At 39.1% G+C, this 576,716-nt stretch overlaps 3 protein-coding genes across 6 annotated transcripts; 2 read left to right on the top strand and 1 right to left on the bottom strand.

Moving 5' to 3' along the window:
• Positions 1–185,069: 185,069 nt before the first annotated feature.
• On the top strand, positions 185,070–472,765 carry KCND2 (potassium voltage-gated channel subfamily D member 2; the record flags this gene model as incomplete). Its single annotated transcript, XM_082498238.1, has 6 exons — positions 185,070–186,184; positions 455,243–455,405; positions 464,952–465,050; positions 466,631–466,720; positions 470,750–470,997; positions 472,588–472,765. The coding sequence occupies 6 exons, from the start codon at positions 185,070–185,072 to the stop codon at positions 472,763–472,765; spliced, it is 1,893 nt and encodes a 630-aa protein (XP_082354364.1).
• A 6,051-nt stretch (positions 472,766–478,816) lies between these two features.
• Positions 478,817–525,378, bottom strand: TSPAN12 (tetraspanin 12). Its single transcript, XM_082486106.1, has 8 exons — positions 525,268–525,378; positions 524,677–524,813; positions 510,571–510,653; positions 509,786–509,921; positions 494,475–494,549; positions 489,757–489,864; positions 486,744–486,887; positions 478,817–480,344 (listed from the first exon to the last, which is right to left on the bottom strand). The coding sequence occupies exons 2-8, from the start codon at positions 524,740–524,742 to the stop codon at positions 480,039–480,041; spliced, it is 918 nt and encodes a 305-aa protein (XP_082342232.1). The 5' UTR covers positions 524,743–524,813; positions 525,268–525,378; the 3' UTR covers positions 478,817–480,038.
• Positions 525,379–551,586: 26,208 nt separating this feature from the next.
• On the top strand, positions 551,587–567,616 carry ING3 (inhibitor of growth family member 3). Of its 4 annotated transcripts, none has more exons than XM_082498113.1 (12): positions 551,587–551,824; positions 552,009–552,080; positions 556,359–556,459; positions 557,851–557,916; positions 559,119–559,215; positions 561,349–561,420; positions 561,716–561,835; positions 563,110–563,168; positions 563,540–563,730; positions 564,889–565,081; positions 566,020–566,058; positions 566,721–567,616. In XM_082498113.1, exons 1-12 carry the CDS (start codon positions 551,797–551,799, stop codon positions 566,835–566,837), a joined length of 1,155 nt encoding a protein of 384 aa, XP_082354239.1. In that variant the 5' UTR covers positions 551,587–551,796; the 3' UTR covers positions 566,838–567,616. The 4 variants fall into 4 exon arrangements, with proteins under 4 accessions (XP_082354239.1, XP_082354238.1, XP_082354241.1 ...); XM_082498112.1 differs by having other exon boundaries at positions 563,011–563,168; XM_082498115.1 differs by having other exon boundaries at positions 551,756–551,824; positions 552,009–552,073; positions 563,011–563,168.
• The last annotated feature ends 9,100 nt before the right edge of the window (positions 567,617–576,716 follow it).

Raw genomic sequence — 576,716 nt, 5'->3', positions numbered from 1 at the left:
TAAGGAATGATCTAAGTAGTGGAGTACAAGTTATTGCAATTGTTGTTCTTATCTGTTGTAAGGAAGGGGGTGGGTTATTAAGAATAATGTAAGTGCTACAGTCTTACAGTTAGTTATCATAGTTACAACCCAAATTAGATTTGTGGCAGAACTAAGTAAATGTAAAGGTTTTTTTAATTATAAACTTTCTTCACCATCTATTTTTTGCAGTATGATTGTACAGACAAGGTGAAGATTTTGGCAATATTAGCCATTGTCCTAGAGTAACTTAGGCAGTTCACAAACTTTGGTATATTATAGCAGATGCAGGAAGGACTGTTGTATTTCTGTTTTGCCATTTAGTTACACATAACTTTCTCATACTTGCATTTTCAAGGACATTCTTGAGGTCTGACCTATGTTTAGAAATATATTTTTATACCAAAAAGTAGATTTCAGTGAAGATAAAGAAACATAAGGGGGAGGAGGGGGACACAAACCAAACCAATAACAACAAAAAAAAACCCCAAAATCTGAAAGGTATAGTATTCATATTATTAAAAATGAGGAAGATTTTTTTCCCTTTTTCGTAGAGTTGTCAGTAAAGAATGAAATTCATCACTGAAGTGGCCCTTGTTGACAAAGGTTTTCCAATTGTTCTTAGCAAAAGCAAACAACAAGCTGTACCTTGGAGGTCCATATAATAAAAATACAAGCAGTTGGCAATATTTGCCAGGAGACTGGAAAATCTGAAGAGATCTCCCCATGCAATTCATGTCTATTTGGGTCCTTGTCAACCTGACAAATCCAAATGAAGCAGGGCAGATATTAAAGTTTTTCATCATCCTATACACTCCTTTGTAACACACAAGCTGTGAGACTCTACAACCAACTTAAAACCCAAAGTTTTATGCTCTCCTCTTGCTTTGGGTACCCTGTTAATGGATGCTATGGAAGTGAAACGTAGGTACAGACCATTAAGGATAATATTCAACTCAAAAGAAAATGTTTACATTTATGCTACAAACATAACCTAATCTTCCATCACAAGCCATAAAGATCAAGTTAATACCAATAGTGGAGCCAAGAAGGTGATTCAGAACCAAAAGTCGTTATCCATGGCATGATTCAGTTTGTTAAGCACATGTATCTATTGACATTTGACATACTTTGAAACATCTTCCCTTGTCTCAAGCTTTTGATGTGGGAAAGTAATATTCCACCGGTCAGGGGTTGCATCTTCTAGTCCTGTGGGGATGTCTTAGGTATCCTAAGGCTTCTCCAATGACACCAGATTCCCATTTAAGTACCTAAATCCTCCCTCCATTGGCTAAAATAGAAAAGCTAGCTAGTTAACATATGCTTACAGACACTCAAATATAATTTTTAAAATCTTGATTACTTAATCTCGTGTCCTAGAGGCCCCAGACAGGAAGCAACTCCAAAACCTTTTTATTAGGCAGGCAGAAGAGTCAGCCTCACTACCTGGCAGAATTATAGAGCTAATCCTCACGGAAGCTATTTCTAGGCACATAAAGGGGAAAAAAAAAGGTGACTAGGTATAGCCAGCATCAATTTCTCGAGGGCAAATTGTGTTTTTCTTGCACTGGCTCTGTGGCTGAAGGCAGTTCAGTGGACTGCATTTACCTTGATTATATCAAGGTTTCCATTTGGTCTTCCACAGAGTCTTGGTAGCCAAATTGAAGAGATAAGGATTAGATGAGCTAACTACAAGCTGGGTGAAAAACAATGTCTGGACAGTCGGACTCAAAAAGTAGTAGTCTATGAGTCACAGTGTACCTAGTGATGAATTATAAGTTGTGTTCCTCAGGAATTGACAAAGGGGCTGATAATGTTTAGCAACTTTGAAAGTGACCTCAATGAGAATTCACTCTTATCAGGTTCCTAGATGACTCAAAATTGGGTGTCATTGTTGATGTGCTGGAGAGCTGGGCCGTTCTTTTTGAGGAACCTCAACAAGCTGAAAAAATGGACTGTTAAGAATCTCATAAAGTCCAATAAACACAATCGCAAAGCCTTGAACTTGGAATGCGACAAGTCCATCATCAGTCCAGGCTGGGGACAGACTGCCTGTGTAGCATATCTTTAGGAAAGGACCTGGGATGCTACAGGACAGCAAGATGCCTTTCCAGCAATGAAGACTAAATGTCTCATGGGCTGTAACAGTAAGAATGTAGTTAGCAGACTGAGGCAAGTGGTTGTTCTTCCCCATTCAGTGACTGTGTATTCAGTGTGAGCATCTGGAGTACTGTGTCTGGTTTTGGAACCCTGGTAAAACACCAACATTAACAGAGTCCAGTGGAGGGTCACTAAGACGGTTAGAAAGGCTGAAGAAGCATTTTTTGCTTAGTATGGAGAAAACAAGGGTAAGTAAGGAGGAACCTAATTTCAGTCCTTCATTATTTAGAAGGGAGTTACAGAGAAGATAGGACCACGTTTCTCTCTTGGGTGTGTACAGTGAAAGATCAAGTCAGCAGGAAGAAAAATTCTCATTGGATATATTATTCACTGTGACAAGGGTCAAGCACTGGGAGAGGCCGCGGAATCTTCCTCTTTGGTGATTTCCAAAATTCAGCTGGTCAAAAACATGGGCTGTCCTGCTTTGAGCAGGAGGTTGATAGACCCGAGTCATTTGCCCTCCTGCAGTTTTCCCCTTACGGTAAGAATGAAAATAACTGACCAACCTGTTCACCAAAAACATTTTACGCTATTCTTCTCCCTCTCCCTTCTGATACATTTTTACTTATTTCAAAGCTGAATCTCTTCTGTAAACCTGCTATGCAATGATGAGGTAGTCTCATGCATTCACAAATCCTAATTAGGCAGCAAATACCAATTTTCAGTATGCCCTCCACAAGTCCGAATGCAGCCCCTGACTTACAGAATTGCCACTGAAGAGCAAGGAGGAAACATGAAGAGAATCTTTAATCAAAAAAATAACCTACTCACAAACAAAAAGTGTAAATTGATTTCCGAACCTCCTCAAAACATTTCACTGCAGAAAAGAAAGAGAATGATGTTTTAATATTTTTTTCAAGCTTCTAAAAAATGTCAGACAACAGATTTATTTTCTTCATGTCCTTTTCATTTTATTTTCTTCCTTTTTGGAGCAGAGACGTTCAATTTACAGAAGAGTGAAAGCAAATGAATAGTGAGACTTATCTGTAATACCACCAAGCTAACACTGTAACATGCTTTTGAGGGTTTTCAAGACAACTATTTCACCTTGTTTGATTGTATTATGACATTAGTATTCAGCCCACATTGGAAGACAGCAGAAAAGGCCATGTTACAGTTTCCATTGTGCTTGTTTGTGAATTGAAGCGTAAGCTGACATCCTGTAGTAGAATCAAGGAATGCAAGCAGCACAGTTCATAAACCTGCTTTTCTCAAGTTTCACCATGTTAGAATATAAATGCTTGAGGCATATTTTACTCAGTAGGACATTCTACTCTAGTTTTGCCTTCAAGAAAAGGACAACTTACCTAATTTTATTTGCTATTTTAAATATTACATTAATATTGGAGTCGTGATTTTACAGCCATAGCACTGAATGAAGAAGAGCATAAACAGATGCACGCAGAATGTTAGAAACAACATACCTCAGACAGTCACAGTTGAAATAAGAGAATAAGCAAGTCCAGGATAGCCATTGAATATGATTGTACTCTTCACCCTGGATGTAAGAGGTGGAAGTTCAAATACTGCTTCTTTAAGACTTAGGTCAGGGATTTGAACTTTAATGTTCCTGGATAATTGTCCCAATCACCTGATCACTTTTGAACGCTTTTTCATTTTCCTTCCCATTTAGATATTTTCCACCAGACAAAAGTGGAAGACTGATTTTATCAGTTCTAAAGTTTAATGATGGAGCTTCTGTCCCTGAACATAAGGCCTTTATTTGGTGCTAGTGAACAGTTTTTGTCTCCTGAAGGTTGTAGTTGAAATATAATTCAGACATCTCCATCAATCCATCTCTTCTATTTGTCAATATCTCACATTGAAGTCAAAATTAGTATTTACTTTGATAACAATTTCCCTAATTTCTGATCTCAGCACAAGGCACTGACTACAAGTTAATTACCTCAACAGCATCATGATGTTAACATAGCACAACTTCCTCCCCCTGTGTGCCAAGGCAAAGGACAGAGGTTAGCAAGCAATATGGCATTACAGTACAATGTCTTCAAGCTCTTCAGATCTTGAAGCTCCAAGTTCTTCAGAAACACTCTGGCCTTTGGGTCCCAATGTTCACCTTCACTGACCTGAGATCAGTGCAGGGGATACAGTATGAGTCTGCTTGAAGCTTACAAGTGATTCGGCTGCTGTTCCCATGCTGAAGCAGTGCCCTATGCCTGGCAGCAGGGCTGTGCTGGAAAGCAGGCTGTTGGGCAGTCTAAGCCTGGTGCAATGGCACTTACTGAGAACAATCTGGCTAGTTTTCAAAGCTCACTCATACACCCAACTAAACTTTGTTGGCCACTTGGAAATGGAGGGGGTCCCTGTCATCTCCTATTTGCGACCTGCCTCCTGAACACCGCCTCCCCTATGAATAGCTTATAAAGTCTTCAGTATACACATTTTGTCTAATGGAAGATATGAATCTGTGATCCATAGTGTCAGGAAGTTCACTACTGTAGTAAACTATTAAAACACTTCTGAGGAACACTTTACCTTGGCTGGTGATCTATACTTTGCTCTTTGTAATTCCACTATGGCCTTGGCATTTAAATTAACCTTAAAAATGTAAACTACATTCTTTCTGATTCAGAATATTTTAGTGTTATATACACTAGAACAGAAAAAAGTGTCTGTGACTTATGGGTGAAAGAGTAAGTATGTCTGATGATTCAGGAAAAACAGAAAAATATGCCTTTTGAGTCTTAATTAGCTCACAGACAAAAAATAAACCCCAAACTGATGAGAGCTTCAGTGGTCATTGTCACAGATACAGATGTTCTGAGTATCTGAAGTGATTCATGACTAAGCCTGTCTTCTTTTTAATACCTTTTCGGTCTTTTTTTAAATTTTGAAGATGAAAAGTATATTAAGTAACACCACATGTCTTAGACTACTACTAGGGAAATATTTGCTTTTCAGTACTCACTGGCTTGAAATAGAGAATTTCTGAAGTTCTGCTTTACAGTCTGTGTATGTAGAAAAGGTATTATTATCAGTCTGGAATGTAGGCAAATGCTGATGAGCTATTGATAGAACAATCTTGCTGCTCTACCAAGACAGTCTAGTATTTTTTTTCTGATATAATCAAAATTGTTTACTTTAGATAGTCCTTTAGAACAATGTTTTTACGGACAGCAACAATAGGGTTTAAGGCATCATGTAGCTAGTTTGCTTGGTAGTCACAGTGTGTTTTATCCTGGTGATGAGTTTTTGCATACTGTGCCTTATAATGGCATGTTACATAAATAAATTTTCAAATTCTAATTTCTTTGTTGGGATTTCTGCCTGGATAATTTTCCATAATAGTTCCACAGAGATCTATGCAATTTTTCTAGCTTCTATATTGAAATATCATGTATGTTAGGGGTAAACGGGGAACATAGTGATCTTCAGTTAATGAATGAACTTACGCACTTAACTTCCTCTTTGTTATCTGTACCCTGAATAATCCCCAACTCATCAGTCTCCCACCCTTATGGACATTTGACTTTCCACCAATAAAATGTCCTCCTTGCTTGCTTTTATGCTCTTCTGCGTCTATTTTACAACCAGAGTCCTGAAGGCACCAAAGCATTTAAATAACTCGGGTCTTTCCAGATTTCCACATTTGACAGTCCCTTCACCTATTCTTTCTAAGAATATCTGTCATCCAAACCCTCTCCAGTTATTCAAGTAGCCCACTGGTTCCTGCATTCCTTTGAAGTTGTGAGACACTTGTCTTCACGTCTATCCTAGACTCACCTTCGCATCTGTCTGGCCTCTATCTAATTTAAAGCAGAGCTTTGAAATACAGGTTTTTATAATAAGAGTGCCCTAAACATTGCTGCATAAGTTTCTGAAGCAGTTTGCTCTCAGTGTTTGCAGTTGATGTTACTCTGTTTTCCATAACTTAAATACTCACTAGGGAATGCAAATACTGCAATTCAGTAGTGGTTATGCATTCGCGTGAAATAATTAAATTAAAGTCCATGGTCCGAATCAATATTTAAATTATTTTACATGGTGCACCAGGTTCAGCACAAGAAAATGAGAAATGCTGCAGTTTTGTCAGAGGCTGGAGGGCTACTGGAGTCTGCTTCCTGCTCAGTCAGTAAAAGAAAGATTTGTGTAAGGGTGAACCATATTTCAGGCACTCCCAGACGCCTTTGGTATCAGGGATGCTGGAAAACTACCGCTTCTTCCTTTCTATTTGCTGGGAGTGCAGTCACTGAGCTTTAGCATACAGTTCACATTTGCGAAGTTGAGTGGAGACGAGCATGTCTCTCCAGCCTGATCTGGGTCTGATAGTTCGGTTCTCCCGTCTCCTAAGAATTTCCTACTTGTTGTGCTAAATGCCTCCAAATATAATTGGAAGCATGTACTATTACAAAAAAAACTTTTTACAAAAAGAAATGTCAGCACAATATCAGTTGGAATACAGACCTTTAAGTAAACAACTGCTTGAAAAAAAAATAAAAAATAGTAATAATATATTAGGATTCAAAGTACTCAGCTTTCAAGGAGTTTCTTGTAAGAAACCACATTTATTCTGTTACTGAAGCAATTGACGTTGAAGTCAGGTGTATGACTGCTCTTCTCTTTTACAAATCATACAGTAGCAATAGTGAACAGTGAAATTTTTAAACATCTGCATTACTAAAACTGAACCAGCCAAATCACAGACCAAAAAGTCACCTGAGGAAAAGGGGCAATGACACTCAGACGTGTGATCTAGGATCACTGCAGCGTGTCTACGGCTTATCTGCAGTCATTTTACACAAGCTGACAGGTAGTTTACTAAGTGGTACAGCAAAGCTAGAACTTGAGAAAGGAGGAGTTTTTTTTCTGATAATAAAACCTTCGCAAGCTGCCAAGCAAAAGTATAACTCACTTTCCACCAAGATGTTGCATATGTGATACAAGAAAAAGAGAGACTTGCATACAGTTTTTGCAAAAAGGAAAATATTTGTGCTCTTCCCCTTTTAATGTCTACAGATGTGCTACTTTAAGGACTGGACTGGCCGCAGGCTTAAACTGTACTAATGCAGCAAAGAGTGAGCGCTACCACTATGAAAGAGATAAATATATACATAAAGAACGAAAATTTAGGAAAGCCTAATTGATACTCTATCATGTCTCAACACTTTTTGTATTATGAGAGTACAAATGAAGGTAAAATAATGAATGTCTTCTGAAATGTTCCAAGTCAATCCAATGTTTCTCACTTTGGCATGGTTTAATTGCAAGCAATGTTATTTGGGGATGTTCTGCTGTACATAGTATTTTACTATGTCTAGAATGACTAGCAATGACTAGGATCCCACTGGCTCGCAGAGACATGATATGGAAGGGTTGCTGAATAAGGAAGTGTCTGGTCACCTCATCTATACAGGCAGTAGACACCTGAGCCCTGACCACCTACCTCTCCATTTTGGATCACATTCTGGTTCTAATTCAGAACAAACCAAAAGGTTTTGTGAGGACAGCCAGGCCTACTCAAGCCCCAAAGGGGACTGGATAACACCCAATGCTATATCCCTGCTGGCAGCACAGATGAAACCAGCTTGAGCCACATGATTTTGGGCACCTGACTAGCATTACAGCTGTAGCCAGTAAGAACAATTAAACCAAATTTACTTTTAAGACTGGTCTATAAAAAGATGAATGAAACAGTTATAACATGAAGAAAGCAAGCAAACACCTGGGTATTGTTTAAGATTACCTCATAAATAAACCAAGATATTAGTCTACACTATGTTGTGCATTCAGTAGAAAAAAAAATATAGTATTAATTCTTGTGGAAAGCACAGTTTGGAAACTAGAAGTTGAATATTTAATTGTTAGTGGATTTGAGCTTAATAAAATTGCTAGAAATTTTATTTCCATCACATCCACATTTTTAAAACATTGTCTATAATGTTGCCCTATATTTTCAGCCAAATTCTTCAGTCTTTCTTTTGTCAGGCAAAATTCCTGCTGAAGTCTTGAAGAAATTAAAAGGTAAAATCTAACAGCATAAGCCGTTGTTGAAAAAGAGTTCTGGGATTCATTCATGGTTATCTTGTATTGATTTTCCACCCATTTTAAAAGATAGAGGAAGAAAAATTACGTTAATAGTTGCTTATTCCTGTTTTTCAATTACTCTTTCCTTGGTGTCATGGGTTAACCTCAGCTGGCGGCTAAGCCCCGACCAACTTACTCTCGTCCCCTCAGTTGAATGGTGGAGAGAATTTGGAGCACAAAAAGAAAACTCATGAGTCAAGATAAAGACAGCTGCGGGGGTAGGGGGGACGGGATGACAGGGACACAGAGAAAAAAACCCAAGTGATGCAAAAGCAATCAATCACAACCAGCAGACCAATGGCCATCCAGTCTCCAAGCAATGGCTCTCTTTTGAAAAAAAAAAAAATCCCCAGTTTTATTTCTGAGCATGACATTATATGGCATGGAATATTTCTTTGGTCAGTTTTGGTCAGCTGTCCCAGCTGTGCTTACTCCCAACCTCTTACCCACTCCCAGACTGCTCGCTGGGAGGCAGAGTAAGAAGCAGAAAGCCTGGACACTGTGCAAATACTGTTCAGCAATAGCTAAAACAATGCTGTGTTACCAACCATGTTTTGGTCACCAGTCTTAACAGCACCATATGGACTGAGGTGAAGAAAACTAACTCCATCCCAGCCAAACCCAGTACATTTGGTGTTCATATCTTTCAGTTTGCTGTTTTTTTTCCCTTTGTTTTCCCCCCGTCTTAGTTATTGTCCTAGCAACCTAAATATATGGTGTAGTGCTGCAGCATTCTATAGCCATGACTAATTTAGAGCTAGAACTTTTCATCTTTTCACATAATCTGTTCCTCACATCTCTGTATTCATTTTTCTATATTGATTTTATTTATGATAAATTTCAATGTAAAACTTCAGACACCATCAAAATTTCTGTAGACTGCTTAAATTGATGTGGGTCAAACAAGTGAATAGGTAGATAAGACAGACTGAACACACATTCAGAAGGATCGATAAGCTTCCCCTGCCTAGAGAAATTACAGTCTTACAAAAAGGAACCTATTGCTCAGAACTATAATATAATTATTTTGGCAAAAAATTTCTTAGAACTCAGATACTTGATTCCTCTTGTCAGCTATACTTACCTTCTGGAAACAAAAACCCTTAAAAGTTTGTAGAGGAAATTGCTTTTCTTCTTTGCCTTTTGTCTGCCTAACTACTGAAACTAAAAGTGACATAACTGACATCATGTAACAAACCATTTTCTGAGCAGGCGGCTTGAAAATTGTACTAACACTATTCTTATTAGCACCGAATGTAATACTTTCAGTAAATTTACTGTTAATATTTGCACTGTAATTTTCAAAATATTCCTTTCTTTTCCCCCACAAAATAACTGTTCAACTTCAAGAACATCACATCCCTGTTAGAGAAATCATACATAAATATATGCCACTGCCTTTTTTCTAAGCAGGGGCTAAAGTATAGCATAATTGTTTAAATGGTTCCTGACAATCATATACTTTCTGAGCAAGAACTGAAACGTAGGTAATATTTTTAGACAATCGGCAGCTCTACAGCTATTACTTTCTCTCACTGTAACGCAATAGGTAATTAATGTTCAATGTTTTGAAATGGTATTATTACCTTAATATTAGAATTGAAATGTCTCACTAAACATACTCTTTATTCTCGTGGATACTGCAGCTGGGAATTCCTTTTCTATTGCTTACGGCGAGCTACAGTTCCACAGCTTTGTGTATGAAGCAAACCACACAATCCATGCATAACTCCACTAATAATCTGAGAACTCCACAAAGATACAGGATTCTTGCTTAAGAAATGAAATTGCAAAGTCAGAATGACAGTTCTTGCTTGGTCATGTTCCATTTAGAGTCTTGTCTGAGATCACCATCTTTAAATTAATATTTTTCATTTTGGGCTAAGGGAAAACAATAGATATCATTATAGTAAAAGGCAAAAGAATGTTTAAAATTATTAATTTTCCTATTAAAGATTTCCTCTTAGATAACAGGCTAGAGGTAATTATTCCTTCCTTTCTGTAAGTTTTGGGGGTTTTGTTTTAAATTCCTATTATTTCATTTAAATTTCCCTTTTCCTGAGAACAGCTGCCTATTGAATTCAGAACTTCAGCTATTGTTCCATTCTTCAAAAAAAAAGCTTTGTGATTCAGCAGTATTATCTAACCATAGGCTTATTACTCAATTATCTCTGTTATTAACTTGCGGAACAGAAGTTTTTTAATTACTTGCAATATTTTTTTAAAAATGTTGGGGTGACTTTAGAGAAAAGTACGGGACAAATGTACAGGACAAATTTTACGTTCTTTATAATTCAGTAAAAATGCCTTTTATCTTAAAAAAAAATGGACCTAAAATTAATTGAGCCCTTTAATGTTACAAAGTGCCCTCCGTAGGTCAATGGAAATTTTAGCAGTGACGCAATTGGTCAGTTGACATAGAATAGCTGACCTTTAGGGCCAAATCTTCCAATTTGCAGCCAACACCCATGTCCCTGTAAAGCCTGACTGACTTCATCAATTGTTTATAATTTTTACTTTTATTAGACATTAAGTAAGCTCTGCTTCTGCCTGCAAAATTTCAAGGATATTTATGAGGTGTGTTCTCTGTAGAGAATGCCAGCAGCATCCAAGCACAGTTCCTAAAGGTGTTGAAGGTTTTAAAGGCTGACGGACTCACATCAGACTGCAGATATCAAATGCAAGATCATGAGACCTTTATAAAACAAGTATGGTTTTGATTAATAAAATAAATCAAACTAAGTGCTGTTTTATGACCTTTAACCACCAGTCAGGGAAAGCTAATGCTGTTGGCTGACAACAAGCCAATCCTTCCTGTAATGGCAGCTATTAAATCCATGAGAAATCAAGTCATTACCCAATTCATACCAATTAATCAGATACCTTGGCTAAGCAGAACTAATATCCTAGTTTGTTACTGGCACAGTATAACTTAATAGCTGTACTAAGGGTCAGTTTAGTAGTAAAACTAAGGTTTTACACCCAAATTTATTTGCTTTTTGTTATTTGTGTTGTGACCTGTTTTTTTATTAAAAACTACTTTCCTGTCCTGGTTTTGTGATATCCATGATAGTTTGCAAAAAAAACCGAGCAAATACAGTGTAGTCTTTTAGAGCATCTGACATTAGTGAAAGATAATGTCATGAATGGAATATTATACAACAAATGCTCTGGAAATAAAACATCATCTGAGAAGGAAACGTCTAATAGATAAATTGTTTCAGAATGTATTTATTAGTCATATCAAGGCAAATATGTAGATTATAATGAAGCATTTCTGAAGGAAGGAGGAGTATTTTGGTGAGGAGAAAATGAAGAAACAACCAGCCAGCAAACCAAATTATTATATCCCATCTTAGGAAAATTAACTTGACCTTGCCAAAGATATTCCATTTAAGTAGCTTGTTTAAATATATTGTGACATTCACTATAAGGTATTCTTATAAGGAAAGTTAGTGAAAGTCTTACTAGACCTTAGTCAAATTTGCGTTGAACAATATTAAATTAGTTTAACATGTTTACAAGATTATATAGCTAATGTAACAAAATATCCATCAGCCTTTAGATATGCAAATATCCATTTGATTTCTCCCACCTTCTGATGGGTTAGTAGCATCCACTGGCTACCTCACATAAGTTATAACATTTTGCCAACAACTAGACTATATATAATGATTTCCGTTAAAGACAATTTTGTCAAGCTTCCATCCTGACATAAGTTATGGAAGGAACAGCCCAACGACCAGGTCTCTGGGGCTATGTCAGCTAGTCCAAAGGGCTGCCATAGGTTTATATTTTTGGGGGTTTTATATTACTGTCCAGTTTTGTCAGACTGCAACATTGAGTGTAACAAAGGGGACAGCAGCTGTTAGTGGTAGGAGGCAGGTGACTCCCTGATGAATACCTGAAGATCCGAGAACTGACTGAGGATGGTAAAGGCAAAAATCTTTAATGCACAGATGAGCAGGAGGAGGATAGTGTGGGTATGTGCAAGATTATCTTCCTCATGTGGAAACCACACAGAATCAATCTCCGACACTACCAAAGGACTGAGTACACATTGTACTGCTTTTGTGAGTGACCACACTAGGGGCATATTTTGTAGGGGACTTTCCTGCTTCTTTACCATAGCATGGACGCTTTCCTTGTAAACCTTATAGATAACATCATAAATAGCACAGTGTATCTCTCCAATCTAACTAATCTCGGCAGAACATCATAACTGAGATAAACTTCTTTGCAGACCAAAATAGTATATTCTTTGCATATTTGATGTATTTGAACTATTACACAGTGACAGAAGAAAGGCAGGACAAAAATCACATAAAGGAGTTGAAGACTAACCATCTAAATCAGGCAAAGATTAAAATCTCAGGAGTTCTCTTAACATTTAAGACAATCAAAATGGGATCCAACGGGAACAGAAAGTAGATTTCAGTATGAAGGGCACTGGTGGAAATCAGTGTCATGGAGAATGTGCTGTTTAAGATCTTTTCTTGCTTTAATGGTGCATCTAATTACACATGAAATTTTCTTCCTGTGAGGGTCAATTGTGAAACTCTGCTGTTTCAATAGGGGCAGGACCAACCTCAAAACACAGTATGATTCAGCTAAAACTTAAAGTTCCTGATTAAGCCCCAAGAAACTCTTGCAAATCATTTATTGGTGTGTGAGTGTATGCAGATGTTTTCTAACAATATTAGCTCTAAGGCACTTGTAAGCATAGAACCATTGATTCATATAATCATATAATAGGTCAGGCTGGAAGGCACTTTTAAAGATCACCTAGTTCCAAATCTCCTGACATGAGCAGGGACATCTTTCACTAGACTGGGTGATGGGTCAGCCACAACTTCTTTGGGCAACCTGTTCCAGCGCCTCACCACCTTCATTGTAAAGAATTTCTTCCTTACGTCCAATTTAAATCGACCCTCTTTCAGTTTAAAACCATCCCCCCCTTGTCCTGTCACTGCAGGCCTTGGTAAGAAATCTTTCTCCGTCTTTCTTATAAGCCCCCTTTATACATTGAAAGGCCACAATAAGTTCTAGACAGACCCTTTTCTTCACTAGGCTGAACAACCTCAACTCTCTCAATCTTTCTTCAGAGGAGAGGTGTTCCAGACCTCTGATCATTTTTGTGGCCCTCCTCTGGACCCACTCTAACACGTCCATGTCTTATACTGGGAACCCCGGAGCTGGGTGCAGTACTCCAGGTAGGGTCTCAGGAGAGCAAGTAGTGGGGGACAATCACCTTCCTTGACATGCTGGCCACATTTCAAGTGCCTTTTGCTGTCTTGCATCTAATTTTTCATCTACCAATACACCCAAGTCATTCTCCCCAGGGCTGCTCTCAATCAATTCATCCTCCAGCCTGTACTGATACTGGTGATTGCCCTGACCCAGTTGCAGGACCCTGCACTTGGCCTTGTGGAACTTCATGAGGTTCACATTGGTCCACTTCTCAAGCCTGTCAAGGTCCCTCTGGATGGCATCCCTTCCCTCCAGCAAATCAACTGTACCACTCAGCGTGGAGCAAACTTACTGAGGGTGCACTCAATCCCACTGTCTGTCTCATTAATAAAGATACTGAACAGCACCAGTCCCGATTTACAGGCATCAAATGCAGTGCTCCAATCATGTGGTTCATCCAACCAAGTTTCAGTGACAGTGTTCAGATCATAGCTTTCCAGCTGCTGAGTGGCTTCCAGCTCCTTTTTGTTACCCATGCTGTGTGCATTGGTATAGAGGAGCAGTTAACTGGACTGTTGACTGTCTCACCTTTTTGGTGGAACCTTTTTGGAGGGCTGGGGGACATTCCTCACTACTGTGGTAGGTTCGCTTATCCACTCTGTTGATTGTGAGTACAAAAGTGTCATGACTTTAGACCCCAGACCCTAAGTTCATTAGTTTAAAGCGCAGTTCACTAAGTCAGCCAATCTTGTGACCCAATCCTCCTCGATCAAAGGAGTCTTCCTTTCTCCAGGTTCTGTCTCATACTTCCAGGGTCTGAGATTCATGAGGGGTGGTCTTAGCATTAAAGACTGAAGAGAAGAAGGCATTCAGTAACTCTGTCTTCTCTGCATGATGTCACCAGGGTACCTACCTCATTCAGCAGTGGGCCCACATCCTCCCTAGTCTTCCTTTTACTACTGTTGTATTTGAAGAAGCCCTTCTTGTTGTCCTTGACATCCCTCACCAGGTTTAATTATAAGTGGGCCTTAGCCTTCCTCATTGCATCCCTCCACACTCTGGCAATGTTCTTATACTCCTCCCAAGTGGCCAGTCCTTTTTTCCACGTTCTGTAAACTTCCTGCTTCCATCTGAGTTTTTCCAGAAGCTCCATACTCATCCATGCAGCTCTCCTGCCTCCTTTGCCTGATTTCTTGCTCCTAGGGATGCACCAATCTTGAGCTTGGACAAAGCAGTGCTTGAATAACAACCAGCTCTCTTGCCACCGCCCTTCCTTCTAGAGCCTCTGCCCGTGGGATTCCCTGACTGTATATCAGGCCAGCAGATGGGTGACTTGGTGCCTCTCAGCAGAGAGTCAGTCACCCGTCACCAGCACTCTCTGCTTCCTTTTGCATCTTTCAGTGTGTGCAACTGGTGTGGTCTTCTCCAGCCTCTGCCTGAGAGACTCCAGCAGAGCACACCTTGCAAAGATGGAGCTTGCACTCTCCTCCTCCCAGGAACATTGAGTAGTTTGCAGTCCTCCATCTGGGCAGCAGCTTACCTGAAAGAAAGCTTTGTCTGGGTGGCCACCTCCACTTGTCCCAGGCTAGCCTGGCTAAGTAGATGGTTCCCAGCTGCTACAGAACACATCCCTCGCTTGGTCTCTACCACCACACTTCGGAAGATCTCAAAGCATTGCCTAATAAGCCATTCTAATTCCCTGGAGCCTTCAAGCTGCAGGGTAGGTTTGCACAGGCAACAGCTATCTGGGGTGACTGTCAGGGCTGCAGCATAGGCCTGAGGCCGAGCAGAGTAGGCAGCAGCCTGACAACTGGCAGAGTGCATTGCCCTTCTTGCACAAACTGCCAGGCAAACTGCTGTACCGCTTCTCTCAGGCAGCTCTCCCAGTTTGCACAACCTGTTTGTGGTGCTCCTGGTCCCCAGGGGCCACTTATATGCAACTTCCCATGGTTTGAACTGGCCGCGGGGACAGCCAGCCTCTGGAGACCTCACAAGCCTCGCACTCTTCTCAGCATGTGGCAACAACTGCTGCTGCTGCTCCTGCTTGCATGAAACCAAAGCATAAACCAAGAGATATTGTAGAGCTGGAAGTATTTGATTTAAACTGTTTTTGCAAGAGTTACTTATGGGAAATAACAGCAACAAAATTAAATTAAATTATACCGGTTATTCTTAGCAATGGCAAGGCACACGAGAAGTGTCTCAAAGTGCAAAATTAATGTAACGTAAACATGTGATTAGGTTCCTTTAAAACTAAGATAAACAACTACTAAAACAAATAGTATTAATACTTGTAAACAACTCAGAAATCCCATAGGATAAAAGCAACTCTACAAATGTAAATTGTTATGCTTATCACAATTCTGGCTAACACAAATACTGCGCAGAATGCTGCTACTAAGGCACTTTTAATATAACTATAATGCCTTTTTTAAAAAAATAAATTATCATACACACTTAGTCAATGTGGATTTTGGACAAAACAACTATTGGCTGTATCCTAGAAGAGTATTTTAGAATACACGATAAGTCTTCCAATATATGATCCATTATACAAGTCTTGCAGTTAATCATAGGCACTTTCTACGGCTGCAACAGGAGAACAGCCCCACAGCTACTGTTCTGCCACATAATGGAGAAGGCATACTCAGTGCCAGCCAGGGGTACTGAAGTGAGGGAGATATGCATTTAAGCTTTCTTGAACAACTATCTTCTATTTTCAATCTAGAAAAACTGTTCCTCAATCAGTCATTAATTTCTAGACAATCTTTCTCAAATAGCAGCTTTTTAAAAAGATGCCTATGGTTCTGCTTTAGCCATATGTACACCTGCATAAAGGCTTAACTCAGCCCAATCTTGTAGTCTTACTTCAGTTGACTTTAAAATGCACTTAAAGTGGAATCACACATGCTTTACTGGCTTGACAAGTACAGATGCACTGATACATACACAAAGTTTATCTTGGTCTCAGTTACCATTGTCTAAACCCAACATTTCACATCATACCATATGTGCTCAAAGCACACTTCGGCTAGAAAGAGTCAGACCACACTGACTATATTATAGCTTGTTTCTAAACCTCTGTATTTAATAAGGTTAAATATTTTGCAAGTGAAATTGCATAAGAAATCTAAGCTTCAGTGCAAAACAGAAACAACAAAAACTCCCAGCATCTACAGCTGAGTTATAAGCCCATGGAAATATGGAGTTACAATAGAAATGGCGACGCAGTCTTAACCATAGCTATGTGAACACAGCAAACTGTAATTGCTCCCATTATTAAAGACCTGAATTGGCTGCATGTTTCACAGAATTTATTCTGCAATCTGGTTGTAATTTGTTTCTTAACTACTGTTTCAAAATGTTCCTGATTACAGAAAAAGATTCTCTGTGGTTTTTTTTTTCTGCATCTATCACTCACGTTTCCTATGGTTCAGCTTGATCTGTTGTCAGTGCTTGAAATTATTTCATTGTTAATATCACAGATTGTCACAGCTTCTCTTTGAGAACACGATAGTATAATTGCACTAATAAATTTCTCTTCTACCATACCTGAGCTTCAGGTTCCTTGGTCACTTCTAGCTTTGATACATTTCATGTCCACCTTTTATCACCTACTAAAAGATGCAAGAGATTGTATGCAAATTCTTTCCTTCCCAGCACCCGCTGCTTACAACATGAGCAGCTGAGTAGAGGAAAAGTAACCATTCTGAAATCACAACTTCTGCATATATGCAAGTGCTTAGAGAGATGAGGAGAAGGGACAGAAATGGACAGAACTGAGTATGAACACCAGCACAGGTTCTGTGATACTCTTTTGAGCAACCTTACTGAGACAAGTATAAGGCAAGCACAGATCGTTTCTCCCCTCTTTCTGCAGCAAAGGGAAAATAGATTTTGGGTCCAAGAATTATAATGTGCTTCTTGCTCTCCACCTCAGGAAATACAGCTATGCACAGCCAAGGTTTCTGGCAGAGTCAGAATTAGCTCCTTAATGTGTGGAAACACCAGTTCCTTTGGTTTGTGAAATATCTGAGATGACACATCTAGGATGACCTTTTTCTCACATCAGTGAACACTCACTTAAGAGTGTCCTACAAGTGCCCACAAAGATGATGCTGAGCTATCCAGTTTGTTGAAGCAATAATGTCTGTATTTTACTTTGGTACAAACTAGAAATGATGTGTTCTTATTCTAAAGTATTACTGTTAAATCATTCTTGGGAGCATTTTAGTTGTAGAATACTTTCAGCTCATTTCTTATCTTACAGTCATATTTTATCACTAGACATAGCTCCGAGCATCTTATTGAAGAATATTTTCCTTTCCTGTTTGTGACGGAGAGTTGATCCCACTCCCATTACACTTAATGGGCATCTGTCATATTTAATTAGAGTAGATTCAAATCTGTAAACAGCAGTCCTGGTCACTGCTGTCCAGCACTACATTGTATGCAAGCAAATAATTTTCATTTAGATGAGTAACTAATATGTAACACCATTGCAAACCTTTACACGTAATACGAAAAAATAGTGTAACAAGTTTTGAAATGATGTAATATCATGTGTGAAGTAAACTGAGGCATGATAATTTACATCAGCTAAGAACACGACCCACATTGTTCTTCAGTAACTCTGTGCACTGAGGAATTATTCACATATTTATCACAAAATACCAGAAACATCATCTGACAGTTCGGGTCACCTCCCCTAAACATCTTTCCCAGCAAGCATCCTTGTGCTTCTTTTGTGCTGTCAGAGCTAAGTATGTACCCACCTGGCTGTTTTATCAATGGGTAAACTCCACCCAAGATAACAGACTTGCACAAATGATGAAGTGATTCTCAAATAAAGAATTTCCAGTGTAAGGGCCGTCTCCATTAGAAATCTCACCTGTGTAAATAGCAGAATAGCCTAAGCGAAGCTGCTTTTCTTTGTCACCTTTTGTAAAGCCCCTGCAAATCACCCAGGCTTAATAACAACACCAGCTTTAACTCAGATTACTGATGTGACTTGGCAGTATACCAACTGCTACTATAGCACAGAGTTTAGAGAATCATAGAGCAAGCTTAAACCCGATTGCAAAATACCAAAGTGCCACATCTTGGAAACGCAACTCAAGAACATGAAATTGCTTGGAAGATCTAGAAATATTGGTGAAACTCTTTATATGACATGATTAGTATCACAGAAATTCTGGGGAACATATTTTTAGTTTGGAGTGTTGATACTCCAGGAAAGACAGGTGAGGAAAGAAACACTGTGTATATTCACCACGTTTATGACTAGAATTTGTTAAGAATTGACAGGCTAATATTCTTTGCCCTGGTAAAAGAAAAAATAAGAAGAATGGCATAATGGCAGAAATCTATACAGACCTTTGTGGAAGAGTTCAATGAAGCTTTTCTTAGCCTATTCAAAGATTAGAACGTGGTGGCAGCAGAGAATTTTAACCAAATATTTGCTGGAGAAATAATATGACAGGGTATAGACTGACAATTGTGCTCATGAAAAGTGCTGAGAACAAACTATTTAGGAAGTTAGAAGGGGACTAGCTAATTTAGATTTACTTCCGCCTAAAAGGGAGAGTTTTTTGAGATGCCAAAGTTGCGTTGTAGTATGGGGTGAAAGTAATCACAAAATTATGAAGTTAACTATCCTAAGGGAAACACATGTGGTGGAAGAACTGAAAATAATATACTTTAAGAAGTCAAGCTATGATAGGGAATTCAGGAAACTCATATGATAGGTTATTTGGGAAGATAATCTGAGAGATAAAAGAATGAAGCAAAAGTGGCAGTTACTGAAAGAAACCATATTAATGCACAATAGCAAACTAGCTAATGCAAAAAAGAAGATGGAAAGCGTGATTAGAAACCATTTTAACTGTGTCAGTGTATCCTCAGTGACTTGAAGAGCAAAAAGAAATCATATAAAAGGGTCCTATGGATGTAAGTCATTTTTGACTTACTCCTAATTGAGTAAGATTAGAAAGGAAGAGCTCATACTTGTAAGGACAAATCCATAAATGCAACGGAGCACGTGAGTTTCAATTAGCAAGAGAAATAAAAGAAAAAAAGGTCAGGTCCTAAAACTGCATAAAAGGAAAGCTAAAAGAAATACAGGTCCAAGACTAATTGGAAAAGAAGAGCAAATAATAGTTGAAACTTTTAGTTCTTTCTTTTTTGAAGTCTAAATTGCAACTCTATGGCAAAAGTTATGTTTAACAAGAAGATCATGAAGCAGGTCTGATTCTGGAAAGAACAAGGCAAATAATACTCAGGTATTATTATTATTTAAGTTACAAGTACGTATTTATGGCACTGTGGGAAGAATTTGAAACATTAATGGTACTTATAGAAAATGTGATGAGTAGCAAAAACCTTAGAGGACTGGAAATGGAAAAAAAACCTCATAAACTTATCTTCAAAAGTGAAAAAAAAAATAGGGACAAAAGAGCTGTAAACTAGTCAGATTTTGTCCCAGAAAAGTTCTGTAGTATGTCATTAACTAGTTTCAGATCAGTAATAAATGGTTAAGAGAAACATTTTAATATTAAAGACCTGGCTTAAATTATGAAAAAGAAAGTGCATTTAAACTAAACCGAAGAAGTCTGTATGTGTGAAAGGCTAAGATGTGGACACAATGTTCCCTACCGTTGACCATAATGGGGCAGTGGACCGAAGCAGACAACTGGATGCCGAGCGCTCTGTGACAGAAGCTTTCTCTCAAGCCTCCGCAACGGGCAATACAATTATTCAGGTCTGCTTAGCACTGGTGATACTTGGTTGTGGTACCACAGTCAATTTTAGGTACCACACTTAAGAAAGAAAAAAGAGTCTACAAGAGGCTAACAGATATGGCAACCATGTTAGAGAGTGCATGAAGTGAAAAATAATCAAATTTTCTTTGCTGGCTGCAGGAAGTAGAAAGACATAGTCTTCTAACTATAAAGGATTGCTATGAAGAAGTAATGAAGAGAGTAGGAAAGGACAAGTAAAAATCAGTCCAACTTGTAAAAAAAAAAAAGATAGATAAGATATTCATTTTCTTTTTAATGTTATGAGGCAGTGGACCAGACTTCTGCAGGATGTTATAAAACTTCCACAGGGGTTTTCAAGCCCAGATTAGAAAAGCATTTGTTAGGATGGCTTCAATGTTAGATGATGACCCAGGTGACTTTTCAAGGTCCCTTCTAATCTTAGAGTTATATGGTTTTGCTTCCCTTTCATTTTGTGTTAGCATGAGTGGAGTACATTTTGTATCAGAATACAATAGACAGCATCAGGTGGTTTTATGTAATATATTTTATGCCACTGCTAACATTTCATTAGTGGCTGTTTACTGCAGAGATACAACATTTAAAAAACAGTCTTCAGAACAGAAAAGTGGAGAGTCTCTTCATTAAATAATAATTATAGAATTATACAGAAATAATTGTACCCAGATTTTAAAAAAGCATTTCACCTATACCCTTTCTAAACATCAGCCATTTGTTGCTACATTTACTGTTTAATTTGCAGTGCAATCAGATTCAGAAATGTTCTACATGGTAATTGTCTCAGCCCGATGATAAAGACAGCATATTTTTGTACTGCATACTAAATTATACTTGCAAAAAGTTCTTTTGTTCTTTTGAGTTAACTATTTTAGGGGTTGTGTTGTGAGAAATTCGAATACATGATTATAGAAGGCAGCTGAGTGATTATCACTGGGGCCTGAATGAAGACTGTGCAAAGACTTTTAAAATTCTGAACTACTGCAACGCAGCCATGTGACATATGTTCTTTAGTAGCTACAGATCAACATCTTCCTAGTGCTAAGCCAAACATAAAAATCAAATGCCAGCATATTTCTGTCTTTAAACAAGTGATTTTAAAGCCCTTGTAAGCCTAGGCTCAGATCCATGACACAGACCAATTATATTTCTTATATCAGAGGATTATCTTCCCAATTAAAAGGAAAATAAAAAGGTCAGGTTATTTTTAGAAATCTGCTTAATTGATTAAAATGCTGTCTGGCTGCTACAGTCTTACTCAGCTCCCTCCAGTAAAGCTATCAACCTTTGATCACAACTCTTTTCTTTGAAGAGTTAATATACAACTACTTTTACAATGTTATTCTCTGTAACTGATTTCATGTGCTGACACTTGTTGGCCGCATCTTCATCTTGAGATAACACCAAATGTGTTTAAAAGTCAGCTGAACAATTGACTTTCACGATACTAGTGGAAAAAGTAGCATTTCTTAATTCTTGTTAGCATAATGAACTGTAAAAAAATATAACTCTTCATAAATGTAGCCTGAAGACAAATGGTAGGATGACATCACTCCGATCTTCAAAAAAGGGAAGAAGGAGGACCCAGGGAATGACAGACCGGTTAGTCTCACCTCCGTCCCTGGGAAGGTAATGGAGCGACTCATTCTGGATGTCATCTCCAAACACGTTGAGGAACAGGAAGTTATTGGAAGTGGTCAACACAGATTTACCAAGGGTAAATCATGCTTGACCAATCTGATAACTTTCTATGATGTTGTAACTGGTTGGCTGGATGAGGGGAGAGTTGTAGATGTCATCTACCTTGACTTCAGCAAGGCTTTTGACACTGTCTCCCATGACATCCTCATTAGGAAGCTGAGGAAGTATGGGCTAGATGAGGTGACAGTGAGGTGGATTGAGAGTTGGCTGCGGGACAGAACTCAGAGGGTTGTGATCAGCGGCACAGAGTCTAGTTGGAGGCCTGTAACCAGTGGTGTCCCCCAGGGGTCAATACTTGGTCCAATTTTGTTCAATATATTCATTAATGAGCTGGATGAGGGGACAGAGTGTATCCTCAGCAAGTTTGCCGATGATACCAAACTGGGAGGGGTGGCTGACACCCCAGAGGGCCATGCTGCCATCAAGCGTGACCTGGACAGGCTGGAGAGCTGGGCAGAGAAGAACCTAATGAGGTTCAACAAAAGCAAGTGCAAGGTCCCGCACCTGGGGAGGAAGAATGCTAGGCACCAGTATAGCTTAGGGGCGGACCTGCTGGGAAGTAGCTTGGAGGAGAAGGATCTGGGGGTTGTGGTAGACAGTAGATTATCCATGAGTCAGCAATGTGCCCTTGTTGCCAAAAAGGCCAATGGAATCCTGGGCTGCATAGGGAAGAGTGTGGCCAGTAGGTTGAAGGAGGTCATTCTCCCCCTCTACTCTGCACTGGTGAGGCCACAACTGGAATACTGTGTCCAGTTTTGGGCTCCCCAGTTCAAGAGGGACAGGGAACTGCTGGAGCAAGTCCAGCGAAGGGCAACTAAGAAGATTAAGGGATTGGAGCATCTCCCTTATGAGGAAAGGCTGAGAGAGCTGGGACTCTTTAGCCTGGAGAAGAGAAGGCTGAGGGGAGACCTTATTATGGCGTACAAGTATCTAAAGGGTGGGTTGAAGGAGGATGGAGCCAGGCTCTTTTCAGTGGTTCCCAGTGACAGGATGAGGGGCAATGGGCACAAGTTGGAACATGGCAAGATCCGTTCAAATACACGGAAACACTTCTTTACGGTGAGGGTGACAGAGCAGTGGCACAGGCTGCCCAGGGAGGTTGTGGAGTCCCCTTCCCTGGAGATTTTCAAGACCCGCCTGGATGCAGTCCTGAGTAATGTGCTCTGGGCAATCCTGCTTTAGCAGGGGAGTTGGACTAGATGATCTCTAGAGGTCCCTTCCAACTCTGAAAACTCTGTGATTCCATGATTCCGTGATTCTGTGATTCCCATTCAGAGAAAAAAATCTGGGTATCTAGGTATCTACATCGTTAACAGGAGTCTAAGTGCTCATTATAGTAAATAGAAAATTGAGGTGAAGAAAGTGGTGCAATCGCCTAAGCATAGGTATCAGTACTGTTTCATATGCCATAAAGTGCTCCTGGCCTCCAGCTTCCAGTGTCAGTATGGGGTGGCCACAGGACCTGCGTCATAAGTCTCACTTTGTAGGTGCCTTAGATGTGCCAGGGCATGTGAATATTATTTAATATTTTTACATTAGCATAGTTATATTAATACTTCTTAAAGCTACATTTGCACCTGATAAATAAAACATTTACCCATACACATGCTTTCCTTACCCTTTAATAAGATTTGATTCACCTACAAATTTCTTTTTCTTATCTTTCTAACTGTTCAGAGAACTTGTGTGTTTTGGAGTTTTAAAAAGGAATGTATATGTTAAATATTGGTTATGTGAAGTCAATTAGTTGGCTTTGCATAGCCATGCTGAGCAGAGAACTGAAGACATGCTATTTGACTTCATGTACAAAAAAAAGAGTTTGGAAACTCTTTTCTGTTTTCAAGTGTCATAATTACTTGTGGTTGGTTTTTTTTTTTTTTTAAAGGAATTATAAATACTTATCTTTGAATGAATAAATGTTAGCCTTTTAATGAGAAGCTCTTGCTAATATTGCTGTTATATTTTGGCTATGTTTTAAAATTACATTTTAAATAATTTACCTAAAAAAACCCCGTACCCCAAAAAGTCGTCAAAAATTCTATGTGGTATTTTTAAAGTTCCTATAAAAACATTAAAGTAAATTGATCAGGTTTACTGAAAGTTCCATACCTGATTTATTTACAAGTCTTGCAACTCAGAGGGGGAGTATTGCTAGAGTATGCTTTACAGTACTCTTTAAGAACCATATAAATTTGATTGAGTTAAAAGAAAAAATAAAAATAAAATAGGTATGTTTGTTTACCCAGCAAAAGAAACGTGTGTGGACTTAGCAGGAAGGGGGAACTGGATAGCTTATGACCTCAAGTAAGAACATAATTTTATTGAAAGATAAACTACATCAGTTACGTTCTGTAGGCAGTATATGCTTTAAGGATTAATCATTTAAATATAAGACTTGATACAGAGGAAAAACAAATTTTCCCATTCCTCCTGAAAGCTCCAACTTTATGAACATTGTTTGAAAGACCTTGCTTAAATCCATTGTGAGTAATCTGAATGTGATCCTCTATTCCTTTCTGCATTTGAGTTCTACTTGAAAAAAAACTGTGCTACTGGTTTATTTAGTGATATGATTATGAACACAAGCAAGTGGCAGGACAAGGGTAGTGACTCATGACGTGATCTGTCATTGTTAGTTATTTGACTGACACTAATGAAGAGACTAAGGTCCCCCAGTATACCCAAGTTTGAGTACACTGTACCAAGTATCTAAGCATCAAAACAACTTCTCTGGTTTTAGACCTCTTCTTTTACCGTAAAATTTGTCAGTTCTTCTGCTTTGTAGATTGTGCTTATATCTTAGGAGGGTGACTATCCCCTTTTTTTTCCCATGTGAAGAACAGGCAGTATATGCAATACTAAATAAAAATAAACATTATATGTATAAAAATTACAAGAAGCTGAGGGGTTCCAGCTTATTTGGCATAATACTAATTTCAAAGAGATGGCTGACATCATATTTGCAGCTTGGATCAAAGGTGCTGGCAGCTCTTTCTTGCAAAGGGAGCTGTGGATATGGTGCGTTAGAGAGGTGGTGGATCCTGCCGTACCTACATGCAAGATTCTCCGCCTACACCACGTGTGGCTGCAAACCTCAAAACCCTGTCCTCGAGCTCCTCTTCAGTAATCATGTGCTGGAAATCAATTACTTGCATATTTATGTTGGCTGATGGAGAATTTTCCATTGCTTCAATGCATATGAATGAGGATGATAATCAATAGCAGTGCTTCATAATTTGTGGTGGAATTTTGTGAGGAAAAACAATGTTAATCATCCAAATCTATATAGGTTTGCTGAAAAAATAATATTTACATTTCTATGCATCTGTATACCTCAGTATCTCAAGAGATGGTGAATATAAACATGAAAAAAATTTGAAATAATGTATTTTGTATTAGAATTTAGAATTACTTCAAATACCTCCTTTTCTTTTTCCTCCAAAATCTTCCATCAGTTTCCCGATTTCAATTTCTATGCAATATATTTCAAAATTTTAAATATTTTTAAGATTTGGTTAGTAAAATAGTAAATTTTTCTAATTGCAAAACTCTATTGGATCAGCTTGAGTTAATTTGCTTTCAGAAGAAAAAGAAAAAAAGTGCCACTATTCCATTGCATGAAATTGTCATGGCTAGGGATGCCCAAAGCAGTCCCGAGCACGAAACAATTTCTCCCCCTTCAGGCCCACGTGCACAACTGAGCCATTCACTTCTCCCTCCTCCTTCCATCAACTTGCTTTCCTTGAAAGCATACACAAAGGCCTAAGATGGAGATTATTCTGAAGCTTCCCAAATGTTGTTTTCTTTTAAGTTACTGTAGTAAACAATTTTTTGCCGTTTGGATTTAATGGGAATTTCAATTCTATGTAAACCTGAGAGATAGGTAGATGCATTTAATTTTAAGGGCAGAAACCAGAAGTCTGAAATCTAATTGTTCATGTTGTGTAAGGTTCCCGAGAAGTAAGTGAACATGAAATTTTGACATATATTGCACGAGTAGGGTTCACAGACTTTCTGGAATTCACAGACTTTCTAGCAAATCAATGTACACGTTTGCTTGCATCATCTGAAATTAAAAAAAACTTACTTTTGAAACATTAATCTGTCACAATCAAGGCAGACTAAATCACATATCTTGATTGCTGTACTTAATACTTCTTTCCATTTGCTCCAGTTTATCTTTGCGTATCCTGTTCTGTGTGATTAAATACTCTTGATCACTCATGAGCTCATGCTGAGCTGTATCATCTCACACAAAGCATCACAGGGTAAAGCTATTCAGGATCAACACTCACAGAGAAAGCATTTGCCCCAAATTTGTCTTTTTCCATTATATCTGGACATGTGGAGGCAACATATTTTCAAATCAAGATATAAAAAGATTTTTTTTTCAACTATCACTAGCAATTTATAGAAACAAGCACAATGCTCGTTCTGAAAATATTTCAGTGCAATGCTTTTGTCAAAGGTCAGGAAGAGAGGTTTAGCCTTCTTTTGTAGCTGAAAAGTTATATTCTTATAATTCTTCTTACTTGCCTTAACGTAATTCTTTCTCAGTGAGAAAGAAGGTCAAGAAGCAGTAAGTTCACAGGAGAAGCCAGAGAATTTTGTGAAAAATATACTTTGAAGGGGATCTTGGTTTATTCTTGTAGCAAAACCCAAAGCTCCTCTTTATTTTCTGTGTGTGTTTGTTGTGGGTGGGTTTGTTGTTTGTCTGTTTGTTCTTTTTTAATACAAGCAACTGTCTTTGAATGTCTATTGTTTATGCATTTAATGTCATGCAAGCATTAACAGAAGTGTTGCGTGAAATAGAAATGGACCGAGACCTGAAGTTTAGGGCAGCTTCTGTCCGCTAAGCCTGGTCACCCATGGTTGGCAACAGGGCTTTTGCATTTCTGCTAGACAGCAGGACAGCTTTCTCAAGAGGGGTGGAAAAGGTCAGCACTCTGTCTCTGGAAGAGGCTTCTCCACCACTGGAGATGTCACCTCAGATGTGACAATCCTGGCTTCACAGGGAGGTGAAGAAACCTCTACCACCTTGGATGTCAACTGCCAAATTCACAGGTGGGCTATGAAGAGCTGCTTTTAGTCTCTCTTCCTGTGGTCTTGAATGAGTCTGGATTTGTCACTGTGCTTAGGAGTACACTGCCTTGGGGGGCAATTTGGGTAGAAAAGGTCCTGGATTCTCGATTGCCCCAGGGGACAAATGGATCGCTTTTGCCATATGTTCAGCACCTCACACTATTGGACTGGGGATATTGCTGCCCTTTTGGGTTTAGGTACTGTTGCAGAATAAGTTGTGTAGATCACGCTTTGTGATATATGTTTTGATACTCCTAAGGCTCATTTTTGATACTGTTAAAGCTCAGGGTTTGGGTTGTCTAGACAATAACTTTAATGGTGCTGTGCCTTCAATTCCTAACAGTAAAGTAGGGGTAGATATAATACTTTGCTACCTTATGTATTTAGACCGTAAACTCCTTATGAGAGGGACTTTCTCATACTCCCAATTTGTACACTGACATTGACATTCTACAAGTGATCCCAAAAAAGATCAATAAACATTGTCTGGTTTTGGTACCTTATTGGTTTCATCTGGTTCCCATGCTACAATTGAATTTATGGTGACTGCTGCTACAATTTCTTTTTCCAACAAATCAGTTGCTGTTCAAATGTTTATGACAGTTTGTACAACATGATGTTCCCAGGAGTCATGACTGTTTTCCCAATTTTCTGGAAAGAGTGAGTTTTTCTTAAATGATTACATTTAATTGACTTCATTAAATTAAGAAGTTTCTCCTGGGCAACTGCTGTTCTACATACGATGAAAGCAAAACTTCGAGCTAAACTTAGTAAGAGTAGCACCAATTCATTTGACTATTCCACAACTGGTTTTACTAGAGCAGAAAAGAATATCCTTGCATATTTGTTTCCATTTTGGGATCCAAAGTGCTAAACTATGATAGTCAATATTTCCTCCATGAATCATCTTTCTTTATCACAGATCTTTTTATAGCTTGCCTGTCTTAGACACCGTTGTAATAGTAATTTTTAATAATTTCATTTTCTAACACCACCTGCCTAAAATGAGACACCTGCTCTCCATATCTATTTTCATTCCTCTTCATTAGGTTTTTCCCTGTATCTATTTCCTATCGTGTGACAAAAAACCTCATTTTCTATGTCAAGATTTTTCAAAGTTTTTAAATAAAACTCAAATATTACGTTGTAATAATTTTTCTAGTAGATATACATTTTTACTTACAGAAAGTAATGTCTCTGAAACCTCCTTCATTTTTGCTTTAAAAGTGGCACATTCTTTTTATTTTTTGTAAATAGTGCAAATATTATATTGAAAACTATTTTTCATATTTTTTTCTCTGATCCAAAATCTATTTTTAATATATTTATAAACTTCCCCCTTTTCTCAGACTTATAGTTTCTCTTTCACTAATTTAGGATTAAAATCTTCATTTTCATTCACTGGTGAATAATGAGCAGGGAAACGGATGTTTTGTTTTTAAGATGAAACCCTATTACTTTATTGTGAGTGAACCTTGCAGTGGAGTGATAACATTAACAGGCTTTTTTGGTTTTCTTTGCATTGATTTGATTTTCATCCAGACACATTTCGTCATTGTTATACCTGAAAAAGTGACTTTTCAGTGGCCACCCAATGTTCCTCACTATTGTTCGGTGTCAATAAATACATGGTTACAGATCAGAATACTGGTAATTTGATCAAATATTAGAAATATCAGTACAATGTAATTTAGACTTAGGCTTCTGAAGCAACCTATAAAACTTTCTATACATCTAAGGCAGAGGTACGAATTTAAACTTTAGTTAATACTTGTACTGTTCTCTATTTAAATTTAGAAAATTTGTTTTTCAAACCTTTGAAAAATATTTTTATGTCAAACTTAGGAGTCAAATATCTGCATTCCCAGCCATTTAAATTGAAACCCTACGATCCGCCCTTTCAAATTTGGTTTTTGTTTGTTTCACTTTAAAAAAAAAATGCAGATGCGATGAAAATATATGTGCCATTTTCTTTGGATAAAACTGAACAAAAAAACACTGGTGCAAAGGCACAGATATGTTTAAACTGTAAACTACTGTCACTGGTGTTGACTTGAGGGGTTATAATAATAAATTCAGACTACACTACAGTGCAAGCCTGCACGGATTTTTGCAGAATGTTAAATGGAGATTGATTGAAACCAAGGAATTTGCACATTTATTAAAACCATTACAGGTTTCAGAGCATTTCAAACATGGGCTAGGCTAGGATCTTATCAGTGAGAATATACAGTTCTAGCTTTTGCATTCCCATTGCATTTGAATGAAGTATACAGAAATGTAATAGCCCACGATGTGAAATAGAAACTGATAAACAGTTTGCAGATGCCTTTTCTGACTTAAGTCTCATGGATCCCATAATATATGCAACAGACTGAAAACAACCTGTATTTCTGCAGAAGAATTAACTAGCTATATTCCAAGAATGCGTCTCTCTGAATCTCATCCAACTCCCAATCAGCTGATCTTTTAGACACAATTTAGATATTTAGTTTATATAATCTAGGAGTTGAACCAAAAATCATGGTTTGGGTTTATTTTTCTTCAGTCTCCTATTGGAAGAAATATCTTTCCAGCTTAGTCAAACTGCATTCTCCTGATAAGGGGGAATATGAATGACATGCAATATTATGTCTCAGTGGAATCTTATATGAACAGAGGAAACAATATATTTTGTTGAGATATTAACAAAAAGATCAAAATTAAATCTATGAAAATTCTTATGTGTAAAACCTATCAGCAACATTATACGTGGAACCTTGTATATAAGGATACTCAGGCGTCCTATAGACCCATATCAAGCCTCTAACCTGAGTTTCTGAAAGTGCATAGTTCGTTAAACCAAACAAAAAAACCCTCAATGATCTTCAAGGTCCCTTCCAACCTAAACCATTCTATGATTCCATGATTCTATGAAAGACCCCAGGGAGGCAAATATTTATACCTGTCTATATGGATTTATCCATGCATGTGTATGCATGTTAATATATAGATAGCTAGATATATAAAAGGCTCATTTGTGATTAAAAAGCTCCATTTTCGGCTGTCCTGGTCTCCTAGGTACTCTGTAGCATGATAAGGATATATGTCATTAAAGAAAAAAAAATAGATAAAGGAATGATTAAATAAAAAGACTGACAAAAAGGAAGTTCTTTTCGAGTCAAAGAAGGGAATAATGTGCATGCAACTGGGGTAGAAAAATAACAAAATGGTAGCCGAAAGATGGATATTTACAGATAAGTGGACACTGCTATAAAAGGAATATTCTATACATTATAAGCATATTATAATCAAAGTAATGCTATCTGTGTGCTAAAATACATTTGGTTAAATAGCAATATATTTTTCTTAGTAAGATCAACAGTTTAAACACTGATATAAGCTGCCAAACACAAAAATATTTTACATATCTACACTAAAAAGGTTGTTTTTAACAGCACCTTTTTGGCTAAAAAGAAACACCCTTTATGTTCTGAACTCATCAGGAGAGAAAAATGCCATGAAAATCCAAAAATAGCACAGTCTAAATACTGACATTTTCTTATCCAGTTGTAGTTTCCAAACTGGTGAACATAAAAAGAAAGAAGCAAAGAATAAAACCCAACAAAGTTATCATAAATATGAAAAGTAATTTGGTGGTAAAGATGAAGCTTTAAAAATCCCATAATGAAAACTATTAGTAACATAGATATTGATATTGAAATGAATGTGATTCTTCCTTCACAGTCCTATGGCTTGCAACTGATGACTCATTCTCACATTATAATTTTTAATTGCCAAGTCCCACCTCTGAGTGTCCTGAAGTTTTTTCTGTCTCAGCCACTGTGATTTGTGATTACTCTGACTTCTGTGACTTCCTCAGCATTTCTGTTGCATGTACCAAAAAGAGAGTTCAGAATGCAGCACTACATGTACATGGATATCGTTAAGATACTTCCGTCTCTGTCTCTCCCACTGTCTTGACCCACTCCATATCTTCAGGTTTATGTCTCTGTATACTCTTATTAATCTCACCCTTTTCTGTAATTGACTGGTCTCTTCTTCTTGTTGATTTAGTAGTCACTCAATTCCCAGCTGAAGAAGGAAGAAAATAAACACTGAATTCTTACAAATGCTGTGCTGTCCATCTCAAGTGGTCTACCACAGGCTTTCACCTCATCACATTCCCCTCAACTTTTAAAACATGACTCCTCTTCTCTGCTTTATATCTCTTATCTAACCAGTAAAATAAATGCTGCTGCTGACTGGAACCAAAAAAGCTTTTCTTCTCTCTGTGCTCTATATGTGCCCATTTGTTGTGTCACTCTTTATTTTAACCCTGTGCATCATAGAAGAATGGTGAACATGAAAATGCCATCATTCAGCTAAACAATTACACATCTAACATGTAGGCTATCACCTCTGCTTCTGTACATTAGCTCCTACAATGAAAGATGAGGTGATCCATGGCAAGGTCATGTCCTCTGCAAAGTCTGCAGGTCTCAGTACTGCACAGCTCTGCCAAAGCCCACCAGTATCATCCTGAGAATTATGACTGTGTAATTGCTAAGCCAGGCAGCGATGCCAATAGTCAAACTGTTCTGTCTCAGCATGTTTAAAACCTGCGTACTGGTTAAAGAGTGCACTGCCCTACCATTTCTTCTTTGTTGTATCAGATGGACAGACAAAAAAAAAAAAACAACCAAAAAACAAACACTGATTAATCCTTACTCTAACGCTTGAAATGCTTAATGTAAAAGACTATAATATTGGGAAGAAAAAAAAAAAAAAGGAAAAAAGAAAAGCCTTTAAACATCTAAATAAAAGCTCCAAAGATTCATTACAATTAAATTGACAAACCAAAAATTACCCTAGTTTATGCAACGGTCAGATGATTCCTTGCTTACCTCCAGTAGACTGAAGGGATTGTCACTTATACTTTCATTGACCTGTTTTTTTAAATTTATGTAACTGAAAAATTTTCCTCATTTATGAAGTTAGTAGAAATGTAAAAATATGACTGTTAGGTTACCAATGTTCATCAACAATGAATCCCCAAGAGAGAAAAACAACCAATATATCCTAGTTTTGCTGATCCAGAGACTATATTTGTGATTAAAAAGAAGATGCACAGTGTTTAGTAGTAAATAATGAGGACAACACAGTAGTAATTGCACTGCATCATGGTTGCTTCTTTGTACAAGATATGATTGTTTTTAATATTAGGTCAGGATACTTTTCTTTTTGACAATACTCGGACATTATTAGTATTCACCTTTGCTTTATTGTACTGTGTTTTTAGAAGGCTGGGTTTTCTAAGGATACACTTTTTATTCTTTTCATTTTAACACAGAAAACTGGCAAGCTAACTCCTCTTAGTGGGGATGAATGTCAGTAACATTGTTACTAGGCTTTTTGGTAATAATACAGAACTTAAAAGTTTGCATCCTTACGGTGCTTGACACAGTCTTTACTCAGGCAAACTCTTTTTATGTCAGAGATTTGCCTGAGGATACTTGAGTAAGAACTTCCGAACACAGGGAACTGTATGCAGTTATGGATTCCAACAGTTTAAGATTTAATGTAAATTAATAGAATTGTTTTCATTGCCTTCAACAGGATTTTGGGCAGACCTGTATGGCTACGTATTTGCATAGCCTTGGTATCCATTTGGATAACCACATCATTGCCATTTTCCCACACTGCTGAGAAACATCAGGTTTAATAACTGCACAAACTGAAGGACAGCTAGAGTGCTTTACTGAACTTGTCCACCACGTGATTTAATTTACAGCACACCTTCTTCATTCACGGTGGCGGGATGCATGAATTTAAATGCATTATACCACAGAGCCTTTTACTTCCTTGTGCTCATGCAGTTCATGAATAGTCCACAAGTAAGCCAAGCCTCAGTGAAATTAAGAAGAAAAAAAATAAATAAATAAATCATGTAGCTCATCTCTGCTAATTCCAGATTGTTTCTCAAAGTATATTTACAACCAGAATTTCCAGTATATTTTTCAAAGTTCTACCTCACAGTCTTTTCACTTCTTTTGGAAACATGCTTTTGCTCTCCTGACTGAAAAGTATGCATGTAGTATGATCTTTTATATAATTGTTAATGAATTAGTATTTATCTGATTTTTTTTTCCCACAGCTTTCTGAAAGTGAGACAAAATCCGACCTCAAGCCCTGCCAGTGCAAATTACTTACTTGGTTCCAAGTCTTTTTCCTCCCCAGTTCTATAAAACTATCATAACTAAAGAAATTATAAATGAGAAGGAAACCAATTCATGTTAAAATTTAGAAATAAATGATAGAAATATTGAAGTGGAGATGAATGGGAAAATTAAGCTAGTTTACGCCATGATCAGACAATTCCTTGCTTATCTCCACAATTAAGCTTGTTAACTCGTTTTGGACCAGAATATATTTTTTTTCTCCGAGTACACTGCCTGAACAGTTGCTTTGTTTTCTTTTTCATTCCCCCAGCTCACGGAGCAGAGGTCATCTTTTAACATCAAGTGCATGCTTCCAGTGGGACCAATTTCTAGAAACTGAAGGGCTTGGGTGCTGATGGGGTGCTCGCTCTTTTTCTTCATTGCCAAGTGGCTAATAGCAACTTTCTGCTCTGAGTCAGACAGTTAAACTTTTGCTAACTCTACAGCTGATTCCACACTTACCTGCTGTCAGAGAAATTAAGTTCTCTGGAGGAAGGGAGAATAGATCCTGTGCTCTTTTTTTTTATTATGATGATTGTTATGTAGGTGTTTAGAAGCAGTAATAGCAGTTTGCTGCTGTTGAAAAATTCTTTGGAGCCAAGAGAAAAAAAAGATAATGTTTGCTATAGATGCACAGCAAAGCAAAATTAAAGATCAAATACACTGCCTGAGAGCCAGGCTTTCTTTTCCATGGTTTGAGAGGTTTTCTATTTCTTAAATTTCCCCTGTTAGTCACAAACACTTAAGCTGACACTTTGGGCCCAATTTATTCCTGTGGATGTCACATGAGAAATATTAGTGCTTGGAGGAAGAACTTGGTTTCGCTGGAGTTGCTTCATAGCCTTGCAGTCACCACAAAAATATGTGCACACTTAAAAGTATTACTTTAGAAAACCTTGTCCTGTTCTTCGAAACAATTATGAATGCTTTCTTCCCACATTTTTCTCAAAGAGCACCTAGACTTGCAGTATGCTGCAACACCTTAGTACAAAATGATAGCTGCGCACTTAGCTATGTTTTAAACCTTGAGGGATTTCTCCTTCTACGCTCTTAGATTATTCTTATTTGGACTGCTAGATTTCAGTAACATACATGAATGAATTTGCCATTAAATATTTCTTGAGAATATAGCAAAAGTGGAGCTAGAAAAATAACGTTGCTTGAAAAGGAAGGCTAAAAATGAAGTCCTGGGACAGAACGATATCCTGGGCAGTGCATTCAGATTTCTCTTCCATTTTTCTCCCCTTCTCAGCATCACTTCTGGCCTTTTATTTTTGCTGAAGGATGTGACATATTACAAGAGCCCATAATTTCAGATTTAACAAGAACTCAAATACTCTTCCTGCTTCCACGACAGCGTAGGCTAGCAGGATCCTGGGCTGCACTAGGTGGAAGGAGGGGATCTTTCCCCTTTGCTCAGCACGGACCCAAGGGCAGGGAGCCACGGCAGCCTCCTCTCTGCTGGGCTGCCAGATCTGGCCCGATTCCCCTGACACTTTTCAGATGCTCTTTCATGACCGGTTTCTTGGGGTTTGCTGCACTAATCTTTATTTTGGTCAGTACTTAGACCACACATTCAGCCTGAGAGTGTTTAATGTTATTGGTGACAAAGTGAACTCTGATTAAGAGATCATTTCTGGCAGGAATGAAAACACATTCTGAAACAGGTGTTCCTACCCTCATCCTCCAGTGCTTCCTCTCAGTTTCATATCTCATTCACATACTTGCCAGAAATCTGTACGTAATAAAGGTTCAAAAGGCTATGTTATAATTCCTGCTGGAAATCACAGCATCTCCAATATTTAATTATTCTGAATTGAAATTATGCAGAAGGTTTGTCCCTTTTTCACTAACTTTTTGGAATGCTTTACACCATAAATAAAAATTCAATTTCCCCTTTCTTCTTACTCTCAGTAGGATTAAATAATGCTATAACAGATAAATCAGATTCTAACTTTTCAAGCTTATTTCTTTGCTTTAGATTTATGTATAATTTCCAAAATACATTATATTTGAACTCAAGCCTCTCTGCCCCTTTGCCATGATTGTTTTGTCCTTCCACACTGCCTCCACCTCACTAACAGTGAGGCAAAAAAATATTTCACTTATAGATTTGTCACCACTGCTTTGTCCTGAGTTCTTCATAGGAGCTTAAAATATCGTCTCTTTTCTTAATAGGAAAAGTCAGACTTCTGCTCAATTAGATTTGTTTAATTTTGCACGTTGAGGGGTAAAGATCAAGTCAGTAGCAGTGGGGAGAAAAATAATGAGAAGCAGCATTCAAAAACTGAGAAAAGAAAGGGGAAGTTCTGAAGACAGCGAGACAGGGGAAAGACGTCCATGTCTTCAACAGAGGCAAGATGTCACCCCAGGTTACTGTGCAGAAAATAACCAAATGGTTTCCTCTGCCTTTCTTCTCTATGACTTTCTATCAGGTCATCCTCAAATAGATTCACTCCTCTATTTTTAGTTCATTCATTATTCCTCTTCATCTCCCTCTGTGGTGAGGGAGAGGGACAGGTCTGGTGTCAGTGGAAGCAATTTGAAATGAATAGATGTGCTAACTGACCTCTTCACGGCCACATCACAGGAAAACATTTAGTGCTACTATTTATGGTCTACACAGAGGATTCAAGCTCTTAAATGACTTTAAGACAAAACTATCATTTGGAGGTTACTACTACAGCTTGTCCTACAGAATTTCTCTCTAGGCTAGAAAATTATTTGCTTGTTACCAAAAAGTTATTTTGGTTTTCAATAATTGCCAGTCATAAATGATAGTAAGATTCGCAAGTATAATTAACAATAGGTAAATATTTAGTGCAAGGTATTGTCTCAAAAATTACTATTCCATTTATGCAAAGGTATACATCATACAATGGGACAAGGCTCTCTCCAGGTTTGTTTCTCTCATTTGATAGCATAGGAACCACCACTACTATTTCAGGTTAAACATTCATACGGTCAAATTAAGGTGAGAGGAGTCTTACTCGCTCTAACAAACAGCACAATCAAGGTAACGTGCAGTGTAAAAGAAAGCTTGCAAGAAGTGTCATGGATACCTAATTTCTTAAGTTTTCCTGCTCCATGACAGTGTGCTCAGTGTCATCAAGAAGCCAACAGGATCACTGGGGAAAGTACCTTGCTCTTTCCCCCATGTGCCCCCCTCACACACGAAACAAAAGATAGAATCATAGATTCATAGAATCCTTTAGGTTGGAAAAGACCTTTAAGATAATTGAGTCCAACTATAAACCTAACACTGCCATGTCCACCAATAAACCATGTCCCTACGTGCCACACTGATGTTGGAACAGAAGGCAAATGGACAACTAAACAGAAAACAATGAGACTTTTTGGTTTTTAAACTGATCACTGGTGAACACGTGATGTGAGCAGCCATAAAGGTGGCCTGGTTAGAAAAAGAAAATTACTCAGCAGAAGAAAATGTCTGCTGAAAAATACTAACAGAGAAATTGCCTGCCAGCACGGCAGCTGTGAACCAGGGAACTAGGCCTTCGAACCAGAAACATCCTTGAAAAGTGCAGCTGGCCTCTTCCAAGTACAGCTGGGGTACCTAGAAACCGGACACATCCTGAAATACCATTGATAAGCTCAAAACCAAGAAACAGTAATGGCAACTTATTGTCTGAAAAAGTGGGAACAGACCGAGAAAATAAAATTAGTCTGAAAGAACCAAAAAAATTGTCATCTATTGGCTGTTACAGGTGAAAAATCAAATTTTACAGCATCTATTAGCTGCTCGAAGCTGTGATGTCCTACACTCTCCTGTCTCTGATATAAAAAGGATCTAAATTTTTTCCAAAATGGAGCCTCTCTGAGAATTTACCATGTTGCATATACTTTTCCTTTCCTATATAGGCTGAACCCTCTGCACAAATCACGGAATCACAGAATCACAGAATCATAGAATAGTTTGGGTTGGAAGGAACCTTTAAAGGTTATCTAGTCCAACTCCCCTGCAATGAGCAGGGACATCAACTAAATCTGGTTGCTCAGAGGCCCGTCCAACCTCACCTTGAATGTTTCCAGGGATGGGGCATCTACCACCTCTCTGGGCAACCTGTGCCAGTGTTTCAGCACCCTCATTGTAAAGATACCTTTCTTATATGTAGTCTAAATCTTCGATCTTTTAGTTTAAAACTGTTACTCCTTTTCCTATCACAACAGGCCTTGCTAAAATGTTTGTCCTCATCTTTCCTGTAGGCCCCCTTTAAGTACTGAAAGGCTGCCATAAGGTCTTCCCAGACACTTCTCCTTTCCAGGCTGAACAACGCCAACTCTCTCAGCCTGTCTTCATAGGAGAGGTGCTCCAGCCCTTTGGTCATATTCATGGCCTTCTTCTGGACCCACTCTAAAAGATCCATGTCCTTCTCATGCTGAGGACTCCAAAGTTGGATGCAGTACACCAGGTTCAATCTCACGAGAGTGGAGTAGAGGGGCAGAATCCCCTCCCTCGACCTGATGGCCACGCTTCTTTTGATGCAGCCCAGGATACAATTGGATTTCTGGGCTGCAAATACAGTGTCGGCTCACGTTGAGCTTTTCATCCACCAGCACCCCCAAGTCCTTCTCCTCAGGGCTACTCTCCATACCTTCATCGCCCTCTTGTGTTGACACTGGGGTTTGCCCTGACTCAGGTGTAATACCCTGTACTTGGCTTTGTTGAACCTCATGAGGTTCACACAAGCCCACTTCTTGAGCTTGTCCACATCCTTCTGGATGGCATCCCATCCCTCAGGCATGCCAACCACATCAGTCAGCTTAGTGTTGTTGGCAAACTTGCTAAGGGTGCACCCGATCCAACTGTCTATCTCTTTTGATGAAGATATGGAACAGTTCTTGTTCCAATACAGACCCCTGGGGGACACCACTTGTCACTGATCTCCATCTGCGCATTGAGCCAATGACCACTACCCTCTGGATGTGACCACCCAACCAATTTCTCAGCCACTGAACAGTCCACCCATCAAATCCATACCTCTCTAATTTAGAGAGAAGGATGTTGTGAGGGACAGTGTGAAAGGCCTTAATAGAAGTCCAGATAGACAACATGCCCAGCTTTTCCCTTGTCCACTGAAGTAGTCACTCCATCATAGAAGGCCACGCGGTTGGTCAGGCAGGACTTGCCCTTGGTTAAGCCATGCTGGCTGTCTCGAATCACCTCCCTGTTCTCCGTGTGCCTTAGCTTAGCTTCAAGGAGGATCTGTTCCATCACAACAATGCAGACAGAGCTACCATGGAAACATGCAGCCATCCAGGTCTCAGGCTGCAGGGAGTGCCACAACCTTACGCTGCTAATGGATGGTGGTAGGGAAGACAGCTGTGTGAATTGTGACCAGGTGGACAATCTGCTCAGCCTGGTGGCAGAGGTAAGAGAGGAAGTAGAAAGGCTAGGGAGCATCAGAGAGTGCGAGAAAGAAATAGACTGGTGGAATCATGCTCTGGCCTCCCTGAGAGAGAAACAGGGACAGTCATGAGAAAAAAAACAAGATCAAAGGGATCCTGTATCCTCTCCCAGACAGGCTGAAGGCAGTGTAATAGCTTATTACAAATAATATGTATCTATTGATATAGAATAAACCAGCTATAATATATTAGCCATAAGAGATTGTATATATTCACTTTATTAATCATAGATATACCTGCTAGTAATGACTGTGGTAGTTTACTTGCTGATGGAGATTTTTGTGGTATTTGTGGCATTCTGTAGTACAATAAAGAAATTTAGAAGACAAAGCCTCCATATTCTTGTGTATTACTGAATCTCATGAACCCACAGTCACGATCTCTACACACCCTCAGGCCAGGTAACCTTTTAGGTCATGACAACATGTCACTTTGTTAGTAACATTAGAAAGCCAAAGTTAAAATGATGACATTTGAAGTGAAGCTGGCAGAGTTGAGTTTATAACCGCTTAAGAATCATATGAACTAGGTATATGGCTATATAAAAGGTTTGAAGAGCTAGATACAAAGAGAAATATGGAGAAGACAGGATTTCTACTAACAAAGATACAATGCTTGTATTCTAAATTAAAAATATGTAAAGTTTTTCACAACAGAAACATTTGTTAGATAGAAAGTTCTCAGCAGAGCAGAGAACTACCACCTACAATTCCAGTTACCACTTAGTTCAAGCCTCTAGTAAGTCCCCTTTTCTCTAAGAAACAGAGTAAAAGAGCTGGATAGGATGTTCACAAATCTGTAGAAGACCCAATAATCTATGATGAATAATATGAACATGCAAAGTCATAATTCTGCACCTTAAGAAAGAACATGAGAATAAGAACCATGGAGGTTCCAGACATAAGAGACTATGACAGAAAAACGCTAGTGAAAAAAACCAGTACAATTAGCTGTCCCTGTTTTCTGGGCCCTGATGTCTCTGTGTAAGTGAAGTGCACATCTGCAGCAAAGATTGATGTTCACAAATATGAATAAATGACGTCATGCTACTCTTCCACCTTATTAGATTCTAACAGCTGGTGACCATATTCTACAGTTGTTGAAATTATTTCATCTTCCACAAGGGAAGATTTGTCATTTTTGCTGGGAAGATCTGTCAGCTAACAACTACTATAGTATAAACTGTCCAAGTCCCAAGACAGCAAAGAATTGTAATAGTTATACTTACTACTGTCTTTTACCAATATTTTAAGGAAACACACAGATAATGAAAAGCCATTCCGAAGTAACTGAATGGGGCCTTTTGTTGGATTTTTAAAAATTATTTATTTCCTGGGCTGAATAAATATTGTATAAAACATTGGTTAGATTTTCTTGGGGAGAGAAAGTATAGAAATTTATCATTAAGTGGTTTCACTTTAAAAAGAAACAGTATGGAGCCAGGGATGGGAAGAAATGGAGAGAAGGATCTATAGAAGGCCATATTCCGTGAGGTAACTGCAACTGGAATTCAGTCCATTTTTTTAAACCACATAGATGCAAAGTAGTTCCTGAATACCAAAGCTTAGAAGACCTTTCTTTGTGCAAGGATTCAGAATTTTGTACTGTCTAATCAGGCTAAAACTGGAATTTTTCAAATATTATTTTTGCACAAATAAACTTCAGTTTCTACAACAGTATCTTTCCAGAGGCCTCCTTCTATACAGGAGACAGCTCCTCTACTGGGTTATGTCAGTGTGCAATCTAACTCCCCAAGAAAAAAGTTATGCAGTCACATTTGCTAATCGCAGCTCTCTAATTTAATCTTTTCAATAATCCTGTCCTGTGATGCAATTTCTCTCTCTTTTCTTGTAAAAAAAAAAAAAAACACCAACAACAAAAAGGAGGGAACTGTTGTCCCAATCATGTAAAATGGAACTGTATCACGTAACAGTGAAGAGGGACCATATCCCGCTGTGCTTTAAATGTTACACAAATTTTGCATAAGCGTAGTTTGGAGACCTACCTGCTGAGTTAATATAAACAAAAAAAAGCATATAGTGCAGAACTCCAGAACTCCTAAAGAGAAAACGACAAGAACAGATTATAGAGAATAAAACTAAAAAAGAACAACAGGATGCAAAAGTAGTTATTTGAAAAAGACTCTCGAACAATGTCATAAAATAAGGTAATTAACTGAATATGTTGATTTCATTAATCCATATTAGGATCAGTCCAAGTCCCACTCCCTGATTTTTTGATACAAATAAGAAATGTATGGAAGATGTAAGTCAGCTGTCATGTTGAATTTGGTACATTTTTTGTTCTTAAATCTGAATATTGCGAGGCAAAGAATTGAGATTATATAACTATCACACATAGAACAAAATGTTCAAACCTTGTTCGGTTTTATGGCCCTATCCTGGATTTGAATCAAGGTTGCCAATTTTCTTTTCACATTTACAGAATTGCTGATACCTGTTCCTGTCTTTCCACCACCCAAGGAAGACTCTATTTGATAAATGGAGTAAAAACCACTTTGCCTTTCAAGTGGCCATGAGCATTTACAAAGTATGTTTAAGCAATATTCTACACGACCATTTTTCTTTGATTGATAATTATTTTTCCTCTCTTTTGCCATTTTTTTTTTTTGTGGTTTTTTATTAAACTGTTTTCTTATATTTCTTTTGCATGACATTAAAAAATGCAACCTCAGAGAATGATGTTATCACACAGTGAGATAAACAGAATTTCTTTTGAAGCTCCTAAAATATCCAAGGTATTCTTCAACTTACTTCATGATAGTTAGAAAGTTCAAAGAAACAGAAAGATCAGTGAGGGAATTGACAATTCCTAAAGAAATGTGTTTATAGAACAAGATTCTGATTCTTAAATTAATGCAGGAAGAGTGAGTGGTGTTTCTTTTGCTCCATGGAGATAATTTTCCTATCATTTACTCTGAGCTACTGTTTTCACTCCACACTGTTACCATTTTTCAAAATTAGCCTTCCTGGCACGTTCAGGGGTGGCACTGATCTATGTAAGGAACACAAAGCTGAATTCCTGAATCCTTCTTTTTTAGCAAGACTCTTAAGGCAGACTTTTTGTTTAAATATAAACCAGAATTTACAGCTGTGGGGCTCAATTCTGCAACCCTTATTCACAGAAAAAAAGTGACAGCTGGAATGCAAACCTTCCATGAGAAGGAGCTGTTGCAAGGATTCATATCTTCTAATTTTAGCCTTTTTTTTTTTTTTTTTTTAAACAAAAAAGCATCTATTATAAGCTGGTTGCCAAGGCTGCCTTATAAAACCAGCGGAAAAGGAGAGGATTTGTCAAAAGTTCACTTTTGGCTTTTTAATCCCTCTGAAGACAATGGAAAGACAGAGGCTCCTCCAGAGTTTAACTTGGATGCTCTGGATCATTTTCTAGAGGAGTCTCTAGCTCTTCATTGAGTATTGTGAGATCTGCTGGTTATTAGTGTCATTACAGAATATCCCCCGGGGCACACCTATAGATCACACTGTCATTCCTCTTACCTTAGTGCTCTGTTTTAAGACAGAATTAATTATCTGCTGGGGTGCCTCTCTCTCTTCTGTGAGCATAGAATGATCTGAGGGCAGCTACCTTAGGCTAGACCCCTGTCTTTTAGGTGAACTAAACTTGGAAATATCAGTCTCACTCTACACTCATAAAATATAAATGTGCTAAAGAGAATCTGAACTGGAACTGCATTTAAGTTCATAATTTAATTTCACTAGCGGATCTAATTTGTGATTTTAAATCAGAAGAAAAGATCTCTGTATTAACTCTTCAGTTCACTGCAATATACTTCATACTTCAGAAGAATTTTTGCAATCATTATCTTAATCATTATCTTAGCTTTCTCTCCAAAAATTGTCAAGCCACAGGGTAAAAAAGAACTATGAAAGTTGTTTATTAATACTAAACATCTGAAACTATATTTAAATAGCATTTTTTGAAGGACATAAGAAAAAAGAACACAGCAGTAAAACATGCTCATTCTACTGTAACAAGATTGGAGTAGTTGAGTATGTGGAATACACACTGCTGTATAGTTCCATAGCTCCCTGATCTTTGTTTTCTTATAAGTGAAGCTCCAAACAAATTGAATTCAAAAGGCAACATCTTAGCCAGTTTTAATGCAGGATATACAGGTTATGCTATATAAAGGAGTTGAAGTTGCAGAAATTACAAAAAGTATGCCTTTCATGTACATTTAAAGACAATTTTAATCTTAGTTATTTTTAAAGGACAATATATAAAGTTCAGAAGTCTAATTCAGAGCTTTTAGGTGTGTAAAATTGCATAATTGCCTGCTTTAATTGCAGAAAGCAAGTTATTAGAACAACTGGCGCAAGTACTGGTTACAAGTGAGGCCTCAATTTACTTTCTTTATATATTCATCCATATCATTAATTTATTTCTTATTGAGCTAATGGAACCCTAAGGGTGGTACCCTAAAACCAATGTAAATGCGATTAATTTTATCTTTAGTACCTCCTGGTTCATTAAATAGCTTATTTGTTAAGACTATTACATATTTTATGCCATTTTGATCACTTGCCTTTGCAGATTCCTGTTAAGTCCAAATACACATGAGCTGCCATTGAATGCTCTGCCTTAACATGGACTTGAAGAGGAAATTGCGACAGTTAAGTTGTTTAATTCATGCTCACCATCCTTTGTTGTTTTTTTTTTTGTTTTTACATTTTGCATATATTTGTTTACCTTGCATTTAAAATAAAAGTGATAAATATTCCTATTGGTACTAAAATGCAAAAGTATGTCAGAATGAAAATAAATACACAGTTAAAAAGAAAATGTGTACACGTTACACATTTAAAAAGAAAAACCAGAGAATGACAAACACAGGACTTGCATCTATCAAGAAGGAAAGCATTATGCAACAGAAGAGTCTATCAAGTGGTCCTTTTGTGACAAAAGTTACTTAGGGCATAAAATTATGAATAGTTTAGATCAGATTTGATTAGATGACAGCAAATGTAATAATTACTTTGATTCTTCTACCAACGTCTGCTGCTATAGTGGGGCATATACTAGATTTTAAGGGGTTTTAATCTTATTTAGTTTCCATACAAACTTACTTAAATCCTAAATTATTGTCATTATGATGAGAAAAGGCAGTGATTTCTTAACATACTGATGACTCTTTAGAACCTCTCATTTAGTGCGTTTATCCGTTGTCCTTCACCAACACCGAAAGTGTTTCACAATTCAGTGAAATTAAAAATATTGCAAAATAAAAATTTTTTCCTATTGGATATAAAAATTACAATATTTATTTTTCCCAGCATGCCAGATAAATTGCCAATTATTGTGAGCAATAATAAATTGTCTTTTATATTTAGTTATTTAGTTATTATTGTCTAGTTGGAGGTCATTAACGAGTGGTGTCTCCTCAGGGGTCAGTACTGGGTCCAGTCCTGTTCAATATATTCATCAATGACCTGGATGAAAGGATAGAGTGTGCCATCAGCAAGTTTGCTGATGACATGAAACTGGGAGAAGTGGCTGACATGCCAGAAGGCTGTGCCGCCTTACAAGCATGACCTGGACAGGCTGGAGAGTTGGGCAGAGAGAAACCTTATGAAATTCAACAAGGGCAAGTGTAGGGTACTGCATCTGGGGAGGAATAACCCCATGCAGCAGTACAGGTTGGGGGCTGACCTCCTGGAGAGCAGCTCTGTGGAAAGGGACCTGGGAGTCCTGGTAGACAACAGGATGACCGTGAGCTGGCAATGTGCACTGGTGGACAAGAAGGCGAATGGCATCCTGGGGTGCATCAAGAAGAGTGTGGCCAGCAAGTCAAGGGAGGTCATCCTCTGTCAGAGTGGGATTGTGTCCCGGAGTAACGACATAGCCTCAATGTGAGTGTGGTCGTTCTCGTTTATTAGGTGTTTTAGCAGAGTATATATAAGCTTGCTAGTAGCAGAGTATATAAAGGCTTACAAAAATAGCACACATAAACAACATGGTGAGTATATATATGTTTACAGAAATAGCACACATAAACAACATGGCGATTGGTTTAGGCCTCTTGCTTACACATAACACCCCCCAACATGATCAGCGATGTGCTATGCCCATGGACATAGCACATGCTGATTGTTTTTCCTTCTGCAGTTTCACTCCCAGACCAAGTTTGTTCCCACGTTGTTCAGAACAGACTTCAAGGACAGCACGCGTAGGCCTCTCCGCCTGGCTAAAATCCTGGGTTGCTCATAGGAATCAGATCATGACCTCTTTCCCTCAGGAATTCCTCCACAATACTCCCCCTCTGCTCTGCCCTGGTGAGGCCACATCTGGAGTACTGTGTCCAGTTCTGGGCTCCCCAGTTCAAGAAAGACAAGGATCTGCTGGAGAGGGTCCAGCAAAGGGCTACAAAAATGATTAGGGGACTGGAGCATCTCTCTTAGGAGGAAAGGCTGATGGACTTGGGTCATTTTAGTCTAGAGAAAAGAATATTGAGAGGGGATCTTATTAATGCTTACAAATACTTAAAGGGAGGGTGCCAGGTAGATGAGAACAGTCTTTTTTCAGTGGTGCCCAGCGATAGGACAAAAGGTAATGGGCACAAACTTGAACATAGGAAGTTTCATCTTAACATGAGGAGGAACTTCTTTACTTTGAGGGTGGCAGATCACTGGAACAGGCTGCCCAGAGAGGTTGTGGAGTCTCCCACTCTGGAGACATTCAAAACCCGGCTGGACGCTGTCCTGTGCAACTTGCTGTAGGTGACTCTGCTCTCTGGTAGGGGAGTTGGACTAGATGATATCCAGAGGTCCCTTCCAACCCTGACCATTCTGTGATTCTGTGATTTATGGCAATGCAATAAATCTGCACCATCTGAGTGTTGAGTACAATGTCTACTGTGTTAGTGCTTTCCTCTTACTGTTCCCAAAGAACTGCTCACCACTTCAGTGAGTAGCTGATGTTGCACTAAGGTGAGTTCATGGCAAAATTCTTGTCCTGGTTTGAGGTAAAACAGAACCCATTTTCTGTTTTAACATTTTAATTCACAGCTAACCTTATTCTAACTAGCTGAACTCTCTGAAATTAACAGCATATTGTGCAGAAGCTCTTGACTCTCAGGGTGATAAGACCTGATTAGTTCTAATTTATGCCAAGGAATGGTATGCGGAGAGGCTCCTGCTTATACTTATTGCTATAACAGCCAAGGCCAGATAACTTTGTTATTTGCCTCGTTTGAGGGTCGGAAGCTGAAAAGCACAGAGGGATCCCACCTGTGGGGAGGAGCGGACAGGACAGGTGACCCAAAACTGACCAACAGGGTATTCCATCCCATCTGCCTCATGCTCAGTATAAAAGCTGAGGGATCAAAGGGTCAGCCTTCTTTCTTCAATGGCCGACATCTGAGGAGGCCTCTGTCTGTTTGTCTGCCTTTGATCCCAATCCACGCATTCCTGAATCCAGCTCCCGTCTGTCGCTGACTCCAGTCTGGGACTTTCCTTGTGCCTATTGGTGATGCAATTGTCATCCTGGGAGTTCGATACTGGTTTTATATATATAGTATATATTTCATTGTTTTCTTTTTTTATTATTATTTTGTTAATTTATTAATATTTTCATTAAAGTAGTTTAGCTTTTTTCTAAACTCGTAAGTCTCTTTCTCTCTGTCCCTCCTCTCCTAGATCAGGGACAGGTAGGGGAGAACGTTTGTCATTCGTTTTCATTGGTCAGTCTGGCACAACCCACACCAATTCATTATGTATCAATGCAAAATTAATTCATATTTGACATTTGTTACAGCTCCTGACAATAATTCAGTTAAAGTCTGCTAGAAGGGTGAAGTTATGTGGTCATGACCATTGCAGTATTGTGAGCAAAGGTTAGTTGAGACACCTTGTCTTAAATTTTACCGTTGTTAGAATTTTGAATTATACAACTCCAACAGCAGGAAACTAGAAAAAGAAAACCAAAAAAAGGAAAACCAAAAAGACTATTTTCCCTACGTCTGATAACTCATTCAGCGTACAAAGCTTGCAGTTCTTTCAAAGCAACAACTTTTTTTGTTCAATAGTACACTTCTAAAGTGACTCTCCTGATTATGCCCTCTTACCACACTTGGCTGGTGGAGTCATCTCTGAGCATGTGAACTGAGATGAGGAGGTGTATCCCAGGAAGGTTACAAATGCAATTTCAGATCAGCACGGGATGTGTTGTACATACTCAGGCCTTAGATGTGAAAAAATAATTAGAAATGTTACTCACTAGTAATGTTCAGCTATTGAAACATTTGACCAGATATTATTTAATGCAATGACACCCACATGTTTACACACGGGGAACCACAGATATCACAGGGACAAGGCACAAAGGTGTTTAGTGAGATAAAGACATTACAGGAAACATCCTTCTTTTTTGTTCTGCTCTCCTATTCCCACAAATCTCAATTCAAGGAAAACTCTTCGTGCAGAATTTTTTGGTAAATTCTGGTGGTAAGATAGATCACGATTTCCTGTATCATCAAGAGATGATGGGAATGGAATGATATTCCTGGGCAGTTATGTCAATCCCACTCTAACTATTTTTATTCCATCTAACAAGAGTAGAAAACAAACGTATTGTCTTTCCAAATGAAAAAAAAAAAAAAAGGATTAATTGTTTTAACCTACTCTTCGTTTAAGAGTATGGATTGCCATAAAAGTATGTTGTATAGATTGTCTTTTATGGCCTCTTAAATAAGAGACAATACCTTTCAAATGGTGGGATTTTGTAGTCAATCTTGCTTCATGAGATAAAAAGGAGAAAAAAGTAGTTAAGGATTTTTTCTCTATAAAGAAGAAGATTAAAGGACTACTCAGATAAAATCTTCCCTCATTTTCTATGTCTTTGCTTCTTTTTTTCCAGAAGAAAAAAAAAAAAGATCATCTTATCTTGACTTTAAATGTAGAACAATCCTTTAAATCCTCATTATTCTTAAGATTACAGAGATTACAAGTCCATACAGTATTCCCTGAAAACAGATGCAGAGAAATGACAAGAAAGTATCTAAATAAGGGGCCAAGAATCCTTTCTTTCAAATACTGAAAGAAAAAAGGGAAAAGACACATAGCATTAACTGTCTTTCTGCCATTCTGTCCTCAAAGCACTATGCAAAAGATGAACATGAATCAGAAAGAATGGCCTAAAAGGACTTTAAGTAGGCTTCTTAATACAAAATATGCTAATCTGTAGATGACAGATTTAGCTGCACTTTCAAAGGTGCCCTGTATTGAAAAGATATAAACCAAAGAGCAGATGGAAGTTAAAATCCTGCTTAGAGAAATGGATGTGCAAGCTCTGCATTCCAAACACTCACTTGCTCTAAAATTCTGGCTTTTCCCGTTTTCCTTATTGCAATTTATGGTCATTGAAGGTCAGATTCTGCTTTCGTTTCATGTAGACTAGATCTTGGCAATTCACCTACTACAGAGCAACACAGCACTATTGTTATAGAGGATAATTTGTTTCTTTTTCTAAGTTATTTCCAAATTTTGCTTTGAAAAGTGATTTAACAAGGGATTCTAGCAAGATTTTCATTTGTCCAAAATGCTGCAACATTTATTGAGGTAGTTTGCATCGGTGTTGCACAAAACAGAGTGTACAGAACATGTCATAGCACTCAGGTGAGTTGAGTTCTTGTTCTTTTACACTCAGACTACATTTAGAAGAAAATAAATTGAAAACAGTGAAGAAATGATTGTGTATTTTAGAAGTAACGTGTGTACTTTCTAAAATAGCCATCAGAAATGCCAGGCCATCCTGCTAAAAATCTGGAAAATCTTCTCTCTTTCCAAGGAAATTAACTGAAATGGTGCCAAAATTCAGGGAACGAGTGGGGTTTTAAAATATAAAATTCACTGACTTACAAAGAAGTACAAAAAAGCAATACTATTTATTATAGTTCTCAAACAGCAAGTTGTTCTTGGCCTTTCTTTTTATGTTCTTTCTTTTTATGTTCTTGTTCCCAATCAGCTGAAAGTTAGAGCCCCACAATGCAAAGCAATATTTTGAGGTAGACCTAGTAGTGGAGTCTTGATGTCTGATTTATTAAGAAAAATAAGTACATTGGGTTGCTCTGCCTATGTGTCTCTCCATGCAATTTAACTGGGCAATTTCTAAACAACTCAAGAGGTAGAAATCTTAGAGACACAAAATTCTGATATGTTTTGTGAAAATTTGGAGGCACGTAGCCGATGGAGACCAAAATAAGGAAAAGCAGGTATGAATTTTTGCCCACTGAATAATACCAAGAAGAAAATCAACACACATATACCTATGAAGTACCTATAATACATCCTGACATAGGAACATTAAAATCAAAAGACAAAGTTAACCCAGTATTGCAGAAAGGGACTTATTAAGCAGACCTAAACACAGCCTGTAGGAAACCAGTTGTTGCTCATTCTGCAGCTCATGGGACTACCTTGGCTTTAAATAATTTTTCACCTTGAAATTATAAAGAAAGGTCATACTTCTTCCTCTAGATTGACTAGTTCTTTTTCTGAAGAGACTTTAGTTTTTATGATTGTGTATGTTACTATTCATGGCTCCTTTATAAGTTTACAAAATCACAATAACACTTAAAATTATTTATTTAAGATTTTAGAAATGCCATGTATATGATGGGTGAAGTATGAAGTCAGTTTGTATTACCCTCTGTTAAACAAAGTGACAGAGGTATCAGAAACCTTAAAGTTTTCTTTTCCTCTGTGGTTTACCTTTTAGCTTTCTTAGAAACAATCGATATCTCTGTTTTTCTGATTAAGAAGTGTATAGGAAAATTGTTATGTTACAATTTAAAACTTATATTGTAATAAATTTTCTATTTAGATTGCACATGACTGGTTCTAATATATGCACATATTTCTATATTTCATTTTGTTTGGTGGGTGTTTTTTGTGTATAAAATGTTTTCATATGGGTATAGAATGGTTTCCACTTACACTATTTGGTTGTTATTTTTCTCTGGGGTTGGAAGAGATTATTAGCAAAGAGCTAATAACAGAACTTATTATTACCTTTGAAATGGCAGCCCCTCACCTCAATGACTAAAGCTAAAAGCTAAAGACAGAGTTGTCTGAGAGAAGCTTATAAGAAAGCAATAGAACACCTGCTGAAGGATTTGAACTCTTTCAAGTCTTTCAAAATAATTAGTTGACTGAGGAATCCAAAACTTTACAGAAGGAAAGCCTTCACACTGACACTTATGAAAAGAGAGCAGGAGGAGGAGGAAGGGCTCTGCATAGGCCCTAAGATCTTGAAAGGACTGAATAAAACTTAAAGAAAGGACTGAATAAAACTTAAAGAAATGTAGATGTTTTGGGATGGTTGGGTTTTGAGTAGAAGCTTTTATTGCTTTTCCAAAAAGTTATGTATTTCCTGGGCTTATCTGTGAGTTACCTGTTTTTTTTTAGAAATCCTTTGACTACTATGTTTTTATCTTGATTTCATTGTTGTCTTGTCCCTGAAAGTATTTAAAATAAAAAACCTTCAGAATCACCATTTTGGTAGAGCTCTGGAAGCAGGAAAGAACTACTTCCCACTTTGTGGGAGAGCTGGCATGAGAGGAGATGGGGTCAGGATGTAGATGGCTAATGTACAGAGTCCCATCCTTTTGGGAAGGGGTGTTTGGCAGTGGCTCTGCAGCCCAGGATGGTGTCTATGTGCCTACAGATGCCCAGCCCTAACCAAAGTAAAACCACGTGGGATTCTGTAATTGAATTTGTGCAGGCCAACTTGATGAGTTGTGTATTGAGATAGCTTATTTAGTATTATAATAGTAAAAAAAAATGTGGTAAATATATACTATCAATTTTCTTATAGGGGGTTTCAAAAATTTTTAGTTTATGTTTTGCACAAGTAATATCATTTGAATAAAATACCTCTGGCTTTACTAACTATCTGAATATACTGTAAGTATCGGTTCCTTCCTACTCCTTCAAGCAACATCAGACCTCGATTTAGTGTTACAGCTTTATGCAGAAATTAATTCCAGTTCATGCTGTTTTTTCTTGCAATGACAGAGCCACTGTATGTGTGGATTCCTTAGCAATGATCTGAACAATTAAGTCCTTATTTCTTTTTTAGATGCATCATAACTACACGCTCTGCTGGAAGGGGCTAAAGTGTTTCGGTGGTTTGGTTTGTGTTTTTTTTTTTTTTTTACTTTTATTTAATTATCTTTAATAGAAATTAAAGTTTGATTTGGTTTTAGGGGAATATCCAGAACACATTCCTCTTGGACACATGTCAAAAATACTTATGGAAGCAACATGCAGAAAGGCAGTGAGCAACAGATCTTAAATGATGAGCATTACCAAAATAACACAAATTCCATGTACAGATGACTACCTCTAGTTTAACAGAATAACAGACACTCATTAAAATATATTTTTGTCTCTTTCCTTCCCAGAAGTGAGCAAAAAGCCACTACAAAGTGCCAAATTCACAGCAGTAGAATTGCTTCTGTCTGCCTAGTAGAAAAAGCATAACAACCATGAAGAATTTCTTTAAATTTTTATTACCTTTGTCAGGCTTGGTTTTTTCCTCTGCTCTGTGAAAATTTGCTCTTTGTCCACCGAAAGTAATGATATAATTTTCATCTACTCCAAAGACGTTTAGTTCAACTCTCAAACACAGGAGCTAACTGCATGCTAATTACCACTTTAGTAACATGTATATGTGCTAAAGTATATGTTTGTCAAAATAAAAAGAAGTATGAGAACTAGAAACTGCATTGTTTAGGACTATTGGTTAAAGCAAGTCCTATTCTTGGATCTTCCACTTACTGTTAGTATTTCTAAGTATTTTTTTAATAGTGACTCTACTAAGTAGGAAGTATAATCCATTATAAAATAACTTGGGTCTTGCAATAGTGGGTAGAAGAATGACTAAGTATATTGACATTGAGGATGAAAAGTTTGGGTAAGGGCACCTCTAGCATAGCTGTGAATAGGAAAAGTTTCTAGGATGACAAGTATCTTATTCTTTCCATTTCTCAGGGAAGGAGTTGAACTATTTTAGATGTAGGAGTGACTCCCTGGAGAGCTATATACTAGCTAAGGGTAATTGGGAGGGAGGTAAGGAAGAAGAGAAAGGAGTTCACATTTTTTCCTGGTAAAAAAAAATCAAACACACCCTTCAGTAATTTCAGAAAGCAAATGGAAAGAGTAATATTTTTGGTAATTTTTAATAGTATTAATATATATATTTTAATTAAATAAAAATTTTAAAATCTAACACAACTAATTCCAGGTAACTCAGATGCAAACACTGTGCCAGGCTCCACACATGCTTTACAAACAGCCATTTCTCCTTTTATATTAAATCCTCACGTGGATGGTTCTGTTATACATTTCTTATGTCTCATCACATAAACTTTTATAATTCATATTTCCAAGGGAACAGAATTAAGGTTGCATGAACAACTTGTATTTTAGTTTTGCCTAATCTGAGCTTGTTTTATTAGGAAAAATTAATGTACTTTTAATAGAAGGTGTGGGGGATATTTCTTACTACGTGTAATCTTTAATCTTCTATAATTCTCCTCCCTTTTCCTTTACTCTTACAGAAGAGCAATTTGGCCTAAAGCTTGTCTGGCATGATAAAAATTGGATGGGTAGTCTGCAAGATGGGTAGGAAATTGGCTAGAATGTCACACTCAGAGGGTGGTGATCAATGGTTTTCACTCAAGCTGGCAGCCTGTCGCAAGTGTAGTCCCCCGTGGATCGATATGCTGCTCAGCATCTTCACAAATGACCTGGACTATGGGATTGAAAGCACTCTCACCAAGTTTACTGATAACACGTAACTGGGTGGTGAGGTGAACACATCAGAAGGGAGAGACATCTTACAGATAGACCTGGACAGGTTGGAAGAGTGGGCTAGCAAGAGCAGTATGAAGTTTAACCAAAACAAGTGCAAAATCCTGTAGCTGGGACAGAATAACCAAGGTACAGACTAGGATCTATGTGGCTGGAAAGCAACTTTGCTGAAAGGGACCTGATGGGACAACAAGCTAAACACGAGTCAGCAGTGCACCACATTCACAGGGCATTATTAGCAGAGATAGACATGTAGTCGTTCCACTACACTCAGCGCTTGTCAGGTCATACCTGAAGTACTGTGTCCAAGTCTGGTCCCAACAATGCACACAGACTGTAGAGGGTCCAAAGGAGGATCACAAAGATAATCAAAGGGCTGGAGAACCTGCTAGACCCCACAGAATTTCTTTCTGTATTGTTTGTCATTTTCATTCTTGGTTTAAAGAGCCTTATATCATCCATTTTCATATTTTACTTGGGATCATGTCAGAATCATATTTCTCTTAGTCCTTCACAGGAGTGAAGGTACTCCAGCAGGCTTAAAATCATAGAATCATAGAATGGTTTGGGCTGGAAAAGACCTGTGAAGATCATCTAGTCCAAACCCCTGCCATGGGCATGGACATTGTTCACTAGACTAGGTTTCTCAAAGCCCCATACAACCTGACTTTGAACACTTCCAAGGATGGGGCACACACTACTTCTCTGGGGAACCTGTTCCAGTGTCTCACCACTCTCATCGTAAAAAAATTTCTTCCTTAAATTCAATCTCAAACTACCCTGTCTCAGTTTAAAACCACTGCCCCTTGTCCTGTCACTACAGGCCCTGGTTAAAAATCTTTCTCCATCTTACTCCTCCTAAGCCACCTTTATATACTGAAAGGCTGCAATAAGGTTTCTCATTCCCCAGGCTGAACAATGCCAACTCTCTCAGCCTTTCTTCATAGGAGAGATGTTCCAGCCCTATGACCATTTTTGTGGCCCTTCTCTGGACCCACTCAAACAGGTCTATGTCTTTCTTATACTGGGGACCCCAGAGCTGGATGCAGACTCCAGGTGAGGTCTTATAAAGTAGAGGTTTCTCAGTCACCTCTGTAAAACTGTTGATTGCAAGACACCAGAATTGTCAAACAAGAGAATAAACAAAACCAGTTTGAAAGATGCTGAAGAGAGTCACCAAACAAAAAGAGTTTATTTTAGTTCTAAATATGGAATGTATATCTTTACTGTAGAGGAAAATCTACATTACTGTTGGCACTACTTTTGTTTGTGTTGGTCTTAAGCACAAGAAGACAATATAATTGTTTAAGGCCCAGACTTCAGGGAGTCCTTAGGTACTAAATCACTTATATTTTCCTTTCAAGTTGGTTGCAGTAACTGAATACCAGCTGCTCAGCATTGGTCACCCATATGTAACTATGCACATGGACACCTACATGAGGAGAACCAATACACTGAATTTCATAGAATCATAGAATATCTCAAGTTGGAAGAGACCCATAAGGATCATCAAATCCAACTCCCAGGACTCCAGGAATTTAATTCCTGAGAGAAGCAATAAGTCACTGTGGGGGTCTCAAAAACCCTGTCCCATGATTGAGCTTGTTCTTTGAGTTGAAGGTCTGTGATAGAGGACGGATGGAAAGACAAAAAAAGGTGTAGGGAGCGCCGGACTGTGGAAGTAGAAGACTGGGCATGAAAGCATGGCTGGAGCTTGATGATTGTAAGAACTGTATTAGGATGATATGAACACCAGGCAATATTGAGCTGAGGTCCTGCTTTGAGGAAACAGAGATAGAGGAGAAGGAGGAGAGAGACGGATGTAGGACACAGAGGAAGTTGGAAGCATGATGGAGGCAGAAGGTCAACTTTCAAGGGTAGCATCCTACAAAGTACGAGGCCATGCCTGATGCACAGATAGATAGATCTACAGACAAAGATATGTCTGTCCAGGTTTTGATCAACAGTTCAAGAACGTGGAGAAACTGGAGGTGTTACAGAAGTGGTGGAACCAAACTTTTCTTGTTAGTACCAGATGATGTAACTGGAGAAATGGCTAAAACACAAAGTTGGGAGGTTCAGACTGCACATACAGGGAAAAAAATGAGTGGAAGAGTAATGGAAACTGAATAAGTCACCTAAAAAGGCTGGGTAATCTCCATTTACAGTGGCTTTCAAAAACCTACAAGTCAAAAAGCCATAGCCAACCTAATTTAATGTGATGATAGATTTTCTTCAACAGGTAGATTGAACTAGAAAACAAACATCATTCTAACTAACATTTCATTGATGTCTATGTCAGTGTATATTTTCCCATGAAATTAGTTTGTATCACCTATACCTGATTTTTGTATGAATTTCACACTGCAAGAATAAAGTAGGGAATCAGTTATAGTGGGAAAAAGAGGAAAAATGTTAATGCAAAAAAGTTAGCATGACCCTGCAGTCTTAAACCAATAGCCATTACAAGCAAATGCAGTCTCTATGAGATTCAGTGGAAGTTACACTACAATAAAACTATATTTACTACTCATAGAGCACAAAATTTAGGTGAATTACACTTGCTTAGCAAGCCCAGTAACAGTCATATTGGTGTAAGATAAGTTATTTCACTAGAATACATATATTAACTCCATTATTTAAGCTACTGCCGAACTTGGTCTTGCATACAGCATCTATCTTTTCTTCTTCAACACAGCTTCCAAAGAAATCGTCTTTCAGATGTGATTAAAGTCAATATTAAGTTAGGTGAAAGCTTCATAGAACCGTAAATATATGTACAACAAACCTAGTAAATTACTGTATCCCTTCACAGCTCTAAATTCCATCATTGCCAAAGACATTTATTGGCCTTTATTTCATTGAGCCTCTAGTGAGCTGTTTTGAGAAAGCTGTTGAAAATTTACATACTGAAATACTCAAAAGGACTGTAGAATGTCTGAGGAACTTGCATTTACCTTGGACTCTTTTAAATGAGATATACAATAGCCATTGAAATCACAACAACTTATAGTCTGTTATGACATTTGTGGTGATATCAATACTCTAAGAATCAGTGAAGTAAGCCAAGGTGCCTCTTTGAGCAAAAGTATAGGTTTAAATGTAAACGTGAAACATTTTGGTAGGACACCAAAGGCAAAAAAGCTATTTATACTGAGGCTGAAAAATGGGAAATGTGTATCTTAAAGATTCTGAAAACAATAAATATGACATTTTCTTTATTGAGTTTTCTTAAAGGATAAGCCTAAGCCTTTGGGCCATATTTTCTGTTACAGTATGGTACTTTAACATAAATTGACAGGTCCATTGTGTTTGGGCAGACTGGGGAGATTTGGTTTTGAATGTAGATGACACATGGGCTTTCAAACCTGTCCAGTCCCAAAAGATGAATATGCAAACTATTTTTGCACAGTGTCATGTTTCCCTCTACAACACCTCCCCTCTGCTTTTTGATGCTAAAGGTCAGTCACTGCACAGAATATAATCTTCAGTGCTCTGATGGGGACAGCTGGAACTGGAGGTGGTGGAATGGGGTTCCTCCACGGCCACAAAGGCAGGCAAATTCTCCAGTCTAAAACTTTCACCTCCCACCTTATGTAAAACAACTTACTTGCAGCTATTGACCACATAGTCTTCTTGTTCAGGTGTATAACTTGGTGAACCAGTGTGGTGGGTTAGCCTGGGCTAGCAGACAAACTCCCACCTAGCCGCTTGCTCACACCGTATAGGGAAAATAGGAAGAACAGGAATGAGAAAGCTCGTAGGTCACAATAAAGACAAGGAAACTGCTTACCAATTACTGATGTGGGCAAAACAGATTTGACTTGAATTAACTTAATTTATCCTCAGTTAAAGTAAATAGTTAGTGATTGAAGCAGTGGGAAATAAAAAGACAAACATTGAAATAAACCCTTTCCTTCCCCCATTCCCAGTCTTAACTTCATTTCTTCACTCCAGACTCCCTGTTCGTCACCGCAGATTACACTCAGTCCCTTCGGCAAGCAAAAAACTGAGGAAGGGCATCATAGGGTCAGTACTTAGCAGATTCTCTCTGCTATTCCCTTCTTCTCACACCTTTCCTCTACTCCAGCATGAGTTCTTCCATGGGCTGCAGTGCTTCAGGAAAACCTTCTGTAGTGCAGGTCCTCCGTGGATGGCAGGGACTATCTGCTCTGCCATGGAGTGACTCCTCCTTCCCCTCCTCTGACTTTGGTGTTTCTTCTGTTGCTTTGCACGACCTTTGTTCCCTCCTCTTCTCTCTGTCTGGTGTTTTACCCTTTCTCAAATACATTTTTCCAGAGGCCACCATCATGGCCGAGGGGCTCAGCTGTGCCCTGGGGTGGGTGGATTGGATCCGGCTGGAACCGACTGTGTTGGGCATGGGGCAGCCCTGTCCTCTCCTCACAGTGGCCACCCTGCAGCCCCCGCTGCTGCCACCTGAGCAGCGGCACCCAGCACAAGCAGGTACACAACCTTCTCATGAAGGTGCACCAAACCTTGTCCAGAAATTCTGGAAGACTAAAAAGTCTTAACGAATAATGAATTATCTGCTTGATTCCTTTAAATACATATGAATAAGATTTACTGTATTTTACTTACAGATAAAATAGACTATATCTGTATTGCCACGAACAACAAAACATGACTTTATTATGGCTGTGTGTAGCAATCCTTGACATACCCATTGAAACTAGACAATAGAAAGGTGATGTTCACTAAGAAAATTCTTTCTCAATATGTAAGGAAAACACTCAAACACTCACAGTGTTTTTGCAAAAATACCTATTCAGCTTTGTATAAAATCAGACTTGTAACGGAGTTAACAAAATATTTTCTTTCAGAGAGGGGAGATGAACAAAATGCAGAAGATGGATATCAGCTAATACCTCTGGCTTAAATGCAATACTGAGTAATGGCTTGAAAAATGAAGCAATTAAGATTTGTTTATGAAAACTAAGCTGTAATACAATGGGATCACGAACTGCTTGGATGAGCCAAAAAAGTAAATTAGGTACATGTATACACTATATAAGAAAAATATTAGATTTTTGAACCAAGGAAGGATAATTACGTAGGAAATTATCCTGAAAAATCAGAATATGCTAATAGTGTTAAGTGATAAAAGTAACATGGAAAATAACTTAAATCTGCATAAATTATGAAGAATTAATAAATAACTTTTCAGGCTAAGCATAGGTTTGGTGTTTTCAGCCACTGAGGAAAATAAGAATATGTCAAATACTTGATAGTGAAATTTCTTACTGGAATATTTAGTTTTCAGTCACATTTTCCCTAAAAAAAGTTTCTCAGTTTCTGAAGGAATTCAAAGAATAGAGTCCCAGAATTTTAATGGTTAAGCATTTTATGGAATATGGAAAATCTATAATCAGGTTCCAGCACCACCTCATCCGTAATTGGATCTGGACCTGTGACATCCCTCATAAAGTCTTATCGCCAGACTATTGATAACACTGCAAAGATGGCTGAGTCTTCTTTGAAAACACATTCTGATGTAACATAGTAACTTTTTAATCTCAAGGGACCTAAAATTACTATTTAATAACAATATAGAGATAATAAACAGAGATAAATAGGGACCTTGCCAACAATGTACTCTTCAGTTGGTGAGTCTACATTACTGACTGATTAGAAATCTAGTGAGGACGACTGGGGACTGATTTGGCACAATCTGTTATGGTTTTAGAATCATTCATCCACGCAACATATTTACTAGCAATGACAATTACACATGAACTGTCACTTAACTGTCGGAGGGCCTTGGATCCACTTGGCACCCAACTGAGAGATCTTCTTTCTGATTTCACCAAGAGGAAAACCACTTGGAGCACATCATTGGTGCCATTGACTTAGTGTTGCAACACTCCAATATAGACATAAGAAAGCCATGCAGCTTAAAAGAATGCCTCCGGCATCCTAAATCACTAGACAGATGCACCTAAATCCATCACTAAAAAGAGACAAAAAATTTTTGCCCCTTTCAGTTCTTGGTGGAATGAATTAATGAGTTCAGGGTGTGGCAAAGAAGCTCACAGAAGCTGCAATTCTCAGAAGGCAGACTTTAAAATTTGGATGGGAACATACTTTGTTTAAAAATGCCCTTTTAGAAAAAAAAAAAAAAAGAAGAAAAAATCCTTTTAGCTATCCTTGGTTTTCTCCTTTTTCCTGTTTTGTCCCACATTTCCGATCTTTTTATCCTTTTGCTCTGCTTTTCTTTTTTTGCTCTTAAATTATTTTCTTCCAGTCAGTCATTTGTTCCTGAAAGTATTTGTGCTGTTTCTTATTTCATGGGCACTTGATGCCCACAACAGGCTCATTCACTGCTGCAGAAGATGATATTAAGGAATGTGAAAAACAAAAAACAGTGTGTGATGCCCACTCTAGGATTAAAAAAAATAAAAAAAAAAGGAAAAAAAAAGAAACTATTTGCAGAAAGAAGAAAGGAAATAATTTAAAACCTGCCACTGATTTATAATCAGGAAAATAAGGCCTTTGTCCTTCAGTGAAACAGAGGTAGCCAGAGCGCTAGAGCTGGTGTTACCCTTGCAGCATTACTGAGCGAACCTTTGGATTTTATTCCCTCAGTCAACCTATTTTGGATATTTGTACAATCCAAATTATTGTAACACAAGGGCTTTCAGTAATTCCTGTGGTTGGTTGTCCTCACAGTCAGCCTGTTCTGAGTAGCCCAACTTCTATACAGATGCCATACATCCATAAAAAAATCAGTAGGGAACCATGATAATTCTCCTTAGAAAATGCATTTGATAAGCTGATGTGAAAAGTTACTTAAGAGCATTTTTATAGGTAGGAATTGGCCCACCAAAAATCTTTCATAAAAGAAGGTCTTGTTTAAATAGGCCCTTGTTAACATTTTATTTCTCAGGGGTAATTTGAAGTGAGCCAAGACCAGTATTTCGAGCCTGCCTCAATGTTTATGTTAGCAAAGAATCTAGAAATCCTTGAAGACCATACCTTTCTGAATCTGCCAAAAGCCCTTACCAATAGTTTGCAGAAGGAGACATGAAACGTGGGATGGTTTTAAGGACTTCCCTCCAGGGAAGTTCTCCATTCTTCCAGACTGTTGAGACATCATCAGCCTTTGTTCAAGCAGCTCTGTGAAGGTGTCAGAGTGTGCCAAACACCAATTTCATTTGAATAATACACTGTAATAATACGCTATTCCTTGAGCTCTTGTTACAGTGCTGATTTTCTCAGGCTTCCAAATTGTTTGTGACATCCTTGAGACCTGAGTTTGCTTAGACGATTCCATGCAGTCTCTGCTCTTCTCATATAATCTATTGTGATCATAGCATGTATAAATTAAAACAGTGTTATGAACAATCAAAGTGACCTGCAATACTTCAGTTGCAGTGTGATATATCATTAAGAATTTTCTTTCATCTACTGGGGAAAAAAAAATCAATCAAACGATACATATTGGTTCAACAGCAATATATTTCAAAATAGTGGAAGCAGACTAGCAGATTGTCTGACTTTTACTTGAATTCTATTTAATCTGTGCAACATAGAAGAAAATGCATGGAAAACTTAGCAAAATCTAATTTTTCATTAGCACAATTCAAAGGAAAAAAAAGCTATTGGTTTTCTCATTCAATAAAAAATCACTACAAGTCAAACTGACTTACACAGCTGAAAAACAAACTAAATGAAGGAATGTTTCTCCCTCCTTGCATTACAAAGGCACAGACGGTCTTTAAGACAGGCTTGAAAGAAACAGATGATACGTTTTTGTTGTGTGCCAAGTAATATTTAGTTCCAAAAATTACTAGTCTAGAAAAATAAGGAACAAAATAAATTTTAACAACTCTCTGTTAATGCAAATCCAGGGCTGAGGTACCATTATTTTAGCTACATTAAGTTCTTTTCTTTGCCTTAGGGGACACCATGGTTAGACAAGCAACGTAACCACAATTAACTGACTTATTAAAAAGAAAAACAAATTAAACAAACAAGCCATAAACAACATTATTTCATTACAATGTTTTCCTTACGTCTTTTTTTTTTCCCCCCCATTTAGGTTTTAAGAGGAATTTCAGCTTTGAGAACTGTTAGAGGAAACTATATCATGTTGGATCCAACAGCCTGAGAGGCCAGGCTGCGTCCACTCTGTGTCCCCACGTCCAAACAGCATTGAGGCTGAAGATGTGTTCCCAGCTGGTGCACGCACACAGAACACCTATATATACCATATATATATACATACACACACACACGTATATACATATGTACATATACACAGTCAGCCACAGGTCAAACAGATACGCAGAAAACCCACACAAACACAGAGAGCACCAACATCCTCATCCTGCTTCCCTCTCTAGCTCGATGGGATAGAAGTCCAGTGGTGAGAAGTATATATATGCGTGTGTGTGTATATATATATACGTACAACGTAGGTCTCTCCAGCAGCTGCATTTACTCAATCTGCCTAGTAGCTGCCCCTGGATCCCGGTATCTCCAGTTCCTGGCACCTGGACATATGGGCCTGTGAAGGAGCTGCCCCACTCCATTTGCTGGTACAGATGGTAACACAAACACAGCAAGACTAAATGAATTTATCAGCACAACAGCAACCTTACATCAAGACTGCTGAGCTTTGTTGATTGCAGGCAACCTTAAACAGTTTATATTAGGAGAAGCTAAGTGAAAGGTAAATTATTTTCACTAAAGGTTACACACCATATGATAAGTCAGTTTATCGTCCTGAGAAGGAAAATTCAAAGTCCAGTCCTGTCCTATGGCTATGATAAAAGGATCAAACATGATTTCTCCTTTGCAATACCATGAGCAAAGAAATGAATTTAAAACTGAGCTGGAGATAGTATGAATTGCAAGTGCAAGGTCCTGCATCTGGGGAGGAAGAATGCTAGGCACCAGTACAGGTTAGGGGCGGACCTGCTGGGAAGTAGCTCAGAGGAGAAGGATCTGGGGGTTGTGGTAGACAGTAAATTATCCATGGCCCAGCAACGTGCCCTTGTTGCCAAAAAGGCCAATGGAATCCTGGGCTGCATAGGGAAGAGTGTGGCCAGTAGGTCGAAGGAGGTCATTCTCCCCCTCTACTCTGCACTGGTGAGGCCACAACTGGAATACTGTGTCCAGTTTTGGGCTCCCCAGTTCAAGAGGGACAGGGAACTGCTGGACCGAGTCCAGAGAAGGGCAGCTAAGATGATTAAGGGATTGGAGCATCTCCCTTATGAGGAAAGGCTGAGAGAGCTGGGACTCTTTAGCCTGGAGAAGAGAAGGCTGAGGGGAGACCTTATTATGGCGTACAAGTATCTAAAGGGTGGGTTGAAGGAGGATGGAGCCAGGCTCTTTTCAATGGTTCCCAGTGACAGGACGAGGGGTAATGGGCACAAGTTGGAACACAGAAGTTCCGTTCAAATACACGGAAAAACTTCTTTACGGTGAGGGTGACAGAGCACTGGCAGAGGCTGCCCAGGGAGGTTGTGGAGTCCCCTTCTCTGGAGATTTTCAAGACGCGCCTGGATGCAGTCCCGAGTAATGTGCTCTGGGCAATCCTGCTTTGGCAGGGGAGAGTTGGACTAGATGATCTTTAGAGGTCCCTTCCAACTCTGATAATTCTGTGATTCTGTGATTCTGTGAATTGGGTTGATAAACAAGTAGTTTGAATTCTTTCAAAATAGTGAATCATGGATCCTAATTCCTACCTAATCTCATTTGTGGATTTTATCCAGTGACTTGTTAACATAAAATATAAGAATCCTAAGGCTGGGAGTTGAAAGGTGGATTTTAGCTGCTCTAAAAGTCTTCATTATATATAGCTGTTAGTTCTCTGAGTAAAATATCTCTATTCACTTTTCCAAAGTGTTTTGAGACATGAGTCCACAGAGACATTTCAGAAAGCTCTTGATCCTGCTATCTGTATTTCTAAATTTTCATCTGCACTGTACTCTAGCAGTCTATTTTCTAGTGATTACAGCAGTTGTTGACCGGCTTGGCATGTGTCATACTACCCAAAGCCTAACCAGTCACCTCTCACTTCTGTGAAGCAAGACGTAAGTCTCCACAACCGTATGACTGTGTCAGATTTCCTATCCATTTCTCATGACTTCTTCTCAGGAATTTGTGATTAAAAATCTATAACATGCACCTTTGCCTCCTGTTTCTTATTTTGAACAAAAGAATATTTTTTATATCGCACTTCCTGAAGTAATGCTTAAATTTTGTGTCTTTGAGTAATAGTGTTTAAGTTTGTTAATCTTTCCCTGACACTGTTAACATTTTCATTTATAGCTAGCATTTTTCGGAGATGCACCGATGGCATCATGTATACATAAATGCTGGCACCCCTTTCAAAACAATGTTCTGCTGCAAACTCTGGATAGTAATTTTGAGGAAAATAATAAACATTTTGCCATACTCCTCTAATTTCTGTAATGTCTGTCCTTTAATAAATCTTTTGATTTCTTTTAAACTTCTCTCCCCCCCCCCACCTACTGTTATCAGGGAGTTAGTTTTGCATGAGATTCTAAATGTACCTTTTCTGGACGCTAGTTTATTTCCTTAGTGGCAGTAAAGATGAAATGGAACAGTATTTAATGACTTTGCTGTTTTCAACAGTAACTTGAGAGGCCAAAATGTGGTGCCTACATGTTAAAAGCAACAAAAAAGAAGTATCTGGGTATTTATAAGCCCATAGCTGAACTTCAATTCCTAGAAAAAGTACTGGCATAAATTGTCAGTTTGGTAAACCCCTACAAGAGGACAAGTTGATGAGTAAGAGTACATGGATCTGCCAAAGTCAGGTAGTGTCAGACCAGTCTCACTTGCTTTTATAGCAGAGCAACAGGCATTGTGAAGAGAGGAAGAACAGTGTGTGTTAAATATCTTGGTGTCAGTAAGGCTTTTGGCATTGTTTCAAATGACATTTCATAAACAAACACGTTTTTAGCGTGGTCTAGTTTTCAGAAAGAATGGATGCAAAGCTGGTAGGAAAGCTACAATCAGAGAGTGATTATGAATGAGAATCGCAGGTTTCCACAGCGATCCGGTTTGATGCTCTACTTTTCAGTAATATTTCTCAATATCTAAGTTTCAAATAACAAGAAATTAAGAAGAGTGTCAGGCATGTTGCAGAACACTAATAAGGTAGCAAGAGTGCTAGAGAATAGGTTGGAATCCAAAATGTTTTTTGAAAAGTGGAGATATGGTCTAAAAAATACTGGAGGCTGTTCAAATAAGGACAAGCACAAGATCATTTACAATTAATGAAGAACAAATCTGGGTATGCTGGTAGATCAGAATGTGAAAAAGAATATGACAAAAGACATCACAGACTGCATCCACGAAAGGCATTTTCAGAAGAGACGAGTGAAAAAATATGTTTATGTAAAAAGCATTGGTGATGTATACGGTACCGGCCACCCATGTTTGCAAAAGATTTATTCATATTGAAGTAGATTCGACACAATAATGCTTCTAGGAAGCTGTGGGGAACAGGATGCCTATTTTGAATAAGAAAAATGGGTTTCCTTCTTTTTCCTGCAAAACAAAGGGTAAGAGAAGATATAACTGAGGAGATAAATCTCTTTCCCACAACCTACATAACATACATAAACTTCAGGGGGAAAAAAACTGCCCTATTTAAGGTAAAGGATGATGTTGACACAAGAACATGGTGCATATAAACTGCCCATAAATTAATTAGGTTTTAAATTATAACTCTTCTGACCATCAGAGAAGTGACATTCAGGGCAGACAAGGGGGGAAATTCAAACCTAATAAGCTGATTAAGCTCTATCTTGAAGATAGTTAAAGGAATCATGATGAAGCGGTTGCCTGCTATAGCAGCTGGGGCTGGTCTTCATGCTTCAGGAGAGCCCTTCCAGTTCCAAATTCTTCATTCTAAATCTAAATTTAAAGTAAGTATATACAGGGGCTGATATACTTCCTTTAGCAATATGTACCTATATGCCCTCAGTAGAAAAAATCAGTATCTGGGAGTGCCGTCCGGGTTCAGGCCTCTGACGTGGCATAGACTGCAGGGGACAACATTCCCCACCTGCAGGTGACACCATCCCTCAGCACCTCGCCATCCCTTCAGCATCCTTGAGCGGCAGCTCCGGGCCCCTATCCACCCCCTCCCATGCCAATCCCCACATTAATTGCCTTGCGTTAGTTTGCACATCCTGATAGCAGCACCCCTGATGGCTCGTGCTCCCTGGGCATGAGGCAAACAGGAAGCCAGACACGAATCTGCCTGGCCTACCTGTGAGATTTCCTGCTCAGCAGGCAACTTCTCACATTATGTTGTGGTTCCCGGTTACAACTGACTGGGTCCACCTCCCGCTCCTTCCTCCCGTGCTGTGCGCCAAACGTGCCTGCGTGCGCCTTCCTAGGATTAAATTACACACTGCTGAGATGTGTGCGGCTGCAGTTAGATTGCTTTTGGTGAGCAGGATAGACAGATTAAAGGTAAGGAAGTGTGGGGAGTGACATAGGAAGCTGCTCATTGATAATGTGATCTGATCTTCTCAGTTAACATCTCTGCTGCGGAATTAGCTGAACGTTTGAGAGGGTTGGAACGAGTGCTGCCCTTGCAATTAAAGAAGAGGTCCTTCAGCTGTTCCTTCAGCTCAGAAATTGACACTCAATTTTTTGCTGCTTTTTTTTTAATTTTGAGGAGAGACTTGTGTAATGAATTTTTTTTATATATAATTTCAGAGTCTCAAGAGGCATTAGAAAGTTTTGGGAGAGGTGACACTTCTCTTTGGAAGTTAGAGAAGACCTTTCTGGACATTAATGAAGAATTATTTTCTCAATAACCATTTTTACTAAATATGGAATTTTAAATTGCTATAGTAATGAAAATATTAAATCTTGCTATACTATTATACAAAACTTCTTACTAGACGCATAACTTGCTAATGTAGAACCCAAAAATATATTCTTAAGAATGTAAGAAGCAAAGAAAATGCAAACACATTGGACATAAGCAAAACATTTTCAATCTACTCATGTTATCTTTAAAAACAAAGACATTGAAATAAGAAATTGTTTTCAGTAAAATATTCCTGAAATCTTTTGCAGGAATTTAAATTAAGGTAATGCAAAGTGGAAGACTCTATTTATTGCTTCTGGGACTCCACTTAGGAATTATTCATTCTTCCATTCTACGCTTCAAGTTGCAACTGCAGATTTATCACTGTTCCATGCAAAGTTACTCCCAGTGATGTATAAAGTATGTATACACACACAGACACACACAAATACATATTTAAAACCATGAGATAACTGGAAATTATAAAGAAACATTGAACAAAACTGTTGTTCTGGACCTGTATTTCTGAGGTTCTATAACTAGGAATTATTTTTCTTGACATTGAGACTCTCCAATATTGACAGAAAATGGAAGCCTCCAGGAATGTCTGCAATTAGATTGACATTTTATGTAGTTAAATAAGGAATTAAAATAAACATTAGAACTGCCATAATCGTTAAGAAGTATACATGTATATGTGCATGGAGAGTGAGGGAAGTATCTCTTAAAACTATCAGTAAATACAAACCAAATGTTGCAATATGCAACACTGTAAAACATCAGATGACTAAATAATTTGATTTTCCATGTTTAAATTTACCTTCTACAGATATATTGAACAATGCCAACACATTTGAGGATTGGTCAGTCACTGGAACAAGCTCCCCAGGGAAGCGATCACGGCACCAAACCTGTCAGAATTCAGGGAGCATCTGGACAACGCTCTTAATCCTATGGTTTAGCTTTAGGTGGTCCTGCGAAGAGAAAGGAGTTGGGCTCGATGATCCTTATGCGTCCCTTCCAAATTGAGACACTCTATGATTCAGTAATGAATTCTCAGGTTTTCCAGAGAAGGGATAGAAAAGATTTTTTAATCCTTGCTGTACACAAGTTGATCAAATTTGCCAATCTATTCTTCAGTGCTGATAAAAGCAAGCAAAAGAAAATATCTCATATAGCTTGGAACGTCTGAGAACACTGGTAGTATTCATACAGCATAAACGCAGTATGAACAATACCAGCTTTCTTGTTAAAAACGCAGATAACTAAAGCTCCTCTTATTAACTTTCCCTCTTAAATTAGTATACACTTTCTGTCAATTAATTAATAGAAAACATTTGGGAAGTGATTCTTTTCTCAGATATGCTGGTATAAATCAAGAATTATTCTATTATACACAGCTTGTAAAACAAGCACGAGAGGAGATTAAAGCCCAAAATAGCGTAACAGGACAGGGTGTGAATGTGAGAGACTGCACATTTTGAACAGGTGGTAGATTTTCAAAGACAGATGTTTTCCAACAAAATGCAGTCTGAAAAATTATTTGATTCTCAAAAGGTTTATGCTTTTTCCTGGCTGGAATCCACTCCTATTGAAGCCAATGATAAATTTCCCATTCACTTAACAGTGCATTAAGAGTTTTTGCAAATCCCACTCGGAATACACTGTCCTAAGATGTTACTGTGAGGAGCTGCCTAATCTGGTGGCCCGAAAGAGGGGACCTGTTACAGCTCCATGCTCCCAGGTCCAGCTTCCCGATAGGCACCCACGCACACAGGACACACACACACATTTACACCGCTGGCCACACAAATTAACACAGACAGAAAACACAGCACTCATGCAAACACACACAGCACAAATGAACCCATCCTATTCTCCTTTCTGGCTAATCAGGATGAAAACACGTTAGTGAAAAATGTACATGTACAACTTGCATCCCTGCAGCAGCTGGGCTCAGGCACTCAGGCTGCCCAGTAGCTGCCCTGGATCCCTGCCTTCCCAGCTGCTGGCATCTGGACATAGCATCCTCCGAAGCCACAGCCCCGCTCCAGTTGCTGGTACGCTAGCCTGCACGCACACACGTGCGCACACATTCCCACACTGACAAGTCCCGCTCCGATTTCGGGCTCAGGGGAGGTTTGTAATGATCTCAAGAGTGAGACTGAGATGCAAACGAGGTCAAATGCTGCCACTCAGGTCATTTTTATTGAATAGGTACAGATGAATGGAGCGATAGGAAAGGCAGGAAATATAAGAAGGAAACTAAGCAAGCATTCAGAAAGATAAGCAAAGGATAGTCACCACCATGGATCCAGTGACGTCTCATTGGTCCCCAGTCTTCAGTTCTTCAGTGGTGGGTTCACACCTCAGCTTGTTTCCATGATCTTTTTATACAACAAAAAAAAAAAGACCTTTTTGGGCTGCCAGCCCAGCCCAGACAAGGGTAGGTTTTGGTGGTGCCTGATAATGGTCTTCTGCTGTTGTTTTAGGCAGTGCCTGATTTGAAGAAGAATGGTCTGCTGCTACCGATTGCACCTTGCCAGATACGCTCCAGCAAGCTTTGAGGCAAATATTTGAGTTCCAGTCTCTCACACACACACACTATAGATCCCTCCCAGGACCATCCTTGCATGCTCTGCTTATTCAGTATCTCGCCCTGGACTCCCTGGTCCTCCAGCTGCCTCACGCCCAGACACATGCAACACATGCTCTACTAGCTGTTTCAGACCTATGAACCCTCCTGTAGCCCACCCCAGACCCCATGCTCTCTTCAGTATCTCGCATGGACCCTCTGGTCCCTCAGGTAGCCAACTCTCAGACCCCCTGGTCTCTCCAGGATCCAGACCAGACTTACGGCCGCTCCAATACCCAGCTGCTAAGCCTCTTTTCTTACTCGCTGGCTAGTCCAGCTTGACGCACACCAGTGATTACTCACTGACATACACACCTACACACAAGGCACACATTCTGTGGTCTCTCCAGTTGCTGCCACCACAGACACGCAGATCCCTGACACCCCTCGTCCCACTCCAGCTGCTGCACTCAAATGCCCCGACACACACGTGCACACAGGACAGAGATCATAGAATCATAGAATGGTTAGAGTTAGAAGGGACCTTAAAGATCATCTAGTTCCAAACCCCCTGCCATGGGCAGGGACACCTTCCACTAGACCAGGTTACTGCAAGCCCCATCCAGCCTGTCCTCAGATCATCTTCGTGGCCTCCTCTGGACCCACTCCAACAGGTCCCGCATCCAGGATAATAGTTAGAAATGGAGTGTAATGAGAAGATGGGACAGACTGCAGTGATCATCTCTAGGGAATGGCCAGACAACCATGCTGACTGCACACATGACTGATCCTTTTAATCCCCTTTTTCTTTTGTTTTGCCTTGCATGGTCCTCGCCATCCCTCTTTGATCCCTCCCTTTCCTCACCTTTCATCCTTCCCCTGAACATCCCACAATAAATCTTGCCTTGTCAGGTTCTTCCTGACATCCTATAACGACTCCCACGTCCCCAAAGGCCATAATCACATCCCATTGGTTGACTGAGGGACCAGGTTGGTGGGTGCCATCCTGGGGCCACAGGCTGAGACTCTCTTGGGGTTGCATGGGAAGGCTCCTGTTGCTCTGAGGAGGTTGTTGGGGCTCCCCTAACTGTCATTGTTTCCCTGGGCTCCTTCATGTTCATGGAGATGAGCCTTTAATCACATAAACTAACCCTTACATGCCTACCTCTAATCTCTGATAGATACCTTTCAGTTTTCAACACAAAGAACTACTTAAAGGATTCCCCAATGACAAATATTTCTCTTTAGAAAATCAAATTTTGAAAGAAATTGAAAGTTAAGGAAGATAGTACTATAAGGGACAAAAATGGATGAGAGAGATATATTGAAAAATGGTATTATATCAGAAGCTACAAGCAAAATTCATGTCAGTAACAGAAAATAAGAGGCACGCAGAGTGTACCAAAATGTAGTATTCCTAAATAAGCAGGTAAAAGATATTTAAGGTAGTGAATCTGTGTGAATAATGCAAACATATCTGGAGGAAAGAAGACAAGGGAGACTATAACAACAAGCAGAGAGGATGGAGAAAAAAAATTGTGGAAGGAAAGTGAGGGAAAAGGTCAAAAATCAGCACACTTCGAAGATATTTCAAATAAAGCCATTAAAGATGAACAATAAAAAAATACACAAGGCAAGTTAAAATTGTTACAATGATGTATTCACATTGTACTAGAATCTGACAAGGAAAAGAAAAAGAACTTTGATGCAGAATGTACTAAAACAGGTATATAGACAAATATATATACATCAAAGCTCACTGTTTGTTTATGTTAAGGTACAACAGGATAACAAAAATAATGATAATACTGCAGAGAGGAAGGATTACTAGAACCAAACTAACAATTATTGAGTAGTTACCATAAGTGAGATTTCTTCCTGAGTAGGTATGGTAACACAGAAATAAATAATCAGACGTAAAGTCCTGTGTGGAAGATTCACTGGTCTGGTGCCTGTAAGGAGTAGATATATGATACTGAGTATGAGCAAACTTAATCTGAAGGACACTGAAGTCTTCAATAGCTGCCATCCGCCAGTCTTGAAGCCTTCATTGTGGATGGGTGGGGCTTTATCAATGCAGAAGAGAGTTAAATCCCTTCTCTCACAGTCTCTGTCCTAAAAGATTGGTGTCACTGAGCACGAGTGTCACCCAAGGCAGTGCGGTGTGGCGTGAGCTACCTGCTATGCTGAGCCTGGGCTGTAGCAGACCAGGGACCAAGATACCTTGTCCAAGAGATAGGGAGGCAGCAACGGGATTCACAAGGCTGCTGGCAACTTGTGGCAGGCAGTTAGATGCCCGCCTGTGACCTGTTAGCTGAACCAAACCAAACCTCCTATAAATCCCGCTGTAAAAATAAACTGTTTCAGAAATTAAGCCTACAGTTTAGAAAGATGCTGCAATTGTGTGGGCTTCCTGGTGCTTGTCTTTTTCTCTTTCTTTGTACAATGCACACTTTTCTTTCCAAGTTTTGTGTACATCACTAGATGCGTACATTCAAGGCTAAGATTAGTTTTCCTGCAGCTGACAATGAGCTGCTAGTATAGTCGGTAACAGGGACGCTTACTTCAACAGATAAAGTTGCAGGAGTGGGTATGATAGATGAGAAGCTTTAGAAACCAGCCCAGGATAGTTCCATTACTTTCACTATGAAAGCAGCCTAGTAAAAAGCTACAAAACAAATTGCCATGAAGAAAAATACTGAGCAGAAAATGAAGGGGAAAAGGGAAAATAACCAGCTTACAGGATAAAATTCATCTAAAGCTCTTCCACAGCACTTTATGAATTATTTACACAGTGATGAGTGTTCTTTGGACTATAGCAGGAATATTTGCAACTATAACGAGGAGGAGATATTTTGTAGACTATAGAAAGACAGTAAGCCTCACAGAATGTTGTTGGTATAGGACAGGTAGGACCTGGCTGCTTAACTTCAGCTGCATTGAAGGCCAACACAGGAAATAACATGGAAGGGATTGCCTGTTTTTTTAGAAAGGTGAGTTGCTCTAGTCAGCTATTCTATCACGACACACAACCAATATCTTCACAACATGGACACATCTTATGTCTGATAATGTAATAATTCAACCATTTTCCGTGGCAGGTCTAAAATCCCAGCTTTCTTCCCTTACCTATCTCTGAACAGTAAAACTGTTCCTCAATAATGAAGGAAAGAAAATTGACTTTTGAACAAAAGGAAAATGCAATCAAATGTGCAAAACTGCTTAAAATCAATAGAATACGGCACATGGACATTTCACATGTGAAAATGGAATAGAAACAATGAACTGACTTGCACTTAATGCAGTAGAGACTGATGAAGAAAACTGACCTAGAAACATCTTTAAATAAATCATAGAGATGTAAGGGAGTTTCTAGTGCTGAGTATGCTCACTTAAATAAATTTAAAAAGCAAATTTAAAACTAAATTAATTAAAATTACAGTAGTATTAGTTCTGAAATGGCCACACTAGAAAAACCTTGAAACATTTCTGCCACTGGCAGCAGCACTCTAGTTCAAACTCCACTGACATTCTTTTTATTAGTATTCTTTTGGATTATGTTAGTATTTCCGCAGCTTCAGACTTCATGAGACTGAAATTTAGGCTGTCAGTTGAGGATATTTAAATAGCTCTATTTAGCTATTTGTCACTTTGATTTAGTAATTGGCAAAACATTAAATTTTTGAGATTTCAAGCACTTTTATGGCATCTTAATTTTGAAAAGTAAAATTTAGTAGACAGACTCTAAAGCTTCAGTTGCTTTACTTAATTGTATTACTTTTCTAAATTGTGCAGCTGTACAAGAAGCTTTCAAAAAAGTTCTCGAACATGCAGTTGAAACTGCTTAGCATAACATTTGTCTATTGTATCTTTGGAACATCATTACTGTGCTTAAACACAGAATATGTATTTTCATAACTCCTGAGAGGGTTTTTTGCCATGTGCCAGTGATGGTTACATCACTGGAACATTTTTGTAGGTTCCTGTGAGGTAAATGGTGGAGCTGTTATTACAACTCTGCCCGTATTAACTTGGTGCACAGTAGCAACGCTGTTGCAGTATTCTGTGCAGTGACCTGATTATTCCAGCATTGGCACAATAATGAAGGTAAATTGTAGGGGGAAGCAATAATTTATATTAGGTTTTTTTAAGTGCACAAGAGACATTACCAGCTTTAGACATGGTGGGAACACAGAAAAGTACTTTTTTGCCATCCTGCCGACTTGATCCAAGAGCAAACACAAAGTAGTTCAAGTGCTTTCCATGATATATTCATTTCTGTTTTGAGCAGCTTTGCACAACTCTGTGCTGAGGGTTACATTTGAGAGGCTTTTATGAACAACACATGGAATTGGTTGTTTTGTTGTGCAGCTTCTTATATGACACAGGGTTGATTTTTATTTAAGAGTTTACAACTGATTTCGTGGAGTTTGCCTTCTAAAGAATGCAGACTTCTGTCAGATCCCATCATTCTGAGGCCATCCTGAATATTGCTTAGCAATAAATTAAAATAAGGGGGAAATAAACGAGAAGCTTAAGGCCTCATCAGAGTTGAAACACTTTTAAACAAAGGGGTTACGTGAAGAAGTTTTAAACAGTTCGCTTTCTTCTCCGCAAGTGAAAGTAACCAACACAAGGGTTAATAATCAGAAGTTATCTTGATGTCTGAAAATAACTGGTTCTGAAGTACGTGATCTAAGATGCATGTATATTCACAGGAGTAGAACCCAGGACACCTTCCTTAGTATCCTAATCTCAGGGCTATGCAGCATATCTTTCTTGCTTGATGCCTTATTCTTCAGTGTGCCGGCACGCTGGGATGCCCTTCTACGGCACCAGCTCTCCCTGTGCAGCGCGTCCTCTTTGCTGCAGAGTGACACAGATTCAGCAGGAGTGTTGAAAGAGTAGCAAATGAGATAGAAGTTTGAATACCTAAAAAGCAGATAAGCTACGGGACCTGTGTCTCAGTAATAATGCAAAATCTGAGATTGCATTTTCCTCACATTAGGATCTCTTCCATTTTTCACAGTTTCGCAAACTTAGGAGGATTTATGGACACTGGACCTCAAGAGGATAAAGACACCCAAGACCTTTTCAGATAACCCCCCATTCTAAGCATTTCCTCAGGGTAATCTCTAGGCAGTTCCTCACCAGAAAGCTGATGCCCTGAGGCCAGAGACATCCAACTCTGCATAAGCACTAGAGATAGGAAAGTTTTGTACTTAACTTACTCAGTATTTCATTCTGGAGGCCTGCCTCAGAAGCCCTTTGGCCATGATACACAAGTATTTAGGAAACTATATATACAACTAGATCCTCTTGAAAGGATTAGGAGTTAAGCTTAGCGATGTTTATGGATCTTAAAACTTGTACCATGAAGCCTCCTGTACATTAATAGATATGAACCTTGGCACTCCCAAGACTTCTCATTCTTACTTACAAAGCACCTTGTAATGTTGGTGATACTTCATTCTCTCAATTCCATCTCACCTTTTGGTCCTGCACAAAAGTTTATCCATGGCTGCCGCTTCTTGTCTCCCTTCACATCTAACCTTACCTTGAACTTTTTTATGCCACTCTTTATTGCCAGCAAGACATTTGTAATAAACCAAGCCCATAGCTTAATGCAACATATTCTTAAAAATATTTCAGGTACAGGGACTACACACTATTTTGTTATTATTATAGGAAACTACTGTCTGTGAATATGATCAGCTACTAAATCTAACAGGAAGCATAGAGATGTATTACAGGCTTTATTTTCCTCACTGAAATTTTGAAAATGTCTGCTGAACTACCAGTTTAAGGATTAATTCAAAGTAGCAATTAAGGATTTTGAAACATGCAGAGACGTTTATTTCTTTATTTTAGTTATGGCCACTGTTATGACAAAGAAAGAAATGCAAAAAATCAGATAATCTGAAACCTCTTCTTCCTGTATTTCTAGAGAGCTATGGAAGCACAAGTCCAAAACCACAAAAGGAGTGATAATATAATTTGGAAGAATCCTCAGGTTTGGAAAAATATCCCCAAATGTTTTGCGTGCCCAGTGACCTATTGTGAAAATTGTCAATGACATTGATGAAAAAAGTTTTATCTACAAGTAATGCACCAGCAGTTTTGAGAGGCCCTGAATATAAAAGTTCCATTTTAAGAGTAGATATCAAACATGCAAAGTTCAATATACGTTTGAGCATCCTCCATCAATCCTGGCAATTACCTTCCTCTAACGTTACGAGATTTGAATAGTGCTGGTACCGCTGCAAAATCGTATCAGCTCTTATTTCACTATCAGGACTGTAATTTTCCGCCACTATGCACTGGTTCAATTAGATCCCCACTACATATAATGACAGCCTCTATACAACTGAGAGGCATCAGGGAAACTAAGTGTAGGGACCATATCCTTTGATGGTTGCATCGCAATTTACTGATTGTTGAGCAGGGCTTGGTTTAGCACTTAGCATTTGGAATTAGATTTAGCTAGTGAGAGAGTATTATGCTTGGTGAAATCTGAATGAAGAAGCAATCAGCCATATTTTAAAATAGAAAGTCACAAAGTTAAGTTTTGCAGTGAAAAAAATCCTGCAGGCACTTTCATGTTGCTATCAAACCAAAATGAAGCAAACTCCACCGTGTTGCAGCCACACTTTTGAGCCAGACATTGTTTACGTCTTTCCATGTTGAGGAAAAGACTTTTAAGCCTTTTTGGTGCCATAAATGAGAGAACTGTGAATTATGAATGAAAAGCAGCAACATATGATGCCTGTGGTCCCCTGTATCTCTCTTGAGCCCTGAATTGGACACTGGACAAGAAAATTCTGCAGGCGTTAGTCCATGAACCATTGAAATGCTGCTGATTTCAATGGCTCATGGACTAAGGCATCTTGCTATGGAGTTACTTTAACATGGCTCTGAAGCACGTCACTGAAACAATACAGGTCAGCTCCTTTGTAAATAGATACTTCATGTTAGATTCTTAATAAATGCAACAAGTCCCCTGCAGTTTGAAATTTTTATGGATTCGCTGTTTTTGTTATCTCATATCCTTCCTACTCCTTCTCCTCTCTCTTACTTATTTCATCTTGTTCTGTTCTCTCCCCTTATGACTCTCAAATCTGAGGGTGTTAGTAATCAGTTACTGAGTAGGCATTTAGCTTCACATCTCATTTTAAGACTGTTAGAAGGGCTTTTATGTAATTGTGATAGACATGCTTTACCACAAAAGATATTTATTTCATATGTATATATATATAAAATAAATTTATTTATATTACAGTAATGTATTGGGCATAAATGGCAAAGTGTTGGCAGTGGGGGGGCTGCAGGGGTGGCCTCTGTGAGAAGAAGCCAGAGGTTGTTCCATGCCAGACGCAGCTGGTTCCAGACGGTTTCAATGGAAACACCACAAGACACAGCTGAGCCAACCTGCCAAGCTGGTGGCACCTCTATGAAAACATATTTAGGAAAGGAGAGAAAACACCAAGAAAAAGGAACAATGCAGTCAGAACAGTGAGAGGTGCTCCTCAGTGGAACTGGTAATGCCCCAAGAGGGACCATGGCCCAAGGATAAGCCCCAAAACAACTACAGCTTCTGGAGGTCCCATGCCAGCACAGAGGAAACAAGAAGGAAGGAGCAGCGGAAGAACAGGATGAGAAATGATGAGCAACAGAAAGAAATCATCATGCTCTGACCTAAACTCTTGCGCCACCTTTCACCTCAACGAAGGGACTCAGTGTAGCCTAAAGTGATAACAGTGGGAATGAAGACTAGGAAGGGGGAAGGAGAGGTGTCCGAGTGAAGCTTAGCCTGGGAAAGGGGGAGAAAACATGTTTTCCTTAAGTGTTTAAATGTTTGTCTTCTTTGTTTCCATTACCTGAATCAGTGACCAAATGTTTATATTAATTGGCGGTAAATTAAGTCAAATTACCCAAGCTGAATCTGTTTTGCCCATGACAGTAATGTGTGGATGATTTTGTTGTCTTCGTCTTGACGCATGAGCTTCCTTGCTCCTGTTCTTCTTACTTTTTCCCCATCATGCAGGGTAGTTGGATGGGAGCGAATGAGCGGCTCTGTGGGTTCTTGGCTGCCAGCCAGCGGCAACCCACCAAGTAAATCATGCATTTATGAACACTTATATGCTTTCTTCTCTTAAGTCATTGTCTGGTTTTATTGTGTTCATTATATTTATAAGAGTCAGTTTTAAGTACCCTCATCCTTTAAAAAAATCCATATCTACTATATAAAAGAGTTTAAAAACAAGTCTATTAAAAATGCTTATGCTTTACTCAACCTCATTTTTTCTTCACACCTAACTTATGAGTACAATTTTGAACTGTTTAAGCTTTTTATTTAGCTCTACCACTGTCATTGAGCAAGTAAATTCCACCCCACAAAAAGAGAAAGAAAAGAAAAAGAAATTGGGGAATTAAAGTTATTTGAGTTCTTTTAAGTTAAAATTTTAAAGGAAGTAAAAGCAGAAACCTTCAAGATTTCGGTTTTGAGCAGGTTCACAGAAATTGTCCAGCTGCCTACCAAATAAAGGCACCATCATAATGTAGGACTAGTGGGATGATTATGGCTGGAAAAGTATGGGGTTGATGAATACATGTTTCACTGAAGATTTGTTTGGGAAAGGCTCGGATCCAAAGAATAGGTTCAAGTTGTTCTTGTCTATTTTTCTGTCCAATTATAAATGCCTTGCTATAGTAGTAATGAAAAGCATATTTTTAAATGGGGGTGGGGAAATTGCAATGTAAAACGTAACCTATGACTTCTGGTCATTTTCAGTACCTATCTTTTAAACCTAAGTATGTTTCTTACTGAACTAAATCAAGAATGTTCATATAATTTAAAATAGCAAGTGAATGCTATGGTATTCTGGAGGTGTTTCTGTCTTTTTCTCTTTTTGCAATGTCAATCATTCTGCTCTTGATATCATATATATATAACAATCTGAGTCAGAGAGATTCAATTTATAGAGAAGGAGTTACTCTCCCAGTGTTACTCTTTTCTTTCAGTCAGACTCTCTGTCCTTCTCTGTTCCTGTGAAGTTCAATCTTTATTAGAAAACTGGGGGAATGAAAAAGGCCAAATGTCCTGTAAAAATGTATTTATGCAGATGAAAGAACATCAGACTAATATTTCTGAACTTAAACCCTGGCAGCTTGGTGCTTAATGAGACAACTATGCTCAAAGATTTTCTCTCACTTGCCATTCAGGCTTTGAAGAAAGTTTTCTGGGTTAGATCCAAAAAAAGGACCTGAAGTGGGGCTTGGTGAGATTTAACAATGTGGTCTAAAGCAGCAACTGAAAAGCCCCTGCTTGGCTGATGTATAACCTCCTCTGGTTTGTATGTTTTCTCAGGGGTCCATCTGGCCACAGAAGCAAAGGACTCCTTCTAGAAGGGAGTCAGAACCCTTAGGGATAATTTTCTACCCTGAATTATCTCTGAAGGAAATTCTCTTTCTATTGACCGTGCCAGAAGCCTACACAGGTCAGGTCCAGCAAATTGAGGTTAACTTTTGTGTCTAGAAGACGTGGTTTTGTGTGTGCCCTGAACTCTTTACATCACCGCAGTTCACCTTTAGTTCAAACATAAATTTGCTCTATCCATCACAATAGCTGAAATCACAGAATCATAGAATCATTTAGGTTGGAAGGCACCTCTTGAGATCGCCTAGTCCAATCCCCTGCTCAAGAGGGATCATCTGGAGCAGGTTGACTGGTACCATGTTCAGTCAAGTTTTGAATATCTCCATGAATGGAGAGTCCACAACCTCCAATGTATACAGTGTCCAAGCACTCCCTAACCTTGTCCTTTTCCACTGAAGGTAAGGCTTTCTTGCTCCAGACTTCCCCTCTGATCTCAGGTGCCTTTGATTCCTGAATGCATGTCTTACCGGTAAAGACTGAGGCAAAAAAGGCATTGAGTACCTCCAGCATTTTCCACGTCATTTGTCACCAAATCCTCTGCCCCATTCAGCAGGTGGGCCGTGTTTTCCCTCGTCTTCCTTTTGCTGTTTATGTATTTGTAGAATCTTTTCTTGTTGGGTTTCTCATCCCTTGCCAGATTCAACTCCAAGTCATCCTTGGCTTTCCTAACCCTGTCCCTGTAAGATTGGACAGCAACTATATGTTCTTTCTGGGTCACCTGCCCCTGTGTCTACCTCCGACATGCTTCCTTTCTCATGTCTAAGTCCGGTTAAGAGGTCCTTACTCATCCATGCAGCTCACATGCTGCCTTTGCTTGATATCCTGCTTGTCAGTATTACTTTTTCTTGAGCTTGGAGGAAGTGATCCTTGAATGTCAACCAGCTCTCCCGCACTCCTCTTCTGTCCCACACTATATCCCATGGCATTCTGCCAAGCAGGTCCCGGAGGAGGCCAAAGTCTGCTCTCCTGAAAGCCAGGACTGCAGTCCTGCTTTTTGTCCTACTCCCTCCTTTTAGGACCTTGAACGTCATTGCTGCAACCAAGGCTGTCTCTGACTTTCCTATTTCACCCAGTTCTCCCTTGTTTGTAAGTATCATGTTCAGAGGAGATCCTTTCCTTGTCGGTTCCTCAATCACATGTGCCAGGAATAAGAACAGGCTAATGTACACTAAACAGCTCAGCCTGTTTGTTGCTGTTCTCTTCTTTTCTAGCAAGAAATGACACCCATCTGTTAACAGAATAACCTCATACTCTGAGCACCTGGATTCAATTTTCTTTTTAATCTGAGGGTTTTCAAAGAACTCATCCAATCTAACCAGTTACATACCTAACTGCTAGACTCCTTTTTAAAAAGATGATATCATCATGATGTAATTTCTTTCTCTCTCTTTTCAAAGAGCAAACTTTATTCCAGTCTTTGAAAGGATAGCTGGAAGATGTTACCCCACAGAAAGGAGTAGTCTCAGGAGAGGACCAGTCAAAGAACATTTATAAATTCACACTCTAATTTATACCCATTTATGACTTTAATTAGGCTATGAAATTGCCTACTGAAACTCTTTCTTCCTCTCTATCAAATCTGGAGCTAATACCAGTCTTAAACAGTCAGTCAATAAATTAAATGTAATCAACTACCACTATCATGGAAAGTAAAGCTAAGATAAAAGTTGTTAAAAAATAATATTGAAGTTACAAAAATAAGATCCACAGGATTTTTTTTTTCTTGAAAAGAATGAGCCAAACAAGCTTCGGCAGCTTTGGAAAGAGAGGAATGGTTGTCATTTATCTATATCTGAACCAGTCACCTGACATGCTTAACAGACAACAGAGAGATATAGAAATATTTAAGGCGTGATTCATCTGACCTAATTTGAGAATCTGCATTGAGAGGTGATGAGATACATTCTAGAAATGCTTGGCTATAAAGGGAATATACACTGCTGGCTCAGGCACAGACATACGTGTTGCAGATGCCTGCATCAGATCAGGTGAATCCCATGCTGGATGTATGAATGAGGTACTTTCAGCAAGACAAGCAACTCTTAAAATAACTAAAGAATGTAACCTACATCCTTGCGCTGTTATGATCTAATGAAGGTTGGTAAGCTTTGATGATACTCAGAGCTTCTACTGTGTAATGGTCGAATAAACAGCTAAAGGAAATATAATAATAGGAGTTATGATAAAAGATATTGCTTAGATCTCCATGGAAGATGGAGATAAACAATGGCACCTGTTTTCACAAAGTATTCTATCTGTCTGTGCAGGAAGGACAGAAGTAGTACAAAACCCACTCAAATTACGTGGTGAATTTGGTTTCCTGGAAGAGTCTAAATAAGATGAAGTGTAAAATGACCACTTTTGAGCAGCCATAATAGTTAAACAAATGTGATGAATACAGCACTCTGTCACCTCCTTTAATAATTGCAGAAAAAATCCAGGAGCCTGTAAAATAATTTCATTAATCTGAGAATTGCTCCTGCCAGCCAATTCCATACCAAACACATACTCTGTGGGAATTTGCAAACTGTGTAAAGGGGAGAGAAGAAATGAAGAAATTACTCTGTTATATTAAGATTACTGAACTCAAAATTGCCTTAATTTCAGTTAATTTCTTTTCTATTTTTTTTCCTTTTTCAGGCATTTTAATATCCAAGCATGTCATTATTTAAGTATTTGTTATACTTCCCTGTCATCCCCACAGCACTTGACTGTCTGTAAACCTGCATGACTTCATAGACAAGGCAGCTTTGTGATGTCAGCAAGAGCGCGCTCCAGATTTTCACTGTTTATAACATTTTTCCAAGCTTGCCTAGAAGAGATAGTAATGGTGTGAAAAGACCTGCATTCCAATAAAATATTGTATTCCAATTAAAGGGCTTTTTTTGGTGTTGGTTGGGTTTTGGTGGGGTTTCCTTATGAGTAACAGTCAATGTCATTTCCGGTGACATATAACTTACTGTTACAGGGGAACCTAATCTGGAACACTGAGTACCACAAATGGAGTGTAAGAAATATTTATAGTGACCACTGAGTGCTTGGAAAGTAATCTCAAATGACAGTACAGAATCACTACTGCTACAAACTATAGCAAGCCATAGCAAATCTTCAGTTAAATAATCAATCTCTTCCTTATTGTGCTATCTGCACTTCTGTTACTAAGCCATATTTTACAGACACATAGAGAAAGAGTCTAAAATCACAGCTGGCATAATGCCACCAAGCTGGTTGATTTGCAGGAAGAATAACATTTTTGGGGGGTTTTGTCAACAAGATCATGTTGAAAACGGGTACTGGAGACAAAAGCAAGAAATGGTTTTCAGCGTCTGAGTTTTAAATGAAACATCATAGCTTCTTTCCATTGCATGGTTATTCCAAACATTTATTTTTTTTTTACTCTTTCTTTTTAACAGCATACCAAGCTGTTGACTTATAACCTTAACAAATGAATCATCAACAGTACACAAATACATGAAAAAAAGAAAGTCTGTACCTTCAGCCATATAACCACTTAGAGAATCGTTGCAATTTTTAGACTAGTATTACTTACTGCTTAAGTACAATGCTATTTATGTTTTTTATTCTTTTTATGCTTATAGCTAATTAAAGTTGTTATTCATGCTGTCTGATAGTTTTCTAAATTACAGATGCAATGATAGCAGATCAAACGTTCAGAGTACATTGAGACTTGGACTTAGAACATAATCATCAGTCTGTTTCATACTAAAATTTAAATTTAATTTAAATATTTGGCGCAATATTTCTAAAGAAGACTACCAAATTTTCTGTGAGAGCTGGCGGTTTGGGTTTTTTTGCAGTATTAATATTTACTAAATTATGCAGCTGCCTAAACTTCTTTTAAGGAAGGTTCCATTAATAGAGTTCTAACATTACTCGCTCATTTCTTAATATTTCACCAGCTAAGTACCGTAGCTCCACAGGCACATATTCTACAGGTATGATGTATATATCAAAAATTGTCTTGGGCACAGATGGAGTTAAATAAGTGTGTGCATAGTGAAGGGCCTGTTGTAGCAGGACTGAGTGGAAGTGGAATGGCTTGTTAATGTCCTTTATTTATACTGGGCCTGGCTGGAAGGATTCCTGGGGCAGCTTCTCTGCCTTACACCCACACCTTGTGGACTGTGAGGTACTTTCCTCTGTGACGTACATACGGAGGACTTCATTTACTGGACTGGGGAAATAAAATACCTGCTTTGGGAAAATGTCTGGTTGCCTGTTGTCTCAGCATTACTGTTTCCCATCTAAGATTTTGTGAGCGCTCCTCATTCACAAGCAAGAAAGGTTTTTGCTTTTTTCTTGCTCCACCTCCCTGCCCATCTAGACCTCGTTTCTTTCCCCCACCAGAGCATTCATCCTTTCTTCTCCTGTCACCCCACTGAAGACAGCAGAAGACACACGTTTTAGACTATACCTTGTATATTTAAATACATCTTTCACATATACATGACTTTTAATCATAATGGTATATGTGTGCTATTAAACATATCTATACATACACAAGAAGATCCACACACATACTGACAAGATGATTTTATAGTTTGCTCATTTATAATCAGTTGAATGTGAAAAACTGGTGCTCTGGTGTTTGGGGTTTTTTTAAATCTCTTTTTGATTGCTGCTGTCCGATAAAGTCTATAATGGTATGTGAATACTCCTTTAAAAAAAAAAAAAAAAAGGAAGCTATATTTGTGAGTAAAAAGTAATAAATTCTGTCATAAAATATCTGTGTAAAGGAGAAAGATAGGATCTTTCTTGCAAGAGACTGGTAAATGTGAGCACAATATTCTAGACCTTGAGCTATCCTATTTTCAGTAACTGTTTGCAAACACCTACAGTGAGACAACACATCCCTTAAAGAAACAACAAAGTTCATCATCAGCTTTTAGCTAAGGAATAAAAGGTCCCATGGGCTGCTCTGCAGTCTCCTGGTCCTTTCATGTAAATGCGAAGTCCCACTGTAATTATGGCTAGCAATTTAACTGCCAAACCACTCTCATGTTTTGTTAATTTTTACTACATTGTAAGCAGTCTAACAAACAGATTGCTTCTTCATAAATATTAAAAATAAACTGAAGTAATTTCATTTATCAACTCTTGATCCCAAAAGTCTAATCATAACTGTTTGTTATGTTTCTTTTCCCGAGATTGCCTGCAATACAAGTATTAATTTATCAAGGGTTCATCTCAACTGAAAAAGAAAGAAGGGGAAAAAAAAGCCTTTTTGCAGAAAAAAACTGCGGGACAATAGATAGAACAAGTACACTTTCTTTTGTGATTCAAAGAATGAACATTCATTGCAGGCAATATTTTGGTTCAAAATAACATTCAAATCAGAGATGAAAAAATAGATTTATTCAATATTTAGACTATGTCAAAGTTGAAAATAATAAATCAAAAGTGCTAAGTGTACCAACAAAATGCATAAAAGACAAGTTCTGCAAATATGCAAATCAGAGATTTGCATTATAATAAATGTTGCAAAGCAGAAGAAAAACTTGTACCACAGAATTAACCACTTCATTATAAGATGCTGTCAGTGCACCCATCAGTAAAGGAATTAGAAAGAGCTGTGAAAAGGAATTTCTGATTTCTAGATAGAGGCGAGCGGTTGGGTTATCAGCTGCCAGGTATCAAAACACAGGCCCACCCACCTATTGAAGGAATGAATAGTTCTCGCTATATGGCATGACTGGAGAAAGGCTTCATCAGTGGCTCTGTAAGAGCTCGGGCAACAAGAATAGGTGTACAGCTATGTATTCACAGATCTAATGTTTACCAGGGAGAGAAGTTTTGTCTAGATGCTCTCTGCAGTCAACAAAAAAGGGTGGACTCCATCAGGAGAAAATTCAGGGCAAGTGTCTAGCACAACTGCTATGAGTCAGTCATCTGGCAAAATTAATCTTTTTGCCATTTTCTGCAGATGGAGACTAGGGAAAGCTGGTGAAGGAGGATATATATTTTATATTTACTTACTCGCAGTTTGCTGTCTATCATGTTCTTTCAGAAAGATTGTGGGCAGCTGAAGAGAAGGATAGTTTTATCCTGCCTTACGCATAATGGGTTAATCATACCCTTTTTGGGAGGGACTGAATTTGCTTGGCTGTGAGGGTATCAGGTAGGGAGAAGGGATGTGGCTTACAGACTGCTCTCAATAGGAAGGGAAGGGAAGATCATTTCTCAAGGGAAGAAATGATCTAGTGATCTGAGAGGACTGAATAGAGTTTGACTGACTCAGGAAGATACTGAAAGCTACCAATGAGAAAGTCAGGCTGGATGAAAACTCCTGACTGCAGCTGTAGCAAGCAGAAGACAGACTTTCCCAGGAGGTATGAGTTTTCTTATTGAGCTTGATTACATTGTTCTTTGATCACAACTTCAGAGACTGCTGCAGTGGTCTCCTGCATTATGGAGCAGGTCTAACAGTTCTTCCTTAAAGTCCTGCCCAGCTTGAGACCTTGTTCCCTGAGCACCTCATTTCTTCACTGGAACCTGAAGTTATGAAGCACCAAGTCATGACCTTGACATTTTGTAAATTTTAGCTTATTCTCACACAAATGGTGTTCCTGCATGGATATTCATTGTATATGGCTCTATATAGTTTCAAACTTGGCTAACTTTATCCTAATGTACAAGTATTTGTGTTTTGAGTCATGTCTTGTGTCCTCGAGGAAACAGCAAAACGTGAAATCCCAATATGCATACAAGTTTAACATCTTTTTTTCAAGTCACTCACATAAAATGCAATGCTGTTTCTTTAAACTTGCATTCTGATCCCCAAACTACAATTCTCAGTCAGCCTTTTAGTCTTTAAGCACCAAGGGGAAGAAAGTCATACAATCATTGAAAATCTACTGACTAAACTAAATAGCACGTCCTGATATATTTAGTGAATACAGTGGGCATATAGTAACTATTCTTGCCTTCTACATCCTTACAAGCAAATAAGAGTTCTGAATGCTCAGGCTTATATTAAATTATAATGTTCTTTGCACATACTGTGATCCCAGAACTGTTCTTATTAAACTAAATGAATATTATATTATCCTTCAAATATTTTTAAAAGGATATAATATTTATGATAACATGTGCCAAAAAAAAAAAAAACAAAAAACAAAAAAAAACCCAAACCAAAAAAAAAAACAAAACAAAGGAAGATTCCAATAAATAAATAAATACTATATATGCAGGTTTTTTTGGACTTTATAGTGCATTCTTTCTTTTCTGATACCATAAGGCCTAAATTTGGAAAGGTGAGAAATATAGTAAATAAGATTTTAAATTCGTACATAATCACAGATGCCTGCTAAATCTGACACAGCTTGTGTCCCTAGAATTAACTCTTATCAATTTATGGCACATACTGTTGATGGGGACCAATGCAAGTACAGGAAGATGATGGTAGTTTAATGTCTCAGAAAGTTCTCAGTTAAAAGTTTTTTATTATGTTCAAGGTTTTTTTCTAGAATACTAAAGACATGAGACAAATGTATGCTCTGCATAGCCCACACCATTTACATACCAAGAGATGGAGGAATGTAAAATCTGAGATTAAGGCAGTCTGTTTACAGAAGGGAATTGATTGTCTTACATGACAAGTTTGTAAACAGAATCTGTAGGAGAAATTATAAAATAGTATAAAACTCCAGCTACTCAGTAGAGAGCCAAATAGTCTTATACATGTATTTGAGAGAGGAAACATTGTTGCACAGATGAAGAGTGTTTACTTTTAACTAGTGAAAAAAAAGTAAGTTGAATCTTGATTTGCTGTATTTTGTTTGGTTTTGATTTTTTCTTTCTCCTTTAGAGTAACAGAGCAAGGAATAAGAGCATGTATTTTCATTTCCTTCTCCTGCAACCATTTTCCTTTTTTTTTTTTTTTTTTCTTCTTTCAGGACCTTCCTACAAAAACTGTGCATGAAAAAATGTCAAGTTATGAAATTTGAAATGCACTTCACAATGAGTGTTTTGCCAGTTTGATGTTAAAGCTTATATTTTTGTGTGAAAACTTATCCTGTCCTACAGATTGTTATGGATAAATGTAAGCAAAAGTGTTTTGGAACTTCCTACAATGCTCCAAAAATGAGTTTAAAATGTAGGTTTGAATATAAATCCAAATAATTGGAGGCCCTTGCCTAAATTCTTTATATTCACCCACGTCTTAGAGCAACCGTGCCACCTGAACCAGCATCACAATATCTTCTCTCACAAATCATTGGCAAATGGAGTTCCAGTTAGGACTGTGGTGGTGGAAAAACTTGAACAGCATATCTCTGTACCTTGGCTCCTATCCATAACCTTTGTTACTTTGTTCATACATAAGGTCTTGCATGCAAACGTCACAACATAATTTTGAACCTTAAAAATGGCCTTGAATCTTCATGAAATTTCAAGTGGTCAACTGGTCTTTCACTGGAAAGTTGAACAAGAAAGGCTGTGCTCTTAGAGGCGGAGTTACACTGCCGTGAACCAGAGCTAGGCAACCACGTGTAGTGTGGAACAACTTTTCAGGAAAGTTGCCTTTCCTATGATTTTATCCTTTTGTCTTCTCATGTACATATAAATATTTCATCAAGGATCTGCCCCTCTTTTCCTGCTTCTCAAGTATTTAAACCTTACTCCCAACTCTACAGTTCCAAATGAGAAAGCACTCAGTCCCCTGACACTGTCCCCCTTTTTAGCACTTTCTTCTTCTTTCACTTCGTTACTTCGGCAGCTCAGAGACTTTTGATTGACTGGCTGTATGCTAGAGGCAACGATAGAACTTTCACAACTAAAGCACTGTGTTTTTTTCTCATCCAAGTTTTCAAAAAAAAGAAGAAAAGAAAGCTTTTTGATTGCTAAAAGAGTCAGGAATTTTCAACCTAAAAAATGTTTCCCAAACTGGAAATATCTTGTTCGTGTTTTCGTTTAAATTGTGTTAAAAACATTCCTGAATTTAAAAATGCCCTCATTTTTTTGGACAGAAATACGAGGAAATTTTAACAGAGACTTCCTTAGACAGGTAGAGATGAATTATGTGGACCTAACTTCACTCATCTGATTTTGCGCATTTATTTGGGAGCCTGTTCACTTTAGGCTCCCTCTATCATTAGTGCAAAAAGACATTAATTTTCAAAAAATGAGTCAGCTTGTGTAAAATATGAATCATTCTGTCACGATGTCTTAAGGCTCCATAAGAGAAGCTTTCGGTAACTAGGCTTCTAATTTAATTGTCTCTGTTAAGTAACTATGAGAAGGTGGGATGAACTCAGGTCATTGGCTTTAGAACTTTAGCAAAAAGGAGGGAAGACAACATCCCACTCTCTGCATATCTTGGCCTTGAGATTGAAAGTTTTCATTAAACATTCAAAACATCAAAACATACATATATGCATTTTTATAGACCAATATACATATGTTTATTTTTATAGCCTTAAGCGAAATGGTCCAAAATACTGTGACCATTGTACTGCTGCCACATCCTGTAACAGCAGCAACAAGCAAGATAATCACAAAACATTTACAGTGCAGAAAAATGTATGGAAATAGTGTGGACAAACATGGATGATACAGTGCTGATTGAAAACCTAGGCGTACAGGGGTCCTGCCCGACAAGTCAAATTGCCTGCTTTTGTGGAAAAAAAAAACTGCTTAGTAACAAGAGCCACACTTAAAAGTTCTTTTAATAAATCGTTGGTCAATATAATGGAACTTACAGTTTCAGGCAAGAGTGGCAATATCCTGAGTCACTGGGGACTGAACTAAATAGAACAAAAACAACCAGCTAGCCCGGGAGTGCTGTATATAATCATGTCTCAGCCAAGTTCTCCTGAGGAATTCAGCTTGTCTCAGAGAGCAACTTCTCTGCTGAGCTGCTGCTTCACATCCTTCAGAGAATGTGGAATTCTTCTGGCTACTGATGCAACTAATTACGAGTATAATTAAAAAGAGAAATCTCAATCTCCCAGACATTTGCTTCAAGATACCAGCTCCTTGCAACAACCTTCATCATACTTTCACTAGGTATTGTATTTCACTCTTTCAAGGCATTGGATTTATTCCACTGCATCTGACTAAAACTGAAAAGGGTAAAATCATTGAATTCTTCTCACCAGTGATGGCTTTTAGCACAAAAATAAATGAAGCTGAGTGGAGGTATAGCATCATATTTTAAATGAATGGTAGCGTGCAAGTCCCTGAAATTTTCCTCCATCATACAAACACAGGAAAAATATCTTTGAATAATTAATGACTTGTTAATGATTTCTCAAGCTCACGTTCCCTACATAAAAGAGACAGCTAATATAATTGTATGAATGGTCATCCTAGAAATTGTGCATAGCTTACAGAATTTGCTTTCTTATAGCTGCAATTGGAAGTTTTCTGTGAAGACAGCTGTAATATGTGTTGAAATTTTGATTCAGTATTATAAGAAAAATATTCTTACTCCAATGCAGACTGCTACAAATTATTAAGAAATCAAAGACAATGTTAATTTTTTTTTCATGTCTTAGGTATGGAAGCAAGCTTGAACTGGATGGTTGTTTAGAGCATTTACATCCCTTCCAATAATACTCAGGTTTTTGTCTACGGTCCTTAATGCTTAATTGCTATTTTTTATCTCATTACTAATGTTCAGAAAAGTCCTGAGAAGAAACTAAAATTGAAACACCCATAAGCATATAATGCACAAAATGATATGACACAACCTTTTCTCTGAATTCTGGCACTGGAAGGGTAAACAGATATTCATTTATTCTCTGCATGGGTCTCACACTTACTGAGTATTAGACTTCAGAGAATCTACTATAGAAGAAATAAAACCAAAAGAAGGGAAAAGCCCCCCCCACTGTAAGAGAAGATCAGGTTTGTGACCACCTGAGGAACCTGAACATACAGAAGTCTATGGGACCTGATGAGGTACATCCCAGAGTCCTAAAGGAATTGGCTGATATAGTTGCCAAGCCACTCTCCATGAGATTTGAAAAGTCATGGCAGTCAGGTGAAGTCCCCGGTGACTGGAAAAAGGGAAACATTGCACCCGTTTTTAAAAAGGGCAGAAAGGAGGACCCTGGGAACTACCAACCTGTCAGTCTCACCTCTGTGCCTGGGAATACCTTGGAAAAGATCCTCCTAGAAGCTATGCTAAGACACATGGAGGACAGGGAGGTGATTCGAGACAGCCAGCGTGGCTTCACCAATGGCAAGTCCTGCCTGACCAACCTCATGGCCTTCTATGATGGAGTGACTACTTCAGTGGACAAGGGAAGAGCTAGGGATATTGTCTAACTGGATTTCTGTAAGGCCTTTCACACAGTCCCTCACAACATCCTTCTCTCTACATTGGATAGGTATGGATTTGATAGGTGGACTGTTCAGTGGCTGAGGAATCGGTTGGGTGATCACATCCAGGGGGTAGTAATCAATGGCTCATTGTGCAGATGGAGATCAGATAAGTGGTATCCCTCAGGGATCCGTGGGACCAGTACTGTTCAATATCTTAATCAATTACATAGATAGTGGGATCAAGTGCACCCTCAAAAAGTTTGCAGATGACACCAAGCTGAGTGATGCAGTTGACACACCTGAGGGATGGGATGCCACCCAGAGCGACCTGGACAGGCTTGAGAAGTAGGTCTGTGTGAACCTCATGAGGTTCAACAAGGCCACATGCAGGGTCCTGCACCTAGGTACGGGCAACCCCCGGTGTCAATACAAGGTGGGTGACGAAGGGATTGAGAGAAGCCCTGCCAAGAAGGACTTGGGGGTACTGGTGGATGAAAAGCTGGACATGAGCTGGCAATGTGTGTTTGCAGTCCAGAAAGCCAACCATATCCTGGGCTGCATCAAAAGAAGCATGGCCAGCAGGTCAAGGGAGGTTATTCTGCCCTTCTACTCCACTTTGGTGAGACCCCACCTGGAGTACTGCATCCAACTCTGCGGCCTTCAGCACAGGAAAGACTTGGATCTTTTGGAGAGGATCCAGAGGAGGGCCACAAGAATATTCAGGGTGATCGAGCCCCTCTCCTATGAGGACAGGCTGAGAAAGTTGGGGTTGCTCAGCCTGGAGAAAAGAAGGCTCCTGGGAGACCTTATAGCAATCTTTTAGTACTTAAAGGGGGCCTACAGGAAAGATGGGGACAAACTTTTTAGCAGGGCCTGTTGGGATAGGAAAGTAAGTAATCACTTCAAACTAAAAGAGGGAAGATTTAGACTAGATAGAAGCAAGACATTTTTTACAATGAGGGTGGGCTGGAACAGGTTGCCTGGAGAGGTGGTAGATGGCTCATCCCTGGAAATATTCAAGGTCATGTTGGACAGGCCTCTGAGCACCCTGATCTACTTGAAGATGTCCCTGCTCATTGCAGGGAACATTGTACTAGATGACCTTTAAAGGTCCCTTCCAACCCAAACTGTTTTATGATTCTATGAAAAACTAAGGTATCAGTAAACCTTTGATTGTTGCTTTATCTCAGTGTCTGTTAAGTCATAGGTTTATTATCAGGGAGTCTTTTTGTTCTTGAGGCTCATATATAGTTCTAAAGAGCAGACTTTTCCCCTTAAGTTGTATCCAGTGTAAATAATTTTCTATTTCCCGGAGGAAAACAACCTCAAGAAAACTTTTTTACCATTATTCATTTTCTTAACCTGTATAGCTATAAATTTGTCATTCAAGCTACGTAAACTGCGTGCTGTGCTCTCTGTCTTTACTCAGGACATTTTTCAGGAACAAAGTTGCTACATTTTAAGAAAGTACACTTAGTCAAATTCTGGTTTTCTGTTTCTGTGGTTTTGGAGACAAACTCATTTTTTGTAGTAAAGAAGCTACATTTTTCTGCTCCCTCAACCACCCTGTTGATATAAGTATTCAAATAAGTGCAAGAGGATTTGTGATTAGATAACTGGTACTATCATACTCAGAGCAGCTTGTTACAGCACTAGAAGAAAACCAATGAATCTATTGCTTTGTACACACTGTAGAAATAGGCTTCTAGTGTTTGAGGAAGTGGGAAAATAAAATCCCAAAGAAACACTGACTTTTTCTAGAGAGTATATAGGCAAGGATAGTGTTTGGATTATGTTTCAAGAGTCAATACCTTACAATTTTCAGAATTTCCTACAGCTTCAGGGTCATGTTAGATCTATCATTGCTTGTGGACTCACCAATACAAATCTTGAAACATCTCACAGAATCACAGAATCACAGAATCATCAGAGTTGGAAGGGACCTCTAGAGATCATACAGTCCAACTCCCCTGCCAAAGCAGGATTGCCCAGAGCACATTACTCAGGACTGCATCCAGGCGGGTCTTGAAAATCTCCAGGGAAGGGGACTCCACAACCTCCCTGGGCAGCCTGTTCCAGTGCTCTGTCACCCTCACCGTAAAGAACTGTTTCCGTGTATTTGAACGGAACTTCCTGTGTTCCAACTTGTGCCCATTGCCCCTCGTCCTGTCACTTGGAACCATTGAAAAGAGCCTGGCTCCATCCTCCTTCAACCCACCCTTTAGATACTTGTACGCCATAATAAGGTCTCCCCTCAGCCTTCTCTTCTCCAGGCTAAAGAGTCCCAGCTCTCTCAGCCTTTCCTCATAAGGGAGATGCTCCAATCCCTTAATCATCTTAGTTGCTCTTCGCTGGACTCGGTCCAGCAGTTCCCTGTCCCTCTTGAACTGGGGAGCCCAAAACTGGACACAGTATTCCAGTTGTGGCCTCACCAGTGCAGAGTAGAGGGGGAGAATGACCTCCCTCGACCTACTGGCCACACTCTTCCCTATGCAGCCCAGGATTCCATTGGCCTTTTTGCCAACAAGGGCACATTGCTGGGCCATGGATAATTTACTGTCTACCACAACCCCCAGATCCTTCTCCTCCAAGCTACTTCCCAGCAGGTCAGCCCCTAACCTGTACTGGTGCCTAGCATTCTTCCTCCCCAGGTGCAGGACCTTGCACTTGGTTTTGTTGAACCTCATTAGGTTCTTCTCTGCCCAGCTCACCAGTCTGTCCAGGTCACGCTGGATGGCAGCACGGCCCTCTGGGGTGTCAGCCACCCCACCCAGTTTGGTATCATCAGCAAACTTGCTGAGGATACACTCTATCACCTCATCCAGGTCATTAATGAATATATTAAACAAAATTGGACCGAGTATTGACCCCTGGGGGACACCACTGGTTACAGGCCTCCAACTAGACTCTGTGCCGCTGATCACAACCCTCTGAGTTCTGTCCCGCAGCCAACTCTCAATCCACCTCACTGTCACCTCATCTAGCCCATACTTCCTCAGCTTCCTAATGAGGATGTCATGGGAGACAGTGTCAAAAGCCTTGCTAAAGTCAAGGTAGATGACATCCATGACTTTCCCCTCATCCAGCCAACCAGTTATAACATCATAGAAAGCTATCAGATTGGTCAAGCATGATTTACCCTTGGTAAATCCATGTTGACCACTTCCAATAACTTCCTGTTCCTCGACGTGTTTGGAGATGACATCCAGAATGAGTCTCTCCAATACCTTCCCAGGGACAGAGGTTAGACTAACCGGTCTGTAGTTCCCTGGGTCCTCCTTCTTGCCTTTTTTGAAGACTGGAGTGATGTCGGCCTTCCTCCAGTCCTCAGGCACCTCTCCTGTTCTCCATGACCGTTCAAAGACGATGGAGAGTGGTCTAGCAATAACATCCGCCAGCTCTCTCAGCACTCGCGGATGCATGCCATCAGGGCCCATGGACTTGTGAATGTCCAGCTTGGCCAAGTGGTCTCTGACACGTTCCTCCTCAACTGAGGGAAAATCTTCCACTCTCCAGACCTTCCCCTTTGCCTTCAGAGTGTGGGATTCATGAGGGACAGCTTTAGCAGTGAAGACCGAAGAAAAGAAGGCATTCAGTAACTCTGCCTTCTCTGCGTCCTCCACCACTAGGGCACCTGTCTCATTCACCAGTGGGCCTACATTTTCCCTAGTCTTCCTTTTTCTATTGATATATTCAAAGAACCTTTTCTTATTGTCTTTAACTGCAGTGGCCAAGCTGAGTTCTGACTGAGCTTTTGCCCTTCTCATTTTCCCCCTACATAGCTTTGTTATATCTTGATAGTCCTCGTAAGTTGCCAGCCCCCTTTTCCAGAGAATGTAAACTTTCCTTTTTTTTCTGAGGTCCAGCCAAAGTTCTCTATTTAGCCAGGCTGGTCGTCTTCCCCGTCTACTCGTTTTTCGAGACAAGGGGATGGCCTTCTCCTGCGCTTTTAAGAGCACCTGCTTGAAGTATGCCCAGCCTTCCTGGGCACCTTTGCTCTTCAAAACTGCCTCCCAAGGGACACTCTCGACCATGCTCCTAAACAGGCTAAAGTCTGCCCTTCGGAAATCCAAGGTGGCAGTTCTGCTGGCTCCCCGCCTTACGTGATCAAGAATTGAAAATTCTATCATTTCGTGATCACTCTGCCCAAGGCGACCTCCAACCTTTACATCCCCCACAAGACCTTCTCTGTTAACAAACAGTAGGTCCAGTAGTGCACTTCCCCTAGTTGGTTCCTTCACCAGCTGTGTTAGGAAGTTGTCTTCCACACACTCCAGGAACCTCCATGACTGTTCCCTCTCTGCTGCATTGTATTTCCAGCAGACGTCTGGGAAGTTGAAGTCCCCCACAAGAACAAGGGCAGATGATCGTGAGACCTCTGCCAGCTGCTTATAGAATACTTCATCGGCTTCTACATCCTGATTAGGAGGTCTATAACAAACTCCCATCACGATGTCTGCCTTATTGGCCTTCCCCTTAATTCTTATCCATACACACTCAGTGTTGTCATCCACACTGTTAAGTTCCAGACATTCAAAACTGCCCCTAACATAGAGGGTCACCCCACCACCTCTCCTTCCTCGCCTATCCTTTTTGAAGAGTTGGTAGCCATCAATTACAGCACTCCACTTGTGTGTGTCCTCCCACCACGTTTCTGTGATGGCAACTATATCATAGTTTCCTTGCTGTACAATGGCCTCTATCTATTTTCATTGTATGCCAGGCATATAAATTATACAAAGTCAATATTATAGTATCTAAGATTTTAACTGACGTCATATACAATTGAAAAATTAAGCTAATCCTCTTTAATGATGACTTAACTACCATCACCTTATGTTTTAAACTGATTTCTGGATTACATTTGCATTAGAACTACCTTAGAATACAACCACAGGTTTCTTTTAATGCAGAATAAAGCTGATAATCTTTTGAAAGATGTAGGCTGCTTTGAGCACACATATCCAGATCTGTACTCACTTTAGGCGTTCATACTGTAGTCACAGAACTGGATGGGCAAATAAGAACAGTTACTTATGCTCCAAAATTTGAATGACTGGAGTAATCATTGACATTTGAGTAATTTCTGCAAATTGTCAGAGTTCAGGTACCCAGGGTATTTCCATGCCAGCTTCCTCTGCAATCTGCAAGAGCTCAGAATATAACATCAGGACCATTTATTTTGTGTTGATTATGAATATCTGTTTGTGCCTGCTACTTGATTTAATCACTACCCTGAATCACATGATTGCCTTCAGAAAGATGTCACGGAAATGAGTCAATTAATATAAATGACCATGGACTTTGTAGGTGTTCTAGAATATTAAATGAGCAAGCTGGTATAAAATACCAACTGGCAGCTTTCTTAAAGCTTCTCTAAGGCTATTTTGAACTCTCCTTGGTGTTTATTTTTCTAGTTGATAGATTATGTCCTTGCCCATTGCAATGAGTAATGGTGGATACGGGGATAATTGCCTGGCAATTTGTCAACAGTATAACACATTTTGGGGGTCTCTTGCTTTCAAAATCCTCTCATCTCGTTTGAACAGGAAAATAAGCAAATTCTAGGGTAAAATTTTTGAGACAATCTAGCTCTCTTTATTTGGCTGATTTTCAACATCTTAAACTCCATCAGTCTGACACAAGTGAAAATGCCGTCACTTTTACTCTGTTTAGGGCCTGTGAAATGTGTGTGGTTTTGTCCTACTTTGCATAAAAGCTGTGTTTTAGGGATTTGTTTGTTCAATCTCTGTGTAAGACAGGAAAAGGAGGGTCTATCAGCTCTTTATGAAACTCTAATTCTGTATCAGTATACACATCAAAATTAATAGCTATATAGAAACTATTCTATATTCTCAGAGTCAGTCAAAATATCACTTTGGCTTTATAACACAAAAAAGACTGGGTCAGTCTGGCTGCTGGCAGGCCTCTCCTACCATTGTACCAGCAGATGGTGAGCCTGGCTCTGTGTCATTAGGGAGCTTCTCTGTGTTCTCTAAAAAATACAGATTTATGTGGGATAGTGGAAAATAAATGGGCTTTCGTTAGCAAGGCTCTGGAAGAACAATCTGCTCAAAACTCAGCTCAGTGTATAGTAATCAAGAAGCAATATATTCCACTCCTTTTCTGTCTCTCTCCTGTAGTTAGCAGGCTCTGCTCTTTGCAACAAATTAAAGACCTATGCCATCACAGGATTTTAATCTGTGCTCTCTCTCTCTTGGATTTTGGCACTTCAAGCCGATCAGATTTCACCAGAGAAAGTGACCTGCCTTGTTATAGTTAATAGACTCGTGGAAGGTGGGCTCCTCGGCCACACAGTAACACAGTTATAAGAGGTGGTAATTCATACATCAAAACAGAGATTGGGTGCATTTAAGTATCAGTTCCATCTTTTACTCAGGTTTGTTTTGAGTCAGGGGAAGATATTTACAGTATTTATGAAGCATATTTTAAACAAGATAGTTGGGTCAGTCAACTTTCTGGATTGTCAGCATTTCTTAAGGTAAAAAAATCTAAAAGCAACCAAACTAACCTGAAAATTCATTGCAAATCTCTGAAATTCATTTCCTATATCCTGAGGAGAATTTTACTCAGTTTATTTGAAATTAAATTGTAAAGATTAATCCTTTTTCAGCTTGTAAAGTTCTATATGTAGGATTATTCCACTACAATGTCAAGCTTTTCTGTAAGCGGATCATTTTTTATTTGCACAACAAAGATCATATTACATATTTTGCAGATTATGATTTTTTACCCCAGAAAAAGAATTAATATCCAAAGTGGTTTTATGTACTGAAAAGAATGCTAACTGTCACTACTCACTATTCATATTATTTCTGTGTGCTTCAGAACATTTCTACTTATCAAAGTATTATACTATTAAACAACTGTGGTAAAGTGTGGGAAAAGAAAGTTTCATTTAATGTGGAAAGCTGGTTCTTAGCTGTGTTCAAACAACCATCACAAAACAGTTTGCTTTAATACTGAGGTTCACATAAAGTCACCTCTCTTTTTTCTTTTTTTTCTCTCACATGATTTATTCTTCCTTATAAAAGGCAGAAGACCATGGACAGAAACTAATATTCCATTCTGCACTGCTTTCAGAGCTATCATCCTGAATACAGCCTATCTCTGAAGCAAGCATGAATATCTAGGAAATAAAACCTTGTAAAGGGCTAATATTCAAACAAATGATCCATGAAATAATTCTTCCAGCAAACAACAAAAACTCTAAACTTAAGACAAATAGGATTCTCTAGTCTCTCATTCTTCCTGTTAGTCTAGAAATCTGGTATTTTCACTGAAATCTTGCAGTAAACTCAGATTGTCTCTCAGCTAGATACATACGACAGAGGGGTTTATGTCTAGCCTATAAAAAAATGATTTTTGATCAATAGATTTGTCAATGACTACTAATATTATTGTTATTATAGTTCCTGATTCTGTTCTTTAATGCCAATAGTTTCCAGCTTTCAAAAATTGCTTGAGCTATCCACTGAAGTTACTATCTGCATTATTTCCTCAAATATGCAGTTCTGCCCTACAGAAACTGGTCATCATACTCTTTGAAACACTGATATGAAAGTCACAGACCACCACCATGAGATGTATATCCATAGTCTCTCCAGGGCAAAGCAAGGTAGCCAGAAGGTAAAATACTTACCGGAATCTACCATTTTCAGTAGAGCTGAATCCAAGCAGCCCAAAGGACATGGAAGAGCAAATGATCGCAAATGTATAGAAAAAAAAAGCAAAAGGGAAGGTAAGACATGTCCTAAGAAAAAGATAGGTTATGAATTTAGTAGGATTTCCAAAATTTGAGCAGCTGGGTGGCAAATATGACATGATAAGGGGATATTTATAAGGAGACAGATGAAGATAGGAGAAATGAAGCACTTTGGGAGAGAATTTCTCAAGGGAAACAGGAAATCAGTAGAACTGCTTGTGAAATAACACATTCATGAGCATGAAAAAAAAGAGCAGATTTAGATTCTCTATGACATTCACAAAAGTGACATTTATCAAAAGTATAAATGGGCTTTCACTGCAGTGTTTTTTCAACAGGTTCTGAGTATGCCACTGCTCTGGGTTGTCTGAAAAACTCTCCACATTTTTGTACAATTTTATACACTTTCTTACAACTTACTACAGGGTTTATGTTTATATTTGATCATTCTGTTTACATAGCTGTATACTATCTTAACTCTCCTGAATTAAGTGGATTTATTTTTATTTTTATTCTAATGTCATTGAGGAAACAACTATGAGCAGTGTTTATATCTAATGTTTTGTCAGTAGTGTACTCAGTCAACTTTAATATCAGCCCTCTTTTTAACAATTAGATTTGGGGGCTAGTATGTGGGAATTTTAATGAACTGCTGGAAGCAATTTTGGAATTAGGAGTTTACTAATGACAGTTGCACAGTAAAAGGAAAACATAAATCACAATAGATTCCCATGGTGTACACATGCTAGTAAAAGTATCATAAGCACTCCTAAAAAGAACAACTGTATATAAATATGAGCAAAATGAAAGGAAATGATGAATGATACGCAATAAATGCTTAAGAGTAAAATTTCCAGGCTGTGAACAAGAAGAAAGACCAAAGCCATTGCTATTAAAATAAATATATAAATAAATACAATCACATCAAAATATCACCCATGCTGTTGTGAAATTTTATCTCTGAGGCACATCAATAATTAGAATACAACTAATATTTATTGCCATCATAAACTTCAGAAATAGTAGAAAATGTGTTAGAATACATGTTTTATAATGTACATTTATTATGTTTCATAAACCTTGAATATTTTTTCTTTAAATTCTGATTTTGGCTTGCCATTTTAACACCTTTATACTTTGAATTTTATAGTTGTTTTGCAGTTACTTACCTCTCATTTTTCTTTTGAGCACATATTCATCAGCGGTTACACAGTAAGTATTTAACAGGCAAAGAACAGGAGTGTATGAATTTCCAGACCAAGACTTTCTATTCAAGTAACACCTGTTTTTGTGTTATACTTCTTGTCTTCTAAGTTTTCACCAGGTTTGGAAATGGATTTACCAATATGATTTGCTTGTCAAATTAAAAACCCCTTGGAAGATCTCCTACATTTTCAGTAAAATGGAGATTTCCAGCTCTGTTTGTCTGGTCCAGGGAGACTGGCAGCACTTTGGCAGCTTTTGGCTCCAGAGTTCTCAGTGTTTTGACGCTCTCTTGCCAGCCCCGCATGTCTCTGACTCACAGCCTGAACTGATTCCTCCCTGCCCAGGTCCAGTGCCCTAATCAACAGACATCGGTTGTGTTTCCAGGAGTTTCAGCCGTGTCTGGACCCTTCCGTGCCGATACCACATAATGCTGAGATCCCCACTGAGCTGGCTACAGAGCCAGACACAGAAGTGTTTGCGTTAACAGCGCAGGCAGTTCTGCTTTAAGATAGCCCCGACGTTTTCCAGAGAGAGGTGGACCGCCCGCAGGGTACTGCGGTGTGCCAAATCGCCACGCAGGTGGGTGTGCATCCTACCCCACTGAAGAGCGTAGGTGTGCAATACGCCGCCAATCTCGCTTTATGGGCACTTGAAAGTGCAGAAATTCACTTGTGAGAGTGACATCACTTTGCCAAATGCACAAACCTAATTACAGTATAGTTACCGAGCCAATGCTGGGCTGGAGAACGCTCTCCGAGTCTCTGGTTGAAATTCGGCGAATGCACTGAAAGACGCTGGGTAGGGTTTTGGAAAGGGTTTTGGTTTTCTTTTTCTGAAACAATTTATTTATCGCTGGGGTGATGCTAAGTTACATTGCCAAAGCAGAACTTCATAGGTGGTGGTACAGCCGGTTAATGCAACCAAAAATCCCATGGCTTTAACCCTCCAAGGGCTCTTCTTTCTGATTCTGTTACCTGACTGGGACCTTCAGATGCAGAGTTAGTATCTAGGCCAAGGTTTTCAATACCAGGGTGAGGACCTGCCAAGAAAAGAAGCTGCGTATGAAATTCTGGCTTAACTATTTCCCCCCCCCCCCCCCCTCAGTATGTATATTTTGTGAAGCAAATTCTACTAATCTGTTGATGATAACAGATGTGGGGGGAAAAATGTGGTCCGCTTAGATGACTATGGGTGATGGTGATACATTATTAATAACTTTTCTATTTTTTCAGACATTGTTTAACTAAGACACATAGACTAATGAAATCACAGCTAGTGTGGAAGACTAACATTGGTAGAACACTAAATATTGTGAAATGTACGGTCTAATATAAAGATGTGTTTATGGTTATTGCACGTAATTTACCCGTAATGCAGCTCACATGTTAGTTTGGAACCAACTATTCTCTCTTACTGTGGGGCTGAATGCTATGAGGATTACCCTGCCTTGTACTACTGCAAATCATCATTTCATATGAAATATTAAATCTGCTATTTTTGTTGAGGTAAGTTTGCCAAGTGTCTGTTATAGATAGTAACAGTTGTACTTTTAACTTGAGCCAATATCTCAGAAAGTTTAAAATATCTAAATTGGGAGTCTATCCAATTATAGACCTTTCCTATAAACCAGGAGACAATGCCAGGCTGATATTCATAGATATATGATCATTTCCCTCTGGAAATTCTGAGTCAGATACCAGGGTAGTGTTGATTTAAGCAGAACTACAATGATATATGCCAGCTGCTGATCAGTGCCAGTAACTTTAAATAGTATTCTGTGTCCTCTAGAACTTGTTGTTCAAGATTTTCTTACAGGTTAGTGCATAACCAGTACAGCTTTTTAAGCACAAAGTGAGGTAATGCTGACAGTCAATGATTAGGGAAAGTGAAATGAAAATGATTAAGGTGCTTTTCTTTCACTTTCGGAGCTTTCTTTCCCCTCAAAACAGTCTGGAGTATAGTCATTTTCACCTGTGCCATTTTTGTATGTACTGGACAGCTATCATTGCAACAATCTGTTCATTCCCTTTGAACTTTTTTTTTTTTAACCTTATTTTGGTCATTCAGTTCTGACATTATTCCACACAATGCTGTTAAACAGTCCCTAAATTGTTCACTGGATTCAAGTTGCTCTTTGGCCCGTCCACATATTACGATAGGTTCTAATGACTGTCCTTATGTGTTGCTACGCTGCTTTGTTATTTCATTCGGGAGCTATTTAGTCCTTTTTGAATATATAAATCAAAAATTATTGGCAAACAAAACACATTAGAATTAGTTCATCATTAAGAAAGCAACTGAAATAGAAAATCTGCACTGTGATTAAGCATTTTCAGTAGAGGAGAGTTTGACCTGATAAGAGTTAAGGTGGTATCTACATTACAAGTAAGTGATGTAGTGTTTCTGACCAAAAATTTCTGGGCAAAATTCTCACAAATTACTGTAATAGGACTGATTGTCATGGGTAAATAAAATTGTGCCTCTGATCTACTACCTCATCTTGCTGAGCATTCCCTAGCGTTGCTTCCCATTGCTTTATAATGTCACTAACACGGTATGCTCCAGCTCCTGAATCATACTCAAACTTCGTGGCCGTTTGGCTCAGTCGCAAGGGGATACTTATACATACTGTCTGCGCTCCCTAGATATTTGATTTAGCTTATTTTTCTGTGCCAAGATGTTCTGTTTTCCTACCCTGCCCTTTACATGTCTGGTTTTGGTTATAATGCAGGGACTGTTTGCCAGCAACGCCTTCCATTTTGTTATGTTTAACTTCACCTGCTTTTTTGGCCCTGTTTTCTTTCTTGTATCTTTCCAGCTTGCCTTTGTTCTTTACCAAATATGCCAGCACATTAAAAGGTTGCTGTATTTACCAGGTTTCACTGGGGATTCAAACATTTCTTACGGTGAAGTATTCTGTTATTGCTGTATCAAGCAATTTAGATGAGCATGATAAATGACAGCAGGTTGGCTTTATTAAGGTTAATGACTTGATGATTTACAAGTGAAGATATATTAGAGTCAAAATTATTGCATTAATTGTTCCATTAGACAATGTGAACTTTGAATATACTGTTTTGGAATGCCCTGGAGACGTGTCATTACTGTTATATTAATCGTGACATGGCATCTATTTCAGACGTGCTAACAATTTAGAAAAAAATAAGTAGTGCTGCTTATAGCTGCCCAATAACTTAAAGGTTACTGTCTCCTGTCAGCCATTAATGGCCAATGACAAACTGGGAATTAAAGGGTTGTTAAGCATTGGAACAGGCTGCCCGGGGAAGCAATGGATTTGCCATCCCTGGAGGTCTTTTAAAGACGGGTAGAAGTGGTGCTTGGGGACATGGTTTAGTGGTGGTTTTGGCAGTGTTAGGTTGATGGTTGGACTTGATGATCTTAAAGGTCCCTTCCAACCTAGAAAATTCTAGGATTCTACGATTCTACCTCAGATAGAAAACAGAGCAGGCCAACAGCAACTTAGACTCTCAGACCCCTGTGGCCTGAAGCAGTGTTAAAGGCTGGGGTGACTGGGGTCTGGAGACAGTTACTGTACCTGTAAGATACAGTAACACTAGTGATGGACTGCTGTCATTTTGTCCCCCTCTTCATATCAGTCCGGTCAGAACTGCTCCACACAGAAGTCTCCGCTGTGATCTGTTGGGTTACAACCGGATAAAAGAAGAATCAACAAAGCGATGGGAGGATCATCTGCGTTTTATGGGATCAGAAATGTTTTTGAAGCAGAACAGATTCCCAAGTGGTACAGTTAATTAAAGGAAAGCCTTACTTCTGGAATTAATTCTGAGTATGAGCACTAGGAAGCTCTTTCTGGTAAAAAGAACATCCTTTTTAACCTTTGTTGATGGCACCTTAGAATGTAGCAATCACATATCAATAATTACAAAGGGATGATAATATTAAGTTATTATTTTACTTACTCAAGTATCATGTTTTGTTTGCCATTATTGTTTTTTTGATAAAAAAATAGTACAGTGAAGACAGCTGATGAATGCTCTCATCTGAATTTTTGATTCACCAGGGATATATCAAACTGCTGTGTTGCAATGTTGATTTCAGAAGGAAGTTTTTCACAGTAATATTTTGAGTTTCAAGGGAAAAGATCAGTATGATTCAGAGGAGATTTGAAATGGTAAATGATCCCTGAATATTCCCGTACTCAGAAATCCAGCAGTTATTCTTTTTTCATTAACAAATGTAAATTTGCCCAACCCAGCCTCGGTAGCTCTACACAGACCTATCTTCATAGAATTCAGTAAAGCTACACCTTTTTCCATTCTGATTAAGTTGATGAAATCTTCCGCTATTTTATCTTCCTTTCCTTTTTGTACGTGGCTATAGAATGACAAACTCTGCTGACTGTTTTCGGGACAGTTTGGTATAAGATTACTTGTCACGAGTAGACTAAAGCAAGTAATAGCAAGCAAATTACTCTACTTGATTAATAAACCATTTACTTTACTAAGCGATGAGTGACAACAGGATTTCAGGGGGATGTAAGACACAGGGTTCAGCTAGACAGCAAGCATAATATCCTTTAGCAGCAATCCTAACTGTAGTTCTTTTTTCCTTTCTTTCCCTTTTCCTTTCCCTTTCCTGAAGAACTGCTGCTCCTCTGTTCCCTCTGTCTTTCTGCTTTCTTCTCTGTATTTTGGGTGATTTGGAAAGAATAGCAATAAGCCAAGCTGGAATCTGTTGCTACCGCTACTGATAGGAAGAAAGGACCCGATAATTAGATTCTGCTTAGTAGCAGTACATGGGCAAGGCTTTCACATTGTGGGAGTGGCAACTAACAAAGATCCCTGTGGAAAACATGACCTTAAATTGTTTACCTGGACCTTGTGGTGGGGAAGGAGTGCCGGGGGAAGGGACCAGAGATTGGGAAGCAGGGCTAAGCTTGGTTCTTCCAAGGATATGTTGCAAAATCCATAAAATGCAGTGTGGGGTTTTGTATTTTCCATTCAGATTAAAGAATGATTTGTACTGGAATTTTCATAGATTCAGGAAATAGTATTGTCCTTGTTGGATAAGCTTGGTCTGTCTGTGGTTTCTGTAATCTGTTACTGTTTGGACATTAGTCATGGGTGTGACACTGCATGATGAAGGAGGTATCGCTCTTTGAAGTTCCTTGCATGAACTTGGACTTGCATGTAAACTATCCCCACACCTGAGCATCACCTTGTCCACTAGGTGAGGGCTGGAGTGTGAATCTGAGCCATAAATACCATAACTGCACAGAGAATATTTCAGGCGAACACTTGACTGCTAATACACATTTACCATTAATTAATGTGCTACTTGTGACTTCTTAATGCTTCTTGAAAGAATCAGAGTTTTCTAACAGGATAGCAGCTTCTTAGTTGCTCAGCTAAGTTCTTAATGACAAATTTATGGAGTAATGACATTCAATTGTAATGACTTTAGATTGTTTATGGCTCTTATGAACTGAAAATTGGTTATTCTACTTTATATTGAAGACTTTTAAAATTTCCTTGCTGAGAAGTAAGGACTCATGCAATGGATTCAGTCACTGGTTTTACTATATAATTTCCTTCTTATTTTAGGATGTAAGTTCAAGGAGAGTATACCAAGAAAAAAGACTGAATATTCAGGTTCAATGCATTTAAGATGTAAGCAATGGAATCATAGGATTCAATGCATTGAAATATCCAGATATTCTCTATTTTATTGCAACGGCCAATTCAAAATCAAATCCTGTTGCTGTTTATTATTAGGCATGAAATCTGAGGTTAATAACTATCTGACACAACAGGTCAAACAATGTCTCTTCTTTACGATATATATTATTTGGATTTCAATATCAGAAATTGAAAATCTGGTGAAAAATTACTAGGACAGATTCCATCCTGACAGGAACATATGGTAATTTTACATTAACTACTATCTTTTGTAAATGTGACAGCAGAAGCATATGTGGAAATGTTTGCATGTGGAGGGGAGCAAAATGTGTTTTGCTGAAAATAAGACTTCAGCAATTGTCACAGTGTATCTGATGCTTAACAGTGTTGATGTGCAAACGACTTGCTGAAAATTGCAGATTGAACACAAGTCTTTTAATACTCCGAGAAGAAAGACAAAAGAGATGCAAAGCAAACATCTGGGTTTTGTTTTACTACGATAACACCTAGCTCTGTCTGCAGTACCCAACTCCAGTATTACTGCAGACTGGCAATCTGAAAATTAGTAACACGTGCAAACTCTTGCCGTTTCCCCCCTATTCATTGATTTTAACACAATAGGTACGTCATTGTCTCATATTTAACGCCTGCTGAGGAAAATGCTGTTTGAAAATAAGGTGCGAAATTCCTGCATAGAAAGGGCTGTTTTATAATGTTTTTATAAGCAGATAATGCAGATGATGATGCTTAACTAATAAAAATGGACTGCTTCTTTGTATTTTCCGTGAGGCATCATAAGCTTTATACATCTGTTCATGAGGAAAATATTCTTCAGAACAAGGAGGCAGATTGCTAAACTAAGGGATGATAATAGTTGCATGCAACAGATAGGATACCTGTCAGAGAATAAAAAGAAGAGAAAAAAGATGTTAAAATATTAAGCATTCTTGCAATGCAGTAAAAAGAATAGTGACAAAAGCGAGTGTATCTCTAAATACATATGGTAGAGGATGGGAAAAGGCTGAAAATTACAGAAGGTTAAATTGGAGAAAACGTCCAGATAGGGGGAGAAAAGTGTTCTCCCTTCTGTTCTTGGGATGTCTTGTTCTTTCTGTTGGTTTTCATCACTCACTGAAGAGTCAGTTGCAAAAGGCTGAAGAACTTGGTTGCATTTTTCACATTCAGCCAAATACTAAAATACTTGTCAAAACTTCAAACTTTCCTGCTCTGACTTTGTAAAACTGGTATAAAAATGACAGAAGTATCTTCTTTTAGCAAAGTTTCCAGTATTTAGACAGTCAAATTAGTCCAAAAATATTACACTTTCAGCATTTTGTTAACTGTTTCACCATTTATTGATCCAAACAGAAAATAATATTTCAGGTTAAAACCTAAGTTATTTTAACTTTTTGAAACTACACAGAAGTTTCACTGAGATTCATTCAGAAAATTTTATTTTATGCAACTCCACTTGTAAATATCCTTTGGAGATAATCATTTGATGCCACAGTAGGACAACTCTGAAATTATCTCTTGCTGCTGAGTGCTGATATGGCAACACTAGTTCCATGTGCCTGCAATGTTAGGTTAATGGTTGGACCCGATGCTCTTAAAGGTCCCTTCCAACCTAGACAATTCTATGAAAATCCTGGATAAAACCAGGGCAAAAATAGTTTGTATCCTCTTTTGCCACTCATTTCCATATAATTCTATCCCAGTTTTCTCTCAGTCTAGCATTTTTACATGTATTGTACCTGAGAAGACCTCAGACCTTTTAAACACTTTAAACCGCTAAGATTTAAAGACTGCGTAGCAATAGATGAGTCTCTTTAGTCTTTTTCTGGTTTGTACTGGTAAGCCACTCTTCTTGGTGCAAATCACAGAGGCAACTCTGCAGAAGTGGTGGTGTCTGGCAACATCAGTGTTCTGGTTCACCCCTGTTTCTGTTCTAAAAAGTTATTTGAATTTTGCGGAACCAGAAGAGGAATCTGTTGTAGTAATGAACTAGCAAACGCATGTTCAAATGCAAATTTCCAAGTTTTCTTATCACAACATGTAAGTATATAATCAAGTTGGAATTGGTGTCTTCAGTTACCAATTAGTTTTTTTCTGTTAGAAATGGAAAGGCATACCTGGGTCAAAGCGCAGACCCCAGATTCCATTTGTGGTTTTGAATCTGAGTGCTTGTTTATGGCACAGTTTTTCAATTAGCTCGAGGACCTGCGTGGGTGCATGAAAGAAGCAAGGCTGGCTGTGAACAATACGTAGGTTTAAACGTCAGAAGATGCGACTGCTACATATAAAAGGAGGTCATAGAAGAAGCAGGCTGCCTTAACAGAGCAGAGACAAGGAAGACAGGCTTAGTAGGGTTGTGTCTTACAAGACTGAAACACATCTGCAAATGCACCACTTGTGACTACTCCTCTCCTCATCTAAAATAGGTTGCTGCCTTTCATTTCTGTCAAAATGTCATCCATGGCAGGGGTAGAGCATGAGCATCTGATACCTTACTTATGCTATTACATAAAAGAGCAGTGCACATTAGAAGAAGCTCTAAAGAACTATAGTGCACTCTTAGACTGAGTAACGTTAATGGCATTGTCTTTAATGGTGTAAAGTTTCCACCAATAAGAGTTTATGAAGAGACTAATATCCTTATATGTACTTTGATCATTTGGTGGGGGTGTGGGGAGGGTGGAAGCAGAGAACAACAGAACTGTGTTCTGCAAGTGCTATACTGAAACCTTTTCCATAATGTTATAATGACCAGTAAATATTTAACAGAACAATTCCACGGATTTAGTGACATGCCCAATCACCTCCTGTATTTCTTGTTCATTTTGAAATGCTGAAAATATCTCTGTCATTTTTTTGGGCTGGCAGCTTTAATCAAAATAGCTCAAAAATTCTGGAGAACAGCCCATCCCTGTTACCTGTTTGTTGATTCCAACCATATTCTGGTGGTAAATTTAGGCATCGCAAATAACACTCAAATGAGAGACAGAATCAGCAGCTTGTCATTTCCAGTAGAATCTTTCTTTTTTCTTCTCAAAAGATATGTTCAACTTCTTTGTGATTTTTATGTTCAGTTATGAAACTGAGGCTGCTTGTCTCCTATGCCTTCACTTTATATCAATAAGAGCTTTAATAGTGTTGGGATTCAATTTGAAAGAGAAATGCTTTTGCAGTGCACCTCGATGAAGGAGAGAAATAAGGTATTTTAGCTCATCTATTGTTTTCATGAGCATTTAGGAAGGTAATAAATGAAAATTGGGCAGAATTTTTTAGTTGTATAGGGTATTTAGATTTCAGATGTCATGTACTTTTGACATTATGAGTGGGGTAATGGATTACAGTAGTTTAATTTGAATTCTGTGATTAGCATGCTTAACTTTAAAAAGGGCTACCAAGTCGAGATGGATGCTCCTGTAACCTGTAAATAACAGTAAATAAATCCTTCTGTTCATGATGTCAGCTTTATATCAACCTGCTCATACGTTATGGTAAAAATATACTCACGAACATTGTCTGAGTTGTTGATATTTACAGCCTAGCTGGTAGAAAGCATATGTGAAGAGAAACAGGATACAGAGCAGAATTATGAATAATACACTAAAAAGCCTTACAGGTAGGCATCCTAATGTCAAAAGTTGGAACCTGTTTTCTTATCACTCAGGATTACTTCTACGTTCTTACTTGTGAAGTTGAATTGACTAAATTCAACTAAATTTGACTATTGAAGACGAATGAGCATGAATACATAAAGACTCATTGGTGATTGTCTGATGACAGCATTGTCAATAAATAAGAAAGTTGTGTGCTTTAAGTTGTGTGCTTATTATTGGTCATATAATCCTGTGAAAGCAGAAACATTTCAGGAACAAAGCATTATATCCTTAAAGTGAATTTAAAACTGTAGTGTTGTCACTGTGTTTTCAAAAGTGCTGAGAGCTGTGGACTTTGACTGGACTAAGCCTCGATGTGCAAAGGAATTTGTAATATTGAAACCTGCTTGAGTTGTGACTTAAGTTCCCTTGCACAAGGCACAGCAAGAGAAATGCATCCATGATGGCAATTCAGTGAGATATTGTCAAAAAGGACAAGGAATCTTATAAACTCATAAGGAGGAGATGTCAAGGAGAAACATTACAATTCATACCCCCTTTCAAAATTTATTAACTATGTTGATCCTTCCAAGAGGGTATGTGCAGAAATTGCATGTTGAATCTAATCCATTTTGTAAAAATAAATACTTTTTGGTTTTGAAGCAGAGACAAATTAAACTCCAGATATCCATATAAATGTCCTACCCATTAGAATCTGGAAGCACTGTCTTCCTAATAAAAATATAATTTCTGCACATTAAAGCCTTTTCAACAGTGAAAATGCAAAGACTCTCACACCAGAGCAACCAGAGTCATTGTGGTGAGAAACTATGTGCCATTATTTGACACTATCCCACACAATATCATGGTCTCTAAATTGAAGAGACAGGGATTTGACAAATGGACCACTCAGTGGATAAAGAACTGGCTGGAAAGTCGCATTCAAAGAGTTGTGGTCAACAGCTTGATGTCCAAGTGGGGAGCAGTGATGAGTGGCATTCCGCAGGGGTCAGTACTGGGACCTGTACTGTTCAACATCTTTGTCAGCGACATGGACAATGGGGACGAGTACACCCTCAGCAAGTTTGCCAATGATACCAAGCTGTTTTGCAAGGTAGACACGCTGGAGGGGAAGGATGCCATCCAGAGGAACCTGGACAGGCTGCAGAGGTGGGCCCAAGCCAACCTCATGCAGTTCAACAAGGCCAAGTGCAGGGTCGGGCAATCCCAAGCACAAATACAGGCTCGGCGGGGAATGCTGGAGAGCAGCCCTGAGGCGAAGGACCTGGGGGTGCTGACTGACGAGAAGTTCAACATGAGCCAGCAGTGTGCGATCGCAGCCCAGAAGGCCAACCATATCCTGGGCTGCATCAGAAGAAGTGTGACCAGCAGGTCAAAGGAAGTGATTCTGCCCCTCTACTCCACTCTGGTGAGACCCCACCTGGAGTACAGCACCCAGCTCTGCAGTCCCCAACATAAGAAGGACATGGACCTGCTGGAGCGTGTCCAGAGGAGAGCCATTAGGGTGATCCGAGGGCTGGAGCAGCTCTCCTATGAGAAGGGGCTGAAAGAGTTGGAGCTGTTCAGCCTGGAGAAGAGAAGGCTCCAGGGACATCTTATTGCGGCCTTCCAGTACCTAAAGGGGGACTACAGGAGAGTATGGGAAGGACTTTTTACTAGGGCACGTAGTGATAAGACGAGGGGGAATGGCTTTAAACTGGAAGAGGACAGGTTTAGATTAAAGATTAGGAAGAATTTTTTCACTTTGAGGGTGGTGAGGCACTGGAACAGGTTGCCCAGAGAGGTTGTTGAGGCCCCATCCCTGGAGTGTTCAAGGCCCGGCTGGATGTGGCCTTGGGCAACCTGGTCTAGCAGGAGGTGTCCCTGTCTATGGCAGGGGGGTTGGAACTCGATGATCTTCAAGGTCCTTTCTAACCTAAACCATTCTATGATTCTATGATTATCTGGGTTACCTGCATGTTGCAGTGACTGTCAAATATCAAATAATGTAGAAATTTGAACTGGAGTCTTCCACGGGCTGGGATAATAAATTAACCATTGACTGATGAGGACACACATATAAGTTTAAAAGTTTTGTTCTTTATAGCCTTTTATGCAGGTTGAGACTTTTTGAGCATGTCCCTAAAGCAATATAATCCAAGGAATACCTACCCACAAAATTCTCTAACACCTAAATGGCATTACTGTTTTCCAACAAAATCTCTTTCACATGTCCATGGAAGCTTTTGGATGTTTTAGGGCATAGGAACTTTTCACATTCAGCATCAAAACAATTCTTTAAATAACACAGGTACCTGAAGAGAATATTTGTAGACACCTCGTAATTATATGTTTCTCCAGAATTCCCTCAGTTTCACAAAAGAGAACTAGTTATATCCTGTTGATAAAAGATCGTGTTAACTTTTTGGTTAATGTTATATTTACAAGCTTGTCTAAGCACAATGAGAACCATTAAGAGAACCACAAAACCAAGGTGAGATGGCCTTTGACCTGAAGACTTCTCAGTTGTGTCCCAGTTTCACAACAGGATATGGGCATGCACTATTCTCATAATCTTTCTTTCTGTGCTTCCTGCTGCCATTTCTTCTTTTCTATGCAGAGGAAACCCAGGCACGCAGGTCCAGAACAAGTGGCAATATGGCTCAATAGCCTTCTTGGTACAGACATTAGCAGCCCAGGTGACCTACAGGTTAGATACACCTTGAAACGCATAGAGTCTTGAAAAAAGCAGCTCTACTTTTGTTAATGCAGTCTGATTTATCCTGTAAGAAGCAGTTCTGTAAGCACTTAGTACTGACATAAAGCTTTCTCTGGAACCCAGCCCCACTTGACCTCAATAAGCCTGTGGAAAGCAGTTTCTTCAATATATGCTCGTAGGTTAGCACCAGAAATTCATTTCTGTAATAAATATCTTAAACGATAAATATTTCCCAGTCTGACTTCCTGCAGAAGATTTCCTTAAGAAATGACTACAGAATTGGGTATATTCTCTGCACTTGTGAGTACTGACTCCCATTTTAATATGTATACAAATCACAGTCTCTGCTCAGTGTGGTAAAACGTTCTTCATTCTCTTCAGTCACACTTGCTTCTCTAAAGAAATTTTATAAATCTTTGCTATTTCAGTCACATTCCCATAGCTTGTTCAAAATTCAACGGCATGCATGCCATAGTAGACAACATATTGTGTGAAAGTTGTCTACAATACAGTCTGTTCCTTTTAAAGTGTCTGCCATAATTTTTCATTATGGATGCTGTCAAAACTAAGTTAGACAATATACTGTTTGATAAAACATCTTATTTCAAAATATACCAAGAATATGCAGTTAAAGCCAATGGAAATAGGTCTTGAGGAAGTAACATTTCCTCCTCGTGATAAGAAGGAGTCAATGTTTTGATATATTTTTGGCAATGAATTCTAAAATCTAGACCATGAGTGCTAAAGAGCTTGTCAGTTTGGGAGCTAATCCATATGCCAAGGAAGCATTAAACAAATATGTAGCTACTTACTTCAGGGAATGACCAGATATGAATAAAACTTTCACAAGGAAATCAAGCCCAACTACTGGTAAGTGTAAGGTGAAATTTTTAATCACTTTTGACAAGGTGGAAAAGCAGACAGGGTCATAGTGTAACTGCAGTATAATATGCATGATTAACTTACTGTGGACCAGTTCCCTGGCAGCAGCGTTTTACACAGGCTGTGTTGTAGAAATAAATCATCGTTGAGAGAAAACATGTAACTCAAAGTGCAAAGGCATGCAGAAATAATAAAAAAAAAAGTTTGGAGAAAATGAACAAGCAATGATTTCATCTTCTAATCACAGACCTTGGCAGGGGCTCTACAACACAGTTTTATGTTTCCACTTAAAGCCATAGGTCTGTCTTCTCTACTGGAAAATAGGTAGAAGAGCTCAACTATCTTCAAATATACTGTTTAACAACAAAATTTTTCTCCTCTGCATGGATGAGGTATTTATTTATACCTTTAATAGAATGCTAGGTACAGCTCTCCTTCTTAAGTTCTTAGATCTGACTGAATTTTTCACTTCTACCAGTGGATGGTACAGTCTTTTAGCATATCTGAAGCTCAAATGATCAAAGAAGGGAAAAAAGCCAGCTCCTCCTGCAGTTGCTTTCAGTTTTCTCATGCATAGTTAAATCAGTGTGTTGAGAAGTAATATTCTACAGGGATGGATGCAGGATTAGCCCCTGCGGTCTCACCAGAGTTTAATGGGTGGTCTGATGCTAACAGCATCAGTTTCTGCCATCTGTTTGTAAGGGGACCACTGGCTGTTCAGTGAGCCCCTTTGTTAGTCATGACTAAAACTGAATTGTGTGAATACCCCCACCTAGCAAAAACCATCAGTGCAGTAAATAATTAAGGATAGGAAAAAAGCAAAAATTAGACCAATAAAATTATTTAAATACTTAGAGGATTAGTTCAATTTCCTCAGCTCTTTTGATTTAAAGAGCTACATGCCAAGCACTGTAGCAGAGAAACTGTATTTACTCACTAAAAATAAATTGTCCAATAAATGTAGACATGTTTGTATAAAACCAGTCCTGGTTTCACAAATATGTTGTTCTATTTCATAAGTAGTCTAAGCAACATCTGTGCAGTTTGAAGAAGTATATTACCAATTATGGTCTGTTTTCAACCAATGGTCTTGCACATGCCTTTTCTGTCTAATTTCTAATATATATATTGTTGTATTATTCCTGATGCCCAATAAAATGAGGGAAAATTATAATACCAGATGATATGAAAAAAACAGTGATAACACTAAGAAAAGTACATATTTATGCTTGTATAAGAGTATACTTACTTCTATAAAAAGCTATTCAGAAAAAAATGTATACAAGTGAAAACGCAGTTGTTTAAATATTTATTTTAAAATCATAATATGGTTGAAGAAAATTTTTCTTTTCAATTCAAATAAATATTTGTACTTACTATGTTGCAATATTTGCCCAGATATAATTTTGTAGAAATGCATTTCAGGAGAGTTCTGCAGGACTTTAAATACAGACAGGAAGCAAAGATAAGGATTAAAGCTAATCAAAAGCTAAGCATAACAAAAACCAGGGATATTTAGACATATTGTTAACTATCTAACTGTTTAAACATGAATTCCCTGAAGAACAGTCAGTGTTAAAGACATCCCTGAGAAAAGCGTCTACAGGAAGGAAAGGCTTTTTACTCTAAAAGTGTTTATTCGGATGTTCTAATTAGCCATTTAAGCATACTTTAGTTTGAAAGCAGCTACAAATTATATTGTTATCAATAAGAACATGCCTTTTCAACAATGACCTTCATTGCTTCCATTTTTTTCTTTTCTAATTAGAGTCTGGGGAAGCATCTATTCCAGACTAGTTTCCACATCAGTACTGAAGCAAAGTTAAATTGTTTTTACCTCTCTTTACAAGAGCTGAACAAGCTCTAGGCTGCTGTCTTGCTCCCCCCTCCTGCTTATATTTATGTCATACTTAATTCCAGCTTATCTGGTTTTCCAGCAATTAGGAATTATATTAGGAAAGTTTGCACAGAAAACTGTGAGTTAGAAGCTGAGTAGAAAAATATGGTCACCTATTGTTTATGATGGGCAAAGCTCTCACTGCACTGAGCTTAGAAGAGGGTTTGATGGTGATCTTATGTCTGAAATGTATCTGGGCTCAAACTGGCCAGCGTTTACTCTACAAGTATCTATGCCCATGCAAATGTATCTGAGTGCACTGAGTACAGAGATGAAATGCAAAAAGGAAAAACTGCTCATAGGAATGAAGATGTAGAGGACTGTGCCCTTCAACTGCACAATTGTGCTTTGGAAAGAGAGGTCATTCATCGAGGGTTAGAACGAGAGCTTACTCAATGATTCTGTTGCATAAAGGATCTGTGCTGCCGCAAATCTGACCAGAAATAATTCCTTAGTTTGCAGTGTGATGTAGTTCGGAGATGTATCAGGCTTATGTGGCAAGGTTTTGGCAGTGGGGGGTCTCGGGAGGGGCTCTGTAAGAAGACACTAGGAGCAGCACCTGTGTCAGAGCCAGTCCCAGTTGGCTCCAAAATAGACCCACTGATGGCCAAAGCTGAGCCTGTCAGCAATGCTGGTGGCACCTTGTGGAAAATGTATTTGAGAAAGGATAAAAAATGCTGCACAGCAGCTGTGAGAGAGAGGAATGAGGAAAATGTGAGAGAAGCAGCCTTGTGGACCCCAAAGACAGTGAAGGAGGGGAGGAGATGTTCCAGGCACCGGACCAGAGATTCCCCTGCAGCCTGTGGACAGACCATGGTTGTCCCCCTGCAGCCCATGGACAACCCTACGCAGGAGCAAGTGGATACGCCCTAAAGGAAGCTGCAGCTTATGGAGAGCAGGCTCCTGGGAAGGGCTGTGGTCCATGGAAAAGAGCCCACACTGAGCAGGTTTTCTGGGAGGAACTGTGGTCCATGGACCCATGTTGGAGCAGGCTGTTCCTGAAGGATTGTACCCTATGGGAAGGACCCATGCTGGAGCAGTTAATGAAGGACTGTATCCCATGGGAGGGACCCCACGTTGGAGAAGGAGAAGAGTGTGAAGAGGAGCAAGCAGCAAAGATAAAGCATTGTGAACTGACGACAGCCCCCATTCCACACCTCCCTGGTCTGCCATTAGAGTGGGGAAGAGGTAGAAGAGTAGGGAACAAAGGAGTGAAGTTGAGCATGGGAAGAAAGAGTGGAGGCGGGGGGAAAGCATATTTTTTTTTTTAATTAGGAACCAACTAAATTAATCTTCTGCAAGTCGAGTCTGTTCTGCCTGTGATGGTGACTGGTGAGCAATCTCCCTGTCCTTGTCTCAACCCACAAGCTTTTCCATCTAATTTTCTCTCCCTGTCCTGCTGAGGGGGGGGAGAGAGAGAGCACCTTGGTGAACACCTGGCATCCAGCCAGGGTCAACCCACCACAGAAGTTTGTAATTTTGTCACATTAGATGAGTCCCTTCTCCCTCTTCCCACTTCTGCTGCATTATCTGGCATATGATGGGGGTGGGTCGTATTGATTCCCCTAATGTGCTAATCCAGTCTCTGTCAGTGTTCTTTGAAGCTGATGTCTCCTTCTTGCTATGATCCTAAGCCACAGATGCCCCATGCTTCAACATCGGGAAGGCATTGACATAAACTGTTCCAAAATTGCAAGCTTATTTCTCATCAGTGAGCACGAATCTTTTTTTTTTTTTTTTAGATCGAGTTCCATGTTTAATATTTACACCCAGCTTATGCTGATTTATCTGCAAATATTCACCCAAGACTTTGCACATTCATTTTCAGAGAGGTATCAGTGAATTGCTTATGCAGATATTCCACATCTAGAGTTGCAGATTTTGCAGCTACTAGAGTTCACATTTTAAAATGTGGCCCTATTAGTGCAAATTATACAGTGTTAGCATCTGCTGAAATTTCAAGGCAAAATGATATGTGTAATAGCTAAGATTCTAGAAAATGACACAAGCTATGATGGCATTTATAGCATATGAGAAAGTAATGTTGATAACATAAAAGTTAACAAAGGGTTTCAAGAAAGATCCTGATACATCTTGTAAGTGCGTATGATGGCAAACTGGAATTTGCATGTAAAGGGCAAAAAATATAAAATGATAGATTCCAGTGGTATCAAGTGCACCTAATATAGGACCTGGCAGAAGTTGTAGTAGCGTCTGTAAATTTGAACATCAGTGGTGAAAAAGCAGACTAGACTACATACACTGAAGGCCCTGCAAATAGTATCTTTTATCTTTTCACACAGTATTTGGCATATGAATGGTTTCAAGAGAAGAGAGGTTCTGATTGTTTAGTTATAAAACTTTGCATAATAATTCAAAATGTACACAGAGTACCTAAAGCACAGGGTAGAAGCCTGCAAAGGCAAAAAAAAAGTGCAATGAAAGGTAATGTGATCACACTGATGAAGAAAAAGGAACTGCAGATGGTAACATCATGAACTTTTACCACAAGCACACTGTCAGGGAGCAGTTTATGGAAACTATTACTATCTACTCTTACACTGTCTCACTGTACTACTAGGTGTACTGGTTTTGGCTGGGATAGAGTTAATTTTCTTCATGGTAGCTTGTATGAAGCTGTGTTTTGGATTTGTGACCAAAGCCGGTGTTGATAAAACGCTGATGTTTTAGCTATTGTTGAACAGTGCTTACACATCATCAAGGCCTTATTTTCTGCTTCTCACACCACCCTGCCAGTGAGTAGGCTGGGGGTGCAAGAATTTGGGGAGGGATCACAGCTGGGACATTTTACAAGGGCATGTAGCGATAGGATGAGGAGGAATGGCTTTAAACTGGAAGAGGGTAGATTTAGATGAGATATTAGGAAGAAATTTTTCACTGTGAGAGTGGTGAGGCACTGGCACAGGTTGCCCAGAGAAGTTGTGGATGCCCCATCCCTGGATGTGTTCAAGGCCAGGCTGGATGGGGCTTTGAGCAACCGCTTCTAGTGGAAGGTGTCCCTGCCCAAGGCAGGGGAGTAGGAACAAGATGATCTTCAAGGACCCTTCCAACCTAAACCATTCTATGAATCGAGAGATCCTGCTTAAAACCTTCTGATTTCAAGATGGTGACTTTACTACATTTGGTCATTTTTATGGTCTTAGGAGAGCAGTCCTCAAGTGTGTGTTGTTGAATGTGAGTACATTTGCAGAGCTATTGGTAATCTGAACATTTTCCAGAAATGGCCTGCTTATGGCCAAAGTTGTTGCCTCTGAAGTGATTACATTTATAAATCCAACCCATCCAACAGTCAGACATAGGTACGTGAGTTTGTCAAAGACAGATTACTAACAACAATTAGAAATAGTCATTTGGATACTAGGGGCTGCAGTAAGCGTGATGAACTGAATGTGGCTGTGTGTTTATTAAAAATGTTCATGATCATGTGAAATGTACCTTTTGGGACATTTGTTAACATCTTTTATTGTGAGTAGTCAAATAGGTTCTTGCTTCTTTTTCGTGAGAAGATGTACTAAATCGTGTACTAAATCAGTATAAGACATGGACCTGTTGGAGCAGGTCCAGAGGAGGGCCACAAAAAATGATCAAAAGGCTGGAGCACCTCTCCTATGAAGAAAGCTTGAGGCGGCTGTGGTTGTGGAGCCTAGAGAAGAGAAGGATCGCAGTAGACCTTATTGCAGCCTTTAAATATATAAAGGGGGAAAGAAGAAAGACGGAGAGAGTCTTTTTACCAGGGCCTGTAGTGATATGACGAGGGGAAACATTTTTGGTTATTGCTTGATTCAGAATGCACATCATAAAGGTAAATTTTTTGGCACCGGGACTAGGGCTCAACATCCTAAACAAACCTAATACTCACAACTTAATAGAATCTAGTCTGTGGATCATGGTGCGAAACCAATCTCTATAGGCAACTCTTTACTAAACGTAATGGGTATATTGTTTCTTATCTAGAAAACTAGGAATCATGCTAATTCTTCAACAGTAATTAAATAAGTAGTCAATTAGCACTACATTTAAGATTGCTTTAACCACAAATGTTTGTGAAAAAAAGTATAAAGATTATTGCTATGACATACAGATGAAATGCACATTATTTGTTCATAACACTGGATAAGTTACAGTTGATGAGAAAGATTTTACTTATGACAATTATATATTTTATAGCGCTAGACATAAACATAGCTAACAGTAGTAGCTACGGATTTCAACATAAACTTGTAATAGAGAATAGAAAAATATGCATTTTTATTTTTACACCATTTTTCCCAAATATTTGAGAACCACTTTGTATCTTCCAAAGTTTAGTTTCGTAAGTACCTTAACGACTGCTAGTAGTATTATTTGCTGGACTGTTTCTTTCCATTTGATGCATCAGTTTGTTTATAACACTGTGATTATGACTTGAGCATTTACCTACAAAAGATGTCAATTTGCATTTTGAGAATACACAGCTGATGCTTATTTGAAGTAAGATCACCTTAAGAAAAGTTCCATAATTTCAGCATTACAGAAATATGATTAATTTACCTTCTTTCCTATCAGCAAGAAGTTTAAGAATGAATATTTGCTGTGGCATTTTCTGTACAGACATAAATCTTTCTGTCAGAAAGATTGACTAACCTAGTATCTTGAGTGCAATTTGGGCTGAAAGGACAATGCACCAAGGACAAATTTCTTAACATAAACAAATAATCAAACAAAAACCTCTGAAACAATATTTTATTTTCCAAAAAAGTAAAGCAAATACTTCAACTATGGAATAAATGCTTCAGAGCTATGTAAACTTTCTTGAAAATTGTTGCTGATTTGAAATTTGTCTTTTATTTATTTTTGGATAGAAATAACATACAATAGTTTTTGACGTTTCCAAAATGACGTATACTGATTAGCCTGAATTCTGGTCCTTTTGACAGTGTACTGTCTTCATACTGTATGTGTCACAAGGCAAAACAATCAGTTAGCCATGTTCCCAAATCTTAGTTTTGTCAGTTCTTCTGAAGAGCACAATGTCAGCAGTAGATCAACCAAGCATTGTTTTCTTTTACTCCCCCCTCCCCCCAGGAGGTGAAGAGTATTTGTGAATTACTTAATGTGGGGATTCCAGTTCCTGTACAGCTTTGTAAAGTTCCTTTATTTCCGTTTCATGGGTGACGCTTTGCATCCCTGCCACTCATGCCGTATATTGAAAAATTAATCCTATGTTTTTTCTTTGTAGAACCGCAACGTTAAAAAAAATGACATTTTACTCCCGCTGCTGTTCAACAACAGTGGTTCCAAACTCCGGCCCAAGAATAATAGTTGCTTGTATCGGCTTACAGCCTGTAATGTCTCACTGCCCATTAGGAAGAGTATTTCACAAATATACAGACATACAAAGGTCTTTGAGTTCCTGCAAACAACATATGCTTTATAGCTCAGCTGAAATGTTAATAGTGGGAAAACATATAAGCGTCTTGACCATTATTCTGTTCTCTAGATCTCACTATAGTTTTAAATTTCTAGTACCGATTTCAATACCCTAGAAAGTAATGTGCATCAAATATTCAAAAGCTGCTTCCACTGTGCATCGACACAAGTTCTTTTTTTATTTGCCGTCCTCATTAATGATCCATAGGGGAGGGGAAAAGGATCATAAATGAACAAATAATAGCTCTACTAATAAGGGCTAATAAGGGCTCTACTGTGGGAAAAACTGTCAGGGACAGGCTTTTAGATAACCTGTGAGTCCAATAGTCGTGTTAATGGCTTGACACCCACGTAACAAGGAAGCTATTGACAACACTTACTAGATATTAGTGGCAGTCAATGGGATTTAACCTTATTTTCCTAGGTGGTTAAGTTCTGTTCTTATTCTGTTTTACCCAGGCTTTATAACACTCATCAGAACAATTGAACACCCTCCAGTAGGATTGCAACATGACTAAGAAATCATCTGAAATTTATCTTCTTGGGTTGTTTTTTTTTCTCTTTCCGGGTGGAGAAATGGTGCACTTGCACTGGATTTCCAGTAAAAGGAAAAAAAAAAAAAAAAAGAAAAACAAAGAAATAAAAATATCCAATGCAAAAAAACCCACCCCCCAAAAAAACCTTTATAGAAAGGTGTCTTCTGTTTGGAGAAGGTGAATTTTGTCAAGGACTTTTGTCTTTGTTGCAGTTCATTCTATGGTCTCAAATGGTCCTCAAGAACTTTCATTCAGACTTTAGTTTTCTTGCATATGGTTTATTTTTATAATTGGAGAAATTCTGTCAAGAAGAGACCTTTAAATGGTCTCATCCATGTGTTCATTGAACACCTTGCAGATTTTGAATCTGGTTCTATTTCCCGTAGTATGACAACATAAAGGAATGCAGATCCTATTGATGAGTTCATGATATCCAGGAATACTGCACAACCAAGAAGTTCTGCTGATGCTCTATGAGAGCATCTATTAACATGGCAAAATTCTAGCACGTTTAGAAAAAGTACAACTGTGTTAACATCATCTTCAGGCCAGCTACTTTACCTGCTGATAGCAGTACTTTGACAAAAAGTCCTGGAAGAATGCTATCTCCAAATGGATACATAGTTCAGGTATCTAACAAGGTGTATTAAGACTAAATACATCAGGGTCTAATGTAGGTATATCCCTCAGAATTGAGGAAGTTCTGACCATTTGGAATCTGTGCGCTGACCTACATGCTGAACTAAAGCCTCAGCCTCAAATAGCCTCAAATTCTTTGACATGCTTTCCAGTGCTCACAAATTTCTTGTCTTGTTCAGATTTAATCAAGAATTTAATGGGGGGGGGGGGGGGGGGGGGGGGGGAGTTATATGAAGATTTCATCCAATCATTGGTCTCTTGTGGTTTTAATGATGTGATGATACGTGATGAGGTACAAGAGGTACACGACCTGGTGAGCTCTACTGCTTAAAGGTGACCAGCATCTTGGCTATAAACCACTGTCAATACAGTAAACATATAATAAGCAAACCTCTGAAAATCACACAAGTTATTAAATGAATGCAATTTAAAAATGAAAAGTCAAGATATAAAAATAAGGATCCTAAAAAATTGCCCACTTTATTCAATACTTAAGTTAAAACGGGGAAAAAATGTAAACACATTATTTAATTAGGTTTAAAGACCTTTTATTTCACATAACTTTTCCTTGCTTTCTAAGCAGCCTGGCAAAATGAGAAATTAATCTGTATGATTGTAACATTTTTACTACATAATACGTATAGAAATTCATAAGCTGGTGTGGAGAAAGAGACCTGATTGATGTCTACAGTTAACCATTTATTTTCCAGGTGAGATTATAGGAATACAAATGTACATTCCTTTCTTCTTTGTATGTTTATCTTCTTAGCCTCTTATATGTTTATCTCACAAGCCACTATTCATAAAACAAATATCTAAACTGTGGGAAAAATATCCTTCATTAAATATCCTGACAACCAATAATCCCCTTACACAGTTTCAATACTTAGTTAAAGGAAATCACTTTAGTTTTCTCACTTTAAGAAACTATTTTGCTGGATTAGCATTGGAATAGCGTATTACTTACACAAAATGGAGTCAAGATACATCAGCCTAAATGCGTGTATGTGTTCATACGTGTATACCAATGATAAGGCAAATGACAAGGTGCTTTTTATGTCTTTCATGTATGCAACAATTTTGCTCCTTTTACATGAGCAAAGTTGTTAAATCAAATTAAAGAAGTCAAAGAGTTTTCGAGTCCAAAGCCTCCCTATTCATCAATAAGTAAATAATAATTTAAATAATAATAATAATAATTCTCTGTCAAATTTTCTAATCTCGCCAAGATGCAAATCTTAAAAACAAATTTTAGAAATCACATCTAAGAAGATAAACAGACAATAATTTCAGGATCCTTTCTGCAGCCTTTTTAAAATAGAAACAGTCTCACCAAAACAGGCACAACACATCAACACCATCTTCTTAAACCTTCTAATTATTTTCAATTATTCTCAGTTATTCACTATTTTAAGAGAAAGGGGCAGAATGTTGAAAAAATAACAGTTTATGCTCTTTAAAAAAATAATAAGATATTACAGATATTAAAGATACAGAACTTAGTGTGGCCATAATTTACCACTGAAAATATGCTAATAAGGTTTTTAGGCATCTTCAGTTCTCACACTGATTTCATGTAGATAATTTAGAATGATAGGAAGAAAATAGATCTCTGCTGACACAGAATCCACATATGAAAGATTAAGTGGCAGAGATACGCTTCCTGTAAAGCATACTTCGGTGCCTTCCTTCTTAAAGGACATGAACAATTTTAATACATCTTTCTCAGCTCTAACCTGGTATTTCAGACAATACAGTATCTCCATGGATCACTTCTGGAAATGGGACTAAGGCACTTCTGAGGGTGCTATTCTGAGCCTATTAAGGTCAACTTTTGTCTTAAGGTGAGAATATCACCTTCGGGATTCCTGAGGAAAAGGATGGGTTTCTGAACTCTCCCCATAGATGTTGGAGCTGGATGCAGACATCCCTGTGCCAAAAAGAGACTAAAACTCCTTATATTCATGCACAGCTTAGACCTGTGTGCCTTCCACATGAGACACAATTATTTCTGGCGGTTGCAAGACTTTATGTTTCATGGGCTGAAATTTAAAGCAACAAAAAAGAAAGCAGGAATGGCATTCAATATGTAGAGAAGAGAGTATTACACAATTTATTGAAGGTGATGGCAAGAAACCATACATTGACCTTGGTAAAAGTTTTAACAGATATTTAGGATTCATCTGATTGTCTATACTATGTTTCTATTTTAAACAGTTGTCAAAAATACATTTTACGATTTGATCTTTGTGTAAGATACTTACACTGTTGTCATTAGAGCTGCATAAGGAGCAGATTATAAATGTGAAAATTGCCAGAGCAAGGCAAGAACAGGACTGCAACCAAGGCAAAACTTTTTTTGAGAGCAGCAAACAAGAAGGGAAATAGCACAATTTGGCCAAGACAGAAATCTTACCAGAAATGTTTGGGTCTTATTTCCATTGCTAAGAAGAACACAAAGTCAAAGCTGCCTCTGAATGCCCACCTAGAGAAGGGGAGCAAACCACTCCACAGCTGTACAGATTCTCTATTGCGTAGTACCCGGTGAAGTGGAGCAATAAAGTCACACAGCTTTAATTGTCCCTGCATAGATTCTGATGCACAAGAAAAGATAGCTTATTTTCTTCACCATATCTTTAATCTTTGTATAATACCTGAAATCTTTTTTGCCATTTGCCAGAGTGGCACTTTATTGTTAATTTTGTTTTCTGAGGAGTGCAGCAGTGGGTCATCATTTGAAAATAGTAGACACTTCAAATTTAAAAAAAAAATAACATTTGTCTTTTGAGGCCTCAAACAAATATCATATTCTTACAACATGAGAGAGATGAAAAAGGAATACTCTTACCATGGTTATTGCCTGAGCTTCTGTTTATAAACACCCACTGTTCTCATGAAATTGTTGTCATTGAACTTTATGCAGAAAGACAAAGATATCTGTGAAATAAGCCTCCAGCTGGAGAGCTGAAGGATAGGACACAGTTACAGTAAGGAAAAATTATTATAGGTAGAGCTTGTGACATTGAGTGCCTTTCACTAAGATTGCTCAACACTTTCCATTATAAGGCTCTGCTTTTGGTTATTTACAAGGTTACTGAACTTAAATTGTTTGAGTTGAGATTTTTTCATGCTAGGTAGCTGCCTCAGGCTGAATTTCATTTATTTATTTTTCTTTAGCATGTAAAAATGTCTGTAAGAAATACATACCATGAGAGCAGGGACTGGGAATGTGGAAGTGGGGAGCGGTCATTTTTTGTTCTCATAAGAACTTTCCAAATTTTGGCACCAATTACATGGTAATTTCCTAGTAGATGTTTTATAGTGGTTTATTAACTGTTAAAACTGTTAGAAATTTCACACGCTCTGAGATTTTCCTTTCACCCCATCTCAGTACCTTGTATTGACCATCTTACTGTTTCTCTTCTGCTTTCAGTAACTCTGCTTAGTTACAGATACCAAAGAATAATCTATCATCTGGGTGATTATAATAGCCAAATATAAATGCAACAAGAACTAAACCAGATAATAGGGAAAGAATTATTTTGAAAGAAGAGCCTGGAGGAAAAAAGACAAGGGTAGAGGTGATGGAAGCTGTCCGAAGACAGATACTGAAGGGAACTGCAATCCCAGTAAGGAAGATGGAGAGAAGACAGGAAAATGGTAAGAGATGAGGAGGATCCCAAGAATCACACAGAAGGGATTAATCTTGGTAAGTCATGTTTTGAAGACCTTTTCCACACTTGCTGTTGTTCTCTGAACTCAAATTGGTCCAATCTTTCTTGAAGTACTGTGCCCATGGTGATCCAGATAAGGGCTTACTGATTTTTATATATTTTAGAGGTCATGTTTTCATTTATATGTCTCTGTATGATATTACTCATAAGGACATGACATTAGTACCACATGTGCAGTTACAGCTTGGGTCTTTTTCTTAGCCAGCTGTCCCTCATCCTTTCTGTTTGCAAATGAAGACCTTTGCCTTTGAACTTTTCCACTTTGACAGGGAAAAATTGACACTTTCTATCTAAAGGTAGTCTTTCTGGCCTGTTTCACTCCAACCTTTAACAGTTTCTTCTAGAAAATGCTTGCTTTGGTTGTTTACTAGAATATCACTGAAGACTGTCAAAAGCCTACAGTTTGTCATCTATATAAGTCTGTTAGCCTGGAATAGAAAGAAGCAATTAGACTAGTCTGACATTATTTGTTCTTGGCAAATCTGTATTGAAGATATATATATATATATATATCGCTTATCTTCCAGATGGTTTTCTAGTCTGCTTCCTCCCTTTCCTGGTGTATGACAACCTATTCCCAATTCCAGTTACTTCATCAGCTCGAACAAGGAAGGTCCATGTATAGGACCAAAAGATTCCGAGTATGTTGATGACTATAAGATGACATTTATTGGAAAATCTACTTTTACACGTTGCTTTTGAAAATCTGGACAAATCCTTCAAAACACACAGAGAAGATTTTAAACAAAACAAAACAAGCACTCACAAGGTAAGAAATGACAAAAGTGAGATTCTTTGTCTTATCCTAATCTTCCTGTTCAAGCATAATTATACAGACTTTAATATGGTGGTAAAATTATACTTTATGAGAATTCTTATCACTCATTCAATATTCCAGGAATACCTACTCTTTACCCACTCAGGGTTATGGAGTACGAAAGTATAAGTTAGTTCTTATACCCTGAGCCATTTTTTGACTTTTAATGAAAGTCTGCTAGATGTAGATGCTCTTAGGACATGCTGCTGAGACCACCTTCAGTGGACCAGTTTGATGATACCAAGAAGGTGAAGGTATAAGAAACTTACAGCCCTGTTTGAAGTTCCAGTTGAGAATGTGGATTTTTATACAGCCCCCTTCTGCAAACAGTCTTTACTTTTTGTTATATGTTTCTTATCTGTACGATGTGTAGCACATTATAGCTCTGGTTTCCGGCAGCAGGTACATGCATGAACTACAATAATTAAATCTATCATTATCATAATCAAACAAGAAATTTACAGTAGAGCTCGAAAAGCATGTTGACCAAATTCATTTTTGCCTTGTTTTATTAAAAAAAAAAAAAGCTGTGCAATGATCGAATTGATCTACTTGCTGTATTAACACAGCCACATGACCATCTGTGATCTGATGCAATACAAAGGTGTGATCTGTCTCCCTGTCAGCAGATGTACCTTACTGAAAAAACATTATTCATTTTTACAAATATTCTACTAATGGCGGTAATATTCATAAACACTGAGTAACCAGCATTAGCCCAAATTTAAATAATTATTACTTTTACAGAGATCATTTTTGTCAAGTAACTGCACATCAGCTGAAAATTACTTTTTATCTATGTTGATGTTACTTTTTTATTAAAAGCTCATACATTAATAAAGTAAGCAATAGAGACAATGATCTGGTAGAAAGAGGAAATGTGGACATGCTAACAGTACTTCTTTATGTTAAGAGCAATGACTGAGGTGAAAAAAAATCACAACCAGCCCAGTCTGTCATTTGCAATAATTGCATGGCAGGTGTAAACATGCCAGACTAAGTATTAGGTAATAAATGTGTGGTCCCCTTTCTATGAGTGATCAATAGGCTCTCCTGAATCTTTATTGGCACAGCGCCCTCAGATAGCACTGGAATCACGTTCAACTAAAAACCGAAAATAGCATTCAAATCACTTACAAAATTTCCTTTTAAAAATGTACTTATTGCTTTAAAAAGAGCAATGGAAGGATTTCTGTAAGTCACAACTAATTTCTAGGCAATCAGAGGTTAAGGACCCAGAATTGTGCCCTCATTAATATTTCGTGCTGAATTATTTTATAGATGTAAATTCAACACTTTAATTACTCACATTGCTCCACACCCTCCCCAGCGTACCACCTATATTCAAATTCCCAATGAGTTCTGTTCCCTCAGCTTCTCTTGTTATCTTCAAATATCTACTGAATTCCCCTGACTGCCCATTCTCAGAGGTTGTTAACTTCTCATGTCCACATCTTTTAGCTATTCCTGAACTGCTTTTTTCAGTTTTTCTGACATCTTTTGGCTCCTGGTGTCACATCTCAGTGTCAGCTCTCCGGATTTCACTCACTTTCATCAGTCAAGCTTTTAAACAGTCTCTGCCTTCAGCTGCAGTCCTATCATGTTCCTGCCTTATTGTAAATGCCATTGTTAGGTCCATACCTGTTTCCCTTCACTCCTTCAGTACCCAGGCGTCCAGACAGCAGCGATTAAATAATACGCCCTACTTTCAAAGGCTTTATAGAACCTATAGCTGCCAGAAACACATCTGCATGACTGCAAATGTACCCATGGAACTAGATTCTGTCCTGTAAAAAGCACAGGTAAATGTGATCTGGCAGGTACAGTGTCTCTGAAGCCCTATTTTCTCTCTGTTCCACCCTTGCTCCATAGCAGCAACTATTATGGGAGCTATAGCTGCTTGTGAGTGCTAAGTCTGTTGGGTATGAGAAAATGTGACACCGCTTGGAAGACTGATGGGCCAATAATGTTAATGTTGACATGCACTGCAAAAGGCTCCCAAGTGAATCTGCTTTCCAGTTGTTATTTAGCACTACCTGTGTTAGCGCAAATGCTCGTGCTTGTCCAACTCGCCTCAATGTTCAAGCCAAGAACAGAAATTAAGCCAATGCTCTGCACATTCCTTGTTTCTCTCTGCTCCCACACCCCAACTCCTGGTCACTTATGAAGTGGAATATTTTTGGGAACCACAACAGTAATTAGTTTCTCCAAGTCAGCCACCCAACTGGAAAATAATCATTGTAAACAATCCACCTGGATACTGTAAAGCACTTTTAAAATTTATTTTCATTAAGTTATTATCAAGTTAGAAAAGCAGGAAAATTGGGAGTCTAATGAAAGACAAGCATGAAATTCAACTTTTCTTTTTCATAAACTTGTATTTAGAGCAACTGCTTTTTGCTGTGTATCTCTGAATTATGTCATAATTGGGAGATAATTTGGCGCAGTTTAACACCAGTTAGTTACCACTTTTTCTTCTAAGATTGCTTGTATTTTGGAGAAAATAGTAAACACATTTTTTTCAAATGCCATGGAAAGCCTCTGTTCTTTACCGTCCTAGCCAATGAAGGTAACCCAATGAAACAAGGAAATACACAGAGCTGACAGCAAGCATTTTTCCAACTACAACTAAGCAGTAAACAAAAGGACCTACTGGGAAAACAAACAAACAAAAAAAAAAACCCAGAAACACACCTTCTGGTATCACCATAGTCTCTAACTGTTTTGGCATTGGCTCAATCCAATTGCTTTTCTTGGAGCCTTCAAGGGAATTGGTAAATATTTAATCCATAGCACCTCACTCAAAAAAAACCCTGTCATCAGAGAATAAGGATTATTTACAAAATAAGAAGGGAAATAAGAAGTATTTTATCCCATAGATACATCCTGGAATAGTGCCCAAAACCAGAACAAAATTCTATAATACTTCAAGAAATTTCATCTTTCCAAATACACAACCCAAGTACCATAAAGTAGTACTATTTTGTTAAACAGGTTTTTCAGCATTTCTTTTGACCAGAGCACAATGAATACCTTCAACACCTCATGCACTGCTAGCTTTTGGTACTTCTAACTTCTGCCTCTTCAGTCTCAACAATTATATACTTTATATTTTCATTCCCTTGAAAACTAAATTAGAAGAGTTAGCTGGTGATGTACAACGAAATCTTGGAATCTCACTCCTGAAAGAATGTCACTGTGCAATTTCAGGGCATCATAACCATGCAAGAGATGTCAATAGCCAGAAGCAACCAGCAAATGCCGTTATATGTCAGAACTTCCTTATACCGTCTTTTGCCAGACTTACAAAATTTGATCAGTTTGTGCATTCAGACGGTTTACATGGAAAAACACTTCTACATACTATAAAATGCCACTTCCCCCCACGCCCCTGGCACTGTGCACCACTAGTTCAATGTCCTGAAGCTTTTGCATTTTGATGGCCTTCACATTTCACTAAACATGCTGTTTCCCATTCACTGTCATCTCAAAAATTGGCCATGGTGTCATCTGAACACCAGTAAAAATGATGCATATGCTTAAGGATTTTAGTTTCACTTCTCTGGTGAGAAAATCCAGAAAAGTTTCTGCTTGCTACTCCAGCAGATCAGTAAACTCCTGTGACTTTAAATGCCACTGACAGAATTCGAGAGCTTGAGCCATTATGACACGCTTATTGTCAAATGTGCCCATAGCAACACTCATCAGCATCATCTGTTTCAACTCAACTCTGACTTCCTCAATTGACACAGAATAGTCAATACGCCAGTCACAACTGTTCCAATTTTAGTATGAGTCGAAGAATGGTAACGTTCGTCTATAGCCTGTGCCAACTTGTGATGCACTTCATCAACTTGAAATGTCAGGAATAAAGAATACAGTGGGAGCTCTGTGTACTCTCTTCGACTGCTAAACTAGTTTGATGTCTGTTACTTGTTTCTTTTTTCCTTATACTTTTTTAAGACAGTTAACTGAAGACAGGAGAGGTTAGGCAAGAGGTTAGCAAAAGAAAAGCTAGCGCTTTGTGCTATTGTATGTTTTGATGTTTATATGTTACACTTTGAGTGTCTATGTCTGTATTTTGTCTGCAGACAGTGGAAAATATGAAATACTGCTAACAGAATATATCTGTGGCTGATATAAACCATCCCACATTAGACCAAAATTATGTGCATCAGCATTGCCACTGTTTTTGGCATCCAAGCATGTTTTTCTTATTAAATTTTTTTCAAATGCTTCAGCACTTGAGGCCAAGAAACTTTAGTCTTCCCAGACCTGAATGTCTTGGAATGAGGATAGGCTCCTCCATCTTTATGTGTTACAAAAACCAGGAAAGAAGAGACACTTGTTAACGTTCTTCCAAATAATAGTTGTGTTATCTGCTCTTTTTCAGTCGTTTTTGGTTGTCATTGTCTGCGTGTGATGCATATTAAAAAAGGAATTATATTTGTCTTGCACAACAGTTACTTTTCTGTCCCGTTAATAATGTGTAAGCATACTTTTGGTATGGAGAATAACTTCGCAGTGGCAGACGTTGCTTGGCACTTGAGGTTGGGATATCATGTGACACACAAAACATAAATTTATCCTCCTCTGAATATAGGAAAGCACTTAAAAAATGTCCTTTTTTAATAGAGACTGGAGGCTGACTCTCACTTAGGAATCAGTACGATTAAAGCAATGTCTAATTTCCAAAGCAGTATACTGACCTGAAGCTCATATAAACTATAGCGCTTTTAAATCTATATACATCTATGTTTATCTAAATATTTAGCTAGCATGATATGTCACTTATGGGTCCAAGCCTGTATTACAAGAAAAAGACTCTTCTCATTCTTTCCAAACTCCTTCTTCCTTTTTACTTACAGTCATCAAAGGAAGGCTATGGGAAACTGCAACCGTGCATTTTACTCAGAGTAGGTTTCAGGCCCCTAATGGACAAGTTGTTACTTTTGATTCTAGTTAATCACGCTGAAAAGCAAATCTCTGTCTCTCATAACAGCCTTCACCTAAGAATTAAACTTTGGTCTTGAAGATTTTCTGCAGAGCACATCTGTCACTCAATATTCTGGACGTGTACCACAAGCTGGACTTAAAATGCACATCAAGCATGCATCAATAAACCTTAAGTTTCCCAGAGGTGTATTTAATAGTCATTCTGTGACTGCTGAGTGAGAAAGTAAGGGAATTCTTGTGATGATTTAGATGGTCAGTCTGCTTTTTCATAAGTCAGGGAGGCAAAGGTTTGCTGAGTAGTGGGGAATTCTGCAAGTTTTAGTGTCTGTCCTTTTCCCTTAACTGTTCATCACCTCTTAAGGCAGAGGTCAGGAGCACTCTCTTAATGTGCATTCTGGTACAGTAAATGGTATTGATGCAATCCCTTCAAGTGCCATGGAAAAAAATTTCTCAGTGAATTGTGGTTTCTGAGAAGTGAAGAAGGAATGAGTGCACTCCCTAATGCACTTTTGGGATTCATTGTAGACACAGGCAGTCAGAGAACCTCAGGGAATTTTTAGGATTTGCAACACATAAGCAAGTGCTTTCCATAGCACAGTATATGCAGTAAGTCCCGGCTTTTAGCTTGCTGTTGCACTATCCCTCAAAACCCCTGAGGAATCAGGTATCCTTTTCCATCCCTCACTTCTCAACTTAGCGCTTAGTTGCAGTGGGAAAAAAAAATAAAATAAAATTATAAAGCCACATATTGCATTAGGGAGTGATGAGTGAAGATCCTTTTCAGGACTACCTAAACAAGCTTCCATGTTTCCTTCATCTGAATTAGTTTGGAATAATTTATTTCGAGTTTAAGAAGAAGCCACTCTTCTTCTCTGGATAATGTGGCCACTCTTTTTTTCTTTTCCTCTCCAGGTAAACAGGAAGAGCCCAAAGCAAAATCTTTAGCCCATCTTTTATCCCATTCTAAAGTATAAAGCTTTTCCCATTTGGCTTTTACACGATATTGTTGCTATTTCTCCTGTGCTTTGGCACTGTGACACCCAAGGTTGAAATGCTCTCATTTCTCTTTTGATATCTCCAATGTCTATGCATATATATCTGAGATGCTCATTCTAACTTCCCCTTGTGGTCAACGGAGAAAAGGGGACACTTCTAGGGCACTGTTTATCTGCTCTATTTTAGACGTGTGTATCTGGATGAGTTGAATTTGTACAAGAAGAACCTGTTTGTCTGCATAAACTATGGAGTCTAAACAACAAGCTGAAATGTAGATGTTTGCACCGTAAACACCTGTAATTAGCCAGATAAATCTGACCCCAAATTTCTCTCCCTCCTCTTCTTTGGATTAAACTGTTTAATTTAATTAGTAATTTCCTGCCTTGAAGCTGTTATGCTACCAGAAGAAACATTGTTAACATGTACGTATTATGATATGGAACAATCAAGCAGTGCTTTTACATGAATCATCACTATTTTCTTTGCATGAAAGAAGTCCAAATATTAAATATGACAACATTTATAGCACTTAAGTAACTACTTTTTCACCCTTCGTGCTTTGTTTTATGCAGACTGCTTCTGGGCACTCTCACACTCATCTGTTTCTAACAATGGAATATAGACTGGAAGACGCTGAGTAGAGCAGAAGGATTATATATATACAACTTTATATAATTTCCTGGCTGTACTCTTGTTTTGCCATCCAGTGTAGAGTAGAAGGACATTGCTGATTGTGTAGCGTGTGACCCTCTGTAATTCCATATCCTTCTTAGCAGAACTGGCTAAGTTGTTTCCTCTATTAAATGTAAGTACCAGGTTGCGTTTCTCCAGTTGTCTGGAGACTTCTTCTTGTCTAGGGACTGCCAGTAGTTCTGAAAGTACGTTATGCCTCTAAAGAAGATCCATATCACTACAAATGTATCATCCTTTCTGAGACCTTTTAAATGTTTATTTTCATTATTTAAGGTTGCATTTTTACCCCTTGGTCGCCAATATGTGACTAATATGAAAAATATTGTTGATATATGATGGCAGTAAGCCTTTTTAGTGAGGACTTATACAAAGAGACCATTTAAAACTATCATTGGTTAGTAGTTTGGTATTAGACCAAGCCTTTCCTTGGTCCTTTGCTTGCACCTGACTACTATGATCCTTGTAGGATGACTGAATGATGCTTTTTTTGCGCCTTAATAGTTGCCTCTTATTCTTGTTACAACTTATTTTTCTGTATAATTTTGTCCCTACACATCTGTGCCACACTTTTTAATTCTTCCTTAATAAACTAACCTTAGTCCGAGGTTCTATAATCTTCATTCTCATGTCTGACTTCTATGGAGGGTGCATGATTTAATCAAATTGATCTCTCAGTAGTTTCCCTATTTTTCCTCTGCAGTGAGATAATTTATAATTTTGCCCTTACTTTTATTTCTTTAATGGTACTAGCTCTCTTTATTTCTTTTGGGTTTGGTTACTGTCCCCAAAAATATACCTTTCTACTTCTCTGAGTTGATTGAACTTTTTACTCCTTTTTACACTTTTTCCTGCCCTAGAAGTTGTGAAGACTGCTATTTCAACCTCAGTCTTAATGAAGTTACCCTCCACAATGACAGTCTTAAACAGTTCCTCCTTATAAGTTATAATCATATCTAGAAAGTCCTTCTTCTCATTTAACCTTTTCCTATAAGAAAAAAGTATTGCTGAAGCAAGAGTAGCAGAGTACTGTACTGTGAGCATGAGGTTCTGCCTTTTCTAGAAGATTATGTAGACTTATCTTAAACAGTACGAAAGCAGAAGTTAAGCACTTGTCTTGAAATTTAATGGGAGGATTTTATCTTTGACAATGTACAAACAAATATAGAAACTCAATGGATTCCCAAGAACCAGTACATCAACAAGGCATGTACCTGTCAAATATTTCTGAAAATGCAATGAAGCAAACTGTGAAACTGTAATGTTTTTATTGCTAATAAAATCTACCTAAGAGAACTCATTAAAAGATCTGTTGTTCATCATGTGAATGTCTCTGACAACCTCCTGCACCTGAGCAGAGTGAGTGGAAACTCATTTCCTCTTGCTGGAGCAAGGACACTTCTCACCGAGCTCAGTCACCTCCACGCACCATCATTCCTCTCCTCTTCACTCTCTGTGACCCATGCCATCCTCTCCAGTCTGTGGACTTGTAAAAACCTGCAGATACTCTTGGTTTGGTCAATTGTCTCCCTCCTTTTCTTCTCATACCTCCTAAGAGCATTACCAAAAGTACATTAGATTTGACAGTTTTATTACCTTACTGACATACCTTTCTATGCACAGAAATCTGAAAGAAGAAGTCTGGGTAGGAACAGTTCCATAGAAATATGGAGTCAGAAAAACAACAGAGGTTGTGGGAGACTAAAATTGAGGCAAAGAAAATTGAGGCAGCATACGTGTCCTAGACAGATGGCTCTGACTTTCTCACAACAACCTTCCACTGTTTCTTGAGTAAGAGAGAACAGCTTTTTCCAAGTGGAAGGATATAAAGCAGCTCTTTGGCAGAAATATCAAAATATTTTCCTTTCTTTTTCCTGTACAAGCTGCTTTTTATTTCAGATTTTCAAAGCGCTGGAGAAAGTTATTCAAGTAATGTTATCTGCCATTTGAAGATAAGAAACTAAGATTGAGAGTTCTGAAGTAGTTTGTCATTACTAAAAAGTTAGGAAACAAACAAGGAACGAAAGTTTGTTTAAAACATTATCTCTGTTCCTCCCTCCCTCTCTTCATCTCTGCTTCTATTCCTCCTGCTTTTCTTTCCTCTATTCCTTCCTCTCGTCCTCTCTCTTTTGCCTGTGCTTGCTTTATGTTTAAGTCTGTATCCTCCTGTCAGCACGAATCTACCATAATTTAAAAGTGATAACAGTAATGCAAGTGAACAAATACTCAACCATCTCATATGGCATAAATGTCAGAAGGGAAACGCTCAGAAAATTGCATGCAACATATAAAATGCAAATGTAATATATAATGTCCCGTGTGGAAAATGAAAATGCTGAGCTCAATTCTTGCCCTTTACTTGCCTTTTGCTTTGACTACTACTGCTGAAAAACTAAGTCGTAAACTTGCCTGAATCTCATCTCACCTTCACTACACAGATAATGGTGAAGTACTGAGGTAGCTGGTTTCTCTAAGAACCAAGGGAAAATGAAGCTTCGTAATAACTTGTTTTACCAGGCCCACCTATTCTGCCAATGCTTTAGCTTGGATTGACTGGAAAATGAATATACTTCTTTCCGTTTCCTCCTGTCATTAATCTCTCTTGACCCTATCAACAGTTTCTCCTGCAACTAACCATTAACAATGTGAACTTGCAATACGAATTAGAAGTCTTTTACTTTTTGTGTGAAAGAAAATTGTTTTTCCTCCACTCCCTGCTATTAGCTGGTATTTCTCCCCACCTTCCCATTTGCTTTTATAACGTCCCAACGTTCTTAGCAGACTGTTGGGGCTTTTCCGTCTGTTTGTTCATTTTCTGAGTAAAAGAGGGAGCTGATTGTGCAATATACTTTTATAACTTCTGGAGAATTCCCACTGGACTGCCACATTTTCAGTTACATTATAACTTCATAAAACTTGTATGTTTTAGACTGATTTCTTTTTAGTCCAGGCGCCTACCTCAGATCAAACTTATTATTTTGTTTTATTTTTTTAGCTTAGCCAGAGCAGTTCAGTCATTTCAAAAAGTAATACATGTTAAAAAATTCTTAGTCCTTAACAGCTTTAATACTCTGTGGTTTGGCAGAAGGCTTGGAATTGGTGGAGGGGCCGTCGTATATCAGAAGAGTGCTTTTTATACTCATCATGAAAATCTGCTTTGCTGTGTATTCTGAAAAATTGCCGGTGCAGGAATCATTGGCAGTAATTAGAAGCAACCTTTAAGGATTTTTTCCTTCTGGACAGAGCCTGACCCAACCATAAACCAACATCTCCAATGGCGTGTTCTTTCCATCACAGAGTTACAGCAGAAAGAGAAAGACTTTGGCCAACACCAGCCTCAGCCAGTGAGTGGGAAGTAAGCAAGGCACATTTGTGACCCCCCTTCACGATCAGTGTAAAGGAACATCATGCAGGACGGAGCTGTCAAAATGGGATGTGAAAAGGACAAAAGCCAGCAAATAGGGAAAGAAAGAAATGGATTTAGCAAGCCCGTGAAGACTGTAGCTCCAGAAAATGAGATGAACTATGGGCAACAGTTCTGAGCCTGGCAGCAAACCACGGGGCAGATAAACAGAGAGGTAAGGGGGCAGTTCAATGGACAAGAACAAGAAAGAGGGAAGACAGTCTGTTAAAGCACACAGGGTAACGCCAGGAAGCTGGAACTTTTTGAACAAAGCAGTTAGTTTATAAACTTCTGCGAGGAAGAGGGAAGAAAAGAGAAAAAGGCCATAAGAGAAAAACATTAATGAGCAAAGATTAATTAATGAGATTAGCTGATGCACCTCTAGGGAAATGGTATGGTTAAAGCTATGGAAAGATGATCCTGAAGGATGACGTGTAAATACATATCTGGGCAAAAGAAACGGGACTCAACCAGGGCACTACAAACACCCAGGCGGCTTGTGTGGCTGCCTGCATACCGGAGCAGCTGGCACAGACTCCTTTTCTCAGGAATCTCATCATCCTCATATATTGTACAGAGACTCCAGAGACTTACCTCAGAGCTGTGGATCACATTTGGCCTTAAGATGTTCAAACATTAGTCTTTGCAATGGTCTTTCTCCAGCCTTCCCACCAGAGCAACTGTCTATTTTCCTTTTTCCCGTATTCACATCCCCCACATCAGTGTAACCATCTGGCAAGTTGGATCATCAGTGTATTGTAATGGACAAATCTGGATTTATCACAAATTCAGAACAGAGTGCTTGTTCTGGGGATAATAGGTTTAACTTCACCCTGTTTAGTATGGCAGAAAGGAAAGGCAGAGATAGTCTAAACAATCTATAGATTGTTAGTCGAGAAAATCTATACATAGCCTTTATACAAACTCTTTGCAAATGTTTTTGTGCTTTTTTTTAAAAAAAAAAAAAGAAAGTCTTCTTCTTTGCTCAGAATTCATCATCTGAGTGAAAATAATTACAGCATGATAAATCATAAAGCTTCATTGGTCTTCAAGCCCAGAAAATATTGGCCAAATTTAAACAGAAGCTCGTAATTAAATGTCCTTTTCTGAAGATGTGGCCTTCAGTGACTTAGCACTTATGAGCAGGGTTTGCAGTACACATTAGATTGAAGAGAAATATGCTTATGCTGATTAGCTGGAACTGAAAAAAAAAATGTTAATTTGCCTAAGAATCAGGTTTTCTTCTTGATATAGTCCAGCTACAACCCTGAAATATGCAGCTTTCTAAAAGGCACACCTCTATCTCCCAGCTGCCTGCAGCAACTGGCTGTCTCTGTGACTGCTTTTAATCTCCTTAAGAAAGGCAGTAGCCTTTATGAAAATGTCCTACTGGATGGAGCAAGTCCCAAGGCTGTCAGTTGACCTGCCTAATTATGTTGCCAGGATAAGTCCAACTCCCTCCTGGACTTAGCCTTAAATTCCTTATTTCATAGTTCAGTTGTTTCTAGGGAGGCCTTTTAAAACAAACACAGTTAATACTTTGAAATAACAAACATTTTTCCTTGACTCGAAGATAGCTGGCTGGAGTATCATTAAACCTAAAAAAAACCTCACAAACAAGAAAACACTAATTTGGACACAGAACAATATGGTAAGTTTCCCCTGAAAGGGACAATTTAAAATATTATGCAGGTGTGAAAATTAGAGGTTATATCTGAAACCATTTTGCATCCTTAAATATTGTGTTTGTTACCATGGAACTAATGTGTTAAGTTAATGCATTCTAATTCGGTACATTTTATTGAACTATTAGGTAGTTCAACTAATCCCTGCAGTTTTAATATGAAGAATTTCCACATAAGAAAGCAGAAAAACATCCTTACATTTTCATATTCTTTTCATTTTTAGGTTTATCTTTTTTTTTTTTTCCTCACACAACACTTTTCCTGTTCACTTCTAATACAATATAGTGGAAACATTTGATAAGACAATAATAAACTGCTTATTTTTGAGGAGAGAATTTCAATATTAAATAGAACCTCAGTTCACATAATGAATCTAACAGGGGAAAGTGGTTATTCTCTTATCTTGTACATTACGAAAACCTGAACTTTTTAAAAGCAAATCACCAATAAACATTCAGCTACATACTGACAAGTAGTTCTAGCAATGCCACAAACGATAACGCTGTTTTAACAAAACCAAATTGTGGTCTTTAATTTTCTACCATTTCTGATTTATTACAACATTCCAGGTAAAGTATGGTGATGACAATTCAACAGTATTTTCAAACCTCTACTGTGTAAAAATAATTTTGTTTTTCTTTAAAGTGATGTCACCAGAAAAACGAAATTATTTCTACAAATAGAACTGTGTATATCTCATCTGCAGTTCTTCCTTCTTTGGCACCATAAGACTCTTATTAAGTAACAGCATTGTTTAGTAGCACAGTTTTAAACAATGTCTTTTGAAACCTAGAAAGTTATAGTTATTACCCTGTCCAGGAGAGCTTCCCCATACCAATGTGACACAGACTGTAGCCTGAACAACTTGTTTCTGCAGTGTTGTTGTTGCTATGGGAACAGATGTGAAATGCTTACTGCTGTACCATAACACAATTAAACATATTATGTCCTCTTTAATTGCATTCCTTAGGAGTCACCGCAAACTAAGAGAGAGTATCAGTCTGAATGGACCCTCACTTATGTTCAGATTATAATTTTGGATTAATATTGCAGGCTATTCTTTCACCTGTTTTAACTGCTTCTTTCTCCTATAGTTCTCATGTCAAAAGAAAAAAAAAAGCATTTTAAAGACTGAAAGAGAAAAAAATTGAGTTTAGGGCCTTTCTGAGCCAGCAGATCATATTCAGTAGATCTTGACAATTCCAAGCTAGTAACAGTGGAAAATTCTTGAATGAGAACATGCCAGTTTCTCCTACATCATTTAATTACATATTTCTTTCTCTCTTTTTAAATAGCTGGAGTATACTGACAATAAGTCTAGATGTAAATATTTCTTATAATGGTGATTCTATCTCCTTAATTTGTAGTTTGTACTATAAAACAACTGCTTTCCTTTCTTTCCTTTTTTTTTTCCTCTGCTAATATTGACTCTCCTTTGTAGTTTATATACTACCTAACGAGTTACTGAGCTGTTGTCTTCAAAAAAAAAGCTCCATTGTTTCAGGAAAGAAAAAGAAAACCCAAATAAAACAAAACACGAAAAAAGACCCAAAACAACAAAAAAAAAGCCAACACAATGTTTATATAGAGACACATAGTGTGTGAAGAGACAGAAGAATGAGAAGAATTTCCAAGGCTCCACTAAGTCTAAATTCATGTGCTATGCTTTAAGTACTGTCAATCTCTCACTGTCTCTGACATAATTCTGTCCCTAATCTGTTACATCCCACAGTCCACTAATGAAACCCTAGCCACAGAGAAAAAATTGCTCTGGAATTGTTGGACGGAAGGAAGGAAGGAAGGAAGGAAGGAAGGAAGGAAGGAAGGAAGGAAGGAAGGAAGGAAAGGAAGCAAGCAAGCAAGCAAGCAAGAAAGGAAGCAAAGCAAAGCAAAGCAAAACAGTGCAGCAGGTGAAAAGAAGAATATCAGATTTGGAGTCCTTGCTGCCTGCCAGCTAAGGAAAACCACTGGAATAGTGAATCCTGCTGAATGGAGACAGCAAAATAAAATACATTAATTCTGTCTGCTGTGGAAAGTTTTCAGCTTTGAAACCCTGTATTGAACCATGACATTCATTCATCAGGAATACTAAAAGGTGGAGACAACAAGAGGGCCTTTTGGGAGCAGAAAAGCAAGGAATAGCAAGAAGAAACACTTTGAACTGATCATAAAGAAATAGCAGAACTGCCAAGCAGATTGGCCTATGATTCATGTCGGAGACAAGTCAGGGACAGCAGGTTTACAGAGCTGCCAAAAGATGGAAATACTTGAGAAGCAAAGACAGCTGTGGTATGGTCCAAGCACCATGATTTTTTTTATGTTCAAATAATGATCACTCTTCTTCAAAATATTATTACTAGTGCCTTTATTACCATCACCTCTGTTATCGATCATGATCATTATCAAATGCCTGTGTGCTTCTGTGTCCCTGCAACCTGGCTGAGGTTTGGGCTGTTCCCAGCAGGAGCAGTCAGCTGGGCTGACCTCTCACAATCACAGCCAACAAAAGCCAGGTAGAAGCTATGGCCACGGAGACTGCCTACCCATGGGCAAGGAGGCATCAGGTATTGTTCCAGGGCACTGGGACAAAAGGTGTGCTGGGATTTGCCAGCGTTACTCCAGTCTCACAGTAACCATTCAGCACATTTTTGGTTGTCTGATAACCTCAGCGTCAACACAAAACCTGTGATAGAGTCTCCTCAAAGGCTCACAACAGGTCGGGTGCTGCTGTCATATCAGTCACCTGCACAGTTAGTTCTCTGTTCATGATTCTTTTTGGGGAAAGCATTGGCTACATCCATTGGTCAGAAGATCAGTTCAAAACTCTGATCCAAGCATTTGGGGGAGAGAGTACATAAACACAACAGACTATAGAGGGGACAGTAAAAGATTTCAGCATCATATTATCAATGAATGCTTAATGCAAGTCACAGCAACGTTTTTTCAGCAGTGATTCATGTGTGTTTCAACAGAATAACTTCAAATTGGTAGGCCATCTGTTAGGAGGAGAGAAATCAAATGGAATTGGGAAAGATAACGAAGGAATAGCAATAAATTATTTCCATGTATTTGTTATTTCTGAATTGCTGTGTGACTCATTTACATTTATTAACTTTATTTCTTGCCTTTGGGAACAATGCAATAATCCTCTTATAGGAGGACAGTTATTTCAACTGGTATGTGACATATGTTTAAAAGATGAATAGGGTGGGACTGACTCGCAAAAGGACATAAGCTCCTAAATCTATCTGGAAAACTCCTTTAGGTGCCTGAATCTGCTCTAGGTGACTAGAGCAACCTGCTAGGCAACTGGCTCTAGGTGGCCCTGCTTGAACAGGGCAGTTGGACCAGACAACCTCCAGAGGTCCATTCCAACCTCAACCATTCTGTGATTCTATCATTCTAAAAACCCACATTCAACAGCCATAATTGTAGAATGCCTTAGCTTTCCCTGAGTAGGGACCGCTTTTAGTATTATCAGAAATATATAGGGACAGCAATGAAAAGCTATTTGTTCCTTTTTCCACGTTGCCTGCTAAGGTAACTTCAGTAGACTTTCACAGCACACATTGGCTGACACAAAGTATGGTACTGTCACAAAAGGATATGGTGTTTACTCCAGCTTTATCAGTAAAGAAAGGCGCTTCTCCAGATTTTGGGGATGTCCCATGTAAAAAGTCATCCCACCTTTGTCTCCCACTACCCACGCCAGCATTGTTAACACCAGGATTGTTTCTGTTCTGCAGCCTGGTGAAGCAAGAACAACACTCCAGCCCCTTCTGGCTTAGCTATTTCACTCAGTAGAAAATGATTAAGTGTTGTATTCAATATTTAAGCATGACTTCACAGGCTAGTGGATAGGGAAAGAATCTTTGATTATCTGCTCTACTGAATACTTAACGTAGAGTAGTGATCATTTACTGGCTCCTGGTCTCTGTTCAAAGGGGTATGCTGCACACTGGAAGGAAGTTGTTCTGTTTATGTTTGCTGGTCCAACAAACATGTATTTATTTCATCGGGGAAAGAAAGGCAGTTTCAACAGGAAGTAGTGATGGAAACCAATTTATTATAAGCTATCGCTGTATTGCGTGGAAGGTTTGAGGAAACAGATGAGAACAAGAAGGACAGAAACCAAAACTGTTTTCTTCTTCCAGCCATGTTCTGTCAGAGAGGCTGGAATAAGCAGCCAGCGTCAGGAGCACTCTGAATGGTGTCCCGTAATTGGAACTGGCCTGTCTGGGTTCAAGCCCTGTTTTCACTGCGTCTTATGAGGTGCCTCAATGTCTCCTTTTGCTACCTGCTGTCTTTCAGGGATCTTATCTTTAGAAACAATCTCCTGTTTCTATTACAGACCTTATCTCTGCAGGCCTAATTTTCTCCAGGCATTTACGGAGAGCCTAAGCACTAGAGCTGGGATGGGGCATTCCGCTAGGCAGCAAAACTTTTTAAAGAGTCAGTACGATGCTGCCCATTGCAACGCTTAAATCTTTTCATGGATCTAATCCCAAATTACTACTTCTCCCAAGAGTGAGTATAATTTACCATAAAATGGGAATATGTGAGATGAGGAAGATATTTTATTGCTCTTTCGTTGTTCATTTGTAAAATACAAGGATCAAAAATGTCTTGTTCTGCCTCTGTGAAAAATAAGAAAGAATAGCTTTAGAATTTTCCTCTTGTCAGGTAATTTTATGTCCCTGGACTAAAGTGTTAGCTTTCTTCTATAACTCGAGACTTCCATCCTAGTGTTCACTTGCTTTCTGTGTGTATACTTCATATTACACATGTTGATACTATTTGTGGCCACATATTTCACAGTCCTGGTTGTGGTTAGCTAGGGTTATCAGCAAGATGGATGCAAGGGATGTGGCGAAAACTAAGGATAGTGTTTATTATTATTAAAACCAGTACGTTCTACAATGACTACCAAACTATAAAATAAATTTCAGATCTGGAGCTAACTCTTGCAGTTTTACATATTCTAAACATACATAAATGGGATCGGGAATTTCTGACTATGCCAACTAATGGCAATCAGGTCCACTTCTATGAATGGTAGGACAGGGTATGCTATATGCTTTTCTTAAAAATAATTTAGTGCATCATTTGTCATCTCCTCACTGTCTTTATATCTTTATATGGCATAATTGGACTTCTTGTATATACTTGAGTGGATTTCTTGCTGCTTTTTCCAAATAACGGATTTATTGTTTCAAAACAAAGATTTGACTTTGTGGATATGCTTCTGTGTTTATACAGACAGGTGTGTCTGACGAGTGCATCTAGCTGCAGCACTAACTTTGGCTCTGAAGTTAAGAGAACATTCACTCCCTTCAATTGTCTCAGTTTGAGGCATTCAAACACCAGCGGATATTATTCAAAACAGATGTTCTTTATATTAGAAATATAAAGAACAGCATCCATTTGGGAAACCATAAAAAAGAAAATGAGTGTATTGTGTCACCAGCCATTATTGATTACTTTTATTTTAGTGAAATGTTTAGTTATACTGATACTCCAAATAAAATGGACAGCCAATACTGATGCAAAATAGAACAATGGCATTTAACCAGGTTGCTTTTCCATTTTCTTTCTTTCTTCCTTCTTCCTTCTTTTTTTTCTGCTACAATTGCAGAAGTTAATGCTGCTATAAAATTCAGAACACAGTCATTCCTTTCATGCAGAATCTTTGTTTGTTTCCTTGCTAACAGCTCACATAATTTCACATCTGGTTTTTATTTTCTATTTAAAATAATTATGTAGAAATTAATTTATATAGCCATATCAAAGGAGAAATCTAAGGCAAATATTTTGATTTGCATATTGTATGCTCATGTTTTTTAAATATCCATTTATCTTTTTATTGTCACTGCAGTGAATCTAAAATCCATATTACAAACTTCAGTGTTAAACACCATCTTTAGAATCTGCTTGCTCTAAGATCATTAGGCTGTGACTATGAAGAGATCAATTGCCACTTTTGTTGTTAGTACACAAATAGTCTGAACAACCACATACTTAGAAAGCACGTGAAACTCTCCACTGCTCTTACCTTGTATATATGTCTCAGTTCTCCATCACAACTCGTATAGGCAGAGAAAGGTAAAAGGAAGTAATAACATGCTAGAGACTCAAGAGTAAGGCACTTGAAAAGGCACACTCTTTCCTGCACCTTGGTAGATAAAATTTTCATCTAATTTTGTTGATGATGATGCTCCATGTTATCACAGGGCCTCTGCCACTGTCACATTTTGTATATGTGTTACCTACACAGTGATCATTGCTCAAATCTTTCACTCTTTTGGCTTTTTTCTAAGGTCACAAATACTTCCTTAAAACTACTTAATGGTTAATCAATTGCAAAAACAATCTTATTTCCAGTGTGAAAACACAAAAATAAGAACTGGAAGGCCTAATGGCATTATCCTGCTGTCAGAAGAAGAGGAGGTGAGGAAGGGGAGGAGGTAGGATTTTCCTGGTGCCGTCCTCTTGCTTGGAGCCTGCTGTGGCTGGGTTCGTTCCAGGAGGGCAGAGCTGCTGGCCAAGCTTGCCCTGGGACCAAGGGGACAGTTACTAGAAGGGAGAATCAATGACTCTGGGCTTACAGGTGTCTTAGGGATGACCAGCAATACAGACATACTTTTGGAAAGTACTTTTTAGAAGGAGCCTGGGAGTAAATCAACTGAAGAAAAGCCCCAGCAAAGAAGAGTGGTATCTCTCCTTTACATCCCCAAAAAAGTAATTGGGGAGTGAGACCTGGGTGAAATAGGTCTTTGAAGAGACCCTGGCTCAGGTGAAAAATCCATAATTCGGTGTTTCTAAAATTCATTAATTACATGATGTAGTAGTTATGACAGCAAGAGGCACGACAGATAATGCGGTGTCTTTATTACAGTGTCCATAAGTGGGTGTCTTCTAACCAAGCTTGAGTTACCCACAGTGTTTACATCTGCGTTGGTTATCCTAGGCTTCCTTTATAGTCAGCAAAGAGGAATTTCTATTCTAAGGTGACAGTCACCTCACTCTAAATTAGACATACAAAACGTGTCCTAAATTAGGGCCCTAGAAATATTTGCTTCTATGTATTGATTGCCTCAAATGTAAAAGTCTGTGTGGTGTCTGTGGTGTTTAAGTGAGATAGACTGCACTGTATGTCTTTGATGAGCTGAACAGCATTGATTTAATATCTACTTTATTGTATGAAGTCTGGTTTGAGAAGAATGAATACTTATCTACGTATTCAGTTTAATGAAACATGCTATCAAAATCCTGTGCAAGTGTCTAAGTAATATTTAAGTATGCTAATCATGGAAAGTACTTGATCATCATTCCTATTTATCCACTACAGCTTGGTTTCCTTCTGCCTTAGCTGCAGACAATCACTGCAGAAACTCACTCATTTCATTGCTCGGTTGCCGTAATGTGTCCTCCCTGGAAGTCTCCTGCCTGAGTGTTGCAGGCAGATGCTTCACCTCTTACTTCACATTCCCTTCCTACTTCTTCCTTGACTCTTCATCTCCGCTTGGGGTTTGTTGTTTGGTTTGGGTTTTTTTATGAATTGATAGTTGTTGTTTGATCTCAGGCAAATCAAACGCTTGTGAATTCATCTCATTCTTACTCTTTATAAGTTACACAACCTAGCAAAATGTTTCTAGTGCATGAAACTCGAGCAGTGAAAGTGAATGTATGTACCTCATAGGGAACCAGAAAAAGAGTGGAGGTGACAACATGTATCTGCAATGGATTGTATGAGTTTTATATAAAGTGTCATCCAGCTGTCTTTAGCATATTAGTATAAAATGGTGGAAGTGTGGGGAGAAATAGACTGATAATTTTTCTATAACATCTTCAGCATCATCAGCTGTTCTGAAAAACAATATAAAAGGAAAATAAACCCCCAATAAAATGTTTTCTGTTTTCACAGTGTCCTTTTTGTTGCAAAATACATGTTCCTGAACATAGAATTTTCATGTCAACTTTCAGCCCAGAGCAAAGTTTTATTGTTGAATTATAAGCCCCGGAAAATAGGGAATTATAATGTAAATCCTGACAAAATCCTTAGCTATTGTGGTACAAATGACAATAACATAATAAGTAGCCTATCGCATATTGTTATGTTAATAGATATGCACAAGATAAAACATGCCATTTTACTACTCTAAGCTCATATAATCAATATATTACAATACACTTCCCTGAAATACAGCAATGCACATACAAATCTGAGGCAATAGCACATACAAATCTGAAGCAATATGCTGTTAGAATGACCCAGCTAACTAGAAATAAGTAAAATGCATAGGTGATATCAGTATAAATACATTGATCCAGCAGCTCCCACCTTTTCCCTTTTGACCTTGTTTTTATTAAAACTTTGTTGAGTGTCTGGATTTTTTATTTTTACAGGTAATACAGAAATGATGTGAATACTAAAACAATTTACAATGACTTCAAGAATTGTTGCTTGGTATCTAATTACATCTAACTATAAAATAAAATGCATATAGTCTTGTGGGTATTGTTGATAAACAGTAAAATACAAAATAATTACTTCAGTAGCATATTATAATTTTGGTCTAACAAAATCAAGAAGATACTGTGGAGATCCTTGAAGAACAGATGAAACTCAAGTAATAATTAATGCTTGTAACCTAAAATAAGGTTTCCTAATGCTGTGATATGAAGTAGAGAAAGAAATTGAAGTTGTAAAACAGTATATTTCTCTTGAGAGTGAAAGCCAACCGATGGTTTTAATCAGATCATTCGTTTAGAGTAAGGAGAAGTCCTCATGGCCACAAATATCATACTAGCAATAGAAATTCAGGACTTTCGTTTCATATCTCAAGGGAATGGCTTATTTCTCTACTTCAGCTTTATCATACTAAAAAATCTTCTTGTTTATTTAGGAAATACTGGCACTTCATGGTTATCTCATTGGACAGATTAAGTTTTAACAGTGATGATAAAGATTAACTCTATTTAAAGCTTCTGAAAGCATATACGTCTAAAACTCTATTAACGAAAGCAATTCAGTTAAGGTATTTGGAGAGTTGTCTATAAAAACTGTTGAAGACTATTTGCTGTACCGTGATTTTTGAATACCTTGTTTAAAGTGTAAGTTTCCAATGTATGGCATGATCCATCATATTAAGACGTGTGCAAAACATATGTACAATGTTTTTACATTTCAGTTTAGTCAGTGTAAAAGTAGACTATAGAGCCTACTAATGTGTTTTTCACCCAAAGGACCTCATTTGAAATCTACCAGCAGTCAAAAATCTAAGCTATCTTTATGGCCTGTTGCAGTCCTCGGTGTTGTCATCCTCAGGAAAGAATCCAGACTCTGAATCATGGAAACTTAAAAGCCCTGTGTCCTCATTGAATCATGAGAGGAGACAAGCTGAAAGACAGACACTGGAAAAATGGGGGTTCCACTTCTCGCATTTTACCTTTTCTAAAGACAACCTAAAAATGTCTGTGTCCTTGATAGCTAAACTGGATGTGTTTTAACTATTAACAAAAACTTATTCACTAGTAACGTGCTCTTGTTCTACTGACAAACATAGATCATACAGTCTCTTTCTCTCCCTTCACTGTATTAATTTTATGGGTAGTGTGACCTTCCTAATACAGAAAGTCAGAATAGGAAGCAGTAAAGAAAAAAGCGCTATTCCCAAAGCTGGGCTGCTAGACTGCTGCCGAGGAAATCCTGTGCAGAAATATTAGTGTAAGGTCTGTGAAATCAGGGAACTCAATGCAGCCCTAAAAAAAAACCTTAATAGATGCATTTATTCTGAAGTGATATTTTTTAATTATATATGCAAAATATTTAGATGATCTGTCAACAAAAGAGAATTAATAATTACACTGAGATACTGTTTTGCTGCATACTGCTGTTTCCTACCCGTATTCTCGTATTCTGTATATTGCCTGAATATAGAACCAGATTTTCCCCAGATACCTCAAGAGACCTGTGACATTAGAGTCTTCTCCATCCAAACAGCATTTCTACAGCTCTAGCTGCACCTTAGTTCAGCCAAATCTTTCTGTGGGAGTGTGCCAATTAGCATCATTTAGGGCTAATGGACAACAGTGTTAGCATATGAACTTTTGTTAACCCTGTAAGAAAAGAGAGTCACACAATTATAGAAACAGAGGACCATAAGTATAAGCAACTTGGGAAAGTCACGAACATGTCAAGAACCACAGAGTGTGAGGGCCAGTGCTGGTGGCACCCACTTGACAGTCATGGAGAGACTGTGTCATCTTTCCTGTGGGGCAAAGATGTCATGACATTTGTAAAATTTCATATATGACTGATTAAAATGTTTTGGTATCCAAGCCGATTTTATTCTTTTCACTGTCATTCGGTCCTGCATGGTGAAAGGGAGTCGGCGTGGTTTCACAAGCACTTACTTTTTTAGTTATATCATCGGTCTTTTTGCTTTTTTTCCCAACATGTTTCTCTGTAGTTTATTTCTTCTTCGTGCTGAATTTTTCTTTTAAATTGTGTAAATATTTCAGTGTTATCGTTGACAAGCAAGCAGATGTTTTTACTGTCATGAAAGAATGTGTCTGGGTGAAAGGAGGGGAATATCTTCTCTGCTTCTCCTTAGGCCTTTAAGGGCTAAACAGCCAAAGTAGTCTTATCTATTTAGTAAACAGGTAAGTAATTTCAACATTTCTGGAAAGCATAAATAATAATACTTTAAGGCATGTTTTACTCCACCCACCTGCAATGTTGGAAATAGAGGGAAATAATATAAACGTACCAGATCTCAAAGAACTGAATGCTGCATAATTAAAAGCCGTATCTTTCGCAGAGTAATGAAACAGTTTGTGGCTTTTGGGGGGGGTTGAAGAAATTAGAGTGAGTTATTAACATGTTTTCCTCGCTGGATATGTGTTTTTATTGTCCTGTGTAGCATGACTGTATCATCTGGGCAACACAGAAGTGACCACAGAGTTTTCTCATTCAGGAACTGCAGAGTGGTCAAAAGGCAAAGGTCAGCAGTTGATGAAGTTTTGCTTGACAGCTTGACAGCCCATTGACTTAATTTCCTAGCATAGTTCTCATTTGAATTTCTAATAGCTACATGCCCATATTAACTACCTATCTGCACACGAAACAGCCTCATTGGCTGATTTTGCAGCGATGTAAAGATAAAATGTTTGGAAATCTTTCTCCATATCACGCATAAGGCACATCTTTGCTTCAGGGGGGACTCCTGTTCTGCCTCTGCCTTTCTGAACATAGTCAGTGACAATAAATAAGAGTTTCACTTCTGTACCAGTCAATTTTATGCATTCCATAAGCATTAAATTCATTTGAAAGTGTGTGGTTCTTTTATGGAACCACAAAGCATGATCTTTATTATAGTATTTTAAATCTTCATTCAAACATGTTAATTCTAAACCTTTCACAAACACTGTATTTTGTATTGAAAATGGTTCAGAAAGAACGTGTTATCTCTCTACTGCTTCTGCTATGCATAAAATGCATTTAAAAGGAAGTCATTCCTAAGAATTTAAGCCCATAGGAAAAAAAAAAAAAGATTTGAACATGATCTGAAGAAAAATATATGGTTGTTATATTCAGTTTTCATGAATGTACAATTCCTTGCTCTATAATCATGCCACATTTTCTGTTTTGGTTGTAAAAATACTGTATACATGGACATTCCACATTTTTAAAAGCATAGCTCCTATTTTACTAATGTAGTTGTCAGTCCAAGGCACAAACAATTTTAGAAAAGCTAATATTTTAAAATAAAAGTGCTACACACAAGCCTATAATCAGACAGTCAATAAATATGCATCTTACATTTCCTTGATATTGCAGCAAGAAAGAAATAAAGGACAAAGCCAACCACAATCAATAGCTAATTTCACTAAGAAGAATAGACAGTAGTCTGGTATCTGTATGTCTACGTGTTGTGCTCACTTTGGATGAATCACCACTTTGGAAGTTATCATATAACAATTGGCTGAACAGAACAAGTAGAAAAGAGAAATATGGGAGAATTTCATTTATTTTGGAACTCAGAGTACCTGATAAAAAGTGTAAAAGTAACACAACTTACTCAGAGAAGCTTAAAAATACAGCAAAATAATATAGGGTCTCAAGAAAAAGTTTCAAAAATGTCTGTGGTACAAAGACAGCTGCAAGATACAAATAAAAGAAGAAGCTGAAGGCTGCCATTTCTTGCTTCAGTAGGTTATGATGTAACAGGTTTATATAATTAACCCTTTGTACATTCAATCGAACAACAACGCTAACAGGTGTACAAAGAGAATTTTCTAACTATAAACATTATTTTAATAAAGTTCTTGTTTTTTGTTATTTAGATCTTCATAAAACAGCGCTTTTATGTGATGGTACTGTAACTTCAAACTCTTTATAGTGTCCCGCAGATCTTATGAGAGCAATAAATGCAGCTGTTCTCATTTTACTAATGTACATTCTTGAGTTATATATACTTATAGAGTAAAGATAACTGTGTTAAAGTGGCATACAGCTAAAGATCAGAAATTCATCAGCATACCAAACCTAGCAATTGATTCTCTCTGAAAATCAGTTTTACAATGAATATAAATTGAGAAAAACACAAAGAAGTAGGCTAGCAGGAGGTCTCAAATGCAGGTGAAATTAATACTGAGGTTTCAAAAAGCCCATTTTCTCTTTCTCACTCTGAAATAGATCCATTGGAAATACAGATAGCATTTGCAGTTTTCAGTCAAAAATCTCTGCTCAGAGTTTTTTTTGATCCTAAATTGTAGAGTATTCCTTGAAGGCTAAAAACACATTGAAAAGTTGTACTTCAGCTAAAATTAAGCAAGCTGATTTGTTTATTTATCATGTGTCTGAGTCGCAACATTATCTGCTCTGATGTAGGTAATTAAAAAAAATAAATTAAATTGATTTTCATGCCTAGAGGGTTAACATTCAGAAAGGCAAATTCACAAATAGAACCCAAGTTCTGGTCAAGTTCTAAAAGGAAGGAGTTAATGAAAATATTCCCAGAAAACCAAGACAAGACGCAAAGAGGCAGTTTTGGCGTTCTTGCCTGCCCCATCGCCCTTTGCATTGCATACCGAGCTTGGAGTCGAGGGCACGTAAAGACAGCTCGATGTACTAAAGTTCAGGTCACAGTGTTGAGTACACTTTTGGATATCCTGCAGACACAGACCACGTATATACCAGCAAACTAAACACTCCTGAGAATACCAAAGGCCCTGAGATCATTCACAGGACGGCTGGCACCTACACTAAGAAATTGCCAAGACTGGGGCAGCTGAAGGCAAAATGCCCATTGGGTATTCTCCTGAGTTGCTCTGACTGACAGACCACGCCAGGGAGTTGTTGGGAAACATCAGCGGTTGAAACAGGCCAAGAGTTTTTGAGAGAGTGGGCTGAGAGAAGCCTAGCAAGTACAATCATGTCCCCATGCCCTGAAGCGTTCCAAAACATTCTCAAATTGAGTAGTACAGATGCAGCAGGCAGACTGACACATGCAATGTTACACAGACGCGGGAGCTCCAAGTCCTTAACTGTAAGACCTGAGTTGGAAGCCAGCCATGAACTTCTAAAACTGCTTCTTAGACCTAATTTAGAGCAGGCTGTCATCACACAAAATATTTAAGGACAGTGAAGCTTCGAATTTTTTACTGTGGGGGTGATCGAGTGTTGGCACTGGTTGCCCAGAAATACTGTGGAGTCTCCATCCTTGGAGATATTCAAAATCCATCTGGACATGGTCCTGGGAAACTGGGTCTCGGTGGCCCTGCTTAAGCAGGGGGATGGACCAGGTGACGTCCAGATGTTCCTCCCAACTTCAGTCGTTCTGTGATTTTGTAAAATGTTCCTGCTTCCACAACATAGCACTCCTGCTTCAAGGCATACCTTCTGTTGTGTCAGCTCAATTGTTTCTGAAGTTTTGCTCTGAGTTCATCATAAGCCTGACTCAGGTTACAAACAAAAGAACAGTTTTTATTTCACTTGTGTTGCAGTGTTGCTTGTAATCCAGGTCAATACAGTAGTGTGAACTAGAGCATGGAAATGATTTGGGTTACAAACAATCCAGCAATACAAATGAGCAACACACCACAGGGCAGGACTGGCATTGAATGGCAAGGGGCGGCATGGCAGAAATGCCGTAAACTTCAGTTATTGCCTAATTATTTACTACCTCATTTGAAGCACAGTACCTCACTGTAACAATGTGGATACTTGAAACATATGCTGGCACATTTAAAAATGAATATAAATTAATTTCATGAAAATTCCTGAATTGAGCAGGGGGACAGATGTTGCTGGCCAGCAGGAAATTCTAAACAATACTTGTCTTTCAAGTTTGGAGATTAGAGTCCAGAATTTGGTCTTCTGTAGATGAAGAAAATTGAAGCTGTTATTTTTCATCTGCCAGGAGTGTCTGACTATACCCAGGATATCCTCTCTAAAGATATCTTGTATAACCTCTACACAGGGACCTCTGGTCAAAAGAGTCATGGGCTCCCATGACAAGGAGCAAAGTGAGATGTAGTCTAATGGGGTACTTGGTTAGAAAGGGGAAGATGGAGTTATCATTCCTCTCAAGACAGAATTTAGATTTATGTTTGGTTATTTCAGCTTGCTGGTTGGTTACATGAAAATGAGGTTTCTTCCATGTACAGAAAGGTTGTTGGTTTTATTATTCATGTAGTCCTCTGCATTTTATGTTGTTAAATTAAAAAAAAAAAAATTACAGCCATCCACACTTTGTTTTTACTCTGGGTATGACATTCCATCTATTGACAATGTCTTCTCAATATCATCAGTACCAGTGAATTTCATACTTCTACCTATTTTCCAAGGTCACAAATGGAAATATTAACTGACATTGTTCCCATGACCGATCAGAAACTTCCACTGGCAGTCTTCCTCTAGTTTGCTCTCTTTGTGTCTCCTCTTTAGCTGGTACCTGATCACTTTACCATTCCCCCATTAATATTTATATTCTGCAGCTAAACTAATAGTTTTCCAAATGATAGAATTTCAGATGACTTGCTAAAGTGTGAGCATAGAAATTTCAGTAGAATTGCAATGTAATAGACTTGCAATACAATAAGTATTATATGTAAACTTACAATAAACTTACTTTATTCCCTTTATCTTGAAAAATATCTAGTTTGATATTAAAAGATATGAGCTTAATCTGGCACCATTTCCTTTTGGCAAACCCAGTTTGCATTTATAATTTGGATTTTTTTATATAGGCCAAATCAATAGTTAATCTTACTATCTGTGCAAAGGAAAGATGTGATGGCATTACAGTTGTCTAGACAGCAGCTCAGTTCTAGCTAGAGAATTGGAACAGAAAAAACAGGCATAGAAAACAAAGGGGAGAAAAAGACTAATGCCTTTATATTTTCAGTAATTCTATACTTGACAAATAACCTTTCTTAGTAGATAATCATAATCTTATAAGCATCTCGTGCTTCACATGCCAATTGAAGGCAAGAAATGAAGAAAAATTAACAAGACAAATGTTTCTTTCATAAGAATATACGTAAAAGAAAATATAACCACATAAACTTATGAATTACTAAATTTATTCATATTTTAATGCTAGCTCATAATAATACCTAAATGGAATTTGGGTGAAAAATGTATGGAGAAAGGAACAAGTTTGCAATTCCATCTGTGTAAGAAAACACTCATGAATGATATTTATGATTTTTTTCAAGTAGAAATGGTTGCCTGCATGAATTGAAATAGTGCTATTGAAGTCAATAGATAATTTTTCTACATAATGAACAGATAGATATGCCAATGACGGTCAAAAGAAAAAAATATTTTTATTGGCACAAATCTCTGTTAACATTTTTATATTGTTCTAATTTCTAATTTGTTAATACCCATTTGCTTGTTTGTTTTATTTCTTTGCCTTTTTCATCTTTGCCAAGTAATCTTTGCTCATGATTCAGTTTTATGAAGCAACCTTGAATTGACAGTCATTTTCAATGGACTGAGAATGTACTTGCAGATTCATTGAATTCCATTAGATTCACTCAACAGTTCAAGTGTTTTTGACAAACTAAATAAGGCACCCTAAGTGTTCAGATTTTTATCCTTTTTGTTAGAACTGCTTTTCCATGTCATTTCACAAAATACCTCTAAAGTTATGTATATATTTGCTAATTTTAAAAGTTATGAAATGATACATAAAATCCTTATGTGTATAAAGGCAGCTTCGGACATGTGCTAATGAGCAGTTTCTCAGAGCCTCAAACTAAATTCTCAGTCACATGAATATCAACTGACAAATCAAATGGCATTAGAAGCTTTCAGAATACACAGGCTGAGGAACTGCACCATGCAAAGGACATGCTCTGGGGCCTGCTTTTGCGTCTGTAGATGAGGTTCAAAAGAGAATACCTAATTAAGATGCCCACTATGAGACCTTTAAATTTTTCCCTGTCTTTCTGCATATACATCCATTTTCTGTGAATATTTTGGGGGAGCTTGAGTCATAAGAATGCATGCAAAAGTTGATTGATGCCAGGGGGGAATAGTGCACCTGCAGAAGTCATTCAAACTAAGGCTGCGTGGTACCAATCTATCTGGTCTGAACCAGACTACTCCCTCTACACTTCTGTGCTGGTGCTCCGGGCAGTCACACAACCCTGGCTCCATACTCCTACTTCGCATTCAACCCTCATGAATGGCAAAGAATTTGGTCAACAGCTGTTATTTCTTCCCTTTTCCCTTCTTCATCACGTGCACATGTAGAATCTGACAAAATGAAGTATTTGCACAAAACTGAAAGGACATCCTTAAATTTATGATTTTCATCCATACATGTGCAGCAGGCTTCCTAACCGAACCCAAAGAAAAAAAATATGTATTTTTATGAATGTGAACTGCATTTAAATGAGTGCATATTTGGATACTGAAAAGCAAAACTTTATTTTCCTAGACATTCAGACTGAAAGCTCTTTCAGAACTGAAGAAGACACAGGAAGCCATCCCAAACCATGAGAGCTAACTTCACATTCCTTCCTGGGTGGTAAGTCATATTTTGAGTCCCAACACATATGTAAAAAGCACGCTTAGACATATCACAGATGTCTAGATCCTGTATAAAGTCTTCCTGGAAAAGCTGTATCATGTAAAAACTAATCTAACTTTGAAGTTAGTCCCACTTTGAGGAAGATCTTGACCAGATGACCTTGAGAGATCCCTTCCATCATAAATTATTATATGACTCTGTGAGTCATATACTGCCTTTAAGTTCAGTAGGTACTGGGTTGGACTGGTGTTTCTTGCAAAAGATGACATTAATTTAAAATGTTGAGTCTTAGGTCCATTCAAAAATATCATGCTGGGGAAAGTAATTTCTGAAAAAATCTCATTATGGGTTTGGTACTATTTTTTTTAATTCAGAAGCAGGAACCAAACCTAGAAAAATACTTGTTTGTGAAAAACGTACTTGTTAAAAACATTTTTTTTAAATGCTTTGATATATACCATCCACCAAAATCTTTTAAAAATACAGACATTTTAATCTTTCCTTTTCTATTTTTCATAAAATCCAGACAGCAACATTAACAATTTTTTCTTAAAAATAAATTTTAGATTAAAAGTCAGTTTTCCTTAAACTTATTTTTCAATTATGTAATTATTCTTCAATATGTATTGCTACATTTTTTTGGTATGGGTAAAATAGTTAACTAGATAGTGTAGTTCTTTTCAGAAGCTACAATACTGTTCAACATCTTTGTCAGAGACATGGGGTCAAGTACACCCTCAGTAAGTTTGCTGATGATACCAAGCTGTGTGGCGAGGTAGACACGCTGGAGGGGAGAGATGCCATCCAGAGGGACCTGGACAGGCTGCAGAGGTGGGCCCGAGCCAACCTCATGCAGTTCAACAAGGCCAAGTGCAAGGTCCTACATCTAAATCAGGGCAATCCCAAGCACAAATACAGGCTCGGCAGGGAATGGCTGGAGAGCAGCCCTGAGGAGAAGGACCTGGGGGTGCTGATTGATGAGAAGCTCAACATGAGCCAGCAGTGTGCGATCGCAGCCCAGAAGGCCAACCGTATCCTGGGCTGCATCAAAAGAAGTGTGGCCAGCAGGTCAAAGGAGGTGATTCTGCCCCTCTACTCCACTCTGGTGAGACACCACCCGGAGTACTGCATCCAGCTCTGCAGTCCCCAACATAAGAAGGACATGGACCTGCTGGAGCATGGCCAGAGGAGAGCCATTAGGATGATCTGAGGGCTGGAGCAGCTCTCCTATGAGGAGAGGCTGAAAGAGTTGGGGCTGTTCAGCCTGGAGAAGAGAAGGCTCCGGGGAGATCTTATTGCAGCCTTCCAGTACCTAAAGGGGGACTACAGGAGAGCTCGGGAAGGACTTTTTACTAGGGCATGTAGTGATAGGATGAGGGGAATGGCTTTAAACTGGAAGAGGGCAGGTTTAGATTAAACATTAGGAAGAATTTTTTCACTTTGAGGGTGGTGAGGCACTGGCACAGGTTGCCCAGAGAGGTTGTTGAGGCCCCATCCCTGGAGGTGTTCAAGGCCAGGCTGGACGTGGCCTTGGGCAACCTGGTCTAGTGGGAGGTGTCCCTGTCTATGGCAGGGGGTTGGAACTTGATGATCTTCAAGGTCCCTTCCAGCCTAAACCATTCTATGATTCTATGATTAATCAGTTTTGGCATTTCACAGGAGACCAGTTTTCCTCCAGATACAATATTCTATACTAGCATAAGGTGATTATCTCCTGAAGCTGATAAAAAATGCAGAGAATGTTAATGATCCAGATTTAAATAAGATAATATGATTACATATCATCAGGGCTCTATAGCATGCTGTTCTCATGCGTGCTGGTGTCAGAACAAGTTAGCTTCCCTCCTGGATTTTCATGTATTTCATTCAGAGAAAGCAGTTTGTATAATAAATGCCACAATTTCCTATGTTATGTTATGTTATGTTATGTTATGTTATGTTATGTTATGTTATGTTATGTTATCTTATCTTATCTTATCTTATCTTATCTTATCTTATCTTATCTTAATTTAAAAAAAGCTAATAAACGTTCTAGGGGACAGATTCTCATTCCTGCATCAGGGAAACCAATACAAGTAGAACAACTGACAGTGGCAAGATTCTGACTGAGATCTTCTGATTTAATTAAGAAACAAATTTATCCAACTATTTTTTAAGGTGCAACTGTTGGGTCATTCCTAGTTATTGTGTCTAAGTTTACAGTGACAGGAAAGCGTGTCTCAAAAGCTGGAGTAGTCTATTCTTCCTTGTGACTTCCTTCAAGAAACAGTTTCAGACAGGATCATTTGTTACAACAAAATGCTAGGAATAAAGGTATAAAGGTAAAGAATTAAGCTTGTATTACAGAGGTTGATAGGTTTGCTGAATGCTGCAGATACATGGATTTCAAAAGGAACTAATAAGTTGTACATATAAAAGGAGCCCACTTCTGGGAAGCGACACTGTCAGCCAGACTCAAGCGGACGCAATGTTACTTACCATTCCCAAAGCAGAAGTCCTGCATCAGGTGGCCTCGATACACGGAAGATGAGCCACACTGAACTGAAATAGCAACAGGAGAATTCTCACAATACAAAAATAGCGCACAAGTAGGAATGGGGAGAACAATATCTGTTCACAAGAGAGAACAGTAGAGCTGTAAAGGAAGGAGCCCGATACCAAGCAACAGCTGGAAACTAGGCACAGCAGAGAGGAGGACTAACGGAAGTATCATAAAATAGGTACTTTCCTAACAACATAGAGGCTGCCCAGAGAAACTGGAGATAACATTGCTGTCATCAGTGATGATTTCACATTCCATCACATGATGATTTCACATTCCAAGGGACAAAATATGCAGAAAAAACATACGGTAGTATTCAATGTTGAACTGAACAGACTATATCTTAGATTCAACTAACATGGGGCAAGTGCTGCAGTACTGCCAGAAAAAAAGACAAGAAAAAAAAAAACAAAACAATTCACGACAATATTTATTCAAAGCCGGACAGCTGTGAAGATCACGTAAAATATTTTATGGGCTCAGAGAAATGATTTTGGACTTTTGCGTTTAATTCTGAATGTAAGGAGATTTTTTTTTTTCAAATAATTTTATTAAGAAACAAGGATTTAAGGCCTGTCCTTGGGTTGAAGACATATCAAAGAAGCCTGGTTCACCTCTGTGATAAAAGATGACTTGGCAGAAGCTGTTTAAACAATTCACATGAGGAGGAGGGCTGCTTAGGCTAAGTACAAAAAAGACTTAATCAGCAACTCCAGGTGCACTCTGATATCTTCATCTGGGAAATTAAAAAAATCGAAGAGGCTGATAATATGGAATTAGATATCACTTAGTGGAATGGGAGCAGATTTAGCAAGAGTGCTAAGAAAGTGACACTCTTCACCCTCTCCTGTCCAAGTCACATCCCACGGGACGAGGGCTGACATGCAGCTGCACGGCTCCTGCATCCACACGCAGGCTGCATTGTGCCATCAAAACACCATGCTTTATGGAATGGCAAAATGCCTCCCATTTTATATTTACAGAACAATACTTATGCATGGGCAAAGACATATGCTTTCTACAGGTAATTAAACAGTAATTCTGGCACCAGACAGCCAAGTATTCTCAAGACAAGTAGTCCCAGCACGTCTTGGGAAACTCTCTCTTGTAACAGTCCTAACCAAGTTTGGAAGATACTGCTCCAAAGAAGAAATATTGTCAAAGGTTAAATAGGCCTCATCATTACACTTTTGACTTTTTTTCTAATGCAGTGTGAGGTGCAGAGACTGTAATGGATTACTGGATGTGACTTATCAATTTTTGCAAAAGACTACACTTACCATACAAGTAGGCAAGGAACAGGTATCCTAGGAAGTATGTATGTAAGCAAAGATTTAGCAAAAGCCAAGCATAACTACAATAATATCTGTCTTATTTGAGTGTTAATACATTTTTGATATCCAAAAATCCATTAAAATAGCCATTTATTTGGGGAAGTGTTACTTATATAACGCCTACGTAATAAAAACATGAAGTAATTTCCCGGTGATTGCAACGTAGGGGTGCTGAAGAATTCACACGAAAATAAATGGGGGAACTGGTATCCCTGCCTGTTTTGACAGTATTAGATGCACTCTCCATCTACATTAGCAACAGATACACCTCTTAATGCTTTTAGAGCACTGCTCACACACAGCAGCTATCAGTAAGCTAAGAACCCTTTCATTCATGGTATTTCACGGGTGATCTTCTTGCATTAATAAGGACTGAAGAAAGCCGCCCCTTAGGATTCACATCCTAGAAATGACAAAATGCTAAAAACACATCGAAGCCAGTCATTTCTCAGAGGTCCTCTGCGGCATTGCATTCTTGTCCCTTTATCTAATAACTGAATAATCCAATAGCTCTGTTTCACCTGAGATGCATTCAAATCCCTCGTTGGTCAGATAAATCTGAGCTGATATGTCTACCCACCCAAAAGGAAACAGTATGGATATATGCCTTCCTTGCCCTGTGGAAAATGGTTCTCCTTGAATAAATTCTTAAAACGTTGTCAGACAAGAGATTGACTCCAGGTTTTAGAGCTTAGACAGGTGAAAGAAGGATTCTTGTCTCAGATAAAAGTTTTGTTGTGCAAGTAAAATAGATTTAAGAAATTTGAGAGGCAGACCCAGAGAGACTCTCATGGTTAAATCACTCTCTTGGAAAAGATGCATTCAAATGCTCTCAAGGTGAGAGGAAGGGTGAAGAAGAACTGGACTTATATCATCTGCATCCATAGTAAGTGCTCTAACCAGCCTCTTTTGGCTATGCAGTGTGCAGAACATACTCTGCTCAGCATGCAGTAAATAATTACCACGTCAGACTGTGCAGAAAAGCTAAAAGAGGTCCTTACATTATGACTCCTGGTGGGTACTAGTATAAGCGAAACATTGATCTACTCCCACTCCCCACTATCAAGAATTGATCGGGTTTGGAAATTTTACTGCAGAAATAGACGACTTTCAGCACTTCGGGAAACATTATGATAACATTAACATATAGGGTGGTTACGTGCTCAGGATCTAAATTTGAGACTAGTCTGGCAGAGAAGTTAGAAGAGCCCCGATTATTTGTAGCTGTAGCTCTTGGCATACTGAACTGGATGTTCTACTACATGCACACGTACACACATACATAAAAGGCCACAAGCCCTCAGGTATCACCATTTCACTCATAACCAGTAGGTGACCTTCTGCTACAGATATAAATGGCCCAAAAGCAACAGCTGCAATTTTCTTTCAAAAACTGAGCACATCCCAGTCAGGGTAACTGATACTGTATGAAGAGCTTCAATTAAATAGTTGCTAATGGAAGTTGAAAGAACAGTGGGAGTCCAGCTCCATACTGATTTAACGAAAGCAACAATATAAGTATTAGCTCATAAAGTAACTACCAGCAACTGAGATGTATTCAGCTAAAGGAAAACGACAACAACAAAATAAAACCAGCAAGCTTACAAAACCAAAAATACACTCATCTTTGCCATAAAGGTTTGCGTCAAAGAGAGTAAATTTCTGACAGACCTGCTGCCACATGGGTTGGACTGCAGTTACCTGTATGCAGCTGATTGCACGCCTGCGGAAGGACAGCACATTTTATTTCAGCACCATGTCCTCGAAGCAATTCTTTCTGAAAAATAGAATCTAGCAACTTGTTTAGTAGTCTGCCCTGAGCAGGTAAATTCAGGCTTCTGTACAGAATTGTGAAATATTTAACACGAAGAACAACTACTATACCGTATAACCTGACAATGTTTGTTTGTTTGTTTCCTTGCTGGATTGAAATACATATATTTGTTGTAGCTGATTGTTTCTCCTGATATGTAATTCACAGTTTTTACAGAAACTGCAAATATTCAGGCCATATAGAAATGGAAACTGATATTTGCAAAGCATACCATTTTCCTGATTTGATTTCTCATGTTGGTTTTCAGTGTACAGAACAAGGCTCGCCATTTTTGCACAGAACTTTGACTATAACCATTCCGTTAACTGAAAAGCTGCATTATTAACATAATGGTGGGGATACATAGTGAGCAACAAAGATTTTAAGAAGACTTATAAACTCAGTTTGTGTAGTGCCTGTAGGATCTTCTTGATTTTCCAGAAAAAAAAAAATTATCAGAAGACAATACAGAACGTATTTATCAGAGCCATTGATTGAATATAACTTTAACTAGCTCAACCTTCAAATCAGTTCAGTGCAAGAGACACCAAACTTCTGGAACAAGTAAACAGGACCCAGTTTGCACAAGTATTAATTTTAAGGCTAAAAAATCACTTCTTCAATTAAACTGAATTCCCATGCAACAATGAAAGGCACCGGGTCTAAAAGCAACTTCTAAACAGGTCACAGACAAAAGTTCTTGTACGCAGCCACTCTTGAATTCTTAGCATGGTCCATAAAACAGCTTTGACCTGTGCCAACCAAAACAGTCCTACACAGTCCCCCAGCAGCATTCACGGAACAGCCTGAGCAAGGGACTATTCCCAACAGTTTGGATGAATGAAGCTGCTGAGTGAAGGGAGAAAACTATGTGCAACTTGCCACCACAGATTGGTTTGTGGCCCATCTTGCTTACTAATATAGCTGCTACTGGAAAACATTGTATTGAGTAAATCACTACCTTTATCACTAAACACTCCAGAGAAACTCTTCAAAACTTAAACATGCACAGAAGACCATCAGTTCTCTACAGAAAGCCTTGGGTCAGACCCTCGTTTAACACCAATGAGGAGAGTTCTACCAATTTTGAATGAAGCCCGTAGCACTAAATGCTGACTTCCATCTGCTAGGGATTTGGCCTTCTGCTTCACAGTACAAAATCATCTTCATTAAAGGTCTCAGTTTAAACAGTTCTGAGAGATTTCATTTGCTTGGAAAAATCTCTTCTGAACTGTGGTTGGTTTGTTGGTCTGCGTCCCTAGATAAAAAGGGATTAGAGCTTTAAAGGCAGAGAGAAGTGGAGCTAAGTTAAAACTATAAAGCACTTCATCCATTTGTTCCTACAGAGGATCACTAAATGCAGTAAATCAGATGCTATTAAAATCTTGGGGGAACTGGTTCAGAGAATTTCACTGACAGAAGCATGACGCCTGCTTCTTCCACAGAGTAATATAATAAGAAACAAAGGCAATGATGCAGGCCAGAGCTTTGAATGGAAGAACACAATTTTAATTTGGTAATAAAGGCAAAATATTTAAGAGTAATTACCTGTCTCTATATTTTTAGATATCTGTGATTTAAAATAGAGTTTTGATCTCTTTTTGGCAGCTAATAGCAGGAGAGGTAAAATGACGAGCCCTTTCATGGAGTTTCAGATCCAATGTCCAGTCATCATCTGCCAGGAAATACATGACTTCAAAATTACTTTATCACTTGATTAGTATCTTAAAACTTTCTGACATCATAAACACATTAGAAAACTGGTGCATCTGAGCCCTCTATGTATTGACTATTGCTGCTCTACAACAATTACATAGCCTATAGCTCCTCTATAATTTCTCCTTTTTTATTGGCTCTTTTTTTTTTCCTTTTTCAAAATAAGAATTACCTCATCTATAAACTTTCAGTTGCAGTTCCTCTATTTCTATCCAAACCTATGTTATTTCAAATGCAGATTGATGCCTCTGTGAAAGAAGACTTTGGGAGGAAAAGGAACTTCCAAAGCTGACCATCAGGAAAAGGGATTCTGGAGTAAGAAGGGGGAGTGTGTTCTCATGCACTGATAATACACAAAATTCCCTTTGTATCTCTGTATACATAAGTGGAGTAGGAGAATGCATGAACGTTGAAAAGAACGTGAGTGAAGCTTAGTAGTTTCGCACTGAAAAGTACCACAAGTGAGAAATTCACCTGGGCTTCATGTGGGATCTGCTTAAGATGAGGTGGGACTGCAATAGCTGGGTTATCAGGACTTGACAAGTCTTTCTGTTGGAGCATCGCACTTTGAGTAACCCTCATTTGGCCAGGATGACTACAGACTGACTTTAGAGGTTTCTGGTTACAGTGCTCAGGGAAAAGGAGGATTCAAAATCCCATCTAATTGAATAGTTAGAATTTGCGATTAACAACTGCATCAGCCCCAGGTTGTCAGAGCATTCAGATTCAAATTCCTGATTTAAGTCAGAACTGAGAGACAGACTTTTCCACATACAAACAAATGACTTGGCCATAGGTATATCAATTAGGTAGAACAAGGAAGGGGGATAAAGCTTGCAAATCTCAAATAACTGCCTTACAAGATGCTGCAAGATCACAATTTTATTTTATTGCTTCATTTAAAAAAAAAATGCAACTATAATTTGGGGGTAGGAAAATTGATTCTCAGTCAGACCTCTTTGGGAGAGACACTGCTGACATTTACTGGCATTCCCTAAACACAAATAACAGAGCTACATCTCCCAGGAACTCCATTTGCATCAGTTGCTACAGATCTGCTTCACAACATGCAGGGGTGGTATTTTCTGCCGTTTCATCAAGCATTCATCTACACACTTTCAGATCATGTTTGAACTTGCTTTTGCTGACTGCATTAGGGAAATACACCCTAACACTATCCATAACCAATGAGTCCCCTTCCATCCTTAGGTAAAAGACTTTACTAAAGCACTGCCAAAAAGTCCTGCAAAGTCACATACTCACCAGCAGGAATATTTTCAAACTGGAGAATAAGAGCCAGTTCTTCTCTCGGTTATTGATCTCAGTTTGAGTCCTCTAAGGTCAGACTATCCTGGAATATCTGGGAAGAGAATTGGTCCCCAAATTAGTTTTTTACAAACAAGAAAACTGGCATAAAAACCTTAGCAAGTAAGTCTTCTTTTCTGGATTATGCAACTATACTCTTTACGTTATTTCAGAACCTTAATCTAAACCTTCGGGTAGTATTTAACCCACAGCTAGTGAAGAGCCCTTTGATAACCTCCAGATCATGCCACATATTTCCAGTGAACCACTGTGGGAGCTTAATTCCCAGAAAGGATACAGAAGCAGCTCAGGGAAGCATTGACTACCTGGGAACTAATTGAGGCAACAAAACCCATTTAGTCTCTTCACTTATAAAGGATATTAAACTCACAAAGAAGAGAAACAAAGAGGATTTTGCTAGCCAAAAAGTAAGTCACAGAGCGGAGCTCTGGGAAAACATAGCAGCAACCTTGAATACCTCAGTTTTTATTTTGGGGGAAGATTTCTGTTTGTCACACTACAAGGAAGAAATAGGGCTAGAGACATTTACGTGTTTAGTGTCAAGCTGGATAAATCCAAAATCCATGCAATAAATCCCTAACTGCAAAATGAGTTCAAGCCTGAGCCGTGAGTGAATTTTCTTCTTGTTCTGCTTCTGGCTTGCTTGAAATGACAAAAAAAAAAAAAAATCAGTGAAATCCAGATAAAGAGAAATGGGATAATAGCAGAAGAATGAATACACAAAAAGCTTAAAAAAGGATCTTTAAAAAGTATAGTGATACTTGGCTATGCAGTGGCATTTTTCCTTAGAATTTAATAATGCCGAGAGCCAAGTTCAAACCTGCTTTGCACCTCATGTAATAAAGAACATTTAGGTTGAATGACTTTCCAAATAGGCTGTGGGATGACCATACGAGTCAGTAGGAAGGACATAAGGGGATTAGTATGAAGGCTAAATTCGGGTATGTACTGGCTTTTAGTAGCTTACACACCTATGGCATCTTATTTTAAATCAGTTGTTCTCCATACTGATTCACTAAGGAAGTTCCAGTCAATGTGAAATTTCTGCTTCTCTGTCGTTTTCTGTCTCCTGGCCTCCAGAAGAAGGGCATCTGATCAGACTTGCACAGACTGCTTCAAGGGAACAGGCTCGCTCCTCAGCACGTGATGTAGCTGGTACCTCCATCTGCTTTTCCACAGGAGTGGAGGATGTCAGTATGGGGAATGAAGATTTGGAACCGTTTCCCTCGCTTTCTGAGTCGCTCAGGAAGCATTCAGAGCCAAGGCCATCTGACAGATGACTGTCGCTCAGGTCTAATATCAATGATCACTATGGTGTAATATGTGTCTCTGCACAGAGCATCCATTGACCAGATGATTTAAGACGTTCTTGCAGGTAGATCGTCCCATATATACTTTCCTGTTCAAACAGAACCATGATTATAATCTATAATCAGCATCAGCATATTGCAGACTTTCAAAACCTATCTTATAAATGTAAATTGAAAGTTTATATTTAAATTAAACTATTTTATTAAGTTACATTAAATATTTATGAAACTATTTAAATTTATAGAGAAGAGAAATAATCATTGGAAGTTAATCCCATTTCTAGATTAAGATTTTATGTTCATAGTAACGTGAAAGAAGTTCCCAAAGTAAAATGTTCTTTTTCTTTTAGTAATTACTGAATACTAAATCTCACACAGGAAAACATCCAGTCAAAACATCTTGCTCCATAGCTGACTTAAAAATAGTACTCTGTGACTTACTCTTTGGCAGTTTATTAATATTCTTGTGTTCCTCAGAATTCATAAATTTCAGTAAATTTCTACAGTGGATGGATTTCTAACTACCCTAACAGACTGACATTTTGACTACATTTTCATCCAATACTTTTTGTTAATAAACTGAGGTTTTCCCCTGCTAAACTGAAAATGTTCAATACAAAACACATTTATCCAAGCAGATATATGCATTTAGGTATCTGCATAATCAAACAGCTTTTCCCTTGCACAATCAAACAGCTTTTTCTCCAAAATACATTTACTTTATTCACAGAATCACAGAATCACAGAATTATCAGAGTTGGAAGGGACCTCTAGAGATCATCTAGTCCAACTCCCCTGCCAAAGCAGGATTGCCCAGAGCACATTACTCAGGACTGCATCCAGGCGGGGCTTGAAAATCTCCAGAGAAGGGGACTCCACAACCTCCCTGGGCAGCCTGTGCCACTGCTCTGTCACCCTCACCGTAAAGAAGTTTTTCCATGTATTTGAACGGAACTTCCTGTGTTCTAACTTGTGCCCATTACCCCTCGTCCTGTTACTTGGAACCATTGAAAAGAGCCTGGCTCCATCCTCCTTCAACCCACCCTTTAGATACTTGTATGCCATAATAAGGTTTCCCCTCAGCCTTCTCTTCTCCAGGCTAAAGAGTCCCAGCTCTCTCAGCCTTTCCTCATAAGGGAGATGCTCCAATCCCTTAATCATCTTAGTTGCCCTTCGCTGGACTCGCTCCAGCAGTTCCCTGTCCCTCTTGAACTGGGGAGCCCAAAATTGGACACAGTATTCCAGTTGTGGAATACTCCCCAGAGTAGAGAGGGAGAATGACCTCCCTCGACCTACTGGCCACACTCTTCCCTATGCAGCCCAGGATTCCATTGGCCTTTTTGGTGACAAGGGCACATTGCTGGGCCATGGATAATTCTTTGGTCTCTGTATTCTTAATCACTAACACAACAGTGTTAACATTGTTCTTAATAATAGAATATTACTGAATCTACATACCACCTCATATCTGGTAATGCTTATTTAGAAAAACACCTGTTTTACTTTTAACAAGGGTTATACAGAGAGGTAGCTGGACAGGGATATACAGATACAGATATACAAACAGACATTCTGGAAACACATACTGTCTAGCACAGGAAAACTGATTTGGGACTCAGAAGATACCAAGTCAAAACTAACTTCTGACCCTGCTTTACTGTCCTATTTTCAGAAGATCGTGTTCCTGTCTTATTTCATTCTCCGTATTTGCAAGACAGAGATAATGAGCTCTATTGTTGAACAGATATATAATAAAAGAGCAAAGTACTTTTTGCCCTGACAAATTTCTGCTATGAATGATCTGGGACAAGTGATATGAGTCAAGACAGTATGAAGTTTAATTTATCCTGAAAACATCTGGGTTACTTTGTAAAACTACTCTTAGTTCAATAAAAATACGCACTTATGTAAGTAAGGCTCAGCACTACAGTGTACTAGCCAGTAAAATCTCTGCCTTGGTTGACGTAGGTGTCTTACAGCTTTCTGTTCAGCCCTTTGACCTCTGTGAAAAGTCATGCTACTGAGTCATATCAAACTACTGTGAGTAAGCAGCTAAAAGGGCTAAAAGTTTATGTTGAGACCACTGTACCAAGCACGTACCAAGTGTGAATGCTTTGCTTTTAATGTATGCATCTAAGGAGATCCTTCCATGTCAGAGAAACTGCAGGGCCATCCTTCCCTGCCTTTACGTTATTGGCAAGTCTCCCTTTCAATTCAAGAGGAAAAGAACAAGATCTTGAAAAAAATAAAATTGTGAAATTATATATTCTTTGCCGAAAGATGCTACCTCATACGGCCCAATTCTGACTTCATCCATCTTGCCAATTTCTATCAGAAAAGGCTTTGAGGACAGGAATGATATTTTACGCTTCATATGCAAGACAGAAAACTGGGGCAGCAATGACTGTGCCATAGAGCTGAGGGAATAATTCACAGTTAATAATTTATTTGCTGAATACAGCTTCCTTTCTTCCTTTTTGAACAGTTGTGAAAAAGCATCTTCCTTTCAGCTGCGAGAGGCAATGGCACACTGGGTCACTCAAGGTGAGCGAGAAGCCATAATATACCTTGTACCTATGTAGCCTGCCTCCTTGCTGGAGTCCTTTGTGCTCATGGTGACCCACCCCTTGGTGTACAGCCACCTGTAGTTGCTGATTTGTGACCCAACCAGGCTGACGTGTGGGCTACAGAGCACCTGAGGAACTACGGATCTCTGCTGCATGCACCCGAGATCCACAGGTCTGGGTCTGGGCATTCACAAGGCAAGCATCACCAGTGTGAGTCTCTCACGTGCTCATACATACAGCTCCGAACAGAAGGCTGAGATTAGTTTAAAGATTCATAATATCATAATGCTATTTATTTATTCATTGACACTAGCCAAATTCTGTCTGCAAATATACTTGGTAATAGTGTAGCAAGCAATCTGATACACGTATGGAATAACATGAGACAGTGAAGATGGATTTGATTTTGATCTTTTATTATTTATCTGTAGTAACAAACAGACGTATGTCCTGTGTTTGATGCACTTTATCATCTACGTGAATACAAGTCTTGCCCCCATTTTGACTACGCATTAAGACAGGAATACATAAAATGTTTGTAGGAAAAGACTATGTATTTGATGATGTGTGACTATAACTGGAAAAGAAGAGCAGGAGATTACAGGTAAAGTACTGCAGCTAGCATATAAGCAGCAGTCACATTTTCTTTTTTGTTCTCTGCAGGGCAGAGCAGAGCTTAGAACTAATAGCTTATTGTTCATTTTCAATAATTGCGTATTAGAACTCCAAGTATGACTTTCACTGGTATCATCCACTATTCAGTAACAATACATATTTTAAGCAGCCTCTCAGTAAATTAATTTCCTAGAATATTCTTGCAAAGTGAGCACAAAATGAGTTAGAATATTGCCATGGAAAATTCAATGTTTCATTTAAATAAATATTTGCAGATTTCACCCCTCATTATCTGCTTAGCTATACTCATCTATAAAAAGGCAGCTTATAAGTAGTCCTTTTTTTTGTGTATCGAGAGCTGAAAATTTAGTTTAGGGTTTATTAAGGGCTGAAATTCTTCCTGGAAAAAGAATGGGAAGAAGAGAAACAAAAACTTGACCTTTCTGAAACTCTTCCATGTATACAAATGTAGATGCATATTTAAATCACAGATATACATATATAAATTATATATATATGCATGTGTAGGTACACCGTGTATAAAAATGTACACTAACTGAAGCAATAGTAGAATTTCCTTTAAAGACCTATATTAACTTCCCCATTCTAAACCATAAGTTTGGACTTTTTTTTTGAGAGACGTAGCTATGGAATAGCTGCAGCAAACACAAAACTATTGTTCAAGTCTTTAAATATAAAGACACAATAAGGTCACAGCAAACTCCCTACCAGAGCATTACAAAACCAAGACAATGTCAAATGTTTATGGTAATAATATGCATACTGTTGTTTAGGCAATGAAGCTCAGTAAAGCAACACCAAAAGGTTCAAATGAGAGTTTCATGTTTCATTTCATCACTGAGGTTATTTGTTTCATCCTTAAACTATATCTGCATACTGATTTGCATGACAACTCAGAAGCCAGAATAGAATGAACAATGTCTCTGATTGCCATTTCCTCCTTAGGGTAACTAGTGTGAACACCATTAGATGACAATTCTAGTTACTGACAAAATGGAGTTTGCATACCCAATTAGATAAACTAGGTGAGAATTTTTATTCCATGAAGGTAGTCCTTTTTCAATGACTTCATTTGGATTGTCAGAAGATAAGCATCTTTCACATAATACTACATGACAGATTTTCACAAAGTGGGTGCATGGTATTGTTTCCTCCTGAAACAATAAAAGAAAAAAAAAAGAAAATGAGAACACAACTGTATCTACTGAAGGCCTGAAGAAACTAAGAGGAGAAGAGGAAGATACACTTCCCCACTACTTACATTGCCATAAATGTAAAATCAGAGGGGCACGTTTTTAATCCAAGTAAGGCAGATTGGGTTTAGGAAAAGCTATGAAATACATTTCACATCACCAAAGCAAGGAGAAGAGTAGTCTTCTTAAATTCTCTGATAACAACAAAAAATTTGCACACGATTCCTTCATTTTTTCTTCTGAAAGCTGGCAGATATACTTCACAATAAGAAAGGACATCATTAAGCCGGACCTCTGAATGGTCTGTCTGTCTTTATACTCATATCTGGGCATTCACCTACCCCACCAGGGAACCTTTCCCACCTCCCTCCCTCCCCGTTCTCCCCTATGAACTTATTTGCCTTGAAGTCCATTTTGCTCTCCTTTTCCTCCTCAGGACTCCCTCTCTATTCACTCCCAATTATCCATTAAAAAGTGATCCGGTCAGGAACTTTACTGACAAGATTTCCAGCATCTTTTCTCCAAGTACTGGGTACAAGGTAAAGAGGCAAGCATTACTCTTGAAAATTGGAGTGCCTTCTGCCCTTTTTTCTTTTTCAGGTCCTTTGGCTGGTGAAGGACTCTTCACATCACCAGTAGCAGCCTTCAACAGAGAAATTAACTCTTAGTCTGCGTGGACTGCTTGCCTGAAAACAAGGAAAAGGGATCCCAATGGGGATCCCAATTGTGTCAGGATCTACTGCAAGCATCTGTCAGACGTCTACATCAGGGACCTCCAGAAAGCCCCTTAGCTGCTTTACAGATGTTACTCTGTTATGAATGTGGGAAATCACTGCACAGCCATAGGATCTGAAATCTGAGCATAAAATAAATCACAGCCACATTACACCAATTTTGGCCAAAAGTCTGGAGGGCATGCACTGTCACCTTTAGAATATTTTTTCTTAATCTCTTGTTGCAATACATTTAGCCTACCTGTGATCCACTAACACTTGAGGTATGATTATTGTAAATTTTGATGACATTTTGGATGCTGCTAATCACAAGTTGTTCCTATTTGACAAATGTTCTTTTTTGTCTTTTATTTTCAATGAAGCTTAAAATAAAAAGCTTTTTTCTTTCTGTCATTGTTTTTGCACCAGTATCATTGTTGGTTTTATTAATGTCAGCACAACTCAGAAATGAGTTTTAGATGAGTTGAGCTGCTTTTGCTGACTAAATTTGCAGCAGCAAAGCATAAAGCATTTCAGGCTTTTCAAAAGCACAGTCTTTGTATCATTTCTTATTGAGACACTGGTGGTTTAAAAAGAAAATAGATGCATAGATTTCAATATGCTCCTTTTTTGTAATCTCCATGCAATGAGGGATTTCTGCACACTAGAAAATTAGCAGACTTTATATAGATTTTTTGTCATTTGGCACCTGAAAAACATGCACAGTACCATATACCTAAATTGTACAGCTGTTACAGTCACACAAGATTGTCTCTATAATGAAGAAATACAATATATCCAAACAGGCAATATATATATCTATATATCATATAGATATGTGTGTGCGTATATACATATGTATATGCACTCACAGAAAATAGTTATTTTGCAGCAGGAGTTTACGTGTTTTGTGGCATGTGACAGCTCTCTTGGTGAAATTAAATGCACATCACACTTTGTCTTCTCAGCTGTTGCATGCTGCCTAGTTTTCGGCTTGGCACTGCCTAGGTATGCAGCCACAGATGGAAAGTCAGTATGTGTGACATGCTTTTCACCTGCCATGGAAATGCTGAACTCCCTCCGTCATTTCGTATAAACAATTTGAAATCCATTTAGTTCTCACACAGGGTATTCCAAAATAACTCAGTAAACTGTTTATATTAACAGTACTGGATTTAAAAGCAATGAGAAAGGAATCCAGTTTTAGAAGCTTTCACATGCTATAATTTCCAGATCTGTAACCTACAGCATAGGATGAGGGATTAAAATTATGTATGAGGTTCTGCATTTGAGTCTCTGATATGACTTTTATGTATTGACATCTGGAACAAAAAGGATTAGATGTATAATTTAATCCAATCAAAGACAATTGTAGTTTCCCTTTTCTACACTGTGTTTAATGCACGGAAGCTTCATGCAATAGCACACGACTATCTAACAGTGATTACACGGCATGGAAGGGATGTTGACTTAGGACATGTGATATAAACAGCTTTGCAGCACATCAGTAGATTATTTCAGTTGTGAGGCCGTGTTTCACTTTTCAGTCCATGACCTTTTGTATGTCTTACAGAGGAAGAAGCATTTTAAGGATGTCTTCTTGCTCTCAGAGAATGACCTTTGATGCCAAAAAGCTTTACAGATATCTCATAAAAATCTCCTGGAATCTGTTTTCCTTTTATTCTTTTATGCACAACTATTACATATATTAAGAGTAAAGAAGACTATACTGAAAGATACTGTAAGTAAAGACGAGATGCAATTGCTTGTCTTTCTCTATCAACAATAAAAGAAGCTTAGAATACTGTCTTAGAATAAATTCTTATTTTTTAGATGGTTAAACTTAGGTGAGATGCATCCCACCTTGCAACATACCCTTTAGAGAGCCTCTGCAGCTCTCTTCAGGCTCCTCCCTGGGGCTGATCCTTTACTAACACTGAGTAACACTGTGTTGCTAACAGTTTTCATTATAACCTTGCAATGCCAAGAATGAGCTTTTGCTTACTTACGTCATGGAATAGTTCATGTTTGAACACGTTAAATTCCTAAAAATTCATTGGACAATAACTCAGTAGTTTATGCCCAATACACAGTACTAAATATTATTAAGATTTCCTGTTGTCACTAGAAATAAAAGCTGATCTTTGTGGTTGATATTAGGAAACCTGCTTTGGGTTTTTTGGGTTTTGTTTTGTTTTTTTTTTTGTCATGTGTTTTCCTGAATAATAAATAAGCCAATCTTTCAATCTTTTCTGTTATATACAGGCTTATTATAAATGGGAGGAAGTAGCATATGGATAAGACTGTTTAATTTTTATAACTTAGGCCAAAAGCGTATTCAAGACTCTACGTATTTAGCCTACTTTGATCACTGTGGGAGATGTAAGTAAGCATATAAGATTACAAATTAATCTTACTTACACAGTAGGAGAAAGATTTTATGTCAAGGAGTAAGAGTTACAGAAGTATAATCAGAACCCTTATTAGCTTATTAGTCGTACTGTAAAACACGAAATACGCAGCCAGTACAAAAAACAGAGGTAAACAGTGTCCAAGACACAAGTAAGTTTTCACTTAACCATTCTGAAATTAATGCAGATGTTCTGGATGGCTCTTCAGGGTCAAAATACTTGTTCAAGAGCGTAACATTAATCACGGATGCAATTACTGGGAGGATAGGAAGCCTAAAATGTTAGCTTTCCCAATTATAGACTTAACTGATCAGCATAGCATAAGGCTGCAAGGTAAACATGTACATTTTGCTTCAAATAACTATGGATTTTCCATCTGGTGACCATACTTTGCAGGTTCCTTTCGTAAGACAGCGTTCACTCTGGACATGTTAATGTTTACAGATGGGTCCTTACATGAGGAATTGTGAATTTTAAGTTTAGGCCTCAGTCCTTCAGTAAGAATTCTGTACTGACCATCCCTGTGCCCACACAAAGCCCTGCTGAAGCTCATGGTACCTGCAGGGACAGCAAATTTTGTATAAGCTGTCACTACAGACTCTAACCCAAAGAGAGGACATACATTTAAAATTCCAGTTCAGCAGAGAAACCTGTATCACAGCCTAAATTAATTAATAAGTTTTGAAAAGTCTACAGCAAATAGTAAATCTGTGCTTTATTCTTTCCACAAACAGTCTGTTCTCTGAAAAAGCAGCCTTTGCATTGAAATAGCTTTAGTAGTTTGGGCTGCAAGGGAAATCTGTTTTGTGACATTTTCTAGGTAAGGTATTTCTTTTTTCTTTGTTTTGAAATCACTTTTTACTGTGTTAAATGCAAAAATTAGGGAAAATTAAAAAAAAAATAATGTAAAAACACCAAATTGAATGTTTCTAACAAAATTTTATGAATAAGTTAATTTGTTTTCATTCTTTTCTTTCAGTGGTACAATCAATGAATTTTAACTCTGGATGAACATACAACATTGGGGTTTTTTTTATTTTTCTGTTCAGGCAGTGAACTGGAAAAACAAGAAATAAGACCAATTATTTGCAGTTTTACTACCAACCATAAAATCTTTTACTTGACAAGCTACCAGCTTGTCAACCACATATCCAATACAAAACAAAACAAAAGAAAACCGGAAAGCAATAGCAGTAATCTATCTTTACTGTTTTCCCATCTACAGAAAACTTTAGATCAAGCCTAAAATGACACAAACGTACATTTCTTACTTTTCTATAAGAGTATATGCACATACAACTTTTTCCTTATGTCATTTCTATTTTACTTAGAGTCATGATATTTACATTCCACCAAACCAAATGGCAAAGTATCTATTATTCAAACATAACACTGGATTTTGTAATTTTCTCAAAGGTTGAGTGCATTTAACCAGATACAGTATTTGAGCTTTCCGTATGTAATGAAACATAGTAGGAGATTATGAGCTCAGAAGAAAGGCAGGCACACTTATGATCTGACATTGTAACTTCAAAAAAAAAAAAAAAAAGAAACATGAATTCTTTATTGCCCTTTGTTCCTATTAGTCAAAGAAAAGAGAACAGGAGAATATTTACAGTAGAAAAAGCGTTTCTTTCATACTAGAAAGATTTCTTCAGTGATATGAATGACATTAACCATTAGTTCTACCTTTGAAATAACCATTTTTCATGATACACCAAAAAAAGTGAAGGTATTACAATTCTTTTACCAGTTACACAAGTTTAAATTCTACTAAATCTGTTTGCTTCTGTGGCTTTAATCAGAGGTGCAACAGTGTAAACTGGAGTGAATGTGGCTTGGAATAGTAAAATCACTCCTTGCCGAATTTTCCTGCTTAATATTGCATGCAGAATATGGAGTCTGATCATTGTGAAGTGTTTCATATATGGCAAATTAATTCTGGGAAATGTGCTATAATTAAGTTGTTTAACAATCATTTTTACAACCATTTTTTTCTGTAAATATAATTTTGTATTGGTTTTATATGTTAAAATGCTAGATATTTTACCCCATGTTTAGATTTTTTTAATCCTGTACGTATATATTAGTTAAAAAGAGAACTATCTTGACAGGTATCATACCAATTTAATGATTGAAACATTAACATATATAATTTATACAGGGCATCACAGATCAATACATCTTGATGCTGACTAAGAAAAGCTATTTACACACAGGCAGTTGCATTCTGAGCTGTAATTTTACCCATGTGGCAGCATAAGGAAAAATAGATACATAATTCATATAGGACCTCTTCCTGATGGTGCTGAAGTTAATAGGAATGACAAACAAGGGCTTAAATTTAATAATTATGACCCACTCTGGTATCTTCTTGGCTGGTAAATAAGAACTTATTCTTGTGAGGTGCTAAATATTCTTAGATGTCATCAACTTCATTAGGAGCAGGAGGTATGCAGTACGTTGCAGGAGGTGCTCACCGTTACCTCTAAATTAGGTTCCTAATGCTCAGCAATCAGAGTTCAAATTCTTACTTTATTTAAAGATGGCTCGTTCACACGCTGGTCTTCAGGGTCTGAATGCAATTAAACATTTAAGAAATGTCACTGAAAATATGACACTTTAAAACGTATGAAAAGTTTCCCAATGGCCCCAACCACAAAATGATATGGCAGGAAGAAATGGGAAGAAAATAACTGAAGTGTTTCTCTTGAATATTTTCATAAAATACAAATGGCTTAGGTAAATATGCTGGGGTATTTTTATCTGCTGTTGTCCCAATTCTATAAGTCACTGGGATCGGGGATATCTTTTATCTTGGAGATACTGAGCTCCATCACCATCCAAAGTTTCTGAAGGTCACCGAAATCGTTCTTTGTTGTTCTGTCTTAAGTGACATGCAATGATAACAGAATGCAACAGGATTGTACAAAACAAGAACGGTATAAATTATTATGTTATGTTATTATTATAGAATAATAATATTCTATTATTATATTATGTATAGATTACCAAAGCAATACTAACAAGGTAAGACTATTTAGTTCTTATGCACTGGAAAATGGGGGGAAAAAGAAAAGGTTATTATCTTGTTTGTAGCTACCTCTTCTGCGACCTTTTTCACACTCGCCTGGAGCTGCTACGTGCCTGTCTCTGCCAGCCTGAGGGTAGCCAGACAAATCCCCAGTACGTCAGAAGTTGCATCGAGTAACAAGTTCCCATAGGTATGGTTTTTTACTAATGTTTAAGCATGTTGCAAAGTTGTCATACAACAGTTCACTTCCACACAAGCTCTTCATGGATATTTCGCAGGCTATTCCCGAGCTCAAAGAGACAGACTGTGGCAATGCCACTAAAATTACCAGGACCTTTACAAGGTAAAGGCCTTTGTTTCCTTCTTAATAACTGTTCTTATCTTGTTAGTATCATTGTGGTAATGAACAACCTATACTGTGCATGGTTTTTTATGATAACATTCTTTTAAACCTCCACTGCATTAGACCTGCACCTACACACACGCACAAGCCTATTACGGAATTTTTTTCTTGAGACGCTGTCCTGGTTTGAGAGACACAGGTCTAATTTCTCTTCTAATACTTGGGAAGACTGCACTTTTAGAAGACTCCAGTGTCTGAATTTGTGAAAATATTTACTTTACAGCCAGCTATGGTGTGTGGGTCTCAAGGTCTCAGTGTTGTTGAGCCTGCCAGGTGCAGGGATGAGGAGTAGCGAGAGCCGGGCACTTGACCCAAGCTGGCCAACAGGATTATTTCATACCATCAACATCACACTCATTATAAATTAGAAAGTTTGCTGCGAAGTTCTCTCTCTCCCTTGATGGCTGCCACCCTGAGAACTTCGTGCCCTGGTGCCGGAGCCCTGAGGCCTTCCCTTCCTCCTGAAGCCGTAGCGCTGGCAGTGTCCCACATTTGCTGTCCACTGCTGGGAGTGCACAGCTTCCTGCGCATATAATTGGCTGAGTATAACCTTTGCATATTCTGTATTAGTGTTGGGATCAATATCAGTTCTTTAGTGCTGTTAATGTTAATTATCTAATCTTATTCTATTAAATCTGTTTATACTTCAGCTCACGGATTTCCTTGTTTTTCCTGATTTCCCTTTCCCAGGTGGGGAAGGGTCATCGGGTGATAGAATGATTGTCTAAATGACAACAAATTTCTATGGGTCTCTCAAACCATAACAGATGCCCACAAGCTCCTAAGTGTTCGAGCTGAGGTGGACTCGGGTGTAAGCAGGGGACATGCCACTAAAGAGCTGTTGTTGGAGAACAGCTGCTCATCTACACACAGCTCTGGCTAGTAGCTGCAATTGTTTATGTTCGCAGCTGCCGAAAAGCTGCAGAAGGATTCCTACATCTCCATTGTAATTCTTTGTTGTAGTTCAGGGGCATAGCAACCAGGCAAGAGCAAGCTTGGTGCTGTTCCTTGTAACTGGCCGATGTGACCAGAGTTTCACCTGCAGGGAGAGAAATGTGGGAGCCCACAGTAAAGAGACTGGAAAAGAACGTCTACACATCTCTCTTTTCTACAGCAAGCTGGCTAGAAATTCTCAGAATTAACATATCAAAATAAGGAGAGATGGCAATTTGTGGCCTAGTTTTCTAGGTAATTGAGTAAATTTCCAAGTAATCGAGTGAATGCAATCATTCCCCATGTCAGTCTGTCTGTCAAACTCACAGTAATTCTTGAACATCATTTTAGAGGGGTAAAGAGCCTCAAGATAAGCAATTTTTATAATTTTATGAGAACCAGCAAGTGGATGGAGAAGAGATACCCTATTATTATTCCTTGTGAAAGAGGCTAATGAGATCACCCTTTCTTAGACATCAGAGACAGGAGGGAAACCAGACATCATTAGTTACATTGCACACAGTACGACTCAGTTTTTCAAAAGCTTTCCATGTTATATTATATTCTGTTCTAATTGCTGTAACTGGGGGATGAATTAGAAGAGTATGGTATGGGGTTTGGATGGGATTGATGTCCCATCTAGACAACATTTCCATTCAGTATAACAGATAAAACCGGACGACCAAACTCATTGTGAATTATATGACCGCTTTGCTGAGGCCGATGAGAGCAGAACAGAAGCCACAAAGGGACTTTGACCCGTAACAGAACTGTCATTGATTCTGGGACCTTGAGCTACACAAGTGGTTTCAACTTGTTTCTTCTAACAGAGCTGTATTTACAGAAATGTCCCTGCTGCCTGGTGTTTCACCCTTCTGCTTTCTACTGCTTTAACGTGAATTGGATTTAATAGATTTTTTATTTTTTTTTAATTCACATGGTGTATGTCAAATACCTAGACTGTAATTGCTGCAGTCTCGAGGCTGTTTTATGTTATACCATATAGCAGTTCTTTCAAGTGACTGAGCAACACTACATACACAACCGGAAGGAAACTAAAGATCTGAGATTGTGATGATTCTGTTCCTTATTATCATCCTTTAAAAAGGTTGCAATTCAAATTAGATATTTTCTAGCTGTTTGATTTATGAACAATGATACTTCAGCAAAATAATGTTTTTAATTGCTAAACAAAGCTACAGTCTCCTTATGAAGCAAGTATGACTTCATTGAAACATACTTCTTTTAACTTGGACAGGAATAATATTGTGCAAGCTGTCAGATTGTCTTCGCAGCATAATTTATAACTGGATAACCTGTGCTGAAAACTACCCTTGAGGTGAAGTATTGTTTACCAAGCAATAAAATATTTGTTTAACTTTGTGGTGAAGCTAAATGATGATTAAGCTTAATGTATCTCTGTGACATATTTCTTTTGGAAGCAGGTAGAGCATAATGAGCAGTAAGTTTAGGACAGTTTTCAATTGTAACTTCTTGATCTTATGACTGCTAACTTCTTGATTTTATGACTGGTAGGTCCAGATGACATCCGCTAATACCATGACATCAAGGTAGGTCCAGATGACATCTGCTACTACCATGACATCAAGTCTAATTAACATGTTTCTCAGGACTTGTTCACTTTTCACTCTTCTACCCTCATTTATGTTACAGGGGAAATCAAACCGGGTTTAGACTTTATGAAAGAAATGCTAGCTTTCCTGATTTTATTTTTTCAGCTTGATTTTTTAAATTAATTTCATGCAAACAATCATGGGTAATGTTTCACTTTTGTAGACAGACTCCAAGACATTTTATTTCACCCGTTCTTCCTATTGGAATCTTGTACTCAACGTTCACCACGGTAATGCCACCAGGAATGCCACAAAAAATTTATTTCTTCCCTAAGCTGGAGAAGGGGCTTGCTATAAAGGACTGCTTTCTCATTGCTGTTTATGCAATTAGAAAGCAATCACTAACATTAAAGAAGGTTTCTATTTCCTGTTCTGAACTGTGGTATAGGGGCTTTTAGCAATTACTGGCACAAAAAGTGCCCTTACAGGCAGCTCTCCAAATCTTCTCAGCTTTGAAGAGTTACCAGCTCCGTGCCAGTCTGCCTGAACTCAGCCTTCTTCCTTTGCTAAGAGCTGGCTGGACTAAGGAAGCAATTTGTAATGCAAGATAATAACTTTATTCAATCTACTAACTTCTGAAAAATGTTCTATATTAATTTGTGCCAGTGAATGACACATTGTTTCTATTAACTATATTTTTGCACATATTCATCTCTTTCATATAGGATTCCTATAAAGCCACTGAGACTCAAAATGGTGGAAGCTTTGCTGGAACAGAAACCAGTTATTACAAACGGGTAGGACACAATTCCAGTCGCTCTCAGTCGGAGCTGTATTACCCCTCTTTGGGTACCCTCCACGAAAGGTACTGAATAGCAGAGCCAATCTAGTAACAAAGCAGTTTAGAAAGGATTCGCAGTATAAGAGAGATGGGACTAATTAGGCAAGAAGCCATTGATCGTTGTGAGGCTTTTGCAGGAACAGAGGAAGGTGGCTGACGTCCAAACCCTACATTTCCTGGAATACAAAGAAAAAGGAGTATATCTAAAATGGTAAACTTTGGATACAGATTGAAAGATTGCCACGCTGCGAGTATGTTCTAGAGTAAAAATGGAGGGGGAGTGAAGTCAAAAACTGTGAAGCAAAATAAAAATAACTATATTTTTTATTTTGTTTTGGCCGATAAATCATTTTATTATACATTCTGTTATTCTGTTGTCTATGAGGCAAACAGCTCCTAAAGTGAGCTAACCAGAGAAAGGTCTGCTAGCAAAATTACATATACAGAAACTTAAAAAAAAATGCTAAAGGTGCTAAAGAGCATCACATTTTAATTTATATCTAACTCAAAACCTTTTCAAGACTAGGGTAAGAAAAACCAAAATCGAAACTCCTGAAAAAGTATTAGTTTTACCAAGTTTGCTTTTCTTATCTGCTTTTCCCACAAATTTGTTACAATTTCAAAATTTTTAGCAATATTGTCCATCTTAATTAAAGTGGAAGCAAATATAAAGAACACTAACTTTTTCTTGCTTTATTCAGCCAATGTTAGGCATCTATTCTATCAGGTATCATCCCAATGGAACAAAGATTTCATAATTCCACTGAGCAGAGATTTCATAATTTCACTGATCAGATGACTTTTTCCCAAGTATAAGTAGATAGACAAGGATGGCAGGACTGTAGTAAGGAGCTTAAAACATTGAGAGAAGGGGAATAAATTTTATTCTGTGACGTTCTTCAGATTCTTTGAATCTGGAAGCTACCAAAATATAAACTAACTTATTTTTTGCCTTGGCCTTTGCTTTTAAAGAAGAAAAGGAACCTGATTTGAAAATGGAGAGGCTCAAGCATTTCAAGCTTGTGCAAATTTATTGTGTCCTCCAAGACTTCGCAACCACCTTAGCAGAGTTTGTCTCATCTGTGGTTACACTGGACCACGGACTGCCCATACCCCTTTCAGTGTTACTCCCTGTGAATGAGTTCTTGTTTAGCAGATCTTGCTGCTCTCTTTGATACCATTTCCAGGCAAGTTCATTTCCTAGTGAGACTGAGATTCTCATCTGATTTACACTTTTCAGTGCTGTAAGGCTGGAGAACTCACTTTACAATTTCAGTTTAATGTGCAAAGTAGGGTTCAGCACCCTAACTAAAATGACCTGGACTCATAAATTTTATTTAAGTTTCGACCCCCTTCAGTCCTTCAGTTTAGCCAAGCTTTCTTCTGAATCAAGAAACATATGAAGGAATGGTCATGACTGAATCATAGGCTGTTAATTCTGCAGATCTTGTCTGCCCGCTGCAATATGGTCTTTATGTGCATTGGTCTTCAAGAACCGGATTAGATAAAATATCTTAAATCACGTCTGATACATATTTTACCCAATGGCTCAAGCAAACGATGAGACTCATATGATAGAGAATCAGCACATAGAAACAGGGCAAATATAAGTACCAAACTCTACCTACTTAAAAGAGCCAACTAGTCAAAGAGGCACGTTGTCCTGCACTGATGCAGAGATTTGTCAGAACTAAGTACTTTAGTAGCACCTCACACTTCAGTATGAGGGGAGAGTGTTTCTAACCCATACTAGACATTCTAAGAGCATATAATCATTACTGGGTTTTCTATTTTTTTTCAGTGCTTGTGGAGTGAAAGGTGAGTATCTGATGATACTGGAGATTCTGCATGTGATTAGAAATGTGGCTACAGTGACACGGCGTAAGTCTGGCAAGAGGCATCCTTGTCAAAGAAGACTTCCCAAAGTGCTTCAGTGCAACCAGGAGTACGAACTCTAGTGGTCAACTAGTTTTCTGCATAAATTCACCCTTAGTTTCTCTTTCTAAGGATATGACCTTAAAGACACTTGAAGTCCAGGGTAGTTTTCCCACTCCCTTAGCAGACTGGCTCAGGCTCTCTGTCTCAGGATCATCCTGCCTAATTTAAAGTATCTAAGACTCCTAACTTAAGGATCACAGTCATCCCAGCCTGGCTTTTGTCATCAATGGATACCTGCCCACTTACACTGAGATTGTAGGTGGGATGGATTGCTCTCAGGAGTTGTTTCTCTCTCTGTCGACACCAGGAAGTCAGGGTGAGCAGGCTCTTAATTAGGTAGCACAGGTGCCTAAAGCTAAATTGGTTGAAATCGGGCCTTATTATATAGACGAAACAACTATTCCTTTGAAGATACTATACGAGCCAAAACATGAATTCAAAATGAGAAATATGTATTTATCTAAAGTAAAGTTTAAAAGTTTTTATTTACCATCTCATGATGGGTAAAATATCACTAATTTGAAGAGGAATTCCCAGAGCTTAATATGACTAATACATAGTTTAATAGAATTAATCTTTTATATAATATCCTGTACATCACGAAAAACATATATAATTACTAAATCAGTATTTGTTGGTTTAGAGCAGATAAAGTACAAATATTTGAGATCGAATCAGCCCCTTCTTTGGAAGAATGTGAGGTTTTCTTGAGATGATTCCAAGTACTGACTTAATCTCACCTTAAGAAAAAAAGAAACCACAGTGCTGATAGCTCTGCCTTCCTCTTTCATCCACTAAATCTGTAATAAATGCATTAAAAAAAAAAAAATCCACAGAAATAAGGGTCTTTATTTAGGTTAATGATAGCTATAATAACTCTCAGGTTGGCTTCAGAATTTAAACAAAAAAGGTGCATGTTGTGCCCTTCCCCCACAGTATGTCTTAATCCTTGACCAGTAAGAGGTCATTTTTTAATATCCAGAGCAATCCATTTCTCCATATAGAAAGGACCACAAGCACTTGCACTGCAGAGTGACCTGAGCCTATTTTAGCAAACTCCCAGAAAGATGGCTTTTTGCCTTCGGAAAATCATGCCCATATCAAAAGCTTCCCACTTACTCTGTCTGGCCCATAGCACAAAAAGCAGGGAGATTTAGACAAGACAAATCTATGAAGGCAAGGAAACTGCAGACTATGGCTATATATATTTGTGTTGATTGCGTATTTGACCAAAGCCTTTTTTTAATTTGCATTATGGAATCAAGCATTTTCCTCTGAGAGACACATTCTTCATCTCGTGGCCCAGTTCTTCAGTGAGGCTGTGATCAACACTCTAGAAATCCTTATACCAGACTTTTTCTACTTAGGTCTTAGGAATGTTCCCTCCATTGAAAAAAAAAAAATCAACCCTCAAAACATTAAAAACCCAAACCTCTTTTGCTAGGACTGAGAAGCACTCAGACCTTCAAACAAGCAAAACATGAGGTAGAAGAGGCAGAGAGGCAGATAAGTAGAATAGTCTGCTAGCAATAACCTTTGGAAGAAACTTTTGTGTTTTGAAGAAGAATAAGTCATTTTGGTTCCTGTAAATGTAAAAAAAAAAAAAAAAAAAAAAGCCTTTTGCATTTTTTGACCAAATAGTAGATAAATATATGTTTTTTCTATGGAAGCAATTCTTAATAATCCAGAAAGGGGAAAATAGCATATATTCAGAAACCAGTTATCTCCACATGATTATATGCATTTGGTATTGAGTGTACAAAAATACTAGTATAAGAATGCAGGAACTGTGAAATTGTCTTCTAGACTAAAGAGGAAGGAAAGAAAAAAGGCAGATGTATAGCTGAATCGTGAGTTTAAGGCTTACAAGGTGGCTTTAAATATTTTTAGTGTTCTTTTCTCAAAAGGAAAGACCACTGGCTTAATACTAGAGGAATTAAGAATGGGGGATGTGCATGTACATTCAGTCTGTAAAGAAAATTCTTGGTTTCAAACATTCCAAATACTTCTAAAAATATTAGAGAAAAAAAAAATGCATTAATATAAACTTATGCATCATAGTTGTTAGAGTCTTTCATCCTTAGAGAGTTCTTTGTGCCTCATGACTTCAGAAAGAATTAAGAAACAGCTCATGTTGGAGTCCATTGTGCATTCCCCTTGGTACCATTTTCTTCTTTTCCTACAATTACTAGGATTTATTTTCTTTGCTTGAAAATAGGATTTTTGTCTCATTTGAGTCCCTGCCACTTAATTCCTACTTGAAGTCATAATCCTCCCTGTCACATCAGACCAATCTCCTGGTAGCTAATTCTGATGTCACAGGCAGGATTTTGACTTCAGAAGAGCTGATTATTTCGGTGCACTTTATGTACCAGAATTTAGTCTTTCCAAAATGCACAAAGGAAGGAATACTGCTGCCAGACAATTTCAAGACACTAAACTCAAGGCACAAGCTGTGAAAGTTTGAGCTCCTGGTTATCACTTCTCAGTAGTATGTTAATGGACTTTCTGCTAGAATAAGAAGGTAATAGAGTATACTCTTTGTCTTTTACCTCCAAGACACTGTTTCTGAAAGACGCCTCTCTGATACACAGGCTGTCCACAAAAACTTAAGGTGAGGTGATCATTTTTCCAAATATTCAATGGTGTCAGAAAAGACTCCGAATGCGGTCTGGTTTCAGACCTCTGATTTAAAACAGACACGATGTTCTAACAATAGCTGATACGCACCTGTCCAAATGTATCAGCTTTGTTTGGGTTTTTTTTCCATTTCCTGATGAAATGTGTAAATCTCTGAAACAACTTTAAGATTACAACAAGAACCCAAATGATTCCTTAATGGAACCCATTCTCATCTTTATAGGGGAAAACCCTTTGTTGCAAGTGAAGAATTCTCTTTTGGAAAAACTGCAAAGAAAAAAGCAACTGAAAGCAGTAACTGTTTTCTGTACAGCGAGGAATGTTAAAAAATAAAAACAGTTATTGATTACAAAAAGAATCCATAGCTGAAAATGAAACCTCTTTTGATTATTTATCAGGAAAGGAAGTCCTGTGTTACTGTCTCAGTGTTGAGCTGACAGGACCATAAACTTGTCTTTATTAATTGCTACAGGACTGATTCTTGTAGCACCAAATCAAAACCCTAATCTTTCATATGGGAGAAGAATATTCACATCATTGAAAGCTCAGTACCTGCAGCTGACTAACTAATTTCAAATAAATGGATTAATTTATAGGATATAATGTACCGAACATTTGAGTTAGGAAAAAAAAACCCAAACAACAAACCACCAAACAACTTCAATAAAACTACAGACAGTATCCTTTATTTTATGTGATATTTTATTTTACATGACTTGATACAGGTGATCGATCATCATCACAAGTTTTCCTAAGTTAGGAATTGCACTTGAACATTTTTAAACCTTTCCTCTCCATTCTTTCAAGTATTTCTTACAGGAACAGCTTAGAGACTACAGTACTGACAGTGTTCACCTTTTTCATGGGAACTAAACCAGAAGGTAATATATACTGAAGTTGAGCATATTATTAAAATATAGAAAAGAGATCCCTCTCAAGGTCCAGTACATATTTGGTTTAATTTTGTTTCGGGTTTCTTTGGCATATGCCAAAGAAAGGTTATTGGAGTGGGGGTTTGGTCAGAAGATCTTCAAGTATAAAGGAACGTATTTACTCTTTCATTCCTTTGGAAGCCTCCTACTACTAAACTGAAACACGTGTAAATCAGAAGGAGGAATACCTTCTGGTATCTCGATGAGAGCTCTGTGGAGAAGACACCGAGTGTTTTCTGAATCTTAATTGAAAAATAACAGATAGCTCCTTGTATTTATCGGAGCTCTCAGAGCCGCGCGCAGAGCTCGAGGAATTACGTCCCCGTCTTCCCCCGCTGATGCAGCGGTGCCGCGGGCTCCTCTGCGGCCGGAGGCGGCGGTGGCGGCGGTGGCGGGGCCCCGGTGCAGCCCAGCGGGCGAGCGGCGGTGGGGGCCTCGGGCAGCGCCGTGCGGGGCGCAGGGAACGCGGAGCGGGGCGCGGGTGGCGGGGGCCCGCCCGGCCCCGCAGCGGCACCCCGGCGGGGTGCTCGGTTCCCGTCATCCACACGCCATCTAGCGACGGGAAAAAAAAAAAAAAAAAAAAAAAAAAAGGGGGTGGGGGGGCGGCTTTGCACGGGAGCGGAAAGGAGAGGAGGAGGAAGAGGCTCCCATACCCGTCCCAGCTCTCGCCTTTCCCAAACGCGGGTAAGAGCCATTTGGATATTGCAGCGAGAACTCCGGAGTGGCTCGGGGCGGGTTGTGAGGAGCATCGCCACACTTCACTCCCAGGCATTTCACACACTCCCCTCCGCCACCACCTTCAACCAGTAAAACGTTCCTCATTCCTTGAAAGGAGCTAGCGCTCCCGGAGGAAGCCCCTAGAGACCTCACCTAAGCCATCGCCGCCGCCCGACCCCTACCCGATACCACGGCCAACTCCAGCGGGTCTGTGCGGCGCTGCCGGCGGAGGGGCTGGACCGCGCGATACCGGCCCCGCAGAGACACACGCACACACACACACACACACATATATACACACACACACCGGCACTCCCCGCCTGCCCTGCCGCCGCCGCCGGCACAGCCTCCCGCAGCCCCTTTGTTCCGCCCGCGGAGCGATGCCCTCCTCGCCCAACCCCGCGCCCCGCTCCGCCGCCGCCCGCCCCCCCCTGCGCCCCAAGCCCGGGGACGGCGGCGGCGCGGCAGGGCGGCATGGCCCGCCCGCCGCGGGAGGGGAGGGGAGGCGGGGGGGGGCGGGGGGGGAGAGGTGGTGGTGGTGGTGGTGGGAGGCAGCGGGAAGCCCCCCCCCCCCGCCCCCGGCCGCGCCAGGGCCTCGCCGCCTCCCGCAGCCCCGCGGCAGCCCCGCGGCAGGGGCAGGGGCAGCGGCCGCAGCCGCAGCCGCGCCTGACGGCAGCCCCGCGCCGCAGGATCCGCGCCCCGAAAGGACGTGCTCCGCCGAGCTGCCAGGCGCGATTACGTTGTGGGTTTTTTTTTTGGCTGTGTTTTTTTTTTTTTTTCTTTTTCCCCCCACCCACCCCTTGAACTTGTTGCTTGGCGCTCGGCGGTGGCGGAGGGGGGTGGGGGTGGGGGAAAGCCTTATTATCGATGTCCCTTTGGATGCGATCAAGCTTTCTCAGGAGCAACTACTTCCCCGCCGTTCCCGGCGGGGCGCGGAGATCTAGCGGCAGAGCCCGTATTTCCAAAAGTCCCTATGCAACTGAGCGCTCTCGCCAGACTTTCCCAGGTAGGTGCCGCAGGCTTGGGCACGTCCGGAGGGATGCGAGAGCAGAGCCGAGGGGAGGGAGGCGGGAGGTGCGTGTTGGGGGGAATGATCCACCGCCGACCGCCGAGCCGCTACGGAACCCCGGGAGCCCGCCTCCGCCGCCCCCCGCCCGCCCCGGCCACCCCCGCCGCCGGGGAACCCCCTGCCCCGCCGCCGCTCCACCGCCCAGGCTCCCCCGACTTCGCCCTTCGCCGCCCGCTCGTCCGCCCCCGGGGATGCCCCACGCATCCCACCTTCTGCGGGTGTCTCCCAAGCCCCCGCTCCTACCCCCACCACCGCCACCGCCGCTCTGCCCGGCCCCGCTCTCCTCGCTCCGCATCGACCCCCGTCCCTGCCCCGACGGCCCGTCCCGGGGAGGTTCCCCCTCCGCCCGCTTCCCTTCTCCTGGGCGCTGCCCCCTCCCGGCGCCCCTTCCCCGGCGCATCTCTGCCCTTCAACGCATTTCCTACACGGAAAACTTGCCTTAAAGTTTAATGCTGCCGCCCCGGAGCTCCTCCCCCTGCCCCGCCGGCTCCCCCGGCCCTGAGCCGGGGTCAGGAGGAGTCCCCGGGGCGGCGATCAAGGTCAGCGAGAGGATTCGTCCCGCTGCTGCTCCGGGGCTGCGGCTGGGGAGGGCGAAGGAGGGGAGACGGCGGGGGGGTGGGGGGGCCCGCCTGGCCCATCCCCTCCGCCACGGCGAGCGGGCGGCAGCGGCGGCGGGCGGCCCCGGGAAGGGCTCCGCCGGCGGCCGCGGCCCGGCTCCGGCAGCGGGCGGGGAGCGGAGCGGAGAGGAGAGGAGCGGAGCGGAGGAGGGGCGTGGGGGGGGACAGGCTGCATCGCGCGTGGAAGAAAATCTCCTGCCAGGTGGCTGCAGCGCTGCAGCCAGGGCGACTAGCCGGCTCCTGGGGTTAGCGCGGTGTGGACCGTTGCTTCAGTCCGGGGGCCTCGCGTGGAGCTTGTATCCAAAGGATCTGGCTGCTCGAGTAGCTGCTGTGAATACGTTGATTTCCAAGTGCCCTGATTTATTGTCCTAACTGGCTAACCAGCCCCTGGAAAGGATATTCTTGGGATGAAAAAGGGGAGGAAACAAAAAGGAAGCAAAAAGATTTTCGGTTAATACGGAGATTCGCAACAATGTTCAGAAATTCTGGTGCCTCGAAAATGTGTGAGCGTTTGTATTTTTCTTTTCCCTCTCTATTTTAGTGGCTGGAGTAGAACTGTCTCTAGATTGACTCCCTCAGCTGTAGTAGTTGTTTGGGACCATGGCAGCGGGAGTAGCAGCTTGGTTACCCTTTGCCAGGGCAGCCGCCATAGGATGGATGCCAGTGGCCACAGGTCCCATGCCAGCTGCTCCACGGCAGGAGAGGAAGCGAAGCCAGGACTCTCTGATTGTGCTGAATGTGAGTGGCATCCAGTTCCAGACGTGGCTGGACACCTTAGAGCGCTACCCCGACACTCTCTTGGGCAGTTCAGAGCGGGACTTCTTCTACCACCCTGAGACACAGCAGTACTTTTTTGATCGGGACCCTGACATTTTCCGCCACATTCTCAACTTCTACCGTACCGGGAAGCTTCATTATCCCCGTCAGGAGTGCATCTCGGCTTACGATGAGGAGCTGGCCTTCTTTGGCATCATCCCCGAGATCATTGGCGACTGCTGTTATGAGGAGTACAAGGATCGCCGGCGTGAGAATGCCGAGCGCCTGCAGGATGATGCCGATCAGGATCATGCAGCTGAGAGCTCCCTGCCCTCAATGACAGCTCGGCAGAGGATGTGGCGGGCCTTTGAAAACCCACACACCAGTACACTGGCTCTGGTCTTCTACTATGTCACTGGTTTCTTCATTGCCGTCTCTGTTATTGCCAATGTGGTGGAGACAGTGCCCTGTGGGGTAAGCCCGGGTCGCATCAAGGAGCTGCCCTGTGGAGAGCGCTATGCTGTGGCTTTCTTCTGTCTGGATACTGCCTGTGTCATGATCTTCACAGTTGAGTATCTCCTACGTCTGCTGGCGGCCCCTAGTCGCTACAAATTCGTGCGCAGTGTCATGAGTATCATTGATGTGGTCGCCATCATGCCATATTACATTGGTCTGGTGATGACAGATAACGAGGATGTCAGTGGGGCTTTTGTGACACTACGAGTCTTTCGTGTCTTCAGGATCTTTAAGTTTTCCCGCCACTCACAGGGACTGCGCATCCTGGGCTATACCCTGAAAAGTTGTGCCTCGGAGTTAGGCTTCCTCCTCTTCTCACTCACTATGGCCATCATCATCTTTGCCACAGTCATGTACTATGCAGAGAAAGGTTCATCAGCCAGCAAGTTCACCAGCATCCCTGCAGCCTTCTGGTACACCATTGTCACCATGACAACACTGGGGTAAGTGCAGCTGGTGTTTGGTTACAGCCAACACTTCAACAAGTGTGTTGGCACGAATGGAAAATGCTCAATTAAAAAAAAGTGTTGATAGAAAAAATGTGAGGGTAAGTTTTTGTTATAGAACTTTATGAATACAACCCATCACGTCTTTCTAAATGTTTTACACGTGCAAGTGAGTTAAAAGTGTTGCTGAAGTTAAAATAACCCAAACCCCAAAACCGCAGATAAACCGAGAAAGCAAACAACAAAACAAGACAAAAAATCTTGAAACTGTTTGGGTTCTTTGCAATTTTCTCTAACATTTTATTTGGTTTTGGATAGTGAAATTGAAATATTTTATGAATATCTGTGAGTTGAGAGTGGATTTTTAGTAGAGGAATGTGTTTGCTGGCAGGACTTGTTACAGTGTTCCTAAAGTAGTGGTAATTACAAGAATAACCCAGGTGTGATCCTTCAATTTAATCATGCATAAAAGTATGTGGATCTGCCATTTTGTTTGAAGTGATGTATCGATCTAGACTTGGATATTGAGTTTGGTATTACAAAGTGATTTGTTTTCATGAAAATAAACAGGTATAAATACCTTAATCTTCACAAAAAATATTTCTGATGCTATTTAAGACACTGGATAAATTTCTTTTGGTTTTCATGGACCCCTAACTTGTAAATGACAAGTGTCAATCTGCACTGACTGGTGACAGACTCTGGAAAATGATCTGAGGAACTGGGAGACATATGACACATCAAGGATATGTCTTAAAACATAATTCTAAGGGCAATATAAAATCTTCCAGAGAATTAGGAGTTAAAAAAATGCTATTGTTGACATTAGATCCTGATGCAGTTTAGTGGACAGATGGGAAATAGCATTATTTTATAAAGTCTCTGATACCAGAGTCATATCGTACCAGCTGATTCTGTGCACCAAGTTGTAAAATGCGTTCGTCTGTAATTGTAACAGGGATTTAGAAGGTTGACTAATTTGAGAAGACAATTTTTTGCCCTATACTTAATTTTGAGCTGTAGAGTATCATGTATGAAACTGAAAATTCGTTGATTCCTTAGAAACTGTCTAGTTATTTAATAATTACAGATATTAAAAGAAAAACTTTTCACTTTCATGAAGACAAAGCCCATCATTTCATTAGTCAAACATTTTGCCACATCTTCTCGGGACTGTTGAGATTTATGAAACATGTATAACTTTTAAATTTAACAAAATGAAAGTGCATTATTAAACTATTGTGAAAAAGTTGATTTATTATGTGCACTTGTAATTTAGTTGGGAAACTTATATACAATATAATGAAAAAGATAAAGGGACTGTCTTATACCACCATTTTTTATACAGGGCTTTTATCTTCAGCGTCATATAACAAATGAATATAAATGAATATAAATGAATATAAATATAGTGCATTGTAAATATTTCATACTACTTGTAAGGGCAAGTTATGCGAAAAAGGAGTGACAAGAGCTTTGGGGATTTTAATTTGCTTTTTAGGTTCCTGGGTTTTCTTGGTTTTCGTTTTCTTCTGGTAGTGACAAGCTGAAAGGACAAGTTAGCAGAAGGAACAAGTTAGGCATGCTAACGGTTCCACAGTCCTGTATTTTCTGATGCTGATACTTTTCACCACATATTTTTAATTAGAACTGTGACGATTTCAACAAATCAGGTCTTAAGAATTTAGCAATATTTAGAATGTATGATCTTATTATAAAAGAGCAGGAGCTGGTCTTTGGGTTTTTTTTGTAAGTTGTTTTTGAGTAAGTTGTTTTTGCGGTGACGGACAGTTTGGGCAGTACTTGTCCATGGTACTGAACATAGTTTTGGCTTAGGTTTTATGGCCGGTTTGCAATTAATGATGATGCAGGTGTGGTATCTCTTTAGCATTGATATGGTTTGTTTGCTTCTTTCACAAAAAAAAAAAACCAAAACCCCAAAAAAACAACAACAAACCCACAACAAAAATAACCAATAAAAAAGAGTGTTATCTACAGTTCCAGGTTTTGAGGTGTTATTCTGAGTAAAATCTTCAAAAGTACTGATAAGATTTGAACATCATTAAAAATCTCTTTGAATAGAATCTAAGACTGTATTTTTAAGTACACAGCCATACAATATTTAGGTCCTGAGGGGAAGGAAGAAAAAGGGTTAAAAAGAATACACTCATGCTTGACTCCTTTTTCGAGGTAGTTTGCCCAGAGAAAGTTTAGAGCAGGTTGCAGAGATCCAGAGTCTCACCCTCAGAAGTTCAGATATGATTATAAGTTCAGATATGACAGACATCACAAATTTCTGGGAAATCTTTAATCAATGCGTTAGCCAGATTATGTCCTTTTAATAACATCATGATAACCATATAAAGATTATTTTTAAATGTTAAATACATATGAATAATTTAAATAGAATTAACATAATAAGAGCTTTGAACTCTTTTTAGTTGGTGGAATAATTGCACAAAAAGAGAGAAAATTTAGAAGGAAAAGCAGCAAGGGTCAGTGAAAGCTGATCGTAATTAGTATTGCTGCCTTTCCTCTGTGCTAAAGCTTCTCATCCGTTTGCTAATACAGAAGTCCCATTCATTTTTAGTTTTAGTTTTAGCTGAATTAGGGCTATGTAAATGGACTGCATACGAACACCTTTTTTCTTTTAGCAACAAAGCTAGATGAAGTCTTTGTGTTTTAAATGACAGTAGCACACAGCAGGTTTTGTGAAACATTACAAAAACACATGAAAGCTAATACCGAATAATAGATTAACATAAAGTTGAGGTTTTGAGTTTTGGTGTCATTCTCATATTTTGCTAGATAGCAAGGGTATTGAGTAAGCGACCTTTGCAATTTGGGGAGTTATTATCTTGGAAGCAGAGCTATATTTCTCAGTTCTGCATGATTGCTGAGCAATTAAAGTGTCTTTAAAAAACATAGATTACATTTTCCTCTGCAGAGTGCCAGTGACTTCAAATATTACTACATTTCAGCCTCCAAGGATATCCCAGCTATTAACTTCTTGACTGCTCAACTCAAGTAGTACATAGTTGTACATAGAGATCTTATATGAAAGAAATGAAAGAAAGGGAAGAAAGAGAGAGAAAGAAAGAGATAAAGGCTGAAAGAGAGAGGAGAGAAAAAGATGACTCTAGAATAACAGCATGCGCTCTGCCAGAAACTGACCTATCTGATTTCAAATTTCAAACTAGTGTTTTGTCAGTACTAATTGTGACAAAAGCAAAAGTAAAGTAGGGACAAGATGAGGCAAGAGAATACATTTGAAAGAGGTCACAAAGCAGTTGGTGGAGATTCAAGATAACAATGAAAAGCATAGAAGTTAGGGGCATAAAGGTGAAGAAACAGGGTAGTGTAAAACCTGGCAGAAGAAAAAGCTCAAGTCCATGAAATTGGGACTGGAAGACTCATATGGGGGCTGGTGGACATCTACACCTGTAATGACACAGTTGTGTCACTTCCCGCTGTCACCTCATAATATGATAATCTAATAACTTTCCTTCTGCCCTGTCAATAGCCAGCAAATGAGCTGGAGTAGCTGGTAAGGTTTTGATGGTTTAAGGGTAATGTTTATTCCCAAATCAGGCAGAGCTGTAGTGTAGTTTATGTTTTATAAAGAAATTTAATTTAAATAAGGTGATATTCTGTGACTAGTTCTAAAGCCTCGCTGCTATATTAAACTTCTATATTTATAGGCTTTCCATTAAACAGCTTTGTCAAGTCATACTTTTGTAGATGAGCACAATACTTTATGAAGATAAGCATAAAACCAAGACTATTCATTTATTTGTTTTGATTGTATAAAGTGGCAGTGTGTCTTCCAGAAAAGATAAACTAACCATTCTTTTTCATCATTTGTTAATATAGCCCATAGCGTATGAGGAAGCTCATCTAAGATATATCAAATTCTCTGAAGACTATAATCAAACAGGTGACTGAATGCGACAACAGAAAGCCTGAAATGGTGAGGGAAATAGGGCGATAGATTTCATTTTCCTGTACATTCCATTGTTTCCCATCTTCACTCCTTTTCCATTCTTATTGCATCCCTATGGGTATATTCCACCTGTTTGTTTTCTTCACTTTTCTTTCAAACTACCACTTTCCATAGTCTTCCTGTTTGGGGATTTGTCTGCTGGCTTAGCACCTTTCCTCTCTTGTTCAAGACAAGTTTAACATATGTATTAAGACCATCCTGGCTTTATTTTTTCTGCTCCTTTGTTCCAGATTCCTCATTCATCCTTCACCATTAGATCAAATCTTTCATTCATCATTCTTGTCATTCATTTGACCTGAACTTTCCTCATGACGGGTTTTTTTTCCAACCTTTGATAGATTTTTTCCTTATGAGCATCATAAAATTTCCACAACATCACTTTTTTTTCCCAAATGCCACACAGATTATCTTGTTTTCCTTTCCTGCCCATTGTGAGTGCCTTTAGTGTCTTACGGTCTCTGCATGCTAGTTTGAAAACATCCATCTCTTCAGAACTCATATTAAAAAAATTGAGTTCAATAAAATCTAACAAGAGATCACAAAATTAGAAATCTTTGTTTTGTGAACAATTTCTTCAGAAGTTTAGAAATACTCTTATGATGAATATTACATAGGTAAAGATTAGCAAAGTTGGAATATTATTTCTGTATCTCGTATTTACACCTTGGCTCATTCATTCATTTTGTGTTTGATATTTTCAACCCTGTTTCAAATAGCCTTTTTCTATTTTTGTATTCTTGTATAAAACCTAGTGAATTTTGTATTTTGCAAATGTGTTTGATGTCTCAATCTATTTTCTCTTCACAGCAGAGAGGCTTAGCTTGAATAGCTAGAATACTGTATAACAGAGGAGGGACAAAGTGCAGTGTAATCACCTTCAAAGCACACTACTAGATATTCATAAAGAGCTCCAGGGAGAATTTGAAATACTGAAAAGTAAGGGTCATTTTGATGGCAGTGAAAAAAAAAACTATTTGTTCACTAATAAAAAGATTACTCAAACTGTATTGGGCTGTTGTTGGCTTGACAGAGAACAGAAGTCATTCTATTCTTATTTAGTTGCACTGGGGACCAGCTTTCCTGTTAAAAAAAAAAATCTTGAAGATCTCTTAGAGGAACATGAGTTAGTTTATCTCACTCATTTTACTTGAGCGTGAATTTCCTTACTTCAGTTATGAAGAGCACGAAGGTGATGCTTAACAAATAGATCTTTCTGCTCAGAATCTAATTTATTTGCTCCTTTGGTGGAAACAGATGGAATTTTGTTTCCTTGCTGCTATTGTGAGTCAAGAATAAGAACAATGAGATTGGTGAGGACCACGATCTAGCAAAGAAATATGCTGACTTAGTACAGCAGAACAAATCGACTCAGAATAATTATGACTGGGGCCTGATCTATTAATCATGGCCTATCATTCAACTAATCCTCAGTGAATATTGTGATTTTAGTAAAAGCGTTAAGTGGTCGAACTCAAGAAGTTCAAACTGAGTGATGAGAATCTGTACTTGACTCACATCATTGTGCCTCTGTCTAAGAAGGAAAATTTGCAATATAAAAGCCATATAAATCTATGAATACAGTATTAGAAATAGTGCTACTCTGAAAAAAAAAAATATATCTGGAAATGGAAACTGTATTTCTGAACGTGGGAAGTTGTAAATACTGCAGAAATAAAATTATTATCCAAAATAAGTTGACATCATCTTGCAACTCCAGGATGTCCGTGAACTTTTCACATTTGCAATACTCATATTACTTGATTTTTACGCCACTATAGTCCACTGGCAGCGGTTCATAATTTGCATCATGGTAAGCTGATGAGAGAAGAATCTGGTTCAGCAGGAGTTAAGTGGATAGATTGTTCAAAAGAGGGAATATAAATTAGAAATACAGAAACAAAGTTTAGATTCAGCTTTATCAGGTTTCATCAGTTACCTGACAACAGAGCTGACAGAGTGATGGAAACGATTCTGTATATTTCTGTACCTATCGTTTATTGGGCAATAGATGGGAGCACAGATTCTTGTACAAGACGTAGTCTTTAAAACATCTTTTTTTCTGCATTGCTCATGCAGCGGAGGAAAGGTTTTTAAATTCATAGACAGTACTTTGAAATGATGGCTCGATGCTACATTTCCTGGAACAATAATAGTTACAATGCTTGGACTTCAACCCCTATCACAATTAGTAGCCTAAATTCTACCATTATTTCTTAAGTATTTTTCGCTGAAGCATATGATTTTGATCTTCCTGTGCCTCTGGTAATATTTTATAACCCCCCTGTCAAGTAAAATTTGTGAGTTTTGTTTTGACAAAAAAAAAATCCATTTTCACCAAAGTACACAAAGAAATTTGCATGTTTTCCACAGCATAGACTTAAATAGGTGTGAATTGAGATGACATACAAAATACTGCTTTCGACTAGAGCACCTGATGTGCAACAGGTGTAAGTGTTCTGTAGAAAAATACTGGATGCAAATATTTGCTCAGGTGTCTGGTGTATGAAGGCTCAGATTTAAACATAAGCACATATGAAGATCATGTGACCAATACATCAGTCCTAGAATATTTTAGCTTCATTAAAAAAAAAAAAAAATCCAACAAGATTCAGCTCCATTATAATTCAAATGAAACTGCACTCTTTTTTCTCACACCAGCGTAGACACACCTTCTGCATTATTAGAAGGCGTATCTTAATGTACTCAGTCACCGGTACAGAGTTCCTACTACCATCAGTTCAGATTCTAGCTTTTAAGTGCATTTATAAAAGCTAACAAAACGTTAAAAGACTGCTATCTGTGTAAATATTAAAGATAAAAAGATATTCATGTAAACAATTGTGTTCTTTGTGTACATAGAAAAACAGTTTCCTTTCTTATATTCCACTGCACAGCATTGTTCCCTACTTGTCTGCAGGTCCCCATCCGGAAGGTGAAAGCCTTTGGAGCCACAGTGTAAATGTACTTAATTAGACGTTGATCTTTCACTGTTATAGAAAACGGGAGGTTGCCTAAAACCCTACAAAAATGTTGTTAATATGAACAAAGTAAAATTTCGCGTGTTTAAAGTATTAAGGAGCAGTATTGTGCATTTCATTCGCAGTTTTTCAGTTTCATCCATATTACTGGTTCTTTGATCTGCTTGGCTTAACGGTGAAGTCAAGTCTTACAGACGCAGAGATCTCCTGGGTTTATTAGTTTATAGGAGCCAAACCCTGCAAGGAAGATTTTTAAAGGCATTTAGGTATCTGGAGATGCAGATAGGCACCCAGCTTGAATTCTCAAAAGAGGCTTAGGTGCTTAGAAACACAAAGGAGAGCAGTTGAAAGCAGGGAAGCTGGGAAACTAGGTACCTCGTCACCTTGGAAAACACGGTCCTGTGTACACGAGAATAACTGCTAGCGTAAACGGAGTACTGCACTGAGACTCTGGGCATGTCCTGCCCCTATCAGAATCAAACGGATCTTACAAGGGTTCAGGTCTTGTTAAAATGCGATATGCCCTATATTCATACAATGCTGTAGCAGGAGATAGAGTGCTGTGTGTATGGTATTCTTAGGAAAGAGGAATAAGTAATTCAAGAAAAAAAAAAAAAGGTTATATGACTGAAAGAGTAATGTAAAGCATCCACGGGAAACAAGATTTTGGATCCTAATTTTCTGTTTCTGGGTATTTCAAACCAACAGTTCAGCATGACAAGATGTGTAGGAAATGTGAGTTATGACATGCAAATACTGGTAAATTAATGAAAATGTTTTTAGAAACCGGGTGCAAAGTTATAAAATGGTGTCAGGTAGGAGATTCAATTTTGTCAAAGAAACCTCCAACCTGAGGGTTTATTGGTTTCTATAGGTCTCATATTTAGCTTGTATACAGTAAATTTTTTAAGATGCTGATGTGTGGTAAGAAAAGGTAAACTGTAAGGCTCAATTTTGGCCACTGCAAACTCATCCCCTTCTCTGGAGTGCTGGCAAATACTTTCATTTTGTCTCTATTTCATTTTTTATGTATATTGTTTGCAGACTTAAGTGGGAGGTTTGAGAAGTACGTTGCCTGTATTTGCTTTTTCTTTTTTTTTGCAGTAATATGAGCTTTGTAAGTATGGTCTATAGCTATGCTAGTTGATTTTTACCTTAATTTATGTTCTCTAAAACAGTTTCCCTGATTTTTCCTGATTCCTTTTATAAAAGGTCATTTTCTTGAGGTAAGCATCTTGTATCACAGTTCTTTGTCTTTGAGGAGACATTGTGATTTGTGAGTTGACTCTTAACCAGACGGCGTCTAGCTCAGCTTTGTACTAACTACCACTTGCACTAAAGCTTCGTATCAAAAATTAACATGTGAAGCAGAACTCCCAATATTAAGAATACGTGTATAATAATTTTTTTTTCTAAATATGATCTAGTGTAGCATAATATGAACATTAAAACAAAAATGTTATAAAATCTGTGTCTGCAAAAATAAATTTGGCTGTTTGATTATTGAAGACTCAGTTTCCTTAGATAGATAAAACTTCTTCTGTTATAACAGACAATATAAACTTCTAGGAATTTATTTAATTAGTCTGAGTACTTTGGTAAATTAAAATAAAGTATATTCCACTACAGTTTTAAATCACCTTGGATAAAAAAACAGCTGTGAAACTTCATAAAGGTACTTATAACGATCTAATTTTCTGATAATACATTACCATGCTTTGATTAATTATTATTTTGGAAAAAATATTTTGAGGCCAAACCTCAACTTTCTTCAAAAGTGTATCCAGAGACATATTTTTTTTTGGCATTGTACTGGCAGATTCTCAAAATATTTTGGCTGATACACAGGGAACAGTCTTTCAACTTATCACTTGCAAGCTTGGCCATCCAGGCTTTCCTTGTAAATGGCTGCGAGTCAGACTGTGAGGTTGTGAAGGACGTCATGTAACATTGTGCAATAGCTCACAGAGAGTGCCCGCTGCATCCTAACTCATCACTTCGTTCAGTAAATCAATCAAGAGAGTTTTCTGTATGAGAGCAGCTGTGAGTGGGATCCTTAACTTTTCACTGCTGTTGCTGTTCATCTCCCCCTTTCTTTATAACCCAAAAGAGGAATGTTATTACTGCGTTAGTGGCCTTACGTTCAGTTTCTGCAACTTTCATCTCTCCCGCTTGCAGCCAGTTAACAATTCCCTGAGCATCCTTATCAGCTATGGACAGCAACTGCTGCACTGTGCAGGGTTGCTTAGGAACAAAATTGATGCTCTTTGACATGGTGGATTACAGCTGCAACATGCTGGTCCCCAAACTCTCCTGCTTCCCACAGAGGAACGAAAAGCAGAGAGGTTGAAGATGCTTTCCAAATCTCACTGTGAAGAGGGTATATACTTTTTTTGGTTTAGGATATCTAACCACTTCATTGATGGTAAATAGCAAGTTAAGAATTGTGGCCTTTCCATTGAAAGCACTGCAGTACCAAGAAATGTTTAGCAACAACTCTTTTTAACAGCAACTTTGTGATTTAAATACCACAGTATGTTGTAGCACGTATAGAATTGAGAATTTTTAGCTTTTCTAAGCTTTTTTTGTTGGCTTTGGTTATTGATGCATTTGTTTACATTGGCTGATCAAATCCATGTTGAGGTGGATATCAAGGACAAGGGACAGGCAGAACTAGACAGGGTATATACACCTATTCTCATACACCTAGTAAGAGCTAGGTGAGTTATAGGTGCAGCTATTTCTTGCGTTTACTTGGTACGTATTTACATAAAATGAAACTTTGAAAATTTGCATTGTAAACTCTACAGTGATTGAGAATTTAGTTAGTATTTATCTTTTTGGCACCTGGATGGAAAAACGTCAGAGAATACAAATTGAAGCTTCCCCGCAGACAGATAGTTTAGAGTAAATCTATCCACAGACTGGCTTAATGATTTGACAAGCTCAGTATTAGTTATTTTCCAAGTGAAAGGGAAGCTCAAGTTTTATCTGATTTGCTTGTGGACACAGTAATCAACCCATAGGATATTAATCTGTGTCAAAAGGTGCTGAGTTTTAGAGGCAAATGTTATAACGGAAATTCCTTACATAAAACCCATGTAATATGTGACACATACGCTATCCTTCTTGGACCATGTGCTACTTCTGGCACCTCTCTCCCTTCACCCCACATCAATCAGATCATTGCAGAAATGGTAGTTGCTGAAAGACTGCAACCATTATCATTCATTTAACCTACAGTTTCTTTCCTTCCAAGGCCCAAACTTTTGAAAGGTAATGCATTAAATCATTCATGGAAGACGCGACGTTGCTAGTCGTGCTGGTGAGCCCTTCAGCACGCTTCAGGCTCTTGCCGTACCAGCAGAGCTGTGAGAACCTGTCTACACCTCTGGGGACAGGCACAGCTGCAGACCACAGATGATGCTGACTAGTTGTGTCTGGCACACGCAACCAATGATTTTAAAATGCAGACACCTTTGTGCAGCAGCGCAAGCATGTAGGATAAAACTTAGTCGTGGGAAGGGGGGATAGGAACCATTTTTTTTTCAGGTCTCTAGGAGGAGACAGGAAAGAGTACCTGGAGTCAACTGCACAAATCCCTTTGGATGCAACTGCCTTCTGGCCACTGCATGCCCTGAGCCCTCTCCACACCATGAGTACAGCGCGATGTCTGTCAGGCAGTGATCCACAGAGTGGATTTGCAGTGGGTTTGGCCATGCGGTAGGAAAGGGGTTGTGGGTTTTGCAACAACTTTCCCAGAAGGTATGTGAGCTTTACCTATTTCTCTACATAGCCACCACATTTAGTGTGCACTGTTTGCAACTGCAAACAAATTAAATAAATACAGAGAAAAGTGCTAGATGGTGTGGAATGCTGGACAGGACAATGGTTTGAACTATGGATTTGGACCCCAATAAGTGGATTTGAAAGATACTTATATCAAAAGGCTGAAAACAGGTTGGTTCATCTCTTCAGTGTCAGTGGTGTGTCTTCTGCCTTAATATACTTTCTGATACCTATTTTCCAGCTCACTAGCTATACTGAGAAGTTCCTTTGTTTTCAAAGCAAACAAATTCAAATTCAGCAGAAAGGTTTCCTTAAATAAGCCTTTCATGTTGTCTGTATACAGTTCTTTTCCCAGTCTCTATGTTTGTGTGCAAAGATATAGCTATAGAATTTATAAATTATATCTTAGGTGTGTGGGTTTTTAAAGGAGACAATCAGGGCATCTAACTCTTTTAAAGGAGACAAGTAGGACATCCTTTTTTTTTTTAAAGGAGACAATCAGGACATACTGTACAATAGAATTATTATAGAAGGATCTGGAGGTGGAATTCAAACTTATTTCTCTGCCAGTTGCTTACCATCTCTGGGAGGTATTTATAAGCCCTAACTTACTCCTCCAAAAGTTAAATCCTTCTGAACTAGTCATCCTTGTCTCACTTAGGAAGTAATGAAGAGAAGCAGGCATCTGGAGGTGCTCATTCCTCTGCACTGAGTATAAATGAAATTTATTATGATTAGCAGAGACTTAAATATTTAAATACCAAGTGAAATGGATGAGATAAATCCCAGCCTTCATGTCTAACTAGTTTGGTCTAGTTTCCTTGCTCCCAGTTATGTAACTCAAAAAGGCCCGTGACATATTCCTTTCAAAGATCATAGCAGAGTACGTGCTTGGGATTTGATGACAATTCCCACTTTATCAAAAAGGCAATGTGTCTGCCACATTGAAACTCAAAATATTCTTGTTTTGTGTAACCCTCAAGGCTTTTGCCAATTTTTTTTGTCTTTTCCAAACAACACAAAAAAAAGTTAAATTTGAAAAAAAAAATAGTTTTACTGTTTAGAAGAAACCTGTAGAAAACTGAAAGAAACATTTAGGTAAGTATCCACTGTAATTTTCTGCAGGAAAGAAGTCATTCTGCAAATAGCAATGTTTTTGCATTAAGATATGGAGAGCTTGAAAACCTTAACATCAAAGGGATGTAAACTATTCCTGTTCTTCTCCCTGTACAACTGTTTCCCATGTTGGTCTTGTTAATTATTTCACCACTGTCCATTTTTAAAGTGCCTCCGGGTTAATATATTTATCTCCCAGTGGAGAGGTGTCAGGTATGTTCCCCCAGGCCATTATTCCAGTGTCTTCCAGGAGGTGTCAGAGCTCTAGACTGTGGTTAGGCATTGCCGATGCATAGCTCTGGAGCAGACCGAAAATCTTAGAGACATACTAAACTAAATTGCAGCGGGGACAGTCTCCTCATTGCAGTATTCATTTTCATATTTAATTCAATTTAAAAATTACCATTTTCTTTAAAGCTGCCTCCAGACCGGAGCACTGCAGACACTTGAGGGCCATGAGAGAGGATTACGGTCAAAACTGCTTCAGAGTTTATGATTTCCTCGTTTGCCTTCTGAACTTTGTTCACTTCTCTGCAAATCGTACCAATCTCTCTGTTGAGGAAATTCTGTAATTTGGTATGAAATCCTGTTATCAGCAATGATTTGGTTTAACTCATTTTAGTTAATCTTCATGTTCTGCTTTTCCAGAGCAGCAAATCTCAAATTTGCCAGCTAGCACAGTTCTATAGTAGTGTGAAATAACCACATTTACTTCAGTATGTTTCTCTTTTGTGTAAGATTTCATGAAATTATGTTCCTTTATGCATTAAATGGCATATTAAACTTTTTTTTTTTTTTTTTTTTTTTTTGTGGAAAGAGATGGATAAACTGCAGAAGAAATATTTCCTCTTTTCTTTTTCCCCTCAACTGCAAAGCTTTATCATAAACTTCCAAACAAGTTTTAAAGCAAAAGTGCTGTCCTGCATCACTGCAACACTACAGAAAGTTTGCTTCTCTTTTGAGGGGCATCAGTGGTTGTTTCATAATTTGGGGAAATTAATTTTGATTTAATTATATTAAAAAATAGTACTCCTCCCATTTGCTGTTCAAGTAAATGTTATTTACATGCTTGAAGACTGATGATGTTGATGGGAGAAAATATAGGTTCTTTTTTAAACTTCTTGCCTAATTCCTAGGTGTCCTTGGATCAAGTCCTTGTATGAAGTTTATTCACATACTTCTGAGACTTGAAGTAATATTTTTAATATGCTGACCATTTTTCCACTATCTTAAGACACAGATTGAGAACAGGGACTCATGCAACTTGTCTGCAGAGAAGTTATTTACCTAACTAGTTTACTGGAAATTAAGAAAAAGCTGACGACAGTGTTAGAAATTTGAGTTGCTAGTCCTTCAAGAGAGCAGCCTGATAGTGACTGGTGTTCTGCACCATGGTGGGGTGGTGGGATGTGAGGTGAGAGAGAGATGGTGCAGGATTCTTTCTGGATCTCAATGAGAAAGGCCTAACAACAAATGGCTTAATAAAATAGCTGTTTTAATAAGTAAAACATTAAAAAAAGTAATACAGATAGCTAGTAAATCTTACTTCCCCTCAGATGCTGGGAACCTTGCATTCATGTAGCATTGGATGGATTTTCCCCTGGCATGCTGCACAGACCCTATCCATGGGGAGAAGACCCTCATTTTTGGTCCTTTGCACTCTGATATCTTTTTTAAATTTCTTTTTAAACAATAAAGCAATGCTATTCATAAAGAATGTTCTCATGAGAACTTCTTACTGCACTTTTAGATAAACGCAAACCCACACATAATTGCCATTACTGAGCTGCCTGTCGGCTTCTTTCTTTGTTACAATGATATTTTATCCTACGGACAAGGTATTTACGTAGCACAGCACAGCCTGAAGGCCCATATGGACATGCAGCACAGGTCTGCTACACTTAATTTCATGGGGATGTGGATCACTAACTCTTCCATGTCCTATGGTCTCCCAGTCAAGTTCACTATGACTGGTTCGTGGTGCGGGCTAGAAGAGCAATATACCTGTTCACAAGTTTTCGTTACTATGGTATAAGAATTGGTAACTTATTTACTGATTCTGTTTACTGAATTTGAATTGTAAAAGGTGCCCAGAACTTTTGCAGTTAGACTAAAATAATATCAAGATAAGGTGAATGTGTTCAATTAAATACCTAGAACTTTTTCCAAAAGGAATCTCATATTCCTTCTAGAAGTTTCACAATAAAACATCAAGACCTCTTGCCATGTAAGGTAATAGAAAATTTATTTGGGAATCTTTGAACCTTTTTTTTTTTTTAAGCCAGACTTTGGTAAAAGCAAAATGTAGTTGGAAAATATAATGTATGAATTTCCTGTTTCCAACAAATCTATGAATGAAAACCACTTATTCTTTATTCATTCTTGTTTAGAAATGTAGAACAAAAATTTGAAATGAAATGACACATTTGGATTGTTTGATCTGAATTGCTTTTGGGATTTCAGTTCAAAGCAATTTTTACTTTTCATCCACACATGGAACAGAGAATATTTTTGAGAAACAATGCGATGAGAGAACAATTTCATCTTATGATGAAAGGCCACATTTGAGGCATTACTGTTCCATTCTTTTTTGACTGAGTAAACAATTTGAAAAATTAATGGCAAAATATCCACAAACGCTTATCAAATACAAAAGATACAACATCTGCCTTGGGAAGTCCTTAAGCTGTGTTCTTGCCTTTGCTTATGCCCTACCCATGTCATTTGCTTCTGGCCACTGATAGGGAGTTGAGATAAATGGTTCCTTCATCTTGCCCTCTCATGTTCTTAGTTAATGGAAATGACGTAACTGTGGGTTGTATCAGGCTTAGATTAGGGAAATAAACTGTTTTATACTTTTTTTCCTAAATTCTTTTAGAGATCCATGGGTAATGGATAAAAGGTAGCTATTCTTAAGTACCAAAGGTTCAGAGGGTCCAAGAATATCATAGAGCTTGAAAACTGTGCGAATAGGAAAACAGCTGCTTTAAACTCGCAGTTATTTGTTACATCTGTATTTTTTTAGCTATTTATATAATCAGAGGTCATAATCTACAAGGTGATGAGAACTTGTGTCAGCTTCAAAACACTGAAACTTAATAAGCATTTCAATGGAAGATGAATAAATGCTGCAGCACCTGGGACTGCTGAATGCCTTGCAGGATTTAGTGCTATTCACTTGATCCAAAGCCCATGGAAATCAATTAAAGACTTGGATTTGACCTGAGAGGACTTTGCATCAAGCACGTGTATGAACAACTCTAGCAAGATATTGACCAGAAAAACAATTATTTACTTGAACTATCTCAAACTCTAAGGATTTAAACCAAACTCCATGGCAGTGCAACAGGGATTCCTACAACACATGTATTGCTATAAGTACCTTATATAGAGATAGGGTGAAAAAAGCAGAAGGCAGAGTTTAGTTATATTTCTTGAAGCGTAGTTTCATCATCAGAAAAACAGTAAAATAATAGATTCCAACTTCTGGTGTAGGTTTGTTCTGTCCGCAGTCTATCACGAGGAAGCTCTTTACAGGAAGCAAATAATTCAGCATCTCCTCTGATAACATGGAGGTTGAGTCATAGATGGAAACCCTCCGCGAGTATTTCACAGAAATTGGTTATAATCAACACCGGAGTAGGGAATTTGCTCAGAGTTTCATACAGCTAAAAGGGGAACAAGTTGACATATTATTTTCCTTAGCTTACCAAAGTGTTGTTAACTCACAGAAACTTTCAGGCAACCTTGAAAAGATATCACACATTAATAACATCAGAGAACATGACAGCCAGAGCCTGATGTAACTAATTTTGGACTGGTATAACAGTGCTATTTAGAGCAATAAAGGTTTTATCTGTTGGTTGATCTGTTTACTAAAATAGTCGGTAAAAAATGTGCCGTATATTATAGCTCCTCGTTATCCTGCCGGTATAAAGGACTTTTAAACTTATAGTTCTGCCTATACTTTGGGATCGTCCTGCTTAACTCTATTAGGATAAGGTCATATATTAAATGGGCATAAAGGAGAAATACTCAGTTCCCTAATAAGAATCTGTCAAACAATCAGTTAAAATCAATGGCTAGCTAAGACCCATACATATCAACAGCACAACGATTATTATGTGCACTTCTTGCTTGCTTGCTTGCTTTTCCACATTAAAATCCATCCTTCCCCATGAGAAGTCCCACGCTTTCTTAGGTTCCTCCCATACATGGGGACAATTAGCTACATAATTTTTTTGATGAAAAACAAATAAAGTTGCAGTTAATTTTTTTTTTCTGATGTGAGACAGAAATGCCAATAGTCTGAAAATCCTGGAAGCAGGACTGAGAGAGAGTAGGTTTTATTCTTAGGTTTTATTCCATTTAAGAGCACATTGCAGCTTTGTTGGCATGGATGCACTGCATGAGTGACTTTATGCATATTCACAACTGTTTCTTGGAAGGAAATGGGTTATTAAACAGTAATCATATAGCATGTGCAAATGACTTTTGTGGATAAACACATATCTCTGTCCTTATTGCCTGAGATTGGTTGTTGACTAAAAAAGTTTTTCTGATGGCATTTACTCTTCCAGGAATTTTGCCAATCATATTATGTTTGATTTTTTTTTCTACCTGAGAAATTTCTTTTTCTTTTTTCTCATATATAAATAATGCTGATTTTTCTCTGTTCCTCTTGAGTCACATACTTGAAAAAGAGAACAGAATTCAGGAGTACCTAGGTGAGATGCTCAAATATATGTGTCTACTTTCAGGTGAGCTAAAACACTCTCTAGACTCATTGACGACAATGACTGCAATGGGAGCTTCAACACTAACTCACGTGCAAAAACCTATGTGCACACACTAAAAATGTCTTCACTTTCTACCTGAATCCTGTTCCAGGACAGCAAAATGAACTAACCGTGGGGTCAGAGCTTTGAATTCTTTTTCTTTTTTCTTTCTTTTTTCTTTTCTTTTTTTTTTTTTTTTTGTCCTTCAGGTGTGGGGTCCTATTCTGTGTAATGATTGAATGCAGTTTAACTGCTCCTTATGCCATTTTCAAGCTTCTTTCCCCAAGATGCTTTTTCCTAATGGTATTGTCCACTCAGAGTGACAACATCTTTCTTGGGAGAAACAATAAAGAATATACTGAGCAGGTCACCTCAGAAAAATTTGTTTACCCATATTCTCTTGAGGCATTATGGTTATATTACACTAGCCTCTGTACACGTCTTTAGACTCCTGGGTAAATAATTCTCTGCTAATTGGACCATAGAATCATAGAATGGTTTAGATTGGAAGGGACCTTGAAGACCATCTAGTTCCAACCCCCCTGCCATGGGTAGGGACACCTCCCATTAGAAAGTGGAATAGAAAGATGGAAGACATACAAAATTCACAGAGTTTAAATTCTGTCCTTGATAGTGCATCTAAGAAACAGTGGAAAACACAGCTGAAATGATATTACAAGATATAAAATACTGCTAGAAGAAAAAAGGTGTAGAGGAATACTACGGAACTGTCCTACAAACTAGTGAAATTAAATGAGAGAACCTACAACAAATAAACCTAAAGAAATATATATAGTGAATACTATCTCTTATGATAAAAAGGTCACTAGAAACCGTAGGGGAAACTATACTTACTGTATTTGAAAAATATTGGTAAATATTTTGTCTTTCTAAAAGTGGAAGTAATTACATGCCAGTTTCTCTTCATTTGTGACAGTCTTACTGATCTAATTCAAAAGAGAAACATTTTTCACCTGTGCATTTTTTTTCTAAGCAGCAATACAGATTAATGGGTGGAAAAGTTAATAATTTCTACCAGCATTTGGTTTTGGAGGCAAAGCCCACAGGAGCTAATGGAAAGGCTTCCATTTTCTTCAGTGGGCTTTATTTCAGGATTCTAGCTATGTCTTACAGTATATAAAACATTTTTATGTCATTAGTTCATAACTTTAAAAGAATTCATTCCAATGGGACTTGAGTGTTGGATTTTTCTCACATGAAATCCAAAGTAAAAGCTTTGACCTGCTTTCCTTATCAGAAAGGAAGGCGACTCGCTTGCGATAGACTGGTGGAAACGTTAATGAAAATGCTGAAAACACTGTTAGAATTTTTGGTTTTTTAAATGTTAAATGTGTCATGGAAAGGTTTACTTACTTTATGTAATCCACTCCAAAATGTGTCTCAGCCGTCAGGTTGGAACATATCAATGTGTAAAAAATGCAATTACTCTTCAGGGCTGAGGCGAACTCTGATAGTTAGATGCTGTGCAAGCTTCTGAGACTAGACACCGTGACGATTTTGTAGGCATCTCATTAACGAATTGTAGCGCTGCAGCATGCTCTGCTTTACTTATTTATTGAAGAGATAATGGGAAATAACTGGTTTCTTTGTGAAGTCATAAATAATATGACAGAAGGATATTAAGTGCACTGAGATGTGACAGAAAAGCTAAAAACTTGTGGGGTTTAGTATTTTATGGTGCCAGTTCTCTTTTACCAGTACATGTAAAACCAACAGATATGTTTTAGCTGGTTTTGTGAACAATTATCAATTTACTGTGCTAGCTACTGAAATGTGGGTGTCTTAAATCATAAACAGTATCCCAGTTTTGCTATTTTACAGTAACGATCAGAAGTTACTAAAGAATAAATCTTCCTTTTCTTTTTTTCCCCTTATTTGTTTCTTTAGGTCTTTTTTCCATTTTTGTTTTATACAGAGATAGTCATTCTCTATTTTTAAATCCCCGACATGAAATACTGGTTCTACAAAGTATGAGAATTTCTGGCATTCGTTCTGTACATCCTTTGTTCTCAGTGGGAGTCCTGGCCTGAAACTGCACACAAACACACACACAAGGTCCACCATGGCTTCTCAGTACTTTGCACACTTGATTGAAATGAAAGCCAGCTTTTTTCCCCCCTCTGTGTCTACGTGTGCATGTGTGTGCGTGGCTGAACTAAAGAGAGAAAAATGTGGTTTATTCTGTAGTTCAGACATAGCACTGAGATACAGATTGAGGCAGCACCGTTCTCTCTTGTCTTCGTTCCTGTTCTTTTCACTGAGAGATTTATCATGCAGTGTATTGTCAATTCCCTCAGACACAGTGGTGATTAAAGAAGTAGCAATCTCTTTGGATACATTGGTTAGTCTTGGGAATATTTTTGAGTATCATGACCCCACAATTCTTTACCCTCGGTTTGACTCAACATTTAGCACGAAGCTAGTAGAGAAGACAGAGCTCCACAGCGATGCAGCTGGTTCTACTTAGGTTTCTATACCCTTTCCATCTTCATGATACCCAAGCACCTATATGGTAAACAAGCTTCTACAAGTTGAATACATTGTTTTTCCTTCAGCAATAGGAATGCCTTCAAGGTTAGTAGTTTAGACTTTGTTGCAGCAGACAAGCATTCAGGTCACAAACGTGAATCTCAGCCACTATGCCAGTGTGAATTTTGTCTGTGCAAAGCATTTTGTGGTTTTATTGCATCCATTACCACATCATCTAAAGACTAAAGTCGTCTTCCGAAGCATGACCTTTTTATTGGAGGAGTTCCAGGCATTTTCATATGGGGTGCTGAGCCTTGTTGCTTGCCTATCCCACTTACATCAGTTTTACAGCGTTGTAAATCCATTGTTTCACGAGTTACTCCTAGTTTACAGTAATGTGACAATAGCATGAGGCCTGATTGGTCATGCTTAGCACTGCCAGAAAAGTACATTTTTAACTCTTTTGAAGTAGTGGGATGTAGGAAAGAGGTGAAGCAATTATATTGTAAGTCAAGTGATGTATATATAAAAATCTAAGGTTAGAAAAAAATTTTATCAAACGTTCCAACTATTATGTGATGCTTGTTATTGTAACTTAAAAATTCTCTTCAAGGCCAACAGTGCCATAATGACTTAATAAAATAAGCAATAAGTGTTCTTCAGTTGTTCAAATAACTGAGAAGCCGCTGGATAAAACATTACTTAACTCTGGAAAAACAAATTATGGGCAGTCATTCTCATAAATTTTAGGAAACTACAGAATTATCAATCTGGAAGTACAGCAGATGAGACACACTTATGTGATCATACATAGCAAAAAGGACAGTTTACTGTTCCAGAAGTATCTGTCCATTTCTGCTAGCTGCTTCATAGGGTCCATTGTTATATTTTCTTTTTTTGTAGACTTTCAATCACCTTTCAGGGAAACAAAAACTCCAAAATGAATGGTTCACTTGAAATGTCAGTTCTCCAAGTGAGCAAGCTCCAGATTTCTCACATGAAATATTCTACTTTCTGAGAAGTTACAAGGAAGTTACATGTTCAATCTATTATTTATATAATAAATTGAAAGATCCAGGATGCAACCCGGGGGCCTAATTTTGATGCTATTTGTCATTGTAACTCTCTTTTTTGAACTGGTTGGGAGGTCTCTGAGACACAGAGCCTTTAACAGATTATTTCAATCAGCAATCCATTCAATTAAGCAGCCACACATGGATAATCAAGGATAATAAATGGAGACCCTTGCTTGGAATTACAAGTGAAAGAGGTAATAGATTGGATCACTGTCGTATTTTGCCACAACTGGTTTGTGGTAGAATAATTCTGCATTCATTACTTTCCACATTTAATACTGTTACAAGGTATTTCAACAATGTTTCCAAGTATTATGTTTCAGAAAGAATGTGCCTAACATAGTTTGGAAAATTCTAGGTCAATTTTTCTTGAGAATAATACTGGATATACGTTAAAATATCATATAAAAGTTGTAATTATCAAAAGGAGTAGATGTTCATTAATCATATGAAGTATTAGATGCATTTTTAATATACATTTTGCCTCATCTTTCTTTTGAGGTAGTAGTTATAGACCCAGATAGCCAATATTCACATTACTGTGTAGCTTAATCTTATTTCCTCTGAGCAGTTACAGGTTTTGAATAAGCTCATTAAAAAAAGAGAATAAAACATTATTTTGTACGGCAACTGTTACTATGGCTTAAAAAGCATGAAGTACATTGCATGTCTCAAGCATTTTCTTGTTCAAATGCAGTGGAAGACTTTTGCTTTTTACAATATATACGATGTATTAAAAATGCAATAAACACTTTTCAGCCATGAATGTCTTTGTCAGGAGAGCTGTAAAATAATAAGGTTTAATTGTAAAAGTAAATTAAAAAAAAAAAAAAAGTTACACTAATATTCTTTTAGTTATGCGAGAGCACAACTTGAGCCAAAAAGGGTCTAAGGTTGTTATTAGGCTGTTCAGCTAACCGGTGGGACCATTCTGTTCTGTTTCCAGTCCCAGGAAAAGATCTGATTATCAGGCGATATATCCTAGTGAGTCCCTCTTTTTTGCCTACTGCAAATTTTTCACATTGTATAAATATTTAATAGAAAAGGGCCCTAATTACAGAGGCTTCCTCCTTCCCTTTCTATAGTGCAGAATTATTCCGTCAGAGGAGCCTGACACCCTCTGCTCCGATGGGAGGAGAACACAGCTGTATTGCTCACAAGATCTTAATCTAAAGGGTGTTCTCAATTTATATTCCCAAATGGTGACATATCTTCCTCCCCATAAGAGATATCTATTCCTTGCAAAGCAACTAAGCCTTTTGCTATTTTTTTCCTGAAAAGTTCGTAGTTCCCGATGCAGCTATCTTCAGAAGACTATGCTGTTATGTACCTGGCTCTCTCTGAAAAAAAAAAAACAAAACCAAAACAAAGGAAAGAAAAGAAAAAAAAAACAAACCAAAACAAAACATGTATGAGGTGCCTCAAAACTAAGTTACTGCCTATATGAATTTTTCTTCTCTACACACTTTTTAGGACCTATTAAAAATGTACAATGTACAATTTATAGCAAATAATTACATAGCGTGTGTGTATCTGTATTTGTACATATGTATATACACATACAAGCATACACAAATATAGAGTATAAATGTAGCATATATAATCATATAAATAAAAGTCATATGTGATTATACTATATATTTTAGCAGCATACCTTATATGTACTTCGATATGTACAAGAGTGTTCAAATCCTGAAAAGTACTGCAGCTCATTTTTGTCTTTATCTGCTACATCTCCTTCTTTTGAGTGCTTTATTTTTGCCCCACCTAATTTCAGTAAGACTTCTTGCATATGTAAGGACTCAAAATGTAAGGTTCTCTGCTTCCAGATTCTGACTCAGACACTAGCTAAACAGTAACATCTTTACCTTGAACCTCTCTCTTTTCTTTTAAAATTGGCAGGGCGCCCAGAAATTTTCTTCATCAAAGGCATGTTTGCAGTTTTTAACCTACTTTCATGCTAATTTGTTCTTGTAATCATAAAATTAATCAAAATCTTTTCCATTGTTTAAAACTAAAGATAACATTTTTACAAAATCATTTTAGAACATTTTGAATATAAATTAAGTTGACTATTAATGACAGAAAAATAATTACAGTTAAAGATGTGTCCTTTAGGCAAATGGTAAGTAAATTAGTGGCTGATCCAAAGCCCATTAAGGATCCTGTTGACTTCAGAGAGTTATGGATTATGTCTCAATAAAGAATCTTTACTAGACAAAGATCTCAGAGGAGAGGACAAGTAGAAGTATAAATTGCATCACAGTGCAATCTTCAGCCATAGTAATTATTAGATTGGAGCAAAAAATGTGAAAAAAATCTTAAAAATGCTTGATAAAGCAGGATTTCTTGATCTACATTTCTCTTTAAAATCGTCTTGTCCTTGTGAATTTTGAAGCCTAAAACATGTATGTCCAGAAATTCTTTTTTTCACAGGTAGTCTGTGTATAATGCCTTCCTCATTTTATATCCAGATTATTGCTTCCTGGCATTCTGTAAAAAATCAAAATGGAGCTGATCGTGGAAATTTGGTTCTGGAAAATTCAAAAGAGAAAACCCTTGCCAGACAGTATAATGTTCCCAAAGGGGGAGGAAAAAAAAAAAAAAACCAAACAAAAAAAAAAAAAAACCAACCCAAAAACCAAAGTCATTTCAGAACAAGAATTCCAGACCTGAAAGTGTAGTTGAAAGTCAGGGTACCTGAAGAAGCATTTTTTATTAGGACATGGAAGATCCGGGGGGATTTTGAAAGTTGCTGCTTCTCTTCCCATGCTAGCGTGAACAAAGGAGGAGACCAGGGTCAGTGCATGGCAGTAGGGCAAGGTAACGAAAGGGAAGGCATCACCAGGTGGTGCTCTTGTCCACCGTGGCCCAAGTTCCTGTTCCTTTCTGTGTGACCATATGTTTAGTCTTGTGAAGACATGAAGTTTTAGTTTGGGGTTATGTATGAAGAACATTCCCATTTTCAATTGGTTTCTTATGAGCGAACGTTCCCGAGAAGAATTTGCTTTCCAGGAGCCTCTCATCAGGTTTGAGCTTCAGGGTGGAAGAAAGAAAAAAGATTATTTGCAGCGTACATAATTACATTTGTTTCAGCAAGGAATACAAGGAATACTATTTTTACTTCAGTTAAATGAGGGGAAAATGCTAAAACGTAACACTGGTTTTGGTAGAAGGAACAATGGGAACCTAAGGTATGTTTTTAGCAGATCGATGTCATTAAATATTTGCAAGGGCTGTTTCAATGCGCAGTCTTTTGAAGCACTGTAATTAAGCTATGAAAAAATAACAATGCCTTCCATATTGAATGTTCTGCAAGAAGCCTGGAAAATTATTCCATGAAAATTTTTAGTTGTTAACTTACTCATCAATCGTATGACTAACAGTATTAATCAACCATAGTCAAGACTATGAAGACCTTAGAAATGTGTTAAAGGAAATAAATATGATGGAAATTCTGTTTACTAAAACTGTGCTGATACAGAAGGGGAAGAATATATATAATATGATTATATATCAAATTACGTGTCAGATCAATGGCAGGTCAAGCTACAATGTTTAGGTTAAAAATTTAAGGATTTTTTATTTTATTTTATTTAAATGTATAGATTTTTTTGATTATGAATGCTTTAAATTGATTATGAATGGTCTAGTGGTTGGTGTCCCTGCCCATGGCAGGGGGCTGGAACTAGATGACCTTTAAGGTCCCTTCCAACGCAAACCATTCTATGATCCATTAACCCTTACTTTCATCCTGTATTAAAAGAGTTTATAGTTTTTAGGCACTCAACATTTTTCTCAAGATGTTCAGCAAACCAGAAACTCACTGAACTCTGCAGTATTTCACATAATAGATGTTTAAAAACTTACTTTTACTCAAGGGGATAGCTAGGCAAGTTCATGGAACAGAAATTCATTTATGTTTGTAAGTACATAGAAAAGCTATCTGCTTCATGTAATCCCTGAACTGAAAATAGATGGAGGATGAGACAATATTCAGGGAAAGCGTTAGATATGTTTGCTCTATTTTCACTCTTCTATGCAGTCAGTAATGGCCATAAGATCCTGCCCTAGATACATCTTTGATCTGACACAACGTATGAATTCTTAAGTCCTTATGTCACTTCAAAAGCAATGAAGCATTTGATTGCTGTGTTTTGGGTAGGTGCTTCAAGCCTATGTGCTATGGGAATGGAGATTCTAAAATTCCAAAATGTCCCTGCTGTTACTTCTTATGGGTCACCAGAAGTCCTAAGACTTTCTAACAAAATATTTTTCGTTCAACACATTGTCATCACATTATCGCATCATAAATATCATATCAACAGAAAACTTTTACCAGGAAATTTCCAATTAGCAATATATATGTTGCTTGTTGCATACTTAATCTGAGGAATTATTTTGTTTTTAATTAAAAATGAGTAAGTGGGGCATTTCTTTTTTAGCAAAAAGTGAAGAGGTACATTGAACAGAAAAATGGGTTAGGTGGATGTTACAATGAAAAATGTTTCTAAATTCTCAACTATTACTTCCACTGATTTCTTTGAAAATCATGCTACTGAAGAGAGTTGCAGAAAATGTCTTTAAAATTAAATAGTTTCCACAGGATACCAGTAATGTATATGTAACGTTTTTTTTTTTGTTTATGAGGCTAAAAGAATTGTAAGTTAGTGCTTGTGACCATAAAGCCAGCAATTTTAAATACCTATTGAAAAGACTTTTAAGAATTTGAAGCCATTAACTTCTTAGAAAACTTGGATCTAACACTTTAGAACACTTGATAGATCAGATAATGAATAAAATAAGTAATATTTCATTGCAGTAGCTTGTTTAAACTGTCATAATTTTCTAGTTTAAGCAATACAGCACATAAATACAAAAGAAAAGTATGTTTTAAAGACTCTCATGAATTACTAGACCCATAAGTAAGTCTTCCAATTCTTCTGAAGCCCCCTGACTTCCCCTGGCTTCTCAGTCTGTACTGTTTATCTTCTCAAGTAGTCAAAGAATGTTAATGTAGGTTTTACATAGTCTAGTCTTCTCTAATTCGTGAGATACCTGAACTGACTTCCCTGACATTGCTGTGCTAGGCTCTCTGGCAACCATCATACCATGCTGGGGCCATGGATTTTAAGAACAGCCTTAGCTGACTCTTAGTTACGAAGCAGGGAAAAGCTGCTTTATCATTAATTCCACAAGGAGTGTTACAATGTAGGGATATAGCCTTACAGCACAATATTTTATTCCTGAAGAACAGAATTGCAGAACTGAGGTGAGGTTGAAGGGGACCTCTGGAGATTGTCTTGTCCAACCCCTCTTGCTCCAAGTAGGGTCACCATAAGCAGGCTGCTCAGGGTCATGTCCAGCCAGTTACTGAATAGCTCCAAGGGTGGAGGTTGTACAGTCTCTCTGGGAAACCTGTTCTGGTGTTTGACTACTCTCACAATGATTTTTTTTTCCTTAAGTTTAAATGGAATTTCCTCTGTTTCAATAGTGTCCTATCACCACTTGACCTTTCTCCAGATACTATTGAGAAGAGACTGGCTCCATATTCTTAGCTTCTGCACTCATCAGATATTTATATACGTGGATAAGATGCCCCTGAGCATCTTGTCCAGGCTGAACAATGCAAGCTGTCTTAGCCTCTCTGCGTAGCTCACATGCTCCAAGTCCTTCATCATCTTCATGGCCCTGTGCTCAACTCACTTCAGTATATTCATTGCTGCCTTCTACCAGGGAGTCTGGGACTGGACCTAGCACTCCAGTTGTGGCCTCCCCAGTGCTGAGGAGGGGGCAAAGATCAGACATTCAACCTACAGGTGATGCGATCCTGTTCCTGATTCAGCCCAGGAAAGGCTATTTGCCTTCCTTGCCACTAGGGCACATTGCTGGCTCTTCCAGCAGGGTTGCTAGAGCCTTCTCTGCAAAGCTGCTGCCCAGCCTGTAGCAGTGCACATGGTTATTCCTTCCCAGGTGCCAGATTTAGCATTTCCCCTTATTGAACTTATTGAGATTATTGTTTGCCCATTTCTTTAGCCTGTTAAGGTCCCTTTGTCAGCACAAATATCTGCTGTATCAACTACTCTTTCCAAGTTTGTGTCATCTGCAAATTCGGTGAGGGTACACTCTGTCGCATCATCCAGGTCATCACTGAAGATGTTGAACTGTACTGGCCTCAGTACTGACCCCTGGGAAACACCACCAGTGGCTGGCTTCCAACTGGACTTCGTGCTGCTGACCACAAGCCGTTAAGTCCAACAGTTCAGCTGGTTTCCAGCTCACCTCAGCATCCGCTGATCTATCCTGTACTTTGTGAGTTTGTCAAGGAGAGTATTATGGGAGACATTGCAGATAGCCTTGCTAAATTCAAGATAAGCAATATCCCCTCATCCACTGAGCTAGTCATTTCACCATAGAAGGCTTTCAGGTTCTTCTGGAATGATTTTCTCTTCATAAATCCATACTGACTGCTCCCAATACCTTGTCCTTCATATGTTTGGAAAGAGCTTCCAGGACAATTTGCTCAACTAGCTTCCCAGGGGTCAAGGTGAGGCTGACTGACTTGTAGTTACCTGGATCCTCCATCTTGCTGCTCTTGAATTTAACTCTTTTATTCTGAAGATAAATATGTTAGCTACATAATTTAGGAGGTTCATTTTAACATATATATGTAATTATGATATGCAAATATCTTTTAAAAAATCAACATGTATATTTATGCTACTTTAAGACTTTTTTTTTAAATGAGCGAAAGAGTTTAAAACACCCATCCTGTGAGTGGGTGTTGGGCTCATTAACTTTTCTTTGCTTTGATTATCAGGGAGTTAAGAATCTTTGGGATGTGATAATACTCCAATGAACCAAAATGCCAGTTAAATTTCAAAAGATATATCTTTTGAGAGGCTTTATGAAGACAGCACTTTTAGTAAGACAACTTGAAGTTCAGGAACACATTTTTTTTTCTTTCTGCTTGGCCATTTCTGGGACTTATTGTGGTGTTGTTTCCAGCTGCTTTGTCAGTTGAGTGTGTTCACATACTGAGGAAGTCCAGCAAAATATCTTTGACTGCCAGCTGTAAAAAGCCATTCTGATGGCCCTGACCCCATGCAGTGACAGACTATATGTGGATAAGAGGGATATGAGTCGCTGTGCGTCTTCAATAAGAAGATGTTTCCTGCTGAAGTGCAACAGATGAGGTAGATGCCAATAGATTAGATTTAAAGTAAAAAATCTTGTGTAATAGGGTTGTGATCAGTGGCACAGAGTCTAGTTGGAGGCCTGTAACCAGTGGTGTCCCCCAGGGGTCAATACTTGGTCCAATCTTGTTTAATATATTCATTAATGAGCTGGATGAGGGGACACAGTGTATCCTCAGCAAGTTCACTGATGATATCAAACTGGGAGGGGTGGCTGACACCCCAGAGGGCCGTGCTGCCATCCAGCGTGACCTGGACAGGCTGGAGAGCTGGGCAGAGAAGAACCTAATGAGGTTCAACGAAGGCAAGTGCAAGGTCCTGCACCTGGGGAGGAAGAATGCAAAGCACCAGTATAGGTTAGGGGCTGACCTGCTGGGAAGTAGCTCTGAGGAGAAGGATCTGGGGATCCTAGTAGACAGTAGATTATCCATGAGCCAGCAGTGTGCCCTTGTTGCCAAAAAGGCCAATGGAATCCTGGGCTGCATAGGGAAGAGTGTGGCCAGTAGGTTGAAGGAGGTCATTCTCCCCCTCTACTCTGCACTGGTGAGGCCACAACTGGAATACTGTGTCCAGTTTTGGGCTCCCCAGTTCAAGAGGGACAGGGAACTGCTGGAGCGAGTCCAGCAAAGAGCAACTAAGATGATTAAGGGCTTGGAGCATCTCCCTTATGAGGAGAGGCTGAGAGAGCTGGGACTCTTTAGCCTGGAGAAGAGAAGGCTGAGGGGAGACCTTATTATGGCGTACAAGTATCTAAAGGGTGGGTTGAAGGAGGATGGAGCCAGGCTCTTTTCAGTGGTTCCCAGTGACATGACGAGGGGCAATGGGCACAAGCTGGAACATAGGAAGTTCTGTTCAAATACACAGAAAAACTTCTTTACGGTGAGGGTGACAGAGCACTGGCACAGGCTGCCCAGGGAGGTTGTGGAGTCCCCTTCTCTGAAGATTTTCAAGACCCACCTGGATGCAGTCCTGAGTAACGTGCTCTAGGCAATCCTGCTTTGGCAGGGGAGTTGGACTAGATGATCTCTAGAGGTCCCTTCCAACTCTGAAAACTCTGTGATTCTGTGATTCCGTGATCTATGAGGCCACACCAGAAAAAAAATCACTTATGTCCAGCATAGATAGGAATAATACTATACATACTAATCCTTTGTGGGTGATTTGATATCTATGATATTGGACCCAAGTAAAACTTCTTTGCCAATTCCTTTATCTTTAATAGTCATTTTTCTATTTGCCATGAAAACAACTTTTTAAAATGTAATATATTTGCCCTTGTTAAGTACAAGATATACAGTATCACTTGGTGGTTTACAGTAGCTATACTGCATTTATTGTGTTTTGGAACAAGTGTAATATCTCATTTCCATCCTTTTTTAGTAACTTGTCCTTTTTGTCAGGGGAAACTGGAATTTCTATTTTTTTTTTCCTAAGGGAAAACAATACCTTTTCTTATGAGTCAATCTTAATTCTTTATCCCAAATAGCTCTAGAACAAAGGCAATTCCACTTCAAAAGAACATCTGATCTTGGCTACATACTGAAAAAAGCCCTAGAATCTTCAAAATCTTTTCTAAATAATGTCATTTCAGAGAACGACACAAGTTAAAGACGTCCTTTCCATATTTTTGAGAGGGAGGCTACAGTGGACTATTCACACTTCTTGGTTTTTTTTTTCATTTAATTTGTTTGTTATCAGCATGAGACAGAGGTAAAGACACGTTTTGGAAAAAAGTCTGTATCCTTAAAATGCAATACTACACTGGGATTGCGGAAGTGCCTTCAAACCAAGCAAGGAAATTGGAAAATTGGGCATCAAAATCGTAAAGATTTCCCTTTTATCCTGAACTCAATGGCATAACTTCCACTCAACCTTGACTATATCCCATGCATGAAGATAAGGACATGCATAAGTCTTTGCAAGGCTAAGCATATGCAAAAACCTTAGGGACTAATAAACTGACTTTAGAAGAACTGCACACATAATTTTAGTGAAATAAAAGTTAGAATATGAAATCAATACATTTCGGTAAAATATCAGAAATGGAAAAAATCTCTTTCTCATAGGGTATGTGAAATGTTCGTCACAGCTGTGAATATACATTTTAGCGGCTGATAAAAGAAAGTTCAAAGTTAGATAAGTTCAAGAGAAAACAGGACAGGAAGCTCAAACTATAAACCTATTTTGTATTTATTTCCTGATTTCTTCAATCACATCTCAAATTGGAAATTAACATTTAAAGAAGTACAGTTCTTCAAGCAATGTGGTGATAGGATAGTCTTACTGAAACTTGATAACTTTGCGTGGTGTGGAGAGGATTTGGAAGAAATTTTAAAGATAATCATAAAATGGATTTCAGAATAGATATTCTGGAAAAGACTAGAAACAACAATGTTGCTACTCTTTGTGAACTCAAGCATTTGCGAACCCTAAAGACTGGGTTTGCAAAAAAAACCCCAAAAACAAATAAACTGTTTGTAGTAATATTCTGAATTCAGTTTGAACAAGCATAAGTCAATATACTGACATTTATTTTTACCTAGAAGTCTTCCATGACATCACTCAGTATGCAACTAAATTAGTGTCTAATTATGACAATGTTGGGAGCCAAAGTAAGTTTTTTTCCCCTATTTTGTCTTGGTTCTTTAACAGGAAAAAAAATTCAAATTTTTGGTGAGTATTACTACTAAACATATACGGAAGTTTATAAAAGTTAACCTGCAGAGACAAATTTCATTCTTATTTATAGAGCATTACCTTGCTGGAACAGCTCAGTGATTCCTGTACTAACTGCTGGCCCCAATTGGATTCCAGAGCAGCCATATCACTGCCATGATACCATGAAACTGTTTTACACTAAGCTGTGGTCTGTCTGCCTCTGCCCCTTCAGGCCCTCCTGAATTATTTGATTTCTCTGTCTTCACGGTCAGAATCAAAGCTCATCACATACAAATGTAAAAGGAGCCAACAATACTGAAAAATGGTGAAAACCTCCTGCCTGTCTTCAAAACTTAGGAAAAAGGCAGAAAATTACTTAACGCTTACAAGTCAGAAAGACAGATTCCCAATACAGAAACAAGAGAGGAAGAGGTAAGCAAAGTAATTTTAATAATTTCTTTCAATCAAAAGTTCCTCCATGTTAAAATGGGCTTTGAAATTATTTTATGTGATTCTCATTACTCACAGGAATTTTAATTCTTTCTATAAGGTGAAAATAGGTTATGGAAAGAAGTAGGTCTTTCCCATTGGCCATATATAGGTTACATAGTGAAATGTGCCCAGAGCTAAACGTGTCCCACATGGTTGTAAGCAGAAGCTTATATTACTACTTTGAAGTTGAGAGGGCGAGTATCTAAAGCACCTCTGGACCTGCTTCACGCTTATGAGTTTAAGTCAAATACTCCCACATAATTACAAAAAAAAAAAAGAAGTTGAACCTTCAATTTATCATATAAAGTTTAAAATGCTAGATTTAAGACAAAAAGTTGCACCTACAGGATGTTTAAAAGTCTATAATACATCTTCTAAACTGCAAGCTCAATTAAAAAACTGAGGAAGAAAGGAGATTTGAGAATGCTGAAGGTTCAATCTAGAGCCAAAAATATTTGTAACTAATGAATGAATTAAGAACTTTGATGTTAAATGTGTTGCATTCTGTTGCATTTATAATTTAGTGTGGTTACGAGGCTGAAAACATTTTCACATTTTAATTTTTAGACAGAAGAGAGCATTTTTATGTTCTGTGTTAGAACTCCTTTGGCATGAGCACAGTTTTTATTGAAGTCTTACATATAGTGAATTATTCCAACACTGAGTAGCAAATTCTGTAGGCAAATAATAAAGGTTGCTAAACAGAAGAACACTGAGAAATTCTTTTTTGAATTAAGGGTAATATGAAAAGAAGGCAATTAATTCCTCGGTTTTAATTACATCTGACACCTATTTTATCTCTTACAATTTGATTTCTAAGACAGAAGTGAAAACTTGTGTTATGGATGGGTGAATAAATAGTATTATCGAACCCATGAGCATACAAACATTGCTATCAGGAAAGAATAAAAAGTTAGTGCATCTGCAAAACGCAATTACAACAATTCTGTAAGCATATCAAGACCATAGTATTAGAGGTTTGGTGACATAAAGTTATTTATACAGGTCTCCCTTCTTTTTGTCCAGTCACACAGACTTTGTAAGGGAATTCATTATTAATGAGCTTTATTTCAGCTAGAGCTCCAAACTGAATTTGAAGAATTGAAGCAGAAATGAAAGATCTAGATTTGATTATGCACATCATGACACTTGTTTCATGGCACAATTTTAAAGTAGCAAAATTAAGTTGATGAAGAAATGTTTCCGGAAATGACTTTTTGGTTTAAATCAACTGCATTCATTTAAGGTTGGATAAGAGCATTGTGATCACTGCATCAGACCTCATATCTGATACATGGTATAGGAGTATTCTGAATTAGTTTAAATTTGGGAATGCAGTATAAGAAGTGCTTCCTATTCTATTTGAAGAGCCATCAGTGAAGAGTCCATTGCAGTCTTTTAATACCTGTTGAAAGATGTGCGACATTTCTTATATGAACGAAGTAGTTCTCACCAAACTTTAATTTAGATGTCTGTCTACATCTGAGCAAGTTTCCCAGTACAGAGTGATAAGCCCTTTAGAGTACAGTCCATTTACCTAAGATGAAAAAAGTAGTACGATAAAAATGTTCATAGCTGTCCCTACCCTGTAAAGAAAGTCATATTTTAGATGTCTGCGTCTGAACAAAAGTAACCCGAATCCCATGCAACTTCTGTGTCATCAACTTTGAACATTTGGAACTCATCTTATTTCCACTGAGCTCGATGGAAGTGTTTATCATCAATATGTGTCCTCTGGATAGACATTGCAGTGCTCACCATGATCAAATCAGTCACCAGTTAAGAGAGTCTCTTTGAGAAGTTAAATGGGCAATGTACTCCTGGAGTCTTTCACTATGAAGCATGTTTTCCGAACACCAGTGACTCTTGTGGTTATTCCAAGAATTCACCTTCGTTTTCAGCATGTCTTGAATTACGGGCAGCAGAACTGTATGCAGTATTCTCAGAGCACTTTTTCCAGAGACAAAATTGCAAGTAATTGGAGAATCACACTGGCTTTTTGTCCACATCAATAAACTGTGAGCTATTCAGCTGATTATATCCTCAGCTATAAGTTTTGTTTAATTTCAAGTAATTAAGGCAAGAATTAAGTGAAACCAGAATAAGAATATTCATATAGCTGACCTGACCCTGTGAAAATGTATTGAGATTTCAGGAGATACAAAGAACTGTGGAAGCATGCTGTCAGCAGCATTGAATATCTGCACTGTCCCCTTAAAAATATCTGCTGTAGGTTTATCAGGGCTTCACAGAAGTTTCAAGTAAGACATATGAAAAACATTTATATTGCACAAACCTGTCAAATTCAAGATAATAAAGGAATATCATTTGCACTGAGGAGGAGTGTCATCCTCGTTAATCCAACACATTGGGAGGGACCTTGCATATTGTATACAAGACTGAGCAAAGCAGATAGTTTTTACTGAAGTCTTTGTCTTAATCTGATACACCCTGGAGTAAGGTTTTAGTAAGGACCGCCAGGTTTTTCCCAGTGGGAATTTTCTTGAGTAGAAAACGCAGAATGGAGTCAGTAGTAACTTCAGAGGGAAATCTACAGTGGCTTCTCTTCCTTTTAACAGGGCAGATATCCCTGTAAAGGATCTTTTAATGAGATGATACAGCATTATGTCTCTCATGTCTAAGTAGAATGATCACAGCAAGGTTATACCCACTATTAAAGGAAAAGAATGGGGAAGAAGAATGCTATTTGATGAACAGAAAATTTTGATTAACAAAACTGATTGGGGGCTGCAAGGATAGAGGTACGTGTATGGATACTTACTCATCTGTGTATAGGACTAAAACAAAGAAAAATGTTGTTACATTAAAGGTGCTAATATTCTATTTGGATTTATACAAATACATACAAAAATTGCTTGTTCCTGTTCCTGTTCCTGTTGAAATTGATCTCAAATGTCCTCAGAGTTTACTGGGATGAGGATTATGGGCATTATCTGACCAAATGGAAAGACATTAATGGGAAAGAGGCTTAGGTCAATTTAAACGATGCAGCCTTGCAATGTGGAAATAGGTATCAAGGAAAACAGGGCTAAATATTTGTGCATGTGTACATATCTTAAGTATATATTTATATTGAATCTTAATCCAAAATTCTGTTTGTCAGGGAAAATTTTATATGCTTAAAGTAAATAATTATATAAATAATGGGTTATTTAAAGAGCACACATACCAGAATCACAAGAGGACACTCAGGTTATTAACATGTAAAACAGTTAATACATGTTTTGGCACTCCAAGACCATCCAAAAAATATGAAGTCTTGCCACATGCTGTGCTTGTACCAGTGAGTTCAGCTTCCCCTGACATTTTCTTATCTTTCTTTTAGGCAACGTGGGAGCTCCTGAGTTTGGCATTAGGCAGTTTTTTCCCCTATCCCCTCCATTCTTTACTTCCTGCCTTTCTGAGCAATTCTATGCGGCTTTCATTTGAGCTTTTCATTTCGGTGCTCAGTGACTCTTCTCTTCTAAGCTTTTCAAGGTTTTCCTAAGTTAAATAGATAGTCCAATGCAATTGCTCTCTTCCTATTTCTCTGCTTAAGGAATTTCAGGTTTTGAGGTAGATTTCATGCTTGGGAAGTTATTGTTTATTTGTTTAAGTGTTCGTTATGATGGGCTGGTATTCAGAACTCTGCCTCCTGCAGAGACCCTTCAGAAATCTCCACAGCTGGAGCTCCTAAACACAGGCGAGAACCTAGCAGGTATTTATGTTCTGGATGAGCTGTGTTTCTTGCTTCTGAAGTAAATTGTTATGAAAATCTCTCTTTGAGGAATAAATGTCACAGGAAAATTCGTCTCTACTAGTACAACAGTTTTAAAAATAGTAACATGTATGTATGTATACGTACGGCTGCTTCTGTAGGACTGTAGGACAGGATGGCCATCTTGGCTGACCTTACTGATGGTATACTGAGACATTTAAGGACTGACACGTTTCAGAAAGCTGAAGAACGGGCATGCTTTAGATTTGGTTCATAGGTGAGAGATGCAAGCTGATCCTTATATCCCCTCATCACCTAGAAATCTCGGTTAGACTTATCATCGAGTTCCACAGCAAATTATCGTGTCACCTCATCACCCTCTTGTCTTGCATCTTCATAGGCTTTAAATAGTCCCAAATCCCCATACCTACACAGTTCCACTGTCAGTTCTGAGATTCAACTCTGGTTTGAGAGACTACCCATAAGCTGCTTGTAAAGCAGGATCCGTGATTGATACCAGATAGTAGCATTGCTGTGGGACACCAATAATGCCAGATGTTTCTCACCTGTCAGATGGCGCACTGTAGTCAAAACTTTTGCTAAATCAGCAGCAATATTCTGTCTGAATAAATGGAAAGGGTGTTGTATACAGCCCTGCTTAAACCACTGAGCATCAGTCCTGATGGTACCAGATGCCTTTAACCTGAGTTTGTTATTGTTAACCAGCTAAAGTTTTAGCACGTAAGCATGAGATAATCTTACAGATGCTCATCTAGATCAGCTCTACTCTTTCCATTATTGCGCCTACAGGCAAGCTGTTTCCTGTCCTTCACAAAGAATTGTTTTCAAGAACCAAAGTAGGGCAATTACGAAGTTACGATATATCCAGCACTAACGATCCAGTCCCGCTTGCTATTCTTCCTCAGGCAGACTCTATTGAAAGGAAACAATTCAGTAACAACTGTTTTGTGAAGAAGTAGTGGTAATCACCTCAAGGCCATCCAGCGTATATTGTCAGAAATATTATCCATTGTACATTAATGTGCAACTCCATTCTGGATGTCAGGCTACAAGAAGATCTTTAACAGAAATGACATTGACACAATGCAGTACTTTGCCTCTAGCCATGTGGCATCCCTCCACTTCACTTCATAGAGGAGAGTAGCTGTTCATATACAGCTGTCATGCAACAACCGAGTGAAGTAGTGACTTATTCTCTGGTGAAATTGGGCAGTTCACGTTTTGCAATGGCTCAAAGTTACAGGTCTGAGGAGGTAGCATTTTGCGCCTGTTTTATGGCGCATGTAATTAAAGATTTCTGTGGGTAAATGGCTTTCCCAAACAAATGTGCACTTTCCAGCTTTTTAAATAAATGAAAGTGAGCCATGATTTTGGCATGAGGAACACCTGCTCATAGATGTCAATTACTCTTTCTCTTTTTCTGCCTTTAAAAAATGAACTATTCTAAATTGAATAGCTATTTAAATGTAGCATTAATTAATATTTCATTGCTTTACACTGGAGAACAGATCAGGAAAAGGGTTTTTTTGTTCATTGACATCTGGTTAAACAAAGCTAAGTGGAACCTTCTGACATTATCAATGAAAAGATCTGAAAGGAAAGCTGTTCTGTACAATAGCCTCCTTCCTTCATGTATTTCTGCAACTGTTCTGTTCCGATTTGTTACAAAATAATACAGCTTGTGCTGGTTATTTTTTATCTTTAAAAATAAGCTGTAGTTACAGTGTGTATGAGCTATTTTTCATTGTTTTTTAGAGCCAACTATAATCCATTTGCCTGTGTTTACATGATTTCTGAAGCCTTTCTGGACCAAGCTCATCTTGCCTCATGGAACTGTTAGTTTGCCCACTGAGTAGATCAATCTTAAACTTCTTTATGAACTCATCCCTAGTGAGTCATCATTTATTTCCATGAAAGTCCTGTTCCCACCACCAACTACTGCAGCTCAACCACAAATGTGCCTGCGCCTTCCAGATGAAAAGCCGAAGTTCTTAATTTTGTTCTGTATGTTGTTTTCCTTATGAAAAAATCTACTCAACAGCTATGGAATACAAACCTTCTGAATGCTGCAAAATATTCCAAATAAAAAGACTATACCTGACGATGTGTTTTTCCACAAGTAATCTATTCCTGGTAGGAGTGTTTCTACTTTCCCTTACACCCTAGCTTATGCCTAATCATTCACGTGCTGCAACCTTCTTCTCTGATGGCAGACAATTCCAAGGCGGCAGCCGAGATCAAGGGCCTACTCTTAATTAAAGTTAAAATTCTCATTCATAATGCTCTATTATGCACGCACACACACAGAGGCACATGCAACGCTTTGAATTATGCAAAACAGCATTGCGTACTTATTTTTGTTTTTATATTCTGAAATATTAAAAGCATGCATATACTTTAAGCAATACAATATCTAATGCCAGTCTTAATCCTACTAATTAGAATAAACACAATATAAGATATAAAAAGCTATTTGTAAGGAAATGTTTCTTGTAGACTTTAAATGTGTGATTATATATGATGGTGGCGGAATAAAATGTGCAAACAAATATTTGCATCAGTAGAAACCAAAAAAAATATAGTGAATTAGGAAACATGTCTGTTAAAAAATCCCTTTATCATTCAATTTGAATAAAAATTTGACTAAGTTAGTTCTGGAATTACACTTTGAAGCTAATGAAAACAGTTTCTGATCAGGAAAAGTCTTGTGCTGCCATTAAAATTGATAAACATTATGGAATCTGGTAAGTTCCACTGAAGTTTTATATTCTCATCTAAGTGGAACATATCGTGACATAAAGCAAGGCAGTAGGTTTTGGTCTTACAAAACACAGGGGAGAATAACCCCCAAATTTTTTGGCCGCGCACTGCTTATACAGCTGGAATACTACATCGACCCGAACAAATTTTGAATGGTTTTATAAATTTGAGTGTTTGTTTCAATACTTCTAATAATGTTTTAATTGGTACGTTTGAGCACGGAACGTCAATACTTTTTTGTTACATGTTATTTTCATCACTGAGTTGGTAAATTTATTTCATGTAAATTCCTACAGGAAGTTAAATATTTGAGTAGATTTAATTTAATTAAAGATTCAGTTTATCTGCAAATATGTCCACTAATTGATAAACATTGAGCTGTTGTAGCATAATAAAAATAACAAAATCAAATACTAAGAAAACAGCAGGATGATGAAATTACAACTGTTAAGCCCTTTCATAAACTGGTCCCTAAAAGATTAAAATCCCTGGACAGTGTTATTTAGCTGTCCAGAAGCTCAATGTGGGATATGCTTAATGAGAAAATTGCAAATAGTGTTGATATAATTGTTGAATAATGTAAATCCCCTCTATAAGCCAGGTTGTCAACTCATATTTTTCTGTATTCAGTGGGTGAAATAAACCAGATTTTCTATTTACCTTGCACCTGGTACAGAACCGAGTAAAATAACCGCAGCCCTTCCTACTCCAGAGTAACATGTAGCATCTGCTTTACGTTCACAGCCTGTAAGGAACCACTAGGCTGACCTGCTGTAAGACATAAGCTGTGGCATCCCTGTATTTTCATATTGCTTATGATCAGGGTTTACACTGCTGTAACTTCTCTGCTCTCATCATATACCACAGTACTCAGTACTGCTCTGCTGACGCCTGAACTGATAAATAGAAAAAAGTAACCTCTGCTGACAAACTATGCCTTTCCCGGTGTGTTTCTCACATTTACCTGTCCTTTAGCTCTGCAGATACAGTAAATGGATGAATTCAGAAGCATTGCCGTAATTCTTTTTCTGTTATTGCAACAGAAGGTGGAAAGCACTGATGAGTGGCACTGATATTGCCAATACAGCCAAAGCATGAAAATTCACTTTTAGGGCTATGAAGAACTTTGAGGAAAATGGTCATTCCAATGCTACCGTGCAATGCCTGCCTTGTAGGCACTACAGAAGGCACTTTTCATGTGCATTAAATAAGAAAACTTGCTTGGTACCCCTTTCTTTCAACTCATCTGTAGTTTTGCCTCATTAAAGACTGAATGCAGACATAATATTTGGCTCAGGGATAATACTGATTGTTGAACATACTTAAAGAATGAGTCTTCATTTGACTGCAAATGTACCTATCCATATAAATTTACCACTCGGTGCTAGATTTCCCTTCTTTTGAGAGAAGTTGAATGTGAGTGATCTGTCATGTCAAATACCTGGTTTTAGCAGTAAATCTAGGGAAAAATATAATTTACAATGTAATTAGTATCTGTTGAAAATCTTATCGGTGAAAGGGAAAGCCTGTCTTTGTCCTGTACATTAAACAATAGTAATTATACATTGAATCAAGGATTTTACAGTTCTTCAGGTTTGCTTAAACCGGATTGATTGATTTTAAAGATTATTTTTTTTTTTTAGCCATCAAGAAAGTGTGCTTCCGATTGAGTAAAATGTTGAGCAAGCCCATGATTCATGGATGATGATCAAGTTTAATTCCATTCCTTGATCCTCATCCTTCTGAGAAGCTAGGAGAATTTGAGGGCCTTTTAGATATCAATGTTGAAGGGAATTTAGAGGTCTTCTATCCAGATGGCCATCTTGATACAGCTACAGAACTAGGCAGTTCTCTCCCAATTCATGTTTATCCTGATAAACTTGCAAAAGAGATAGATAGATAGATAGATAGATAGATAGATAGATAGATAGATAGATAGACAGATAGATAGATAGATTTACTAAAATGCCTGAGGAACAGCAAACAAGTTAGCACAGATAAACAGTTCAGCACATAATAAACAATTCAGCGCAGATATTTGTTGCTTTAGAATATCTTTGTTGAAAGAGTCTATCAAACTTGGGATATACAGTAAGGATTCAGGACTCCTTTAAGTCACCTTTTTATTTGTTCCTTGAACTCTGTATGAAAGCTTGGAACTACTCCTATAGCACTCTGGAATGTTTACTTGTCATCAGATCCTGCTACAGAACCTCCCAGATCCCAACCCTGCAGCAAGATAAACTGGGATGTGTACCCTTATGCCTTTCCTGTTTTGTATCAAAGAAGATACAAAAAATCGCCCCATTTTTCTGCATTTCTGTCATAATCAATGGGTCCAAAACATGTGCTTCAAGGACATGAAATAATATTTCTAGATGCAAAGACAGAAGAAAGCCGTCTTCTACTCTGAGCATCTCTACTCATTAGACACGTTTACATGGGTGTCAGTTTTTTTGGTGCTTGCACCCAGGCATTTTGCATGGTTAGACATCTCAGTCTAGGAAACAGGCATTTATTTCCTGACTTCACTCTGCTAAAATGCAAACCTTACTTAAGTCTCCAGAAGGATTTAGAACTAGCGGATGGACTCAGAAAACAGCTAATTGCATCAAATGGCATTACCTTTGTCATAAATATGAGCAGCAGCATCAGTGTCCATTTGCACAACATTTAGGGATACAATATACATGGGCTATTCTAAGAGAAGGTACTAAGAAGCAAGCTCTTCCAGAGTTGCAAGATCGGGGTGGAGAGGAACATTAAGAAGATGAGCAAGAATAGTTTCTACTCTTCAGCTGAACTTGCTCCCAGGGCAATTTTTCCACTTTCCTGGGTAGGTGTTCATAACAACTAGAGTATTATGCAAAACATGCACAGCACCCTCAGCAGAAGTCCTTTTAAAATAGTAAGCTCTGTAAAGTTAATTCAGCTTCATTATTGAGAACCTAGGTCCAAGGTGAACACCTATGTAGACATTCTTTCCTGCTGGTTGTGTCCAGATACTGCCTTACTCAACATCCAGTTACACTGAATTGTTCTGCAGACTTGACCGACCTTTCCATTGAGTCAATGAAATTAAGTATATAACTCAAGAGATCTGGATGATCTTTGATAAGCAAAGGTGCCTATCTCTTTCCAAAGATCCTGCACCTGTCAGGCACTCACTTTTCAGGCATTGTGATGCTGACTTTTGTGGAGAGAACTTGCCTGGGACGGTAGGTATGGGAAATGAAATTCTGCTCCAGAGAAGGTCGGTAGCTATTGACCGATATCCACAGAACTGGGCGTTCAGTTGACGTAGGATTTTGTTGTTTGAACCTGTAGTGCCATTTTATACATCCTGTGAAATCTTGCCTGGTAGCCATCTGCTCCTCCCCCAGGATGCATGGTAGCCATCTGCTTCTCCTACAGGATGCATGTCTCTTTTGGGATTATGTTATAGCTTTCATTTACATACAGAAGCTCTACAAGAGCTCTTTCAAATGGCACTAGACATCCGAACTATGTCTGCTTTAGCTGAGTAGCATCACTCAGCAGGCATTGCTGACCTCACTAATTGACTACATTGGGAATGTGAACACCGATTCACAAGTTTATGTATACATATGAAGTTAGATATTAATTTTAAACCAGATTCAAACCTGATGGATTATAGTACCCCAAACCCAGCTCAAGGCAGGACACGAGAAAGGACAGAGGGAGCTCATTTCAGTTTTCTGAAGGCAGATGTGTATCAACTGCCATGTGGGACACCCTAGGGTTTCCAAGACTTCCACACAGGGCTAGCAGACACACGTCTATGACCTACAGGAGGCCCAGTCCTTTTTTTGGAAGAGCAGATGGCCAGGTCAGATGCCCTAGGCCATCTTACACAGAACGACATGCCTAGGTTTAGACAACTGAATCACATTCAGAGAGTCTATAAAGAAAACTACAGGGCTAGCTGAACTTGGGAATAACCAGAGCAGAAAATACAGAATGGGTGAAGTTCGCAATAAGGCTAAAGATAAGAAAAATGCATTAAGTCTGTATTGGAAGCATGGGGGTCCAGACTGGAAATGCAACTTCCATATAAGCCTGTTAATACTTGATACAAAGACTGCTTTTTAAATTAACATGCTGTTTGTACTTATTTCTAAGTCTTGTGTTTCAGAGTCAAATTTAAGTGCACTAGCCTACTCTACAATATATGGGATTGTGACCTTATTACCTAGTTAGTTAAGAACAGTTAAGTTTAACTTAAAATGCTTTCAACTTTGACAGTGTGTTAACATAGTAAAATAGAACATTATATGCCTCTTTGCCTGTAAATTATAAAAAATACGAATTATGAAAACTGGAGATTTGCTATCTTCCTGAGTGGAATATTTTCAAAGTTGCCAACCTCAATTTGATTAGAAAAGGTGTATGCATAAATAATTTCTCCTAGCCTTTGGGAATTTTTAATCCTTTGTTGAAAACATTGGTCTTGAAATTCTCCTGGGATTATTGGAAGATGAAGGTCCTGGAACACGTAGTTCAAGAGATTATTTCTCCTACGGAAAAGATATTTAACCTGTAATGTTACAGTCAGAATATTTTGTTTGCTTTTAATAAACCATTTTGGAAAAGAGCGTTTACACTGTTGTTACAGGCATACATCCAACAACAAAAAACATGGATTACTTAATATTTCACCAGTGGATCAATTGAATTAACTATAAAAATACCTTGTGATTATTTCTTTTTGCTCACTTGAGACTACTGTCACAAAACTGTTAAACCCTCATATTTGTGTAAAGACATCTTCTTTTAGAAATGAAAACTTAGAGCAGTGCATTTTCAACACAGTCATTGTTTCTCATGCATAGAAGTGACTTTTGATAGCCATTCTCCTTCTATCTAGTTTTGTCTGTTAGGTTACAATTCAGAAGAACCTTAGTTTTACCATTTTAAACTTCTCAGGTACTTAGTCCTTCCTAGAAACTAAAAATTTATATTTTCAAAACCAGTCATTCTTCAAATGTGACCAAGTGTATTCCCCCCATATATATTCAAAAATAATCTAGTGAACTGGAAACTTTGGAAAGAAACAGTGTTCACATAAAAACGTTTAGCTAAGAATAGATTTTTTTCCAATAACAATAATAAAAAATCTAGTCACATTAATAGGTGTCCTAGAGAACATTAAATGAGTCTTTGTGATTTACTGCAAATGAAAATATAGGAAATTCACCATCTGAAGCCAAACTAGGAAGCAAAACACATGAAAACTAAATGATGCACCTGCTGTAATAAAGCATTTAAACAAATTAAATTCCTATTAATACCGTTAATGGTTAACAATGGCTGAAAACATCTACAAGCTATATGAATGCAGAATGTTGGCATCATTCCCTTAGTAACATTAAGTTTCTCTTCCGTAGGAAGAAGTTCTGTATTACAGATTCATTTTTTGTTATGTGATTCTTAAATGTTAAGTAGTATCTTTTTGCAGAAAACCTTTATTTTCTTCCTTTATAGATGCTTTCTTTGATAAAAGAATCTTGCCACATGCTGAACTCACTAAATTTATTTAGCTGTCACCATGACTTCCCATAAATCTACCTGTTCTGAAGTTTCCCTGCAGTGTGCAGCAGTGTAAGCATTATATTTGGGACTTTCAAAATGAAAAGTCTGACAGGGAGCAGTGCCATTTGCAATGCCCTGTAAGGGTTTAATCTGCAACACACCAGAAATATTCCCACTGACATGACCAGGCATTGTTTTGGGCCTGAAAGGAACCCCACTAGCAGTATCTTTGTTACCAATAGCCAAAGAAGTAAATGAAACTAAGTCTGATTTTCCAAAATGGGTTTGTATTTTTTTAGAATACAAGTAAAATCTTTGGTAGGTTTTATTTCAGATGAACCAGTTTGCCACACTCTGGAAGAAATAGTACAATGACTCTAACATCAGGAGAATTGAAATGGACTTGTAATTTATCAGTGAGCATGTGTGCTGTATTTGTTTTCAAATCTTCAACCCTTAAAATTCTTCAATCCTTAAATCCTCAGACATCAATTTGCATCTTCAATATTTTATGTTGAAAGAATGATTTATTTGAATTTCCTATCTTAAGGTATACTCACTCTGTCTCCTGTGACATATACCTCTAAACTGGCTTGATTCCTACTATCAAAGTTCAAAATTAGAAGCAATACCACTTGTATTTCAGCACTTCATAAGCTTATTTTCCATGGTGACATCCCCTCTGAAACTGACATTTCCTGACATTATTTATTGCTTGTTTGTAGTGGGATTTCTGTACTGACAGTAATGATAGCACATTACTTTCCTTCGGCTAACAAGAAATTTGCATTTTATTCTAGCTGATCAGCCTTGAAAAATAAGTACATACTCACGCTACATTTTTGTTATGTGGAGAGTGGTATGAATCAATTTCTATGCAGATGTTAATTCTTGCATATGAAGGTATTTGCATTTGTTTTTCAAAGCTATTTTGGAAACTTGAATCAAAATAGAAAGATTCAGAGAAGAAATTTTCACACTGGGTAAAATCTTAGCAGCACGGAAGTCAGTGGGAGTTCTGCTTCAGTGGGGCTAGGATTAAATCCTATTAGCATTTAATATAATAATATATTCCTCCTGTCCTTTTCCACAAAGCTGACTAAAAAGGAAACAACAGCCCCGCAAGCCTTAGCCTGCAAACCAATAGTGTATTTACAATCAATAGTTGATGTGTATAGTACATTATCCGTGTTAATTGAGTAAAAGCATAGTTCATCCACAGGTTCTCTATTCAAGTTGTTTCCTGTCCTGGATAAACTTTTCCCATTACATATTGCACTAATCATGGGGTTAAGAACCATACGATTTCACAGCCTCTTCTTTGAAAAGCTTGGAACCACACTAAGCACAAGAGGTACACAGTAGGGAGAAAGGTGTGATATCTTCGTTTTATGGAGGAAAATCCGGGACCTAGAGAGTGAGTTGCTTGCTGGTGGCAGACCTGGGAACTGAATACAGAGCGCTAGTGCTGTTGCTTGGAGGTTCGTGTCTTCTTGTCCTCCTGCACACAGGTTCAACTCTTGGCTCCACTCGGTCCAGTCTTCTGAATTGACCGCGGCTTCTTAAAACTGTAATTACTAACTCCACAGATATCACCTTACATGAATACTTTTCAACCAAAAGAAATGAAAGAAAACATTCCTGAGAAAACAAGTTTTGACAACGATGATGATTTTTTTTCATGTGTGTAAATTTTAATGGACTAGAAGATGGAATTGGGATTTTTCTTCTGTTTTATTTATGAAATAGGCTCAGCAACTTCTTTTCTACAACTCCGAAGCACAACTCTTATTTCTGCAAAGCTTATGAAATATCACTTTTCCATACAGCTGTATGGGTAACATCAGTGCTTCTGGAGCAAGTCACTTAGGTGCTACACGATAAAACATTGCAAATAAGGAATGCTTTTATGAAGTATATTGCTTTAATTGCTGTTTAGTACACTATCTCTATGCAAGTGGATAAAGAAATCCTTCCTTTTTTTTTGTATGTACAAATGAGGTTTATGTTTTCAAGTGTGTACTGCTGAGGACAGCAAAGTTTGAGCAATCACAGGACTGATTGAGGCTAAGAAAAATACGACAGATTTGGGAGAAATTTCATTCTACAAGTCTATTCATAAAGCACAGGTAAACGAGTGATTTTGTCTAAACTTTTGAGTATTTTATCAATGAAAGCGCTTAATATGTCCAAAACTTCTCTAAAAATATTTCCAAGCAATAATGACAAATATCTCTCAGAGGAAGAATCACGTATTTTTTCATTTGCCTGTTGTTTGTAGATTAGCTTCAATGTGCGTCTATTCTATTTTCTGAGCCTTGAACCTCTGTGTTCTCCATGCAAGAATATCTGGTTTTACCCATTTTATCATGTCTGTTGCAGCTTTGAGTAGGAGGTGTAGTCTATTTTTCATGGTTTGTTTTGAAATGCACATCTTGTTTTTGTGTCATCTTTGAAATTCCCATGCCCACTTATCTTTAGATAAAAGCAAGCTGTTCATTTATGCAATAAGATACGATATAGAATGTATTTGGGGATGATAATTGCACATCTTATAGTCTTCAAAGACAGAGACTGAAGGTCAACAAACTAACATTTCAATGAAGAGCAGTGGATATTCTGGCCACTCCAAAGTGATTAAAATAATCCTCTCAAATCTTGAATAGATGTTTCCTTTCTTTCATGAACTCAACTGAAATGGGAAAAATCATACCCAGTTTGTCTGGTATGAGTTCCCACTTTTGTGAATTACTTCATAACCAAAGTGCATCAAGCTTTTTTTTGTTTTCTGAAGTGTAAGATATCTTTCTCAGGAGCACCCAATGGGGTATGTCTGGAATGAACTACATTCCCCAGACACATCACTGCTAGGAATGACAATTCATCAGAAAACATTTGCCTGAAACTCTAGTATTTGACAGGGTCCTGAGAGTCTCGACATGTTCTCTGGAGGCACTAGCTTTTCTTCCTAGGTCTTCTCAAGGCTCTATACTGTAGAAACACAAGAGTCCTTGGCCCAGGGAGCTTCTAACAGAAATTTAGCTGTGAATCACATGACTGTCTTGCGTTGGAATAGGCAAAAATTTGACAAATCTGAGATATCTTCTGTGAAACACTTCAGACTCAACAAATTGCTGTTTCATTAACCAAAGCGTTTTACTTTTTCTGGCTTATTTTTCTAACCGCCATACCCCAGATCTAACCATCACTTCTTTGTGATACTTTTTATTCTCTGGTCGCCTTTGTCCTGGGGACTGCAGCTGCTGACTCCACCCGTGCTAATGCAAATCACCAGTGCAGCTGAAGAAACCTTTAGAAGATGTGATTTACACTGCTTGATTTTACCCTTTTTAAAAAGAAGGTTAAATTGCACTAACAACAATTTTAGACTATACTCTGCCTATCTTGATCCATGCATGCTGTAAAACAGCACAGTCACATGGACAGTGGGAACCCAATACTGAAATCCATGACAAAAATCCTAACCCCAAATCAAGGCACTGGAAGGCCAGGCTGATTAAAGTTGCAAAGGTGCACAGCTAAGCCCAGAGCTGAAAGCTGAAGTCTGAGCAGATTCTGAGTGCAGAAAAATACTGATGTCTGAGCTGGCAAAGTATAAGCAACTGAACACAAAATCTTGATAATCAGAAATGTCAGGGAAGTTTAATGTCAGCCAGTGCTGTTAGCCCTGCCTAAACTGCCCAAATCAGCCCAGGTGTAAACAGCTGCAGCTGTCACTGAAGTTAACAGGGGTTGCATTCACTTACCGGAGTGGATTAGGTTCCCAAAGATGAAGCAATATTACTCCCCCTCAGTGCTGTTGTTTGGGTTTGTTTTGGGTTTTTTTTTTGCCTAGCTGAAAGGGCAATAAAATAGCCTTCTAAAATAATGGTAAAGATAAAAGCAATGATGTTCAGAGGTAAATATGATGAAAGTTGAATTTTTTTTTATGATATGAAAAGACTAGCTGAAGCACACAAATCATTAGAATTCATATCACAGTACAGTCACTGATTCTATAAATTCATGAATAATTCATCAAAGAAAAATCTACAAACTTTAGAAAACTACACTATGAGAAACCTGGCATTTTAGTTGACCACTGGCTCTGGTTTCTAAACACTACTAAGTGCGTCAAAGGAGCCACTTAGATTGTGTCTCCATTTACCTCAATGCCATTATTTGATGTTTCACTTCTGATGCAGATGAGTCTTTTTTTTATAGTTAGCCAAAAAGTCTTAAGTATACACTGAAGGCAGAAAGAGCCTTTAATTTTAGAGAGACTGTTAACTTTCAGTTTATATTTCTAAATCAAGTGTTTAGATATGTCAGTGCTTCAATGCTACCTCTTTCCCTAGGTTAACGGTATAAAGCCCCAGAATGCTGCTTGATTCTAGCTGAGGGACACGCGAGAAGTGGCATTTACTACTACTGCACTGAAGATTTCCATTATGTATGCGCACAGCACAAATGATATGCACATATCCCTGCTTTATTACTATTAAGAGTACTAAGAAGGGGGTTTTGCTTGTTTTTTTTTTGTTTCTTTGTTTGTTTTAACACCAAATCTCCCTTGCAGAAAGATGCAGCAGGAAAGCTCTTTCCTAAACTGAATGAGTCAGTCATCCCACCTAATATTGGAACTTTAACTGATGTGTTCAAATTAAAAGAGTACTTGCCTTACACTTCTTCCATAGTCAATGGAGAGGAACAGAAAGTGCTTGGGATGAATAGTACTCCTCTCTCTCTCTTTTGAATGAAGTGAGATGGTAAAATGGCTAGACTCCTAATTTACATATGCCTAGAGTAAATGAGGAATGCTAAGGATTCAGTGATTAATGGAGAGGTTAATGGTGGATACAGGACCCAGCTTCCAAATGAAAATGGAATTAGGATTACAATATAAAATATTTCTGCGTGTTTTAGGGTAAAGAAAGGGTGTGAGGAATTATATTCCCCTCTGTTAAGATACCATTCATTTGGAGTTCTATTGTTAACACGTCATCTGCAGACGTCATGCTGTACCTGCTACTAAGACCACATTAACGTTTACAAGGCAAGACGTTTTAAAAAACTTGACTGCCCATCATTTGGTCGACTTATGTTTTATTATCTTTGCTTTCTGAACCAATACTCATTAGTTATTAACTGTCATATAAGGCCTTCAGGTTATATACTGGATTCCTCCCTCCCTTTTAAAACTTCTACCTACAGCTTCACTGGCACAAGTAATCCTTTTAAAGCTAAGTTAATTCATGCTTTGATTTTTTTTTTTTTCAGTACAAGAGCCAATTTACTGCAGGTAATCTGACATCCATAAACATATTTAATTGACATGATTTTAACTTTTTGTATTTTAGAAGGTGAAGGTTTTTGGAAACATAGAGTATGAATTTAGAATGATCAAGAACTACTGTGTCGTTTCCTTCAGGGAACTTCTGGTAGCATACGAGATTCACGTGCAATGCACTAGCAGACGAAAACAAATTTGAATACATTGCAGCATGTTTATATACATCTAATACAAACACAAAGTATTATCTAGATTAGAATACTTCTCATTTAAAATATGTTACTGACTTTCCTAGTGGAGTTCCTAAACTATGTATACACGTAAATATATAAATGTATGTATGCTTGCATTTATCTGAAATAAATATTCATTAGTTAACATGATGCACTTTAACCCTACCATACTTGTCACTTGATGAATCTTTTCATCTCAGATTCCACTGAGTTTACATGGCAAGAGGAAGATCGCAAGATAAGAAGTCTTAGTTCCAAAAAAGCACGTTCAATGTATAAGTGAATGTCTTTAAAACATAATTCAAATATTGATTTAACAATGAGAATATTTCTAAAGGTTCTATTTTTGAACCTATGAATGCATTTACCATTTCTGACAGTTATTTTATTCTTTTTCTAGTATATCTCAATTGTTATCAAATGTAAAAATGTCTTTCTCCTCTTTACTACTTTCCCCAAATCTGATGAGAAATCTTTTCAATCTCCATAAATCAAAGTCCTTGATGAGAATTAGAATACTCTCCTAGTCAAGGGAAGTGGGGATCTAGTGCTATTGTTTTATTTATCACGTGGAGGCTTAGAACTCTGTCCCACCAGCTCAGATGTTAAAACAGATTCACAAGACGGATGAAAGTTGTAAGGCCTGTTATTAAAGCAGCTGTATTATTTTATAGCCACAGACTTCAGAGAAGCTTTACATTCATAATACAGACGAAGAGACTAAAATTTTAACTATATTGCCACAAAGGTTATACGATTATCAGTTGAAACCACACAAGAAACCTTTTACTGCAATTTTTTTCTAATTACTTGGCATTAAAAAGCACATGCTTTAATGATGATAATGATGAGGGAATAGCCATAACCCTCAAGAGGGGAGGCTCTGATCAAGAAAGAAGATGAGAAACTGTGCAATAGTTCTGATTAAAATATACCTTGGATGCATACACAGGGTGCTGTTGATGCAGAGTGCCCCTAATGTTAGTAGGATGAGCATTAATCAGCCCCTTCACACATTTAATTTAGGTTACTACTTTGCATTTTTAAAACAAGATTTTTATGCTTAAATAAGAATCTCCCTCTTAAGTTATAAGCAGACCCAAGAGACCCTTTTGTAAATGTGTAACATTTGGAAAGAATTGTTTGTTTAAATACTTAGTGCAATTAACGCTGTTTGTAAGGACGTTTTTTTTCCTCCTCTTCCTCTTGTTATATGGTTAGATGTCTTCTTTTGTTTTGTTGTCAGAACATGTTTTGTTGTCAAGTCAGCGTTTATTTGCACTGTCAATAGCATGTCAAATCAACTTTATACTAGCAAAATTTAGCCAGGCCCTGCTTATTTTTCCCACGGCAGGAAGGTATCAGTCAGGCTGGGGGAGCATAACTGGCTATAGACTGCGACTTTCAGAAATCATAAGAAAAAGGAAAACCTATTCATTACCCATCTCACTGGGACTATAACAAAGCTCAGCTAATGAATTTAAAGTATTCTGACACACCTTACTGACTTATACTTCTTTTACATGTCATATTTTTAGGACTCCTTTTTTAAGTATAGCAGCTATTTGTTGCCATTCCTTAAACCTGGCAGAGGTTTTTGCCATATTTTGTCAAAATGTGCTTTTCTCAGAGTATATATTTTCCATGGGAAATATACTTTCCAGATTGCAAAGACATTGTTTAATAATAATTCAGAGAGATGTGTGGGAAGGCACTATCCCAACCTGCTTGAGATATTGCTCATTTGCTTTGATCGTTTGCCTTTGATCATTTGCAAATTTAGGCCCTGTTACTGCTAACACTCATGGGCTTAATTCTCCTTTAGATAAAGGTTTGTAGCAGTAAAGTCTTGAAGTTTTTTTCTCTTTCCATCAAAGACCGAAGGCTCTGATGTTCTTGGATGAGAAGTGCTAGATAAATACAAAGCATACAGGGCTTTTTCCCTATGAATTCCATCAGAAATTTCATTTGCTCCGCTCCTCCTCTTCCTTCCTCTCGACACTGTTAGGCAACATGCCCAGGGTGCTTCCTACCACCGGTTCAGTCTGAGTATATACTTCTCTTGCGATCTGATATAACTGTATGTGTCCATTCACATAATCCAAAATGTAAGTCTCACAAGTCTGGAGTTAGGAAAGACATGTAGGAGGAAGTTTCTGAGTGGCAGTTTGACACTTTCCATAAATTAGCACCCAGACAGGCACTTTCATTGTGCTGAAGTTCTGAGTAAAACCATAGATTATTGTCTAATAAAAATAAACGGGAGACGATAATCCCCTGCACACCTGAGAAGCTATAGCTGCTACATATCATCCCAAATTCTCAATGGATTATACCTTCCCAGTAGAGTCATGCATTATCCAAGCTTTACCAGCTGAAGAATTTGCACATAGAGAATTAAAATTAGCATCTCTCTGTAAAAAAAAAAAAAAAAAAGAAGAAAACATAAAACTTTATGACTAATATGTTCTCTTTTCAAGGTGATGAGGTGCAAGTTCTGAAAGAGAACGTTGCTTATTTTACAGGAAATAGCCCAGGAAGAATTTGAGACATCCCAATTTGATATTCTGTCCTAGGTTCATAATAGAACATTGGGAGCATGTGTGCTAACGCAAACCCTGCGCAGAATGAGGGCAGTATGCACATCCTTTTCGGTCTGTGAGAGATCATGCTGAGGCTTTAAGTCAATTCACTGGGATTATTTTTGGCTAATTCAGAGGGATACACTCTTGCAAACTTAAAGTTGAGAAAACTACATGAAATGTATTATTTCTGTTCCCATTCTACCAGCTGAACAGACACTAGAATAAGAAACCAATTCATACTCCCTTGCCCTGCTAAGGAGAAGCAAACTAAAACCAGCCTCAGAAACTGACACTTCCTGGCAATTCTTTGAAGTTTTACAGTTAGAAGTTTAAATATATTTTCTCTGCTGTGTTGCTGTTTGAAAGACACCCACCACGGGTGAAGTCTGACTGGAAAGCAGGTAGTGAGTTCTCTTGCTCAAAATGATCTCTGCAGGCCTGTGCCCAGAGAGTCCTGTAGCAGGTAGGAGGGCTGTCTGCTGGCACAGCATTTGCTACAAGCAACAAAAACACCTGTATTGTCTTTCTTTTTCTACCTGGCATTGCTCTTGGCTTCATTATGGGGGAAAAAAAAACAGTAGTTGGATACAAGAGAGGCATCACAATGTTCATTTGCAGCCCACTAGAAGGTCTAGTTATGGATGTTGTTAAAGCTCTTCTAAAGATAAGAAGTAGACAAGCACAGTGGATGTACCTCTGACATACAATGAGGAAGAGAGCACACATCTGGGCCACTGCATTTTGGATCAAGATGGAACAGAATAGAGGAAGGAGGCCTTCCTCCCCCTTCTCCTCCACCTGCTCCTTCTACATTGAGTCCCATGTCAGGGCATTTGAGCACAGATTTTGAGCACAGATCCCTGAAAACAAGGATCTCCCCCCGGAAGCTGAGGAGAGAGAGACCCCTTGGGGTTTGTACAAGTCCTCAGCGCTGTCTTCAGGGAGTGGAAGGGTGGCTAACGGGGAGCAAAGGGCTTCTTTCCTTAACCACATCAGAAAATCCAATCTGTCATCCCAAGAAAGTGGAAGTAGCAATTGGCTCAGAGCGTCTAGTCAGAGCTCTTCAGTGTGCAACCCATGTTACTTCAGAAATCAGAGGAATTCAAGTAGTGAAGCAGTGTGCATGTTTTGGCAGTAGCATTCAAACCAGTAGGGGTCTTTTGGAAGGAAAAGAATATCAGTTGGAAAGATGGCAGTTATATTCGTCATCTCAAACAAAATTAGGCTTTTGAAAATCTACTATTTAAAGACCAAATTCTGAAATTTACAGCTCAGATGTTATTTTCTTTTTAACATATGGATGTGAAGGATGTAAATCCATCAAAGGTATAGACTGAAGTCTCATTTTTTCCAAAGGCAAACACCTTTGAAAAATGCTAGATATTACATTGAATCAATACTTAAGAAATGTAAATAGGACTGGTGTTCAACAACCTTTTTATCTAAAGATATCCAAAGATAAGATGGAAATATGTGAGAACTGTGGTGAGAATAAAGTTAGAGATATGTCATGCTACATGTGCCATTGAACACCAGAACAGTCATGCAAGTGGACAGCTAAAGACTCCTTCTGCCCTTTATTATTGAGAGAGGAGAAAACTTAGGAGACTGAAAAACACATAGATGTCATGAACGGTTTCTGACAGGCCTTATTTGCACAGCAAGTGACATTTGACAACATGAGAAAGACTCAGCTTCAGCTGTGAGCCTAAGTTTCAATTCATGTCCATGGTGAGAATCATTAAGTGCTATTAAAGTTGACAACTTACCTTTAAATAAGACAAGAGCACTTAAAAGCTTGCTAAACAATTTTAGGAGTGTATTGTAAAATGTCAATTCATACAGGTCATGATCAGTAACTCCAATGCATTTAATGTTTTTACAAAATATATCACATCCTTATACTTCAAATACTAGATTTTGGCAAATGTACACATGCATGACTTCTGAGAATATCTAAACAAACAGGAATAAAATAACTTTTCTCTTGAAAATATCTTGTTTATAGTGGATGTTAAATTTATATACATAGCCTAAAATTTCATTGTGCTCCATACCACTTTAAATCTACAAGTTTTAATCTACAATCTACAATCTTTTGGTTACAGATAACAGGCTGTTTCTTATGTCTTACTTTGTCACAGTGTCTTAATATGTCCTCCTGTTACAAAACATGTTATGTCCATGTTCCAGTCTACACACCAGATAAGCACTTGATTCTTTATTTGCAACCCCAAATTCTATTCTGTGCAAGTTTGAACCATCTAAAATTGCATGAACTGAACCAAAACTGGTTACTGCAACTAGAAAACTGAATATTGATTTAGAGATAAATATAACTACATTCCCTCTCTAAAATTTTTTTGAAAGATTAATTGGCACCCTGGGAAGGATCAATATTGTACCTCTTAAAGAAGATAGATAGAATGAAATGCTTGACAAGCTTGTCAGAAGGAGGGTAAAATGGCTGTAAAAGCTGTATTTAAGGCCAGATTGTTTGGTTATTCTGTGTGTTGATTTTGAAGAGTTCTTCCAGTAGAATTCTTTCATGAATAAACCTTTGAAAGATCATGATTTTAAAGGAAATTCTCTTATACTTTACTTACCTAGGACTTATCCTCTTATTTAATAAGTACATATCTGTGGCTGACTTTATCACAGAAGAGAAAGCCAGTGTTCTATTCTGTTGATCAGTTTTACTAAAAGGAGTTAGTGGGAATTAATATTTGGTGAGAATGATGATTTGGAGTTCTGTAAGGTATTTTGAATATTTCCTTTTCTTTCTCAGCTGAAGTAAATTAAAGTCTTCAGAGAAGCAAGTGCTTATTAGGTTACTTTGCTGTAACCTAAAATTTACAGTGATTTCAGTAAAAGGACAACTCATAAAAACAGTAAAATGTTAATCGGAAAAAAAAAAAAAATCTGTGTGCTCCTGACACGAGGAGAGGATTGAAACTTGAGAAATAACCGAGGTAGGGCACTGACAGTTCAGTTCAGAAATCGTAATACTTACAGAATAGCGGAAACCCTCTTGGCACACATTTTGAGTAGTTTTGGCACTGTTTAACTGGAACGCTGAATCAGGATAGCCATGATGGACAAAGCCAAGGAGCATCCTTGCAGGATCTCTGTAAAAATATTCATGAGAATTAATGGTGCTGGAAATAGTCCTCTTGGTGCCTGCTGTTCTCCTCAGGCATCAGAATGCTAATGAAGGCCACCTTATTGATTAATGTATCGTGATATGAGGTAAGCAGAGACCAAATTCCACCTCTTTACAAGATTTCTAGGGTCCCATTGAAGTTTATTCAGATTCTGAATTGTTTAAAATAAATATGTATGCATTGACACTGAGAGACATTAATCTCTATTTGCTGGGAAATGGGCCCATTTACTTGCTGAGCAAAGCAGGGTGTGTAGAAAAGAGTGAGCTTGTTCCTTCTGGCTCGTCTGCTGTCTTCTTAACCCCAGCGAAAGTGGAAAGGTGTAGGAGAGAAGGGGTAGGCAACAGCTTTACCAGCTCTGACTGCCAGGGAATCTATCACACTAAGAGTATCACCTGCTGGTGAGATGTTTTTCACTCCTCTGTGCCACCTGGTTGGTGCAGAGGGGGAGAAGTAGATGAGATAAGCCAGACCACTAAGTGCAAAACTGTAAAATGTTATTCTCATTTCGAACATGTGCAAAGCATCAGAGGATTAGGCTTTATTTTAAGGAACTGAAGGAATACTGTGTGAAAGGACTGTGTCATTAAATCTGGTGATAATTATACACTGGAAATGTAAATTGTATTTCTTGAGCAATTTTTTTCATTTCATTTCCAATTGTAAATACTTCAAACTATGAAGCCTAATTTACTGCAGAGAATGTGTGAAATGACGTGCGGTATGCTGTGCAACATCTGTCTGCACACATCACATTTCATTCAGTAGCAGTAGAATAAATAGTGGTTTTTTAATTATATTGACTGACCGTAACCTTCCCCTTCTATTTAAAAGCACGTTAGTATTGAATGCCCAGCTGCAAGTTTCAGTTTTTAGTTTACCACTGTACTGATGGAAAGTCTTTTCAGTTATAGTGCATGTTCAAGCTACATACTCAGATTACAGAGGAGATCATATGTTAATAATTACATTATATGCTTCTCTATAAATATAAGAGTGGGAATATTTTTCGAGAGAGTACATTAAGGTCATTTGCTTAACAATATTTGCTTTTATAGTAGATTGAACAACCCATTCTTTTCATTGTATTGGCAAAGCATTGGCATGGAGCAGAGAGCCTCCTGCATCTCACACAGTGTTAAGATTAGCTGTTGCAGATGTGGACCAACGATTATTGTGAAGAAACGGCTCTTTGGAGATCTTTGAGGCTGGTGGCTGAGCTTTCAATGCACTTCCTAACACTTTCTATCCACATACGAATATACAAGCACAACGAACCTGACTGTGAGCAGCCTTGGCAGGATCTGAGGTATACACTTGAAATACAGTGGAGACATGACAAAATTTTTCTTGAACGTTATGATGATAGAGCAACTGCTGTGTTGTTCTGTGCAGAGTTAGCTAGATTCTGAAAGACAGTTTTTAACCAATATGTCTGTCCATTTTGTGTACCATTCTCTGTTCAGTCAGCATTTTCTCTGGACAAGTTCATTCACCATGAATGCTGGTTTGAAGACCCAAATAAGGGGGTGGCTGGGGCTTGGCTTCTTAATGTATAGGAGTTAAAAATCTTTGCACTTAAAATCCTCTTGATTCCCATCTCCAACTTCATATGACAAAAAACTTTGAAAATCTGTTTCTAAATCATAATTTGCTCCGTTTTTCTGATCTATAACATGATAAAATATGAATAATAATGTCTACATTCTTCGTTGCCAAAATTATTTATTGTTTGCAATGTGCTCTGAAGATGTGAAATGTTAATTATTGTAATTGTTTCAGTATCAAAAGAAGCTTGAGGAGCAGAAAAATTAGTATTTTACTCTTCCAACATTAATTTTTGGACAGTAAGTAGATTTCACCATGCTTGATTTGTGCTCTAGCTCTTAAACAGCACTTAGAAAATTTATTCTCACCTCTTTCTAACTTGATACTAAGATACTGAATCAAGCATTCTTACCTCATGCTATTATTTGTTTGCCTCAGTCTCCCATTGCTTAAATTTTCTTGTTTCTCAAAATATACATGGGATATGTCTCAGGTCTGTCAAAGTATTGCTGATGCCAAAATCGTTTGATATGTGGAATGAATCCTTTCCAAACAATAGTGTAGATTTGAGTAAGGGAAGTGGAGAACTAACAGACATAATTTCCTGCCTGCTCCCTGGTTCCACTTAAGCTATAGATGAGACACGACACTGACTTCAATAGGAGGAAAGTTTGAACTTTCATCAATATCAGACTCAACATCAAACAGCACTTCACTCTTATTTGTTGCTGAATGGTCTAAAACATAATTGCAAAGTAGTCTTCTAATTAGTTATCTTTAAAATTTTGCCTTTAGCACGTTACATTCAGCAGCTTTGTGAAGTGTAAAAAATGTCACATAAGTGGATAGTGTCTGGGGAAACAGCTACTTTTTTCTAATCCTAAAAAAAACAACAGCTTGTGAGGGTCAATCTTTTAAAGTGTATGCTTCACTGAACGCAATTATTAATCATTTCCCTTCAGGAAAAATATTAAATTAAGTGTTAAAGTACAGATCTAAACAGTGTTAAGTGCCCAGAGCTACTGAGTTCATAGTTTCAGCTATATTTCAGTGTGAGATAATTGACCTTCCACAATGCAAATGTAGAGCTGGCACTGACTGATACAAAATGACTCATCCTGTCTCAGTATTTTATCTCCTTGCATTTATTTATTTATTTCTGTGTCCATCCTCAGTTGCCATGAAGGTCCCTGTGGGTGTGCTTAGGATTGGATCCTTAGCTTTCTCCATTTTTAGTAAGCACACAGTTTGCAGGATGATTTTCTCTAATATGACAGCTTCCTAGTAAAGATAGATGGAAATCAAGGCAAATCATACGGTCAAGGCTTTTTTATGATTTAACAGTCCTCTAAGCCAGCTGAATTTACTGAGATATAAAATAGATATATTTGTAAGTGATGGTTAAGATTATTTTCATAGGTAAACAAACAATGTCCTCAAACTGTATCAATCAGGCTCAAAACCAAAGAAAAAGATCATAATATAAATCTTTTTAACTGTGGTTATGATACTGAAAAAGGCCTCTAGTATTCATCCTAGTGTTTTACTATTAAAGTGCTTTCTGTAATTACATTTTAATAATATGATTGACGTCACTAATTACAGATTGTGGCTTTTCCAAAGCAGTACCCAATTGCGGTTGCCTTCTCAAAGTGTCGTGCTGATAAGATCTAAACCAGAAAAGATACTGCTGCTTTGCTGAACAGAAGAAAAATATACGAAAAGCATTTGCAGTTTAAAGGAAGCAAAGCTGGGGCAGCTGGTAGGATCTGGGAACGGTAGTGCTCATTTTTTTCCACCTGTCGTGGTAGGACCCTACCTTAAATGTAGTGGTTTTGCATGTGTGTATGTATAAATCTGTGTACATAAACACATGTACATGCTTATCTCTCTCTATATATATATTATGTACACATAGACATCTTTGTCCAACTATTCTCAGAAATAGAGCTGCGCTGTTACTATCACAATATGCTATCATGAATTTGCATTATTTTGTATCCCTGGCAGCATTTCACAGTGGAAAGAGTGTTGCTGAAGAACAGTGATTTTTAAAAGTGTGATTAGGAAGGAAAGACTGCTCTGTTGGGAAAGATTATGTCCTGTGTGATCAGACCTTACAGTTTGATTCATTACTCTTTCACAAGACAGTTAATTTTAGACAAGTCAGTTTTTCTTATCTTGTACAATGGCTGTGATTTGGCAAGCAAATACTTCATGTGAAAAAATCCTGTTGCAAGAAAATTATAGAAATGTCTAATTTTTCCCACGCACGATTTTGTTTTCAATTGAAAGGCTTCATTCTAAATATTGATGTGAATTTTCTGTATATAGAAATCTCAAGTATATCACAGACAGAATTAAAAACATGAGATGTATTTTTTTACCATCAAGAAAGCTCTCCGTGGTGCTTGGAAAGGTAGCAACTGGGAAGAGAGAGAGTCGGGAACTAGAAACAATTCAGGATCTTTGTTTCTACAGGTTAGAGTTGATATTTCAAAGCCATTTTTGATATCTAGGTCCCAGCCACCATAGTGAGAGTTCTCATGTAATTAGTTATACAAACAGAAAGTGGCGTCTGAAGAGGCTTATCACAATTCTTTATATCATCTGCTGCCCGGTCTTCTTCCATACAATAGCCTGGTAACAGAAGTGCTCGAAGGCAACGTGGGATGTCTTGTCCTGACCCCAGATCTTAGAGAGAGCGGGGCCTTCAACCTGTGTCTCTGACGTCAGTGCTCTGGCTGGAGGGCTGTAGAATCTCCTTCTCTGATGTAATCGTATGATGTAGGAGAGTTCCAACAAATGACCGCTTTTAGGTCAAGGACTTGAAAACCCATTTTTCTGTATGTAGACTGACTGCACTGGTAAGTAAAACAGTTGTGTGTTCCTGGCTAATTTCTGCTCTCAGGTAACTTAGTTCTAGATATAAGGAATCAGTCCAATGAAAGCCAAAGCAAACCCAGTATATCCACGCAGAAAGTTCCAGTTTTGAAAACTGGCATTTTCATATGAAGTGGTATTCTGCTGAGACATAACTGTGAACATATACAACCATTTTAACATTCTTGGATGTTAAATGTGGATGCTCTGCTTGGAAGAATTATTTTGAAATGGTAATGTCCAGGGTGTCTTCTCTAAGCTTCTAACTTGCCCAGCTACTACAATAATTTTGAGTTTTATTAAGGCTGTTACAAGCCTTTGGTAACTTACTGTATGTATAATTCAAATATATTCTTATGGGTTTGAAACTTGTTCAGGAAACTGTACCGATGTTTTAAGTGAAGGTTAACCTCCTTTTAGATTTCCAGATATTTTCAGCTGACTATTTCTGTTAGGGCAAAATTGGAACCATGCACCACCTAATATCTGTCAAAATTTGTTAATTACGTACCAAAGCTGTCCTATATGTTACTAAGGAACCCTATGTAGTGGCAGTAAAACCGTAATCCAGTGTTTCAACACATTCTGAGGATTCCAGCAGTTTATCTTGTTCCATCGATGCTGTGTGTAGTTCAGAGAGGGGAACAGATATATTTCCATGAATTCTGGTTTTAGTTGCAGGTTCATGGCAACTGCTTTCTCCTGGGTTTGGCAAACATTTATTTCAACATTCATACCACTTCTTGCTTTACACCTACCCTCATTCTCTTTCCTAGGATTTTGCAGAAGTCACAGCTCCTGAAGGAAAATGGGAGCAAGTTCCAAGTGTTGGAGCACATGGCTCTCCCTAAGTACATTGCTCTGAAGTCTCCACTCCTTGAGGGAATGATTAATTGGAAACTGCACAACATGGCCCTTGTACATGGAGTCTCTTCTCCTCGGCTTGTTTTAGCTTCTAGACTGCATCTATTTATATCTTTTTCTGTTTTATTTTGTGTTAAGCCAGTCAAGAGATGTTCTTTGTTCTTTGAGAGCATATCAGAATCTGTCTGACCAAAAATACTGAGCTTCTGTCTATTTAAGTTGCACTTCTAAAAAATACAACTACAAAATTTGTTATAATGTGTATTTGGAGAGCTCATAGAGAGTTAGTCCTATTTAATTTTACTCACACACCTCACCTTGAGTTCAGACTCTGTGTCCTTGCCTTGAAAGACCCTCAAAGTTTTGCCCCAAGCTCTCTCTCTGACCTTATTCCCTATTGCACTCCTCTTCTTTATGCCACCAACACCTGTCTCAATGCTTCATTTGTCCCTGATCACTCTCTCCAGGCTTTTTTCCATGCCTGTACATTCCAGCTTACACTTCCTTGCCAAGTCACAATCCTATTTTCATTAAAGTCCATTAGCCAAAAGAAAAGAAATACATTTCTTTCACCAGATTTAAAGTGACTATGGAAAGAAACAAATAAAAAGCCCACCCAAATCCTGGTCTGAAGTGGTAAGCCAATGTCCCATTTCCTTCGGTCAAACCTGCCTGCCCAGGAACATGACCAAGCAGATAAAGCTGCAGGGCTTGGGAGATGATCCTTCTCACCAAAAGTAATTAGAGCACATTTATTTAAAATCTGCTGTATTGCTTAGTCAGTATAACACCAGTAAGTAATTTTAGTATTCATTTAAGTGTTTTACGTGGCTGTCTTTTTAATATTATTTCCATGATCCACACATAAAGGTATCCGTGCAGCCTGATGAAATTACTATTCAATGAGAACAGTAATTCTCATCTATCTTTAGCAATGGCTCATTAACACAGCGCTAATTAGGGCTAAATTCTGCCATAAGGAAAGTTGACAAAGCAGTAAAACCTCTTAGAAAGTAAAGGATTTTAATACGGCCTCAGGGTTACTGTCCCTTAAAAAGAGACTGGCAAGGTTCGGTTCTGATCTGTGCTTCCCCCTCGTTCCAGGAAGCAGCTGGCACTGCTCCTTTTGCTGGAGTTGCTGGCTCTGTTTCTGCTCCATATAAGGTTGTCCAGTGCTCATCCACCAAGAATCTAAACATCTTCCAGCAGTACTTGATGCAGCTAACATCTGTCCCATGCAGTCTGGTGTCTGATCCTGGCTCGGGGGAGGGTGCAGATGGAGCGTGATGCAGTGCCCTGTTTAAATTTGTTTGAGTTCTTCCCAAAATGTAAGCTTAAAGAAAAGAAGAGGAAAAGAAAAAAGTCAAACAAGAAAAAACATTCTCTACCCGTAGCTGGACAAACTGCTGAATTTGAGATTTTTGCTCGAGGTTGGATGTGGCCTCTGTTTACCCCTTGCCCCTTTTTTGGGGGGTGAGGGGAAGGAACACATTCTGGTCCTGTTTCCTCACTAAAAATGGGAGAGAAGGAAAAAGAAGGCTGTCAAAGAAAATAATAAACAGGAATTTTGCATTTCAAAATTTCACTACTGACTGGCAAAGACCAGCAGTGGTGACCCAGAAGGAGCAGCTGACTGCCTACCCCGGCTCCATGGGCACAGGTAGGGTGTGTTCCACCCACGGCGAATGCTGTCCAGGCACACCGCAGGACACACAGCTTCATCTTTAAATGTTTGGTTTGTTTATTAATTATTTACTCATAAAAGTAGCATTAAAAACATGCTTCACTGAAAAATCTGTCCTAAACTTTATTCACTCCAAGATGTGAAAGTGGAGCCATAATGCATAACCTTTAAAAGATTAAAAAAACTTTCATCGGCTTTCACTCAGGAAGACCCTCTCCCTTGCCTCTTAGTGCTGCAAAGTAGATTGGCACTACACAGGGAAAGCACTGCACCAGAAAGTTTGTTTCCTAATCCTTTGACAGGCCTCCTAATTTTTTTCTCCAGTGTTCTAGAAAATAGACAGACCAAAAAACCCCATAAAGCTCTCAAACAATATAACAGCTAAACTTAGCACTGTCAGACAGTACAAGATCAGAGCTATATGTTGTACTCTGGACCTGAAACAGCTGTCAAAGATCTTCTAACCAATTCTCTGCTTAACAAAACTAAAAGATTCAAGGGGAAAGTTGTTTATTTTTCTGTTTGCTTTTTAAAGTTGATTAGTCTAGTGGGCATTAAATCTTTCATTATGAAGTTTCCTTTCAAGATAAAATGTTTGGTTTCAATCTTGGGGAAAAAAAAAACCAAACCCAACTTTTAATGTTTCAAAAAAAACCCCTCACTTTACTAGATTTGGATGGCATATGTTGTCTTTTAGACACAGGCTGGAAAGTTCCCTAGGAATTGCAATGATGTTTGTCAGTATTCCCTGGGGGATTTACAGGAATGCTCACAGCTATTCCTGCCTCATCAGTTATTTTCCTTCCAGATTTAATTTAACTTATCTGTATTAAGATTTCTTCTTCCTTTCATGCCATATTCCATTCTCTCATTCTTCATTATTTCCTTAGTTCCATTAAATGATCATGAAGAAAGCGACAGCTGTGCCGAAAGCAGCAGGGGCGAGGGGAAGGAGTACATTCTTGTCCCACTTCCTCACTAAAAATGGGAGGGAAGGAAAAAGAAGGCTGTCAAAGAAAATAATAATAAGGAATTTTGCATTTCAAAGCTAACCTGTTTTGTAAAGTCTCACCATTATTGTCTGCACATATATAGAAGAATCTTAATACGAATGACATCATTTCTTGGATTGGCTTCAAGGGCATTTAGAAATGCCAGTTCTTTTAATTTCGCCATAGTGCTAGCAATTTTTTTCATAATCATTCAATCTGTGTCTTGCTGAAGTCAACTGACAAAGAACAATTTCTCCTCTCAATTAGAGAACAAATGGAAGACTTTTCAGCCTTTGAAATATCCAACCCAAACCAAAGCTTGCTAGCAGAGAAGTGCATGTTCCATGGGAGGGTTAAATGGAATCTGTAGTCCTGACAAAATTAACAGAAACATACAGCTGAAGTGACAAAGATACTGGGCATGTGGTATTGATCAAGCTTTAATCATTACATACATTCATCCTTTTAATATTTATGTATAGAAGAAAATGTGTTATTCTGTGTTAGAACTGTTCTTCGTTATAGGTGAATACCCTCACTTTTTCAGTTTCTCCCCTTGCTTCTTGCTCTGTCATTGGGCACCATTCAGAAGAGTCTGCCTCCATATTCTTAACTTCCACCCCTACCAGGTGTTTATATACATGTATAAGATGCTCCTGAGCTTTCTCCTCTCCAGGTTGAACAAGATCAGTTCTTTCAGCCTTTCCGTGTAGCTCACATGCTCCAAGCCCTTCATCATCTTCATGGCTCCTTCACTGGATTTGCTCTGGTATGTCCATGTCCCTTTTTCCACCAAGGAGCCCAGGACTGGACCCGGCACTCCAGATGCGGCCTCTCCAGTGCTGAGGAGGAGGAAAGGATCCCACCTTCAACCTGCAGGCAATGTTATGCTGTTCCTGATGCAGCCCTGGAGAGGCTGTTGGCCCTCCTTGCCACAGGGGCACATTGCTGCCTTATGGTCTATTAGGACGCTGGGGCCTTCTCTGCAAAGCTGCTTCCCAGCCAGTCAGCCCCCAGCCTGTACCAGTACACACTGTTATTCCTTCCCAAGTGTCTGTTTCTCCAGGTTGCTGACATTCCTCCGAATGTCAGCATAACCATGTGGTTCATCAACTACTGCTCTCAGTTTTGTATCATCTGCAGATTTGCTGAGGGTGAACTCTGTCCTGTGGTCCACGTCATCAGTGAAGATTTTAAAACATTTTGGCCCCAGTATCAGCCGCTGGAGTACACCATTGGTGACTAGGCTCCGTCTAGACTTCATGCTCCTGACTGCAACCCTTGAGCCCAATGGTTAAGCCAGTTTTCAGTCATCTCACTATTCACTTATCTAGCCTGTAATTCATCAATTTGTCTAGGAGGATTTTATGGGATACAGTGCTGTAAGCCTTACTGAAGCCAAGACAAACATCAAGCCCATCTCCCTATATGCACCAAGCTAGTCATCTCATTGCAGAAGGCTTTCAAGTCAGTCAGGAATGCTTCACAAATCCATGCTGACAACTCCTAATCACCTTTGTGTCCTTCCAATGTTTGGAAATGTTTTCCTGGATTATCCAATTAATCGTCTTTGCAGGGATGAAGGTGAGGCTAACAGACCTGTAGCTCTACTGATCCTCATTCCTGACTTTCCTAAAGACAGGAGTGACATTTAAGGTCTTCCAGTCCTCATAAACCAGCAGCATCTGACACAACCTTTCAAAGATTATTGCAAGCGGTTCTGCAATGACACCGGCCAGCCCCCTCAGCACTCCTGGGTGCATCCCACCGGGTTCTATGGATTTTACTGCGTTTAAATATTCCCTGATCAGATCCTCCTCCACAGAGGGTAAGTCTTCTTTGCTGCAGACTTCCCCTCTGTTCTCAGGGACCTGGGATTCCTGAAGTATCATCTTACCAGTAAAGACCAAGGCAAAGAAGGCCTTGAGGCGTCGGCCTTTTCCATGTCCTTTGACAGCCTGCCCCATCCGGCGGCAGGGCCATGATTTCCCTAGTCTTTCTTTTGCTGTAGACACCTTGTGATGCCAGATCAATTTTCCCCTTTGCATTTCCATTTTTCTTCACCTAAAAATCCCAAAACAGAAAAAAGTGGTATGTATTAAATAAAATATAAAATGCTGTACCAAAACTTGTATCAGCTCTTTTATGTGTGATCTAATATTCGTGAACTGACTTTACTATGGATGATTACTAATATCTGGTAAAATGTACTTCTTTGCCCAGCTATAATTTAGTGCTGCATGTAAAGACTTCAGATCCATGTAGAGAATGCTGGAATTCCCCAGTTGTTGTCCTACCCAACTGATTTCTTCTTTGTATTAGTTAGTGTGAATAAAACCATTGTTTTATTGTACTGTAAGCACATAATTTGACTTACTAGCCTCCAGGATCCCAGACACTAAGAGTCTCATGTAGCCTCTTAAAATAACAGCTTTACTGACTCAAGTGTAACATTTTGTCTGCTTGGCCGATACAGTTTAAGCAAGCAAATCACACATTTTGGTATCTCCACTCTGAACTGTAAGGTTCTTATTTGAGACATTATGTATTGCATCTCAGTCACAGCTTTCACAGTTGGTACCACGCTGCAGTCCCTGCAATCTCCTTCGCTCATCTCCATCCTTCTTTACTCCATTTATGCATTCCTCATCTTATGCCTCCAATCTTTTACCCATATTTTCTACTCAGTATGGTCTCTATCTCTCTTTTCATCTCCACCTTTTTTCTCTTCTTTTTCTGTGTTGGCCCTTCATTTTCAGAGATAACACCATTTGTTAATAGGCAGTGCTCAGCTCAAATCCACATACTTTCTTTCCCTATAGAAAAGTAGCTAGGGATATGAACAACATAGGATTTTGACAGAAAAGTTCACATTTCCATATATTTAAAGCAGTTTTATCAGCAAATGTTCTGTGTGCACAGTCATCAGTAGCCTGATTTCCAAAAGATCCAGTGATATTTTACTTTGTTATAGTTCCCTTGAAATCAAGGGAAGGAGGCTTTTGGGTGGCTGTTGTATGTTACCATTCCTCAGAGTTTGCTGTGCTTAGAGAGAGAGGCTTTTTCAGTGAAGCCTAATGGTGTCAATTCAGATGCAATTCCAGCTGGAAATTTGTCCTGATTGAGAGTACTTTTGCTGGCAAATGGGGATTTTCTGTCTTTTCAATCTTTTCAGTGCTGAAGTTGATTACAATACATGCACACCATTTTTTTTTCTTTTTTTTTTTTTTTTCAGTGGGGAAAACTTATTTTCTCTGTGGTTCACTAAAATACTGAAATATATGAGTTGCATTTTACTGAAGTTCAATGAAACACGATATCACTCTTTTCTCCCCTGCCTTCTTACGTACTGTGTTGTGCCTTATACAACTATGCTGATTGTTAGTGTTTTGTATTGTACCCAATTTGCAACTCATTTTGCACAGAAGTTATTTTCTGCACAAAAAGCAAGAGATGAAAGATGAAGCTCTGTGTCCAGATTATTTATTCTCAGAAGATGACAGATTGTTCAGAAGGTTTTCAGGAAATAGATGGTAGAATAGAAACAATTATGTCATCTTTCCTAAAATGACTAACTTGCAGTTACAAGGCTAAGAAGTTAGGACTGGCTTGTGAGCTGGTGTAAATCATTGTAAACCCTCCTCAGTCAAAGCTATGCTGAAGTAAGGATCATCCTTCTTACTGGGTGGCAGGATAATAATGAATTGCTACACCAGATTGCACTATTTTAGAGAGATTTTAAAATATCAGCTGCATAAAGAGTTTCAACAGCATTTGCACTAACCAGTACTTTTCAAAAGTCACTATCAAGGTGATGTGCCAAACCAGACTATAACAACCCATTTATAAATTAACTTGAATACATAGACTGTGCCAGAACAAAAGAAATTAATATAAGTCAATACATTTTCACCTTGACATAATGCCACAGGAAAGAAATAAAACAAAGTTAATCTTAAAATGAATTCAGCCCAGCCTACCAATTAATCAAGTGTAGCATCAAATAGGCTTTTGGCCTCACACAGGGTGTCCCGTTTCTTACCTAATTCTAAAAATAAATGTCCAATCACATACCTTCAATATCCAACAAGTGGATTAAAGGCAGATCCTTGAATTTGGATCTAGATTCAAAGGTCTCAGTCTGGAAGAAAGCCCAAGGTACCTGAAGGTCCTTTTTTGTACTCATTTTGCATCTTTCTACTCCCCTGTTGCAGTAACCTAAAATCCTTTCCTCTCCCCTTTCATTAACTGCTTCATTCCCCCATCTATGGCTGTGTAAAGATTCAGAGCTGGGCTAAGATTTTACTGTAAAAGCAAAAAACTTAGTTCTCCACCTTCCCAAACTAGGAACCCATCCTTGTACCTCAGTATACCTTCTATCCTACTGCATACTTCAACTCCCATAAAGCAAAACCTTAGTCAAGTTTCTTGTACTTTTTTCAACCTTTCTGGTACACTTTCTGTCATAGCCTCTTTGCTCCCCTTCTCCCCTTTCCTTCTGATTACCTAAAACTTCAGAAATCAGCTTGAACTTGTTACTGCCCAGGGTGATAGCTGAGTGTTTTCTATGAAGGGGAACAGCATCAAGAGGAGGGAGTAAGGCCGGAGATGCAGGAGTCAAAAGGTGATGCTTAAGCCATCAAACTATAGCCATCCTTCCTATAATAGCAGTGAGCAGACTGCAAACTGGAAATATGAGGAGTAAGTTCATTGTACATTGGAAGAAATTTTTGAGTGTGAAAAAACTGCATGGATCCATAAAAGACTAAATTTGTCAGCGTTGGAATATGTACCCCTGAGGTAATGTCTTGATAAATTTTTAGTAGTCAGGACTATGTGACTTGCTACGCATTAACTCATTCGCTTCCATAGCCCCTCATTTTTCAATGTCCAGTAGAAAAGGGTATTTTTACAGGAAAGCAAAGTATGAACGTTTACTGAAGATCAAGCAGAGATAAACTTTGAACCTGGATGAACTGCTCCATGTGTTGGATGGGCGTTGTAGTATTTCATCATTAAGGTACAAGTGAAGAGTACCACCACAGCTTACTTGATTGTTTCGCTAAAGTAAAGAAAGATACTTAGTTTAAGAGCCTGATATCAGTATCATTGAAAGAAAAAAAGTGAAATAATTCATAAAAATTATTCAAAGTTCATCCTTTTGGTTTTGCTTTAATGCTAGGCCTAGAAGACCTGCCATCCTTATTCAGCATTTCATCTGCAGCTGAATTTTATGACAGAAGTAAGAAAATAAGCTGTTTAAACCATAACCCTAAAACAACTAACATCAGTCTTATCTAATGCCTTAAGACTTTAATTTTTATAGCTAAAACATCCAATCCTTCAATATTTCAATTTACCAAGCCATTTACAGAATGCCACAGAATCAGAAGGCTCTCCAGCTGGCCACCGAAAAAGAAATCCAGAGAGGTAACACTATTTCTATAAGCACTGTCACACCGTGTAATATTTTGAATTAGTGTTCACATCTCAAGATTCTAAGGAGGGCTTTGGCCACTGACTGAAAGTGGAAAGGAAAAACGCAGACCTTCTGTGTGCATTCAAAAAGAAATAAACTAAACCCAGAAACAGTTATTTTCTCTACCTAGTAATTATACAAACACATCTTTTATTTATAAAAGTGTTCTATCCTTAACTCTTTGGAGCGTCACATAAATGCTCAGAACAAAAATGCTGGGAAGAGGCTAGATGAAAATCAAAATGTCCATCAGAGGTAGAGCAAACAAGAATGGTACACTCTAAACTAACAGTGCTCTTCATTCAAATATCGAATTTGCACCCAGGAGTACAGTTCTGCTTCATGAGCCTGTTTGGATTTTTGCAGTTTCTTCTACAACAAGCTGTCGCATGTTCTAACACAAAATGCAGATTCTCAGAAGCAGATTATATTACAATGTTTATATCAACTTTTTCTTGTTATTAAAGGTAAACTGAGTATAAGTAAATTAGGGGTTGGGGACTAATTACCCAGGAATTCCAGGTAGGAAATTGTCACTGTTTTGGGAGGACTTGTTTGGAGACATGGGGATTGCTTTTAACTAGCTGGGAATCAAAGTGAGAAAAATTGGGAGGGATGGAGGCATGTTTCTTTCCCACAGTAGCAAACTTAGATTCAGTGCTATGTACATCTTCAGGACCATTAGATTAGGCTATGTGTTTTCTTCCATGGCTGATAGCTTACCTGGTGATTCAGCCATTGCATAAGCCCCTTGCAAGTAAGCTGCACAACTCAGTGCATTTCATCAGGGTCATATTTGTTAACAAACGTTGGCCTGAGTGACTCATAGACTGATCATGGGTCTGTCCTTTAGAAAGAGAGGGTGAACCCAGGGAACAGTTTTCCCTGCTACAGAGATTTTCAACTAGCTTGGGAAATCTCTCAGTTTAGATTTTTCTAAGGAAATTATATCATGCAGGATCTATTTGCAGACAGTATTTTCAACTGAGTTGTGTTCCTCACAGCCATCATCTTAGCACCTAGAGGAAAGATTCCCTTCCTATATTTAAAAACCTATAGTGGGAGGAATATCCATAAGAAACGTGGGCTGCATGAGCTCCTCCCTGCTCACCTGACCTGAAACAAGGCCTTGACCAAAGGCAGTCTAAGCAGGAGGCAGGTGCCTTTGCCTCCACAAGCTGCAGTTCCATGCCTGGTGGAACCATTCCTTTTTCTGTAAATAATAAAGAGTGAAGGACAGGCTTACGGTTCCTCTGTAGACCATTTCCCCAGGGAGTGGCAGCCCAAGCTCAAACCTCTGTGTCAGTCATTAGATAATTACTTAGACAAAACAGCACTGCTCCAGGAAGATAAATCTAAGCTGTAGCTAAAAGACCTGAAAATCAGAGGGGAGAGGTTATACAGATAAAAGGCGGGAAATCGGAGCACAAGACTGCAGTGAAGCAGTTCTGCTGAGATTTAAGGTGGACGTGCTGAAACCAAGCCAAGTGCCATTGCTGAGAAGGTGGTCTTTTTCTAACTGCCCCATCCTGCACGACCAGCAGAAGTGCTGCTTGCCCTCTGCGTTATCAGGGAGACATCAGCATTCACCTCAGGGGAGCGACAAGAACTTCCACACCAGTACTAATGTGGTCTTGAGAACCATAACAGCTGGACAAAGCGTGGACAATGCAGGCACATCCCCAAATCTGGTCCTTAACAGCAGATTTCACTAAATGTTAGTGGGACTAAGGTTTTAATAGCACTGATCTACAGAGACAAAAGAAGTTGCCCCTGACGTCCTTTGGATTAATGTAACTGCTTTTCTTAGAGAATTTAAGCTTTAACTGCTGTTCCAGCTAGATCCGGAATGGCTTTGTAAAAGCCTTGTTAAACTGTTTTGCTTTTATTTCTTAGCAGTGTTATATGATTATTAATTAAAAAACGTTACTTCTTAAATGTTATTCCTAGGAAGGCGCAACAAAATAAAAATCATAAATTCTTTTCAGGGTCAATAATTACAATTAAAATTGCATTTAATTATAGTAATTATTAAAGTTTTGGATTATTACAGTCAAAGGATTAAATGACATAGGCTGTCACAATTTCTCACAGCAAATGTAGAATGTCTTTTCTGTCACCTTCTGTGTTGGCTAGATCATCAAAGAGTTGGCTGTTATTTAGAGTTGTCTTAAAACTTCCTAAATTATATGTCCATGCCTGTTTACTTTGAAATCTAGGTTATTCACCATTATCAAAGTTTAGCTATCTTAATAACTGCGTGGCCTACTGTAATTCTATAAGCATCAAGGGATGATTAAGCACATCGTTCAATTGGTAATGTTGGTTTAAAGCACTACTAAAGTAATATGTCCATAACACTTTATTTAAAAAATAGAAACTGAATTAATCAAAGGAGGTGGGTTTTTTTATGTACCCAAAAGGTGGTAGAACAAAATTTTGTGTAGGCTAAGATTACCTCCTCTATGACATGGTTAATTAAATTAAACCTAATGAACTGTGGGCTAACGTTTGAAAATCCAGTTAACAAGTTTTTTCCCATCAGAAGATTGCTCAGACTTAATTGAATCAGTTTTTATTTTTTCTATTGTACATATCCTCAAATTATTTCTAAGTATTACAGAATCATTTTGCCGTATTAGAGTCTGTGCTTTGTGTTCAGAGATTAACCTGTGAAAAGAGATGCTTATTCACTTAGTCCAAATAAGATGTAAGTTCTGAAGAAATACTACACTTGTGGGAGGTACAGTTTCTCATAATAATCTTTCATATTAAATATCTGTGTATCAGTTATGTGCCACTGTTGTTGGAAAAGATTTGCAGGCAATAGTTACAGTTTTCATGGATTTATCAGTGTTCAATAAGATGGAGGAAGGTCTATGAACTTTGTTTTCTATGTGTCTTGTACTACATCCATCTCCATAGTATTTAAGCAGTCCACGAGTACTTTAACTGAGTTATCTACCATTAATAACATAAACGTAGCTTGTTCTTTTTCAAATCCTCTGTCAAGAGAGGCGGTTGTTTTCTATTACTCCATGTCTTTTTACAGGATGTTGATCTTTATGCTTGACCATGTCTTCATGTCAGTCCACATCTTCAGATTAGCCCTAAGAAATTCCCTTTCATGCAGACAAGGCTTATGCTTTTTCTTTTTGATTTTTATACACTTTTGCTTACTTTACCTTTTTAGAAAATGTATTTTGCCTGTGAAACAAAGCAATCTACTACAGCCCCAAACTTTTCAGTAATCTAGTCATAAGATGGTGTTTACAGAGATGCATATACAACGCAATGAAAGTTTACAAAATGCCTAAGGCTAGAACCACACTGTGCTGTGCACTTTGTGTATAGTTACCTATATTATCACAGATGTCGCCAATGAAAATAGAGGCAGAATTGGTTGAATTATTTTCCATATTAGCTAGGTTGCACGGGATAAGTCTGATGATTTTGTAGGTATTAAGATGGCCTGGTGAAAGTCCACTAATAAATCCCATAGGTAATCTTGACAAAAGCTAGAGTCAACTCCCCCTCTAAAAGGTTGGTGCATATGATCTTACAGAAATCAAAAGAGTTGAAGGAATTTATTAGGTTCCACCATAACAGCTGAGGAATGAAATAAGAAAGCTTATATAAAATTAGAAACTACAGGAAGATGAAAACTGTGTACCCTAGTAACTATTTCTACTTCTTTGATATAATTTCTAAATTACTGTGAAGTCTTTATTGGTCTAGACAATGCAAAATGAAAAGATTATAAAATTGGCTAGCATGGGACTGGTTCTGATTACAGAAAGAATTTCTCCAACATTTTCATAATGTTTCCATAAAATATACCTTTATAGAAAGATAACTGTTTTTTTTTTAATTAATTTTAGCCCTTAAATACTGAACAAAATTATCCTTATAGTGCTGTATTTCTAGTATTAACACTCCGCACTGATTTCTGAAACATGCAGAATCCCAGAGGTAACACATAAAACATGAGTGAAATTGTAAATCTGCATGGTTTACTTCAGTAATTCCCTTTATAAATTTGAACATTTTTGCACAAAAAGCCCAGCTTGCCTAACTACTTATGGTAATTCTGTGTTCACATGAAGGGCTACAATTTTGCATGGTTTGGAGGTATTTCTGCTTTCAAAATCAGATCTTCTGTATTGATTTATTGTATGCAGAAAATAACTTTTCTTTCAGGAAAATCATAAAAATAAGATTTAGGGCCCACAATATACTTTAAAAGTCAGCACAATACTGTGCTGAAATAATCCAGTGACCTAACATCCAAACAGAATGCTAAACACAAAAAAACCCCAAGGCAAAGTAATAGAAAGACCATAATTTAAAACCAAATAAACTAAGCACTGGTTCTTTTAACCTCTTTAACAGCTCTAAAATCAGATTTCTATTCCTTTTCATAACCATTCTGTTCATAACAAAACAAAGAACACAAGTGTCTCCTAAACAGATTAATGAGTCAGTGTCTCCCTGTCATTCTGAAGATCAAATCGAGTTTCAGGCTTTTATGTCCCTAGCAATCTTGAAGTAAATCTTTGCATGTCTCAAAATAGAAATTGTTACAGAAGTTTCTATCAAAGCCACATCCATGCAAGCAGACACAGGTTTGTCAATAGAACTGGCATGTGATTCACAGTACATTAATCAGTACATGATTTATGCCTGCAACTCATTTGAAGTTTGGCTTTTCAGTCCCTACCCCAGAATTATATATATATAAAAAAAAAAAAGGTAAATAAGCTCAGTAATATGCAATATCATAAAATCATAGAACCGTTTGGGTTGGAAAAGCCCTCTAAGATCATTGAGTCCATTTACACAACACTGCCAAGTCTACCACTAAACCATGTCCCTAAGCGCCACATCTACATGTCTTTTAAATACCTCCAGGGATGGTGACTCCTCCACTTCCCTGGGCAGCCTGTTCCAATGCGTGACAACCCTTTCAGTGAAGAAATTTTTCCTAATCTAAACCTACTCTGGCACAACTTGAGGCCATTTTCTCTTGTCCTATCGCTTGTTACTTGGGAGAAGAGACTGACCCCCACCTCACTACAATCTCCTGTCAGGTGGTTGTAGACAACGATAAGGTCTCCCCTCAGCCTCCTTTTCTCCAGGCTGAACAACCCCAGTTCCCTCAGCTGCTCCTCATAATACTTGGGCTCAAGACCCTTCACCAGCTTCGTTGCCCTTCTCTGGACACACTCTAGAACCTCAATGTCTGTCTTGTAGTGAGGGCCCAAAACTGAACACATTGTTTGAGGTGCAGCCTCACCAGTGCCAAGTACAGGACAATCACTTCCCTAGTCCTGCAGGCCACACTATTTCTGATACAGGCCGGGATGTTATTGGCCTTCTTGGCCACCTGGGCACACTGCTGGCTCATATTCAGCCGGCTGTCAACCAAACCCCCAGGTCCTTTTCCACCAGGCAGCTTTGCAGCCGCTCTTCCTCAAGCCTATAACATTTCATGGGGTTGTTGTGATCCAGTGATGCAGGACCTGGCATGTGGCCTTGTTTAACCTCATACCATTGGCCTCAGTCCATTGATCCAGCCTGTCCAGATCCCTCTGTAGAGCCTTCCTACCCTCAAGGAGATCAACACTCGTGCACAGCTTGCTGTCATCTGCAAACTTACTGAGGGTGCACTTGATCCCCTCGTCCAGGTCATTGATAAAGATATTAAACAGAACTGGCCCAAAGACAGACCTGGGGAACACCACTTGTGACTGGCCATCAACTGGGTTTGACTCCATTCACCATAATTCTTTGGGCCCGGCCATCCAGCCAGTTTTTTACTCAACAGAGACTTCACCCTTCTAAGCCATGAGCAGTCAGTTTCTCCAGAAGGATGCTGTGGGAAACGGTGTCAAAGGCTTTACTTTTCATGGCATACTTAAGCATTTAGCTTCAGTTTTTAGCTTGGGGTTCATCTCAGTTAAGATTATAGGTATGGGTATAGATATTTTAGGTAAATCATGGAAGTTTTCCATCACTGAAGAAGGGAAAAGGCATCTTATGAGGGTGGATATTCTTTTTATTACCCTCAGGAAGCTTCTGTTTCTCTCCCTTGTTTAGAAAGGGCGCATAGATGACTGAAATTTATGAAGTAACTAACTTAAGGATGATTAAATTGATGTGAAACAGATCCAGCCCTTAGGGCCTGATAGCCTCTTGCACTATGGATCAGTATGCTTTACATTTCATCTATTCCCGAGAAGTACAATAAGAGATACTGTCTCACATCACCTTCTTTTCTGTTTACCAGCCAACATTTGGGGCTTTGTGAGTTACTGAGTATTGAACTTAAGAAAACACAATGAAGAAATCAAAGCCGTGAAGACAGTAGTAGAAAGCAAAATGGACAGATGGTCAATTTAAATCTAGATTGTTTTAATTTTATTTCATTGTTCTGAAAAAAAGATTAAGAATGCAAGAGTTAGAGACCAGTGAAGGCAAGAATTCTTTACTTATTCATTTGTTTTGTAATGTACATAGTACCACTATTTTACCCTAACATGGAAAACACTACTTTGAAGTATGACACGAAACCAGATTTTAATGCAGCCTTTCCATTTCAAAAGGTTTGGATCCATCAAAAGGGTTTCCTGCATGGTACAGGTTATTTTAATATTTTTTTTTCTAAGTCCTGCAAAATGCAGAGGTATTACTCTATATTGTCTATCTTTGTTTTATATTGCAATATAAATGTTCTTTTAAGAATGGAAAAAAAAAAAATCTCTGTCATAATCCCTCTGTTCCTTTCTGTAACTCCACACTTTAAGGAATTTGGTTTTCTGAATTTGAACACATCTTCTTGTTTTGCTCATAAATCATATTTCTTATGCTCAGTAAAACACAGCGCACAAACCCACATGTTAGATTTGCTTAAAGGTTTCTAGGTTGAAAACAGTACAATTACTTCAGTGCTACACAAGCAAATAACTAATCTGACCTGAACGACAAGGCCAGCTAACTGGATACCTTTTTGTGCTCCATAAACACACCACCATTGCTTACCAGATGCAAGCATGGTACCATGCTGAGCTGTGTGGAGCTACGTTCTGGTGTAGAGTTCATGCAGGTAGACCTAACAAGACAGTGCCTTCTGTAGTTAAGACATGCAAGTAAATTCAGAAATGCAAGAAAACTTCACAACTCCCATCTTGAATTAGGCGTCTGCATGGGATTCAAAATCATAGCCTGGTAACCATCACATGGATGTATAAAAGTCTGTGATCCCTTTTGAGCATGGGTAATTTCCTTTTAAAACGTCAGAGCACAAAAGGGATGGAGACAGTCTGTATGCATTTGCCTAATGCTCTGGTTCTGGTCAAGCAAAGAATAAGGCTTGGACTCCCAGGCTCAAGGATTTTCTTATCCTTTATTTCTGGCTTGAGAAAGAAATGAGCGTTCCTTTGGCACAGTAGAGTACAGTGTTTCTAAAGCTAAAGAAAGAGTGAATGCCAGGAATGTCCATCTTTTGACACGTTATCCTGTATCTTCTGCTACTAAGTACAGTGAAATCCAAACCAAATGTACTTCTTCCCTGACAACTCATTTTTTCCCCCTCTCAATGACGGGTGTTAGCTGATTGGTATTTTGATAAACATGTGAACTTTTTAATAAATCTGGCACATTAAAAGGTTTTTTAGAAACTGAAGGGGTGATATAATCATAGTTGTAATATTACATTTCTCTGCAGTAAATGGTTCATGTCTTCCACTTTAATCTGTGCAGAAAATTTATGTCAGTTTAAGTGAACAGCTCATTTGTAGCTGAAAGTAAAATAAAGCTGAAATAAATGGCTAGTAAATTGTAATAGTCACTTACAGAAACTAAGTCAGACTCTTCTAAATGGAAAATATTTTGTTCCAATAATATTCAGAAGGTTCAGCACCATAAGGTTAACTGCTTTACCAAGGGCTAGAGCGGAGTCAAGCCAGCTCTGTGTCATTGTAAACTGGATCATTGGTGGAGTGATAGAGATGCATGATATAAATGTAGATTTGGGCATCTTCTAGCCTTCATTATTTCTGGTTAAAGAGCTCTTCTTGGAGTCTTTTGCAGTTTTGTAGAACCTTAACAGAAGAATACAGGCAAAACTGCAGTGGGAATAAGTAATAAAATGTAATTCCTCTGATTATACAAACATGGATTTAAAATGGATTTGAAGATCACTTGCAGTGAAATCTGGCCAACGTCCAGGATATTGGCACTTGTAGTTCTAACTTGAAGTGTTGTTCTGAAAACTCTGATGTAAAAGCTACACCAAAGGCAGCAGTTCTAGGTACTTATACACACATCTCTGTGGACATCTAAAGGTGTTAAGCAGTTCTGTAAAAAACGAGTAGCCAAGTATATTTTTGATCCCTAATCTACTATCAGTTCTTTTCCTTTTTTTCTCCCACAGGTCATCTAATTTATTCCCTGTCCTGTCTCACTGTTACAATCATTAGTCAGGTGTAAATTTTTGGAAAATATGGTCGCATCAGACTCTACAGCAAAACTCTGTTGATGTCTGTGGATCAGAATTTTGTGCTGAGGCACATGCAGAGCCATGTTTTAGCATGAGACAGAAATACAGAGTGTAGAACAAAACTGTCCATTCATTGGAGGATTTGCGTGTTTCCTCACACCCTGGAAGGTAAAATATTGCATGAATCAAATAAATGATAAATTAAAAATTAACAAACATTTCATTTACTGGGACCGCGAAAATACATTAAAAAACATAACGTTTTTGTTAGTAAAAGCACTAAGCTGCTAAACAGTGCACGCTTATGTCAAAAACCTGGTCTAGTCATCTAATTTAGTCCTGCTCTTCAAGTATGAATTCTGTACACTTTCATGGTAAATGTAATAGTTCTGTACCAGATAGCTGTGAGCATAATTTTTCAATGTGAACCAATGTATCTTTTTCAGACTGAAAGTACAACTTGAAGAAAGGATTTTCCTATAATGAATTAGCAACTCTGTAACTTTGGACAATGGGTTCAAATGTTGATTGGGAATTGACAGATACACTCAGGATTATTACAGCAAACTCTTTTACTTACAGAAACTGCCAAAAGAATGCAAAAGTGAGGACAGTCTGAAAACCGCAGAAAGATTAGGGTTTTCTTCAATGTTTGCCTAAATTGGAATTAATCAGTAAACCCCAAATTTATGGTTCTTCAAACTGAATAATCAGTACGTTATGAGTAGTTGGACTGTGGAGGTGTACTGTCTCCCTATGTAGCCCCAATGTCTACCTGGCCTGAAAACCTCATGAGCTGCGCACCGTGGTGAGCCACTGGCTTTCCAGCCTGAGACCTGCCACGTGCTTCACCTACAAAATGCTTCCGACGACTTGCTGAAACCTGTAGATATGTGCAGACATGTGGCATCCCACAAGCCCTGGCTATGCCTGCCACCACAATCATAACATAATTATTGACACAGCAAATCTGGTCTTTCAGAAGGTCTCAAGATGGCCCTCAAAATGCACTGAAATCACTGGGACTATTGTAGCCAATAAATCCCAGCTGTGGCATTTTCTGAGGTGTTCCAAATTACAGATGAGGATTTGCCTGTGTCATTTCTACTTTTTCCTCCATCAGGAAGCAGGTGTTTTCAGGCAATCAAGAAAATATTTTAGGTATTTAAAAGTGCATTGTGTCTCACTGAAATTTAAAGCTGTCAATATATGAAAGCAGAGCTGAAAATGTGATAATCATTTAAAGAATAATCTGAGTCTGGTCTCTTTTAAAGGAAAGAAAGAATGCAGTTACTGTTCCCATGTCTAAATTTGCAAAGTATACAGAATATAGCTGAGAATAAATCCAATTCCATGTTTGTTTAAAATATACAAACAAAAATTTCAATGGCATCTATTTGTTTTCCAAAGCATGTACGCATTTCCTTAATGAATAGCAAAGATGGAAGTATTCAGGAATAGAACAGACTTTAAATCATTCTCCTAATGACAAATCAAAGTTTAAAGAAACTATGGAACAGCTGAAGGTTATCTCCAATCAACCTTATCTCTGAAAAAGTGATTAAATCTCTGACATAAACTCTTAAATCTCCTTGAAAATTTAGAGTTGGATACACACCAAACTACATAAAAAACCGTACTACTTATTTTCAGACATTTAATATACATTGACTTCAGTTAATAATTACATTCTACTCATGTATTTCTGACTTCTCAGGCTAGTGAAGTTTATCATCACAAGAAGGGTTGAGCAAAGGATTGATTCCTTCTAGTTTATAAGCCAAACTGCAAAATATTTATATCACAATAATTGAAAGTTTCACTGATTTTGAGTGAGGTTCATACCATCTTTAACTGATATTTTTTGTAAAAGGGGAAATTTTTAAGTGAAAAGTTGAAGTACTTTTCATGTTTTACAGGCAGCTGTTTTCAAACAATTCATTTTTGCTTTATCTTTAAACACAACTTTTGATCTGAAATAATCCAAAATCAGAAAAATTTTTGGTGAATAGTATATCATTAAAAGACATGTATAGTCAGCAGATGATTTCAGTTGTTTGCATATAATCAATAGATTATAGATTCTGAAACATTTTGCTCAAATTCACTCACAGCCTACCTGAGGGACAATTAAAGAAATACAGCTCCTTCTTTACGGATGGAGAAATTAAATACAGAGTACATTGTCTTATTCGAAATTTGATGATATGCTTGTTGACATCGTCTGATCTGCTACATTAGCTGATCATCCTTAAATTTTCAGAACACGCAAAAAACCTCCAACAATGCCCCCCTCGCAAAAAAAAAAAAACCCAAACCACCAAAAAACCACAGAAAGAAAAAAAAATCCCTAACATTTATGATACTGGATTTGGTCTTTCCAAATAGAAGAGGGAGGGAAGATCAGCGCATACAGACTGCACTAAGAAACCAGCAATTTATTTCCTCTCTTACCCATTATGAAAAGTTCCAGGTCAGTATCTTCAGCAGAGCAGGAGTACCTACTCCTTTCAAGTGTGGCAGCTGGGAAAAAGGTCAGCTGTACAGAGGCACTCCCCTCCCCTTATATTTCATCTTAATTCATTTATCCCGTGTGCAAAAAGCTTTTATGCTTGGGGGTGAGCGTTTGCTGTGTAGGGAGACCAGTGCAAGCCAACAGCCAGATTTGTCTGTCCCAGCTGTAGTGGTGTGCAAACCTCCTCCAGCCTCTTCAGGCTGATGTAGCACCAGCCTTTAATGGGGCATAATTGTGCCCTTCTTGTGTTTATTCACCTAACATTTTACAAAACACACGCAGGAGCCTCATTAAGATTTCCTTTATTTGTCTCTGTAGTTATTGACTCTGTTCCTCTTTATGATGATGTAAATCACTTTTCTGAAGGGAGTTACATTAGTGTAAAACAGTTTGGAGAGGAAAATCAGAGTTGTTCCATTTCTGGGAAATGAACAATATTGTTTCTCTTTAAATGAGTAGGAAGGCTTTTATGCATTGATCCAAATTTCTCTAAGTCTTACCTTGCAGTATTACTGTAGATATAAGGATAGGAAGGCAATACAGTCCTAATCTACAAGGAATTGGTGCAGAACTGCCCATCCAAAGCAGACACCATCCACAAACGATCCTTTTCTTCAAGGCATTATGGTTTTACCCCTTTGGGCATGAGACTCCCCTGTCAGAGAGATGCTCGAGATCCTTTTCAGTCCCAAACAGATACATCGTGCATGTGCAAAAGACTACATCATGTGTAAAACAGATGAGTCCAACTGAACCCATACCCATGATCTATGGATTTGTTTATTTGGGCTTTATGCACACAGGGAGATAGTTGCTACATTTTGGGATTGGTGAACAGCTGGAAAAGCAGCAGGTTGCCACAGACATACGGGGAAAGAGCAATTTAATGTTTCCTGTATAACAGGCGGGGTTCAGCTCAGAGGTAGTGTTAGATGGGACATCAGAACTTTAGGACCAGTAAAACAGAATGGGGGTTGGGACGGAGGACTGGCCCCTGTGGGCATATGCCTTTAAATGTTACTGTCCCTTTCGTCAGCAACTTCTCACTATTTTCAGTAACCTCATCTGGGCTATTCATGTGAATAACGTGAGCAGGCTATCGCTCTAACTTGATTAGTTTGCACCTTCAAGGTAATTAGCTCCTTATGTTCCTTTGCTAGAGGCAATCTGTGTTATATTCCAGGCAGCTCCACAGTTGTCTTCCCTTCTGTCCCTAGCCCCTTTTAGGTTACTTGGGAAGGTAAATTGTGCGCTAGAATTATTGCTGCTCTGCTCTGTAGAGAAATAGGTTAATGAAAGTATACTTTTAGGGGAGAAAAACAAGAGGTATCTGAAGTGCAGCTAAGAGCAGCTACGAGTCTGCTCGTGCTTGTATTTTTGTGATTCTCTTTTTCTGAGGTATGCTTCTCATTTAAATTCTTTATTTTCACAGATGTCCTGTTTTCATTGGCAATGGCTGAGAAACAATATAAAATTATAGATTGGTAAATATTAGGAGTCCATTTTAGGACCTAAGGATTTAGTAAGTTAGGACCTTGCTTCTGCTTGGGTTCTGACTTTGGTAAAAAAATTACAAATTCACTTACATAGCTGTATGTTTATTCTATTATACCCTCTAAAAGAGTCTTTCACTTTATATCCTTCTAGGTATGGAATGGTATAATTTAGTACTGAGGCTATTTAAAATAGTTGTTGTGCTACGGTTACTGTGGCACCGAAACAGAAAACTCTTGTTACAGTACAAATCGCTGGAGGAGGGCAACTTCATTTTGCTTTCAGGGTAAACAGCATGGGTAGGTCACCTATAGATGCATGAAGGAAGCATTAGAGCCATTATCACTGTCACTGGATTACAGTTTCTCAAAAATTACATTAAGAAGCAAATTAGGGGGTGTCTTCTAAAATGTTGTGATTTAATAAGATAAGATATCTCAAAGTGAGGTCATTCTCACTGGGAATGATAATACCAGTACATTAAAGGGAAGGTCACTTTTATGTAATGTTAATCATATAAATCCCTCAAATATGACTGTTACAGTAAGGCATTTTATGGTTCTTTGCATTGTATGACCTTTATTTGTATTAGCATTATAACTAAAAATCCATTAATATATGAGAGCATAAAAAGGTCATCTTCTATCCTTTTATTTTATTATTTTAAGGGTTTGGATTTTTTACCATATATTGCATACCATAGACTCAATGTAAAACATGTCTTACATGTAGAACATGTCTTACAGGATATTTTCTTCATGAAATTGCCTTCTATAGTAAAATCAGATTATAAAATGGAATTTCTAGATTTGGTTTTGGAGTGAAAGTATTTTCCAAGGGAAAAATATGCAATTCCCTGCTTGATTGTTATCCCATATTATGCCAAATGAGCATAAAGCACCCATTCCTAGAAATTGCTTTGAGAAGACCTTAAATCCTTGCAGTAATATTTCTGTGGGTTTTTATTAGGAGAGTGTTATAAAAACAGCATGAAAGCATAACTGTTTTATAAGGAATGATTGCAGAGATTTTTTTTTCCCCCTCAAGATTACTTTGTTGACATGACTAAATAACTGTAGATGTTCTTCAAAATGCCGTAAAAAGACGGGAAGGGCAAAAGCAATTTTAAACTATAATTTTCATACAAATTTTCTAGTATTTTTTGGAGTATATCTCTGTAGATTTTTCATAGAGAACAGAAAGTCCAGAACATCATAAAATGTTTTGACAGTAGATTTTTAAATGGGAAGTCTTCTAGGAAAATTGCTCAAGACACACATCTAAACATTGGTGAAGATCAAGTCTAAAGTACTGCGTTTTGCACTGTGTTTTTAATGCATGCAACAAAATCTTTTTTTATCTTGAGTGAAAATTTGGTGTAATTGCACAGTGTAGACTTTTTTTTCCCCCCTTTAATGGTATGGTATCCTCTGATCTCTAAATAATGGTCATTGTTGTGATGTCATTACTATGGACACCCTGCAGAATGCCAGGCAGCAAGTAAAAAACATGCAGAGCAGTCTTTAGGGGTGCAAGCGAGACAGAAATACTCCTGGAGTCAATGGATTTCCAACATTTTAGACTATCTGGGAATCTGGCCCTCAATTTCTAGGGAACTCATACTCTCAAACTGAAAAAAAACACAAGAGATGAGTGTGATAAATATCCCTAAATCATAGAGGAAACCAAGGATTACAGTAAGTTATCACAATTTACTACATGGCTTAGTTAACAGTCCTGGGAGCTCACAAGGAAAAGTCATGGTGGATTTTAAGATGCTTTTATCAAGGGGAAATTTCTCTTCCCGTAGCAAGACATACTGGTTTAGACTGACTTAAGTTTTAGATACATGCACTTTTTCTACTGTTCTCAGTCTTTGCCCTTTGTCTTCTTGAAGTCTCACCTCGTTCCTTGTCTTCCTGTCTCTTCCTGTGCCCACTGTTGTCTCTGTCCTCAAATGCCTGAGGTGAACTAGAAGGGTGAGTCGGGGTAGGGAGCATGACAAGGTTCTGAGTGCCCAGCCAGGAGAGCACTGCTTCTCAAATAGGGTCCAAAGAGCTGGATGTGTCTCATGTCTGATATAAACTATTATAACAATTAATTTTCTTGTGAAAAGACACATCAATAGTTTATTACATTATTTAATCATTAGGCATCATTCCAGATGATCACATATTTCTTTTTCCCAAAAATAATCAGCACAACTTTCTGCTGTAAATACAGGGGATAAATTGGTGGTTGCAGCTATTTTCCCTCACAGCAGAGCAAATAATAAGGCATAAGTCTTTTCCACCTCTGTCCGCTTATGGGAACAATAACAAGATGAGCCTTCAGGCTTCTAAGGTCATAAATCACCTAAATAGGAAACAAGACCTATGTTTTTCCTAATTTATCATATTGTCATTTATTATAGATATCCTTTCATCTAAACTCTCCTAGCACTATATCTTGCGCATCTTCTTAAGACAACTCTCTCGATTGCTGTTATGCATCTTACACTTCTGCATTTACTCTTGGCTCTTCTCACATCCACTTCCCCAACTTTGTCATTCCCACCACTCCCTCTCACCTCCTGTCTACTGCTCCAGTGCTTCCTTTCTGCCGGTCCCACCTCCATATTCAGGTTGAATAATATCTTACAATACTTTCAGATACTAAACTTGTGTGCTGGAACGGATTTCTCAGACAATGAAAAATTCATCCTTTCTTGTCTCACCTAACTTTCAAGCCAGTATTAAATTCTTAGTAACTGATGCAGATCACCTCTCACAACTGAGGTACTTGTCTCTGCTCTTTGTAGCTTTGTTTTCTTCCGCAGATCCTTTTTCTTTTCTTTTTGGCTACCGTAAAATTTACTTAAATCATTCGTTTAGCTTCTGATTGTGTAAACATCTGAAGATTTAAATATAGAAAGTTTAAAGATGATTGCTTCATTTCATTTCAGGTTACTGATAAACTGAGCTCCTCCATTTCTTAATGGAACATTTCCAGAAAAATGCAAAATGATTGCCTAGTGGATGCACAGCCATCTATTTTTGATAGGATATATCAGGTCATCATTCATTTTTTATATTGATGGAAAATTCTGATTAAAAACTGATATATGATACAACTAAATAACTTCATAAATGAGCTTGAATCTTAAAAGAAACCTGTAAGCTAGAACACTGGGTAAATTAATAGTTTTTATATTTGTCAAGGTTTTTTTACTAAGGAATAATAGAAATACCTTGAAATCTTCAACTTTTTGAACAGTGATGGTCATTTCTAGACACAAGATAAAAACATGGAAAAAAATGATAAAATTAAAACATATCTGTCTCTGTAAAATTAAGCAGCACAATCCTTAATGTAAAAAAAATACTTCCTAAAAATTAAGATATCATTAATCAGACTTTTTGAACTATTTTAGAAATGGTAATTTTTACATTATGTTATCTAAAACCTTTATGTCTTCTACCTAACTAGAAAACATTAAAAATCATTGAAAGTAGCTCAATATAAAAAAAAAAATTAAAAAATTCAAATAGGTTCTCCATGGTACGATGTACATCGAGAGCAAATGTTTTCAGGTTTTATTGTTTGTTTGTTCTAATGTAAGAAAAAAATGCATAAATGCTGCAGAACTAGGACAAATATGGGTCTATAAATAGCAATCAGTCTCAGTGAAGCACAGCAACTTAATCTCCATTTGAAGCTATTCTGAGCACAAAGTTAGGCTGAAGGACGGGAAACTTGTTTTGGTTCCCACTGTCTTCCCATCACTGTTGTCACTCCAAACATTCCCCTGCTCTCCACTTGTCTTATACTCCTCTAATCCCTCAAATTCATCTTTCTGTATTTTTCTCATTCTTGACGTCTCGGGTTCCTACTTTCCTTCCTCTGATGCTCTACAGAATAGCTTTCCCCTTGAATTTTCATCCATCTCATCTTCTGAGAACCAAATCTGTTGTCCTTAGGCTCCTTGAAATAAGCACAGAGAGAACACTTTTTTAAAGGGTAGGAACGTCTATTAAACTTGCTGAATCCTTATGAATACAATGAAATTCCTTTGGCTAGAAGGACTGCTGTTACTCTTTCCTAATGCTGCTAAACCAGGCAAAGCTTCTTTATGGCATATAGGAACAAAACATATAGGAGTATAAATGCATATAGGACAAAGAATATAGGAATATGGTATATATAATAGGATAGAACATAGGAACATAAACTGTTATTTGGAGCTCTTAGGTAGACGTGTTGCCCTTGATCAATATAACTCTCACCGCAAGCTTCAGCCTACTGCAGTCCTGGGATTGAGTCACATCATTCAGCAGACAAACTATAGCAAAGAGTGGAAAAAGGGGCTTCCTCAGAGTTTCTTTTTGTGTCATTCCAAACTATTTTCTTAAAAGGTAGCAGAGTTTATTCTCAAAATAGAATTGGCAGGAGTCTTCAGCTTAGACCTCATGAACACCCTGATATCTCTCAGAGCTTAATACCCCCTAGAATATGATTTAAGTCTTCTCTCTGAGGCAATTGGGCTTCGGACGTCTGAGCCAGTCTCCAGGGAATTTAGGATGATGCATTATTATTTTCCACAGTCACCTACACAGCACCCTGAGGTAAGATGCTGATATGTCTAATGTCATACAGGAAGGCAGTGTCAGAGCCAGGATTCATATTGTTTCCCAGTCGTATTTCTGGTCCCTTTGGGCACAGAAGGCCGTCAGTCTCAAAGACTGTTACTCAAAGTGGCCAGAGCTCCACCAGTCGCTCAGCAAGAGATTGCTGTGCACATCCTGTCAGAGGCAGATAAGGAGCTGAGCAGCCCTAATGGGATCAGTGGTAGCCCACAGCTGTGTGATGCTGGTTGCTGGCTGGGATGGCTTGGAAAGGCAGGGAGTGGGGGTGGGTTTCTCGGTATTTTATAAAATCTGGCTGGGTACAATTTCTGTACTGCGTCTTGAACTGCGTTTTTCTTCAAGTCCGAGCACAGTGAATAATTTCGTATGCAACTGGACATGACTAGACAGGCTGTCTGCAGCTTGTCCTTCAGGCAGAGCTCAGGCGGTCCATGGAGCATGCAAGGACGTGGGGCACTGCTGCACTCAACCAATCCAGTGAAGTCCAGATGTAATTAACACTGAAGAAAACCAGTATAGATTTCTTTACCATCCCTTAGTTCAAGGGAGCAAATTTGCACTTAGTTCCTGTTACTTGCATCTAGAGCGGCAGATACCAACCTCATCTACACCATAGTTAAGACCTAGAGTACAAGATCAGCCTGGTTCGTTACCTTGGAGTCCGTGCTACTGCACAGAGGAAGCGAAAATGATTGTGAGAACAGGACAGCACTATCCTTCCCAAGAAGCCTCTCCTCCATCTTAATCTGCAAATGTCTGTACTGTTGCTTCATGGTTTGCTGGTTTTTTATGGCACCTCCTTTAGGACTCAGTGCTGCTGGGAGGCTGGTGGAACAAGAAAGCAGACCTGCAGGAGGCAACAGCACCAAGAAATAGAAAACCGGCAGGGAACAGGGATTTCACGGAGGCAGTTGCAGGGTTGGACAGTGAGGAGAAAACTCATCAGCTCCAAGGTTTATAGAAGAGAAATGTTTGGGAGATAGTGGCCCAGAACAAGCTGACTGATTCAGATCTGAAGAAAAGACATTAACTTGTAACAGGGAATAGGCTTACTTCTTGCATTTCCTTCATATGGAATCCTGGTTGGATGCCACTCTGCCCTGATTACAGTAGGTTTCTTGTACCCACTCTCTCTGTCTCGTGCAACCATTCGCCCAGAACTCTGTGGGGAGGAGAAATGGGCTGAGAAGCAAAATGCTCCTCACCAGTGTAAATGTTACTGTTGCCACGTCTTAATTTAATGAAACACTCAATGATTTTCAAAGCCTCAAGTATTGCTTTGTTAGTAGTAGATTTTGTCAGGCTTTTTTCTTCTATATATGTATGTTCTTCAGCTTTATGTGATTTTCCTTACAGGAAACGGGCTCTAATTTGTATGCTGCTTCTGAAGCATGACCTTGGCGTCTCTTGTGTATTGATTAAGACAGCAGAGATACCTGAGTGTTTGAGCTCTAGTAGGTCATTTCAGTATTATGCCCATTTTAAACAGCTTTAATTTGATTCTTTATACAAATATCACATCGCCAAATAGTTTCTTTGTCTGTCAGTTCGGTTTAGCCATGCAGGGCAGTTCGCAATTAGCTCATATGCTGCTCTGGAGCTCTAAAGGCACAGCTGGCGTATGCAAACAACCTTTCCTTCTATCCTGCCTGCGCCTGTTCAGTCTGCCAAAAAAGTTGGCTCTGCACACAGACCTCATGTTCTCTTTGCTACTCTCTCCTCCCTGTCCCTCTGAAGGTCTGCTGGTCTATGAAGGGGAGCTGTGGTTTTGCATTCTTTGTTGTGCACCGTGGCAGACAAAAAACTGAATTGTAGGTGAAGATATAAAAGCCTGTGAGCTTTTCTCTCTGAAACCTTTTACCATGACTCTCTTTTCTAAGGACAGAGCTCTGTACTGCCCCAAGAAATGACTGCACCTTATGGATGCAATCAAACCCTTACTAAATACCCTTCAGTCATTTCCACTATGTAATCCCTTTACTTTTAAGTGTTATTTTTGCTGTTAAGAAATACGGTGCTACACTGACAGTGACAGAATTTGTTTCTGTTTTGCTAGTCATCCTGAGTTTTTGAAAGAAAGGGTTTTACATCATCAGAAACATCAGTCTGATGTACAAAGTTGTCTTTGTCCTTCTTAGAGGCATTATTATAGTGATATTGGGGTGGGCACAGAGTCTCCCTCTGAGCACATGTGGTGGTATACGGTGAGATGAGTGATATCTGCGGTCAGGGACCAGGATGAGAACTGCTGCCCTTGATGTCCCTGTGTTCCTTGCAGGGGAGTTGAGGCTGTTGTTTTAGTGTGTTATAAGCCTGAGAAAGTTGAGAGGAGGAAGGGGGCAGAAACCTGCTTGTATATCCCATTGTCCTTCAAATGTACCAAATACGCAAGGGCATCCTAAAAGAACACTAATCCCGTGACCAGTCTTCCAGATTTTAGTGGGGCCACTGATGCTCAAAATTAAACATGCCCTTAGGAGCGTGTCTTCACGGAGTAATGCTAAGAAGCAGCCTCTCCCATTGGCTGCTGGCATTCATCTCTTTCTCGCCCTGTGTACCTCCTGATAGTGCAGAAAAATGCTTTCTGTGAAGCAATGATGTAATTCAGTCTTGTAAAAGAACAGCCCTTGAGAAAACAGCCGCAACGATTTTACATCACACAGAAGTGATGTGTAACAACCTCATCAGTCAACAATTTGACTTTCATTTACACCACCCTGCTGCAGCAACAGGGAGGAATTTAAGCTTTAAAAATAAACTAAAAAGGTGCTATATCAGGTCATTATAGCTGCCACCAAATTATTGGTAAAATCATGCGCTTTTATTATGTCTTTGGAAAATACATGATGTAAAAAGGAGTGAACAGTAGGTTCATAAAGAGAATAAAGAAAGCCCCAACAAAGTGAAGGGAGGGATTTAGTAAAGGAACCCTATGCACCCCCTGAAATGGCCATGCATCTAAGATATCGATCTGCGGCAGACAGTACGGGCTGACCCTGTTCCCTGGGTGAAGCTGAAATGGAAAATTGAACTGCAGCCTCGGGATCATAGGGGCAGCCAAAGGCTATCCACCACTCAGGAACTGCCAATGGATATTCCTGTGCTGCCCTGGTCGAATCCATGGCTAGCTGCCTTCAGGCACCTCAGTAGGGCCTCTACACTGCTGCAAAGGCCTCCTTCAGGGGAGCGTCTTCCTGAGGATTTTTCTGAAAAATATTGTGTCTTTTGGTCACGTCTTGTATGTTGGCTAAAATAATGCAAGGAAATAAAACATTTTGGACATTGAACATATTTTTTTCCAGTTTATAGAGAGCATGTATATCTGACTATGCACTATACTGAATGCCTGTATAGGAGCAAATACACTATGACAAGAAGACTTCAGCCAAAAGATCGCAGGATAGGGCAGGATAAGGGCTTGGATTTCAGGTTTTCTTCCATGTCCTGTGCTGATCACATCACTGGTCAATGATTAGTATGGTATCAAACCGTCTAGTGGTGCTTTTCACAAAACTACAAGATAGCTCAGATGTAGAAGTCTGATTTTATTTTCATCAGGATAAATGGCTTTTTAAGAATTTTCCAGTAACAGTCTTATTTGCTAATTCAAGAGAGAGCATTCTGTCAAATCAATTGAAAAGAATAAAACTGAAAACATATCTGTCCTAAGTGTAGGTTATCTGTTCATCAAGACAACACACAGATTATATAGGTACAACCATGCCAATAAAGAAAACAGAAATACACAGTATCCAGCATTAAACACGTGTTGCCAGAGTTCCTGCCTGTTAGTGTTGCAGACTGTTGGGAGTTTATCCCTTTGTGCGTCAGAAGGACTTGCATCTTTATAAACTGAAATCACGCATGCACACATACATACGCACTTTTCTTCTGTCTTCCTATTTATAACCCTTAGATTCTTTGAAGTAAAAGGTCTGATCTTTTATTATATCAAGCATGAACGTATCTCCTATATTTAGCACCCTGAAAAAAACTATTTGCACAGGTGCATGCAAAAAGACTGTGGCTTCTAGCTATTATCTATCCTAGTTTCCTCCTAAATTGTATGGCATTGTATTTCCCAGAGTCATTTGAATGTTGTCTGTTTCTTATTTTGTTCTTATTTCAAATTAATTTCGGGAGTTTCTTTGACATTATAAATGTATTACTGCTTCCTACATATCCTGATCAGAGTTGTTTGTTTTTAATGTTCCAATGTACTGAGTCTCTAGAGCCCTGCACTTCACGTAATCCTTTACACATGCCCATTGCAAATGCAGAGTTACTAATGAATCAAAATAATGTCTGTGAATATTTGCACTAGGTGCTATACACCCATGAACTGAACTTTAATGATTCACATCTCCCCAGCATATGGAGGGAAAATGGGGACATCTCTGTACTTCTTGTAAAAAATTCTAAGCTCTTTGAAGTCTTTTGAAAGATATTTTTAGGCAAGAGCTCAGTTTCTGTCAGTCACAGGTATAAAAGGAAAGCAACTGTTAGTGTGTTGTGTACGTGTATGTGCATCTGAAAACAAATATTTATTTAATAGTTCTTAATTTCTCAGCAATATTGATTCCTAAGGTATTGATTATCCATTAGGATTATCTGTTAGACAGAGAATATTCAGTACTTCACAAAGATGCACAAAGCTTCCCGGGGGCTGACTCTTAAAATATTTGAAACTGGTTAGTATAGCTTCATCAATTAACATAAAGAGCTGAGGACCGTAGTTTCATTATGATACCGATATGATTTTGGAATACACATTACTCAAAATTGAAATAGTTGAACAGAGTAATAATTCTCAAAAAGAAAAAACGTTCCATAAATATTGCTGTTTTGGTGAAAAAGCCAAATGCTATAGTTACAGCAAAGAATGAGGAAAAACATTTTCTGCTTCAATTGTAACTAGAAATTAAACAGCAGCTACTGAAGTTAAAAATTATCAAGCTACCATCTGTAGATACCTTGCATCTAAAAGCCTTGAAATTAAGGAGCTCTGGATTATTACTACCAATTTTTTATTTTTCTTGGAACAAATAGAGAAATTCCATAAGAATGGAAGACAGTAACTATTATATCATTATCTAAGAAAAGTAAATAAGCCAACTTGGGAAACATTAACCTACAGGAAAAGCAATGCAACAGTGATACAGACCTCAATTAATAAAGTATTAAACAAGGATAATATAATGAAAGACAATCAGAAAGATACAAGGAAAATTATTCCCCTCAAACACAATTTCATTTTAATAAGAAGACAATTTCTGTTGATAAATTGGGTTCTTTTCTTATATTTGAAATATTCTAAGACAATGATTTAGCATTGTTAATTATTTTGATTTGAAAAATGTGGGAATGAAAATTTACCGTAAAATCAAGAGGGTTAAGTACCAGCTAGATCACACATCTCAAATGAACACGTAGAAGGAAACTTCTGCTATTCTGAGAGGTCAGTCTCATTTTATTTTAATTAATATATAGCGAAAATATATAAAACAAAGTTTGAGTTCACAAAGAATTTAGGGTACTAATAAATAATGAAATAAATAGTAGCTCTTATAGAAAGCACAGTGGAAAAATCTCAAAATGGTCCTCAGGTGCATAGACCTGTATCAAGCAATAGGTAAAGTCCTTCCATTGCTCAGTCTCTAGTGTTGATACAATTCCCCAGTGAACCTGTGCCCGTTTGATGACTAGATGAAGAATATTGACACAGAAACAGTACAGAGAAATTCCATAAAGTGTTTAAACAACTGAAAAGCAGAATATACATTAAAAGACTGGAGAAGCTCAGTGTATTCAATTTATAAAATAATAAGTCAAGTAAGATCGTTGGTGGCATGTATTGATGTTGTGGGTAACGAGCATAGGCTCCGTAGTCTAACAGACAGAAATGATTTTTTCCACTGGCTAGATTTGATGCTAGAAAAAGCTTCATCTACATTTTCAAGCAAATTCCAAAGATTTGAGATGGATGCTCTATCAAAAGTACTTTAAAAACCAGGAGTAATCGTTTATTCTGAAAGACGTGTTGTTTGGACAAGAACTAACCTCAGACAAGCCCTGCAATCTGTATTATGTAAGTGGTAATGATTGCTGAGGTCCTTTTGGGTTTGTGATCTAGGAATTTATGAAAACCTACAGCTTGGCCAAGTTGCCATTACAGAAATCATTTTCTAATGCTAATATCTAAAAAGCCTCGAAGGTGATTTTGAAGGCTAGGTAGGGATGAACTGTTCAAATTGTTGGACATCATTAAGGAAAGAAATATATATTCCAGGTAGCTTAATTCCTTGATGCTGAAATCTCATCATGTTTTGAGAAATCCTGTATAGCTTAAACATTTTATTTTCTGTTTCCAACACTAAAACAATAAAAAGCAAAAAAAGATCTCATTTAATTTCTAAGTCATTTTTCGAAAATGGGGGACACAGAATGGAGATCCTCTTCTTAGGGTCAATGGTGACAGATTAACATGACCCAGAAAGAGAATGCCACTTAGCTGGAAGTATTCAAATTGCCATTTTTTAAAAAACATCAACAGTGTACATCACAGAAACCAGATACCATATTTATTTTATGTTAAACTTCTACTAAACTCTGAAACTAGGACATTTGAAACTCTTCCTCTCTATGTACTGCTATACAATAAAACATTTTCAGAGATTTATATGAATGGATCTCAGAATACTTTGCAAAAATATTCTTCTGACATTAGAGAGACATGTACGACTGCCATCTCATTTTACAGAAGGGGATACCAAGTATGAGAGAATTTAAGTAGTTTTCTTGATATCATAGAGGAAGGTGATCACAAAAATGAGACTAAATAGCAGGGGTTGTGATGCTATTGTGAACTAGTTCTGCTGTCTGAAAGTCCTAGGGACCTGGCCAACACAACAAGGAAACCATGGCTCATCCTCTTCACAGGTCTAGTTATTTGCTTGCTTTCCTTCTGGTTAGTCAGAATCGCAAGCCGTTTGTTTCTTAACTCAGTCCAAAAATACACCACTTATGGACCTGTTCCTTATTGCATTTATTATTTTCTCTTCTGAGAGGAATCAGACCAATTCAGAAGGTTACACTCTCTCTACAAATGTTCCAAAACAAATGGTTTTATACACGGCCTCTGATTTAGTTAAAGAGGCCCTTTGGCAACAGTCCCTAAATGTTGAATTGAAACCCACTTATAAATTGATAATCTCAAGTGAACCCAAATAACAGGGTCCTGTCCTGAAATTCTAGGACTAATGTTGGAATAAATTGGCTTTTTATTAGCATCACAAGTTATTTTGTAATTGCTTTGTCTCCCCTTTAGACTGCATATCTTGTTTTGAAAATGAATGTTGAAAGACATAATAAGGTTTGTTTGTTAAGCAATTGAAATACTATTTGTACATCAGAAAGCAATAATTTTATCTTAGGGTAAATGTTTCAGTTTTAAAGGAAATCATTATAAGCAGGGTAAATTTTACAGTAAAATTAAAAATGTTTAAAAAAGCTAAAAATATACTACTTTTACTATATAAATATGGCTCGACTGTTTTAGAAATAGTAATACGGGTTTTATATTTGAAAATAGAAAATTATCTCTGTAATGTTGATGGTGAAAGAGAGAGACTGTAATGATACACGTGGGGAAAAAAATACATCCTTTTTTACCATTGTTTTACTTTAAAAAAAATGGTTTTTTCATGTTCATAATTGAAGTAGCCATTGTAACATTCCTAATAATGGCAAGAGACACAGCAGGGATATAGAAGCTAAAAGTTCTGGGAATTTTTGTCTGGCCAGTAAACCTCTTGTATTTATCTTCCTGATAGTTTTAATGACAGACGCCTGGTGTCAGCTGTAGCACTATCTTCTCCTACTGTACCTGCCAGCAGGAAGTGAGTCATTCCAAAATTTACTAACAGCAGCATGATCAACATAACACCATAATGAAACTTGGGAGAGTATTAGAAAAATACATCAGACTGGGAACCATCATTAGTGCCATGGATCAAAATGGTATATGCCAATTTTCTAACTTGCCACAGAGAGTACAGCAGGGCGCTTTGTTCCTCTAAGGATTGCTCATGTAACAACGCAATCTTTTGATTTAAACCCTCACAAGCATGGTTAGAATGGCTTGTGGAAGAAAGTACATTGATTAAATAATTCAAAGTACTCTAAAGGAAAATGATGTGTAATCCCTGTGCTTGTAATAACCCCGCTTGAGATCAGGTAAGGTAGAGCACGGCAGAGGATAGAAATGCTTGATCGTTCAAGGCCCCATGTTGGGAGGTGCAGAGATTCTCTTGAAGTTCTCACTGGAGCTAAGAGGCACCAGCATCGCTCAGGAGCAGGCTTTCATTCGCCAAACATAGACTTATAGCATTTTTGTTCAGGAGATTTATATTAGGCTGTTCTGCATTCTATACAATGCTGCTGTTCCTTTATATGGCTTGTTCACGTGATCTAACTTCTGGCATCTAACTTGGGAACCTAAATTAATACTGTGGGCTCCATACTTAGTGGCACTCCCAACAGGCAATTTAGAGCTAGCCAGCCCTAAATATCTGCTATTTGGAAAAAGTGACAAGCAACTAGAGTAATTTGTAGTACAAGGTCTTTATTAGTGTGGCAGAGATTATATCAAAATACTGTACCTCTACATACACATTTTAATCAAGGCATAAAATCACAAGCAGCAAGTGTCAAATACTGGAGACAGCTCATTTCACTAAAGGTAGATTGATGGAAACACATAAATGTAAAATATATGTTTTATTTATATGTGATATATGCGTGATATTTAAGGTTTTCAGCACTCAACTTCAGCTCGACTTCAAACCACCACTTTTTATTTCAGAAAATGAAGTTAAAATGGGTTGGTAATATTTTAATTCCTTTTAGTCATTTTGCTGTGTTTTTCAAGGCCCCTCATCTTCTTTTTTGACGTTTCCTTGTGTGTTTGGCTTTAAAAGTGTCTTGTGCACGCTTTTAAACAAACAGCACTGAGGTCAATGAGAGCTGCTAATGTGCAGCGTCTCTGAAAATCCGTCCACCTTTATCCAAACCTTTAGGTTACGAGGCTTCAGATTACAAGTCCTCATGCTCATCTGCAGTTTATAATAAGCAGTGATAGCGAGCCTATGGCATGCATGACAGAATTAGCACACAAGGTTGTTGTCAACAGCAGAGAAACAGAGCCGCGGGGCCTACCTGCTTCTCCAGCCTGCCAGGTGGCAAGTGGCAGCAATGGGCTGGGGAGGCTCCGGGGAATGGCAACGGGGAGATGAGGGATGAAAGGGAATTCAGAGGCCAAATGGAGAAGTTAAGGGCAGAAGAACTTAAAAAAAAAAAAAAACAAACACAAAACACCCACACACGATTTTATGTAAGTCCTATAAACTGGGAATACAAAGCACATTATATTAATATTAAGGTGGAAAAAGTTCTTTTTACTCTAATTTCAGTCTCCTTGCATGACTGGAGGAGGGTCAATTATAGGGAACCTGTAGTTACTAAGGAAAGTTCCAGGTCAAACTGGAAGACACCCGGTGAATTTAAGTGGTCTGGATCCCATCGTTACTACCTCAGATTTCTAAATGCAGAAATGAGAAAAACTGTGAGATACTATTCTCACACAGAGTCACAGAATGTTTGAAGTTGGAAGAGACCTCTGCAGTTGCCCAAGACCATGTCTAGATAGCTTTTTAATTTCTCCAAGGATAAAGACTCCAAAATCTCGCTGGGCAAACTCTGGTAGTGCTTGGTCACCCTCACAGATAAAAACTATTTCCTGATGTTCAAAGAGAGCTTCCTGTGTTTCAGTTTGTGCCTATTGCTTCTTGTCCTATCACTGAGCACCACTGAAAAGAGCCTGCCTCCGTCTTCTTTACTTTCTTTCTTCAGATATTTGTACATATTGATGAGATCCCCCCTGAGCCTTCTCTTCTCCAGGCTAAACAGTCCCAGCTCCCTCAGCCTTTCCTCATATGAGAGATGCTCCAGTCCCATAATCACCTTTGTGGCCCTTTAGAGGACTTTCGCCAGTAGCTCCACATCTCTCTCGTACTGGGGAGCCCAGAAGAGGACACAGAACTCCAGGTGTGGCCTTGCCAGCGCTGAGTAGAGATTTACAAGGATACTGTGAAGGTAAAAATCTGAAAAATTATGAGGATCTCCAATATCTGGTGACTGGAAAACAAAAGAAATCGTACAAATAAACACAGAAAGAATCTGAGCTAAAGCAGTGAGTGCAATCTTAATTATGTTGTTACATAAGCCTTGTGTATTTGACTTTCTGAAGAGAACAGCATTCTTTTAAGGCAGCTTGAATTTCTTTTGTCTCAGATTTCTGAAGTTTAAAAAATAAAGTACGGTTAAAAAAAAAAAAATCTATGCTGTGGAATTGCATTGGCATACCTTATTTATTCAGAAGCCTTTGAAGGTATTCAAGAGCATGGACATGGTAGTAATAGGAATTCTCTAACAAATACAGAAAGAAGAAACCTGCCTCAGTATGGATCTCACTGTACCTGTTCCCTTTCGCAAAAGGCCCTACAGCCCCTGGTCCTCCTGCATGCCCCTGTCCCAGACTAATACAACTGCTCATCCCAATCGTGTATTTTCTCTCTCAAGCTATTCATCGTGATGCAATGTTCAAGCAATCGGCCACTGCCATCCACGTTGCCATCCTTCCACATCTCGCCTCTCCACCCTTACGTGCTGAGGAACCGCTTGAGTTCCCCTCTTTATTCAACACTGCTTAAAGAAAGACCTCAAGCAACCTCTCCCTCTTATCCTTTCTTCCTTCTTCCTTCCCTCTTCTCCTCCCAATAACAATCATTACGAAACAAACATGCAGCATGAAAACTGTTGACCTGTATTTTGGCAGTTACACTGAAAGTATTCACAGTTTTCTCTGTGGATGAAAATAGTGTCAATATCTTCACTGACTATAGCTTTTAGACATAAAGTAACTTCTCATATTGTAATACATAAATGTGGTTTCAAATATTAACATCTTAATTGTTTCTATATTTCAATAATTAGTTTCCGTTTGAATAGACAAAGGTGTGATGGATTTCTGGTTTCCATCTTCAATTCTATTTGCTATGCATTATTAGAATTCTACTTTTCAAAAGTGTTTCTCCTGATGAATCCCATTTGGCTTGGCTTCTTTGGACACTTTGGTAGTAGTAAGTTGTTAGTTTTGTAGGTCAAGCTGCATTGAACGGGGAATTGAGAGTTTTAATGTATTTGAAATAACAAGCAGTAAGAGCAGATGTACACTACTGCTTGAATCACTTTCATGTGCTGTAGCAATCTCAATACTTGACAAAAAAGCACATCTGCATAAAAACAAACACAGACAGACTTCAGGATTTTTTTTCTTGTATCTTAGAAATACAAAAGGCATTAAAATAAAAATAAGGTAAAGAAAGGTGCCTCAAATCTTTTAGAAAACACTAGAGTGTTAGAAAACTCCCTATTATCATTGTACCAGAAATGTGTATTTGTATATGCAGCCATATAAATGTCTTATTTTAAATCTATACAGTGACATAATCAATTAAAAAATATCCAGATCGTCTGGACAAACCTGAGTCATAACTGCAGAGAACAACTTAAAATCAAATAACTTCCAACCAACAGTTACAAAACTTACTTGCATTTTTATGGATATATTCTCTTTCCAGAGACAGAACGTGACATATATTAAATAGAAAATGGAACTAGAGTATGCAGTATGTTTTCACTGTATCATTTTACATTTCAGGAAACAACCTCATGGGAAATACTGTGTGATACAAGGAATAAAAGTTGCATTCAGTCTTAATTGGTTTCTTTCATGGTTTTGTAGATATTGACTTGTGATTCAAAGAGGGCACATGCATTTTTTTCCTGTTTGTTTTCATTTTTCAGTCACAGATGTTCTTTTGGGTACAGTTGTCTTGTAAATGCAAAAGGTTTCGTCACATCTGGCTACCCCAAAAAAGAACATCCCTTAATGAGAGAAAAAAGAGTCAAAGTCATAATGGAATTTAATCGCAGTGTAATTACTTCAGAACTGTTCAGGAATGTAAGGGCAGGAACCACTATAAAATACCAAAACAGATGGATCCTACTAAAATCCATGCCAGTCATCCTGCAATACTGACTCGCACAAGCCTTCATTCTTTTCAATATACTTGAATTAGCATTGATAAAATACTTAGTAGTTCATAGATCCACGTGGTCTTCTGACTTTTTAGATTTGAATGAAAGGGAGTTCTGTCCTTGCTGCTAACAGAGACAGGACTTCATTTGTGCACTTGTGAGTGGAAGCGGCCTGTTGGATCATCGTGGATGCTGTCATATCAAACACAGGAGGGAAAAACTTGTGCCTAGAAATTTCTGCATCCAGCTTCTTGTAATTAAGGTACAATATGACTGCAATGGGAAAATATATTTGCCTTTGCATATTGCATCAGTGGTTTTGGATAGATTGGGGCAAGGAGGGTCCATATCAGTCAATTAATGGAATTGATGTGGTTAATGAAGGGATGGTTTTTTTCTTTCTTCGGGCAAAGTTCTGGTTTCTGTACTAGTAGTGTAGTGATCTAGTGATCACTAAGAGAAGAATAATGGTGAAGTGTTCAGCTGTCCATTTGCATATATTAAGAATTTATATGGCCCAAATTTTTCTCAGTGTTGCTGATTTCCAGGGAGAGGCTTCCCACTCAGTAGCTATTATGTAAATCTCCCTGGTTAATCACCACCTGACATTTTGCCTTGACGGGGCTGATGCCTTTGCTCAGCTGATGTCTGCAACCTGTCCTCTCTGCGTCACTTTTGTTTGGACAACTTTTATCACGAACAAAGACACTGCAAGAAGGATGTATACATCCAAAGAGTATAAAGCAGTTATTTTTGGCTATTACACACAACCAAGAATCTGAACAAACAAGAAAGGAGCATCAGTGTTAATATGGTTGCAACCCCCAGTAAAGCAAGCAGCAAGTCTGTGCTGGCCAGAGAGCTTGATGTCAGGTGTGAAAGGGTCAGCTTCCATTGCTAATCCTCAGTGCTGCTGATGTGCCTTCTTTATACCTTCTCACATCAATGTTTTTTCTCTTGGAATCACTGAGATGCCAACATTCCCTGTTTCAACAATCTTACCCTCTGCCTGTCATTTTACCCTTCTTTTCTAGCTTAGTGCTTTTTCACAGCTCTTTCTCACACCTTAGCATTTTTCTCAGAAGTTTGAGCCAAGATTACACAACCATGTTATATCGGAGGCAGTCTTTGAATCACAGAGAGGTCTGAGAGGACGCCTAGGAGAGAGGTCACACACCAGTGGCACTGGGAGACTGACGCTATTTAGTGAGGAAAACTTCTGTGTTTTTAAGCAGAAAGGTGGAAGTGCTACTCGTCCCTGGCTGTACAATAGCCAGGCTTACGTGAAATTAAAATGGCCGAGGCCTCACCTTTGTCATGGCTAAATTTTAGGCTGAAACTCTAAGTAGAGGGAGGAAGTAAAGTCAAAGTACCTCTCAGCTTCCCCTTAAAACATTGACCTCAGTGCACCAAGTATTTCAGAGCTTTCCATTTCCCCACAAATTCACCCCAAAGAATTTCACTGTCACACTTTCAAGCCTCCTCTGCCTAGGAGATTACAAGACCATCTGCTCAGGTTTAGACAACACAGTAGTTAAAATGCTGGCATCCTTCCTGCTCTAGCACTTTCATGACTGGTGCCACCAAAGGAGGTGAATAAGAGATAGCACCTCCACGTGTGTGAGGTGAGGGAGGAATGCTGAACACCGACAACATGTTAATGAGGAGGAGAACGTGTAGATGGAGAAGAAGGGAAAGATTTAGCTGATGTAGCAGGATATCAAGTGAGAAGTAAAAAAAAAAAAAAAAAAATCTGAAAATGAAAGAAAAGGAATTTGAATTCCATAGAGAAAATGAGAAAGTAGAAAAACGGAATAGGTCAAAAAGAAATGGACTGAATGCCATAGCTCTGCCATGGCTTCTATGAGAGTGTCCGGAGGGACAAGACGTGTTAATCCAGAAGAACTGAGGTGTCCAAAGAGAATAGGTCACAGATCCTGCCTAGAAATTAAATGAAAAAAGCAAGAAATAAAATGTCCTAGTATAAAAGATTTGTACTATACCATCATTATCATGCCAGAAGAGTAGGCTTTTTACACGCAGCATAACTCAAGATAAGGAAAGATAGGCTCAGATATGTATGTAGAAGCACACACAGACAGGTATCGGTGATTTAAATCATCAGGGAATATGCAGCAGGTAAAATTTGTGTCAGGCAGGCTGGATGCCATCTGTCGCAGTTAGGTTTCCACAGGATGACTGGAAATAGATATTGGCAGCTTTCTGGTTAAAACCATCTACTTGAATATTCAAAAAACGTGTTTCTTTGCTATTATAGTAATCATTTCAGTTTACATCTTTTGTATGTAGACACTAGAAATAAATCAGTATATCCTTAAGAGGCTTTGTGGCATAACAATAAATGGTTCTGGTTTATTCTTGAAACTGATTTATTATGTTTCAAATCCTTCCTAAGGCAATTTCTTTTTTCTGAATATACAGGATGTTAATCTACTAGTTTTGAGCTCTGTTTCTTTCCTTCTGCACTAAACCTGATGTTGAGGCTATCATTCTCCTTTGGTTCCAGGAGAAACAAAAAGTTAAAATAAAAAGAGTTTTTTCTAGATAAACTCCTCAACCTTTATGCCTTTATGCAGATGAAAAAAAAAAAAAAGAAGTTAAATGCAGGAAAATACTTTAGTGGACTAATATCAGAAATGTTTTTAAAATGCATTAAGCATTTAGACAGACGACTTTATCGTTCTTAGCTTTGTGTAGTCAAAATGTATAAACTCAAAAATACTGTGTTGCTGTAATGGGTTCCCATCCAGAAAAATCTTATCCATTAGCAAACCAGTGCTCTGATCAAAACTGGCTGACTGATTTATGAATGATGTGATATGATGCGATGCATGAATTAAGCCATAAACTACTGCATTATTTTGTGGCCACTTCTGGTTTCATCCTGTGCTATGCATTTTCATAGGAATTGCGCGCAAAATTTCAAATAAAGTAAAGCCAATTAAAATGAAGAAGGGGTTGATTATGATGCCTGTGTATTTTTACATTAAATACCAGCTAATCCATAAGCCACACATACTGCATTTTTCTGGTTGTCTGCCAACAACAAAAGTTATTAGAGCTTTTAGTTTACGCTTTTAGTCAAGTAACAATATATAACTTGACAGTTCTTCCAATACAGTAAACTCAGAAGTCCCCCCTGAATGCAATTATCATAAGACAGAAGCTATGGAGAATTTGCTTTAAAATTGCATGTTTTCATTTACAAAGAAAAGGAAAAAAAAAAAAACAAAACAAAACTGCTACCAGAAATAACAGTAATGTATGTGTAAAAAATTGTCATGTTACTTTTCGTGTGTTTTTACTGTAAATCTGATACTATTAGTCTATGCTGATAACCGTAAATATACATTTATGCCTAAAAAATGCTTGTCTTACAGTTTCTGCTTGGTAACCCAGTAATTTGGCTAATCTATTTTTATATGAGACTATATTTTATATATGTATATAATTATTTATACATTATCCAAGAATAATAGTTTCCTGAAAGAGCCTCTGGGATTATGACTACTTGAAAGATGAGAAGAGTATTGCAAAGCATACATTAAGAAAAGTATGTTTTAACCAATATGTAACACAGTTGTAATAGATCATTAGCTGATTTCTGCATAGCACCATTTTCATAAATATGCTTTCTATAATGTATACTCTGTGTGAATTTGCTCCATGGTATGCACCAACTGCATATTTGTGGGTTTTTTCTTTAATATGAGGAACCATCTTTTACAAAACAAAAAGAATGTTCCTCTTATCATGTATCTCATACTGAAATTTGAATTTCTTTTAAACATGACTGATAGCAAAGCTTTGTGCTGTTATTTTGTCATGTTGTTTGAGTTTTAATTAATAAAATAAGCATTTGAAGAGGATAGGCATCAATTCAGGAGCTAAAACTCTTGTTTAGCAGTCATTCAAATACAGAAATTTTATTTGGAATGGCGTTGTACTTACATTCCATGCTATAGCAGTAGGATGAATTCCCCAAAACCATGGAAAATTCAAGGTTTTCTGCAGTTACAGTCCTAACAAGGAAACTTTAAAGAAGCAAAAACTGCACTGTGGTGTAATTGCCAAAAGGGGAGATATAAGTCCAGTTTCATTCCTGTTTGGACCATAGTGTCATGTTCGGAATAGAGGCCCAGTATTTTCGATGAGCTTTTGAATGATAGCGTTGTAGTACTTTCAGCTGCAAGACTCATGATGGTTTGGGTTCTTGATTATCTTGAAAGGTGCGAAATTTAAAGAAATGAGTAAAATTAAAGTGTGTATATATAATTTTTAAAGTCTAAAATTTAGCAATTAAATTCAGAGCACATAACTACAACACAAAAATTCACAGAAATTACAACGTACAAGGTGGTTCCTGTAATACTTGATATTAAAATATTATTAAATGGGACTACAACACAGAGGAGAACATGTCAGCACATCACAGTATTCAATAAAGTTATAAAAGTGGAAATCAACAGACATAAATGGATGAAAATTAAAAATACATATCTTGATCGACTACAACAAGATAAATAAAAATACAAATGTTTAGCAACAAACATGATCCTTAATGGGAATAAGGTCAAAAAGTAGATTTAGATTTCATCCCCTTGAATACAGTCTAGTACCCAGAAAAAATAAATAACAGCTATTAATAAAATAACAGTTTAAGTACATGGAAGTTTTAGATACCATAAGTATTTTGTGAGGTCAAGGTCTTCTATGAGAAGGTCTGGATATAAAAAACAGTATTTTTTGTTTTCTTATGGTACCTTTCATTCTGACTTTTAACCACTTCTCTTTGATTTCCGTTCAATGTTATGGAAAAAGTTAGGACAGAAGAGGGTACGACAGACAGAAATGTACCTGAACTCTCTAAGCATGATTATTGGGTTCCAGCTGAAGTACATTAGCAATACATTTACTCGTTGATAGAAGATGTCTTGATGTCAACTAAACATTAATGTTCATATTGTTATGGAACCACCAGGTATTTTTGATAGTCTGGGTCCTAAAATTGGTGTAGGCATGCATGTGAGAGTGGACAAGGTTACCCTACAGTTTCCTTCATTCTTTCTTCTCAGGCTGAGTGAGATTAGTGTTGAGCAATTTCTTCACACTAAAGGTTCTTACAATATGCTTAAATCTAAGGATATATTAGATTGCTAGGATTTTGTGAGGAGATGTCAGTTGGAATATGAGTAGCATCTTGATGATGCCCAGTTTTACATCTTTCTCTTGTATTAAATATTCTACTGACATCAATCAGGAGACTGATGAAAGCAAATTGCTTTTTCATGTCTGAAGGAGATAAAAAGTGAGGAGGTAATGGTGGCACGTGGGTATTTTGGCAGTTTTCTGAAACTAGAACATTTTCCAGGCATTTGGAAGATAAAAAAAAAAAATAATAGCAGTTTCCTTCATTTTCAGGCGTTTTGAGAAAATCTAATGGAAACTTTCCCAAATAGAAAAGATAAAGTCTAAGTTCTTCTCATGAAAACCATGTTCTCTATATATCTTTTCGGGGACGGACCTTAGTGTCATCTCCCATGGTTTTGCCACCTTGAAGCAAGACTAGTTAAATAAGCTTCTTGTGGGCAAGACTGCATAGATAAATGGTGGAGAACTCAGTGAACACTTGTTATTGTGAATATTAGACACTACGACTCCACAATTCACATATTGAATGACATAATGTTGGCTTTGATCACTACAGAACTAAGTAATCTCTCCTACTTGGAAGAAGACTTGCTGTCTCAATTTTAATTTCTTGTCCCCTTCTGCATTATAGGGTACAGACAGGTTCCACGGTCAAAGGGATTCTTCTTAAAAATGTAAACTAATTGGCTATCATAGTAGTTTTCTCCAAAACCTTTTGAATAAAACAAACAAACACATAAACAAACAAAAACAAATAAGAAAACCCCAACCAAAACCAGAAAAAAACAAACATCACCTTCTTAAACGTCACTTAAATTCAAGAAAAGATTTCTTCCATATGGACAGGATTATTTTCTTTTTCATTGCGAAATATTAAAATAAGGACTGGGGCGAGAGAAGCTGGATCATCACGTCTGAAGGTCTTGTTCCTTCACAGCTCTCAGGATTCATGTGAGAACTTTTTTCCCTGTAAAGGAATTCATCAAAGGAATTGTCAACTGTGTTCCAGCGAGAGTAAATGCAGTTGTATGAGACAATCAGTGAAGCCTAACTAGTTCATTAGGATGTGGCCATACATACAGCAATAACCCAGCGAGGAGTCAGTATTAAATGCTGAGAGCCCACAGAAGACACCTACAGATAGAATTCTTGTGAATCCTAATCTTTCTCCTGATCTAAAGTACCATACGTGAGACGGTCCCACGAGAATATCTGCTCTAAATTCATGCTATTTCTTCAAACAAAACATAAGCAGAAGTAAACTAAAAATACCTAGGCACCTCTGCGATCATAGCTGAAGAAGGGACTGGCCACATTCCTGGAGTACTGAGCCATAGCACTCTGACCTAGTTCATTACTAGAAAAAAATGGCTTAACTCAAATCCTGACGAACTAAAGCTGTTAAGCAATTTCATCCTGCTTCGTCCTGCCGTTCAATTTTACCATAAAATCATAGCCACCACTTGCCAACACATCACACCCTGTCATAACTCTGCACAGCACGAGAGAACTGCAATTTCCAGCAACGGGCTCTCATCTGCTCCACTCCACCAAGCACACACTACTGTAGCGTGTCCCTGGCTGGCTGCCAGAGCACTTCAGCACTCCACAGCACTCCATGTCCAGCTCGTAACTCAGCCTACTAGTATCAGGACACCATAATGGACATCATTGTGTGAAGAAGGATTTAGCACAGCTGTAGAAGGATGCAGCTGACACTCTCATCGTGATACATCACCTTATAAAACCAGTAATATCCACAAGAGGGGAAACAGAATTGGCTGGCCGGATGAGAGTGCAGCCAACTAGCCCCTATTGTTCTCCAAACCTCTGTATCACATTAACGTATCAGATTTCAAACTGGCTTTTGGAAGCTGAAAATGTAATGCGACATGTCATATGTAAACCCAGCATAAAATTCTTGTGCCAAAGTCTATCCTGCCTTATACCCATGTAATGCTATTAAATTTACTCTGTACAGTTAATGCCCGGCAGGTGTGATAATTTTAGCAAAATATTCTGTGTCATGTTATGTAGCCCTCGACATGGACCGCAATGTCAGGCTGGGTGGGAGGAGACAAAATCCACAATGCAACTGTGGATGTCTGTCTAGGCTCTCAATTCAACCTGATGATCTGATGAACTCAACGTAGAAGGCCCATCAGAAACAAACAAAAACCAACAAAATACACCATTTTAAATTCTGCTCTCTGTGAGGAATGAAAATGGGGAGTTATCAGGTCAGGAAAGCTGAAGATCGCATGAGCAAGTGTATTGGCCAGTGTGGCTTAACTAAGCAATTGGCAGACAGACAACTGGATGAGGTTATACAACCCTAATATAACCAGATTCACCACCCATAGATGAGCAGCTCCAGCCTCCCTTTGTCATGGGGCTGGGTGTTACAGTCTACTGAATCCATCATCCTGGTTAACCTTTGAAGGACAGGACTAGGTTTTTATGTTTGTCATCTAATTTTCTGAGAGGAGGCGGGGTTTCCACCTTTCTGAGAGCAGAAGTGGAACCTCCATGAGATATGTTGGTGCAAGTTGCAGTTTACACATACAGCTGTTTCTGAGCATACACAGACGGAAGTAGAGATAGGGGAGTCATCCTCCCAAAGGGTGAGAAAACGTGAAAAATGTTGTGATGATTGCAATCCTGGAAGGATTAAGAGAAAACTGGTGAAGGGGCTACGAAGATGATTAGGGGATTAGAACATCTTTCATATGAGGAAAGGCTGAGGAACTTGGTCTCTTTAGTCTAGAGAAAAGAAGACTGAGGGGGGATCTTCTTAATGCTTTCAAATACTTAAAGGGAGGATGCCAGAGGGATGGGAGGAGTCTTTTTTCAGTGGTGCCCATTGATAGGACGAGGGGTAATGGGCACAAGCTTGAACATAGGAAGTTCCATCTTAATATGAGGAGGAACTTCACTTTGAGAGTAGTGGAGCACTGGAACAGGCTGCCCAGAGAGGTTGTGGAGTCTCCCAATCTGGAGACATTCAAAACCCGCCTGGACGCTGTCCTGTGCAACCTGTTGTAGGTGACCCTGCTCTGGCAGGGGGGTTGGACTAGATGATCTCCAGAGGTCCCATCCAACCCTGACTATTCTGTGATTCTGTGATTCTGTGATTCTGTGAAGGCTGTGATGTTCTTTGCTGTAATCAAAGATGAAGAACAGAACGGGGCTTGTCTGTCTTCTTAGGGGAGGGCTATGCAGATATATATTCAAGTATGCACCTCACTGGACAGAATGAATGGGAGAAGGAAGAGGAGGGCTGTCTGCAGACTCACCTTAAGCCCCTCAGTTAATCTCTGCTTGGAGCGGAGAAGGCTTGGTGGCAGTCTTCTACAAACTGGAAGAAATAAAGGAAGGGATAGTGAGCTGTATTGTGTGAGTGATGTCCTATTATTCAGAAGTGAGTTAGAGTAAATTATTGTCTTCAATACTGAAGAAAACCATAAGCCTAGCCTCCTGACTGTCTTCTCACACATTAAAGACAATTCTTACCTTTCTCTGACATTTGGTATCTCGTGATATTCAGCTGCTGCAAGTTCGGGGTGTGATTAAAAGCTAGAATCCTATTTGGATGGGCAGCAGCATTTTCATGTATCACCCTCATAGAGAGGTGTATGTTATAAAGCTTAGAGAGCACTCAGGAGCCAGGTAGTCTATACAAGAGTAAAAAGCACTTTTATTAACTGAGTAAGTGCTCAGTATAAAGCAAATGAGTTTGGGTGCCTGGAAACATCCAGGCTGTGATTCAGTGAGGTTTTTAAAAGGAATGCTTAACTCAAAGCCTAGGCTTACATCCCATCAGTGAACAGTTCAATCCAGTCTTTCACAAACAAAGAAATTCTGTAATAAAATCTTGTCCTTTAACTAACTTATATGTTGAATTTATTTTACTTTGGATTAGGGCACAAACTAGGTATCCAAGAATGCTAATAATACCTGTTGTAATATTATACTCTCCTATGAACACAAATTTGCAATGTGACTGTCCTTTCTTGCACAATCTCTAAATTTGTGTTGTAGGAAGTTTCTCAGTACTCTGAATGAAAAAAATTCTAGGTTGTATCTTAAAATAGTGGTTTCTAAAACTACCAAAATAATCTTTCTCTTTTCTGACTCTTTCTGATATTCTCTGCATTTTAAAATTGAGGTAGTATAATCTCAACTTCCAAAATTCAAGTGTGATTTTGTAGAAGTTTAGACCTCAAGCCTTATTTCAGGTAAAAACTTAAAGTTAGACTAAATGGAGTAATTATAGTTGTCTCTTCATATTTTGTAAGCAGTTAAACATTTGCTTAAGATGAATGATGTTCAGTGTTGAAATCTAAAGGAATTAGGAAATCAATCATCCAGGAAGTGATTGGAGGTGATATATACTTAGCCAGACTCTGCAGTACAACATTTTTGGATTCACAAGCTGTTAAAAAAAAAGAAAAAAAAAAAAAAAGAAAAAAAAGGTAATAAACAGTGTCTCTTTTGTTGTTGCTGCTGCTTAGACTTTCAAACAGTATTTAAACAGCTACAATAACAGCAAGACATTATATCCTCTCAACGGTCAAGGTAATTATCCTTTATGTGGTCAGAGTTACTTACGTTAAAGTAACTGCTATAACTGCCTTTTCTGGGTGGAAAGGCAGGAAGGAGAGAATGTGTTTATAAAGGATGGCTGAAAAGGATTGTTTTGAAATAAAAGCATTGTATTTGGATGGCAGTTAATCCTAACGTTTCACCATACTGGCCCTGGGATATGGAAATCTAAAGCTGTATGGAAAATCATTTCTCTGTCCTGTCAGGCGGCAAGGAAGTCATGCTGATAGACGGGGAGATGACAGTTGTCACTAACAAAATGACCATGGAAAAATCGTGAACACTCCAGTTCCTTTAGGTATTTGCTGTCAAGCTGAAGTGAAAGAGATCTTGATAGTGAGAGTCATTGAACATCCAGATCGATTCCCTGCTTCGGTAAGGGCAGAGGCATCTCAGTGCAAGTGAAGTCATTGTCAAGGGCAAGCAGGAGCGGAAAGAGAAAATAAAACTTACAAGAAAAAATAAGTAGCTATTTTATTAACACCACTTTATCCTTTCAGAGATGTGATGTCAGATTGAGTCACAATTTATGATAAACCCTGTCATACTCATGCAACGTATAGATATCAGAACATAGGAAATATAGTGAGATAAAACTGTTCATCCTTAATACAATTGGAGAAATAGTTTGATTTTCAGAAGTATAAATGGCTATTAAATATTATTTTATGTTATGAATATTAGGAAAATTTAAATAGCTGCTAGTCTTGCTTTTTCCATGCAGTTGATGTGGCTTTAATCTCCAGCAAATTTAGTTTGTAATACTGAGTATGGGTTTTTGTAGAAGGCATATGACAGCAGTGTCTGAAAGCAGCCATTTATGTTGTACAGAGTATTAACAGAAGGGAAATCTTAGAACAGAAAAAAAAAAAAAAAACAACCCTGAAATGTTTTTCTTTCTTAATTTTTTTAAATGAAAATGTGCACATTAAAAGCCTATATCAATATGAATAATAATCATTATATCCACAGCTTGTTGTTTGATTTCAACAGGTGCACAATTGGGCTTGTTTGAATAGATTTTCTTCTGCATGTGCCACAGGGATTTCTCCCAGGAAAGTGCTATTTAATACAATAATAAATGAGCAGATAAAATGAGAAGGGAAAAGAGTAATAAGGGGATGTTTACGTTGTAAACTACTTAAGGTAGCTAAATCTACAACTGACTGTGAAGACTTGCAGAAAAATTCCCAAACACAGAGTGACTGGACAATAAAAACAAAGATTCAGTTAAGTAATGAGAGGTGCAAAGTGATATAAACGGAACTGTCCCCAAACATATAACGACAACTATACCGTGATGTGCACTAAATTAACTTTTGCAACTCAAAAAAAGCCATCATGAATAAATTTCTAAAAATATAACCCAGTGATTGGAAGTCACCAAAAGCAAAGTGGCATAAGAAATGCCATGTATTTAGGTAGAATTTGAGAAGAAATAAATAACATCATACAGGCCTGTAGTGCATCTTTATCCTGAACACTGCAAGCAGCTATATGTCTCCAAAAGATTTTCAGATAAAAATTAACATATGATTTCACTTGAAATAATTAGTACATTTCATAAAAGCTATCATTAGCTTACCCTGGTATTTTGAGCTGAACACAGAAAAATCTTGGAGAAGTTCTGGGACCTGACATAAACAGGGCAGTACAAAGAAAAACTACTGGGGAGGTCAGCAAGTATTGTCAGAAACAAGGAACAGACTTTGAATGGGCAGAGACAGAATAGATTGTGATCTTTCATTTTGGAAAAGAGACACAATACTTTTCTTTAAAATCATGAATGGCAAGGTAATGCAGAAACATTTCTCCAAGTTTCTCACAACAGGGGAATTAGGAAACGTCTGAATTAGGATATCAGCAACAGTTCTAAATTGAACACAAAAAAAAGTGCTGCTTTCATCCAATACACAATTTAAATTGTGTGATTAGGAGATTTTTCATATACATAAGTTGGAACAATAATTAAATTCATGGAGAATATATTTTAGGTTGGTTTTGATGCAATTTGTGGCCCAGGTCATGGCTACTTATTGCTGGAAACTGAAAGGATACACCAGAAGGAAGAGCACTCTAATTATAAGCTATTCTTACTGTGTATCTGTTCTTTTACTTAAGCCTCTATTCTTGGCAGTTATCAGAGACAGGCTAATGGGCTAAGTGGACCTTTGATCTGACCCATTATCACAATTCATATGCTCATCTTAGATCGGTGGTGGTGTGTTCCAAAGAACTTGGAAGGTGCAACCATTAATTTGTGTTTCATACTCTCAATTTCCAAAATAATAACCAATTCTAGCACAGTAGAAGAACAGGTATGCATCCGATAGAGTAAGGAATTGCTTTATAATTACATCATGTGACTTGCTGCAGGGCGGTTAAAGATGAAGAATTTTCAATTTACTCTTGCAGCAGCAAAAAGCTGCTTGCTTTTCTGAAGTACCCATCGGCCACCATTCTGGATGACTTGTAAATGTTCAGACCCAGCATAAAAAGCTGCATTTTAATTCGATTTGTGTTAAGTATATGACACTTATGGTTTCACGTGGAAACTTTTCCTTCTTAACTCTGTCTCAGTTCAGTGCAAATATCCCTCCAGTTATATCAGAGCAAGCCATTTTCCTTCTGACCTTTATAATTTTGAAACCTGACTTTTCGACTGTCCCTGCTTTAGCTGAGGACATGTCCTCTCAGTCGAGTGCTTACATTCTAATTATAATTAGTCAAATTCCATTCAGTCCTTTGCTAATTCAGAACATTAGAGTTTTAGCCATCTCAGCCTACCAGCCTCTAATTACCAGGATATTTGTGCTTTTTACCTTCTGACAATTGGCAGCAGCGGTCTTTGTCAACCATCGTGCTTGCTAGGAGGACCTAAGTTGCATTTCCACTGCACACACAAACACTAAACAAGTATAAGGAGTTGGTAATTGCCAATTTTATTGATAACCTTTGCATATTTGTGTGCTGGCAGCCTGCCCGTGCTGCAGCTGCTCAGCCTGTAAGTCAGCCAGAGGTCTGGCAACCAAGGATCGCTGGACCTTGCTCTACTCCCTAGGCAAATAGGCAAACAGGCAAGCATATTTTGTCTTGAAAACAGTTAAATGTTGTCACTTGGTTTCCAAACCAAGCCATTATTGGACTGCCATACTTTGACAGAAAATTGAGTTTTGTTCCAATACAGGGAAATGCTGTTCCTGAGTCAGTCAAATTGACTCCAGTTGCCACAGAGGGGAATGTAAACTGGGCACTCTTCATGGACAAGGTAATAGATTTTCTTCATTAAGCCAGTTTTAACCCTCCATCTTCACGTCAGCTTGCACACCTTCTGTACACGCTCATACAGCTATGAATCCTCGACAATAATAACGATCTGTGATGCCCTGAGGGGAGGTTACCACTACACTTTATATTTACCTCTTTCCTTTCACCTTCTTGGAAATTACCCAGAGTCAAAATACCAGCTGTCAAAGAGGAAAAAGAAGATTTCTCAATCTGTATTTTTTTCTCCTGAAGTCACTTCAACATCTGTCTACTTTATCTTCATTCTGTATCTGGTTGGGACAGTTAGGGGCGGTGGAGATGTTTGGAAGGGAATTTTCATTGTCAAACACAAAGAAGATTGATGAGGATTTCGTCTTCCGTCATAGCTCCTAAATATGTATTTCTCCCCCACCCTCCCAAGGAAATTAAATTACTTCCCCCCACATATTAAAATGCTCGGGGATGGCTCTCAAAGAACAAGTCTGACTTAACCTACATTTGTTTTTAAAATTTCCTTTATCTATGTATCAATATGGATGGAATGTATCTCACCAATTTTGGTACCTATAACACGCATATTTACATCTAGCTTAGACATTACTTGTGGTCAAGAGAAAAGGGCACTCAGCAATGGATTTCTTTGCCAGTCCCTCTGCCCTGCGTTTGTCACTGCTGTACCTCTGAGTGACATTCCTCTCCACCACCTACAAGTTTAGATGGCTTGTACTAATGTAGATCATCCACATGGTAAATGTATTAAATTATGTGGTAATAAATATTTCATTCTTTGGGGTCTGAGAAGCAAAAAGAAATAATTTAAGTAAACAGTTAATGTCACTGTTGTGACATGGGAACTTCTGCCTGCTATAGACATACATATGATTACACACATGCCTGAAATGAGGAAACTTCATTTACACTGCTAACATGCAAGTTTTCCTTGTTACAAAATTGAATTTGTGCACTGGGGGATTTGTTTATTTTCTTAAGGTCCCACACCTTAAGATGCTTTTTCATCAGTTTTATGATTTTGATGGTGCTGGAGGAGTTCAAAATTTTCCCAATAAAATTCCCAGAAAGCATCATATGGTCCAAGACTGGTTCAACATTTGACTCTGTGTGTTCTATATAACCGTGGTACAAACAGTTTTTTATGCTATTCTTACTGCAAATGAGAATGAAGACACAAAGATGATGCAGGTGTGTACAATAAATACACATTTTTGAGAAAATATACCAATAACGCATATCTGTTCTTGACACTGAGACTGTTTCTTACTCTGCTGTGTTCAGTTGTCACCAAACTTCTAGAAAGATGTTCAAAAATTAATCAGCTTCAGTGAAATGACAAACGGGCCATTAAATTAATGGAAAACATGCACAACTGAAAGAAAACTAAGGCTCTTAGTCCATTCACATCATGAAAAGGAATACTTTGATTGTAGTTTGCAACAGAAATTCAAAGGAGAAATTTGATAGCAGGGAGTTTTTCAGTTCAGCAGAAAAAGTTCTAACAGATTACAGTCTGGGAAGTGAAGACCCACAAATTTAAAGACCAGATAAGACTGCCTGGGGTTTGGGGTTTTTGTTTGCTTTGCTTTTGGAATGTGAGGCTTGGGGGCTGGTGTGAAGTCCCCCTGACACCCTGCAAATGCTAAATCAAGCCAACTCCTCAGAGGTTCTGATATTCTCACTTCAATCAAGACTTTTAGGTTCCAAGTTGTACAGGTGGCCATAAGTAAGGTGAATTAATAGGGAGCCCATCTATTTTTCGTGTTAATCCATTACTGTTTTCCAGATAATTTCCATGGACATTTTTTCAAATAGTCTAGAAATTAGCATTAGAATGGCTTAGCAAAGTATATAGTGTATGTGCTATGATTTGAAATACTGAAATGAGATTCTCATTTCAAACAGAGTACATCTATTTCAACCACAGCTACTGGAAATACTGGTCATAATAGCAAGGCATAATTTAGGGAAGTTCTATGGTTATATTAGGCAAGATATAGGACTAAATGTTCACCGTTTTCCTATTACCTGAAATTCTTTAAACTCATCAACAAGCAACCTTTTTTCCTTATTTCAATATAGTATCATTTAATTAAAAAAAATAAAGCGGTTGTAAAGATCTGATTAAATCAGAAATGTAGGGTTTACTTTCTGGCTGGCTTTCCAAATGTGTAATCCCAGTGATCATCGTCAAGGTGCAGAATTAGAAAATCAGCACAGAATTTAATTCTGAATAAGTTAATATTTTAAGAGTTTTTAAAAATCTGTCATGTTCCTCTTTGCCTCTGAGATTTGATATTGCTAACAAATAATCAAATAATCAACAAATAAGTAAATTCTCATAATGATATTACAACAAAGAATATTGCACTATTGTAGCATTGCTGACACTGCTCTTGACTCTTTACTTTCAATCTGGCTGATGCAATCGCTTATTCTTTCTTTGTTGCTGATTCAGTTTTTACTACTTCTGCAGGTATCACAGAGAAAAAGCTTAATTTTAGTGCCCAAGAGTCTCAAGTATTAGACTATCAATTTCCGTTTGGGACTTGACATCTGAAGTGGAATACTACAAAGAAACATTGATTTCACTTTCTGTATGACTGTACTTGAATACAACAACCTGAACCTGGGAACATTAATACTCAGTAATGAAACCAGGAAAAAGAAGGAGAAAAATAGGCTGGGAGAAAAAATGAAAAAGGCTTTGAATCCCCTTAAGCAGAGGAGGGAACCCACATGTCCCTTAAAGGTTGCTTTAATAAAGAAATGATCACGGGGTTCTTACAAAATACAAAAAGAAAAAAATCTTAGATGGGAATTGGCCTTCTGTAAAGGTATCACCCTGGAGAGAAAGATGTCATGGTCAGTGAAACAGCAAGTTTGAAATTTGCCCTTAATTGCAACCTCCCTTTCCAAGAGGAAACTTCAGGGAAAGGTCTTTTGGAAAAGTGTGCTTAAAATAGGACTATAACATAGCAGTCATAGATAAATGTATTCTTCTGTGAGTTAAGCAAAAAGTAGCAAAGACAGTAATGCAGATCCTATTTCACTATTGAACTACCTGGCAAAATGTTATATCTTCAGATTCTGCTTAATGGTAATAGTTTGCTATTTATCCTTTCTTGTAACCTCTAATAAACACTATTTCTAATCATATATTTTCCTATCTTAACATCTGATATTGATTTTTTCACTCTAGTGCCTCAGAAATGTGCTAGAAACGTTATAGCACAAGATACCTGTTACAGACTCAGATGCTCAAGTTTATTGTCAGGTCTCAAATGTGAAGTGGTAACACCTAAACAAAGGAGTGAGAGCTTGTTGATATATGTTACTGCACAAACGTTCAATGTATTCTGTAACTGTGCAGGGAAAGGTGAATAACGATAAAGTGTTAGTTTTGCAAGATGGTTAGTTACATTAGGGTGTACCATAATACTTTTATACAAGAATACTTTTATACAAGAATTTCTTTGCCTGGCATGAGCACGCTCACAGCTTTTGGAAGAATATGTTCTTCCATATTTTAAACATATTTGGTATTATTTAAGTTCCGCTCATTACTTAAATAAAGGGAAAAGGGACCTAATGAACATGATCAGTACATATGGGACGAAACAATGAGCTTTACATATCTTAAGATATACTATATAAAGGTATTATTTGAACTATTTCTTTTTTAGAGGACTGTACCTCTGCAATCCTTTTCCACAGACAGTCATGGTAGTTTGACCTGGCTATAGACCACACGAGATTCAGAACTTGATCTGTCCCCAAGCTGGTGTATATCATATTCTAACTTCCGTAATTATCTACGAGCAAAGTTTAGGAGAGAATATACCACTTTGTTTAGAGAATACTTCACAGATTTATTCAGCTTTGACCCATTCTGCACTTTACTGTGTAAATTCCTTAGATGATGAGCACGGGTAGAGCACAGAAGTAAATGAATTATAACCTTCATTTGTGGAGCTCAGCGTTTCATCTCTTTCATACCACTGTTATGAAGTAGATGTGGTTATTAATCTTCAAATAATTTATCATATGTGTGTTTCTCACTAAAATATATTTAACTGCTATATAATCACATTGTGGTTTCATTATTGCACCAATAGGGGATGTTTTATTTCAGTTCTGTTAACAGCTCCTGTAAAATCAGACACCACAATTTCTCTCTTTTTTAAGTACTTGATTTGTAGAAGATTAAGGGCCCATTCCAACTCTTCCAAAAGATAATGGCACTCTTTCAGTCAGGGTGTCTCATTAGCTGCCTAATGTAAGGAATAAATTTCACCACTTCAGGCATTATTTACACAAGTTTTTATTTATATACAGAATGCAGTTCATGGAAGTGTTTCCTGACTTAAAATAAATTAAATAAAACAGCACTAGATATTATATAAATAGCCAGAGGATAAAATAAAATTAAATAAGATAAAAATAAGGTAAAACCCATATAAATAAGTGTGCAGCACACAGAAACTTCTTATTTAATTTAATGAATGCATCTGCAGCATAGGTTTAATGTTTAATTGTGTTTATAAATGGTAGCTTGGTATCTAGTTTCACTTCTAGTTTAGAACTATTTTTGCTGCTATTGGTTTCACAACTTTGAGTTTGAATATTGATTCTCGATACATATATATAGCTGTAGTGTCTTTATTTTTTGTGTTTTTTACTTATATATTTTATTTAAAAATATTTAGGAGACTGGATAATAGAAGGAGAAACAGACAAACAACAGACAACACGGCTTTGGAAATCTTAGAAAACCAAATTCTATTCCCATGTACTACAGAGGTCATTGACTTTCTATTCACCCTAAGGTGTTTTGGATTAGACATTTATTCAGACAAAAGCAGTTGTCCAGATAATCCCAGCAACTACCTGAGTTCATGTGAGTTCTGAGTTATATGTAAATTTTAACATAGCCCTAATATTATTTTCCGAGTAGTAAAGCTACTAATAAAATAAGGCAAAAGCAGACTAATAGAAATAGCTAGGCAATAATTTTCAATTATATTATCCCATATAAAAAAATCAGACCCCTTTACTAATTTTTCTCTGCTATTTCATCTCCACACAAGCTAAATTCTCTCTCTAATTAGTACTGTTGAGGGATCAATACAGCACTTCGGTGCTTCACAGTCTTTTGTCAATCTACCTGCCATACTCCTGAAGAAAGACATCTTTATTTTCCTCTTACAATGTGATTCAAGATGAGATAAAGGTATTTGATCTTCACAGATAGACACATAATCACTATTTTTCTTGACTGGAATATAAATTATGACATATTAAAAGTGTGGAAAAGAAGAGAATGGGAGGAGAGGAGAGGAGAGGAGAGGAGAGGAGAGGAGAGGAGAGGAGAGGAGAGGAGAGGAGAGGAGAGGAGAGGAGAGGAGAGGAGAGGAGAGGAGAGGAGAGGAGAGGAGAGGAGAGGAGAGGAGAGGAGAGGAGAGAAAAGACAATATTCTTTGATATGAAATGGCAATTGTGTTTAAAATGAAGACAAAGTTTTCTAAAAGTCTCTCAAAAATTCAATCCTAGTCACAGAATACACAGAGTTTTTTAAAAGGCTGAAAACATTAGTGATATTTTCAGATATTTCCAGCCAAAATCTATACAAAAAGTTACAAGATTTTATCTGGAGGTTAAAAGAGAGGATAATCCCACTCTGGCTGAGTTAAAAATATACTGAAAAGATGTGTAGTTGATTCTTATTGCTGTGAACCAGGTTTAATGTTTCTGTTGCTGTTGCTAAGTCTGGGCACTCTGGGCTAAGGAAAGGCAAAGAGCGGTAAGATGGATCTCACCCCTTTGGTGAGAAAGGCGGCTGCCGGGGCACGCATCTGGGAGCAGCCGGCCACAGATTGTTGCTCCTGATGGCTGGAAAGGGAGATGAAAGGGCCTAGCATTTTTTCTTCATCCAGTAATATTTGGGGAAAATGGACCTTTTGACAACTCTAGGATAACCATGGACTTGTGGTATAAATATCCTATCCAGTTTTAACATGGGCAAACAAAAACCAGTAAAAGCATTCCTTAAGGCCATGCTTTATTAGAAGAAAAACTGTAATGAGGTAAGAAATACGGAAAGCCCAGTTCTAGTAAGTTTGAAAGAAAATGTTCATGAAACTGCCTCCTCTTTAAACCTTTCTTACAGCCATGCTTTCTAATCACCATTGTTGACTGGCTGCTCAGACAGCAAAACCTTTCACACCATCTTCTCTGAAACCCTAGAGAGACCTCCCTCTTGTGTCACCACAGACTCCTAGGGTGTGCTGCAGGCCATCTGTGTGCCATCCCATTGAGCACTCCCAAAGCTTCTCATAGTTGCCTCCCGGAAAGGAACAATCCCTTGCACATTTTAGTGTCTTCTTCCTAACCCAGGTCAAAGAAAACGAGTAGCTGCCTCCTCCTTGCTGATTTTTCTTTTAGAAAACACCATGCACGTCACGTGCAGTAAGCAGTGAACAAACAAATATAACATCTCATCCACCTCCTTTGCAAGTCCCACCTGACTAGAAACATTCCTGGGATTTGAAATGCAGAGAACGGTTTGGGCCTCTGATAGTATAGGTTTCTTCATGCTTCTGAAATTAAAACCCCACCAGGTTGGGGGCTGACCTCCTGGTGAGCAGCTCTGTGGAAAGGGACCTGGGAGTCCTGGTGGACAACAGCAATGTGCCCTGGTGGCCAAGAATGCATCCTGGGGTGCATCAAGAAGAGTGTGGCCAGCAGGTTGATGGAGGTCATCCTACCCCTCTACTCTGCCCTGGTGAGGCCGCATCTGGAGTACTGTGTCCAGTTCTGGGCTCCCCAGTTCAAGAAGGACAGGGATCTGCTGGAGAGGGACCTTCAAAGGGCTACGAAGATGATTAGGGGATTAGAACATGTCTCTTATGAGGTAAGGTTGAGGGACTTGGGTCATTTTAGTCTAGAGAAAAGAAGACTGAGGGGGGATCTTGTCAATGCTTATAAATACTTAAAGGGAGGGTGCCAGTCTTTTTTCAGTGGTGCCCAGTGACAGGACAGGAGGTAACGGGCACAAACTTGAGCATAGGATGTTCCATCTAAACGTGAGGAGGAACTGCTTTACTTTGAGGGTGGCAGAGCACTGGCACAGTCTGCCCAGAGAGGTGGTGGAGTCTCCCACTCTGGAGACATTCAAAACCCTCCTGAACACCGTCCTATGCAACCTGCTGTAGGTGACCTTGCTCTGGCAGGGGGATTGGACTAGATGATCTCCAGAGGTCCCTTCCAACCTTGAAAATTCTGTGATTCTGCGATTCTGTGAAATCTATATTGTGCCACTTGGGTCATTGCAAAGAAGAACTTACAAAATTCTGTGAACGTCCCAGAGTGTGTGGTCTGATCACACTGTCCAGGAGAGTTACTGTATCCCAGCACAGAATAAATTAGGCAATCCACAGCAAATTCTTGGTTTGTTATGTGTGCTCACTGTCTCCTTCAACTGAAATTGATTCAGCCTGTCCTCATTCTGTTTTGGTTTCTGTTTTCAAGTGGGACCTAGAAGTAAGGCTGTGGTTATCTTGTCTGAGTTTAATTTTATTGCAACTGAGAAGAAAAAGATTCACAGTTCTCACTCCTACAGTGAAACTCTGCAGTTGTATAATGTAAAAAGGCAAAAGGTGAAATCATATTCTGTTAAAGATAATGGGAGTTTTTCTGTTGGCACCACAACAGCCAGAATGTCACCCAGCAATGACTGCGGACAGCAGAGGAGTCACACAAACATTCATGTGTCGAACCACATCACAGAGGAGTATCGTAGGGGTCCTTTTTCCCTGTAAGATTTGCATGGGCCACCTCTCCTTTCAGCTGTAATTGAAATGCTTTTGTAGCAGCAGCTGCAGCAATTAGAGAGGTGGAGGAGTAACGCTGTAGAAAAGTATTTAATAAATTTCAAGTGTTTGCTGATGGCTTTGCTCTCCACAGAATAGCCTGTTTATTCTCAGGAAAAGGAATCTGAATCATGGGGTTGTAAACATTCCTTTCAATTTTTTAACAGCCTTCCAGGCTCTTCGTTGCAGTTCAGAGCATGAACATCAATAGGAAAGCATGGCTTGGAAGCTCCTCAGATAGATTAATTGGATAGGCATTTGATCACCGATGGCAACCACGGTGAGTTACGGCAGTGATCTTTCCCTACCTGCAATGATAGCAGACAGCAGGATTTTCAGAACAGTTTATATTTCTTCATCAACAAAAAGGATATGTACCTGGTTTACTGATTTATGTATGAATGTAGACTTTTTGAGTAGCTTTTTCTGTGTCCTGATTTCAGAGGGTTGCAAATGGAGTATTTGTAACAATGTGGCAATTGTTTTTGATGTAAAAACTGTAAATCAGTCGTTTTTACCTATATTCATCATAGATCAACCCGCACAATTTTTCCCTCTCTGCCTTTGTCTGCCTCTCTATTTCCCTATCGCCTAACTTCCTGTCATCTCTAATATGTTCTGTGCTTTCAACCATACTTAAGTTGAATGCTTCTTCACACTTTGCCGCTTATTTGCCTTCCACTCTGAGGTTTATTTACATTTTTCACCTCATGCACTCAGTAATACCTTTTCCCCAATGGAACCAGAGAGCTTAGATTAATTATGTTTGTTGGCCATGCATCTGACACGATTAGCTCTAATTAGCAGATTTGTTTACGCATAAACATAGTTTCCAGGTAGATCATAATTCACATGACCGGCAGCGCATATCAGTAGGTCTCATAAATGTTTTACCTTTATAATCAATGTCAGAACAGTTTACTAACACTTAAGAACAAATCACTCTCTTCCATTTCGTCCCCGTATCGCGTTTTACAAACCACTAGCTCTTAACACTGATCACAGCATTATGTACTGAAGTTTAGGAGCAAACCCAGGCCAGAGTTCCTGTCTCCCTGCCCCCCTTTTCTGGATTTGCTACGCTAACATTTAAGAATTACCATAAAAATAAGAATCTTAAACCTTATCACATTCTTCATATCATTTTGTTTTAAGTAGCACAATGAACAGTGTTGTTTAATGGGTTTTGGATAATTAATCAGTATATTCTAGGCAGAATAACAAGACTGAGAATAACCAGATTCATGTATAACAAACAGTAATAGTTAATGCCCAACGAATTTTACAACACTTTAATACAAATGGGTGCTATTTTCTCCAAGCATAGATTCATCTGTTATGGGGTTTGGTTCTCTGGGAAAATCCAGGAGCTTTAGACATACCAGAAACTAAGAGATCACTCCTTTAATGGGTATACTACTTATTCAAAGCTATGTTTATTGAGTTACATAATTCATTAAAATCTTATTTTCCGTGTTAAATATCAGACATTTTTCTATCCTGTCACAGTGTAGGTGCTTCCTAGTAAAGGCTTTTCACAAACACCAACCCAACCTGATTCCATAAAAGAGACTCAGATGTAAACACATGACATTGACATCCTTTCTCTAGTCTTGTATTACATCCACTATTATCTTACAGTCTATGAATGAGAAAGAAATAATTAACAAAGTAATAAATAATAATTTAGCTGTGGAATTTGTAAGAAAATCCTATTGAGATTTGTCTCTGCTCTATCTTTGCTGCGGGTTTGAAGCCACACCGTGATTCCTTTCTTTTCCATAGGTCACTTGATCACTGTAGTACAGGCACAGGTCACTGCAGTCCATTTGTGGAGGTGCTGAACAATGGAAACCCTCATTCATGGCTGTGACTTGCAGTCCTGCAACCACTCTTTTTGCACAGGCCGAATCTTCAAATGCCCTCTTAGGTTCCCAGTTCCGTCAAAGCTTTGGGGAATGGGCAGGTGTTGAACATAGCAGATGCCTGAGTGGAGGCGAGGCGTTCCGTTCCCAGTTCTCTAACTTGAACTAGAACAGACTTCTTAAAAATATAGTTCCAGCCAGATGTTCAGTAATTTACCTTTTAATTCCATTGACATGTCTAGTCTGGAGAGAGCAATATATATTGACATTTTGAATCTAGTTACTTCCTTATTGATGGCGAGGCCAGTTGGCAGATATTATTCCCCTAAGAAATGCTAAGCAAATACTGCAAAACTTATTCATGAACATTTATTTGAACTAAAAAAAAAAAAAATTGGCTATGTCTGTGGCCCCAGTGGATTCACTTTCTGCAAATATTCCAGCAAACAATTTTAAAAGGAGGCATGTTCACTGAAGGGCCCAGCTGAGCAGCTCATCCATATTCAAGAAAATATTTAAGCATATGCTTAACTTTGAACTTCAAATTATATTGAGTCTCAGAGGGATTCAAGAATGTGCTTAAAATTCTGCTTGTGATTTCTTACGTCAAGAAATTTACCATATTGTGTCCTGAGGTAAGACCATATGGACTGACAGCTATCCAAGATCAGGTAACTTGCACAAGCAGATCACTTGTGTCTTGATAAAATCTTTGCATTAGTGTAAATTTGTCTCTTGAGGCTTTTTAGGGTAACTGTCACTTAAAAACTTGACATCAAGCTCTTAACATGCTTTACCTTAATCCACTTCTAAGGTGTATGGTTATTCCTCATAAATGAGGGATAAGAACATCCTAGAGTTTTACAAGTAGAAGAGCAACTGAAGCATAGTTATGTCAAACTATATTCCAAAGCAGGTCTAGATTTTTTTCCATCTAGCTCCATTGGTAGACAGTGGAGCCTAGGTGGCATAGTCCTCTAGGGATTCCTATTTCTTTCCTTTGGCTAGAAACAGAAAATATGAAGAAGGTGTGTTCTTAATTTAATTCAAATAAGGTGAATCTGAGCCTTAATCTTATAACATGGATTAAGAAGGATATTTGGTTAGGGCCTATATTATGACATCTTTTATTTTTATTGTCATTAAAATATGTTTCTTTTCCTTTAGCAATCATTTAAAATCCCAACAAAAGTTCTTGACGCTTGCAAATGGAATTCATCTCTGCAGGCATAGATAAATGTTTTGTTTCCTACAAAATAATATATGCTTCATAATAGGCTTTTTTTTTTATATATAATGACCATCAGACTTGATTTTTCATTCAGCAGAAGAAGTTACCTAAAACATTATCCAATTTGTCTGTCTCTGATGATGATTTGATGAACTCTGCTATTCCCCATTTTTGATTATGTTTATATTATCTACACTAATATACTGTTCTATCTTGACTTTGATAGTTTGCTGCAATATGAGGATGTCATCATTGGTTTACAACTCTTTAAAATTGCTAAACAACTTAATTCCTCTTCAGCTGTTATAATAAACACTTGATAATGATCTTTCCTTAATTGCTCAATTTATAGTTCCACTCCCTCTCTTTTGAATTTCCTTCTTGTGATAATCTGTTTTCCCTCAACGGACTTTACAGAAAGCAGAGCACCAGTGAACATTTCTTCCTCCCAGACTAGAGCTTTGATGAATTGCTGCTTTCCTATGCACCTATTTGGAGGGTACGGGTTGGGATTATTTTTTTCTTCATATATGTACATTTCTTAAATGAATGCAGGAAACAACTGTCAAGAAAATGAAACACAAAGTGGATCACTCAGGTCAGTTAGAATCTCCAAGCATTCCAGTAATTATGATAATGACAATAATAATGCAAATATTTTTTTTAGTTGTTCATGTACATTGTTGTTGTTGTTGCTACTGCAAAAAATGAATTACTAGTCAATAAAATTGTATTGTTTTCAAAATTTAATTTAAATATGTTTCAGTGTTCTGCAGAAAGGACTGAAAAACACTCTCGTGCAAAACCTGAAGTTTAGAAATCCATTCTCCTTGCTTAAAAATACAAATTGCCATAACGAACGCAAAGGAAACCTGAAAATCTAGCTGTTCATTAAAGTGGTTTCTTTAGCTGCATGAACTAATGGCAAGTCCTTTAGCAGTTTCATTTACTGGTGTTTGCACTTCTTTCTCCCATAGTCATTTGAAAATAGGAAATGTTAGATCATGTTGACAAGTTGTCGATTAAAGTTAAATGTTGCTAGCAAATGCCATTGAGTGCCCTAATTAAAACTACCACAGCTCTTTTAAAAGTTAACGATATCTGTCATTAGAAGTGTATGTTAATATCCTTTAGTACAGAAACAAATAAAAGGAAGTGTAAAACTGTGCTTTACAGACTCACTCTCATGACATGTGTCTGCATGAGATTCCATAGAAAGAAAATAAAAATAATTGGAAACTACAACGAGTAATTTGGAATAGATAAAGCATATTTTATGGTGAATTGTATTCCCTTCCTTTAAACTGATAGGGGTAATATGGCTTACAAGTGATTAACTTGTGCCCTGTGTTATGTATACAGCCAAGCAAAAGTGGAAAGCGAGTCACTGTCAAAGGCTGCCTTGGGAAACAATATGTTCTGCACAAGGGATCCACAGACCTCAGTGATTTCACCTAACATGGTCCCAAATCAGCATCACCACGTTTTTCTTGGAACAATCTGTGAGCTTGTAAGGCAGAGAGATTAATTAGTGAATGGATAATAATTTTCCTTTCCCTACATCAACCCAAGTTCAGTGGTAGTCTTTGTTTTGCATAAAGGGAGGAAAAGAAATGTTTAAATCGCTACAAGTCTTTTGTCTAATAGGACACATTTAGCCCAAATCTTAGCTGTATAGAGACTGAAATCTGTGCATCATGACAGCACTGGCATACTTTCTTTCTGAAGACAAATTGTTTTATTTTTTTTTTCTCACAAAGGCAAAAGTTTCCAAATAATTTGGGAAATCTCAATCCATCAAGCACAGTTGCTAGTAGCTTTTCAGAGCATCTTGGTAATTTTTAGACACATTATTAGGCTGTCCTACCAGTTACTTCATTCTAGAGTTGGTTTATGATGTACTTGAAATACTCATCCTGTTTCTGTAATCCCCAAGAAAATAATGGGTAGAGGATGTGCCAGGGGGAAAATGCATTGCAAACGGTTGTAAAGTAAATGATATTATCTACGTATAGTGAAATATTTGTGAGGTTGATTGTTTGTGGGGAGTATGAGCCTCAGTTGACTAGTGAATTAAGGTATAATTAGCTTTGAAGTACCTGATTAGGCTATTTTGTTATTTAAATGTTTACTTGTATGTTATCATGGGATTCTTGAAAAGTAACATCTCACATACACTAGCAAGAGATGTAAGACAAAACAACATCAAATAGGATAAGAGTTCACAGATACAATATACTGAGGAAGGTGACAACAGCCTTCCATATGCATGGTACCGATAGCACCTACAAAAAACCCTGTTCCTGGGAGGTGTAGCTTCCAGGTCCTGCTGAACGGATAAATCTTCACAAGCAGGAGTTCCTGCCTTACAGTGAGACTTACTTACCCCAGCCTCCAAGTGCACCTCTCTACCAGCAGAGAGTTAACTCACAGTTGGAAATAAAAACACTTCATCCGTGTTTCTCTGGAAAGGTCTTTTACCTCTGCACTAATGTACTTGCAAACAATATTGTACCCAGATTATGTAATTCAACTCTTATTTGGGACAACATTTAGGCATATAGAATCATAGAATCATAGAAAGGTTTAGAGTTGGAAAGGACCTTGAAGATCACTGAGTTCCAACCCCCCTGCCATAGGCCAAGACACCTCCCACTAGACCAGGTTGCCCAAGGTTACCCATCCAGCCTGGTCTTGAACACCTCCAGGGATGGGGCCTCAACAACCTCTCTAGGCAACCTGTTCCAGTGCCTTACCACCCTCAAAGTGAAAAAATTCTTCCTAATGTTTAATCTAAACCTGCCCTCTTCCAGTTTGAAGCCATTCCCCCTCGTCCTATCACTACCTGCCCTAGTAAAAAGTCCTTCCCCAGCTCTCCTGTAGTGTCCCTTTAGGTACTGGAATGCTGCAATAAGATCTCCCCAGAGCCTTCTCTTCTCCAGGCTGAACAGCCCCAACTCTTTCAGCCCCTCCTCATAGGAGAGCTGCTCCAGCCCTCGGATCATCCTTGTGGCTCTCCTCTGGACCCACTCCAGTAGGTCCATGTCCTTCTTATGTTGGGGACTGCAGAGCTGGATGCAGTACTCCAGGTGGAGTCTCACCAGAGTGGAGTAGAGGGGCAGAATCACCTCCTTTGACCTGCTAGCCACACTTCTTTTGATGCAGGCCAGGATACAGTTGGCCTTCTGGGCTGTGCTCGCACATTGCTGGGCAGAGGAGAACCTAATGAGGTTCAACAAAAGCAAGTGCAAGGTCCTGCACCTGGGGAGGAAGAATGCTAGGCACCAGTACAGGTTAGGGGCGGACCTGCTGGGAAGTAGCTCGGAGGAGAAGGATCTGGGGGTTGTGGTAGACAGTAAATTATCCATGACCCAGCAATGTGCCCTTATTGGCAAAAAGGCCAATGGAATCCTGGGCTGCATAGGGAAGAGTGTGGCCAGTAGGTCGAGGGAGGTCATTCTCCCCCTCTACTCTGCACTGGTGAGGCCACAACTGGAATACTGTGTCCAGTTTTGGGCTCCCCAGTTCAAGAGCGACAGGGAACTGCTGCAGCGAGTCCAGCGAAGGGCAACTAAGATGATTAAGGGCTTGGAGCATCTCCCTTATGAGGAAAGGCTGAGAGAGCTGGGACTCTTTAGCCTGGAGAAGAGAAGGCTGAGGGGAGACCTTATTATGGCGTACAAGTATCTAAAGGGTGTGTTGAAGGAGGATGGAGCCAGGCTCTTTTCAATGGTTCCAAGTAACAGGACGAGGGGCAATGGGCACAAGTTAGAACACAGGAAGTTCCGTTCAAATACACGGAAAATCTTCTTTACAGTGAGGGTGACAAAGCACTGGAACAGGCTGCCCAGGGAGGTTGTGGAGTCCCCTTCTCTGGAGATTTTCAAGACCCGCCTGGATGCAGTCCTGAGTAATGTGCTCTGGGCAATCCTGCTTTGGCAGGGGAGTTGGACTAGATGATCTCTAGAGGTCCCTTCCAACTCTGATAATTCTGTGATTCTGTGATTACTGGCTCATGTTGACCTTCTCGTCAATCAGCACACCCAGGTCATTCTCCTCAGGGCTGCTCTCCAGCCATTCCCCGCCGAGCCTGTATTTGTGCTTGGGATTGCCCTGACCCAGATGTAAGACCTTGCACTTGGCCTTGTTGAACTGCATGAGGTTGGCTTGGGCCCACCTCTCCAGCCTGTCCAGGTCCCTCCCCTCCAGTGTGTCTACCTCGCCAAACAGCTTGGTATAATCGGCAAACTTGCTGAGGGTGCACTCGACCCCACTGTCCATGTTGCTGACAAAGATGTTGAACAGTACAGGTCCCAGTACCAACCCCTGCAGAATACCACTCGTCACTGCTCTCCACTTGGAAATGGAGCCGTTGACCGCAACTCTTTGAGTGCGACTTTCCAGGACCACTGAGTGGTCCATTTGTAAAATCCATGTGTCTTCAATTTAGAGACCAGGATGTCGTGTGTGACAGTGTCAAACACTTTGCACAAATCCAAGTAGATGATATCAGTTGGTCTTCCCTGACCACTGCCGCTGTAACCCCTTTGTAGAAGGCCACCAAATTTGTCAGGCATGACTTGCCCTTGGTGAAGCCATGCTGGCTGTCACCAATCACCTCCTTGTTTTCTATGTGCCTCAGCAGAGTTTCCAGGAGGATCTGCTCCATGATCTTGCCAGGCATAAAGGTGATACTGACTGGCCTGTAGTTCCCTGCTTCCCTTTTTGAAAATAGGGGTTATGTTTCCCCTTTTCCAGTCGGCAGGAACCTCACCAGACCGCCACGACTTCTCAAATATGATGGCTAGTGGCTTAGCGACTTCATCTGCCAGTTCCCTTAGGACCAGCGGATATGTCTCATCAGGTCCCATGGACTTGTGCACCTTCAGATTCCTCAGGTGGTCTCACACTTGATCTTCACCTACAGTGGGTGGTTCTCCATTTTCCCAATCCTCGCCTTTGCCTTCTGCATCATGGGCAGTGTGGCTGCAGTCCTTGCCAGTGAAGACTGAGGCAAAAAAGTCATTGAGTACCTCAGCTCTGTCTCTGTCCCGGGTAACTAGTTCTTGTGTTTCCTTCTGGAGGGGGCCCACCGTTTCCCTAGTCTTTCTTTTCTCGCTGACATACTTAAAGAAGGATTTTTTGTTTGTCTTAATGTCCCTGGCCAGATTTAGTTCTATCTGGGCTTTAGCTTGTCTAACCTGATCCCTGACTGCTCATCTTCAATATATGGAACAAGCTTTCGGGAGGTTTACAAGGAAATTTTCCTGAGTCGGTGTCTAAGTGGGAGAGTTCTCTTTTGGGTAGAGGACAGAAGGGGAAAAAGACTGGAGAGGTTGTACGTATATGTTGCATATACTTGAAAAATAAACACCTAACTTTTCATTCAGTTTCACTCCCAGCTCAGTTTTATGTTGTCTTTATTTTGATAATTAGTTGTTGGCTTCAGTCAATGATACGTATTGCCTTCTATTTGTGCAATTGGTATAATTACATAATTAGTGTAAATAGACGCAATCATCATTAGAATGTTTTGGATTCCATGAAACTTTATGGAAATCATGTAACATACACTCAATGATAGCTAAAATACTGCAATGTGACAGTTTCAACCTTCTTTCTTAGAATTATGTTGTGATTTTTCCACAGCGTAGCTCACAACTGCGCCTGTATTGCAGTTTGCAGTATGAGAGCAAGCTAAGTGCACTTCTTGACAAATAATATCCAGCAACTTCTAGAAGCAAGACATGAGAAGACTTCTCCCAATTGCCTCTAAAACGTAGGCATAAATACCTGCACTAAAACTCTTACACAGAAATATGCAGAGACATATTAAAATTTAAATTCAGCGAACACCTCTTTAGTTTTTCACACGTGCCCACTTAGTGTTGTATTAACATCTGCCTCTTAAGTAAACATAGGAATGAATAGACAAATAGATAAATAGATAGATGTGTAAAAGCATAGGACATTGGAAAGTAGGACTAAAAGTCGTCATTTTCTTGATGGAGACCTTACAACTATGAATAGGAACTTCATTCAAAATAGTCCCACTATACTTGCTCAACAGATTTTGAATACTGCTGGTTGCATGAAAAATAGAAAGCCACAGCTACAACAGGAGAGCTGGAGAAATTAAGGGTATCACAACGTCATGAATTCCCAGGAATTCTGCCTGGTAGCAGAGAGTTTCATAAGCTGCTCTGCTGAGGACATCAGCTGAATCCCAGAGACAAGCAGCTCTTTACTCACCTGCAGATATCTCTAATAAAAATGCTTTTTTTTTCATGATAATTCAAGAACCAGCCTGAGGACCCTGGAGTAAAAAAAAAAATCTACAAATCCACAGAAGGGTCAAGACTTATTTGCCATCTCACTAGTCAGCTTTGTTGTGTAGTTGTGTGATGAAGATTGAAGTGATAGCAATGCTTAGCATCATAAATAGTGGACCATATTACATGAGGAATTGATGTAGTTGTGAAAAGTTGTGGTTACTTTGAAGAGTTTCCTTATATTTTCTGTTTCTCATAATTCCGATGTTTGACTGTCTGTTGGGAACAATCAGATTTTCCAAGGAGTCATGGATCCAGGCATCTAAAGGGGATCTGAGTTCTGAAATTCTTTTCCAGATTGTGACCGCTGAACACTAATATCTGACTTTCAAGATGTTGCACTGTATCACCATCCCTGGAAACATTCAAGGTCAGGTTGGACAGTGCTCTGAATGTTGCTGCTCATTGCAGGGGAGGTTGGACTAGGTCCCTTCCAACTCAAGCTATTCTATGATTCTATCTATTAGATGGTCATTTCTATAACTCTATTCATAGTGAATGTCACTTCCTCATAAGCATCATCCAGTGATATATCCTGCATCACACTAATACATGCGAGAAATTCCATTCACATGAGGAAATTGCTACCTAGCATGCATAAGCATTGTAATGTCCACTTTACCCAATAATTCTCATCTATAAGGATACGGGAAAGTATGAAAAACATTTACATTATTGCTATTTCTGAATTGCAATATTTAAAGCTTGGAACTCTGAAACAGAAAAAAGTATCTATAAATCAGTGGGAGTTTGTCTTATTAACTATTTTAGTTATTAAACAGCTGAGTAAAAATGTAAGTCCTTTTCCATTTATATTTTAATTTCCTTTTAAATATTTCTGAGATTGTCTTTATTCTGATTGAATATGATTTCTGTATCAGACATATCAGAGTCTCATTTCAAGAATAGCATAATTAAGGGCAAAGTTCTATCACAGATTGCAAGATATTTTAGATACTGTGGGGAGAAAAAGAAGAGCATACCTTCTGTAGATCACAGTTTCATTTCTGAACACTCTGCAATCTTTACATTTTTACAATTTTGTTAGTACTATGGCTTGAGTATTTTGAGATGTGCAACTCTTTCAATTCAGCAATCCTAGACAGGAATCAATTTTACCATGGAGGAATTATTCTAATACTTTTATGATGTGGAATTCCTCAAACCTGCGGCACTCACACACACAGACACAACCCTGGAGGTATAAATGCCAGTGGTTTTTTACCCTTTTATGCGTGCTTTACATTTCAAAAATCCTGGGGTTAAAAATTTACAAATTATATAGGAATGCTGTGTAATGGTAGCTAGGGTTGTCGCTTTTGCAGTGAGGGTCAGCCATGCTCCCTGCGGTTCTTTCAGTTCTGCTGAAAGGCTGGCGAGGGTAGTAAATCTTATGACGAGAATAACGCTGGAATACTCAGCTTCATTTATGGCTTGAATAGTCCAATTTTTGATATTTAGCTCTACTTTATTAGGTTATTTCAATGCATTTGCTATTAAGAAGCTAGTAAAGGGAATACACTTTAGACATCTGTAATCACGCTAAGCATGTGAACAAGCAGGGTTGCATTTTACACCTCAGATAATATTTTAAACTAACTCTAAGGAGAGGTGCTTTTTGGTCACCCTCCATTCTCACACAACAGGTGTGTAACTCCCACTCATTTCTAAGTTAAGCTACAGAGAAAAGTAAAGGATAATTTTCAGTGGCAGAGGTCAGTACGTTAAAAACTCAGATCTCTCTTCTTCATATAGCTCATAAGAAAATATCCTGATCACCCTTGGAATCGTTCCCGTTTGCTTTTATTTTCTGGAGACACCAGCCAGGCTGGTCACCCAGCCCTCTGCTGGGCTGCGGTTTGCCTCTTTGCTCTTTAAGGATCACGAATGAGACACGGACTCCTTCAACCTTCCAGACACTCTCTGATCACCGCCTGAGCAGGGAGGAAGGGCACCATAGCCCACCTCTGTTGTGACTTTGGACTTTCCTTAAGTACTGAAACCTGAAGTGCAAGAAATAACGTGTCTTGTTTATTCGTGTCTGCTGTGATGCCAAGAAACCAAATGACTAGAAAAAGATTGGTGACATACATACTCATTTCTGTGTTTTAACTTTCGAGTGATTCATAACTATTAAAATTTTACTCAGAATCAGCCTAAGCTAAGTATTATCCTATTAGTGTCATTCAGCCCCTCCCTCCCAGCCTTTCCCTTAATCTGTGTGTTTTAGGTCTGATCTGGCTCTGAGGGTCTATATTAGCACATGGTGAGTCCTTTGTGTCTGTATGTCCTCGATTAATCATCACTGCATTCTTGTGCCCAGGAAGCAGTCATTGTCCAAAAACGACTTTCAGGTGCAGGTCTGGTTTTCTTTTTTCTCTGCTCAGCAGTGCAAGGCTCTGCAAACAAGATTTTTAAAAGCACCATGACATCTATCTCCCACTGATTTTGATGAGAGTAAGACATCTAAATACCTTGAAAAATCTTGTTATAAATAACTTAGCAAAATCCAATTTTCCAAAGTGACTTAAGCAGACTTAGGAGCCTGAAAACTCAGACACACAATTAAGTTACTACCGCTTAACATGTTACCATTCATCAGCTTAGCTTGAACTTCAATCATTTCAGGCTAGGATAAACAAAATTATCTCATATTTGCCATTGGCTAAGACTGAGTGCACAAACATTTAAAATTGCTCATCTAATTCTCTATATCTTCTTAGATCATGGTAATATGACAATGTTCCTGGATTATTTTTCTATTTGGAAATCAATGGGATTTGGAAGTTTGATAGAATAATGAGTTTTCATGGCATTACATTTTGTGCTGTGTCAGCTTTTTATCACTGACAATCCCTGTTTTTGCTCCAACCCTTTGGCACAAGGTGGCAGAGTGTCCCTTTCACTATGTTATGGCATATGTTCATATGAGGCAACTGTGTTCACACCGAGAGTTACAGCACCTGTAGCTCATCCCAAAATCTATTATGTGTCATAACATCAAAGTTCTTAATTGATTTTTGCAAGTACATCTTGGATATCTAACGCTATTTCTATCCTGAATTACAACTTACCTTTATGTAAGCCAGCTTTACATTAACTGCAGTGGTAACAATGAAACTGTGGCAACATAATGTTCACTGAGAGCTAACTGCATCAATATTTACCCAGCTTGTCAAACAGATGAATTTCATTTTGTAGTAGGTACAGTAAAAGTAATTCCCAAGCTAGCAAGTTAAAAGCTGATGTAAGAAACAAAAATGGCCACACCAAAGATCCATGTAGTCTGGCATCTCACTTCCAACCGAGACTTGGAGCAGTGTCTGGGAAAGAGTATCAGAGTAGGGTCAGCATGCTGTGGTGTCTCCCCTGGGATACCCTCCAAAAGAGTCTCTATCTTGAGCCTCAGGCAGTTGTACTTCTAGTAGTTGTGTCTTTGTTTCTAATAGTCTTTGTCACCTGGTCATTTTTTGATCCAGTGTCACCTTCTGCATGCACGTCGTCTTGAGGTAATGGATTTATCAGCATTCTGTCTGGAAAAAAATAAATCTGATTTTGTTTATTTTGACCTGTCTAGAAATTATAATTAATATTCTCCAGCTCTTTACCTTTAACAATCTGGACATAACTGTCTTTCCTCAAGGTCACAGAGAAAGGCTGTGGTAGAGAAAAGGTCTGAATCTGTTTTCCTGATTTCTGTCTTGTGACATAGCCACAGAACCAGCCTTCTCCTGTATATATCAATTTAAACTATTTGGAATTCAGATGAGTTTGCCTTACTGCATTCCTAATTTGAATCAAGCTGGCTGGCAGTGAATACTTCTTTGCTACTGCAGTATAGATAAGATATAATATTATAAAGGAAACATTGCAGTGAAGGCACTTAACTGTTCCAGAACACCTCTCATACATCAGGAGCCCAGGTGTTCCTGTTCAGCTTGTATATATGCTTTATGTGTATTTTTGATTTGGCGTTATCTCACAGTAAACACTTTAAGTACGTGGGCTTTATTTCCAGACTATTAAGTGGGTGCTGTTTCTCCAGAGAATAACCTTGTCCTATTGATTGCCAGCAGCATCTTTCAGCTATGCTGCAAAATCTCTTGTGAATTATTGTCATATGTTTCATTGTCATAGGGAAATATGAGGATTTTTACATTCCTGTGTTGTGTGCCAACGTTCATCTAAATCTAGCTTAATTCCCTTTAAGTGAATAAAACAGCTCTTCTTTTTATTTGTTTTTTAGAACTTTAGAACCTTTCATGTTATGGGTAAAGGTAATAAGTAGTTCTTCTCTCCAGTCAGACATTTGCCCCCTTAGATGTAATTTACAAGTTCGCTCTTTTTCTGGTTCCTGTCATCTTCTGGTCTGACTGACTCTTATCTGCAACTGTAGCATCATTTCAAGGAGCCAACAGCTCCTTCCTTAGGGCAAGATTTGGCCATTAAACTTTATTCAAGTAACAACAGGCTTTTCCTAGATGACTATTCCAACTCACTTACGTCTTTTTACCTCTCCATAAATTTATTCTTTATCAACAGGCTGAGGTGACCTGTGAATTCAGTAATGTGTACAACATGTTAAGAGGAAGACTGTTTGCCTGTATGTGGCATCTTTTCATAAATCAGACCCTAATTGCCTCTTACCCCAGTGTCTTTTTATTATCCCTAGGTTTTCATCAGCTGAAATAACTCTCATTGGTGGACCATTTCTCTTGTAAAGCAGTTTTACATAAAGCCATTTCTTAGCAATTGGTTTATAATGATGTTGTTGCACAAATAATTTCTCCATAAGTTTTATTGTTTTTTTTTCTCTTGACTTTTAAGGAAGACAAACAACAGCAATCAATGAAATATTTTTGCTCTGTTTTACTTTCAGTATTTTGTTACATCTAATGGAAAAAGAACATTTAAAGGAAAAAAAAATATAACAAGCAAAACCCACAATCCTAATATATGCACATAAAGGCAAAACACTGTGTAAGGGCTGTATCTTGTGCTCAGAAGAAGACACTGGAAATTCTTAAAAGAAAAGGCACACAAGGATTTGCCCTAAGTGCCCTAAAGTTTTGTCTATTACTGATACTTCTAATAGCATCTCAGATGCTGAAGCAGCAGCTGTAAATTTACGTTAATTTGAACATCTTTCCTTCCTTCATGTAGTCATAAGTGACACACAGATACTTTTGTTAACCAGGTACGCACATTTCTCCCAAGAATTACTTTTAAAAGTTCAAATCTCATTCCAGAGCATTGTGGCAAAAGTTTGAGTAATTCGCAGCAATACTCCAAACCAGCATTTGTGATTGACGTCTGTGCAGAATCAGCATTAGTACTACTAGGTCTTATCAGCAAATATCAAACTTTTCATTAAAAATATGTTTCTGATACATTGGCTGTTAAAGAGATAGGCTCGCTTACTCTGACAGTTTTTTAAACCGAATCTACTTCTTCCTTCCATTCATCCATCTTTGAGTTTTGACATATGCTGTCTTTCCATGAAGGCTTCAAGAGCTGAGATGACCTTGCCAAAGATCAAGAGGTGTGTCTGGAAGAATTATAATTTCTTGGAAGACGATTTATGTGATTACTGTGTAAAAGAGTACTTGTTCTGTAGTGATTGATGACAACGCTGGCAGTATTGACTGATCATTAGAAATATTTATATGGCAGGTCCTTTAAAGTAGTGTGAAGAAAAGATTAAATGCATATGAAGAAGACAACAGTTCCTCTGTGTACGGAATCAGAGCTTGTCCTTCTTTTGCAATGTCTTTAATTACTTTCTTCATGTTTGTCTTGTTTCACAGACACAAGTGTACCATGATTGCCTCCAAAATCACTTGTAGACCCCACAAATTTAATAGTGCAGAAGATGACTCTCATATATGTCAAAAGCAGTTAAGTTCCATTTTAACAATTAATGTTATAAATCAGTGCTTATAAAAATATTCTTAGGTATAGAGCATATTCATAGATATGTATTAAGAAATATATTGTTGTTCACCCATTTCTCAAGGTTTGTAACACAAATGGACTTTAGGAGAATACGAATGCTTTGTTATTTGTGACTCTGGCATATTTTTAGACATTGGAGTTTTCTACTGCATTACTTACCAGGCTGCGTTAATACATTAGTGCGTAACCTTTAGTAAGTGATATGCTAGTATTTTAGCTATTTATAGTCATTAAAAATAGATGGTCGCTAAGGTGGTAACTTAAATACAAGTAGAGCTTTCATCATTCTCAGTTTCACCACATCACATAACTCCATGAAAGAGACCAATTCAGTAGAATTACTCTTAATTTACTTAGGTGCAAGTGAAAGCAAAATCTTTTAGCCTGCTAGTGTATATAGTAACTGAAGACACCCATGCACACTCAAACCCTCCCTAAATATATATTTATGTATAGTGAGAGTTCATGTACAGTATGAGTAGAATTATCACAGCTTGACAGAGTATATTTAATATATTTAAGTTACGAGAAGTCATAGAATCATAGAATGGTTAGAGTTGGAAGGGACCTTAAAGATCGTTTAGTTCCAACCCCCTGCCGAGGGCAGGGACAGCTTCCACTAGACCAGGTTGCTCCAAGCCCCATCCAGCCTGGCCTTGAACACCTCCAGGGTGTTCAATAGAAGTATGTTTAACTGATTCAAGCTTCCTCTTCTTTCTTTGTATCGCAGCATTATGAAAATTTTTACTTACACCTAACTCAACTTTTTGAATTTTTTGAGCAATGGCACAGGTTGCCCAGAGAGGTTTGGACTCTCCACCCTTGGAGATATTCAAAAGCTGTCTGGACATAGTCCTGGCCAGCTGGCTATTTGTGGCCTGTGTGAGCAGGGGTGTTGAACCAGATGACCTGCAGAGGTCCCATCTAACATCAACGATTCTGTGGTTCTGTGCTTCTGTGAAACTTGCCTCTGAAACTTCTCCACATATAACGCACTGTTGCAGCTCTGGTAATAGGTTGCATGTAGCATAAAATACAAAATAATAAGTGCTCATTAAGATGTACCGATTCCATTGTTTTGATGTACTGAAGTAAAGAATGAGCCACGTTTCTCAGGTTTTATCTTAGCATATTTACATACACCAGTAATAGCCAGAATAGCTAGTTATTTTAGCTCATCGGGGAAAAGTATTAAACCTACTTATAGTATATATCTAAATTTATCACTCCTTTCCTTCATGTTACATTTTATGGGAGTTACTTATTAGTTGCTTTTAATTATACTTCATGGCCTTTGTCCTGGAGGCTATCCAAAGAGTAGATCATCATGGTATGCAATTTAGTGAAACAGTTTCCAGGCATCATGCCATCCTCAAGACCACGTGAAACAATTGTTATTAAAATTAGGAAAATATTAGTATGCATATTTAGATTATGAATAACGGGAGAGAAACGGTTGACATTATTCCATGGAGTGCTATTAATCTGATGAAAGTTTGGGGTCTGGTTTGGCTTTTACTCTAATTCCTAACCACTTCAAAATTAGGAGTATGAGAACAGCAGTGTGTCACTTCTGTTGCTCCGTTTGCTGACAGAAAGCACAATGGTTTCTTATCTTTCTGAATCTTTTTTAAGTTCATGTGTAGGTGTAAAAAAGCTCACTCCACTGCTTTGGAAGCAGCTGTTAGGCAGGATTTGTCCTCAGAACTTTACTTCTCAGCTGAGTGATTCAAACAGTTGAGGTGAAATAAAACTGGCAGAGATTCTCACACAGGCCGTTGACATCAGTGAGGGACTACTGGAAAAGCTCGGTAAATCCTTGAGCTGCTAGACCATGTTGAAATCCTTGGTTAACTGTGGTTACTTGTGCAAAGCTACCGTGACTATACTATAACATTTGGTGTTGGAGGCACCTTGCAGATGCAATCAAATATATACAAAGGCAACAAGTTTCTATGTAGATATAGATAGAGATAACATAATTGTAGGTTGATTTAAGCCTTTTGGGAACCATTTATGATTTTACAACAACGTTTTTATAAGTATTTTTAAATTTTATTACTTCAAGAGGCAGCCATGCAAAGAACCAGAAAAACTGACTCAGAGACTGATCCCGCAAAGACTTGCTGAATGAATAAAGACTTACTGAATTTAGTTTCCTGAATTGGAATTGTCCCATTACTGGCTTTGTGCAAATTTGTGCTGTAATGAAAAATGTTCTAATACTTTTAACATTGTTAAAATGCAATTGAAGACCATGTAATACAAAAATGTATAAAAACAATTAGCCACAATTTGCAAAATGATGTCTTAAATATTTATGAGATATTTATGAGATACCTGAGGTCAGCTATATATTCCACTACTGCAAAATTCATCAGCTCAGGACCTTTCTGATAAACCAGGAGACATAATTACATGGAGCTCACAAAGGAAGCTGATTCTGGGAAAAAAAAGTTCTACTCCAGAAAACTGTTTAGGACAAGTGAAATGTGCAGGTACCAGTTAAGCCAATGTATTGTCAAATGTATAATGTAAACAAATTGGAAATACCTTCAACACGAACGGAAAAGCTTTCAATCAAATTATAGGTATAAGTACACATATAGTTAAAAGTTCCCTAGGACAAGAATATACCATGAGCATCCATGCAGGTGCTTTATCATAAGAAAAGCAATAAGTTTTTGCTCATGTTAAAGTTCATTCAACGTAACCACTAGTAGGAACTAAATACTTTTGTTTGGCTTGTGCACTACTCCAGTATACCACAATATAACCAATAAAAAAATATAAAAATAAGATAATTTTACATAGTTGTCTCATTGAAACACATTTTAATATGAACGCCAAAGACCTAATTTCTAATTAATAAGGTCCCATGTCGTTGTTGGGACGGACACGACACTGAACATCAAGTTGCAGCAATCCAATTTCTTTATTTAACAAGCAGTGCTTTTTTATATTCTTTTTCCTGGGTGCTTATCTATGCATATATTCTAGCATTCTACTTTTGCCCAATACGCTCTCACATCACACGCCAGCCAGCTAATACAATTGTTGATCACACGCTGCTCATGCTCTGGTCAAAGCCAGGATGTTTGCCAACTCTTATCTTTTTACTCAGCTCTTCTCAGGACTCCCCAGTCTCTTCAATGGTACACAGATATCTTCTCAAGGTCAATGTTAAACTCACATTCTGATCCCTCGGACCAGCCGAGGTTTCCCACAGTCCCACTCCAGCAAACTATAAAACTATTCACTTAAAGCAAGCACCTCTGGTTCTCTTTGTGTAAATCTGACTTAAAAACTTTAACGGACTTTTTCTTACTTATTTCTTACTAAATCTTAGCTGGGATTTATAAATGTCTAGCATTGTTCTTATGTGTTCAGAATATAATCTAAATGAAATAGACACTATTTTTCCTTCAGAAATAAAACCAAAAACAGCTTTCAGAAAAGGTCTTTGATATAGCATCTTGAACCTGAATTTAACTAGCAATGTTCATTGCAATTTGGCATTTTCTTATTCATGCTAGATTTTTAACAAGTTTGCAATTTATTGCACCATTAATATTTTGAGTTAAAACTATTCAGCTTCTCCCTTTAAAACTACTGTATTTTGTCTCAGATTTTTCCCTCAGTGCTTTACTTCATTAAACCATTGTAAGCCAAATTCTCAAATCGGAGGGCTGACTTTACTCACAGGGATTTCACCTGCTAGAAAATTATCTGGATTTAACAAAGTAGTTAAGCATGGTCTTAAACCATTCCTACACAACTAAATACATATGGTAGTGTCGTGGTTTGCTTTCCTCTTTTAAATCCAAATTAACATTTTACACTAACAAGCTCATGACAAAACCAGCACAGTGGTAGTTTCTCCGTTGCTGTTATTCTGCCTTTTGTTTTTTAGTGATGTAGACGTGGATCTCAGAGGCTTCTCTCTTTTGCTTGTGGCATCATCTCACCTGATTGCTTTATTTGTCTCTTTCTGCCTATACTATTTCATGCCGCTTTGGTTTTGAATTTTCATAAGCATTTTTTCAGGACAGGATGGTTTCCCAGCAATTTTTTGTCTGCAGTTAAAAAATAATTCACATTTTTTCACTCAGTTCAGTGGCAACCCGTAAAGACTTTGGAATATTTTTTGCACCCAATAAATTTCACAGAGGATGTAATGTGGATTTAGATCCTTACTACTGAGTAACATCTTTCTAAACTGAACACCTGCTAATCAGAGTTAGTCTCATGGTTTCAATATTACAAAGAACGTTTTTTACAAACTCAGGTCATTGTCCTAAGGGTTCATGATAGCTTAAAGTAATAGGTTTTTGCTTAATTATATGATCCTTTCATGGAATCTCATTTGTGTTAGTAGTCAAACGTTGATTTTAATTTGGAAAGTTCATTGCAAATAAGTTGTGTTCTCTTGATTTAGGTAATTATACGCACTTAATACGTTAATGGCAAGGACTGCTCAGGCTTTTTAAAAACCTTCTAGCTCTCTGTAGAACAGTTATTAAAAGGAGTGGAGAGTATGCAGTTCTCTTTGATCACTTTAATGAACCTCAGTGTTTTTATTGTCTATTCACTTATATGCAAAGTGTAGTGCAACTGTGTATTAGCTACTAATTAGAGTTTTATTCAAGACAAAAATAACATAAAAGCAACCTATGTCATAATTAAGATTTTGAACAATATTGTTTCTAATGGTTATCAGAAAGCAAGACAAAACCCTTTTAATTACTTTTAAAATGCATATGCCTTATGCAGAGCTTTTGCTTTTGCTTATTTTTATGTTTATAAGAACTTACGCTTTGTCAAAAAGACAAATTAGAGCATAGCCATTGTCACAGCCTTTGCTAGCCCATGGGCAGCAACAGAAAGGGGAAAATGCTGTGAGAACAACATGAAATTTTTATCTCCCTGTTGGTCTCAGTTTCACCATTTGCATTTACATTTCCTGCAGCAAACGCAACAGCATTCTAATAAACCTCTCAGGCAATGAATGGCCAGTGGCTACAAGTAAGGACCGCAGCTGTTGAATCATGTCATACTTAGACGACTCATATTTAGATAATCCTTTGCCACTGTTATTCTGAATATTCACGGGACATAACATTGTAATATGCCTGAGATAAAATGCTGTCATTGTAATTCTGCTCCCAGTGCAGGTCCATTATTTCTAGCAACAATTCAAGTGATAGCGCAGGGCGGGAGTTTGTATGTCCACTACTGTATTAGCTAAACTGCTCATGGTGCAGTTCTTCATGTGCAAAATAGTAAAATAACAGGACAAACACGTCCCTGACACAGCCAGATATTCAGGAGATGGGGGAGATAACTGAAGAGTAATCTTCAGTCCAAAGAATAAAGACACAGAGGCATAATTAAAAAACACATACATAAGAAGAAAGTGTGTGAAATAGCTTCTTTTGCAGGGAAATTATGCACCCTACCTGTTTGGAAACTGTACAAAATAAGAACAAAAGTCATAGGAATGGGCTCTGTAAATTAACAAAAATCATAGAGGGAACCTTAATATCATCCAAGCCCTAGTGAGTACAAAAGCATGGAGAAGGGGACATAATTTTTAGGTGACGCATAAATCTTACTTTACAGCTTATATTGGACTTCAATTGTAAATCAATGTGTATTTATACATATTTTAAAATAAAATCTGGTTTCCCTTTTGAGGCAAGTGTCCCCATCCTTTTCAGAAATTCATAGGACAATGGGCTTTTTTATACGCACCAGAAATTAGTAGTGTACAGTAACTAGTGTTTGGTTACTTGGAAGAAGCTCATTGACAACTGGAGGAAAAATTGAGAGTGACACTTAATCTCAGAAACAGGAGCAAGATGAGAAATCAGAGTTAATTTTCCACTTTAAATAGCTCTAGCTTTTCATCACTCCAGATCCTTAATGCCGTTCAGCCCTTGAAAACAGTCTAATACAGGCAATAGCATTACCAATGCGATCTGACAAAAACCTGCATGGTAACGAGATCCTCCAGAGAAAGGTGCTCTGTTCAAATGAAATAAAATTATTTGCTTCAAACGCTAAAGCTACAAGGAGTTAATACTGTTCAGAATAGCATTAATTTCTGCCTAGATTTCCCTTTAGACTTGTTGACCGAAGCGGGCTGTACGGTGGCTGCTTCCCACAGCCAGGAGCAGTGCTGTGCTTCCAGGGAGGTGAGGCAGCCAAACACCATCAGTTGAGTGGCTGTGCCCCACCACCGCGGTATTTTTCGATAACCTAGAATAATGCATATGAGTGTTACAGAGATTAAATCCCTCTGTGCATTGCTTATCGATGTATTTCTGTTTCACGCTTGTCCACTGATAATTTCAGTACTTTCTTCAGCAAGTGGCCTGAGCAAGCTGAGGGCACAAATGTTAGTTAGATATGTTAATCTGAGAAGAAATTGGTTCGGTCTCTGCACTAACATTAGTAGGAACGATGTTTCAACTTAACGTCAGTCAAACAAAAACCTCTAATAAAGTTCTATGTGGCTTTAACATACTTTTTTTTTTTTTCTTTTCACATATGCAGCAGCTTTGCTTAACTGAAGACATCATTTTATTAATTGATGTCATGTCAGCAATTGTACCCAAAGGTTTTTGAAAGAGGGCATTCGATGGGTGTTGGAAGTGACACTTTGCTCTCATTAGCCCTGTGAGACTGCTGAATTGCAGAACAGATCATGGGCTGGTCAAGCTCCTGCCTCATAACCTTGAATTAGGGCCAAGTGATCACACAGTTGTAGTTTTCATGTTGCCTCTTTTGGTCCCTCCACTGACTCCCCTACATGAAAACATGAAACACAGAGATCTGCTCCTTCCATCGCTACAGCTTTCTGTTCCCATAGAGCTCACTGTAATTAAATTAAGATTTTTTTCATCCTTTATTTATTGCCTTACCTACCACTACTGGATTCCATGGAACACTTTCCATTGGCTTTTGTGGATTTTGGATCACACAAATGGAGATCAGCGTGTTACCAGAATTATAATACTGTGTATTGATATCTTGAAAGCCTTCCTAGAACTGCATATACACCAAACACAATTAAAATTCTTCTTTTGTTAATTGCTTCTAGTCTCACACATGTTCGCGGCCCTTTCCTACAAATCTTCATGCAATGGGGTTCTGTCCACTCAGGGGCTGAGCAATGTCTAGTCCATACCCCTCCCAAAGCTGACACATAAACGCCAGAAGGAAGGTGGGAAGCAAGAAGAGGCAGAGGACAGCAGCAGCTGGAGGAGGGAATGAGTTATGGTCCAGAATGAAAGCTGGCAGCACACTTTGGACACAGCAGCAGTCCTGCAGGGTCTGAATGCTTTATCTTCTCTGGCACTTCCAGCTCTCACGTGCTAGGTGCTCTCCTAAATTTCCCCAAGATTCACCAAACAAGATTCACTGTAAAGTACTCGACTGTGATCTGGGGAATCCATAACCGGACTGCAGACTCAGTTGAGTGGAATCAGCTCTCAGGAGCCACCCCTCCTCTTAGTGCGTTGTTGACAAACAAAGTTGTTACTCTATCAGATCTAGTATGCCAACACGGCATTAATTCTGTCTAACCTTCAAAAATTAGAAAAGGTAGCAATTATACCCTTAAAAAGTCACTCTTGAATTGACTAATTAATCATTCATTGCCCATGGCACTAATAAGTCATTAGTTGTGTAGTGGCTCATTATAAGGTGCAATATGTAGAAGGCCTCATTTATGCAATTCCTTGCTGAATGTTGATTAGGTTATTTATAGATAATACGTGCTTGTTATGATCAATTATGACTTACATCACTGTGAATGTGTTTTTTCTGTTGAAATGTAGCAAGGTAAAGACTCATTTAAAGCATCTTTACAATTAAAGTATTGTAAAAGAAGCTGTTGCTAGAATACTTCTTTCAGTACTATATCCTTCAGAGAAAGGGAACTTTTGTCTTGCTACATTAAAATCTGTTCCCATTTGCTCTTTAGTTGTGTTTTTCAATTGCTGTTCTGTCTACTTGAGTTATTCATGCTTCCTGAGGAACTCTGCAATATAAGAACTAAAGTAAAATACATGTTGTAAACAGACTTTAATGCACGAAGGCAGTTAAGTAGCATTATTCCAGTTTTATATGCTAATGTTCTAAAGGCTTCAAAAATACAATATGAAGTCAAAGTTATTGAATATATTAACCTGTGTTTTGAAAACACTGTCTGAATTTAAAAGAGACATAATTACCCCAAAGAAAGAGAGGGAGGGAGAATAAAAGATGATAACGTGAATATTATGTGTCAACATTTGCCAATTTAGAGTCACTGAAGTAATTTTTTAATTGTTCCTTTTTGATTTTTGCCTCAAGAACAGAATTTACAACCAAACAATTAAAAACTGCATTTCTCTCTAAAAGAACATAAATAAAAATGTAAAAACACATCAACTCTTCTTTACTTTAAAAAGCCTGCAGTAGATTTTATCCCGACGCACATCCACAGAAATCCCCTATCCCTACTGGATTAGAGCATCTCTAAGGACAGCATTTAGCACCTCTAGAATTGTTGCTACAGCTTCAGTCAAAACCCCAGTCCTGTTAGCTGGTTGCAATGGAAAACCCTGTTGGATATATCCCAGCCTCTTGTGGTTGACAGAATTCCACACCCAGGCTGCCACAGAGAGGGAAAAAGGGCTGGAAGGAGGTGGAGGAGGCAAAAATCTGAAGAGATTCCAGTTCTCATTCCAGGAGAAAAAAAAAAACGAGGAGGGGAAGGAAAAAAGGAAAACCCCAATTGTTCTTGCAGAGATCAGCTTTGCAAATTGGGAAAATATACAGAAGCCAGATAGGAGGAAAATAGGCTGGTCCTGAAGTATTATGTCACACCTCTGAGCGGGGAAAGAGACCATGGAGAAACTGGGGATGATGTTTAATAAATCTGAGATTACTTCTCTCCTTTTCCTTCAGTCTTCACTGCGCTCAGATCAGAGCCATGGTATCTTGAGAGATTTGAGCCACTGAAGAGCTGCATGGGATTCACTAGTATGAATCTGTCCAAAGAAGGAGAGGAGGAGTTTATGGTTCCCCTCTTGCAGAGGGAAGAAGGTAATGTAGATCTGAGGAAAGAATTCCCAGGTACAGCAGAAGATTGTGTTAGCTTTGGATGTTTGCTGTCCTAGGAGAGGTTTGCCAGGGTGATATGTAACTATGTAAAGAAAAGGTCACATTCTTAAACAAAGCTGGCAGACACAGAGGGTTCTTTGGCCCTTTTCCACCGAAATGAGGCTGTATTCAGGGTTAGCGCCTCCAGAAATAAGGAACTGGCTGTGGTTCTGCTTTTTCTCCATAAGTGCAATGTCCCACCATGGACACCCTGGAGAGATCACTCTCAAAGGGTGAAAATTACCTGATCAAGGAATAAGGAGTCACTCAAATTTCATGTTCTAAAAGGCCGGGCAAGTGAATCAAACAAGTACTGTAGATAAGTAAATCATACTGTCCGGAGGTAAAACAGAAGCAATTTTCTGTTCAGTAATTTTACTTCTTAGCTGTCTCTTCTAACTAACTGAACTCTCTGATATTAACAGCATATTTTTAAGACTATAGTCCACTCTGAGAGTGATAAGACCTGATTATTTATAATTTATGCCAAGGGATGGTATGCAGAGAGGCTCTTGCTTATACTTATTGCTATAACACCCAAGGGCAGCTAGCTTTGTTATTTGCCCCATTGGAGTGTCAGAAGCAGAAAAGTGTAGAGGGGTCCCACCTGCGGGGAGGAGTGGAGAGGACAGGTGACCCCAAACTGACCAACTGGGTATTCCATCCCATCTGCATCATGCTCAGTATAAAAGCTGAGGGATCAAAGGCTCAGCCCTCTTCCTTCAATGGCCGATGTCTGAAGAGGATTCTGTCTGTTCATCTGCCTTTGATCCCGGTCCTGAATCCAGTTCCCATCCGTCACTAAGTCCAGTCTGGGACTTCCCCAGTGCCTGCTGGTGACGTGATAGTCATCCTGGGAGCTTGATATGGTTTTGTGTATATTGTATATATTTCTTTAGTTCCTTTTTATTATTTTATTAATATTTCATTAAAGTAGTTTAGTTTTTTCTAAACTCATAAGTGTCTGTCTCTCTCTCCCTCCTCTCCTTGGAGAGAGAGGTGGGGGAGAGCATCTGTCATTCATTCCAGTGGCCAGTCCAGCCCAAACCACAACACACGCTCTGGTAGCCATATTCTCTCTCCTCAAAGTAGTGAGGCAACAAACTGCCGTTTATAATATCAGCATTACTTTGCAGGAGGTTCCTATATGCTCTGTGACTCTGCTAATACGCGTTCAAGACAGCTGTTGACAGCTTGCTTTGCTGGTCACAGAAGGTAAAAGGCCCCGGCTTCTGTGAATCAATATCCTACCACTTGTTCGGAGGCATCAAAGCCCTCCATGCCATGGAGGAATGGGCTAGAAATTCTATCAGCAAGAGCTTGCTGCAGCCGGTGCCCAGCACAGTATTAAACACGTGCTTAAATTTACCCAACAAAATAGAAGGCCTTAAGCGTGGAAGAGACATTTAACATCTAAGTACCCCAGGTGAATTTAATCATGGCAATTAATCACATGCTTATGATGTACAAGCATTAAAATGACTGCTGTATCAGGACCCGCGTTTGTTTCTGCATTATCCCATAGAAAAGAAGAGATAGCTGTAATTTGATAATTATGTAGTAGTCAGCCTCAAACTCCCGCTTGCTTGTAGAAATGCTCCTGTGAGCATTTTTATACGAGTTAATAAAAGAATGAAAACTTCAACGGTCTGTGTATAAAATAACTAAATCAAAAGTATTATTTAAAAATCAAAGGAAAAATATTTCCTAATCTAGTTAAATTAAACTCAATTGGAACCTATTCAGTCACCTTCATAACTATTTAAAATGGTGATTGTGCAATACTTGCATGATCAAAGTTAATGTAATATTTATGCAATCAAAGTTAATGTTAAGACATATAATGATTTTACAAGATGAGCTGTGAATATAAATGACAAATTAACATAATTATTAAAGATCATAATATTTGCATGGAGAAAAAACATTTTTTGCAAAAGTAATGGTTTGTCTCATTATCTCTAAGAGGATTCCATGTATTATTTATTTTATGAGAAAGCTTCCATATGCCGGCTTATCATTTGACCTTTTTGAGTGATTTTTTTTGAAAGAGCAGCAGTAAAAGAGAGGTGGGTTTATTTTTAATAGAATGATATTTAAGTACGTGGACAATTCTCTCTTCAGTGGATCCTACTCATATCTTGAGTCCGATCCACCTTGGTCATTGACTTGAACAAGAACACAACAGGCTTCTTAACTGTCCTCTTGCCTTTTAAGTCTATATACTATTGACACATTGTATGGAGTTGCCTTGTCTGAGAGAAAAAAAGGAGACAAAAAGCCTGAGGGAGCTGCATGCAGCTTGCCCAGAGCTGAGGTCCGTGGTGGGGCTTCCTCTCCCTACACTCTGAGTAGGCTCTTGCTCAGCCCCCGAGACAGCAGCCATCAGGGAGGGCTGTGCTCCTCCTGTCAGGGCCTGGCACGGGGGTCTCCTGTCACACGGCAAACCAAGAAGCGGTGCCGTTGTGCCCGGCTTGTCACGCCTGCAAAAAGGTGGAGGCATTTTTCACAAGTCGTTCTCTTTGCTTGCACTCACGTGCCAAGGAAATATAATCAGGCCTTGCTTCTTTCTGAAGTACAGACTGGGGAGAAGCCACAAAGATCTCACCAAATCCTAAACTTTGCAAAGGTTTTCTATTCTGAACTTGTATATGAGGTTTAGAATATCAGAAAAGTAAGGGTCTGCCTTCCTGTGTAAGAAGCTCACGGACTGTTTATCCATTCCCGGTTAGTGACTACAGAACACTTGTATTCCTCATTATTTCTATTGATTATGCTCTAGTTCCTTCCAATTTTCTTTTGGATTTGTCCCAAAAGCCTACTTCTTAAAAATCCCAAATATCCTCCACCTGTACTAGAACTGTTTAGATCCCAGGTCTCTCAAACCCCCACTGAACATGAAAGAAAGAGATGTTTGCCTGAGTTGTTGTGGGCTTAACCATTCAGTACAAAGAGGATCTTTTCCCATGATTCCATACCACAGGCAGAAATAATTATTAGCTGTGTATATTTCTAGCCAGGATTTGTGTAGAACAGAGATAGCTTTAGGACGAGAATAAGCAACAGCCCTCGAAAGTAGTGGCCATTGAAATACACTCACGATTTTATGTTTAATTAATGAATCCTTAACAGCTTAGTTTCAGTGAAGCTAGCCTCATAAATGTTGGCATATTTAAACATACATATTTGATAATGGTACGGGTGAAATGAGCTTCTGAAATTCTGTGGATTTTGTTGATGTGTTTTATACACATACATAACCATGTACACAGTCACAACAGAGACGGTGTTTTCTCGTGATGTGCACCAATAATACTACCGGTAAACTTTCTGCACACGCATTTGTAATGATACTATATGTATTTTGTAGTATTATACTGACACCAACTCTGCTGTGCTCAGACAATAAAAAATAATGAGAGGCTGTTCTATAACTGTATAATTTATGAATACCACAGTTATTTCAGGAGATTATCTTTGTCCTCATGCAAATTATTTATTTTGTGCCTACTTAGAGTGTACCCTTTGAAATTAAATTGAAATTATGGAATGCCTTAAAGCCTGACTATCATGTACCAGCTGTCTCAGTCAGCTGGCTCGTCAGTCAATACAGACTGCAAATCACGACTATATTTGACCCTGATTGGGAGGCTATTTTGGGAACTGTGCCAGTGTAATGAACAAGTTGTACCGAAGAGATCATACCCTTTGTGACTGGTGAAATGAAGACCACAAAAATAATCCCAGCTACACAATGATGACTTCTGTTTAAAAAAAATAAGTGATAACCAAAAAAGACTATTATGAAGATTCCCTTACTACATCCTCTTTTTCTCTCCAAACATTCTGTCTTACTGCTTTTCCTTTTCCCTTCTCCTCTCACTTTTTGCCTCCATCCTCTAAAAAATTACTGCCTTTCCCAGCTGTCTTGAAGCTCTTGCTGGCCAGCCGCTGTCCTAGAGTGTGCCCACTAGGCACTGCTCTGGCTTTCAGACTTACCTCCTTCCTTGTTAGCCGAAAGCTTCTGGCAAAAAATGTTTATTTATTTATTCTTGGGGAAATCATGTGCCACAACCTGCTGCAGTGTTTCACGTCGCTGTAGTTTTTTAATATCAGATTGGAAGCTTTGAGACTTTTAGGTGTTGTTTCTTTCTTTTGGCTAACATTACTAAGTACACACTAAGGATCATTCATATGTGAACCTCTGGTAAGGTCTAGTACCCTAGCCTGACTGGTTTTTACTGGAGGAAGTGTATTGGGGAACTTCTTTCTAAATTAAAACATAAATGATACAGATGGTTTTTTACACACACACACACACACACGCACGCATGCCTCAGTTAAACTGTTCAATTTGTGCCTGGATTTCTAAAACATCCCTTTTCCGTAGTCCTGAAAACGACAACGACAGTCACCATGCCATGTTGTATTCTGCTGCTGGGCCACTTTATTGACCCCCATAATCATAACATCTCCGTGGTTTTAGAACTGTTCAGATGGATATAGTCACCCAGACACATATATATCCCCAGGTGGTTCCCTCACGCTCTCATCAGACTTTTCCAATATGCATTTTTGTGATTTCAGCCATAACCTAAAGGTACATGCCATAAGTACCTGCCAACCTGCCTCGCTGTTTCCCTTCAAATCACAGATCCTGCCTTTCCTTTGCTGCAACGCTTACACAACCCCTGACAAAACTGTTGTCACTCATACTGACGAACGTTACCTCGTTGTGCCTTTGCAGTCTCTGTCTGCCTGCACTTGCCGATGAGCTGCCTTAAATCTAAATTGCCTGCCTCTGTTCTTCTATTTGCACAATACCTTGTGCAGTGGATGCAGGAACCCTGCCTGTGGTGCGTCAAGCTTTTACACTTACAATAAACAACAATAATAATTATAAAGTACCTAGCACCTTGACTATCTTGCTAATAAGGGAAACAGAAGGAGGTATTATTGAAACAACAATGTTTTCTTCCTAAATGCTATGGCAGTTCTTTCTTTTCTGGGCTTGTCTTGAAAAATCCGATTTTACCTTGAAGTAAGCAAATTCTTTTCCTTGAGAAGTTTGTCTACAGATAGGATTTGCTATAAAAATTACTCTACTTAAATACTTCCATCTTCTGACTTTAATTCAAAATTTAGAGTAGCGTTTTGGGGGGAATGAAATATAACATAATACACGATCTCTATTTCCTCTGGGAGGGAAAGAGGAGGAAAGGGGTAGAACAATATTCACTGTGCAAATATGCGTGTCTTCCTCATTTCAAGAATATCACACACTGAATCTCTGCTCCACATCTTTCTCATAAAGCTGCTTGTTCATGGCATTTACCCAAACTGCTTTCCTCATTGCTGAACTTGAAATGCTCTCTCACCTTGGCATGGTTTCAACTATGCCAGTTAAATCGGAAAGAGAGAAAGTCAAGCCAACAGCAAAAACACCTTTCCTGGAGAGATATGACGCTGACCCAGAAATAACACTGAGCAGCCAGAACATCATTGCTACATGCAATGTGGTTTTAATAGAGGAAGAATGATCGAGTGGTATCTTTGCATGTTCGGTCATTGTTGTGTTTCCGGCTGTCATGGTGTGTGCTTGCTAGAAAGATTTAAATATGGAAAAAGAAAAATAATGTGCAGTATACCAAATGTTCTGCTTGCTACTCTGTAATACAGCATAGTGCAACATTTAATCATTGACAAGCATCATTCTTTTATTATTAATAACCCATATGGAAAGTACATTGCTTGCAGAAGAATTTTTATCGATTTATTTAAACTATGCATTTTCGTACATTTGGGTGTATTAATAACAATAATTCTTTGCTCTGCAGAAATGCAAATGTTGAAGCACATTATAGTCAAGACTTTTACAGCAAAGGTTCAGAATAGATTCAGAAATTAAAGGACATGCCTTTATATTAAGGATTTACTGAAACAAAATACCTTAAGTTGTCAACAAATATCTTTTGGATGTTATTTTTTTTTTACATTATTATTCTCACGGTTGTATGAGGTATCAACAGTTTTTCATCATATCTATTATGTCTATGAAATACAGAGAAATTACTCCAAATCCCAACTGTAGTAAACATAAATAGGGTAAGGAAGACAGAAAATTACCTAATAAGCAGACTCATGTTGTTCTTTTGGATACAGATGGTATTAGATAGTATTTCAAAAGCATTCATTTTTTGCCTAAATTTATTTTCAGTGATATCAGCTCAGCCATTGAATTCTACAAAACTGCCCATTTTGAAAACCCTACCTAAGGTGCAAAGAAGAAGATTGCCAAGCCAAAGCTCAACATGGTTTAATTGGTTATTTTATTACTTCTATCTCCTAAAAAGGCAACAGCTCAAATCTTTATGCTAATCAAAAAGTGCATTTTTCCATTTCTTAAATTATTAACAGATGCTAAATTTACATTATGTCAATGGAAATTTGGTGGTTTGAGTATCCATGTTGTCAGCAGTTAATAAGGAAAAAGATGAAATCATTAAGTTTATATAGAAGTCTGAGTGCAAGTCATTTATCTAAATACATAATGGAATGTTCTTGTTCAACTCAATGGCCAGAAGTGGCAAATGCCAAGTCCTTCCTAAAGGTGGTTGTTGTTTCTTCATTATTCACAAATTGTAGGACACAGTTAAGATATAATTGATAATGTTTGTGTTTTAATGTCATGCCCTGCTCATTACACACAGTTTTCATTTTAATGTACCCAGCAAGAAAAGGCGATTCTTTAATTTTCTCTTAAAGTTCCATCTTTGATATGACGGAGTAACACATTCTAATTGCAATGTGCATAAATTGATAAACGTGTTGCTTTGGGAATTTTTTATCACCAGTTGAAATAAAATGTGTACCTGTTCTGTATATTCTTGCAGTTTAATTTGAACCTGAATAGTAAGAATATATTTAATAGTCTGCTTCAATCATTCTGTGTCGTTATGTATTACTAAAGATCTCAGAATTTGTCAAATACATTCATTAAACATGACACTTGCAAGGACGGAGTAGGTTTTTTCTTGTACTAGCTCTCCATTGGGAACAGCATATTTCATGGTGAATTTTTCTTGATGAAGTGATAGCACTGTTGAGCTATTTTAAAATATATTTCCCATTTTTCTACAGTGCTTATAATGATTGGAAACTAATGCAAATGTCACTCCCCATAAAACTGAAGTTTTAATGAGAGGAAATTAACTGATTCAGTATTGTTAGCAATATAATTTTAAAAGTCTTTAAGATGCTGATTCAAAAAGTCTTCCATTAAAAAGAGCCTATTTAACATACATAGCTCTGATTTTCCTACATGAGATTTCTAAATTGTCTAAGTATACTCTCTAGAACATTTAGTATTTCACCTTCTTTGAAATAAAAAAAGACAAAAAAGGACATGTTTATATAGGCTGTGGTTACAATATTTTGCTTTTCCTCTGTCAAAGTACATATGTCTACCATACATAGTGTATAATAAAGGTGAATATTAATAGATATTTTTATAAGCTACGCATATGTTGTGCCAAGTTCTATTCATGAGTTGCGAAATATTTTCACTGATCGTTTTTTTCTTTTGTAGCATAGTATTCACAGTAGGACATTATTAGTGGACAAAATGCACCAATGTAGTGAAGACTTGTTGCATAGTTATTAAGCAGCTTGTCATTTTAGAAATCACACCACAAGGGGGAGGGAGTACATACTCAGGTGCCTTCATGATGTTCTGCGTTTGTTTTGTGTAACATAATAGTAATTGGGGTATACAGGCTTCGCAAGATTGATTTGGTATGGTTGGCTGTCATGCTGTTTAATGCCACTTTAGTTGACAGACCTTATATGAGGGAAGGAAGATAAATGAAAGAAATAAGCGTGAATGATGAGAGAAGAAAATTCCACAGGAATAATTCCAACAGATGACATATTGTCCTCAGAACCTGTGTTTAACTCCCAAGCTGGGTTTGTGCACAAACCGGCATCTGTTTAATGTCCCCAAAATCTCAACACCTTCTGGTGAGCATAATGATTCTCCCCGGTAATCAATATACCGTTGAGAAATAACACCCTAGCAAGGGCACCCGACTGACAGTACCAGTTCATGGCTGGTAAGGAGTGTGAATCCTTCTATAATAGCTGGTAATTTGGGGTATCTGGAGGCCAAGAATGATGTTTAACAAAACACCCTAACTTTTTATGGCTTTTCCTATAGTACAGGCATCTCTTAATTGTACAGGAAAAAAAACTAATTATTAATAACTAATGATAAGAACTAATCGAGTAATATATTAATTAATTTCATCCCATTTCCCATGGTAATATTTCCAGCTCATTTATATTTGATTTACATGAAGTATAAATGAAGCTTAAGGGCTCTATTAATTAAATAGTATGAGAAACTCCAAAAAATCAGAAACAACGAAACTAAGTACTTTATAATTACCAGTAAGAAGTAACTTCATCTCAGTCTTTTTCTAATTCATCTCATAATGTTAGGTTTCTGTACATTTGGGGCTATGACACCAAAGTGACAGTTAAGCACATAAATTCAAAATTTCAATCCTCTAATCCTTACTCTCCTGTGATCTTACTTCTGAAGTATTTCGAGTCCTACCTAGAAAGTTCTGCAGAACCTTTAGTTCCCGTTCTGGGCAGGTCTTAATATTACTGAATACCTTGGTCCCTAATTTCCAACAATATTTATATAGTGGAAGATCCCCCTGGCTGTTCCATCGGCATGGTGTCATCAAGGAGGATGGCCGTGCTGTTTTCCCTTCCCCAAAACTTCTCATCGGTAGAATATTTGCCTAGCAATGGAGATATCTTGTCTCAAATCTTTGCTTAGCCCAGGCAGGGAGGAGACCCAAACCGAGTCCCCCTACATCTAAGTTAATTTCTACCCGCTGAGCTAAAAGGCAATAGAAGCTGGCACACTTCCAGTTTTTCTTTTAAAATGGTATACTTTTTACTAATCAAATAGATTTTAGCAGTGTTTTAAGGATGATCCAACCCGACAACTCTTGTAAATGAGATATCACCTAGTCTGTATTTCCACTGGGGCTGATGCCAGACAATTTGGCATGAAACCCATTGAAACATGCCACGTGTAGGGCCAGCCACAGAAACATGGCACTTAATGCCAGAGCTGGAGAAGTGTTTTTAAGGTACACATCTGGCACTCAGTTGTCAAAATTACTTTGGGGATCTGAGATGCTGTGCAAATCTTAAACCTAAAACTCTAATCTTAAACTGAATCCATTTTCCCATGTCACTGTAAGTGCTTTAGGTTTACAAACAAATAAAGGAAGCAACCGAGGTGTCAATATACTAAAGTCTTCTTTGTTCCCTTTAAAGCCCATTAAACTCTGTTAAAAATCTCCCTGTAACAAAAGGAAGTCAGTCTCAATTAGCACTGCTTCTTTTCTCTTTTAAACCATCACGCCTGCCTCCTCTGGATTCAGGTGTTGGCAGCAGAGGTACACAAAGAAAATTGCTCTGTTTAGCAAATTCCTTTGTAGTGCTTTGTACAATTCATTTCTCACTGCAGTAAAACAAGACTCTCGGCAGTGGCCATCTCAGGAATAAAGGAGTTCCATAATATTTCTTCTTGCTCTTGAAGAAGAAGCATCCACAACTAAAGTTCTTAGGGCATTCCTGGAATCGGGATTTCTGAAAGTTCTTCATGCTACAATCCACCTCAACCTTTGTTAGGTCACTTAAAATGCTTCTGAAAATAAAAAGTTTATCTACAGTCCCAACTGAATTAAGTTTACATGAAATAATCTGTGAGAATAATGACACTTTTTAAGAGGAAAAAAAAATTGAATTATGCTTAACTTGGTTTATGTAAACTTTGGAGACGAAACAAGTTAGCATTACGAGAAAATATTAATAACCAGTGACTTCCTAGTCTTTAAAGATTGTGTAAGGATGTTTACACCTGAGAAAAATTTTTGCTGAGTTAATGATGGTTTTGCTTGGAAGTGTGAAGCCACACTTGAATAAGCATATGGTGCCATATTTCCAGAAGTGCGATGCAGACATCATCTTGTAAGACTTTGACTGTGTCTATAATATTAAAAAATGCAGTACCTGAGTACAATTTCTTGTTTATTGGCAATAAAAAAAGCACAAGGACTTCAGTGATAAAATAAAAAAATTCAACACATTCTGCTAGTGAATATAACAAGAAAAATCAGGATTTATATTCTGGTGTATACATTGATGCACACTTTGCCTTTTTCCAAGCACAGCTCCTCACGTTGTTATGATGGATCTTTTGACTATTATGACTAGAATAGTCCGACAATCAAACCTGCAACATATAGCTGAGGGCAGTTAGGAAGTGTGGTAAATTCTAATTATTTTTCTGTGTTATAGTGATATCCAGCACAGCCTTGACCATTGACAGCTTCATGTTTGCATTGTTCCCCTCCAAGTTATTTATGGTGGTGTGAGAGGGCTACAAGCTGCCAAAGTCATGACTTTTTCATTCATGTCCTGCCCAGTCATTTCTGAGTGTGTCTTTCAAAATTCATGGAATACGTGGAGAGGGTAATTGTCCAGGCATTTTTTGAAGACGTGCAGAGGAAGAGAGAAGTCTCTGACAACTGGGCCATCTGGTCAAAGGTTAGAGACGTGCACATTGCAGTACTGTGAGAGTTTAAATTAAGCATATGAATTGAGAGCTCTCATTAGGTGGCTGGGCTATCACGTACAGTCAATAAAGAGAAAGAGTTGCCACTAAGACCAGTATGTAACTATATAGGTATTCAGTCAGGATTAAGGTTTGTGTACATTAAAGTGAGGCGAATACCCTGGTGTGTCATAACTTGTGAACTGCCTTCATCGTGACATGAGGCAGCATTTTCACACGTCTGGGCGATTCCTAATGTTTTAGAATTAAGTGGTCTCTTGGGTCCCTTAAGCTCAGTGACATGTTGGTCTTTTACTTGAATGAATAAAGAATTTCACCCACTGTGATAAACATAAATTTTCCAGTTTTTCTGATAATATGTTTTTTTTCCGGAAGTAAAGAAGTGTTGCTGGGTGTATTAATTTTTGCTTCCTATTTTGAAGAGATACTTGGATGGCATACGGAGAAGAAAAAAAAAAATGATTCAACTACGTTTGTGGTGGGTTCTTACTCATTTTCCACTAGCACCCAGTGCTCAGATTTTATTGGTATATTAACATTACTGCATGCAAATTTTAAACAAGACACTGGGTTATCACCCAAAAGTTAATTTCAGCTTGTACTATTGGCAATCTGTTACGTGTTGGCTGGTTACATTGGTTATATGGTACTGTTTATGTTAAGTCATATAGCTCTCTTGGAATCAGGGAACGTAAAACAGGACTGCATAACAGGCAAACAGTAATTTACTGTAGATTCTGACTATTTTTGAATAACCAGCATATTCAAACATATTGCACAATAGATATGCAATTTGCAAATAGCAGTGAAAGAACAATGATGAAAATAAAATACTAAGCAACTTCTATTGTTTCTATTGTTAAGTTTTAAAAATTTGTCCATGGCATTGGCTGGTAAAATTCTTTAATTTTGATGTTTTGCTAATGAATCTTTGTATTCTGTTTTCATTAATTGTGATTACCTCCGGAATTAGGCTTAACCGGAAGCAAAGAAGGAATAAAATTCAGAATATAAAAACCACGTTAACTTTAGTGATGTATATGTCTTAAATCATTAATCTTAATAAGGTTAATATCTTAAATGAGTATATTAATATTCATTTTACATACACAATTTGAGAGGTGTGAGATCATGTCTAGAATATTATGGTTCTAAAACTTTATGGTATTGGCACTACTCTATCATTCAGCATATTTTCTTGCTAATATTACATATTTATACATTGCAGTTTCTTGTACTTGTAATTTAATTTTGTAGGTATGGGTACTCTTACTAACAATTTCCCTTTCATTTGCAATTGCTTCTTTCAAGTAGTAATACTATACAACACAAGTTCTTATATTCTTAAAATTAAGTTGAAAAACTTGATACTCCCCAAAAAAGTGCTCAGAAGTATGTTCTTCATTTAGAGATAATGTCAATGGAAATGAAAGTTGTCTTAAGTCAATGGTCTCCAGCTGCCACATTAATGCTGAGGCAGAGCCAAGACATTTATTTTCAAAGTTGGAAACATTGATCTTATGACAGTGCTCTATTATGATGACTTCATTCCTATTATATCAAGAAATTGATGGAGAGTTAACCATTTTATCAGATGAATTGCTGTGCAAGAGAGTGACAGATGTTCAGTGTAATAGTATTCATTTGCTTCATCCTAAATTGACCTTATTTATCCAATCAGGTGCTAGATTAAATTTTAAAGTAAGTCACACTATTTGCAAATGAGACTCTTTATCATAATAGTAAGTGAAAGAAAAATTATTGTGGAATAAGAGATGACAATATTGGTCATCTCTCTCTTATTATAAAGACATTCGGCGTTATCACTGCAATATAAAAGGAATGTTTTAAGGTTTAGGATTCATTTTATGTGTAATATATACTTTACATGTCTAAATTCCACCACTGCACTGAACGTATCAACTTCCTATGCATCAATGGAGCGGTCAAAATATCAATATGATGATTAGAGAAATAGATTATCTTAGATGAATGGTTGGCTTAAACCATTAACTTCCATAATATAACATTATACAGTCAACAAATAGTTTAATGTTGCAACGTGTTCTAGAGCTTACCAATATGATATTACAAACTGGAAGCTGAGGTTATTCAGAAAGGCAAAGTATACATAAACTAATTCACTCTTCCTCTTGATTATTGTCCCTCGCATTTCTGTGAAAGAAGCATTAGTTTTTAATGAAGTGGATAGGAGGTTTTACCCAAGTCAAATTTTTGAGCTTTTCAATTGTTTTCAGTTTTAATTGTTAATGTTTTCTTTGAAGTCACAATACCCCGGGGCCATAAAGTAGAGGCTACTTGTTTAGGGTCCCACTGTTGCCAAAGGAGAAAGACTGGCTCCACGTGAGTCCAAATAAAAAAAAGAAAGCTAGTAAAAGTGCAATGCATCTTGCTGAGAAGTCTATTTCTACCTGTAGACTACTGAGAAAGCCTAGAGATTCTGTCTTCTTAAATGAAGCATCTAAAGTAGGATCACTTAAGGCTCAGTTTTCACATATTTGAATTTTAAAGTTTTTTTCTTCACATGGCCACTTCACTGTAGGAGCTTTGGATTCTATAATGAAATTATGAATTTGTAGCACTCCCAATAGCCCACACCAAGTTTTAACTTCAGAGATGATGCTGTTCAGAAAACTTTGTACAGTAAGTATAGCTGTTGCAATCTTTTTGCCCTTTTAATCCCTCAGAGGGAAGAGGTAATCTAATACACTGAAATTTTAAAATCACATTACATTGTCAGAAGCACGTTTCTATTTCCTCAAGGCATTCTTACTGAGATGTTAAATTCACTGTGAAGTTTAACATTTAGCCACTTGTTCTACATGACAAATGGAGATGGAAGTGGCCATCAGGTCCTCAGAAATGGCATATTTGGAAAAGTACATTTTGAGTTCCTTTTTAAAGCAGAGTAAAGAAAGTAATCAGTCTTTTTCTTCTTGGGTCAGTTAAAGCTACAGATTTTATGAAGTCACAAGAGAGTGTTTTCCTCATTTGTATAAGCATGTCTTAAATCAATATTTATCTTTATGGACTCTTAGTTTCAATTTCTGTAATGCAAGTTTCACTTAGAAAAATGTAATAGTTTTGGCTTCTAATAAAGAAAGAAAATGATTGTCTAAAAAAAAAAAAAAAAAACCAAAACCAAACATGCAAAGTAAAAATAAAAAGCAGGATAAAATCTCCAGAAAAAGGTTAGATAAGGGTTTTTAAACACCTTGGTTTTTTGGAAGGAAAATGAATATGAATTAAAGTAACTTCATAATGCAGAAAAAAAATTCCAAAATAGCACTTAGACAAACAACATCAAAGCCATAGAAACAAATTTAAACTAGTTTAAAACTTTCTGCACTATTCCTTTGCTTTTTTAGTATCATTTTAATGCGGTTAAAAGTAAACAGTATGAAACCTTGCTTCCATAGGTCTCAAGCAGAGTTTAGCCACTAAGTTCTATAAAACCAGAATTTGAAGACTGGACACAAGGCAAAGACACTTTGTTGGAAACAAAAGTCTTTAGCAACTCAAATATCAAAGAGGAAAAAGCTGCAAGCTGGTTGCTCTCGTTCCCTTACAAATTTAAGGATCCCTGTATCTAAAAGCCGAGGTGAGCCCTCCATATTCTCCCAGCAGCAAGCACGGAGGCAGTCTCTGGAAGCACCAGACCATCTGAAAGGCCTTTTGTTGCCCAAGTCTTCTGCTGTTTTCCCTCTGTTGACTCGCTTCCCTCTGTGGGACAGCTGTGGGACACCTGTGACCTTCTGTGTTTTACTCCATCTTGTCCCCCAGCTGGTGCTATAAGGTGGACTTTGCTTCACTTAACACCTTTGTCTCTACATGTCACTGGTGTATTGCAGTATCTGTAGTAGCTGTAGTATCACTATTACTGAACTTTGGCTTTCTTTAGAGTCACTGGAGAGAAACAGGCCTTTGCAGGTTGCAACATATGTCCCCAGATGTTGATGTCTGCATTATGAATCATGCCTCCATGACTCTAAAGGATGTCTGCAAAAGGCAATAAAAACCTAAATGGATATCTGCAATTAGTCAGATAAATCCTACTCCCTCTAGCAATAGTTGTCATCCTTACAGAGTATTCTCCACTTTCTGTCACGTTCAGATTCATTTAGTATTATTTCAGTAAGGTAAAGATTACACAACCCTGTTCCTACAATCCTTAACTAGTAAAAATTACATTAACTACAGTCTATATTTCTCAAGGTTAAAGCAGGGGAGATTTAAATATCCTCTGTTTCTATTTGACATAGTAATCTGGAGTTTAGCAGTGACTTGATCACAGGAAAAATTTGCAGTCCCTACAAGAAAAACAGTTCTTAAAAAAGCCCAAACAAAACCACTGCGGATATTGAGACTACTGTGACAATGGGCACTATACTATGTAATCCAGATCTAAAGAAAAAAAATACTGCTAGAATAAAGGGAAAAATTAAGGTGAAAAAAACTACTATGCATTAGGTTTAAATTAATTTTTCATAGCACATGATTAGACTTGAATATCTGATCTTTTTCTATTAGGAAAATGAGGATGTGATTGATGGAAGGCGAACATTTTAATATACACCCCCCAGATTTTGGCAAGATACTTTTCTGGGTTCTCAGAATTATCTTCTGCCCCAAAGCATATTCATAAATCATTCAATGTTGTTATAAAAATGTCTGGTTTCCACAGAAAATCTTGTTTCTGAGGCCCTGGAATGATGCAGTGGAATGTTTTATTTCTTAAAACTTGTCGCAGATTAATCAATCTGGAGAATTTAGGTCTTCTTAATTTTAAAAGTAACAGAAAAATGCTTGCTAACTTTTCCGCAGATAGTTGAAATGATTACCTATTCATATGTTTCAAAGTATTGCATGCTTATCACAAAGCATCAACTTATCAGTTAAACTTCAAGGATTTTATATGAAATAAATTGCTGAAAATTACAGCTATGGTAGAATATTCGGACACACTGAGAGAACCATAGTATAATGAAAAGTCACAAAAGCTTGAAGGAAACATCTCTTATTATTGTGAACGTACCAATGTTTTAAGTAGTTTGGGTTTTTTTTTTTTTCTTTAATGGAAAAGAAGTCCTTCATTTTTTAATTGTCTATTCCTTTTTCAGAGTTTTGTTAATTCCCTACATGTTAGTATTATCACTCTCTTCCTATATAGATAGTTTCTGGATGAAGACCTAGTGAGCGTTGTCCACCAGGGTTGACGTTAATGCCTTACTTCCCTCCAGCGTTGCCTTTTCTTTCTATTTCAGTTGCTCGTCTTTCCTGGTGGCTGCAAGATTGCACAGAGCAATTTTAACTTGGTAGCATGCTGTTAACTGAAGAGTATAGCAAATTAGTGTAAATTACAGGGGTTTGTACAATGTACACTACAAAGTTCTTAGCAAACTATCTGTGGAGTTCTAAGAAAACAAACTGAATTCCCCAGTTCTATCAGAAAATGTACTATTGAGATCAAGGGGAATTGTATCCTAGGACCAGGAAGAAACATCACAGACTAAACTGCATTTTCTTATACAGGCAATACAATATCACTGATGTCAAAGTGATTTTCAGAGGGAGCTCAAAAAACCTAAATTTGCTAATAAGTTAATAAGCAATAATGGGAGGAACTACCAGTTGGATAAAGGAGGAACACCTTACTGGAAGAAAAAGAAGTGCAGTGTAAAAAAAATCAAAGGAAAATACTAAAAATAAACAATGTGGTGACTAGAGAAGAAAAAAAAAAAAAAAAAGGCAAAGAGATGGGAGGTAGCAGAAAAGGAAAAGAAAGTTGATAACAAAACCAGACAGGGAAAATCCATCCTATGAACAAGGGTCCTTTTTTATTTCTCCATAGTAATTGTATCTGTATATACCTGAATCTTGAATCATATATAACATTTCTTTAGCTTAGAATTCTCTGCTGTTTAACTATATTCTGAATATTGCTGAATATTTTACTGATGTCATGGTTTAGGCCAAATCTGCTACTGGGGACCTGGGGGACCCCAGATGGGACTGACAGATGCTCCCCTCTACCCCTCTTCAAAGAGAGAGGCAGAGGAGGAAAAAGAGACTTATGAGTTTAGAAGGAACTAAACTACTTTAATGAAATAGTAATAATAAAATTAAAAAAAAAAATGAAATATATCAAAACCATATCAAGCTCCCAGGATGACTATCACATCACTGGCTGGCACTGGGACAGTCCCAGGCTGGACTCAGTGACAGATGGGAACTGGATTCCGGATCTGCATTCAGGATCGGGATCACAGGCAGACAAACAGAGTCCTCCTCAGACGTCGGCCATTGAAGGAAGAGAGCTGACCCCTTGATCCCTCAGCTTTTAGACTGAGCATGAGGCAGATGGGATGGAATACCCCGTTGGTCAGTTTTGGGTCACCTGTCCTGTCCGCTCCTCCCCGCAGGTGGGACCCCACTATGCTTTTCCGCTTCCGACCCTCCAACGGGGCAAATAACAAAGTTGGTTGGCCTTGGGGGTTATGGCAATAAGTATAAGCAGGAGCCTCTCTGCATCCCATGCCTGGGCATCAGCTATAAACATTGGTCTTATCACTCTGAGAGAGTGAACACTGCACAATATGCAGTTAATTCCAATAGTTAGAAGAGGCCCAGCTAAGAAGTAAAGTTACTGAACAAAATTGGTTCTGTTTTACCTCAAACCAAGACAACTGAAGATCTCTTCATAGGGGCATGAGCTAGTAGAGTTGGTCTTCTATTTGCAGCGCAGCTCAAGCCACTGTCAGTATTAGGTGTCAGAAAAAATTAGATTTCTACTTTCCAGAAAGACTTTTCAACTACTTCTCCAACATTATAATGAGTTGCCCAATCTGTTGAGATGCCATCCTTACTGGCAGAGGCCATCCCTGCTTTGGCCATCCAAATTCAGAGGAAGTTTGGCCACTGGGATAGTTCATATGTGTGGAATGGGATACCGTATCAAATAATTTTCAAAGTGCTATAGAAATATAAGCCAGTTTGTATGGTTCACTTCCTTGTGAACCAGAAAAGGCCAGGAGTAATCCATACTGTTCTCAACGACTTTGATAAAACCTTTGTATAATATTGTCTCGTAGACATTCTGTATGTGTCAGTATATGTCATAGCAAAAATAAGGTATTAGAGTTTTATTTTTACTGTGTCTATTTTTGTATACTTGCAAAGAGAGGTCCAGAAATACTGTGAATCACTCATAGGCATTATTAAAACCTTTAAAAATTGCCTAAAGAGCTCTTAAACACATAAAGATGCAGCCATTAATGAAAAAAAAAAATCCTCTCTGAAATCTGTCAGAACTTATGCTGGATCTTATTAGGGATTCTTTCCATAGAAATTGCTCAATACACTTTCCTGGGTCTTAGGTAAGAAACAATGATACATAGAAATCAAGAATCCCTAAAATCCAGCCAGGAATCATCTATCTGTGAGGCAACAGGTATTGTGAATGGGATCGGTTGTCTGTGTCTGAGCTGCTCACCTAGACTCTTTCGGTAGCCAAAGCAGAGAAACAGGTATCTATCAAGCATGATACTTCACAGCTTAAAGAAATTATAAATCTCCTCTAAAACAGGTGAGACAAATTGTATCTTGAGTGCCTTTTTCTCCTCCTTGACTATAAAAAGAGCCTGGCATGGCTAGTGCAGATGAAGACATCTACGTTGTGGAAGTTTTAATCCAGATGCAATTAATTTCATCATGTATCACTATCTGTAGCCAGACTATAAGTGTTATTATTGTGTTATTACACTATCACCAACAGGAGCTAGCTTGGAGCCCCACTGTACCAAGTGTTATGCAAAGAAACAGTAGAAGAAACTCACAGAATCATGGAATTTTAGAGTTGGAAGGGACCTCTAGAGATCATCTAGTCCAACTCCCCTGCCAAAGCAGGATTGCCCAGAGCACATTACTCAGGACTGCATCCAGGCGGGTCTTGAAAATCTCCAGAGAAGGGGACTCCACAACCTCCCTGGGCAGCCTCTGCCAGTGCTCTGAGCACACAACTCCCTGACCCAGAGAACAGATGAGAAAGAAAAATAGCAGTAATATACTCATTTTACAGGTAGGCGACTGAGACACAGAGCGACTAAACTCCTCTCAGATAAGAGTTTCCTTTATGCAGCTGCATAGTCTTTAGTGCAGTGTGGTCCCCTGAATGCGGTTCTTAGGTGTTAGTGCACTACTGATTAAAGCAATTATATTTAGCAAAGGCCCAGAGGGAATCTGCAAAGACCCAGTGACTGAACCCTTCATCCGGTGCTTAATCACAAATCTATTATTCCCATTTTATTTTTCTAAGGTATTCTTTATGACTACAACTGATGCATTTCTAAGTGCTTGACTGGTTCCTACATTAAATCATGCATTCATTTTGCAAATAAAACCCCAGCAAATGCGGATGAAGACCAATGTGTTAAAGCGTAGCCTGGGGAAAGAGAAATCGGTCCTGATATTTTTCACAGCTGAAAAGGATTTTGTTACCCCACTTTTCAGTTCACCAATCTTACCAAGATTTATAGATTCTTTACTTGGTATTTAATTTAAATTGAAATTAATTCCATTTTTTTAAAAAAAACTTCTATCAGCATTCAAAAGCAAGGATGGTTATTTCAAAATATAAAGAGTATTTGCAACTAATTCCACATGTTAATACTTGACTTTAACTGAATAACAGAAAAGAAGTAGTTTCATCTCTGGAATTATTTTCTGCAATTAAGTCATACATGATCTTTAATTGTTCTCTCTAAAATCTCTCTGTCTAATTTTCTCATGATTGCATCCTTCTATTTATAAACAATATTCTCCTTATTTGAAAATAGTCTAATTTTACAGACCACACCATTTCCTGATGTAATATATTAATAACATTCTTAAAGTTTTCAACTGCAGGTCTGCATAATCCTTGTTAAATTAATCCTTGTTAAAATGTCTCAGACGTAACCAGTTATTTATTTTTAAATTAATTCTATGTGTAGCAGGTACAAAACATTGGCAGTTTGCTCTATAAGAGGAATACTTTGCATTTCAAAAACAAGTGAATCTTTGATATCTCCTCCTCTTTCCCCAGTTATTTGTTGGCATGGCATGCTTACTAAAAAGGAAGCAGAGGATTTGATCAAGAGAGACTTCTTCAGAGTATGGTTGTCTCTCCTGAGTGCTGTTGCCTCACCTTTCTGCAAGGCTGACCCTAACTTAACAGGGAATGAAGGGGACCCCAAACTGCAAAAGCAGCAAGTCACAAATGGTAATGTGTGGAGCTTTTTGCCCTACCTGATGTGGATGTAGTCAGGCTGATGGTGAGAAAGAGACTGGGATGGAGAAAGGCAGAGAGGGAAGGACAGGAACAGTTGTCACAAGATCAAGACAATGCGTCCAGTTATAAAACACTGTGCCACAAGGACTCCAATCCTTGTCTCTTTAGAGAGAGAAATAATATAGCTGGAGTGGAAATCTAAACCACTTTTTCTTTTTAACTAATGCATCAGGTTTCTTTGCCACACTCAAATTAAGTTCCCGTTACAGTGTTTTCGCATTAAAAGCAGTCTCATCGCACATACAGTAGCACAGGACAACAAAACGGTATGTGGTGTTTCTGAAAAAATGCTGCAAGCATTGCCATTTTAAAAAAAGTCAAGCCCTGACCTGCCTTTAGGTTCAAAGCCAGTTACAGGGAATGTGCATTGTTACTTTAGTATCCAGATGTTTTCAGTTTTAATCAGATTTTGATGATCCAATGCAATCTCTTTAGTGAAAGTCTGGAGATTTAAAATCTGAAACTGAGCTGCTTAAAACCTCAGTCCAGTTACTTGCCAGAAGAGTGACTGGAGACTTACTTTTCCAGATTTTGCTTTTGTTTGTTGCATATCAGGAAATGAATTTTGTAGTTTCATATCTTACATACTTGGGGTTTGTAGAAATTCCAAGAACTCAATTTTGTAGAGTATTGCTCCATTGGAAAGATACTGCAATGAATTTTTACAGCAAAATATGTTAAATTAATTTTTACGTACGTTTGCTCATTAAGTGTGTTTCTTGAGCTTCATAAAAGAACTGCCTGTTCTTGGCTTTAGATGATCTTGAAGACAGGAATAAAAGACAACCTATGAAATACAATAAAAGATAACATGAAAAACTAGAAATAAAATTATTTCTCCGTTTTTTACCTTGTACATCCAATAAGCTTTATAAAAGTACACTTCTTGTGGTACACCTTGACAGCGAACCAAAAAGAACAATGGATTTGGAAGCTGAGCCTTCCTCAAAGACAGTTTCATTTGTTTGATAACAAAAGAGGTCTGCTTTTAAATTCAGTTGGGCTTACACCATTGTTTGCAACTGATTTAGGATTCTGCTTTGTGAAAGATGATAATCTCAAGTTTGAAAAAGACTGGATTCGCAAAGGATCCAAATAAATATTTGAAAATTGTAGATATAAGCATTAAAAAGATCTGCTACTTGGCTTAGTTAGCACTATCTGATTAGTGAGTGAGAGAGGAGATACATTTAAAAATCAGGTTGTGGATGGAGAAGGGGTGGTAATTTTTTTTTTAATTATTTATGGTAATTTAAAATCTGCATGGTTTTGTGCTGATTCTTTTTTCTGTTTCTGAGTTGTCATATATTCAGTAATAATGTGTGCAGTAGCATAGGGTCTTCCATCCAAGAATTTGAAATATTCTACAGATTAATTAATGTCACATCTTAATAGTACCAAAATGGAATTTCTGAACAGGAGAGCAGAAATCTAGGAAATTGGAAACATGTAATTTGATTCAACACAGGAATAGAACTCAGAATCCCATATCTGAACTCTCTTGGTTGTGAACAGCCCTATACAGAGAAACATTTTCATTTTCCTTTTGTTTTCTTTACAGAGTTCTGGATGTCGGCTATTTTAAAATATTTCCAGTGCTAGTAACTTCTGAACAGACAATTTTTCTGCCTCTTTTTATGGATTGCTTAATTCATCAGCATGAAAATTAGCTACAAAGAAAACTGAATTTTGTTTAGGGGTTTGGACTTTGTTTAGCAAAATACAAATTTGTACAACATCTCTTCTTTCCATGCTCTGTATAATAGTGCATTTCCGAAGGATTTTGTATACTGTGTACAGCCCCATACTTCAGAAGACAGGCACATAAACAACAGATAATTGTTTTTCCGATAAATATGATCAATAAAATCCTTCTCACTTTTACTATTTATGTGTCATTAGGACAGCTAGAAAGACTGTAACAGCATCACTTAGTCCCAATTTCAATGGCAGTATTATTTTTCTAGTTCTGGATTCTTAAAACACTTTCGTAGCACTGGAATATATAAGAAATGCGAACTGCACTCTTGCTGTAGGATGAACCAGCGCTCACAGCTCGTCACGTAGTCATGAATGTGGTGCCTAGTACAATGCTTTCTAATTTGCAGTAATTAATTTTTCACTTAAATTCAGTTACATTAGGGCTACATCACTGCTGCTGTCGCTGTTACCTTCTATTGCTTGCTTTTTTTCACATTTTTCATAATGATAGCCAGGGATCCTTTTGTAGACTTCCATATTGGACTCTTTGTGATAAGGACAATTTAACATGCTGCTCAATGTTATGTACAAACTCTTTCTCCAGTATTTCAACTCCTAAGAAGATATCTGTATATAAAACAAATATCTTGTCTACATTAGCTCTGTAAAATATATATGTATATCTATTTATATATATTAAATACAAGAAATAAAAAATTGTGTCATATGTTTAGGACTTTTCTCGCAGCAAAGCATAACAAAACCCAAGCTGCGTGCTGTTATTAGGTTTTTGAAGGACAGTTCTTGTCCTGTCCTTGATCAAATAACAGGCTTTCATGACAGTAAAACCACAGCAGCCGGTCTGTAAGCAAGAGCTTAATAATGTGTATTGTGCTGTGATTTCTAACCTGACATGGTCCAGATTAGTTTTAAGAACATATCAAAGTAAATTACAATAGCAGTCCTGGGAATGGTTTTGTATTTGTTTGCACGCTGTTAAAATGTTTTAATTGGTTTCAGAAATCTGTTGACATAAAATAATTCAATTCATTATGCTGCCTCTAACAGTAAATGCTAAATTACCTTGTACCTTCTCTATAGTTAAGCACAGTATTTTATATAGTGAGTACCTGGAATACTTATTTTACAGCTTACCAGGCAAAAGCTTTGTATTACAGGCAGTCACACATTGTCTGTGCACCTTAGAGAGTTGCATGTATTATGAATGATTCAAGAACAGTAAACACATATTTTGTATTGAAATACTGAGCAATTTGTGGCAAACTGCAAAATATAACCTAAAACCTATAATGAAAGCTCCAGCCTAACTCACCCTTTCTGCTCCAGTCAAATTGTAGCATAATTTAAACAGAGAACTGGTGCAACGCATTCAGTCAAATTTCCATTAGATCTCTGTGCTGTCACTAGGAGGTATATCTGGTAGGTAACTTCCCAGACAGTGCCTGCTGTACTGTCCCAAGTTAACAGCTTTGAAGAGAAGCCCAGATACAAAAGATATTAACTTGTACTGCACATATGTGGTAAAAGTAGCGTTGGGACTTCCCTAGGCTATAAATACAACTGGAAGATGGCTGGGGATGGCAGGGCACCAGTAAATTTTGCCTCCCTAATCTCGGAATGCTGGGATGTGCCGTGACGTTAATTGAACTGGTACTAAAAAGGAACCTTTCAGATTTTCAGCATACCCAAAGAGAACTCATTCACTTTAAAATTAATAATAGCAGGCAAAATATTGGTAAGAAAATGCAACTCCACTTAAGATCTAAGGTTATTTTTGCATTTTTTGAGTTTGGATATTTCTCGCCTAGCAGAATCTGTCGCTAAGGACTGCTTATTTTTAAAGCAAGAACGGGAAAGCTTTTGAAAACATGAAAACGCAATTCTTCAAAAAACGTGCTTGTTTTCCCCAGCAAATAAGAAAATATGAGCTTCTCTCTCTTTCCGCCAGGCAAAAGCCTGCTGCCCTTTTAACGTGGTGCTACGCACGTTGGGGCACTTTGGGTCTGTCTGCGGGGTGGGCAGGTCTGACATCAGCCTCCCGGGAACAGAGGAAGGTGGAAATGTCATTCTAAACAGGGTCGCAGCTCAGCTGAGCTAAGACCCTAGACCTCGGGAATGGAGGAAGAATCCCAGCCAGCTCCGGAGTCACCTATTTCAGGACCTGTTCTGTCATCTATTTCTGGAAGGCAGGTTCCAAGGGTGGGATGAATGGAGGCAGTGAACAGCAATACAAAACGGTCCATCCCGGATCCGTCCTCCCAGGAATAAATGTAGATGTAGATGTAGATGTAGATGTAGATGTAGATGTAGATGTAGATGTAGATGTAGATGTAGATGAAGAGAAGGCTGCCAGGCTCAGGGCTTACCTGCTCCAGGCTGTGACTAGCTGTGACACCCGTGCTGAGATCTGTCACTGAATGTAGGGGACACAGCAGTCTGGAGCTTGTAGAGCCACGCACTCAGCTCGAGGGTTTAATGTATAGTGTATATGTAGGTGGCAACTTATTTTTAAAGGAAGCTATGGGGGTCAGTGTTTTAAAATGGGTAGAAGGGTCTCCTGCGTTGAGGGAGGAGACATGAAGAAGACACCCTGTGAGGATCAGCACTGTTAGCCGCTATAATATCCCACCCTAAATTGAACATGGCATCTTTTTTAATAGCTTGAGCATGTGAAGTCTGAGGGATGAGTGCAGGGAGTCTGGTGTGTCACCTGAAGACAGCTGATATGCTCTGAATGTCCTTATGAAGGCTGAATGGTTCCATGAGACCATTTTTGACACTTCAGGATCTTCAGATTCCTTTTACAGTCATTAAAATATTCTGAAGTATGCCATATTTAGAGGAACGAAGGCCGTTTCAAAGGGACTAATTATCAAATATGCTGTTTTCCCTGAAGCCTGTTTCAGTTCACGATGCTCTTCAGGGACCAGGAGAACCTACATGTGAGGTTTAAATATAACTGCAGCCGCATTCTTCAGGTTCTTCTTTGGGGAGTGGATGGAACTGCTTCAGAGAGGCAGGTGTATTCTCTTAGGACCAAACAGAGCATTTGAAGGGGAGTAAGTACTGCTGCCCTCTAAGTGTATCACAGTCCTCTGTCTTCTGTTTTTAGGCTTTTTTAGACAGAGGAACTGATAAGGAAAAAATATTTAATCATAAAAACAATTGTGGAAAGGCTTTATAGAAGGAGTATTCTTTGTCAAATTTTATTTTGATAGCTAAGACTGTGAATTTTAGGAAAATTAAAAGGAGACTTTTGGTATTTGTCCACAACACCTTACTGGGAACTCGATGTCTTTAGGCAGCTTTGAAATCAAGGTTACATAGACGCGAGGCAAGCAGTAACTCCAGTCACCCTTTCACCAACCGTGATGAAATCTAAAGAGATGGAGAAAGAAGAAAGCATAATGTTGATGGACCCAACTTCATAATTTTCTTTGAGTTATTCTAGGTTATGCATGGATTATCAGTTTCCAGGCTAAAGCAGAATTCTGTAAGATCAATTGGTGTAAAATATCTTAATGGTGGAATTAGGAGTTTGATTTCTAGCCCTGTGAATAAGACAAAGAAGAAATGAAATAGCTTGTGTTGCTTTCATAGAATTACAGAATCATAAAATAGATTGGGTTGGAAGGGATCTTTAAAGGTCATCTAGTCCAACCTGCCCTGCAATGAGCAGGGACATCTTCCACTAGATCAGGCTGCTCAGAGCCCACTCCAACCTCACCTTGAGTGTTGCCAGGTATGAGCCATCTACCACCTCTCTGGGAAACCTGTGCCAGTGTTTCACCACCCTCAATTTCTTCTTCTTCGTCTTCTTTCAAAATAATTTCTTCCTTATAGCTAGTCTAAATCTTCCTTCTTTTAGTTTAAAGCCATTACCGCTTGTCCTATCGTAACAGGTCCTGCTAAAAAGTTTCTCCCCATCTTTCCTGTAGGCCCCTTTAAGTACTGGAAGGCTGCTATAAGGTCTCCCCGGAGCCTTCTCTTCTCCAGGCTGAACAACCCCAACTCTCTCAGCCTGGCTTTGCAGGAGACGTGCTGCAGTCCTCTGATCATTCTTGTGGCCCTCCTCTGGACCCGCTCCAACAGGTCCATGTCTTTCCTGTGCTGAGGGCTCCAGCTCAGTAAGCTGTGCTCACCCAGCTCTTTGCTGTGCCTCAAAATCTCTATCATGTTCAAGATTATGCAAGTCAATCAAGCAATTATGATCAAAAAGAACCATGTGCTGAAGCCTTGTTCTTTGGGTATTGAGAACACAGCTTTATCATTAAATGCTGCTTGCACTTTATCTATGTAATATCCATCCTGATAAGGCTAACACCTGAAAACAGATTCTAGCAAAACTTTTAAATGTATAGTACAAAAGTTCAAATTAATTCTGAAAAGGCAACAGATATTCTTCTTTGGGTTTTTTTTTTCCCTTTTTTACTCTAATGCTGGAAGCAACTACACATAATTTTGTGATTTTAAGTTTTACAGGAGAAGAAAGAAATGCAAAAAGCATTGTAATGCACTGAATAATTAGTTTTTAACATTAACAATGTAAACAAATGAGCTGGTTCTTCTGAATACAGGGTGAAAGGAGTTTAGATTGTCAGAACTTTATGGTAAAACTTTACTACAAAAAGGCTTCTTAGTGTGAGGCTATAATGTGATTTATTCTTGTTTTGAAGGCCTTAAAATGAATTGTACTTTGGACTTTTTACTCTTCCTGACTGCTCTATCTGCTGGCAGGACACTGCGTTCATTTCAACTGGAATGTGTCATTTGTTCAGTTCAAAAGAAGAAAAGTCCTTGCCAAAATATTTCATTTTAAGGAATAATACAGTAAAAATGAGAAGATCTACTCACAGCTACTAGCAAACTGTTTAAATAGAAGGCAAATTTTGCTACATTTAGGACACAGAATACAAACCTGGTCTTCCTGTGACGCATGTAAGTTAGAAGTTCCATTGCCAGTGAAGCTACACAAGTTTATAACTGTTATGAGTTGTTTCAAGATTAGACTTATTATGATGAACAGTAACACATTAAAGTTAATGATGACATTTCATTTGACATTTGGTGGTTTATAGTTTCTCGTTCAGGCTTTTCCAGATAGACTGTAACAATGGATGCGGTAAAGGGTAAAGAAGACTCTAGAAATAGTGATACTTGAAAAGGTCATCATGATTTCTCTATGTACTGAAGAACATTTGTTTAAATAAAATGCACTTGTTATAAAATGTCCATTGTATATTGGCACATACATAATTTCTGATATACTGTTTAGGTTATCCTTTTCAGTTGAGCAAAAAAGTTGTTCTCCCTAGACTGAGAAACACTATCTGTCATTCTGATTACGTCTTTCTATCTTCACATAGTCAATCACTTTCAACACTAAGTCTCATTAAGTCCACCCTAAAAATTGAAAAAAACATTGCTTCCTTCTTTTTTTAAAGCCACTTTCAAAGACATCAAGCAAGGGAATTCTTGCTTGAACAACCATATAAATAATGGTTCGATCTTAGTGTATTCTGAGCCTGAACAAGATCTCATATTTTGACTACATGTAAACTGGTCTGGATTCAAATCAGTAGTCCGTATCCTCTTTCTTGTTACATATCTGGAGATGTGACTGGCATATGACAAAAATGCAGGCATTCCTGCCACATGCTGGGAGCTCTTCTTGGTATGTGACAGCACAAGGTTATGTAATTAAATGTCTATTTCCATGTTCTTTGTGTGATGGAAGGAAAAGAAAAAAAAAAAAAGATAGAATGTAAAGCATCAAAACCACCTGTCCAGCCAAAGCAGGATGAAGGATATTCCTTAACTAGTTTCGAAAGTGCCCAGAATGAATTATTCTCAAGGGAAGGATGTAGCCTGCAGGACACAGGATGGGTAAACCTGAATTAATATACTGTGTTATCACTGAAGTAATTTCCAGATGACATCTACTGTTATTTCTGAGGAATGAATGTGTGTCTCCTCTTCAGAGAAGCCCACCCTGCACCAGTCACAGCTAGGAGAGCAAGCAAGACTCTGACTCCATAGTTCCTTAAACTCCATTCTTATTTCCGAAAGAATGTCTCTTACTAAGTGAGAAGTATACATACTTGGCCATAATCTCTTTAAGAAGAGCAAATAACACCATGACTTTTCAGTTTATGAAATGGACTTAGTTCAGGCAGAAAGTTTGAACTGGGAAGGGTTACATGTATATTATTTTGTTATTTTGAAGCTGAAGGGCCTTATAAGAAACAAGCAATTGCATTGGCTGAAGTGTTGAAACAATTCTTCTGAAGTGAAATGTAAACACTATCAGTGGCTGTTGAGTGGCAAGAGCAAAAAGCTTTGTTCTTATGTCTGAAAGTGCTAGAAAATGCTTTCCTTAGCGTTTTTAAGGTTAAATGTTTCACTGAGTGTAACTTTCGGTTAAAGAAAAAGCACGACTTGATGAGCTGGGTCATCCTGCAGGTGGGACATTCACAGAACTGGTAATATGGATGTACAGACATGGTAATAGTTTAGCTCCTCTTCCAGCTTGCCACAGCTGTTTTCTTCCATGTGTAAGTAACTGTGGTGAGGATTTTTTTTCCCTTTGGGCTATTCTTCCTGCAAAAAGAGAATTGTGTGCCACGGAGATTGCACAAGGCCTTTTGTCTTTCCTTGTTATGTTGCCTTCACTTGTTCTGATAATTCCTCAGGGCGTGTGGGTGGAGGTGAGAGGAACCTTTTCTTTAGGATGTTCCCCCGGAAAGAGAAGAAAATTACAGTTGCAGACTACCTAAAGCCTTTTAAACTCCTCAGTCTTTAATGTCAGACCCAGTTAATTATTAGACACACATCTCTTCAGCTGTTTATCTGCAGGATCTTTTTGGTTTGTCTACATTTAGACGGATCATGGCTAATTCTTCGTGTTGTTTCTCACATGGTACTCCAGACTGTGACAAGCAAGTGATTCTGTTGCTTCAACATGGTCTTGCCTATAATTCCAACCTGAGTTTTCACACATATTCCCAGACCAACAGCCATCGTCCAGCTTGCTTTTGAAATGTCAGTTTTAAGCTTTTGATTTTGTTTGCTTCTGGTTTACTTCTGTTTGGTAGTTTACCCACATTTCACTACCTAGAAATTTTATTATTCCCCACAGGTGTTTTCTTTTTTGTTTATTTAGGAATTTTAGTCTAGGCAGGACCAAAACCAAAAGTTTTGTATTACTTAAGTGACTGTATAGTATTAGTTGTGATCTTTTTATAAAACTGTCAACATCATTCTTCTGTACTATATTATGCTTTGTGTACTATTATATCTCTGAAGCCGTAATATTCTTTCCTCAGAATGCTTAATGTTTGTTCTCCTGCTTATCTATCTCAGCAGGGAGACAAGCAACTACCAAACTTTTAGATTTTTTGCTATACATCTATTTAGATTAATATTAAAACAGCACAGACATACAGTAAGGATCAAAGTAGATTTCTAGATTGTAAATTAGGATGTACAGACAACTGCGGAAAATGAAGTTCGTTAATAGCTTGCATTGGTAGCAGAAATGAAGGCATTCCAGGATTCAACAAAGGTGCTGATATTGTCTCTGCTTTCATAACATTTGTTTGCTAGGAATTTGATTGCTGTTGCCTATTATTGGAAGAATTATAATATGAAAATGATTTTCTGCCACTATCAATAAAGACTGTATTTTGAAGAAGAGCCCTAGGCAAGAATCCTTGGAACTGTGTTTTTCTGGAAAGCATCGGAGCATTCCACAGTAGTCTTGGTATTAAGTCCTGAGACTCTGCTTTTTATTTAAATGCAGTGCAGAAAGTAAGCACAATTGAAATAACCATCGGATTAATATCTAAAAATTTAAATTTTAGTGCCAGTTCCTGGCATACATGCAAATGCCCACCATGGATATAGAGAAAATGCTGTTCAGGAGGCAAAAGCAACTCACTATTCTGTCTTAAAAGAAGTCTGTCACAAAACAATTACATCTTAACATCCTTTCTAGCAGGATTAGATAACACTCAAAACCTGTAAATTGCCCATACTTGATATGACTGCTTCACTCCATGTAATTATAGAAATACACTGTAGTGTTTGAAACAGTGATTCCATCTAGTGACAGGTTAGATTGCACACAAATGCATGTTTCAAAATATAATAATTTTTAAAATTCCCTAACCAACTAGGAACTGTGAAGGAAAATTTAACTGTTGTGGTTTTGTAGCCTGATCCCAATAATTGAGCCTCCAGGCAGGTGTATGCCATTTCATGGGGTGGCTGCCAACATAGGTGAGAACAGCTTTCAGTAAGGAAAAAAAGGACTTGGAGTCTGTGACTTTGCAATTATTTCACTTTGAGGTCTTTAAGTTATAAACAGGCTATGAAAAATTACATAAAATATCTCTTCTTTTCTTTCAGAATTGCACTTTTGAAATTGATCCCAGAAAAAAATAATTAACAAATACTTTTATCTTTAGGAGATACTCCTTTTTTTGACAGTTGACCTAAAAAATCAATGTTCTTTTTTTTTTTAACTTTGCTAAGACAATATGCGTCTTTATTCCTCTCTGATGACTGAAGCATTTATGCAGATTTATGGGATAGCTACTGCCCCAAGCTGGTGGACTTGCTGTCCAGCTCAAGAGGATACACACACGTTTTTTACAGTCTAAGGTTCTGGGTTCATTGCTTGCAGGAAATTACACAAGGCATCCTCAGAAGCATAAATACTGTTTTAATATATGTACAAATAACTAGTAGTTATTCATCATATCTTAAGCAGGTTGTCCTGTGGCATTCATTTTCAGTGTGTTCCTCGGATGAGGTACCATGTGTGCACCCAGAGGTATCACATTCTTGTAGATATGCACAATAAACAATTGCCACTGGATTACTTTATATTCAGCAGTGCGTGCTTTCTTGTGTTTCCTTTTTGGTTTATGTTTGTTTATTCTTTTTATCTTGTGTTACATTAAATGAAAGACAGATAACTTTTGATAGATATACTTCAGTATATCTATACTTCGGTAGGTGTCTTCTGCCTTTCAGAATAAAAATCTCACATTTTTAATAGAATTAACGACTGTTATTAGTTTGTGTGTTTAGGCCTGGCTATGACATTTATTAGACATAACACGTAAGTTCATCTATTATATCAAGCTGGTTTCTTTCTGGTGTTATTTCTACCTGTGTCCATAGCAAATTAACATGGCAGAACAGGTTAAATGCAGTTATGTATTTCATTCAGTTTTCATTATAGTATTATTTATAAACTCTAGGGCAGACTTTCAGCAAAATACTTAGGAGACAAAATTATTCTTTAAACTCCTGAGATTCATTCAGGTTAAGAACAATTCAAGAAAACACAGTCTAGGCATAAAACGTTTAAAGCACAAGTTTTCCTAAATATCCTAAACAGCTAGCACAACAAGTGCAAAATAGAGCTTTTGCTGTTTCTGAGAAGGATGGTCTGAAGTCTAAAACCTTTTGGAATTCAAAAAACTAGATTTCTTGTTCCTAAGGTGGTGATGTCCTATCTGTTCTTGCCAATAGGCAGGGAGCCCCACATGGAACTTCTGCCAGTCTCTCTGTTGGTAAGGGTGCCTTTAGGTACTGGTGGACACCTTTTGCATAATGACCCATTAGCTAAAGTACATGTCCAATCACCTGGCGTATTTGGGTTCTGGACCTTCATCCTGAGGGACCTCAGGTACATGGCTCCCCTGGTTGCAGAAAAATGCCCAGCTGCTATCTTCTATGGCTGTACTCTCTTCTGGCTCAAGAGGGCTTAGAGCTCGGCATTTTCTATTTCCTAGCTTCCACCACCTAGAGGTGATGGTGTCAGTTCAACAGTCTTCTGGCTTTGAGTCCTACTTACACTGTGCTGCAGTTGGAAATTTTAATATTTTCTATGACTTAATGTAGGTGTCCCATTGTTCGTCATGCTGGATGAACAGTGAACAGCAGGAAAGACTCTTCAAAATTATCTGGGTGTGGACTTCTGGGCAAAGAAGTCTTAGGTGCTCCAGTTCTTCAGCTGATCCCTGTCCCTTATGGAAAGCGTGCTAGCAAAGCAACTGCCCATAGCACATTTGCCTGTGACAACTGGTACACTCAGCAGTATCCAGCTGCTGCCATTGAGAGACGGTCAAGGTATGTGAAGAAATGTTTGCCATTCCTTCACCAAGTAGTAAGGAAGCATGCATGCCCCACACACAACCAGGATCTCCATGGCTACCTCATCTGCTTCTGCTTTGCCTGCCTCACCAGTCGGGCAGCACCAGTGCAGGAATGTGGGCAGGTGAGTAAGAGCTGCTGCAGGAGAAGGAAGATTTGGCAGGAGTGGAACAGGGCTTTTTAAAAAGCAGTACATGGCTGTGTGAGGATGGAGAAAGGGGCCCCAAAAGGTGGTATTCTACTGTAGGGATGTGAGGGAAGAAGAAAAGATAGTTCCTAAAGGGAAGAACTGCGAGAAGACACAAAGAAAGAAAAAAACACCATCCAACCACACAGCTACCCCTGGGCTCTTCAAAATTTTCCAGATCCTTCCCAGCCCTTGATTTCTTCCAACCATATGCAGTCCTTATTTCTGTCCCTTACCTGATTTATACACCCCCAATATCTCCAAAATTTGTCAAAAGACTCCTCCAGTAGCTGCATATTCCTTCCATGCCCTCTCCCTCCCCAGACCCTCCTCCCCTTCTTGCTCAGCAGGCAACCCTTGCAAAGCTGCTCAAAGCTGTCCACAAGGATAAGGACACCTGCTCTTTTGGGTAGCAACAACCAGTTTTGTCTATGTTCATGGGCAACACTGAGCTGCTCCAGCTCTCCCATATGTTCCAGTTAACCACCCCATCCTGCCTCCTCCTCGGGGAGGGCTGTCCTGTGAGGACTCCCCCTGCACGGCTGCCTGCTGGCAGCTCTCGGACCCACAGCAGCCTGTCCTGCCATCAGGGAGGTGCAACAGCCTAAAAAATTTCGTCCAGCCACATGGTGCCACAAGGCAGAGAAATTGCTTGTCAGGCAGCATCTGGCCCACATACGTGTTTGTTGTCGAACAAACAGCAATCACACAGCAGTAGTTCACTGTTAGGTTGACATTTTATATTTCATGTCCATTTAACCCTCATATAAAGGCCAGAATCACCCAAAACACTGTCAGGATATTTTCTTTTTCAAGAGATTTTTGCCTTTTAAATGTACTTTGTTTAATGATATGGGGCATTTTACAAAGACAACATGAGTATCTGTGCTACTCCTCTTTGACCCATTCTTCAACTCGGGTCAAAGGTGAAAATCTTTTTCTGATTGATGGTGTATATAATGAGAGTTTAAAAGCACTATTTAGAAACGTCATTGTAAAATCTAGGCATAGTCTCCTTTGGCTTAGAGCTCAAATGAAGCAATAATAGATCTCTGTTAAATCCTGAGATTTCTACCTTTGCATTCATATTATATTTTCAATGCAGAGCACGCTGCGTAAGTAATAGAAAATCAGTTGTCGTCAGAAAATAGGAATAGGGATGGGGAGTGGGCAGATAAAGCTTAGGAGTCAAACCAGCACTTCTATGAGGGGAAACGGTAGTTGAGATTTGAGAAGGGCTGGGGGTTACCTGAAGCAGGAATGTCTTTTACTGGCCTTGTGACAAGCTGCCCAAATATGATCACCAGGTGGGAAAAAAACCTGTATTTACATAGGCTGGATGGAGGCTTTAGTTTACCAGATGAATTGTCTCCAGACTGTTTGTTGTGAACAAATTTGATACAAGTCAGAGCTCCTCTTCCCGGACAAGACTGCTCATACATTGCCCCACCAAAAGCCTAAGCAAGTGGCTCCATGCGGCACTTGAGGCCACCACGGTGCCACGCACAAGATCAGGCAGCAGGAAGACCTGCTTTCTGTAGCAGGTGGGATGCACTCTGCTACAGGAGGAAACAGGAGTCAGGCAGAGAAGGGATAAGGGAGTAGGAACCACAGAAGAAAACAAGGAAGAATGGGGAAAACTCACAGGGAGACACAGCAGTTTGGGATTGATGGGAAAGTAAAGGAGCAGAAGCGGAGAAAATAGTCAGCAGTAAGAGGAAAAGAGGAGCAGAAGTTCTGCAGGAAGAGACAGAGGCATAGCAGAGTGAAAAACGAGAGGAGTGAACATAATTGGAGAGGCCAGAGCAGGAGCTCAAGGAGAGTTCCAGCGGAGGATGGCAACACCTGCAGCTACACCCTACATCCCTGTAACCCCTCTCTGCTCTATGTAGTGGAGGGTGCAGTAACTCTGCTGTGTTGCAGCTTTCTTTTCCTTTTTTTTTTTTTTTTTTTCCTTTAGTGAGTACTAAAGATTTGAAAGAGTGGGGAAAAAGCGTTCCTCTACAGTAAACGCATAACTTTTCCACCCAGCCAGTGGCACTCTAGGCACTCCCGCAGTGATTTTCACTCTTGCTTTCCCCCAAAGCATCGCTTATTGCAGCCCTCCATCCCTGCAGACCGGCAGGGAGCATCACTGCATCAGGGTGGGCACAGGAGCTCAGTCTGCCTCTTGCTGGAAGGGCCCCAGTTTGTTCCTTCTGGCAGCAGCTTCTCCCTGAGGGCTAACCCTGGCCACAACAGTCTGCAAGCTGACTTTGGGAGGCAGGCAGCTTCTTGGAGCTCTTGGACTACAGGTTCTTCCCAGGATTTGTCTACCCACAATTTTATAAATAGGTTTCTTGCCCTGAATGAAGGAAGAGTCACCCCCACACACACACATGCACATTTGTCAAATTCATCCAAATTCACGTTTCATATCATACTAACTCAAAGATGTAAAGAAGTATATTACAGCCAACACTAAACTATACATTCCTGCTTACATAAAAAGGGAAAATAATATCCAATAATGAAGTCCAGCCTTGGACTGTACTAGGCATCGTGTTTCTTTCTGAGTTGTCATGTAGGATTTTTGAGGCTTGCCTTTGATGTGAAAGCTGATGGGCTGACACAGTAGCTTTTCCCTTCCTGATCTTGTTGAGCTGTTCTCCACACTGTGCCTGAAGAACTGGTGACCTGCTCAGCTGCCAGGGATAGCCAGGCTAGGGAGCTCTCAGTGGCTCTTTCCTCCCCGTGTGCCTTTGGTCAACGTGGATCCCATTTTCCCTCCTGGTTCTATTCCTGAATGGATTCGTACTGCTGTTCAATGCAAATGTAATAAGTGAGTGCTCTTCTCCACTCCTTATTCAGGGGATTTCTCCTAGTTTACGCTCCTGCTGTGTTTTTCAGTTAGCACTTTTCGCTGGTGTAATCCTCCTGCCTTAAATGGCTTTCCTGTGAGATCACACTGCTCTGAGAACCATTACAAAACATTATAAATCACATACCATAAAAAGTCTTCATTGTACTACATCTTCTCAAGCTCTCAAGATTCAGATTGTTTTTAACGTTTTAGAGAAACCATGTGCCATCTGTGGCAAGGGCGACAGACTGCTTTGTCTGAACCTGCTTTCCTCTTTATTCTCAGTTTTATGCAACACCTCCCCAGTGTTCCATATACTGGGAAAACAATCATGATGCAAAATAAAATACTCAGAAGGTAGGAAATGCCACGATTAACTTTACCGTAGCAATTTTAATCTCTCCCCTTTTGCCCTGCAAGTGCCTATTTATGAAGTTTATTAAAAATCTTTCTTAACGCACAGATTAACGTTAGGTTGCTCAGTGAGTCCTCAAGCCCTCTCACTGTGAACGAATCACTGAACTTAATCCTCCGAAAATCAAGTAGTACAAAAGTCAACACCCGTGTCATGAATCTATAACATTGCCTCTTTACACAATGCTTGGTGTGTGTTCAAGCCTTCACCCTCATTGATGCTCAAGACCTCAGACTGCAGGGTAAGTCTGGTACTTTACTAACATAGATTGGGGTTTAGACCAAATACAACACAGGGAGCTATCTACAGTGTGCCTGTAGTAAAACCTACTCACGCAAAGCTTATCACCCTCGGGAAACCGTTACCTCTTCTTTACTCTTGCCCTGATGATTTTTCCCAAGAAATAGTAGGACGGAAGGACATCACCGCTGAGTATGCCACACGCGTCTTGATGCTTTCTGTGGCCAGGAGATATCATATCTGCTTATTTCAGAACCAAACATAAAATAAAATACCAAATGTCAATCAACACCAAACCAGCTTATTTCAGTGCTGTTTGGCAAGCATTTAACAGAAAGTAAAGTTTGAGCCGAGCCATAGCAGGAATGAAACCTCCTATAAGAAAACCAAAGGGTACAAAACTCAAACATTTTAACATGAAAGCAGGATTGCTAAAACGCAACGTATTCAGTTGTCAAAAAAAATGAAAATTATTGTTTTAGCCTCATCATGTAGACACCCAAATGCTGTAAATTCCCTTTTCCTGTTTAGGGTCTGAGTTGAGGCAGACACACAGATCACAACTGTGAGCTGTTGACACTGGTCTGTGCTCGTGGCTATGCATGGGTTTGGCAGACTCACAGTGTTCTGAATTTATCAGTTCTTGCAGTCTCAACAGACTCCAGAGGTTATCAGTCCTTGGGAAACTTTCCCATACTACTTTCTCAGTGTGCATTTTCCTTCTCTCCAGCCTGCTGTGTTCCTATAAATATTTTTCTGTCCATACTTATAGATACTTCTAGTACTTATTCACCCCCCAAAAAATCACAGAAAAAGAGTGATTTCTGATGTAAAATTGTAATAGAAATTTTTCATGTTTTAAAATCTTTCTTTTTCTCTCAGATACATATATAGATATATATGTATATGAATGTATACAAACACAGAAAGAGAACAAGAATGTGTGTGTGGGGGCAGTGTGTTTATATGTACAGTATGTTTTATTTAAGCTTGAATACACATTGAACAGTGGCTAACATATTTTCTATGGCTTTAAAATTGTCTGTTTTAGTATTCTATCCACTCCTCAGCCTCATACCAATGAATAATCAACAAGGGATTAAATTAAAATCCAAACAATATCTCCTACATGTGCTGGAGGAAGTCGAATGCCTCATTCTGCAAGATGTGGATGTGCCCTGTGTATGAACTCGGCACATTCAAAGCCTATTGATTTTTTTCCCATGGTGGGCTCTATCCAACTCCTACTAATATCAGTGGGCACCTTTTCATGGTCTTCAGTAGGGTTTTGGAGCAGGTTTTTCATCTCTTTGATTTTAGTGTGAACTTGCAGAAATCATGAACTGTAAACCTTTATGTTTGATCGGCTCTTTGATATGAAGTGGTTTGTACCCATGGAGTTAATTTATTATTTAGAGAATGATTTAAATTCAGAGTTACAATAAATGTTATTTTCTGATACATAAACACAGTTTGGCTGCTCAATGGTACAAAAATGTATTCAGCAAAGTGCAAATCGAGTCCAGGCTTTGCAACAAAGTGTTTTCTCAAAAAAAAAAAAAAAAAAAGCTGTTTCTTAACAAGGAAAAAATACTTTCAAAAAAAGAAAAAAGACATGTATATATTTATTCATTATGAGTCCATTTAGAGATCTGGAAACAATTTTAAGATTTTTAAGTTTTACATTTTAAAAAACAAAAGTGTTATGCTAACTCAGTTTTAAGACTGTGGAAACACTGAACACATATATCCATTTATAACTATCCACATGTATTTATTTAAAGATTTGACAATTTTTTTTTTTGCAAGGGAAAGCTATTTAGGATATAGAAAACCTGAAACAAGTTTCACCTTAATGGAAAAAATCAAGAGATGGATTTAATCACCTGTTCAGTTACATGAAAGACTCCAATACTCTCTCCAATTGATATCCGTGACATGCAGGGCAATAAAAGTTAAACAATTGCATTTCAATGATTTATTCTCAAGTTCATATTCAGATCTTCAGTCATGTGGCTGCCATTAATGTTAATAGGGGTTACACAGCTAAAGCCAATTTAATCAAGTTAGGAACATATTCCAGAGTTAAAAACCTGTCATATGGCAGAACATGAATTTTTGTTTAACTAATGAGAAAATGGGTTGCAGCAGAAATTCACTGTGTCTTAACGTGAGCAAAAACAAAAAGAGGAAGAATTCGCAACAGATGCTGGGAAGATTGGTATTGCAAGGAATAGATTTCCACCACTACCATCACCTTCTCTCCACCTCATCCTCAAAAATGCACTCGATAGGAAACGGGGCTCTGAAGCTGATGAGTCAGACAAGGCTAACACAAATAACTTTTCTGAGTCTGATGTGCCCAAAAAATAAACATGCAAGCTCCTCCGCCTGTTGAAAGAGAGAAATAGTAATTCTTGCAACAGAAAGTTTAATTGTTCAGGCTTTGGTTTGTTTTGATTTGATTTTTTTATTGTACAAGGGCATCTTGCTGGGGATGCCTAATATGCAGGAAGAGTTGAATCAGCTTTGGGAAGCACTGTGAGGTCCTGTCTCCTTCTCCCTTCCTGAGCTGCCTTAGGTTGAGAGGAGACCAGGCTTCCATTACAATCCAACAGCTCCATGTGAACCCAGGCTGCAGCAGCTGTGACTAAAAGGCAACTGACCAAACAGGCAAGTCTGGATGCATTGAAAGGGGTGGCTGGGTGCTGATCTTCCTCAGCACGTTCACAGAGCTGATGGGGACAGAACACGGGGGTGTGAGATGTGATGTTTGAAGGACTGGTTGTTGGCTTTCCTGCCTAAATACCTCCCTTCCACTTTCCCCCCCCAAGATTAAACAAGGACAGAAAGAAGAGGGGGAAAAGTATAGCTGAAATCTCCAACTGTGAAGAAACTAGACATTCTCCGTTCTGAGGCTTTTGGAGACCAGCCATAAGGTCTGCTCTACCAGCCATAGTTCTTATCCATAAGGCTGGCTCTGGTTGCTGTGAAGTTCATCTCATCCAAAGACGGTCTCTACCCTAGGGTTGGGTGCTGGAGGGATTGGCCTTTATGTCTCTATCCTTGGGAGTCAGCTGCAGCCAGGAGTTAGGGCTTTCCATCCTGCCAGTAACCGGGCTGCTTCTCTAAACTATGACTACAGATTCCATGTGCCATTGTATGTAGGGAATGTACAAAGATACAGGATTCGAGCGAAAGCCATGGATTTGATGACGTGATTCCAAGCTTTGTGGTCCTTAAAGGTTTCCCTTGGCAGAGCAATTAAATCCCATTTAGGAAAATATCAGAGAGGGCCTGTGATACAGATATCTGTGATTCCACATGATAGTTTATGTGGTGGAAAGATGCATCTTGTGTATGGTGTTCATATGACTAACAGGTGTGCAAAGGGCCATGAAATAAGGACGTTGCCAATTGTTCTGAGTCCTGTGACAGGAGAGACCTGTGGCTCCAAGCTGTCTCCCAGTGGACATGCCCTCCAGCGGGTATTTGGACATGGCATGGTGTCACGCAGCTACTCTGGGGTCAGGATTGCAGGACAGAGAGGAGAAGCTGTAACGCTGCTCAGCAAATGGATGTACCAAAATGAGAAATAGGTCCCAAAAGCATGAGTTCATACAGGTGCTGTGAGGCCTGGCAGGACTGTACAGCACCAGCAACAAGGATAAGCCAGTAAAATGAGTGAAAGCAGTATAAAAATGTGGGAAGAGGAGGACATGGCCAGCACAAAATGGCTGTGCGTGGAAGTAATCCCTCTGCCCTGCCTTTCCCCCACTCCACCCACCAAAACCGATAGCTTTCACAATAAAGAAAGGTAGCTCGGAAAAACAAAATTTAGTTTATGGCACTGGGATTGCTGAAATTTTGCTGTTGGAGTGGGGAATATTTGTTTAAAATCAGAGTGCTTTCCACTCAAGCAGAGCTTCAGATATGACATAGGGTTCTGGTCATGGGTTCTGCAAAAATCAAACAAGATATGGAATACAGTCATCAGGAATGACACTTAGTAGAACAAAAGTACAAACCTTCTTCTGAAGGAAAGCCATCCAGAGGGACCTGGACAAGCTTGAGAAATGGGCCTATGTGAATCTCATGAAGTTCAACAAGGCCAAGTGCAGGGTCCTGCACCTCGGTTGGGGCAACCCCCAGTATCAATACAGACTAGAGGATGAAGGGTTTGAGAGAAGCCCTGCCAAGAAGGACTTGGGGGTACTGGTGGATGAAAAGCTGGACATGAGCTGGCAATGTGTGCTCGCAGCCCAGAAGACCCACTGTACCCTGGGCTGCATCAAAAGAAGCATGGCCAGCAGGTTGAGGGAGGTGATTCTGCCCCTCTACTCTGCTCTTGTGAGACCCCACCTGGAGTACTGCGTCCAGCTCTGGAGCCCTCAGAACAGGAATGACATGGACCTGTTGGAGTGGGTCCAGAGGAGGGCCACAAGAATAATCAGAAGGCTGGAGCACGTCTCCTAGGAGGACAGGCTGAGAGAGCTGGGGTTGTTCAGACTGGAGAACAGAAGTCTCCAGGGAAACCTTATAGCAGCCTTCCAGTACTTAAAGGGGCCTACAGGAAAGATGGGGAGAAACTTTTTAGCAGGACCTGTTACGACAGGACAAGGGGTAATGGCTTTAAACTAAAAGAGGGTAGATTTAGACTAGCTATAAGGAAGAAATTTTTTACAATGAGGGTGGTGAAACACTGGCACAGGTTTCCCAGAGAGGTGGTGATGCTCCATACCTGGCAACACTCAAGGTGAGGTTGGAGTGGGCTCTGAGCAGCCTGATCTAGTGGAAGATGTCCCTGCTCATTGCAGGGCAGATTGGACTAGATGACCTTTAAAGGTCCCTTCCAACCTAAACTATTCTATGTTCCTATGATTCTATGAATTCCTAGTGATGGTGCTAGTTTTTTGTGGTGCAGGAAGGGACAGGCAGAGGAGTGGAGAACATGTGGCTGTTCATCACTCAGCAAAGACCAGCTGGCAGCACAGAAAGAGAACTGTTGGCAGGTCTCCCTCAGGTAGTGGAGCTGGCACTGAAGAAGTTATTTATAGACCTCTGTTGAAAAGTACTTAAATGACTTTGGGGGAAAAATGGTACCAAAATATGGTATTGTTTTTCTTTGCATTACATTTTGGAACCAACTTACGTTTGTAATGAGCACTTCCAATCAAAGGGGAAAAAAACCATTAGCTGTACCAAACAATCAGTTCTGGATCCTTCTGGCCAAACTTTAAGGAGTTTATTTTAAGTTCCATCTTACAACCTCCAAATATGTCTGAGTATGGATGTGGTTTCTAAAATGTTAATGCTGCAAATTCTAAAATATTCCAAAGCAAAAGGAACATAAGATGCATGATAGCATGTTTCTGAGCCAGTAATCTAACTAATCCAATTTAATCAACCCAATAATCTAACCATAACATTGAACAATTAACACTGTAGTGCCAGTATCCCTTTTACTTAAAGAGAAACAAAAATGGAATGGAATGTTCCATTAACCTATCTTGGATATAATAAAGTATGAAATTAGCTGAAAAATGAGTGAATTGTCTTGTAAAGTAAGCAAGAGCTTCTTATAGCATCAATCATCCTTTAATTCATAAATCCCTTTACTACATCCTACAGCTGGTTCAAAGTATTCACATGAATTTTAAGTAATACTAAGCATTAACCTTCTAGGTTCACTGTAGAAGATTATAGATTATAAATAGACTATAGAAGATTAAAATGCAAGCTCATTTGATAGCTCTAATCTTAAAAAAAAAGCAAAGTCTTAACGGCTTTTCTGACTAATTAAAAAATATCAAAAGAAAAAAAAAGTATTTCTGACTGTGTGACAGAACTTCCCTGTTTCCCTTTATTTCCTTGTTTTCTCTCCACCACCACCCAAAAGTCTTAAAATCATTCTTTTCCACAGGTTATATCCAGACTTGTAAGCAAACCCTCTTTATATGTAGCAGTAATAAATGGTTACAACCTCAAACACTGAAAAATGGTTGACTACACTTGAAATATTAACCTGGTGGCAGTTACTGAACAAGTAGCTGAACAAGGACTCTTCATCAACTGTCTCCCTAGAAAAGCCTTCCAAAAGTTGGTTTTTTTAGAGATAAATAGCATTTTAATTCAATCAGACATCTTTCACCCTTCAAACTGCTGACAGAGGCCAAAAAGTGACAGAAGCAGCTATCAGATGTACAACCCTCACACAGATGAACAAACAAGCTGGGTTCTAACTCTACAGCTTTCACCTGTGCGTTTATATAAAACATCATTGGAGGCATGATAAAACAGGAAAAGTCTTCTCTCTTCCCTGCTGTCTGCGTCCTCATCCACACTTCACGCAGGTCTACATTTCACCAGCTAATGGTATAATTTCTCACGACTGTAGCTTATCCTGGCAGCATACACAGCATCTCAGCAGCGTTCCATTAATGTACACTGGTGCTTGCTTTGGTGTCCACTGCAGGTGAATGTCTGAGATAAGTCACATCTCTATATGCCCACACTAACAAGAAACTACGTTCCTCTTTGCTGGCAGTACAACCCTGAGCATCTTCTTGGTTTGTGCATCCACTTGGCACCTCCTGCCAGAAATGCTTTGTTATTTGGTATACTTACAGATACTGATATCTAACATGTATTTTGGAGGAAGGTTTAAGTCTCATCTAGTCTACTTAGGGCTTATGAGAGAAAGTGAACTGTACCTGTATTAGGTGAAATGGAAATGTTTTGCAGCACTGTTCTGGCAGAACCTTGGGCAGGGACTATGTAAACCAGCCTCCCAGCAGATCTGGAAAGCTGAATGGTCTTCTGACCGCTCACCTGCTTTGGCCCACAGCCCAAAGCCATCTGCCAGATGACCTGTCCACACGTCCTCCACAAGCTGGGGACCACACAGCTGTCTGCGATTGCCCCAAAAGGGCTTCTCAAAAGCCAGCCAGGTGGATTATTCCACAGCTGGGGCTGCATTGCCTTTTTCGAAAACCCTGCCAAGTTTAGGCCTGTGTGGTAGTTAAAGTAGTTACCCGTAACTACAGATTTTAGGTCTTGCCATTATGGCTGTAACACTGCTGCAATTGTTTTTTTGTTACATCAAAGTAATTTGCAATGCAGAAGGTCCACAGGTAGTGGAAGTAGATAATAAGCATAAGAACTAGGAAGGCACTGAGTGGAGTATTCCTCATCTCAGTATGGAGAAAGGCAAACCTGCAGATATGTTCATTTTTTTTAATTGCCAAGAAGTAAATCTTCAAAAGTGTAGCTTGTGTCTTAGAACATAATCACTCACTCTCCTCTCCCTGTTTTAATGTCAACATTAAGAAAATTGTGCCATAACACAGCAGGTGTTAAACATAATAACATTCTGCGCTAGGAAAACCTTTGGCTGGTAACTAAATTAAGAGGAAATTGATGGAAAAGGCCTAACTGCTCTCCTGAATATCCAGATCCGGATGATGATAAAGACTGCTAGTTCTTTCCTCCCTTTTAGTTTAGGCAGATGAGTGGCTGGAATCTGACCCAATTATTCTATTTCATTTCTGGAGATAACTTGGAACGTGTCTGGTTATGAACAGATGCTGAAACACCCTAACCGAGACATTCATTTTTAATGCTCAGATCCTTCTCTGTCGAGTAATTTGGTTTATATAATACAGAGATCAGTAATTATTAGACCTCAGCGAGAAGCTCTCTACTTTGCTTTGAAATTCCCTCTGTGCCTCTTGTTGCATTTAGACCAGTGCTGATCTTTCTAAGCCTGAAAGCCCGGCCTTTTGGATTGTTTTGTGGAATTTATTAACACCCCCAACTGTACTGATTTTCAATATACTGGTGTGAATAGGAGCCTTTCCACCGAGTTAAGCTTGCGAAATGTCTCAATCTGCCTGAGTTGCATCTAGCCATCCCGTACTGTCTGCATCTGTGTGATGCTGGTACATCAGGCTGACACACAAGGCTGATAGTATCTTCACATGAAAACAGAAACTCTGCCTGTTTATAGTAGTCCATTTTCCTTTGGTTTGCCTCAGATTGCCTCAAAGACCATTGAGGGCCCGAGCAGTTCCAAAATTCACGAGGAACTATCCTACTGCCTTACTGACATGTTCCCCCAAATTTACATTACTACAAAATTATCTGAATAAACGCATATTTATTGCTTATAATTGTATTGCAAAAAGCTTCAAGTACATACAGAAATATTTTTATAAAAGACATACTGTCTCAGAGTTTGTTTAAAAACCTTCTGGCTCCATATTCTTGCCTCTATGTGTCATTAGATTTACTCCACTGCAATTTAATTTGTGAGGCCTGGATGTGTACTTGAAGCTTCAGGAATTTACAAGTGACGTCTCATGTGTCACATATTCTTACCATTTTACGTGCTAAACCTTAATATACAGAATGCACATTGATTTGACTGCAATATATTATTTTCGTACAACGAATGCACTTTAGGAAAACAGCAAAACAAGCAAACAACCAAACATGAAAAATATGACAATCCTGGTGACTGATTCCACTTTCCTGAACAGTGTAGCAAGACTAAACACTGAGTGTCTCTGTGTTTCCTTCAGAGACCTTTGTTCATGTTTCTAGACTCTACAGACCCTTAGCTAGGGTCTTCCTGGCAGGTGGCTGGGGCCAGCCCAGCTATCCCAGGAGAGATGGAGACAATGGGAGCACAGACTGCCTAGGGACTCCAGCGATTTTACAAGCAGACTGCAGACTTTATTAGCTTTTCATTTCAAACAGACTCATAAACTTCCTTTCAAAAGGAAATCAGCAGTCTATGGACGTAAATTGTTTTTTTAAAAACTGGCAAGCAGGGTTACAGTTAAGTAGCAAAACTGATTAGGTGGGCACAGTTACTTTCCAATAAAACATTGGTGGGAAATTATCACCTTTTATTCTATATTTTGTGCTGTGACTTGAAATTCTGTTCTGTTTTTTCTTTTTCTCGGGATCTTATAGGTGTCCTTTTTGAATATCCAGTGCCTGACATCTTGGTGTACTAACTAAACAAACATCTTGCTATTCCAGGCATTTGTTTCTTGTTCTCTATGTCCATGACTTTATGGCTTTTCTCTATGGCAAAAATACCATGATGACCCTTTTTTTTTTTTTTTTCAGTGTCTGGTTAATAAGTGGATTAGCCTTCAGTTGTCACCCATAGAACTGAGCAGGGGGTTGCAAAAGTCTCAAAGAAATAGTGGAATCCTATTGTGAATCAGTCTATATTACAGAATGAGGCTCGTGTATATACTTTAGTGAAGAATTTGTGGAAGCAGAAAACTACCTGTTCTCGCCTCAGGGCAGTGAGGCTGTGGTGCCTCAGTCGGTATTGCTTATCACTCAAGGCACAGAATAAGGAAAGAGTAAACAACATTGAATAGGCTGCAGAAAGAATAAGCACATCAGAAACTCTTTCATCTGCACTGTACTGAGGTGCTTAGCAAAGCTCTTACTCACTCTTTCTACTCAGAAAAGAAACCACTGCACAAAAAATAACACTGGAGACCCAAACTATTGTTTATTTTCTGTTATCAAGTAAAAATTAAGCCAGCAAGCCAAAACAAGCAGTTTTACAGAGCAAAAGGAAAGTACTAATGAATATCAAAATAGCACTGATATATGTATATTTATGCATGTTTCTTTATTTATTTATTCCAAATTTATTCCATGCATGGGTATACATATGCATATGTATATATACTTGTAATTAGGAGGGGAACGGCTCCACCTCTGATAAATCTCATTTTCCTGGGGGAACACGTCTCTTTTAACTGTATTCCAGCAGACTCAGAGGGGAATAGGTTGACTTCTGCTGGGGTGCATATGTGCATTCTCAGAAGGCACACAGAGATATATGCAGAATACTTCCTAAAGACAGGCAGATCTACCCAAGTCCTGCTTTGGACTCAACTGGTGTCGTTATAGCTGGCTGTGATAACCATGACCAAACCAAAGAGCTGTGGACCAAAGGCAATGAACGCCCTTTAACATGACCCTAGAGCATTCGTCCCCAGCATGGGACAACAAGCAACATTGCAGATGAGGATTTCACGATACTAGCTACCTTGGTGACACTCAACATTTTCTCTCAGGATTGCTTAAGTTTTGCCCTAATTTGAGCTTCAGGGATAAAGCTGGAAGCAAGCCAATATGAAATATATATAAGGTATATAAAGGGAAAGAGACACCTTTTACGCATGCATTTTCAGAATATCTTAATCCATAGAAATAGGGGTAAGCAAGTTTTATGTGGCATGACATGTTGAGACATGTTGATGCAGATTGAGATGCAGAGAGAGAGTTTGCTCAGCCATCACAGCAGTCCAAAAATCCTGACAGAGCTCAAGGCAATAACAGCCACACATTGCTATCCGAGAGGTTTTGTTCTTTTATACTGGTTCTTTTCTTTTTTCTGATGTGATTTTATTGGCTATGTTTAGATCTGTGCCTAAAGTCTGTCAATGGCTCATTCTCATTAAGTCAGCCCACTAAAATGTGATATCATGCATGATGGCAATGTTGTTTAATAAGCCACACAGTGTGAATACCTTGCCTACCGTGGAAGGATGGTAAACAACGTTGCATCAAATTTATCTAGCTGTGGAAAGCTCAGGCAGTAACCTGTATGGTGTCCTTTTATAAAGCAATATCGTTTTCTTTTTCGTAGTTTTGGAAAAAGAAGCAGGGCTGATAAATAAACAGATGGAACAGAATATCAGAAATAGATAAGCAAAATCAGAAGCCAGTCAGAAAACTTTAAAAAAAGGAAATTAATTTATCCAACAGCAAAAACCCTACAATCTTTCCAGACTTTATATAGATTCTTTATTTTTAACCTATGGAGAGCAGATGGAACAACATAAAAAGGGTATCTATGACTAATCAAGTCTATGAAAATGACCAAGACAACTAGAAATGGAAAAAACATGAGGTTTTCTAGTGTATAGCTCTGCTATTTGTGCCTGTTTCTGTACAGTACATTTTCTCATGACTTTTAAAAAAATTTTATTTGGATGTAAATAGATTTAAAATTCACCGTGGGAACCAGTGCAGCAGCCAGTTAGAATCATCAGACAGATGTTTTATACCTGATAGCCTGTAAATTTGTAATACATTTATATATACATACTTTAGATACAATACATACAATGCATATATACATACTTCAAATCTCCTGTCAGAGGAATATGAAACAAAACCACAGGAAGAGAAGTTGTGTAATGTTCGATTCCTATATGTGAGAATGCAATAATTTTGCATTTGAATTCTCATAAGAATGAGAATTTCTGTGAATGGTGTAGAAATGGTGAAATACGACCCTTAAAGTAACCATTAAGGCTTAATCCTTAATAGTTAAGTCACTTCATAATTATGGTAGGCAGTCATATAAGTTACGAAGTATGTAACAGCCATGTCCAATTATACAATGGTGCTATTTCAGTGTCAAAATCATATACATTTCTAAAGACTTCTTTTTGTGCTAGCAATATTATCGAAAAAAACACTGATTATTTAATAAGAGTTTGGCTTGGCCATATGTATTAGAACATAAATGCACTTCCATTTGATATATTTTTTCCGATATTAGTTGCAATGGGATGTATGATTTTGTTAACAGGTGGTGCTATAGCACTGGTAGATCTACCTGGTTTTATTCAAATGTTTAACTGAAAGGACGAAGCTTGTTTTCTGTTCTCTTGCACGAGGAAATCCAGGTGCCTTAGTTCTTTGAATGGATCTGCCCCATTATATCCTTACAGAAGGATGCTGCTTGTAACGTTTAATGCAAGGGCTGATGAAGCTCAAGATCACTCGGGTATGATGTTGGCTGTGCTTATTTGACAGTCAGATGGTTTCACAGAAGTGCCCAGGGTGCCCATTAAGAAACACTGGATGCATTGATTATAGGACCTGGTACTTTAATGTCAAATCCAACCACTATCATAACAAATTAGCCTACATTTTAAAGTAGGAAATTTGGGCTTTGGGTTTGTTTCGTATTCTTCTGATTCATTCTGATTATTCACACGGTTGGAAACATAACTTTCAGACTGAATTTGCTTATAGACAGTTTATATTAACTTGTTCTTTTGCTTGTATTATCCTTTTTTAAAAATAATTATTTACCCTTTCCAGTGTTTACCCAATTATACGTTTTTAGCAGCATCGTGTTCCTCCTCAGCTGCTTTTCCCTGCAGGAAACAAGAAGGTACTGTCTCCTGACCTGTAGGAGGCTCTGTACTCAGCTGACCATTCCAATTCCTCAGCTCTGTTTTTGTCTCTGAATTAATCTTTTTTGACACAGGTGACCAGAACTGCACATACGGCTGTGCCAAAATCATCTACGACAGTGGCACACCTCACGTTTTACTGTTTTTATGTAAACCAGCAGTTGACTATACTCAACACACATACATACACGACAGCATTACGCAAATGGCTCTTGATAACAGTATATCTACTAGATATTTTTTCTCTTTAGTCACCTCCAGCTGGTAAAGTGCTAGATCTTAGCAGAGCAGAGATTACTGGGGTTTGTCCTTAAGTGTATGTCTTTACATGTCATATTAATAATTTTGATCTGTCAGAATATAAGTCTAGACATAGTATCCCTGTGATATCCTAGTTCTTCCCTTGACAATATATCTCAACTTTCTATATTTCCCAACTTTCTACCACAATCAGCTACAGTGCAAAAGTAATGTAATAGGTTCCAAAAAAAAAAAAAAAAAAAAAAAAAAAAAGGAAGGACAAAAATAAAACCTTACAATCAGGAATTTGGTATATAAGTCTTTCTTTTGAAAATTACTTAGTTCACCTCTGTAAAGGTACCGAAGATACCCAAAGATGGGTGAGTAATAGGGTTTTCAAAAGGCCTGTGGCACTCACTGCGCATCATTTTAAGACATATAAGGACTTGCTTTGTGAACAGTACAATCCATTAGATATGTTTTTCCAAATGCTAGAAGCCATCAGTAGGAAACTGTTCAATTCTGCCTACATTTCTGGCAGGGCATAAAAACAAACTCATCATCCTGCCAAGCAGTTCTGCATCATGCCTGCACTTAGCTCACGTTGCTGCCTCCTGTGCCATTGCAAGCCCTCTGAGAAGCCCTGTGGAAAGTTTGCCTGAGACAGAGGATTCCACTAGATGTGGAAGGCATTTAAATGTTAAACACTACAGTTCTGATCATTGAAACATAGAAGTCCATCTGTTCATTTAGCCCTTGATTCAGTGTCTTGATGATGCTTCTGTGGCTTTTGAAGTGCCTAAATACATCGAGTGGCGGATCTTTATTTAAAAAAGTGAAAATATCTGTGCACACTTCTCAGCGTGTTCATTTATCATACTTGTTTCAAGTCTGTTTCTACGGGTCTGGCCTGGAAAGTCTCCTGACCCAGCATTGCTGTTTCCAGACTAAGACACAGTCAGGTGGCACTTAACAGATGCCTGTTAGATGTAGCCAGTAAGAAGCAGCTTAAATAGTGATTGAAGCCAACAGGTATCACTGAGTTCTTTCCAAGAAGTGCAAAAACCTGTTCCTTTCTGTCTGACAGTTGTTAGTTATCAGTATTTTCCATCCAACCCATTGTCAGGTCTGCTAACAGGGAGAAGTCCATGCCCAACTTTGGAAAGCTGATCCCCTTCCAGTGTTTTGCTGCAGAGTGCCAAACTGCAGACAACAAGAGTTTAAGATTCAGTTTTTAATATTGTACTCAAGCTCAGAAACAAACGTAGGCCTAACTAACAATGTCAACATACCCGCACAATGCAGGAGACTATGATGGGCAGCTTGGAGGTTCACTGAAGGAAACAGGAGGTGCAGCGATGTCACTCTGTCATGCTCATCCATTGTTTCTCTCCATCATGTTTAAGTTGTACAGCTAGCTGTGATTAAGCTATTTACAGTTGCATTACTAAACATGTGTGTGATTCAGAAGTGTTATGAGATTTGGACATCACAGTGTCTGTAAAAGGACAAAGCAACTTAAAGCTCAAACATTAAAACTTAAAATATACATCAAGAATGTTAATAAGAAATATCTAAGAGAGGATGAGGTTACTTAATCTTTTATCATACAACATCACAGTATCCAATCCCAGGCAATGAGGCACAGATAAACAAGAAGAGAGCATTTCAATTTAGACAAGTGAATAAGAGCAAAAGTGATGCTGTAAAAACACATCCTGGCCCACGGTAATCTCATTATCCAGCCCCTTAAACTGAGCAGAAGAAAGATCCTTATTGTAGAGCATAATCTTAAGAAGATAATTTATCTCTAAGGCTTTTCACTGACTTTTTTTTTTCTCACGTTACAAATCTGTGTTTCAAATAATACATATGATTTCATTCTTATATAGCCATTCAGTTAAGTTTCTCATTTCCTAGTATACAGTGATCATTAAAACGTTACTGGGACATTGTCAAAGTGCCCTTTGGGTGAATGGATTTCTCTAGAGTATCCCTATATAGCAGAGTACACCTCCCTTGAGCTGCACAGCTTGCTATTAGGTATAGAGGAATTTACAAAGAGACTGGTATTATCCAGGAAATAGATATAGAAAGAAAAAGCTGAGAAAAAAGTTAGAGCTGCAAGCATCCGATTGAAAGTTCATGGAGGTTAGGCTTCCAAGTCATTTAGAGTTCAAACACAGATTTCACACTAAGATTCACTAACACTAGGACCTATGCACATAAGTCATGTAGGCTCACATTAAAATGGTTATCCTATGTGTAACTTTTAAGGAATTAATTTATGAGTTTTGGCAATTTAATTTTTCTGTTCCTTTTCATAAATTTCTTATTCAGCAGGAGGGCTCTGAGTCATAACTGAGGCATGCAACAATTAACATTTCTTCAGTCATTTCTTTAAAGTGGTCATTACAGTCGGGCACTTGCTTATGCAAATCATATTCATCAGATGCACTGCATTCAGTCATATGAGTTTATTCACATTTGCTTCTTTGAGTAACAAATAATCATTGCCAGCGCAAAGTCAATACAACTATGAGACAGTGATCGGCTTCTATTCTGGCTGGCAAATGATCTGCAGAACAGTTAACTAACTAGCAAATTCTCCATCACAGCTTATAGGTCAGCCAATAAGAAAACTGCTCTGAATTTGTATTCTGACTAAATCAAAAGTTTTTCCTCCTCTTTATTTACAGAGCAAGAAAGCTTGTTTGCTCACAGCACAAGGGAACACAGTATTGCACAGTGCCATGTAGAAAGAGTTGCTTTATAGAATGTAACTGCACTTCAATACTATCTGCAAACAATCACAGAATCACAGAATCACAGAATTTTCAGAGTTGGAAGGGACCTCTAGAGATCATCTAGTCCGACTCCCCTGCCAAAGCAGGATTGCCCAGAGCACATTACTCAGGACTGCATCCAGGCGCGTCTTGAAAATCTCCAGAGAAGGGGACTCCACACCCTCCCTGGGCAGCCTCTGCCAGTGCTCTGTCACCCTCACTGTAAAGAAGTTTTTCCGTGTATTTGAACGGAACTTCCTGTGTTCTAACTTGTGCCCTTTACCCCTCGTCCTGTTACTTGGAACCATTGAAAAGAGCCTGGCTCCATCCTCCTTCAACCCACCCTTTAGATACTTGTACGCCATAATAAGGTCCCCCCTCAGCCTTCTCTTCTCCAGGCTAAAGAGTCCCAGCTCTCTCAGCCTTTCCTCATAAGGCAGATGCTCCAAGCCCTTAATCATCTTAGTTGCTCTTCGCTGGACTCGCTCCAGCAGTTCCCAGTCCCTCTTGAACTGGGGAGCCCAAAACTGGACACAGTATTCCAGTTGTGGCCTCACCAGTGCAGAGTAGAGGGGGAGAATGACCTCCCTCGACCTACTGGCCACAATATCTGAAGAATTAATCGTCCAGTTGCAGTGCTACTTTTTTAAAAGCCATGCTTATTGTGCTAGAGTGTGCAAATTGTATTTAAAAAGTTTTGTGGTCAAGATAAACATGTTTTCTAAGATATTTTGCAGAACTTGTGTGTTTTATTTCATTACATTATAAAAAGTGAATAGCACAGATCCCCTCCTCCTGCCCTGCAAATGCAAAGAAAACCCATCTGTATGTAAGGAAGCAAAATAACAGGAAATAACTTGTCTCGCTTTTTTTTCTCACTTTCAAAAAAATATTTTTAATTTTTTTTTTTATCTAACTCATACAGCTGATGTCAAGATTCTTTAAGCAATATTAGTTATTTTAGCAAAACTCAGGAAAAATACTAGAGTTTAGTTTATTTGTAAAATCGGTACAGATCATTCTGATTTACCAGACTGTCTTAACACCTTGTGATAGACAGAAGATTGAATACTCCATGCCAATGCAACCCTTGGGAGATGGATATACATAACTCTTACACTGCAGAAATAACTGCACTTTTCCTCACCTCTTCTCTGCTTGCAACGCCCAGTGCCAGGAGAAGATGTTAATCTAATCAAAGGTTTGAAGGGGAGATTAAGAATATGGAGATAGCCTGCACCGTCATTGCTTCTGTCCATAAACATAATAGACGATCTTTTCTCTCTCCCTTATGTCAGAATCTCTGCAAGTTAATAAATTTGACTTTGGCAAGGAACAGAAAGCTCCATACTCTGTTACCAGTCCCCTGAGCCAGTTTCTTCACCCCACAAATCTGTCTTTTGGGCAGGATGCGGTTCTGTGCCACTTGAGTTTAGCATGCACTTCATCATATGTTCGTGCTCTTTATGGAAAAATTATTCTGCATTTTGTAAAGCTCTTAAAAGCCAATGTCCCTTAGCAGCTGGGGGTCACAGAGCACACAAGGAAGGTGGTAAGCCAGTTCTGAGGTGAGTGATATTTCCTGACAGGGACATAATGCATTCATAATAAGATTCAATTTTAAGTGTTCACTTGGCTCAGGACCACAAGCCATGGAATGCCATTGTGGCATACTTCTTAAAATAATCGTGCACATCCTACTTGCTTACAGATGCGTGCACTTTAATTTAACTAAAACATACAGTCCTGAATAAACTGTGTTATGTATCTGAAAGTTAATTTCTTAAAGAGCCAAGAGACTGTTATTTTTAACCACTAATTGATGTTTTTCTCATTTGATAGATTTTAATGTAGTAAGAAGACTCCTTTCCTGCCAATCCGATGTCAGCTGAATCCATCAACTAGTGTTCTGTTTATATCAGGTTTACACATGGCTCATTTGAACATATTTTTTAAATGTTATATTGAGACGTTAATATGTGAATAAGTTGAAAATATGTCTCCCCTTAAAAATAGTTGCCAAAAGTAAATGAAATTACCCAGTTTCATAAAATGTATAATAAATCAAAAATTGCTGAAAATCACATTTAGAGATTTATGTACTATTATTTGTCTTTACATGCATTGTGCAGAGAGAAACTTCAGCGGCACAAAGAATGGTAATGACAATAAGGACATTGTCAAATACTGGGAACCATATGCTCAGAACCATTTCTAAATTGTGGAAAAGAGATTTCCCTTGCAAGCAAAGAGAATTCCAGCTTTTAAAGACTCTCAATCTATACCGGGGACAAAGTATTTAAGAGCAAAGGCTTCATCATATTTTGTTTCTGCGCAGATGAATACAAGGACAGGAGTAGGATAACTTCACCTTTTCTTTTTGTAGCTTTGTGTTAACTACACGTGTTTTGCAAACAAGTGAAGAATGAGGGATCAGGGAAAGAACAAAGTGTCTGGTGGGGATGGAGGTCTGGGCTTATTCTGTTTGAGATGACTGAGCCTCCCAAATTAAAATGCTAGTAGCTGTAGGTTGCCTTTACGACCAACGGAGAGAGGCAGACACCTCCAGAAGGCAATTCAGCCCACTTTAATTCGGGGCTTACTTTCTCTCTCCGTGTTGATCCTGAACTCAAATGCTGTGATTAGTGGCACAGAGTCTGGTTGGAGATCCATAACAAGTGGTGTCCCTCAGGGGTCAGTACTGGGTCCAGTCCTGTTCAATATATTCATCAGTGACCTGGAGGAAGGGGTAGAGTATACCATCAGCAAGTTTGCTGATGACACAAAACTGGGAGGAGTGGCTGACACAGCGGAAGGCTGTGCCACCATACAGCATGACCTGGACAGCCTGGAGAGTAGGGCGGAGAGGAACCTAATGAAATTCAACAAGGGAAAGTGTAGGGTAGTGCATCTGGGGAGTAATAAACCCATGCACCAGTACAGGTCAGGGGCTGACCTGCTGGAAAGCAGCTCTGTGGAAAGGGTCCCTTCCAAACCTTACCATTCTGTGATTCTGTGGTTCTGTTCATTAAAAAAGAGACAAAAATAGTAGTTTGTGGCATTCGTGGTATCCAGAACCTTTTTAGAACAGTCATTGGTATGACTAAGTTTGTGATGGATCCTTCTTGATTGCACTGGATCTCAGGGAAGGAAGAAAGTTTTGTTTTGTCCTAAATAAGTTATATTAGTTAGGTGGTATAATAACACATGCATTTCTAAAGATGTTAGTTCAGGCTCAGGCTGGACGTTAGGAAAAGGTTCTTCATATAGAGGGTGGTTGGTAGCTGGAACAGGCTCCCCAGGGAAGTGGTCATGACAGCAAGCCTGTCAGAGTTCAAGGAGAGTCTGGACGATGCTGCTAGTCATCTGATTTAACTTGGTTGTCCTGCAAGGAGCGGGGAGTTGGACTCGCTGATCCTTATGGGTCCCTTCCCACTTGAGATCCTCTAGGATTCTGTGCTAATAATCTGAGGGCTGTACTAGGCTAGGAAGTTGTGTGTTAAGCGGAGCCCCAGGGAGACAGACCGCTTCCCGAAAAGGTAGGTGTGGTGGGCAGAGGAGGGGAGTAGCGAATGAATTCTTTCACTTTGCTTCGGCATGTAGCTCTTGCTTTACCTACTGAACTGTCTCAGGTGACGCCCCAAGTTTTCCCACTTTTACCCTTTAGATTCTTTCCACCATCCCTCTGGGGGCAAGTGATTGAGCAGCTGTGCAATGCCAAGCTGCCTCCTGGGATTGACCCAGGTGCCCTGGGAAGCCAAAGGCCAGTGAATCCTGAAAGCCGAGCCCACTGCAGCAGCTATTCTTCAAAATGCTGGCTGGCTGTGTGGCAGCTGAGCTGTCAGCAGCCTGTGCCCGCATTGCCCAACAAAGTGATGCCCCGACACTCAGAGACGCAGCATCTGTGTGTTAAACAAGTGGTTTAATGACATTTTTGTGCAGGGTAAAACTCCCCGAGGGAACGGAGTCAGGAGGAGGGAGGGCAGGATCTGACCAGGGGGTAACGGTAGTCTCTGCTGCTGGTCCCAGTGTCCTCTGCCTAGCCGGTGCTCAGGAAAGAGTAGGAGTCACCTTGTTTCACACCAAACATCATGTCAATCAGGATGATACTACCGGAATCGTGCGTCAGCCGGAGCTTGCAGGAGTGCCTGGAGGGCAGCACCGTTAGGTGGCAGGATTTGGCCTGAGGCAACATGGCCCAGGCTCCTTTTACCACTGCCTGCAACCAGCGGGTGGTTTTGTCAATATCTAGGTAGGGACCAGTGCAGAGGGTGTGTAGGACGCTGGGACCCTGATTTTTCCTCAGCTCTGCCTGGGGGTGGTGGAGGAAGCACAGCATGTCCTCCGCTGCTCCCTCCTGCAGGTGCACTGCAGCTCCACGCGGAGACAGGCATTCCTTGCCAGCATGTCCTTGGTGGCAGTGCCCAGGTCCACGTGGAAGGTATGCCCACGGGGGGCCTTCAGGGGCGCGAGCAGGTGGTAGACGGCATCTTCCTCATCGCGACTCCAACATCCTAAGGTGCTGCTCACCCCGATGACTGGCTTCAGCCGTGGCATGAAACTATTCCCAGAGAGCTTTCCGCAGATGCGGAGAAGTTCATCCATCAGCTCCTCCACTGTGGTGAAGGATTCAGAGAGGTCCAGGAGGTGGTCGGCCGAAACAGTGCGCGCATGCTGGGCAACCCCAGGCTTTTCTTCTTGCTGCCCGGTGTGGGCATTGTCTGTGGTAGTGCCCTCCGTGCTGCAGTTGGCTGGCCGGAGGCTCCTTTTCCTGAGCCACCAGCAGAGCCCGAAGAGCAGCACCAGGAGTGCAGTGACCGCCCAGACCTGCCACTGCTGCAAGGCAGCAAAGAGTAGGGTTCCCCAGGCAGAGTCGCTCCGCTCCAGCTCCTGCAGCAGCCGAGTCATCTGCTGGCTGAGGAACTCCGCACGCTGCTGCATGCGCTGGTGCGTCTCCTCGTCCAGCTCACCACCGGCAATGTGTGCATTCTGCGCCATGGTTTGTATAAGCATGCAGATGAATTTTATGATAGCCATGGTCTGCAGGAGGAGGGAGAGAAGGGGTTCAGTGCTGGCGGCGACGGCACCGTGCCCAGGCCAAGGCGCTGCCACAAGCGGCGAGGCCCTCAATGCCAGGTGAGAACCCCGTCAAATCATAGAACCATAGAATTGTTGAGGTTGGTGAAGATCCTTAAGCTCCTCAAGTTCAAGCGCACCACTAACGGGCTGACGGGTCAGGCTGAAAGAGTTATAGTAAATGGGGTTCCATCAGGCTGGCACCAGTGAGCATTCGGGTTCCCCAGGGGTCGATTTTAGGGCCTTTGCTCTTGAATGTTTCTCAGAATGATCTGGATGGAAGAATCGACTGTACATTCAGGAAGTTTGCCGTGGATAGTAAAGTAGGAGGAGCTGTGGACTCCCTGAAGGGTAGAGAGGCCTTCCCAAGAGATGGGGAGAGAATAGAGAGCTGGGCAATCAGCAACTGTATGAAACATAAGGAGAGCAAGTGGGGGATTCTGCAGCTGGGCTGGGGTCATCCTGGTTATGACATTCAAAACCCTCCTGAACGCCATCCTTTGCAACCTGCTGTAGGTGACCCTGGTCTAGCAGGGTGGTTGGACTTGATGATCTCCAGACATTCCTTCCAACCCCTGTCATTCTGTGATTCTGTGAATCCAGAGCAGAATTCAAACTTTACCTAATGCCCTTGTATAGTCATGGCACTGAAAGCATATTGTGTGTCTGCTTAGAAATGAGTTGTAGCTGGCTTGCAGAGGTGATCAGTGAATATTAACAGAAACTAGATGCCACATGGCTTGTTGCAACTGGCAGTAATATGCCGTAGCCCTCACATTCTTTAACACAGAAAGATGTAGTACCTGAAGAAACTTATTTTATTAAATACTGAAGGTAAAAAGGAGAAAATAAGTTTTCTTATCGTTTGCATACTTCCTCGTGAGTTACTTCTCTGCATGGTCTGCTTAAAGAAACACTTTCATTAACAGCAACCACCCTGTTGAGAGAAAGGATCTTTTTTTTTATTCTTTTTGGCAACTATTTAATTATTCAGTTTAGTATCTATGTCCTCAGTCCAGAAATGAGATGAAGGAGCCTTACTTTTTTTAAAAAAAGTAATAAGGTCAAATGTATATATGTAGCACAGGTCATCTATACACAATAAGGAGAAGTCTGCACCACTTCTATATGTGTGTGTATAGGTGTATCTAAATATAGGTTTTCTTTTATTTATTGGTGTATCTGTATGTAAGTTTACTTTTAAAGTTTCTCAGGTAACTTTCTGGAATATGGAACTTTCTGAATTTCTGTGTATTAGAAGCTAATGTACATTACAACCATTAATCAAATTAACATTATAGTGACTACTTCCCAGACTTGCACACTTTTGCTTAAGCAGAGAAAAGAATTATAGTAATTGTTAACCACCCACAAAATGGATATTCAAAAAGCACCTTTGAAATAAAAGGAATGTGTTTTGTGAGATGTCTAAAAGGATCCTTCATTTCTCTTCACCGAGGACCCTATCAAAGATCTCAGCTTGAGCCACCTTACCTGCTTGCTGATAACATTGAACCCAGTTGTCTGTGTAGCTCACTTCACTTATTTTTTATTAGCATATTTTATAGTGGCAATTGCAGGAAGCTGTGTTTAGGCCTAAAGGCCAATGCTCCCACTGTAGGGAAATGTGAGACTGATTCATACTTGATTGGATTGCTGGGTCACAGGAAACGGATTACTGTTAAAAGAAGAGACCAGACCCGTGTCAAATACATTTAAATGGAAAGAACATTTATTTTGTAATATCATTGTTGCTTTGGGTCCAATTTGAGAAAGTGAATCTCTAAGAGTACTGTAAGGCCTGGGAGGCACTGGAAAATCACTTTTCTATATGCTTCAAAAGAATCCTCAAAAGAATTTAAGAAATTAATCCCAGCCACCCTGAAATGATCTACAGAAAGTTGTCATTAAGATAACTTATGATTTGTTGAAATGCACCAATATCTGCCAAGCCAATATGAAAGTCTTTGAGGGAAAACATTAAGGGATTCTGCTCATGGCAAAATATTAAACTCTTGGCACAAAGAATGCGGAGGATACTAATTTGTCAAGCTTCAGCTTTGCTCTACACTGGCTGTAACAAAGCATGCAGGAACAAGCCTAGAGACTGTGCTACAGACCTTTGAAGATGTCCTCTCCATTTCACAGGCTGATCTCACATACACAAGCTTCCCGTCACTACCTTACCAATGGTCATTGTCGTTTCTGTCGACCACTACTCCAAAATTTTTAATGCCTCACAGAACACAAAGCTGGCACAGATCTCAGATTACCCAGTCTATCTGTCTATGCCATAAAAACAAAATTAAGATTAACCACATTCAAATTATTTCTTGAAGGTTTTACCTAGCTTGTTCTTTGCTTTTCCACACATTTCTTCTTCTGTAGTGTCTTTCCCAAAGCAAGATTACTTTTTTAATTCAAATTTCCTTTAATATTAGACCTTGCTCACAAAATGGCCTGAAATTCAAGTACAAAGTTAGCAGTGGGACAGGCTTGGATATGCTGTATATATTTAAGAAGTACAGCTATATATCAAGGTAAAGTGGTTCATTGAGTTATACTGCTTTGTAGATTGACAGGCTGGAAAACTTTCTTACAAGTAAATTAGTTGGACCAAATTTCTTGGTCTGGCTAAACAACCCAGCCTGAACTATGAGAGAGAAAAAAATGCAAGATGACTTTACATTGTGTTCATACTGCAAAGATCTTGAGGCCAGATGAAGGCTAGGCAATATCTAACGTAATAGGTACAATAATGTACAACCATAAGAACAGTTATTATATCTGGCAGCTTTCACTGCCAATTCCTCTAATTCCTTGAGACACCAAGCAATAGATTCTCTTTCCTCAGATCTTATCTGTTGCACTAGGAATGGAAGTGTATAAATGGGTAATAGAGTGCATCTGTGCCCTGAAATTGTACCCCTGAGCAAGGTAAAGTCTCATGAGACAAAGCTGCTGCCTTTAGCGAATCACCAGCGCAGGAAAATTGGGAAAGGACTTCACCAACCCTGCAGAATCTGCCACTTTTCTTCCTACTCAGGTAAAACACTGGGTGCAAGAGGAGAAAAGGAGATGCGTGACTGCAGAGTACTGCCTGTGAAATATTGATATGTATGGCTGTATCTTTCTGAACAACATGTTCCTCCTGAGTAAAATTTGCCCAAAAAGTTTACAGCACGCAAAGGAATACTGCATCCTTCCCAGCTCCTGCTGAAGACGGCTGTCATTAAGACTGGCCATTAGTGAAGAAAGGATTTTTCCTTCTCTTTCCAGGATGGAAAGCCTGTTTCCTCTTTTTTTTTTTTTTTTTTTTTTCTTGTTTTACATGTTTACCTTGTTTTCTTCCTTTCACTCCTACAGAAGTCCTGTTTCCATTATATATAAAAATATGGATCTGCCCTGAGTAATTCCATTTTTCTGGCCTTACACTTTTGCGGGTAAGCCATGAGAATGTGTCCTGATCTGCCTAGTCTGTACATCAGTGGTGAGTGTTAAGGAGTGGCTGAATCCATTGGGCTTGGGGCCCCAGGGCTTTCCCCTTCCCTGTTCACCAGGGTAGCTATGGGTCCATGCTATTGCCATGGCATCGTAAACCAGGACACATGTATGTGACCACATACACACACACACACAAACTTATACAGAGGATGCTTTTCCTTGATCCTGCCTCACGTATACACACTCATTCATACATGCATTTGCCCTTTGCATCTTCTCTTCTGCTTTCAGAGAACCAGTAAGTTATCTTACTACAAAGGCCAATTTGGAGGGGACTATAGAACGAGTAAGTTGGCAGTGGAGCAAACAGAAAAATGAGTTGTGCATGAGTGTGAGTGTGTGCATATCCCAGAGGAAAATAAGGCAAATACTATTAGTATATTTTTAATTTAGACAAACATTCTGTTTGTCATTCATGTTGTAAAATTTGCAGATTTGATGACAGCAGTCCTCTAGTGGAATGATTTGAGTGGGATGATTTGGGGTAATGAATGGGAAATTAGTGTTTCGTGTCTCCAGCTGAAGGGCCCTGCACATTCAGAAGACAGGTAATACTGTAATCTACAACATCTCATACTTTAGATCCCTAAAAACTTTCTCATAACTAACAGTAAAATGAACCCGTTAATTCATGACCAATGGAGAGTATTGAATAAGGAATTCTTAAAACTTGCCCTGGTGAGTTATACAGTTTAAAAATATTACTCATATTCTCCTTTGAGTGGAAATCTACTAATGAGGTGTGCTCTGAATTATTAATTCCTGGAATGCGTGTACAGGTGCATTTTGTTTCAGGTAGGTAACTGCTATCAGTTACCCTTTAAATCCCTTTAAAGGATTTTTTAAAAGGATTTTTTTAAAGGATTTTATCCCTTTAAATGCCTCTAGATAACCATTATTTAAAGAAAAATTCATTTCACATGAGTACATACCTGAGCTTGGATCTGTTTATTAGTCTTCTTGCACAATACCTGATTTTGTCAGCATATATTTTCAATATATCTACTCACTGAATACTAGTTTAGAGATATTTTGTACTTTTACACAGTACACTCAAGAGAAATAATGGCTAGAACAGCTGGTGATGATTAATTTTTTATACAGGAAAGTGGTATTGAGAACATATTGAGCTGAGAAAGTAATACAAATGTTTGGCAAGGGGGCATATACCTAAGTTATTTTAGATGGAAACAAACAAAAAAAAATCAATGTTTTGGGGTTGATGATGCTATGCTCTCTCCTTCAGTTATAAATTATAGAATGAAAACAGATGGAAGTTAGTTCTCTTTCTTTTATGTCTTCCTTACCTGCAGTTAATACAAGGATCTTCTTAGCTATTAAGAAAAAATGGCGTATTCCTCCACTGTGCATTGCCTTCCTTTGAGTTAATTTAGCTCACCAACAGGATGCCTTGCAAGATTCAGACACTCCTGCATGGAGTCTACAGCTTAAGAAATACAAAAAGCTTGAACATCTGTCTTGTAACGTTTAATACCACTCATTAAAATACTTCTGTTAAAGCTACTTCCTTTTTAAGACAGTTGTAGAAGAAGTCTTGTGGGGGTTGTTTATTTTACTACCCAGCAGAATTCCTGAGTTATCCAGCACCTGGGAACAAAGAACCCCTGTCTGAGGTTCAGGCTAGGGACTGCCTGCCTGTGAAGCAGCTCAGCAGAAAAGGCTCTGGGGGTCTTGGCAGAGTGCAAGTTGAACATGAGCCAGCAGGGTACCCTGGCAGCTAAGAAGGCCAACGTCTTCCTAGACTGTATTACAAGCAGCATAGCCAGGAGATAGAGGGAAGTGACTTTCCCCCCATACTCAACAGTTGCTAGACTGCAACTAAAATATTGTATCCAGTTTGCGGAAAGACTTTGATAAACTGGTACAAGTTCAGCAGAGGGCCACCAAGCTGGTCAGGGGACAGGAGCACTTGCCCTGTGAGGAGAAGCTTCTGAGAGAAAAGGGTTTCTCCAGCCTGCTGAAAAGAAGACTTAACAGCAGCTTGACAATGTGTGTAGGGAGGTTACCAAAATAGAACTGAACTCTTCCCAGTGGTATATGTTGGGAGGACAAGGACAACAGGCATAAGTGGAATTAAGAGAGGCTTAGGCTGGACATTAATGAGAACAGTCAAGCCCCGTGAGGACAGTCAAGCAGTGGAAGAAGTATCCCAGGGAGGTGTACATTTCCTCCATCTTCGCAATTTTCCAAGCTCAGACTGGATAAATCCCTGAGGAAGCCAGTCTCACCTCGCAGCTGAGTCTATTTTGGGCAAGCAGTTGGCTTAGAGGGCTGCTGAGGTCCCTTCCGAGGAGAATGGTCCTGGGGGCGGCCACGCCTGCAGTTCGGGCAGCGCTGTCCATGGTGCTAATTTTGCCTGACGTTGTTCCATGATTTCTGGCACGAGACAAAACGGTTGCTTAGCGCACATTGATAGTATTTCACAATAACAAAAGTTACAAGATCCTAAATGGAACAAAAATTATATTATATGAAGTGTTGAACTCAGCTGAGAGATGAAGCTGCTCTAGGGAACGTGGCAGCAAAACTCCAGCAGCACGGAAGAAAATTAGTTCAGTAATAGGGACTCCTCAGGTTCCATTTCAGTGGAAGAGCAGTGCTCAGCACCATTCAATACTGGATTCCAGTGCACTGAATCAAGGGACCTAGAAATTAAACAAAACTTACAGGTCAATTTGTTAAACTCAATCTGATGGGTTGTTTCCGCTTTACGTTTTCAAACCCCAAGCAAGAGAAATTTTAGAAGTGCGTCTAAGAACTCAGTGCAGCCTCACATCTTTTAAACCAAGCATAATGACTTTGAACTGACAAAATATATCCTGACTGTACTAAAAAAATTGATTTTTCTTTTTGAATAGATGTTCTTCTGACTTCACATAAAAGGATACTATTTACATCTTTTAAAATATTTATTTGGCACCCATTACTGAAACTCCTGAATGTTAATTACGATGCTGAAAAAATCGCAGAAAATATTTAAATCACCTTTTTCTTCTATTGATTTCAAAAGAGAGAAGAATGGAAACTAAGCAAATGTTAAAAACTAAATTAGTGGACAGTTATCTGAAACCAATGAAAAGCACATTTCATACTTCAATCATTTCCAGCCTTTTCTAACCTCATGGAAGAAACAGCAAAAGAAAAATTCTGTACTGATGGAAGATGATGAAGAGGTGCATTTGTAGATGAAAGCAATTTAAAGACATAATTAGCGATACCCTAAGTTCTCAGACTAGAGAGATGTATTTGTTAATGGAATGAGCACAGAAAGAATTCTCAAGTGTCTTCTTATGTTACCCTTATAACTTTTGAAATAACAGTTTCTTATAAATTTTTATCACAAATGGTGTTATTCACACATCTGCCTTTTTGTGCTGAAAAGTTCATTAGTATTTTCAAAGTGAACTGAAGATGTAAATAAAAATAATACTAACATTTTCTGCTTTTGTCTTTCAAAATTTAATAACCGTCTGGCAAAGCATTTTTACATGGATTTCTCAACATCTCTGGTTCTGTAACAAAACTTCTAACTCTTGTAAAATCAATTATTAACATTATATTTATTTTTCATTTAGTTACAGCAATAAAAAAAAAAATCTCCATTTCTAACAGTTCTCCAATAAAAAAGAAATTTTTATTATGGTATCAGTCCTCTTTAGTACTGATTATTGTATTATCTCTTATATAGATAAACAGAAAAATGAGTCCTGAATTATTCCAGACTTTGTTTTAGTTCTTTCTATGGGCACAGAAACATAAATATAAGACTATACAATACCATGCAAAAATAATGAGTATATTAGTTATGTGTGTGAAAACTCCCATTAGGGGCTTTGTAAACTGAGTTTTTCAAATCAGCCCAGTGGGCAGGTCTTGGGCCTGTTTTGATAGAAAATATTAATGCTTTCTTTTAAAAAAGGCCAAGTACCACCATCACTTAAGAATATAATTCTTAGAGACATAGTTACCATTTTTTCTTCTGTTTTTTCAGATCTTCATTGAGGCAGCATTGAGTCCTCATATGCTGGCCTTAAGTAGTGGGGAGAAAGCAGCTAGCTGAGATTTACGTTTAAGTTCCATTGGTGCACTTTATTGTTAATATAAGTTCAGTCAGTAGTGACAGCAAAGCAAAGAGTCAACATGTTTTAATTAAACCTTCAGCAATCTGTTACAAATAGGGAATTTAAATATCCCATTCATAAAGGAGAGTAATTACTGAGCATGATTAAGAACCACAGTGTCTATCATTAGGTCTTATTAGTTAAAAAAAAAAAAAGTAGAGTAAAATATTTATACCATTTTCCATGATATTATATAGCAATAACACGTAACGCTGTATGTGATAAATATCATAATGTACAGTGTCAAATGATTTAACACATCTTGTCACTTGGAACTGATGAAGCAAATTAAACAACTGAAGAAACACTAGAAAAATAGCAAAACAGAAGCAGTAGATCTTAATAGTAGAATTTAATGATCTTTTTATATGTTCCCAGCAAAAATTGCTCATTCTGACACTCAGTTCTTATGTAGACCTGACTTCATCCACATCTCTTTTCATCCTAGTAGAAGCTGCACAACATATGTATGTATCCCAAAAGACAGAGAAACAGGAACCACAACCATAAAACTGAGCTGGCCCTCTCTCCTCCGTAACGGCATGGTAAAATGGTTGGGCCTAGGCACTCTGAAAGACTCAGAATTACAACTCTTTCTATTGTATCTTAGCCTGCCTTGCTTTTGCTGTTTCTCTGAATTCTTAGTGTTCTACAGACAAGTGCATGCCTTGCCTGCCTTCCAATCTAGCTTTCATCTACCTAAACTAGTAGAAGCATGATGAAGGCTGTAGTCTTTTGATCTACCTACTCATTGGCATATTTAGGCCAAAGTATCCAAAAAAGTCCTTTAATTTTATGTGTCTCCACTGTTTGTTTTAAAAAAATTGGGTCTTACATTTTGCTAACCACCATCATATCTATAATCAAAGCTGTAAAGTTTCAAGAACTAAGAAAATTAAGCTTCCCATGATTTAGGTTGAGTCTCAGGAAATGACCTCCATGCTGAAAGACTGCCACGTGACTCACTCAAACTCTTACGTTCACCTTTAAAAACTTTTCCACAGACCTAGCATTCTCCTTTTGAAGAATACAAAATGTCCTTGGAGCTCTAATTGCAGTACTCCTCTCAATCTAGACTTAAGACTTTTAAGTGTGCACTTAGACAAATAATTGTACTGAATGCTGCGGTGTTAAGAACACAGAGGAGAATGCTTAATTAGTCTACAGTGGCTACCTACCTACACGCTGATACTGACATTCATTTTATCACTTCTGAGGTTATCTATCATCATTTCAGTGGGCTTCAAAACACCTTCTAATTAAGCAAAAACACAAAATGTAGCAAAACCAGAATAACTTTAAATTGATTTTCAGACTCCACAGTGACAAAGAACCTCTGGCAGGCTCTCAGGTTGGAAGCTGAATACATCTTCTGCAGCTTTTAAGAAAAAAAAACACTGCTGGAACATTCTGTTCTACAGAACACTCCCACTCTCTTGCATGTGCTTATCAATAGTATCATCTTCATAGTGATATTTTCTGTGGAAGGAACTAGAAAGGTACCAGCTGTTTGCTCCCTTTTCACAATGTAAGAGTAATTTCATAACAATAAATCCATTACTGACTGGAATAAAGCAAATTCACTTGGCAGCTCTGCACACAATATTTGGACTGAAAGAGCAAGAAGTCTCTGTGTAGTTCAAGGAATTTTTAACATTTACTTTGGAAAGAGTTCTTTCTCTGTCAAAAATGTTCTTTGTTCCTTCAAATTTTCTAGAAAGGCGCGTGTGTGTGCGGAGGGGGCAGGGAGGATGACGACACGGAGGTGGTTAGCTGGTTGGTGTTCTTTTGTTTTGTTTTAAATCTGATTCTATAGCTTTAATTTGCAAAAATTATTTTTACACTATACCAGCATCTGAGGGCAGTGGTTACCAGCTGGCTTTCATTACTGGAATTCACTCCAGTATGTGTTTAGCTACATATTATGTCTTCCACAGAAAGCTTTCTTATAGGAGAATGCCTTTTGTTTTTATAATAAAGGTATTTGATATTTGAACAGTATGAGTTCCGGTAAAAAGAGTTGTTTAGGATGCAGGGAACTGGATGGGTCACTCCACCGAACTATTTCTTTAAATCTCTAAAGTCGACAGTTTGTTGCAAGTTATTATAATAGTTTCTCTGTTTTGTTCTTCACTTTGTTTAGTTTACTGACTTGTCTGGAAATATGACTGTTCAGCATGTGACATTAAAACTATCTCCTTTCCTGCATAATCAGAAATAGCTCACACAGTTTATTTGCTTTATTAGAAAGAAAAACCTGAAAACTTCATGATATCATAAAATAGTTGAGTTTGGAAGGGACTTCTTGACATTATCTAGTTCACACACAACCCCCCGTTTAAATCAGGGTCAACTAGCTAAAACAGGTTGCTCAGGATATTGCCCAACCCAGCTTTTAATTTTCACAAAGATGGAGACTCTATAACCATTTCAGCTATCAAGGGGTTGAATTCCGTTTGCTTCAGGCTGTGCCTCCTTTTTGGCTGGCAAAAAGTGAACAAAATATTAATTCATTAATCTGATAAAAAATCTGGAGATCAAGCAGAAAGGATTATGGGGGAATAAATCTCATTGTCCATATCCTCATGGTCAGTAGTTATTCATTCAGTTGCAAAGCAGATAAAAGACAGCACTAATTCTGCCTTATGCATGTGTGCATGTGTGTGCACACATATGCATGTGCACATACATGCATGTTGATTTACCTTTCTATATTTATGTACTTAGATACGTATGGTTCATTTATAAAAGTTTTCTAAGAACAGACACACATTACTTATATGAAAAAATAAACTTTTAGACCTGCAGAAGACCCCGTGTGAGAGAATTCATGTCCATACAAAAACCTCATTGAATAAGCTGCTGTTCAAAGGTTGCATATTGTGTGACTGGTAACTAACCATTAATATTGTTGTTAATCAACTTGCCACAAAAAAATGACCCAATAAAAAATCCAGTCAAGCATCCATCCTCCAAAGATCTCTGTCATTTCCTCCTCAAAAGTTTAGGTCATTGGTTTTGACCTGTTGCATTAATAGGGAAGCCTAGGTGTGTTTTCTAGCGGAGGGACACTGGTCCTATCAGTGACCCCAAAAGATTTTCGAGAGGGTTTCATCTCCAGTATTGTGTCTGTGAGACTGGACGCTAAAGACAAAGACAGTGGGCAAAGGAGGAGAGATCCAACATGTGGATGGACTTTGTAAGTGAACCCAAACCATCTGAATTGTGCTAACTATGTAGGTTGTGTCTCCAAAATAAATCCAGGTCTGGACATTTTCAAAGTAAAAATTGTATATCTCCTTTTCCTTTTTTTAAAGTATATTAATATGCAAATCATACTTGCCAGAAGCAAACTTTTAATATAATCTCATATGGCAGAATTTGAAATTAGGTGTGTATGACTGTTAACGTTATAAGAGTGCTGCTAACTACATCTGCTAACTAAATCTGTTAATTATAAAATCTTCTGGCTTAGTGATCACATCAGCCTTAAGGAGCTACTGTTTAAAAGAGATTATATGTATTGCTCACAACTGTCTCTAAAGCTGTTGACAGAAAGATAATGCATGGTCTAATATCTTAGGGTTCAGCTCAAAATGTGATCAAGGTAACGGTTTTGGTCCATTTTTGAGCTGGGTAGTGTTACAACAAATGTGGGCGATCATAAAATGCTGTTTATGCAAGCTTAAATAATGATTTTACAAACTTTTATCTACTGAGCAATTCCCTAATCAAGGCTACTTATAGTGATGATAATACTTTCTCATCATAGTTAAGAATATTACCTTTGTTTCTAAACAGCAGGGCTCATCCAGCTTTTAAATAGGCAGCAGTAGAATTTGAGCAGGGAGCTCAATGACGTTTGAAACAAAATCAATTGGATGTTACTTGATAAAATTATTATCTGGAAGGCAGGATATAAAATCTGATATAATGTAGACCTGAACAGGGAAGATTTTAATATCTGTTCATACCCTTTAGGAATATTTACACGGAACACTAGAGAAGCACCTTAAAGTCCTCTTTTCTTCCTAGATCCAAAGCAGATATAGACTCATGCCAACTAGGATTTTCCAATAACTTGCGTTAGTTCTGCTCTCACAGTGATAACAGGAAATTTTCCTCGGCTCTACCTCCTAGTGAGAGGTTAGACATCTCCACAAAGTCAGAATTTTTCAGGTTTTAAAGCTAAGAGGCATTGGACCAGAGTCTGGACTAGGCTAACGGTGCCTGAAACTAAGGCATCTCCCTAGCCAATCTAACACGGTATTTAAGGATTCTCCTTGTCAGAAGTCCCCCAGGACTGTACCCCAAAAGCAGAAATGGGGAGAAGGAAGGATACGTGATCTAAGGCTGCTCAGCTCAGGCATTGCGCTCTGAGGGATCTTTCAGCTGAGGCACTTCAGAGACCCTCCAAAGTGTCTTTTTGGACCAGTCTTAACCCCAAGTTCTTATCTCAAGACCAAGAAAATAGCCTGAAATTAAATAAGTATAAAATGTAATAAATTATTTGTTCTGATTTCATTGTAATTTTTTTTCATAGCACCTCAAGAGCAAAGTTTTCCAATTGCTTTAAGGGAGGCACAGCCCAAAGCAGGACATGTGAGCCAAAGTTATGTTAATGATAAATGGCTACTGAAATATGGGTAGCATGGTATGTATGTCATAATCTACCTTTTGGGCTGAGATCTGAGGCTACCTGAGGGTAACACAGAAAGCTGTGCTGTTCCCTGCTGTTCTGTGACTGACTGACCACAGTCACAATGGGGCAGATCCAGGAAAATCCGATTACCATAGAAATACATTGGATGCCACGACTGTGGGAAAGCATTACATCTGCCTCATCCTGTATTTTGATAACTTTATCATCTCTGTCTCCTCTTTCTTTCCCTGTGTTCTTCAGGAGCATGCCAGGCTGAGAATTCATGACTCTTGGTGTTAGAGCTGCAGTTTCTTATACTAACTGAGCAAACCTGCTGAACCTGATACGTAACAACTCAGGGAATAGACTCCAATATCCTCAATGATTTGAGGCACTAATGCAACATAAAGCCAGAGAGCAAGTTTCTTCCTTTGTCCTTTTGTAAACTAGAGCTTACAGTTGGCTTTCTGGTGTATGTTTAAGTCCTGACCCAGTAATTGACCTGACTCCTAATTTCTTTGGTGCTGTGGTAGCTGCCAGTCACAGGACTGATTTCTTTACAGGTACTGAGCTTCCATCAGCTTGCATTGACTTTTCATCTAGGAATGTTCAGCAAGTAATAAGAAAGAGAAAATACACAAAGGTATTTAGGAGTCTAAATGTCAATTGAAATATATCAATGAAAGTTCAAGCGTCTAAACAGAAGTCTACAGAAAAAGTTTCCCAGCTAAAGTGAATCAGAAAGTCAGTTCTAGCTGTGAGGTTTTACAAAACTGAGAAAGAGATGTCAAAGCATGACATTTAATCTAAAGTAGGTCTGCATATTTTTTTAATAGTTGGGAAACACTGTCAGAATTTCTCATCTCCACTTTCCCCTGCATTGAATGCCATCAAGAACAAATTAAACCTGAGTTCACATGAAAGCAAATGTATATATTTTGGTAATGGAATTTTGTGTTCAAGTGACAACCTCGAATTTACATAATTGGTTATTTTTAACAATAAATGGTTACTATCTAAAGCAGAAAGTTACCAAAGCATTGTTTTTCTTTATAAAATCTTCTGGTGCAGCTTTCTTTGAGATGGATAGCTCACCTTTCTTTTAATCTGATCCAGTTTGCTCATACCTAATAACATTCATCCCTGCACAAACTGTGAATGGAGAAATACAGCAGAGATAAATTTAATCTACCAAGTACATGTTCCTTCTTGCTCAGTTACTCATGTTCTTGCTACAAATCTGTGGAAGAATTTAATTTCAACTAGGTAGCAGTAGGTAGAAACTGGCAAACACTTCAGTCAAGGGAATTGTCTTTGCTTTTGTCAGCCTTTGACCATACTTTACATTACTAAATCACACTGTACTTCATAGTAAGTACTTTGTACAGAGTAGTCTTTTTTTCAATGCCTCTGAAGCAAATGGTCCCCATGTAAGGAAGTAGAAAAAGCTAATGGAACCCATTCTTATGTCTAACCTGAAACTCTCGTGTATGTGTCATTCCACTTTTCAGAAATAAAATTTAAATTACAGATATCTTAAATGTGGTTTCCTAATAACATTCATTGCTTTTGAAGATTGATTGTTCAGCAGTATTTCTATTTTTCCCTTTTCAGTACTTACAGTCTACCCTGTGGACTTTGAAAAGTCTAGTAATATAGTGAGCTTTCAACGAAATTTATTATCCTTTTTAGGCTACATATAAATATCTTAAATAAAACTTTGGCATCAACATCAAAGCACTAAAATATGTCCTCTGTTCTCTCCAGCTATTCCATATTTTATGTGTTTGATGTTAATGTGAATGCAATATTCAAACTTAATAAATGTATGGCAAAGGGAAAAGTAAATGTCAATAAGTGTTGTTGAACAGTTTTATTAAACACTCCTGTTGTGTAAAAAAACATACTAACGTTAAGAGATGCTGTAAATCCTCTGTGCCATCATTATGTAGTTCTGTAAGTTACAAAAAGATTTAAAATCCTGTATAGAATATGTTAAAGAAGTAAGTTATTCCAATATATTAATAAAAATCATTAATGTATTAATATTGCCCTTATCGCTGAAGGCTTTTTCAGCTATCTGCTTCTGACAGCCCTAAATTGTACATGCTGCGTGTGCACAATGAATAATGCTATCCCAAAAGAAAGGATATTTTACCTTTTCTATTTTGCTAAATCAAAAACGCAATAATTAAAGCATTTTCTACTTGTTTTTGATAGTTTCAATTAAAGTCTAAGAGCTCTAGCAATGAAAGGGCATTATTTCTCTGTGTTAAAGTTCTGTGCATTACACATAAGCTGCGTTTTAAGAATCTTTTTATCTACACAGTCTGTATGAAAGAAAACTAACCTGCATGTAATAAGTCTTCCGATGACTAGTACTCAGTTTTCTCCGGCAGTCTCTTTTCTAAGAGAGACAAGTGCAGCAGACTTGGATTATGCCATGCGCCTCTGTATGTGAGACTGAGACCACTAGGAAAATAATCTCTGGGGCTGTAATCTCCATCCTGACGGATCCTTCCCTGCATGTTTCATATTCGAGTCATTTAACAGGGTAGTATCTGCAGGGAATCAGCATCCGGCTCCTCTGTCAGGTGGCTCTGGCTTAAAGAGTACTGTGACCACAGCAACTGGAGATATGGTTTATTTCAGACTTTGGAAAGCACCATAAATAGTAACAGTTCAGTAACTATCACCAGCTGCTGTGAAGTCCTTGGTGAACATAAGTTTCACCTCAGCAATAAAGGTAAGAGTTATATTAAGAAGGACCAATACGCACATACATCCGCCTGCTCTCCCTCGGTGATAGTCACCTTAGTGCCACGATGGACTCCATCAGCCTGGGTGAATGTCGTGATTTAGGCCAAAATCTACTACTGGGGACCTGGGGGACCCCAGATGGGACTGACAGATGCTCCACCCTACCCCTCTTCAAAGAGAGAGGCAGAGGAGGAAAAAGAGACTTATGTGTTTAGAAGGAACTAAACTACTTTATTGAAATAGTAATAATGAAATAAAAAGAAATAATGAAAAATATACAAAACGGTATCAAGCTCCCGAGTTGACAATCACGTCACCGGCTGGCACTGGGGCAGTCCCAGGCTGGACTCGGTGACGGACGGGAACTGGATTCAGGATCTGGAGTCAGGATTGGGATCACAGGCAGACGAACAGAGTCCTCCTCAGACGTCGGCCATTGAAGGAAGAGAGCTGACCCTTTGATCCCTCAGCTTTTATACTGAGCATGAGGCAGATGGGATGGAATACCCCGTTGGTCAGTTTTGGGTCACCTGTTCTGTCCGCTCCTCCCCGCAGGTGGGACCCCACTATGCTTTTCTGCTTCCGACCCTCCAACGGGGCACATAACAAAGTTGGTTGGCCTTGGGGGTTATAGCAATGCATATAAGCAGGAGCCTCTCTGCACACCATGCCTGGGCATCAGCTCTACACATTGGTCTTATCACTCTGAGAGAGTGAACACTGTCTGCAAAATATGCAGTTAATTTCAGTAGTTAGAAGAGGCCCAGCTAAGAAGCGAAGTTACTGAACAAAATTGGTTCTGTTTTACCTCAAACCAGGACAGTGAATCTAGCCCAGGGTGTGTTTGAAATCGTAAGCAGATGGTGGGCTGCTCTGGCAAACGTGCTGGAGAGCAGTTCCTTTGGCGATGTACACCAGATGTACCTCGTGATGTGGTTGCAACCTTGAAACAGCATACATATGGTTTCCCGTTCTGCACTTAGACTTGGCTATGCCAAGCTTTGCTTTGTGACTTGGTCAGTAGCTTCTGAAAGTACTAGATTGCTATCTTGAGCCCTATTCCCCATTTCCCTCATCCTACTTTGCATTATTAATTTATTTCCAGTACTTGCAAAATCAGTTCTGGTAATCTGAGGGCCACCTTCTCCAAACTAAATAATCTTATTTCTGCCTTTTGTAAGAACACTTCCTCCTTACAGATGGAACAAAAAATTTGAATGGAATTTACCTGAGGTCTAAAACTGGGGGAAAATATAACTTTAAGAAATTTCAGATATAAATCTGTGTCCCGTCATTCTATAGAAAACTTTCTCTGTGGATAGTCTTTCCCCATGGCAAAGCCAAAAGTATGAAATCATCAAATATGGATCTCTATTTTATGAACAGCTGAATTAGTTGGGCCTTACCAGGAGGTACTTCTGTACAAATGGCAGTTATCACAGCTAGATAGCACCCTGCCAATTTACACATTCTCAGGTTTCCCTCTCCATCATTTGTTCAAAAGTTAAAATTCACAGCATTTTTCCATGGGTATTAAAATTCTAATCCTTCATATCAAAGTGGAGCATTAATAGATGCCTCTTACACTTCCTGATGCACCTGACTAGACCCCAAAACAGTTCTGCTAACCTCCATGGTTTTATGCATGAGTGGTTTGACACGATTAGCTGTTCTTTTTAACTGCCAGATAGAGCATTTTAAATTCAGAATTAGCAACAATATAATAATTAGATTTTAATCCCCGTGAATTTTAATGGATATGAAACTTCAGGCCACATATAAAGAAAGACTTAAACACTTAAAGGAGAATTTAGGCGAACTTCAGTTTGCACACAACCGCGATTCCAAAAACTCCCATTGTCTGAGCCCTGAAAGCCACCTGCACCGCTAACCAGGTTTCTGTCTCAGATCCTCAAACCCCTGCCAAGCCTCTTCTGCCACCCCACAGCAGCACCTCAGCCCTGACAGGAACGATCAGCTTGGTGTCCTTCTCACAACTCTGCTGTTTGGGATACTCTGGCTATCCTGCCACCTTTCTCCAAGGGGGCTTCCCAGCAATGGGGGAAGTTACACTTCTCAAACAGTACTTTGACAGTCACTTTCTTTTAAAACGTGACCGAGTTATGCTCTTTCATTCCTCAGCTCCAACCACAACATAACGGTTAACACACTCACAAATTCATGGGAGATGAAGCACCAGTTCCCACCTTTGGGACGAGGAGGTTCACTCCCATCTCCTGGGAAGGGATGTGTAAGCAATGGTGGGACACTGTTAGGACTTTGTTTTGAGTGGGTGCTAGAGTAAAGACTCACCTGTTTGCCTGGTCCCAGGTCCAGAGATGGTATGTGACCAGCGCAAAGCACATGAACAACTCTCGGGTTTAGAGCAGAAACTGCAGTTCTCAGGTGAACTTCTACCTGAGCTCACCTCAGCAGACTTGTTTCTTTTAGCCTCTTGTGTAGACCAGCAGGTCCTGAACAGCATCCACAGCAGGGACAGAAAGATTGAATCACATCCCCTTCTTTCCTTCATGTATGATCAGTGTATTTCTACTTTTCCCCCCAGTGAATAACACTGAAAAAACAAACAAACAAACAAACATAAAAACAAACCCCAAACTATAAAATCTGCTCTCATTTAAGGAAAGGTAACCACCACCTACATTCAGGACAAACTTCTGGGCTCTCAGTCCTGCGTGGACAGGGATGCTTACCTGCAGGAGGAGACTGGCAGACTTCAAGAATGAGGTTTTCCCCCTACAGCTGAATCCCCACTTGTTTGGCTGCCTGATTTACCCCAGGTTGGGGTGCCTAATTCTCCCCGTGCACTTTGTAAGTGCCGTTTTTCAGGACACATAATCTTCTTGGATGCTACACTGCCATGCCAAAATTAGGTTGTGTTATCTTACATTTCCTTTCTGATTTTAGTCTATAACACTTATAAATTTCCCTGCAGCAAAATCTCTATTTTTCCCCATCTCCTCCATATCCCAGCTGAAGTTTCGGTTCCTGTAGCATGTCATAATATCGGGAACTAAGTCTAACTTTTTTCCATCATTGATTGATGATTCTAGTGGTTGGCTTGAAGCATAGCGCTGAGGCCTGCCTGTCAAAAGTCGAGTTCTGAGCATTTTCTGAAAATCAGATCTCTTAGTCTCCAACTGTATCTCTGCTTTTCCATTTTTTTGAGCTTAACTTGACTGACACGGGTGAACTCCCAGACTCCCCAAAGTCAGCGGCAGCTCTGCCATTGATTTCAAATTGTCATATAAATCTTTGTCATGAGCATACAAAGCCTATAAAAATCCGATGGAAAAGTCAGAAAATGGCAGCTGCCTATCCAACATTCTCCGACTTTCTGCTCCAGTAACATACACTGAAGTTTGATTCCATCTGATATTGAACTTCAAACTGGAGGGAATTAATTAGTGAAAACCAGTGAAAACTGACAAGTGAGATGGAATCAGGCAGATTGCTCTACATAGCCCCAAAATATAAGCAGAAAAGTCATTTAACTTATTTTCTGTGTAAAGTTGTCACAGTTTGCAATTCAGACTGTTTACCTACTACTTTCTATTAACTTTAAACTAAGTGTTTTTCTAATTTAGCAGATTGCCTTGAAGCCTGCTACTGGCTTTCTAGTAAGCTTGATCTTTTATTAGCTGCAGTGCTTTGTGGTAGTCATTATACATTAATTTACATTTACATTTTTAGATTTCAGAAGTACATTCATATTAGCATTCTTTTGTTACTAGCAAATGGCAAAATAATTAACATAGAATATTTGATCTCACTAATAGAATTCATGTTTGGTCTTTTGAGTCAAAGCTCATACAAAATAAGCAGTGAAAAAAATGGTAAAATGTTTCTCTCTTGATATGTTCAAGATACTTTGGTTGGTGTACCCTTTTATGTTGCTTTATGTTCATTTTACCAGAAATGCATCCTTATCTGCACATTCATGTTAATGTACTTTTTTATTCTATGGGAGATAACACGCTCTAAACTGGAACTGATAGTTTGAACATAAAAATGGTAACACTATATGTGCATTTCTGAAGTTAAAAAACATGAATTTTTCCTTGTCTGTGTTTACTCCTGTGAAATTCTATTAAAGAGGCCAATTTCTTCCACAAAGATCTAGGGGAATATACTCAGCCAAATGTGTTTTTAACTTTTTTACAAAAGTCAATGATTTTATATAAAACCTACAGTGTCTCTCTCCCATGCAGATGATTGCTTTTCATTTGGGAGATGAGCGGAATTTGGTCATAAGTAGTTAATGTTTGAACCCAACGGGGAAATGGAGACCACTCGCACAGTTTCTCAGCAGGTGTTGGGTAGATACATAATCTGAGGTCAGACAAACAGGCAAAGGGAATTCTCGTGATTGCTAAATCTAAGCTAAATGCAAATGATGAAGCAAAGTGCTCTTTAGATGATTCCTCAAAAGATACTGAAGGCGCTTCACCTGAGGAAGGTGCTGGTGGATAGAACCAGAGTGTGCCCAGGATGGTGGTAACCTCCTAGTGGTGAGGCCATAGGTTTGCCAAAAGGCTGTGGCTACGTTTGACGTCACTGTCCCTTGGTATTACCTTGGGACCGACAGTGGAATGCTTACCCTCACTACATCTGTGCTCAGCTAGCTCCGGGCAGAGGCTGGTGGGCCGACTGGAACTGCTGTGGCAGATGTTGGGGTAAGCTGCCAGCGAGTGCACCGAGGAGCACTTACAGGCTGTATCCCGGCCACTCGGCTTCGGAGACGGTAACCTCTGGCAGCAAAGAGGGAGCAAGGAACCACAGGGGAAATAACGTCAACTATCAGAGCTATTTCAGCAGCGTGTGACTGCCTATGGCCTGACACATGAATTGCTCTGGTTCCTGTATTTTCTGAATGGTAAATTTTCAAATAAAATGACACGGAGAAAAAAAAATCCTGACGTTTTTAATATCGGGAAATAATCCGGTTGACACGGTTTCCTATTATGGTCTGCATGAGGAACTATCACAGCAGGCAAGCAGTTCCGAGAGAGCCTGTAGAGCAAACTAATGCAGCTTAAAATTGTTGGCTAGGATAACCGGCACATCGGGCTTCGGCCAACTACACTGACGGTCAGCAACTCTGAGAGAAACAATGGGTGAAAGGGCACCACGGGTGTTTTAAGAAATGACTGCAGAAAGAGCCAGAATTAAAAGCTGGAGATAGGCTTTGGTCTGTGCAGCAGCTGTCTTCATGGAGTAGGGTGCTTAAGCAAATACAGACGGAAGGGGAATCAGTTTTCCCTTTGTTCCTGGCTGAAAAATAAAAGGTTTTCAACTTCTTGCTGTAGTAAGAAAGTCTGAATTCATTAGGCAAAAAATCTTCATAGAGTCTTCCTCTATGGAGGAAACAGACTATTCTCTTGTTAGATCAGCCCATGCTGGTTTGAAAGCATCCAGTTCCCCGCTGGATTTAAGGAAGAGCACAAAGGAGAAGGCCCTGTAGGGAAGGCTCTCTGGGGATGCAGATTCTTCAAACAAGATACTCTGCAAACTGAATGAGGCACCTCTGTGCTCTGTGAGAGCACTCTGCTACAGGTTACAGCCTCGTATTAGGCTTTCTGATTTGGCAGGCCCTCCTGAAGCTAAAACAGAGCTTCACGATGAAAATGTTTCTGATCATCTTCATTATTAACGCGGACTTCTATAGAGACATTGTATTATTTACCGTTTGGTCTGAAATATGATGGTCAAAAGCACGACAACTGCGAATTAGATTTGTCAATTCCCTCTTCCACTACTTCCACTAGAAAAAAAAAAATAAGCCCCCCCTAGTTACCTTAGGAAAACTAGTTGACAAAGAACAGCTGACTCCACCTGAAATTGGAAAAAAAAAGGGGAGGAATCACATGTTTATACACCGGAACTCTGTATTTTTTAACAGTGCAACGTTTTGGGTTTGTGTTTACTTTAACCCATAAGAAAAAAATACCTCTTCTTGATCTTAAAAATCTTATATTTTTGAGTAACAGCTGAAGGACATCTCAGCTCTATGCTGAGACTAAGAATAGTTAGCTAGCTAGTTAGCTAGCTGCTTTGCTATTAAGTTTGTCACACAGCTGTGGAAAAAAGGTACATTTATGGCTTCGGTTCAATACTGGAGAGCGGTTCAGCTCGGTGAAAACCTGTTTCTGTTTTCTGGCTCCAAACTCTCCTCTTACTGTGCCAGAAGGTGTCTTCCAATTGTTAAATGACAAGTGGGTAGGCATGCTTCTGGATTTTCCCTGGTTCTAAATGCATTTTGAATTAAATTGTTTGTAACCAGGGTAAGCATAAAATTGGAGTTGGAGTTTTCCATGTGTTTCACAATCCCATTTAGTATAATTCTCATTTTGAGCCTGCTTTATTGGTCAGACCAGATGCAAACTCTAGAAGAGATTAAAATAAGTAGTTTTGAAGCTAAAATTACTTCACCAGCCACGATTTAAGTTTTGTAAGCTACAGTTATTGCGACTGTTTTAAATGAATACTCATTTTCTTCATGAGAGATTACGAACACTTATCAGCAATATTTTTCCTAATGAAGTTAAATGATTGCTTTCTGATGAACAGCAGATTTACTCCAAAATATATCTATGAAGAGCCTAGAGCTGTTCTCTAAATTAAGTTGAGTCTAGCCAAAAATACAGGCCAAAAATGTTGGGTGGAAATTTCCAAAACATCAAGTATTGTTTTTCAGCAGTTCTTAAAAAGAAATTTATTCCAAAATTAAAATTTGAATTAACCTACTGTTTTAAAGAATAAAGGTTTCTAAAATCGTTTTTATAACATTAACACAAAATGAATTAAATACTTCAATAGCATTTTTCAGCCTACTTCAAATTGCATATTTCTTCCTTTTTCATCTTATCCAACATTTCCAAATATATTATCTCATTTCGATCAAAATCAAACTAGTTTTTATCTACCAGGCAAAAACGTGTACCCCTATTATCAGTCCTATTCCTAATTGTAACTTTAGCAACTGTCCCTGCAGATATATTTTCTTTCTTTTTAAGCATGAGTGGCAAAAAAAAATGTATATCTGAGATATTTCTATACATTTAAGGGGAAAACTATAAATGTTTTCATTCCTACAGTAGGAATACTTTGTAAATTCACTATAGGCTGTATATGCAGCATGTCATTGAACTGCAACTACTTTACTCCAAAATGGCACAGCCAGCTGGTTAAAAAAAGAAAAAAGACAAAAGGAATCCTATTTTTGATAACAGGAATGAAGCATCACAATCAAAGTGAAATTTTCCGTAAAAAGAATACAAGTAAGCCACTGGATCTGTTGGACATTAGTCATTTATGCTCCAACTCTTACTCGGGGTTGCATTCCTAACTATACCCTAGAAAAATATAATTATGCCAATGCAATTATTTCTTCCCTGATAATGTGGTAGAAGTAATACTGATATTATGGTATTTCTTAAAGAAGCATATGCTTCTTGGAGAAATACTTCATATTTTTGCATATCCTGAAAGCAATTGATACAAGTAACAAGAGAAAGGAGATAGGGTATCTAAATTATCTTTTTTTTATTATTCTTAAAAATTGGCCAAGATATAATGAATTTAAATTCTGTGCAAGAAAGGAATCCCACTACTGTGTCACTTGTATGTTGTTGAAATAGCATATGAGCTTCTAGAGGAAGGGTACTATTTAATTATCAGAGATTAGTTAAATGTCTGTGTGTCCAATTCGTTGATTCAAATACAATTCAAACTGCTCCAGGATTTAGTCAGTTTCATAACTGCAGCGACCAGAGCAGCCAACTGGAAACCACATTTACTCCAGTGGTTTGGTTTTGCTTAACAAAGTGGGTGGGGTATGTTGGTCATGAACCTCCAATGTGATCATCAGAAGTACTTTTTATGAGTTGGCCATCATCATGCACTAATCACAAAGGGAAAAAAGAGTTCAGAAAAAATAGTTTCCTTCCCTTATTTAAAGTTAGAGAGGTTAAAAGTCTCCTAAACAACTTCTCAAGAGTTTCTTATCTCTACAAGTCTCCTGCCTGCCTTCAGTCAAAACTTTTGTTAGCTTCTTACTGGCAGATATCCCAGGGTAGGTGTGTGGTCTGAAAAGCTGCTGGGTGGAATTTACAGCAACATAAACTCCCTGGTGTTTCCTTTCCCAGTAAGGGCTTGAAAAAGGCCAGCTTGGCTTGAAAAATTGGACAGAGAGTGCAACCAGAAGATTGCACTGAGAGTACAACTAGAGAACTGGAATATGCACAGAAGTGCCTCCCCCGCAGAGCCCTGGCCACACTGACAGGTGACCTTTCTCTTAGCGTGAGAGTGATAGAAAATGTGTTGTACTCCAACCAGATAAAAACCAAATTCCAGAGGTCCTGTTAAGGGAAGAAGGGGAGATATCCATCTGTAATGGTTCGATGTATGTTAGCTGTATAATATCTGTGCCAGGAGTACTCAGCGTAGCTCTCAAGTGTTTGCTGGGTTCCTGGCAAAGGACTAATGTTAAATGACCTTAGCTGTATTTTAATCCCATAAATGGCTGCGCCTATTCCATGCAACTTTCTCAGAGACAGCTTGCATTCCCAAGCCCTCTTTGAGTATGAATTTATTTTCTTTTTTGTCGTTGGCAGGTCTTTTGCATTCTGTTGCTATTGTACTTAAACCTCTTGAACGTCTTTGATACATAGCTCGTTCTTAATTTTATCTCATATTTGCTGCAATATAGTACAACTAGAACAAACGTCATTCACATTTAAATTACATGTGACATCTTCATCAGTAATAGGTTTTCCTATAAGTTTTTTACAACCACAGTGAATTAAAAGTTCACTTACTATTTCAGCTCTTATTACAGGAATTCTCTGTAGCTACTTAATAAAGGTTAGTCTCCTACCAGATTCCCAACAGAGCATAATTCAGACGAGTTCCTCAAACTGACACTGGTATTTCTGGTTCCAAGGGTACGTAGATCACAAACACACACTCTCTGATTAACATTACCCCCTACTTTAAAACATACTTATTATTATTTATCTACTGGTATTCTAGGAGCACCTGAAGCCAGGATAGTATTCAATCAGCTACTGTACAAAATGGGAGCAAATTATAAAACTTGCCTCTTAAAATCTAAGGCTATAAATCAGAAATGCATTTAAGTGTCTATGAAGATTTTCTCTCTTCAGAAAAGCACTTAGGCATATAATTTCAGTTAAGCACATGTATAAGTATGTTCCCATTAAGGAACAATTTCTGGATTAAATCTCTGAAATTAAAAAACTTAGATAAATTCTTAATTTTGCTTGCACAGTTGGAATAGTACCATTAATATTTTAAAGTGCTCCTTGTCTCTGTAAAAGGTATATGCATTTGAGAAAATTTCATGTAAGGGGTTAGTGATATCATGTCTACCATGTCTCTTAATGCTATGAAAAACCCTGACAATTCACAATGCAGACTGTAGAGTACAGATCATTTCACTTACACTAACTTGTTTCTTCAGCTTGTTGATGAATAAAGTTGTAATGGTACAATTCTGATCCTCTGAATTTTATAAGCCACAAAGGGTTGTTTTTATGTCAGTTGACATAGTATTTTTCATTTTTATGTTTTTATCCCATGAGTTAGATTCATCACTTTATAAAGTGGATTCCTTTCAATGAAGATTTAATTACTTTGTATTAATTCTTTCCTGGCATTATTCTGCTGAAGAACTTCACTGCACATTTATATTTTTATGTGGCCAAACATTTGCATTTAATAGCTTTTGAAAGGCGAGTTCATGGCTACTCTAATTAATAACAATGATACAGTGTGGATTTTATAGCAAATTAACTGTCCAACAACAAGGCTGAACAACAATAACATAAAAGTTATGGTCTGTGCTTCATTCCAAAACTAACTTACAGAGAAGAAATAGACCTCAAATACAGAGCATTAAATAATTCCTCTATAAATCAAGCTTGCTCCTCATTTACAAATTTATATCAGAAGTATCTGTCTTAGTTAAAAACACTGGATGCATTAGTTACAGATTAGAGAAAATAGGAGGGCAGAATAGTATTTTTGCTTGCTTGTTTCTTTTTCTAAAAATGCTGATCATATTGCTTATTTGTTATATTTTTGTGAAACATATATCTATAAACACCTATTGTTTTCAATTTTCTCAGAAGACTTTAAAACACTTTGTAATCACTTTGCAGCACCTCTGCAAATTAGAAGAGTCTCACGTTGACAAAAAAAAAATCAGTATCACAGAATTATGATTTAGATGAGGGAATTGAGTGTACTATCAGCAAGTTTGCTGATGACACTAAGCTAGGAGGAGTGGCTGACACGCCAGAGGGCTGTGCTGCCATCCAGAGAGACTTGGACAGGCTGGAGATTTGGGCAGGGAATAACTTAATGAAATACAACAAGGGAAAGTGTAGGGTCCTACATCTGGGCAGAAACAACCCCAGGTTCCAGTATAGGATGGGGAGCTACCTGTTAGAGAGCAGTGTAGAGGAAAGGGACCTGGGGGTCCTGGTGGACAGCAGGATGACCATGAGCCAGCACTGTGCCCTTGTGGCCAAGAAGGCCAATGGCATCCTGGGCTGTATTAGAAGGGGGGTGGTTAGTAGATCGAGAGAGGTCCTCCTTCCCCTCTACTCTGCCCTGGTGAGACCGCATCTGGAATATTGTGTCCAGTTCTGGGCCCCTCAGTTCAAGAAGGACAGAGAGCTGCTGGAGAGAGTCCAGCGTAGGGCAACTAAGATGATTAAGGGAGTGGAACATCTCCCTTATGAGGAGAGACTGAGGGAGCTGGATCTCTTTAGTTTGGAGAAGAGGAGACTGAGGGGTGATCTTATTAGCGTTTATAAATATATAAAGGGGGAATGTCATGAGGATGGATCCAGGCTCTTCTCAGTAGCAACCAATGATAGGACAAGGGGTAATGGATTCAAGCTGGAACACAAGAGGTTCCACTTAAATTTGAGAAGAAACTTCTTCTCAGTGAGGGTGACAGAGCACTGGAACAGGCTGCCCAGGGAGGTTGTGGAGTCTCCTTCTCTGGAGACATTCAAAACTCGCCTGGACGCCTTCCTGTGCAACCTCATCTAGGTGTTCCTGCTCCGACAGGGGGATTGGACTAGATGATCTTTTGAGGTCCCTTCCAATCCCTAGCATACTGTGATACTGTGATACTGTAATTAGCTTTTCCCAGTACTTTCTGTTGTGGTCAGCAAAATTTGACTTTTAAATAGCAGACAGTGAAGAGTTACTTTCATATTTTGCATTCAAAGCTTTTAAAAGTAAAACCAACTGAGTTGAAAAGCCAAAATAACCTTAATCTTCACTCACATGGAGGGCAGAGTCATTCTGCTCCTTCCTCCTATTCCTTTCTATCCTGTCATAAGAGCAAGTGGCAGAGATGGCTGGGGGCCTGACTAATGGGAAGAGAAACAGGGAACAGGTAATAGGCACATGACAGTTGCCATAATGAAGGTGAGAAGAGCTCACCTATCTTATGCGATGGTCTTGACGCCTTCATCAGAATGGGACTGAGCTGGGACATCCCAAGGGTGACAGGGAATCATGGTTTGAAAAAGAGAAGAGGGTGTGAAGCTAATAGGCACTCTCATTTATTCTCTCAGATTACTCCTCCTGTTTTCCATTCCTCTACTTGCTATTCTCCTAATATTGTTTCCTGTTTACCTCATTTTTCCCTTCTTTACTAAAACATCTTATCTCCTCTTCTCACTTTCCCAATGTCTGTCTTATTCCTACCGTTTTGCTCTTTCAATCCTGTCAAAGAACTGATTTTCTTTCTGAAAGTATGTTATGGGGACTTTGAGTCTTCTGGGGTGCTCTGATTACGTTTGCCCTATCCCTTCCAAAAAATCACATAGGCAGACAGGTCATGGCATTTTCCACTTATTGACAGTGATCAGACAGCAACAAAATTTGGTTTTCTAGGTGATGTTTTAACACCAAGAAGCAATGGCAATTAGGCTACAGGGTCCTTTTACTGCCATTACTAGAGTGACTCCAGTGCCTAATCTAGCCCAAATACCTGATTCTACTGCAGCCTCACATAATCTTGCATATGCAGAACAGTGATGTTTTTTTCTAAAAAATCACTTGTATCATTGCACAGATAAATTGAATGCATAACAAAAACAAATGGAATCAGGCATAGTTCTGCAGAAGATCGATTTGCAGAGATCCTTCTATAGAAGGCAATATCCGAAACAGTCAGTTTTTCCTGGGAATAAGTGACACAACTTTCCTCAGCTCAAAGCTATTTGTCTCGGGGTGACTAGTCAGAAGGAGAAAACCTTTCTGAGGTTTTAACGGCAGGGGAAAAGGGAAATTTACCTTTAAACAGTGCTGAGCCTTGTAGTGTTGTATATACATCTAAGAAGTTGAACCAGACCATTTGGGTTCTCATGAAGTGACTTAAGAGGTCAGGACCACAGGCATTGACGTGTTGTGTCTGTAATGTGGATTATAACATTTGTAAGTAAACCACCACAGTTGTCTTCTCAAGGAGAACTTTAAAGTTTCTGCTACAGGGCTGCCACAACAGGTTCTTTAGAGAACGATGTTATTCTCTCCGTTTTGTAAACTGAAATCAGCCCAAATGAGAAAATTGGCTTCCTCTCCCAGTAATGAATACATCAGACTACTGCAAACATTTAATTTCTAAAAAAAAAAAAAAAGAAAATTAAAAATACAAAAAAAATTAAAATACAATTCAATGATTTTAGTGCCTACTCAATGTTGTGCACATTTTGAGTCAGTCTGAACACAGCGGATGCTACTGGGGAAGGCAAGAAAAGACTCTTGCTTCATCCTGTTGATTCTCCATTCTTTTGTTGTATGAGTCTCAGAGGTGGATGGTATCAGACTCTTCCCTGTTGTAAGGAGGCGGGGTGAAGAATTCTTTGAACATGTACAACCTCAAAGGCAGTACCTGGTAATTGCTTGGGAATTCTTCAATGGTAGAGGCTATATATTTTATTTTTACCACTCCGTTATGGAAAGCCCTGACTACTGCGGAGCTCCAAATCCTAGGATAGGGGTTAACTCATGGCATTTCCTAATCTCTGTCCGTGTTAAAGATCAGTCAAAGTTCTCCTCTGACCAAAGAAACTGCCATTCTGAATATACTTTTAGGATGCAGCGATTAAGCTGGTGTGGAAGAGTTTCTCTTCCCATTAAAGAAATAGATAGTTCTTCTCTGAAGTACTTTGAATTAAAACATAAGCACATCTGTAAACATTTTAAATATAAGTGCATTATTTTTCTACACAAAAAGTAAGAGAGAAGGAGGTCCATCATAAGGCATTATACAGCATAGCTTAGGGAATGCAGCACTTCTATTTTCACATAGAATCAATTGTGAGATTGAAGAAGAAGTGATGAACCTCAAATCTGATATTAGGGTAGAAATCTTGACCACACTGAAACCAAAAGCACCCATTGACAGGAGTGAAAAGATTTCATCTGGCCCTGAGTACTGACTGGAGTCTCTTCTCTATTTCCATGAATCCCTAATCAGCTATGCTGAAGTTGTGCGTGCCCCCCCGCCTCCTTCTCTGAATATAGCTTTTACTCTTAAATTACATACTCCTAACCATTGTTTATCCTTCTTTTGAAGTTCGGTTTGAAATATAAGTTTGCCAGTGGTTTTAGTTACAACTGATTATAATTCATACTCCAAGCAATTGGTAGATAGATGCAGGCTATGATTATTTCACGTCATATACACATGTAACATTCTTCTTTGCATTTTCAAATACACTTGATCAACTGTGTACTTTGAATTTTTTGCTTCGTTTGCTGCAGCAATGCAGAACTCTGCTTTACATGATATACCAGGGCATTTTTGCTATTCTAAATTGATGAAACTCCTCATTAACTAATTTTATTATTATGGAGTATTTTGCCAGTGTAACACTAGGAGAAACACAACAGATTTAAGTCATAAAGCTTTCTTCATAATGTTTTTAACAGCTTTTGTTCCTCGAGGGCATGAGGAAAAGGTGTTGCATATGTATGCAACTTTGTTGCCAATAAAGCTGAAATAAAATTAGTTAAAAACCTTGGGAATTCAGAGTTTTTATGGAACACTTTTACTATTCAGAAAAATACTACAGTAATATCATTTCCGTTCCTATTTATATTAATTGACTAACAGATTGTTTCATACAGGATCTTGAAAAGATTTATTTCTCAAAAAATCTTCCAAAGCAAAGAGGGAGGCAGATGGGATAAGCTATAATTGTGTGCTGCTCTGTAGTTTAAAAACATTCTGTTGACAAAAACCTGGTAGGAATAACATAACCCCCAAATTTGCAGAGGACTGACTGCACTGCTCTAACTCTAAGAAAAGGTAATAGGCAGTAGTCAGGATTCAGTACCTTGCGCCAGATCAACCAAGCCGCCCGTGAAAGAATCCAGATGCTGAGCCCGGTGGTTCTGCACAATAGATGTGCATTTTTTTACAAAGTCTGGTCTTCCTAGGGTCCCTCTGCAGTCGATGGGAAAAGAGACTCCTTCTAAGGACTAACCTCAACCACCCAAGTTTCTATTCTGACTCTGTTGGCTCTCGAGTCTCACCAAGATGGGGATAATACTAAATCTGTCTCCCTGAGAACTGCATTGTAAGGAATTACTTGGCTGTTTAATTTTTAGGTAGGAAATTCGAAAGGCTCATTTGAGCAGAAAACAATATCCCTGCTCAGAATAGGTTACTATGAAGTCCTTTGGCTACTACGAAGTGTTTTGGTCCCTCAACAACTTATTCCTATTTATTTTAACTACTGAATACTCTTAGTGACTTCAGTGGTGCTACCTGTACCATGTTAAGTCACGCAGTTGTCTGGACCTTTGCTGCAGGGAGTAAGAATTTGTATTGGCTCTGCACATAGAGTGAGAGAAATATCAAATATTTACAAAACTCAAATGAAATATGAAATTCTTTTGTTATAATTAAAGATATCGTGTGGATGTTTCCTCCCGTTCCTCTGTTTTTCTCTCCTAAGCATCTTCTGAGGGTGGAATAGCAGAAACAGACAGTGCTGAGAGACAGTTTGATTACAGCCTGGCAGGGAAGGTACATATGTGGTAGAGCATGGAAGAACATGAGAAGCTGTTGTGAAAGTAACTTACCACCAATGTTGGTACCACCACTGAAATACGGAAGCAGTGGCTGATCTTATAACTAGGGGTAATCAAAAATGACTGAAATAAACTTAAACATGATAGAAATGAGAAAAGAAAAAAAAAAAAAAGTGTTGTAGCCTGTTGGGGTCTATGGCATGGACAGCACGTAACTCAAAAACCTTGCTTCATTGTAGATCATATCACAGAATCACAGAATCACAGAATTATCAGAGTTGGAAGGGACCTCTAGAGATCATCTAGTCCAACTCCCCTGCTAAAGCAGGATTGCCCAGAGCACATTACTCAGGACTGCATCCAGGCGGGTCTTGAAAATCTCCAGGGAAGGGGACTCCACAACCTCCCTGGGCAGCCTGTTCCAGTGCTCTGTCATGAAAATTTCATGCTATGAAAATTTCATACTTCTTGTATTGATGACATTCTTAATTATTTGATTCCAATTTTTAATTTTCAAAGTGCTTTTTACTTACAAAATATTTTCATGGGAATAGCTGACAAACCTCTTGATTTCCAGCAGCTTCTTATGCAAACACAACATTTATCTGAAGATTGATTTGTTTCTTTGAATGAATTAGTGGTTTTTTGGATTTATTTTTTGCTGTATAACAGTGGGCCTATTTTTGCTTAAAAGGCTTGTGTACCTTAAGTGAATATTCTTTCCTAAGTTCTCTCTTTGTGGATTGTGTAATGAACTGTGAGACATAAGTGCAATTTCAAGTGAAATACCATAGCTGCGTAAATTTTACACATACATATTTTAAATCATCTAAGTATTCATACAGGAGTGTTAGTCAAGTAAATAAAATAAAATGTTTCCTTGACAAGGTAAAATACATAGTTTAGCAAAGAATTCAGGGCTTGCATAATAAAAATTGCCTAAACCCCACCTGCTTAAAAATATATTAGCTAGGAATTAATTTTCAACAATAGTTTGACCTTTAGGGTATTTCTTCTTAAAAGAGTATCATTGTGCTGAAAAAGCAAAAACCCAAACAGAATAAAAAGCAGTGCGGTACACAGGGGCATTCTCAGATGAATACCTGGTGAAGGGATGGACGTGTTCAGAATTTTTCTGTGCATCAAGGTTATCCATTTAACTAGTGTCTCTTTTACTATCTAAAAGCATGCATTTTTCCAGCCTAGAAGATTTCACACATGAATGGTAGTAACACATTCTGTAATTATCTTTCATCCTATGTCTTTGTCACAATGTGTAACGCTGCAGTTTTTCATCATTAAAAACAGGGCAGGAATTTAAAATACTTCAAATAAATTTTACACACAACTGTTTTTTCCCAGAATTCTTAGAATACAGAGGAGTGTGTTTTAATCAACGGAATGCCTTCTTAGGAATGGAAAGGGAGAAGTCATTAATAATACTATTAATAATCATTGTTTTGAAAAGAAGCATAAGCAACAAAATTAATTAATTCAAAATTGTTCTGATTTCTTTTCAAACTACTTTGGATTCAGTGGGTTAGTAGACAAAATACAGAATTCACCATTCTGAAAATTTAGACAAAATATTCCAAGCAATTACTAAGAAACTAATTTCTTAGTAATTCTTAATCAAAATTATTTTGATGCTCTCATTGGTTGGTCTAGTTCCACAGAATGGATGCAAACCAACTTCAGCGATGACAGATAGGCACTTAATAATCTTTGGTAAAAGGTATTTTCTACATGCCACTTAGAACCGGAACAGATACAGCAAATCAATGAAAAAATAGTGCCAATTTCATCACCTCTAAAATCATGGTCTTTTCAGAAATATATGATGATACGAATACCACATCATTTCATTTTATCTTCCACATACAGTCATTTGTCTGTTATTTCTCTGTAAAGCATGATCAGCTTCTTGTAGAAGTATTTTATAGCAGCTGCAGTTTTCACAACAGCTGTTCAATGGAAGATCTTTAACTTTTACTACCCGTTCTTCGCAGGCGACATACAGGCAATACCTGCAAACCTATTCTTGTGAGGATGTAGGGCCATGGCAAAACGTAATTGCCAGAAGTGAGCAAGACCAGAACCGGTCTTCTGGACCAATTTCATGTGGGATGACTGCAGATGTTTCATCTTCACTACTTTTCTTATTCCCCCTTTTCAGTACTTTGTCTGCCAAACTCAAAAATCACATATACGTGTAGCTCATGCTTCCCGTTTGGAGCGTCAGGGGCTCCTCAGGGTGGCTGGGCAGGGTCCTCCAGCCAGGGCCCGTGCCACCACTAGGGTGGTGGGACGGGCCCTGGCTGGGGGACCGTGCCTGAGGAAATAGGGCATCCCAGGGGGGCACACTTAACAGCCCCATCCTCACGCATTGAGCAGGTCCATCGGGGTGGGGATGGACAAAGGCCAGGCCAGAATGTGGACCCAGATTGTTGAGGCCCATGGTTGGGCAGGGCTTTGAGGAGCTTGAGACCAGCCCCGCTGTGGCATCATGGGGCAAAGGCTGACAGTCCTGGGGAGGTCCTTGGGCCCTGGCAGGGTCTCGGGAGGCAAGAAAGGCCATTAGTGCCCTCAGGGTCTTGACAGTACCAAGGACCCTATAACCTCTGGTTAGCAAAGACAAGTATTCTTAGCTGTAACTGTATCAGCATGCATAAAAAAGCTTAATGTCCAGTAGTAAGACAATACATTAAGCATAGATGCCCAAGTTTCATATTGACTGAGGTATTTAAAGCCAGGAGCAAGTAAGTGAGCAACAAAGTGCCTTCTCAGATTTGGCACATTCTCACACTAGGACCAAACTCTAACACTGGTATCATTTGAAGTATCTACTGAGCTCTTTTCATCATTTAAGATCTTCCCATTCCTTAGATCTACTAGTAAAAACTCTACAAAAGCGAGCCTACCAAACACACCACAAGTTTGGTTTCCAGAGCTTAGCATAACCTCCCTCTGAAACAAGGGTGGCCCCCGGGCAGCACATCTCCAGCTTGCTAGTGACAGTTCCTTCTCTGATGAAAAAGGCTATATAATACAGAGGCAAAGGATAAAAAGACTTAGCAAAGTGGATTTTTTGGGGGGCTAGTTTCAGGCTGCTTTCTCTGGAAGCAGAGGAAGAAAGGATGTTTTTCGTGAGGGAAGCACTATACGCAGAGGCAGTAGATAAAACTGTCCCAGTAACGGAAGATCCTACCATTTAGCAAGAACCTTAGGACAGGACTGTGCTGCATGCCAACATCATTCTTGTCTCAGCAAATTGAAAAGGGCATAAAGGAATGTAACGACTTTCAGGATACCTCCTTTCTTTTGCTATAGGTCACTAAGGTAGCAGCTGGTAGAGGTTAACGTTGCACTGGTAGCACTTCCCCCTGCCTGACCCTGAAAGAAAGGAAGAAGGAAAATAATGGTGTGTGTAAAGTTTGAGACAGGGCACAAAAATCAAAAGAAAGCACATAGCTCTTGCAGGTGTTCTAAGCCATTCCTTTCAGATAACTGATGAGAATGAACAAAAACATGTTGCTAAAATTTATCTGCAAACCGAATAGGTCTTAAAAAACAGATAGTAGGATACACGGGCTTTGAGAGACTGAATTAAATAACATTTCAGCATGAGCACCATACCATACAGCTCATAGGTTTGAGGAATGATACAGAACCTGAGCACAGGACAACAGTACTCAAATTATCCCAAACAAGTAAGTATCTTAAATATTACACATTTTTTTAAGAAAGTAAATATTAATTTTGATACTGAATATTAATGTAATGTCATTGTTATTTGCTGGAATACATTGAATTATCAGATACTTTCAGTTCAGTATTGCTTAGAGGCAATGGTCTCCTTGTGATGTTGACAGCAGGTATTAATAAATACCAATCCTTCCCCCATTTTAAAATGTTTGAAAAGTTATGTAAAATATGCACGTGTCTCTGGTTAGTACCCCCTTTTTTCCCACCTTTGGATAAGACATTTCAACATAAGGCTGCAGCAAAGAAGCGCACATTTTGTACCTGCTCTGTAAATAGCAATAGAAAGCAAGCCTGTCAGTTGCAGATCCTTCAATGATTTATTAGTTCACTTGAAAAGGAAATAAACCAAAAAAGTAACTCAAGCGCAATAAGCCATGCCCTTCTTCATTACCAAAATGTTCCAAATACTAATGCATTCTATGGGAAGTGACTTGCTGCACCTCTTGGAGTTCAATAAAGACAATGCTTTTCAGTTTTAGAGTTTCTTAAGCTTCAAAACTAAGCTGCAAGAAAAACAAAGTGTGCTTATGAACTAATGAAATATACTATAGGGTGGGCAATTAAGAAGAGCACCTTACAAAAGCACTTACAGAGGAGCCATATTCCGTTCCCAGTTTTAACTCTGCAATCCATGGTAACTTCAGCAAATTAGAAGTGCATGCGTCTGATGAGAGCGCAATTTGTCACGCTACCTAAGCAACAGATTGACTGTTCCTGAGAGGAGTTCTTCCTTTGCATAAGTACTTATTAAGGAGAGAGCAAGGATTGTTTCTGTAAAGGGGTATCACAGCTGTCAAGGAGTGTTTCAGCAGTCTGGTTCTGAACAGTACATAATACACAAATTTATAATGGCCTCCTGTCTTCTTCAGGATGTCCCTTTTCTCTGCATTGTTCCTACAATTAGTACTATTTTAATCCATAGCAACTTATAACAATAATAAGATGGGTGTCCTACCACTCTGTAACACCCCTAAATTCATTGTTTCAGGGTGAGCTTTCATTTCATTACTTTTTAGTCAAAAAAGAGATATTTTCAAAAATCTGGTATTTGTTGCCATTCAGCATTTTTGGTACTGTTGATGGATTTTTGAAAAACATGGTGTTCATGTTCAGTAATATTTCCTGGTCTTTATTATGCTGCTATCAACTCCATGAAAAGTGTGGAACTATGCCAGCATGAATCAGAGGCATTGGCTTTTAATTTTATCAAGTAAATAGGAACCAATTGACCTTTTCTGTGCCATACTTCTAATAATATCTCCTTTATTTATCTAAGAGCTTTCTCCATAGCTTTTAATTGCAGTTGCACTGTGTTTTTACAGACCACAGTACTTTCCTTCATAATTTATAGTGTTACTGCACAATTAAATGAACTCCACAGATTCTCTAGATTTCATAGGGAATACTTTCCTTTTTTTAGTGAAGAGATACTAGAATGCACTGCACATATCTCACAAAGCTGTTATTTTTCAAAAATATTTTGCCAGAAAATGCGGATACTTTATAATCCTTTAAGTGTTATGAATGCAATCTATTTTGCTGGAAGGAAGACATGTTCCAAAATATCGCAGATAAATTAAGAAATAAAAAAAATAACATGTGCCATGATCAATGGATTACTTTTTTTTCCTGGGAATGCTAATGCATACATATATTTGCCATGGTAACCAGACCATTTTAAATTTCACATACAGGCTTTTCTTCTCTTTGTTTCTGAATGTTTGAAAATATAATGAACCACTAGGTTCATAGATGCTGAAGTTTTATAATGAGGGTCTTCTAAAAATGATTCCTGCAGTTTAGAACTATCACAACCTGAAACTTCCCAAAAGCGAAAAATGTCCAGCAGCAATTAGTCTGAAACCATTCATTGGTCCTGGATTTCAAATGAGAAAGCCTGGATGCAGCAGAAAGTCAAGATTCATATGTGCATTTCACCTCTGCTCATAATGGCATGAGCCTTGTGCAGGCGTACCTGGTGATGAGCAGGCAGGGGGCTGCTGTTGTAACGCTGTCCATTTAAATAGGATGTGGTAGATTTCATTCTGTGTGGAGCAGATTGTTTGAAGAGTCCTTAAGATGTCCATGACCAGAAAGTTGGCCAGTTCTTCCAAACATGTAAGTTTAGAAAGATAATACAGTATGAAATACATCCCATTGCCTTTAATGTAAACTGTGTCTCTTAGGAGAAATAAAAACTAAAAATTGGTATTTTACCATGTCATTCAGAAGTATTGAGAAGTTTTATTTTTGGGTACATGAAAAAAATCAGCAGTCTATATACTTTAAACAGGATTTTTGTGTATATCTTGTAGTGACAGCATAATCGTTAATTTGTTAGCCATTTTTGTTGAACTATCACTGCAATAAATAGTTTTTGTGAATGGAGACTGAGCATCCCCTCAGCTCCATTTTCTAAAAATAAGCCTTGACTGTTAAGTGTACTCTTTCAGTGCACTACATTTAAGCTTCATTATAGTTCCTGCATATTTGCTTTGAGACGGTTACCATGACCTGAGCATACCTGGAGCACAGCTGACATTTGCAGTCATTTTGAAATAAATGCTCTTCACTTACACATAGCATGTAGCTGTGCTGACTTCGTTGGTAGGTATATCTGGCTCTTTTTCTCTAAAAATTTCTGTAATGAATCCACACTCAAACTGTCTTTAGGAAACATCTAAACATATTAGAGGTTCAGCAGTTGAAGCATAGATTAAAAAAACAGAGAAACAGTGGTTTCAGCCATTTGCTCTTGGGTTTAAAAAGTCTACAAAGACCTGAAGTTGTAGGTGATTTTTCTGCTGATGATAATAGGCCTAGGATTATACTCAGGCAAATCTAGATATTCATCTTCTTTATTTTGTGTGCATTCTATCTAATAATGACAATTGACATCTATCTATTGTCATACTTTAGGCAGCTCATTACGGTTTTCAATCTTCCAGGTAATTTCCTTTAGAAAGAGAAATCACGGATATGTAGCTGGATATTTTCTCCCCTAGCTTGTTTTATTCATGCTGCAGAGAAGGGGGGTCACAAACAGCAGAGAGAATAGCACCTTCCCAACTCTTCAGCTGTAACTTTAACCCGGCTCCTTAACAAGTGGTTCTGCCCCAAGACAAGATTTTGGTTAAAAACTCAAGGGCAAAGAGCAGATTCCTTTGATCTACCCAAAAGGAGACCGTATGACAATACAAGCAGCGGTATTACATTTCTTTAAAGATATACTCACCGCACAGGTTCAGAAAACACTTTGTAAGATGGTGCAAGCTTCTAACTCCTACTATCCTCCTATTCCTCATGCACATACATTTTTCTATTTGATGAAACTCACCCCATCTCTTACTAGTTTATCAGGATTCTTTTTCTGTCTAGCCTTCATTGATTGTCTGCTCTATTTTCTGTTCCTTTCCTCTTTTAATTTGTTTTTTTTTTTCTCCTCTGCACTGTTGCTAACTCTTTGCCACTCAGTTCTTCCAGTTTTTCATGTCCAAATCACAGCTGTCTAGGTCAGTCTGCAACAGGCATCAGCATCCTTTGGCATCCATTAATTATTGTGCTGAAAATAGGCGAGAAAGCTTTGCACCAAATTGAGCAATGTTTCAAATGATGAAGTGAGACCTGAATCTGATTTTGCTGTGGATTTAGATCAATGCAACACCTCTGGAAGCATACCTCTTTTACAGCGGTGTAAGAAAGTACTGACTCAGATTCATCATTAATAAATATAGCTCATAGCTTTGTTCTTGCTTGGGATTATATAATGTAGCCCAGAAAAAAAGAACCACAAGAAAAGCCGTTACATTCCTCCCTCCACCGCCAGCTCCTTACCAGTTGTACGTTACAGAAATGAGAATACTTCTTGATTTTTACCAGTGTAAATGAGACCTAGATCTAATTTAGAATTCCCACGTTTTTCAACCTCCCTTCAGTAGTTATTTTTTTTCTCTAAATTTAGGAGATTTTCATTCTAGCAGTATTTAAAATCTTCATATGGGAATTAGAAAGGATAACAAAGGAGTACGTCTATAAAATTCTCCTTAAATGATTCCACTGGAACAAAGAGAATAATTGCATAGAAAGGCACTTCCAACAGGAACTAAACAATTTCAGCTTCCCAATTTCAGCTCTGCTTTAAATGTCAAGGATTTGCTCTTCTCTTGTAGAGCAAGGATATAAAAAGTGTGTGATCCAAACTTCACCTTTAATTTCAGTTATGATTTACAATTCCTGCAGCAAGGGAGGATAAATTATTCCTCTCTGTTAGATGTCTTTCATTTTTGGATGTTGGGAGTAATTGTCTTGCATCCTAAGGAAAAAAAAAATGTATTCTGAACCTGTTGTTATGAAAACCAGTGGATTGTTTACTTTTTAACTCCTCTGCATATGGCAAAACACAAAACAGAAAATGGGCAAAAGATTGGATCTTGAAATAAAAAAAAAAAAAAAAAGAGAGCAAAAATAAACAGTTTCCATTGGGTAAATGGGACTATATATAATGCAAATAAGAAAAGTTCTGAAAGAGATTCAGGTTTTGACAGTGTTTTTACACAAACAGTATGGAAGGCTCCACTAGACAAAATTATTTTCCTAACATTGCCAGATATGAAGCACAAATGGTCTTTAAAGAATTATACTTTACACTGGAACTTATTGAGCTATAGAAGTTGTAGATCTTCTAAGGAAACCATTAAAAGTTTGCCATGTTTTTTTTTTCTTTTTTTTTTTTTTAACAGAACAATAGTTCAACTAGAAGGCTAAAGTATTCTGGTATTTGGCAAGCCTAAAAGTGTTTCCTGCTACTGGTTGTTTCAATAACCTTTTACAAAAGACTCCCAAAATTCAGGTTGATGCCAAGAAGTAACTTCAGAATTTTATGAGCACTTTAAATTTTACACAAAACAGTGCTACACCCAAAGAGGCAGTCCTCCTTGCATCCTTCCTCTCACCCATCCCAGCCCTTCTTTTCCACCTCCATACAACTGCCTCCACGAGGCTGGCAGAAGTATTTGGACAGTCATGGACCAAATTGCTAAATAATCTGGTTTAAACTAACTCGGGAACTTAAATGTTTGAACCTGAGTCCATTCTCTGAGTCAGATCACCGTGTCTCCACCAAAGTTCCTGCGGAATTACAGCCCAAGGAAGGAACATCACTCATTTAAGAAGATGCAGTGCCAGAAGGGTATGTACTTGTAGGGACAGGAACAGAATGGGTATGAGAGAAACTTGGGCAAAAGAATCATAGAATCATAGAATTACTGAGGTTGGAAGGGACCTTTAAGATCATCAAGTCCAACCATTAACCTACCCTGACAAAAAAACACTTCTAAACCACGTCCCCAAGTACCACATCTACCCTTTTTGTAAACACCTCCAGGGATGGCAAATCCACCACCTCCCTGGGCAGCCTATTCCAAAGTTTAATAACCCTTTCAGTGAAAAAGTGTTTCCTGATATCTAATCTAAACCTCGTCTGACATAACTTGAACCCATTTCCTCTCGTCCTATCACTTGTCACCAGGGAGAAGAGGTCAGCCCCCACCTCTCTTCAACCTCCTTTCAGGTAGTTGTAGAGGGTGATAAGGTCTCAAGTTTTGAAGAGAATAGACTTGAAGAGAAGCGTCCCAGTAAGTTGACTGTGATTACAAGGGTGGTATGGCTGGTCCTCAATTTGAGCTAATGTTTCCTGTTCGACCTGAGCTGATTTTTGTGGAACTATTTGCCTTCCTCTGCATTAAGCTCCACAGCTCTCTGAGGGTTTAGGAGGTTTTGCCAAGGACCGGACCTAAGCCGGCTGGCAAGTTCATACCACACTACTCAATGTGGTGAGAGGCCCCTAACCACAGCACTGAAGTCATCTCCCACGTGCATTCAAGTGGATCTGCTTGAACCTTATTGTGCCTGGCTGGGCTTACAGGTTGTCCTGCCCATGCTGGAGCATGTCTGTGGTCTTTTGTATCCTTCTTGGCTGGGTCACCGTGCACCCAGTGAGACTGATGTATCAGCAGCTGCACAGACCTGCACTTGCGTGAATAATCCTGCCAGGGCTGAGCTGGCCTCCCCCAGCGCCTCTGCATCTGTGGCACAATTAATCTGTCAACTAAATAAACTGTCCGTGGATAACTGAGCACTGGCTGTGCACAGTAGAAAATGAACATATATAGCACACTGTACCGCGGTGGTGTAAGGACAAGTAATGATTAACAGGTAGGTATTCTTGTCACTGTAATTTACAAATATATTGTGTTAACATTGAAGGCAATCACAACGGAAAGTGGTGGGCAGAAATTGTTTCCCTAAGCTGAAATTATAGTGGATAGTAGCTAATCAGCTGTGTAACAGGGTAGGAAAATTCAAACTAAAGTCGTGTTCATTACAGACATGGTTTAGTACCAGGTATAACTGCAGTGTCGACTGTTAGTGACAAAATCATTTCTGCGTTTCTCAGGAGACCCGTGCCGCAATCCCTGCAAAAGCTTATGGAAAAGCAGCTTGGCGCACTGGTACCCAGAGTCTGTTTCTTCCCCTGGATATCAGTGAACAGGCTGAGCAAACTGTATTTCGGGGGGACAGTAGAGAAAATCTCGTCAGAAATACGAAATCACCAGCACACATTGGCTCAGACTGGACAATATTGGAGGAGCAGAAGAGTTGTTTGCAAAGTGCTGGGTGGAGAGGAGCTAACCAAACAAGGCTTGTCCCAGGAGTGCCAGCAGGTGGCTTTGCAGCTAGTATTAAAAAAAAAAAAAAAAAAAAATTCTGACGACAAACACACATAAGGGGCTATTTAGGTATGAACAGAAAAAGCACCTGCTGTGTTTCAAAGAATAATGAGCTAAGGAAGGCAGGGGGTAAATGGTGTTGTCTGTTATCTGGATGACATGCTAATAACTGGGAAGATTTCAGATGAACATTTACAAAACCTAGAGGAGGCTTGAAAGAAATTGCAAAGATGTGATTCTAAGGCTAACAAAGATAAGTGTCCTCATTTTTGTTGGATTTTTCGTCCCCCCACATCCCCAAGCCAGGTAGCGTAGCGTATGAGCTGAAAATTAAGGCTACATGTCTTCCAAAAATTAAAATCCAGTATACATAGAATATAAATAGGGCTTTTAAGAGTTCTCCAGGGTTGAGCTTTAGGGCCATGAGAGGAGGTAGATGTTGAATGCTGCGTCGGGATAGAGGGAAGAGGCTGTTAGAGTGGCAAAGCAGTGTACGCTGTAGAATGCCTTGTGGGATTTTATTTTTTTAAATGTTAATTTAAACTTTGTTAATTTTCACTTCTTAAGAGTGAGGGCTGCTTCAGATGCTAGATGTCCAAGGTATGCCTCAGGATATTTTGCTGCTTAGATAGGACTATGGAATATTCATTCCAAATATAACAACTTTAATTGGTTTGATATCTGTTCGTACAAAGAAAAAAAGTGAAATAGCTGTGGACAGAAGAAAATAATGTTTTTTTCAGGAAGCAAAAAAGAAACTGAATAGTTCAATTTACATCAAAATGACACGTTATCTGAAACAATAGTGTGTAATACCTCTCTTCCAGGAATTGAGCTGCAGCTTCAGACATCTATAAATCTGGGGTAGAAAACACGTTACATTTCCTTCCACAATATTAGCAAATGTGGGAGAAATTACTTAAAAAGAACTCAGACTAGGGATTATTAAATTTCACGCCGAAAAAGTTTTTTTCAGCTCACAACAAAAATCACAAAAAGTTGGTAAAAATACTTCAAAGATGCACATTCCCTAGCTGGTGACAGTGAAGAACCTGGATCTTACCAGATCATTTTAAAGACTGTCAGAGAGATATGCTAATCTGGAGCTTCTGTCCCAGCTGCCATTTGTTCAAGGCAAATGTTCATAGACAAAGAAATGCTTCACTTTCTAAATGACCTCTTTATTACAGTTAAAAATACTGCCCTATAAATAGGAAAAGCCCCTGTACCAGTTAAGAAAATGACTTTTACATAGTCTGACTAACTTCAACGCATAACAAAAGGGAAACTTTATTCTTTCTAATTCAGGAGATTGAATTAACCATGGAAAATGCTGGCTGAGGACTAAATGTAATAATACAAAAATATCTACAAAAAATGTGCAAAATAGGTTCAAATGGGAAATAAAAATGAAGGAAGAAGTTAATTTAGGAAGCAGACACAGAAATCAATACACAGAAAAGGCAAGGAGCAGGTCTGACCAGCCATGAGAAGATGGCACAGTATTAACAGGGGGCATCATGTCACCTGTGGCTGAAACCGAATTGCTGAACACTGATTCTTCAAGGAGACACTATGCAAACGCGGCCAGGCAAAGTAGACGTGGTCTCTCGGTGCCCGGAAGTTGAGGTCTGTGATAACAGCCTTTGCTATTAAAACCTGAAAAGTGTTTGGAGGGGTGTTTTGTTCTTACGAATGTCATTTCAGAGAAACGCCTGCAATTTACTCTGGACGAATTTCAGACATTCTCCTAGCAGCGTGCAGCAGAGGTCCAGCTTTGAAAGAGTTAACAGAACAATTTGGGCAGACATGCAAATAGGGTAGACGAAAAATAGTTGGAGAATCCCACAAGGCCGCAGCCCAAATTTCTTGTTAGCACCAAGGTTTGGCCTACCACCTCCTCCTCAAAAGACTTACCCAACATTGGTGTTCTACATTTGATCTCTTAAAGACGAAAACTAGCCAGGACCACTTGAAAAAAGTCAATGCACAGTGTAAACCTACGCCTTTGATTCACACCTTTGTTTCCGCAGTGACACAAACCAGGGTTAGAGGAATGTTTACAGAATGTGTATTGAGATCAACTGGTATATTAGGGAAAAAGAGAAGATAACAAAGATGAGAAAAGGCCAGCTGTTATCAAATAAGAGCTTAATGACAGGACACAAACCTGGAAACAAATTGAAATGGTCAGAGTTTTCATTGACCAGGGAATGAGAAAATAATACCAGAAAAAAAATTAATAAAAAGGAACAAAAACAATTCCTTTAGGTTAAATTCTAGTAAAAAAACTGAGAACTTTCAGTTCTATTTTCTTTCCTTGACCACACAGATCTAATCACAGAAAATTTTCAGACTTTAATGAGGGCAACCATATATTTTGTATTGATTTTGTATTGCATTTATTATTTACAGAATTTACAAGAAAGGCTGTGCAGCAGATTTTTTTTTTTAATTTTGTGTTATGACTCCTAGTTCTGTGGATTTGCCTATTGCCTTTTCCCAGAATAGTGCGTTTTAAGTACATATGAGACTGAGAAGGTTTTCTCTTCAGCCATGATTTAAGCTTTTGCAGTAACATAGGTTATGCTGTTTCTCCCTGTTGTTTTCCACTTTCTTGGCAGTGTTTTGCAGATAAAAAATAACGTGCTGTTCTGTACCTGCCTTTAGGAAGGAGTGCTGGAACTTTTGATTTCATATCCACACACATGGCAAAAACATAACACAAAGCTAGAAGGAATACACAAATGCCCCTTGCTGCAGCTCTGGCGTTAGAATCACAAACCCATTTTACTCCCAATTAAAAAAAAAAAATAAATCTTTAAATTACTCTTGACACAGATCACATTCAAGGCCTTTGAGGATAAAAGTCAGCCGTGGGGAGCTGCAGCCATGGAAAGCAGCTGTAACCTCGCTTTTCTTGGCGAGGCCATTTTATCCAGCATAAAAAGGAATAATTTGCAGCTGAGATTATGGAAGGATCCAGAATCCTCCTTTCACAACTTCATGCCTTCTAACCCTAAGGGTGGCCAAACAATCCTTTCTCTGTGTGTAAGAAATTGCGCTCCCTCCTTACCTAAAAAAAAAAAAAAAATGGATAGGTTGGGGCAGGTAAAAATACATTTACACATCCTTGTATTCACCTCAGTGAACCTCCACCGTTCTCTACAAGAAGAACAATTTTCCGAAAGAAGTGCCTGCCTGTAATTCAACAGCAATTGTTCTTTTTCCCCATAGAAATAGTTCCTGGTTCAAGCAGGCAGGCAAACATATGCATTCCTTTCACAGAGAAAAAAATGCTCTCAGCGGTGCTCAGGTACGCAGGCAACCAGGCATGAAACTGAAAACACTCAGGCATAGACAAAACAAGTGCAGGCAAATGCAGCCTCCAGTTACTGGGGAAAAAAAAAAAAAAACACGAAAAAGATAAAGAAGTTGAGGGGCATAGATCAGATCTCACATCAACTCCTACTATTTTTTTTTTTTTCATATCCTCAAAATGTTTCCAGCAGAAGCAGGAAGATAATTGAGTTATCCCAGCATCAACAACATTTCCCATCGCCAGAGGAAGGAGTCACAGCCTCATTGTATAACGCCGTAGAGCCTGTGACCCCTGTTCCTCAAACGCGCAGGCACACGGGTGGGCTGCAGGTCTCGCCAGCGCAGACCGGAGTAGCACTGGGTATCGACCTGGATCTCTGCAGAACTGAGATGCCTCACAAAGGCTGCTGAATGAACCTTTGTCATCTGAAGATTCATTTAAAAGGAACAATAGGGCATCCTTTTAATAGAGAGCAGGCAGGGGCTGATGGGAGCACCTGGATGGAGAGGGGCTAGAATGGCCCAGAAGAAAGGAACAGCAGAGAAAGGGACCAGTGCAGTGCCAGTCTGGGGTCTGCTCAGCCTCGAGCAGCAGTTCTATACCTCCTGAGCCTTAAAGATCCCTGACTGGTAGCGGCTTTTGGAATGGAGAAGGAGGGGGGTGAACCATTAATTTTGGCACCCTCCGTGTCACAAGGTAGTAGAGAGGCTGAACTGTTTCATAATCCCATTTTCCCTAAGCAACCATCCCTGATGAAAGAAATTATGGAAATACCTGTAATGGTGCATTTTGGGCAGCGTTTCACATATCTAAGGTTTGGAGGGCAAGAAAGAATAAGAAATGCCTACTCGTGTGCAGAAAAGCACAGTATCGGAAAAATGAGAACAGGTCTGCCAAGTGAGCTTATTCAACAGCAGATTACATTGACTGGGTGTCGTGAGAGCCCAGTTCTCCTCAGAGTGACACTCTGGTGTGCATGTTTTACTTTCAAAGAAATATCTGCTTTCATATCAAGTTAGTTCGGTTTATCAGTCAAAAGAAAATATTTATTTCTGGCAGACGTGCAAACACATTTTGGGATTTGAAAATCTGACTGAAATCTCTGATTCATATTACATATATATTACCTTTCTTTCTCTCTCCCTCTTTTTTGCTTCTGTCTTGATACGGAATGATTCTTATTTTCACAGACTTTGGGTGTCCCTCTGGTTTTCTGAAACTGGAAGAACAATAACTACATCGCTCCTTTTCCTCCCAAGCCCAGAGATAAAACCACTTGTTTCTGTTTATTTGCTTGTGTTTGTATGTATTTGTGTGATAAGGGGCAAATGCGTATCTCATGCATGTGTAAATAAATTATTGAGGGAAAATAAGCTGTGTTATCTTTTTTTCTGAAAGCTTTTACAGTAATGGGGATATCCTTATCTTGTGCAGAAGAGGGCATGATAATGTCCATTATTCTCTGCAAGTTCTGTTCCCTGCACACACCAGCCTGGTGGTGTTCCACTGTTTCAGAGGACCATAAATGTTTTCAGGGGCAACAGTTAGCACCGGCCATGCAGTTTCTCAGCAGGCGGGTTTTAAAATTTAGAAATTTAGTCAACCCCCCTGATAGGAATTAATGGGAAGCCAGAACAGAGAACTGAGAAACAAGGCAGCGGGTTTATGAAGAAAAAAATCTATGCCCCATCTAGACCTGAGGCCAAACTGGGAAGTGACAGCTCATAGTCAGGTTTGGAGACCATTTCTGCTGGTTTATTTGGGATAGTCTGATCAGTAGGTGAGAGGTTATAGCATCTGCGCTATTTAGTGAGAGTTCATTTAGAGCTGAGCAGGTAATGGCCTTTTTTTTTGTGATGAGTGGTTATCATCAGATGAGGTGTTGAAAACCTTTGCTGCCGTCCAGCGAAGGCAGGTGTCAGAGCCAGTGAGGATGGCCCTGGCTGTTCTCCTGTTTTCCAGGTCTCATTTTTGTGCGAATTGAATTGAACAGGAAAAAAAAAAAAAAAAATCTGTTTTCTGTTTTAGTTCTCCCATCAGACTTTCTTTTCTTTCAAAATCCAGAGATTGTCTGTAAGGCCATCCCGCGCGTGGGTGTTGATCTCTGAGCTTTGTTCTCAGGGGCACGGAAGCAACAAAGAGACAAGCAGTTCAGAAGTATTTGGCAAGCTGTTATTTAGCCAACAGGTTTTGTCATTCTAAATAGCTCTGAAAAGAATCTAGCCCAGTCTTCGATAGCAAATTTCTGGTTTATTTTTTGTTCATCTGAACTCTCTCTGTGAATGCTCACAGTTATACCAATTCAGGGCAAGACTGAACAGTAAGAAGCATCAACATATAGTCTACTTGCCATCAGCTGCTGTAATGCAAAGCTGTGGTATCTCAGATGCAGAAAAACCTCCTGCTTCAGGACTGGTGGAGACCAGGAGTCCACAGTCCCCTGAGAGGTAATGGGAGGCCTCAGTGCAGGAGAAAGGCATGGGTCTGGGTGGGACAATTCACCTCACACTGGTACGCTCTGTTCTGGTTACATTGGTTCCATCTAAGCCAGTTGGGGTTCATCACCATGTTCCCCTGCGTTGGGTTTACATGGCAAGATTTTGATGGCAGGATGGGGGGGGGGGGGGGCAGCTGCAGGGGTGGCTTCTATAAGAAGACACCAAAAGCTGCTCCAATGATGTCGGATAGAACTGGTTTCAGCCAACTCCAAACCAGACCCGCTGTTGCCCAAAGCTGAGCCCATCAGTGATGCTGGTGGTGCCTCTGTGATAATGTATTTCATAAAAAGTGAAAAATGCTGTGCAGCAGCTGCGAGAGAGAGGAGTGAGAAAAATGTGAGAGAAGCAGCCCTGCAGACACCGAGGGCAGAGAAGGAGGGGGAGGAAGTGCTCCAGGCAGTGGAACAGAAGTTTCTCTGCAGCCCCTGGAGAAGACCACGGTGAAGCAGGTTGTCCCTCCATGCTGGAGCAGATATTGACACTGCAGCCCATGGAGGACCCCGTGCAACAGCCTTGAGGGAAGCTGTAGTCCATGTAGAGCCCGTGCAGGAGCAGCCTCCTGGCAGCAGCTGTGGTTTATAGGGGACCCACACTGGAGCACTCTGTTCCTGAAGTTCTGTACCCCCATGGAAAAGACCCATGCTGGAGCAGTTCTTGAACTGCAGCTCATGGGAAGAACACATGTTGGAGCAGTTTACAAAGGACTGTATCCCGTGGGAGGGACCCCATGCAGGAGCAGGGAAAGAGCTTGAGGAGGAAGGAGCAGCAGAGAATAAATGTTGTGAACTGACCACAATCCCCGTTCCCCATCCTTCTGCACGGCTTGGGGTGGGGAGGTAGAAGAGTCAAGAGTCTCCCTGCCCTATCTTGACCCATGAGCTTTTTCATCGTATTTCATCTCCTCATGTCTTGTTGAGGAGGGGGAGTGAGAGAGCAGCTTGGTGGGCGCCTAGCAGCCAGCCAAGGTTAACCTACCATATTCTGGCTTCCAAGCGATGTCCAGAAATGTTCCAGGTAACCCACTTTAGGTGTTATTGATCCAGTGCTGTACAAATACGATGGTATTATATCCATATCCAAAGTGGCATTAGAAGCAGAATTTAGTTACATTCAGGTGGCACTGAGCTCGTGTAAGTCCTGTTGGAATTTATGTAGCCTACAGATGCAAACTTGGCTGTCTTTTAATACCTTGCACAAATCCTAAATAATTTACCAAAAATTAAGGCCTGGCTACACTTTTGAACAGACTTTTTTGTACACACTTGCAATATCCAGTAGTGCAGAGATTCTTTAGAGAAAATACATTAAAGCCTCATGATACTGTCATGGTTTAATCCCAGCTGGCAGCTAGGACCATGCAGCCGCTCATGCAGTTCTCCCTCTTCCCCCTCCAAATAGTATTTCAGTTGTCTCTGATCGCTAAACAATAACTGTTCTTAATTTGGGGGGGGGGAGGAGGGGAGGTGGTGTGATAATGACACTGACCATAGTGAAGATATAATATTGACGCTAACTGGGTGCGTCACCTGCCTTGGGTTGGTTAGGTTAGATTTTCTAGGACAAAATGTCACTTTTTTTTCAGTCTGAAAACATGTGGGTTTTTTTTTTTTTTTATTGTTATATGTGCAATGTCCCCAGTGAGCGTAACTAGGCGGTCCATGTTCACTCTATAAATACAAAACAGTCTTTCCCTGGGCATTACGTACCACAAACCTCACAGCAACTCAAAGCACAAGAGAGGTCAAGGAAAGGGAGGGGAAATAGAAGTGCAAAGGACTATATTCAGACTACATATCTCATGGTACTTCAAACCAAGGAGGGTGCTGAGAGTCCACCTGCTGTTAAGAACTGCTGGCTCATTATGTAATCATAGAATTGTAGAAAAAACGTCACTGGGGGTTGTCTGGTCCAGCCTGCTCGATACAGGGCTAACTTTGAAGTTAGGTCACAGTGGTCATGCCCTTTCCAGTCCATTCCCAAATATATCCAAGGGCAGAGACTCCTCCATCTCGGTGGCTGTCTGCCTGCCAGTTTACCAATGTATCGCTTCCAACAGAAAGTCCAAAATCAGACACAGTACACCAGAGGCAATCTCAAAATTGCTGAATAGAGTTCTAGAATAACTTTACTTATCCTGATGGTTAGATTCCTGGTAACGGAGATCTACACATGGTTAGGAAGAACATCGTGTTGATTTGTGTTCAGCTTGCCCACTAAGACCTTCAGGCTCTTCTCTGCAAAGGCACTTTTGCCGGTAAAGATCACGGCAAAGAAGACATTGAGTATCACAACTTTTTCTATGTCCTTTGACACTCAGTCCCATGCCCAGCAGCAGCGTCTCCTTTTCCTTAGTATTCCCTCTTCTGCCAATGTTCTGATGGAGTAAAATAGAGTGAGTTTGGTACCACATTCACGTTGCCTGTGGTAAGGTCTCATTCAGGTGTGGTTGGGTGCAGTTTCCATTTCCTTACGTGCCCCACTGGACAGTGTGAACATGGCCTAAAGAAGCGTGCCCCATCTCACACAGTAAGCCACTGGTAGAGGATGGAGTAGCACTCTGCCCTCTCCCTTATGCAATTCTTTCTCTTCAGTTTGGTATTTTATACAACTTTTTGGTGAAAATGCTGCCTGGATTTGTTAGAGGGAAGACGCATTAGCAAAGTGTCTGTATCCGAGGGACACATAAGCCACTGCAGATGGCAGCCTCCCCTTCTGCAGAGAGTTCTGGTTTGCGAACCCTGCAGACCCCAGCAGCCATTGTGCCATTCCTTATATCAACAGGGGCAGCACATCTGTATTCCTACTGGATATGGCAATAAACCACTGAAGAGCTCCAGGAGCTTCATTTGATGCCTTTCAGCTCGCACTATAGTTTTTCATTTCTCAGGGGCTGGCTCTGGGTCCCTTATATAAAATAAGTAGCAGTTACTGAGACCAGCATCTCAGATCATGAAAGAAATCCTGCTGCATAATATTTTCAGCCTAGAATAATTGTTCCAAATGCTTAAGAAGTGGCACTGCTTTTCACTAAAGTATTGTTTGCTGGAGGAAATCATTTGAGCTGAGCACTGATGAGCGTACAGGCTGCTCTTGTAAGTGAAGCGGTGCTTTATGTTTTATTCTCTTTCAAATATGATTTTGGCAAGTAGAGGAATAAGAAGAAAGTACTTCAATCTCTGGACAACACGTTACTGACATATATAATTTTCTGTTGACTTTGCTAACATCAACTTGCAGAAACATTATTATTTTTTCTGCCTCAGTAAGCAATCCAGTTCTGGATTTAGCTGCTTTGTGTGGGTTGCGGTTGTTTATTCAGGCTAATGGAAATTAGAGACCTATGAAATGCCCAGTCAGATACCTCATAGTAAAGAGTTTCCGGTCTGGTGTGTTAAATAGGTTTGAACAGTTTCTCTATAATATTTAGCGCATACTAATATAAAACTTGAGCATGATCTGATTTACAGATAATGCTTTAGAGTAGTATCATAAAAATGTATGAGCATATAAAATGAAAAGGAAAGGGAGAAGAGCATGTGTATCTTAATAGACCAAGTACACGAAATATTGAAGTATATATTCCATTGCTTAAGGCAAAGTAATAATAAAAATTGTAATAAAAGAGAAGTAGAATATCTTTAGACTAGAAATGACCTGTCAGCCCCAACTGTAAACCAAAAACAAAGTCAGAAGTATCATCTCTAACACCAGGCATTAGATACTCAAACCACAAGTATCAGATTTTTTAATAAAAAGCAAATATATTATATATTAGACTCCCTAAAAGTCTGGCCCAAGGTGATTAGTATACATGCACTTACACATGCTCAAATACACATGCACTGACAAGTAAGCACACTCAAATAAGGAGGAAAAAAGAACAACTGAAGTATTCAGTGCATCTCAGGGAAAAAAGCATGTTTTGTTACCCTGAATATTTACTGGTCTATTGAGAAGAAACGTTTTTGGTCTTGACAACTGGAAAGGGAGTCCGAGGAACTTCTAAAGAGCACCATCATTGGTCTCTGAGCTTCTTGAACGTTGCTGCTGAAGACACTAATGTACAGGCTTAGATGCATCTCTTCTGCTTTTTAGCTCTCCATATTTAAGCACTTGAGTTTACCTAGGCTTTCAGATGATGATGAGAAAGAAGTTACCCTGAAGTCTTTGGAAATGGCTCAACTGTGCATTTAGAATTGAGAGTTCTCCGATTCACATTCTTCAGATAGCTTTCCAAAGGGAGGTGAGGTGAATCCAGGTAAAGGTCTATACAACCATCATGTGTCTCACCATTCTTGCTACAGAAAGGAGCATTCCCATCACAAAACAACATTCTCAAAAGTACAAGCAACAATATGTGCTCCTTTTCAGGTTTTCCTCCAATTTGGGTTTGATTCCTGTCTCTACAAGCTCTGCTAAGGTTTTTGGAGCATAGGCGCTGCCTTCATCTCTAAGTATTTTAGTACTTATAGTACTTAGAAGTAGATAAGTATATTAGCATTGCAACAGTAGTAATAAATCCTCATCACCAGCAACAGGGAGCTTATTTCCTCACTTATTTGAAAGACTCCAGATGGCACAGGTTGGCTTTCAGACTTAAATTCACTACCTCTTTTTCTGTGGCACTGGCTCATTGATTTCAGTGGGGGTTCATTGGTGTAAATGAGGTTAGAATTTACTCTGCAGTGTTCATGTAGTGAACTTTTTGTTTCACTACCTTGAGAGCTGTCTTCGTGAAAAAGCCCTATTTTGGCTTCACTGTCACACTGATTTCAAAACTCTACTTTATAAACTACATATTTTCATATTAGAAGTCAAAAGAGACCATATCGCCAGAGCTTAAAGAACACTCATTACAAAAACTTGTAATCGTTAGCCATTATGGAATTATCTTCCTAGTAAATTTCAACTCAAAAGTAGTTTCTTATAGTGCTTACAAACGTTTTTTGCGTTTAAATCCTAAAACCTCATGTGCAGATTGTTTTTGAAGAAAACGGGTTGTTATCAGTACTTTTAGCTTTAATCCGCCTCCTGCTAATTTGAAAGAGTATTATGGGTCTAATCCTGCTCTTGATAATCCAATGAATAAGATCAGACAGTACATGTAAGGGCATAGGTATTGCCTTTACATGGGTTTCAGTTAGGAAAATACCCCTCTCTTTCTTTGTAAGCTGCTCTTGCCCTCCTCTAATACTGCAGATGGGATCTGGAATGGGGGTTCAGGACATTCCTCATAGAAAAAGGACAAAAAAGACTGTTTTAGGCTTCCATGGCTGCTACCCTGAGACCTTGAGAGACTAGGATACCAAAACCAGCATCCATGACTCTGTAACAGCAGGATTTTTACTCCACCAAAGCAAAATTATTTGTCTGGAAAAGGAAGAGAGAAATATTTTAATGAAGTCTCCACTGTTAAGTGTTCTTTTTTTATGGTGCCACTCGGCCTTTGGCAAGAGCTACGCTGGAGCCCTAATGCATTTCTTGCGTAACAGCTCAGCTGAGGAAAAAGGACTAGATATAATGCAGTCCATGACCTCCACAAATTCATCCCTTTTATGGGAATAGAATAAAATAAGTATCAGTGTAATTACATCTGACATGTCCAAAAGACTTTTGGAAGAACAACAGCATTTATTATGCTTGTTGGTTTACGTCACCTTCTGATTTATTTTTCAAATAATACTTTATATAGGTTTATAAACTACTTAAGGTGGGGGGGATTTTTAAGGATTAAGTAAATCTGCTCAATCCCTTAGCTACAAGCTAAAATGCATCAATTACTTGGACCGTCATGAAGTTTTGATTGTCTTTAGTGTTTCTCCAGCGCTATACTAGGGCTTAGTCCTATTACTGCAGCAAACGCTTGTACTAACAGGAATTTGGCACACTGTTTCATTCCTACACTTTGATGAAGTCTGTATTTGAGGAAAACTAACCACATTGGCTGTTTGTGTTTGATCGCTCATTTTTAATAGTTGTATAATTATTATGTCAGAAGGACAAAATGGATGCAGATGAGCTGAGTCACTGTCTTCCAGTCACCAGTAACCACACCTTAAAATGTGGTCCATATTGTCCACAAAGGCTCACAGACCATCCTCGCCTCAGAGTAGAAGCAGTGCCCCTCTCCCTGTGGGATACCAGCAGTGCCGAGTAGCAAATACATTGAGGGTCCAGCCATAGCTTTGCATGTCTCTTCTGCCCACCCTCTGGGCTCATAGGATGAAAGCCAGTCCTGGTCTGGGACCTATGCTGGCACAGCACTGAGCTGTAGCTGATAAACCTCTTGAAAAGGTGATCAACTCATCCACTTGGTTCCCCAACCTAACCTTCACAGAACTGAATCACCAAGCGGGAGGACCACATATATGGCTGTCCCTAAAGACATGTCTATAATAACTCCTGAGGAACCAAGTCCCTGGGCAGCTCTTTCTTCTCTTCCCTAATGCCCTTTGTTCTTCATTCTCTTTGTGAGGTTATGCTGATGTTACGCATATGGTGATACACAGATTTATGTGAAGGCAGGATCTCAAAGCCTGTAGGCCATGATCCTACAAACTGAAATTTGAGGTTGAATGACTGGACAGTAGTTCTTATGACTGAGAGGATAAGAGATTACCAGACAGATGGAACGTGTTTAGGCTGGGGGGAGGAGGGGAAAAGCAAAGTGGAGTAATATAAAATCAGAAGGAAAAAAATACTGCTCAGCTGTGTTCTGATTATTGGCACAGACGGGAATTGCTGCTTTATTCCCTAAGAAGCTTCAATTAATTTGGTCTTTTATTTTCTTTCTTGTGAGAGTTGACCCCCTGTGGCTGTTTTGTCCATTCCTTCCCACTTCTGAAGAGGAACAGGCCAGTAATATACCTGCATGTCTACTTATCAAAGACATAATGTTAGTAATAGAAAGTAGAGATCTTCTAGCTCCTAACGTAAATGCATTTAGTGGTTAATAATGATGAGCACATTAAAGAAAGAAAGGGCTGGAGAGAGGGCTTGAATTGCTCTCTGTCATATGAGCTTGTAATAGCATGGTTTTGAGTAAAAAGAAAGAAAATATTTCCTAATATTTACAAGCAAAATTTGCCCTACTTTGAAAGCAATGAAAAATGGCTTAGTGGCTTTTTAGCTGTCTAACACACAGAACTGTTCTATGCTCTCCAGCACAAGGAACTCTGAGATCTCGCAGTCTAAGTTTACCAGCAGGGTGAAGGATGATCTAAAGTGTACCAGAGGAAAAGACAGCAAATACAACAGGAGTCACAATAATAAGACCGCGTGATTATGCCCCCTGATGAGCAAGACTGGCAAACTGGTAACAACAGAAGAGGAGAAAGCTGAGGTACTCAACAACATTTTTGTCTCAGTCTTCACCAGCAGCCTCTCTTCCCACACCTCTTGAGTGGATGTACTGCAAGGCAGGGACTGGGGGAGCATAGTCCCTCCCACTGTAAGAGAAGATCAGACTCATTACCACCTGAGGAATGTGAACATACAGAAGTCTATGGGACCTGATGCGATACATCCCAGCGTCCTGAGGTAATTGGCTGATGTAGTTTCCAAGTCACTCTCCATGAGATTTGAAAAGTCATGGCAGTCAGGTGAAGTCCCCGGTGACTGGAAAAAGGAAAATATTGCACCCATTTTTAAAAAAGGGTAGAAAGGAAGACCCTGGGAATTACCAACCTGTCTTCCCTCTGTGCCTGGGAAGATCGTGGGACAGACCTTCTTGGAAGCTATGCTAAGGCACACAGAGGACAGGGAGGTGATTTGAGACAGCCAGCATGGCTTCACCAAGAGCAAGTCCTGCTTAGCCAGCCTGGCCTTCTGTGATGAAGAGTGACTACATCAGTGAACAAGGGAAGAGCTAGGCATGTTGTCTATCTGGACTTCTGTAAGGCTTTTCACGCAGTTCCCCACAACATCCTTCTCTCCACATTGGAGAGATATGGATTTGATGGGTGGACTGTTCAGTGGATGAGGAAGTGGTTGGATGGTCACATCCAGAGGGTAGTGGTCAATGGCTCAATGTTCAAATGGAGATCAGTGACAAGTGGTGTCCCTCAGAGGTCCATATTGGGACCAGTACTGTTTAATATTTTCATCAATGACATAGTGGGATCGAGTGCACCCTCAGCAAGTTTGCAGACAACGCCAAGCTGAGTGGTGCAGGTGTCATGCCTGAGGGACAGGTTGCCATCCAGAGGGACCTGGACAGGCTTGAGAAGTGGGCCCATGTGAATCTCATGAAGTTCAACAAGGCCAAGTGCAGGGTCCTGCACCTCAGTTGGGGCAACCCCCGGTATCAATACAGGCTGGAGGATGAAGGGTTTGAGAGAAGCCCTGCCAAGAAGGACTTAGGGGTACTAGTGGATGAAAACTGGACATGAGCCGGCAATGTGTGCTCACAGCCCAGAAGACCCACTGTATCCTGGGCTGCATCAAAAGCAGCGTGGCCAGCAGGTTGAGAGAAGTGACTCTGCCCCTCTACTCCGCTCTCATGAGACCCCACCTGGAGTACTGCGTCCAGCTCTGGAGCCCTCAGAACAGGAATGACATGGACCTGTTGGAGTGGGTCCAGAGGAGGGAGGGCCACAAGAATAATCAGAAGGCTGGAGCACGTCTCCTAGGAGGACAGGCTGAGAGAGTTGGGATTGTTCAGCCTGGAGAACAGAAGTCTCCTGGGAGACCTTATAGCAGCCTTCCATTACTTGAAGGGGGCCTACAGGAAAGATTGGGACAAACTTTTTAGCAGGACCTGCTACGATAGGACAAGGGGTAATGGCTTTAAACTAAAAGAGGGTAGATTTAGACTAGCTATAAGGAAGAAATTTTTTACAATGAGGGTGGTGAAACACTGGCCCAGGTTGCCCAGAGAGGTGACAGATGCTCCATCCCTGGAAACACTCAAGGTGAGGTTGGACAGGCCTCTGAGCAACCTGATCTAGTTGAAAATGTCCCTGCTCATTGCAGGGGAGGTCGGACTAGATAAGCTTTAGAGGTCCTTTCCAACGCAAATTATTCTGATACTATTCTATGATTATTCAGTCTCAGATGTTTGAAATATTTTTACTCTATGAAAATTATTATTAGTTCAGTTTTTGTAGTGCTAGAAGTAATCCTAGGTATGGAAATGAAAAAGATGAGAATGGTGAGGCCCACCGCTGTGCATTTTTGCTGTGTCAGTGGAGTAGATCCATACCCTGTCTCCCTCCTCCCCTTCTTCCCAGCTGCCTCTAAGCAATCTCTGCCTGTGAGAAGAGTGCTGCAACTGCAGCTGTGGGGGAAAGCAGGGTACTAAAGAGAGACACACAGAAGAGATCCAAGGAGAACTTCTGGTGTGGTCCCAGGTGGAGTTCAGCAGGGTGACGGGGACCAGTACAAATGTGAGAATAGACCGTATTCTGTGATTCTGTGATTCTGTGTATTCTGAAAATGGACAGGAGAAGATGGGGAGGTCTCTTGCAGAAGATAAACTAATAGGAATCATGCAAATTATCTCATTAAGTAATGTGCCTTATCATCACAAGAAACAGCATTAACATCAGCATTGATGGGGTCTCCTCTGCGATCGGATATAGGTTGTGAGCCAGATCACACATCAGATACTTACAGCTGAGAGCAAGTACTCATGAAAGAAGCCCTACTGAAGTAAGAGAAACAGTCGCTGCAAGTGTAGAGGCCAGAATCTGGTCCTCATTAGAAGTTATACTTCACTTGAACATATTACTTTTGAAAAAATTACCCTTGAAAAAATTGAACATCTCTGATTTTCAGACTGCAATGACGCGCTGTGTTAAATCTCCAGGCTAAAAGTCAGTTTGAATCCTTGCAATCATGAGACACCAACTCCCATCTTCCACAGGAGGGCAGAAGTCATTTCTGGAGTTCAGTGTATACAACATGACACAGCAGTGAGATGCGGCCATACCTGTCACTCCTCTGTCTCTTGAACCACGTAACAGCTCAAGGCCAGCAAGTAATTTTTTCTCACAGTCCCTACACACACACAACTTCTGTACAGAGCTGAAAATCAGTAGGGGGCCAGGGGGCAATTGTCAGGCAGCCCCAGGCCAGTTCATGGAGAAGCAGTGCTCTGAGGTATATAATCTTTTTGCACCAGGATTGCGGCATTGACTCTCTTCTCCCAGGATGCCAGCTCCACCCCCCAAGCTGTGCAGTTATGATGTGAGCACAAAGAAGAAAGTACCTGTAATAAGAAAGTCAAGGAGAAAAGGAAGAAAATCAGTGTTCAACACACTGACGACAACAACAAACCTGACAGCAGAAAAGGACAGAAGACTTGCCACATAAAGGTGTCTAAAAAGAGATTTATACTCAGTGAGAAGCAGAACTAATTGAAAATGCATAAAAAGGAGAGGGTTTGGCAGTCCTCATTAAATTATGCCTGTTGTTGCAGAGATAAAAGAAACACAGTTTGAACCAAAAGGTTGAGTAGAAATTTGAAATCCAAGGACAAAATTTTCAGCAAATGGCACAGGCAAAATTGAGCACGAGGGTTGTCAGATATTGGTTAGAGTTCCTGATTGATTTTGACAAACAGAAAGATAAATATATCGAATATAGTTATACTTGAAGTGGAGACAGGTAGAGACCGTGTAGGTTATTCTTTGATGCTGTTGCGGACCTTGAGGTCAAGCTGGAGAGAGTGGCTCAGGAAATAATCTTCCAGCTGTGGTCAGAGTGCTGGTCAGGAGGAGCTTTACTTGCTTAGTTATTGTTTACATCAAGCAGTCCAAAAACACAGCTGCAAGACCAAGATAAATGATCTGCAATATATTGCTTTTATTGTGTTTTCAATTAACAATGTGATTGTAAAGGTCTGCAGTAGGTCAAAAAAAGCTGGTGTGTAGTTCAAAGTGTTCAGGAATCGCTGGTTTGGGGAATTCACTGCTCGGAGGATAAGCAGAAGGAGCCCTTATTTGCAGCGCAGAAATCATTACTGAAAAGGCAACTTTTACAGTGCTTCCATGCTGATGTCTGACATACCACAGCATTTCTCTGAGCATGACACGTAACCTTTGGAAGGGGAAAGAATTACAGCAGAAGCATAATATTAATGATTCAGAAAGTCTCGTGTCACAACCCTGAGCACTGCAGTATCTAATTATTAGGCATAACGATTTGCACGCAGGCTGTGCCAACTAATGACGGGAGAATTAGACACCTAAAAATGGAGTCTGCCCTCTGGGGAAGGTCAGTGTAAGCCAATTGGTGGGAAAAAAGCCAAAGCGGTGCTGAGGGACTGAATTCCTATTCCCTCACAGAATCCAGATCCGTGCTACGAGGAGGGCTACATCCTCCAGGACTACATACTGAGCCATCACCTTAAGTGAATCACGTTTGTCTTTCAAAACCTGAAGAAGGGAGAGGATAGGATAAGGCTTTTCTTCCAAAAGGCAAAGCAGTAGGTGCAGGTGGTCCCGCTGAATTCCAGCCTCGATGATTAGTGCAGTCGAGCCAGCTGTTGGAGAGCTGGGATCAAAAAGATTTTTTGCATGAGGGTTTTGACCCTCCATGAAAGCTCCAGCTTCCCAAAGCTTTACTCACTGTTGGTAAGTAAAGTATTTTCTCTGTGTCATAATTCAAAAAATGAAAATTAATTTGTTAAAAAAAAAATCACAAGACTTCTTGTAGCTGTGGTTTGATTGTTCACTTAAAACAATACCACATTTCAGCCTTGGCTTGCTGAATATTTAAGCATATTATGAAGCGCAGGCTGCACAGGAAGAGATTGAGAAAATCCTATTCCAGCATTCCCTATAGCATGATTTCTTGAGTACACACGTGGAGTATCTATACCCATAACTCTCTGGACAGAGAATTCTCCCAAAGCCTTCCAAAATCCTTGCTTTTACCATTGGGCATCTGGCAAATTTTTCACAAAGCTCCAGACTTTTTAATGAACACTGGAACTTTACACAGTCTGCATTTAAAAATGTGATGGAAAGGACATGTAGTGGCCCAGAAGCTCCATTTCTGAGGGATCCAGGAGAAAATTCAAACATCGTAACTGATCTCTAAAAGGTTAGATTTTGAAGGGGCTCTGGCACAAAGTTTTTAAATGTTGTAACTAATAGAGAGGGAGATATTTTTTAAAAATGGACAAAAAACATGGAAAATGTATTTCTTTACTACCTGTGAAAAGAATGGTAGTGGTCAGCGTTATGAAGCATTATGCCTGAATAACTGAGAGGATTCGTAGTGAGATACAGAACCTTTCAGTTATGGGACACGAATTCAAATAGGAATGGGATAGTAGTGACAGAAAGTCATTACCATGCTGTTGCAGCTTGCTAACGTTTAGAGGTTCATTGGTGGCTTGAGTCCGATTACCAGCACACAAGAGGTCACATTGCAAAATGCACCATCAGAACTGGCCAGAAGTAGTCAAACCCACTTCTACTCTTTGTAACATGCTGCTGCCTTTCCATACCCAAAGTCATCCATTCAAAGAAAGTCATGTCAAGACTCAAAGCCAGTGCGGTGAAGCATTCAAAGTCCACACTGCATGTGACTCATGAAGAGAGGACTTTAGTCTCTGAACCATTGATCCAATACTTCGCATGTATAATGATTGCGAATTTGCTTATTTAAATTATATAAATTGTGTAATGCCAAGCTTTTACAGCCTGCAGAGGCGGTGCCTGGCAGCTGGGAGGGTGAGGGTTAAGCTGTCCATGGGCAAGAGCAGCTCACAGAGCTTTTGGTTTCTTTGCAAGAAAGGGGATATAACTATGCTCAGCTGAAACGAATTACTCTGCCGGAAAACTTTAAGAGGATTGAATGCTACAGCATCCCTTCCTTCTTTCAAAGTTTGGGGTGATTTAGCGCTGATGGAAAGCTGAGTTTTGAGGAGCCTTGAGCGAGCTCAGAAGAGGCTTTTGTTTTGCTAGACTTGGAGTACGTGAATCGCTTCATTTTTCCTGGACTTAGAAGCTCAGAAATCCCTGAATATTGGAAAAGAGCGAAAAAGACAATTAGATCAAGGGAAAGAATAGTAAGTAGTCTGTTGCAGCTAGTAACTTCCCCTGATGTGTTTTCTCAAATATATTCTAAATGGAAAGGCATGAAAAATGTCATGAAAGAGGAAAGAGCTGAATTTCAGAGGCAAAATAACAGTAGATGTTCTCAAAAAATTATTCTCTTGACTACTCGCTAGAAAGGGACACTAAGATCCTGACCTGTGTAAATCTTCTAGTGCACAAAGGTTGTTCAAAGGAATTATTATTACCATAAAGGGAAAGTTTAGTCTTATCTAAGTGTGTATATGTATGTATTTATTATATATGTGTGTGTGCACGCACATATAAAAATATAGTAGAGTAGTTTTTACTCTTGGTTTAACAGATTTAGAGTTAGCATTAAGAGAAAAATTAATTGAAGTATTCCATATTTGGCAGAGATCCCTAGAGAGTTAGGCCTGTAGCAGTGTCACACTGCCACGAGCTATTTTGTGTTTTTCAGCTTTGCCTGAAGGAATATAAGAATAATACGGGTCCATCGGTGGCTTTGTTGGCAAGCAAAAAATTATCTTGGCCTAACTGGCGAGTGCTGAATGTGACACAATAGCCTATTTTCAAGCAAGGTGAAAATATTGGAAGCAGAGCAAGTAATAAAGTGAAAGTTGGAAGGATGGGGAGTTCTGAGTATTTTTAAAGAGAAGGAAATAATTCTATTTATCATCTCAAGAACACTTTTGAAATATTTTGACTACCAGTATTTTAACATATTAAACTCCAGTGTTATCTAATGGGATGAAATATGTGGAAGAAAAACTGGAATGTTTTTTAGTTACAAGATGTGCCAGAGGGTGAAGACAACCCTGTACTGCAGACTGGGGACTTTGCTTAGTGCTTTACTAAAAAAAAGCAGGAGGAGTTCTGAATTTGCTGGGAATCATCCCTAGATCTTGATCTACCCATTAAAGCACTGAAGAACATTAATGCCAGCAGTGGCTAAAACCTTTGTCAGTCAGAGTTTTACTTGAATGTGGGAGCAGCTGGATTTGATTCCCAAGCGAAATCAGCTCACTGATCTCAGTACTGTGCCCAGTACCTGTCACAAAAAAAAAAAAAAAAAAAAAGGCACAGCTGTCCTTGCAAACTTCCGCAGTGCTTTTCTAGTGTTAATGTGATTTATACTTGGAGCAGTTTGACCTCATGGCTAATATATACTCAAGAGAAATTTAGGAATGGATTGGCAGATCAATGCTTTGTTTTGACTTTGCTGCTATTTAGCACAAGTACTGCAACTAAAAGAAAATCTGTAGGAAAAATTAATTCCATAAAATTTTCAGCGATATTTCTGGGATGAAAGAGTAACACTGGACCCAGACCACACCTAATCATACTGCTAATAGGAAAATTCTCCCCTCCCCTCCACTGACGCAAGGTGGCACCTCAAAACATAGCCCTGGGCTTAAGAAAGGTGCATTTGAGTCTGCACCAAAATCTGTGCTTCACAGCTCAATCCTAAATTTAGTCACAATGCTGATTTTTTTACTAAACGATGTGTTCCTAGAATGCAGAAATGTGTGGTGTCATTGTCTTCCTCATGCTCCTGAGGTGTCTGAGGGAGCAGAGAGCATCCATGAACCAAGCTCAGGTGGGGGAGATGGGAGATATTTAGCAGCTGCCTTTGGAATTGTTTCCCAGGAAGTATGTGTCAAACCCTCATCCATCCTGCTGGGAATCAACGGAGCCTGCAACTGGACTCTCTTTACAGCCAACCTTGCCGGAGTCAATAAATCTCACATTGCTCTTGTTTACCATCTTTGCTATGGGTTCCTTATTCAGTCTAAGTGAAGGTCAGGCCTTCACTTGAAGGCATTTGCCATCTTTCACCCCTAACCTTTAATGTGAAGAGTGGCTAGAGATGGTGGTACTTTTGAAGGTGGGTCCTGTTGTTCAAGTTGCTTCCAGTTAATGTCTCAAATAAGAACTCCTGGAAATTCTTTATACTCTATTGTGCTTGTACCAATTTATTTAAAATGCTGAGCGTTTCAGGTTGACGTGCGTTCATCCTGGTTCCTAGTTCTCCATTTCGATACATAAAACACTGCCTCTTAACTTTGTATCACTTTTTAGTCCTGTTCTCCCAAGAAAGGATTTTCTGAAAGAACAAAGAGAAAAAAAAAATCCTCTAAAAATTTGTATTCACAGGATTAACAAAGGTGCATTTATTTTAACCTAAATGTTGGTACTAATGGAGGAGTGCATTTTCTTCCTCTGGTTAGCACAGTTGCTGGGTGAGCTATGTCGTTTCGCTGATCATTTTGTAAGGGTTGTGTCATGACAGTCATCAGTGCCAGAAGCCGAACAGCTACTTTTCCTCTGTCAGTGACAGAGATCTGGGAAGTAAGGAAAATTTTACCGGCTCCCACCAATAAAGATTGGGACAGAGAAATAACAAGGGTGAGAAATCGCATATTAACATTGCGAATAACAATGGCTCACTGTGCAAGTTGGCAGCAGAAAAAATAAGCTATTCTGAACTTGTCCATACCTCTCCTTTGAACACTGTGTGCCATTCTGGTCTTGTTTTCTTGCAAATAGTATAAAAAAATTGGAGGGGATTCAGAAAAGGGCAAAAGGTATGATCAGGTTTATGGAGTAGAATCTGTATGAACAGAGCAGGACTTGTAAGGCTAGAGAAAACATAAGGTAAATAGGTACAAAAACACAAGTAGCAGGAGAAGGGTGGCTAGAGATCACGCATCAGCTGCTTTTTTGAATACAAGGAGCTGGTTGGGGGCATCATATGAAGCAAGGAACAGCAGCCAGAGCAGTCAAAAGGTCACTGGCCGAGGAACTGCTGAACAGTGCTGAGAATACCAAAAATGTGCTCAGATTCAAGGGGACAAAATAAAGCCTGTGGAAGTGCAACCCGCTAAGGATCACAATATACAAAGAAATTACAGTTCTGGTACTTCTTGAGTTACTTGTAAGTGGTTGGAGTATGGAAGAGCTTTCAAGGATATTACCATGTGTATTTAGCCTACTCTTTTTCCCTACACGTTCTTGCTTGTTTCAGGTTAAATTTTGGAGCCTCAGTACTAGGCTAGGTGAAGCTTTGGTCTGACCTATTACTGGTGTTCTTTTGCTCATTTCTAAGCCTTGAGCTGGTTAGTTCATCCTATATAGGTGTTTATGTGTAGGCACACGCACTGACAAAAGAACCATTGAAAAATTAGGCCCTGACTAAATAAGTGATATAAGTCATTGATTTTTAGGAGCAAAGACCTTGGAATGTTTTCTCCTAGGGAAGTAAGTCAGAATTGCAGGGGCACAGATCACATTGTCTTTTCTTTTTTTCCTTTGAGTTACATTTGGCTTCACATAAAATAGAATGAAAAGAGGGAATGTCTACATCAGGCCCCAGAAAATGCAAAGTATATGAGTGACAGAGGAAAAGTATATTCTTCCTGCAATCATTTGTACCATCTTATGAATAATTATCCAGCCAAGCATTTATTCTCTGCTTATCACCATTGTATCTTAAAGACTTGAAATTCTGAAGTAATACAACAAATTAATAAATGAATTCTATGTCAATTAGACACAGTATTCTTAGGACTAAAGATGATTTTAGGAAATGAAGATATTTTTACTTACCTCTGTCTCATTCTTCCAAATCTAGCCCTGGATCATTTCACATTCACATACATTGGTGTTTTAAAAATAGAATTAGCTCCTAAACAGCAACTTAGATACTTTTCAAGTTGTAAATGTACAGGTTGAATCCTTAAGGCAACACAGTTGAAATGCTTATTTTGAAATTCCACTTAAACTTATTACCAGTAGCAATTTAAATTATCTGTTGTTGGATGTAACGTTGAAAGAAATGACTAATTAGTGTCAACTTCCCCGCATTTAGTCACTAAGCAGCTTGGAAGCTCTAGGGAACAGCTTTATAACAATTTACAGCACCATCCTTAGACGAGGACACCATTTTGCAATTGTCAGATATAATTTGACAGCGCTATAATATTGCTTTATGCATAGCACTTCTTTTTCTGCTCTCAAAATGGGTAGTTTCGATTCTTCACTGATGGTCTTTTTTTAACTGGTCTCAAAGTTAAAGGGGTTAACTGATATTTGCTCCCATGCAGGATATGTGCTTAGTCCTAAAGTTAGCCTTATTGCCAAGGGAATGAGTTGAGATTGGTTAATTCACACGTCCGTGATAGCACAAAGGCAGGGCTTAACCAGGCACTCCTCCTATCTGGAGTGTGGCATTCCAGCTGATGAACTTTATTGCTGATGTACAGCCCTCCATCTGCTGTACTAAGCATAAAACCCCACCAAATACATGGTAGATGTCTCACTGGGTAAGCATCTCTGTCCCAGAAGCTGGTCCTTGGAAGCCTCAATTCTAAGGTACTGCATAATGTGCCGTGACGTTATAGCGTTTAAAACAAGAGCCAAAAAGGGGTTTGGAAGTGCAAACCAATGCCTGCCTCGGTGCGCAGGGACCCTCAGCAGCGATTGTCACAGTCTCAGTGTCACCTTTCGGCAGGAGAGGGCTTGGGCACTAGCAGGGACCACGCAGGGTGAGGGCACCTGCACTTGCCCCAGAGGCCTGCTACCATGCAAAAGGTTGTGAGAAGCTCCCTTTGCCCGAAAACTCAAAAAAAGGCCCATTTTCACCTCTGAGTATGGATGATGGCCAGTGCATTGTGAGAACCACCGTGATTTGCCCAGAGAGGTGGTAGCTGCCCCATCCCTGGAAAGATTCGAGGTCAGGTTGCACAGGGCTCTGAGAAACCTGATCTAGTTGATGATGTCCCTGCTCATTGCAGGGGGGGTTGGACTAGATGACCTTTAAAGGTCCCTTCCAACCCAAACTATTCTATGATTCTATTTAGGTAACACTAGGAAAGGCAGCTTGCAAATTCTGTATCAAGAATAGGTTTTCTGCTGTGTTTCTTTCCTTAGTCATAAAAAGTGTCTGATCCATTCAGAAATATTCTCTTTTTCCTAAAAACAAACATGCTGATTTTTGCCTCTGAAATCTGGAGGGGCGGGGGGGGGGGAACCAAAACCCAAAACAAAACGCCACCTCAGTATTGTGTCTGTGTAACTGCAACGCAGGTGGTAGGAGTCAGTTGAGCCATAGCTCTGGTAGTTTAAACACCCCCCATACAACATGAACCAGACATCATACTTCTGTGGTGCTTTGCAGCAGCTCAGGAACGGTTAGAATATTCGCTTTTCCTATGGATCGAGGGAGAGGTGACAAAAAAATAGGGTTTTTTACCTTTTTTGATTTAATATTTTATGGTTAAAAAAAAAAAAAAAAAAAACAGAAGGAATTTTGTGGTCTGGATCTCTGTCTTGACTGCAAGAAGCTGGGAGTGTTTCCCTGGGCAAGTCTTTTAAATTTTCCATGCAAAAGTTCCTTTTTTTTGACCTCTGAGTACTAAAGCCCACCTTTACAAATCTATTTAAGCTTCTTGGATGAAAGCCCTGGTGCATATGCAAAAAAAAAAAAAAAAAAATCCCTGAATTTGAGTAGAAATTTTCTCTTTCAGAACCTGCAAACTCAGCCAGGTGCAGGGGCAACGGTTTAGTTCTCTTGCACTGCAGGCTGGAAAGCCCAGAGAGCGCTGCCACTCCTGAGAAGCAGATGTGGTTTTCATCATTCATGAAGAATCATTGCAGCCAACTCTTGGAGGAACATTTGTGGACCCCAGAGGGGACCACGTCCATCACTACTGAGCAGAAGAGAGGGCTATTGCAACAAAGGGCCCTTTGCAGCAGTAAAAGCAGCTGGGAAGATTATTTGCAATTCGATGCAGAATCTCCCCAGGCTGGCATAAAATTTGGAATAATCTATGTAACGTTCCGCATCTCACACTAACAGCAATATTTTGTATTATTAGAAATTACTTTTCCAAAGTCATTAGGCTGTTTTAAGACCTAGGTAAGGCTGCAGATTCATCATGATTACTGTTAGTGTCAGAGAGGCTGGGAATTGCTTTTCTTGCCTTCTCCCCTCTGCCGGCGCGTAAGCGTGTGCCTGACTGGGTGGACGGCTGCCTAAACGCATGGACTCATGAGCAGCCGTATAATCTCCGCTGAGAGTCTCACCAGAGCAGCCTCTGGGGCTCTGCCTGCAGCTCCTGGAGAGCACGAAATGGCCACTAGCCCAGACGGGATGCAAGAGGGCAAATACCTCATCGTCCCACCGACCCTGCCCAGAGCGAGCAAGCAGCTGGAGGATGGGAGGATGGACCTTGTCCTGGAAAGGCGGGACACCATTCTGTTAATCAACTCCAGTGCAGAAAGCTTGAACGCTGCTTGGATGACATGCTAAATCCACTGGGAAAGGTGATTTGTCTCCCATACAGGAGAAAACGTGCCCTGCTGTCTTCTACGATGATTGTTTAGTTTCCATGGATTTCATACTGTTTTCATTGTTCTTTGGTCACAAATTCCCTTGCTTTTAAAATAAATATTACCGAGTTAATGACTTTTCGTTTATTTTACAACTCCATTATTTTCTGACAAGTTTTACAAGTTTGAAAACAAAAAATCTTACTAGCTTTCCTTTCCAGCAAATAAGATGGGAGCAGACAACAGACCTCAATCAGCGTAATATTTTGTTAAAGAATGTAAATGAATTCGAAGGAGGTGAGAGAGGGCACATGTATTTGTAACACGGATTTAAAAATATTTTTGTATTTGCATTTATTTTTAATGGCGTTTATGCCCTCTAGTGACAGTAAACGCTATTGCAGCTAGGTTTTTTGAATATTGACAATTTTTTTTCCTTAGCGGTTTCTGTCAATATCAGCCTAAACTATTTCATCTTTGTAAAAATGCACATCCGGTATTTATTCCTATTATATATTTCCTATAGTCTCAGAATTTTCCTGTAGAGGTCATTGGGAGGGAGGTGGTGTTTCTATCCAAAGTAAGCTATTCCAAACATTCATTTCTGATGTGTCAAGCACACACAAAAAATATTGCTAAATAACAATTTCTGTGATTACTTATTTTATGCTTCAAAATACATTTATTTTTCTCTTGAAAACAATTACTCCTGTGTTCAAACAAACAAACAGTAGTTAAATAAGCAATATTGTCCCTCTCATCTGTTAAAACTATTAAAGAAAAGACCTTCTTTGCTCACATCAAGGAAAAATGGCAAAAAAGTATGACTCGTTTTAATTATAATTCAGACCTTTGACTTATGAAATATTCCATCTTAGAGACATCAAAAAACAGTCTTTATTCGATTCAGGAACAAGATAAACAGCCAATGATGCCACAAATACAGCCTCTGTTGGCTGAGGTTTCTTGAATTATGGGTATGCAACATCAGATATACTCCACTCATCTGTTAAAAAAGCAGTACTGCTTTGCCAGGCCCGCGGCTAAGCTCTGACGTGGCAGTGCTTAGATTACAGGTATTTGTAATCCCAAATACATCCATGTTTCCCAAGTTCCTACAATAGCTCAGCCTTCTGTGTGTGTTTCAAGCTGCATTTCATGCCCCCAGATCTGTCAGTCAAAGCTATAAGAAATCATGCCCAAGTTGCTCAGATCAGTACTCTGAAATATCCAGTATTTGCAAAATGAAGGAATCCACTGGCACCGTCTTCCCTTGCAGTAAGGAGTCAAATACGCAAAAGCGGTGTGTCGCCCGTTGAATACAAACAACTGAGACAAACACACACGCCTTTAAATCCATCCATCCCTGTACAGTGACACTTAGTGAACAGATATCCATGGACTGCAAGCAAGAGCACATGCCTGACCTGTCTGGACTACGTCTAGTGAAACCTAGGCATTAGTTTGATCATGTAGTTTTTGACTTGTGATTTGATAAAACTTGATTGACGCATCGAGTTTGTCATAGCCTTTTTCCTTCCCTCTTTGGCTAATGAAGTAGAATGCACCTGACTGATAACAGGGATCGGTATGACACCTCTTTTTCTTCACTCATCCAGAGCATACAATATTGGGATGACACTTTTGAAGTTACAAAATTAGATTGTCGGTACAAATCATAAATACCCAAAGACTGACTTGAGCTTTGGCCACAATAACAGATGTATGTGGAACAGACTATATACAAAGCTATGAAAAGACTGCAAGGAAGAAAAAGCATGTAAAGGAGAATATGTTTGCAGGTACAGTCTGAAAAGCAGTGAGAAAAGCAGGGCAGCACTTGATAAAACCTTCAAATAGTTCCCTTTTGAAAAGTGACTCTGTGAAAATTGCTTAATAAGATTCCATGTTTGTTGTGTCTCCATGACTGAAGGGATCAGATTTTCCGCAGAACTTAGAATTTGTTTTAGACATCAAGTATAATTTTTCCACTTTGAAATACAAGCACCACAAAGCTACCCTGGCATCTGAAAATCAAGGTATGTTCTCTTTCAGTTTAGACTTTCCAAGGCATAGAGCAAATGCAGGTGGGGTAAAAGAAAAAAACTTCCCTTCATTTTGTGTCATCCACTTCCATTGGCGGTAGTCAGCAATATATTAGGTGTAACTAAAGGCAATGTTTAATCCAGGAGGAGGAACATCATAACAATTCTGGTCCTGCCTACACTACACTAAAATCTGTGTCACCGTCCCAAAGGAGAGCAAGGCTAACCAGAGAAAATGTAGTAAAAACTCCAGTTTGTCACAAAAATGAACAAATATGTTTCTGACTCTGTGCAGGAAGGCTCATTTCTTGGCAGTAATTTTTTTTCTGACCATTACTTTATTTAAACATCTCCAACATAGTGTTTATCAACAGGAGAAAAACTGATTATGTAAGAGTTATTAATGATGTGAAAGATATTATTAGCACTAAACAATGGACAAACAACATTACATTTGGAAAATGTCACCATACTACCACTTATCCAAGCTGAAATGGAAAAATGATAAAAAGCTAGTTATTTAAAAATAAGCAGTATATCCATCTACCTGTCATTTTGCCCAGAAGGTAAGAAAAACATTGCAAAATACCTTCATGTATCAAACAATTCTGGTTTTTTTTTTATTTCGCTCCATAGCACTGAAATACTGTGAAAAGGCACCTCCTTATGCCAGTAGCTAGGTCCGCACATAAATACTGAAATGTTAGGGATGGATCAGCTAATAGTTCCTGTCACCACTCCTAAAGCATCAGTCTGCACTTGATTCACATAATTATAGTGTCACGTTATCAACAGGATGAACTATATCCTTGAGCAACTTCAAACCAAATTAATTAGAGCCAGAAATGCCTTCTGTCCACAGCAGCCACCGGTGACAATGTTGAGCTTATGAAGGTTCAGCAATTTAGCATTTCAAGTGACAGGCATCTAAATATAGGTTTAGGAATCCAGTTTAAGAGTTCCATCCAGTAGTACTGAGTATGTATAAATTTTACATTCCAAGATCTGGTTGTGTCGGGTCCGTGTTGCCTTTTGAATAGCTTTCCATTGAGACGCTTTGATTCAATTTAAGAAAATACTTGGATCATATCTAAAAGGATGAAGTAAAACCATAACAAATACTGCAAACCGGCAGTGATCATCAGTGATTTGATCCTAGGACTTGTCCCCTAAGCTCACCAGATTGGCCCCATGCCCACTGCTCATCTCACTGCTCCGTCTGAAAAAAAAAAACCCTGAAGTTATTATGTGTCGGGGATCCTGTTTGTCAAAGGGACCTTGGAAGGTCGTTTATCCACTTCCCTGCCCAAAGGAAAGAACAGCTGGGCCTGCACCACTCCTCACAGCTGATGGTCAGCTCCGGCTTTAGGAAGATAAGCATCAAAAATGCCTATGTTGTGAGGTGCAAATGTTGACATGAACTCTCTTTCTGGTATTTTTTCAGTTTTATACATCTTGTAATTAACACCAGCTATATTAATAACTTAGAAGATAGATGCTATTACATTATGTCTTTTTATCCAGTCCTGTATGTCACAAAATTAGAAATTAACAGCATCCAAATTATTAGCAGGTGAGGGTGGTGGTATTGATAGAAATATTAATGCATTTTTTCCTCTGAATATTTTACACTTGGGCATGGTTTGTAAAGCAACTAAACATTTATTTTACTCAACATAATCTTTGTCAATGGTCTAAAACTTGGTCATCTGTATTATATCTGTCTGGATGACAACTTATTTGAATATTTACATTAAACACCTTCCTCTTATCTTACAAAATGCAAACCCCTCATCTTCACCTACAAGTTGATACATAACCTCCTGTTGACATATGCGGAACGCTCATTGCTAGAAGGTGTTCTGTAACCCCATATAGATTCTTCATCATCTGATATCCTCACCCTTTTACCCCCCTTTATCATGATTAGGTGAAGAATTTGGGCCGTGTGACTTGAAGACTCTCCCCCATCTTCTTTAATATTTTTCCAGTTCCTGCTGAACAGATAGGTTTTGTCTTACAGACAGCATTTTCCAAACACTGCCCCTCTTGCAGTTTTATTTCTTACCTTTTCTTCTGTTAACAGTTTATAAATTCTTTGCAACAGGGAATGTGCTCTCTCTCTGCTCATGAGCATACTAAACTCACATGCTACAATCAATGTTTAAAAATAACTTCAAATCCAGTAAAGTTAAAAACAGAATGGTACTTGAAGGTAATTTATCTCCTTATTAAACTTTGTAGTGTCTAATTCTGTACTTGTCCTTTAGAAGATGGCAGTCTACAGAGTACGAAGAGCTGATATCTCTTGATGTCACTGGAACACCTCAACATGCCTCAGTAGCACTATGTTCTTACTTGCTGGACACAACAATATCCAGCATCATAAAGAAAGGTGGTAGCCTGCGTGATTTTGATCACTGACAGGATTTGCGGTTAGAATTTGTTTTGTTGCTTTCCTGTGTCTTGATTTTTTCGGTTTGCTTTCAGCTACACCACAGAAGGGGTCTCTGGAGGCCAGCTAGTCCAGCCTCCCACTCCAAGAAGGCCTATCAACAACAACAGATTAAGTCAGCCATGCTTTTGTCTAGCCAAGTGTTGAAAATCTCCAAGGATAGAAAGTCCACAATCTCCTGGGCAACCTGTTCCAAAAATGTACTACCCTCCAAAATGAAAGTACTATATCAACTTAAGTGAGATAACAGATTATTCAGCTTGGCATCTAATTTACCAAGTGTTCTCCCTAGGATCTTGCTGATGGAAAGTGATGAGTTCTTCCAAAGAGCAGAGTAAGGACTTAACTTCAAAGCGGATTTTTTTTTTTTTTTTCCTTAGCAAGGTCACTCTCTCGCCACTGCAACAGGGGCAGCCCGGGAAGACTGCAGCAGGTACAGCATAGATGCCTACAGTTTGATGGACAGGATTCCCAACGTTAGCTTCAAATTAAAATTATGCGTGCACAACAATGGGCATGCTGTATGCGTATGCGTATGTCTATAAAGTATTATTTACATGCAGCGAGTGTTATTTGCAAGAAAAGTAAAATCTATTGCGCAATTAATTCAACTTGAAATTCAATACTTACTTAGAAGAGATTTTGTCTTTAATAAGCATTTGTTTTTCTTTAACCCAGATATGGTGACATGGTGCCGAAGACAATAGCTGGCAAGATTTTTGGTTCAATATGCTCCCTGAGTGGGGTCTTGGTCATTGCTCTGCCAGTTCCTGTAATTGTCTCCAACTTCAGCCGTATCTACCACCAAAATCAACGAGCAGACAAGCGCAGGGCACAAAAGGTAAGCTCCTAATTTTTCCCCCTTTTGTTGTAGAGCAATAGATAAAATATGACTTTATATATGGTGTGCATCCTCAACATGATTATTTCTTCGCAAAAGGAAATATGTATATGCTACATGCCTAGCCCATGTCCTAGATGCAAATACTGTGGTATTTTTAGTGAAAAAAAAAACAACAACAAAAAAAAAAAACCCACAAACCAAAACTCGTCCATTTATCTTTTCTGTCAAAATTTACAGATCTGTTATTGTGGTCATTCATCCTACTTGTTAGGCTAGATCTAGTATTTTCAGGCAATAGCTGCAGTTCCACTCACTGAAGATTTTTCTGTGTGTTTCAGGCAGACTTTCTTTCCACCAGAGTCTTCTGTGAAAAAAAAAAAAAAAACACAACCAAATAAAAAAAAAAAAACAAACTAATAATAATTTCTAATGTCTATCCTAACAGCCTGCTTCACTAATCCATGTGTTTAATTCCCAGGTTCAGTCTCTGGGGAATCTGATTATTGGGGAACTTGTCTCCTCAGCTCTAGTTTGCTTTAAAGGCTTCAGAAAAAGAGCTTAATCAGGAAAAGCTGAAAGCAAAAGTCATTTTTTTCCAGCTTCCTTGATTTGCTGAATCTCTCACTAAAATATCAACTATCTCTACAACAAAACAGTTTTCCTCCCTGACCTGTATGGCCAGAACGAACTGTTTACCAGGAAAGATACAACCAAGTCTGGGTAGTCACCTTAATTTCCACATCATTGCCAAAGTACTAGTCCTGATTCACTTCACCCAGCCCTATAATTCTAAGCAGCTCAGATAGCCTCCATGGGCATCTGAAGCCCTGATAAGGGAGCCAAGATGCATTAATGTCGTGGTTTAAGCCCAGCCAGCAGCTAGCACTGAGCAGCCGCTTGCTTACTCCCCCCATGGTGGGATGGGGGAGAGAATCAGAAGAGTAAAAATGAGAGAAAAAGTCATGGGTTGAGATAAAGACAGTTTAATGGGTAAAACAAAAGCCGCACATGCGAGCAAGGCAAAACAAGGAATCCATTCACTGCTCCCCATGGGCAGGCAGGTGTTCAGCCATCGCCAGGACAGCAGGGCTCCATCACGCGTAACAGTTACTTGGGAAGCCAAACACCATCACTCTGAACATCCCCTCCTTCCTTCTTTCTTCCCCAGCTTTATACGCTGAGCATGGCATCATACGGCATGGAATATCCCTTTGGTCAGTTGGAGTCAGCTGTCCCAGCTGTGTCTCCTCCCAACTTCTTGTGCCCTCCACCCCACCCCCAGTTTACTTCCTGGTGGAGCAGTGTGAAAAGCAGAAAAGACCTTGATTGCTTAGCAACAACCAAAACCACTAGTGAACTATCACACTATTCCCATCCCAAATCCAAAACACAGCATTACACCAGCTGCTAGCAAAAAAAAAAAAAAAAAAAAAAGAATTAACTCCATCCCAGCTTGAAACAACCATCCCAGCTGACCTTGCCAAGGCTGAGGTGTTACCACTTAGGCTTTTTGTGGTCCCATGGCCCCTCTTCAGAAGCCCTGAGTCTCCAGTGGTCCAGGGGGAGCAGGATGGTTGCTCGCAGAGGCGTGCAGGCAGGCCAGGGCTGGGGACTACGTACATAGACACGGGAACACGGGCTGCCCCAGGTCACAGCTGCCTCATACAGACAACAGCACCGGGTGTACAGATATAAAATGTTTGTGTATTTCTTTCTGGCCTTTGACCAGAAAGGTCACCGTATTGACTGATCTGTTGATGGAAATGAAGTAAATGCACGCAGTGATACCATTCTCAGAATATCTTAAAATCAGGAGAAACAGAGATACACGGCCAAAAAAGTCAGTCATAGGCCCGTTCTAAGATAATGTACCTTTTAATGGCAACAACTTGGAAGAATGCTGTTAGATGAGGAAAATGGTCATAAAAGAAATCGGGTGTATCACAGAAATGTCACACCTTTCTAGAAAGCTGATTTCAAATGTGTGCTGCTTCGGTGATCCAAATATCACCCCTTACCTATCCTGCTAATTCTACCCACCCTTTTGCATGCTGTTCTGTCCCATGTGCTGGTTCCAGCTGTGCATTCCCCACTCCCACAGCTGAAACATGCAGAGAAAACGTCACTTCTACACCACGTTGTATTTGTCAAGAACTTTTCCGCTTCTGTTTGTGTAATGTCAGCAGACAGAGAAAGAACAGCATATATCAGGCAGAGCACAGTGCTTCATTACTGTGCCTCCGAGCATTGCGCCAGTCGTGGATAACAGATCTGCTTGATCCCAGCAATCCATGTGCCTGTTCTGAGCTTTCGTAATAACTGCAGACACAACCGCCTTACTCCAGACAGAAACTGTCTCCTACTGCATGTCATGAAAAAAAAAAAAAAAAAAAAATTCTATGCCTGCTTTACACTTGCCAGTGAAAAAAAGATGGACACTAGAAAATACCTTGCAAAACTTAGATTGGCAGACTGGCTGATATTCCCCATAATCTCTTCCTGAATAGAAACTTTTTGTCAGTTAATAACTGACTTTTTCTCCTTGCAAAACAGTGAGCTTATTGTATGTTTCAAACAGGAATATGAAATGATGAATGGCAATCCTGCCAAGCATTTTTTTCCCCCTACACCCCGGAACAAAGCCAACAGTAAGGATGAGAGATTTCCTCTGACCGTGTTTATGCCCTTCTTGCTTTGGAGAAAACGGCTTTCAGGTCTGATTGACTTAGCACTGGATGTGTGTTTCACTGATATCTCCTATTGCAAAGCTAATCTCTGTCAGTCTAAAATGACTGAGATGTTGAACTGAATATCGCTTTGATAAACTGAAAAAAAAAAATCAACAAAAAGCACTTCTTGGGTATTGTATAGTCCATATTTAGCAATATTTAACTATGAAGTATAGCCTTGCATTTCACAGGAGGGTTTTACTGCATTGTATAAGAATATTCAAGCAAAAGGGTCACAAGTTTGAAATTCGTTCTTCATTCCATACAATAGAAGCTTTACACAGCTTTCTAAAATAAATGTTTCCCGAGGCACCAACCTTATTCCTATTCTCTAAGGCTGAAGAACATAAGCTTGAAAGAAGGTGCTGTTTCATGGAGCACAGCATGAACCCCTGCAGGCAGTGGTACCTCCTGCTGGCTCCAACAGCTTCCATCTGATTGAGAGTTGTATATTTGAATTGTGCAACTTACTTTATCAATATCTCATACGAAAGATTCATCAAGGTAATCTTCAGAAATAGCAAAACGTTTGGGCTGTAAGGAAACTCAAGAGAAAGTTCTCTGGTGAAGAGCTGAAAGCTAGTCCCAGGAGCACTGGCAATTTTCAGCAGAAAAATCTTGTCACTTCTATTAGGTTTTTTTCAAGAGCCATGTGACCATCAGTATATGAATTTAGTGAGTTCTGCACAGTCATTCAAGATTAGACAACTCCATTTTTTTCGTTTTGGCAAAAAGATGCTGCACATTAATGTTCAGGAGAAGATGGAAGAGAGAAATTTATTTACATACCACCATTTAGAATGGATTTCAAAGGAAACTCCTGCTTCCAATCGTGGAAATACATTTTTGTAAAAGACACCTCAATATAAACCAAAAAAAAGAAGATTAAAATAAATAAAGAACTAAAAACCAAACAAATGAACAAAGAAAAACCAAAGTAAAATGAAGAGAACATTTTCTTCTGTCAGATAATAAGGTCCAAGGATCTGACATATCCTGACAATAAATAAATAAATAAATAATCCAAAATAGATATTGTAATTCAGAGCAGAACTAATTATGCCCTGTAGTCTTAAGATGCCTTTTCCTCAAGCAGTTTTATCATAACTGGGACAGTTTTGAAGAATCCTGTTTGTGGAGATTTTCTCAGCTAGAGACAACTTCAAGAGGCCAAGTTATTTTGGTTGCCCATCAGTGCCTTCAGCTGGCAAAGTTGTGAGAGATGTGTTGTGACTGGTCCATGTAAAAAGGAAAGGAGGAGAAAAGAAAAAGGAAAGGAAAGGACAGGAGAGAAAAAAAAAAAAAAAGGTTTAGGTAAGCTTGAATGTGATTTCCTGTTCTATATTTGACAGGTATCAAAGGTTAAGATACGGCTAAACCCTCCCAGTGTCAGATTCCCCGTGATGACTACCAGCACGGGGAAGGGAAAGGAGGAGGCTTAGCTACCCTGTTGGAACAGTCTGCTCCATCCCAACGTACTGCAGCAGCTCTTAGCATGAGAATGTCCTCCTCACCCTGAATGAAGCGTTCCCTGCTAGATGCCTTCCCTGTTTTCCATACATCTCTTTTTCGGCATCTTTTGAAGGCAAGAGCTTTGTATCCTCTTAGCCAGCAAGTCCTAAGTGTGGGTCCATCTGCCCGTTATTTTGTTCACTACCTGATAACTGGAGGAGCCTTAATTTTAGTTGCCTGAGCACTTTGTCCCTGGAGTGACTTTGCATCGTGCCTCAACAGATCACCCAAACAACCATCAGCTCCAAAATCTGGCTTAATACATAAAATTCAACCTGAATCTTTCACGTGAATAGGGTCTTCTACCTCTACATAGCAACATATATCCTGAAGATTGTCTCGGCTTTATTATTTATTGATTGTACATGATATATTTATCTGTCAAGTTATGAATAATTAGTTACCAGATAAATATAAATAGCTCTAGGATAAATTGCAACAACCGCTTAACAGCGCCTGGTGGTGTAGAGCTGAGCATTTGCAGTAGGGAACCCTGCTAGCCATAAGACTTCTTTAAATGAGATAGGCTCAGTGGGGTTGCAGAAGCATAACTAGCAGAATAATTTACCCAAGATTTTTGAATTTAGCACAAAAGCATGTGAAACTTGTGTTTACCGAACAGTAATTTGAATAGATTGTGAAAGCAAGGCACGACAACAAATATATGAACCTTATTTAATTCCATATCCATTAACGTACAAAGTAAACAGCATTTTCTTCTCTACTGCATGCTGACGTCCTATAAATTATTGTCAGATAATCTGAAGTCAATTATTTGCAATTACTGAAAATTAGAAAATCAAAGCATGAAATGTGGGCTTGATTTTTCACTTGAAAGCAAACATATGGGATGGATTTATGAAAGGCCAAACAAAAAAAATGATGTAAACAAAACTGTGGCTGATTTTTGGACGATTTTGGCCATTCCTCTAGGAGCCACAGTGTTGTAGTTAAACCCCAGTGGGCATCTAAGCACCACCCAGCCGCTCTCTCACTGTCCCACAGTGGGATGGGGGAGAGAATCAGAAGGGCAAAAATGCAAAAACCTTGTGCGTCGAGATAAAGGTAGTTTAATAAACTTTTAAAAAGGGCAGAGGGGGACAACAAAGGGGAGCAGGGAATCGAAACCAAGAAAATTGCTCACCGCCGATCGACTGATGTGCAGCCAGTCCCAAAACAACAGCAGCCCCCACCAACATCCACCACCCCCAGTTTTATTGCTGAGCACCACCATCACATGGCCTGGGATATCCCTCTGGTCAGCCGGGGTGAGCTGTCCCAGCTGTGTCCCCTTCCAACTTCTTTTGCCCCCCCCCAAGCCTACTCGGTGATGGGACAGGCTGAGGAGCAGAAAAGGCCTTGACTCTGTATAAGCACTGCTCAGCAGTAATTAAAACATCCCTGTGTTATCAGCACTGTTTTCATCACAAATCCAAACCAGCCCCACACCAGCTACTATGAAGGAATTTAACTCTATCCCAGCCAAAACCAGTACACGCACAATGCCTGTGAAGGAAATCTTATATTTTAATTGCACAAAATCATTAAAAAATAATAAATAAGAGGTAAGTAATTAGTGATTTTTAAGTTTTGATAGTAAGATAGTTGCACAGTCTGGAGAGCAGCAGATGAGACACAATAGGAGTTAAGTATTACATTACCTAGGCTACCTAGGCTTCCTTCTTAGCAAATTAGAGAGACTCTTGCCAAAAATGATTCCCAGTGCCACAGTAAGCCCTGCCCTAAAGCATTCCTGATAAAATCTCTCTCTTACCACAGCTAGACAGCTGAGGGCATCTTGAGTGTTAAAAGCTGGATGTTGTAAATACCCCACGGTGCTACATTTAGCGCTGCTTAAAACCTTGTGAAAATAAATGTTTATATTTCTAAAACCGACAGAGCTAGCTGGTATTGAATAACAGTGAATTCCACCTCTAAGTTTTAGAATTTGAAGCTGGAAAAAAAAAAAAGCGATGCATTTGAAAGAGAAGTTCAATGCAAACACAAGGGATGCAGTAAGAATTAGAGCTGGTCATCAATTTCTTTAGGAAGTTTCAGATGAAATGGTTATGATGGAATTTCATCGGAATAAGTAAAAGAACTGTATTTCAGCTACATTGTTTTTGTCCTAGACAACATAAAAATTACCAAAATCAAAGTTTCGCATTCAACAGCCAGCAGGGAAAACCTCACAGCAAAGAAGATAATCTGCTGCAGGAGAATTTAATCCTTTCTTTTTTTGCTAGATATTCCATGAAAGGGGAGAGTTAGGAAGGACTTTGCAGCGGTTGAAAGGGGCAGTTATCACTCCCTTTCTGTTGTAGATGGCAGAAAATGCGGTCCGCAGACTAAAGGAAAATACAGTTCTTCTGTAACCACAGTTTTCCTGGTGTCATCACATCATGTTGCTGTCCTTCATGGGAATTCAATCCCCAGTGCACAGCCCTTAAAATCCTGTGGCAGACATGAGTTTTTAATGATTCCTTGATAGGAAATGTGAGGAGTCACTAGACTACTCGTGCTACAGGCTCTGATATAAATCAGGCAGAAGCACTGAAAGAAATCTTATCACTTCAACAGATTTGTAAACACCTCCACTTTCAGGAGTATTTTCTATAAGCTGAAGTATAAGCATAGAAGCCACAATATCTGGTTCCTGTCTCGGTAATAGATGTATTGTCTTCTCTTTGGTAAATGATGTAAATTCAGGCCATCTGAATGAGTCTCAGCTAGAAAGATGTAAGCTATTACTTTCCACCTCACAAAAGCTTTCTCAGATGCAATAAATTCGTATTTGCAAAGCAATTTGAAATCTTCACATGGAAAATACAACCTTCGTATTATATGCGTTGTAGCACATTGATATATTAAGGCAGTCTGATGAACTGTTATATTTTTTGTATTTCTTTATTAAATGGTGCTGCACCATAATTATTATTTCAATCACTGAAAGGGAAAATGAATATGCATGCTAAAAGGAAAAGCATAACTAATGTATGTAAAATGTTTGTTCATTAAATCTAATTAATTTCCCTGTATAAAGAGCACACTGAAAAGTACCACAGCTAAAAAATTTGTGACTGAAATCACTTATTTTTGTGATTCTATGTTGCACTCTGCAAAGGCATCGCTAAAGAGTCTCAAGCTCCTAAGGCTAAACAATAGCGCTAAGAGAGACCTTTAATATATTTATGAACATAACCCAGTGCACATGACCTAACCCATGACTATTCCATGATGCAGGTAAAGCTCTTCCTCCAGCCCCCAGCCAGACGTGCTGGTGTTGCATCTGAAGAGCTCCACCTTGAAAATAACCTATCTTCTACCTACACAAGCAGATTTTTAATTGCCATCCCTGAGGACTCAGCCTTAACCACATTGCTGGCCCTGGATGTGCCACCAAGGAGCCCGTGTGAGCCTGGAGGGTCAGAGCTGTCAAGCATTTTCCCCCACTGGTGGGCTGCTGGGGACCAGAGGCCAGCCCAGCACATTGTCCTCTCGGGTGGCTCGCTGCAGCACGCCAGGCTGCCGGGGCTGCCCGGCAGTGGTGAAAGAGCCCCTGACTGGTCATGTACCCCCTGTCCAGCTTCTGGGGACCCACATGGGGTGATGGAGCATGGGGCTGCAGGTGTCCTTTCAGTGCTAAGCGGAGGAAGGGGACGGTCGGAATTCACCTGTGCAGAAGCACTGTGCGGGTGATCCGGGCACTTCGCTCCTTACCGCTGGAGTGTGGTGTGTTACCTCCACAGCTGGAAAGGCCGTGAGCACCAAAGAAGGTGACAAAGCAATGGGTTATTCTAAAATGGCCAATATATCGCAAAATCAGGCAACAGCCTCTCATGTGAGCTTTTTGACTCGGTGATGCACACGTGCACAGCATTACCTTATTTTCTTTCAGAACAATTAAAAGATAATAAACACAGGACATATAACATAAGCCAGACCCCAGCCATGTTTGCTGTCATGAATTTCTTGGCTTGCGTGGAGAAGATCTGTGAGTTTGAGGCTGTGAGTGCAAAGAAGCGTGGTGTTGAGTCATTCCTCATAGTCAGTTAATTATTAATCACGCCAGAGAGATCTGGCAGCTGCAGTGACCATGCCGCTTCCCTCTATAAGTGATGGGGGATTCTCAATCATTTCATGCTGACATGTAATGCCCCAGAAATTGGGGGGAGGGGGGAAAACGCTCCCTCTATTTTCTGAAAATATCAACTGAGTAATTATCAGATACGAAAATCCCTATTAATATATTGAAGTCAGTTTTTCAAATTGTTCACTTGTGTCTCCTTCTGTGCTTCAGCAGCCATTCAACCCCAGACGCTGCTCAGCATTTGGCTTTCAGGATCAGAAACCAATGCATGAAGATAAACCCAGACTCCCTCTTACACATATCACCAGTCACAAAAAATACGGAACTAGGATGCCATCCTAGAAATCACAGAATCCCATAAAAGCTTCTGTTTTCCATATTATTGGTTGAGAGAGTCTTTTCTTCATGCTTTCCCCTAATGTTGGCTTTTAACCGTTGCACAAAAGTCAGTGGATGCAAAGTGTCCTGCACTCATGAGCCACCTTCTACTCTGGGACGAGAGCTGTCTTCTACTCTGGAATGAAAGTCACCTTCACAAGCAGTGAAGCTCACCTGAGAAATCTCAAATCTCTCCCAGCAATTCGATGCCTGCAGTCTCTGAAAAATCGGGTTATGGACAGATTATGACCAACGATGACAATTTTTAAGTCTGATTATACCACTAGATATGAAGAGGTAAAAAGGCTTTTAAAAGGCCTGGCAAGCATTCAGGAACCTAGCTGGGAGACAGCATAAAAAACACTATCACATTCTGCTACTCTAAAAACCCAGAAGGCTCTGAGAAACCAGTTCACAGCAGTTGCAATATTATGTTTTTCTGAACCATTTCTTCCCCTTTAAAGAGATTTCACTGCAGGAGCAGCTGAGATGGATGACCATGTTCCTGATCCACAAGGCATAAGCTGTGGCACAGTTGCAGCAATGAGAAAAAAAAAAAAAAAAAAAAAAAAGAGGCACTGATCTGCCTATTTCCTCCTCCAAAATCGTTGTTCTTATTAGCTGATGCATGCAAACAAATAAAAACTTCTGTCATTTGCATTTTAAATAGGAAGGCACTTGTGATTTGCTCCACCTGGAGGAGAGATGCAATGCAGACTTTCAGCGGTTATGATATTGGTATTCATAAACAGCTGATTCCAATTAGCAGTTTTAGATAAACAGAATAATGGATATGACTACAAGTGACACTCTTCCTTTTGTCTATTCGCACAGAAAGCCAGACTCGCTCGAATTCGTGCAGCAAAGAGTGGGAGTGCTAATGCCTACATGCAGAGCAAACGAAATGGCTTACTGAGTAACCCGCTGCAGCAGGTAATGTTTTCATACCCTCCACCTCCAGAGAAACGGCTTAACGACAGCCCGGCAGTAGCTTATTCTGTTTATCACCAGGGCAAGTCAGCTTGGGTCTTTAGGCCGTGTTATGTTTAGAGGTAGATTAAGGAACAAATTAGGCAATTGCTATTGTTAAAGGAAGCTTAGGAGAGTCGATGACAGGGTATTAAAAGATGGGGGAAATGGCCAGGTAGAAATGCTGCATTCAAATGTAACCCATGGTTTTAGAGTTAGACCCCGTAACAGCCCTCATTAACAAAGTACAGCGTTTGCCTCTTAGGAGGTAGGTTGGATTTATCTCATTTGGCTTTAGACGGGTAGGACGTGGGTAGCAAAACCAGGGTTCATCGTCAGTGAGGGGAAGAGGTAGCTCCGGGGTACCGTTTGCACGGAGGGGTGTGAAAAGCGTTCCCTGGAAGCGCCTACTTTGCTCTAAGGAGAATCTTGGTGATTACTTCAAACGTGTTGAAATCTGTCGTTACGTGGAGCAAATTCCCCCCCTGCCCCTGCTGAGGAAGCCAGGACCGGCGGCGGGAGCCATGGGTGGCGGCGGGGAACAGGATCCACAGCGACCCGCGCTGCCGGGGACAGCCCCTTGGCTGCTCGGAGCTGTAGGCAGCTGAGAAAGACTGAAGACGCAGTGTTTTTTTTAATCCCTGCCATTTTCTGGCATTTAGGCAGTTCCCTGGGGGATACAGGAAGGCTTTCATTCCTCTGTGCCCTTTCTGTTCAATACGTGTTCAAAAGCCAAACGCTTTAACCTATAGCCAGAAGAGGAGGAAGGGGCTGTCCGTCCGTCCGTCCGGTCCAGCACAAAATGCGAGCAGCCGGAGCCCTCGCTTCCGCTGCTGCTTGAAAGAACCCAAATCTTTGAACTAAGACTAAGCTTAATTGCCATGCAGATTTCAAATATCTCCAAGTTGAACTGTAATCTTTCCTATTATCCCACTTCCTCCCCCGTTTAGTCTTCTGCTTTCTAGTGAATAATTATGAAAGCAATTAATAAACAGTGGATGCTTTCTACTTAATTCTCCATTCTGTGTCAGTAACATCTGCTATATGCTTTCCAAACTCAGCAGATTGGGATCACTGACATGAATTTTTGTGTAAGCAGCAATACCACAAATTCTTTAGTGCTATCAAATGATCCCAGGAGGACAATTATGTTTAATTTCCTTCAAATGAGGCACATTCCCAGGAAAAAAAAAAAAAATTACCATCACTTAAATTTATGATAATTTTAAGTTTGTGTTGATTCAACATTCAAAGCTTACATGTTGATTGCACTTGCCAATTGTACTTTTGCATCTATGCACAGAAGACCTAGGATGGAAGCACTTAAAAGGAGGTGCAAGGGAAGGGAAGAAAATATTTTGATTAAAAAGCAAACAAGCACGAGAGAACTCAGGTCCAAAATGATTTGGGTTATACCGTGTAGATGAAGCACCGCAGTTATGCTACCGTGTACAATCCAGATTAGTTCTGATCAAATATTTGGATAAGACCCCTCTTGTTCACAAACGAGAATAATACGGAGTTCTATGTGTTAACAGTCCTCCAGTGAAGAAGAACAGGCCTTTGTTAGCAAATCTGGCTCTTCCTTTGAAACACAGCACCACCACCTGCTTCACTGCCTGGAAAAAACTACGGTAAGAAAAGAGAACTGTGTTTTCCTGTGAATTCCAACACCAGCCTAGTCTTGAATGTTTTCACTATTTCTTCTAATTAATAAGCCTTTATATGAAAGCAGTTAAGTGGGAAGAAAAGCCATTTCGTCTTATTTGAAGGCATTACACCCACTGCATATAAATAACAGAGAGATCCTGGATGAGAGCCTCACGTAGGGTGAAGGCGACTGGCAGCAGTGAGACGACAGCAGTATAGCCAAGCTGCGTCCAGTGACCTTCGCTACGGTTTTCATACACTCCGTCATGTTATCATTTGCACTTCTCCACACTACAGTTCATAAAACGCAATTTGTAATCCTTACACCTTCAATACTGAGTGCGGTCAAAGCGAGGTTTTGCCTGGGAAATGTTGGGCTTTCGTAGAGGGAGAGCTGCCGTTTCCTCGGACACGAATGCGATGCTTACGGAAGCGACCGTAAAAGAGGATCCCCAAGCATCCTATTTTGAAACTTCAGGGGCTTAATCCAGATGCAGGTGCAAAGCTTCAAAGTCTTTTGGCTTCAGTTTGACACAAACCCCTGTAGAAATCACTGAGGTAATTCATAACAGCCCAAATACACTCATCTAGACTTGAAACTCCCTATAGATCAAAAGGACTACTTATTATACGCTCTCTATATTTTTCCCCGGTAAATACCCGAATAATTATACAGCCATAAAGGATAGTAAAGTACAGCAAAGTTATGATTCAGTAATAACTAAGTGCCATGTTTACTAATAGTATATTTCTGGACAGATAACATCACAGCAATAAGCCTAATCATCCCTACATTTATATTGTTTCCTCTCTTATAATTTCCTAAGGAAACTAAGAACAAAAATATCAGTTATATTGAATTTAATCTTTGTAGATTTGGGAACTTCACATAAAGCACGCTAAAATCATCTTTTTGTATTTTTGCAATTTTGCAGGAGTTATATTTTCATGTAAAATTTACCTTATATTATAGGTAAATCGGTCAGCATCCATTAAAATACCATTTACAAATTTACATCTAGCTTTATAAGTTCCAGTTGCATGTAAAAATTATATGATTTCTCTTTAAGTTTTGTATACGTAGAGGAACTTCATGGTAACTTTATGCTTTCTGTCTTATTTTATAGCCTAGTTTTAGATTTTCATTAAAAGACCCAGCAATGCTTCTGCTATATTTTATGGAGATCAATGTGAAAGTCTTTCTGCTCTTTCTTGGGGGGGAAAAAAAAAAAAATTTCCCACAACAGAAATTGCTAATTAAAATATGATGTATGTATATGTTGAGTTAAATTAAATTAAATTAAGGTTCTCCTTTTGACAGCATTTCTTTGTAAATAGAACAGCTCAGTTGTTACATCACTTACATAGTAATATGTCATCCTACAGGTGCTTATGTCTTCTCCATTCTTACTTTTGGAGTATTCATTTTTATATAATCTGTTGTAGGATAAAAAAAAAAAAAAGTCTTTCTTCCTATTCAGAGTATAATGTGGTTTCTTTGCCAAGATTCAGGCTGGGTCCTTTTCGAACATTTGTGAGACATTTTGTTCTAGAACCTGATAATAGCGATCTGCCTTAAAAATAGTTCCAGTTGAACATTAAAAACATATTTAAAAATCCTAGTAGTAGCCACAGGTCTTGCCAAAGTCTCATTAAAATCATCGAAAAAAAAAAATCTATTCATTTGGTGGGAGCTGGGTTCAGCTCCCAAAGTTTCACACTTCCTCTAATCATACTGACGGAATATGTAAGCCTCTTCTTTTTTTTCTTTTTTAAAACAGAGATTAAAAAGAAAAGAAAAGTCTATGAAGCAAGTATTACCTTGTTTCCTAAATTTGCATAGAATCTACTTCCTTTTCTCCTTATTTTTTGGGTCCTAATACTGGCACTGATGTTCCTATGACACGTGACCACAAAAACGTATGCAGAGGTTCCAAGCCGTATTCTGCAACTGCCTGGTCAGATCATGCATTCCTAAAATTTTAGTGGCAACTTGAAATTTTGGGCCCTCAGTTCGTGGAATCTGGCGATCTGCTGGTCATGGTATAACAGCAAGGGTGAGATGCCTTCTTAGCCTCACCTCAGCCTTGAAATATCATTTGGTATAAGCATCAGCCCAGATGATACTAAGCAAAGGCGTATTTTCTTTTTTTCCAGCACTTTCAAATCAATAGGATAAGATCTCTTCCCCTCTAGAAAATGCAGTGCGGGCAATGTTATGGAATTCTGTGAAAATTACATTAATAATTAAAATAATTGCACTGAAAGTTATATTTTACAGGCTACTTTTAGCTGATTTAAGAACAGTTAATTAATAAGTATAATCAAATATATTAACTTTAGCCATTATATCGTTTCAAAATCTTTCCAGTCTACATTAAAAGTTCACTCAATAACCCTCTTTAATGGACCCTACAAATTGAATTGAGTTGAATTGAATTGAGTTGGTTGCTCCATAAAAGTTTTAGGAAGCACAAAATTACTTTTAATTGGAAAACTAGGGGAGTTCTTGGCAAACATACTGTAAGCCACTGAACGTAATCTAAAGATGGCTATTAGGTAATTTTTCTCTCTGAATTTTATGTCCCCTGTGTGATCACGTTCAAAATCTTGATTGCGACTGACATACGCCTTATAGAAGTCAATTTTCAAGCAAGGTCTTTCTTTCCATATCAGTTGAAACTGGCATTCTCCAACACCACTCATTTCCACACAAACTTATGTCCGAGGGAAGAAGAACAGAAGAAATGGAAATAAAAATAATATGCCTACGAAGGTATTTCCATTTGTTGCAAATACTTGGCTGCATTTGTTACTCTATTTACTTTGCTCACATATTTTATATTAGCACTGTACTGTAATTCTCCTGGAAGACATCAGCACCTTTCCAATTAGCACATGGTTCTTTAGGGAGAAAAAATAATGTTTCTCATTCTAATACACAAAGATGCAGCAGGCTCACAAATTTCATGTGAATGAGGCTGTGTAGAGCATAAAACAAACCAGAACATGCTCCCTAAACCATTCTCAGGATATGCAGACTGATGCCAGCAGTAACAGGAAAGATTTTTTCTTTAGGAGGCTTTCTCAAATTGCTCATGAACGTATCATCATCTTTAAAATGACTGTAAAATTTCCTCCCCCTCTCCCCCCCCCCCCATAAGCAACATGACTATTTCACACTTATTTTGCACACAAAGATAACGTGAAAATGACGGCTACGTGTGACATGCTCCTTAAGCACCTACCGCATCATCGTGAACCAGCAGTTTGCCTGAATTTGGATTCAGCTCTATGACAACACTATATGAGTGCTGTTGATGCTGGGATTGATTAAGCAAAGATTGCATGAATAAAGACTACTTTGTTTAACTAAATCCTCAGTCTTGTAAACTGCTTTCAATACATTAATCTGCAGTAATTAGGAATTTTTTGGATGCTTTTAAATAAGTGTCCCATCTCCTTTAATAAAAACCTCTATTTAATTGAATCTTTTTCTTTTACATAGACGCATACCTCGAAACACACTGTTTCAGATCCTGATTTCTAACACATAATTCAACAGGAAGCTTTATAAACTCATCTGGAAAATACTCATGATTTTTGTTCGTTATAGTTCAATACAATAAATCTTACTTATTTCCAAATGACATTTAGCACATTTGCATAAGCACCACTTGCATTTTTATTAATAAGCATAATCCCCTATTCTGTCGCACTTCATAGATTATACAGATATTTAAACTACATTACAATCGTGCTATTTTACAAAGTCATTTGGATCAACTTTTTCTTATTTAGAGCTCTGAGCGTTTTGTTCCAGCCTTTACATTTGCGTTGGTATTCAGCCCAGGCTAATAAGGGGTAAACACCATAATCAAGAATAAGCTGTGTAACCTTCCCAGTTTATTCGGTTCTGTCAATGTAAGCCTTTAAACAATCATGATTAATATGTTCACTTTAACTGTCTTTCTGTGCGTGCTTTGTCCCTTTTTTGGATTGCTCCGGGCTAGAACCACGAGTTTGTGGATGAGCAAGTCTATGAAGAGAGCTGCATGGAGGTTTCCACCGTCAATAGACCCCCCAGCCACAGCCCCTCGCTCTCGTCCCAACAAGGCGTTACCAGCACGTGCTGCTCACGAAGACATAAAAAGACTTACCGCATCCCAAACACCACCATCACCGGCAGCCGCCCGGGCAGCGTACAAGAGCTCAGCACCATCCAGATCAGATGCGTGGAGAGGACGCCTCTGTCTAACAGGTACGTCCCCACGCGTCAGCACACCCAGAGCTGAAGCCCCTTCCTTCCTTAGAGAAGAGACGTAGAGGTGGTGTGGCCTCTGCAGGGAGGCTGCGAGGCGAAAGATGAAAGTCAGATAGTCATCCAAGAACGGACACTGGTACTGAAACATCCTGCACTTAGTTCGCTCCAAGATTAATCCAAGACAACATAGTAGTCCCTCTCTATAACCATTTCTGCCCTCTCATGCCCTCCCCACAAACTACTGTGCACTATTTGCAGCGAATAGCATCCAGGGACCCCAAATTAAATAGAGCGCCAAATATTATATGTCATGGACAAACACATAACAAGAAAAATTTAGCACAGAAAAATGTGCAATTCAGATATACAAGATGAGCGAGTGGGAAGAGAGAGAAGGGTCTGTCCCTGCTGTGTCTACTGGTTTGGTTCAGAAGCACCGGACAAATGAGACTTCTCACATTTCCACAGAGCAGAGAAGTAAAACTGATTCCCAGGGTCCTAAGCATAACAGCCATAAGAAAGACTCTTCTAAATAAAAAATATGAAACGGGTAAGAAAAATGTATTTCCTAGTTTGAGGAGTTATTACAAAAGGGAGGAAAGAGCCGTTCAAGAGCCTGTAATTTACTGAACATCTCTGTACTCACAAGTAAACTTCAGGCGTATCCAAACACCACCTCCGAAAACACAGCAAAGGTCTCAGGAGATTCGGAAGTGTTTTCTGTCGAACTCAAACACGCCACCATTTCAATAAAAGAAGCGTTTTCAGCACTAGTTGCTATAGAGATTGTCTTGTTAAGTTACATTTTGAGTAGTGTGCTTTGTACAGGTACTAGGTTTGGATTTCACTTCCAGGAACAATCCAGCAGCTTGTAGCTGTTGCGCAATGAGACCTCCTGGCCAGCACAAAGCTCCAATCTGTTTTAGCTTTTCAGGAAATATTCTGCCCGGATCCATCCTTTCTCTGCTACAGGACGTTCCTGCACCAGACTTCCAGTCACAGCATATGTAAAAAAACAAAGCACCAGCTTTGTGCTAAAAACCCAGCCAAAAACACAAGCCCAAAGTGCTGGTCTCGCCTCAAAACGGTCTGAGATTTACAAGTTTCTTATGATGCTGAGGTCCTGCAGCAACTCCACGAACACGTTAGCCTTTATTAGGGCATATATCACCATGCCTTACTCTTGAGGATACATAATATACCAAATGTTCTTAAAAAAGCATGGCACGGGGGCATCGGTAGGAGACTGGGACTACCCCTTAGTTTCCACTTTCCTCCGTAGCAAGCCTGTGCGAAGTTTGCTCCCCAGTGGGCAGCAAAAATGCTTCCCCGGCTTAGAAACCATTGGGTGACGAGCTGAGAAACTTTTAGAAGTGCTGAAAAGGTGGGAAGGAAGGGAGAAAGGGGGCCTGTCCATGGACATAGCCACGGGCCACCTGCTGCCGGGGTGCGGGGTGGTGGGCTGGTGGCGCTTGGCATCCTCGGGGCAGGATGGAGACGGCTGGCTCGGGGAGCGGATTCGGGCACGCGGGAGGTTTGCAGTGAGGTGGACTTTCTTTCTTCATGGATTTTTGTTTCTTCCTGCAGTCGTTCCAGCTTAAATGCCAAAGTGGAAGAGTGCGTTAAACTAAACTGTGAGCAGCCTTACGTCACTACAGCAATAATTAGCATCCCGACACCTCCAGTCACCACACCCGAAGGAGATGATAGGCCAGAGTCTCCCGAGTATTCGGGAGGAAACATTGTCAGAGTATCCGCTTTATAAAATAAGGAATTATTTATAAATTAGCATAAAGACCACTTGCAAGCTGAGCTCGAGCAGTGAGAAACGAGTGGCGAGGAGGAATGATGAGAGAGCCGACAAAGACAACGCCCCTTGACGTGTGCACCCGCGGCCGCGGACCGAGAGGTGCGGGAGAAACAAAACGCTCTGTGGGTTTCGGTGTCGTAGCGTGTGAACCAAAAGGAGTTTCTTACCCCTTGGCCGAACCGACGTGCGGTGGAATCTTCTGTGACCATCCTGACTTACTATATGAGCACAATGAAATGTCCCCATTGATGCTTCTTCTTATCATGAGAGCTCTTTTTAGAAAAAAAGAAAAAAAAATACAAAACAAAAAATAGAAACAAACCTGTGTTCCTGCTGAATGCAAAACGACGAGAAACATTTTGATAACGTGTCTTTTTTTTCCCTGTTAATAAAACACAAACTTGTTGAGAAACTATCAAAAAATGAAAGAAAAAAATGCTCATATGAAATATGTTTGTACTGACTGAAAGAACTACAACCATAATGCATGCTGAAATTATTTGGAGCTGTGATCTCAGTTTACTTTTGTTGTTTTTCAGATTAGGCATGATAAAATATTACTGTAGAAAGGGGCATTTCCGTGCACTTACAACAAGCTGATTGTTAATGTTCCATGGTAGTTGTACAAATAACTTCCCTTTGAAAAATGCAGTATTTCTTATTCAAACACTCATTAGTGAACTAAAGGTGTTCAGTTAGTTCAGTATTTACTATTGTTTTATCTTGCTTCCTAGGTACTGTTACAACTGCAATAAGTCATTGTACACCTGTTGTATCAGGAATCAGGATTTCTTTTTTTTAAGGTATTTTACACAACTTCATCTACACTACAAACTTCTAATGGCAAACATTTAAATAACCTTACAGCCAAACCGTGCACCATGAATGCGCTATTCAGTCATTGTTCTTTTTGTCCACTGTCCTCTATTTCTACGACAGTTTGTTGTCCGCTCCAACATTACTGTACTATTTGGGATTTCAAGGCTACTGATGAATCGACACACTCTTTTCTTCCGTAGACTTCTTGTCTACTTCTGTATTTTCAGAACAAACCTCTCGTCCCAGTGTGCTCTTGCAGGATCGATCCTATTTGAATTACAATTACAAAAAAAGGTGTTTTGAGGATCAGCTAACACATATCTCCAAGCCTTCCCTGTTGACGTTCTGCAGCATCCAGAGTATTGGCTACACTGGAAGACACCAAAAGATATTCAATAAAAAAGATGGCTGAATTCTTTTTGTAATTATCTGTAAACTTGCATCCTAAAATTTGTTTCAGAATTTTTATTGTGTGACGATATTTAATTACCTAAGAACACTGATAGAATAATGGATTTGGTCCCAAAGCGATAAAAATATAATTTCTTTCAATTGGAATTTACCCACGTGGGCAGGCCTAAAAGCTAATATGAAGGCTCTACTAGTTGAGGCTTTTTGGCTTCATTTTTAAAAGACATTGATGTTACCAGAAACCCTTCTGATAAAAAAGTGTCATTTTTCTTCATGACAGTCCATTAGGAGATGTATCATAACGCTTCCTATATACATGACATACCGTATATCATATACATCAAATATACATGGAATATGTGCATATCAATACATACATATATACATCAAAAACACTGGATCAGAAATAATTGCATGTCTGCAAAATAAAATATGCATATAAATCAAAAGGCTCAGTGCATTAGATGCCATTACAATAAATGATTAACACAGTTATTTAATAGTTTGAGTAGTGTATGTTTCAGTACAGTATTTGCTAGCATTCTACTGACCTGCAATTTTACTTTAAGAGAAAATACCCACTAAAAACTGAAACTTGCTGATGACACACTTTTTACTGCACACAAATACTGGTCTTCCTCTCTACCTGTCAACAGAGATGAAGGGCAGATGATGGACTATCATGCTACAGTACATACACCAAAATACAACAATACCACATACTAGAATGAAATTGCAGTTAAAAGGAGTACATAATGTCACGCATTACTCTCTCACCTTATTTACTTACTCGGAAGCTTGGTTAATTTGCAATTACCTTCCCACTTTTTCTGCAAATCAGAATTACTCAGTCATTGTAAACTGAGCTTCTACGTTTCTTTCACACCTTACGGGAGAGCAGAAGCTGTCCCCTGACCCAGAGGAACGCTCCTCCTGAGCCTCACGTCGCTCTCCTCTCTTTCCCCCTGTTGGAAAATTGCAGATCTGCTGAACCCGGTGGGTCACGTAAATTTTAATGGGGTTTAAGAGAGGCAGAATGGACCCAGAGTTTTTACTCGCATCCTCCTTCTACCCGTGGTTACTCGTACAGAAAATGGCTCAGTCTCCACCTTTTGGCAACCGGGTATTGATACAAAAACTGCCTCGAGATGAGCAATCCGCAGCAACAGCTTCTTTATGCCACATGGTACTTCTTGACGAGTTATGTCAGATAAATAATGCAAAAAGGCAGTTACTAAGCCCACTTTGGGACAGCCTACATACAAGCCAGGAAACCTATTGACTCCATCAGGTCACGTGTCTTTTAAAATCTCTTTATTCTCCTTTTCATATGGACTAAAACGAATGCACTACAGCAATACACTTGCATAACAGTTACACCCCTGAAGCAACTTGTACTTTCATTTCTAAAATGCAGCTTAAGGAATAATTTAGTATGATTTTGCAGAATTCCAGTCCTGTCTCCTATTTCCATGTCACATGCAAAATCATTAATTTATTCTGAATTTGGGAAATACACATTCTTTTGGTGTTTTAGGTGATTTAAATGCTGTTTTGGTAGTGAATGACTGTTGATGACTGTGTAAAATGCATCTGTACTGTACATGAAATGTAATTATTTCTGTGTATCATACAAAGAAACTGAGGTTGTTGTTTTGACAATTTTGTTTGACAGTCATATATCGTATTTCAGAAGGCAGCATAATACATGCGTTATGCTGAATAAATAGACATTTGAGGAATATTTAAATAAAACATCTGCATGCTTGAACGGGTCAATCTGGTTTTGCAATAACTTATTCATGAAACTTTTTGTTTGTTTGCTTTCCTAATAAGATTGAAGGAACACTAAATTTCAGGGCAACAAACCTCCCCGATGCTAATTCCAGGCAAGCCGTGAGTGCACCTAAACCATCCCAGAGCCACCTCGACTCAACCTGGTTGAGTGGGAGGTGTCCCTGCCCAGGGCAGGGGGGTTGGAACTAGATGATCTTTAAGGCCCCTTCCAACCTAAACCATCCTATGATACCGTAACACAGAGTTGCCCTTCTCGTGTGAGTGACCACCACCTTTCCCATCCCAGCCTGCAGCAGCACAGAAAATTGGGGCATTAAATTATTTCCAGCAATACGAACTCCACCTCTCTATCCGTACGAGTATCCGCTACGTTTTCAATACATCCAGACACCGGCGGCTCTGCCGAACCTCTCGGGCTACAGAGCCACCCCGAGCCTGGTATCAAATTCTCTTGGTAAAGGATTAGTGCACAGACAGGGTCAAACTCCTTCTGTAGCGTAACAGTGGGTAACAACTCACTGTGTATCACAAAGGGCGACTGACAGTGCAGATGACGCTGTTCTACCAGCTGCGTACCCCATAGCGCTGGCACGTGTGACGGCCACCTCTGACAGGAGCTCACTGCTCTCTGGGGGGAAAAAGAGGTTAAAGTCATACCTGCCGGTGAACCACCCCAGAGCATTTTTAAGGAGAATGACTGTCCTCCCATAAAGTGGCTCCCGGAGACACAACTGGAAGCATACACTTTACAATTTAAGGTTTTTGGATATACTCGCTGTGGAAACACGCTGACCGCCGAGAGAAGGCTTTCGCAGCCAAGAACACGACGCAACCTCGGTGCCCCAGGGAGAAGGGTGGCTTTCAGAGGGGAAACTGGGCTGGAGGAGGATATAATTAGTGAAACCACAGGATCATAAAGTTTTGGGCAGGGAGGGTGCTTAGGAGGTCATATGCTCTCTTTCCTGCGTCTGGGGCACACCAGGACTTTATTTTCCCATTAACTATGGAAATATCTGAAGATTTTCATGTGTTCTGTAATCACAATCAGCTGATGGGATATGTAAACGTGCAGCTGACAGAGCAGTCAGGAGTGAACAACATAATTAGACTGACAAGGACTGTAAGACACACCTAATTACCTGGACAGCTTAGTTTCTTACCTACGTGCTTTATCTACTTATCCAGTTTTAAGGTACCCGCTTTCACAGCACCACAAGAAACAATTGAAGGTGGGGGAGCACTGAATGAAAAGCACGTAGATGCATAAAAATTCTGAAGTATTTAGGCCATCAGAGTTTTTTTTAAAAGAAATGTTGCCAATCACACACGAGTTTTAAAGTTTTAGATATAATCTCACTTCAATAATAGCAATTCATATGAATTAAACATAATGCTTTTGTGGCAAAAACTTCAAAAAACATTTGAAAAACACTGTCTCCACCACATTTAACCGTATAGTCGCTGTGACCAATAGTCAATCTTTTTACTATTTATTCTTTATCATCTCCCTTATATTTATGGGTTGCTTTTACAAAATGAAATGTTATAAAGAACAGAAGACATTTCCGTTTCCTTCAGAAAGCCCTGTTTTACAACCTGCTGGCAGATGAATCAATACCTTGTCCAAAGACCGGGAATAGTGAATTTTGCCTCCTAAAATCATCCCCATACTCCTGAGTCACGACTGCACGGTGCAAACCTCACTCAGCCCCACAGCTACAGCCACAGTCCCACGGACTCAGGGTGATTCACTGGGCTGAACAGAAACACCTGATGCGGGCAGGGGGTGACCCCTTTTCTGAGACAGCTGCTCTCCTCGACATTAAGCTATCTGTGAAAAACATTAAGGAGCAGCTCCACAGTTGTTGGTCGAAACGAGAAAGATTTGGTTCATTACAGGTTATGCTGCAGAGAAGAAAGAACACGCCACCCTCCTCCTCCAGGTACTCCTGCAAAACTGAGGGAAAAAGAAATAAAAGGATGAAGTAGTTTTCACTGCTGCAAGTATCTCTAAATGTTCCCCTCTTGCCAAGCAGCCGCTCTCCTATGTATATCCTAAAGCTCTACAGGAAAAGAACAGAGTCGCGGCAGCCCAGTCAATCAATTTTAAGGCTCTTTGAACAAGCCCTAGAAAAACAGAGACACCTCATAGCCTGAGCCCAGCGAAAGAAAAAAGTCTGAAAGCGTTCCAATTGACAGCTGAGACCTATTTCAGCAAGTGTGGTTAGATACTCAAAATAGGATTCTTTCCCAGAATGCTTATCAGTAGTCCTTACTAGGGAAGGGAATACTGTTATCATTCCTGGCACGTGGGTCTCTCCCCTGATGAAACCAGCCCCGTTCTGAATGCAGACTGGCTCAGGATTTGGGTAGCCAAGCCCAAGTGAGGTTACCCCGACCACGGACATTCGCCGTCTCGGAGGTCCACAAACACTGGTCTGGGAGGTTGGTCCTATATGAAAGGAGCCCTACCCCAAACAATCCTTGAATGAGGGAACCACCACCAAATCAGTTTTGGAGAAGTGCTACCTCAAACCCCACCTCCTGGACCTGGAGTGTCCTGTTCCAGCTGTCATGGGAGAAAACCCCTTTACTTTTTGAGCTGAGAAAGGCAATGAACTTCTTCACTGAAAAACTGAGCAGATCCCAGGGCCATCTGCAGACCCTGGCCTTGTGGGGCCTGTTGTTTCTCAGGGTGCCTTTGACACCTTGCTTGCTTTTTACTCCACAAGGACCATACGTGTATCTCGACTACCAGTTACACTCCTGCAGGAGCAATCCTGGGCTTACCCAAGGATGGCATACCAACCCCCAACAATTCAGTTTCTCCACAACAGAGTAAGTGGATTGGGTAAAGACATGTCAAATTAACTCACACTAGCAGGAGGACACTCCCAACTCCCACCCAATGCGTTCACATTCTAGGACTTCAAAATAAAAAAAGGCATTATGGAATTTAAGACAAAAGTAATTTTATTGTCTACCAAATCACACCTTGCTTTATTTTTCTTTTCTTTTACAAATTCCAAAACAAATGAAAGATTTTTTTTAAATGTAATTATTATGTAAAAACCCCATTGCCACAAACTACTGTACTCAGTGGAACAAATATATATTTCAGGAGCATGGCCAACTGTAAAAATAATCCTATGAAATAAACATTGTTCATAAAAATACAGTAAAATGCACTTTCCCCACCTCAATAAATACATTTTAACGCTGTTTCCAGTTGGCATTTTAAGCCACTAGAGAGCTCTTAATGAAGACGACGCCAAAGTATAATTTCTCATTATGTACTTTTACAATTATTGCAATAGCATCCAGAACCGTAAGCATTTTCCTTGTAGTCTTTTGTTTCTACCTTCAGGGGAATCACAGACAGGAGAAAAGATTTATCTATAAAAATGTGCTACTCCCATATTGATTCCCATTTTGGAAAGAACATTTAAGGTTTTCTTTCCTTTTCTTTTTACTAAAAAATAGTCCATTGAACAAACTGTTTCAAAGAAGAGTTCTCCAGAATTACTCAGAAAATTAAAGTCTATTGTCCAGAGTCATAGTTTTGTTTTTCATCCCTGTTTAATATATTTAAAGTTAAAAAATTAAACAGTTACGTTAGATAAAAATAGAAGTTTTAGATAATCTTTAACAACAGCTAAGATAAAGGTTTTGTTAGAAAAAAGAAAATCTTGTTCTTTTTACAAATCTTGCAAATTTTTAAATCCAAGTAGACTTGAATTGTAGTTCTGCTTTCCATGCACACACAAAAACACACAATTATATATACATAGATCCCTGATTAAGACATTTTCCAAATGGCTTATCAAAAATGTAAGTCACTTTCAGCTGAAGTTACATTTTCTTTGTCCAAAGCACAGTCCTTTCTTCAGAAGACCAGTATTTCTCTTTCCTTCCCATCGTGCTTCCTTTGAGGTTCTGTCTGTCTACCTGTGAATGAATCAGTGCCCAGTGAAGGAGTGCCTTTTCCAAAACAAGTAAAAGAAATCAGCTGTTTCATGGCTCTTCTAAGAGGCTGACAGGCTTTTCCTTCCTTCTATGCAGCTCCCCTTCACCTCCATTCATTAGCTGTTTTCTGAAGCATAGGAAGACTGGTATATTTGGCATACTCGACGGAATAGAATAAAAACAACAACAAAACCCAATCAAACCCCTTTGTGACTTCTCAGATTCATTGCGTCACCTATAGCTCTTCCATTTCAAAGTGTGTATTAAAGCTGTTCGCCATGGACGTGTGTTCAAAGATCCTTGTCAGGCTTGGTTTCAGTAGCTCCACGGAATGACATGACAGCTGCTGCGAGGTATCGCCCTTCAGGGCCATGATCTGATCTGCCCCGGGATCCCTTCTGTCGTAGTACAGAGCCCACAGCAAAGTAATGGTGAGGATCATAGCCAGGATCTGTGTTACTCCAATAGAGATTCCTAGAAATCTCAGCACTTGCAATTGCTTCGTCCCCCTCAAAAAAGTGTACATTTTTTTACCGCATCCCTATGAAACAAAAATAGATTAAAAAAATTAGTCAATATTATTTGGCTTGCATTTCCCATGGTTTAGCTCATCCTACCTATTGCTGGCTCTTCTGGCTCCCCAAAATTTCCCTCACCTCCTTCAAACAATACTTTGAAAATTATTTTGCCTTTTTTATTTGCTTCCATAATACCATCTTTAAGTTTTCTCATACACTGAGAGTTTACTGCATGTAACAATCTCCAAGAGATCTTCAATTCAGAAATCATTCAAAGTTGGTCAGAGTTCCTATCAACTATCTGATTTTTAAAGAAACTCGACTGATTTTGTAAAGGTTTAAAATCCATTAAATCCTCGTAATCCTCTTGTTTCTCTCCTTAAATTGCAGATCTTCAAGCTTGTCAATTATTTTAAACTCTTTAGACTTTTTCTACAAATAATACCACAACCTGAAGTTAAAACAATATTCTAGGAAATATCTACAGACCTGCATAACCTCATCAGTGTTTCTGCCCACCTTTTCTTTTTTACTGTTTTATCTGGACTCACTATATGCCAGTTTACTAGTTCCACAGAAAGTCCCTAAGGAGTAGAAAAATCATTACATTCCACACACCGTCTGAGTAAGAAGCATCGAACAGAAAAACCTTTAAGAGAGGACTTCTTACAAATTTCCAGAATACAGGGGGTACAGACAGATTTTACTTAGTAGTAATAATACCACATGTATGTGGCACTGCTCCTGCTTTTATTTTTGAACGAGAAGCATCTCCTCATTACAAAGAGCATATCTATTTATGTTAGTTACACTCCACCTACCTTCTCTATCTGTAGACTATATTTTAAAATTAACTGGCTTAATTCCTGATCTGAATGTAGAAATTTCTCTGTCAATTATTACAACAGCATTATAACAAGAGCCAGTTTTATCTCATATCTTGTGCTGGGCTGTTGCTACTTAAAGCACAGTAACGTCCCAAAGTCTTTGAAAAGAGTGTTGGTTATTTGCTCGGGGGGGGAAGATAAGAAAAAAAATGTCAACTTCGAGTCATTGTTAATGGGAGGCAACACTGAAGCCAACATTGTGCAAAATGACAGGGAAATCTACCGGTTCAAAAATGAACTGGTTTAGCACAGTGGTTTCTACATTTTTTCCCCTCCCGTAGACCGCCTCTGGCTTCAGCAGGGACCACCCCTGGCCACGGCAGGTCCCTGGGCTGACTCGGGGTACGTGCAGCTCTGCGGCCACGCAAGTACCAATACACGTCCCACAAACGGTTATATCAATGCAGGCTGTGCAGGCATTTGAGCTTGAAAGTCACCTCAGCGTATGACTGCCTTGTTTGGTTTCATTAACCACTGTGAGGTATCTGTAACAGCCCACCCTGCATCAGGCTCTGCGCAAACCCAGGCAGGCAGCTCGACCCTGCTCCCAAGGGCTGACCACCCAACGTGCTCTATTAAGATGACGGTCACATACACCACCTCTCCCTACCGTTGGGCAGGCACAAATCCAAAGCAGTTATTCAAAGAAGAATATCAATTATTATTATTTACACAGAAGAAGTCTGATGAACAAAAAGTACGTTAAAACATCACAAGGGGATGTTTCCTAGAAATGGAAATTTAGAAAGAGCAGTCGCCCTTTGATGGTTCAGCTCTTTCCAATCCGTCAGCGCATGCTCCAGAGTTTGCTTAAATAGACAAATAATTATAATAGAATGCTTCAGGAAAGCTCTGAAGCCCTCGTAAGGCAGCAACGATATGCAGGCACTGCCTCTGGGAACTACTGGACAACAGTGCAAAAACAAGCTATGGTACTTGCTGCTCAGAAGAGGTGCTGCACAGTCTTAGAAAGGATAAAACTTTGAAGGGAAGGCCCTGAGCTACTGCAGGCCGTGCTTATTCTCTATTCTACACTTTACAGGCTTTCACAGCCCAGAAATCCAAGGAACACAGCCACCAGGGGAAAATTCAGAGTAATAATCTGGATGGGATAACTCCATGGGTACCAAAAGGCATTGGTCCCAGCAGAGGACATCAGGAACCTATCAAAATGGGCACTGTCTTCCAAATGTCATTTTTGCATTTATATCCTTACTACATATTTCTTATAGCTTTTCTATGAAAAGAACGCAATTGATCAAAGTGACAGAATCTGAAGACAGGACATGATAAATAACAGTTTTCAATCACACTGAAATTCCTCAAAGCCAACAGTTTCAAATGCTGCAGTCCTGAACGTATTTGATGAAAGGCCTGATTCTTGCCGCCCACACAAAATTCATACTGCGGTCAACATATTCTCATTTAGGATCTAAATAAAATTAATATACTATATAAAAATTGTAGCAGAGTAAGTTAAAGGATTTCAGCGTCTTTGCTCCATTCATCATTTCAGTGTGTCATTTTTTAAACATTATCGTAGTTTAGACAGAACAAGGAATAAATGTGCTTTCTTTGAAATCTGAAAAGAAAAAAAAAATAAAAATCCCACATTGTAGCAAAAGCAATGTAATTGAACTTGATGAGGAACAGCAATTGTCATACTGGTGCCTTTTTTTCTTCCACTGGAAGACAGCGTTGTAATTACACTACCTTCCAAATTTGTTTTTAATTACAGAGAAACTGGCTGCACTTTAATACTTTTGATAACTTTAAGGGATGAAGGTACATGCTGGTCGCAATTTAAAAATGCTCAACCACAGCAGTATTCAAATTCAGTTCGTTTGTTGCCTAGAGGAAACATCCATTAGCAGAGAGCAGTAACATAAATGCCTACATCTCCTGCAGTACAGACACATAACTGAGACAAATTATGCCCAATCTAGATAGACTGCCTCCCTCCATTTAATGATGCTCCTACAGTTCTGCTCTAATACATGTTCAAAATCAGCTTCAAAATCAAGAAATATACAGCCACCCGTGTTGTCCCCACATTCAGGCATTTTATTTCTGCTTATGCAACACACTGATAGCCAGTTGCCTGCAATTAAAGAGTACATAAATATACTTTCCTTGGCAAAAGTAAAAGTTTGTCACTAAACAGGAAGCTCTTGTTGACAACTCAAAAATAGCATAAAACTTTGCAGCAATCATTCAGAAGAATTAGCTTCAAGCTTTGGATTAAAGGCCTGATTCATATTTATTACAAAGGCTATTTTATATTTTCAGTCTTAAAATGGAAACAAAGCATATACTTCTGAATTACAACATCACAGAATAAGGACCAGATCTTAAATAAGGCACTTCTCAGAGTAGAAAAGATAAGCCATCAGCATGTTCAACAGATCTGCTGCATACTCAAATTTTGAGTATACTCAAAATTACGCTAGGAAACAAAAGAAAAAATATTGAACACACAATTTTGATTTTCCTGAAGATACCAACTCCTAGCAATTATTTTATCCAGGCTACAGCTCCCGATCATAAGATGGGCAGAGGTCCCCTTGTCCTCAGACCACAATGAACCTCCGAGGCCACATCAACATCTGACACACCTCCCTCACAGCCACACTCTTTCCAATATTAGTCTGCTCCATGAACTGCACCAAAGCTGAAGCTGATCAGAATAAAACTAGCCCAAGAAAACTAACACATTTGAGAAATAGCTTTCAAAATCCACCAGTGGAAACATGATTCCTGCCAAAACTATTCTCAGGCAGAACTATGAGTAACCCACCTTTCTTTCTACAAAAATCATATTGTGAAGGGTTCCAACTTAGACTAGAGAAAGCTCTGAGACCCCAGCAGAAAATTACAGCACAGCTACAACAAACAATTTTATCAATCCCAGCCAAACCAAACTTCAGTTTTCTGAAGTATTACAAAGAATTTTTCTGAAGTACCAGAATGGACTAGCAAAGCATTTGCATAAGCCAATTTTAGGCTAGCGAGGCTAATCTCATCAGGCTCCCTCTCAAACCACCAGAGTACGCAAGTTGGTTTTGAATCACTTTCTTAAAAAGCTTTTCTCCTGCAATTCTCCAAAGCAGAAGTCAGACAGATTAGCCTTGCAAGTGTAAGTTGGTTTTCCATGATACTGATAAACATATTAGCAAGTATACTGGACGAGCCCGAGAGACAACCCACAGGCAAGCAACATGGAAAAAAAAAAAAGTATTTTGCCAACCAAATACGGTACATGTCTCAAAGAGCAATGGAGTATTTCTGTAACTAGTAAAACAGAAAACAGCCTGTCCCTTTTTGGAACAGATTCTGCAGTAGACAACAAAAAATAATTTTTTGCTAAGAGCAGAATCCATCCAAAATGCTCTAGGGTATGATAGGAAGAAACAGAAATGTGCTTTTCAGGTTTCTTTCAGAAAAAAAAGCCAGGCAGCCTTTCTTTTTATCAAGGGCGTCTCAACAGAGTCCTTATGTTCTACACCATCGTTACCTTTGGCTATTAATTTTCTCTAAGTAGAACCAAAAGAACCTGATCATACCAAGCGTGCAGAGAACCGCTTACCTGCACTATGGCTGTGGAAATGGAATGTTAGCAGAAGAGATGAGAAAACCTTGCAGTTTCAACAAGACACTCGTGTCTTCTCAGAAATTTTTAAGCTTCCTGAGCTCAAAAATTAGTATTTTATTGAGTGACATTGCTTACATACTCTTGCTTTTTCATGTAAGCAGGAAGGATGCTCAGGACAAATTAAAGTTCTGCAGCTTCCATACATCTACACTCCTTGAGGGCTCTCTATAGCAGAGTTGGGCTGTATGGTATCAATACTGGAAATGGTATTACAAAAACCAACCATTATTGCAGAGAGAGCCACAGTTCGTTCTTCTTCAAGAATGTGTAAGAGATTGGCAGTCCCCAGAAGCAGTCTGACTGGCTTTCCCATTCAGAGACTGATACTTCTAATGTGTAACCAGTGCTCCTGTGCAGCAAGCCTTGCCATAAGGCACGTGAGGCTCTACAAGTGGCTGGTGGAAAGAAAACAGCCACTGCCACCATCTCTAAGGCTCCCTGGCACAGACTGGCCTTCTGAGACATTTGCCTTTTGGCAGCTCTACCTTCCCTCTTCCTAGTGGAAGCACATGAGGCCTAGGATGGATGTCTGAAAGTCCAGGATAGACTATATAATTTCTGCTTCTAGAATCAATGCCATATAAATCTAGCAAATCACTCCACAGCAGTGATGCCATTTTGCCAAAATTTGATTGTTTCCTGCCAACAGCTCATACTCATCTTGGCTTGTTTATATAGTGAATTTCCCTGCTTCAGAGGTATCTCACCACGGCTCCTGAACAAGAGCCCCATAACAGATTCTTCTAAGAAAGAGTCTTGAACAGCGGTAAGAGACTGGGACAAGATAAAATGGTTCTTTGTGTGTTCTTCCATAATGCAGAGTTGTGCTGTCCACTAGAGAAATGTCCATGCTGCAGCATGTGATAGCACGCTTCTCAGGCCTGTCCTCCTTCTTATCCACCCTATATTACTCTTAAAGCACACAAATGAAGAACACAACTCTTCTCAGAGCCTCCTAACTACTTGGCTGAGACAGGCTTTTTGTTGCTACTGGACTACCTGGACTGTTGGTCATTCTGATATTACTGAATGCACAATTAAAGGTCTTCAAAGGTCAGTTAGCATTAAAAAAAAAAAAGGTAGGTAGCAGTTTCGGGACAAAGGTGACTTTGGACAACTTTTTTGTGAGAACAGTTAAGAACAGTTTTAATAGAGAACACGTTTACTTTTTTTTTTTTTATAATTTTTACCCTAAGAACAGTAATGACTTCCTACCATGATCTCCTCCCTTACCCACTTTTTGAGTTCAAACAGGTCCTCTCCTTGTTTTGAGGCTTTTTTTTTTAATTATTCTTTTAAAATAAAAATCCTGCTGTAATGTAGTAGTTAGAAAGAAAGAGCATTTTCACACAAAGTTTCTATGCATGCTCATAGCAGACCGACTCAATTACCTGCCTCCTTTCATGAGCCCTGCTAACAAGAGACCTCTCATTTTCCAAAGGACTTCTCAAAAGCATCCTTCACTGTACATACCACTAGAGCCCTCATTACCACAAGGTAAGTAGAATTTCTCTTAGTTTGGCAAGCTGAAGATTGGACAGTGCACAAAACCTAATTTTTTATTTTTTGACTGGAGCAAATTTCAACTCCAACTTAACCAATATAAAACAAAACCATACCTAAGATGTTAACTGCATTGCTATTAAGTTATCTCATTTCCACGTAAGGGTGGGTGAGCTCATTCTTTCTTTCTTCCTTCCTTCCCCATCCCATCCCCCTTCAGCATTAATAAATAACAAACATAAATAAACACAATAAACACTTTCCATAAACACAACTGCTCTACAAAACTTTCTGCTGCACCGCAAGTGATGAGTTTGGAAAATGACTGGATCAGGAAGAACATACAAAGTGTTCCGAACTACCCACATTTTTCTTCTTACCTCCTGATAAAGGTCACTGAGATCCTCATGGTGTGCCTGCTTAGAGCATCCTGGGAACTCTCTGACACAACAGGAGTCAGGCGGCCAGTCCATCTCTGTCATTTCCAGCCAGTCTGTGAAGTACACCACCCCACAACATTTAAACTGCAAAGGAAGGATTAGCCAAGATCAGCAATAATGATGCTACTTCTTCATAAAAGTAGGTGATCAAACAAGCTAAATAAATTCCTATTAACAACTTACAAAATATTTACATAGGACTAAAAGCATCTACAAGAGCTTCCACGTATTTTCTTCTGCCGTACTTTGACATAAAAGCAATGTGAAAAATGTAACGTAGTGACCAATGAACACCTCTAGAAACAGCCAATTATATTGCTCTGCCCTTTAAATCCCACTGCTCCCTCAAAGGATGCTTCACAGTAATTGATACTTATAATTGATAAATAACCCTGTAATTGATAAATAACCCTGTAATTCTGCTATCCTTACTACAAGGAACTAACATATGATAATTTCTTGTCAAAAGGGTGACTAACGAACAACCGAAGGAAGCAGTAGGAAATGACGATTAAGGTCTTATTAGTGAGAACTGTTCCTGCAAGGCTACAACTATCTGTTGAAAACCACATGAGAAAAAGATTTATCTGAATACAGAAAAAAGAAAAAAAAATTAAAACAGCGAGCAAAAATGGTATAGAAATCACAAATGCTGAAAGGAAAAAGGGAAAAAGGAAGGAGGGAGTATCACACTAAAATAAACACTGCAACAGAATCAATCATAAAAGTACGAAGTCTGGCTGCAAAGCAGATGAGCCATAATTGGCTATAAAAACCACCAGGACTAACAACCTGTTTTCTCCTCTGCAAAGCACACCAAGGGATTTAAAGCCAAACGACCAGCCTACCACATTCCTAGCTGCTTGCACATAAAAAAGGGCTGAAGCAGCTACATTAGATTTTCTTCACCATTGGATGGGGACTCGATATGACAAAAAAATGCCTTGCTGCAGGAACAAGATGCTGCTTCTTTTTCTGTCTGGATGTTCTCCAGTACCAGCCTGGTTCCTTTTTGAGCCACGGGCTTGGGAAAATTTCGCCCCCCTTACCCACTTCAGAGTCAGAATTCTGTGTACTATGGCACTCCTCAGCCACAATCAAGCAGATCAGTGCCCAGACACCACGTTGGCACACACTGTACCCTGACATCACCACTCCTCTTACAAATCTCGCTTCTTCCTTTTTCGCCACAGCTTTAATGTCTCTGTTTTTATCTGTTCATTAGTCAGTCAAAATTCTCCCAACACGGGACTTTCGAAGGAAAGCTCAAACTTTGGCTCCTCATTGTAATTGCAAAGACAACCTCATTGAATATCCTTTTCTTACTCTCAAATCTTTTCTTCCCCTTGCCCAGTTCTTCCTTCCTGACTTCAGTTGACCCATCCCGTCTTCCTTAGCATAGTCACAACTCTGATATTAAACCAGCACAGGGGTTGGGGGGGAAATAGATTTCCTATCTCTCTCAGATGTTAAAAGATACAGAAGAAAGAACACAAAGCTGATTGGGAATGAATCTTTGGGAACAAAACTGTAATTACAATTTTTTTCTTTAGGAAAAAAAAATTGTAATGCTGACGGAAAAAGGGTCCTAAGCACAGTGCTCATTCAAGCACAAAGCACAGAACAGGCTCACACATCCACTGAGTTATGAGTAGAAAGAATAAAAATGAGAGCCTACCAATTAACTAGGAGCTGTAAAAGAACCTTCTCAGTTCACTTCAAACTTTCCCCACATCATTCCTCTAGTCAGAGATGCAATATAGGAAATCTAACTTCTAAATGGTAGTTTTTCTCCCCTGAAGAGTTAAGGCATAGTTGAAGTTTTATTACTAATATTCATATTAAAACCAGCCATTATGACGACACTACAACAACCAGGAGGATAAGAAGCAGGTTTAAACCTATACATTTAAACCAGGATACAGTATCAGCTCTATTCAGGGAAACAGAGACTATTTAATTATGTTATCTCAGGTACAGAAGAGACACAAACACTACCTGCATATGAAGGATTACTCTCTTTCACAGAGCACTTCCATAGCCAGAGTAGGGGGCTGGGGAGGGTGGGGGATGTTTAACCTCATGTAGTCCTCACTCCTTCTTTCAGGTTTTAGTATAAATACAGACTAACCAAGTGCTGCCAGGAAATGTTTAAATAAACAGGAAATCTGTGCAACAATGATAGATTTCAACATTTCAACAAGGGCAGCACAATGACAGGCATTTAAAGAGTTCTCTTCCTGCACGTGAGTCATATTTGGAGTTAATGGGTTTTACCTTGGGCAATTCCATGTTTTTGTAACATAATAGTTCATTCTTTAAAAACAGTTCTGAATTTTAGTAGGCCAGAGGGCAAAGCTGTGAATACACAAGACAGCTTTTTGGTTTGTTTGCCGCACCCACCAGGGTCAAAGGAAATAAAAATCCTGATCACTTTCTCTAACCTCAGCCAAAGAGACAGTGTTGGCATCTTTTCGCAAACTTCCCTTCCTGCTCAATTCCAGTTAAACTCATCTTAACCATGACAGCCCCGTGAAAGGAAACTAACACGGCACACAGGAAGGGGAGCACAGTTTAATATTGAAATAGCATACAGAAATGTTTATTTTACTTTACTTGCATATTTTAAATTTTTATATACATCATATTCTTGTATGTTATAATTCTAAAAGGTGTTGGTGTCCTAACTTTACTGGCGAAAGAGAAGACGGTGTCAGCAATTTAACTGAATTCAGGAACATTGGGGTTTTTTGGTGTTTCAGTGTCTTTAGGGCCTACAAAAGCTCAAGAGTTGGATATCAAGTGATGTTAAAAGATACCATCACTATACAGGGTTTCACACGAAATGAACTTGCATTACCTATTCACTTAAAAACAAACCTTTTCCTTTAGCATATAAATAACATTTACTAAGCACGTATTACTTCAGCTCATGAATTAACTGTCGTCTTACCTCCCTCTGGAAGAAATTCCAAGCGTGGGTCAGCCACTGGTACCTAGGTAGGCCATAATTGGTCATTCTGGCTTTCAGCGTGATCATATCAGACCACTGCACTGGAACCTGGAGCAAGGAAAGAAAAGCAATTCACACAACAGAAAGCCAATAAAATAGATCAGCTGGCCTGTGGCTCCAAACCCAGAATTCCATCTATTCTGAGCTCTTTCCAGTGCACTGACCAAAGTAACTCTGTATTCAAGCAAAACAGGGAAACAAGTGCTTCAATGTTTATGGTACTGAAACTTTAGGAGTCTTTATTAAAACATCAGGAAAAAGTTTTTTGAATGTACAAATTAATGTACACTGGAAAAGGAGCTGCGTTTTGGAGATATTCAGAGACAGTTGGGTACAATTTGATTACATCATTACCAGATTATTTTTCCTATCTGCCCTAAAACTTGAACCGAGCCCCACCCAAGTAATCAGGGATGGCATTTGTCTGCCCCAGTTTACGTATCTCCTTGGTGTTGTCTTAGTCAATAAAAAACGCAGCCATACAGGGCAATTCATTTCATCTCAAGATAAATATTTTAAACAGAGCAGATGAATCATTCCCTGGAAGTCTCAAACCCACTTCACTGTCTAAGGTGACAAACTTAGATTTAAACATCTAACTTCTAAATATATAAAATCGTTTGAGATTAATTCTACCCTGAGAGTCTTTTCAGTGGCTTCCTGGCTTTGCCCGGAGTCCCACACACAGATACCTGAACGTGCTTGGTTTCAGTATCTTGCTCAAGGACAGTAACGAGAAAGCTCAGGCAATGAGGCCGTGTGAATTTTTCTTCTTCACACAAACTCACAGCCCTGTAAATCTTTTCTTCTGAAAGAAGGATTCTCAAAGTATATTTCTACTTTTTATCAGGGAGCACAGCGACAGAACAAGGGTAGATTTAGATCAGATATTAGGAAGAAATTCTTTACTGTAAGCGAGACACTAGCACAGGTTGCCCAGAGAAGCTGTGGAGACCCCATCCCTGGAGGTGTCCAAGGCCAGGCTGGATGGGGCTTTGGGCAACCTGGTCTAGTGGGAGGTGTCCCTGCCCATGGCAGGGGGGGTGGAACTAGATGATCTTTAAGGTCCCTTCCAACCCAAACCATTCTATGATTCATATCTGACTCCTCAGAAGTGAGGAGCTGGTGTTCTCTGTTGTCAGTCTATGACTCTCAATTATTAATTTTTTCAAAACAATACAAGCAAGTGCTATGGCACCTGGCAGGCAATGCAATTAAGAGTCAAGATAAGAAACTAACTTCTGCTCAGCAGCACCAATTTCAGCCTGCCAAACTAAAACAAGGAGCTGAAGACTTCGCAGTTGCCCTTCTAGGCACATGTACCATTCATGCTGAGTTTTGCCTTGTTCCCATTAGCCTTAATACTCATGGTGAAAGAAATCACAATTGCAATATCAACTTTCATTTGGAGGGCAGGGGAGCCCACCTACTCTAGCAGCCGTGACTTAGCAATCCCATTCAATTTGGAGTGAACAGCAAGGGCATTCTGCCAATAGCAATAAATGTTATCTAAGGAAAAAAAATCACAGTACTTCCCAAGGAGCATGGTCTTTGTCATACAAGATGCTCTACAAAAACACAGGGACAATCAAGGCCTGCCTGACCCCGTAATCCAAATAAGAAAATTCAATAATATTTTGTTACGGTTGCTAAGTTATCCTACAATTTCGAAACTGTGGTAAAGCTTCATATATTATAAATATGAATATATTAATAATATCCCAGAAATTTAACATACCTTTCACTTAGCAAGATTTTTATTTCTTAAACTATAAAGCACTGAACTCACAATTGTCCACATGAAAAAAGTGTTATCAGTGGAGTACTGAAACTATTCAGAAAAACAGCATCACAGTATATATCTACTGCAAACATTTACACTAGTCACTATAATATAATAATATGGGTTTGTACTCAATGCATTTCTCTTTCTACTGCATTGGAAGTTAGCACTCTGCTTTCTTTGGATAATATTTGCTATCACTGCAATTAAGCTCATATTTGCTAGACTATTTTTTTATTATCTTATTTGAGTTGAATACAGTCCAAGGTTACGCATGTAACACAAGGCATCCAACTTCTTTATGAAAACAGTGGAAAGCAAGAAAAAAAAAAATCAAGAAGTGAGAGAAGGAAATTAAAAGCAAGTCAAAACAAACCAAACCCCGCTGTAGGAAGGCAATTTGAATTCTGGAGCTAAGGAGTGATATTGGAATCTGTATGTTTGACTGCTCCGAGAATGCCAACTCAAACTAAGGACACTGATGTATCTACTAAATAGCTTTCCATCGGCTCATGCATGCAGTAGTGCACGATACATGATCTTGAGATGCATTTGTTTGATTGTAAACCAACAATTTTGTGTAGTGTGGAGACAAACAAAAACTAGAGATTCTATGATTTTAGCATAAGTTCTGTAAAGCTCAGTTTGCCGTTGAGATCTACTTATTATTATTTTTCTAATGAGTCCCAAGGCTTGACCAATGCCCAAGAAAGCCAAGAACCCACGCTGGCTTTTCAATCTTGTGGGTGGAATAAATTAGTCATGAGGCACACTTCACACCGAGAGCTATCATGAGCTGGAAGGAAAATTGTTTATACACGGACTCTTACAGCAACTTGTCCACACGCCAAGGAGAGCCCACATTGGATCAGCAGAGGCGGTTATGACTCGGTGACATTTTTGACAACATCACCCACCCACCTACACTAAAGCCAACCGATTCTCTGAAACCTACCAGGGGCTCGTGTGATTTCATGCTACGCTGAAATCAACATGACATCAAGTCACCCCCGTGGGTGTAAGAGGGAGTCTTATCTTTATCAAGTAGAGCAGGAGAAAGCGTGCTCTAGGGAAGTGACCCGCACAGGTATGAAAGAACCACTGAAAAACAACTGTGTTCTTCCAGACTGCCACATTCCCTATGGGTTTCAGCATCGAGAAACCTGAACCTGGCCCACCTCATCATACAAAGAGCAGTAGTGCTAGGACAAAGGAAATAAGAAGAGGAAATCAGATGGAAAGAGAAAAAAAAGAAAAAAACAACAGTATTTCAGGGGATAAAGAATAATAATAAAAAATACATATAAAGGGAGACAAGAAAAGAGACAAAAAAGGAGTAGTAGTTGATGAAGAGGTTTTTTTCTGTTCTATTTGCATGCTTATGTTCATACATTCAAACTCCTGGGAGAAAGAGGAAGAACTGGAGGAGCGTGGAGTATCTGGGTTCACTGTGGCCCACTGCAGAAGGCACAGACATGGAGCTCAGCACTGCTTTTCTTGGCAAAGGGGTGCAGGGACAGCTGTTTTCTGCAGGGAAGCAGCATCACTAGTGCCTTAACATATGGTAGGGCTATGCCAGCTTTTATCAAACTGTCCCAGGTTCGGGTTTCACTAGCATAGCAGGTAACTGAAAGCTTGGGGGTCACACGAAAACACACCGTAACTTCACGTTCTCTAACTGAATAGTGAAGGCTGGAGAAGGCATGTACCAGTGACTGAAGGCGATGTTATTTCAGGCAGCTTCCACTGACAAGATTTCTGTGGAAAGATGGATGTTAGTTATAACTGTCAGCCTTGGCAAAACCCCCGCAGAGGGCAGCTGTGCCCATAGGATGAAGCATGCCTCTTGCGTTCCCAATTTTAAAATGCATCAACCTAAGCTGGCATTTGAAGTAAAGGGATAGCCTTAGTCACTGTTACATTAGAACACCCCTCTGGAATCTGTACCGCAAGGGAATGAGTGCTGCCACGTAACTTCAGACTTCAAATCTGCCAGAAATTCCTTTGGTCCCAGTACCGGGTAAATATCAAGAAAGCTCCCTCCCATCTTACCGCTATGTAATTGCCACTCACAGTTGGAAAGACCACTATATTGGGCATATCTTGGCAGCTCAGAGAAAATAGTTGTGCCTCTAATCATAAAAATGTACCAGACTGAGTACAAGACAAGGATATAGCAGCCAGCAGAATAACATTTCAGTTTAATTCCTGCTTAACACTCACCCATTTTCTTGCATGATGGTTACAAGTCTTCAGTTTGAAAATTAAAGGTTGGTACAGCTATAAAAACTAGACAGAGATAAAACTTCTTCACAAGTTTACAGAAGAGTGTTTTATAGCTAAGACATGTTTTGCTTAAAACTGGCATTTATAGCTTGTGGAGGCAGTGTGAAAATTTCGGCAGACAGCAACTCCTCTATTGAAAGAACACTCTGGGTTTACCACATAGTACACTCAGCTATAGCTGTTTAAAACATGAAGAATTTTGGGGGCAAAACTCTTTCAAATTCGCACATCTCCTCTCTCAAAATACTTATCTTAAGCCTGAATTTCATGCTTTATCCTCAAAACTTCCACTGATTTCAATAAGAACCTGCCTAAGCAAAAATTAACAAAAAGTAAAATCCTTAAATCAGGGGCTACAGGATTTGGCTCTCAAATATAGAGGGGGTGGGGAGAAACCCAGAGAGAACCTTCCAGACAGACAAGCTTTCCCAGAAGAATTCTCCGATTAAAAAAAAAAAAGGTAGTCACATGAAATTAGGCTGTCGGAATAATGAACAAAGATAAACACTACAGCAATTAGAAAACAGCTAGCTAATGGAAATCTTTGTTTTCTTCTGTTGAGAAAATCCAGCCTCCTTTTCTGACTCACCGTTATTTCCTGCTCATAGGTCCAAACACCACAGGCCAGTTCAACGCAGAATATCACAAGCAAGCTTCCAAAGTACTGCAGAAACCAGAATGGTCTTAGTTATTTTTGATACTCAGAACAACTTTGGAAAAAAATAAAAAGACAGACTTAAAAATATTAAAGGACATCTCAAAACATTAACATTTCACATGAGTGAAGACATGGAATCTGAAATACATTTTTGTAACCAAAATATGAAAGATTCATGCAGCAAACTTTCTAAAAGTTTAAGTCGTGACATTTCTTACGAACTTAACATGAAGCATATGAACATTACAATGGGAAAATAAATTCATTTCTTTGTTGCCCAAGAGTACAGGGCTATCATGACACATTATGCTACAAAAGTTGCAAAGAGGACAATCTTTTTTTCTCTCATAAACATGGAAAAAAGAAACCTTTTCTTTCAGTTCTATCCATTTAAGCAACATATCCAAATCATGCTAATAGTAAAAAGGGGGAAGAAAAAAAAATAAAAAAAGAGAAAGTTGACAAGAGTGAAGCAAACAAGGTTCTTGAAAGCTATGTTCTTATCAAACATATTTGAGGTCAGGCAGAAATGTATAAATATTTCTTGAGATGGATTGAAATATCTTTGTTTATTACCAGATCTAACCCTTGAACTATTTAAAAACAGAAAATACATGTATAAATGAAGAAGCTGTACAGGTCTTGGTAATGACTGTTTAGAAAAACTGGTTGCTGCACTTAAAAAGAGGACTATCTTCTGCATAGCATCAACAAACCCTTTCTGAACTTCAGGATAAAGCTGCATGGAAATTATGACTGCTTTAACTGGTGTTAGCTATTAGAAGTAAGCTATTTATCTTTTATTTAAAGCAGAAGTACAGTTCCATTCATTATCAACTCCACACTTTCTTCCATGTCCATGGACTGAGCTCCCCCTTGTTCTCAGTACACAAGACAAAGTTACTGACTTCACGAGTTTTTATTTTATTTGGAAATCAAAGAAACACCATCACAATATAACATAGAAGAGAATAAATATACAATGCCATTAGTAGCATACATGCCAAAAGGCCTCTAATTTGGTCATTTCATTCTGTAATCTAAGATGGGTATAAAAGACACAAAATGTGTACTGAGGATAAGTGATTTTTTTTTTTATTAAAAGGTCAGTAAACTGTATTATTTAAAATAGAGACAATAAATCCACAAGGGTTAGGATTTAACAGTCACCTACATGGCATCTTCTTCAATCACACAGTCTGGAAATGAGCAAATCACAGATACCTTGACAGCTAATGAACAGTGTCTTGCTTTAACTTCTACTTGCTGATCAAACCTAACTTCCCGAATTAGGCTTATAGACATGAACAGCCAAATTAAGAACACGCATGTAAAAATATCCATGTGAATTTTCAAGAGAAAGCAGTACTCATATCTGCCCCCAGCAAAAGTCTGATCAATACAGATAATGTTGAAAGAAGAAACCCTGTTTTACTAGTCTCCACCACATTACATTGCATCTTCTTAGTCGTTATAGCTGAGCAACACATTGTGTATCCGTACAAATCAACAGTATGAGCACATGCAGAGCTCCAGTATAGGCCTTCAATAACCAGTAAGTTCATCCTCCAGAGGTCCAAGAGAGGAAAAAAATTTGAGTCATACCTCATAAGAACAATGATGCTTTCTCTAAAAAAATAATGAGCTTCTAGACAACGTATCCACCATCACTGTAGTGCCCGCAAGTTATGCAAAGGGTTCTTAAAAAAAAAAAAAAAAAAAGTGGAAATCTGTTTGGCAATGTATTCACTTCAGGAGGAAAGAATGCCACATGCTTTAAGTCTTCAATTCATACAAAAAAAATGTTTAAGGACATCATGGGTAATACTGACATTTTCAAGAGGGCAAACAACTAAATGTTTAGGTGAAAAGCAAATTTGAGTTCTCAGCTGTCAAAGAAAATGTCAGTGGTTTTATACTCTAATTGAATAACAAGCCTGGGACTGCCTGCCATCCCCAAATCTTATGCAAAAACTCACTGATTAGAGTGAAAGCGATAGATCTGGGGGTGTACATGTGGCATTCTCTGGAAAACTCTTAATTTGCAGTTCCTTGTAACACTTCATTCATTCACAAATCTTAACATTTGAAAACTCCTCGGTTTTGTCAGCATATAGTTAAGAAAGTTTCTGGTAACAGTTGGAGACAGAAGAGCCAAGACCAAGATTTTCTCCAGTTACTGAATATAGCTTCAGATAGAAAACTATTAAGCCAGATTCACCCCTAAACCACTTCTGGGTCTGCCAGGAATTGAACGCTCCTGACTCTAGCTACAAATGGACACATCAAGGCACTGCAGAATTAAGCCTTCTGTCCTGAGAAAGCACATCATCTGCCCATAAGGCAAAACACAAAAAAAAAAAAAAAAAAAAAAAAAAAAGACACAAAGAATTTACACACACATGAAAGCCCATTCTAGGAACTGAGCAATTGCAGGCACACCAAACCCACACACAGGAGCTTCAATTTCACTCTGCTGTGGAAGGGGCATATTATACCTCTCTCTAAATGTAATGGTTTGCAAAACAAATAATTCCTATATAAGTTGTGTGTGGGAAAAAAAAAAATCCTCTAACCATTATTTAAATTTATTACCCCTAATTTCCGTCTTCCAAATACAGAAATTATTACTGGCTTCAATGCTTATTCCTTGTCCCCAGTTAAATTCCCACAGGAGTCTGGATGCTAAATGCATCTTCCTCCATTTACACACTTCTACTTTTTGCCAGAAACAGGGACTTGGTTTTGAAGCAAGGCCTAATATTTCTTCCTATGGGCTGAGTGGCTACATTTTGTAAAGGAGACTATCTCACTGAGGAACACCACTCGGCATTACCCTCAAAACTGCACCAGTAGGTCACTGATACCACCTCCTACAACACACCTCCCTCAGAGCACTCTCAGCCACTGCTGTGGTATTTTCAACTGATTTTTTCTTTTCTTTGGTTTGGTTTTGGGGTTGTGTTTTTTGGCAGGGAGAGTGTAGGATAGGAAAGGCACAGAAGGGAGGAAATGGTTTTGCAAAGACATCTGCAGGTTATCATAAAATTAAAAAAAAAAAAAAAGTCTACAAGCAGTAATGCAAAGCCACGATCACTTCAAGAACTAGAGACCTTTTACATGGGAAATCCTACAGACTTTTAACACTCTTCTTTTGTAGATAATTGGTAATCACTATCATTCCCTCCCTAGTCAGACTATGCCGAATCATCAGAAAATTGAAGTGGTGCCTTCATCCTGTTACAAACCCAGAAGAGTCAGTTTCATGGAAAGATTTCCTCCAGTAAGGCTGTGGGAACGCTAAAATATTGCTTCCTTGAGAGAAGCTGAATGACTGAAATGCTCTTTTCAAAGTAACAAATCAATGTAAAAATATTTGCCTTTTAAAAAAAAAAAAAAAAAAAAAAGAGTAATTCAGTAAACCTTTACTACTCCTCACTGAGTCACGGACACGTATGTGGCCAAGATCCTAAGCTTCAGCATCCCTGCAGTGTCAAACGGATGTGAACAATTAGCAGAAATTTGTTGTCCCGTAACTTCCTCGTTAAACTTGCTCACCACCACTGGCCCCAGGGGAGGAAGGCAGGCAGGTAGCAGCTCAGTAAAGCAGTAGCTTTCCAACAGGAGCATCTCCTCTAGTACCTGAAACCTTGCAGAAGCACCTGGATTTTTTAAGCAGCGATGCGTATGTATGGGTGGCTCCATCCCCAGAGCACAGAGCTGCTGTATTTTTCCAGCACATCAGTTCCGAGACAGAGGTGAAGGAACTAAGAACGCAGGAGTTCAGGAGAATCCCATTCCCCTTTCTTTCTTGTGCAAGAGAGTAAAAAAGAAAGGAGGAGGAAGAGAAACAGAAGTCATTACCACAAAAGCCACTTTCAAAGAGATGTAGAAAAGACAGGGGGATGAAGGGCCAAGGAAAGATACTACACATATTCCCTAAGTAGTCACCAAACCCTCTTTTGCTGGAATACTCTTCATGTGCATGTGACACAGGTGTTAAGAGTGACCACAGCTGACATCCCCATCCTGCCCTGAAACCTCTGACGCAGAAACCACACACATCCACAGCAGGGAAACCCACTCACAGCCAGTGCAGAGACACTGTGAGATCATACTCAGCTACTACAAGATATAACCGCCTCCAGAGAGGTCTTACTCTTGTGAAAGTCAGACAACCATAGTCCACTTCTACAGGGCATTCGTCTATAAGACAAAAAGGACAGTAGGATAGTGGAACATATGGAATGGAAATCCAAGGATGGTGAAATTCAACTACAAAAGGCAGGTAACCATCAAGTAAATAGTCAAGGACAAAAAAAAATAAACCAAAAATGGGGATTAGCATTTCAGTAATAGGTTTTGTGCTAATTCATATGGCCAGTTTCAGATAGGTACCTGCATAAAGGCTATCAGAACCTGATAAAGCACTACATGGTATTTTCACCTATGCATGAAAAAAAATCAAAATAATTTAAAACTATTTTTAGAAAGAGCTGTATGGACTATCTAAATAGGATGAAGACTTTTAGTCTGAATAAAACTCCTGCACACAGCAGTGGCATCCCGTAAGAAGATACAAGCTCCATATATGGAGCATATATGCATATATGCTCTAGCATATGCTCAAAATGTCTTCCTATTTCTCTGTCTAGGGCTAACAACAGAACTACAAAATTAATTTGTCCTAATTAAATTGTGACGGGTTTTTTGCTATTCTGCTTGCTCTACCAAACTAAGTTAACGACCACCACCACAGAACACATTACAGGAACACATTTCTTTCTTGATCATCTCAACCATTCAGATACAAACACAAATAAAAATAGCAAACCCAAGCACAAAATCGCTATTACTGAATCTAAGATACTTCGCATTCATTTAAAAGGTCTTTGTTCCAACAATTCCCATTCAGTTCAGACAACAATGGTCAACAGCACACACAAAGTGCCTCTCAACACAAAATCTCTCCCTTGTGGCTTTCTACCCTGCTGAGTATGGGATTTTTTATTGCAATCACGGGCAACTGCAGGGAAGGATATAAAGCATGAAGCACAATATTTTATGGTGGGTTTTTTTTTCAGAGATGTAATACAAAACTCTTAGTGTAGTTCTAGACATTTTTTGTCTTGAATATGCCACACAATTCCTGCAATTAATCACTTAATATAATCTGTCTGTGCTTTTCAGGCAACAGGTGAAAAGAATGGTGAAAAATAACCTTCTATTATGTGGCAACAGGACGATGGAAAAACTGGGACTTCAGAAAACAGAGTACATGGAGGGAGTTTGTAAAAATCTTGCTCCTCTTCCCACCCCAGTCCCCATTTTAAATACCCTTCTTGAAAGTACTTCCAAGAACACAGAATTTTTCAGAGATTTTTTTTTGTCAGTGGAAATATTAAATTCTAATTATATGTAGTAAAGGAAAATTAGAGTTAAAACTCTACTATCCTTCACACTGCCTTGGCTATTGCACTGAATACCCAGTGCCCTATTATCAGCCACTGCGATAATCCCACTGGCACAGATATAAAAACCACATGACTGTCCTCTGAGGGTGCCCTTCCAAACTCCAGTGTAAGCATTATGCTAGAAATGAAGCTAAGAGCAGGAGCCCCCATAGAAATCTGATGACTTAGGGTACTTAGTGACCAATGAGTGACTATGGCCCTCTCGTGTCAAGCAGTCCAGGTGGGTAAGGGCAACCATACTACAAAGACATTCTTACCCAACTATGTTGGTATATATATGTATGTGTGTGTGTGTGTATATATATATATGTTGGTAACTGGTACCACATGGGGTTTTTTTGCTCTACCACAGCTGGGTTCAGTAATTTTTTGCCAATGACCTATAGAATCATAGAATCATTTAGGTTGGAAATGACCTTTAAGATCATCGAGTCCAACCGCAAACCTAACACCGCCAAGCCCACCACTAAACCATATCCCTAATGACCACTTCTACATATCTTTTAAATACCTCCACGCATGGTGACTGCACCACTTCTCTGGACCTATGGAATGCCTCATCAGCATTCAGCTACTATAACCTGTAAAATCAGTGGGGTGTTAAGCTGCACACAAGGAAAAATCAAAGACCTGGACACATCCCCAGTCATGCTGTTTTGATCCTGCTCATACCAAATGTGATATGATCCTTGTGTTCGCAGTTTGAGAGTCTGATTTGGAAGCAAGAGTTTAGGCAACTTGTGAAAACATGAACTGAGACAAGGTTCTGCAGAACCCAAATTTCATCAGAACTAGAAAGGCACAACAGTGGCTTCATTCATCTTTTTCCTTCTCCCAAAACTTTGTTTTGCATCCTGCATGATGCTCCTGTTACTGGGATTAGGACCTATTTCATCTGTTCTGACAGCTTCCTAGTTAACTACTGTCATCCTAGAAAACCTGAGGGAGGCTTCACAGTCTACTAATTTCACCCCTAGGGAACAAATATATCCCATCACACAACATACTGAAATATTGGCGGCTTCTTCTCATTACCAGACAGTGAGAAAGCAAGAGAGCATTCTGTATATGAAAGCAAATAGAAATGGCAGGCAGCGGCTAACAAATGGTGTCAGAAGTTCCAACATGGTGAAGAAAAGTGAGAGTATGGGGGGTGTTGCAGCTTTTGGAGAATCTGGTCTACAAGACTGTAGAAATCCTTCCATTTTTGAGCAAATGTGCCTTTCTTTGAAGGATCAGTGTGCTTATTAATGAATCATCATTCATGTGCTCTGTATTTCATTTAATAAACAACTTTTTCAAGCTTTGATGCTCTCCTCCCAGAAGATAAAAAAAAACCAACTATTTCCCTCCACCCCCACCACCCCCCTTCAGACTGAAGAAAAACCACAACCCTTATGTCAGAGCAAATGAAGAGTAGCTCATCAGCAAGCCCAGCCTCCTCAGACTTGCTGTCTGGTGCTCACACCACCTTCTTGGGCAACGTGGTCCATATGGCAAGAGAGGCAAGGAGAACTCTGGGAGGGAAGGGCAGGGGCTGAAGGAGATTCCAATGGCAAGGCAGCTGCAGAATGAAACCTTACGGGAATCTCTAAGAGACTGGAGTATATGGTATGTGAAACAGATGCCAGAAGATTTTTAAGAGGGTTGTGCATAGCATTTCCCAATGGCTAACAGCCTGAGAGCGTCAGCCTTGTTCTTCTGAGACACAAGCCATCCAGACATCTGTCTGCACCCTGAGAAATGTCAGATGACCACCACCACAATGCTGGATCACCAACAGGAACCAGACTATTTCTGTACAAAACTTAATAAAAAGTCCTTCCTCCCTCAGCAAGTTACAAGCTATGGTTCCCTTTACTTTTTTTGTTAGTTTAAAAACTACTGAGGTTATTTTAATGATTAATCCAGCTATACTTTTTAAAAATGGAGCAACACTCATTAAACAGAGTCAGAAAAGCTGCATGGAAAACTGAAATCCTCTGTTTATCCGCTCCAACAGCGCAAACTTTCCCCTGACCCCCCTTCCTCCCTCCCCAACTCCCTCAGCCCTGCCCTGAAGGGATTAACAGTTCATTTGTCATTATGATTTAAAAGTTGGTTTACTTGCTTGACAACGCAGAAATTTGTGAGAGACGCAGTCACAAGTCAACAAGGAAATGGGCCGAAACCACCAACTTACAACAGCAGCTACTGAATGCCATCCAGTTCTTCAAAATAAACGCATTCCAGAGCAAAATGATCACATCTGTCTATTATTTTAGATTGTTTCCCAGATCAGAAAATTTTATCAAAATGTCTTGAAGTCTGTGACCTTTGCAAGAGTGAAGTTTTATATGAATAGTTACGACTATTCCCAAAACCTTTGTAACTAGTTTTCTGAATCAAAACCAAAATTTGATGGCAATGAACATTTTAATTTTCTAAGGTATGTGTTCAAGTTCTTTTAATTGACCCCTTTGCTTTTTTAAAACTAAACAAAATTATTAATAGTTAGAACTTTGTTCACCACCTTTATTCTTCTGTGAGATATTAATGATCTGTTTTAAATTTTTACTTTAACAGTTGATCTTTGCTTATATAAGGAAACAAGTATTACTTTGCAAATAAGCAAATACACACTTCAGACAATTATTAGGATTTATTTGCCCAAGGCTTAATTACCTCAAGTCAATGAACTCCCAAGAATAAGGGTTGTCGCAAGGTCATGGTAAAGTACTGAACAGGACATAGGTAAAAATAGACATTAGACCATAATTTCCTCATGGCATACAATATTCCCTTCCCCTTTCTTCTCCCTATATTTCATAGGATTTACATTAAAAACTAAAGTTTCCTGTTCTGCACAGATTTTCAAAACACAGCTCCCTTCATATCTCTACTCCCTTTTTATTTTCTACCAAGGAACTTAAACACCATAAAAATGCTTCTTTAGTCAAGAAAATCTTTTTTCTTGTAAAATAGACCAATTTGCTGCTGATACACACGATAAGTCTGCCTCAGCGTGCCGTGAAACACTTCAAACATTTACCACTCTGAGTGAAGTGCTCTTAGATATAAAACCCATACCCTGTACACACAGCAAAGTGTCTCTGTGGTTAATTAGTCAAAAGGGCAAGATTAGGCAAGAAAGAGAGATTAATTTACCTGACAGGACATCCACTACATCCTCAGTTTGTGGCAACAAGAATGCAGTTGAACCACAGCATCAAGGCATGCCCCAGTGGTGGGGCTGGGCTGTGTTTCAGACAAGACGTGGAGGTTTGGCTGGGCTTTATGGATCTGTTTACTCACTCACTCCTTCCTGGCTCTCAGGGACTCTCCCATTCCCTATTCCTTTCAGTAGAGGAAAACAAAGCTGAGCAAACGAGCAGCAAGAAAAGAGGAGCTGAGAGTGGTACCAGGATGAGAAGGAGGGTGGCTGCATCTTGACTGAGAAAAGATGGGCAGTTGCTGAGATGGTCAAGATGCAGCATCCCTCCTTCCCGTGCTGGTATCACTCCCAGCTCTCCAACCTCAACAATCGCAGTCCCTTCAACCTACTGTCATATCAGTCCCTGTCTTTTAGATAGCTTCCTGGTACCCACTTCCATCATTCCACTTCACCAACCTTTCTATTACTACCTTCCCACCTCTGTTCACCAGGGAGTATCACTCCAGAGCCTTTTTCAGCTCTGCTGCCACTTCAGTCTCTCCTACTGCCCTGGGCATCACTGACCTTCAAAACCTTGGACGGAGGAAGCAATATTAACAGTGTAACAAGTGGGAATGGAGGAAAACAGAAACAAGGAAGATAAAAGGAACAAGGCACACTCCAAACGTTTTGGATCACAAGGCCAGACACGGTGACACCTAGTAAAACCAATACTCAGGACATACGTCTGGAAGAACAGGCAAAGTAGTCACCTCCATCAGGTGAGCCTAAAAGTACAGCACACAGTGAAAAGTGTGTCACAGAAGTCCAAGCAGTATGTTTCATGCCGAAAACACAGTGGAACCATAAAATGACTATTGTCAACAGGTATTTACCTTTTAACTTAGCACTTTTTCCAAAAGGATGGGGAGGTGGCTCTTCACTATTGCAGAAGCAAGCAAAAAAGATTAAAAAAAAACATACAACATTTTAGTTGACAGCATCATAACCACACTGTCCGACCTTGCTGTCGTAAATCAAAGGCATTTCCCCGAATAGTCCTCAAGGGGCTGGACAGTTCTCGTTACTTTGAGCCGCTGGATAACTGTGCCAAATAGTAGCGTGCTGGCTCCGCTCTGGTACAACGTGGCTGTGTGTTCAAGGCAGCTGCTAAGTGCCGGGGTGAAGGAAGCAGATCATAACCGTGAGCACTGCAGACATTTGGATTTAAGCCAAGTGTTCACAAGAAAACCTGGACACTCCCACCAGCTCAATTCCTGTCGTGCTCCTCCGCCCCGACTCTCTTCCCTCCATGCTGCTCAAATACGCAGCTGCTCCTGCGTGCGGTTTGTTCAGCAGGCAGCACCCTCCATCTCTAAATGCCTCCCAATAACACATAACGCCAGGCAATTTATATCCTTCATCTGTAAGCTCCATCGCCTAGTTACGACCGTTTGGGCACCGTTTCAAAGCACTTGCCTTTGAAAAAGTATTTTAAGTACATACACAGCACTGTACATTTACGTTGGAGGAGACAAGGTCAACAAAATGCACCTCGTGCTTAGGCAGGCAGGCAGAGAGGCTGGCACTGAACCCCAGGACCAACGTAGTCCACTCCACCATGCTGGGAGCCCTGCAGTGTGCATCCACTCCTGCAAAGCACAGCTTTTATCTGTGGTGACACTGTGGCATCACCAACACTGATCTCAAAATCTAATGATTTGTCTGAACCTTAAAAAACCTGATCTGAACAGGATAGAAGCTTACCCTCTATCCCATTTCAAGGCAAAATGATGTATTATGATGATTAGAACAGGCATCTCCTCACGCAGTTCATCTTTGAACTGAAAGTTAGAAATACAAGGAATAAAAAAAAAAGCTCTATTTATTTTCTTGAGAAAGTTGCTTCTATTTGAAACTACTGGGGTATTATAAAAATTGGTGAACTTCAAGCATATTACAAGTGGAACGTCGAACCAGCAGCACTTCAAAATGCAAGCTAAATGTCCAGCCCCTTACTTACCCACTGACTATCTGAATTTGAGTTTTAGCACAGTATTGGCTTCTCATCAAACTTGTACTACAGCATATATAAACCCACTGAAACCCATCTTTCAACAAAACAGACCAACCTATCCTGTGAACCTCTGTTTTTCTCCTGCTCACACCACATTCCTAAATGAGCTGCTGATAAAAGGCACAAAATATGAAAATGAACTCAGTCTATGTCCTGTCTAATTCTAAACTGCACAGGTTTACGCCAAGCATGTTTGTCCGTTATTTCTTCCCTTTCAACGCTTGGTAGTTAAATAGTGAAGAAATACTTCTGATTGGTAAATAACAACTCCAGTGCCAAATGTTAGTACAAGGTATTGGAGCAGCTGTGACTGTGGTAAGAGTCCACATGGGTCAGAACAAATACCCTGTATTATTACAGAACAGATAACCTATATCATGCATTATTGCAGAAATACTGCCACAAAAAGAGACAAAAAAAATATTTATCACTAAACTCTCATAGTAATTCATGCCAACTGTAGCCACAAGTACTGCAGAATAGTTGGTGCTGTGGTACTGTAGAGCAGATAACATTTCACACAGAGTAAGAGCCCCTTCTAGGAAGACATTAGCAGTTACTGATATCTTGCAACATGGCAGATGTCCAAACGTAATCACCCCATCACCTCTGCATCCACATGGACTGAAATGGGTGTACGGGTATTGAAGAATCTGCCCCAAGTGGTGATACAGCCAGTGGTTCCCCGTCATTCTTCAGATGGACTTTACAGAAACTGCTTTCACCAACACTGCATTTAGCTGGCTGAGAACTACTGACGTGAAACAGTCACGTTCACCTTAGGTTTGTCACACGTCTCCAGTTCACCTTTTCAATCAAAACATAGTACCATTTCATTCTTTTGTCTTTATGAAATATTTGCCTGCTTTTAAAGAAAATAACAGTTTCATTTAAAGATAGTTTGTCTGGTTGCGTTTCAACTCAATTAACAGACAATTTCGTCTGCCAAGTTCCAATTTATAACCAGGTTCTGCCATAAGTGAATTAACAAGCTGTTTGACCACACACCAACAGGGTCTAACAATGTTTAGCTTTGAGGAATACTTATTTCTCTGCCAACTTCTTGATAAAAATCAGTACAAGGATTTGCCCTATTGACCATCAAATATTTCTAACAGTTTTTCCCTTTGTGAAAACACACGCAGACAAATTTGAATCCTGTGCTGTTTGAATGCTGCAATTACAGAAAACTCATAAATGCCAGAATTTGCAATAAAATCTCCAGCCAGGAAAATATTTTCCTGTGGGATTTTCATGAAGCTGTTCTTGTCAAGCAACTGAGTTTACTCTTGTTGTCTTAATAAAGCAAGAACTTCAAAAAAATTCACACACCCTTAAGGTTACTATTCTTAAAGAATATGTACATGGGGGGTTGGTTCTTTGGGTTTGTTTGTTTTTTTTCTTCTTAGTTAGGCTATGTGCACAACAGACTTTAAAAAGAATCCAAAATGTACAGAGCCTCAGAAGAGAAGAGGCAAAGGATGGTTCTGGATTTGAAAAAATAATTCAAAGAATCTTGTTTGAAAAACTGTAACAAGCACCACAAAACCTGGACTCTAGCTTCTCACCCTTGGATTTTTTATACATTCAAGTCTGGGACTTGGAGGAGTCCAGATCTTCCAGTTTAGGCTGGCATCACAGCCATGTCTACATAAGGACATTGGTCATTCACGACACACAACAGAATTATAGACACTTAAGGTACATATGGGCTCTTTATACCAACTAGGCTTCAGGACTACGTATTCGTGAAGCAATTAAAATTAAAAGATAAAACCTTTAAAATGCTGGTTCTGCAAATAATCCAGAGCATGCATCACAGAAGACTGAGGTGTTTTATTTTCTTACTAGTAAGATGAGTAAATGTGAGTTCAATTTATATTTATGCCACATGTGAAGCTGGGAAGGTTTCAAGCATTTAATTGCAAGACAAAATTTCAAAAACAAACGAAAACAAAAATGTATACAGATGTATTAAAAATATCTAACAACATGTATGTGTATTTTATGGCCCTTATGCTTTATTAGATTTTCCAAAAATCCAATTCATTTAACATTAGCACTAGCAAATAGCATGCTGCCAGGAACGTCAAGATTTGTATCCAAATATCTCTGCATGCCACGATTACAGCTGTTCGTGTACTTCAAAAAGAAGATTAAAAGCATGACCAAAGAGGTTGTTAATGTTTTACGTGAAGGTTATTTTCTTTTAGTTCATCTGGTTGTACAAAAGCTCGTTTTGTTGATCCATCACTGTTCTGATTAGTCTGATGAATGAAGCATTGACTTATGTCTGCATACTTCTGTGGTATAACACAATTGCATTCATTTAACAATTAATCAAAGACAATAATATACTTAAGAAGATATCACTTAGTTTTGCCTATCAGTTTGCTTAGTGAGAGCAAATTCTCAGGCTCCTGAAAATGAAATATTGCAACTTAAAATTATAGAAATGTCTTGTATTGATTTAGTATAATTTGCTTGCCTAAACATACTTTAAATAATTTATTTCCAGATGGCATTAAAAGCTATAAATGATTTCTTATTTTCACTGGCAGTTTAAATAAACTGGAGACCAAAACCAGGTTTAACTTCATTTTCTTTTGAATTAGTTATGATTTTTTTCAAGGCTGATATCAAAAACGATAACTTTTTTTTCAGATACTATGTAGCATTGGTCTACATCATATAGTTGCTTTTGTCCTTCAATTAATTTAATTCACTTTCTAAACCATCACCACTATAAAATAGAAAACACTTTATGAAAATCATCTTATAACCTTATAACAAAAACTGAGGGCTTAGAAAGTTTACCATCTTTTAATACTTTCACTATTTATCTAAAACAAAAATATGTACAAAGCCCTTTTAAAGTGTGTAAGGAAGATTACTAGCTAAATAATTATATGATATAAAATTACATTAATCCATTATTTTTATGCAAGTCACCATAACTAACATCTGTCTTAGGACTTGTTCCCATTGACTTTAACATTGCAAGGTTAAGATCTAGAAATAAAAAAAAAATGCATGACTATAACTATAAAGTATTCAGATTTAAATGAGTTTTTCCTAACTATATAGCTTTGAAACAACAATCTTCATATGGTATACGGGCTTAACAAACATGCAAGAGGAGAAACGGCATTTGCCCTCCTGGAATTGAAGAACACTTCTGCTGCAGACCTTCAGCTGGAAATCTCAAATAAAGCTTACTCCAACCTTCTCAAATAAAAAAGACATTTTAATACAAAACTTCAGTACAGTTTCCCTACTGCTTTAGCTGCAGTCACAATGTTTCCTATTAGATAAATGCAAAGGTTTCATAAACATCAGCCAACTTCTCACTTTTTTTTTTTTTTTTGGTCATTTTGTGCAAAATTTGTGAGGTCTGGGTATCATGTACTTGAGCTCACACAAATCCACAAGAAAAATGCAACTGTATGCACTTTGGGAGAATCCAATACTCACAGCAGTGAAAAAACAGCAGGAGCCCAACCGTACTTGTATAAGACTCACGGATATTCTCAAGAGCTGAAGGATTTTACCTGTCCGCTTTCTCTTACTGCAATTACAGTAGTCAAGTCTGATACACCTCTTTCACACCCATTCCTCCCACTCTCTCGGGGTTACAGACTGCTTGGAATCCTGCTTGTCCTCACGTTAAAAGAAAAAGCCCAATTCTGAATAGAGTTACCAGCTAGACTTCTAAGAAGCATGCAAGTACACGGCACTCCTCAATCTCAATGTTGCCAATGGTCTAAATATTTTTAAACTCTAAACCTTCAAAACTGGTGGAAGTTTGACGGGCTTTTTGGTTTTGGGACTTTTCTTGTTTGTTTGTTTGTTTTTATTGTCCTCAAACTCACCGGCTTCCAGATGAAGAAAAGGCATTTGGCTCCCTTGACAGTTGAAGCCTCGTCACAGTCAAATTGTACATAGAGCCTTGCGCAGGAGAGACTATTGCTTTTCAGCTGGTGTGGGCTCATTTATGTAGCCTCCAAACAAAGGAAAAAGCTGGGTACTTGGAATTTATTTTTAAACTTGTTCACAACCAAATGCAACTGCAAAAATCCACATAAGAGAAGGCAAAGCTTCTGAATGCGCTCAATTAACTTTCATTAGCTACAAATGCTGATACTCTACACACACAATCAACTGTGGGGATAAAGCAAAGTCTAGGTTACTTAGCTATTGCAGAGCCAAGAGGCAAAAGGGTAGCGTAAGGGTTTATTTCAGAGCCCTCAGACTCAGGTTCCTATAATTATTAGTACTTAAGAGTTTGAGTTATTTTTCCCTTCAGCAACTCCTCTACTAAATTAAGTGGATTTTTGCAAATGAGACACTGCTTGTCTTTCAGACACAGCATAATGCAGTCTAGGCAATAAATTCTTTCCTACTGTGTACTTTGCAATTACAATTACTCACCGATATCATAACTCAACATGGTAATAAAAAATAATCAGTATTTATGTAATGCCTGTGGATTAAAACTTTTTTTTACACTGTTGAAGCGAAGCAGAAGTTAGCTGGTTTTAGAGGTTATCAAACATACCCAGACAAGGAGCAACAGATTTCTTTTCACTGTTCCACAGTAGCCCAGCATTCCAACTATGATGAGGAAACAGCAGACTGCAATCATGACTGGGTGGACCACAGGAAAGTAAGTCAAAATGACAGCCTCCTCTACCCTAAAACCAATCAGAATCATAATCAAAAAAAGCACAATCACACAACAGTGATACAGAAGAAAAACATAATATAGCCATTAAAACAAAAACAGTGGATTAGCAGATGTGTTATTTCCAGCACCTCACAAGTTTCACAGAAATCTCTCCTATGTCGTTTTAGAGTCAAATGCTGCATTTGGGTACCAGAAAGTAATGCGTGATCCAAAATCTCTTTGGGGCAAAGGCGATCTTCCTGTCCTGCACTTGCACAGTATGTAGCACAATGAGGCCCTGTTCCATCACTAGGGCTCATAAGCACTGCTGTAATAAAACTAACAGCATTCCTAAATCTCTGGACTGAATAAAGTATTCAAAAACCAAACAGTAATATAATATGGTTACATGTTGGCAAAGGGCCAAAAATTGATCCCTGTCAGAAGAGAAAGGCACAGGAATGAAACAAGTCTGAATTAATATCTTTCTCCCTTCCCTAACTTCAACTGATGCCAGAAATGGTTGCAAAAACACATCTTTCAACAAAATAATAATTAGCTCAACCAAAGGCTTCTTAATTCTAGAAATCCTAATTAGGAAACTTGCCATACTGAACGAACAACATATACCACAATCAATCACCTACACAGATTAACAGGTTAAAGGAAAACTTTACCTTGTTTCTGCAGTTAAAGTCAGAACGTTATTCAGGTAGTCTCTCATCCAAGCAGAAACACCTAATACACTGATGGACATCAACTAAAAAGAAAAGATGAAGTTATTTATCATGCATTTAAAAAAAAAAAAAAACAAGTTAATTCATAATTTAAGTAGAGAATCAATCATGAGTAACATCTTTCATCCATTCATTTACCCAAACAGCACACCATCTCCAAAACTGTACTTCTATATGCTTAGAGTTGGTTTGTTGTCCAAGTATTTGGGGGGGCAGTGACAATTATCTTCTCTTCCAGCATAGCTAATTAATGCCTGGAGTACCTTCTCTTCCACCCAGTGGAGTGATGCCAATGCTGGCTCAAGTCCCACCACTGCACAACATACCACAGAAACAACTGGGGGGCGGGGGTTTACGCTGCTAAAATTAGTGACTCTTTCAGGGCTTACATGTGATATTCACCAGTCTGCATGAAACCATGAAGCCACCTTCAGGTGCACAGCCAGTGAACAATAATCTGAAGCCCCATACAGGATACAACAGTACTGAAACACTGACACATAGGAGACAAATTTTCTTGGGGTCAAATTTGGAAGAATCTGATTCTCTCGCTCATTCAGATAAAGTCACATCACGAACACTGTGCCTCAGTTTCCTGAACCATAAAATTACAATAAAACTCACTGCACTACAATTATAAAGCCCAGGTCATCAAAGTATTTGGGTACCTAACCTGTCAGGCACTTGAGAGGCATAAAGCCACTACACTTTCACCAGGAATGCTCCTACAGCAAGCAAACCCCAGAGACTGAACCCACCTAGAACTGCCACCAACTCAGCAGACCCAAATTTCTTTCACCTGATGCCATCATGCACTCCAGCATACTTGGGATCTACCAAGGCTCTGGCCTCTGATTTTCCTGAGAGCCAAGTCTGAATGACATGGTCAGAATATACCTGCTGCACCAGCTTTTCTGCTGCTGTAGCAGAGGTACCACTAGAGGATAAGGCACTCTTCATGGCACTTGTCCATGTATTTTGCACTGGGTAATACAATTACAGCAGCCAGGTAAGTCAGTATGCCCTTCCTCCTGGAGGAGGGTTCACGTAACAGCCGCAGTCATCCCCACCTTTATGTGTGTTCTCTGGCCCCAAGATCACTGCATCTCCTCCTGCATGCACAGGGCAGACAGAGCACTGCTCCCCAAAGACAAGATGAGAGATGCAGCTACAAACTCCTTCAAGGAGAGGAGAGAACCACTAAGCTTTCCTACAAAACAGAGCAATGTTACAGTTACTAATGCCACTGCTAACTTCTCAAACTGTTTCAGCGAATTCAGCTGGTTTGTCACACCCAAAGGAAGGATTTAGGAATATCAATCTCACATGGGCACCTAAACCTGAACTGCAGCTCAGGGGCTAAACCTGGCAGACTCTGGACTTCAAAAGCACCACTGTCTAGAAGGACCTAAGCATGCTGGCTCTCCTGAATACTAATGTTTTCATGCATTGTATAGGGGTATGCAAGGAAACCTCAGCATTATACTAACAGCTTCTTAAATCAGCGAGAAGTGCTAATCCCCCAGTTGCCTTCAACATCTGGCTTCCCACACCGCTTCATATTTCCCTAAAGTTGTTACGAAGAACACGTTAATCGGTTCAAACCTAACATGTAAGAAAAGTCACTCTGTGTCCTCACTGGCTCCTTTGCCTGCAGCACGCCCACAGCAGGCTACTTCTGACTTTAAAATTTCACAAGAAGTCCCAGTGGCTACCCCAAGGCTTCCTCCTGCTTTTCAAAACCGATGCACAAAGTTCATGCACTGCCTTGGTTCTGGGTGGTGCCAGCAAGAGCCCTGCGTGCTCAGCATGCTGCAAGAACAGTCCTGAAAGATAGTGCATGCTATGAGTCCACTATGCACACTACATACACCTTTATGCTCTGTGGGATCTATTTTGGCTGGTGGAACAGTAGAAGTAAAGAGCGTTTTCTGTTGTGTTACGTGCAGGAAGCTGCAGGAGCAAGGAGAAGACGATGACTAGAATCTCCTCAACAATGGCTGCCTCCTTGGAAGAAAGCATCGGGCAAATATACCACAACAAGCAATAAAAAACATGTTTCTAACACAAAGAGAGGTAAACGCCATGCAGACAGCCTACCTTCTTATGGTCAAAAAGCAAAAGAAAACATTTTTAACCCTTCACTTCCCCCTGCAATGCCTGCTGATACACACAGACATTGTTAGCTCACACTTCCACTCTGTTTATAGTAAAATACTTCAGATAAATTTGGTTACTTTGCTTTATAGCAGTGGTGCTCAGGAGTGAGAAGTCCATCAAAACCACACTTCTCAGCAACTTTTAATAAGAGCCAGATGGTTCTGCTACAAAAACTGTACCAGAAAAATGTTCACTTGCTAAATAATATTCTTCTTCCCATACCAGACTGGTGGACTGCACAGTCCCTGCTCTCTACTAGGGACTTGCAGGCTGCACTCATTTTCTTTTAGCCCTTGGTATGCGGTAATAATACATTCCCGTACAGCAAAGAGAGGAGGTGAATTCCTTGGAAGAAGGCAAGAGATCGCTTCTTCAGCGGAGGTAAGATTTGGCAGGCAAGAGAGTCATCACAAGGATATTGTAGCCTGCAGGTTATTCAGAAACAACAGGGAGATCGTGGAGCAAACAGCTAAAAGGCAGAGGGGACAGAAAGGACTTCCTAGAGACCAAAAGTAATGAGCAGAGCCCTGACACTCAGAATCATTCAGTTTGCTAGAAGAAAGGACTTGCCTACAAAGGCAAATCAGGAAGAAGGAGAACTTTTATTTTTGACTCGTCTGCCTAAGTTGAGTTTTCTCTACCTAGATATGTATTTTTGCCCACATAAAAATCAGTGAGGGGAAAGTCTAGGCAGATACAGCTCCAAGCTGTGGCCAACACATGGCCACATGACTTCTACAGAAATGCTTAATGAGCGTATCATGGAACATGACTGTTTTCACTTATGAACAGCAACTGGAAGAAAAGGACTGCTTCCTTTCACCTAGGAAAAATAACCTACACCAATAATGTAACTACATGAACACTATTTCAGTTTAGATGAACAAGCTTTCTATGGAAGGCCTCTCCCTTCATTCAAAAGCTTCTAGCCATTTAGGTCCGCCTGGCTGTTCTTCTTCAGTGTAAATCGCTAACGGCCAATTACTACTGTTTTTTGCTGGACGTAAATTACATGCAAGAAAAATCCCCCTGTAACCCCTGTGAGAGCCAAGCTACAGCTCAACTGCTCACCTACCCCATGCCCTGAATGATCTCACCACCATTAACTCCTTTAGGTGTCACTAACTTCTGCTACGCGTACAATGTACATATGGTATCAACACAAGAGCTAGCTCAGCAGTCCTCTAAAAACATAAATGCACAACGCCTTACCTCGATGCTACACAGACATTACAGACAAATTACATATACAAAACCCTCCTGCCAACTGGACAAATTCCTTGGGAGGTACCTTTGGAACCATGTTTTGCAGGAAAGTCCAAAGTGAATTATTACTCCAAATGACCTGAAAGCTAGAGTGCTGTGACACACTGGATTCAAGCTCATGAAAATCACTAACACTGTCAAACTGGGGCAGCATAAAGACATGGCTCAGAAAGAGAATAGGCAAATGCTCAAGAAGTTCCTCTTGAACAGAGACCCATGGAAGAGCAAACTGACATCCCAAAAAAGAAATTCAGCAATAGGTTGATAACAAAAGGTGTATTTTACAGCACATAGCCTGGCAAGTGCTTAGTAGCTCTTCACTAGCAAAGGTAAGTGCTGGGAAAAAAGTCATATCCCTTCTGATCAGCAGAAGCAAGCCTCTAGGTAGGAACACCCTGCAGGATGAAAGATGCATTTGCAACACCAGACCACCCTGTGTAATAATGACTGATGTTCAGTTTAGTGACAAAAGATTATCAAGCACTAACTCACAGCCATCAATCGACTTCCTCACCTGCTCCATAGCCACAGCGGAATCACACAGAGAACACAACACAAGCACTGGACCTCCACAGCGTCCTGCTTATGTGCTGCCCTGTAAAGCACTAAGCATCCTCAGGGAGGCTCCAGGCACCCGCCACTTCAGGCAGAGACAGATCTTCAGTCAGCAGCACAGGAATGACACTAACACCAGCGGTACAACAGCCCATGGGTTCAGTAGGCAGGAACAACCTCCCCAAAAACCTTGATGCACATCCAAACATACCAGCAAAGAACAGCAGCCACATGGCTGCAATTCACCGCCATGAGATTTTAAAGAGTCATGGGCAGGGGCAAGGTCCTGAGGGCAGTTTTCCTTGGTCCATTTGGAGGGTGGAAAAAAGGCAGCCTTAAAAAAACTGGCAGCCCCTACTTCAGCCACTGTTTTGTAAATAATTTAGATGTAAAATACTGTTAGAAATCTGTACCAAATAATCAGAGGAAAGGACACAAGTTTATGAGAACTAAAAATACCAAAATAATTCACACCACATTAGTAATTACATCATTTCACCAGAAATTTTTCATCCAAGCTTCTCTGATGACAGCCAGTCTGCTGTGCTGTAAACATAATATGATAGTAGGCAGTAAAACATGTTTATTTGTTGCAGCTGGCTGCACAAGTCACTATGGGTTTCATTCCGAACCATCACAGTATGTTATATAGCCATCAACATGACACTGAAGAGTCTACAAAACTGCCTGCTGTCATACTCTATTTTAAATATATTTTCACCCTGATTAAACAAAGGTAATAAATTATATTTTTATATACAAGCAATATGCAGATCACACAATAATATATTAAAATTCCAAACTAATTTATAGCATAAAGTTTTTAAAGCTACTAGAGCTTTCTCAGACAACTGAATTAAAATATCCAACAATGGATGCCAGCTATTAGGAGTGGTCATTTACAAGCATAGTTTAAATTGTCTTTGGAACTCTTATACATAAGTTACCCATCACAATGAAAACATCAAATTATCTTTTATTCATTAAGTACATACATTAAGCCCTTACTCTGACATTACTACTCACAACGTCTTTGAGGCCATACCTAAACTGGAAAATAAATCTGCATTTTCAATTAATAAATAAACGTGAATTTCTGTCTTTGAGGGCACAAGACCAATTGCTGTAGCTATTTACAAACCTGTTTGTATTCTCTTGTCCCTTTTTTTCAGTCAAACCCTCTAACACCTTCATTTTTTAACACTGAAAGTTGCTTTGCTCAAATTGGAGAGAAGGGTGTGTTTATTTCATTATTAAATGGAAAGAAAGACTTAAAGTATCTTCCACATTAAAAAAAAATCACACGCTTTTCTTTTTATTCAAACAGATGGGATAAACAACTTCAGGCCACACTCTGGTACCTGTACAAAACACTGACTAGCAGCACTACAGAGCAACTTGCTTTGCAGAAGGTTTCCAGCTCCAAGGAAATTACTTCCAAGATATGACAACATTAATAAGAATGCATCCTTTAATTTTAGTAAAGAAATAATCCTTGAGAATTGTTTCCAGTTAAAATTGATTTGGGTAACCTAAGCTGTGACTTACCCAAGAGGTGGGCAAAAATCACTACAAGGTCACAAACAGAGCATGTTGCAATGTTTTCACAAGATTTTCATAATTAAGTTCAATATTCAGATCATTGAACAAACACAGATGACTCAGATCCCTGGACAAATAGACGACTACATTTTTGGGGGAGGGAAGGGCATAAGGGCAGGGGAGAGAGGGACAAGAGGTCTTGTTTTTTGGTATTACCTGGCAAAAGCATTTGAATGTTTACAGAAAGAAGGGTGGCCTATAAAAAAGGAAATTCCCCTATTCCCCGCTAATGCATCTTTTATTCTATAGACATGACAACATTTAGTTTTAGCTAAGGTTCCTACACAGAGTTATGCCTTGGTCCCCTCCCACTTGCAAACAGCTGAAGTATGTACTTATTTGCACTTTGAATCTGGGTTTGCTTGCACAGCTGCAACAGTGAGTTAACAACCTGCTCCGTGTTTGGCACGGGCTGGAACTTGCACACTTTGCAATAAGGCAACTGCCAGAGCGGTGACAGGCTGCTAAAGGGTCACCCTCCTGGGGGAAGTAAGCAAGTTTTCCAGCAGTTGGCTGCACGAGGATCCTATGGCAATGCAGCGTAAAGAACTGTGAAATAAAAGCCCAAATATGTAAACAGGTCAAGGTACAGCTCATGTCACAGCCCGTTCTTCCAAGCATCAGACCCAGGTGTCAATTTCTGTGCTGCCTCATATAAAGGTACATTAAAGGCAAAGATGACTATGAAAGTGCGTGTATTTCTTCATCCATTCTCTCTGTGACTACCTAGGCACTGCATTTCTTGTTAGGACAAGATTTGTGCCACTCTTCCCTCAAAAGTAACCATCTCATTGTCAAGAGACCTTTTTCCTTTGGGGAGGCAGAGGCACATGCTGCTGATCATGGGTAATTTGCAGCAATGCTCAGAGCTCAAGCATCCAGATCCATATCACAAGCCACACACCACCATCAAGATGGTATGCCTTCACTTATACACAATATATTCTTTTTTTTTCCTTTAAGAACTTGTTTTTGTTTACAGACAGTATTCAATCTCTCTTGGAACCACAGACAGCAGGCAAGTGATTTTTAAACCCAGGTTATGCAACTGGAAGACTGATATGAGAGGAGGGCATGCATTTCCTATGATCCACAGACCTACAGAGCAGCTGGTTGTGGGTACATAACTTAATTTTCCTGTTCCATGTGAATACGCATGAGCACATGAAGATTACTAAAATGAACCTGTGTTTTTAAATTTAATCACACATTCCTATAAAACTGCATAAAATTAAACTGTCCCCTATACCATGGGAAATAGCTACAAGACATAAAAAAAATAGGTCTTATCCATATTAGCCTTGTCTAGTATCTACCACAGACTCTTGAGATGATGAAAGTCTTCATGGTACAGCAGCAGTGCCTGGGGATTCATGAATAATTGGGTATCTATCTTCTACAGAAAGAGATATGAATTTAAAGGAAACAAATAAATGCAAGTACCTACAGGCCTGATGGACCTTCCCAGTTCTGCTGGAGATCATAGCTTGCGAGTATAAGCATATAGTTGGAAGTTATTCCTTCGCCTTGAGCTATTGGCTCAAATCTAGTCAGCACAGGTTTGTGCCTTCATCCTCAAGGTTGATGCAATAAACTCCACACAGTTAATCATGTGGATTACCCAAAAAATGTCTGTGGTTTCACTGGTTTCTGAATGCCAATTAAGAAGCATATTAATGCCATTTCTGAACTTAGGGTGGGGTCTGGGTTTATTTTTTTCCTTTCCATCACTGTATCAAACCACTTTTCAGGACCGTTTTGCAGACTCATCTACCAATTCACTGTTGACATGCCATGCAGGCTGAGCCACGTCACCTACCAAGACATGTGGGATATAAGGTTATACAGAAGTAGATACAAAGTTGACTTATGACTGAACTCTGCTTTACTTCATTAGGACATGATCTGGTAATGTAATGATGCTATATATATATTCCAGCTTAAAGACATCAAAAAGTAAGAGATTTCTGAAAGACCAAAATTAAAAGTATTTCCGGTCCTTTAAAACTCCTCCTATAGCTTGCTCTGCTGAAAACATTCCTTTAAAAGACACCATATTCCCACAGAAGCCAGCGTATCTTCTTTACACAAGAATGCTAAGAAAACAGGTTTCAATTACGCACATCTACACTGCAGTTTCTAAAAACAGGGTATATTAGCCTAGAATGCACCCCATGTTTACACTGCCACAGGTACCCAGCCAGGCAGCGTTCATTTCAATAGGTATTATCAGTCACTTAGATTTCCTAAAAATTTGACCCTAATTCTATTCATTCCAAGTATCTACAAACCCCAGCAATGTGAGCAGAAGTTGGAAAGCATCAGAAACACAACCTCTATGCAGAACCTGGTTCCAGGGAAAGGAGGATAGACTGATTTTTTTTTTTCCTCATGTCACAGTATATTTGAAAAATGAAGCAAAAAATTACAAGACTGAACACACACATTTGAGGTTGGAAAAAGAAGGAAACACAATACCACTGCTTCCAATCACCCTAAGTGCTTCCTTGCACAAGACTAATATTCCCTTGCTCTAAATTCTCAGGTGGTACACATAGCCAAAACTAGAAGATTTAAGTGTGCAAAGTATTCAAAGCAGAAGGAAAACTAACTGAAAGCTTGCTCCTCTTTCATTTTATCTGGTTTTTTTTTTTTGTTCACAAGCACAAATTCAAGATAGATGCAGAACAATTTCCACTACCTGCCAGGGGGGTTTATTGGCTGCAATCACATAGTCTAAATTAGATGGTACTGCTACATACGTGAAGGAAAGCTGAGGCACTGCTCAACAGAAAGAGCCTATCCCCAGGCAGAAAAAACTCACAAGGTGAAGGATGAGGCAACATCACTGGCTTGGCTCAAACACCCGGTGACACAATTAATCACTGGTTAAGAGATCCTTACTACCTATGACACAGTCATCTGCAACTTACAACCTTGATTTGCCCAAGCCACTATAGTACAGTCATCCTCAATTACAAGCAACACAACAGCAGCTGCTCCTCTTTTCCGCCTCACATGCTCACTAGAAAAAGAAAAAGGGGGGGGAAAAAAAAAAAAAAAAAAAAAAGACAAAGCTGGCAGTTTTCTCAAGGCAGAAAGTCTATACAGACTTTTTCCTGCATGGTAGCTATATTTTGCATTTTCTTTTAAATGAGAAAATTGACAAAAAATTGTGCTGCTTTTACTTGCATCTACTATCACTAACTAGTTCACCGATTTTGACTATTTGTAATTTTTTGAAAGAAAACGTGTGGCTGAGCTGCCGAGGAAAGTAAAACAGGCCTGTATCTCTCAAAGCTATTGCTATGCTTAATCCTCTGCTAGCGTAAGCAGCCAGGACACTGAATTTTTCCTGTACTCGGCACCGTTTTCTAGTTCCTGTTCTAGCACAACCCCAAGGGGCCACCGCCCTCAGACAATCTCCTGTGTTATTCCTGTGCCATTATGACGGGCTGGCCATGTTCTATGACTGAAGGTCTCCCTAGCATAAACGCTTGCAAAGGTGGTTTAATTGGGAAAGAGACTGCAGCAGAGTACAGAAGAACAACGGCAACATTGCAAAAGATCGTGAGGAGGATTTCTGTGAGGACAAGTTATACAGTGCTCCAAATGAATGAAGATGCTTATGTTACAGCCATGACTGCTACTGAGCTGGAACAGTGTCAGTAGCTTGCTGATACAGAAGAGCTCCACTAGAAGGAAAGACCCTGTAGTCTCATAAACTGCATAAAATATGTTTGTAGAGCTATCAAAACTAAATTTCTCCATGTCCTGACACATGCTATTTAGACATAATAAGGACCGATATCGCCACTAAGACCAGAAAATTAGGAAGCAGTAGGAGCAGGTCTTCTCTCAAGCGCCACTAACATAACCTGCTTAGTTAAGCACTAAGTCTTGACTACAAAACACCGAATCATGCCTCTTTGGAGGTCCCCTCTTTTTATGAGGTTGTCCAGAATGTAATATGCTGCAAATAGCAATGTTAGAGAGTATAAAATGAGAAATCTGCAGAAATCAAGCCGGGTCTCTCAGTCTCATAAATGAGCACGACTTCTTAAAGTAATTTATACACGAGGATGGCAGAAGAATGAAACCAAATGTTAACTGCAGGAGTCAGTCCAAAGTATACTTGTTGTCCACTGTCAAAAAAACTTTATGAAATTAGAAGACTACGGAGGTCATGAAACTTCAACTCCTGTTGCTTTGAAAGAGACATCTTGCAGTCAGATACATGATTCAACTGACCTTGGAAACAGCTTCCAGAAGGGTATCGTCAGGTCTATTACCTAGTCAGTCACTTAATCAAGAACAATTAGAGCACTGACAACAGATTTATTCCCACCTCAGAAGAAAATGCCTTGCAAGATCTGCTGCAAGTTGCAGCTGCAGAGGTACAGATCCATTCACATCCACAAAAGCAGTGTTTTTCTGGAGTAGTAAAGGCCATTTAGTGGTCCATTATCACAACAGGAAGAACCACTAAAACAGACCCTTGGGCTTCCAGTTGATTGCTTACAAATTACTTCCAGCAAAGCAGCCTTCAGGCCCAAAATGACAAAAAGCATAACAACCAACATTGCCTGCCTCCCTCTCATGCACACACAGGTACACCACCCTGTCTACCATCCACATCACAGCTCATCAGCTGAACCCGGTAAAAAAAGTTCCTTTCCAAATAGACAGCAGGCAGCTGTACACTTACAAGCAATGCTCTGGAGGAGCTACAAGGATGGCAGCAGAATGACTGATAAAGTTCTCTCACTCCTCTGTATCTGTGAGCTCCGACAGAAACCAAATTATGAAGATACCAGTGTGTTGTGGCAACCATCTGATTCTTGAATTTTTCAGCAAGATTGATGGTAAGATTAGCCTGTTCTGTTATGCGTAACATCTTCTTAAGGAGCTTCCCATGCACTAGTCTGCCCTCACCAGGCTGCCAATGACAAATGCTAGAGTCCCCATCATACACACACTGGGACAATTGCACACATGACATGCTTGCGGCTTACTTTAGGTGTTCCCTTCTAAGAGGCTGACAATCAAGCCATACCAGACAGTGTGTTTGTCAGGCCTTCAAAAGCACCAACTCCTCAGCTTGAAGGAGAAAGCAGTCCTTGCACGTGTGGTTAGACCTAGTGCTGGACACCACCACAGTGAAAAAAGTGGAGAATGTCACCCTATTCCAGCCAGGACCCTCAATCAAACCACGATTTTAAAAAGTCAACACGCACATCTTCACTGTTTTCAGCCAAACACTGATAACTGACACAGCAACTGGGCACGTTAACAATAGGCTTGAAGAGGTTTGGAGGCAGCAGCCCTTGGGAAGAACAGAAACAAGCAAGAGAAAGTGTAAAACCTTCCAAGATCAGGCTTGAAGAGAATCACTTGTACGTGTCCCAAATTGGCAAGTCTGTACAGACCTTGGAATCACACTTCACTCTCATCTTTACCCACTGGGACAGATCCCACTGTGCTCAGGACGCAGGAGGAATGCGGCTGTACATTTTCAAGGGGCTGATTTACTCTAAACTTCCTGACATCCAGCCCGTAACCTGGGCTGGTATTTATCACAGTAAGTGCTAACATAAGCAACAGGCAAGCTAAAGCTTTCCAAAGGGAAGGAAGAGCAGTGGCAAGGGGAAATCAGGGCCCTCATCCCCACACCAGTGGGCACCTGCTGCCAGGGGAACTTTTCACTAGAAAACTCTATCCCGTGGGTCATGCTCTGACACCCAGAAAAGACAGTGGCAAAACTCCCACCGAACTCAACAGAAGAAAATTCAGGCTCTGACAGAGGAGGAGATATGGCAGATTTCATTCCAACAAGCAGCTTGTAGCAGATTTGTATTTAACTGTTAAATACACACCTGAACAGGCCCAGATAGGAAGCAGAAAAAGGTTTTTACACATGTATTGCTCCAAAGAAATCTGATGTAACTGCAACATATTTAAACACCCACCCACCATGCGTCCTATTTCTTACCACACAATTCTGGCAGACCTGGGGTTTTTTGCTTATTTGTTTATTTGCTTTGAATGAAACCATTGCGTTCATCTGCTTTGTAAAATGCTGAAAACCCCAAATGGACTGGGCAGTTTTTCATTTAAGTCCAAACACCTGTAATTTTATATACATTATGGAAGACAGCTTTAATTCTTTGCAACATCTGTGGTGCAAGTCATCTACTACACTGGCATTTATTATTTAACTACATATTCACATGCTTCAGCACTGCACAGATTTCACTTAGCTGCTTGGGTGTAACTTCCAGTGTCCTGACCTCAGCTAGAAAGATTAATTACAGACATTTTTTATATTTTGGAGACAGGCATGAGACGTTACCTTTTTCTTCCCTAGGACTTGTCATACCACAACAGACTCAAAAGATCCTTTTTCCTATATGACTGGTGGGAGGAATGGGGGATTTAAAAAAAAATAAATAAATCTCACTTTGTAGTTAAGGGTGATCTGAGACATTATTATTTAAAGGGCAACAAAATCTAAAGAATGAGAAATTATTTCTAGCCATGAATGCTTTAAACCAAATATAGACATGAATTAAGAATGGGCAAAGTTAACAGCAGCACTGCATTACAGATGTAGTTAGTGCTGTTCCACTGCCAAGCTGAAAGGTGCTGTGCGCCTGAGGTCCGCAACAGAAAATCACATGAACAAAACAATGAAAAGTAGGAAGGAGCAATCTGACATGGAAAGGAACTTAAAATTTGAGCAAAGAGGGCAGACACATTTAAATCTCCCAGGTGAGACCTTGATCCTTCCTGGAAAGGAATTGCAACACAACACACTAGTCCCCCCCAAAGATAAGGGCAGGCTTTCCTACGCAAAGAAGGCATCTCAGGACTGAGAAATGAAGAAACTCGGCTTCAGCACCAAGGTCCCCCATCACCACAGAACAGATTGACTGACACAGCATGGGGGTATAACCTCATGTATAACCCGGGTACCACCTAAATGGCTGCTTCAACTATAAAAAGCTGTCGCTGAATAATAAATCTGATGGGACACAGCAGGCAACAAGCATGGAGGGCAAGGGAAAAGAGCAGAGTAAGTTTAAGGGGACAATGATAGAGGTGAGTTAAGGTGGGAATGGGAACTGATGAGGACAGTTCAAGGCAGGAATCATGGAAACCAAAGGAAAGAAACGAATGGCAGGACAGGATGTTTTCAACCATGTGGATGTCCATTCACTCAAGTCTAACAGCATATGTGTAAAAATCCAAACTTGAACTCAGGTCAGTTGAACCCAGACAACCTTCATCTTAAAGAAAACACAGGTTTTTAGGTTTTGTACAGTATCCAATGACAACCACACATGATGTGAGAACCAATTACACATCCTTTCATAAAAAATGAAAGATTTCTTCATTTATTAAAGGGCTTTATTCGTACATGCACTACAGAAATAACTTATTTGTCACCTCTATTAAACACAATACTTAAAGCTGCATACTTTCAAAAGAATTTCAGATCACTTGCATATGAGAAGTACTATTCTGTACCAAATGCTGTTTAACACTTTTCTCTATCATTCATATTTGACCTCCACTTAATTGTCAATAATCACGGGACTTCATCTCAATCCCATTATAAACTAAGCTTGGTTGCAGCCCATATATTATTCCCGCATCATTCAAGTCTACAGCACCTCAGGAGTCAGTGGTTCTGAACAGTGGTGGCATGTCACACCTTTTGCCCTTTCGTTCTCTCACACTTATCCAGCATAAATCTCAGCTATTCAGGTGAAGCAGATTTCATTCAGTACAAGTGAGTGAGGACCCTGAGCAATCTCCACCATGCTGTTTGTCCAGAGCTGTGAAAGTTTAGGAGCAAGTGCTGATCACACCCACTTACGCTGGAGAGTGAGAAACCCTGCTGCTATAAACGCAGCTGTGAGCGAAATGCTGGAAACAAAAGAAAGAAATCACCCCAGGCCTTGCCTGCCCTTTAGGATCTGGCCGCTGAAAGCACAAAAAAAGACTCCGGGCAGGGCCCTGGCAGAGCAGCTGACTGCTCGGATACCTGCGAGAGTGGGGAGTTCAGCTCGGGTCACGGGATGCTCTGAAACTCATCCAGCCAGGAAGCCACAGCACTCGTGAATATTTCCCTCTCTACACATACAGAGGCGCACAAATTCACGCATGTATTTATAACACCAGGTTAATACCGAATATAATCCTACTTACAACTATTTTTTTTTTTCTCTTTTTTTTTTTTTTTTTTTTTTTAATTCGGTGATCAGCGTGCCCTGAGGGGAACTGCTTGGCATGGGGCGTACCCCAAGGCGGGCAACTCCTAGCGCTCCGCCAAGCGCCGGCAGCCCCACCGTTCGAGGCGGCCGTGCCCCCTCACCCGCCGTCGCCACCCCCGCCGCCAGCTCGCCACCTGCTCGGGCGGCCCCGGGAGCCCGGCCCGCTCCGCGTCGCCCCACTCACCCAGAAGAGGAGGTTGAGGGCGTAGAGCAGGCAGCGCAGGCACTTCACCGAGTCCTCCCTGGCCATGGCGAGCCCCCGCGGGAGACAGCCCCATCCTCTCACCACATCCTCCCTCCCGAGGCCGGGCCGCCAGCGCCCTGCAGGGGAAGAGCCGGAGAAGGGTCGGGCGAGTCCCCCCCCCCGCTTTGCCGAGGAACCGGCGCGCAGGTGGAGGCGCCGGAGCCACTCCGAGCCGCAGGTCGGCCCTGCACCGGCCGCGGCCGAAAGCCCCGCGGCGACCCCCGTAGCACCCACTGGTCGCCCACCCCCGGCAGCCCCCCCCTCCCCCCTTTTCTCCTCCCGCCCCGCCCGCCGCTCCCGGAGATACTGATGGGCGCGTGGGTTTGCTGCTTTTTTTTTTTTTAATAAAAATAATAAAACCGTGGAAAGGGGAGAAGCCGCGGGCTGCCCCGAAACAGAGCGGGGCTGAGGGTAGCAGAGGCGCGGCTCGGGGGCGCCGGCCCCTTCCCCGCTGCACCGGGGCGGGGGGGGGGGGGGGGGAGCAGCCGTGGGACAGCGGCCACTTACCGCCCGGGCGCCCCCCTCACTCACTTGCTCCGGCGAGGACTCATCGAGACGGAGAGACGCAGCGCAGCCCGGAGCCGCGGCGCCCATGCCCGGCGGTGCGGCCGCTGAAGGAAAGGTCCCGGCGGTCCGCCCCCGCCCGCGGCGCTCCGCTGTTCCGAGCCCGGCGGCGGCCAGCTGCACCGACGACGACGCCGCTGCGCATGCGCCGGCCGCCCGCGCCCGCCGGGTCCTAGCGCCGCCGCCACGCTTCCCGCCCCGGGGTGAGGGGAGGCCCTGCGGGGCCTGACCCACTTGCGGGCGGGCGGGAGGAGGGAAACGGTGGTGTGGTCTAATGCCTACCGACTGTAGAAACGGACCTGCGGGGGCTGAGTGGAAGTGACAGCTCGGGGCGCGCCCCGATTTCGGTGGGAGAGGCGGCGGGTTTCCTTCAGGGGAGCTGCGCCCGCCCGGGTGGTTTTGGCTCCTGGCCTGTGGGCAAAACCCAGAGGGGGCGTCCCCTCAAATGCGTTACCCGCTGACAGAAACACGCTCAAAACCCCAGTTATGGCGAGGCTTAGGGGTTAGCTTGCCTTTTTTCCTTCAGGGGACATGTTAAGCAATGGGCTCAGACACGAAGAAATAACACAAAAAAAACCCTCTTGGGGAGCGTTAGCCCAGAGTGGCAAATACCTCAGCAAACATGGCGGCCGTTGGAGAGATTTCACAGGCGTTTCACAAGGTTTCAGCATCGGAAGTTAAACCCTGCTGATATCAAACCGAATCTGGTCATTAACAGCCCGCTCCCCACTGCTAAACAGCAAATTTAGAAGCGCAACCATTTGGAGATAAATTATTCCCAGAAATGGGCAAAATCTGCCATTGATTTGTCCCATACTGCGCATAGTACTTACAGATAGTACTTACATAGTACTTACTTGCCACAACTAAGTTGAAAAAGTCATCCTGTCTCTGAAATCTGTTTTGAAAAGCGTGTGTACATCTGGTGATTGGGGCAGCAATTTCCTACTGTCATCTGTATTGTTTCAACGTCTATGTATATCCATATTGCAAAAGGAAGAATTATAGTTTAAAACGCAGAGTTACATGCAGATTAACAAAGAATTTTCTGTGAATATGTATACAGGTGTTGGCGGTGCCACCATCACAAAAATTAGAAGAAAATACACTGAAAAATGTTTCTTAAGGAGAAGAGGAAAATGGTCTTGTGCAGTACATGTTATATGAAGACTGTTTTAACAATTTCTAGTGAAAGCTGAGAGAGGAAAAAGGATGTAATGGATGAAATCTAGCTCTTGCAAGAAAAATCTGTTTGTTGAAGCACTAGAAACAATGACTTGAAAAAACTCACAAAGTCCAGATATTCAAATGCTTATCACTGAGGCTGTTGGTGGGATCTCACTTCAGCCTTAATTTCCATGATTTCATGCCATTAGTAATGAATCGGGGCAGACAGATTCTTCAGGTGTATTTATCTCTCCTTAAAAAGAAAGTAAAATGGACATGGATGGACATAAAATCCCATGCAAGAGGGATTTTATGTCAAATTTATAGAAGTGAAAATGGTAGTAAAGTTGAAAGTGCTTGAGAAAGTTGCAGAAATGTGGTGTGTGAAGATTTTTCTTCCTTGAAATTTGCTAAGCTTTAACTGATATTTTGATCCTCTTTTCTGGAATCAAGAGCCCCTCCGCAAAGTGTAGTATGCCACATTTCTAATCTTCAGTGAATATTGCTAATTCCATACCTAAATAAGGCAAACTGAGCTAAACCAGATACTGTTAAAAGGTGACATTGTACATTCATTGTGCTGTTTACATACCATTCATTCCTCTTATTACTGAAGACTTCACATTAACACAGTCAGCGAGACAGATCTTGAACAGGTACAGTATTTTCAGGGAACCCATGCCAGTTTACAAAAATAGTGTCCGTTTACAACTGAGCTCCAGCCTTGGCTGAGGACACTACAGTCTGTTGTAAACCAAATTAAAAATAATTGAAGTGGTGTTTGTCTTCTTGATCGTTCCTTGGGAGAGAACAAATTACCTGAGCAAGGTTTTATAAAAAATGCACTACAAAAATATTCAATTATCTTAAACTCAGTGATTTTTCTTTACACATGCCTAAAATAGCAAATGAGAAGTTCTCTTACTTGTTTCAGATATTTTTTGGCTTAGAGCTGAACTATTCCTAGTACATAAGGAATTTGAGGAAAAGAAAAAGAAAACCAGTCCCTTAGACCTCTTAATTGCTAAAAATCCTACTAAAAATGACACTCCAAGATTTTATGTGTCTGAGTTTCCATTCTTTGAGGTCTTTGGACCTATGATGCTCTCAGACTAATTTTTTTAAATTCTGTTACAATAACTCTATCGCAAACATAAAGAAAATCCGTAGTTGGTCAAAGAATTGTTCTGTCCTTTTGCTGTTAGCTAAATCATTATTTGTCCAGGAGAAATTTTGCTCAAAACCTACAGAAAACAGGTCCTATTTATGAATGTCTGCCAAACGCTATAGGGTCCAGAGGATGGTCCCTTTGGAATACTGCTTTCTACCAGGCTGTCAAACTTTGTGAAATTTCCATGATGTCAACACTGGGAAAGAAATACACAGAAAGTTCCCATGCATTCAAAACAGTAACTAAACTGGAAGCATTAGCTGACCACCCCCAAAAAAAAAAAAAAAATCAGAGAAGCTACTACGCTGGTGCAGTACATGCTTTTTTGTCTTCCTTTAAACTAAATACTTCAGATGTTATTTACCACAAGACAAGAGGATATTTTTTACAAACAGAAGTCTAATGGCGAATCTCCTCATATTTATAATTTTTTGAAGTAAGAGTTTGCTCTCAGCAAGTAATGCTTCTTTAATGTGTAGCACAGAGACTTATGAGCATGGAAACTATTGAAGCCTTCTGGATTGGTATTGTTTGCTTGGATTCTCCAGTGTTTAGTAAACTACAAATTGTGAAGCTTTTTCTGTGACAGGGTATCCACAATAGCTTTCGAATATGAATTCTATAGACTTTAATAAAGTGTTCATGATACGGCCTTTCCATCAATGGAAGAGGAGGGGGATGGAAATACCAATAACTCCAATAATCTCTCTTTCCTCTGCTTAACAGCCTATTTTAATTTGATATACGGAAACTTAATATCTGTAAGCTAGCTCCTCCTTTGTCAAATGTGCTTGAAATTGGCCAACAGGTTCAAAAGCTATTAGAAGAGTGTGGATTGACAGACATATGCCTGTGTGAATACTACAGTATGATCTCATAAGCCCTTCTTCATCAGGAAAGCCAGCTCAAAGAGGAGTAGATATTAAAGACACCCACCCAGCACATAGCTGCAAGTGTCTTTAATTTAAACTACATGACTAGCCTGATCAAGAGGAATAGCATTAGACATGTGTGTAAATTTATAGGTGATAATTGCCTGATACTAGATAGCAGGAAACCTTATCACTTAAAAAGCAATGAGTTAAAGTTTCTGTATGCTGCTATAACATTTAAAATTACTGAGATGGGTACTGAACGGAGGAACATACATGTGGATATGCTTTGGCACATATTCATTTAATTCTGTATGGTATCATTTCACTCGGGTAACTCCTCTGAGCAAAGTGTTCATGCACAAATTTATTTACGAGATAGTAAATACATAAATAGCTGACATTGGTCTCTGAGGATGGATTTCTGAAGCTAGCTCGTGGCTTGTCAGTGTCTCAGGTAGCCATCTTACCACTTGGTCTTGGTTTTTCAGTGTGTAACTTGATTGTAATGGTATCCTGTACTTTGGTTCCAGCTGCTTAGTTTAGCCGTTTCTCAGCTTTCCTCCAGGTCTGTCTGCTCCTTAGCCTAGACTCAGACTTCCTTAGTTTCCTTCCCTTTGCTCCTTGAGTCCTTATCTCTAGAGCCCTTCTGTCCTTTATTCCCTTTTTCTGCTCTTTGCTTGGTACACTGCTTAACTTCTCCAGGGTCTGGTTTGCCTTGCTTTCAAGCCTGGTTCTTGCCTGGTCCTCAGCAAGTGGTTATGACTGTCTGTCCTATCAATAATCCCTCCCTAATGACAGCATTGATGTCAAGGGCAGGATCGAAGTTTGTCTAAGAACAAAATTCTCACACAAATACCCATCTATAAAACTGAAGGTGTACTAGTTGGCTCAGGAATAACCTGTCTGGTAAATGCATGTTTATAACAGGATTCAGCATTGTTTAAGACCATGAGATAAAAGTGACCTTTCTTTTGAAATAAAGACATCAAAACATGCCAACTTCTTCCAGTTTCTAAAGCCTGATTTTACTTGAACATGAAAACAAGAGTCTGGAATAAAGTAGCACTTGAAATAAATAAAATACAGGAGATTAAGAGATTAAAATCGTAGTCTTGAAAACACTCTGGCTTAATGGGCTCTTGCAAATGGGCTTCCCTGCTTCCTAGTTCAGCAACTTTCCATGGCTCCCTGAATTGAAATAACATCTCAGCAGACTTTTTTCTGGGACCCCATGACAAGTTTCCTTTCCTCCATCATTTCAGAGGCTTTGCTGCAGATCTGCTCTCCTCTCCCCTCAACAATCTTTTAATTTGAGCCCAAGATGGATATTTTCCTGAGCAATGTGGTCTGACCTCACAGCTGGTCCCTTCCAACCTGAGTTACCCACTAAGCCTATGTTTCTACCTCTCTCTTCTTTGTCTCTTGTCCTGGCCATTGGACATCTAGAAGTTCCTCTGGGTCACCCTTTGGCTGGGGAGCAATCTCTTTCTCCCTTAACTAGAGGACAGCAGCAGCAGCGACAAGGCAAACAGCCTTCCTCTTCACAGCCAGCAAAGCTTTTCTCAACAAAACACACAATATGTATAATTCATACACAGTACATTTTGAGAAACAACTGAAGATTTATAACATCCATCACAACGCGTTTCAATGTTTCTCTGTGAAGATGAATATGGATGTAAGTACACATGAGCATGGATTCTGCAAAGTCAAGGCATCTGGAACAAGAAGAAGAATGGAGAGAAAGAATTATGCACATTAAAAATATGAGAATAATATACCATATAGCAGCTGTAAAAATGAAAAATAAGAAGATTCAAATTTGCTCTTAATACTAAGTGAAAAAGAACAACTCCCATTTTTCAGTATTTATTTACTTTATTTTTTTAAAGAGCATAAAAATCTGCATGTCAAACAAATGATGTGAGAACCAAATTCAGCTGGAAAAATATGTCCTTGATATCAAAATAATATGTTAGGAATAACAAAACCGATGCGTCCAATAATCAGAAACAGATGAATCTGGCTCTGTGATTTCTAGGTCAACAATCTTGAGATGTGCTATAGAAGCCAGGAGATGAGACCGAAGTAGGGGTGCGCATCAGCTCATTAGGAGTTAACTCCCTGTTAGGACAGTCTGGAAATCCCATCCATTCCAGAAAATATGCACAGCCAGCAAGAGATGGAAGGTTGCTACCACAGCCAATTGCTAAAAGTATTTAAGCAGACAGTATAACTGTGAATTTCTTAGAAGCGAGCAAGAAAATGTCATGTGGTCAGTGAGCCATGTGTCACAGAGCTTGGGAAAAAGAATATTCTATGGTTTTAAAAGAGCAGTGCTCTTTAAAATCACTCCCAAGGTGAGCCCAGCTAGAGGACCTGAAACAATAGGGAGTTGGATTGTTTATTCCCTGACATAGAATATTCTTCTTTGCTGTTTACCCTAGGAGCCTTCCCAGCGCCCTGTTCTTCCTTGTCTCCTTCCCCTCTCCATAAGTATGTATTTCAGTTCAACAGAAAGATCTTGCCTACACTAAAAGACACAGTTTGAAAAATCTGCTCTACTGTTTTCTGGTGACTTTTCTTCGATATATGGTGCCTGCTGTTATAATGGGAGTCACAGAGTTTTTGCTAGACATTCTCTTCTAGTTAAATCCCATAAAGAGGCGTTCAGCATTTGTAACAGCTCCAGAAATAAGAAAAGGCACAGTGGTCTTGAGAGTCCTGTTTATTATAGTCTGCACTTCCTTTTCAGGCACAAGAGGGGATTTTACATGAGCGAAGAGCACATTTTAGTATCTGTGATGTTCCAGTAGCACTGCTAGTTATCAAGGTTGCGTGACACTTCTTATCATAAAACCCTGGTGCCACAGGAAAAAAAGAGGGAGATCTCATTGCTAGGCAGTAGCTGCTTTGGAGAACTGGAGTTGGTCTCCCTGTGTGGCAAGTTCCTTTAATCACGTTTTTCCCAGGTGGTTATTTTGTTCTCTGTTTTCGTTGTCCAGCTTGAGATGTCACAGGCTGATTTGCAGAAATGTTTAAACATTCACAACTGTATCTGAAGCTACTGGGAACTACCCTTTGAAAATATGAAATGTTAACCATTGTGAACGTCTTGGATGGATCAGCCTGAGTTTTTCAGATACTTGTATCGTACAGCCTGAGTTCCGCAGCTGTAAAGTGGAGATGATAAAACTCCGTTCTTTCAGGGCAAGCGTTGTGGAGAGTAATGTTTGTGAAACATGTATGTGCTATGAGAGCCACAGAACAGGCCAGCAGGAAAACTATGGTTGTCCCAACAGCTGAGACTCAATAGTGGAAAGTAAATAGATCACACACTGAATGAAGCTAAAAGAATGTACTAAAAAGCTCGGTCTTTGCACATAATGAAGCAAGGGTCAAGGGGAAAATGTGTATGATTGTATAAGTAAAGCCGGCATCATAATTTAATAAGGGAGTAAAAATTCACGAACATCTTTGACACTTCCTTATTTTTCAGTGCTTGATGAATTATCTCTTAGGTCAGGGTGAATATGAAACAGGTTTCCAGAAAAGATTCCCTTGCTAGCTAAGGTGAATGTGCTGCTTTGCGCATAGTTGCTCTGCAGTACAGAGTTGCTGTCACACCCTGTTGTTCTAATTACACATACCCTTCTGGGATTATCTTCTGTAGTAGAGGTCCCAGGTCTGAAACGTGTGACAATCAGAGCTCAACTCTGATTAAGAATTAGCAGAGAACTTACTACAGGCAATGAAGCAAAATCTGGTGTTGCAAAGCGCTAGAAGGGCACTTAAGTAATCATCAGTTTCCTTGTGGCCTTACAGGGAGGGGAGAAGTATTCTCCTCCTTCCCATTTGTTTCACCTTCTTCCTTTTTCTCCTTATCCTTCTTTTTATCTGTACTTTTTTCTTTCTCCTCTTCTAAATATCCTCTGCGGCTAACTTGTTTTTCCTCCTAAGTTTCTGTCCCTTGTTCAGATTCTTCTCTGCATTGAGATTGTCATCCAGGAGCCAGATAAAAAAGTGTCTGAGGTGACAGCTGTATCTGGATCACTTACACCAAAGTCTTCTGATGACAAAGCCTGGAGCTACAATGTGTAAGATGCCTTAACACAAAAGGTGTTCCCTTCTTCTTGAATCTGAAAGCCCCCCTGGCTGGCTCACGGTTCCAATGAAAATTGCTACTGAAACTGTCATTGCTGCTGAAACTGTCATCGGAGGCTTCAGTGTGCTGCGGGAGAAAGCAGAACACAGAAATGAGAGAGATGAGTGGAAATTCAAACATTAAGAACAGGCAAGATAAAAGAGCATGCAAAAATCTGGAGGGATGCTGAGTCTTTAAAAAGAAAACAAGGGATATGAAGACATCTGAACTATATATTACTTGGCTATTATTATAAAGCCTGGAAGGAAGTGTGGAGTGAGGATGGTTTAGACTGAAGCTCTTCAGAGAAGGAAAGAAAAGTAAGTTGTCTGGCTGCAATTTTCTTCATTCTAATAAAGTTCTTTTTCCATGTTAGAAGACAGATTTTTTTACCATGACTCTTAACTGTGATGTGTCATAATTAGATCTGTATTGGACAAAGGTACATGCCTGCCAAGATACTTATCTAAACAGAAAAAATATAAAAGGCGTGGAAAGTCTTTATGACAAGGATGCCTCTCAAAGCATTATTTATATCACTGAATATCTGGAATTGTCAAGTGACAGGTTTTAATTGCTTTGAACTTATGTGTGGAGGAAGTGAACATATTTAGGTATCTAAGCCAAAACTGTTTTTCTCACCAGAATTATGAGTGACACCAGGGTTACTACTATATTTTTCCTTCACATTGTAATCAGTCTCACATTCCTGCAATGTAAAGGATTCTTCATGTGAGAAAATAGGCTAATATCACAAGAGTCAGCAAGTAGCTAGCTTTCATTAAAGTTGGAATCAGAAATGATCTTGCATGGGACAGAGGATGACTGTGACAACCTCACCATTTTTTTTCTACTTCCTTAATGTTATCTGAAATGGGTTCTTGTGCCCTAAATCTGAGCCATCTCTGTACTAGTTTTTTATAGGTAGTACTCAGCATAGGCCCTGATTTTTTCTTGGAGCCTCTATATGCTTGCTGCAAGACAAACAGCAATATTTCATAAATATATACAGCAGAATCATTGTACAGCTTCCTCTGACCGCAAAACCTCATTATTTTCACAAGTTCTTGTAATTCTCAAGTATTTTGAATTTTAAGTTGGCAGATGAGAATGTATGGCATTTATTTGTTAAAATTCCACCATAAAAAGTCTCTTTATAATACCTTTCATGAATGTAGCCCATTTTTCAAGTGGGTGAATTGGCTGCTCGTCATGTAAACAATGTGTTACTGAAATGTTATTGAAATGTTGATGCATTACTCCCATGGACCAAACACCCTGGGGAGGGAGGGTGCTGGATTTGCAATGCAGACGTAAGCATGCAGAACTGGACTGCCACTCAGTGGTGCTGGTGATCATCAGAACTTGTGCCACTACCCACTGGCACTGACATGGTTGAACACAGCTACATAATCAACCAGATAAGATAAACTGGTCACAAACAGGGGTGCAGAAATGCTATACAACTTTAGTATAACATCCTGGCAATGCCTGAGTGATTATAAATAGACTTTGAAAGTGATTCTGAAAAACAGAGTAGGAACTCAAATGTCATAAAGCTCAATTTCATCCGACACTAAAACACCATTATGAAAGAGAATTGTCTATTCTAATCTATCACATCTGACTTGGACACTTATGTACTGCCATTCATCCGTGATTTTCTATGGAAGGTGTTAAAATGACATTGCAGTCCTGGTGGATTGTTTATCAAAGAGCCCTTACTTCAGTACTACAGCACTGCGATACTTTTGATAGCTATGACATGCCTTAGTTTAAATCATAGAATCAGAGGTTTAGGTTGGAAAGGACCTTGAAGATCATCGAGTTCCAACCCCCCTGCCATAGACAGGGACACCTCCCACTAGACCAGGTTGCCCAAGGCCACGTCCAGCCTGGCCTTGAACACCTCCAGGGATGAGGCCTCAACAACCTCTCTGGGCAACCTGTGCCAGTGCCTTACCACCCTCAAAGTGAAAAAATTCTTCCTAATGTTTAATCTAAACCTACCCTCTTCCAGTTTAAAGCCATTCCCCCTCGTCCTATCACTACGTGCCCTAGTAAAAAGTCCTTCCCCAGCTCTCCTGTAGGCCCCCTTTAGGTACTGGAAGGCCGCAATAAGATCTCCCCGGAGCCTTCTCTTCTCCAGGCTGAACAGCCCCAACTCTCTCAGCCTCCCCTCATAGGGGAGGTGCTCCAGCCCTCGGATCATCCTCGTGGCTGTCCTCTGGACATGCTCCAGCAGGTCCATGTCCTTCTTATGTCAGGGACTCCAGAGCTGGATGCAGTACTCCAGTTGGGGTCTCACCAGAGTGGAGTAGAGGGGCAAATCATTTTCTCTGTTTGTGTCACACTAGTATGTATCAGCTCTTCTTTTTCAGGATCAAAAGATATCTTACTGCACGTCAGAAACTCATTAAATTTGTATTTGTAAATAAAGCATTTGTTACACAGCACCAGGTGTCCTTGAACCACTACAATGAACAGCTCTGCAGGATGTGTCCTAAATGTACTCAAGGCTCCACTGAATGATGAAAATGTGACTTGTCTGTTAAGTGTCCTGGGAACAACTTGTTATGGCCTATAAAGCACTAGAAAAAGTGCACACAATGGTATTTCCAGAACTGAAACACAAATCTAATTAGACTCCCACCAAATGGCTTATTTGAGACTGAAAAATTTCTGGACTGATCGCAAAGTTTGCTTTATAGATTAATAGGCTATTTTAATAGCCATAGTTCTCATTGTGTATGAACTACTGCTTTATGCACTTTGTTGTACAGATATTAATTGCTTTGGCTTTTGGCTTTTATGTAATATATGTCTACATTGCTGCTACTTTTTCAAATGAGACCTGCCTCAGGTAACCTTTTTAGCCTGTGTTTTCCTTCTTTTTAATGAATGAAAAAGAAGTCAATCTGTTTTCCAAGTTAGAATTCATTTTTAGCTTTATCAGCAGCTAAATACCGAGACTGGTATTTATGCTTCATAATTATTGAAAAACATTTAATTCAATCCAGTAAGACTTTAAAAATGGAAGCAGAACAAATTATACACACAGTGGTATTTTATACACAAAAGTGATTAAACTAAAATACTAATAAACCTTCTTCTGGGGACACCTTACATTTGTAAGGAACTACTGGATCTGGGAGACGACCAGAAAGAATGTCTTTCTGTGCCAGATCATGACAATGACTTCTTGGTATTGATGCTAAAATGATTAGGGCTTGCCAGAGCCTCACACTGCACACAGCTACTGCGCAGCAAGGGCACGCTTTCCTCCTCCGCCAGTTTCTGGTACTTGGGATGGCAGTTTTCACTGCAGAAGGTTCAGCTGTGATTTCATAAAAAATCTCCATAGCCTATAAAATCCCTGTCCTAACTAATAATGAACTACAATGACAAAGAAATTTTTGTGCATTTCATCCCTTTTATTGATAAAGCCATATCAACTAACGAGTCTACACCTCTGTCAAAATCTAATGCCAGATCTTATGTTTGACTTTTAAAGAAGCCAGGAGAAGCACAGAACATTTTCTTGACGGGTGAAAGCTGCACTGGCAACAAATTTTGAGAATCACGGAATCACGGAATTTTCGGAGTTGGAAGGGACCTCTAGAGATCATCTAGTCCAACTCCCCTGCCAAAGCAGGATTGCCTAGAGCACATTACTCAGGACTGCATCCAGGCGGGTCTTGAAAATCTCCGGAGAACGGGACTCCACAACCTCCCTGGGCAGCCTCTGCCAGTGCTCTGCCACCCTCACCATAAAGAAGTTTTTCCATGTATTTGAACGCAACTTCCTGTGTTCCAACTTGTGCCCATTGCCCCTCGTCCTGTCACTGGGAACCACTGAAAAGAGCCTGGCTCCATCCTCCTTCAACCCACCCTTTAGATACTTGTATGCCATAATAAGGTCTCCCCTCTGCCTTCTCTTCTCCAGGCTAAAGAGTCCCAGCTCTCTCAGCCTTTCCTCATAAGGGAGATGCCCCAAGCCATCAGTCATCTTAGTTGCCCTACGCTGGACTCTCTCCAGCAGTTCCCTGTCCCTCTTGAACTGGGGAGCCCAAACCTGGACACAGTGTTCCAGTTGTGGCCTCACCAGCGCAGAGTAGAGGGGGAGAATGACCTCCCTCGACCTACTGGCCACACTCTTCCCTATGCAGCCCAGGATTCCATTGGCCTTTTTGGCGACATGGGCACATTGCTGGCTCATGGCTAATTTACTCTCTACCAGGACCCCCAGATCCTTCTCCTCAGAACTACTTCCCAGCAGGTCCACCCCTAACCTATACTAGTGCTTAGCATTCTTCCTCCCCAGGTGCAGGACTTTGCACTTGTTCTTGTTGAACCTCATTAGGTTCTTCTCTGCCCAGCTCTCCAGCCTGTCCAGGTCATGCTGGATAGCAGCGCAGCCCTCTGGGGTGTCAGCCACCCCTCCCAGTTTGGTATCATCAGCAAACTTGCTGAGGATACACTCTGTCCCCTCATCCAGGTCATTGATGAATATATTGAACAAAATTGGACTGAGTATTGACCCTGGGGGACACCACTGGTTACAGGCCTCCAACTAGACTCTGTGCCGCTGATCACAACCCTCTGAGTTCTGTCACACAGCCAACTCTCAATCCACCTCGCTGTCACCTCATCTAGCCCACACTTCCTCAGCTTCCTAATGAGGATGTCATGGGAGACAGTGTCAAAAGCCTTGCTGAAATCAAGGTAGATGACATCTACGACTCTCCCCTCATCCAGCCAACCAGTTATAACATCATAGAAGGCTACAGTTTGGTCAAGCACGATTTACCCTTGGTAAATCCGTGTTGACCACTTCCAATAACTTCCTGTTCCTCAACGTGTTTGGAGATGACATCCAGAATGAGTCACTCCGTTACCTTCCCAGGGACAGAGGTGAGACTAACTGGCCTGTAGTTCCCTGGGTCCTCCTTCTTGCCTTTTTTGAAGATCGGAGTGATGTCAGCTTTCCTTCAGTCCTCCAGCACCTCTCCTGTTCTCTGTGACCTTTCAAAGACAATGGACAGTGGTCTAGCAATAACATCTGCCAGTCTCTCAGCACTCACAGGTGCATCCCGTCAGGGCCCATGGACTTATGGATGTCCAGCTTGGCCAAGTGGTCTCTGACACAGTCCTCCTCAACTGAGGGAAAGTCATCCTCTCTCCAGACCTTCCCCCTTGCCTCCAGGGTTTGGGATTCATGAGGGACAGCTTTAGCAGTGAAGACCGAAGAAAAGAAGGCATTCAGTAACTCTGCCTTCTCTGTGTCTTCCACCACTAGGGCACCCTAGTGAATACCAGAGAATACCAGAGGTAAAGGGAAGTGACTGGGTAGAGGTACAATTTCAAGACTAGAAAAAGAAATTTTAGTGTCTTAAGTATGAAGACTGCATTTAGAAGAAGTATGAACTGCATTTTTTATTTTGACCTCTTCCCTCCTTCTAGCTTTGACATATTTTTTCCTGATTTTCTTTTCTGAAGTGATTCCTCTTCTTACCAAAATGTCCATTTAGTTTAGCTTTCTCTTCATTAAACACTGATCTGGCTAGGAGATTGCCATCCAAACTGTTTTTGACTAGCCACTATTGTTTCCTACATGCTTACTGGCTATATGCTGGCCTTTCATGAATGACCATGACTTTGTAGTCTTCTCTCCTTCACTGTCTTCTCTTATTTCTACTTCTTGCATTACTCATCTGCCCTAATCCCTCTCCTCTTTCTTACCTGTAAATCTTTATCTTTCTCCTCCATGTCTTCCAGACATATATCATTTTGAACAAGATTTTCCTTTTATTTTGTGCAGCCTGAATTCTGCTAGACAAATCTTAAGGCTACTTGGAGGTCCTCACTGTAAGCTTTTCTGTGTTTTCCTTACTTCTCACACTGACATCTCATGTGCTCTGTCCTTAGTTTTCAGCAGGTCATCTAATTCCTTCATTTTCTTATAAGCATTCCTCATTAAAACTTTGCTTCTACCAGCTGATGTAAGTGAAATCCATCTCTTGAAAATTCCTCCATGCCCATTTGCAGTCCACACTGGTTCCTTCCTTCTCTGAAATCATGAGATGATTCATTTGCAGCTGGGATTGAGCAGGATTTTTCATATCATCACATATGATGTGTTAAGAACGTACTTTACTTAGCCACACAGGAAAAAAGAAACCTCCCCCTCTGCCCAAATAAGAAAACAAAAGTTTAGGTGGCTCAACAACAAAGATGGAGGTCTGTGTGACATGATCATAGTTTAAACATGTATCTGTATACTTACTGTTGTGTTGGTGTTTTTTCATGCTATTGTCAGTCTTAAATATAACATATATACTTAGCAACTGTATGTTGTGTTCTTAAACATTGACATATTTTTCACTATTGTTTGTTATTCTTTTCTAAATCTAAGAGCATAAAGGTTTAAAAATGTTTTGTTAGTTCTGTTAGTCAATAAGCTTGAATAATATGATAAAAAGGAGTATTGATCTGAATTATGTTAAATAAGTACATTTGACACATTTGCCCAGTCATCACCATTGTAAGAAAAGAGCTCTTCTTTATGTTCAGCATTATATCACTTTGACAGTATCTTATAATATAAAGAATCAAATAAAAGTTCTTTCATATGATGAAATTTGTATTCGAAGAAGAAAGCATTGTTTGATAGAGGTCTTAAAGAGTTAGAATAGTGGCTGTGCTCAGTTGACAAGTATCCACAGGTTCTGTGGTATCTTGGCTCCCCTCTCAAACTAATGATTCTCTTTTATTCCATAAAACACAGTGTGGCACCAGTGATGGACCTTTTATGGGATCACCATTACTTACGGAGTACTTAAAGTCTCCATTGTGAAGTGTCTGCCTTACAATATCTTCCGAAGATAAGTAGATAAAGTACATATATGCTTTGTCCATTACTTGTCTTTTTTTATACAAGTAATAATAGGAACAAAAGGAATCTATTAGTAAAACAGGATGGCAATGCCTGAAAAGTTGTGCAAGTGAAGTGTATCATCCTTCAGCCCACAGATTTGTTATGTTTCGTGTTCACTCGATGTTGAACAGAGAAAAATACTTCAAACGTATGGAAAAATTGAAGGTGATTAAGATAAAGCTATTCTGAAGCCTGATTTTGCCATTCAATAGTGGTGTTTCCATGGTAACTCCTGCATCACATGGCACCTGTGTACACGATGCAAAGACATTTCTTAAAGTTACACAAATACTAACAGGAAGGGCAAACTTCTGTGATTCTCTTATCAGTGTGAAGTGAGTATTTTATTTCCATTACAAACATAGAATTTTCCATAATTTACTGGGTATTAAGATGTGACACTGTAGACAAAGTATTATTCATAAGTGAAAAACATGTGATATTTAAAGATGGGAAAAAAAAGGCTTTATGAGGAAGGAGGAGAGCAGTGGGTTAAAGGGACAGCTGGTGCATGTGTTACCCGATATGGGAGTTCTGCTCTCTGTTACTATTTTGTTACTGCTGTGGCAAGGCAGCAAATGATAGCTCCTAGTAATTCACCGAATACTGCACACGTATCATCCAGCTGTATCCATGCCTTCAGCCTTCCTGTGAACAGACTGAAGAATAGTCTCCACATAAAATCCTTTAGAACCCACTAGAGGTGAGAAGGCTGGTAGGATTCTACAGAAATTACTTTAAAACTTACAGAATGTATCTGAGTATGCGTCCTTTTTATTTTGGACATTGTATTACAAGATTCTATAATGTGACTATTACTTCCTAATGAAACCTGTAATAAGGTAAATAAAAAATATAACAAAGTTATAACATCCCATTAAATTCTATAGGTTTACCTTTATGATGTTCTCTTTGCCCTGTTTCAATTCAGTCTTATAAAAATCTTACATAAAACCACAGAGATGCCTTCACTGAAAATACACATTCTTTTCTTTTCCTATCACTTTCAAATTCTGAATCTATAAGTATATATTGTGTCAACTGAAATGAGATATGCAAGGACAGATGAATGGCAAATAGTATTATGAACAAGATCTGAGTACCATTGCCAAAATAACACATGTATGCATACGTATGCATTCACACCCATACACATGTACCTATATGGAGTGGAAGTGTGTTTGGAGGGGGGTGATTAAAGTTCAAATCTGAGTGGGTGATTAAAACTGAAATCTTCACCAGATGACAATGTTTGCCCTTGACTTAAATATGCTGGTTCTGAACCAAAAATCTGTGTATCAATTCTTAATAGTGAATAAATTCTAAACAGCTCTGAGACAGAGAGAAGACACAGAGCCCCTCGAGACTATATTGTAGTTGTATGTGACTCCAGATACAAAGGTGTTTAGCTCTGGCTCCAATGAATTTTGCAGGGCCCTGTAAAGTCTCTGAAGACTTACCTGACCTGCACTTGTCTTCTTTCAAAAAGCTTGATGTGACCGTATCACTTGCTGCCTATTCTATACATTTAACAAAATGTGCCTATATTTTTTAAAGGAAGTACCAAGGAATGATTACTCATTAGCTTTACGCAGTTAACACTGGCTGAAAATAGAAAAGGAAGAATGTTCACAGTAGACAGATACCTGCATAGGTATATTATGGTTTTACTTCTCTATATAATAACTTTCAGTCCTAGTGTGATAATTTAATCTTCTCTCCATTCTGTTCTAGCTTGTTCCAAACACTGTCCCATTTGGTACAGAAACTTCTAGTTCTCTGTTGGAAACCAAATATTTTTCTTTCCAGGGGCAGACATTCTTCAGTCAAGTTCAACTAAGTGGCCCACAAGGGAGCTATCTCTGTTGTCCAAGCTAGAAAGATACATTTATGAGCCAGCATCAGTAAATAAAGAAGGCAAGCTACATCTGTCCTCCAGCACTTGAGGTCACTGAGCAATTCCAGAACCGTAAGTCACTGATTGAATGGAATTTCCCATTCAAATGATTAGGGCACATTAGACCATATCACAAGCCAAAACATTGGTTTCTTAATGCATTCCCATTAAAAAAAAAATAAAAAAAAAAAGGCCATGCATCAGGTTTTTCTGTCTGGCATCTCCTACATAAATTTTCTGTAATTCTGTGAAAGAGTACAGAGAGGTTAAGAGAGAGAAATTCTTTGAATATGAAATATTGTGTGCCTTTTTAACGAACTCTGCAGCCTGCAATGAGCCATATACCTGGTATGAGCCAAGACCAGTTAGAGAATTAATTTGTTGTCTAAAACAGGGGGACACAGCAGGGGCAAGAAGAGGTGCCGGGGAGGAAAGCAGCCCCCCGTAAGGGCATGCTGACAAGAGTCCAGAAGGTAATTCCCGTGAGCAGGCAGAATGTGCTCCAGCCCCAAGGGTTAGCTGCAAACCCTGCCAGTTTCAGGGTTGAGTAGGGATGAGGAAATAAAAGTAGAAAATGAGTGCTTCTTGGTGGGAGGAGTGTGCTACTTAGCAGGTACCGTAGTGTATGAGAAATACAGTAGAGGTCATTTTAGCTAAACAAATGTGTAATTGATTATCCAGCCATTGCACGTCCCTACACAGAAAATGAATGTATTGCTCCGAGATCTAACATTTATTCACATATAAGACCATATGAATTAAAAAAATGCAATTATAAAACACTGCAATCTATTCTTGTAAATTGCCTGTTGTAATTTTAGCTCTAAACAACAATGACAAATTACAGTCCTCATTTCAAGGATAGGAGATGCATTACATAATGCAGATCTATAGTGTTCAGAACCATTAATCATCAAGTTCTGGTCACACTGTTTGTGTCACTTCTGTTTACAAAAGAAGAGACCTGCTAAGACATACTATTTTAGGCTTTTCTTCTTCCAGTAAATATTCTTTAGAAGCAAACATTTGTAATCTAAATCTATGTTTAGCCTCAAAATGAAAGAATAGCCCAGATGTGATCACAGCAAAGAAATGTTGACATCCATGATAAAAAGGAATTAAGACTTGTTTCTATTTTTAGCAATACTTATCTGTTACTAAGTTAATTAGCAGCTAAATTTTGTTATATAATTACAACATTGTGTTCATAGAATCATAGAATGGTTAGAGTTAGAAGGGACCTTAAAGATCATCTAGTCCAACCCCCCTGCTGTGGGCAGGAACACCTTCCACTAGACCAGGTTGCTCAAAGCCCCATCCAGCCTGGTTTTGAGCACTTCCAGGGATGGGACATCCACAACTTCCTTGGGCAACCTGTTCCAGTGTCTCACCACACTCAGAGTAAAGAATTTCTTCCTCATAACTAATCTCAATCTCAGTTTAAAACCATTACCCCTTGTTCTATCGCTATACTCCCTGATGAAGAGTCCCTCTTTAGGTACTGGAAGGCTGCTATATGGTCTCCCTGGAGCCTTCTCTTCTCCAGGCTGAACAACCCCAACTCTCTCAGCCTCTCCTCAGGTGCTAGGAGAGGTGCTCCAGCCCTCTGATCATCTTCATGGCCCTCCTCTGGACACGCTGCAGCAGGTCCATGTCCTTCTTATGTTGGGGGCCCCAGAGCTGGACGCAGTACTCCAGGTGTGGTCTCATGAGAGCTGAGTAGAGGGATGTGTAGTGTTACCTGATGGTTTTAAGATTCTACCTTATACAAAGAATCCAGAGCCCACTGGATTTTTCTCAAAACTGTCTTGGAAGGTATATAAACTTCTTCGAGTTTTCTGTCAATTTTTTCAAGTGAGAATCTCCCTTTCTATATACAGAACATTGTCAATCATAGAGTACAAGATTTCACTGCTAACAGAAGTCATTCTTAATGATATCAGGATATAAATACAATCACAGTCAAAGTGAAATAATGTGTGTTTATCATCGTATATAATCATAAAGATTTTTTATTAAATCTGTCCCCTGTTGATGAAAGACGCCCAATATCAGGAAATGTGTTTTTTTTGATCCTGCAAAACTTTTTAAAGCTTCTTAGGTGTTCTTTTGCTTTATTAAATGACAGTAAACCCTTTCAATATCATGGATGCACAGATTATAGTCTGACAGTGAGAGGAATTTACCTAGGATGTGAAAGATTCAGGTTCACTCTGCAGGTCTGCCATTCCTCCCTGTCCCAGAAATCTGCACCAACCACCAGGAAATCAACTCTGCAGTGGTTTGCCTAAGCTAGAGATGGATTATGACTTTTCGTATTTGTACATTTTGTTTAAATTCTCTGCTCAAAGTTGTGAAGCTGGGTACCCAGCATCCCAGATACAGAGAATAATCGTTAGACTAGCTCCATAGTGGTTTCTCTCACACCTAGCAGTCAGGGGACTGAGATAAGATCAAGAAGAAAAAATCTCAGGCCCAACATCTAAACAAGCAGAAGAGACTCCTGAATTTGCTGCTTATCTCCCAAGAGAGTTTCACGATCGCAAGGCTATTACCTATTATACCTCTCGCTCTCTTTGAGTTTTGCATTTCAGTAAGTCCTGTTGAAGCACCTAGGTTCTTTCAAGTGGCTTAGCATATAGTGAATGAGTATTTTCCAGCTAAAAAGTTGCTTTTTTGAAGAATTCCCAGTCAGCTGTATTCCCAAGTGTTTTACATTAATCTTTAAGGGCAGAGACACAGACAAGGGCAGAGAAGATCCGAGATTGTAACTGAGTGGAATACAGGATTTCTTATTAATAGGGAAAAAAAAACCTTACTTTTTGTTTTCAAATTGAATTGGGGTAAAAAATGCAGTAATTTTATTACTTTCCTTATAAATTATTGACAGTTATTTAACAATAAGGATTTTTTTTCTTAATAAAAGTGTGTGCCCCGCCACATTAGCTAGTTGCTGACATGCTGTAAATTCAACTTGTGGCCTCCCATGAAGTAGCCCTCTTTTCTGGTAAAGCCCTTAATTCTTCTAACTTCTGTGATACCAACAAATTTAATGGGCAAAACATACGCGAATGTAAAAGACCAGACAGCTCTGCAACCAACATGCATGAAAATGAGAGCTGGAAAATCTTTCAATTAGAACCTCTTCATCAGAATTAACTCTTTTGTGAGTAAGATCTCCTGCTTATGGTAGGAAAGCTGTTTTTGAAGTGGCATTCCTGCTGCTTGCTATACTGGAAATATGCTGTTCATTGCAATCAGTGCCAACTAACATTATGCCAGTTAAGTCCAAAGTGACTGCGTGACTCTCTTCATATTTTGCTGAATTACAATACTGTCACAAGGTGGATGTCTAACAGCGGAACTCTCCATGTGCACTAAAATAAAAGAATATTACACATTCAAGATTTAGATTTCTTTTTTGGAAAGAATTGAAATACATGAGAATTGTGGGCACGTCTGGAAACTTTCCAAAATGGGACTTAGTGCCTTGTTCTGTTTTAGCAATGCAATTTCAAATAACCTTGGGCATGCTTACATTAAGGATTTTTGCATTTATGCAAACATTAGGTAATTTGTTACATCATTACACTATATGCTGATTGCAAACCTTTAGAAGTCATCTAAAAATATGGTAAGGTTACTCCACCTATGCATGAGATGAAAAACAAATTAGGTATTAACTTAGCTGGTGGCCATCTTTTATTCTTTATTTCTGTAGTAACTAATGTGACAGGGCTCACGACATGTGGGACCATGAATTCGCATTTGAGAACAAAAAATATAAACAATAATAACCTTAAAGTAAGCTGATGCAAGTCAGTAGGGATTAATAGTAGTTCATTTGTAAGCTAAGCAGATATATTTTTAATTGTGTTGTAAATTTGACTGAGGATATATAAAACAGGTATGTTTAGATCATGGGAAATATTTGTAACGGTTAAAAACATCACACAAAAAAATGTCAATGGGACAGCTGGAGAAGAGCTTATGTGCTCTGCAAGAAGAGCTTATGTGCTTTCCAAATTGACTATATTTTCATCACTTGTATACATCTCTTACAAAATAATTATCATGTAAACTAGCTTCCCCAGAAATATCACCTGATTATATCCTTAGAGCATCACAGCTACAATGTTAATACCATCTTGAATACATCCAGTAATAAAATTTCAAGAAATTCAGTTCTTCTTCCCTTTTTTCCCCCAAGTTTTGCCTAACATTATCACAGCAAAGAGGCAGACGCATATTTTGTGCTAAATTCCAGTAGGTCTCCTCTCCCTTTGTAACAAGTTACAGTATTTGCATTCAGTCACAAGGATCTGTCCTCTCCTGCAACTCCTCTGAGTCTGAACTCTGGATTCTCAGGTGCTGTAAACTCAACACAGCTCTTGCTTAATGATCATGAAGGAGAAGGTGATTTCTGGGTTATCCTCACATATCTGACAGTGTATGCCCAGGAGCAGTGAAGATTCATGCCTGCCCTCAAAGTCTGCATCCTCTCCTGTGGCAGCTGCACTCCTTCAGTCAATCATAATGTCACTATTTTGGCAAATTTCTCAGAGCACTTCCTTCCCCTGCTGCTGCTTTCAACTTCTTTGAATTTGCTCCAGGGACAAAGGAGGCTACAAGGGCATGAATTTGGGTGGAGGGCAATACAACTGCATTGTCATCTCCTAACTTGCAGCTTTTTTTTCTTTTTTTTTACCTGCTCCATCTGCAGACCTCAGCTCTCCAGAGGACACATCATCTGAGCAGCACAGGGGATAGATGGTGTCATATCCCACTTTATTCTGTGCCACTGATGTCGTAGCAGCCATTTATAGCATTCCTTGCTGGAAAGCTGGCAGATATGGACCTCTTCCAGCCACAAGAATGTGCTGACCTCATGGAAAAAAGTATGATTGTAAAGCTGACAATTATAAAAAGGCAAGAAATATCTTTCATTACAGATCATCAGCTAAAGGCATTTGAAACTTAGAAATTTACTAGAAGCATTTAAATAATCATTAAAATAATTATTTTCAAACTTTATTCCCATGCATGCTGCGTGACCCAGCATTCAGGATTTTAAGACCATCAAGCCAACAAAACCAGACATTCTCTGAGCCGCAAAACCGCTTAAGTTGGTTCCTTTGTGCATTTGTGGCTTACAATAGTGCTCAATAAGTTATGTTCAACAACTGAAGCTTTTTCCATGCTTGAGGAACTCATTGCGCTCGTGTGTGGATTTTCTTGAGTCTAATAGGTGGCAGGTTCACATCCAAAACTATTAGGGACAACACAGCATTTAAGGAGTACACAATTAATCTCTAAAAGAACAACTTTTCTTTCAGATGTGTTGAAATTAGTCAATTAATTCAATAGAGACAGGGCAGAGTGAAAGGACAGATAAGTGTGCACACAACCATATGGATTGCTCATATAAGCTTTATTTCCTTAGGAAGTCAGGATAAAACATTTCAGTGATTAATATATAAACAGCAATTGCTCATATCCTGCAGACTTTCAGGAAATAACTGAAATCTGCAAGTAAATTTAACTGAGTCTGTAGCAGATAAAATTAACTAAAAGATGAAGATGTAATTGCCTGAGTCTGTACACAAAGTCAAGCTGTAAGATAAATGGCCGTTCCATTTTCCTGTTGACTGTTAAAGCAAATTAATTATATGAGGTCATGGATTTTTTCCAGAAATAAGAATGGGAATCTCAGAATTTGAAAGAGTTTGCAATAAGTAGAAAAGGAAAGTGATTTCTCAGCTAGACTACCATCTAGCCACAATACTTGCAGGCCAAATTTGCTCTTTTGAGGATCATTTCATGGAAGTGTGAAGTTTCTGCACAGCACTGCACTAGACAAGGGTAACATTATGTATTTTAGTCTCACCCAGCTTTTTCCTAGGATCCGGCTTTGGATGGAGTTTCCCATTACATAAAGTTGATTGCCCAGAACAAATACGATCATGCTGTAACCCTTACATGCTGCTCGGTCTCAAGACAATTTAGTTATTTAACTAATGTCCTCCAATAGCCATGGTGTGTAGTACAGCAGGAATGATAGTTATTTCCTGCAGAGGGAGAATGAGGCTGTGGGTGATGCCCCTGCAGCAGCAGAAGGGGTGGAATATGGGAGATGGTGGGGTCCAAGGCAGCTGGGAGGGACAGCTGGCCTGTGAGACTGGGAGGACTGGAAAGAATGGAAAAACAGCAGCAACAGCAGAAAAATAGCAGGCAACAAACAGGAAGTGAGGAGGAATTATAATAAAATAGTTGAAAGCATGTGAGGAGACCAGAAGGCCTGATGCTGACACTGGCAGACAAAACTGCTAGGAATGCTGCGATCGACAACACATGCTCGCAGCAGTGCACCGTGGTGAATGGATTCTGGCCTGCCAGACAGGACTGCTGGAGTCCAGCAGTGGCAGGTGCCAAAGAAAAGCGAAATGCTCATTTCTCGTAGTCTGAGAGCTACCCAGGCTTGTAGTTGCACATAGGCTCTGTTGCACCGCTGCCTGGTACCGCTTAGCTGTCACTGTGTCCTCAAGATCTTCTGTGAGAGCAGGTTAGCCCTCAGAAACAGCCAGGTTTTGCTTTTTCCACTGCATACATCAGCAATCTCTGTGTGCAGTGGGCAGCGAGGCTCCCTTACGAGAAATCAAAGCACAGGAACTTACCAGCAGTAGCCGAGACCTGGAGCGTCAATCTAGGCATGGGCTGGGTAGGTCCTTCCTGATTTTTTCCAGTCAAAGCATTAGAAACGTGTCCTTCTTGGAAACACAGAAACAAAACATAAGAGCTATAGGTCTGGAAACACTGGATTAGACAAGAGTTAAAAATCAGAGTACTGAAGAAAATATGCAACTCTGAGACTCCTAAATGGGTACAGAAAGCCCCGGAAATCACACATCTTAGAAAACAGAACAGATCTGGAAGGAACAAGGAAAGGGAAAGACCAACAGATTGATAGCAGGTGGAGTACAAAGATGGAAAGGATGGAGATAGAGACATGGTAAACAACCTTACCACAGGCAGAGATAGAAGAAATTAGAATAATAGAAAAAGGACATCACAGAGATCTGGAATGGGTGAGGACAGAAGAGAGGGAGAAGATTTAAAAGCCTTAACCCCATCTGAGAAGTGTACATCAGAACATAAATCCATGTTTTTAATCAGCTTTTTTTCCTGTCAGTTGAAAACTAATGAAACCCATGCAAGCAATTAGCTTCAGGTAGATCACAGGGCAACTGTAATATTCCTTTATGCCATCGTTCTGTCACAAGTGATGATGCATGATTTATGTGAAACATTTGCTGGAGAAATGCCATCAACATTAATAATGTTATATCAACAGGAGAAAACAGCAGCTCCTGTGGCCTCCCTTCCTTTCTCTGTGCTAAGCACTTCTGTTGCCGTACAAAAGTTTTTTGAGCAATGTTGATTTATTTTTACCCTGAGTTCATGGTTTGTGTTTAGTTTTTTTCACTCTATTTGCATCCCAATAAACACTGTCATTAATCCATGTTTCCTTATCAGAAGCTGTTCTAATTAGGCTGTTCTAAATGTTGAGTTAATCAATAGAGTTAATTCTTTACATTTATACACAACGAGAAGTTTTCCATTGTAAAAATAGTTTCTTTTTTATGGTCTGAGTGGATAATCACTTCTTAAATGTCAGCTTAAGCTGAGTTCCATCAGTATGTCATGATAAGCAGCTCTTACACACACGATCTCACTGAAGTTGCTGTGGCTACTCCTTTGACTATGCAATATGAATTAACATTGGCAGAAATGAAAAAAATGTGACAGTTTCTCCACCTGTCTAAAAAAAAAATACTGAAGACGACTACAGCTAGATAAATAAGTTCCGGTTTGCTTTTCGATAGATACCAAACAAAGTTGAGTTGTATTTTCATTTGTATGCTACTACATAACCCCCTCCCATCCCCTGCTGTAAAGCACTACAATGAACAATTTTTGAAGCAGGTTCCTATTTTTATAAAAGCCTCTCACATGCTCCAATAAAGCATGAAACATAAAGGGTGGTACTCATACCTTGAAGACAGCAGCCGCCCCACTGGTATTTTGTCTTTGTCATTCTGTTGGCATGCCTGGGTTTCATTTTCCCTTTCCCCCAAGGCAGACAGCACACATGCTATTACTAAAGGCAATGACTGAGACACAGCCCCAGGAGCTGTGTTTCTTGGTTTGCGTGATCTGGACACCACAACATGCAGGCACTAGATGAAAATACCCTTGCACGATAACACTCAGTGCGGATTTTGCTGGCTGTCCCCAAGCTTGCAAAGATAAGAAAACTGGAGCACTGGAGAAGTCACAAGGTCCCAATCTCCTGGTTGTCCTAGGATTTTTGTCATGAAGCAAATGGTAAGAACTTACTGTATGACTGTGTTTCAGTTGTGGCTCTAACAGTGGGATCTTTGTACACTGTTTGGGTACAATATTGTTCTTTTAAACTTCTGCTCCATGAAATGTGCTTCCAACACATCTACGACAAATTTACTTCTTTAGAAAGCATTAAAGCCACCACTGAGCATAAAAGAAAGTGACCCCATCAATTCAGATTTCCCTAAATTCACCTAGCTTTTATCCTAATGAATATAGGATGTCATTACTTTGCTGTGTTTTTGCGTAGGCAAGTTCTCTTGCTGCATCAAACTTCAATAAAATTGAAGGCATTTATCTTCCCAGGAAGTGTCAATCTTGTGTTCTACATAACAAGATGGGGCCAAGCAATTTCTCACACAAAACTTCCAAAATATTATCACCAGTGTGTCAGAAGTCGTACATGTATGACCAACAGCATACAGATTCTTTCCACTAACGCTAACTGAGCTTAATGACCCTCTGAAAACTGTTCATTGGTATGTATAAAACTAGTCGGTATTTCTGTTTTGGCAGTACAAACTACATGGCTAATGATGGAGTGAGTATGGGAAGTGACCACTTTGGCACAGCATTTTTTTTCACTAAGTTGACAGTTATACATTTTTTTTCCATCCATAATGAGACAGGAATTAAAAAAAAAAAATTAGCTACACCCTATGTATTTGAGACATAGCTAACGTCAGTCTTCATAAAGGCTACACACAAAATTTATGCTTCACTTCCCGAAATTCAGTCACCATTAGTGAACTACTCACAATTTATGAACTTAAAGCATGAGAAAAGAATGCTATTTTCCATTGGTACTGACACTCACAAACATCCCACGTGGGTTTTTACTCAAGCTTGGCTTAAGCATACGCTTTCTTTCCTCCCTCGGATGCGTATGGCACAGGTGGGAACATGACAAGGAGATGGTGGAAAGCAAGCTTGTTCTGCTACCACAACTCTTATGCTCCTATCATGTCACCTGGCATCATGCATCCCTAAAAACTCCTTCCCTTGTCAAAAAAACACATCTGGATAAAAGCATCTGTCCATGATTCCAGCAATAAATATTAGAGTGATAAACCAGTGACGAAATAAACTATTTGGGGGATTGAAATAGAGTGAAAAAACTCAGCTCCAAGCATTTATAAGTAAATTACCGTAAGAAGCATTGTAACTGGATTGCAATCGCTATCTTTTTTTTTTTCTACTCTGAGCAGCCCACAGCGGTTCAGGCTCCCACGTGCCCGTAGCTTTCTGAAGACCCGTGTAGAAATTAAGAGTAATTTCACTAGTTTTGCCATTTTCTTATGCTTTTTATGCACTATTACCAGCTGTGCGCATTTAAAATAACGCATCAACAACCGAGAGCGTGACGCCTGATCGAAAAGCCGCGCGTTTTTCCCCGCTCTCCACCAGAGGCGCGGCGCTCGGGCCGGGGGCCCGTCCGGCGGGCCAGCAGCCGCACGTCCAGGCAAAGCGGGAGCCCGGGGGGGGGAGGAGGGGCTCCCGGAGGGAAAACAGCAAGGGGGATACGCCGCCAGGCCGCGGGACGAGCCGAACGGGACGTTCGAGGGCCGGGACGGAGCGGGACAGCGAAGCCCGCGCCACCTCAGCGCCAACCAGCCGCCACGGGCGGCCGCGGTGCATGGCGGGACGCATAGTTTCCCGCCCGCCTCCGCGCAGACTACATTTCCCGTGAGGCCGTGGGGGCGGTGGTGGGGGAAGAGCAGGAGCCCGCCGCGTGCGTCAGCGGCGCGGGCAGCCAATGGGGGTGCGGCCGGAGCGAGCGGCGTCCGCCGCCAATGTTGTTTTCGCTGAGTCGAGCTGCTGGTGTTGTTGGCGGCGGCGCCATATTGGAAGGGACGATCCCCCGTTAGCGAGAAGCCCCTTGGCGCTGGCCCGGCCGCCGCCATGCTGTATCTGGAGGACTATCTGGAGAGTGAGTGTGTGTGCGGGCCGGGGGTGCCGGGCGGCCGGGCACGGCCGGCGGAGGGGAGCCGGGAGAGAGGGTGGGGGGGTAAGCCGCAGCGAAGAGGCGGTGCCCCCCCCTCCCCCACGGCGGTGAGTGACTGACTGACTGCCTCCCTCCCTCCCCCCCTCCCCGCCCCTCCCTGTCCCCGCAGTGATCGAACAGCTTCCCATGGATCTGCGCGACAGGTTCACCGAGATGCGCGAGATGGACCTGCAGGTGCAGAGTACGTGAGTCCCGCCCCCTCCGCCGCGCCCCGCCCCCGCCCCGCCCCTCCCCGCCCCGCCAGCGGGGGGCGGCCGCGGCCACCGGCTCCACCGAGGACCGTGGTGTGGGGAGGAGAGGGAAGAGGAGGAGGAGAGGAGGAGGGGGCGAAGCGTCGCCGCCGCCGGGGCGCTCCGACCTGCGTGGGCAGCTCCGCTCCCCGCCGCTGGCCCAGCGCCTTCGTGCCCCTTCCCCGCGGCCCGGCTCTCAGTAGAGCCGCGCCGGGGCGGCGGCAGGGAGGGGGGTGCGGTTCCGCGCCGCGGGGCCGGGCGCGCCTCGTCGGCAGCGGACGCTCGGCGTCGTCTCCTGCGGGGCGGCTGTGCGAGCGCTGCTGCGGCTGCGGGAGGCGGCGCTGCCGAGGCCCGGCGCCGCGGCGGGAGCCGCCGGGACGCAGCGAAGGGGCGGAGCGCGCTCGCCTGGCGCCGTGTCAGCGAGCGGCACCCAGGCGCGGCGCCGCCGAGCTGCGGGCCCGCCCCGGCCCCCGCCCGCGGCCCGCAGGAGAGTCTCGGCGCGAGTAGGATCTTACAGGAGTTTCGCTCCTGGGCTTGTGCTGCTCCCAAAGGCATTTTCGGTGGCACGTCCCAAACTCTTTAGATTTTTGATCCCTAAGAGCAGTGATGGTGGTTTGGAACATGAGTTATGTCCCGCTCCTTCAGCAGGCAGCGGCATGCTGTCTCTGAAACTTTCCAGCCAGCTGCCCTCATAGTAGCATATGTGAAGGCACTTTTTGCTTAGCCTCATGTGCCCTAGCAGATATGTAACCAAATATACAGTCTGCTTTAGGTTTCTTTGTAGATCATGTTGTGTATCTCTGCTTGTATCCTGACATAATACACTGCCTCGCTCTCTTTTCAGGATGCATTGCCTTTTCATCTTTTCTAATGCAATCTCACCTGGGACTTAGGTGTCCTGTAACACATGGTTAGGTGGTGGTGTCATTTAACACAGAATTATGTACATGTATAACTGTGATGCAAAGGTCTTTGTTAATGAAACTGTTCTTATACAAAAGATGAGGGGAATCATCAATACAGGATGTCAGACTATTGTAAAGAAGAACAAAAGAAAGGGCAAGGGTTGAAATAACAAGTGAATGCCATACAGGAATACGAAATGCAACACTACACACAGTTCTTGAAAACAGTAGTTTAGCCTATAATGCTTTGAAGTGCAGTCTCCGGCTTTCCCTTGGGTATTTAATTTAGTGGACCCAGCAGGTCTGTATAGCAGACTGACACATGTTGAATTGGCTATTGGATTTTTTTGGTATACAGAGGCGTAAGTGCTGTCTTGGGTTCAGTGCTTAAAGTTGTGGGAACAGAGCAATGGCTCATGGGAGATAATACCTCTGAAGTAACTATCACTAGGGAGCACCAGGAGAGGGAGTGAGCAGCTCACTGATTTAGGTAGTTCTGAGTATGTTTACAAATTTTATTTCTATTCAGTAGGGAGGCAAAGAAGCCAGTAGTTTTTGTGAAGTGTGTTTCAGAACTGAGCCAACTAGCACTGCCAAGGTTGCAGTAATGTAATTTCCTCTGCTTTAACTGGAAGTGGCAAATAACACTCCATATTGTATTACTGGAACTAGCAAGTAACACTGAATATTGTATAGTAAGACCAACCTTAGGACCGCAGAAAAATTCTCTCAGACCTTGGTACTTCTGTAATTCCTGCACAATGAGTGTCAAAGAGTCCAAAGACGCTTAACGAAACTTCTGTAACAGCATCTCTTCTACGTAAGTTGCAAAACTGCCCACTGTATACTACATGTAAACCTGGAGGTTGTTCTCATGCTATGACACAGTGACTTGCTGTGAAGATTCAGTGTCTCTGAAGTACTTCAAAACAGTGCTTTGAGTGTTGCTGTCCCTGAAACCTACATGAGTTGTAATTCAGAGAGAATAGTAGTGCTGTGTTTTAGAGTCAATGTTGACTTTATATTCTGTCCTGTTTGGACCACATGGGCCTGTAATGGGGCAGGTGCTGCTGTTTGTTGTTGGAAGAAATAATAAACCAGCTGTACCTACTGTATGTCCTGATAAGGCTGCTGTGGGAAAAGCGTCTGAGTTGTGACTTGGCTCTCGAACTTTAAGTGAGCTCCACACGGAGCATAATATGTGTCTCTCTGTTTAAGTTCAAATCATAGGTTATCAGGCCTCCATGGTAAAATGTCAAGCTCTGGAAAAAGGCCTCTTTCCTAATCAAATTTCTGGCAACTCTCTTGGGAAATCTGATCTAAGAAATTAGTATCTCAGAATATAGTATCACAGTTGGATTAAAAAGGTAGCGGGGGAGAAAAGGTGAAGGATCTTGGGTGTACCAGAGAGAACTTTTGATATAATTTAATAGGTCTGACTTGCATTACCCTTTGCCCTTTCTGCCTTTTCAGGAGGGACCAAGTTTCTGTGGAAGTTTTCCCTTACACAGTTTTACACAGACTGATAGGTGTCCTCAATAAAAAGTAAAGAGGAAAGGTTATTTGTTTTTCTTTTCTTGTCTATGGAGCCATTAGAATAATTATCACCTCGCTGTTTGCACTCTGGGAGTAAGAGATAAAACATTTTGTCTGTTGGCTTTATGGACCCAAATTATAGTCATTTGGTCAAAGAACAAAGCTTTAAGAAGCCTCCACATAAAGCATGTGCTGCTTGCTTGTTGCTCAGGCTTCTTAATCTTCTCCCTGAATAACACAGTGTAAGTGGAAAATGCTCATTGTACAGATTCTCCCATCTTTAACTGTTTTTACACCAAAACTCACTACTTTGTTTGTCTGAGTCTTAATAAAATTGATGTGAGGCTATGTCACAGCTATTCTGGCTTGGGATTAATTGTGCTCTGTCCGGTCAGTTGTTAGGTTCCTGTTGGTTTTGATGCTGGACGTTCCCAGCATAGGGAAAATCAATGAATGTTTTTGATCATTTAGTATGAATTATTTTTGGTTCTTTATGTGGACAGTTAGTTCTAGTTGTGAATTTTCAGAGTGAGAAAACCTTTGGGCTCCATTGGGTTTGAAGAGTTAATCATACTTGGGGATTCATGGGTTTCCTGAACTAGTTAATTCACTGGGGTTTTTTTTGTTTGGTTGGGTTTTTTTTGTAAGAGATGTTGGCCATCATGCCATCCAGTTTTAATAGTGGTTTTTGGAAAGTATCTTAAATGTTTTTACATCCAGAGCCCAAAGTCTGTAGGTATTTCGTGCATTGTCATGTTTAATGTGAAACTGCTGTCTGGACAGAATCGCTAAGAGCACTGTGATAAAATTTCCAATACTATCATCTCTCCTGAGATCAGCAAGGCTGTCAAAGCTAGTTCGACTGAGGCAGCTGTGTGTTTTTGGAAATATGCAAGCTGTTGCATGCACAAGTGTCCAGCTGTTGAAATAGTAAACTCAGTGGGTTTGGGTTTGGTTTTGTTTTGTTTTGTTTTGTTTTTTTTCTTGCAGGAGGGTGGAGGGAAAGGGAATCCCTGTTCCTGTCTCAATAAACAACAAACCAAATAACTTGTAGTTGACACTTTCCTTTCTTATGATAGTTAATATTAGAGAATTTGTGGCTTATTTTTTCATTTACAATATTTCTCAATTTCATGTAAGTGAGAATCCCGTCCAAATAGTAGTTCACCAGTGCATTTATGCACTAGTGCTACCGGGGGGTGGGGGGTATCACTTTGTGAGTGCTTTCAATTGCCCTTGCCCTTCCTAGCATATGACGGAGAGGGCCTTGACTTAAAGGCGGTGACTTGACTCTTCAGTTGCTCTACCTTTTTGAGGAACTAATTTTTTCAATTATTTGGTTTTGTATTTGACTGTTTCTCTTAGGAGAACATTTTGTTTCCTGCTCAGTTTGTAACTGGCTAGAATGTTCCAAAGTCAGCAGTCTAGAGCCCTGGGTGAGGAGTTTGGGTCGTACTTTAAGTCACTACCACTGCTCTTAGGGACAAAAAACCTTTAGAACTTGGAGTCCTGCCTGTCCAATGCTGGAGAGCACAAGAACCTTGATGAGAATCCTACCAGCATGTAATTCTGCTTCTTGGAAATTAAGGTAAATATTTCCCTCCTCTGTCCACTGTCACTTGGTTGTTTTGGGTTTTTTTTTGCTTTTATTTTTTTCCTCTCTGATAGTTTGCACCTCAGTCCTGTCAACTTTGTTTCAGAAAAAAAATCCACCTTATTTCATCATGTTTATGTATGTTTATGTACATGAGAAGATAACATTTATCTTAATCTTTTCCTGTGCTACAGATGCAATGGATCAGCTTGAGCAGAGGGTAAATGAATTTTTTATGAACGCAAAGAAAAACAAACCTGAATGGAGAGAAGAACAAATGACATCAATCAAAAAAGTAAGGATATCACAGGAGTGGATCACATTTTTCTTTTGCAAACAAAGATAACCTTAGGAAAAAATAGCTTATGATTGATGGCATCTCAAGTGTTCAGAACTGTGACTTCCCTTGGGCTTTCTCAGAGATGGATAGAACTACCTTGGAGGAGAAAAATGACTGAAAGGTTTCTTTGATCAAGCATTTCTCTCAAGTTTTACTCAGTATTTGCTAGAATTTTAAAAATCCTGAAATGGTGAGGAAACTAGGAACTACATTTTCAGCTCAGACTTCTTGTTTCTGCTTATGTGACATGAAGTTGCATAAGTTAATTTGCTTTCTTTTAGAGCTTAGCTTCAGCATTTCCTGTGGTTCTGCCTGTGTCCTTGAATATGTTATACATATGTTATATGTAGCTTTAGGGGGGGAGGAATAAGAAGATAGATGTGTTTTGTTTTATCCTTCAACACTCACGCATTGGTGATGGTATTGTTAGCAAGGTAGTCCATCACTTTTGTCAGGTGAAACTCCTTTGTAGTCTCTTACACTTGCTACTTCAGCCCTTTATTTGGACAATGGTGTGGGGTTTTTTCTTAATTAATACAAATAGATTTCTATATTTAAAGAAAAGAAAAAGTGAAAGGTCTGACTTCACAAGAGTAAATTAAAAATTTGACTTTAGTTGAACCAAAATTTCATGTAGTTTTCGCCTAAGCTAGATATTCTTCAGTGGAAATTGAGAATAAAAAGGCACTTAAACCTATTTAAATCTAGAGTAAAAACATGTATAAACATACTTTTTTTTAAAAAACAAGTTTTGTCTGTGGATTTTCATTAGTTAGAACAGACTTTAAAATTGGATTGCTTTAGTCAAATTATTTTATAATACACTTATGAGTTACATACATGTATTTTAAAATAATTTAAACTATAAACCATATACATCGTTATTTCTGTTTAACTACAGTGCTGGAAAGGCCTTTCCTCACAGGACTGTTTAGCATCGTTTTTGAAACACAGTAGTATCTGCAGTGGTCCTAAAGATCCATACGAAGTGAAAGACATTGTCTCATTTTGAGACCATAACCTTATGCTGTGTCATATAAAATAAATCCAAGACTGTTTCTTTTCTTGTAGCATTTCTTGCAGAAATCTAAATCTAACTGTAGGAGGAAGTGTCCACATCTTGTAGTTTGGCTTTTTCTAAGGCACAAACAATAAACTGATAAGCATCACATCTATTATCTAATGTTAAGCTGATCGTTATTTACAGTAGAGTTTCACAGTCTTTCTGAAAACTGACTTGAATTTCTCCTTTTAACTTATAGTTTGTGCTGGATAACAATAGCTTAAAATGACTGAAATTAATTCGGTTACGTTCTTAATTTTTTAAAAAATTCTCTTTATAACAGGACTATTATAAGGCTTTGGAAGATGCAGATGAAAAAGTGCAACTGGCTAATCAAATATATGATTTGGTAAGTGGACGGAAGTCTTGTGGTGAATTAGCTAAATTTATGCCCTAAGGCGCTCTAAACATTTTGGTAAGCACTACAGCTGTGCCACCTGTACGGATATGTCAGCTACACAAAGATATTTTTGCTTGTGACAAAAAACATTTAATATTTTACTGATTTTTAAGAATTTTGTTGCTTTGGTTAGTAAGTGTCAAAGCATACAGAAATAATTTTAGAAGTAATAAGGCTTTCGTGCAGTTGATTTCCTTTTATTTTTTTTTTTCTGAAAAGAGACCATGAGCAAGTTACTCTTCCTCATAGCACGTGGATTTTGAATTTTAAGTGTATTTATTTTACATTTTCTCAGGGAACAGAACATGCAAGTCAGACTGCACTAAAATAGACATAAACCAGCTATTTCTTGTCTGCTTTAGTTTCACTTCAGCTAACCAAAAGTTAGTTCCAAGAGTTGGAGTTTACCGCCTCTCTTATGGTTAACTGGTAACTGCAAAAACCTCTTCAGTTTTTAATAGTATAGAGATAGCTACATGCTGCTGGATGACTACAGATGAAGAAGGCATTTGGAACATAGTGTTTGTTTCCATTATACGAAGTTCAATTATTTTTTTTTGTTAATTTTCAGTACCCAACAGCATGTCATAGTTTACTCAAATGCACAGGAGTCTTTACACTTTCAGTTTAGAGGCACTTTTACTCAGTAGTTAAGCTTACTCTTGTGTATAGTGGCATACAAGTTGCAATTTGGTAAACTTGCAATTTCCCCAATGCAGCCCAACCTCTTCTAAAGTGCGTGTCATGTACTGTTCTTTCTCTTTCCCTTGCTGTACGTGTACCCGCAACACCGCAAAGTCCTCTTCATCTTTTTTCTCAAAAGAAATACTTAATGTTATGTCTTGGAACATTGCCTACAGTAAGAGTAAGGCTTCTAGCTGCTGAGCCAGTGTGCAGCCTTATAGTATCCTGTGATTAACTGCGCAGTTTAGGAGCAGCAGCACTAGTTTGGTGTTAACTCTAGTATCTTTGCTGAATTAGGGAAATGTAGGTAAATGAGAAGTTATGCTTCTGTGCATTTTCATACGTGCTTAGTGCTGCATGGCAGAGAATTGCTGGAAGGGAAATATTTAGCAAGCCTGAGATTAAGGATGTAGATATTCATGTTCCAGAACTGGATGCTATTTATTGTTGCTTTGTTTCAAAAACAGGTAGACCGTCATTTGAGAAAATTGGACCAGGAACTCGCTAAATTTAAAATGGAACTTGAAGCAGATAATGCTGGAATTACAGAAATATTAGAGAGACGTAAGTATGCATGACTTTCTTTAAGAACTTGACAGATTTGCAAAATTAAAATACCATACTCTTGTTAGCGGACAGCAGTATTTCCACTTGTTTCAGAATTGTGTTTTAACCTGCATACTTCTAATCAGTCAGTGATTCTCAAATTTTAGTTTCAACCTCAGTTTTTACCAGTGAAGTCAAAATACAACTGAGTAATTAGAATAACTTTTTTTGCACAATTATTGCACTTGTGAATTGCTACAGTAAAGTACAGAATTCTTTAAACCTATTTTTAATGACTGTAGGTATTCAGACAAGTACTTCAGCCTAAGCTTGCCACCTACCCAGTTGAAAGTGTACCATTTCTTACTTTAGTTGATCGCCTCCAAATTGAGGAGGGTCGTTATTTTATTTATAGGTGAGGAATGTCAAGTAAAGTTACGTACTCAGTGGTTTTCTTTTTTTAAAGGGGAGAGAATAGGTTGTTTTGTAATGGGGTAGTGAGGGAGAAGCATTTTGGGTAAGAAACCTGCACGCTTAACAAATACAGCAATGCTGGTATTCAGAATGTGAACAAAAATGTAATGTGACATCTTTTTGGCCAACTTGGTGTAGAAGAATCTGGCCTTTCTGTATGCATCAGCATTTAGACATCAAGTTCAAATGTGATTATGATAAATTTCAAAGTTGACTTAACTACTGTGATTATGGAGCTAAGAGGCGGTGACTGTTCTCATATCCAAAGATAGCAAAAAGTAACCTAAATCACTTGAGGAGATTAGGAATAAATACTTTTTCTTTGAACTTTATGTGGCTTTGTCATAAAAGCTGGGAGGTTTTGGATATTTTATTTGTAATTGCTATTACAAATAACAGGCACAAAAAGAAAACTGCTTTTAATGAACTAGCAACTACAGAAAAGGACTAGTTTAGTTTAGTTGAAATGCCAGCTGCAGTTTTACCTTCAGTTGAGCTATGTGTTTTGTGAAGTAGGTAGGCTGAAATTCAAGAACTCAAACTAAAAATATACCAGGCTGCATGTTGCGTCTTTAAGGGGTTTTTGTTTAGTGTGTTTTTTTTGTTTTTTTTTTTTTAAATAACAAAAATGTAGGAGCATCTTCACATTTTTAGCTTTCAGAGTACATACATATTGTTGAGGTTCCACCAGAGGGCACCCTTTGGACTAGTTCACAACATGATTAATGTTAGCTCAGCCAAAATGCCTCCCTATGCTTTGAACCTCTTCTGGAATAATTTTCTTTAAACTTTTGTAATGCAATGCACTCATGTACTTTTTGAAAGCACTGAAAAAGAAAGAGGTAAAGAAATGTTGAAGCTACAGATTTTGAAAAATGAATGTGAATTACTTTCTTGAATTGTCTTCTGTATAGATGTAAGGTAGTAGGTATTGCAGCTAGTTCAAAATCTTTTTGCCAAAGATTGATACACAAACTGTTTTATATTGTTCTAATGGAAAATTATGGTCAAAGTCTCTCCTATGCTGCAATCGTTTAGCCTCATGGCTAATACTACAAGAATGTTTTCTTAGACATAGATTTGCATTTGTGCCCTTTCCCCGCCTTTTTTTTTTTTTTTTTCCCCCCTCCTTCTTTGGATTGTTGCTCTGTGTATTTTGAATGTTAAGAAAATTTGGATACAGATCTGAAGCCCTTCGTGTTGAACATTAGATCATCTTAAAAGACGTTGCTAGTGCTCGTGTACTTTGACTTAGTGTGACAAAATGGACTCAGTGTGACAAGATGCCTCATTAATACAGTTTACCTGTTCCAATCTTTTCAGTTTATATTGGTGTAGATTGTCAGTACTCCTGGTGCAGCATTCTCCAACCATCACCAGCTTGTGTGCAAGTCATTTGAATAAGTGGCATGTTGAGGGCAGTGGTGTTTGTTCTCCTTACTGGCCTTGATATTTGCCTTCTCAATTTCAACAGCTGAACAGCAGCAGTCACCAATTTTTATTTTAAAACTGTTTTTCTCACTGGCTCCTGGTTGTACTTCAGGAAGGGTTTCAACTCAAAATAAATATAATTGAATAGTGATTTGGTTAATATTATAAAGATTCATTTAGTATCTAAAAGTCAAAACCATGCCGATGATGACTGAAATTTTCCTAACCTTTTTACCTTCTTCTTAGGATCTTTGGAGCTGGATACACCATCACAGCCTGTGAATAACCATCACGCCCATTCTCACACTCCAGTAGAGAGTAAGTATTTGAGACTTAAAAACGTCCCCTTTTTATGTTTCCTTATTTTTTGTTGAGTAGTATTAGGAAAAAAAAAATGTTTGGAACTTTTTTTCTTTTTCTCCAAACATTGCAGGGAAAGAAAAAGTCATAATGCAATGATAATAATATCTATTCCGCAGAAGTACAAGAATAAAATAACAAGGTTTTGCTGGTGGAAATTAGTTGAAATTGCTGTTTTATTATGCCTAGTTACAGTTAGACTTTCAAGCTGAAAAGGTTTTACGTTTAAATTCCTTTAATTTCTTTTATTTAGAAAGGAAACACAATCCATCTTCTCATCATAGTACAACAGATCATGTTCCTGAAAAGAAGTTTAAATCTGAAGCTCTTCTATCTACCCTGACTTCAGATGCTTCTAAAGAAAATACACCAGGTAATCTTAATTGTCTTGCATTTTATTACTTTTTAATCAGAAGAAGAGAAACCCAATTATATTTGTGACTCGCTGTTTTCTGAAATCAGAGACTCATACCCTTTCCTCTGGGATTTTCAGTCATTTGAAACATGAGAAATTGCAGGCATTGTTACTCACCTGTGTTGTCCATGGAGTGCAACAGCTTTGTTGTCACATAACAGCTGTGTGTTGGCTGTTTCTTTTTATTTACACTGCTTGCATGAAGATAATGGTACAGTATCACTCAGCCAGTAGTAGAAATACAAGAGATCAATGCAGTATTACTTTGGGAAAAAGAAATGCATGTAACAATTTCCAAAGTAAGGAAAAATATTATTTTCACTTTTTTTTTTTTTTAAGGGTTGGTCTGAAATGGCATTCAGCTACAATAAAATATAATTCTTTGGTGTGTTTTCTATTTCAAAGTGATGAGAAGTCTTTTTGAGTAGTGAATGAAACAAATCCCACAACTTTCTGCCCATTTTCAAAATTAGGGTGTTTCATAGTTTCTTTTCTGAAAATAAAAGATTGTGAGAGGTTATATTAAGTAAACTACTTCATGTTTTGGAATTTAGTGCCATTCATCAGATTTAAGCAGTCTCCATCATATCCATTTTATTTTTATTTTGAAGGAACTTCACATGAGATGGCAAATAAAATGTAACTATGTTTGAGCAGCTGTCAGTCCGTAGATGGCCATGGAAACCTGTTTTGCATTAAAACTGTGATTTGTAGTTTTTAGAATTAAGACTGTTAAAAGTTTTACTTCAGAAACAGTATAGATGTGCAGTCAAATTCTTATCTTCTTCTTGATAGTTACAGTAGTCAGCATCATTTCAACGGAGGTTGGGTTTATATAGACATAGACATGGCAGCTGCATCTGTTCTTTGATAGCCGAATATGATAGTGAGGACTGTCTTTCTAAAAGGACTCCTTGCACGTGAGGATAGGTACAGAATAAACTTTTTTTTTTTTTTTAAGCCAATACTGGCTGTGTCAAATGACTTTTTAAACTTTTTTTCCAAATGATCAGGCTGCTCTGATGCATAAACGGAGTTCCCACTCTTTCACTGGTTGTCATATATAACTCGTCTTAAAATGCAAAGGAATTTAGTTTCATTTTGAATTTCATAAATGTGTTCTGTTCATCAAGGGTGTCGAAACAGTAATTCATCATCCTCTTCAAACAATGCATACAATACAAACTCTTCTCAACCATTGGCATCATATAACCTGGGCTCATTATCTTCAGGATCTGGGGCCGGTGCAATTACCATGGCAGCAGCTCAAGCAGTGCAAGCTACGGCGCAGGTAATGTCAAAACATTCTTGTTGTTCTGCCATCCACTGTTGATTAAGAAGAAAGATTAGTGATTTTTTTATTTTTTATTTTTTTTAGCTCTGAATTCCCATGATCACTTTCAGCTGATGTGATTCAGTTCTCATATTATTGTTCTTGTTTATATGCCACAGTTTCATCCTGTAAAACTTGCATAAAGGGACAGATTGTTTTCTAGCTTTTCCTGTGGGATGTTCTTACACCTTTTTACCACTTACTATACATCATTTTGTTAACAGGGTAGCTAATGAACCTGTGCAAATAATTAGCAGTCAGCAGCCTGGTATATGTCTTCTGTAAGAGCTCTACTGTGTAATCTGATACAACATCAGTATTCCTTTTAGATGAAGGAAGGAAGACGAACATCCAGTCTAAAAGCCAGCTATGAAGCATTTAAGAACAATGATTTTCAGCTCGGAAGAGAATTTTCATTGTCCAGAGATTCAACTGGATATTCATCATCAGCTCTGGCATCTACATTAACACAGACATTAAGTTCATCAACCACAGATTCACGAAGTGGCAGAAAAAGCAAGTAGGTTTTCTTACTTGTTGACTACAATTTACAGCTTTCAAGACAGCTAAGCCTTCTTTTAAAGGTCATGGGTCATATTAGAAGTAGTCAATACTTAATATCTGAGGGAGTATCAGCAGAAAGTAGCTATTGCCTGCTGGCCTTTTTTTGTTCAGGGCTTTCTTTTGTCCTCTCACTTTTTCTTTAAGAAAACTCACTTCAAGGTTTTAAATAAATGTCTTGATTTGCTTTTTCATCTGTGATGTAGCCTAGTTTCTTCCCTCATTTTTCTGTGTTCTGGAGAGAAGATACGGCCGACAGCAAATGGAAATTACTATGCAGTGGTTTATAGATGGTTTTGAAATAATCTGGAGATCTGCTTCATGCCACTTCACAAATAATCACAACACTTTCCAGTGGCTGACCATCTAGGACAGGAAACAGAATTTTATTTCTGATTAAAATGAAATTTTAAAACATTTTAAACAAAACAGTGTCATAACGCATTGTAACAGCAATCACAAGTTGTACTTGAAAGAGTTTATCTCAAAATGCCCATACTTTTAAACTGACTTGTGTTTTTGTCCTTCATTCAAATTTGTGTGTGTTCACAGCTCAGTTAGTCATTTTGTCTTAGAAGCATTTTTCATGTATGGATCTGTTGGGTGTCAGATCTGACCTATAAGCAAAAGCATAGAATTTGTATTCTGGCACTGTTCCTGTGGAGTGATTGGTGATGCTTGAGTGGAGATTAACATTGAATCAGTCATCTTCAAAACGCAGTTACCTATTGTACATGACGTGACATTATTTATATGTAAATTCCTATTTTATTGGTAACGTAATTTTTATGGGGACTTGACACCAAGGCTGGAAAGATGGAAAATTTTGTGAAGGAAAACATTCGTTAAAGCCATTTGGCAGTTTAAAGCTGTTAAATTCCATTGATTAGTATAGTGTGTGTTGCACTTGTAAGCTGGTAAGACTTTTTTCCTTTTCCAAAGAGCATTCAGTATGTCCATTTCAGTTCTTGCAACTGTTGAATGAAATCTGTTAGGGAATGATGCTTTGGGATTTACATACTGCAGTATTTCGGAGTCAACAAAGTACTTGTTTTGTGATTCTTTCACTTGGCAGAAAATGAGTTTAAATTATGATACACTTTTCCCCCCCCTCCAGAAACAACAACAAATCCTCAAGTCAGCAGTCCTCATCATCTTCCTCTTCTTCATCTCTGTCATCATGTTCTTCTTCATCTGCACTGGCACAAGAACTGTCTCAGCAAACAGCAGTAATACCAGAGTCTGATTCTAATAGCCAGGTTGACTGGACCTATGATCCAAATGAGCCACGATACTGCATTTGTAATCAGGTAAGGATGGCTTCCAACCTGAAATACAGCTAGAGTTGCTATTTTGCTGTAGTTGAACTTCCTTCTCTGATTGCTAATTTAAAAACATTCTACTTGCAGTCTTTTGAAATTCTAATCTGTTTTTATTTGCTTACTGGTGATATGAATAATGAACTCAGCTGTTGAAGCTAAAAACAAGCAAGTTTTCCAGTGATGTGACATACCTGGAGAGTTTTAAATCTTTTAATGAAGACTTCAGGAATAATTAAATTCAAAATAGAACAGGTTAACAGTGAATTTAGTTAAAATTCAGTTACTGAGGAATTTGGCTGCTATCTCCTATTTTCTTTAAAAAAAAAAAAAAAAAAAAAAAAAAAATCTACAAACAGAAAAAAAAAAAAAGGCACGATGAAACAAAAATATAGTTTTGTAAAAGCTACCTGGGAACTTGAGAGACTGAATGACACTGTGAGAAACTTCTATTTAAAAGTGCCTCTTCTTATTTTAAACACTTCTAACACTGTTGGCTTTTTTTAGAGTTTATGGAGTTCTGTAATTCTGTTCAAAGTATTTGTTTTCAATAAAGTGCTTGAAATTGTCATGTATGCAAGGGAAATGCCAGACACCAACATAATCTTGAAAACTGGACTGAGAATGTACTGAACACTGTTGTTTAGACCAAAACGTGCTTCATTCACCTTTTGAATGCTGACCTTTACTATTCAACGTGAAATATGCAGAAATACCTTTTATCTGCATAAAATTTTTTGAAAATCAGTTTGTTGTGAACATGTTCTTTGGGTTGTGTAACAAAAGAAAAATGTAAATATTGTTGCTGCTGTTAATGGAAAAAAACTCAAAGGAAGAAACTTGAACTTTAGCTTTTTGAAAACATTGGTTGCTTTTAATTAGTCATATAATTATTAGTAAGGTGTTTTGTTTTTTTTCTTATTTACTAGGTGTCCTATGGTGAAATGGTAGGCTGTGATAACCAAGACGTAAGTAACAAAGATCAAAAGGTTCATGAGAGGCTTGTGCATGTAACTACTGCTTGCAGGAGTTACTTTTCTTTAGAGTTAGTTTTACAGTAGAGTTTTTTAGAGTAATGTGTATATGAGCTGAACCATTCTTCAGGAAACTTCTCATCTGTCCCTGCAGTTCAGGTTCTTTTAGAAGGCTTCACCCTTTATTGGGGAGGTTTGACATCTTTAAAATGCCCTTTATTTCTAGGAACCTTTAGCTGCGTCACTACTAATATCAGTTGTTACCTTCAAATAAGAAAGTTTTAAAATAACAGTTGAATGTAATCATGTATTTACTGAGATACTACATTTAAACAGAAGTGAGTGATAAGATTACTATTGTGTCACTTAATGTCGTCAAACTAAGTATTTTGGACCATAGCATACTCCTTTTGTTCTATTATGTGAGTCCATATATTACTCCTAGAATTTTTATCGCTTTCCTTAGTCTGTTGAGTGTATGTCAGGCATATACATTGGAGAGATTCTCCTCTCTTCTCATTTTGTCCCATAACTTTGTGTGAAAAGCAGAATCTATGATTTTCACTTGTGCTTCATTTTCATAGAATTGTATTTGTGATGGGTGTTTCGGAAAAAAAACAAAATCCCAAACCCTCTCTTTAACTCTGTTTTTATAGTGCCCTATTGAGTGGTTCCACTATGGATGTGTTGGACTGACAGAAGCACCGAAAGGGAAGTGGTACTGTCCACAGTGTACAGCTGCAATGAAGAGAAGAGGCAGTAGACATAAATAGGTTTCTTCATCTGGAAAACAAATCACATACTAAAGGTTTTATTAGGGGACTTGGGAGGGGGAGGAACCCCCACCACACTTCCTTGCAACCACTTAAGGGTTAACATAGCAGTCATAAGATCTTGAACTATTGATTTTGCTAGTTGTGTTTTAATATTGTAAGTAAATTATTTATGCACATTGATGTGCTACAGATACTATTCCAGTGAGCCTTGGATTGTTCCAGTGGCCAACATATGCAGACATTTGTACTATCAAACCATTTTCTCTAAGCAGTGGGCATTCTACAATTATTCAATCTTAAAAAAATTCCAATAAGTCAAGATTTTAAATGTATATTTTATATTCAACAGATATATTCTGCTGCATGTACTGTACCCAAGAGCTGTTATGTAACACTATGTATATAAATGGTGCAAAAAGTCAGAGCTTCTGAAAAAAAAAAAAATGAGACAATGGTTTTTAAAATGCCTTTATAGCTTTGGTTCTTTATGAAACTTAATTCAGCAGGCTGAAGAAAATGGTTCTTGTATACAGCGGGCTGTTGTCCTCTAGGGTACTTGAGTATGTAAAAACAAAAAAGCTGTAGAATAAAACAAACTTGTGCCATTAGTCTTTATATGTTTCTGCTCCAGAGAAGGCGCAGGCCATAAGAGGAAAAAAAAAGGTGTTAAAGTGATGATAAATTTTTATACCAAATGTGTTTATTTTTTTGTGCAAGTAATCCTTTAAATTTGAATTGTATTAGGTGTTAAAATAAAACGAACTCGACTCCTCTAATGTTTTCTGTACATTTGTCAAAAAAGGTTTGTCCCTGAAATGGTTTCAGAAGAATACAGCTAAGTTTGCAGAAGAAATTGCTACACATGACCCATGTGAAGGCTCGTTGTACAGGCAGCCATGTCTCTGGTGGGTGGATAACTAACGCGTATGTAGGCAAATGCTGAAATACCATTTGCCTTGCTGTCTCTGTCTCCAGATGATAAGTGGCACCTGCTTAAATGGGCAAAAAAGTTCTGTTTTCCGTGTAGTTTTTTAAAAAAAATCCCTACTGTGTGAAGAGAGATCCACAGGCAGGATTGCCTTCCTATTTCCATGGCACAGATGGAAATAGGAAGGGGAGAAGAAAACCATGGTAAGTGTGTCTTCCAGCTGCTGTATTCCTTCCTGGAGAGTGGTTTTCATGTAAAAACCAACACAGTTCAGGAAGGAAGAAAGGGAGTCCATCCTGCTTGTAGGATCCCTAGGCTAACAGGGAGGATTGTATTAGGAAGGCTAAATGCAGCCGCAGAAATGGTTGGATCTGCGAGTTGTACATGTTGTAGTACAGGATCAGAAAACTGATCTTAAAATTAGACCCTTGACCATGAATATAATGGAAATATTTTCTATATTCTTTCATGCAGCAGCACTGAAAAGAAACAAGATTATTACTCCTTTTTTCTCCTTCCTCTTTCCTTCCACTACTAAACAAATACGCTTTCCCTTTGGAATAAAGATTTTACATCAGCACTGGGTTTCTCTTTGGGCTGTTGTGCTGGAAGATCATGACCATGGCAGCTTTCCAGAGCTGTGCAGAGGGGAAGGAGAGAGAGAGTGAGAGCGCAGCAGTGTTTCAATACATGACTATGCAAATAGTGTCAAGGAAATAAAGAGTTAGGCTTCTTAGCAATAGGAGCGTGTGCACAAAATGCAGGCTTTACCTAAACGAAAATGAAACCAGGCTTGTGCCACGCTGTTTATTTAAAAATGAAAAAAGTAGGCATTTTAAATCCATGAACTGGGTGAAAGTAAGATGTGTAACAAGGAAAATGTGATTATGATGGATGGTAAATAGACTTTGGTAAAATAATAGGATAGAAGTTGGTGAAAATAAACAGCAAAGAGCAGTGTAACTAAGGTTCCATTAAAACTGGGAATGGAACCCACTGGCTGTGTATTTCTGTGGAAATCTCAGTCAAAAAAAACACTTGAGGACTAGAATGTCTGGTTTTAAGTGAGGCTATTGAGACAATAGAGATAACAAACTATTTGTTCTGTTGGAAACTGGTGCCATGCAGTGAATTGAACTTAAATAAGCAGCAGGTGATCTAGACTCCCTTTGGACTGAATGTCTAAGTCTCTGGGGCTAAGAAGTCCATTAAGACCATATATAGCAAAATCCCTCACTCTGGTGGTAACCATAGCTAAGCTAGGGCAGAGACTGCAAATCTAAATAAGCGTTGCTTTGCTGTTTCACTGGACAATATAAATTATCTTTTTCATGGAGGAGCTAGTTAGAGAACTCACAAGAGGAAAAAACTTACCCTTGTCCTCATGAGTATCTTAGTCTTTTTTGTGTCCAAGTTAAAAAACAGAAATGGACAAATGTGAAAAATGTGGCAAAAATGCAATACATAAGTCAAAGATGTAGAACAATAAAACCTGTACATGCCTTTGTTTTGTTTTCTTCTAAACAGGAAGCCTGTGAGAGAAGCTTAAGGGTCAGCACATGATTATGGTGCAAAAAGGACCGAAAATTTACAAGACAAGCAAAATTGTTTCTTCACTGTGCAAGAGGTTAGACAAATTTGAATAACAGGGCCTTTTCTGCAGGTTGCTTGAGGAGTGCTCTCAAAGCAAGGCACCTATAGAATTGGGTCTGCAACAAATTGGTGGGACCAAATCTACCTGAGAGTTCTAGAAGAACTCATGAATGGAATATCTGAGCAATTATTGTGTATTTTAAAATGTCTAAAGGAATGGAAAGCAACAAAAAAATGCCAGTTTTTAAAAGCTTGGGTCTACGAGCTTAATTTTTTGTTTCTCTGTACATTGATAGAAACTGATAAGGGCTAGAATTGGTGTATGTGTGAGTAGTTACATATTGGCAGAGTCCTTGCCTCATGGTCATCAGAGTTCTTGCAAAACTTCACTGAGTGGACAAAGGCGGCCTGCTTGATGTATACGAGGTCACTCATTAAAGTTTATTTAAAATACACTGATGTGGTGTTTGAAGAGTGGAGGTCCATTAATGTTACACGGCTATTTGCAAAACAGAATAGTAAAGAGTAAAGGAATAAATTACCAATATTCCCAAGAAGGAGAGGCTGCTAAAGGTGTCTGGCAGGACTCTGCTGCTCAGCACGTATATAAAAGGTCAGTTAAAGAGGGGTAAATAGTAACGTGATGTTTGCACTTATGTTGGGGTCTGAAAAAAGAACAAAACCTGAAAGTATTAAAAGTAGCAGAACAATCTCATGATACTGTCATTAAAATGGAAGACTTAATTCAACATTTGCTAAAATAATGTAAATATAAAATACTGTGTAAAACAATTCTCAATTTACCTGCAGCTGGGGCCTCTGAAGTAGCTATTGCTGTGTAGGAAAGTGATTTTGGAGTTACCTAGGTAATTCTATGGAGACATCAGCTCATTGCTCAGCAGCAGGTCAGACAAGTGCTAAGAATGACTCAGTAGGAGATAAAGAATGAAAGAGAAAACAGTTTTACTCTGTGTAAATTGATGCGCACTTGGGTCTTAATGTAGTGTAAAATTCTGGTCCGCTCCTCTGCAAAAATGTAGCAAAACTAGGAAAGGCTCGAATGGGAGGATCAAAGCAGTCAAAGCTCTGTGATGACACATCTGAGAAGCAGCCGGGTTGTCTGGGTCTCTCCTGGCTGGGAAAGAGGTGTTGTAGTGAGGCTGTAACAGGGATCTGCAAGTTCAGGAGAACTGTAGAAAAGGTGTGTCTTTTGACAGAAGAAGCGGTAGGGAGGTAGCCAGTCCAAAACGAAAAGAGAGCAGCGTTTTTTTCACCCATGGCATGCTTAAATTGTAAAACTGGCCATATAGCCTAAAACGGGTGTAAAAAGTGACTGAGACATTAATGAAAGCAAAGCCCATGGAGGCACAAATAGCAGAAGGATCACCTGGATCAAAAACTCACTAAAGACTCATCTCTAGAAATTAAGAGAGTGTGTAACCAGGGCAGCGTTCCTGTATGCCTGTGACAGTCCTACAGTCCTCTGGCATACATCTCTGAACGCTGTTTGATGCAAGACATGAGGTTAGGTGACCCTCCAGCACTATGCAATGTAGCTGGTTTTAGTTTCACTTCCGTGCTCCAGCATTTTGGTGAATTTTTAGGATGAGGGGGTATTTGCAGTACCACAAAGTGAGAAGTGATGTGCTAAGCACTCTAACAGGACAAAAAGAGGTCTTTGCCTTGTAAACAGTGTGGTCTGTCTGCATTTCTGACAGACAGAAACTGAAGTAACAGTTTTTCTCAGCTGTAGGTTTTATTTGTTCTAGCTATGAAATAAAAAGAAAGAGGAAATACACTTATGCTTCCTGCTTTGAAAACCCTGCTAGGTTGTCTCTCTGAAGAGCACATAATAATTTGCATTCTTGTCTTCTTTCTTGGGCAAAAACTTGTTCAACCACACAGAATAAAGATTAGAAATTCTGAGGTTTGTTCTCCTACATCCATTCCTAATAGATTTAAAGTCTTAGAAAAAGCCAAGAAAACGAAGAACAATGTTGGGATCCACAGCTGGTTTAACATTTTTAAAGCCCTAATGCTTATTTGTACCTTGTATTATGAAAACTTCTGAGTGTTGTGACCGCTCTGATCCTTTCTAACTATTTATTCAGCAATGCCCTATACATTGAATCAAATCTGTATGCCCCCGTTTATCGAACTGGCTACTGCCAATTAAGAAAAGTTCTGCTGAAGTTTAAGAGTACAGTGAGGGGATTCTTAAACGAAATAAAGTAGATGCAGTTTTTTGGCTATAATTTGTGTATTTTTCATAAAAATAACAACATTTGGGGGAATCCTAAGTATACTTTTGTTGCTGAACACAGATATTTTTATTAGATTGACAGTTAATGCGGTTTTCCTAATTAGGATTATACTAAGCCTTTCTTTCTAGAAGAATAACTAATAGTTATACTGTATTTGCACACATGAGAATCGGTAAAACAGAAATAGGGGAGCAATGTGAAGCTAATTTTATATTGTTTCCACTTGTGGAACTGTGGTCCTATGACTTCAAAGCCAGTTTTACTATTTCTTTTCGGGAAAAGACGTGGGATAGATGTTTGGATAAACTTTGCAAGCATGAGTGTAGTTAAGCGCTGGAACGGGTCAGTCAGGGAAGTGCTATGGAATTAGGGAATTCTTTCTTGTCAGAAAGGAAATGTTTTTTACAGCTCTGTTTTATTTCGGTGAGACTAAAATTACGTTGTTTCTGTGTGGGGGTGAAAATAAGCACTCATCATATTTAAAAATTGTTTTAATAAATATTCAGTTATGTGGTTTGCTTGAAAAGGTGACAGTTTGGAATGTTTCTGCTATGATGAATTCAGCTGGATATGGTATTCTTCACTTAAATTACTTAAAAATATGCTTAATTTCTCTGTCGTGTTATTTGGGGCCTAACTAATCTCAGACTATTACAGAAAGCACATTCTGTAGATGGATGGATTAGTCAATAGTTGAACGAGCTCATAATAAAAACGTGTTCCTTAGGTTTGGAAAATGAAACAGTTCTACAGCCAGTAGTGTTGACCAACCCCTTATTTTAATTTAGGAAGGTATCCATACACTTCCCAGAGATCTTCCTGATAGCCTAATACACTCGGAACAGATAAGAAACTGAGGAATAAACACAAGTCAAGCTAGGAGTTATTTTTAAATTACCCTCCCCCCCCAATTCTGTGTTAATCATTTTAATCCAGACTAGAAATTTTCTTAGCCACTGATTTAAAGCATGCTTTTGCACACCGAAGCACTGATTTCAGAATTAATGATTTCCTTTGAGAGAGGCACTTACATCAGAACTGTTTTGCCCACCTCTTCTGTCACATTGGTGATTGCTCTTGTAAGACACAAATACAATCTAAAATACACACAGGGGAAACATCTCAATGAGGTTTTAGCCCAGGATGGGAGAACTAAAGATGATTCTCAAAAACAAAAAAAAAAGAGAAATAATCCCACTGCAAGGTGGTTTTGTTAGTATCTCCATTAATGGTCAAGATTTACCAACTCTAAAGTACTTTCCCTTTTGAAAGTGCTTTCCAAACACTTACCAACAGCTATTTACTTAAAGACTTCTGCTAAGAGGGTGAAAGGAATGTACTGGGAATGTCTCTTTATGGAGGCCGACATGCCTTTTAATAGAAAAGATTCTAAGTTGTCCTTTTCCCTATTGTTTAAATCTTAAGAAGTAATATTTAAACTCCTAAAGGAAGGAATCATCTAAATACATTGTTTGTAATTACATCAGCACATTATAAAACTGTAACCTGATTTCATATTTGGCTTATGATGGTGTCATTTTAAATCAACCCCAAATATTCTCTGTAATTCTCTTTCAAAAGTCTGTTTTAAAACAAGCAAATTAGCTATCAGCCTTATATACTTTTTATAAATTTTCTCTGTTGGCACTACCAGGTTTTACATTATTTTCCAAAGCAAATAGTGTCTTCAATATGCTTTAGTTTTAAAAGTGCATCAAAACATAGCTACACGGAAACAAAGCTTGATTTAAAAATTTTAATAAGAGCTTATTCAGCTACCTCATACTGTATTTCAGAGGGATTCTGATTCTATTATATTTTGGTTATATTTTAATTTTTTCAAAATCAAATCCCAAGATTGCCTCTAGTCATAGAACATACCTCCATAATTAAAAAATGTTACTAAACAACTCACAAAAGAGACAACCCCCAACAACTCAGTAATCAGACAACGAACAAAAATGCTTCTATTCTATTCACTTTTCAGCCCCTCTGGACAACAGGAATTAGGTGCGAAGCGTAGAAAATGACAGCGAAACATTTTAGATCTCTCAGACCTGAGAAATATCTTCCTTAAACCTTGCTTTTTTCAACAGACCCTTTGCCTGGAATGCTAGTTTTACACATGCCCCGTTTAATCAAAATGGTTAAGATCCCCCACTGACAGTACGATGTTCAGCATCCTTCCTGCCATGTGACGGCGGTTCGGCATGATGTCCCTCCCTCAGTTTCAGCTTTCAAGCCACTTCCTCCCAGCCCAGCGCAACAGCCGTCAGGCGTGTTTTGGGCAAGCTGTGCACTCCAGCGGGCCAGAGCTGAGAGGCCGCGTAGTGACTCTGCGTGGGGCAGGACACAAAGAACTCATCAGTCCTCACGCCACCTGCAATGGGGACTTCCTGTGTGGCCAGCTTCACTCTCTGTATTTTGGCCCTCTTGCTTTTCTTAGCTGTAAAAAATGTTTAAACTTAATTTTCAGCTTTATTTTTAGAAATACCATATGGAGTGGGTTGTCAAAAGTCAGCGCGTAAAAGATGTAAGGTTCTTAAGGGTATTTCTCAAGTAACTTCTGTGCCACAGGGGTTGCTGTTATCTTGTTCGGCTGTAATCATGCCGTGGCAGCCGGACTCATGAGAGAAACTGCATAGTTATAATCAGATCGATAAGTTCAGAAGTATACGGCTATCTTTTTCTGCTTGTCCATAAGAACAACAAAATATCATGTCTTGCTTCCCCACATATTCTATTTGCTTGTACAATAATTTGTCATATACCTGCACAATGTGTGAAGTGCCCCAGGTGACACATTTCTCTTCTGGCTTATCGTATCTTCTGGCAGCACCATGAGAATGCAACAAACTGGAATAAACATATCCTCTGGTATATATAATAATGGCTGACCTTGATGGGGCTGGTTAAATGTGTGGGTGCCTTGAGAGGCACAGGTGAGCATTTAGCCTACAGTTCTGTGTCATGTGGTTGTCTTAAAACTCTCCTTGCCGGCAGAGGAGCTCTGTTAAACAAATACCTATCAGTGCAAAGCCTTTTGATAGGAAAAAATCAAGTTCTTGTTCCTTTGTGCCTAGAACACCCACATGTACGAACTCATCCACTGAAGTGAGAGGAGGCCATGATGTGGTTTAAGTTGTATGTTTGCATGGATATTTACTGTACTGGGGCTTACCAAAATTTAATGACCAAAATGTCTGAAATGATTGGCACCTGGAAAACTTGGTCCAAAATTATGCACCTTGTTTGCCAGTTGTGGCAGGCACACCATCTGCAGCAGCACAGATTAAGTCATCTAGAGGACAACACAGAGACAGCTGTAGGTACCTGAGAGCATTGCACTTTTGTGTTATGCACATTCAATAGAGGTGACGATATTTTCTTGTTTGTAGGAGCCTTCCACTAGTTTCCCTGCTGCCAAAGAGCATCAGGGGACTGCTGAACCTAGGAGGCACTGCGGTAGTCATTCAAAAGTCTGTGAGGGGTCTCAGCAAAGCAACCGCTCTGCTAAAGAAAGAGAGGATGTTCCATTCAAGCAGTGAAGAGGAAGAAAGGCAGCCAAAGGTAATGGGATAGAAAAAAAATATGGTTTAAGGAATTTAATGGGTGAATTGGAAGGTGACTGCTTATAGAATGAGGAGTCTAGTTGTGTTTTTCTCTTTCAGCTTCTAAAAGTTGTTTTATTTGAAACAGATCTTGCTTCTGAACTTAAGGGCAACTGTATAAAAAACTGGTGCTTGGGGATGACTGTCATGAATTTTCCAGCTACCTTGGCTTTTTTCAGTTTTTGGACTGTTTTGGGTCCACTTGTGGCGTAGAACAGGAGGAAAAAATAAACACTACTAGTCCTGCCTACCTACATAATGAGGCCAGGCTAAAGCGAAGAGGGAATGAAATTCAGTTTACGCAAAAGAAGAGGAAAGACATTGTGACAGGACCTGGGGGACTGTTACATTTCAATTTTGTATTTGGGGTTTATTGGAAAAGAAACTAGAACAATTAACTTAAAAAAAAAAAAACACACACACACAAAAAAAAAAACCCAAACAAACAAAAAACCCCAGAGAAAATACAGAATGCTAAACATTAGAAATAAAAGGGTTCATAAATACTTCTCTTCCCCCTGCTAAATGCCCTTATAGAATGGTCCTTTATTTCACATTTGCTGCTCTCATTCCAGCAACTGTGTGACTTCCTTGCAAGCTTCACACATTCCCACTGTATAGGAAGCTATTTAGGATACATCCTACTGCCACCCTGGAAGCCTGGCTGAGGGATTGCTCCTTCCTCTTTGCAGTAGCCTCCAAACCGGTATGCTTACCACTTGCTGTCCCTCTCCTCCCTCCTCTCCTCCTCCTCCACCCCTCCACTCCTTCCATCTCATGGAAGCTTTTCTGACCTGGTGCTGGGAATGGAGGGGAAGGGCCTGGCGTGGGGAGGGTGTTCCAGTAGATAGAACAGTTGGTGAGCAATATGGATACCCTCCATTGCAAACATCATTTGAGCAGGCACGGAGTGGCTAGGGCAGAGTCAATGACACTGGTATTCTTGGTTTCTTCCCATTCCCCATTGGTCAATTTGATACACTTTCACCTGAATATAAGCAGCTAGGAAGAACTGGAAGGAAAATACTATTATACAGCACATAAAGCGCATCCAGAGCCCTTCTGCAGGTACGAGGCATGAACAGTTCTGCTTGCAGCACAAGCACATGAGAAAGTAGAAATGTATTTGTGCAAATACCTTTCATATAAAAAGCCCAGAGCATGTAGCTGAAAAAAAGACAATAAGAAGGATCTAGATCACCTAAAAGAAATTATTCACTGTGTTAAAAGAAAAGAATGATTTTGAGAGAAGACAGAGCTGTCATTAGAAAAAATTTGCAGGAAGAAAGAGGGAGACCTGAGAATGGATGTTCAAATGTTCTCACCTGAGGTGTGAAGAAGAGGTGGACCAGCAAGGTGCCAAAGAAGAGATGTGGACCATGACAAAATAAAGTATTTACTTAAAATAAAAAGGAACACGAATGCTGTCAGAAGTCATGAGATATTTCACTTTGTTCCTGTTCTGCATACCCAAAAATAA

Source organism: Vanellus vanellus, assembly GCF_965231255.1.
Source record: "Vanellus vanellus genome assembly, chromosome: 1".
Classification (NCBI taxonomy): Eukaryota; Metazoa; Chordata; class Aves; order Charadriiformes; family Charadriidae; genus Vanellus; species Vanellus vanellus.
The sequence above is the reverse complement of the archived record's forward strand: the minus strand, read 5'-3'. Positions and strand labels throughout refer to the sequence as shown.

Excerpts from the sequence above, each read along its gene's own strand:
- TSPAN12 (XM_082486106.1), bottom strand. The coding sequence starts at position 524,742 with ATGGCCAGGGAGGACTCGGTGAAGTGCCTGCGCTGCCTGCTCTACGCC. Across the intron at positions 510,654-524,676 it reads CCCTCAACCTCCTCTTCTGG|TTGATGTCCATCAGTGTATT; the intron begins GTGAGTGGGGCG and ends TTTTCTTTTTAG. Across the intron at positions 494,550-509,785 it reads ATCTGTTGCTCCTTGTCTGG|TACTTTGGAAGCTTGCTTGT; the intron begins GTATGTTTGATA and ends TGGTTTCTGCAG.
- ING3 (XM_082498112.1), top strand. The coding sequence starts at position 551,797 with ATGCTGTATCTGGAGGACTATCTGGAGA. Across the intron at positions 556,460-557,850 it reads AAATGACATCAATCAAAAAA|GACTATTATAAGGCTTTGGA; the intron begins GTAAGGATATCA and ends TCTTTATAACAG. Across the intron at positions 566,059-566,720 it reads TAGGCTGTGATAACCAAGAC|TGCCCTATTGAGTGGTTCCA; the intron begins GTAAGTAACAAA and ends CTGTTTTTATAG.